This window comes from Manis pentadactyla, chromosome 3 (genome assembly GCF_030020395.1).
Source record: "Manis pentadactyla isolate mManPen7 chromosome 3, mManPen7.hap1, whole genome shotgun sequence".
Lineage (NCBI taxonomy): Eukaryota > Metazoa > Chordata > Mammalia > Pholidota > Manidae > Manis > Manis pentadactyla.
In genome coordinates this window covers 153,960,499-154,537,214 of record NC_080021.1, presented here as the reverse complement: position 1 = coordinate 154,537,214, position 576,716 = coordinate 153,960,499, and the positions used below count along the sequence as shown (strand labels likewise).

At 40.9% G+C, this 576,716-nt stretch overlaps 2 protein-coding genes and 1 long non-coding RNA gene across 7 annotated transcripts; 2 read left to right on the top strand and 1 right to left on the bottom strand.

Moving 5' to 3' along the window:
- The first annotated feature begins 148,140 nt into the window (after positions 1–148,140).
- PIP5K1B (phosphatidylinositol-4-phosphate 5-kinase type 1 beta) lies at positions 148,141–533,264 on the top strand. Of its 5 annotated transcripts, none has more exons than XM_057498596.1 (19): positions 148,141–148,607; positions 260,845–260,932; positions 271,584–271,652; positions 313,182–313,312; positions 339,381–339,498; positions 347,618–347,770; positions 351,752–352,051; positions 372,472–372,683; positions 373,981–374,064; positions 374,185–374,233; positions 377,474–377,558; positions 388,077–388,232; positions 394,967–395,111; positions 453,725–453,842; positions 504,610–504,891; positions 518,499–518,596; positions 522,538–522,661; positions 528,931–529,028; positions 529,455–529,698. In XM_057498596.1, the coding sequence occupies exons 3-19, from the start codon at positions 271,584–271,586 to the stop codon at positions 529,480–529,482; spliced, it is 2,250 nt and encodes a 749-aa protein (XP_057354579.1). In that variant the 5' UTR covers positions 148,141–148,607; positions 260,845–260,932; the 3' UTR covers positions 529,483–529,698. The 5 variants fall into 5 exon arrangements, with proteins under 5 accessions (XP_057354579.1, XP_057354580.1, XP_057354577.1 ...); XM_057498594.1 differs by lacking the exon at positions 529,455–529,698 and adding an exon at positions 533,059–533,264 and having other exon boundaries at positions 148,144–148,607; XM_057498595.1 differs by lacking the exons at positions 148,141–148,607; positions 529,455–529,698 and adding exons at positions 238,122–238,389; positions 533,059–533,264.
- On the bottom strand, positions 211,323–226,898 carry LOC130682983 (uncharacterized). Its single transcript, XR_008996509.1, has 3 exons — positions 226,717–226,898; positions 215,224–215,370; positions 211,323–213,984 (listed from the first exon to the last, which is right to left on the bottom strand). It is a non-coding gene; the product is annotated as an uncharacterized LOC130682983 (long non-coding RNA).
- Positions 227,026–230,659, top strand: PABIR1 (PP2A Aalpha (PPP2R1A) and B55A (PPP2R2A) interacting phosphatase regulator 1). The gene has a single exon (XM_036928412.2). The coding sequence runs from the start codon at positions 227,150–227,152 to the stop codon at positions 228,005–228,007; it is 858 nt and encodes a 285-aa protein (XP_036784307.1). The 5' UTR covers positions 227,026–227,149; the 3' UTR covers positions 228,008–230,659.
- Positions 533,265–576,716: the final 43,452 nt, after the last annotated feature.

Here is a 576,716-nt window from a genome sequence, read left to right as displayed (position 1 = left end):
TTATTCCCAGTCTTGCCCCTGGCACTATTTTCCATGTACATCAGGTTTCTGAGCAGTTTAATATTGTTCCTGGTCCAGTCTCCCCTGGGTCACCATCCTCCTGCTCCAGGCTGGCCAGTATAGCTCACTGGGCTCTGTGCAGACAACAAGCTAGGGATGCCCTTCACAGGAATTCCTTCTATCTTGCATTGGGATTCTTCTGCTTCCTAACCCCATGGATTCCTCTTGAATGACTCACTCATTCATTTTGGTGGAGTACTTCTTGGGAAAGGGTGCATAAGATGTGAAAATTTTAATGGAAATGGTTCTATTCTACCCTTGTACTTAGTTGATAGTTTGGCTGAGTACAGACTTTTCCTCCAGAATTTTGAAGGCATTGCTCCTTTCACATCTAGCTTCCAGTGTTAAATTTGGGAAGTCTTATGATACTCTGACTTCTAATTTTTTTATGTGATCTATTTTTAGGATGTTCTCTTTATCCCTTTGCAGGGGAAAAATATAGAGCATGTACTATATATTAGGCATTATGTTTGAAGCTTCATATGCTCTTATCTTGTTTAGCCCTTACCAAAAACAAACAAAACCTGAAGTAGAAATTACTTTTTCTCTTTTAAAATAAAGGAACTGAGACTCAGAGAGGGTAAATAAATTGTTCAAAACATGGGAGCCTGTCATTTTACATTCTATAGTGACAACCCTGAAATCTCACAAAAGTTTTTAATGTATATCACATTCCTACATGAGTTATCAGTCGGATCTGCTTTTCACAGTCACTCATGGACCCTGGTTCTGGAGGCTCTGACTCAACATGTGCTTCATGACTAATGCAGTGTGGGGGAAGGCAACATGACAGATCTCATAACGGTTCTCACAGCTTCTGCCTGGAAGTATCATGCTCCATTGGCCAAATCCTGTCATGGGCTACACTTCACTTTTAAAGGCAGTGGTAGTATTTCCATGAGGGAATTCCTTCCTGGCATTTTTCCAAAAATGTTCGGTTTTCCAAATCCCAAGCCCTAATAAAATTTAGTCAAGAAATAGGGGAAACAGAAGTTTGACTCTCCTGTAAGAAATGAAAGCATAAGAATCAATATACAAGTATCACTGGCTCTAAAGACTAATTCACATCAAGTGGAAAGCAACACCAAGAAACACAGATAAGTAGAATCAGAGGTTAAGGTTGATTTCTCTGGGAATGAGGATGGGAGCACCAAAGAAGCCAAAATCACCTAATCAGTCAGTCTTGCTAATAGCTGTTGCCATGTTATAAGTGTGTTGGCGGCCTTATCTGCTGGGTGAGTCACTTTTGCAAATAAAATAAATATCAATAAGTTTATATGCATAATATACATCATACCAGTCCTGTGAGTGATGTCCTAAGAAATAAGTTTTGGAAACAAGATAAATTCTTTAACTGGCAATTGCAACACATGCTTCTATTTAGTGCTGTTAACTTTGGTAGGAGATCTGAATGTTATTTTATTTGAACACAACCCAGTCACATTCACTGGTGTTTTCTAGTTTGAATATTCCCTCTAGGCTAGTTTTTTTTTGTAAATACTTTAAATGAAAAAATGCAAAGACAGATGACCTGGATATTGTTGTGGAATACTCTGATGGGAAATCAGAAACCAAACAAAAATCTGACATAGCAACAGCAAATCAGTTTCAACAGTGAAATCAAAACCAAGGAAAGCAGACAAAGATAATAAATAATTTTAATAATTAAAAAAGCAAATGAGCTTATATGAAGCAACATATTCTCTTAGCACTTGACTTGAGGGTGCTTTTTAATGTACTCCTAACAACTGAACAAATGTCGAAGCAAAAAAGGAAATTAGCCAGGCAAATAATGCTTTGTATGTTCTAAATTTTTGATTTAGTAACAATACCTACAGAAATTTTGTTGCATTATATTCCAATTTTATAGTCTTTATTTGGCATTTATCTTGTATTATTTCTCCCTTGTTTTAGTTTTCTATTACCAAACATCTATATAAGGAAGAGATTATTTTTTACATGTTATTAAAATGTATGATTCTGTCAAAGAAATCAATTCATAATAATAAACTATGGTGGTTCCCAGAGGGGAGGGAAGTGAGTGAAAGGCAATGTAGGTAAAGGGGATAAAGAGGTACAGCTTCCAGTTATAAGGTAAGTAAGTCACAGGGATGGAAAGTACGGCATAGGGAATATAGTCAATAATGTTGTAATAACTTTATATATTGAAAGATGGTAATTACACCTATCATGGTAAATATTTCATAACATATGTAATTGTCAAATCACTGTTTATACCTGAAACTAATGTCAACTTAAAAATGTTAAAAACAAGTATTTATTATATAATTTTTTACAAAAAGACCTCCAGCAGTTTGAGCCTATCACAGAAAAATTATTCAGTGCTCATTATTATGATCACCCATTATTATTACATGTATGTAAGTAAAGTTCATGAAAAATACAGAATAATTTATGACTTCAGAATTCCGGGGACTTCTGATTTCTTTTTTTTTTGAGAGGGCATCTCTCATATTGATTGATCATATGGTTGTTAACAACAATAAAATTCTGTACAGGGGACTCAATGCACAATCATCAATCAACCCCAAGCCTAATTCTCAACAGTCTCCAATCTTCTGAAGCATAACGAACAAGTTTTTTTACATGGTGAACAAGTTCTTACATGGTGAACAGTGCAAGGGCAGTCATCACAGGAACTTTCAGTTTTGATCACACATCATGAACTATAAACAATCAGGTCAAATATGATTATTCGTTTGATTTTTTTACTTGATTTATATGTGGATACCACATTTCTCCCTTATTATTATTATTATTATTATTTTTAAATAAAATGCTGAAGTGGTAGGTAGATGCAAGATAAAGGTAGAAAACATAGTTTAGTGCTGTAAGAGGGCAAATGTAGATGATCAGGTGTGTGCCTATAGACTAAGTATTAATCCAAGCTAGACAAGGGCAACAAAACATCCACGGATGCAGAAGATTTCTCTCAAAAAGGAGGGGTGAGGTTCTAAGCCTCAACTCTGTTGATACTCAATTTCTCACCTGATGGCCCCCCTGTGACTGTGCCTGTCTTAGGTTGTTCCTCCCTTGAGGAATCTTACCCGTCTCTGGCTAACCAGTCATCTTCCGGGGCCATACAGAGAAATGTAAAGTTGGTAAGTGAGAGAGAAGCCTTATTGTTTGAAAAGGTTAGCTTTCTACTTTTTTGCAGATTTATGTCCTGTGGCTTCTATGCCCAGCATTTGTCTTGAGGTATCTTTACCACTTGGAAAAATTATGATACTCGGTAATTTTGACATGAGGCACGAATTCTACTCAGGGGTTGTAATTATGAAGGAAGAAGAGAAGCTATAGAAGTAGCAGATGGAAGAAAACATGGAAAGACTGATTATTTCTTTGACATATCTTCTTGTAGTGTAACATAAGCGTGTATAGATTTTAAATTACTGATTAAATTGCATGCACACATAACATAATAGGAATACAGCTACATAACCAAAGTAGACCTACAATTACCAGCCATATCCAGTGAAACCAAGAAAACCAGTTAGGCACCCTAGGCATTTGTGAAAACTTATCAATGATATGATGGATATTGTCTAACTGAATTTGAATATTTTGAGAAAAATCAGACAAATTAAAAGCACATTCCTGGGAACTGTTCACATCCCATATGTTCTTTTAACAGTAGATAGTCTATAGTCGCAAGATCTTGGAGCGCTTCAACTTGCACTTCTCCTAATTCTTGGTTGAGTTCCGACAGTATAGATCCAGTCAAATTTGTTGTTTTACTGTATGCACAGGCCAGCTTAGATATCTCCTTCTTCATTCCAATGGCAAGTCCAGGAACCAGTGGGATGAATGTAGCTACAACTGCAACATCACCAGGATCTTTGTTGAAGCCTTTTGATGATCATCTTCTGGAATGACTCTTCCAGAGAATGTTGATGTTGGAAGTTCTTCTTCATATCGTAACCTTAATTCGTTTTCTGGGTAGCCAAATTAGGCTTTGATCCTCTGTATAAACACAAACAAACCCTTTGCCCACCCTTTGATATTCCCTTTACACCATTGTGAAGAACTTATTGGAGATCACCACACAGGAAGTGTTTTGTTTTTTTTTAGGAGAAAGGAATATTATCAGAAAAATGTACTTCCATAGCTGATCATCTGACACCCTTTAAATGACCAAAATTAAGGATATTTAAAGCATGCATTAATCGGTGATTTGCAGTTAGTTTTATCCTATCAGGGAGTAATCCCCCTTTTCTTTCTTTTTTTTTTGTTATCATTAATCTACAATTACATGAAGAACATTATTTTTAACAGGCTCTCCCCTATACCAGGTCCCCCACAAAAACCCCCTTACAGTCACTGTCCATCAGCATAGCAAAATGTTGTATAATCACTACTTGTCTTCTCTGTGTTGTACAGCCCTCCCCTTTCTCCCACCCCCCCATACATGCTGATCTTAATACCCCCCTTCTTCCTCCAACCCCCTTATCCCTCCCTACCCACCCATCCTCCCCAGTCCCTTTCCCTTTGGTACCTGTTAGTCCATTCTTGGGTTCTGTGATTCCACTGCTGTTTTGTTCCTTCAGTTTTTCCTTTGTTCTTATACAAATCGTTTGGTATTTTTCTTTCTCTGCTTGGCTTATTTCACTGAGCATAATACCCTCCAGCTCCATCCATGTTGTTGCAAATGGTAGGATTTGTTTTCTTCTTATGGTTGAATAATATTCCATTGTGTATATGTACCACATCTTCTTTATCCATTCATCTACTGATGGACAGTAGTTTGCCTCAAATTCTTGGCTATTGTAAATAGTGCTGCAATAAACATAGGGGTGCATCTGTCTTTTTCAAACTTGAGTGCTGCATTCTTAGGGTAAATTCCTAGGAGTGGAATTCCTGGGTCAAATGGTAAATCTATTTTGAGCGTTTTTAGGAACCTCCATACTGCTTTCCACAATGGTTGAACTAATTTGCATTCCCACCAGCAGTGTAGGAGGGTTCCCCTTTCTCCACAACCTCGCCAACATTTGTTGTTGTTTGTATTTTGGATGGTAGCCATCCTTACTGGCGTGAGGTGATACCTCATTGTGGTTTTAATTTGCATTTCTCTGATAATTAGTGATGTGGAGCATCTTTTCATATGTCTGTTGGCCATCTGTATTTCTTTTCTGGAGAACTGTCTGTTCAGCTCCTCTGCCCATTTTTTAATTGGGTTATTTGTTTTTTGTTTGTTGAGGTGGGTGAGCTCTTTATATATTTTGGATGTCAAGCCTTTAACGGATCTGTCATTTACAAATATATTCTCCCATACTGTATGGTATCTTTTTGTTCTATTGATGGTGTCTTTTGATGTACAGAAGCTTTTCAGCTTAATATAGTCCCACTTGTTCATTTATGCTGTTGTTTTCCTTGCCCGGGGAGATATGTTCAAGAAGAGGTCACTCATGTTTATGTCTAAGAGATTTTTGCCAATATTTTTTTCTAAGAGTTTTATGGTTTCATGACTTACATTCAGGTCTTTGATCCATTTTGAATTTACTTTTGTGTATGGGGTTAGACAATGGTCCAGTTTCATTCTCCTACATGTAGCTGTCCAGTTTTGCCAGCACCATCTGTTGAAGAGACTGTTGTTTCGCCATTGTATGTCCATGGCTCCTTTATCAAATATTAATTGACCATGTATGTTTGGGTTAATGTCTGGAGTCTATAATCTGTTCCACTGGTCTGTGGCTCTGTTCTTGTGCCAGTACCAAATTGTCTTGATTACTATGACTTTGTAATAGAGCTTGAAGTTGGGGAGTGAGATCCCCCATACTTTATTCTTCTTTGTCAGGATTGCTTTGGCTATTCAGGTCTTTGGTGTTTCCATATGAATTTTTGAACTATTTGTTCCAGTTCGTTGAAGAATGTTGCTGGTAATTTGATAGGGATTGCATCAAATCTGTATATTGCTTTGGGCAGGATGGCCATTTTGATGATATTAATTTTCCTAGCCACAAGCATGGGATGAGTTTCCATTTGTTAGTGTCCCCTTTAATGTCTCTTAAGAGTGACTTGTAGTTTTCAGGGTATAGGTCTTTCACTTCCTTGGTTAGGTTTATTCCTAGGTATTTTATTCTTTTTGATGCAATTGTGAATGGCATTGTTTTCCTGATTTCTCTTTCTATTGGTTCATAGTTAGTATATAGGAAAGCCACAGATTTCTGTGTGTTAATTTTGTATCCTGCAACTTTTCTGTATTCCGATATCAGTTCTAGTAGTTTTGGAGTGGAGTCTTTAGGGTTTTTTACATACAATATCGTGTCATCTGCAAATAGTGACAGTTTAACTTCTTCTTTTCCGATCTGGATTCCTTGTATTTCTTTGTTTTGTCTGATTGCCATGGCTAGGACCTCAAGTACTATGTTAAATAACATTGGGAAGAGTGGGCATCCCTGTCTTGTTCCCGATCTCAGAGGAAAAGCTTTCAGCTTCTCGCTGTTCAGTATAATGTTGGCTGTGGGTTTCTCATATATGGCCTTTATTATGTTGAGGTACTTGCCCTCTATACCCATTTTGCTGAGAGTTTTTATCATGAATGGGTGTTAAATTTTGTCAAATGCTTTTTCAGCATCTATGGAGATGATCATGTGGTTTTTGTCTTTCTTTTTGTTGATGTGGTGGATGATGTTGATGGATTTTCGAATGTTGTACCATCCTTGCATCCCTTGGATGAATCCCACTTGGTCATGGTGTATGATCCTTTTGATGTATTTTTGAATTCGGTTAGCTAATATTTTATTGAGTATTTTTGCATCTACATTCATCAGGGATATTGGCCTGTAATTTTCTTTTTTGGTGGGGTCTTTCCCTGGTTTTGGTATTAGGGTGATGTTGGCTCCATAGAATGAGTTTGGGAGTATTCCCTCCTCTTCTATTTTTTGGAAAACTTTAAGGAGAATGGGTATTATGTCTTCTCTGTATGCCTGATAAAATTCTGAGGTAAATCCGTCCCGCCCGGGGGTTTTGTTCTTGTGTAGTTTTTTGATTACCATTTCAATTTCTTTGCTCGTAATTGGTTTGTTTAACTTTTGTGTTTCTTCCTTGGTCAGTCTTGGAAGATTGTATTTTTCTAGGAAGTTGTCCATTTCTTCTAGGTTTTCCAGCTTGTTGGCAGATAGGTTTTCATAGTAGCCTTTAATAATTCTTTGTATTTCTGTGGAGTCTGTCGTGTTTTTCCCATTCTCATTTCTGATTCTGTTGATTTGTGTTGATTCTCTTTTTCTCTTAATAAGTTTGGCTAGAGACTTATCTATTTTGTTTGTTTTCTCAAAGAACCAGCTCTTTTTTTTCATTTATTTTTGCTATTGTTTTTTTCTTCTCAATTTTGTTTATTTCTTCTCTGATCTTTATCATGCCCTCCTTCTGCTGACTTTAGGTCTCATTTGTTCTTCTTTTTCCAGTTTCGATAATTGTGATGTTAGACTATTCATTTGGGATTGTTCTTTCTTCTTTAAGTGTGCCTGGATTGCTATATACTTTCCTCTTAAGACTGCTTTCGCTGCGTCCCACAGAAGTTGGGGCTTTTTGTTGTTGTTGTCATTTGTTTCCATATATTCCTTGATCTCTATTTTAATTTGTTTATTGATCAATTGATTATTTAGGAGCCTGTTGTTAAGCCTCCATGTGTTTGTGAGCCTTTTTGTTTTCTTTGTAGAATTTATTTCTAGTTTTATACCTTTGTGGTCTGAAAAGTTGGTTGGTAGAATTTCAATGTTTTGGAATTTTGTGAGGCTCTTTTTGTGGCCTAGTATGTGGTCTATTCTGGAGAATGTTCCATGTGCACTTGAGAAGAATGTATATCCTGTTGCTTTTGGATGTAGAGTTCTATAGATGTCTATTAGGTCCATCTGGTCTAGTGTGTTGTTCAGTGCCTCCGTGTCCTTACTTATTTTCTGCCCAGTGGATCTATCCTTTGGGGTGAGTGGCATGTTGAAGTCTCCTAAAATGAATGCATTGCAGTCTATTTCCTCCTTTAGTTATTTTAGTATTTGTTTCACATATGCTGGTGCTCCTGTGTTGGGTGCATATATATTTAGAATGGTTATATCCTCTCGTTGGACTGAGCCCTTTATCATTATGTAGTGTCCTTCTTTATCTCTTGTTACTTTCTTTGTTTTGCAGTCTATTTTGTCTGATGTTAGTACTGCAACCCCTGCTTTCTTCTCTCTGTTGTTTGCCTGAAATATGTTTTTCTATCCCTTGACTTTTAGTCTGTGCATGTCTTTGGGTTTGAGGTGAGTTTCTTGTAAGCAACATATAGATGGGTCTTGCTTTTTTATCCATTCTATTACTCTGTGTCTTTTGATTGGTGCATTCAGTCCATTTACATTTAGGGTGACTATTGAAAGATATGTACTTATTGCCATTGCAGGCTTTAGATTCGTGGTTACCAAAGGTTCAAAGTTAGCCTCTTTAGTATCTTACTGCCTAACTTAGCTCACTTATTGAGGTGTTATATACACTGTCTGGAGATTCTTTTCTTCTCTCCCTTCTTATTCCTCCTCCTCCATTCTTCATTTTTTGGGTGTTTTGTTCTGTGTTCTTTTTAGGAGTGCTCCCATCTAGAGCAGTCCCTGTAAGATGCCCTGTAGAGTTGGTTTGTGGGAGGCAAATTCCCTCAACTTTTGCTTGTCTGGGAATTGTTTAATCCCTCCATCATATTTAAATGATAATCGTGCTGGATACAGTATCCTTGGTTCAAGGCCCTTCTGTTTCATTGTATTAAATATATCATGCCATTCTCTTCTGGCCTGTAAGGTTTCTGTTGTGAAGTCTGATGTTAGCCTGATGGGTTTCCCTTTATAGGTGACCTTTTTCTCTCTAGCTGCCTTTAAAACTCTTTCCTTGTCCTTGATCTTTGCCGTTTTAATTATTATGTGTCTTGGTGTTGTCCTCCTTGGGTCCTTTCTGTTGGGAGTTCTGTGTATTTCCGTGGTCTGTTTGATTATTTCCTCCCCCAGTTTGGGGAAGTTTTCAGCAATTATTTCTTCAAAGACACTTTCTATCCCTTTTTCTCTCTCTTCTTCTTCTGGTACCCCTATAATATGGATATTGTTCCTTTTGGATTGGTCACACAGTTCTCTTAATATTGTTTCATTCCTGGAGATCCTTTTATCTCTCTCTATGTCAGCTTCTATGCGTTCCTGTTCTCTGATTTCTATTCCATCAATGGCCTCTTGAAGCTTATCCATTCTGCTCATAAATCCTTCCAGAATTTGTTTCACTTCTGTAATCTCTTTCTGGGCGTCTGTAATCTCCCTCTGGACTTCATCCCTTATCTCTTGTATATTTCTCTGCATCTCCGTCAGTATGTTTATGATTTTTATTTTGAATTCTTTTTCAGGAAGACTGGTTAGGTCTGTCTCCTTCTCTGGTGTTGACTCTGTGATCTTTGTCTGCCTGTAGCTTTGCCTTTTCATGGTGATAGAGATAGTTTGCAGAGCTGGGAGGAGTGACGGCTGGAAGAGCTTCCCTTCTTGTTGGTTTTTGGCCCTCCTCTCCTGGGAGAACAGCGACCTCTAGTGGCTTGTGCTGGGCAGCTGCGCGCAGACAGGGTTTCTGCTTCCTACCCGGCTGCTATGGAGTTTTTCTCCACTGTTGCTGTGGGCATGGCTTGCCTTGGGCTGCTACTCTAGATATGGTAGAGCCACGTTGGAGGGGGAGCGGCCAGGAGGCTATTTATCTCTGTGAGGGGCCTCTGTGCTCCCTGCTGCCCAGGGAGTTAAAGTGCCCAGAGATCCCCAGATTCCCTGCTGCCAGACTAAGTGTCCTGGGATGCTTCCATCTGGTTTTGGGGTCCCTGTCCCTTAAGACTTCCAAAAAGCACTCGCAAGAAAAAAATAATAAAAATAAACAAATAAATAGATAAATAAATAAATAAACAATTAATTAAAAGAAAACAAAAAATAAAAGCCGCTCTCTTTTCTTTGTCCCTGGGCGCTGGCCTCAGGGACCTGCTCTCAGGTCTTGCTGTCCTGTTTCCCTAGTATCCAGGACCCCACACATGTACTGTGTCTGCGCTCTCATCCGGATGGCTGGGGTTGGGTGTTTAGCAGTCCTGGGCTCCCTCTCCCTCCCCGCTCCGACTCCTCTCCTCCCACCGGGAGCTGGGGGGACGTGCGCTTGAGTTCTGCTGGGCTGTGGCTTGTATCTTACCCCCTTCATGAGGCACTGGGTTCTTGCAGGTGTGGATGTGGTCTGGATGCTGTACTGTGTCCTCTAGTCTCTATTTTAGGAAGAGTTGTCTTTGTTATATTTTCATAAATATATGTGGTTTTGGGAGGAGATTTCCGCTGCTCTACTCACGCCTCCATCTTGGCTCCACCTATCGACTTCTGATTTCTTATTCCCAAATCCCAAAGACGGATGACTCTTGGAAACTTAGAAACACTGAACAGTTGGAGATAGAACTACCAAGTGCCTGAAATGACCATATCCAGAAATATTTGGTGAATAATACTAAGTACCACCCAAGTGATAGAGCCAGAATCCAAATCTTTCTTATTCCAAAACTCATGTTCTGTCCTCTACCTGAAGCTTCCTCTATTTTCACTATCTGTGTACTAATATTTGTTCGTTCATTCATTTCCTTTCAAAAAGAATTTCCTGAGCTCCATGTGTACACGAACCATGCTGGTCTAGCACAAGGATGTTCAATAAGTATTTGTTGATGGCCAGGCACTAAAAGGGACTCTAGCAAGAAACAGTGGTCCTAAAGGAATGAGACACAGGGTGGTACACTTTTGATTGGGAATAGAAGGGGAATCCTAGAAAACAGGCAGTTTGAATCTAGAGTATGGTAGATGGCTACTGGAGTTATGCCCGCTGTGTTAAGTGTATTGATGGGAGGGAGGGAGGGAAAGGGAATGTCCTGAAATGGAGAAAGTGATCTTCTAAGAGAATGATGAGAGGTTGTGAAGACACATAAGCACATTGAGTAGGAACATGGACTTTGACAACTGATAGTCCTACATTCACAGCCTAGTTTGATGATCTTAGGTTGCTCAAGTGTTCTGGGCCTCAGATTTCTCATCTGCAAAATGGGAACAATATTTAACTTCAAAGTTTATTATGTGAGTTAAATATATTTACTTATAATATCAAACTCGTAGTATAGTATCTGGAGCACAGTAAATGTTCAGGAAGTGGTAACTGTTAATCACATTTTATTATCATTTTGCCTGATCTTTAATATCCTTAAGAATTTTCTAATATTTATGAGCAATGTGTCATACAGACTTTTAGGAGTTTATTCAATGAGTCAAGAGTCCTTGCCTAAGGAGAAACTATTTAAAATGTAATCTGACTCTTTGGAGAAAAAAATAGCCAAGCATTTATGTTTCCTTTTCCACTCAGCAATGAAAAAGGTTTTTCTTAGCATGTTTGTCCTGAAACCATGGATACAGCATAAAAATAAAAGAATGTGGCTGCCCTGGGATCTGGGATGCATGTGGTAGTCAGAAAGCTTAAATAAGTATATCTGATATGTTTCCAATATCTTTTCTTTAAAGATAAACATGGAACTCTTCCTTCCTCAAGCCTGTTGTGGGGTCGTGGTGCTCCCCCTGGTGGCTGGTCTTTTTCCATGCTTCACCCACCCGGACGAGCAACTTGAAGGAACTAGCCATCTCCTGGTGAATGTGTGCCTCTCTTTAAGAGGGAGGATCCATAGTTTGGGACAGCTTTCCACAGTCAGGGTCCTGGAAATTGGCAGGGCAAAGCTGCTTCCATGGTTACCTGAGGGAAGATTGTTGTGGTGTACACTGAGGAATTGCATATGTTTTTAAAGAACATATTCCACATACATGTCACCTTGTGCCTGTCTTGATCTGTCTGGCCAGAAGTGAGGCCAGTAAATGAGCGGTGGCACCATGAAGCCAAGTATCACTGTGAAATGCACCAACTTGAGGCTGTGGGGCCTTTTGGGAGTTGAGGCATCCCTTTAGCCAGATAGTCCTTACAACAATGGAGAGGTACCGAAGGGTTTAATCGAGGAAGGAGATGACACAGTCAGATTTATAGGGCAAAAAGATCACTCTGGCTGAAGTGAGCAGCACAGATTATAGTACACAAAATCATGGAGGTGGGAGGACCACCAGGATGCTATTGCATAACAGCAGGGGAGAGGCGATGGGAACCTGGACCCGGTGGTGCAGTAGGGGGCTGCATTGAAGAGGATGAATTCTCAGAGATGTGTGGAAGGCATAATCTCACAGGACTTTGTTGTTAATTGGATATGGAGAGAAGGGAAAGTCAGATGTAGAGAGTGCCAGCCGGGATTTCTGGCTTGGGACATTGGGTGGATGGCGGTGGCCTTCAGTGAATTTGGAGCTCTCGCGGGAAGCATGAGTTTGAGGGAGACACCACCTAAAGAGGGTGATCTCCTTAGTTTAGGGCATGTTCATTTACAGGAACCTGTGAAATCTCCACGTAGGGTGCCAGATCATCTCCTCTGACTCTTATTCCAAGGCTTTTTCTGCGGTACCATGATTGCCTCATCCTCCATGGTGCTCAGACTTTGGGACAGTAGGGAAAAGGTACTATGGGACACCTTTAGTCATATTGGCCCAAATGGTTTACCTGGGTATCATTATTGGTGTTAGGGAAGAAATAATAGAGAGGGAATGTGGGAAGGAAACCTCCAGATTATGATATTCCCTTTCCCCAAAGTATGTACCCACCGTAGTAGGGCTGTAATTGATTCAGGCAAGGGCTGTCAACGGTGCTAAAACTGGTTTGCTTATAAACAAACTATACACTGTAAAAGTATCTCTCCATAGGTTTTTTATTATAAAAAAGGGAAAAATTATTTTTAGAATGAAGAAATCTTGGTGCATCACCTATGTCTACTTATAGATTATCAATTCTAAAAAGGGAATCTTTCCATAAAGCAGAAAAATCCCCTGGATTACCACTTAAACAATTTGATCAAAGTTAACATCATCAATAATAGGGCTAACTGACAGCAGTTACCCCCCTAATGTGATATTCTGGGAAGGACATATTATGTGCATAATTTGATCTCATCCAAAGGAAACATCAGACAATCCCAAATCAAAAGATCTGCTTGAAAACTAGTGGCCTGTACTCTTCAAGAGGATCAATATCATAAATGAGAAGGTTGAAGAACTCTTCTGAAACAAAAGAGACCAAAGGAACATGACAACTAGGTGTAAATATGCAATTGGGAAAATGTTATAAAGGAGAATATTGGAAAGACTGGCAAAATTTGAATATGATTGTGTTTAGTAATAGTACTCTATAAATATTAAATATCCTAAATTTTATCATTATACCATGCCCTTGTTCTTAGGGGACCTTTGTCCATTTGTTTAGGTGGCAGGGGTCATGATGCTTACAACATACCTCAGATATTTCCTGTCTTAGTCTATGCTGGCTACAATAACAAAATACCACAGACTGGGTGACTTATAAGCAACAGAAATTTCTCACAGCTCTGGGGGCAGGAATTCCAAGATCATTGCACCAGCGCGGTTAGGTGAGGGCCCTCTTCCAGGTGGCAGACTTCTCCTTATACCATCACATGGGAGAAGGGTGGAGAGAGTTCTGTTAGGTCTGTTTTATAAGGACACCACTCCCAATTAGGAGGGCTGTGCCTTCATGACCTAATCAACTCCCAAGGGCCTCACCTAACACCGTCACATTGGAGTTAGAATTTCAACATATGAATTTGGGGGGTGGGGTAAACAGACAACCAGCCTATAGCCGTTCCTGAAAATACTGTTGACATGTGTATAGAGAGATAAAGCCAACATAGTAAAATGTTAATAATTGGTGAATGTAGGTAAGAGTATTTAAATGATGTGCTCTCTTTGCAATGTTTCTCACTTTTTTTTTCAAGATAAAAAGAAAAGAAATACATGTATCCAACCCATACACAAGTAGAGGGGATTCTGAACACTGAAAATCTAACCAGTGCCTTTCTTGTAAGGTCAAATAAAATAATATTATCTTTCATATCCATTGAATTCCATCTGGATGAGAAGTCAAAATAGGAAACAGGTGAACAGTAATTTCCTGCCCTGCCAGGCTCTTAGGAATGTACAGTATTTGCTGTCAATTTAGAATCTGCAGTGTTTAGAGAGGAATGTGTTTTCTTTTATATTGAGGGACCTAAGTTGAAAGCTTCCAAGATCCAAAGAGCAGCTGGAACAAGTATGCTGCCTGCAGGTGTGGCTGTCTGCCAGCCACATATCAGTGGGCAGCCTTCCGAACCAGCCAGCCTGCAGGTTTACCAGCTCTTCCTAGTTGGGGTGCAGCACCAGGGCCTGTTGGAAGGCTCCTGCTCACCAGATGACTCCTGGATCTTTCTTACTGCCAGGTGAGCATGTGCAGGAAGTCAGGGAATCAGAGCACTGAAAGGATCTTGGAAGGCACTGAGTTTGACTCTCCCTGCTTTCCCATCTGTGGCTTTAATCTCCTCTGTAATGTCCCATCCAAGTGGCCACCAACCTCTGCTTGAGCATAACCAGTGACTAAAACTCCTAGACAGCCTCCCATTTTTGGACAATTTAAATCATTTCTACATCCTTTCTCTTAAGAATAAGTATCAGAACAAAATGTCTACTTCCATTTTCCAAGGCACCTGGTAAAAATATTTTAATGAACTAAAGTCAAGAGAGCTTAGCTCAAATTGTGGAACACTTCAAATACTTATAATCAATCATTAAAGTCATATATGGCTGTCTGTTTTGGGTTCTTTGGCAAGACATCTCTGTGTAACACCATTCAAAAATAGTAACTTACATTTGAGGGTCTTCTTCTGAAACATGCCCATTTTATGGCTATATTTTTTAGAATAAAACAAAAATAGAGCAAAATATGTGTATAAGCATGTACAGATGGTGTGTTTGCATATGCTGAGATAGGGATGTGGCAGGATAAGTATCTAGGGTATTCCTGGGGAGTGGGCTTGGGTAGGGGGGTGGAGACAGGAGAGAAGAGGAAGGCTTTTATTGCCCACCTTACATGTTTTGTTATTAATATTTTTTTTTACAAAAAGCTTGTGGTATTTTTATCATTAAAACATTTCACAAATTTAGAAAAACAGCAAAAAGGAGAAATCACTGAAACTGAGTTGAAATCTGACTGCTTGGAGTTTCCATTTTGTACTGTACTCTGGACACCCCAAAATAAGCCTGTTCCTTCTTGCACATGGCACCAAGTCAGCCATCTGATGCCACCTGTTGGGGCCCCCATGTTCTCTTCTCCAAACTGTGTTCCCATTGCTTTCAGCCGTCCTTCAGTTGATGGGGTTTCAAGTCTCTCTAACCTCCTGTCACCCTCCACTGAGCTAGAGCCTATCAAGTGGCAGCTGGTCATTTGTTGAAAATCAGCCAGTCCATGGATCTCTGTGTTTATGCACCAACTTGGCCTGACTCTGTGGGTCTCAGATGCTCTATAAAGTGACTATCAGTGATGGACAAAAGCAGATCTGCAGGGCTCCGATACAGTTCCAGTTGGAACCCCACCATGAACTCTCACAGCATACAGAAATCCTGCTGGCTTCTCAGTGTCAGTCCAGGACAGCAGCCGCCAGGTGCCTGTGACCTCCTACTCCAGCTCCCGAGTAAAGCCCATGTCTCACACTGGAGACGCTAATTCTGTGTTCACTTATCCTTAGAGTGACCATAGCTTCTGACTGCCCAGGTAAATCTTGGTTTAATGCCCATTTTTCCTGGCATAATTCTTAAGAGAGCTCCCTTTTTTCTCAAAGTTCTTTCAGTTTGAATGATGAGTACATGGTCACCTCTCTAATATACGCTGTAATAGTATCTCTTTCACATAGAGAAATTTTCTTAACATTAGAAAAGGGATTTATGTGTGGCTTCAGCTAAGTCTGAAGCATTTCAGAACATTTCAGATCCATAGATTTTTTTCAGGGGGTGAGACAGTGGCTAACATGGTTTTCCCTCTCTGAAGTTATACAAGCATCTTTGAAATGGCAGCTTCACACTGGGGAGCCAAGAACTAGATTCCTTGAGACAGTTGATCTCACCTGTGTCCCGATGTTAATAGAGAAGCTGTAGTGCATTTATCCTTCCTTTTCCATTTCGTAAGATACATTCCAGTGACAATCCATCCCCACCTCTCCCACCTAGGAAAATGTACTCTCCAGTATCAGAGTTAACGGTGGTGTAGCCAAGAGGTTCATGTCATGCTACCACATCCCAAAGATAAGTGCACATAACAAAATGGTCAAGAGTATTAACTCTGTCACTTACTTGGGTGGGTTTCTTAACCACTCTGTTTCTCAGTTTCCCCATCTGTAAAATGAGGATGATGGTGGTCCTTACCTCATACAGCTAACAGGGGGTTAAATGAGATATTACTTTAAAACAGTGCTTTCGGGGCCCGGGGGTTGCCATTGAGATATTAGGGCAACGCAAAGAGCAAAGAAGGAGGCGGGAGTCATACGGAGGGTGCTCAAAAGAAGCCACTTTATCCACATAAAGCTGTATTTTTTATACTGCTATAGTTCTGATTCATGGTTACATACGTATTGAAGATGCGCATGCATGTGGCCTTCATGTCCAGGTGTCTGGCCTTCAAGGCCCTTATCTAGCTCCTTACTCATGGGTACAACACACTGTGTTTTCAAGATTTCTCAAGGCCATACATAGCCAGGGTGAAGCAGCAGGAGCTGTCCTTATAGAACTGTAGGGAAAGTGGGGTTGGGGGGCTTCCCTACAAGTACCTGGACATAATGTGTGCTGCATAAGTATTTGATAAGAAATAAATGAGGTAACTTGACCTTGATTCCATTGTTTCAGACTGGAATGGTTAGAGGAAAGAATATAAACAAGAGGACTGCTTGGCAAATCTGAGGATTAATCCAGGCTCTGTTTAGGAAACATAACCAAAGAATAGTTTTTATCAGCTGAAGCATCTTCTACTCATTGCACACATGGAGGAAATTGTTCTTGCACAGATTAGGGCTCTGGACACCTGCCTACCATTTCCCCCTTATCAATAAAGCCCAAAATAGACAGACCTCATTAGCACCAGGAAGACTTCAACAAATTAGATGGTTGCTACACCTAATCCTGTTCAAAGGCACAATGTATGAGGGAAAACATTCCTAGTTATTGCCACTCCTTCCTTAGGTGAGGCCCATGAGTTGATCGGCTCTCACGATGGGAGTACATTTCTCTGCCATTTCTCCTGTGATGTGCTCATTAATGTCAGTCTGCCCAGTGCATGGCACAGATTGGATATTTAAGGAGCCTGAGTTCTCACTTTGTTAAACTTACCAAAGAAATTACAAATTATCCCAGAAACAGGTCTTTTGTAATTGAGTCCTCCCCTGACTGTCTTACCTGGGATCTGCCCTCCAGCAGTGCATGACAGGTACTGCCAAACCTTCCTCTTCAGTCTGCCTCTCCCAGGCTTGGTACCACATGACTCCCCGTTCCTATCAAAGCTTCCTTTCATACAGTTGCTAATACCACATTCTCCTGCAGTCATCTGGCTGTTTTGGGAGGTTTCACAGCTATGATCAGTCAGTTTCATTATTTCAACTCTCAGAGTTGAAGAGTTGATCTTATTTCCCTTTCTTAGGCACTGAGGAGACATCTTGCTTGGTCTTCCCTCTCATGTACGGCCTATGGTTGATAAAATTTGGCTTGTTAAAAAATATGTATGTATATTATATAACACAAGTTAGATATACAATAATTATATACAATATACATATAAAACACACACATATGTGGTACTTTTGTGAAAGAAAAATATAAATAAGAAAACAGAACTGTTTTCCCTGAATTTAGAACCAGACTTTAATTCCTGTTCCAAACTGTCATGACCACAAGGAAATGAGGAATATACTCCCATAAAATATTTCCCCTCCTGATTGCTTTCAGATGCTTCAAACCAGCCAGAAGTTTTAGGCCTTTCTTTGGTCTGGTCCAGGTTGTATATTGTCTCTGTGCCTGAGGGTGGGGTGGTGTAGGGGGAATAAATAACATTAGAAATTCATTCTAACTAGGGTTTCCAGATTTATCAAATGATATTTTAATTTCAGATAAAAATGAACCCATTTTTACTATAAGTCTGTCCCATTCAAATTGGCACTATCTGCAATATATCAGACATACTTACACTAACCAGTTATTTCATGTTTATATGAAACTCAAATTTAATTGAATGTCTTGGGTTCTTTGTTTTTTTGTTTTTTGTTTTTGGCTACCCTGATTCCAACCCACAAGGTCAAAGCCATTTGTCAGTAGTCCCTATGTGGATAAAATGAGAGTTCCTGTGGCCAGGATTCTCACCTGGCCCTGGTTGACTGGCTCACCTGTAGGCAATACATGGCTGTTGACTCTATAGAGAGAGTTCTGCCCAGTGCTCTGGGCATGACACAGTGGCAGGGCTGCAAGGCTGCAGGAGAGCAGAGCAGAGGCTGGAGTGGTGGCAGCACCAAGGACAGAGGCCCAGAGGATGGTTGTGTGGACAGAGAGGCCCAGAGGATGGCTGTGCAGACAGAGGGGCCCAGAGGATGGCTGTGCAGACAGAGGCACCCGGAGGCAAGGGGAGAGGCCAGCTTGCTGCATGCAGACTTGCTCTGAATGAATGGGATTTTAGTGACTGGCCTGCCACCTGGAAATAGAGTTGGGTATAACCCTTTCACCCCAAGAGTGTTTTTTGTCAATTTCTTTGGTCACACTGAATCCATAGTGAACTTGCTCTGGGCTGAAACCCATTGACAAGACAATCAGTGAAAGTCAGCAGGGTTCACTGTTGACTAAGGAAAAAGACAGGCTGCCCTTATGGGAGGGGTGCTTCAGCGGGCTGCCCCTGTGAATGGGAAAACAATGGATCATCCCCCAATGGGTATGTGGTCTGAGGTGGCTTGCCTGGGCCCCACCTCAGGACTGGAGGCAAGTGGAGGTGACACCTGAGGCAGTAGGAGTGGCTCTTGATACAGTAAGCAGATCCTTTGAGAAGCAGAGTGCCCGTGAGGCAGCGGGGACTGTGGGTTGGCTGCTTCTCACAGTATTAAAAAAGTCTACAGAAGAGACCCAAGAAATGGCAGCACAAGGACGCGAGCTGCAAACTTCTGTGGATTCCCTGAGGAAGGAGATGGCATTGATGCAAGAGGAAGCAGCACGAGAGCGCCAGCAGCAAGGTGCCATTGGAGATGAGATGGCAGCGCTGCCAGGTGTTCAGAAGGAGGAAGAGGCCATCAAGGAAAAAGACGAACTCCTGAGGGAAGCACAGGCACAGGTGGCAAGAACGTCAGCTCGCCAGCTGTGAAGCACTGAGCTGAAAGTAAGAGACCTTCTGAAAACTGAGCTGGCATTGCTGCAAGGCACTGCAGCAGAGGAGGCACTTGGGGAAGGGGAGAGAAAGGCACCATCAGTCCCAGAAATGGAGGAGCTGGGGAAGGATGAAGGGGTGGTTTTGGAGGCACTGGCGCCTCCTGCATTGAAAGCACACCCAGTGGTTGTAAAGAAAATACAGACCCAGCAGCTGAAAGTTCCCCAAGGAGAGGAGCAGCCCCCTCCCCAGGTCATGGAGCACTCTATGGTCCACCCCTATACTCAGGCTGAACCTGTGGCTTTGGGACTTAGGGGTGGATGGAATTGTTCTGTCGGAATCAGAGATGGGAAAGCTGTCTTCCCTGACAGTGCAGCCCGCCTTGAGGCAGCAATTACAAAATGCGAGGTGACATGTACAGTAGCTGAACCAATGAGAACCCAGAAAGAAATAAGACCTGTTACTCACAGGAGGAATTTGAGGGGCCTCATGAGGGTTACAAGGACCCAAACGTTGGTTGATTTGATATGAGCAGGAGTAGATGGAAGGAAATTAGACAGGAAGCCAAATAGGATCTTACTGGAGCTATGGCAACAACTGAAACCAGAGCAGCAGTTCCAGCCATTAAGACCAAAGAGGCAGAGGTCAGAGACAGAGCCATGAGTCCGGCCTGTGTGTCTGTAAGACTTTTTGCTGGAGAAGCTGGAGAACAATGTTCGAGCTTCCTTGCACAGGGACCATTGCAGACGACTAAGGGCACATAGATTGAGAGAAGAGAATCCCGGAGGGGTGGAGTGTGGATAAAATGAGAGTTCCTGTGGCCAGGATTCTGGCCCTGGTTGAATGGCTCACCTGTAGGCAATACATGGCTGTTGACTCTATAGAAAGAGTTCTGCCCAGTGCTCTGGGCATGACATGGTGGCACGGCTGCAAGGCTGCAGGAGAGCAGAGCAGAGGCTGGAGTGGTGGCAGCACCAAGGACAGAGGCCCAGAGGATGGTTGTGTGGACAGAGAGGCCCAGAGGATGGTTGTGTGGAACGACTGTGTAGCCAGAGAGGCCCAGAGGATGGCTGTGCAGACAGAGGGGCCCAGAAGATGGCTGTGCAGACAGAGGCACCCGGAGGCAAGGGGAGAGACCAGCTTGCTGCATGCAGACTTGCTCTGAATGAATGGGATTTTAGTGACTGGCCTGCCACCTGGAAATAAAGTTGGGTATATCCCTTTCAGCCCAAGAGCATTTTTCTGTCAATTTCTTTGGTCACACTGAATCCATAGTGAACTTGCCCGGGGCTGAAGCCCATTGACAAGACACCCTACAAGCATGTGTGGTGAGAGAACTCTCTCTTCGTCTCATTAGTGTAGAGCGTAAGGAGGAATATTGTTCATGGGACTGATTTCTGATATGTGAGACCTGATTCTTGAGCTGTCCCCAGGGATGGAGTAGCATCTCTGAGATCTCTGGTCTTCCAGCTGACTGTCATAGCTGCATTTGGTGACTGGCAGGCCGAAGAGGGGGAAGCTGAAGAAAACCCTTCTCTCTTATGTGCTTTTAGAGCAGGTTTGAGGTTTTAGAGCTAAAATATAATATATTGGGACAAAAAGGAAGTGTCAAGATATAAAATAAAAAATGATCTGATAAATTAGAATTACATATGTATCAATTATACATAAATAGAAATTATTTTGGAGACAATCCCCTCTCCAATCTTTCTGCAGATGAGAAGACAGAGGCTCAAAGCAGTTTTCTTTTCAGAATGAAATGGAAAGGGGGTGGCGTCTGCGTGCATGTGTGCCTGTGTATAGTGGTAGTGGGACCAGGTGGGAGGGGACACTCAGCCAACTCGCTGATGCAGAGCCACCTAGTGGGCACACAACTAACTGTCAGTTACAGGGGGAAGACCAGCCTACATCAGTGAGCTAGATAAACTGATTTTTTTAAGCCACTTGGTTTGCAGTGGTTTGTTAAATAGCATTAGCTAATCGATACTTCTATGAACTTCCACATCTCTCCAATTTCTTTTTTTGTGAGCCAGAGTGAAGTTCTGTGGCTACAAAGAATTCTTGACACCTTCCATTCTTTACCAGAATATAATCTTACCACACATCTCCTTTTGTAACCTACTTTATTTGACTTAGCAACTGACTTGAGCATCTTTTCCTAACAATAAATTGGGCATAATAAAGAAATAAAACTCGCAAATGCCATTTCTGAGCCTCTGCCCAAATCAGTTTCCATCATGACATGGTGACCATTGGTCAAAACGCAGTCTTAGATAAGCCTAGCGTGATGAGTTCTGTTCAGCAGGAAGTGCCTGTAGCCTGTTTCTCAGTGAGATTGTTGGACAAAGCAATGATTTTTCATAGCATGATGATCAAGAGAGGGATGCAGTCATGCCTCAGAGTTGCTTGAGAACATTAACATTTCCAGTCACTGTTTACATCTTTGGAAAAAGAAGGCAGTAATTTCATTCAAAATGTTCTGTTCCTTTCAAATGTATAATACATGTGGATGGAGAAGACAGGAAAAGAGAGAAATAGTCCTTAGAATGACTTTGTTTCTGAACAAACATTGAGTGACGCCCTCCAGTCCTTCCCCTTCCCAGTCATCATCCTATTTCCATCATCTTTTTTTTCTTTTCACCAAATGGTAACATTAAGGAAGTGTGAAACAGGACATAGAATAATTTATCTAACAAATTAGAATTATGTATGTATCATTCATAGGAAATGATTTTGGAGACAATCTCCTCTCCTGTCACTTTGCAGATGAGATATTATTTGAGATATTATTTGTTGGGAAGAGTAACGAAAGGAGAAGGTGTAGTATTTGGCTAAAAATGCTAGTCTTTCTGCTAATAGAAGTACTCATTTCTCTCGGAAAATATTCATGTATTTGTGAAATGGATTCCCCGCAACTCTGCAACTGTGTCTGCTGGAGAGGGTTTTCTGATTGCATTATCTTCTTTGGTTCTTTCCAACAAGGAGTTCAGCTGGAATTCTAATCTTGCTTGATTTTCCTTGGAATTTAATTTTTTGCTGATAATAATAATAGCTAACATTCATAAAACCTCTACAGAATTTGTCTCATTTAATTATCTCCAAAACTCCATGAGGTAAGTATCATTATTCCCCTGGTGCTTAGGGAAGGCAAGGAGATAGCTCAAGGGCCCACAGATTGTAAGTAGCAGAGCTGAGATTTCAACCTCAGTTTGTCAGACTCTCAAGTCAGAGTGCTTTAACTTAATGTTATGCAGCTTCAATGACTATGGAGTGTTAAATAAATACATTAAACCATCAAAATATGGATTATATCCTTTGATGCCTTTTTTCTAAGTGGGAAGCAATAAGTGGTCTGAAGGAGTTTCTGTTCACTCCCAAGATGGTATGATATTGAAATCATCATACTTATCTTCCCCATCTCTTTCCACCCAGAGCAACTTCCCCAGGCTTCCACACAAGCCTGAGGGGCAGGAGAACACACAATACCTTCCTGAATGAGACCACAGGGGACCCTGGTACAGAACATATTTTGGGAAGTGGAGAAATATTCATAACATTACTGTAAGCAATTGCTCAACTACTTGATGGTGAGAAAGAATACATACTATGTAGAGTGAGCTCTCTCATTTTTAAAATGGATTTCACCTTCAAGGGAAAATACATATGGAAAATACAAGAAAAACTAAAACTAAGAATTAAAGCACAGTATATAGATCAGTACTAACCAAAAGAGCTTTCTGTAATTATGGAAATGTATTGTCTCTGTGCTATCCAGTATGATAGCCACTTACCTAATATGGCTATTGAGCATTTGAAATGTGACTAGTACCATGGGTGGACTGAATTTTTTATATTAATCTTAGTTAATTTTCATCAACTGAAACTTAAATATAGGAAGCTATATATGGCCAGTGGCTACCATATCAGAAGTATTGCTTTAGATTATCATAGAAGTGTGATGAATGAGATAGGGCGGTCAGGAAAGGATTCATCAAGATATATTTTGAGCTGTCTCTGAAGTAGGGTATAGAAGAAAGAGAATGCAATTTGATTGAAAAAGAAAGAAGGAAAGGGAGAAAATAAAAACTTTGTCTTAGCAGAATACTGGGGTTACACATTTAAATGCCTACCTCAAGGACCACGAAAATAATTTAAACAAAGCAAATAGGATGCGGGGAAGAGACACTACACTGTAGTGGGGACTATGGAGAATTAGAGATCATATTCCCACCTAAAGCATCAGTCACCAGTCACCTCCAACCAACCATTGCCATCCAGAAATGCAGACACAGTATTGACTTTGTTCTTATTTTTTTAGAGGAATCAAATTCAGATTGTTACATCATCTGCTTTTAAATGTTGGCACCTACATCAGGCAGTAGAGGCTAAATGGTTTGAGCAGACACTGCTGATGCCCCACTCATGTCCCCTTAGGGATGCTGGGGTTCTTGTTCACAAAGCCGAAGAATGAGCTCCACAAACACTCAAGGTAGGAGAGCAAGGTACAGGCTTTTATTTAGAGATAAAGTGAAAGGACAGAGCTCCCGGCTCACGCCAGGAGGGGACAAGAGAGTCCAGGGTGGTTTTATAGGCAGTTAAAGGTTTTTTGAGAACATGTGAAAAAGCTTAGGGGTGTGGACTTATTAAGTGATCCCAGAATATTTAGAATTAACTTAGCACAAGTAACTTTCTCCTCTGATGATTTCTCCCTGAGATACCAGCATGTTGGTCTGGGGGGCATATGGAACAAGGCCACCTGCTCAGCCCCTAAGGTGGGCTGAGGTATTGTTGGCTAAAGAGTAAGTTAAGAATTTCTAACGTGTTAACTTCTTGGGTATTAAAATGCAATCTTACCTTTAAGGTGGAATTCTTGCCTTTTACTGTGTAGTTTATGCCTGGGCTTACTTACTAAATTAGTTGCCCAGTTTGCAAAATCACCTCATCAGATCTGAAGGAAGAAAGACAGCACATAGGCCTGGGCCTTTTAGCATGCTAAGGTGAATCTTACACAGATTACAAATGATTAGCATAATAAAAACATGTGCTACTCTTCTTTATCTGGGGAATATTAACTGATCTCACTGAAGAATGACTCTAGAGCTGAATGTTTAACACAGAGTTTTGGCAGGGGGTTTCCTTGCATGTAGTTACATTGCTCTGACTGCAAATATCCTGTCTTGCTTTTTCCAGAGGCCCTCACCCTACTCTGATTACACCCACCGTCCCCGTCTCATTAGCACTCGTGTGCACACCAGGTTTCCTCCTATACATGCCTTTAGCTCTCCCCGAAGACATCGTGCACACACTCGGCCTTCGTGCAGGGTAAGCTGGGAAAGCAGAAGCAGCAGTGCTCTTGGAAGCAACTCTGTGCCAATGACAGGCATAGAGGGAGTGCATGTACACCCCAATCTCCTTGCCTCTCTGTTGGGATAGCTCTGTGGTGTTTTCTGTGAATAGCTCTGGGGTATCTTGTATGACTGAGCTCTAGGTGCCTGCAGCAGAAACTGGCAGAGAATGTACTCTTCACTGGTTTCCATCCTTTTCCCACTTGTTTCCACACCTGCCTACTGATCTTTCCAGGGAACACCTTCAGATAAACTACTTGTATGCCAATTCACATCTCAGAACCTGATTTTTGAAGGACTTAAACAAAGACACAGTTGTAACAAACAAACTCGAAATCTTAGTGGTGAACTCTTATTTTTCACTCCCATCACTGACAATGTGGGTCATTGTCGAGACTCTGATCATTCAGGGACCCAGGCTCCCCTCCTCATGTGGCTCTGCATCTTCTCCAATGTTTGCCTTCTCTGCGTTCAACCGCAGATGGAGAAAGAGAGCACTGGAGGATTTTCACTGGCAATTCCTAGAAGCAGTGACAGGCTCTTTTGCCCACATTCCATTGGCAGAATTGAGTCATGCAGTCCCTCCTACATGCAGAGGAGGTTGGGACATGTAGTGTAGCTGTGCACCCATTACAAAGGAAATAGCAGTTTCTTCCACTACAGCTTATTTAAACTTTGTATAGCACTGTCCAGCCCCAAAAATCCATATTGATGGACCAGAGTCAGCTTCCTGGCCACCAGCTTGAAATTTCTTGCCCACATATTATTCCTTAAAATTGAGAAAAATTTATAGTAAGTCACCCAACTTACACATTTTACTGGATTGTATATCTCTATGGAAATAAGTATTTGGAAATCAAATCAGTTCTTTGATGACTAATTTTATAATTTCAGGGAGAAAATTATAATTTCATTTCTGATAGTTCTCACATGAACAGAGGCTCCCCACATGCCATCTTTCTTTACTTACTGCATTCTTTGTGAAGTGACTATCAGCAAATAAAAGGTCATTTAAACATAGTGCCACTCCCACTTCATCTCTGATCATGCTTTCTACACTTTGGTCACGCTGCTTGTTTCTCAAGCTTGACAAACCTTTTCCCACTTTCAGGTCTTTGCAGATGCTGTTCCCTGTTTTAGGAATGTGTTCCATCTCAAACCTCTTCTCCATAACTCAATCTTTCCCTAGCTGTGCATCAATAAAGTCTCAGCTTTATTTTAATAAATAAAGTTTGTTTATTAAAATAAATTCTCTTTCCCTAGAGAAGCTTTTGCTGACACCCAAAATCAAGTAATTTTCCTCTGCCCACTGTTGTTCTTACCCATTCCATCTGTGACAAGGTGAAACCAAATTTATGTATTTCATAGAGGTCTCCCCCAGAGACTGTACACTTCACCATATGCACAGCACTTAGCACAGTGCTGGGCACATTGCTGGGACAGATGGAGTCATTTGTTGAATAAAGAAACGAACCCTGAGAGAAGCCCACTGCTTTAAAGAATTTTGTGAGGATACCTTTTATAATTAAAATAACATCCTGATCTGTTTTGAAAGTTTAAACTTTATTGGGATTTAAGAAAGAGGAATATTTGCAGAATGAATGCTCCCTCAAGCAAAAAAATAGAATAAAAATTATTTTCCTGTCCCAGAAATCCACAAAACTAGTCTTTTGTAAAACTAGCATAGATAAGATGCAGTGTCAACAGGAGTTGCCATCATTTATGGCAATAGAAATGGAGGGATGAAAGCTTAGAAAAAGTGAAAGAGGCTTTACACTGTAAAGAGTTATTTCCTTAGTGTATAACTGACTTCAGTAATCTATGGAAAAAAAAGGAGTTAACCTTGATTCTTCCTTTTTCTGTACCCTGCATGTTCTATCCATCCACAATCTTTTTTGAGCTCTGCTCTCAAATGCAGCCCCTTCACCACCCAGACATAGTGGCCTGTATGGAAAAAAAGTAAGGGTGTTACCTTAAAAGATTGTGGAGTTTCTCAGCAACAAATTCCTTCATGTTTGTGGTACATGTTGTCTTCAGTTGTTCCCAAATGGCTGCAGGGGTATAACACGGAGGTAAGGAGTGAGCTGCTCAGACCATCGGATTCCAGGTCCATCACTTGCCTGCTGTGATGTTGGCAAGGCGTGTAGTCGGGTCTCAGCCCTGATTCCTCATGTGTAAGGGGGGAATATTGGTACCTCCCCAATAAGGTGGTGATAGCCATGAATGAATATTGCAATATTATGTGGATACTTTTAAGAAAAGATGAAAAAAAGAAAGCCTTATCTTGAATCCACTATGAAAGGTTATGTATTTAGGTACCTTAAACTCTCTAGGACTTGCCTATTTTTTTCTAAAAACCTTTTTGATCAAAAGAGTGGTGGATTACAGGACTTCCATGTCGCTTTAGTATGGACGTTCTGTAGTTCATGGTAAATGATAAAAGGCCTTGGAGGTTCTGCTCTTACCCAAGATGGTGTCACTGTAAACTGCCAAATGCATTAAAAAGCTGTCTGAGAATCACAGATACTTGTTTAGGCAGAAATGTGACTTACGGTTTTGTTTGGGAAGGATTTGTTGCCTTCTGATGGGATTTAAAAGTGGTTTCCCTGTAGGAGGCAGATTCAGAAGACTCTTCAGGAAGCTGAAACTAATTAAAATATTTTTTTAGCCCCAATAGCTGAGACACAGCAGGGGAGAGAGGCCAGCATTCATTCTTATGAAGGTGTAATTATAATCACTAACCTCTTGTGAGCCCCATTCAGCATCTGCCCAGGGCCACCTCACCTGCTCAAACACCTGCCCAGTACGTGAGCGTGTGGTAGAACAGTACTTAATACCTGACCTAAGGGCATCCACCCAAGGACAAGAGAGCCTTGTTCCACTTTTCTTACCTATAGACTCACATTCCTAATTCCACCTTCAGTGAGATCTGTAAAGCTATGCAAAAGAGAAAGAAGGTAAAAGACAAAGTAATTGCCAGTTTTTGTGTACAGTATCACAGAGGTTGAGAAATATGCAAGAATATGTAAAAGTCAACTGTACTTTCGGAGCACTTAGAAAACCCTTGAAGTAGTTACATTACAAGACAGAACTAAGTACACACTCATTCGAATGGTGAAAACTAATAATGATGACACTTTAACTGACAACACGTATACCTGGGGGATGAGGCTGGTAGACCAGGAGCTATGCACACACACAGTGTCCTAGCGTAGGCCAGATGCTTCACGCACTCTACCAAGTTACTCCTCCCTACTCTCCACCAGATGAATATTTTTTATGCATATTTTACAAATGAGGAAACTGGAACTCCAAGAAGTTCGGTGACTTGGGAGGCAGTTTTTAGTGAGCCAAAAACATAGACTTGGAGGTCACATGGTCCCAGTTCCACTGATGACCAGCAGCATGACTTCAGACGGTGACTTAATCTCGCTGAACCTCCATTTTGTTATCTATAAAAGGGGGTGATAATAGTTAACGAACTGCCTTTCTTGTGAAGATGCAGTGAGTTAACATGCGTAGAATGCCTGACACCTCACCTATCGTGGGAGCATGCAGCATCAAGGTCTGCCATCATCCTCGAAGACTACACACAGCTGGGAATGCCAGAGCCAGGATACTCACTTGCATTGTTTTATTCCACTCATAAAGCTCTGTTCAGTTTTCAAAAACTAAGTTCAGAGAAATAATTGGAAGTAGAAGAGGATGGACAGGGAAGACATAAGAACTGGAAAGAAACAGACCAGTCTTCCTGCCTCCAGAACACACCGTATATGACTCCCATCCCAGGCTTTAGAGAAAAATCTGTCTGATGTGCTAAAAAGTATTTGTTTTTACCATGAGAAGAGACTCTGTAGGGCTTCTAGAATTCCCAGGCTTGATGGCGGAGAGAAATTAGAATGTACATATTTTATTGTTATAAGGCAACTCCCCATTTTCTTCCCTCCTGGATTTTCCTCGCTCTCTCTCCCCTCTCCCCCTCTCCACCTCTTGACATCAGCCTTACTTGTCAAGGGCAGTTCCAATTCCACAACCTCTCTATGATAATGGTCTCCCTTTCTCTTGATGCTGAAATATAGTTTAATGTTTGATTTCTCTGTTATATACAGAATAATCTCCCTCAAATAGATCATATACTTCCTCTGTCTACCCCACAGGGTTTGACACTAAACTGAAAACCTAAGAGGTTCTGAATAGAGATGTGCTTTGTACAAATCCCTGTTGAGAAATGCATGGATTGTGGCATTTGTGAAATGCCAACCTGGCAGTGGGGACCAAACTGTGAACCTGGCACAGCATTTTAAGACATGGTTCCCACCCTCAGGGGGCACTCACCCCGAACAAGAACACAGCCAGCAGCATCTTGCCACCCGGAGCCACTGTGGCAGAAGGTGGGTGGCGTGGGTCCACGGGGTCACTGCATTTCCTTTGCTTCTCTTACAGCAAGATGGACATACTAGTAGTGCCTACTTCATGGGTATTCTTGAATGCAGAGCCCGGCATGTATTTTTAGAGCTCAAGGTAAGTTATAGGCACATGCAGAAATGAGAAAAACAATCATTTTTGGATGCCAGGGCAGAACAACAAACACCTCATACTCCAGAGGCGCACACAGACAGATTCCAGGTACAGCCAAGGTGCTCGCAGATTATTTTTAAGGTATTTCACGCAAAGTATATAGCTCATAGTAGGAACAGACATGTCTGCCCATGTCAGTTTCTATGCAGTGTGGTGAGGAAGAGGGAAAAATAATTGAAGAATTGGAAGGCACCTCGCTTCTGGGCCTGGGAAGTCACAGGGGGGAAGTGACTCTGGAAGTCAAGGCCATGTATTGACCCCTCCTATTGGCATCTCAGGAACGGACAAGGTGGAGGCACATAAAGCAGTGACATTCCAGGCCATGAACCTAGAGGAGGCTGTCACTCCATGTTCCATCAGGAGGGGCGTGGAGGGCTAGGTCTGCTGAGTGGTGGTGGAACTGTGCTTTATCTTTTCCAGCAGAGGCCCCGTTTCAACATGGGCAATATTTTCTTTTTCTAAGACTGCTTTGAGGAAACCAAGAAGGAAGATTGATATTACTGAGCTAGAGTCATCTGGCCTCAGAGGCATCTTGTGAAACAATAGCCCGGCTCTGGGAGCAGTTGGGTCGACTCTTTGCACAGAGGAGGGAGGAAATCAGCTCGGGGGTGGGGAGACTTTGGTCCTCATTAATGTGCTCTACCCAGGGGTCTCCAGGTGTACTTTAATATTATTGACATGGTTTCTAGTGATTGCTGGTCTTACTGCTTATTTATAAGCAGCTACAACCCTAAGATGAAGTTCCTCCAGCAATTGAACTTAACATGAGGGTGCCACAACTAGCTAAAAGGAGGTTTTGGTTCCAGGATCATGTTCCAAATTTAACCTGTGTTTTTGGTGAACTTGATGTGGGGTGGGGTGGACACCTGCCAAGAGGGTCTCAGGTTGATTCTATTAATAGGCATCCCTGCAGCTGGGGCAGTTACAGTGCTAAGTTGCAGTTGGCTGAATTAAGGTTTTGAATGTGACCATCCTCCTTGCCTGAATGAAGATAAAAGAGAACCACCTGTGATTACAGATTCAACAGAAGCATGTGTTGAAATACATAGAGGAAGCTTTGCAGGCTCAACAGTGAAGAGCTGAAACTCTTTTAAGAAGGTGATACGATAGATGTCCTAATAACAATTACAACTATACAGAGAGCATTTCCTCTCTGCTTCCTCCATGCATTGTACTCAAGACCATATGTGCATTATCTCAGAGTTCTGCTATCACTCTGTGAGGTAGGTACTGTGATCTTCCTTTCAGTTTGAGTTGCCTGAGGCACTGAGAGGTCAGGCACCACCTAGCGTCCCATAACCAGAAAGTGCAGAGGCAGGACTTGAACGCAGATTGGCCTGATTCCAAAGTCTGCTCTTTCCACCATCTTTAATCAACTAATACAGGCTGCATTGACACCAAGCCATATGGAGTGCCTTCTGGGTACAGGGAAGCACACAAAATCCTCAGTGGGGACAGAAGTTTAAAACCAACTGTGCCTGCAAAAGACTTCTGAGAAAACAATGAACATACTTGTGGTTACTAATTGGATGAGAGTAAGGGCCATCTCCCAAATTAAACAGTAATCCTTCCTCTCGTGGAAACCACACCTGCTTCCTATACACAGTGCTTTGCTTAAAAGCCTGTACCTAAAAGGCATAGGCACACATCTCCTGCTGCGAAGGAAGGGCAGGGTGTCACGGAACAAATCAGATCTTGGGGCTGACAGTCCTGAGTTATGGTTTCAGCCCTGTCCCAAACAGATCAGTGCCTGGGCAAGTTACCTTACCTCTTTGGTACTCAATTTCCTAGTTTATGGAAAAGGAATAATACAAACAAAAATGTAACGTATGCCATGGCATACTTCAAAAGATTCAGCAGAGATCAAATGAAATTTGATAATTATATAAACATGCTATAAAACACAGTGAGAAGTTTCTTTATTTGGCTTCATTTCTTGGAAATGCTGCAGAAAATCAGAGAGGGGTGTGGATAAAATGAAAGTTCCCATGGCCAGGATTCTCACCTGGTCCTGGTTGGCTAGCTCACTACACATGTGTGGGCAATACGTTGCTATTTTCTTTTCTTGGTATAATTAACCTACAGTTACATGAGGAACATTATGTTTACTAGACTCCCCCCATCACCAAATCCCCCCCACAAACGCCATTACAGTCACTGTCCATCAGCATAGTAAGATGCTGTACAATCACTACTTGTCTTCTCTGTGTTGCACAGCCCTCCCCGTACCCTCACACCCCCACATTATACATGCTAATCGTAATGCCCTCTTTCATCTTTCCAGCCCCTTATCCCTCCTTCCCACCCATCCTCCCCAGTCCCTTTCCCTTTGGTAACTGTTAGTCCATTCTTGGGTTCTGTGTTTCTGCTGTTGTTTTGTTCCTTCAGTTTTTCCTTTGTTCTTATACTCCACAGATGAGTGAAATCATTCGGTACTTGTCTTTCTCCACCTGGCTTATTTCACTGAGCATAATACCCTCTAGCTCCATCCATGTTGTTGCAAATGGTAGGATTTATTTTCTTTTCATGGCTGAATAATACTCTATTGTGTATATGTACCACATCTTCTTTATCCATTCATCTACTGATGGACACTTAGGTTGCTTCCATTTCTTGGCTATTGTAAATAGTGTTGCGATAAACATAGGGGTGCATCTGACTTTTTCAAATTGGGCTCCTCCATTCTTAGGGTAAATTCCTAGAAGTGGAATTCCTGGGTCAAATGGTATGTCTATTTTGAGCATTTTGAGGAACCTCCATACTGCTTTCCACAATGGTTGAACTAATTTACATTCCCACCAGCAGTGTAGGAGGGTTCCCCTTTCTCCACAACCTTGCCAACATTTGTTGTTGTTTGTCTTTTGGATGGTGGTGATCTTTACTGGTGTGAGGTGATATCTCACTGTGGTTTTAATTTGCATTTATCTGATGATTAGTGATGTGGAGCATCTTTTCATGTGTCTGTTGGCCATCTGAATTTCTTCTTTGGAGAAGTGTCTGTTCAGCTCCTCTGCCCATTTCTTAATTGCATTTTTAAATTTTTGTTTGTTGAGGTGCATGAGCTCTTTATATGTTTTGGATGTCAACCCTTTACTGGATCTTTCACTTATGAATATATTCTCCCATACTGTAGGATGTCTTTTTGTTCTCTTGGTGGTGTCCTTTGCTGTACAGAAGCTTTTCAGCTTGATATAGTCTCACTTGTTCATTTTTGCTTTTGTTTCCCTTGCCCAGGGAGATATGTTCATGAAGAAGTCACTCATGTTTATGTCGAAGATATTTTTGCCTATGTTTTTTTCCAAGAGTTTTATGGTTTCGTGACTTACATTCAGGTCTTTGATCCATTTCAAATTTACTTTTGTGTATGGGGTTAGACAATCATCCAGTTTCATTCTCTTACATGTAGCTGTCCAGTTTTGCCAACACCAGCTGTTGAAGAGACTGTCATTTCTCCATTGTATGGCCATGGCTCCTTTATCGTATATTAATTGACCATATATGTATGGCTTAATGTCTGGACTCTCTCTTTTGTTCCACTGGTCTGTGGCTCTGTTGTTGTGCCAGTACCAAATTTTTTTGATTACTGTGGCTTTGTAGTAGAGCTTGAAGTTGGGAAGCGAGATGCCCCCTGCTTTATTCTTCTTTCTCAGGATTGCTTTGGCTATTCAGGGTCTTTTGTGGTTCCATATGAATTTTAAAACTGTTCCAGTTTGTTGAAGAAACTTGTTGGTATTTTGATGGGCATTGCATTGAATCTGTAGATTACTTTGGGCAGGATGGCCATTTTGACAATATTAATTCTTCCTTGCCAAGAGCATGGAATGAATTTCCATTTGTTAATGTCCTCTTTAATTTCTCTTAAGAGAGTCTTGTAGTTTCCAGGGTACAGGTCTTTCAGTTCCTTGGTTAGATTTATTCCTAGGTATTTTATTCTTTTTGATTCAATTGTGAATGGAATTGTTTTCCTGATTTCTCTTTCTGTTAATTCATCACTAGTGTATAGGAAAGCAACAGATTTCTGTGTATTAATTTTGTGTCCTGCAACTTTGTTGAATTCAGATATTAGTTCTAGTAGTTTTGGAATGGAGTCTTTAGGGTTTTTTATGTACAATATCATATCATCTGCAAATAGTGACAGTTTGACTTCCTCTTTACCAATCTGGATGCCTTGTATTTTTTTTTTGTCTGATTGCTATGGCTAGGACCTCCAGTACTATATTGAATAACAGTGGGGAGAGTGGGCATCCCTGTCTTGTTCCTGATCTTAGAGGAAAAGCTTTCAGCTTCTCGCTGTTAAGTATGATATTGGCTGTGGGTTTATCATATATGGCCTTTATTATGTTGAGGTATTTGCCCTGTATACACATTTTGTTGAGATTTTTTATCATGAATGGATGTTGAATTTTGTAGAATGCTTTTTCAGCATCTATGGAAATGATCATGTGGTTTCTGTCCTTTTTGTTTATGTAGTGGATGATGTTGTTGGATTTTCTAATGTTGTACCATCCTTGCATCCCTGAGATGAATCCCACTTGATCATGCTGTATGATCCTCTTGATGTATTTTTGAATTCAGTTTGCTAATATTTTGTTGAGTATTTTTGCATCTATGTTCATCAAGGATATTGGTCTGTAATTTTCTTTTTTGGTGGGGTCTTTGCCTGTTTTTGGTATTAGAGTGATGTTGGCTTCATAGAATGAGTGTGGAAGTATTCTCTCCTCTTCTATTTTTTGGAAAACTTTAAGGAGAATGGGTATCATGTCTTCTCTATATGTCTGATAAAATTCAGCAGTGAATCGATCAGGACCAGGGGTTTTGTTCTTGGGTAGTTTTTTGATTACCACTTCAATTTCTTTTCTGGTAATTGGTCTGTTTAGATTTTGTGTTTCTTCCTTGGTCAGTCTTGGAACATTGTATTTTTCTAGGAAGGTGTCCATTTCTTCTAAGTTTTGCAGCTTTTTAGCATATAGATTTTCATAGTATTCTCTAATAATTTTTTATATTTCTGTGGGTCCATCATGATTTTTCCTTTCTCATTTTGGATTCTGTAGATGTGTATAGATTCTCTTTTTCTCTTAACAAGTCTGGCTAGGGGCTTATCTATTTTGTTTATTTTTTCAAAGAACCAGCTCTTGGTTTCATTGATTTTTTTCTATTATTTTATTGTTCTCAATTTTATTTATTTCTTCTCTGATCTTTATTATGTCCCTCCTTCTGCTGAATTTGGGTTTCATCTGTTCTTCTTTTTCCAGTTTCAATAATTGTGACATTAAACTATTCATTTGGGAATGTTCCTCCTTCTTTAGATAGGCCTGGATTGCTATGTACTTTCCTCTTAGAACTGCCTTTGCTGTGTCCCACAGAAGATGGGGCTTTATGCTGTTAGTGTTATTTGTCTCCATATATTGCTTGATCTTTGTTTTAATTTGGTCATTGATCCATTGGTTATTTAGCAGCATGTTGTTAAGCCTCCATGTGTTTGTGAGCCTTTTTGTTTTCTTTGTACAATTAATTTCTAGTTTTATGCCTTTGTAGTCTGAGAAGTTTGTTGGTAGCATTTCAATCTTTTTGAATTTACTGAGGCTTTTTTTTGCAGTCTAGTATGTGATCTATTCTGGAGAATGTTCCATGTGCACTTGAGAAGAATGTGTATCCTGCTGCTTTTGGGTGTAGGGTTCTGTAGATGTCTGTTAAGTCCATCTGTTCTAGAGTGTTTTTCAGTGCCTCTGTGTCCTTACTTATTTTCTGTCTGGTGGATCTGTCCTTTGGAGTGAGTGGTGTGTTAAAGTCTCCCAGAACAAATGCATTGCATTCTATTTCCTCCTTTAATTCTTTTAGTATTTGTTTCACATGTGTTGGTGCTCCTGTATTGGTGCATATATATTTATAATGGTTATATCCTCTTGTTGGTTTGACCCCTTTATCATTATGTAATGTCCTTCTTTTTTTATTGTTACTTTCTTTGTTTTGAAGTCTATTTTGTCTGATACCAGTACTGCTACACCTGCTTTTTTCTCCCTATTGTTTCCATGAAATATCTTTTTCCATCCCTTGACTTTGAGTCTGTGCATGTCTTTGGGTTTGAGGTGACTCTCTTGTAAGCAGCATATAGATGGGTCTTGCTTTTTTATCCATTCTATTAGTCTGTGTCTTTTGATTGGTGCATTCAGTCCATTTACATTTAGGGTGATTATTGAGAGATATGTACTTATTGCCACTGCAGGCTTTAAGTTTGTGGTTACCAAAGGTTCAAGGTTAGATCCTTTACTATCTAATTGTCTAATTTAACTCACTTATTAAGCTGTTTTAAGCACAGTCTGATGATTCTTTCCTTCCCTTCTTATTTCTCCTCCTCCAGTCTTTATATGTTAGGTGTTTTATTCTGTGTTGTTTTGTGTTTCCTTTGACTCCTTTTGTGAATAGTTGATTTTATTTTTTGGCCTTTAGTTAGTATTTTGTTTGTCTGCTTTCTTTGCTGTGATTTTATTTTCTCTGATGACATCTATTTAGCCTTAGGAGTCCTTCCATCTAGAGCAGTCCCTCTAAAATACCCTGTAGAGGTGGTTTGTGGGAGGTAAATTCCCTCAACTTTTGCTTGTCTGGGAATTATTTAATCCCTCCCTCACATTTAAATGATAATTGTGCTGAATATGGTATTCTTGGTTCAAGGTCCTTTTGTTTCATTGCATTAAATATATCATGCCATTCTCTTTTGGCCTGTAAGGTTTCTGTTGAGAAGTCTGATGACAGCCTAGTGGGTTTTCCTTTGTAGGTGATCTTTTTTCTCTCTCTGGCTGCCTTTAATACTCTGTCCTTGTCTTTGATCTTTGCTATTTTAATTATTATGTGTCCTGGTGTTGTCCTCCTTGGGTCCCTTGTGCTGGGAGTTCTGTGGGCCTCCATTATCTGAGATACTATTTCCTACCCCAATTTGGGGAAGCTTTCAGCAATTATTTCTTCAAAGACACTTTCTATCCCTTTTTCTCTCTCTTCTTCTTCTGGTACCCCTATAATGAAAATATTGTTCCGTTTGGATTGGTCACGCAGTTCTCTTAATATTCTTTCATTCCTGGAGATTCTTTTATCTCCCTCTGTGTCAGCTTCCCTGTGTTCCTGTTCTCTGGTTTCTATTTCATTAACGGCCACTTGCACCTCATCCAGTCTGCTCTTAAGTCCTTCCAGAGATTGTTTTATTTCTGAATTCTCCCTCTGTACATGCTTCTTTAGCTCTTGCATATTTCTCTGAAGATCCATCAGCATGGTTATGACCTTTATTTTGAATTCTTTTTCTGGGAGGATGGTTACATCTCTCTCCCCAGGCCCTCTCTCAGGGGTTATCTGGGTAATTTTGGACTAGACCAAATTCTTCTGCCTTTTCATGATGATAGAGGTAGCTGTAGGCAGATAACATGTGTGTCAGCTGGGAGAACAAAGTCCTTTCCTGCTTGCTGGTCACCTTGCCCTTCTCCACTGCCTGTGTTGGTTACTTGCACTCCTGGAGCAGCCTCCGGGTTAATCCCCTAAGCTGGTGTGGGTGGGGCCTCCATCAGAGTAGTGCAGAACCCTGTACAGAGTGGCAAGCACACCGGTGTTCTCTCCTGTGAAAGTGGCGCTGCCACCAGGCATCTATGTGCTGGTGGTGGCCTTTGGGTCTGTCCTGGGTGGCTGTGCACCAGGCTGAGATTCTGGGCAGCTGCTGGGGGTGTGGCTGCTCCTGGGCTGCTCCTCCACTGCTGCCACCAGCTCCCATGGGCTGCTCCCAGGGCGCTGGGCCACGGCTGCAGCAGGCTGGCTCAGGCTGCTCCTGGGCCCCTCAGGTACCACTGCCACCAGCATGTGCAGGCCGCTTGTCTGCCACAGGCTCATGCAGGCCACTCTGCCACTGCTGCCGCTGGCTCATGCAGGCTGCTCCTGGGGCACTTGGCTGCCACTGCCACAGGCTTGTGCAGGATGCTCCTGGGCCCCTCTGGTGCCACTGCTGCTGCAGGCTTGCACAGGCCGCTCCCAGGCCACTCTGGCACCACTGCCACTGCTGGTTCACACAGGCTGCTCCCAGGCCCCTCTGGCACCACTGACATGCATGGCCACTCTCCTGCTACTGGGCCAGTGTGTTGGGGTCCATGCCAGTTGGAGGAATGACAGGTAGGCTGCTTATCACCGTGAGGCACTTCACCACTGCACTGCTGCCTAAGTGTTAGATCGCCTAGAGTTCCCTGGGATTCATAGGTGCTGGGCTGAGTGTGCCAGGATGACTTCGTCCAGCTGTGGGGTCCCTGTCCCTTTAAGACTTGCCAAAAGCATTCGCTTTTCTTTTGTCCCAGGAGTGCTGGTTGCAGGGACCTGCTCGCAGATTTTGTTTTTCTGTTTCTCTAATATCCAGCACACTGTGCACCATGTGTCTGTGCTCCTGGTGTGGATTACTAGAGCTGTTTGTTTAGCAGTCCTGGGCTTTCATTCCCTCCCTGCTCTGACTCCTTTCTTCCTGCTGGGGGGCTGGGGTTGGGGCAAGCTTGGGTCCCACCAGGCTGCAGCTTGTATCTTACCCCCTTCATGTGATGCTGAGTTCTCGCAGATGTAGATGTAGCCTGGATGTTGTACTGTATCCACTGGTGTCTCTTTTAGGAATGGTTGTATTTGTTGTATTTTCAAAAATATATATGTTTTTGGGAGGAGATTTCCACTGTACTACTCACACTGCCATCTTGGCTCCCTCAATACGTTGCTATTGACTCGATATAAAGAGCTCTGCCCAGTGCTCTGGGCAACATGGTGGCACAGCTGCAAGGCTACAGGAGAGCAGAGCAGAGAGTCCCAGAGGCAGAGACCAGCTTGCTGCATGCAGACTTGCTCTGAGTGGATGGGATTTTAGTGACTGACCTGCCACAGTGGAAATAAAGTTGGGCATAACTTTATTTCCGCACCCCCACCTTGGGGTATAATGTTCACCCCAAGAACGTTCTGTCATTTCTTTGGTCACGCTGAATCCATAGTGAACTTGCCTGGTGCTGAAACCCACTGGCAAGACAGAGGATATCCCCAATGTCTGAGTGCTTGGGGATAACTTCACAGATGAAGAGGGGAAAGGAAGCTGTAGAATCTTCTGGAATCTAAGTTCTCATTTTAAGGTGGGTCATAACATGTTCTAAAGCCAGTGGTTGAAGGATGGAATCCAAAATTCTATCCAGCTCTGGATTCAGAGAAGTAGCCTTGCCACCTTGCCTTCCTGTGAGCTTTGGGGCTACCTTCCCCACAGGGCTCTCCCACCTGAGGAGCAACATTTATTAAGGGTAAAATATAGTGGTCAAGACCCAGGGACTAGACTGGAGTTATTTCTACAACAAATATCTTCACCCCTCTCAATCTGTTTCCTTAGCAAGAAAAAAAGGGTGGGTTTGGGTGGGGCAGGGTGGGGGTTGATGCTAATACCAACCCTATAAGGTTACCATAAATATTTAAATATGTTAGTGCCTGTAAGGTGCTTTGCCTGGTGGCTGGGAAATAAATGTAGGCTATTCTTATTATTACATTAATAACCATAGCTGTTATGTAGTTCCTGGTCTTCTACCAGCTCATTCCCTGATACACTGGTTTTCAGTTAAAGTTCAATATCCTAGAAGGAGATTTTAAGGCCTTGAGAAATCAGTGAACCAAACATCACTAAAAAGTTTTAAGAAGGTGGAAGCATCACCTTCCTTGGATTCAGGTTTTTCCCCACTAATCTATACTGAAAAGCAAATTAAGGCAGAAATAATCTGCCTGACAAGATTATGAGTAAATGACATTGAAGTAGTTTTATATTCTATAGCCCCTCAGTTGAGAGTATTAGAGCAAATTTTTTTGTGAGGCAGTCAATATCATTTGCTACTAATCACCTTAAATTTCCAGGTTTATGAAATCCCAAATCAACCCTCTAGTACCCCCCAACAAAAGCACACTGAATAATTACAAATCTCTAAAGTTTCCTGATTCAACTCTGAAGGCCATGATTCCTTCCAACAAAGAAGCTGAGGTGAAACAGGAACTCCAACAAAAATACCTACTTGCGTTATGTCACTGTGGGGAAGTTGGGGTTCCAATGGCCAGGATCCTCACTGAACTTAAACCACTTGATGATGTACCTGGCCTGTTGCTAAGTTACCGCTTCCACATCTTTAAGCAATAAGCTATTATTGCAGTATATAGAGAGCTTGGCTCAGTGTTCAAGGTGGAGGCAGAGATGCTAGTGCTTGATCTACTGCCAGGAGAACAAGCCAGGTAATAAACCCTTTCACCCCAAAGAAACAAACATTCTACTGTCATTTCTTTGGTCACACTGAATCCATAGCAAACTTGCCCAGGGCTGAAACCCATTGGCAAGACAATTATTATCTTCAGGGTTTTCAGGTTTGGGGGAAGTTTTCCCCTTTGGGTGGAGTCCAAGGAAGTTATAAAGGAGGCTGTAAAGCATTTATTAGTTTTTTCAGAGGTAGTGATGGAGAATTCCCTCCCTAAAGGGTTCGTTTCTCTCTAGAAAAACAACGCTCCTGGTGTTTCTCAGGAGAAGTCAGTCTAATGCTAAGTAGACATGCCAAACATTCAATCCTCCATTTTGCTGGCTGAGTGACTGGCGCTTAAAGAAGAAGAAGTAAATTCATGCATATGTCCTGGTAACCTTGAGCCATGGGTCAAATTTCACCGAGTTCTATTAAAAGTGACCAAAGACCTGTCCTGTTGGGAAGTCGGAGTTCCTATGGCCAGGATCCTTCCTCAACTTAAACCACGTGATGATGTAACTGGCCTGTTTCTGGGATGCCGCTTCCACACCTGTAGGCAATAAGCTATTATTGTGCTATATTGAGAGCTCGGCCCAGTGCTCTGGGCAGAGGCAGAGACACTAGTGCTTGGCCTACCGCTGGAGAACAAGCCGGGTAATAAACCCTTTCACCCCAAGAACATTTTGCTGTCTATTTCTTTGGTCACACTGAATCCGTAGAGAACTTGCCTGGGGCTGAAACCCATTGGCAAGACAATTGGTGAAAGTCAGCAGGGTTCACTGTTTACCAAGGGAAAAGACAGGCTGCCCTTATGGGAGGGGTGCTTCAGCGAGCTGCCCCTGTGAATGGGGAGACAGTGGATCGTCCCCCAATGGGTATGTGGTCTGAGGTGGCTTGCCTCCTAGAGAACTGGGCTCCCCCACAGGACTGGAGGCAAGTGGAGGTGACACCTGAGGCAGTAGGAGTGGCTCTTGGTATAGGAAGCAGATCCTTTGAGAAGCAGAGTGCCCGTGTGGCAGCAGGGACTGTGGGTTGGCTGCTGCTCACAGTCTTAAAAAGGTCTACAGAGGAGACCCAAGAAATGGTGGCACGAGAATGTGAGCTTCAAACTTCAGTAGATTCCCTGAGGAAGGAAGTGGCATTATTGCAAGAGGCGGTGGCACGAGAACGCGAGCTGCAAACCTCTGTGGATTCCCTGAGGAAGGAGATGGCCTTGATGTGGGAGGAGGCAGCACGAGAGCGCTGGCAGCAAGGTGCCATTGGAGGCGAGATGGCAGCATTGCCAGGTGTTCTGAAGGAGGAAGAGGCCATCAAGGAAAAGGATGCACTCCTGAGGGAAGCACAGGTGGAGATGGCATGAGAACGTCAGCTGCAAAGCTTTGAGCTGAAGGTAAGAGACCTTCTGAAGACTGAGGTAGCATTGCTGCGAGGCACAGTAGAAAAGGTAAAGGTTGTAGCCGAGGAGGCACTTGGGGGAGTGGAGAGAAAGGTGCCATCAGCCCAAGAAACGGAGGAGCTGGGGAAGGATGAAGGGGTGGTGCCGGAGGCACTGGCACCTCCTGTATTGAAAGCACGCCCGGTGGTTGTAAAGAAAATAAAGACCCAGCAGCTGAAAGTTCCCCAAGGAGAGGAGCAGCCCCCTCCCCAGGTCGTTAAGCACTCTATGGTCCGCCCCGTACTCAGGCTGAGCCAGTGGATTTGGGCTCCTGGTTTAGGCAGAAGCCCTTGGAGTCAGTATCTGCTTGGCTTCTTCTGTGGGACTTAGGGGTGGATGGAATTGTTCTGTCGGGCTCAGAGATGGGAAAGCTGTCTTCCCTGACAGTGCACCCTGCTTTGAGGCAGCGATTGCAAAATGCACATCACACCCCAGGGAGTCACTCCCTCCTTGATTGGCTTACAGCTGCACTTCATGCTGTGTGGCCCAATTTGGGTGATCTGCCATCCTCTCCTGTTAGATGGCAGACATATGCTGAGCTCCAACAGGTGCTACAAGATCTAGGCATAAGAAATTCCATCTATAGTCCAGAGAATTATAACCCAGATGAAGAGATTTTTCACTACTGGGATGTGAAATACTGTACTTCGAATGGCTCTTACATCCCTCTTTGGGTCTCTAGTGGCCATTCTTTCCCCTCACTTAGAGCAGCCCATAAGAGAGGTGACACATACAGTAGCAGACTTAGGAGAGGCAGATGCAATGAGAATCCAGAAAGAAATAAGACCTATTACTCACAAGAAGAATTTACAGGGCCCTATGAAGGTTACAAGGACCCAGATGTGGGTTGATTTAATACGGGCAGGAGCAGATGGAAGGAAATTAGATAGGAAGTCAAATAGGATCTTACTAAAGCTATGGCAACAGCTGAAACCAGAGCAGTAGTTCCAGCCATTAAGACCAAAGAGGCAGAGGTCAGAGACAGAGCCACAAGTCTGGCCTGTATGTTTTCAAGACTTCCTGCTGGAGAATGAGCCAAACTCACTTGAGCCCACTCAGGAAGGTGATTTGGGGAACACGGTTTGACTGAGGGAAAGGTAAAGGTATATGCCCTGAGGGACCGGGGGGGTACTGGAGGCCACATGTTGGAGTAGCTATCCATTGGTCCCCAGTGAACATATAATGTGTCCTGGCTCTGGTGGACACAGGGGCTGAATGTTCACTGATTCATGGTAACCCTGAATGGTTCCCCGGGACACCCACTATCATAAATGGGTACAGGGGGAAGGCCATCAGGGTGAAAAAAGCCCAAATCCCTTTGGGAATAGGGCATCTACCCACCCAAAGAGTATACTGTGTATATATCTCCTATTCCTGAGTATATTTTGCGGATTGATATCCTGCAGGGTCTATGGTTGCAGACCACTGCAGGTGAGTTCAGACTGAGAGTACGTGTGGTGAAGGCAGTTCTGAGGGGACATGCTAGGCACCCGCCCATAGCTTTGCCTGTGCCTCGGCAGGTGACTAATACCAAACAATACAAACTGCCTGGAGGGCATAAAGAGATTGCAGAAACTCTCCAGGAGCTGGAAAAGGTGGGTATTATAAAGCCCACCCATAGTCCTTTCAGTTTCCCAGTGTGGCCTGTAAAAAAGCCAGATGGCTCCTGGCGTATGACTGTGGATTACAGAGAACTGAATAAAGTCATAACCCCTATGCATGCTGCTGTCCCCTCTATTGCAGGCCTGATGGATACCCTCAGCCATGAACTATGAACATACCATTATGTGGTAGATCTTGCTAATGCCTTCTTTTCCATTGACATTGATCAGAAAAGTCAGGAACAGTTTGTCTTCATGTGGGAAGAAGGGCAATGGACTTTCACCATCCTCCCACAGGGATACCTCCACAGCCCCACCATCTGTCATGAACTTGTAGACCAGGACTTGGCTACATGGGAGAAAACACCAATGGTGCGGCTGTACCATTATATTGATGATATCATGCTCACATCTGATTCTCTTTCAGATCTAGAAGGTGCAACACTTAGACTCCTGCAACATTTATAGGAGAAAGGATGGGTTGTGAACAGCACCAAGGTTCAGGGACCTGGTTTGTCTGTCAAATTCTTGGGGGTCGTCTGGTCGGGTAAGACCAAAGTTATACCAGAAACAGTTATAGACAAAGTCCAGGCCTTTCCTAGTCCCACAACTGTAACATTGATACAGGAATTTCTGGGTCTTCTAGGCTACTGGAGAGTGTTTATACCGCACTTGGCACAAATTCTGAAGCCCTTATACTGGTTGGTATGAAAGGGTGTCAGGTGGGACTGGGATGAGACATGTGCGTCTGTCTTTACTACAGCAAAATGGACAGTCAAGGCCATGCAGGTCTTGAGTGTGATAGACCCATCAAGGCCCTGTAAGCTGGATGTTCATGTCACTGAAGATGCTTATGGCTGGAGTCTCTGGCAGTGGCTTGAACAAACTCACCAGCCTATTGGATTCTGGTAACAACTCTGGAAGGGGGCAGAGGTACAATACACTTTGATAGAAAAACGACTGACTGCTGTGTATCACGCCTTGCTGGCTACAGAACCCATCACTGGAATGGCCCTGATAAAGGTAATAACCACCTATCCCATCTTGGGGTGGGTACGAGACTGCACCCAAAAGCCAAGGAGTGGTGTGGCACAAACGCCCACACTAGCCAAGTGGGGTGCTTACCTACAGCAGCGTAGTGCCCTCTCTAGTAGCCCCTTGAGCGAAGAACTCCAATGCTTGTTGGAGCTGGTGACATATACTAGTGAAAAGCAGGAAGAAATTGCTTTTGAACCATTAGTAGCAGAGAGTCACTATTGGCACGGAAGAGCCCCTATACCCAAAGATGCATGGTACACAGATGGCTCCAGCCGTGGACAGCCCCCAAAGTGGAGGGCCATAGCTTTCCATCCTAAGACTGAGACAATATGGATGGAAGATGGTGAGGGGAAGAGCAGCCAATGGGCAGAGCTGTGGGCTGTGTGGCTTGTGATCAGTCAGGAGCCTTCCCCTATAGTTGTCTGCACTGACAGCTGGGCTGTCTATCAGGGCTTGACCCTGTGGCTACCAACCTGGTACCATGCCAACTGGCTGGTTGGTCACCAACCTCTTTGGGGGCAAGAATTATGGCAAGACTTATGGGCCTGTGGTCAGACTAAAATAATTACAATATACCATGTGACAGGTCATTTGCCACTGGCATCCCCAGGAAATGATGAGGCAGATAAATTGGCTCTGATACGTTGGTTAGAAGGAAAGCCTGCTTCTGATGTAGCCCAATAGCTACATCAGCGTTTGTTGCATGCAGGGCAAAAGACAATGTGGGCTATAGCCCATCAGTGGGGCTTGCCTTTGACCTTCGAAGAAGTTAGTAGAGCCTGGGAGGAGTGTGTCATGTGCTCCAAAAGGGACTTACACCAAGTTCCACAGCAACATGGAACAATAGCTAAGGGACCTGTACCCCTCATCAGGTGGCAGATAGACTATATTGGGCCTCTACCTGTGTCAGAAGGATATCGGTATGCAATGACTTGTGTGGACACAGCTACTGGACTTCTGGTTGCTTTTCCTACCCATTGTGCAGATCAGCAGATGACCAAAAGGGGCCTGGAGCATCTCTTTGCTGCCTATGGCCAACTGCAGGTGATTGAGAATGATCAGGGCACCCATTTTAGTGGGCATACACTGCAAGAATGTGTACAACAGCTGGGAATCAAGTGGAAGTTTCATGTGCCATACAATCCTACCACAGCAGGCATGATAGAGAGGCACATGGCTTGTTAAAATCTGGACTAAAGTCACATACCAATAGTCTGCATGGATGGTCAGTCCGCTTATGGACCGTGCTACAGCATTTGAATGAGAGACCCCAAAAGGGAGCTTTGAGCCCCGTAGACATGTTAACACATATGGCTTCCTCCCCTATACAACTGCAAGTACAAACCAAGGAAGAATCACTGAAGTTGAGGTTTGGCCACCAGAATAACATCTTGCTGCCAGCAACAAGTGCACTGAACCCCGGAGACTCCATTGAGTGGACGTGGCCTTGGATCTTTCAACACATGGACCAATGATGGATGGCTCTCCTGGCACCTTGGGGACAAGGCCTGGAAGCTGTCCTCCTGTGTATTCCTGGAATAACAGCAGAGTGGCTGCCAAGGTCACAGTAATATATCCTGAATGGCCAGAAGGTAAGAGCATCTTACCAGAGAGTTTTGTTTTATTATTATGGCCAGTGCATGCACCTCCGGTAGCACTATATATAGACCCTTCAGTAACCCCCATGGGGAAAGGAGTAAAAACATGGTACACTAGACCTGGAAGGGACCCCCCTCCTGCTACAGTCCTATCACAGGGCTACTCTCTTGCATGCATCCTACCTGATGGACAAGATTTGCCTACATTGGTGGCATTAAAACATGTGTCTTCTCACCCCTAAAGTCTTTGTGGATTGGGAACTTCCTCTGGCTTGAGGATTATTATAATTTTTTGTATCAAAATCTTGCTGTACCTTAATTTTTATTATCTTTAAGTTGTTGTTATCCTCTGTTGGTATTGTGGAATCTGGGTACAGTGCTCCCGCTTTCTCACACAGGAGCCATTGAAGAAGATTGAAAGCATGTAGATTGTAAGGCGAGAATCCTGGAGGGGTGGAGTGTGGGGAAGTTGGGGTTCCTATGGCCAGGATCCTCACTGAACTTAAACCACCTGATGATGTAACTGGCCTGTTGCTGGGCTGCCGCTTCCACACCTGTGGGCAATAAGCTATTATTATGCTATATAGAGAGCTCAGCCCAGTGCTCTAGGCAGAGGCAGAGATGCTAGTGCTCTACCTACTGCAGGAGAACAAGCTGGGTAATAAACCCTTTCACCCCAAGAACATTTTGCTGTCGATTTCTTTGGTCACATTGAATCCATAGCAAACTTGCCCAGGGCTGAAACCCATTGGCAAGACATACCCCTTTGGAAAAAATTTGTGCAACCACTTAGGCTCAAGGTAGCCATCCAGATCTAATATAAAGTAGTTCCAGATATGTCTTGGTTGTGTATGGCATTTCCTTGAAATAAGCAAACCTCTCTGGAAAAGATCATAGAAGAAAGAGGAGGGCTCTGTAATGAGTAGAAACAGATACCACCTTTCAGTCCTGGCAGATATTTGCTGTCTGACTGTGTAGTAAAAGCCTGCAAATTTCAGAACAGCAACTTGGAAGTTCTACATGCTACATATTTGTCTGAACATTTTTATGGTCATATCAACACTCTTGGTGCTGTTTGTGTAGAATAACTTTAAATAAACTTGTTCCATTTTTGGGTGGTATTTCTTGTTTCATTTCTCTTGATTTTTCTCCCCTTCTACTTCATAATCGTTTCCATTCCATCTTCAATAGTTCTATACGATATTTAAACAGTGGCAAATCTTTTTCCAAACAAGGCTTTGAACATAAAGTCAGTCCTTACAAATCTGTTTATATGGTCACCTGAGTTTGTGACCTCATTCCGTCTTATTTAAATCTTGAGCTTCAGTAGTAAACTACAATGTTAAGAATTTTTCAACTGGTCTGTAGCCATCCAAAACATATGTGCAAACTAAAGAAAGATGAGCCAGGGAAGAAACTCTTACTACATGCCTCCACCCACCCAGATACTGCTTTCTGTGACCAGTTCTCCTGACCTAAGGTTCCAGGTGAGGCTGGCACTGCTGGCTCAGGCTTGCACTGGAAAGCCACTGTTCCAGTGTCTCCTCAAGTAAAGAGAATGTGCTCCTTGAAAGGAAAGCTAGCAGTAAACAAATTTGCTGCTCCACATTTTTAATAGCAGCCTGTACAGCATGTCAACTTGGGTATAATTTCTAGCTCATAAAGAACAAAACAGTAGAGTTGTGATGACTGTGACAACCATGTACCCCTTTGGGTGATGTGGAAGGAAACCCATCCAACCTCTGGGAAGCCCTGGGCTGCTGGTGGCTTGCCCAGACACCACAACCTACCCTTCTCCCAATACTGTGGGTCTCAGAAGACCACAGCAGTATCTCTGTGTGCTGATGGGTAGTCTGTACTCCAGTCTCCATCTCAACAGCTCTACTAATCCAGGCCAACAAGGACTGGTCCTTGAAATACAAGTAGCATGAAGAAGGCGGGACAGCAGCTCAGACTTCACTTTACCTGTACTGGTAGCTCATAAAGTGGAATTATTTCTTCTGTGATCCTAGCCATTCACCCAATCTCATAACCTTGGCAATCTTAATGCCTATGCATCTTACACTTTTCTCCCACACCATACTCACATTGTTTCACATTTTCATCCTCCACTTCCCTCCTAAAATGGTCTGGGGAAACTGGTTTGTTTCTAAAGTTTGACTGTGTCTACTTTCGGAATTGATTTTGAAAAATCTCTTTTGGGTGTAAGACCCAGGACAAGAATAAAGACTAATAAGGTTTACTTTCACTCATTCAACAGATCTTAAATTTCCAGGCAACAGGAGGCACCAGGATAGACAACAGACACAAGAAGAAAGAAAATGGCTTCTGTGCTTTTAAGGAACCTCTCTGAAGCCTCAGTTTCCTCACCTGAGAAATGAAGGTAATAGTAATGGAAACCCTTATCTTACATTACACCATTGTTACAGTAGTTAGATAATGCATATTGAGTTTTCAGTAGAGTACCTAGTGCCACATAAACACTCAATACAAGCTGGCTGTTATTAAATTAGGTACATAGATAACAATACCAATGTTTCAACTGATATGAAAAAGTGTATTGCACTTTATTCTGGTTTGAATTTAAATACTAAAGAGGAAAGTGTAAAATTTTATTACATCTCCCATTATCAACATTACCATTCTAATACTTACTTACCTTATTAAACCAGGCCTTCACATAAAGTAGTACTGCCTATAAACCAGTATAAGTTGTGGCTTTACAGCATCACTATCTACTACATGTATGGTTATTACTACTGCCAAGTAAAAATAACTACTAAAACATTTTGAGCACTTACCATGTGCCATGCATTATTCTTAATGCTTTGCAAGTATGATCTCATTTAAACCTCAAGACCATATTAAGAAAGCTCCTAGTTTTCATGACCCTTACATGGATGAGGAAACTGATATCCAGAGAGCTTAAGTAACACAGAAATCTTCATAAGGCTCTTTCTATAAATATGTATAATACTTTTCAGATATGTGCATGCACGTGTGTCAGGAGGGAAATTATCAAGTATGTATGTGTTCCAGGTCTTAGAAGGAAGAGGGTTCAGGTTTACCTACTCCAGGTCATCTCCTCCTTTACCCACTAAGGTAGGTCCCAGCTTGCCAGACGGAGCAGTATGTTGGACTTTTGTGCTGCAAAATGGGTAAGACAGATGGAGGGAGACACAAATAAGGAAACTCGAGTTAGGGCTGTGGGAGGGTTTGGGGAGCCTTGAGAAGTGTGGGCATTACAGCAGTGTATGTCAAAAGTGGTAAGAGACTAAAGAGGAATTTCAAGAGGTGTGTACTGAATAGGTTCTCAAAAGACAAGTAAATATCTTGGAATATTTTTAAATAATTGGTTTGGATGCTATCCTGAGTTTCTGTGATAGAGAGATTGCTTTGAAACTGGAAGTTGTGTATGGGCAACTTTTAAACATTATGGGTTTGTATTTATATTTAAAGCATTGCAAATATCAAAATTCTTCTAATTTTATGTGTTTCTTTGCAATATAATACTGTGGTGACAACAAATTTTGAAAAATCTTTGTTCCGGGATAGTATTTCTTACATTTATCATGAGTCAGGCCACCTAGAAATGACAGTGCCCTTTGCAGAATGCCATGAAATATTAATGTGTCTAATTCCCTCTTACAATAACTTTAACAAAGTTGTTGTTTGGGATAAAAATAGATGAGTGGAATTTGGGACTGAAAAGGACCTTAAAGAGATGGAAACACTCAGGTTTGTAGCAAAGTTTATGCCTGGAAATGAAGTCTTATATAAACTGTGCAGGTCTCTGCACCTTCACAGATTTAAGACTATTTAAGATATCCATAGAAAACTAAGAATATGAGATTTTTTGTTGCTATAAGTTTCCTAATTCACCAATTTTAAGTAGTAGGCAACAAATACTTGTGGGTACACAAATATTAGAAATATACTGTGGGGAAATTAAATTGAGAAAATTGACATTCATTAGCTAAGAGTTTACTGCAACTTGGGGATCCATTATTTTATATTGGTGGCAGAACACTTTGGTTCAGATCCCTGAAAACTAGTGTTCTGTGGAAAAGAAATACGAGAACTACAGTATGCAAAGGTAGTTACAAAGAGATCAATTTGGGAGTTCCACCTATGGAAGTAGGGTACTGATGGCCATTAATCATATAAATGTTTTGAGAGTGGACATCTGATTGTGAAATGTAGTTAAGAACCAACATTTCTACTTTCAAGAATGCTTTTAATTATTTTCCCCACAGATATCATGTCTAATGATGTTGTCAACCATTAATCAGAATACCTGATCCACATGATACACCCATATTTTTCCAGCAAAAAATCTGATGTTTGACTAGCTTGTAGATTTAGATAGTTAGACTAATAAGGATTTCTTTGAGGTTTTTGGCAAAAGCAGAATTAGGGTTTCTGTATCTGACATTATGCCAAACTACATAGCCAGAAAACCCTTTTAACATAGAACACAGAAATTTTGGGGAAACTACAAAAACATTCTCTTAAATGGATAGTGCTTGTATAAAATCATAAGTAAATAAAATAAACAAGGAAATTATCAGTGGCCAAAAAATGGAGAGACTTGACAAGTAGATTGATAAGCAAATAGACCAACACTATGAAAGCTTGGGAGAAAGGGGGCTCAGTTACATAGGGTCTTGTATTTTAATGTCTTTGGGCCCCTGCAAAGTGAGAAGTTGACAGTGAAAGTCCTGTACAAAGCAAAGACCTGTAAAGGGCTATAGCTTTGTCTGCTGGCACAGAGTAACAAACCAGGAAATTTCTTGGTTTCAATCCAGATATTAGTAGTGAAAATACATCTGTCTCCCTTAAGAATTTGTAATCACAGGAATGTCCTCACATGGGTCAGGCATGGACTAGGATTTCAAATTTACATGACTTGTGTGATTCAGGAAGCCTTAAGCTGAAAAGTAAAAATTGAGTGGTTTGTGTCAGGTTGCATCCCTGGAGTGACTGGCAAATTCACATGCACACCCTCCCTGGAGGAACACATAGCAGGATGAAATTCCTAGGGTTTCTGATATTGGAGTTACATATTACTGACAATAAAACAATTGTTAAAAATAATTAATATTTAACAGAAGGAAAAGTACATGAAAAGGACAACTATGAAAATGAACAAACTGAACCGAAAATTACCAGGACATTTTTCTAAAAATGTACATGTGGTCAATGAAATGAAAAACTTAAGGTAACAATCATGCAAGTAAAATGCAGATGAAAAGAACATGAATGAACAGGAATATAGATAAAAAGAAATTATTTAAGAGTGTAGCACAAAGAAAGAGATTCAAAGTATTAAAGTGAGGATAAGTAATAGTGTTTATAGGATGAGAAGGCTGAACTTACCATCTCACAGGTATTTCAGAATGACAGAACAGAAAGCAGGGAGAGGCAAAATTCAAAGCACATCACAATGTAACTATAGACTACCAAAAGGCAAAAATAAACCAGAGATACTCCCTCGACTGAAAATGCCAAGAAATGACAAAATCCCATCAAAATGAGCACTCCCAGCATCCATTTTTTTTAATGCAAAGATACTAGTTTGCACTAAAATAAACCAGGCTGACATTGGTAATGTCAGATGTATCCAGGAATTATCCAAAGTGAACCTGGAATATTTTTCCATACAGAACACAAGGAACTATCATGTTAAAATGATTTGAGGGCTAATCTGAATAAGCTCCCATTGGCCAAAATGGGACAGTTTGAGCAAGAATAAGGACGACTGATATTAAAATGAATGTGTTAAAATCCATTACTTCATACTAACACTGTATAAAACCTCAGGGATCACATTTGCAGGAGGCCAAGGTATAGTGATAGACATAGAGAACAACCACATTATTTTGAAATCTGTTAAACAAAGAGAAAGAACCCATCATTTTTCCTAAATTTTCTGTAGGAACTGAAATTCAGGGTAATCAAAAGTACTTACAAAAGAGTATAAAATAATCTGGAAAATAACTGAAAAAATAATGGTGAAATTAGGATGTCATCATTTTACACATCTTAAGGAAATAATGAATCTAAATAATGCCACCAAAAACTGTTAATATCACAAAAAGAGAGACAACCAGACATGATGAATCTCTGCATGTAAACATACAATACCAACTATGGGGGTATTTTACAAAACAAATACACAAATCTCAAGCCTCTAAACTATAGGAAATACAAGGACAAGGGAGAAATCTTAATGCCTTGGGGATGCAGTTGGCACAGCCCAGATTGCGGGCAGTTCTACAGAGCAAGAAAAACAGATTCTTCAGCAAAAATGTTTCAAGGAAAAAGAAAGAGAAGGAATATGTATAGATGAAGAGAAATTTGAGACTTCTAAATCAATCGCAATGAATGTGTCTTATCTGATCCCTGATTCCAAGTGTTAAGAACACATACAATACAGTAAGAAAAATGTGAATATAGACAGGCTTTTTGATAATATCCAATATTATTGACTTTAAGTGTGTTAATTTATTTTAGTTATGTTAGCATGTGCACACACACACACACACACACACACACACACCATCTACATGGAGTCCTTAAAGTATCCTGGCTGAGCATAATTTCTTGCCTTGTTAGTTAATAAATCAAAGATGCCTGGGAAATCCAGGCCAAGGCAGTGAGAACTGATGTGTGAGTATTAATTAGGTAGAACAACTTATGATGACCAGTGAAAGCAGTTTTTCTTACGTTAGGGAACAGCAATGAAGAGCTGGTTTCTAGGCTACTTAAGAACATGATTACTGGGAGAAAAAAATCTCTATTTAGAACTGATATCTTACATTTATCAAAATGCACTTTGAATGGGTTTTAATAAAATTACACTTTTAAAATGGTAATGCATGGTAAGGAAGTGAACAACTTGGCATTCATCTTTTTCTTTTGGTATCATTAATGTACAATTACACAAAGAACATTATGGTTACTAGACTCCCCCCATTATCAAATCCCCACCACATACCCTATTACAGTCACTGTTCATCAGCATAATAAGATGCTGTAGAATCACTACTTGTCTTCTCTGTGTTATACTGCCTTCCCTGTGTCCCCCCACCCTACATTATGTGTGCTAATCGTAATGCCCCTTTTTCCACCTTATCCCTCCCTTCTCACCCATCCTCCCAAGTCCCTTTCCCTTTAATAACTGTTAGTCCATTCTTGGGTTCTGTGAGTCTGTTGCTGTTTTGTTCTTCAGTTTTTTCTTTGTTCTTATACTCCACAGATGAGTGAAATCATTTGATACTTGTCTTTCTCTGCCTGGCTTATTTCACTGAGCATAATACCCTCTAGCTCCAACCATGTTGTTGCAAATGGTAGGATTTGTTTTCTTCTTATGGCTGAGTAATATTCCATTGTGTATATGTACTACATCTTCTTTATCCATTCATCTACTGATGGACACTTAGGTTGCTTCCATTTCTTGCATTTTGTAAATAGTGCTGTGATAAACATAGGGGTGCATCTGTCTTTTTCAAACTGGGCTACTGCATTCTTAGGGTAAATTCCTAGGAGTAGAATTCTTCAGTCAAATGGTATTTCTATTTTGAGTTTTTTTGAGGAACCTCCATACTGCTTTCCACAATGGTTGAACTAATTTACATTCCCACCAGCAGTGTATAAGGGTTCCCCTTTCTCCACATCCTCACCAACATTTGTTGTTTGTCATTTGGATGACGTCGATAATGACAGTTAGGGGTCAGGGCCAGGGGCCAGGGCTAGGGTTAGGGTAGGGTTCAGTGTTTGGTAAGGTGCACAAGGGGGATAGGGTTATGGTTAGAGATAGGGACCGACTCTGAAGAGAGGGTGGGGGTAAGATTGAGGTTCAGGGTTATGGTGAGGTTTGGGTGACATTGACGGTGATGGTGAGGAGTCAGGGTCAGGAGCCAGAGCTACGTTTAGGGTTAGGTATTCAGTAAGATATATGGGGAGGATAGGGTTATGGTTAGAGTTGAGGTCTGGCTCTCATGTCAGGGCAAGTTTGAGATTCAGGTTCAGGGTTATGGTGAGGTATGGGTGACGTCAATGGTTATGGTGGGGAGTCAGGTTCAGGGGCCAGGGCTACATTTAGGGTTAGGAGTTCAGTAAGGTATATAGGGAGGTAAGGGCTATGGTTAGAGTTAGGGTCTGTCTCTCATGTGAGGGCAAGGGCGAGATTGAGTTTCAGGGTTATGGTGAGGTGGGGGTGACATTGATGGTGACGGTGAGGGGTCACATTCCTTGGCCAGGGCTAGGGTTAGTGTTAGGTGTTCGGTAAGGGGTACTTGGAGGATAGGGTTATAGTTATAGTTAGGGTCTCGCTCTCAAGACAGGACAAGGGCAAGACTGAGGTTCAGGGTTGTGGTGAGGTGTGGGTGATATTGAAGCTGACAGTGAGGGGTCAGGTTCAGGGGCCTGTGCTAGGATTAGGGTTAGGTGTTCAGTAAGGTATATGGGGAGGATAGGGTTAGGGCTACAGTTAGGATCCAGCTCTGATGTGAGGGAGAGGGCGAGATAGAGTCTCACTATTATGGTGAGGTATGGGTGACATTGATGGTGACAGTGAGGTGTCACGCTTAGGGGCCACGGCTAAGATTAGACTTAGGTGTTTGGTAAGGTGTATGGGGAAGGTAGGGTTATAGTGAGACTTAGGGTCTGGCTCTCATATTATAACAAGGGCAAAATTGAAGTGCAGGGATACGGTGAGGTATGGGTGACATCAATGTTATGGTGAGGGATCAGGCTCAGAGGTCAGGGCTAGGGTTAGGATTAGGTGTTCAGTAAGGTGTATGGGAGGATAGAGTTATGGTTAGAGTTAGGGTCTGCCTCTGATGTGAGGGTGAGGGCAAGATTAAGCTTCAGGGATGTGGTGAGGCATGGGTAATTCAATGGTGATGGTGAGGGGTCAGGTTCAGGGGCCAGTTCTAGGTTTAGGGTTAGGTGTTCGGTATGATGTATGGGGAGAATAGGGTTATGGTTAGAGTTAGTGTCTGGCTCTGATGTGAGGGCAAGTGCGACATCGAGGTTCAGTGTCAGGTAAGGCATATAGGTAGGGTAGCATTAGGGTAGTGTTATGTTCTGGCTCTCATGTGAAGCCGACAGTGAGATAGAGCTTCAAGGTTAGGGTGAGGCATGGGTGACATCGAACATATTCAGGTCAATGGTGATGGAGAGGGGTCGGTTTGAAGGGCGGGGGTAGGGTTAGGGTTAGGTACCTGGTAAGGTGTACAGGGAGGATAGGTTTATGGTTAGAGATAGGGTCCAGCTATGATGTGAGTGGGAGCCCAAAATTGCACATCAGGTTAAATGTGATGTGTGAGTGACCTCGATGGTGACGGTGAGGTGTGAGGTCCGGAGGCCAGGCCTAGGGTTAGGGTTAGATGTTCAGTAAGGTGTACAGGTAGGATAGCGATATGGATAGTGTTAGGCTCTGGTTCTCATGTGAGGGTGATGGTGAGATAGAGGTTCAGGTGCAGGCAAGATGAGGCATGGGGGACATCAACAGTGATGATGAGGGCTGATGCCAGGGGCCGTAGCTAGGGTTAAGGTTGGGAATTCGGTAAGGCATATGGGGAAGATTGGGTTACGGTTGGAATTAAAGTCCCACTCTAATGTGAGGGTGAGCATGAGATTGCTCTTCAGGGTTGTTGTGATCCGTGGGTTACGTCCATGGTGATGGTGAGGTCTCAGGTCCAGAGGCCAACACTAGGATTAGGGTGAGGTGTTCGGTAAGGCGTATAGGTAGGGTAGCATTAGGGTAGTGTTATGTTCTGGCTCTCATGTGAAGCCGACGGTGAGATAGAGCTTCAAGGTTAGGGTGAGGCATGGGTGACATCGAACATATTGGTGAGGGTCAGGTCCAGGGTTCAGGGTTAGGGTGAAGGTTAGGTGTTAGGTAAGGTGTACTGGGAATATAGGGTTGTGGTTAGAGTTAGGGTCTGGGTCTGATGTAAGGGCAATGGTGAGATTGAGATTCAGGTATATGGTGATGCATGGGGGACATCAATGGTGACAGTGAGGGGTGATGCCAGGGGCCAGGGAAAGGGTTAGGTTTGGGTATTCATTAAGGAATATGAGGAAGATAGGTGTACGGTTGGAGCTATGGTCCAGCTCTGATGTGAGGGTGAAGGTGACATTGAGGTTCAGGGTTATGTTGATTCATGGGTGACATCAATGCTGACAGTGAAGTTTCAGGTCCAGGGGCCAGAGCTAGGGTTAGTTTTAGGTGTTCTGTAAGGAGTACAGGGAGGATAGGATTATGGTTACCATTAGGGTCCACTTCTGATGTGAGGGCGAGATTGAACTGCAGGCTTACAGTGAAGCATGGGTGACCTCGATAGTGATGGTGAGGTGTCAGGTCCAGGGGCCAGGGCTAGGGTTAGGGTTAGGTCTCTGGTAAGGTGTACAGGCATGGTAGCATTACGGTTATAGTTAGGGTCCAGCTCTGATGTGAGGGCGATGGTAAGATTGAGGGTCAGGGTTACAGGGAGGTGGGGGTGACTTCAATGCTGACAGTGAGGTGTCAGGTCCCGTGGCCAGAGCTACGGTTAGGGTTAGGTGTTTGGTAAGTAGTATGTGGAAGATAAGGTTAAGGTTAGAGTTAGGGTCCAATTCTGGAATGAGTGTGAGGGCGAAATAGAACTGCACATTTCCAGTGAAGTGTGGGTGAAATCGATGATGACAGTGAGGTGTCAGGGCCAGCGGTCAGGGCTAGGGTTAGAGTTAGGTCTTTGGTAGGGTATATGGGGAGGATAGGGTTACAAATAGTGTTAGGGTCCAGCTCTGATGTGAGGGTGAAGGCAAGATTGAGGTTCTGTTTTACAGTGAGCCAAGGCGGACGTTGATAGGGACAGTCAGGGGTGACGCCAGGCGTCAAGTCTATGGTTAGGGTTGGGGGTTCGGTAAGGTGTATGGGGAAGAGAGGGTTGCAGTTTGAGTTAGGGTCCGGCTCGGATGTGAGGGCAAGGGCAAGATTGCACTTCAGGGTTACGGTGATGCGTGAGTGATGTTTATTGTAACCGTGATGTGTCTGGTGCATGGACCAGTGCTAGGATTAGGGTTAGGTGTACTTTAAGGTGTACAGCGAGGATAGGGTTATGATTAGAATTATGATCTGGCTCTGATGTTGAGGCGAGAGTGAGGTTGAGCTTCAGAGTTACAGTGAGAAGTGGGTGATGTCGATGGTTATGGTGAGGTTTCATGTTCAAGGGCCATGGCTTGGGTTAGGGTTAAGGATTCGGTAAGATGTAGGGGGAGGATAGGGTTACGATTAGAGTTATGATCCAGCTCTGATGTGAGGGTGAGGCCGAGATTGTGCTTCCAGGTTGATGTGATGCATGGATGACGTTGATGTTAACAGTGAGGTGTGAGGTCCAGGGTCCAGGGCTAGGGATTGGGGTAGGTTTTGGCAATGTGTAAGGGCAGGATAGCATTATGGGTAGAGTTAGGGTTCGGCTCTCACGTTAGGGCAAGGGTGAGATTGAGCTTCAGGGTTACGTTGTGGCATTGGTGACATCGAAGGTATCTGTGAGTATCAGGTCCAGGGGACAGGACTAGGATTAGGGTTAGGTGTTCGGTAATAGTTATGGGGGGAATAGGGTTGCGGTTGGACTTAGCGTCCGGCTTTGATGTGATGGCGAGTGTGAGATTGTGCTTCAGGGTTGAGGTGAGGAGTGGGTAACATTGATGTTGGTACTGTGGGGTCACTTCCAGGGGTAGGACTAGGGTTAGGGTTAGGTTTTTGGTAAGGTGTTCTGATAGAATAACTTTACAGTTAGAATTAGGGTCCAGGTCTGATGTAAGGGTGATGGCAAGATTGAGGTTCAGGTTTACAGTGAGTTGTGGGGGATGTCGAATGTGATGGTGATGGGTGATGCCAGGGCCCAGGACTAGAGTTAGGGTTGTGAGTTCAGTAAGGTGTATGGGAGGGATAGGCTTACATTTGGAGTTAGGGTCCCACTCTGATGTGAGGGCATGTGTGAGATTGCGCTTCAGTGTTGATGTGATGTGTGGGTGACATCCATGGTGATGGTGAGGGCTCAGGTCAAGGAGCCAAGAGTAGGGTTAGGGTTAGGTGTTCGGTAAGGTGTGCAGTTAGGATATCCTTATGTTTAGAGTTATGTTCCAGCTCTGATGTGAGGGTGAGGATGAGGTTGAACTTCAGGGTTACGGTGAGGCCTGGGTGACATCGATGCTGGTGGTGGGTGTCAGGTAGAGCTGCCAGAGCTAGGGTTAGGTTTAGGTGTTCATTAAGGAGTATAGGGAGGATAGGTTTATGGTTAGAGTTAGGGTTTGGCTCTGATGTGAGGGCGAGGGTGACACTGAGTTTCAGGTTTATGGTGATATGGGTTGACATCAATGCTGATGTTGAGGGGACAGGTCCAGGGGCCAGGGCTTGGGCTATGGTTAGGTGTTCTGTAAATAGTACGAGGAAGATAGGTTTACTGTTAGAGTTAGGGTCTGGTTCTGATGTGAGGTTAAGTGTGAGAATGACCTTTGGGGTTCTGGTCAGGCACGGATGTCATTGATGGTGATGGTGAGGGGTCAGATCCAGGGGCCATAGTAAGTTAAGGGTTAGGTGTTCGTTTAGGTGTGCGATAAGTATAGTGTTACGGTTAGAGTTAGAGTCTGGCTCTGATGTTGCATCTAGGGCGATATTGAGGTTCAGGGCTATGGTGATGCGTGGGTGACTTTGATGGTGAATGTGAAGCATCAGGTGCATGGGCAAATGCTAGGGTTAGGGTTAGGTGTACTGTTAGATGTATGTGGAGGATAGGGTTATGGTTAAAGTTACAATCGGCTCTGATATTAGGGCAAGGGCGAGATTGAGCTTCAGGGTTACAGTGAGGCATGGGTGATGTCGATGGTGATGATTAGGTTTCATGTCCAGGAGCTATGGCTAGGATTAGGATAGGTGTTTGGTAAGGTGTACGGGGAGGATAGGGTTACCATTAGGGTTAGGATTCAGCTCTGATGTGAGGGCGAGGCCGTGTTTGCCAATCATGGTAAATGTGATGCATGAATGAAATCGATGATGATGGTGAGGGGTTAGGTCCAGGGGCCAGGGATATGGTTTAGGGTTAGATGTTCAGTAAAGTGAATGGATAAGATAGGGTTATGATTCAAGTTAGGGTCTGGCTTTCATGTGATGGCAAGGGTGAGATAGAGCTCCATGGTTATGGTGAGGTGTGGGTGACATCAAAGGTATCAGTGAGGGTTTAAGTTCAGAGAACCAGGCTAGGGTTAGCATTAGGTGTTCAGTTCAGGTTATGGGGACAATAGAGTTAAGGTTGGAGTTAGGGTCTGGCTCTGATGTGGGGGTGAGTGTGAGATTGTACTTCAAGGTTGATGTGATGCGTGGGTGACGTCGATGCTGACGGTGAATGCTCATGTCCAGCATCCACAGCTAGGGTGAGTGTTGGGAGTTCGGGAAAGTGTAAGGGGAAGATAGGGTTACAGTTGTAGTTAGGGTCTGGCTATGATGTGAGGGGAGGGCAAGATTGAGTTTCACTGTTATGGTGAATTGGGTTGACATTGATGCTGACGGTGAGGAATCAGGTCCGGGGGCAGAGCTAGGGTTAGGGTTAGGTTTTCTATAAGGAGTATGGGGATGGTAGGGTTACACTTACAGTTAAGGTCTGGTTCTTATGTGAGGGCTAAGGAGAGATTGAACTGCAGGCTTATGGTGATGCATGGGTGATATCAATGATGACAATGAGGTGTCAGGTCCAGCGGCCAGGGCGAGGCTTAGGTTTAGGTCTTGGTATGGTGTATGGGGTGGTTAGAGTTACAGTTAGATTTAGGTTCTGTCTCTGATGTGAGGGAAAGGGTGACATTGAATTTCAGATTTATGGTGAAGCCGGGGTGATGTTGATGCTGGCAATTAGTGGTCAGGTCCAGGGCCCAGGGCTAGGATTATGTCTTTCTGTTCTGTAACTTGTATGGAGAGGATAGGGTAACTGTTAGATTTAGGGTCCGGCTCTGATTTGAGGTTCAGTGCGAGATAGAGCTCCAGGCTTGAGATCAGGCATGGGTGACATCAGTGGGGATGGTGAGGGTTCATGTACAGGGGAGATGGCTAGGCTTTGGGTTAGGTGTTCAATAAGGAGGTGTACAGAGAGGATAGGGTTACCATTACAGTTAGGGTCCAGCTCTGATGTGAGGGTGAGGGTGAGAATGTGCTTCAGGGTTGAAGTGAGGAGTGAGTGACAATGAAAGTATTGGTGAGTTTCAGGTCCACAGGACAGGGCTAGGGTTAGGGTTAAGTGTTCTGTAAAGGGTACAGGAAGGATATCATTATGAGTAGATTTAGGATCCAGTTCTCATGTGAGGGTGAATGAGATATTGTACTTCAGGGTTCAGGTGAGGAGTGGGTGATGTTGATGGTGACAGTGGAGGGATCAGGTCCTGGGGCCAGGACTAGGGTTAGGATTTACTGTTTGGTAAGTTGTACGAGGAGGATAGGGTTATGCTTAGACTTAGGGTCTGGTTCTGATGTGAGGGTGAGGGTGAGATTAAGGTTCAGGATTACAGTTAGGTGGGGGTGACATCAATGTGGATGGTGAGGGGACAGATCCAGGGGCAAGGGCTAGGGCTGGGGTTAAGTGTTCTGTGAGGAGTACGGGAGAATAGGGTTATGGTTGGGTTAGGGTTATGGCCCTGATGTGAGAGGGTGTGCAAGATTGAGGTTCAGGGTTGATGTGGTGCATGGGTGACATACATGCTGACGGTGAGGGCTCATGTCTAGCGGCCAGGGAAGGGTTAGGTTTAGGTGTTTGGTAAGGTGTACTGTGAGGATTGAATTATGGTTAGATATAGGTTCCAGCTCTGATGTTAGGGCGAGGCTGAGACTGCGCATCAGGTTAAATGTGACACGTGGGTGATGTCAATGGTGACAGTGAGTTGTCAGGTCCAGGCGCAAGGGCTAGGGTTAGTGTTAGGTATTCAAAAAGGTATATAGGTAGGATAGCGTTATGGGTAGAGTTAGGGTCCAGCTCCTATGTGATGGTGAGGGTGAGATTGAGCTTCAGGATTACAGTGAGGCATGGGTGACACCGAATATATTGGTGAGTGTCAGATCAAGGGGACAGGGCTAGAGTTAGGGTTAGGTGTTTTGGAAGGAGTAAGGGGAGGATAGGGTTATGGTTGGAGATAGGGTCCGACTCTGTAGTGAGGGAGAATGCAAGATGTCGCTAAGGGTTGATGTGATGCATGGGTCACGTTGATGCTGACGATGAGAGCTCTTGTCCAGGGACCGTGGCAAGGGTTATGGTTAGATGTTATGTAAGGTTTATGGAAGATTTGGGTTACAGTTAGTGTTAGGATCCAGCTGTGATGTGAGGGCGAGGGTGAAATTGAGGTTCAGTTTTACAGAGATGCTGGGTGGACATCGATGGTGACTGTGAGAGTTCACATCAAGGGACCAAGTCTGGGGAGCAGGTTAGGTGTTAGATAAGGTGCAAGGGTAGGATATCATTATGGGAAGAGTGAGGGTTTGTCTATGATGTTAGGGAAAGTGTGAGATTGAGCTTCAGCATTATGGTGAGGCATGGGTGACATCAAAGGTACCTGTGATGGTCAGATCCAGGGGACTGTGTTAAGATTAGGTGTTTGGTAAGGTGCACGTGAAAAGTAGGTTTATGGTTAGAGTTAGGATCTGGCTCTGATGTGGAGGCAAGCCCAATATTGTGCATCAGGTTAAATATGATGTGTGGGTGTCAGTGATGCTGGCAGTGAGGTGTCAGTACCATCAGAGAGGCCTAGGGTTAGGTTTAGGTGTTCGGTAAGGTATAAGGGTCAGATAGCATTATGGGTAGAGTTAGGGTTTGGCTCTCATGTTAGGGAAAGGGTGAGATTGAGCTCCAGTGTTACTGTGAGTCATGGGTGACATCTAAGACATCTGTAAGTGTCAGGTCCAGGGAACAGGGTTAGGGTTGCTGTTAGGTATTCTTGAAGGGGTACTGGTATGATGGCATTATGGGTAGATTTAGAGTCCAGCTCTGATGAGAGGTGATGGCGAGATTATGATTCAGGGTTGAGGTCAAGAGTGGGTGCTGTTGATGGTTACACTGGGGAGTTATGTCCAGGGGCCAGGGCTAGGAATATGGTTGGGAGTTCGTTAAAGTGTATGGGGTGGACATGCTTACATTTGGATATATGGTCTGGCTCTGATGTGAATGCGAAGGCAAGATTGAGGTTCAGTTTTACAGTGAGGATGGGTGGACGTTGATGGTGACTGTAAGGGGGCAGGTCACAGGGCCAAGACTAGGATTAGGCTTAGGTGTTTGGTAAGGTGTAAGGGTAGGATAGCATTATGGGTAGAGTTAGGGTATGGTTCTGATGTTAGGGCATGTGAGAGATAGAGTTTCAGCATTACAGTGAGGCATGGGTAACATCAAAGATAACTGTGAGGGTCAGAACCAGGGGACAGTGCTAGGTTTAGGGTTAGCTGTTTGGTAAGGGGTATGGGGAGAGCAGGGTCATGGCTGGGGTTAGGGTCTGGCTCTGATACGAGTGTGAGATTGTGCTTCAGAGATGAGGTGAAGAGTGGGAGACATTGATGTATACAGTGAGGGACAGGGATAGGGTTAGGGTTAGGTGTTCAGTAAAGTATATGGGGAAGATTAGTGTATGGTTGGAGTTAGGGTCTGGCTCTTATGTGAGGGCAAAGGCGAGTTTGAGGTTCAGGTTTATGGTGATGCATGGGTAAAGTTGATGGTGCCTGTGATGCGTCAGGTGCATGGGCCAGTGCTAGGGTTAGGTTTAGGTGTTCGGTAAGGGTAACGGGGATAATAGGGCTATGGTTGGAGATAGGGTCCAACTCTGTTGTGAGGGTGAGTGCAAGATAGAGCTACAGGGTTGACGTGATGCATGGGTGACGTCGATGCTGATGGTGAGGGCTCTTCTCCAGGGACTGTGGAAAGGGTTATGGTTAGCTGATAGTAAGGTATATGGGGGTAATTTGAGTTATAGTTATTAGGATCTGGCTGTGATTAGAGGGCAAAGGGGAAATAGAGGTTCAGTTTTACAGTGAGGTCGGGTGGATGTTGATGTTGACTGTGAGGGCTTAGGTCAAGGGACCAAGACTAAGGTGCTGGTTAGGTGTTAGAGAAGGTGTAAGGTTAGGATAGCTTTATGGGTAGGATGAGAGTTTGTCTATGATGTTAGGGCAAGTGTGAGATTGAGATTCAGCATTGCGGTGAAGTGTGGGTGACATTGAAGGAATCCCTCATGGTCACCATCGACGTCTACCTGGCCTGATTGTAAAACTGAACCTCAGTCTTGCCCTCGTCCTCACATCAGAGCAGGACCCTAAACTCAAATGCAAGTCCATCCACCCCATACACCTTACTGAATTCCGAACCCAACCCTAGCCCTTGCCCCTGGACCTAATTCCCAAGCATCACCAATAGCATCACCCACACTTCACCTCAACACTGAATCATAATCTCTCCCTTGCCCACACATTAGAGCTGGACTCTAAACCTACCTGTAATGCCATCTTACCCATACCCCTTCAAGAACACCTAACAGTAACCTTAACCCTGCCCCTGGATGTGACACTCACAGACATCTTAGATGTCACCCATGACTCACAGTAACCCTGGAGCTCAATGTCACCCTTCCTTAACATGAGAACTGAACCCTGACTCTACCCATAATGCTATCCTATCCTTATACCTTACCGAACACCTAACCCTAACCCTAGACCTCTCTGCTGGACCTGCCACATCACTGTCAGCATCGATGTCACCCACATATCACATTTAACCTGACTCACAATATTGGACTCGTCCTCAAATCAGAGCTGGATCCTAACTTTAACTGTAACCCTTTCTTTCCCATACACCTTACCAAACACCTAACACTAACTAACCCTGTCCCCTGGATCTGACCCTCACAGATACCTTTGATGTCATCCACACCTCACCATAATGCTGAAGCTCAATCTCTCACTTGCACTAACATCAGAACCAAATCCTAACTCTACCTGTAATGCTATCCCTCCCTTAGACCTTACCGAACACCTAACCCTAACCCTAGTCTTGGCACCATGACCTGACCCCTCATGGTCACCATTGAAGTCCACCTGGCCTCATTGTTGAACTGAACCTAAATCTCACCCTCGTGCTCACATCAGACTGGGACACTAAATCCAAATGTAAGCTTTTCCACCCCATACACCTCACCAAAAAAGCAGCCCTAACCCAAGCCCAGTCCCCTGGGCCAAACTCCCCAGTGTCACCATCAGCATCACCCACTCTTCAGCTCAACCCTTAATCATAATCTCGACTTCACCCTCACATCAGAGCCAGACTCTAAATCTACCCATAATGCCATCATACATGTACACCTTCAAGAACACCTAATAGTAACCCTAACCTTGTCCCCTGGACCTGACACTCACAGATATCTTAGATGTCACCCATGACTCACAGTAAGCCTGGAGCTCAATTTCACTTACCCTAAAGTGAGAGCTGAACCCTAACTGTACTCATAATGCTGTCCTACCCTTATGCCTTAATGAACACCTAACCCTATCTCTAGGCCATGCTGTGAAACCTGCTACATCAGTGCCAGCATTCATGATATGCACACGTCACATTTAACCTGATACACAATATTGGGCTTGCCTTCACATCAGAGCCAGATCCTAACTCTAATCATAACCCTATCTTTCATGTACACCTGACCAAACACCAAACCCTAAACCTAACCCTGTCCCCTGGATCTGACCCTCACAGATACCTTTCATGGCAACCACACCTCACTGTAATGCTGAAGCTCTATCTCACACTTGTACAGGGGGGTTTGCTTTTTGGTTAGAGTTTGGGTCCAGGTGTGATGTGAGGGTGAGTATGAGATTGTGTTTCAGGTTTATATTTTGACTGGAGTGGGTCACATTGAAATGCATGATGCTCTGTCAGGTCAAGGGACCAGGGCTAGGTTTACTATTAGGAGTTTGGTAAGGTGTCCAGGCAGAATTGTGTACAGTTACAGTTAGGAACCAGCTCTGGTGGGATGTTGAGGGCAAGATTAAGGTTCAGGTTTATGGAGCAGCATGGTGGAAGGTCTAAGATAACCATGGAGGCTCAGGTGCCAAAGCTGTGCTATGTTTTGGGTTAGGTGTTCGGTAAGGCATACTGGGAGGTAAGGGTTTTGCTTACATTTAGAGTGAGGCTCTGAAGTGAGGACAAGGGACAGATTGAACTTCAGGCTTACAGTGAAGCATGGGTCTCATCAATGGTGATGGTAGGGTTCTGGACCACAAGCCAGGCCTAGGGTTAGGGTTAGCTGTTTGGTAAGATGTATGGGGAAGACAAGTGTACAGTATGAGTTAGGGTCCATCTCTGATGTGAGGGCAAATGCGAGATTGAGTTTCAGGTTTAAGGTGATGCATGGGTAATGTTGATGGTCCCCATGATGAGTCAGGTGCATGGGCCACTGCTAGGGTTAGGTTTAGGTGTTTGGTAAGAGTTATGGGGAGAATAGGGCTGTGGTTGGAGGTAGGGTCAAACTCTATTGTGAGAGTGAGTGCGGGATAGAGTTACAGGGTTGATGTGATTCATGGGTGAGGTTGATGCTGACGGTCAGGGCTCTTGTCTAGGGACTGTGGCAAGATACATGGTTAGTTGTTAGGTGAGGTATATGGTTATGCGTGTGTGACAGTTAGTTAGGATATAGCTGTGATGTGAAGGCAAGGGCAATATTGAGGTTCAGTTTTACAGTGAGGCTGGGTGGACATCGATAGTGACTGTTAGGGGTCAGGTGAAGGGGCCAAGACTAGTGTGTGGGTTTGGTGTTAGGTAAGCTTTAAAGGTAGGATAGCATTACAGGTTGAGTGAGGGTTTGTCTATGATGTTAGGGCAAATGTGAGATTGAGCTTCAACATTATGGTGAGGTGTGGGTGACTTCAAAAGTATCTATGAGGGTCAGATCCCGGGGACAGGGTTAGGGTTAGTGTTAGGTATATGGTAAGGTGTACCAGAAAGATGGGTTATGGTTAGAGTTAGGATCTGACTCTGATGTGGGGGTAAGCCCAAGATTGCATGTCAGGTAAATGTGATGTTTGGGTGACATCAATGCTAACAGTGAGGTCTCAGGTCCAGCAGAGAGGCATAGGTTAGGGTTAGTTGTTTGGCAAGGTATAAGAGTAAAATAGCATTACAAGTAGAATTAGGGTTTGGCTCTCCTGTTAGTGGAAGGGTGGGAATGAACTCCAGGGTTACTGTGAGTCATGGATGACATCTAAGATACATGTGTCAGGTACATGGGACAGGGTTAAGATTACTGTTAGGTGTTCTTGAAGGGGTACAGGTATGATGGCATTATGGGTAGATTTATAGTCTGTCTGTGAAGTGAAGGCGAGGGCGAGATTATGATTCAGCATTGTGGTGAAGTGTGGGTGATGCCGATGCTGATGATGGGGAGTTAGGTCCAGGGGCCAGGGATAGGGTTAGGGTTGGGATTTCGGTAAGGTGTATTTGGTGGATAGGCTTTTGTTTGGATTTAGTGTACCACTCTGATGTGAGGGTGAAGGCGAGATTGACGTTCAGTTTTACAATGAGGCCAGGTGGACATTGATGGTGACCGTGTGGGGACAGGTCATAGGGCCAAGACTAGGTTTAGGGTTAGGTGTTCTTTAAGGTGTCTTCATAGGATAACATTATGGGTAGAGTTTGGATTTGGTTCTGATGTTAAGACAATGGAGAGATTGAGCTTCAGCATTACAGTGAGGCGTGGGTAACATCAAAGGTATCTGTAAGGGTCAGATCCATGGGACAGGGCTAGGGTTATGGTTAGAAGCACAATAAGGGTTATGGGGAGCACAAAGTCACCGGCTGGGTTAGGGTCGAGCTCTGATGCGAGGGCGAGTGCAAGAATGCACTTCAGCAATGAGGTGAAGCATGGGTGACGTCAATGTTTACAGTGAGGCTTCAGTTCCAGGGGCAGGGCTTGTGTTATGGTTAGGGGTTTGGTAAGGTGTATGGGGAAGATAAGTACAGTTGGAGTTAGGGTCTGGCTCTGATGTGAGGGCAAAAGTGAAATTGAGCTTCAGGTTTACAGTGATGCATGGGTAACGTTCATGGTGCCCATGTTGCATCAGGTGCATTGGAACATGCTAGGTTTAGGTTTAGGTGTTCTTTAAGGGTTATGGGGAGAATAAGGCTATGGTTGGAGATAGGGTCCACCACTGTTGTGAGGGCAAGTGTGAGAGAGCTCCAGGGATGATGTAATGCATGGGTGATGTCGATGCTGATGGTGAGGACTCTTGTCCAGAGACTTGGCTAAGGTTCTGGTTAGGTGTAAGGTAAGGTTTATGCTGAGGTTTGGTTTATGGTTTGAGTTAGGATCCAGCTGTGATGTGAGGGTGAGGCCAAAATTGAGGTTCAGTTTTACAGTGAGGCCAGGTGGACTTCGATACTGACTGTGAGGGCTCAGATCAAGGGGCCAAGACTAGGGTGCAGGTGAGGTGTTAGGTAAGGTGTAAGGGTAGAATAGCATTACAGGAAGAGTGAGGATTTGTCTATGATATTAGGGCAAATGTGACATTGAACTTCAGCATTACGGTGAGGCATGGGTGACATTGAGGGTATCTGTGAGGGTCAGATCCAGGGGACAGGTTTAGGGTTAGGTTCATATTTTTGGCAAGGTGTATGGGAAAGATATGATTACAGTTAGAGTTAGGATCCGGCTCTGATGTGAGAGCGAGTCCAATATTGTGTGTCTGTTTAAATGTAATGTGTGGTTGATATTGATGCAGGCAGTGAGGTATCAGGTCCAGCAGAGAGGCCTATGGTAAGGTTAAGGCTTTCAGTAAGGTATAAGGGTAGGATAGCATTACGGGTAGTTAGGCTTCAGCTCTAATATTAAGAGAGGGTGAGATTGAGCTCCAGGGTTACTGTGAGTCACATCTAAGTTATCTCTGTGTGTCAGGTCCAGGGGACCGAGTTAGGGTTACTGTTAGGTGATCTTGAAGAATTATGGGTATGATGGCATTATGATTAGATTTAGAGTCTGGCTCTGATGTGAGGGCAAGAGCGAGATTATGATTCAGGGTTGAGCTGAAGAGTGGGTGATGCCAATGTTGATGCTGGGGAGTTAGGTCCAGGGACCAGGGCTAGGATTAGGGTTAGGAGTTTGTTAAGCTGAATGGGGTGGATAGGCTTATGTTTGGATTTATGGTCTGGCAATACTGAGGTTCAGGTTACTGGTGATGTAAGGGTAATGTTGATGGTGCCTGTGATGCATCAGGTGCATAGACCAGTGCTAGGGATAGGTTTTGATTGGTAAGGTTTACAGTGAGAATAGGGCTATGTTTGGAGATGGGGTCCAACTGTGTGGTGAGGGCACATGTGAGATAGAGGTACAGTGTTGATGTGATGCATGCATTACATTGATGCTGACTGTGAGGGCTTCTTTTCAGGGACTGTAGCAAGGTTTCTGGTTAGGTGTTAGGTAAGGTTTACGGAGAAGTTTGGGTTATGATTAGAGTCAGGATCCGGCCATGATGTGAGGGAGAGGGTGAAATTGAATTTCAGTGTTACAGTGAGGCCAGGTGAAAATTGATGGTGACTGTGAGGGTTCAGGTCATGGGGCCAAGACTGGGGTTGGGCATAGGTGTTCGGTAAGGTGTAAGGGTAGGATAGCATTATGGGTAGATTTAGGATTTGGTTCTGATGTTAAGGGAAGTGAGAGATTGAGCTTCAGCATTACGGTGAGGCATGGGGAAAATCGAGGGTGTCTGTGAGGGTCAGACCCAGGTGACAGGGCTAGGGCTAGGGTTAGGTGCATGGTAAGGATTGCAAGGAGAACAGGGTCATGGCTGGGGATAGGGTCTGGTGCTGATGCGAGGGCGAGTGCAAGATTGCACTACAGAGATGTGGTGAAGTGTGGGTGACATCAATGTTTCCAGTGAGGGATCTGTTCCAAGGGCAGAGCTAGGGTTAGGGTTAGGTGTTTGGTAAGGTTTATGGGGAAGATAAGTGTATGGCTGGAGTTAGGGTCTGGCTCTGATGTGAGGGCAAAGGCTAGATTGGGGTTCAGGTTTATGGTGATGCATGGGCAAATTTGATGGTGCCCGTGATGTGACAGGTGCATGGTCCATTGCTAGAATTAGGTTTAGGTGTTCAGTAAGGGTTAATGGGAGAATAGAGCTATGGTTGGAGATAGGGTCCAACTCTGTTGTGAGGGCAAGTGTGAGATAAAGTTACAGGGTTGATGTGATGCATAGGTGACATTGATTCTGATGGTGAGGGCTCTTGTCCAGGGTTAGGGTTAGTAACCCTGGATCTCATTTTCACCCTTCCCCTAACAGGAGAGCTGAACCCTAACTGTATTCATAATGCTATACTACCCTCATATAGTACTGAACACCTAACCCTAATGCTAGGCCTCTCTGCTGGTCCTGACATCCCACTGTCAGCATCGATGTCACCTATACATCACCTATAAGCTGACGTGAAACACTGGGCTTGAACTCACATCAGAGCAGGATCCTAACTCTAATCATAACCATATCATTCCAGTACAGCTTACCAAACACCTAACCCTAACCCTGTCCCCTGGATCTGACCATCACAGATACCTTCGATGTCACCCACATCTCATCATAATATGGAAGCTCAATCTCACACTTTCCCTAACATCATAGACAAACCCCCACTCTTCCCGCAATGCTATCCTACCCTTACACCTTACCTAACACCTAACCTGCACCCTAGTCTTGGTCCCTTCACCTGAGCTCTCACAGTCACCATCACCATGCTCCCGGCCTCACTGTAAAACTGAACCTCAATTTTGGCCTTGCCTCACATCACAGCCAGATCCTAACTCTAACCATAACCAAAACGTCCCCATAAACAATACCTAACACCTAAATAGCCCTTGCCACGTTCCCTGGACAAGATCCCTCACAGTCAGCATTGACAACATTCATGCATCACATCAACCCTGTAGCTCTATCTCGCACTCGTCCTCACAACAGAGTTGGATCCTATCTCCATCTGAAGCCCTATTCTCCCTGTAATCGTTAACAAACACCTAAACCTAACCCTAGCACTCACCCATGCACCTGATGCATCATGGGCACTGTCAACATTATGCATGTATCACTGTAAACCTGAATCCCAATCTCGCATTTGCCTTCACATCAGGGCTGGACCCTAACTCCAACCATGTACTTATCTTCCCCATACATCTTACCAAACACATAACCCTAACCCTAGCCCGGTTCCTGGAACTGACCACTCACTGAAAAACATCGACATCACCCGCTATTCACCTCATCTCTGAAGTGCAATCTCACACTCGCCCTCACATCTGAGCCACACCCTAACCTCAACCATGAGCCTGTGCTCCCTGTAACCCGTACCACACTCCTAACCCTAAGCTCTGTCCCCTGGATCTGACCCTCACAGATACCTTCAATGTTACCCATGCCACACCATAATGTGGAAGCTCAATCTCTCACTTGCACTAACATGAGAACCAAACCCTAACTCTACCCATAAAGCTATGCTACCCTTACATCTTACTGAGCACCTAACCTTTACCCTAGTCTTGGCACTGTGACCTGACACCTCACCATCACCATTGATGTCCATGCGGCCCTATTGTTAAACTGAACCTCAGTCTTGCACTCGCCCTCACATTATATCAGGACCTTAAATTCAAACACAAGCCTATCCAACCCCATACACCTTACCAATCTCCCAACCCTAACCCTAGCCCTGGATCCTTCACCTAACACCCCAGCATCACCATTGGCATCACCCACTGTTCATCTCAACCCTGAATCATAATCTCACCCTTGCCCAAACATCAGAGACAGACTCTAAATCTATATGTAATGCCATCATACCCATACCCCTTTAAGAACACCTAAAAGTAATCCTAACCTTGTCCCCTTGACCTGAAACCCACAGATATCTTCGATGTCCCCCATGACTCACAGTAACCCTGGAGCTCAATCTCACCCTTCCCCTAACATGAGAGCCAAAACCTAACTCAACCCATAATGCTATCCTACACTTATACCTCACTGAACACCTAACCTTAACCATAGGCCTCTCTGCTGGACCTGACACCTCACTCTCAGCATCGATGTCACCCACACATCAGATTTAACCTGATGTACAAAACTGGTCTAGCCCTCACATCAGAGCCAGATACTAACCCCAACCATGGTCCTGTTCTCCCTGTAAACCTTATCGTGCACCTAACCCTAACCCTAGCCCTGTCACCTGGATCTGACCCCCACATATACCTTCGATGTTACCCACCCCTGAGCATAATGCTGTAGCTCAATCTCTCACTTTCCCTAACATCAGCTCCAAATGCTAATTCTACTTGTAATGCTAACCTGCTGTTACACCTTACCGAACATGTAACCCTATCCGTAGACTTGGCCCTGTGTCCTGACACCTTACGGTAGCCATTGATGTACACCCAGTCTCATTGTTAACTGAACCTCAATCTCGACCTTGTCCTCATATCAGAGCAGGACCCTATATCCAAACATAAGCCTATTCACCCCACACACCTTACTGAATTCCCAACTCTAACCATAGCCCTGGCTGCTGATCGTAACTCCCCAGCATCACCATTGGTATCACCCATTATTCGCCTCAACCCTGAATCATAATCTCACCCTTGCCCTCACATCAGAAATGGACTCTAAATCTACCCGTAATGCCATCATGCACGTACCCCTTCAAGAACACCTAACAGTAACCCTAACCCTGACCCCTGGACCTGTCACTCACAGATATCTTAGATGTCACACATGACTCACAGGAAACCTGGAGCTCAATTTCACCCTTCCACTAACACGTGAGCCGAACGCTAACTCTACCCATAGTGCTATCCTAAACTTATACCTTACCAAACACTTAACCATAACCCTAGGCCTCTCTGCTGGTCATGACACCTTACTGTCAGCATCAATGTCACCCACACATCACATTTAATCTGACGTGCAATATGGGCTCCCCTTAACATCACAGCCGGATCCTAAATCTAACCATATGCCTATCATTCCTGTAGACCTTACTAAACACCTTACCCTAACCCTAACCCTGTCCCCTGGATCTGACCTTCACTGACACCTTCGATGTCACCCATGCCTCACCATCATGCTGAAGTTCAATCTCACACTTGCCCTAACATTTTAGACAAGCCCTCACTCTACCCATAATGCTATTCTACCCTTATACCTTAACTAACACCTTACCCGCACCCTAGTCTTGGCCCCTTGTATTGCACCCACACAGTCACCATCGAAGTCCACCTGGCCTCACTGTAAAACTGAACCTCAATTTTGCCCTTGCCCTGCATTACAGTTAGAGTTAGGGTCTGGCTCTGATATGAGGGTGAGTGCAGGTATGAACTTCAGGGTTACAGTGAAGCGTGGCTGTTGTCGATGGTGATGGTGAGGGGTCAGGTCGAGTTGCCTTGGCTAGGGTTAGGGTTAGGTGTTTGGCAAGGTGTACATGCATGATAGGGTTATGGTTACATTTAGGATCTGGCTCTGATCTGAGAGCGTCAGTGAGATTGAGTTACAGTGTTACAGTGACGCATAGGTGACGTCGATGTTGATGGTTGGGGTGTGGTCCAAGAGCCGGGGCTAGGGTTAAGGTTCAGTGTTTGGGAAGGTGTACAGGGGGTATAGGTTTTCGGTTAGCCTTATGGTCAGGCTGCAATGTGAGGGTACGAGAGTACGAGACTGTTTTTCAGTTTTACATTTTGACTGGGGTGACATTGAAACAGATGGTGAGGTGTCAAGTCAAGGTGTCAGGTCTAGGTTTATGGTTAGGAGTTTGTTAAAGTGTATGGGCAGGATTGTGTACAGTTACAATAAGGAAACCGACTCTGGTGTGGCACCGAGGGTGAGATTGAGGTTCAGTTTTATGGGGAGGCATGGTGGAAGGTCAAAAATAACCATGAGGTCTCAGGTGCCCAAGCTGTGCTACAGATAGGGTTAGATTTTCGGTAAGGTGTACTGGGAGGAAATGGTTTTCGTTACATTTTGGGTCAGGCTCTGAAGTAAGGGTGGGGGAGAAATTGAACTTATAGGGAAGTGTAGGCCATGTCGATAGTGATGGTAGCAGTCTGCAACACACGCCATGGCTAAGGTTAGGGATAGGTTTTTGGAAAGTTGTACAGGAGGATAGGTTTATGGCTACAGTTAGGATCCATCTCTGATGTGAAGGTAAGGGCAAGATAGAGGTTCAGTGTTACTGTGAGGCATTGGTGGTATCCATGATGACTGTGAGGGATGAGGTCCTAGGTCCAGAGCTAGGGTTATGGTTAGGAGTTTGATAAGGTGTACAGTCATGATAGTGCTATGGTTACAGTTAGGAACCAGCTCTAATGTGAGGGTGAGGGCAAGATTGAGGTTCAGGATTACAAGGTGTGGTGGACATTGATGTTGGCCATTAGGGATCAGGTGCAAGGGCAGGGCTAGGGTTAGGGTTAGGTTAGGGTTAGGTGTTCAGTAAGGTGTACAGGGTGGAATGTGTTGCAGTTAGAGTTAGGATCCGGCTCTGATGTGAGGACAAGGGAGAGCCTGAACTTCAGATTTATGGTGAGGCATTGGGGATGTCAATGATGTCAGTCAGGTGTCAGGTCCAGGGACTCTAGGCTACAGTTAGGTTTAGAGTTCGGTAATGTGTACATGCAGGATAGGGATATGGTTACACTGATGATCCGGCTCTGATATTAGGGCAACACCGTGATTGAGCTGCAGCTTTATGGTGAGGTGTGGGTGATGTTGATGTTGACAGGAAGGGGTTGGGTCCAAGGGCAGGGCTAGCGTTAGGGTTAGGTGTCCCGTAAGGTTTATGGTGCAGATAGCATTATGGTTAGAGTTAGGGTCCGGCTCTGATGTGAGGGTGAGTGCAGGTATGAACTTCAGGGTTACAGTGAATCATGGCTGTTGTCAATGGTGACGGTGAGCAGTCAGGTTGAGTGGCCTGGGCTAGGGTTAGGGATGGGTGTTTGGCAAGTTGTATGGGCAGTATAGAGTTATGATAACATTTAGGATCCAGCTCTGATGTGAGAGCGACAGTGAGATTGAGCTACATGTTACAGTGGGGCATAGGTGACGTCCATGTTGATGGTTGGGGTCTGGTCCAAGAGCCAGGGCTAGGTTTAGGGTTCAGAGTTGGGGAAGGTGTACAGGGGGGATAAGTTTTCAGTTAGAGTTCTGGTCAGTCTGTGATGTGAGGGTGAGTATGAGATTGTGTATCAGGTTTATGTTTTGACTGGGGTGACATTGAAACAGATGGTGAGATGTCAGGTCAAGAAGCCAGGGCTATGTTTATGGTTAGGAGTTTGGTAAGGTGTACGGGCAGGATTGTGTACAGTTACAATAAGGAAACTGGCTCTGGTGACACCGAGGGTGAGATTTAGGTGCAGGTTTATGGGGAGGCATGGTGGAAGGTCAAAAATAACCATGGGGGCTCAGGTGCCAAAGCTGTGCTACAGTTAGGGTTGGGTGTTTGTTAAGGTGTCCTGGGAGGAAAGGGTTTTGGTTACATTTAGGGTCAGGCTCTGAAGTGAGGGTGAGTGAGAGATTGAACTTCAGGCTTACAGAGAAGTGTAGGTCATGTCGATAGGGATGGTAGTGGTCTGCACCACAGGCCAGGGCTAGGGTTAGGGATAGGTTTTTAGAAAGTTTTATGGGGAGGATAGGTTTATGGTTACAGTTAGGATCCAGCTCTGATGGGAGGACGAGGGTGAGATAGAGGTTCAGTGTTACTGTGAGGCATTGGTGATGTCCATGGTGACTGAGGTCTGAGGTCCAAGGTCTAAGGCTAGTGTTAGGGTTAGGAATTTGATAAGGTCTCCAGTCATGATAGTGTTATGGTTACAGTTAGGAACCGGCTCTTGTGTTAGGGTGAGGGCAAGACTGAGGTTCAGGATTATGGGGAGATGTGGTGGACATTGATGTTGACTGTTAGGGATCAGGTGCAAGGGCAGAGCTAGGGTTAGGGTTAGGTGTTCAGTAAGGTGTACAGGGTGGAATGTGTTGCAGTTAGAGTTAGGAATGAGCTCTGATGTGAGGAAAAGGGAGAGACTGAACTTCAGATTTATGGCTAGGTGTTGGGGACATCGATGATGTCAGTCAGGTGTCAAGTACAGGTGCCCTAGGCTAAGGTTAGGTTTAGAGTTCGGTAATGTGTACTGGCAGCATATGGATACAGTTACACTGAGGATCCAGCTCTGATGTGAGGGCAATGCCATGATTGAGCTGCAGCTTTACGGTGAGGTGTGGGTGATGTTGATGTTGACCGTGAGGGCTCAGGTCCAAGGGCAGGGCTCGGGTTAGGTTTTATGTGTTCCATAAGGTGTAAGGGGTTATAGCATTATGGTTTGAGTTAGGTTCCAGCTCTGATGTGAGGGCGGGTGCAGATATGAACTTCAGGGCTACTGTGAAACATGGCTGCTGTTGATGGTGACAGTGAGGGGTCAGGTCGAGTGGTCCGGCCTAGGGTTATGGTTAGGTGTTTAGCAAGGTGTACAGGCAGGATAGGGTTATGGTTACATTTAGGATCTGGCTCTGATGTGAGGGCGACAGCGAGATTGAGCTACAGTGTTGCAGTGAGGCATAGGTGACTTCGAAGCTGATGGTAGGGGTCTGGTCCAAGATTCAGGGCTAAGGTAAGGGTTCAGTGTTTGAGAAGGTGTAAAGGGGGGATAGGTTTTCAGTTAGAGTTAGGGTCCAGCTGTGATGTGAGGGTGAGTATGACATTGTGTTTCAGGTTTATGTTTTGACTGGGGTGACATTGAAACACATGGTGAGATGTCAGGTCAAGGGGCCAGGGCTAGGTTTATGGTTAGGAATTTAGTAAGTTGTATGGGCAGGATTGTGTACAGTTTCAGTTAGGAAATGGTTCTGGTTTGACGTTGAGTGTGAGATTGAGTTTCAGGTTTATGGGGAGGCATGGTGGAAGGTCAAAGGTAACCATGAGGGCTCTGGTGCCAAAGCTGTGCTACAATTAGTGTTAAGTGTTTGGTAAGGTACACTGGGAGTAAAAGGCTTTGGTTACATTTAGGTTCATGCTCTGAATTGAGGGAAAGTGACAGATTGAACTTCAGGCTTACAGTGAAGCTTGGGTCACATCAATGGTGACGGTAGGGGTCTGGACCACAAGCCAGGGCTAGGGTTAGGGTGAGGTTTACTTAAAGTTGTATGGGGAGGATAGGTTTATGGTTACAGTTTGGGTCTGGACCTGATGTGAGGGTGAGGGCGAGATTGAGCTACAGGTTTATGGTGAGTTGTGGGTAATGTTGATGTTGGCTGTGAGGTGTCAGGTACATGGGCCATTGCAAGGGTTAGGGTTAGGTGTTCTGTGAGGTTTACGGGCACGATAGGGCTACAGTTACATTTAGGATCCAGCTGTGATGTGAGGGCGAGAGCGAGATTCAACTACAGTGTTATAGTGAGGCATGGTTGATGTTGTTGGTGATGGTAGGGGACTGGTCCAAGAGCCAGGTCTAGTGTTAGGGTTAGGTGTTGGGGAAGGTGTATAGCGTGCATAGGGTTTTGGTTAGAGTTATGGTCTGGCTGTGATTTGAGGGTGACTGCGAGATTGTGTTTCAGGTTTATGATTTGGCAGGGGTGACACAGAAACTGATGGTGAGGGGTCAGGTCCAGGGTCCAGGGCTAGGATTAGGGTTAAGAGTTCGGTAATGTGTACAGTTAGGATAGGGTTATATTTACATTGAGGATCTGGCTCTGATATGAGGGTGAGGGTGAGACTGAGCTGCAGGTTTACAGTGAGTTGTGGGTGATGTCGATGATGACCATGAGGTGTCAGGTCCAAGGGCCAGGACTACTGTTTGGGTTAGGTGTTTGGTGAGGTGTACAGGCAGGATAGCGTTATGGTTACATTCCATTATGATCCGGCTCTGATGTGAGGGCAACAGCAAGGTAGAACTGCAGAGTTACAGTGAGGCATGGTTGACATCAAAGTTGATGGTAAGATTCTGGTACAAGATACAGGGCTAGGGATAGGGTTAGGTGTTTGGTAAGGTGTACAACGGGGATAGGGTTTCAATTAGAGTTAGGGTCTGGCTGTGATGTGAGGGTGAGGGCGAGTTTGAGCTACAGCTTTACAGTGAGTTGTGGGTGATGTCGTTGTTTTCCATCAGGGGTCAGGTCCAAGGGCCATGGCTAGTGTTAGGGTTAGGTGTTTGGTGAGATGTACCAGCAGGGTCAGTTTATGGTGCCATTTAGCATCCAGCTGTGATGAGAGGGCAACAGAGAGAGTGAGCTACAGTGTTACAGTGAGGCATAGGTGACATTGATGGTGAAGTTAGGGGTCTGGTCCAAGAGCCAAATATAGGGTTAGGGTTAGGTGTTTGGGAAGGTATATAGTGGTATATGGTTTTGGTTACAGTTTGGGTCCTGCTGTGATGTGAGGATGAGTGCGAGATTGTGTTTCAGGTTTATGATTTTGTGGGGGTGACACAGAAACTGATGGTGAGAGGTCAGGTCCAGGGGCCAGGGCTAGGGTTAGGGTTAAGTGTTCAGTAATGGGTACAGTTAGGATAGCGCTATGGTTACAGCGATGATCTGGCTGTGATGTGTGGGTGAGGGCGAGATTGAGCTACAGGTTCATGGTGAGCTGTGGGTGATGTCGATGTTGACCGTGTGGGGTCACATCCAGGGGCCAGTGCTAGAGTTAGGATTAGGGTTTTGGTAAGGTGTACAGGCAGGATGGGGTTATGTTTACAGTTAGGATTCCACTGTGATGTGTGGGCGACAAGAGTTTGTGCTACAGTGTGACTGTGAGGCATGGGTGTCATCGGTCGTGACGGTAGTGGACTGGTCCAAGATCCAGGGCTGGGGTTAGTGTTAGGTGTTGAGGAAGGTCTATTGGGGGATAAGGTTTCAGTTAGAGTTATGTTCCGGCTGTGATGTGAGGGTGAGTGCGAGATTGTGTTTCAGGTTTACGATTTGGCGGGGGTGACACAGAAACTGATGGTGAGGCGTCAGGTCCAGGGTCCAGGGCTAGGGTTAGGGTTAAGTGTTCAGTAATGAAGTGTGGTTGGATAGGATAGGGTTATGCTTACCATGAGGATCTGGTAAGTGTGTGGTCCTCTGAGTGTGACCTCTGAGTGTGAGGTCGGGATTGAGCTACAGGTTTATGGTGATTGTGTGTGATGTCAATGTTGACCTTGAGGGGTAATATCCAAGGTCCAGGGCTAGGGTTAGGTTTAAGTGTTCATTAATGTGTACAGGCAGGATAGGATTATGGTTACATTTACGACCCAGCTCTGATGTGAGGGCGACTGGGAGATAGAGCTACAGTGTTGCAGTGAGGCATGGGTGACATCGATGGTGATAGTTGGGTTCTGATCCAAGAGCCAGGGCTAGGGTTAGGGTTAGGTGTTTGGGAAAGTATATGGGGGGGATTGGGTTTTGGTTAGAGTTAGGGTCTGGCTGTGATGTGAGGATGAGTGCAAGGTTGTGTCTCAGCTTTACAATTTGGCGGGGGTGACAGAAACAGATGGTGAGTGGTCAGGTCCAGGGGCTAAGGCTAGGGTAAGGTTTAAGTGTTTGGTAATGTGTCCAGGCAGGATAGGGTTATGGTTACATTTACGACCTGCCTCTGATGTGAGGCCAATGTCGAGATAGAGCTATAGTGTTACAGTGAGGCATGGGTGACGTTGAAGATGATGTTAAGATTCTGGTACAAGAGCCAGGGCTAGAGTTAGGGTTAGGTGTTCAGTAAGGTGTACAGGAGGATAGGGTTCGATTAGAGTTAGTGTCTGTCTGTGATGTGAGGGTGAGATTAAGCTACAGTGTTACAATGAGGCATGGGTGATGTTGATGATGATGGTTGGGGTCTCGGCCAAGAGCAAGGGCTAGGGTTAAGGTTAGGTGTTCCGTGAGATGAACAGGCAGGATACAGTTATGTTTACATTTAGGATCCAGCTGTGATATGAGGGCGATAGCGTGCTTGAGCTACAGTGTGACTGTGAGGCATGGGTGATGTCGGTGGTGATGTTAGGGGTCTGTTCCAAATTCCAGAGATAGTGTTAGGTTTAGGTGTTCGGGAAAGTGTACAGTGGGGATAGGGTTTTGGTTATGATTAGCGTCCGGCTGTGATGTGAGGGTGAGTGCAAGTCTGTGTTTCACTTTTACAAATTGGCAGGGATGACACAGAAACTGATGGTGAGGGCTCAGGTCCAGGGTCCAGGGATAAGGTTAGGTTTAAGTGTTCGGTGATGTGTATGGGCAGGATAGGGTTATGGTTACAGTGAGGATCTGGCTGTGATGTGAGTGTGAGGGCGAGTTTGAGCTACAGGTTTACAGTGAGTTGTGGTTGATGTTGGTGTTGACCAAGAGGTGTCAGGTCCAAAGACCATGGCTAGGTTTAGGGTTAGGTGTTTGGTAAGGTTTACTGACAGGATAGGTTTATGTTTGCATTTAGGATCAGGCTATGATATGAGTGCTACAGAGAGATTGAGCTACCGTGTAACAGTGAGGCATGGGTGACTTTGATGGTGATGGTAGAGTTCTGGTCCAAGAGCCTGGGCTAGAGTTAGGGTTAGGTGTTCTGTGGGGCTTATGGGCAGGATAGGGTTATGGTTCCAATTAAGATTTGACTGTGATGTGAGGGTGACAGCGAGATTCAGCTACAGTGTAACAGTGAGGCATGGGTGAAGTCAGTGGTGATGGTAAGGGACTGGTCTAAGAGCCAGGACTAGGGTTAATGTTAGGTGTTGGGGAATGTATATGGGGGGGGAATAGGGTTTAGGTTAGAGTTTGGATCCAGCTGTGATGTGTGGGTGACTGCAAGATTGTGTTTCAGGTTTATGATATGGTGGGGATGACACAGAAACTGATGGTGAGGTGTCAGGTCCAGGGGACACAGCTAGGGTTATGGTTAAGTGTTCAGTAATGTGTACAGGTAGGATAGGGTTATGGTTACAGTGAGGATCTGGCTCTGATGTGAGGATGAGGGTGAGATTGAGCTACAGGTTTACAGTGAGTTGTGTGTGATGTTGATGTTAACCATGAAAGGTCAGGTCCAAGGGCCAGGGCTAGGTTTAGGATTAGATATTTGGTGAGGTGTACGGGCAGGATATGATTATGGTTACATTTATGACCCGGCTCTGATGTGAGGGCGACATTGAGATTGAGCTACAGTGTTACAGTGAAGCATGGTTGATGTCGAAGTTGATGCTAAGATTCTGGTACAAGAGCCAGGGCTAGGGTTAGGGTTAGGTGATCGTTAAGGTGTATGGGGGATTAGGGTTCCTATTAGAATTAGGGTCCAGCTGTGATATGAGGTTGAGGGCGAGATTGAGCTACAGGTTTATGGTGAGTTCTGGTCATGTCGATGTTTTCTGTGAGGGGTCATGTCCAAAGGCCATGGCTAGGGTTAGGGTTAGGTGTTTGGTGAGGTGTACTGGCACGATAGGTTTAAGGTTACATTGAGGATCCAGCTGTGATTGAGGGTGACAGAGACAGTGAGCTACAGTGTTACAGTGAGGCATGGGTGACATTAATGGTGATGGTTGGGGTCTGGTCCAAGATCCAGGTCTAGGGTTAGGATTCGATGTTCAGGAAGGTATACCAAGGGGATTGGGTTTTGGTTAATTTTAGGATCTCGCTGTGATGTGAGGATGAGTGGGAGATTGTTTGCAGCTTTATGATTTGGTGGGGGTGACACAGAAACTGATGGTGAGGTGTCAGGTCCAGGGACCAGATCTAGGATTAGGTTTAAGTGTTCATTAATGTGTACAGGCAGCATAGGGTTATGGTTACATTGAAGATCTGACTCTGATATGAGGGTGAGGGCGAGATTGAGCTACAGGTTTATGGTGAGTTGTGGGTGATGTTGATGTTGACCATGAGGTGTCAGGTCCAAGAGCCATGGCTAGGGTTAGGGTCAGGTGTTTCGTGAGGTGTACTGGTAGGATAGGTTTATGTTTACATTTAGGATTCGGCTGTGATGTGAGCGTGACAGAGAGATTGAGCTACGATGTTACAGTGAGGCATGGGTGACCTTCATGTTTATGGTGGAGGTCTGGTCCTAGATCCACGGCTATGGTTAGGGTTAGGTGTTCTGTGAGGTGTATGGGCAGGATAAGGTTATTGTTACATTTAGCATCCAGCTGTGATGTGAGGGCTACAATGAGATTCAGCTACAGTATTACAGTGAGGCATGGCTGACATCGGTGGTGATGGCAGGGACTGTTCCAAGAACCATGGCTAGATTAGGGTTAGGTGTTGGGGAAGGTGTATGGGGGAGATAGGGTTTGATTAGAGTTAAGATCTGGCTGTGATGTGAGGGTGAGTGCGAGATTGTGTTGCAGGTTTACAATTTGGCAGGGGTGACAAAGAAACAGATGGTGAAGTGTCAGGTCCAGTGGCCAGGGCTAGGTTCAGGTTTAAGTGTTTGGTAATGTGTACATGCAGGATAGGGTTATGGTTACAGTGAGTATTTGGCTCTGATATCAGGGTGAGGGAGAGATTGAGCTACAGGTTTATGGTGAGTTGTGTGTGATAATGTTGACCATGAGTTGTCAGGTCCAAGGGCCATGGCTACATTTAGGTTTAGGTCTTCGTTCAAGTGTACCAGCAGCATAGGTTTATGGTTATTATTGTTACAGTTAGGATCCGACTCTGATTTGAGGGCGAGTGCAAGATGTAGGTTCAGTGTTACTGGAGGCGTTGGTGATATCCATGGTGACCGTGGGGGATGGGATACAAGGACCAGGGAGAGGGTTAAGGTTATGAGTTTGATAAGGTGACAGGTCACAATAGTGTTATGGTTACAGTCAGGAACTAGCACTAATGTGAGGGTGAGGGCAAGATTGAGGTTCAGGATTATGGGGAGGTGTGGAGGACATTGATGTTGACCATTAGGGATCCAGGGCAGGGCTAGGGTTAGAGTTAGGTGTTTGGAAAGGTGTACAGGGTGGAATGTGTTGCAGTTAGACTTAGGATCCAGCTATGATGTGAGGACAAGGGTGAGACTGAAGTTCAGATTTATGGTGAGGTGTGGGGGATGTTGATGATGTCGGTCAGGTGTCAGGTTCGGGGGCACTAGTTTAGGGTTAGGTTTAGTGTTCGGTAATGTGTGTGGGCTGGATAGGTTTATGGTTACATTGAGGATCCAGCTCTGATGTGAGGGTGATGTCATGATTGAGCTGCAGGTTTATGGTGAGGTGTGGGTGATGTTGACTTTGACCATAAGGGGTTATGTCCAAGGGCAGGGCTAGGGTTAGGGTTAGGTGTTCCATAAGGTGTACGAGGTGGATACCATTATGGTTTGAGTAAGGTTCCAGCACTGTTGTGAGGGCGAGTGCGGATATGAACTTCAGGGTTACCATGAAGCATGGCTGTTGTCCATGCTGACAGGGGTCTGGTCGAGTGGCCTGGGCTAGGGTTAGGGTTATGTGTTCAGCAAGGTGTACGGGCAGGATAGGGTTATGGTTACATTTAGGATCCGGCTCTGATGTGAGGGCGACAGCGATATTGAGCTACAGTGTTACAGTGAGGCATAGGTGACGTCGATGTTGATGGTAGGGGCCTGGTACAAGAGCCAGGGCTAGGGCTAGGGTTCAGTGTTCAGGAAGGTGTACAGGGTGGATAGGTTTTCGGTCAGAGTTAGGGTCCAGCTGTGATGTGACGGTGAGTGTGAGATCGTGTTTCAGATTTCCAGTTTGGTAGAAGTGACATTGAAACTGATGGTGAGGGGTTAGTTCCAGGTGTCCGGCTACGGTTAGGGTTAAGTATTCTGTAATGTATATGGGCAGGATAGGGTTACTGCTAAAGTGAGGATCTTGCTCTGATGTGCAGGTTAGGGCGAAATTGAACTGCAGGTTTACAGTGAGTTGTGGGTGATGTCAATGTTGACCAAGAGGGGTCAGTTCCAAGGGACAGGTCTAGGGTTAGGGATAAGTGTTACAGAAGGTGCACACAGAGGATAGAGTTACAGTTAGAGTAAGGGTCTGGCTCTGAGGGTGGGTTTGGGTGTGAAATTCAGGGTTACAGTGAAGAGTGGGTGTTGTTGATCGTGATGGTGATGGGTCAGGTCGAGTGGCTAGGGCTAGGGTTAGTATTAGGTGTTCGGCAAGGTGTATGGGCAGGATAGGGTTATGGTTACATTTAGGATCTGGCTCTGATGTGAGGGCGACAGCAAGATGGAGCTACAGTGTTACAGTGAGGCATGGGTGACGTCGATGGCAGTAGTAGGGGTCTGGTCCAAGAGCCAGAGCGAGGGTTAGGGTTAGGTGTTCAGGAAGGTGGACAGTGGGGATAGGTTTTTGCTTAGAGTTAGGGTCCAGCTGTGATGTGAGGGTGAGTGCAAGATTGTGTTGTACTTTTATGTTTTGACTGGGGTGACGTTGAAACAGATGGTCAGTGGTCAGGTCAAGGGGCCAGGGCTAGGTTTAGGGTTAGTGTTCTGGTAAGGAAAGATTGTGTACAGTTACAGTTAGGAAGTGGCTCTGTTGTGACGTCAAGGGTGAGATTGAGTTTCAGGTTTATGGGGAGGCATGGTAGAAAGTCAAAAGTGACCATGAGGGTTCAGGTGCAAAGGCTGGACTACAGATAGGGTTAGGTGTTCGGTAAGGTGTACTAGGAGGAAAGGGTTGTGGATACATTTAGGTTCAGGATCTGCTGTGAGGGCAAGGGAGACATTGAACTTCAGGATTACAGTGAAGCGTGGGTAATATCAATGCTGACAGTAGGGGTCTAGACCACAGCCAGGGCTAGGCTTATGGTTAGGTTTTCAGAATGGTGTACATGGAGGATAGGTATATGGTTACAGATAGGATGGGGTTCTGATGTGAGGGCGAGGGTGAGAAAGAGGTTCAGTGTTACTGTGAGGCATTGGTGATGTCCATGGTGACCATGAGGGATGAGGTCCAAGGTCCAGGGCTAGGGTTAGGATTAGGAGTTTGATAAGGTGTATCATCAGGATTATGTTATGGTTCTGGGTGGGAACTGGCTCTAAAGTGAGGGTGTGAGCAAGACTGAGGTTCAGGATTTTGGGGACACATGGTGGACATTGATGTTGACCATTAGGGATAAAGTGCAAGGGCAGGGCTAGTATTAGGGTTAGGTGTTCAGTAAGGTGTGCAGGGTGTATAGGGTTGCGGTTGGAGTTAGGATTAGGCTCTGATGTGAGGACAAGGGCGAGACTGAGGTTCAGGTTTATGGTGAGGCATGGGGTATGTCGATGGTGTCAGTCAGGTGTCAGGTCCATGGGTCCTTGACTAGGGTTAGGTTTGTGTTCGGTAATGTGTACAGTCTGGATAGGGTTATGGTTACACTGAGGGTCTGGCTATGATGTGAGAGCAACTGCGAAATTAAGCTGCAGGTTTATGGTGAGGTGTGGGTGGTATTGATGTTGACTGTGAGTGGTCAGGTCCAAGAACAGGGCTCAGGTTAGGGTTAGGTGTTCAGGAAGGTGTATGGGGAGGATAGCATTAGTATTAGGGTTAGGGTCTGGCTCTGATGTGAGGGTGAGTGCAGGTATGACTTTAGCATTGCAGTGGAGTGTGGGTGTTGTCGATGGTGATGGTGAGTCATCAGGCCCTGGGTCCAGGGATAGGGTTACAGTTAGGTGTTCAGAATGGTGTATGGGGAGGATATGGTTATGTTTGGATTTAGGGTCTGTGCCTGATGTGAGGGCGAGGGATGAATTAAATTTCAGGTTTACAGTGTGGCATGGGGGTTGTTGAAGGTGATGGTGAAGGGTCAGTCCTGGAGACATGGCTAGGGTTAGGGTTATGTTTTATGTAAGGTGTATAGGGAGGATCAGATTACAATTAGAGTTATAGTGAAGATCTGATGTGAGGGCAAGGGTGAGATTGCGCTTCAGGGTTAGGGTGTTATGTGGGTGATGTCCATGGTACAATGTGGGGTCAGGTACATGGGCCATCGCTAGGGTTAGGGTTTGATGTTCAGGAAGGTGGAGGGAGGCCAGGAGTAGTGCAGTGGAGGGTGCACAGGAGCAGTGACCTGGAGGGTGGAGTGGTGCAAAGCAGTGGAAGGAGCAGTGGAGTAGTGAAGTGGAGGCATGACTGGAGCAGTGCCACGGAGACAGGATTGGAGCAGGGAACTGTTTGGAAGACTGGAGCAGTGCAGTGGAGGGAGATCTGGAGCAGTGAACTGGGTGAAGCACTGGGGTAGTGCAGTAGAGGGAGCACAGGAGCAGTGACATGGAGAGAGACAAGGAGCAGTGCAGTTGAGGGAGCACTGGAGAAGTGCAGTGGAGGTTGGAATGGGCAGTGCAGTTGTGGGAGTACTGGAGAAGTGCACTGGAGAGAGCACTGGAGGAGTGCACTGAATGGATGTCTCAATAACTGTAGTGGAGGAGCACTGGAGCAATGCTGTGGTGGGTGTACTGGAGCAGTGCAGTGGAGAGAGCACTGGAGCAGTGCCATTGATGTAGGCCAGGAACAGTGCAGTGGAGTGTGCACAGGAGCAGTGAACTCCAGGGTGGGTTGGAGAAATACAGTGGAAGGACCACTGGAGCAGTGAAGTGGAGGCATGACTGGAGCAGTGTTGTGGAGGCAGGTTTGGAGCAAGGCACTGGTTGGAGGCCTGGAGCAGTGCAGTGGAGGGTGCACTGGAGCAGTGCCATGGTGGAAGCACTGGAGCAGTGTGGTAGGGGAGTACTAGGAAAGTGCCACAGAGAGAAGAATTAAGAGCCATGGAGGCAGGAATGGAGCAGTGCTGTGGAGGGAGCACTGGAGCAGTGCTTTGGAGTTACACCGGGAACAGTGCATTGGACTGTGCTCAGGAGAAGTGCCATGGAGGTTGCACTGGAGCAGTGGATTGGAAGGAGCACTTTAGCAGTGCAGTGGGGGCATGACTGGAGGAGTGAAGTGCAGGATGCCCTGGAGCACTGCTGTGGAGGGAGCACCGGAGGATTGCCATGGATGTAGACTAGAAGCAGTGCAGTGGAGGGAGCAATGCAGCAGTTCAGTGGGGGGAGCACTGGAGAAGTGCCTTGGAGTGAGGTCTGGAGCACTGCAGTGGAAGGAAACCTTGTGCAGTGCTATGAAGTGGGCACTGGAGCAGTGTACTGGATATATGACTGTGGAAGTGTAGTAGAGGTGCACTGGAACACTAATGGGCAGGGAAGACTGTAAAGAAATGGGGGCAGGAATGGAGCAATGCAGTGGAAGGAGGACTGGAGCAGTGCAGTGGAGGGAGGCTAGGGGCATTACGGTGGAGGGAGACTTGGAGAAGTGCAGTGGAGGCATCACTGGAGCAGTGCCATGGAGGCAGGTTTGGAGCAGGGCACTGGTTGGAGGACTGGAGCAGTGCCATGGAGGGAACACTGTAGCAGTGCAGTCATGGAACACTGGAATAGTGCCATGGGGGGAAGACTAAAGAACCTTGGAGGCAGGAATGGAGCACTGCTGTGGAGGGAGGACTGCAGCAGTGCCATGGAGGTAGGTCTGGATCAGTTCATTGGAGGGTGCATGGGAGCAGTGACTTGGAGGGTGGACTGGAGTAGTGCAGTGAAAGGAGCACTTGAGGAGTGAAGTGGAGGCATGAATGGAGCAGTGCCGTGGAGGCAGGATTGGAGCAGGGCACTGGTTGGAGGACTGGAGCAGTGCTGTGGAGGGTGCACTGGAGCAGTGCCATGGTCAGAGCACTGGATCAGTGCAGTAGGGGAACACTGGAACAGTGCCATGGAGGGAAGACTGAAGAGCTGTGGAGGCAGGAATGGAGCAGTGCTGTGGAGGGAGGACTGGAGCACTGCTGTGGAGGGAGCACTTGAGCTGTGCCAGGGAGGAAGGCAAAGATCAGTGCATTGGACTGTGCACAGGAGCAGTGACTTGGAGGGTGGACTGGAGCAGTGCAGTGGAAGGAGCACTTGCAGAGTGAAATAGAGGCATGAGTGGAGCAGTGCCATGGAGGGAGGCCTGGAGCAGTGACCTTGAGGGTGAACTGGTATAGTGCAGTAGAAGGAGCACTGGAACAGTGAAGTGGAGGCATGGCTGGAGCAGTGGAGGCAGGATTGGAACAGGGCTCTGGTTGGAGAAATGGAGCAGAGCCATTGAGGGTGTACTGGAGCAGTGCAGTGGAGGGAGCACTGGAGCAGTGCATTAGAGGTAGGCAAGGAGCAGTAGAGTGGAGGGATCACTAAAGCAGTGCAATGGAGGGGTTAATGGAGCAGTGCAGTGGAGAGTACCCTGGAGCAGTGCCAGAGGGAGCACTGAAGCAGTGCACTGGGAGATGTACTTGGGCAGTGCAGTGAAGGGAGCACTGGAGCAGTGCAGTGGAGTGAGGCAAGGGGTAATACAATGCAGGGAGTACTGGAGATGTGCAGTGCAGTGGGGAATGGAGCAGTACAGTTGCATGAGCACTGGAGCAGTGTAATGGAGGGAAGAATGAAGTGATGTGGAGGCCTTATGGGTAGAGTTAACAATTGATTCTGATGTTACGGCAAGTGAGAGATTGAGCTAGAGCATTACAGTGAGGTGTGGCTGATATCGAAGTTATCTGTGAGGGTCAGATCAGGGGGAGAAGGATAGGGTTAAGGTTAGGTGTTTGATAAGGTGCATGGGAAAGATAGGGTTATGGTTAGGGTTAGGATCTGGTGCTGATATCAGGGTGAGTCCAAGATTGTATGTCAGGTTAAATGTGATGTGTGGGTGACATTGATGCCGACAGTGAGGTGTCAGGTCCAGCAGAGAGGCCTAGTGTTAGGGTTTGGTATTCAGTAAGGTATAAGGGTAGGATAGCATTATGGGAGAGTTAGGGTTCAGCTCTCATGTTAGGGGAAGGGTGAGTTTGAGCTCCAGGGTTACTGTGAGTCATGGGTGACATATAAGATACCTGTGAGTGTCAGGTCCAGGGGAGAGGGTCAGGGTTACTGTTAGGTGCTCTTAAAGGGGTACAGGCATGATGGCATTGCCGGTAGATTTAGAGTACGGCTCTGATGTGAGGGCGAGGGCAAGATTATGATTCAGGGTTGAGGTAAAGTGTGGGTGATGCCAATGGTGAAGCTGGGGAGTTAGGTCTAGGCGCCAGAACTAGGGTTAGGGTTGGTAGTTTGGTAAGGTGTATGGGGTGGATAGGCTTATGTTTGGATTTAGTGTCCTGCTGTGATGTGAGGACAAGGGCAAGATTGAGGTCCAGTTTTACAGTGATGGATGGGTAACGTTGATGCTGCCCATGACGCTAGATTAGGTTTAGATGTTTGGTAAGGGTTACAGGGAGAATAGGGCTATGGTACGAGATAGGGTCCAACTCTGTTGTGAGGGAGACTGCGAGATACAGCTATAGGGTTGATGTGATGCATGGGTGACATTGATGCTGATGGTGAGGGCTTTTGTTCAGGACCATGGCAAGGGTTATGGATTGGTGTTAGGTAAGATTTATGGGGATGTTTGGATAATGGTTAGAGTTAGGATCCAGCTGTGATGTAAGGGCAAGGGCGAAATTAAGGTTCAGTTTTACAGTGAGGCCAGGTGGATGTCTATGGTGACTGTGAGGGGTCAGGTGAAGGGGCCAAGACTAGGGTGCTTGTTAGGTATTAGGTAACGTGTAAGGGTAGGATAGCATTATGGGTAGAGTGAGGGTTTGTCTATAATGTTAGGGCAAGTGTGAGATTGAGCTTCAGCATTACAGTGAAGCAGGGTGACATCAAAAGTATCTGTGAGGGTCAGATCCAGGGGGCAGGATTAGGGTTAGGGTTAGGGTTAGGTGTTTGGTAAGGTGTACAGGAAAGAAAGGGTTACAGTAAGAGTTAGGATTTGGCTCTGATGTGAGAGCAAGCCCAGTATTGTGTGTCAGGTTAAATGTGAAGTGTGGGTACAGTTAGGGATCATCTATCATGTTAGGGCAAGGCTGAGATTGACCTTCAGCATTATGGTGAGGCGTGGGTGATATTGAAGATGTCTGAAAGGGTCAGGTGCAGGGAAAGGGCTAGGGTTATGTTTAGGTCTTTGGGGAAGTGTACAAGTATAATGGCATTATGGGTAGAATTATTGTCTGCCTCTGATGTGAGGGTGAGTGCAAGATTGTGCTTCAGGGTTGTGATAAGGAGTGGATGACATTGATGATGATGGTGAGGAGTCAGTTCTGAAGGCCAGGGCTAGGGTTAGGGTTGGAGTTTGGTAAGTTGTATGGGGAGGATAGGCTTATGTATGGAGTTAGGGCCCCACTCTGATGTGAGGGTGGGGGTGAGGTTGCATTTCAGGGTTGCTGTGATGCATGGGTTACATCAATGGTGACAGTGTGGGGTCAGGTACAGAGGCCAGCACTAGGGTTAGGGTTAGGTGGTCGGTAAGGTGTACAGGCAGGATAGTATTATTGTTAGACTTAGGTTCTATCTCTTATGTGAGGCCAAGGGTGAGATTGAGTTTCAGGTTTATGGTGAGGTGGGGGTGACATCGATTGTGACAGATTTCATGTCCAGCAGCCAGAGCTAGTGCTAGGGTTAGGTCTTTGGTAAGGTGTATGGGGAAGATAGCATTACGGTTTGTGTTAGGGTGTGGCTCTGATGTGACATCGAAGGCAACGTTGAGTTTCAGGTTTATGCTAAGACAGGGTTTACGTCACTGCTGATGATCTGGGATCACATCCAGGGACGAGGGCTAGGGTTAGGGTTTGGTGTTCTGTAAGTAGTAAAGGGAGGATAGGTTTACTGTTAGAGTCAGGGTCTGGCTCTGATGTGAGGTCACGTGCATGACTGAGCTTCAGGGTTGAGGTCAGGCATGGGAGACAACTATGGTAATGGTGAGGTGTCAGGTCCAGGGTCCAGGGCTAGGTTTAGGGTTAGGTGTTCAGTAAGGTGTATGGGGAGAATAGGGTTAGAATATGGGTCTCGCTCTGATGTGAGGGCAATGGAGAGGTTTAGGTTCAGTTTTACAGTAAAGTGGGGTGGACATCAATGGTGATAGTGAGGGGTGATGCCAGGGGCCAGGGAAAGGGTTAGGGTTGGGTGTTCATTAAGGTATACAGGGAAGATAGGTGTATGGTTGGAGCTAGGGTCCAGCTCTGATGTGAGGGCAAATGTGACACTGAGGTTCAGGCTTATGTTGATTTGTGGTTGACATTGATAGTGTCGGTGATGAGTCAGGTGCATCAGCCAGTGCTACGGTTAGGTTTAGGTGTTCGATAAGCTTTACAGGGAGAATAGGGTTCGGTTGGAGTTAGGGCATTACTCTGTTGTGAGAGTGAGTGCGAGATGGCACTAACAAGTAGATGTGATACATGGGTGACATCAATGGTGACAGTGAGGTGTGAGTTCCAGGTGCCAGGCATAGAGTTATGGTTAGGTGTTCAGTCAGGTGTGTGGGTAGTATAATATTATGTGTGGTTTTAGGGTCCATCTCTCATGTGAGGGTGAGGGTGAGTTTGAGCTTCAGAATTAGGGTGAGGCGTGGGTGATATCAAAAGTATCAGTGAGGGTCAGGTCCAGGGGTCAGGGCTAGAGTTAGTGTTAGGTGTTCAGTAAGGTGTACTGGAAAAATAGGTGTACGGTTAGAGTTAGGATCCATCTCTGATGTGAGGGTGATGGGGATATTGAGGTTAAGATTTATAGTGAGGCCTGGGGGATGTCAATGTTTGTGGGGATGTGTGATGCCAGGAGCCAGGGATAAGATTAGGGTTTGGAGTATGGTACGGTGTAAGGGGAGGATAGTGTTACATTTGGAGTTTGGGTCTGGCTCTGATATGAGGGCAAGGGCAAGATTGAGGTTCAGGGTTACAGTGATTTGTGGGTGATGCCGATGCTGACAGTGTAGGTTCCGGTCCAGGTGCGAGAGCTAGGGTTAGGGTTAGGTGTTCTGCAAGGAGTACTGGGAGGATAGGGTTATGGTTGGAGTTAGTGTCTGCTGCTGATGTGAGGGGGAGGGTCAGATTGAACTGCATGTTTATGGTGAACCATGGGTGACATCGATGGTGATGGTGAGATGTCAAGTCCAGCTGCCATGCCTAGGGTTAGGGTTAGGTCTTTGGTAAGTTATATGGGCAGAATAGCATTATGGTTTGAGTTAGGCTATGGCTCTGAAGTGAGGGCAATGGCTAGATTGAGGGTCAGATATACAGTGAGGTGGGGGTGACTTCAATGCTGAATGTGAGGTGTTAGGTCCAGGGGATAGAACTATGGTTACGATTAGGAGTTCGATAAGGTGTACTGGGAGGAAAACGTTATGGTGGGAGTTAGGGTCTGGTTCAGATATGAGGGCAAAGGCAAGACTGAACTGCAGGCTTACGGTGAAGCACGGGTAACATCGATGGTGACAGTGAGGTGTCAGGTCAGCGGGCAGGCTAGGGTTACAGTTAGGTCTTTTGTAAGGTGTATGGGTAGGATAGGTTTATGATTAGAATTAGGGTCTGGCTATGATGTGAGGGTGATGGCGAGATTGAGATTCAGTTCTACAGTGAGGCAGGGGGCACGTTGATGGTGATGGTGAGTGGTGATGAGAGGGGCTAGGGCTAGGGTAAGCTTTGCGATTTTCTTAAGGTGTACGGGGAAGATAGGGATACAGTTTGAATTAGGGTCTGTCTCTGATGTGAGGGCATGGGCAATATTGCACTACAGGCTTATGGTGATGCATGGGTGATGTTGATCGTGACCGTGATGCGTCAGGTGCATGGGCCAGCGGTTGTGTTAGGGTTAGGTGTACTGTGAGGTGTACAGGGAGGAAAACATTATGATTAGTGTTAGGGTGTGGCTCTGATGTGAGGGCGAGGGCAACATTGCACTTCAGGGTTGATATGATGCGTGAGTTATGTCAAAGGTGATGGTGAGGGGTCAGATTCAGAGGCCAGCACTAGGATTAGGGTTAAGTGTTTATTATGGTGTACAGGCAGGATAGGGTTTCACTTAAGAGTTAGGGTCTGTCTCTCAGGTGAGGCTGAGGACAAGATTGAGTTTCAGGGTTACAGTGTGGTGGGGGTGACATCGGTTGTGACAGATTTCATGTCCAGAGGCCAGAGCTAGTGTTAGGGTTAGATCTTTGGTAAGGTATACGGGGAGGATAGTGTTACGGTTTGTGTTAGGGTGTGGCTCTGTTGTGGTGGCGAGGGCAACATTGTGATTCAGGTTTATGGTGCGACAGGGTTTATGTCGCTGCTGACAGTCCAGGGTCACGTCCGTGGACCAGGGCTAGGGTTATGGTTTGGTGTTCTGTAAGTAGTACAGGGAGGATAGGTTTACTGTTAGAGTTAGGGTCCAGCTTTTGATGGGAGGTTGAGTGTGTGATTGAGCTTCAGTATTGAGGTCAGACCTGGGTGACAACAATAGTGATGGTGAGGTGTCAGGTCCAGGGGCCAGAGCTACAGTTAGGGTTAGTTGTTCGGTAAAGTATACTGGGAAAATTAGGATATGGTTAGAGTTAGGGTCCTCCTCTGATGTGAGGTCGATGGTGAGATTGAGTTTCAGGTTTACGGAGAGGTGTGGGGGACATCAATGTTCATGGTGAGGGGTGATGCCAGGTGCCAGGGCTAGTGTTATCGTTGGGAGTTCGGTAAAGTGTAAGGGTAGGATAGTGCTAAGTTTGGAGTTTGGGTACAGTTCTGATATGAGGGCCAGGGCAAGATTGAGGTTCAGGTTTACAGTGATGCATGGGTGACACTGATGCTGACAGTGAAGGTTCAGGTCCAGGGGCCACAGCTAGGGTTAGGGTTACATGTTCTGTAAGGAGTATGGGGAGAATAGGTTTATGGTTAGAATTAGGGTCCACTTCTGATGTGAGGGTGAGGTCGATATTGAACTGCAGGCTTATGGTGAAGTGTGGGTGACATTGATGATGACAGTGAGGTGTCAAGTCCATCTGCCAGGCATAGGGTTACGGTTAGGTCTTTGGTAAGATGTATGGGCTGGAGAGCATTATGGTAAAAGTTAGGGTATGGCTCTGATGTGAGGCCAATGGTGAGATTTAGGGTCAGGGTTATGGTGAGGCATGGGTGACGTTGATGCTGACGATGAGGTGTCAGGTCCAGGGGCCAGAGCTATGGTTAGTATTACATGTTTGGTAAGGAGTATGGGGAGGATAGGGTTATGGTTAGAGAAAGCATCTGGCTCTGATGTGAGGGTGATGGCAAGATTGAGATTCAGTTTTATGGTGAGGCATGGGGGACGTCACTGGTGCCAGTGAGGTGTGATGCCAGGGGCCAGGGATAGGTTAGGGTTGGGAGTTCAGTAAGGTGTAATGGGAGGATAGTGTTACATTTGGAGTTTGGGTCTGGCTCTGATATGACGGCAAGGACAAGACTGAGGTTCAGCTTTATGGTGATGCGTGGGTGATGTCGATGTTTACGGTGAAGGTTCAGGTCCAAGGCCAGAGCTACGGTTAGGGTTAGGTTTTCTGTAAGGAGTATGGGGAGGATAGGGTTATGGTTACAGTTAAGGAATGCTTCTGACATGAGGTCGAGGGTGACATTGAGCTGCAGGCTTACAGTGAAGTGTGGGTGACATCGATAGTGAGTGTGAGGTGTCTGGCCCAACAGGCAGGCCTAGGGTTAGGGTCAGATCTTTGGTAAGGTGTATGGGGAGGATAGCTTTACAGTTAGTTTTAGGGTGTGGCTCTGATGTGAGGGTGAGGTCAACAATGAGTTTCAGTTTTATGATGAGGCAGTGTTGACGTCAATGATGACAGTCCAAGCTTACATTCAGGAGCCAGGACTAGGCTTATGATTTGGTGATCTGTAAGTAGTATGGAGAGGATAGGGTTATTGTGAGAGTTAGGGATTTCACTTACATATGGGATCTAAAAATGTCAGACTCATGGAATCAGGGAATGGTGTTTACTAGAGGCTGGAAGGAAGAGGTTATGGGGAGGTGTTGATTAAGTGGTACAAAGTTTTAGTTATGCAAGATAAATTAGTTTTAGAGATCTATACAACAATGTGACTATAATTAACATAGTTATTGTATAATATATATAATATAATTATTATAATTATAATTATATATAATATATAATATATATAATATAAATATTATAATATAATATACATAATATAATTATTGTATACTTGAAACTTCCTAAGAGGATAGATCTCAAGTATTCTCACAACACACTAAAAAATGTTAACTATGTAAGGTGATGGATACGTTAATTCACTTGATTGTCTTGAATATTTCATAATGTATACATATATCAAATCATCAAGTTGTACATCTTAAATATGTACAATTTTAAATTGTCAACTGCACCACAATCACATTAGAAAAAAAACATTCAGTTATCGTGTCACTTATGTGGCAATGCTTTTAAGGGCTACAGTAATATCCACCAGAATGAAATATATGGCCTAACTTATCTGTCAATATATGCAATGTTCCTCCCATAGCCAGGAAGCAATTGGGAGTGACTCCTTTCTTTTTTCCCCAGTGATCCATTAGTATAACGTTTCCTTTTTTTCTTTACAATTTTGGGCTCTGTTGGTTTAGAGATCTTAAATCCCAAGGGAGTAATGCTTCCACTGGGAGATATAACAGTGGTTTTTTTTTTAATTTTATTTTGGTATCATTAATCTATAATTACATGAAGGACATTATGTTTACTAGGCTCCACACTTCACCAAGTCCCCCCCACATCTCCGTTCACAGTCACTGTCCATCAACATAGTAAGATGCTGTGAAATCACTACTTGTCTTCTCTGTGTTGCACAGCCCTCCCCATGCCCCCCCAACTATACATGCTAATCGTAATGCCCCCATTCTTTTTTTCCCACCATTATCCCTCCCTTCCCACCCATCCTCCCCAGTCCCTTTCCCTTTCGTAACTATTAGTCCATTATTAGGTTCTGTGCTTCTGCTGCTGTTTTGTTCCTTCAGTTTTCTTTTGTTCTTATACTTCACATATGAGTGAAATCATTTGGTACTTGTCTTTCTCCACCTGGCTTATTTCACTGAGCATAATACCCTCTAGCTCCATCCATGTTGTTGCAAATGGTAGGATTTGTTTTCTTCTTATGGCTGAATAATATCCCATTGTGTATATGTACCACATCTTCTTTATCCATTCATCTACTGATGGACATTTAGGTTGCTTCCATATCTTGGCTATTGTAAATAGTGCAGCGATAAACATAGGGGTGCATCTGTCTTTTTCAAACTGGAGTGCTGCATTCTTAGGGTAAATTCCTAGAAGTGGAATTCCTGGGTCAAATGGTATTTCTATTTTGAGCATTTTGAGGAACCTCCATACTGCTTTCCACAATTGTTTAACTAATTTACATTCCCACCAGCAGTGTAGGAGGGTTCCCCTTTCTCCACAATCTCGCCAACATTTGTTGTTGTTTGTCTTTTGGATGGTAGCCATCCTTACTGGTGTGAGATGATATCTCATTGTGGTTTTAATTTGCATTTCTCTGATGACAAGCAATGTGGAGCATCTTTGCATGTGTCTGTTGCCCATCTGAATTTCTTCTTTAGAGAACTGTCTATTCAGCTCCTCTGCCCATTTTTTAATTGGGTTATTTGTTTTTTGTTTGTTGAGGTGTGTGAGCTCTTTATATATTTTGGATGTCAACCCTTTATCGGATCTGTCATTTATGAATATATTCTCCCATACTGTAGGATACCTTTTTTGTTCTATTGATGGTGTCCTTTGCTGTACAGAAGCTTTTCAGCTTGATATAGTCCCATTTGTTCATTTTTGCATTCGTTTCCCTTGCCCAGGGAGATATGTTCAAGAAAAGGTCACTTATGTTTATGTCTAAGAGATTTTTGCCTATGTTTTTTTCTAAGAGTTTTATGGTTTCATGACTTACATTCAAGTCTTTGATCCATTTCGAATTTACTTTTGTGTATGGGGTTAGACAGTGATCCAGTTTCATTCTCTTACATGTAGCTGTCCAGTTTTGCCAGCACCATCTGTTGAAGAGACTGTCATTTACCCATTGTATGTCTATGGCCTCTTTATCAAATATTAATTGACCATATATGTTTGGGTTAATGTTTGGAGTCTCTATTCTGTTCCACTGGTCTGTGGCTCTGTTCTTGTGCCAGTACCAAATTGTCTTGATTACTGTGGCTTTGTAGTAGAGCTTGAAGTTGGGGAGTGAGATCCCCCCCACTTTATTCTTCCTTCTCAGGATTGCTTTAGCTATTCAGGGTCTTTGGTGTTTCCATATGAATTTTTGAACTTTTGTTCAAAGTTCAGTTCCAGTTCATTTGAATTTGTTCCAGTTCATTGAAGAATGCTGTTGTGGTTTGATAGGGATTGCATCGAATCTGTATATTGCTTTGGGCAGGATGGCCATTTTGACGATATTAATTCTTCCTAGCCAGGAGCATGGGATGAGTTTCCAATTGTTAATGACCTCTTTAATTTCTCTTAAGAGTGTCTTATAGTTTTCAGGGTATAGGTCTTTCACTTCCTTGGTTAGGTTTATTCCTAGGCATTTTATTCTTTTGGATGCTATTGTGAATGGAATTGTCTTCCTGATTTCTCTTTCTATTAGTTTATTGTTAGTGTATAGGAAAGCCACAGATTTCTGTGTGTTAATTTTGTATCCTGCAACTTTGCTGAATTCCAATATTAGCTCTAGTAGTTTCGGAGTGGAGTCTTTAGGGTTTTTTATGTACAGTATCATATCATCTGCATATAGTGACAGTTTAACTTCTTCTTTACCAATCTGGATTCCTTGTATTTATTTGTTTTGTCTAATTGCCGTGGCTAGGACCTCCAGTACTATGTTAAATAACAGTGGAGATAGTGGGCATCCCTGTCTTGCTCCTGATCGCAGAGGAAAAGCTTTCAGCTTCTCGCTGTTAAGTATGATATTGGCTGTGGGTTTATCATATATGGCCTTTATTATGTTGAGGTACTTGCCCTCTATACCCATTTTGTTGAGAGTTTTTATCATGAATGGATGTTGAATTTTGTTCAATAATTTTTCAGCATCTATGGAGATGATCATGTGGTTTTTGTCTTTCTTTTTGTTGATGTGGTGGATGATGTTGATGGATTTTCGAATGTTGTATCATCCTTGCATCCCTGGGATGAATCCCACTTGGTCATGGTGTATGATTCTTTTGATGTATTTTTGAATTCGGTTTGCTAATATTTTGTTGAGTATTTTTGCATCTACGTTCATCAGGGATATTGGTCTGTAGTTTTCTTTTTTGGTGGGGTCTTTGCCTGGTTTTGGTATTAGGGTGATGTTGGCTTCATAGAATGAGTTTGGGAGTATCCCCTCCTCTTCTATTTTTTGGAAAAATTTAAGTAGAATGGGTATTATGTCTTCTCTGTGTGTCTGATAAAATTCTGAGGTAAATCCATCTGGCCCGGGGGTTGTGTTCTTTGGAATTTTTTTGATTACCGCTTCAATTTCGTTGCTGGTAATTGGTATGTTTAGATTTTCTGTTTCTTTCTAGGTCAGTCTTGGAAGGTTGTATTTTTCTAGGAAGTTGTCCATTTCCCCTAGGTTTCCCAGCTTGTTAGCATATAGGTTTTCATAGTACTCTCTAATAATTCTTTGTATTTCTGTGGGGTCCGTCGTGATTTTTCCATTCTCGTTTCTGATTCTGTTGATTTGTGTTGACTCTTTTCCTCTTAATAAGTCTGGCTAGAGGCTTATCTATTTTGTTAATTTTCTCGAAGAACCAGCTCTTGGTTTCATTGATCTTTGCTATTGTTTTATTCTTCTCAATTTTATTTATTTCTTCTCTGATCTTTATTATGTACCTCCTTCTGCTGACCTTAGGTCTCATTTGTTCTTCTTTTTCTAATTTTGATAATTGTGACATTAGACCATTCATTTGGGATTGTTCTTCCTTTTTTAAATATGCCTGGATTGCTATATACTTTTCCTCTTAAGACTGCTTTTGCTGTTTCCCACAGTAGTTGGGGCTTTGTGTTGTTGTCATTTGTTTCCATATATTGCTGGATCTCAATTTTGACTTGGTCATTGATCCATTGATTATTTAGGAGCATGTTGTTAAGCCTCCATGTGTTTGTGAGCCTTTTTGCTTTCTTTGTACAATTTAGTTCTAGTTTTATGCCTTTGTGGTCTGAAAAGTTAGTTGGTAGGATTTCAGTCTTTTTGAATTTACTGAGTCTCTTTTTGTGGCCTAGTATATGGTCTATTCTGGAGAATGTTCTGTGTGCACTTGAGAAGAATGTGTATCCTGTTGCTTTTGGATGTAGAGTTCTGTAGATGTCTATTAGGTCCATCTGTTCTAGTGTGTTGTTCAGTGCCTCTCTGTCCTTACTTATTTTCTGTCTGGTGGATCTGTCCTTTGGAGTGAGTGGTGTGTTGACGTCTCCCAGAATGAATGCATTGCATTCTTTTTCCTCCTTTAATTCTGTTAGTATTTGTTTCACATATATTGGTGCTCCTGTTTTGGGTGCATATATATTTATAATAGTTATATCCTCTTGTTGGACTGAGCCCTTTATCATTATGTAATGTCCTTCTTTATCTTTTGTTACCTTCTTTATTTTGAAGTCTATTTTGTCTGATACTAGTATTGCAACACCTGCTTTTTTCTCTCTGTTGTTTGCATGAAATATCTTTTTTCCATCGGGCTGTGGATTGTATCTTACCCCTTTCACCAGGCGCTGGGTTCTCTCAGGTGTGGATGTAGTCTGGCTGTTGTCCTGTGTCTTCTGGCCTCTCTTTTAGGATTAGTTGTATTTGTTGTATTTTCAAAAATATATATGTTTTTGGGAGGAGATTCCCACTGTCCTACTCATGCCGGCATCTTGGCTCTGCCTCAACAGTGGGTTTTTAACTAGAATCTGACATGGTCTTCTGATCACTTTAGGCAACTCTTGCCAAAGAACAAACTAACAACAGCAGCAGGAAAGATCTTAGTGGGTAAGGTGATTGGCCTTGACTGTCAAGGAGAATTGAGGTGAAGAAGAAGTGTGTCTGAACATAGGTGATCCTCCTGCATCCTGTGAATGAAAGTTCAACATCTGGTACAACCAGGATTGCTAGTAACCCAGACCCTCCTGGAATGAAGGTTTGGGGCACCCCATCACGCGAGATATAACCAACTGCACCGCTTGCTGTGTGGCCTCTTTTGGGGAAGGATTTTTACTTTGCTGCTGCATGAAGACTAGCTGCATCACATGTAAAAGCATTGCTTTACTATTCTCTTAATTTGAAAATAAAGTGCAGTTAAAAGAAAGAGATGTATAAGCACACCAGAGTGACAAAGAGTGGATTGTGGTGGTCTGTGTTATGCTGTCTTACTTAAACTTGGAGCTACATTTCCCACAGTGACACTGTGTGTATGGTTCCAAGTTACAGTTGGCCATAAATGGAATTTGTATGAAATTTAGGAGGCAGAAGTGAGGCAGCCACCATTATTTTCTAATGGTATTTTGTTGTCCAATAAGGTAACAGATAGATGCTGAGTTGTCCAATAGTTCGCAGCTGTTACTCTTCCATTGCATGCCCAGCTCTTCTTCCCAACTTCTTGTCCTGCTGACCAACAGCAGCCCCTGACCCACCTCCAGATGCTTGGCCGAGGGCTTCCACAGACCTTTCCACTGGCTCCTCCTTCTCAGCCCTCTCTAGCAACTCAATATGCTGATTTTCAAAATGACCAGTTGGTAATTTTCCTGAACCTCCAACTTACGACAGCTTTTCCATATTATGTAAAGTCTATTTTTCCATAATAAAACCTTTACCCCATAATATTCATAATGAGTCATCCCCTCACCTGAACTTTAACTGATACAGGTGAATCAGAAACATGTGCAACTTCTTGGAAATATCTGTAAAGGGAAGACACTTTCCCTTCTTTTTCCATTCCTTCTTCCTGTTGCCTGGAATGAAGAGGTAATGGCTGGGGCTTTAGTATCAGGTCTTAGACCATGAGGTAGCTGTCACATTCCAAGGATGTAGGAATAGCAAGAGATGGAGCCTAAGTTGATAAATATTGAGCCACATGATCAACCTGCTTGCCTCTGGCTTTTGTTTACATGAGAAGAAAAGCATTTCTGTTTAGGCTAATCTAATTTTAGGTTTTATATCAGTCACAGCCACTCTAATTCAAATGTTCTGTTACTCATATCCTAAAATAGTTTTAACTGAAATAGTCCCTGAAGATATTTTTTGTTCTTTTTTATTTGCTGCATGGTGTTTCATCAGATTAATATATCATATTATCTTTAACCATTTCTCCCTGTAGAGGGCACTAAGGTCTTCTCCAATTTTCTGATACTATAAATAATGATGCAACCAACATCTTTGGGAATATATCCTTTGTCCTTCCTTATGTAAATGTCTCTCCTTCCACCAATCTGTAAAACCCCTTAAAGAATTTTACTGTCCCCATCTTTGTATTCCTAGGTGCCTGGAACTCTATAGCCCTCCAAGTATGTCTAAGCACAAATGGATAAATGAAAGAATACTACACAGCTCCAGTCACAGTGTTGCAATGCTCAACCAGCCACAGCTTTTTCTAGCTGTAGGTCCTGTTGACCAGTGTCTCACTCAGGAAGTCATATCCTACAATCACCTCAAGTCCAGAAGACACCTAAACAACCCCATGATACAAGTTAATTTCTGTCTTAATATCAAGTTCATTCCTTTCATGCCTTCATCCACCCATCCATTCATCCACTCATTTCTTCAACAAATATTTATTGAGCCTCCCTACAATGCATCACACACAGTATCTGATGCTGGGGACACAATCATGGCAAAGGCCTGGTCCTCGCACTCAGTTCACAATCAAGTGTGGAGACCAACACAGAAGCAATTACAATGCAGGAAGACAAATATTCTGATAGGATAAGGGCCAGGTGTTATGGTACATAGGAGGCCCTTCAACATATTCAGGGCAAGGGGGAGAGAGGATGTAGAATTCTTAAAAGGGTGAGCTCCTCAAAGTGGGGGAGAAAGGTAGTGGATATTCCCAAGGAAAGAGAATAAGGCCCATTCATGGATAGTGTGTGCTGCCCCAATTGCCTGTACCTAGACTTAACTTTCTGAATCTTTTTCCCAGAGACTCAGAGACACATGGTGTGATGGTTCAGCCTCCCAACATCACTTTCTGCTGTGTTCTCAATGTATTGCACTCTCTGTCTTTATCCCCTCTTACTCTCCATACCTCTCCCAAGCTTGGACTTCAGTATGTTTCCTCAGAGCCTGCATTAGATTCCAGGGGCTACAATAATGATGTACCACAAATGGGTGGCTTAAACAACAGAAGTTTATTGTCTGCGTTCTGCAAGCTGGAAGTCTGAGATCAAGGTATCTGTAGGGCTGGTTCTTCCTGAGGGCTGAGGGGACAGTCTGTTCTCTAGCATTCTTTGGCTTGTAGATGGTAATTATTCCTTTGCTTTCACAATGTCTTCCTTCTATGTGTGTCTGTCTCTGTGTCTAATTTTCCCCTTTATAAGGGCACTGTCATATTGAATCAGGGCTCATCCTAATGATCTTATCTTGACTTGATCATCTGCAAAGACTCTGTTTCCAAATCGGGTCAAATTCAGAGGTACTCAGAGTAGGACTTGAGCATTTTTGGGGGAGACACAATTCAACCCTTAAAAGAACCCAAAATTTCAGCTCCTATCTAATTGTTCCAGCTCTGCACCTATCCAATGTGACAGTTAGGAAAGCTGTCACCAGAACGTCCTGATGCTCATTCTTGGGGTTTCCTAAAAGTTGCATTTCATCATTAAGTTCCCCTTGTTGAGCTGGTTTACTGCTTAATGAAACTGACCACCTTTTCTGTGAACTTTAATTATAAGCCAGAGGAAATGAACAATAGAGAACCCAATCAGAGATGGCAGTGAGGCCACTTCAATTTAACTTTTTGAAGAACCCCATAAACCATGGAATTAAGCATATGAGCCCACTGGGTCAGGGCTTGCCACTCACTGTTGTGAGAGTGAACGTCTAGAGTGAATAACGATAGCTGGATTACATGCACAGATGGGGCTCTATTAAGCTATGCAGGCTGGATGCAATCTCAGCATGGATGTCTACTGCAGGCTGCTTGGGAAAGCACTTATTTGAATATCTGATAAAAAAAATTAGGCCTGACAGTGAAGGCAAGCTGTCCACTGCTTAGACAGAGCAACAGGCCATTGCAGTGGGAAGGGATGTTAGTAAACCTGTTCCAGAGACTCATAACCAGTGTGCATGGTTGAGCTTCCCAGCATTTACAGCAGTGTTAGTGCCCCACCCCCATGCCTTTGGCCCACCCAAAGGTGACCTTCACCTTCAGTGAACAATTCCCATACACCCGGAAGCCTTCTCAAAACACTGACCTCTTCTGCTTTGGGGATCTCTGTGGCTTCAGGGACACGCTTGCCCAAGGCCATAGCAGGCTGAGATAGCTGGAGAGTTAACACCACAGTTCTAAGGTATGTTTTTACATTGTCTCAGAGAACCTCCAGCCAAAGCGAGCCTCTGTTATCCACAGTGGTACCCACTAAGTAACACATCCTTAATTGGGTTTCCTCCCTTCTCTGCTTTACTTGGTTATCATGTTCCCTGGGATTACCTCTCAAATAAGCTGCTTCTCCCCAAATCTTTATCTCAGGGTCTACTCTTGAGAGAACTCAAATTAAATGAGGGTTTATAAATAATGACACTGTAATATTATGTGTGCCTGTGTGTTTTTCTGGGAAAGGGTATGTATAGCTTTCACCAGATCCTGAAAAGTTCTTACCCAAAACTCAAAAAGGGGTTTTGCTCATCATTTAATGGATGAGAAGAGTTATTTCTTTCAGTTGTAATCTAATCACTTTCAGCCTGGGAAAACAAGAGGAACGGAGTCAGCATTTCAATTGGTGACAGATCACTGTGGTGGGAACCAGGGTGGCAGAGACCAGCACCTGTGATGGGGAGTTCAGAAGAGGAAAGGTTTTTAAATACAGTCCTCAAGGGCTGTTTCCAGGGCTGGTAATTGTCAAAGGGTAATGTATGTGTGTGATGTCCAAAGCAGAAGGGCCAACCACAAAAGGACAACAACTGTGTGATTCCACTTATTCGAAATACCTACAGCAGTCAGACTCATGGAGACCGAAGGTAGAATGGCAGTCGCCAAGGACTGGGAAGAGGAGGGAATGAGGGGAATTGTTTAATGGGTATAGTTTCAATTTTTCTAGGTGAAGAGAGTTCTGGAGATTAGTTGTATGAGATGAATGTACTGAATACTATTGAACTCTACACTTAAGATGGTTAAGATGGTAAATTTTTTTGTGTATTTTATCACAACTTTAAAAAAAAGATTTAAAAGCCACTGGTCTCAATAAACAACAACCTGAAAATGTAGAAGTGTGAATGCCACTTTGGCACCATCTCTTTACTGGGACTGGTGCTCAACCGTGGTGTGTAGCAAAGACTTCAGGGGCTTAGCAAAGTCTACAGGAGTGAATTCATAAAAGGAGGAGAGAGGGGTGGGCTTGGACCACAGCCTGAGGGGTGACTTCAAGCAAATCTCTTGATGTCTTTGGGTCTGCATTTCTCTTGGATTGGGAAAAAATGCCCCTGGTGAAACTTCTTGGCTAATTGCCAGGAATGTCCACTCAGAAGGAAGAGTGCAGGAGACGGTGAGAAAGCTGCACTAACAGAAACTGCAGGAAGTGGATGAGAGTGCAGAGAAAAGTCAGTGTGTTGTATGAAGAGTCAGCAGCACCAGGGAAGCAGAAAAGAAACAGAAGCTGGAGATTGGAAATATCCAGGAAGGGAATGAAGGTATGTTAAGACCAAACACTGAATATTAATGGAGAAAATGCTTTAAAACAATAGGTCTTTCAAACTGTGGTCCTTGAACCCCTACAGACCTGCAGACAGATTCATGGGGATCCTCAGTGCTCAATAACAATATTTAGATGTTATATTTTTCTCAGTTATGATAACCAAAAATTGATTTAAATATATTCTGCATAACATGGCATTTGTGTTATGTATGATTGCTAAGCAGTTTCCTCAAGTTAGAGAATTTAACATTTATTGAGTTTCTGTGTCTGGCCACTGTCAGATGAGTATGACCCAGGGTCAAATTATGACAAATAGCACTGTGTCTGCCACTGTTCTCATGTCAAAGTCCCATGTGGTGACAATTTGGAAAGCCTTTTTTTAGACTAAGATTTTAGCATCTCTGTTATTTAATAAATTGAGATTTAAATTTCCCATCATGAAAATGACAGGGATTTGCAGTAATGTACCATGGTGGTCACTGTCTGTGGATGTAAAATACAAGTGAGGTTTCTGGAGCCAAATAATCTCCAGAGGGCACATGACACCTCTACATGAGTGAAGGGTTCACAGGGATTTAAACATCCTAGGTTCAAATCAAAGAGACTGATATAAAAAAACTTGACTTATGATCACGTTATTTGAAAATATTCTAATGTTTATAGGATTCTGTTAACATTATGATAGTTAACTTTTATAAAACCAGAAATTTGTTCCTGATATGTGCTAGGGGGAAAAAAACTTTATTTAGATGTTATCTAACTGTGCTGATATCACCAATAACTAGAGAAACACATTTAGTCTAGGTTTTGGTGATTCAAAAGAGCTAACAAACTTAAAATGAATATGATAACTTTTCAGAGTTTATAAAGCAATGCAACATTAAAATTGCCTTTTAATTTTGGTTAAATGTAAAATATGATTACCCTGAATTAGCAAACAAAACCTTATTATTATTATTATTGCTATTATTTTGTCCAAAATACTTCGCAAATAGGCATTATTTACATTGGAGTTATTGAAATAAAACAAAAAACAAGAGCAGGATATAGGTCTGGACTGTTTTTCTTAATGTTTACCCACTTATTATAAAGGCCATTTTAGATTAGAGCATACAGAAGAACAGCCAGATAAAGATGTATATGTGGGGAGATCCACAAGGGTCCCAAACTTAGGAGCTTCTGTCCTCATAGAACTGGAATGTGTCCCCTGCTAGCATGTGGATGCATTTACAAACCTGGAAGCTCTCCAAACTCCATCCTTTGGGTTTTATGGGACCTTTATTACATAGGCACGAATGATTGGCTCATTGGCCATTAACAAATGATTCAACTCCTAGCCCTTCCCCCTCCTTGGAGGTTGAGGGCTGCAGCTGAAAGGTTTTGTTTGTCTTTTTACTCTTAAAGCCTAAACAATTCAGGTTAATCCAAACAGTAATTTCTGTATTGTTAATTTAATATCATAGATAGTAAATTAATTGTTTTTCTTGTTTTAGTTTATATGTTACATACTTTTTCTCCCTTTCTCTAGTGTGCAAGAGCCATGAGCACAATGCAAATATACTAGGTTTACTTGTACTTAAATAGTATTACAATGGAAGTGTTTAAGTGAACCCTTGGGAGTCTATGAGACTTTGTTTTTTTAGAAGGGCCTTGGACATTACTCAATCTAGAGAAATACTGACTTGGAGACTAAGAGGAAGGCCATGTGAATATAGCCTGGTTTCAGTGTTGGGAGACCATTCTTCAAGGGGCTCTCATGTTTCTACACATCTTGTGAACAGAGGCACTGACTGCCTTTATTCTGGACTATTGCTTCAGGGAGGTTTGTATAGTGAGCAACAATGGCAGATAGGGACAATCAATGAAGCAAAGTGCAGATTTGCTTACAGTGTTGGAAGATGAAGAGTAAAACAGTCTATTACTATCTGTTACTATCTATTATAGTAGATTCAGGTCCACTAAGCTCGTGTTCCTCTGCATATGCCAGTGTCACCTGGCCCTCTTCACATTATCCTGTGAGCATCAAGACTGGAGGAACTGGCACAAAAATACTCCAGCTCCTGATATTGCTGTGAGTAAAAAACTATACTTTGTCTCTTTCCCAGGAGTTTCATGTCTTCTGTCACATCTGTGAAACTAGCTGGCTGAATTGTTAGCTTGTCATTAGGGCAAGATCTCAGACCCTTTATAGTTCTAGACAATTAAGCTGGCCCCATGGAGAAAGTCGGGTATCAGATATGACCTGACAGGTGGATATGACTTGGCTAGATGAGTGTGAAGCTGGCCTTCCAACCGGGTGAATGTCACAAGGATTTGAAATGTGAATTGGCTGTATGTATGGTAGGTTGATGAGTAGATTAGCCTGACTCAAATGGAGGGTTGAGGCTACAAAGTACCAGATTCTTAGATTAGAAAATTAATTTGGGGCCTAATTGTCATATTTTTAAATGTTAGGTTAAAACAAAACATGTATGTAATAGAAAACCTTTGAAAGATTTCTAGCTCTCTTTCCCCTAAATCATTGACTGATAGATTTAAGTTACTAAGCAGAAAAATGACACATTGAATGTCAAACTATAATATCACAAAGGCAGGAAGTATGGTCTAATAAAAGAAGATACCACGTTTCTTATCCTAACTCCACTACTTAACCAGCTGTGTCACCTTAGGCAAGTTCCATCTGTAAAAGAAGAAATAACAGTCACCTTGGCTTAGGGAGGTATTGCAAGGTTAGAGATAATGTCTTTAAAATGCTTAATGCTTAATAGGGAGTCAATATATGGTTAAGTCTTCTCAGCTAGCTGTGTGCAGAATGTAGAAGAAAGTGAGGACATGGGTCTCCTTTGTATTGAAGCTATTAGAATTACATAAGAATAAAGTCATTAGGACCCAGGCTAAGAAAGTGATTCTGGTAACAGAAAAAACTCTGAAGAAATGGAAACCACTGCATTTGCAGATTAATTGCCCAAAATGAGAGCTAACATTTATTGAGTGCCTTTCAGGTGCCAAATGCTACTCTAAGCACGTCAATATAGAAACCAGAGTCCCCTAAAAACACTACAAGGAGCTACTATTATTGTTGCCATCTCACAAAGCTGTAGCTCACTGAGATCAAATAACTTGCCTGATATCAAATAACTAAGAAAAACCCGACAGACTCAGATCCATCAGCACAGCACCAAAGCCCGTGTGCTAAACTACCACGCTACACAGTCCACACCATCAGAAGAAGCAAGTGAACAGCCAGTGAGGACTCACCGGTCTGTATTCCCAACATCCCTAACATGTATGGTTTGCCGCTTACTCTGTCTCTTCATATGTGTTTTTTCCTTTTAGTATACCTTGTAATTTTCTTCTTGACAGCCAGACATGATGTACTGGGTAAAAGGAACTGCTGTCAACAAGCCTTTAGTAATGTAGTGGTAAGGTGTAGGGAAATGGGAGGCTTCTGTAGTCCTATGGTTAGGTTTCAGCATTTAGTGAGGCTGTGCCTCTGCACTGAGAACCCACAAGCTTTTCACAGTTTCTTTTCACCCTCAGGTGAGATGGGATGGCTCAAGTGGGGTGAAGTTGGATATTTCTCTTCTTCCAGAGTACATAGTTTAACGCTTCCCAGACAATTATGCAACCCTGCTGTTGAACCACAAAAGCAGCCATAGATGTAAACAAGCAGGCATGGCTTTATTCCAGTACAACTTCGCTTATAAAAATAGATGTCAGGAGATCTGGATTAAAGATGGCGGCGTGAGACGAGAGACAGAGGCTTCCTCCTAAAACTGGATACAATTAGAAAATATAGTTGGCACAACTAATCCTGACAGAGCAACAGGAAAGAGGACGGTGCCAGACTGCACACACCTGGAGTAAAGAGCAGACCTCAGGGAACGGGGTAACGTACCAGAGCTGTGGCCTGGCGGAACCCAAGCCCTTCCCCCACCCCAGCTCACCGGAGGGAGGAAGAGAAACGGAGCAGGGAGGGAGTGGAAGGCTTGGGACTGCGGAATACCTAGCTCCGGAGATCTGCGCTGGGAGCACAAACCTACATTTCATGGTGCTTTCATCATACTCTTCTGATTACAAGGTTGGAAAGCTGGGACAGGTGGAGTCCCTGGGGAGACTGGGATTCCAGCCACTTGTGGAAAGCAGGGATCCATATCCAGCTTCTCTGGGACAAAAGCTTATACCTGTGTGACCTGCCCACTGGCTCAGGCAGTGGAGACAGGCACAGGAGCCAGGAGGCGGGGAACAGATCTTTCCACCCACCAGGCACCAGTACCGCTCCCCTGTGACCCCCGACATTGCCTTCAGGGGCTGAGAAGCTCCAGAATAGAGCTTCTGGACACTAGAGGGCACCATATACAAATATGAAATGCCAAAGAAACCTGATCCAGAGTAAAATTGTTAATATAACTCCCGAGAAAGATTTAAATGATATGGACCTCATGACTCTTTCTGGAAGGGAGTTAAAAATAAAAATCATCAACATCCTAATGGAGGTACAGAAAGACATCCAAGAACTAAGGAATGAATTCAGGTCAGAGATCCAATCATTGAAGAGCACAATGGAGGGAATTAAAAGCCGGTTGGATACAGTGGAGGAGATGATAAATGAAATAGAAACTAGAGAAGAGGAATACAAAGAAGCTGAGGCACAGAGAGAAAAAAGGATCTCTAAGAATAAAAGAATATTGAGAGAACTGTGTGACCAATCCAAACAGAACAATATTTGTATTATAGGAATACAAGAAGAAGAAGAGCGAGAGAAAGGGATACAAAGTGTCTTTGAGGAGGTAGTTGCTGAAAACTTCTCCAGTCTGGGGAAGGTGACAGTCACTCAGGCTATGGAGATCCACAGATATCCCAACACAAGGGACGCAAGGAAGGCAACACCAAGACACATAGTAATTAAAATGGGAAAGATCAAGGATAAGGACAGACTGTTAAAAGCAGCCAGAGACAGAAATAAGATCACATACAAAGGAAAGCCCATCAGGCTAACATCAGACTCTCAGCAGAAACCTTACAGGCCAGAAGGGAGTGGCATGATGTATTTAAAGCCATGAAGCAGAAGGGCCTGGAAACAAGATTACTTTATCCGGCAAGATTATCATTTAAATTTGAAGGAGGGATTAAACAATTTCCAGATAAGCAAAAGCTGAGACAATTTACCTCCCACAAACCATCTCTACAGTCTATTTTGGAGGGACTACTATAGATGGAAGTGTTCCTAAGGTGGAATAGCTGTCACCAGAGTAATAAAACCACAGTAAAGAAAATAGAAAAGCTAATTGCTAAGCAAATGCAAAATTAAATTAACTATCCCGAAAGTCAATCAAGGGATAGATAAAAAGTACAGAATATGATACGTAGTATATAAAGAATGGAGGAGGAAGAAAAAGGAGGGGAAAAAGAAAAGAACCTTTAGATTGTGTTTGTAACAGCATATTAAGTGAGTTAAGTTAGACTCTTAGATAGTAAGGAAATTAACCTTGAACCTTTGGTAACCATGAATCTAAATCCTGCAATGGCAATAAGTACATACCTATCGATAATCACCCTAAATGTAAATGGACTGAATGCACCAATCAAAAGACATAGAGTCACTGAATGGATAAAAAAGCAAGACCCATTTATATGCTGCTTATAAGAAACTTACCTCAAACCCAAAGATATGCACAGACTAAAAGTCAAGGGATGGAAAAAGATATCTCATGCAAACAACAGGGAGAAAAAAGCAGGTGTTGCAGTACTAGTATCAGACAAAATAGACTTCAAAACAAAGAAAGTAACAAGAGATAAAGAAGGACATTACATAGTGATAAAGGGGTCAGTCAAACAAGAGGATATAACCATTATAAATATATATGTACCCAACACAGGAGCACCAGCATATGTGAAACAAATACTAACAGAACTAAAGGATGAAATAGAATGCAATGCATTCATTTTAGGAGACTTCAACACACCATTCACCCCAAAGGACTGATACACGAGACAGAAAATAAGAAGGACACAGAGGCACTGAACAACACACTAGAACAGATGGACCTAATAGACATTTATAGAACTCTACATCCAAAAGCAACAGGATACACATTCTTCTCAAGTCCACATGGAATATTTTCCAGAATAGACCACATACTAGGCCACAAAAAGAGCCTCAGTAAATTTAAAAAGATTGAAATTCTACCAACCAACTTTTCAGACCACAAAGGTATAAAACTAGAACTAAATTGTACAAAGAAAGCAAAAAGGCCCACAAACACATGAAGGCTTAACAACATGCTCCTAAATAATCAATGGATCAATGACCAAATTAAAATAGAAATCAAGCAATATATGGAAACAAATGACAACAACAACACAAAGTCCCAACTTCTGTGGAATGCAGTGAAAGCAGTCTTAAGAGGAAAGTATATAGCAGTCCAGGCACATATAAGAAGGAAGAACAAACCTAAATTAATAGTCTAACATCACAATTATCAAAACTGGAAAAAGAAGAACAAATGAGGCCTAAAGTCAGCAGAAGGGGGGACATAGTAAAGATCAGAGAAGAAATAAATAAAATTGAAAAGAATAAAACAATAGAAAAAAATCAGTGAAACCAAGAGCTGGTTCTTTGAGAAAATAAACAAAATAGATAAGCCTCTAGCCAGACTTATTAAGAGAAAAAGAGAATCAACACACATCAACAGAATCAGAAACAAGAAAGGAAACATCACGACAGACCCCACAGAAATACAAAGAATTATTAGAGACTACTATGAAAACCTATATGCTAACAAGCTGGAAAACCTAGAAGAAACGGACAACTTCCTAGAAAAATACAACCTTCCAAGACTGACCAAGGAATAAACACAAAATCTAAACAAACCAGTTACCAGCAAAGATATTGAAGCAGTAATCACAAAACTACCCAAAAATAAAACCCCCAGGCCAGATGGATTTACCTTGGAATTTTATTAGACATACAGAGAAGATATGATACCATTCTCCTTAAAGTTTTCCAAAAAATAGAAGAGGAGGGAATACTCCCAAACTCATTCTATGAAGCCAACATCACCGTAATACCAAAACCAGGCAAAGACCCCACCAAAAAAGAAAATTACAGACCAATATCCCTGATGAACATAGATGCAAAAGTATGCAAAAAAAATTAGCAAACCGAATTCAAGAATACATCAAAAGGATTATACACCATGACCAAGTGGGATTCATCCCAGGGATGCAAGGATGGTACAACATTCGAAAATCCATCAACATCATCCACCACATCAACAAAAAGAAAGACAAAACCACATGATCATCTCCATAGATGCTGAAAAAGCATTTGACAAAATTCAACACCCATTCATGATAAAAACTCTCAGCAAAATGGGTATAGAGGGCAAGTACCTCAACATAATAAAGGCCATATATGATAAACCCACAGCCAACATCATACTGAACAGTGAGAAGCTGAAAGCTTTTCCTCTGAGATCGGGAACAAGACAGGGATGCCCACTCTCCCCACTGTTATTTAACATAGTAGTGGAGGTCCTAGCCATGGCAATTAGACAAAACAAAGAAATACAAGGAATCCAGATTGGTAAAGAAGAAGTTAAACTGTCACTATTTGCAGATGACATGATATTGTACATAAAAAACCCTAAAGACTCCACTCCAAAACTACTAGAACTGATAACAGAATACAGAAAAGTTGCAGGATACAAAATTAAAACACAGAAATCTGTGGCTTTCCTATACACTAACAATGAACCAATAGAAAAAGAAATCAGGAAAACAACTCCATTCACAATTGCATCCAAAAGAATAAAATACCTAGGAATAAACCTAACCAAAGAAGTGAAAGACCTATACCCTGAAAACTACAAGTCACTCTTAAGAGAAATTAAAGGGAACACTAACAAATGGAAACTCATCCTATGCTCGTGGCTAGGAAGAATTAATATCGTCAAAATGGCCATCCTACCCAAAGCAATATACAGATTTGATGCAATCCCTATCAAATTACCAGCAACATTCTTCAACGAACTGGAACAAATAGTTCAAAAATTCATATGGAAGCACCAAAGACACCAAATAGCCAAAGCAATCCTGAGAAGGAAGAATAAAGTGGGGGGGATCTCACTTCCCAACTTCAAGCTCTACTACAAAGCCATAGTAATCAAGACAATTTGGTACTGGCAAAAGAACAGAGCCACAGACCAGTGGAACAGATTAGAGACTCCAGACATTAACCCAAACATATATGGTCAATTAATATTTGATAAAGGAGACATGGACATAAAATGAGTAAATGACAGTCTCTTCAACAGATGGTGCTGGCAAAACTGGATAGCTACATGTAAGAGAATTAAACTGGATCACTGTCTAACCCCATACACAAAAGTAAATTCAAAATGGATCAAGGACCTGAATGTAAGTCATGAAACCATAAAACTGTCACTATTTGCAGATGACATGATATTGTACATAAAAATCCCTAAAGACTCCACTCCAAAACTACTAGAACTGATATTGGAATACAGCAAAGTTGCAGGATACAAAATTAACACACAGAAATCTGTGGCTTTCCTATACACTAACAATGAACCAATAGAAAGAGAAATCAGGAAAACAATTCCATTCACAAGTGCATCAAAAAGAATAAAATACCTAGGAATAAACCTAACCAAGGAAGTGAAAGACCTATACCCTCAAACTATAAGGCACTCTTAAGAGAAATTAAAGAGGACACTAACAAATGGAAACTCATCCCATGCTCTTAGCTAGGGAGAATTAATATCATCAAAATGGCCATCCTGCCCAAAGCAATATACAGATTTGATGCAATCCCTATCAAATTACCAACAACATTCTTCAACGAACTGGAACAAATAGTTCAAAAATTCATATGGAAACACCAAAGACCCCAAATAGCCAAAGCAATCCTGAGAAGGAAGAATAAAGTGGGGGGGGGAATCACATTCCCCAACTTCAAGCTCTACTACAAAGCCACAGTAATCAAGACACTTTGGTACTGGCACAAGAACAGAGCCACAAACCTGTGGAATAGAATAGAGACTCCAGACATTAACCCAAACATATATGGTCAATTAATACATGATAAAGGAGACATGGACATAAAATGGGTAAATGACAGTCTCTTCAACAGACGGTGCTGGCAAAACTGGACAGCTACATGCAAGAGAATGAAACCGGATCACTGTCTAACCCCATACACAAAAGTAAATTCAACATGGATCAAAGATCTGAATGTAAGTCATGAAACCATAAAACTCTTAGTAAAAAACATAGGCAAAAATCTCTTGGACATAAACATGAGTGACTTCTTCATGAACATGTCTCCCCGGACAAGGGAAACAAAAGCAAAAATGAACAAGTGGGACTATATCAAGCTGAAAAGTTTCTGTACAGCAAAGGACACCATCAATAGAACAAAAAGGTACCCTACAGTATAGAAGAATATATTCATAAACGAAAGATCCGATAAAGGGTTGACATCCAAAATATATAAAGAGCTCACGCACCTCAACAAACAAAAAGCAAATAATCCAATTTAAAAATAGGCAGAGGAGCTGAACAGACACTTTTCCAAAGAAGAAATTCAGATGGCCAACAGACACATGAAAAGATGCTCCACATTGCTAGTCATCTGAGAAATACAAATCAAAACCACAATGAGATATCACCTCACACCAATAAGGATCACCACCATCCAAAAGACAAACAACAACAAATGTTGGCGAGGTTGTGGAGAAAGGGGAACCCTCCTATACTGCCGGTGGGAATGTAAATTAGTTCAACCATTGTGGAAAGCAGTATGGAGGTTCATCAAAAAGCTCAAAATAGACATATTTTGACCATTTGACCCAGGAATTCCACTTCTAGGAATTTACCCTAAGAATGCAGCAGCCCAGTTTGAAAAAGACAGATGCACCCCTATGTTTATTGCAGCACTATTTACAATAGTCAAAAAATGGTAGCAACCTAAGTGTCCATCAGTAGATAAATGGATAAAGAAGTGGTACATCTACACAATGGAATATTATTCAGCCAGAAGAAGAAAACAAATCCTACCATTTGCAACAACATGGATGGAGCTAGAGGGTATTATGCTCAGTGAAATAAGCTAGGCGGAGAAAGACAAGTACCAAATGATTTCACTCATCTGTGGAGTATAAGAACAAAGAAAAACTGAAGGAACAAAAGAGCAGCAGAATCACAGAACCCAAGAATGGACTAATAGTTACCAAAGGGAGAGGAACTGGGAAGGGTGGGTGGGAAGGGAGGGATAAGGGAGGGGGAAGAAAAAGGGGGGCCTTACGATTAGCATGTCTAATGTGGTGGGGAGTGTGTGGGGAGGGCTGTGCAACACAGAAAATGAGTAGTGATTCTATAGCATCTTATTATGCTGATGAACAGCGACTGTAATGGGTGGGGTTTGCGTGGGGGACTTGGTGAAGGGGGGAGTCTAGTAAAAATAATGTTCTTCATGTAACTGTAGATTAATGATAACAAAATGAATTTTTAAAATTATGAATTAAAAAAAAGCAATCTGTGTCAGTAAGAGAATGATTGAATATATTATTGTTAACCCATATTATGGAATTTTCTGCAGCTGTTAAAAAAGAATAAATTAGATTTATATCTGTGGATAAAAAATAGATGTCAGGTTCGATTTGGTCCACAAAGCCTTCGTTGCTGACCCCCGCTCTAGGTGCTTCACATGTGGCTGAGAACATGTTATCTCTGCGGGCAATGTGTGGTACATGCCAGCGGTGTCGAGTGGCTCTGCCGCCCCAATTCTCATAGGACCTGGATGTAAGGTAAGTCTTGGCTGACAGAAGGATGGATCTTCAGATGCTGAGATCGTGGTGCAAAATCATGTAGCCCAAAGTACAAAGATGTCTAAGAGGCTGATTGAGCTGGAGATGAGAAGTGAGAGATAAGGCAGGAATGCTTCAAGATCTTATTTTGTAAATTTGGCTCACTCATTTTCTCTCCAAGGGGTTCTGAGAACAAATCAGGTAAGGTAAAATGGCTGTGAGCTCCCTAGATGCCAGCCAGGTGTTCCTGAGGCTGTCATCTTTCCTTTTCAGGAAAATAGCTCCTTAAAGTGGATGACTTTGGAACGTGGTGTAGGACATCTTCTCTCCCTCTGACAGAGCTGGGATTCACGGGAAGGAACCAGAATAGCATGTGATGTTCCAACAGCTCTTCCAGCAGTAAGACTAAATAAACATAAACTATTACAAGTTTGTATCTGCTATGAACATTAACAATGACACAGTGTCGTTCTGCTATGAGGTTTGTCTGGACAAATTGGGATATGCACACCCCACAACTTTCTTGACTTTTCCAACTTTGATGCCACACCTTTGTGGCCAAAAACTAACTCTGGTTTCACTTATCAAAGTGTAATGTATTCTCCTTTATTTGGTAGCTCTGTCATAAAAATAGTGAATCCAGAGGGAGGTAAAAATAGAAATTTTAGAGGAGATAAGAAGCAGGGTTTTCTAGCTATTTCAGTATTATATCTTTAAATCCACTCAGTTTATCTCAGTTAAAGGAGTTTATTGGAAGGTTACATAGGAAAATAAAGAGGGCAAGACATCTCAGAGCTGCAAAGCTGAGTAATCTCATAAAGAACTAACAAAGTGTGAGGCATAGAAATAGCTCAAACCCACTCTCCAAAGTTCAGGGAACCTAAAAGCAAACAAGCTGTGCACCTGACACGGCTCCTCTATCCACATGCTGCCTATCCTGACTTCTCTCTGCTTCTTTTGCCTGGTGGTTTTATCTTACTGTTTTCTTATTGTCTTCTTCCTTCATGTCTTTTGGCTTCTCCCTCCACTGTTAGCTGCTGACTCTCTCTATATATATAGGTCTCATTCAAACTGCGTATGAGAAAGAGTGTGATTAGGATAATCAGCCCCATTAAGAGTGGAACACACCTATGGGAAGAATTATGCAAGACTATGAGACAGCCCATAAGAGATGGCTTAGAATCAGTTACTCATCTTTGGTTCCATCAGCTGAGGCTGGTCGATGAGGGTCAGATGGTACAAAGCCTGATGACTTGGCTTTACTCACAGACTCCTCTCCATGTCCCAGTTCCATACATCTAAGTGCCAGTTTCAAGCCGTGGTCACTGAGAGGCAATGCTCAGAAACCTCCCTATCTTGTTCCCACTTTTGTCCTGTGTGCACCAGTTTCCTGACTCTGGATCCTCTCTTAATCATGATTCCATACCTGGACACTCACGTTTGACTTGGCTTCTGACTCTTCAATACCTGTCAAAGGTTTTGGCTCAGCCTTACTCTGCCAACTCTCCATTTCACATTACCTTGAAAATAGATGCCCACCCAGTGGGCCCATTGGCAGTGAGGGTCCAGGCTGAGCTGTTGCAACAAAAAGATCCCAAAAGCACAGAGGATAAAATAAATATAAATGATCTCTTTCAAGTAACAGTCCAGAAGTAAATGGTCTATCATTACCTACTCTCATTAACACATAGCTTTCCTCTCAGGGAGGTGGCTGTTCCCACTAATGCCTTCTTCCAGCCAGCAGAAAAGGGGAAGGGAAAGGGGGGAATGTAGACCCTTAGAAAAGGGAAAACCCAGCAATGTCTCAACATTACTTCTACTCACATCCCACTGACAAAATCTTAGTCACACAGCCCTACTTAGTTTCTACCAATCTGAGAAATGGAGTCTCTAGATAGGCAGTCATGTCTGTGTAAAACTGGGAGGAGGGTGGTTGGTTGGATCATTGAAATGAGTGTGAATGGATTCTGTGGACTAGCTCGTGGCCTTGGCCATAGGGAACAACTTTGGGCCCAGGCCCAGGGGAAGATCCAGATTTTATGGGGCCTGAAGCTTATGCAACTATTGAATCCCTCTTTTAGATTAAGAATACAAACTGAGAAACACAAAATTCTGAATTCAGGACCTTGGAAGAGACCCATGTTAGCAATGGCAGAAAGCACAAGCTTCATCAGCTCTTTGAGAGACCTGCCTCTTCTCAGTTTCATTCATCAAGGTCCCAGCCAAGTTCTCCCACTCCTACAAAGTTTAGACCATTTCCATAGCATGGATTTTATAGACTTTCAATGCCAGTTCAAATGTGGTAGCAGCAGTTTGATAAATGATAAGAAAATAAAACAAAACATATCTTAAATTTTCTCTCTCTGTTGCTTTCACTATAGTTCCTAACTATGCAATGAGTTTTTCTGGCAGGCTATCCCGAGCAAGGGTTGAAAAATGCTCCGCCACTAATGGTATAACTGGGTTATGGTCATAAAATCTGCGGCTATGATTTCTCGTTGGGTGCAGTCTACTTCCCAACCCGATCGGTGGAGAGACCTCCTTATTTATGGGCAATTATTCTGTGTGGACAAGATACCATAAGAGGTCCGCTTGGCAGCTACTCATGGAAAAACTCTGTGTCTTCATTTTCGTATCAGTAAGCATGCTGTAGGAGATGAAGAACAGACTGAGGACTGTGGCATTATCCCGCATATAGTCAATCAAGACTGGGCTAATTAGATTTTCCAGGTGCTTGGATACAAGGGCTGCATATTACATAAATACATAGATAAGCATTCTCAGCCATGAAGACCATAGAATGAATGGCTGCAGAAGGCTGCAAAATAAGTCTTTGGAAAAGGCTTCAAATCTCTTGCTTACATGCTCTCTCTCTCTTTTAGGAAACATAATGCAACTTCAATACCTTGGAAGTGCTTGGACTTGTATATTATTAATGAATCTCACAGGGCACAGCAGTGCTCCCCCCACAAAAATGAAAATCTGAAAATACACATGCCAGAGGTTATATGAAGTCATAAATATAAATACCAGCACATTACAGAAAAATATTCAAGAACAGTTTGCTGCGAGGGGATAATGATTCCTATTCATATCTGCATTTGTACCATCCCTCAACTACATTTAGTCTCCCTGACTTTATAGCAGGCATTTAAAAAAAAATCTTTTGTAGTAAATTTTATTTTATTTATTTTTATTTTTTGAGAGGGCATCTCTCATATTTATTGATCAAATGGTTGTTAACAACAATAAAGTTCTGTATAGGGGAGTCAATGCACAATCAGTAATTAACCCCAAGCCTAATTCTCAACAGTCTCCAATCTTCTGAAGCATAATGAACAAGTTCTTACATGGTGAACAAGTTCTTACATGGTGAACAGTGCAAGGGCAGTCATCACAGAAACTTTCGGTTTTGATCACGCATCATGAACTATAAACAGTCAGGTCAAATATGATTATTCGTTTAATTTTTATACTTGATTTATATGTGAATCCCACATTTCTCCCTTATTATTATTATTATTATTTTTAATAAAATGCTGAAGTGGCAGGTAGATGCAAGATAAAGGTAGAAAACATAGTTTAGTGCTGTAAGAGGGCAAATGTAGATGATCAGGTGTGTGCCTATAGACTATGTGTTAATCCAAGCTAGACAAGGGCAATAAAACATCCATGGATGCAGAAGATTTCTCTCAAAATGGGGGGTGAGGTTCTAGGCCTCACCTCTGTTGATCCCCAATTTCTCACCTGATGGCCCCCCTGCGACTGTGCCTGTCTTAGGTTGTTCCTCCCTTGAGGAATCTTAGCCGTCTCTGGCTAACCAGTCATCTTCCGGGGCCATACAGGGAAATGTGAAGTTGGCAAGTGAGAGAGAAGCCATATTGTTCGAAAAGGTTAGCTTTTTACTTCTTTGCAGATTTATGCCCTGTGGCTTCTATGCCCAGCATTTGTCTTGAGGTATCTTTACCACTTGGAGGAATTATGATACTCGGTAATTTCGATATGAGGCAGGAATTCTACTTAAGGGTTGTAATTAGGAAGGAAGAAGAAAAGCTATAGAAGTAGCAGACGGAAGAAAACATGGGAAGATTGATTATTTCTTTGACATATCTTCCTGTAGTGTAACATAAGCATGTATAGGATTTAAACTACTAACTAAATTGCGTGCACACATTAACAATAGGAATACAGCTACATAACCAAAGCAGACCTACAATTACCAGCCATATCCAGTGAAACCAAGAAAAGCAGTTAGGCACTCTAGGCATTTGTGAAAACTTATCAATGATATGATGGATACTGTCCAACTGAATTTGAATAGTTTGAGAAAAATCAGACAAATTAAAACTACACATTCCTGGGAACTGTTCACATCCCGTATGTTCTTTTAACAGTAGTCTATAGTCGCAAGATTTTGGAGCGCTTCAACTTGTACTTCTCCTAATTCTTGGTTAAGTTCCAACAGTATAGATCCAGTCAAATTTGTTGTTTTACTGTATGCACAGGCCAGCTTAGATATCTCTTTCTTCATTCCAATGGCAAGTCCAGGAACCGGTGGGATGAATGCAGCTATATAGCAGGCATTTTTTAAAAATTCATATTTTCATTCACTTAAAGCTCTAGCCTGCTCTGGCTGTTGAGAAACCATGGGGCTAGTGGTGGGCTTATGGCTCACACACAGCAAAGCTGCCCTTCACTGGTCTTCGCATACCCCACCTCCTAAAAGTTAACACCAGTATCTGTGCATCTAAGACAATGTGACTGTGACTTCTTTTCAGTCAATGTGGACATAAAGGCATTTGGTTGCTTCACTAGCATTTTTTCCAGTGTCTTGCATGGATATTGCTAAGGGATCCATCCTAAGTCCTATCCCACCTTTTCTTTAATATTCATATGTTGATAATTTCTCATGTTTTATCTCCAACTTTTCTTCCCTGAACTTTGAATAGATTCTACCGATTATCTCCCCTTGGATGAAACCCTAGTGCCATCATCTCAAACATTTCCATGTATGATGAACTCCTTTTCCTTCAAACTGACCCAGCCCTCCGCTCATACTCTCTATCTCCATGACTATGAGCCCACCAGTCTGTGAGCCAGACTTGACTCCTGCCTCTCCAAGTGCAGACACCACGCTGTGTTTATTCTGCCATCTAATTTATCTCACATCTACCCACTACTCATTCTCTACTGTGGGACCTTCAGCCAGAACTTCATGACCTCTTCTAGATTACTGAACAACTTCCTGTCTCCCTGCTTCCCACTGCCAGGGTGTTTTTTTCTAAAGACACATGTCAATTACATCACTGCCCAGTCTAAAACCCTTCATAACTCTCCAGAGTTTTTAGGATGAAGCCAAAGGTCCTTAGCATGGCATACAAAGCCCTTCATCTTCTGTCTCTTGCTTAGCTATTTGGCAAAATCCATTGCATCAAGCTCAGAAAAGTCAGTGCCTTCTTTGTTCTCTGGAATTTAGGTGTCCTCCCCTTCTCCACCTGGAGAGCTCAGCACCTCCAAGAAACTTCCTGTCATCCCACCACACTGGGTTTGGTTCCTCTTCTCCATGCTTTCAAAATCCACGGTGTCTCCCTAGCCCAGGTTCCCGCCATACCACATGGGTATCACCTCTTCTTATTTGAGTCCCTCACACTTAACACCAAGCCCCTTAAAGGACTTGTTCTTGTCAGAAATAGATGCTGTGTCTTGTTCTTCTTTGTGCTGGCTGCATCTTAGCATGGTACAGACTCATAATAGGCACTCGAGAAATGTCTATTAAGGAGTGAATCTGATAAAAGAGTATAACATAGAAGGATAATTGGACTTGATGACTGGGAATTTCTAGAAGTCATGCATATACAATTCACTGGGAAAATTCTACTTTACTGTTTATGCTGTCACTTTCCATACTCTCAGGTCCAGGTCTGTTATCCCTTAAATCGTAACTGTGTTTGATGAGCACCTACTGTGTGTTCAGAAACCCCAAAGTGCACCAAGGATGTCCAGATTGTAAAGTTGTCTGTGGCATTCTCCCTCTCAAGAATCTCCCAGTCCAGCTTAGAGACATGGATAATAACAATAATTATATTAAAGTGAGACAATTGCTATTAATGGGATAAAGGTGATATGGCAAGTCAAAGAAGGAATACCTTATTTTTCAGAAAAAGAAATAAGAAAGAGGTAATATTTGAATCTTGAAGACTGGGTTGATGTTTACCAAGATAAGAAGGGACTGGGCATGGGCCTAGAAAAATGAGACCCTAGATTAGGTGTATGTGTGGTTGGAGTCCAGGAATAAGAGTTGGAGAGTCCCTCTGGACAAAATCCTGAAGGGCAATTCAAGTCATGCCAGGAGGTTTGGTCTTTACCTTAAGGAGATGAGTAACCCTTGGTTGGTTTAAACAAGTTTAATCCAGTTTGCATTATTGAAGCATCATTTGGATGACTATATGGAGAGTTTTAGAAGGAAGAGGAAGAGGCAGCATGAACAGCTAGGAGACTCTTGCGCATCCCAGGCTAGAGCCTGTAGAGGCAGCATATCCTAGTGATTACACATGTGGACTCCCACATTCACATCCCAGCTCTCCTGGCTACTAGCTTGGGCAAGTCACTTGACTTTTCTGTGCCTCAGTGTCCTCACCTGAAAATGGGTTTGTAATATTAACTGATGAGATAGCTGTTCAGGATTAAATGGATGTTTATACAAAGTGTTTAGAACAGTAGGCTCCCACCTCCCCAATTCTACAAGGGCGTGAACCAAATAGCACATAGAAGAGAGGAGACAAATCCAAGACATATTTAGCAAGTAAAATTGAAAACATTTGGTGATTTGGTGTATGATAATAAATGGAGGTAAATGGATATCTCAAAGGATGACCTCTAGGTTTCTGACTTGAGCAACTGCATGAGTGATGGTACCTTTCACAGGAGGAGGATCAGGAATATTTCTGAAGTCCAGGGGTTGTTAATGTGTTTGACTTTGTAAATATTGAATCTGAGTTTCTTGCAGCATATTCTGAAGGACTTATTCAATAGGCTGATAAGAAGGCCTTACTCAACAGACTTGGAGCTCTGGGGAGAGATCCCTAGACTGCAAATGGGGATTTGGGCTCCATCAGCATCCAGCTGAGAACTCCATTGACATCAAAGCTGGAGAAAAAGGTCCCAGAGAAGGAGGCTGAGCCATACAAAATAGAAGATCAGGAAGAGAATAATAGCAGAATAAAGTAAAGAATGGATGAGGCCACTGGTTGCTTAGCAATGGCATGAACAGTAAGTGCCTGACAATATGCTGTACGAGAGCAGTGGCTCCCAATTCTGAATTTTATGAAAATTCTCACTTGTCAGCAGCCTGTTTTGCTGAGTCCAGCCTCAAACCTTTGAAGCTGCAGATTGGTACTAATTTGCACAGATAGTCTGTATCCCAGAAGCAAAGCAAAACCATGATCTTGTAGCTGCAATACTTTAATTTTCCATTTCAGGAAGCAGGCTGTAGATAATTCAGTTTTCTAACAAACACTCATTGTTTGTTAAATCAAGAGCTAAGACACAAGGATTAAATCTTTGACAGGGCAATTATACAAGTGATGGGGAAAGAGCCACGTGATTCTTTGGTTTGCTTTTTTGGTAGTTCAGGAATTCGGAACACATTCCCCAATATGATTCATTTGAACCAACACTGTTATACATGAAAAAATGGTCAGTAGGAGATAATTGCTCACTAGGAAATCTCATAATTAGAAAGTATCCTCTTGAGGGTCTAATCCAAGGTAGAATCAAAAGTCCTCCACATAGAAATGCATCTATCTCGAATTTTAAGGTATTTAAGAAATCCTAATTCAGTGTTAGTGTGAGCCTGTGTGTGTGATTTTGACTTTCATTTACTTATCATTTATGTACTGAACTACTCCTTCTGCCAGGCGCTGTTCATAGTGCAGTGCACACAACAGCATTCAAAGACCCCCATGCCCTTATGAAGCTCACACTAATGCAAGGACATCAACTCAAAAAATGAACAGAAAAATAAACAAAAATTGTTTTAATTTGTAATAAACTGCTTGATGGAAAGAAGGACTAAGCAGGATCATTAAAGAGAGAACTTACTTTAGTTAGGATGGTTGAACCAAGGCTTCTCTTAGGTAACATTTAAACTCAGCATAAAGATAAGAAGGCACTAACCCTGGCAAGAATGGGAAAAACATTCCAGGAACTGCTAATAGCACATGGAAAAGCCTGCTTGGCAATTCAAGGACAAGACCAGTGTGGCTGGAGTTTAGCAAAAGGAATTGGTGGGTGAGAGCTTCAAGAAGGATCTGAATGTTTCCCTAAATGCACTGGGGAGAGTTTACATGGGAAGGGATGTGGCTTCATGTTTTAAGAAGTTTAACTTGTTGATGTTTAAGAAGTTTCTATTTAGGACCTGGGTGAAATGTCACAGCTGTCCATAGCATGCAGCACATCATGGGCTGTAACAGCTGCCATTATAAGGGGCAAGAATCTCTTTGGGCATTTCCCACATTGGTGACATGTGGTTATGAATCTAAATAGCAGCTAAGGGTACTAAGCTCCTTTGGAGCCCTGGAATACTTCACACCTTATGCTAGGGAGATGGTTGGCCCTGCTCTTGGCAGCTTTGGGTGGCAGACTGGATTGGTCTAAAGGAGAGCTTCCCTAACCTCACTTGTAAACTGATTGCTGGGTCAGGAAGACTGGGCCTTTCTCTACCTACATAAGAAAGGTTCCTATTCAAAAGTAGCATTGAAGAACTGGAGTGGTGCTATCAGTCCTATAAACAGGACTTAGAGAAAGTAAATGGGCTTTAAAAAAGGTAGGGTTCTCTGCCACTTAGTGACAAATATTTTTGTCGTCTTCAGCATATAGTTTAGCAGTTAGTTGGTACTAGCTGACTGGCTCACTCAGTGAGTGAATAAACTTGGCATGAATTAGGCAGCAGCCTGGTGTAATAGAAGGCAGCTTGACTCTACAGTCAGCCAGACCTTGCCATACTGGGTTTCTGGGACCCTCTGTTTTTGCATCTGTAGTGCAGGAACAATGATGCCTCTCTGGGAGGTTGGATGATTGGAGATCATATACTGAAGCATCTGGCCTACCAATTAGCATAATAATTTGGTTGCTATTTTTATTATTGTCTCAGGCTCCTTACTTGGTGCCTTTGGGCCTCATCTGTTGCCTAAATCACCTAACTGGGGTTTTGTCCTGCCCCCTCTTGTTGCCAGCTGGCCATCTCCTGGGCTGGGTTGTTTCACTCCTGTCTTACCAGTCCATGCTCACCCTCCCTGCAGCCCCCAGGTGCACACTTATCCTTGGGGCCCTAGCATTCCTCCAACTAAGCCAGATTACTTGATAGTTCCTTCCTTTCCAGAACCCTCTCTCCTTTTCTCTCCATCTTCTCATCTTAGAAGACCAGGTGACCCTGGTGAGGCAGTAAGTTGAAGCACAACACTTGAGTCTTAAATGAACACAAGAAACTGAATCTGCAGCTCATTCATTCCCTATCCTGTTTACCAAAGGCACTACTAGAGGCTTCTGGTTACTTATTTTCATGGTTAGTGTCACATTAGGCTTGGTTATTTTTCAGATCCTTCCTCATAATGCTATGTTTCAGAACCCAGAGTTATGGGTGGGGGAGCTGGGTGTGGAATATTGTTTCTGGGAATTAGGAGGTCTCCCTGGTTCATGTTGGGGAAATATGGTTCTGTGAGTCACACCCTTTGTTAATCTGAGACACATCAATAGTAAACTCATTTGGTGCCTGTCACCTGCTCACAATAAGCTAGTGTGTGTGAAGAGCTTAGTCAAATAAAAAGCTCTTATATTGGATTATTAAGTTTATGAGTGAAGCTAAAGAGAGATAGTCCAGGAAACAGGTCCACTAGACAGCCATGTAAGCAGGAAGCCCCCTTTCCTCTCTATCTTGGTATCCCTGGAGCTCTACAAGTGTGGTTCTGTATGTGTTATCTCTGTGGAAAAAGATTTATAACTCATCCAGTAAACAAAGTCCTTTTTTCTTTAAAATAGGAATGGGAACCATGCCAATAACAGGGAAATTAAGTGACAATAAATGTACTGAATACTTAACAGAGTCAAACCCTCATCTCCCATTGGTCTTCCAGAACGTTTCTGGCCATTTATGCTGCAGGCAGGAAATTTTAAGCCCCTACTTGAGGGGGAATCTGGCCAGCCCAAGAAGAATGACTCTAAGATACAAGCATCAAAGTCCCACCCAAAGTCTGCAGAGTTAACAAGTGCTCCCTATGCCCTCAGAGATTCCTATCAGCACCTTAGCTGCCCCTTCTTCACCATGAGCAATCAAGATCACCAGACTACTTAGAAAAGCCTCCAGTGATCAAAACAAACAAATGAACACCTAACTAGGAAGAAACAGACTATTCAGGGAGAAGAAAACTTCATCTCCACAAACTATATAAATATCCCCAGAGAGATACTATATCCATGAAATCAGAACAGGATGCTGTAATAAAGGAAAATCTTAAAAACAAAGAGCTTTTAATAGAAGAAATGAAAAAAATTCAAAAGAAGGATCAGAAGATAAAGCTGAGAAAATGTCCCAGACAAGTAGAGCAATATGACAGAGAAAGATACTGTAACAGAGGGGCAGTCCAGACAGCTGAACACTTAACTGATAGGACATTCTGAATGAGGGGATGGGAAAGTCAGGGAGTAAAATCACTGAGGAAATAATTCATTAAAAATTTCCAAAACTGATTGAGATGGGTTGCCACATTTAAGGGACTTGTAGCATTATGAACCAGAAGAGACCCACACTGGTGCACATCATTGTGCTCCCCCAAACACTGGACACAAATATGGTCGCCCATAGAGGAGCAACAGTCAGAACAGATTTAGACTTCTCAACAGCAACACTAGAATCAAGAAGGTATGGAGCCATACCTCCAAAATTCTGTAGCAAAATGACTTTGCCCTAGAATTTCAAACTCAGCCAAGCCATCTTTGTATCCAAGGGTAAAATAAAGATGTGTGCTGAAATGCATAATCTTAGGAAATTTTCCTCCCATGCACACTCCCCCAAAGGAGAGAGTACCCCAAGAAAAAAGAGAAAAGATGAGATACAGGAAACAGGAGGTCCAACCCAGCCACTAGATGAAATCACTCCCCAGAAGAGTGGCATAGGGAGAGCTCAGGGTGACACCTGTGTGCTAGGTGCAGAGGGCTGCCAACCCAGACAGCAAAGACACATGAACAGAACCATCCCTCTCGTGATGCTTGCTGCCACCTCTTCTCTTTGACTAAAGGCAATGTGTCTGGGTGAAATTGGCCTAGATCTTTATCTACATTTGACCTATTTCTCCTCCAAGGATTAGCAGGAACACCTATCACACCCCCACAGATGTGGTCTGTTTTGCTCTATTTTGTTATTTTTGTAGTGAAATATATATAACATAAAATTTACTATCTTAATAATTTCTAAATGTGCACTTCAGTAGTGTTACATCCATTCACATTGTTGTGTAACCCATCTCTAGAACTCTTTTTGTCCCTCAGAACTGAAATCCTGTACCCATTAACCAACTCCCCATACCCCCCTCCCTGAAGCCCAGGCAGGCTCCTCCTCTTTTCTATCTCTATGAATGTAACTGCCCTAAGTACCTCACATACGCAGAATTATTCAATGACTTTTTTACAACTGGCTTCATTTAGCACAATGTCCTTAGGGTTCAAACATGTTGTAGCAAGTGTCAGAATTTCCTTCCTTTTTAGGGCTGAATAATATTCCACTGTAGTACATAATACGTTTTGTTCCTTCAGTGACACTTGGGCTGCTTTCACCTTGGTTATTGTGAGCAATGCTGCTCTGAACATGGCAGTGGTATTGTGATTTATAACAAGAAATATGTATTTGCCATTTATCCTCTTCCTGGCATACAGCTCCTAAAACCCTTGGAATTTCCTAAGTGGTGGGAGCAATCCAGGCGTCTTTTGTTATGTTAATGAAGTGACTTTTGGATGGCACCCCAGGATAGGATCTGGTTGTCAGGAGACCCAACCATGTGGTTAGAGGGTAGGAACTTTCAGTCTCACCCCCAGGCTCCCAGGGAGGGCAGAGGCACTAGAAATTGAATTAATAGCCAAATGCTAGTGATTTAATCAAGCATGCCTATATAATGAAGCTTTCATAAAAGGACAGGGTTTAGACAAGGACAAGCTACTGGGTTGGTGATCCTGTAGAAATTTGGGAAGAATGGGAAAAAGTCTTGCAAAATATGGATAAAGGACCACCCTTGCTTCTCTCTTGCCTCCTACCTCCACTGCTCCTGCATACCCACCTCAGTTATAGTGCTTTTCCCATTGTAGTGCAGTTGTTCATTTATTTGTCTCTTCCATTCAGTCACAGCCCCCTTAGGGCAGGACTCTGCCTTCCTCATCTCTCTATCAGACATGCTTGGCATATGCACTGCTTTCTCCCAAGGACTGAGAATTAAGTCCTGCCCTTTCACCACGGCCTCTCCGGACACTGTCCACCTCTTCAGTCTCTTCTTGAGCCGTCTTCCCTCGCTCAGTATGCTCCAGACTGTCTGGCCCCCTTCCTCTTCCTCAGCCACGCCCAGTTCATTCTTAGGGCCTTTGTACTTGCTGGGCGACTCTTCACGGAGTGTCCTTGCCCCAGTTTCTTCTCATCACTCGGGTCTCAGATTTAAGGTTTCCTCTTAGGAGAGCACTTCCACACCACTGTACCTAATACTCTTTGTCCTATTACCTTGATTAATTTTCTCCACAGCATTTTCACTACCTGAAATTAGCTTATCTATTTACTTGTTTATTTGTTGTCTTCTCCCTTACAGTAGGGATCTTTTTTCTTCTGCTATATCTCCATTAGCAAAACCGTGACTTGGCAAATAGTAGATACTCAACGAATTTGTTGAATAAGTGAATTAAGGGAAAGGAACTTTATAAGTATTTCTATAATTGAGAGGAATAACTGCTTCCTAAAGAATTTTACAATGAACAAAATGGACTTGATTGTTATACTAACATAATGCCAGACACATAGCAGGCACTCAATAAATATTTGACCGATGAATGAACATAGGGAATATATAAAAACTCTTGCAAATCAATTAAAACCCCCCACAAACCAATATGTAAATTGACAAAGGAAAAACTTCTAGGACTAATGGGTTTACAAGGTTACATGTTTCAAGGTCAGTATACAAAAGCCAATGTCTTTCTATATATCAGCAAGTAACAATTGAGAAGCAATATTTTTAAAAGTATCACTTATAAACTGAATCCCCAAAATACTTAGGTATAAATCTAAATATGTGCAAAATCTATATGGTGAAAACTGGAAAACACTGATGAAAGAAACAACTAAATACAGTTGACCCTTGAACAACATAGGTTTGAACTGCCTGGATCCACTTATGTGCAGATTTTTTGCAACCAGTATGTTGGAAAAATATCTGGAGATTTGCAACAATTTGAAAAAACATTTTCTTTTCTCTAGCTTACTTTCTTGTAAGAATTTGGTAAATAATGCATATAACATACAAAATTTGTGTTAATTGACTTTTTATGTTATTTGTAAGACTTCTGGTCAATAATAGATTATTAGTACTTAAATTTATGATGAGCCAAAAGTTATATGCAATTTTCAGTTGTGCAATGTATCAGCACCCCAAACCCCTGTGTTGTTCAAGGGTCAATTATATACCAAAAGACACATACCATTTTTATTGTTAAAATCTTAGCTTTCCCCAAAATGATCTCATGATTCAACACAATCCTAATCACAGTCTTAGCAGGGTTTTTCTGTAGATATCAACAACCTGGTTCTAAACTGGTATGGGAAGGCAGAGGAATTAGAATAGTTAATACAATTTTGAAAAAGGAACAAATTTGAGGAGCCATGCTACCTGATTTCAAGAGTTACTCTAAAGCTAGACTAATCAAGACAATGGGGTATTGGCAAAAGAATAGACATAGAGATCAATGAAACAGGATAGAGAACCTAGAAATTGATCCATACATATGTGGTCAATTGATTTTTGACAAAGATGCAAAACAATAGAAGAAGACAGTCTTTTCAACCAATAGTGCTGAAATAACTGGACAGCCATATGCAAAAAAATGAACCTTAACTCATATTCTGTATTATATACAAAATTATATATAAAAATACATCACAGCCTGATGATAAAACCAGAAACATAAAATATCTAGAAGATAATGTAGGGGAAAAAATGCTTGTGACCTTGGATCAAGCAAAGATTGTTTAAATATGCCATGGAAAAATGATCCCTGAAAGAACAAGCTGATGAATTTGGCTTCAGCAAAATTCAAAACTTTTGCTCATCAACAGATACTTCAGAGAATTAAAAAACAAGCTACAGGAAGAAAATGATTGCAAATCATGTATCCAACAAAGGATTTATATCCATGATATATAAGGAGTTCACATAACTTAGTAACAAGGGAACAAAACCAAATTTTTTAATTGCCAAAAGATTTGAACAGATACTTTATCAAAGAAGATATATGGATGTAAAATAATCATAGGAAAAGATGCTTCTTATCATTATTCATTAAGGAAATGTAAGTACAATTTTACATTCACCAAATTGTATAAACATAAGTTTGACAACTCCAGGTGGTATGGAATATGCAAAGAAGTTGGAACTCTGGTGCCCTACTGGTGAAAATGTCAATTGGAACAATTTCTTTAGCATGCAGCTTGGCACTATCTAGCTAGGTAGACTATTCTCATACAACATGACCCAGCAATTTCACTCCTAGGCAGATTGGGAAAACTACTTGAATGTGTATAAGAATGTTAAGTACAAGGAAGAGTAAAGCTGAGGGGATTACGCTCCCTGACTTCAAACTCTACTACAAAGCCACAGTAATCAAGACAGTTTGGTACTGGCACAAGAACAGACCCATAGACCAATGGAACAGACTAGAGAGCCCAGATATAAACCCAACCATATATGGTCAATTAATATATGATAAAGGAGCCATGGATATGCAATGGGGAAATGACAGCCTCTTCAACAACTGGGGTTGGCAAAACTGGACAGCTACATGCACGAGAATGAAACTGGATTATTGTCTAACCCCATACACAAAAGTAAACTCAAAGTGGATCAAAGACCTGAATGTAAGTCATGAAACCATAAAACTTCTGAAAGAAAACATAGGCAAAAATCTCTTGAATATAAACATGAGCAACTTTTTCCTGAAAGCATCTCCTCAGGCAAGGGAAACAAAATAAAAAAATGAAAAAATTGGACTACATCATCCAAAAAGCTTCTGTACAGCAAAGGACACTATCAGCAGAACAAAAAGGCATCCTACCGTATGGGAGAATATGTTTGTAAATGACATATCCAACAAGGGGTTAACATCCAAAATATATAAAAAACTCACATGTCTCAACACCCAAAAAGCAAATAACCCTATTAAAAAATGGGCAGAGGATATGAACAGACACTTCTCCAAAGAAGAAATTCAGATGGCCAACAGGCACATGAAAAAATGCTCCACATCGCTAATTATCAGGGAAATGCAAATTAGACCACAATGAGATATCACTTCACACCAGTAAGGATGGCCAACATAGAAAAGACTAGGAACAACAAATGCTGGTGAGGATGCGGAGAAAGGGGAACCCTCCTACACTGCTGGTAGAAATGTAAACTAGTTCAACCATTGTGGAAAAGCAGTATGGAGGTTCCTCAAAAAATTCAAAATAGAAATACCATTTGACCCAGTAATTCCACTTCTAGGAATTTACCCTAAGAATGCAGGATCCCAGTTTCAAAAAGACATACGCACCCCTATGTTTACTGCAGCACTATTTACAATAGCCAAGAAATGGAAGCAACCTAAGTGTCCATCAGTAGATGAATGGATAAAGAAGAGGTGGTACATATACACAATGGAATATTACTCAACCTTAAGAAGAAAACAAATCCTACCATTTACAACATGGATGGAGCTAGAGGGGTATTATGCTCAGTGAAATAAGCCAGGTGGAGAAAGACAAGTACCAAATGATTTCACTTATCTGTGGAGCATCTTACTATGCTGATGGACAGTGATTATAATGGGGTATGTGGTGGGGATTTGATAATGGGGGGAATCTAGTAACCACAGTGTTGCTCATGTGATTGTATATTACTGATACAAAAAAAAAAGAATGTTAAGTACAGCATTGCACAGAAATGGGGGAAAGCGTATGTCCATCAATAGAGAACAAACAAGTGGTGTTTTTTTCATACAATGACATACTGTGTAGCAGGGGTTAGCAAACGATAGCCCATGAATAAAATTCAACCCAATGCTTGTTCATGTAATAACCCTTTATTGAAACCCAGCCACCCTCATTCCTTAATGTATTGTCTATGGCTGCTTTCATACTACAGTGGAATTGTTGAGTAGTTGCAGCAGAGACTGTATGGCCCACAAAACCTAAAATAATCTGTTTGGCTTTTACAAGAAAAGTTTGTTGACACCTTTTTTATAGCACTATAAAGAAATGAATCAGAGGTATGCATATAGTATCAGCGTTCAACCAAAGAAATAGAACCAGTGGGAGATACATAGTAAGAGGTTTACTGCAAGGAATTGGCTTTGTGATTGTGGTCCTGGCTAGGCAAGTCTGAAATTTAGTGCAGGCTATTAGGAAGAGCAAGCTGCAACTGTCAATAACAAGTTGAAGCTTCTGTCCACAGGCATAATTTCTTCCTTTTCAGAGAAACCCCAGCTCTGCTTTTAATGCCTTTCAACTGATTGAGTCCTGTCTGTCTAAATTATCTAGGATAATCTCTTTTACTTAGAGTTAACTGATTATGGACTTTAATCACCTCTACAAAACACCTTCAAAGCAACCTAGATGAGTATTTCATTGAATAATTAGGGACTATAGCCTAGCCAAGTTAACATATAAAATTGGCCATCACATGTATTAATGGGCAAATCTTGAAAATATGATGCTGAACAATTACAACACAGTTTGCAAATGACATGTGAGGAATGGATAACCTTTACATAAAGGCTTAAAACAAGCAAAACAATTTTAAAAATTTGGTGGATATTTGGATATAAAAAAACCATGTGGAGCAATGATAAACAGTTACTTTTTGATACTGATAGTCACTGGAGAGGAAGGAAAGGAATGGAATTGGGGGTGCGTATACTGTATCTGTCTTCTTTTTAAGGTAGGAGACTCCAAGTAAGGCCTATAAAATTTTTATTAAGCTTGACTCTGGTGTTGCAATTGTTTATTGTATTCTTACTAACATTTGTATGTATATTTACAATTTTTCACAATAATTTTTTTTTAATCAGAATGATTGCCCTACTTTGGACAAGCCTGCAAAGCATATTTGCACTGAGCAGTCAAGTTTGAATCAGAAACACATGGATAGGACCAGAGAGTAGAAGCTTCTTTTTTCTTAAATGCTAACCATCCCTTTGGTGGCTGCTTCAGGTTTTTTGTTTTTTCCTTTTTCTTTTTTCATGAATCAGTGTTTCAGGGAATGAGCCACTTCCTGGGAGCAGAGCCTGGAAAATCACAGTGTTCATCATACTCCAGCCTGTGCCCAGCAGAGAGCATGGAGCAGGGTATGAGTCATTCTTACTGGGGCCCTGACCTTGGCTAACCTCCACAGTGTCAAGCTCTGGAGCCAAACGGAACTCCTGACTTAAGGAGCTAGAGATAAAGAGGCGGGTGGCCAGTCACATGGCACATGGCTGCTGATGGAATGAGACTTGCCAGACCTCCTGGGGGCTTTCATCAGGGCCTGGCTATGTGTTCATGTGTTCACACACTAAGACACAGTGCTGAGAGTTCCTGCTGAAGAATGTCAGATGACTTCTGATATAAGTCATTTATGACCCAGAGATTGCAATGTGCCACATGCCTGCAGAAACTGATCAACTGGCATTTCATATGGCATGTCAACATAAGTCATTTTGCAAAAATTAGTTTTTGTTTTTTTACTATTAAAAAGAATACATGGTCCTTGTAAACATTTGGAATATCTGACATGCTAGAGAGAAGAAAACAAAAGTCATCCAAGAATCTCAGTACTCAGTTTACTGGTGGTTATCTTCTAGCCTTTTTTTCTTTGTTATATATATATATATATATATATATATACACATCTTTTTCCCCTTACACTTAAGTCATTCTTTCAGCAGTGATTTTTGAGCACCGCCATGTGTCAGGTTTTATTCTAGGTGCTAGAGAGATAATACATAAATGGAAAACCATCAAGGTGCCTGTCCTTATGGAGTTGACAAGGAGGAGGAGTAGACCAACCATAGCAAAGTAGATACATACATATACAAGAGAAATTTAGGGAGTATGTAGTATAATGGAAAAAATAATACCTAACAATTCTGAAGACTTACAATGTGCTATGCTAAGACCTTTGCCTTATGTATAAATACATTTAGTAAAACTGGTGTATTTGTGTTTCAGAAGGAAGGTGGTTGCCATAAATCTTTCAGTACAGTGATCAGGAAAGGTCTCTTGGAAGAAACAATGTAGGAGTCAAGTTTCACACAATGGAAGAAGACAACCTGGGGAAGATCCTGGTGAAAAGCCTTCCCAGCAGGTGGAACAAGTTCAAATTCCCTGAGCATAAAATAGTTGAGCATGTTCATGTAACAGAAAGAAAAAGACAAGCATGGCTGGGTCTTTGGGAAGCAGGGGCAGAGTGGTCTGCCCTGGCACCAAAAATGTATATTTTGTGATCAGGCTGTGTAGAGTTTAGCTTTTAGTCTAAGACATTGGAAAGCCTTTGGAATATTTTAAGAAGCAGAGTGACAAGATCTGATATTCTATTGTTGTAAAGATCCCACTGCATAGTGTTTGACAAATGAATTTTAGGGAGGCAAGAGGCAAAACAAAGGGACTAGTTGGGTGCTGGTGGTCATCCAAGTGAGAGACGATGGTCCCTGGGACCAGGGTAATGGCGGAATAGATGAACAGAAGGGCACAGAGTTAGGATTTTGTAGAACTGATACTGGTTTTGTAGTTACATGTATGCCCTGTTTATTTTACATAGTTCTATAAGATAGAAAGGATCTGAAAAGTCCTTCTAAAACAGAATTTAAAAATCTATCAGCCACAATGGAGGGTTGACAAATTGGAGAACAAACAAGTCTTAGAACCAAGTACGTCACGAGAAGACAAAAGGTTAACTCCAGTCCTCTCATCCTGGGGATTCCAAGGAGCTCTAGAGAGCAGCAGAACCAGGTAATATTTTTCCAGCTATTTCGTTCTCTTCTCGTCCCAACCCCTGTTTTCACAGTCTCATTTCTGCATGAGTAAAGAATGGAGTTTTTGTCACAGCTGCTATATGGAACATTTAAGACCATTAAGTGACACATCTCCTGTGCCTGACTTGCCAACATCCCATACACAGAATATGAAGACTGTGGGCTCTCTCGGCTAAAACCCTGTCCACCCTTAAATCCATGGAAGGTTGAAGGCAGCTGCACTTGGGGTTTTACCAAAGGCACCCACATTATTGGCTGCTGCATAGAAGCCACCCTCCAATACCTACTTCTTCTTCAGCTGAGCACCTGCCACTTGCTATAAAGAGTAATGATACCAGATATTTTTCTATCCTCCCTTGCAGCCAGATCACCTATCTTGGAGCACTATCTTGGTCCTTAGATTTGCCCACTAAGGACCACAGGATGGCTGCCTCATTTCCTACAGTCTGGATTTTGCTGATTAAATCCTGTGATGTGATTTAACATGGCTCTCTATTCTCTGTATTTCCTATAAAGCTGTAAACCTCAACACATATAATCCTTACAACAACTTGGTGAGTCAAGGCTATTAATGTCCCTACTTCACAGAGGAATAAACTGAGGCACAGAAAGCCTCCATACCAGAGGTCATGTAGCCAGGGTTTTATTTCAAGCAGATGCTTCTAACCTCTATGCTGTACACAAAAAAATATATCATAAAGACATGTACACAACTCTCTTAGGTTGAACATTCCCCAGGAGTGATGATTGGTTGGTTTGTAAGACTAGAAATCAATTAACTCAATTCACAACAGTTATTCAGCATCTATAGCATGTGCTGGGCTAAACTGGGGGATGCAAAGATGGACAAAATGATGTTAAAGATGGTAGATGAGAGCTTACTGTGTACCAAAACTTATGCTAGGTGCTGTGAATACAATAATGGGCATCACAGTCAAAGTGACTTTCATGATGGAACTCAGTCTTGTGAGAGAGAAACAGCGTGTTAAGGGCTATAACAGGGTTTGTTCAGAGCTGTGCTGTCCAATCCAGTAGTCACTAGCCACTTGTGCCTATTTTAATTTATCATTACAATTAAATATGATTTAAAAAATTCAGTCCCTTAGTAGCATTAGCTGCATTTCAAGTGCTCAATAACTGTGTGTGGCTTGTGGCTCACCTATTGGATAGCACAGGTTACAGAGTCGAATCATTGCACTGAGTTCTGTCAGACAGCTGGGTTTGGAGTGTCTGGAAAGCAGAGGAGAGACCCTGCCATGCCAGATAGACTTGAAGATGAGGAAGGGTGTCAGGAAAGGAATCCTGATCAAAATAATATTTAAGCTGAGACTTGAGGAATGAGTACTTTCCATCCTTACTATAATCTGTGAGATGTTTTATACCCCTATTTAATGAACAAGGAAATGGACTCAGACTAAGAGACTTGCCCAAAGTCTCAAGGAAAACGTGAGAGGGAACATTTGATCCCAGATCCATGTACTGAAAACACTAGTGCTTGAAACATTAACACTATAGCTGAAGGAAGCATTGGCAAAAGAGAGCTCTTTTGGAAGAAATGGGTGACACCTCCATAAACGCTGATTGAACACTCTGTGCTGTATTTCTAAGCACTTGGTTAAGCATGATGTAGTATGGGAAAGTCACAAAAACTGTGGCCTCTGTCCTCACACAGTTTACAGACTCACTGTGAAATGAGGGCAGAGAAGTGAACGCATTGTAAGTGCTGCGGGGATCCCAAGAGGTGGATGGCTCCCTGTGAAGATCCTCGGAAGAGAAGGAGTTAGAAGAGATCTGGAAGCCTGTGCAGGATGTGAATAGCAGCATTCCAGGCTGGAGGAAAGGCTTGTAGGGAGGATCAGCATGGCGGCATGCCTGGTGAATGCTGAGAAGTCAGTGATTACTGAAAGTCAGGCTGGGGCATTATTAAAATGAGATGACTCAGTCCCTTCTGCAGGCATGGACTTTCAATACAAATTTTTCTCAAACAATATTTACAGGTGTGTCGATAAACAGAACGATTCAGGGGCAGGGCAAAGGCATCACTGATATACCCCTGATCTCAGAGTGTATGACCACAGAGTTTGTCTCTTTCCAGCAGCGACATCTTCAGCAAAATGCAAGACAGATTTCTAGGGTCTTGCTTGTTAACTTTCAGATTGCATCCCAGTGCTTCCCCTTTCTCTTAGACGTCCCTTCAGACCCTCAAATGGATCCCAGCTCCAGAGAGTGAAGGACATTTAATTACAGAGTGGAGAACTAGTTTTTGGAATTTTAAATCAATATATTATTATGCATTTATGGGGAAAACAATCCAATTAACATAAACATTTGAATTGACTTGTGAGTAGTGTAAATATGACACAGCCCTGCAATATATACATTTTTATACAGTTGGGTTCCCTGTTCACATACTATTATGTTGCATTTTTTACTTGAATTATCTCAGGTACATTTTTTTTGCACATCAATATAGTCCAAATAAGACTCCTTTTTAGTGATAGTTTGTAACAGTCTTTGGTTGTTGACTATGGGGTTTATTTCCTGTCACTAGTAAAAATATCAATTCAATGAACAGTACCCTACAATTATATTTCTAAGTTATTATTTTTCTTTGTAGAATGTATTCCCCACATATATTCTATGGGACATAGGTAATGATAATTGCATGCTTCTTATTAGTTGCTCTCCAGAAAGACTGGGCCAGTATTCATTTGGTGTATTTGTACCCCCAAAACTCCATCAACAATTACTTTGCTTTTGGTAATTTAAGGCATCAGATGCCAGTGAGAATCTCAGCCCTATTAGCTTAGAGACTTTAGCCTTTCTGCTTCAACTGCTTTATCTGTGAATGCAGACAACAAAACTACTTTTTCAGGCTGGAGATTGAATGAGATGGTTCAGGCAAAGCACCTTGGCGCAGGGCCTGGTATGTAGTCCACAGACAGCCATGCCTACTCCCTCTCACTCAGCAGGTATGCAGAGCCACCTTACAGCTTTCATTTGCATTTTTTACTTCATTATTATTGAGGTTAAGCATTTGGTTCAGGTGAGTATTTATCATTGGAATTCCTGTAGAATATTTTAAAGCCCCTGTCCCTCCCATTCTTCTCCATCTCCTCTGTCCCACAGGATGCCCCAATCTTTTTGTGGGGTGTAAAGCATTAATGTACAGTTACATGAGCAACATTATGATTACTAAACTCCCATTATCAAGTCCCCACCACATACCCCATTATAGTCACTGTCCAGTGTAGTAAGATGCTATAGAATCACTACTTGTCTTCTCTGTATATACTGCCTTCCCAATATCCACCCCCCCACCGCTACATTATGTGTGCTAATCGTAATACTCCTTTTCCCCCTTCTCCCTCCCTTCCCAGCCACCCTCCCCAGTCCCTTTCCCTTTGGTAACTGTTAGTCCATTCTTGGGTTCTGTGAGTCTGCTGTTGTTTTGTTCCTTCAGTTTTTTCTTTGTTGTTATACTCCACAGATAAGTGAAATAATTTGATAATTGTTTCTCCACCTGGTTTATTTCACAGAGCATAATACCCTCTAGCTCCATCCATGTTGTTGCAAATGGTAGGATTTGTTTTCTTGTTTCTGAATAATATTCCATTGTGTATATGTACCACATCTTCTTTATCCATTCGGGATGCCCCAGTCTTGAAGTAGACTCTATATCCTCTTTTTGCCAGCTGGTCCAAGATCATCACCATGGCATCCAGACTTGAGGTATGGCAATGCAGCATCCTTACATGTTCAGAGTGCCAGAGTCACAGACTCTCCAATTGAAAAGAAGTCCCAGCAGTCATCTGCCCAACTTTCTATGATACTTGAAGTTTACTGTCAGCAGAAGTGGGCTCCTCTTGAAGTGTATTAAATAATGCCTATTGGGTAAATACTATGATGAATTTAGGGTGAAGCTAAAATTTGGCTTCCTTATTCTTGGCCTCTAGGTAACAGAGCACTCTTATTCATTACAGTCATTTTTAAAATAACTACATTATCCCTTAGACAAATTTTGAACCATCTTTCAAAAACATTTTAAGTTCTTACTGTAGAGAGTAGCAGCAGTAGTCTGGTGATGGGACCCAGTGTTTTATGTAATTGAACTTCTCCCATTTCATTCATAGTTCTGAACCTCTCAAATCTACCTTTTTCTAGTTAATAAATGGTTCTAAAATTGATAAATCAAGGAACAGAGGCTTGACTATGTTAATGAAAGTCATAAAAGTTGAAAACTATCACAAAAATTAGAAACACAAAAATTGGGAGACAGAAGAAAGAGGACATGGGAGATAGTAAAACGGTATTAGGTCTTCTTTTTTTCTTTGAGTAGGATGTCAAAAATACATTTTAAAATATGACAGCTCAATTGAGAAAAGTATGACTATATTATTTAATGTTCAAATGGGAGCCACCAGAAGAACAAAAAATCCCAAGTTTTAAAGGTGGTTTTCCCTGAAACTAGAACTACAGGTTGGAGGATGTATAGGGAAAAAAATCTTATTTTTAATTTTAGACTCTATGGCTTTAAAACGTTCAATATGTGCATATAATTTTTTTCTTTAAAAAAAAACTGCTTTGATATTTTTTTATATACCATTCAATTTACCCACTGAAAGTAAACAATTCAATGGTTTGCAATATATTCAGAGCTGTACAATGTATCATTGCTGTTAACTTGAACATTTTCATTATGCCCCCCAGAACTCCAATACTCATTAATCATTACCCCCCATTTCTCCATTGAGTCCCCCACTGCTCAGCCCTAGGCAACCACTAATCTATTTTCTGTCTCTGCTAATCTATTTTCTGCCTATTCTTAACATTTCATATAAATGGAATCAAACAAGATGTGGCATTTTGTGTCCAGCTCTTTTCAGTTAGCATGTCAAGACTCATCCATATAATAGCGTGTATCAGTAATTCATTCCTTTTTATTGCTGAGTAATACTCCATTGCATGGATATACTATATATTATTTATTTTTTATATACTATATTCATCAGTTGATGGAGATTTGGGCTATTTTTACTTTTTGGCCATTATGAGTAATGCTGTTATGAACATCTGTGTACAAGTTTTCATTTGGATATATATTTTCATTTCTCATGGGCATATATCTAGTAGTGGAATTACTGGGTCATATGGTAACTCTATGTTTAACCTTTTCAGGAACTGTCAGACTGTTTTCCAAAGCAATTGTACCTTTCTTTATCACCACCAGCAACATATAAAGGTTCCAGTTTCTCCCCGTTCTCACCAACACTTGTTACTGTTTTCCTGATTCTAGCCATCCTAGTGGGTATGAAGTAGTAAGTAACTCCTGTGGTTTTTATTTGCATTTCCCTAATGGCTAATAATGTTGAGTATCTTTCCTGTGCTTAATGGCCAATTGTGTATCTTCTTTGAAGAAACATCTATTGAGATCATTTGCTCTGTGCACATATTATTTTAACCAAAAAAACCCCAGTATAAAATGTTTTAAAGCATAGTAAGCAAATGCCAAATGTTGGAGATGGGAGTCTCTGGGTGAAGAAAATTGAGTTCTTCCTCTTTTTCTTTTCTAAATTTTTCTAAATTTTTAAACTATACATAACTTTTTATCATCATCAAACATTAACTTTTACCCTCAATTCTTTATCTTTTCCTGATTTTAAAAATCAAAAGGGGAAGGTGTGGAAATAAAGAAAAAGTGGCACAAGAAATTAAAAACAAACAAACAAACACAGTATTAACCTGGAAGCAACAATAGCTAACATTTTTAGCAGGTTGCCCTCCAGGACATTTTTTTAGACTTTCTGTACTTTTTGATTTTGTAGTATATGTGCAAGTTTAAATTACATCTTTTATTCATATCATGATATCATAAATAAGCCCCTGCATATAAAGTCAACCTCTTTAACCATTTCTTCTGAAAATCTTTAGAGGAAATGTCACTGTATCCCTTGGTGTGCAGGATTGTCACTAGAGAAGGCTTATTTCTTACATTTGTTACTTTAAACTCGAGGGGGAAAAAATAAGTTATGCACATATACACCTGTCCCCAACCCATGGAAAATGCAAACCCAGTAGAACTTGGAGATGCAGCCTGGTCTTTTGCTGCAGTGTGACTCTCTGCCTACTTCACAGGGGAAAGGACACAGAGGAGTCTTACGCATTGTGAGTAAGCTGGGCAACTCTCCAGCCTTTCCTAACTTACATCTTCATGGGGCAGCTTTGCTTTTTGGTTTAAAGCATTTGTAAATCCCACAGTATGGCCAACTCCCATATTTCTTAAAAGGTAGTTGTGCTAGAAGAAACGACATCCCATCCCCTTTCTCTTCCTGTCTTTAAGACCTTTCTTCCGGAAATCCCCCAGGCCGTCAGGACAGGCTGACTGCAGATGCTACAATGACTTATGTTTCTTTTCATCTTTTTGTTTCCTTTCCAAAGGCTCTAAAGTTTCCAGTTGCAGCAACTTCAAAAGCTGACTGCACAGATTCCATTTTCTCCCATGATAATGGAATCAATAGCACTCTCCTCATGGCAAGAGCTCCAAAAGACACTTTTTACACTGGCTTCAAGTGTTCAGTTTTCTGTAACAATATAGGCTGTTGACTCTTTGCACCCCTATATATCCACAAATACTTTCAAGACAGCAATGACATCCAAAAATACACATCTACAATAGGTTTCTTCCAATCTAGAAGTTGGGAGAAAACACAGGATACAAGCATAGTAGAATAAACTGATAACAGAAGACTCTCCCTCTTAAGCCTCTAATCATAGCTGTGTAAGAATAAACTTAAGATGAATGATTCATGTTTAATTTAGCACATGATGGAGAGAATATAGCACTCACCAATACCTATGCTCTCCTCTTCTTCTGGGACACAGAGCTTAGACATATTTTTCCAGGCTTCTTGATGGGAGGTGGGACCATGGACTGAATTCTTGCCAGTGGAATGTGAATGAATGTGATGTTCACCACTTCTGAAATCCTTTGCTCTCCCATTTCAGTAGGGATTTTGGGAACCACTTGTTGAAGATCATGGTGCCACAGATGGGAGCACCCAGGGTCTCTGAGCTACTGCAGGCAGCCTGTCCCACACCAAACCATGCCGAGCAGAGTCATGAACAAGAAATGAATCTCTTGTATTAATCTATGACTGTTGAAGATTGAGGGTTGAATCTTACAGTAGTTTGCATACCCTGATTAATACATTTTCTTTTTCTGTTTTCCTCTCCAACAAAATATTCGAGGTTACTGTGACAGCTTGTGGACAGTGTCTTTAAAGAGGTGTCAGAATGAGAGCTCAATTTTGCTAGCAAGGCATTCAAATTGAAATATCATCAAGAGGACAGGCTTGCTGGTAACATTCTGCCTAACGGTTCCAAGTCAGGAAAGTCCCTAAATTTTTTGAGAAATACAAGCAAAAATTAACATTGTCTTTCTGGTGCATTCACATGGTGAGGTGTCACAGAGAACTTGACAAATCTTAACTGAAGATTTGCTGGCTGGCTAAAGTTAATATTCTCTTCAACAAGTATTTATTGTGTCATTAGCATCATGCACCACCTGCCTTCAGAAAGCCATGCTGAGAAACTCCAAGTCCTGGCCCTGGAAGCTGCCCCTCCATATGGGGTGGGAATGAAGCTGGTTCATTGTCAGCAACCAAGCCCTTCCCAAAGGGGCTACAGAAAGGTGTCTGCCCTGCTCATGTCTTTGGGTGGCCAGCTATTGGCTCTGTTTAGGAAGCTCCAGGGTCTTTGTTGAGTTAATTACCTCTCCTTTTGTAGCCTTCCCCGGAGGCTCCATTACTTCTTGGTATTCTTTCTGGACCGGTCACCCTTTCATTGTGACCCATTTGATGTCGAATGTGTTCATTCTAGATGAGAAATTTTTTAAATGTTTCATAAAGGTAGAAAACAAATGGAGTATTTCACATGCAGGAGATTTTGGCATGAAAAACCTATTCTTCGTCACAAAGAATCCAGGGCCAATTCTGCCTGTCACCTCATGCTCAGGGGATAAGATGGCAGCCCTGTGTTTAATTCCAGGTTCCGCAGCCGGGTTTTGTGAGTTTAGATAAATCGTTTCAACACACTATTCCTCGGGGTGTAATAATTGCAGTAGTTTCTGTGAAGTTTTGAGGAACACTGCTGACTCATTTCAGCCTCCTTCCCCTACGTCAAGCTTTTAAGCCAGCCTCTCCAACCCAAAGTGGGTTTCTCTTTCCCCTATGAAGAATTGGCTTTTAAGTTCCATAAAAGCCAAACACAGGCTTGATCAACAAGTGCATGTATAAATTTATATGCCTTTAGGAACCTTTCTGAAATGCAGCTTAGTTCTCTGTGCTGCCTACTAACTCTCTAGTTTTTCTCTTCTTTCTCTTTTCCCCTTCATTCTGGTACTCACTTGCTTCTTGTCCACTCTTCAAATCAAACACAATTAAGTTTATGTTACTTTTGTAAAAAAAGTTTTGTAAGTGCTGGGCAAAGTGAAAATTCACCTAGGAAGGGATACATATAAGAGGAAAAAGATGTTGAAGAGTTGAGAAAAAACTCAACAGAAAGCAGATTGTATGGGAGTGGAAATAGCCTAGAGGTCTTAATGATGTATGCATTTTCAAAAATATGAAAACAACATATCAAAATTTTTTATGTATCTTAGAATTCCCCCACCCTAGTACAAAACTGCAACTGTTAACTATTCTCTTTCAGGAATTATTCGTGTGCATATTTTTTCACATAATTACAATCTCAATGCATACAATTTTATATTTTGATATGAATTTGTTAGGGAAACCTTTCTTAGCTCTTTTTCATATCCCTTTGATGAGTTAGCAGGTATTTTGGACAACCTTTTTGTAGTGAGACCTGTGTGCTTACTTTTCAGCAGGCTTCCAGTTTTCAGCTTGTTTCTGGCTAAAGAATGTAAACACCAGCTAGTCTTGAGGAGGATTAGGATGATACCAACCTCTGGGCAAAGAAATAATGAGTTAAATAGGGCTTTTAATTGATAGAGTTGCATGCTTTCTAATTAAAATAAAAACTAAGAAAAAAGTACCTAGGTGTTGGGAATTGCTTGAGAAGGGTTGAGATACACGAGTGCCTCTTTAAAGGGTTCTGAGACTTAATATTCAGCCCCCTCCAAGCCTTACACTGAATGTGTTGTAGAAAAGGTATGTGAGGATCATAGACTGTTAAACTTGTTAGTGACCTTTCAGAGCATCTTGTCTAACACTCTCATGATACAAACCAGGAATCTGAAGCCAGGAGAGAATGCTGACTTCACTTTTGCGGGGATGGAGCTGGAATGAGAAAACAGGCTTAGGACTCCTAGTTTCCTATTCTTTCCAATCCTGAGAGGAAGGAGGAACAAGGAGATGCATAGGATTAAGGAGTGAAAGATACAGTGGGAAAAGAAAGCAGAAACTAGAAGAAAGGGAAGGTGATACAACGAAGAATGAAGGTAGGGTATTGGAGACGAGTGTTCAAGCGTTTGCTAGCCTTACAAGCAAATGTGAAATTAGAGAACAGAGGGTCCCTGGGGCAACCTGGACCTCTGAAATGAGCATCTTAAAGTTGTATGGGGCAGTTAGCTAAGCATGTAGGGTACCATCTGCTTAGAAATGAAATTTCCAGAAAAGATGGCAATGTGATGAAAGATGATCCTTCAGGAGTTGTGAAGGATGCAGCCTCTACTTTCCTAGTGTTTGATGTCCATTGAGTTAAAGTATCCCTTTCATGTGGATTCTTAAAGGATTTTTCTAGTTGAAGAATCAATGGTAGAGGAACTGCTGAAGTACCCATAGCTGACCAGTGCTCCACAGCGTCCCTCTGGCAACTCCTTTCTGGATATTTACTGGGCTTCAGTTTGTCTTTGAGACATCACCAAAGAAAGAGTTAAATGTACACTATCAACCAAAATTCAACCTCATTTCATAGAAAGGCCCAGAAAATAATTGTAACTAGCCCAAAGAGCCACGGCTTAGAAAAATGGGTCTAATGTGGTATAACAACAATTCCAAAACTTAGCAGGTGACGTAGACTCTCCTGAATGGCTGCTATTGGGCCTTTTTATTCCTATATATACATGCTGCCTCTCAAATGAACATGTAGAGTCTACCTTCCTGCTTCCTGAAGATTCTGACTATTCTAGTGACTGCTTTAACCTATACAATGAAGCAGAAGTAACATTCCAGAACTTCCAAGCTCAGCCCTTAGGAAGACCAACAGTTTCCAGTTCCTCTTTCTTGGCAGCCAGCTGCCATGTGAGAAGTCTGACTACCCTGCTCCAAAGACCACATGCTGTGGAAGCCCAAGCCAGCCACAAGTAAATAGAGGGGCCAGGTGGAGGCAGACGGAGGTGCCTGATATGTGTTGAAGCCTACTCAGACCTTCCAGGCCAGCCCAGATGCCCACAGCCAGCTGACTGCAGCCAAGTGAGTGACCCTAGCCAATGTGCAGCTGGGCCCAGTGACTCAGAATCATGAACAATAGTGAATGGTTTTTGACTATTAGTTTTGGAGTGGTTTGTTGTACTACAATAGAAAACTGAATCAGTAACTCAAAATACAACCATGTATTATTATTTCTCATGAATTTGTAAGTCGGGTAGGTTGTTCTTCTGATCTGGACCAAGCCTGGCTGATCTCACATGGACTTGCTTGTACCCCTGCAGTTAACTGAGGGCTGGCTGGTCACGGATGGCCTCATCTGTGACCACTCAGCTCTCCACAGGGTCTTTCATACTCCAGTGAGCTTGTTCTCATGGCAGAATTCCAAGAACAGAAGCAGAAATGCACAAACTTAAAAAAAAAACCATTTTTTAAAAGCAGTATTAGGTTCACACACAAAAAAATTTGAGAGATACCTGCCCCCACACATGCATAGTCACCCCCATTGTCAGTATCCCCCACACCAGTGTGATACCTTTACTACAATTGATGAACTGACTCCATTATCCCCAAATGACCATAGTTTACAATAGAGATTAGTGTGTTATACATTTTATGGTTTTGGACTAATGTATCAATGACATGTATCCACCATTATAGAACCATACAGAGTAGTCTCACTGCCTTAGAAATCCTCTGTGCACTGCCTGTCCATCCCTCCTTTCCCCCTGTCTTGCCTGAGGGTTTTAGCCTTGGGCAAGTTCACTGTGGATTCAGTGAGACCAAGAAATGACAAGGGAACATTCTTGGGGTTAAAGGGTTTATACCTTTGTGGGGAAAGTGAAGGTTCCTATGGCCAGGGCAGGATTCTCACCTGGCCCTGGTTGGCTAGTTCACAACACATGTGTGGGCAATACATTGTTATTGACTATAAAGAGCTCTGTCCAGTGCTCTGCACAGCTACTGCATGGCTGCAGGAGAGCAGAGACCTGAGTGGTGGCAGCGCTGAGAACAGAGACTGAGACAGCTGAGGGGACAGGGAAGCCCAGAGGCAGAGACTGGCTTGCTGCATACAGACTCGCTGTGACTGGACGGGATTGTAGTGGTTGACCTGCCACCATGGGAATAAAGGTGGGTGTAAACCCTTTCACCCCAAGAACATTCCACTGTCATTTTTCGGTCTCACTGAATCCATAGTGAACTTGTCCAGAGTTGAAACCCATTGGCAAGACAACCCAGCTCTATTCTCCTGGTGGTAGTTGGAGCACTAGAATCATGTCTGCATCCAAGAGTCTGCAGGTCTGTCATCCTCCTCTGTCTCTGCCTTTGCCCAGCGTACTGTTCAGAGCTCTTTATAAAATGACTCAGTCAATAATAGCTTATTGCCTAGGGTGTGGAAGCAGTAGCCTAGCAGTAGGCCATTTACATTATCAAGTAGTTTAGGGTCAGGTGAGGATACTGGCCATAGAACTTCCAATTTCCCACACCCCCAACTCCTGGCAACTACTGATATTTTTATTGTCTCCATAGTTTTGCCCTCTCCAAAATGCCATATAAAGTTGGAATCATATAATATGTAGTCTTTTCAGGTTAGCTTCTTTCACTTAGCAATATTCATTTAAGTTTCCTTTCTGTCTCTTCATGGCCTAATAGCTCATTTCTTTTTAGCACTGAATAATATTCCACTGTTTGGATATACCATGGTATATTTATCCATTCACCTACTGAAAGACATCTTGATTGCTTCCAAGTTTCATACAAATTGTGAATAAAACTGCTATAAACACCCATGTGTAGGTTTTTATGTAGATCTAAGTTTTCAACTCCTTGGGTTTATCAAGAAGTAGGATTGCCAGATCAAATGGAAAGAGTGTGTTTCATTTTATAAGAAACTATCAGGCTGTCTTTCAAAGTGGCTGTACCATTTTACAACCCCAGTAGCAATGAATGAGAATTTCTATTGCTCCACATCCTCACCAGCTGTGGGGAAGTTGGGGTTCCTATGGCCAAGATCCTCACTGAACTTAAACCACCTGATGATGTAACTGGCCTGTTGCTAGGCTACCACTTCCACACTTTAGGCAATAAGCTATTATTGCACTATATAGAGAGCTCAGCCCACAGCTCTGGGTGGAGACAGACACTAGTGCTCAACCTACTACTAGGAGAACAAGCTGGGTAATAAACCCCTTCACCCCAAAGAAATGTTCTACTGTCATTTCTCTGGTCACACTGAATCTGTAGCGAACTTGCTGGGGGCTGAAACCCACTGGCAAGACACCAGCATTTGGTAGTGTCAGTGTTCTGGATTTTGGAAGTTCTAACAGGTATCATTGGTAATGGTAATGTTATAATTGTTACACATTTTTCAAGACTTCATTTACGTCATGTCTACTGTTGTCCCCTGGCCAAATAAATCATATGTGTGAGCTCAAAGCCCAACAAGGAGATAGGACCTGGATAAAGGGAGGTCATTAATTGAGGCCATTAATGCTATCAAATCTACCACAGGGAATATATACATGGTTCGAAGAGGGAGTACTAAATAACATTATTGAAATTTGAACAAAGATCTAGAATCAATTGGAGAAGTTACATTTGAAATTAAGTGAAACAATTAGATGAGCATTTTCTAATTTTTAAGTGGTTCCAGATTTTCTGGTCAAGTCACCATTGCTAGTGATACTGATGTTGTTTTGTTTTAGGGTGTCTCCCAAATTCCTGTTGATAGACTTAGAGGTAGAATTGGAAAGAAATAACAGGTCTCACACTAAGTGGTCCCTTGTTCCATTAATTACAGTAATGATGAATGATGATCTTAAGGCTCTTGGTAGAGTTCCTTAGAATCCTGTTTAATAGAGTTAGCTCTCTACATAGCCAGTGGGCAGTCTGCTTTGTGACTTTTCTCTGAAAACCTAAGGTTGTTGGCATCTGTGCTTTATAACAGGGAGTTGCTCAGTCTCTTAATGGGTAAGGAGGGCTGTGTGTACACATGTATGCATGCATTTGCAATTGTATGTAATGTGTGTGACCACTTTTGGTCCACTGTGATTTAAGTTTGGTTTTATCTGTTTTTACATCCACTGCATTGCCAGGATAATATTGAGAACTGACTTTGCATTTTCACTTACCCACTACCTCTCTGGGATGCAGATTTGTTTTCTATTCCTTGGATTGCAAAACAGATGTTTGAGTAGCAGAGACTGGGATTACCATTCCGGATCCCAGCCAGCCAGCTACTTACAATGGTGTGGTGCTGCCCCCTACACAGTGATTCATACCAGGCCCATCAAGGGTTCTTTAACCTGGTCTTCTTTCCTCCACAGCCCTCTCTGTTGACCCCACATTGAACTTTGTTAATCCAGTGTTTGTTATTTATTGTTCAGGAATTGGGAGTCAAGGAATGTGGGTTATTCTGGCTCTTGGGTCACTTAGTGCTTTAGGGTCTTAGTTTTCTTTTCTGTAACATGATCAAGCTGGACTAGTTATTATTGCTAGTGATATTGATGTTTTATTTCTGTCAGAGGCTTATTTCCTCTATTGTGTTCCTTCTCTGAAGATGCCCAGGCTCTCAGATGGCAGGACCTTAAGCAACTGGTGCCTGAAAACTCCCAGTAGTGGCCAGACACATCTGAGAAGCAGCAGGCTGGAAAACCAGTCTAAGAAAAATAGATATTTGTGTGACTAAGGAGTTACTGCACTCCATTCTGAGCTGATACCAAACCATTACAAACTTACCTAAGCTGGGGCTTGGGGAACACCAAAAGAAGAGGTGTTCACTTGTTGAGCACTTAGAGAGTACCCTTTCAAAAAGAACTTCCCCTTGGCTCACTAAGCCAGGGATATGAGGATAAGGACAATGAAACGGTCGGACAGAATATATCCCATGTTTTCCATCAGTGTGTTTTGTTTTTAAATATGGTTAAGGTGGAAATGATGGTGAGAAATACTACTTGCTTTGCTTCAGCTGGGAGCGATCCAGTACCTTTCCCGCTCCTATTAAGTAAATTTAGCTACAACTTCAGGACAGCACTTTTCCAAGAGTCCTTTATTGTCTGGCCCCTACCCTCTCTTCTCTCCACTGACATCAGGTAAGACTACTAGTGCCTCCACCCCCACTCATTGCTGTTAGTAGGATTTAGCCCCCACACTTATCACAGCCCTCCTTCCGGTTTTGTGTCTCCTACGACCCCCTCACCAATCTACCCTACTTGTTGGGTAGGTCTTACTCCCTGGGAACACTTGCCGTCATTAGAAGCAGAGACACACCGTCGCCTTGGAATCCTAGTCTGTCCTTTCTTGGTGGAGGGTGCACCTTGTCCTTCAGTGCGGGCTTCCCCCAAGTCGCGTCCAGCTTGCAGGCGAGTAGGAGTTGCAGAGTTCAGTGGCCTGAAAAGGGGGACAGCCCCATCCCAAACAGCTGTGAGTACCCGTGCCCGTGCTGCAAGACTGAGAACCGCCGACAAGCCTTTGGCTAGCCCTGGAGCCTTGGAGGAATCGGCAAAATCCAGGGGTCCGCCCCACCCCCGCTCTTCGTCCTAGGCACGCGACCGCGGGACAGAGCGCCGTGTCCCGAAGGAGCGACACGGGAGCCCAGTCCTACTGCGGCGGAGGCTCTCGCAGCCGCTGCGATCCGGTCTTGCTTCCCTGCAGGGCGTGCGGGGATGGAGCGAGGGGGTGGAGAGAAAAGGGGAAGAGCCTGGGCGGCCGGCGGGCGGGGCCTGCAGCCTCCCTGAGCCGCGGCAGCGGCCGCGCAGACCGCTCTCTCTGCACCTCGCTCCGACTCGGGCGCGCAGTGCGCCGGCACCGAGCCCGGGGTTGCCGCTGCTCACCGACCCCCGGCCCCCTAACGCGCCGCGCCCAGGCTGCGCCGGGCAGTGGAGCCTCCCGGAGCGGCTGGGGCTTTGGCGGCCGCTCGCTGTTCCGTCTGGCCGGACGACTGGCGGGGAAGGAAGGGGAGAGCGGGGACACACACTCGCCGCGGCGCGCACGCATTGCACACTCGCAGCCGCGCGCCCCCGCCGAGGTGCGTCCGGGCCACTTTGGCCCCGCGGCTCGGCCCCGACACCTGCCGGCTCCCCGCGCTGCTCTCGGGTGCCGACCCCGCCCCGCCGACCTTCCTGCCCTAGGTCTGAACAGCTCTCCCTTCGCTGGGGGTAAGCAACTACCTCCCGATAACTTGCAGACTGTGGCGCAACTGGTCTCGACAGCGGGGGCGCCCGAATGCTGCCCTGGTGAGGTAAGTTTTCTGCGCGTCCCCGGCCCTTCCTCCCTAGACCCCTCTTACGGGCTCGGGCTTGCGGGATCTGTGTCTCTGATGAATGCTGGAAGTCTCTAAGCGCCCACTTTGTCCGCGTTGTGGAGGGGGTGAGCGTGGCCACCGAAGCGGGACCTTCATTCCTTCGGGGCCACTGCTGCGCGCTCCCTGAGGGCACCCACCGGTTCACCAACCCGTTCCCCGGAGCCGCAGTGACACTCGCTGATCACTCTGGGTTCATTAAACAGGGGTCCCCTCACCTCTTCAAGGGAACCAGCTGAGTCTGGCAGAAGGAGAAATCCCACACCACCCTCCCTGGCATTAAACAACGGCGAACTTGTTAGGTGCCCCTGGGATCTCTAGAGGGGCTTGAGAGCCAGTGTTCTGGTCGTTTCTGGCGCCGGTGCTGGATTGAACAGGTGCAGTAAGGTTCCAGCTTAAATGTAGCCCTAGGCTTACACGCGTTTCCCCTGCTTCTCTCCCCTAGCTCGGTCAACGTGAAGCTAGGACGGCCGGGAGGGAGTGGGGGAAGTGAGGGGCCGGTGGAAAGCGAGAATGCCAGGGTTTGATTTGCCAGGCCAGTGCCAGCAGTCGCCAAAACAGAAGACAACAAATGTCTGCTTATCTCTTTTCTATGCAGATAAGCCGGTTGTCATTTCTTACTCCCCATCCCCCGCTTCCCTCCCGCCCCCACCCCCCCGCGCCTCCTCCTCCCAGCTCACTTGTCTCTGGTGCCCAGCGTGGTTGGGTAGAAACCTGCCCCACAGAAGTTGTTTGTATAGGCTGATGATTCTCTCACCTGATCTTCTGAAATCAGGGCTCTCAGCAGCGAATTGCTAGTTACTCTGATGCTTTTTAAAAACGATGTTTTAGACCAGCACTCCCCCGCCCACTATCTTTCTATAACATGATCTGCCTTGAATAACCCTGGAAGGCCAGTTGGGACTCAGAATTTGTCAGTCTACCGCGCAGGAGCGGCTTCCCCATCAGTACGCTGAGCACCAGCGTGTGGAACCCCTGTTGCCCCTCTGCTGAAGAGCCTCCATGCAGACTTCTCTCTGGTTCTGTTGAAAGGCTGAATGAAGTGTTCTGCAGTTGTTGGAGTGGAGGCAAGGCCAGGGGTTTCCTTACCCCTACACCATGAAGTAGAATAGTCGTCATGGAAGCTTTCGTTAGAGTCTTTGCAGCTGAAAGGAGGCCCTGGGAAAAAAAACCTTTCTCAGCCAACTGTGCCTGTGGGAAGTTGAGTAAGCATCAGGCACGATCTCTGAGTTAAGGGAAACGGTGGGTTCTGTGTACATTAATGTGAGTGGAGACTTAGGAGGACTGGTGAGGAAGCTGGCAAGTCTGAGACTGATGGATAATCACGTCTTAGGTGAGAAGGAAAAGTGTTAAGAATTGAATGATAAAAAACCACATTACATTTTTATCCAAATGAAGACTAGAGGGATTTAATAATACCTTGCATTTGAATCAATGCCTTGGCATTTGGAAATGCTTTTCAGTGTTCTCATTTAATTCTGACCATTTCACAGGGAGCCAGGGCAAAGGTTATTACCCACAAATTCATGGGAAGAATGTGAGGCTCACAGGTTCAGGGATGTATCAAGGTAACAGGTGACTGGAATTAGAGTCACAGTCATGTTTTCTTTAATCTCTGACCACCATTAACACCACACAGTGCTGTATAAGGTTTTAACAATGGCCAGACTGCTTCTGCATTTATTATGGTCTGTACTGTCTGAATTACAGTTTCCATTTCACAGGTGAGGAAACTGAAGTTTAGACAAATAATGGGAATTTTTGCATATCATGTCTAATCTAGTGGAGTTTATAAGGCTAGAACTCAGGGCTCCTGATGTCTAGTCAATTGCTTTATGGATTATGCCATTGTCCACTCCTGATAGCAATGAGGATATATCATGGATACTGCAGTATGCTAGGGGCAGTCAAGCATGCCTGCCAGTGAGCTGGATTCTAATTCTGGCACTATGGATTAATTCTGGCTGTATGACCTGGGCCAACTTATATCACCAGAGCCTCAAGTCTTCCACATATAAAACAAAAGGTTGTACTTAATTATCTTTCTAGTCTTAGTATTCTGTAATGCAATGTTAGTTTCTCTACGGAAAAAAAGCTTTTCACCCTATGTTAAGAAAGGGATTTTGCTAATTATTCCACCTGTAACTTTCTCTCTCCCTCACTCTCTTGATCACATACCACTTAACAAAGGGAAAGAAAAATTCAAAGGCACTTTAGCTTAGCATCTATGTTGTTTAGTATTACTATTCAAGTTAAAAATATTCTGAGTGGCTGAACTACCATAAATTACTCAAGATTCATTTGAAGATTCCAGATAGTCAACTCATAACTTTATTGTTTTTAGCTTTGGGGTTTACATATAGTAAGTACTCAATAAATAGCTGTTGAATGAAGGAGGTAAATGAAATCACTCATAAAAGTAAGACACATGCTGTAAGAAAGCATCTCATGCAAATTTCCAACATCTGACCCATAAGAAATTTTACCTGCGAGAGGTGTGTCGCCTGAAGCTATTAGGAACAGGTGCCCCTTGTTGCTCTCCTTCCTGAGTGCATCATATAGAGAAGAGTTTTCTCCATGTAGACTCACATCATCTATGTCATGTTCTTTTGCTTGCCTCCTGGCTCACTTAGCTGTTAGTGTGTAGCTGGCTGAAAGATGAATTACTAGAAATTGACTTCTGCCATGAAAGAGTAAGTCTTGAGTTGGAGAAACCAGCCACTCTTATATTTGAACAAATTTCAGCAGATGCTAATACTGGCTGGTGGTTTCAGAGGGGGAACCTAATTAACAAAACCAACCTGGTTTCTGTTCCCTTAAAGATTCCTCTTTCTACCCTTCCTTCCTATATACCGAAAGTAGTGTTGTGTTTATAATAATGAAGACAGAGTTAGAATGGATCTTAAATATTAACAAACTCAGTCATTGGGGAGTAAGGTATATTTCTGATAAAGAATTCAAGTATTAATTAGTTCAGAGACTTGCCCCTTTTATAGGTAAGACAGATGAGGCTTGGAGAGGTGAGCTGGTCATTGTCACACAGATGTTCTGCAGGAGGACCTGAGGTCCTGTGGTGAAGGGGCATTTTTGACTTTAGAAATCTTAGAGGTTAACAAAAAACTTCTGTTTACTAGTAATTATTAGTGAGGCATCCCACTTTTAAGTGGCTTAATATTTATATTTTTAAATTTCCTTGTGCAAGCAGATACCGTTAAGGAGGAAATGTTTTCATCTATTCACTATAATTCTCTTGGGTTATATATATCACAGCCTCAGACTTAGTACTTTGCTCCAAACAGTGCTTGGAGAAAGGGAACTATTTGAATAGAAATACAAATGTATGGTGGTTTTTCAAGCCTCTCTTCCTGGTAAATAAACCCAGGAGCCAAAGGTGGCTCTCTTATTCAGCTGGTAAAGTCATAAATATGTATACATTTAATTTGCATTTGCATTTTGCTTGTACTTCTGTTGAATGGTGAGTCAGAACATTAAAATCCTGGAAAAATAATTTTTTTCCCCCTATGGCTAGCGCTTGCATTAGTAACTCTGTAAAACACCAAGTTCTAAACATATTTGTTGCAGAAACATGTTCTCTTTGTATCAGGTACGTTAACTGGAGTTGGAAGGAGACCTTTTATTTTTTTAGAGGCTTCCCAGTAAGAACTGTACATTATGTAGCTCAGCTGTTCATTTGTGGACTTATGTATGGCAGTTCTTCTAAATGCCAGGGAAATAAGAGAGGGAGGAAATGTAGCCTTCTGCTTTATTTAGTATTTTTCTTTTCAGAAATTTTAAACTTAAGCTGCTGAAGTTCTGTGTAGTAAACAACTGGCTGCCATTGACAAAGTGTCTCCTTCAACTAGGTTCCCTTCAGTATAAAAGATTGAGCCAGGGATAACAGGCTGGGGTTTGCCTGTTCCATTCTTCTTCGGTCTTCGCCTGTAAAGTAGTTGATAGAGGACAACAAGAGGAATCCTACCCAAATTAGGTTACTCTTGGCAAGATTTGAAACATAGGTAGTAATTGGACATGGTTACATGTGTAGTCAGCTGGCAGTGCTGTGGTATTATAAGTTTAAGTTAAACTCTATTTGAACAGACAACTACATGAAGTATGTGTTCTTGTAGGAAGTGTTCTGTGTTGTTTATGGGACAAATAAACAACATGTGGGCAGTAGGTTTTGGGAGTTTATGGAAGGGGCAAGCAAGTTCTTGAGACTTGTTTTCTTGAAGAGTTTTTAGAAAGTTAGCTGTAAAATTGTAATGAACTATGAAGTACTGAGTGTACAGTATTGCTCCCACTAAAAAGTGAGCATGTGTATCTTTCAGTAGAAGTTCTTTGGGCAAGGGTGGGACTTGTAAGCACTGGGGGCCCAGAAAGTATAATTACTTTGAATTGGAACTGAAGTTCCGTAAATGCTAAGCAAGGGGTTTGGGAGGAAAATGAACTATATAGTAATAGCTAGCCATAAAAATGTGTTTCTTTGCTTTGTAGACTAGCACAAAAATACAGTAGATCCAACATAATAGCTAGTGAGTTTCAGGATTTCTTGCATTTTTTTTCTTTTTTAAGCCATGCCTACCATTGTGATCTCAGGATCATTTGGTCATCCCATTTGTTAATAAGTGAGGAAACAAAACAGCAACAGTAAAAAGATTCTATACTATGGCCTGCTTGAGGGAGTGATAACCATATCATAAGTATTTAGCTAATATTTGCCAATGGAAAAGTTCACCCATCATGTTTTATCTGTGTATTTTTGGAACTTAGTACTATGCCTGTCAAATGGAGGGTATTTGATGTGTATTGAACAATTTATATCCAAATGAATATCACTCTTCAAAACCTTGGGGCATTTCATAATTATTCTAATGATTTTATTTTTCCAGACTGTTTTGTAGAAACATCAGGCAGGCTGATAGGTACTAGTTTCAATAATATATAATGGTCTTGCATTTTCATTATAAATGGTGTTTATTCATGAAACCTCCAACCTTTTTTTAACCAACATGACTAGGTATGATTTTTTTTTTTCTCTTAGCAGAAATAGTAATCTAAATATGAAGGGTTATGTTTATCTGATACTTATAAATAATAAAAAGAATATTTTTAAAGCACACAGAATGGCTTAACAGTGAGTTGGGCTCAGGGTACAAGGACTAGAATGCACTTGAAGCTTCTCTAAGGTAGTCAGGTTAAATGTCACTCCTCTTGGGACCTCCTCTGATTATCTAACTCAGAGGGGACCTACTTCATATGTTTTCTTCACTTATCACAATGAATACTTATACATTTATGTATTTCACTTGTTTTTCCATCGCCTCTGCCCAGACTCATGCTCAACCTAAGATAATAAACTCCTTGGGAGTAGAAGTCATGGTTCTTTAGCACTCTTCTTCAAGTGCTTGGCACATAGTAGGTGCCCAGTAAATATTTAAGTGAATGAATGAATAATTCCCATCCATCCTGTTGAGATGAACCTGGCCACCATTGAGGTCACGGAAGCTGGACAGGTTCAGCTCTGAAGACAGCCTCACAGACTAGCCATGGCAGCCTCCTGAAAACAACAAGTGAGTCTGCCAGGAGGGGGAAACAGTTCTTGTTTAGGCAGAAAAATTCTGGCATGGATATGAAGCAGTATCTTTATTTAAAGAGTTACTCCTTTTCATTTATTCAGAAATGAATAGCAGAGAACAGATAGGTAGAAATTATCAAGTAGAAGACAAAACATTCCAGAACTGTTAAAATAGAGTCTAATAGTACCTTAATCATTCTTCAGACACCTTGGTGATAATATACCAAGGCAAATCCCATGACACTTCAGATAAAAACTTCCCAACCTTAGCTGGTTTTTCTTTAAACGTTAGATGTATCAATAGCCCCATACAAGGGAACATGCCAAGGTGGTGGTTCCCAGGTGTCAGCCTGGACCAGCGGCAGAATTAGCTGACAACTTGTTAGAAATGCAGATTCTCATAGGGTACCCCTGGCCAGCTGATTGAGAAACTCAGGGGATGGGGTTCAGCATCTGAGTGTCAACAGGCCTCCAAGTGATTCTGCTGTGTACCCAATATTGGCAGGAAATGTTAAATCTGTTGCTAAAAGCGTAAGCCTTCTGAAGTGCTCAGTATTCCCTGGGCGAATCCTGGGGTATGTGGAGAGGGTATCATCTGCCTGCTCTGCCACAAATACCTGGGGAGAAATAAATCCAGTCTTGGCTTTTCTCAGAGCTGTAGGGATACCGAAAGAACACATTCATATGACTGAGTTGGGATCTTGGACTTTAGATAGTACAACAGAGCTCTTGAGAGTCACTGACTCTGCCAAGTGATGGGTACTCCCAGGACTGGGAGATAGACCAGGGTATATGGGTGATGAGGGGGAAGACAGGCTTCATGCGTGACTTAGGGTTGTGTGTTGCTACAATAGAACAAGAGGTGGAGGTGATTTTGAGAGCTAGTGGTGGTCAAGGAAGAGGAAACAGTGGTTTTCTGACAATTCTCAGTATTTCAAGTCAGTCCAACATACTAGATATTGGTGGACCCCTTGGTAGTACCAAGTGCTGTGGGGTGCAAAAAAGTGTAAACATGGCCTGGCTCAACTTTGCTGAGAACTTACTCTATTCAGGCACTTCTAAAGTGGTGCTGCTCTTCCTTCTCACCATGCTTCCAATGGTGGACCACAGCATCCTTGCTGCTGGAGGAGGAAAGGAAGCCCAGGCACATTAGTACTGGGCTCAGGAGCTCAGAGCCAGTAAGGAATGGCACCAAGATTCCATCCCTGGCTTTTCAAGCCCGCATGCTTTTCTCTGCTTCATGCTGTTGTACCTTGGATTGTAGTTTTCAAAAAGATTAAAAAAGGAAAACATAAGGGAATCTAAAATTTGTATCTGCAACTTAGGCCTCTCTCTGAGCTCTAGATTACATAATTGACATTGCACTTGGGTATTTCAAAGGCACCTCAAATTTTACATGCCTGAGACCAGAACTGTGATCTTTTCTCTCCATACCTGGTCCTTTTGCATGGTTCTCTGGCTCAGCTAGGCGATGGACAGAGTTAGCCCCCAAGTCACGCAAGACAGAATTGGTAGCCATCCTTGACCCCATCCATCTCACTCATTGCATCTAGTCCATCATCCATTTCTGTTGATTTGACTTCCTGAATATCTCCCCTATCCATCAGCTTCTGACTGTCTCTGCCAGCTTTGTCCTAGTCCAGCTCCGCATCTCTCTGCTGGCTTCTGCCATAGCTTCCCTGGGCTCCTGAGTCACCTTGGCCCTCCTCTAACCCATTAGCCATACTGCAGTCAGAGCAATCAAGATGGCTGGAGAGCACTCTCAGCTCTGCTGGCTGGACCTTTGTCTCCCACATCCAGCCAAGCCCAGGGAAACAGACATATTTTGGCCATGGGGGCTCTCCAGCTCGGTGGCTTTTTGAACTCCTGCACAGCCTCTGAGGACTTGCTCTTGCAAACAACATCCTGTTCTAATGCATTTGCACCCCTGGATGTGGTCAGGCCCATGGTCCTAACTGCAGTCAGCTGCTTTTAGAGGTGCAAGATGAAGGCACAGTGTGGTGCTAGAAGCCTGCCCAACTGACCCCAAATACCAAGTTTTTAAAGTGCTCTGGGAATCTCCAAGGTGCGATCACTCATTCTAACAAGGAAACCAAAAATTGCTAATTAGTGAAAAGAAAAGCAAGTATTGAGGAAGGAATTAGTTGGAAGCTAAAGCATTAGATGTAGGTGTCGTCAGGTGGGCTAGGAGACAGGACTGTAGGAGCCTGCAGAAATGAGGTGACATAGTTGGCCTATACCAAGACTGCCTTTAATCTTTCCCATGGCTTTTTCAGTTACTCAGTCACACTGAACTCTGAATAAAAGAGAAGCACACCTGGCTTAGTTCAAGCTATTTCTCACAGTCGGAGGCTGCAGTCTGAGATCAGGGTACCAGCGAGGCCAGTTTCTGGTGAGAACATTCTTGTGGTTGCAGGCTGCCGACTTCTCATTGGGTCCTCACAGGAGGACAGAGCTCTTATAAGGCACCATTCAAAAAGGCCCCACCCTCATGTCCTAATTAACTCCTGAAACCCCCACTTCTTAATACTATCACATTGGCAGTTAGGATTTCAACATATGAATTTGGGGGAGACACAAACATTTAGTCCATTTTACAACCCTTTATAGGCAAGTCACTGTGCTTTAAGAAATGCATTATATATTGAAACCCAGTATACATAGTCCTACAAATAACAAATATATTCAAAATAAAAGTTTCATGAAACAATGCTTAACTATACTACATGAGGTGTGCTCTGGAATTTTCAGATGTGTTCCTTCCCACTTGCAACCTCTCTCAAACGTGGTCATGATCCACCAGATTGGTTCTCCTCACCATGGGTGGCTGAGACCTACTACTGAATCTGTCCCCCTCTCCAGTGCAGCCTGTGCAGAAGCTCAGACCCAAGGCCTGAATCTATGGAGGACCATGACTCCTCGGCCAGTGCCCTTTCCATGCATCTGTGTTCATGGAAGCTTGCGAATTAACAACTCTCTAGCCCCCCAACTCCACCTCATCCAAAGTTTTAATTTCTGTCAAGAAAGCATCATGAAACTTGGAGAGCAGGCATCTGATATAACTTGGTGTTGGGGAAAAGCAACTCCTAAGGCCACCTTGTCTGTTACATGGCATAAATCAGCTAGACTGATAAGATGTGGCCTTTAATGGGGCATGTCTATATTTTATCATTTAATGCTCACCCTTAAGTTCATATTATTTTATTTTAGCAAGAATCTAAATACTGTAAGGAAAAAATACCCTGCTTAAAAACGATGTCAGCAACAATTTGACAGTAGTTTTTTTTCTCCCTGAAGTCCATTGAGACATCAAGACTGCCCATTTTAATTGAGCACAAGACAAATGGAGCTTAAAACAGAACTCTTGGCTATGCAGAAATTATGGGCAGGCTGTTATACATTTCCTAATTTCTAAAGGTTTGTTACTGTTTTAAGTCTCAACATTCATGATAGCCAAATGTTGTATAGAAAATTTCCCACAAATTTTCATGACCTTCCCTGATTCTTTAAAAGATTATACAGAACAGAGTGTCTTTTATGCTATAATAAAGTAGTATCTTTCAGATGATTCAGAAATGTAAGACTCTGTCCTTGAACCAAAGGGCCCTACTTTACCATCTTTGAAAATCTCATCTGCCTTTTTTTTGGCCTTATTTCTGTGGCTTTCAGCTGTGACAGCCCCTCACTCATTGTTCATGAAACTCTCTTGTGATTTTAGGAACTAGGTGACACCTGTATTGTCTGAGCTGGTTTTCCCAAATAGATTCATATCATGCATTGAAATTGAAAATTAAAAAAAAAAAAGCAGTTTTTGAGAGAGGGCTTCAGCAGCTCTGTGTGTAAAGCAAGAAGGCCCTAGTTTTTTCTCATTCACTTCATTCATTGGCTGATAAAGAACATGTTTTCTTTTTGTCCTGTTTTTGGGCTCTTCAGATAAAGTACAACCTTTTCAGGCTGAGATAGTCATACTTTTTCTTTTTATAAAATATTTGTATGTTTACTACATTATGGTCTCAAGCCCACTTCCGTAGACTTTCCTTTAACTTAGAGTGGTAATTTATGGGTGTTTTGGTAACAATTTCATTTTTAATGTTTTATGTTTTTGGAGATTATAGATTACCAAAGGTATTTCCCTTTCTATTGGAGAAATTGCATAGAAAAAATCTCCAGGTTTCCTGGTGTCCATCTCCCAGCAGAAAACAAACTTTAATACCTGCAGTAAAGTAAAGTAAACATGAGAAATTTAACTTAAGGAGTGATGTGAAACCAGACTGTTCTTAGGCTTATGAATTCATTATACAGAAACTAAAAATCAACAATGTCACTGCTCTGGCAAGCTATATTCAAATTATGCCCTTTTATTGTTTTCTCCAAGATATGTAGTTTAGGCATTGTGATGAAGATTTATGGGAAATAAATGGGAAATCAGTCTCTTGTGATAAGGGTTAAGAGAGAAACATGACTTTTGTGTATGTTTGTTTATAGAAACCAAGGGAAATTCAGCTTTTAAGAGTTGTATATAGTTGGGCTTCATTATTTAGCTTTGCAGTTTTTCAGAGACTCCCTCTCCTATGTGGCAGTTTATAATATAAACATGATGCATCATTTCATTCTGTGCAAATGTTACATAAGGAATAGTTGCTTTCCACATGCATCAAAAGACTTGTGGACACTCTTAAGAGAAATTAAAGGGGACACTAACAAATGGAAACTCATCCCATGCTTGTGGCTAGGAAGAATTAATATCGTCAAAATGGCCATCCTGCCCAAAGCAATATACAGATTTGATGCAATCCCTATCAAATTACCAGAAACATTCTTCAATGAACTGGAACAAATAATTCAAAAATTCATATGGAAACACCAAAGACCCCGAATAGCCAAAGCAATCCTGAGAAAGAAGAATAAAGTAGGGGGGATCTCCCTCCCCAATTTCAAGCTCTACTATAAAGCCATAGTAATCAAGACAACTTGGTACTGGCACAAGAACAGAGCCACAGACCTGTGGAACAGACTAGAGACTCCAGAGATTAACCCAAACATATATGGTCAATTAATATTTGATAAAGGAGCCATGGACATACAATGGGGAAATGACAGTCTCTTCAACAGATGGTGCTGGCAAAACTGGAGAGCTACATGTAGGAGAATGAAACTGGACCATCGTCTAACCCCATACACAAAAGTAAATTCGAAATGGATCAAAGACCTGAATGTAAGCCATGAAACCATTGAACTCGTGGAAAAAAACATAGGCAAAGACCTCATAGACATAAACATGAGTGACCTCTTCTTGAACATATCTCCCCGGGCAGGGAAAACAACAGCAAAAATGAACAAGTGGGACTATATTAAGCTGAAAAGCTTCTGTACAGCAAAAGACACCATCAATAGAACAAAAAGGAGCCCTACAGTATGGGAGAATATATTTGAAAATGACAGATCCAATAAAGGCTTGATGTCCAAAATATATAAAGAGCTCACACGCCTCAACAAACAAAAATCAAATAATCCAATTAAAAAATGGGCAGAGGAACTGAACAGACAGTTCTCCAAAAAAGAAATACAGATGGCCAACAGACACATGAAAAGATGCTCCACATCACTAATTATCAGAGAAATGCAAATTAAAACTACAATGAGGTATCACCTCACACCAGTAGGGATGGCTACCATCCAAAAGACAAACAACAACAAATGTTGGCGAGGCTGTGGAGAAAGGGGAACCCTCCCACACTGCTGGTGGGAATGTAAGTTAGTTCAACCATTGTGGAAAGCAGTATGGAGGTTCATCAAAATGCTCAAAACAGACTTACCATTTGACCCAGGAATTCCACTCCTAGGAATTTACCCTAAGAACACAGCAATCAAGTTTGAGAAAGACCAATGCACCCTTATGTTTATCACAGCGCTATTTACAATAGCCAAAAATTGGAAACAACCTAAATGTCCATCAGCAGATGAATGGATAAAGAAGATGTGGTACATATACACAATGGAATACTACTCAGCCATAAGAAAAGGGCAAATCCTACCATTTGCAGCAACATGGATGGAGCTGGAGGGTATTAGGCTCAGTGAAATAAGCCAAGCGGAGAAAGAGAAATACCAAATGATTTCACTCATCTGTGGAGTATAAGAACAAAGGAAAAACTGAAGGAACAAAACAGCAGTGGAATCACAGAACCCAAGAATGGACTAACAGGTACCAAAGGGAAAGGGACTGGGGAGGATGGGTGGGTAGGGAGGGATAAGGGGGTTGGAGGAAGAAGGGGGGTATTAAGATCAGCATGCATGGGGGGGTGGGAGAAAGGGGAGGGCTGTATAACAGAGAAGACAAGTAGTGATTCTACAACATTTAGCTATGCTGATGGACAGTGACTGTAAAGGGGTTTATAGCGGGGACCTGGTATAGGGGAGAGCCTCATAAACATAATATTCTTCATGTAAGTGTAGATTAAAGATAACAAAAAAAAAAAGCAGTTCCTGTGTGGAGACCTCCAGCGAGTTCTACACAATGGTATAAAGGGCAGATCAAAGTGTGGGCAAAGGATCTGTTTGTATTTATACAGAGGATCAAAGCCTAATTTGGCTACCCAGAAAATGAACTAAGATACGATATGAAGAAGAACTTCCAACATCAGCACTCTCTGGAAGACTCATACCAGAAGATGATCATCAAAAAACCTCAACAAAGATCCAGGTGATGCTGCAGTTGTAGCTGCATTCATCCCACTGGTTCCTGGACTTGCCATGGGAATGAAGAAGGAGATATCTAAGCTGGCCTGTGCATACAGTAAAACAACAAATTTGACTGGATCTACACTGTTGGAACTCAACCAAGAATTAGGAGAAGTGCAAGTTGTAGCGCTCCAAAATCTTACAACTACAGACTATCTACTGTTAAAAGAACATATGGGATGTGAACAGTTCCCAGGAATGGGCTATCTTAATTTGTCTGATTTCTCTCAGACTGTTCAAGTACAGTTGGACAATATCCATCATATCATAGACAAATTTTCACAAATGCCTAGGGTGCCTAACTGGTTTTCTTGGCCTCACTGGAGATGGCTGGTAATTATAGATCTGCTTTGGTTATGTAACTGTATTCCTATTATGTTAATGTGTGTGTGCAATTTAATTAGTAGTTTAAAACCTATACATGCTTAAATTACTCTACAAGAAGATATGTCAAAGAAATAATCAATCTTCCCATGTTTTCTTCTGTCTGCTACCTCTATAGCTTTTCTTCTTCCTTCCTAATTACAACCCTTGAATAGAATTCATGCCTCATATCAAATTTACTGAGTATCAAAATTCCTCCAAGTGCTAAAGATACCTCAAGACAAATGCTGGGTATAGAAGCCACAGGGCATAAATCTGCAAAGAAGTAAAAAGCTAACCTTTTCAAACAATATGGCTTCTCTCTCACTTATCAACTTTACATTTCCCTGTATGGCCCCGGAAGATGACTGGTTAGCCAGAGACGGGTAAGATTCCTCAAGGGAGGAACAACCTAAGACAGGCACAGTCGCAGGAGGGCCATCAGGTGAGAAATTGGGGATCAACAGAGGTGAGGCTTAGAACCTCACCCCCGCTGTTTTGAGAGAAATCTTCTGCATCCGTGGATGTTTTATTGCCCTTGTCTAGCTTGGATTAACACATAGTCTACAGGCACACACCTGATCATCTACATTTGCTCTCTTACAACACTAAACTAAGTTTTCTACCTCTATCTTACATCTACCTACCACTTCATAATTTTATTAAAAATAAAAATAATAATAATATTAAAGGGAGAAATGTGGTTTCCACATATAAATCAAGTATAAAAATCAAACGAATATTCATATTTGACCTTATTGTTTATGGTTCATAATGCGTGATCAAAACCGAAAGTTTCTGTGATGACTGCCCTTGCACTGTTCACCATGTAATAACTTATTCACTATGTAAGAATTTGTTCACCATGTAAGAACTTGTTCATTATACTTTAGAAGATTGGAGACTGTTGAGAATTAGACTTGGGGTCGATTAATGATTGTGCATTGAGTCCCCTATACAGAATTTTATTGTTGTTAACAACCATTTGATCAATAAATATAAGATATGCCCTCTCAAAAAAAAAGTAAATAAAATAAACAATAGTGTTTAAAAAAAAAAAAGACTTGTGGAAACATTTTGGAACTGAGTGTTAAATATCCTGCACATGTGCCTAGCAGCCTTAGACATGATCATTAACAGTTCCTGATGTTAATGGTTTTATTGGTTTCTTCACTGTCTGCCTCCTTCACTGGAAAGCCAAGTTCCCCAAGAGGGAAGGACAGTGTTCTGTTTATTCCTGTATTCCAGCACCAAAACAGTGTCCAGAACAAAGATGGTTCTCCTCTTTTGTTGAATGAATGAATTCATGTCCTTCTTAAGCTACAACTGCCCATTCCTCAACTTCCTAGCTCCCCCTGCCTTTTTAAGATGTCAACAGTCTAGCTTCTAGCCTCACCACTGCTTGATATTCCTCTCCCAGGGTGCAGCCTTGGCCATGGCCACATTTTTTTCCATCTCTTGCCTTTTGGCCTGCAACATTTAGACTTTCTCTTAGCCACTCATCTGCTCCTGTGGTCCCAGATCTTACCTCTATAAAAGTCCCTTTATTATGAAATCTGTACTTGCACCTGACACCTTTTAGAAAACTTGAGTTTGTCTTCCCTCCCAAATTATAGATTTTCATCAAAGATAACCTCATTCTTTTTACTTCTGAAATTTTAACACTTATTTTGCTCATCCTCATTTCTGTGAAGCTTCTGAGTTAAAAAAAAGTTCTCTACTCCCTTATGTTCCTGTATGAACACCTTTTACCTGGGCTGTTGCAGCAGTTCTCAAATGGCTTCCATGCCTTCCCTCCTTCCCTCCCTGTAATCAGTTACAATATCTGCTGCCAGAAATCACGATTGCACCCCCACCATGCCCCCAAATCCTTACATGCTTTACTCTGCCTGACATGTAAATGTTCTGCTCTGGTCCTCGTGGGCCATTCATCGGCATCACCACTGCTGTCACTGTTGTCTCTGTACGGTAGTGACGGCAACTTCCATTTCTCTAACCCTCAGTCTGTACTGGCACGACACATAAGCAGCCATGAAGCCCTGAAGGTTCTAGTGGGGTTTGGAGCTGTCCAATCTGAGAGTGGGCAGGGTGTTGTGGGCAGGGGGAGATGGGTTGGTGGCTGTGCTGGGGCTGATCGCGGCACCTGGTCGGAGGAACGGAGCTTGAGCTTTCCTTCTATAGGCAACGAGGCGACAGCTAGGTTTTCATGGACAAGTGACGAACTTGTGTTTTATGTTAGATCAGCACCATGGGCTATAGTTTGGGAGACGAATGAGAAGGAAAGGGACTGGAGACTGGGAGACTAGTTATAAGAGAGGTAATGAGGATCTGAATTAAGGCAGTGGAAGATGAGAAGAGTGAGCAGATCAGAGATTTAGGAGGGAGAATTTATTGGTCTTGGTGACCACTGGCATGTGAATTTTGAGGGAACAGAAGAAGTCGAAGATGGTGGTTCTCTGGCTTTTGGCTTGATAGCTGCTGAGGCTGGGGAATGATGATCAACTAAGAGTGCTGAGAACAGGCAGCATATATGTTGTGGCAGAAGCAGGAGGGCTGTGATGAGTCCAGTTTTGAACATGCATTTGAGATACCTCAGAGGACTGTGGCTCTAAGGAGAGAGGCCTGTGACAGAGGCACTGGCTGCAGGATGGCCATTGGTCTCTGGACAGTGGGCCAGTTGAGAAACCTGCAGGACGTCCAGGTGGAGCGTCTGGACAGAAGCTATGTGAATGTGGCTGTGAGTGGAGAGGCCCATGATGGACTGTTACCATCTCTTGCCAGTGTCTAAAGCCATGGGATTAAATGTCTTCGCTGAAAGGATTTGTAGACTAAGATGAGAAAATGTCTGAGAACCAACATCATTCCCTGATCTTCATTTGCAATTTCATTTCTCCATCCCATGGCTTATTCCATTTTTTCTTACTGAAACGTCTTGCCTTTTCTTCTCCATTTAAGGACATGGCATCAGATTTTCCTGGCACAACATAATTCCTAGTGTTCTGGAAAGCTGCTCTGATCCCACTGATCCCCACACTTACTTCTCAAGAGTGATTTCTCAGGCACACATTCCCTTTGGCATTTTTGTTCTTCTGACTCCTCGGAAGCTTTCCCTCTAGACTGACTTTTCACGTGTCCTCAGCTTCTCTCTCCAAGCCGACTGGGAGGCCCCAAGAGCAGGGACCACATCTTTGTGCTTCATGTTTCCCACCCAGCCTCACAGTTCCAGTGTCTTCCACATACTAGGTGCTCCTACTCCTTTTTTTTGTTTTTTATTCTTTAGAAGAATGAAGCAATAAGGTGAACAACTCAAAGTTCTTAAACAAAATTGAAAGCACCTGCTTATGATGTATTTGAAGCTAGAATATTCTATTTCTCACCAAAAACAAAGAAATTTAATTAGCAAAAAGGGCCACAATACCAGTGCAGAATTCTTGTCATTTGTCATTCTCACTATTTGAAACTCTCAGAGGGAGAAAAGATATTTTGGCAGCTCCCCTACACCTGCTATTGCTTATTGTGTGCAGTTTATCTCTGGATTCATTGGGTCATACCTCTTGTTTTTGAATGACATTTTATATGTAATTACGTAAGCTGAATCTAGATGCAGCTAGATTCAGAGAAGTAGGGATTCTGGGATTCGGCTCATCCTGCCTCTCTCCTGACACTTAGGTGACTTCTGCTCAAGTGGCTTGACCTCTTTTGTGCCTTTCCCCCCCTCATCTGTGGAAAGAGAATCTATACACTGGCTCCTGGCTAGTTCAAAGGCACGTTTGTGAGGCCAAATGGAATGATGGCCTTTGAGGTCCTTAGAACAAAAGCATCATGCACATTAGGGAATTTGTTCATAGGAATTACAGAAGGAGGTCAAGCTCCGGACAGCTGCTTTTATAGCCCATGGGTAAGCAGATCTGAAGCAAAGGGAGTAGCATCTGCTGTGACAGGGTTCCCACAAAAGAATTCTCTTCCCCTTGCCCAGGGGTCAAGGATGAGAAGTGGGATGCTTTGTGGAAGTTCTGATCAGAGTTCCAGAATTTAAACACATTCTCAATGTGGATGAGGGGAGCAGCATACTTTTATTTTTAAAAAAGAGATGAATCTTGGATATGGAGGTTTGTTGAAGAAAGCAAAATTCATGTTTACTTGTTAAAAGGAATGCTGGTGGGCAGCAAATAATTCATACGATAGAGTCCAAGCTAGAACATGATGCTCAGTGTACTAAATAAATTCATTGCTTGTGTAGTTTAGATTGTATGTTATGTGTCTGTCTTTATCACACCTCACAGAGTGCCTGATGCTTCCTATGCCTCACATACAAAGATGGCTGGTGTGTCAATTAGTGCCTATTAGGTAAAGTAGGAGAAGATTCTAGAAGTCATCCAGAAAGCACTTTTACCATCTCTGGAATCATTAAGGTTGAGCATAACTAGACGTGACTCAGATGCTAATGAAAACTTCAGTTAATAATAAAAATATTTGTAGTCCAGTGACCTATGTCAAATGGCAAAGGGGTTTGACTAGAGTTACCAACAAGGTAATACCTGATCGAAAATGAAGAGAACACATCCATTTAACGTTGTTGAAATATGGGTTAATGAATCTATAGTCATGATACCATATCTATAATAAGAGACTAAAATCTTAACTTCTTGCTTAGCCTGGCAGTGAGCACAGTGGCAAATCATAACCACATATGTGCTCTTTTTCTGTTTTCTGCTCCTAGAGTCTAACTGTAGATTAGGTATGGTGGACTTGATAATGCTTGCAGGCTAGATTGTAAATGGTAACAACCTCAGCAGCGTAAAAGCTGACAGAAGATGGGACTTGGAAACAGAGGGGAAAGAACACAAATACTAATATGCTCATCTCCTAAAATGGGACAATAAGATAGAATCCTATAAGTTGGTGGGACTCTGGAGTTATGCCATCTTGCATTCCCACCAGTGGAAAATGAGAGTTCCAGTTGCTTCATACCTTCACCAACACTTGTTATGGTCAGTCTTTTTCATTTAAGATATTCTAATAGGTGTATAGTAGAGAGATAGGAAGCAAGCTTTCTTGTGTCTCTTCTTGTTAGGGCACTAATTCCATTCACAGGGTACCACCCTCATGAACAAATTCCTGGTAAATGCCTTACTTCCCAGCACTGGGGATTCGAATTTCAACATAGGAATTTGAGGGGGTGAGGCAACATGCAAGCATTCAGTCAGTAACAAACATCATTCTGAAGGATGCAGAAGTGCAGACAAGGGGGAAAGCCTTCCAGGCAGAAGGAACAGTAAGTCCGAGCTCCCTGAGGCAGAGCTCCTTTGGCCCGTTTGAAGTACTGGGTGGAAGCCAGGACAGCTGGAGCTAGGGGAATGGAGGGGAGAACTTGGGGCCAAGGCAAGAAGAGCCTCCTAAATGGAACAGTGAGTTTGGGTTGTACTTTTAATGTGATGAGGAGCCATTAGAGGGTTAAGAAGAGGGAAAGGACATCAATAAGAACTTCCTGTTGTATCTCCTGAAGGAGCAGTATTTCAAGAAGAGTTTTGAAGCTGAGGCATTTTGCTGGTCAGTGGTTTGAATGAGTGAACTGCTTGAGAAGTCAGGTCCTCCTGGAACAAGGGTAAGTGTGCATTCACCAGACTAACATGTGCCTTCCATAAAGGTGGTTTTTTAGCTGGGATGGTAGTTAAGTTGTAGCTACACAGAGATGCTGATTCACGATACCATAACTGATTGCTTCCTATGTTTATGAATTTAATGTGTTTAATCACCACTAAAAAGTTATCTTTCACAGTGACTGTAATGGGGTATGTAAGGGGGACTTGATAATAGGAGGAGTATAGTAACCATATGTTGTTCAAGTAATTGTACATTAATGATATCAAAAAAAAAGTTATCTTTCAAAGAAAAATTATCTTTTGTAGCAAAAAACTGTATTTGCAAAAAGATACTTTTCTGGACTCTCAATTCTGTTCCATTGATTTATATAACATACAACTGCAAGGATACATTAGGAGACTGGTGTGGGGGGTACAAAAAGAGGGGTAAGGAATTTAGAAGGAAAGGTTTAACTTGAACTTAAAATACTTAGATAAATGGAGATACTAAATATCCATACATTCATCTCTTTTTTTCCAATTAAACTGGAAAAAAATTTAACAACTGTTCTTTTTTTTTCTTCTGCATCCTCACCAATACTTATTATCTGTCTTATTATAGCTATCCTAGTGGATGTGTAGTGGCATCATTGATTTGCAGTTTTGATTTGCATTTCCTTAATTACTAGTGATGTTGAGCATCTTCTTGTGTGCTGATTGATTATTTCTATGTCTTCTTTGGAGAAATGTCTATTCAGATCCTTTGCCCATTTTAAATTGGATTGTCTTTTTATTGCAATACTTCTTCATATATTCTATATTCAAGTCCTTTATCAGATATATGATTTATAAAATATTCTCTTGTTCTGTGTGGTGTCTTTCTGCTTTTTTGATGATGTCCTTTGAGGCATAAGAGTTTGAAATTTCTATGAAGTCCAATTTATTTTTGCTTTGGTTGATTTTCCTTTGGTGTCATATCTAAGAAACCTTTGATATATATACAAATTTATATAAATACAACAATTTGTGCCTGTATTTTATGCTAGGTATTTTATAGTTTTAGCTCTTAATTTAGGTCTTTCATCCATTATGAATTGATTTTTGTATGGTATGAAATAGTCCAACTTCACTCTTTGGCATGTAGAGAATCCATTTTTCCCATTAATGTTTTTTGAAAAGACTGTTCTTTCCCTATTTAGTTGTCTCAGCATCCTTGTCAAAACATAATTTACTGTAAATAAAAGGTTTTTTCCCTGGATACTCAATTCTATTCCACTGATCTATATGTCTGTACTTATGGGCCAGCACCACACTGTATTGCTTACTGTTGCCTTGTCTTAAAATTTGAAATCAGAAAGTGTGACTCCTCCAACTTGGTTCTTCTTTTCCAAGATTGTTATGGTTCTTCTGAGTCCCTTGAATTTCCATATGAATGTTAGAAGCAAGTTGTCAATTTCTGTAAAGAACACACCTGGGATTTTGATAGGGATTGCATTGAATTTGCAGATTAGTTTGGGAAGTATTGCATATTAACAATATTAAGTCTTCCAACCCATGAATAGAGAATGTCTTTCCACTTATTTCATTCTTCTTTAATTCTGTTTTCTTTATTTCATGTTATCATTACAACACCTTACAGAAATTACAGATTTTATTTATTTATACTCATCTCATTTCAAAAAGAATTTCAGGTGGCTTACCAAATTACTTACAGATAGAACAGGGTAAAAACAATTGAGAAAATAAAAGTGAAGGGAAAATAATGATATGAAAATAAGACAGAAAGAGTAAGCAAATAAAACATATTGCCTCATGGTACTGCATATGTGCTAGTTGGGATGTCATTTTTGCCCTGATCTTTCCAGTGGCTTGTTCTGAGCATTTAATATGATGGAATATAGAGCAAAATGTAAAGAAGTATAAACCTTAGGCATAAACTCTCACCTGTCTTGTAAGCTCAACTGTTATAAATTTATGCAAATAAACCTTAGCTTTTCTTTTAAATCTCAGGAAAATAGTTCCTTTCTCTCACTTCCACTTTTTCCTCTGAAAAGTCGACAGCCTTCCCACTCACCACAGAGAGGTACTCCAGGTTTCTCTTCTGCATCTGTACAGCAAGATTCAAAGGAGAGAGAGGCTTCTGTCTTCAAGCTTAAGCATAAATATTTTCTTGATAGAAAGGAATTAGCTTCGGATAAGTGGAAGACTTTAAACTTCCCTTCTCCATTACTTTCCACTATTTTAATGTTTCATATTCTTGGTCCCAAAACAGAAAAGATTCTGCTGCACCTTTTGCACTCTCTTTGGTGATGATTTTATTGCAAGTGAGATGTTACCTTGGCAACCAATTTACCAACTCATTGAAAGAACCTGCTTCCTGTCTGTAATCAATACTCATTAGTGCTGAATCACTGCTTTGCCTTGAACTTTTTATTTTATGGTAGTTGACAAACAATATTATATTAGTTTCAGGTGTACAACATAGTGATTTGACATTTATATACATTACCAGATTATCACCATGGTAAATCTAGTTACCATCTGCCTCCATACAAAGTTATTACAATATTATTGGGTATATTCTCTAGGTTATATTTTACATCCCTTTGACTTACTTGTTTTATTACTAGAAGTTTGTACCACTTAATCTTGTTCACCATTTCACCCATTCCCCCCAACTTCCCCTCTGACAACCACCAGTTCTCTATAGTTATGAGTCTATTTTGTTTTTGTTTTTGTTTTAGGTTCCTCTTGTAAGTGAAATCATGCAGTATTTGTCTTTCTCTGACTTATTTCACATATCATAATGCCCTCAAGGTCATCTATGTTCTCACAAATGCCAGTATTTCATTCTTTTTAATGGATGAGTAAAATTCCATGTGTGTGTGTATGTATACACATGCATACCACATCTTCTTTATCCATTCATCCATAATTAGATACTTAGGTTGTTTTCATATCTTGGCTATTGTAAATAATGTTGGAGTGAACACAGGGATGCATGTATCTTTTTGCATTGGTGTTTCATTTTCTTTGGATAACTACCTGAAGTGGAATTACTGGACCTTATGATAGCTCTATCTTTAATTTTTATTTTCAATAGTATCTGCACCAATTTACATTCCACCCTCCAACAGTACAGAAGTGTTTCCTCTTATCCACATCCTTACCAACACTTATTTCTAAACTTTTTGAAATAGCCATTCTAGCATGTGTAAGGTGATCTCATTGTGATTTGGATTTGTTTCCCTGGTGATTAATGATATTAAACATCTTTCCATGTACATTTTGGCTATCTGTATGTTTTTGGAATAATGTCTACTCAGCTCTTCTACCCACTTTTTAATCAGATTGTTTTTTGCTATTGAGTTGCATGGTTCTTTATATAATGTTGGATTTAGCCTCATATCGGATATGTGACTGATTGCAGAAATGTTTTTGCCCATTCAATAGGCTACATTTTCATTTTGTTGATGGTTTCCTTTGCTGTGCAGAAGCTTGATGTAATTCCACTTTTTTTTTTGTTTCCTTTAAGGAGTTTCATGATTTCAGGCCTTACATTCAAGTTTTTAATCCATTTTGAGTGTGTGGTGTAAGACCTTGGTCCCGTTTCTTTCTTCTGCATGTCATTGTCCAATTTTCCTAGTACAATTTGTTGAAGAGACTATCCTTTCCCCATTGTGTGTTCTTGGCCCTTGGGTCATAAATTAATTGACTATATATGTGTAGGTTTATTTCTATGCTCTCTGTTCTGTTCCACTGATCTATGTGTCTGATTTTATGCCAATTATCATATGGTTTTAATTACTATAAAACTTTATAATGTAGTTTGAAATCAAGGAGTTTAATGTTTCTGGCTTTGTTCTTCTTTCTCAAGATAACTTTGACTATTTGGGTCTTCTATGGTTCCATACAAATTTTAGGACTTCTTGTTTTATTTCTGTGAAAAATACCATTGGGAATTGCATTGAATCTATGTATTGCTTTGGGAATTATGGGTATTTTAACAGTGTTAATTCTTTCAATCCATAAATATGGACTATCTTTCCATTTCCTTATATCTTCTTCATTAATGTTTCAGATAAGTTTCTTTCATTAATGTCTCACAGTTTTCAACATGCAGGTCTTTCAGTTCCTTGACTTAATTTATTCTTAGTTATTTTTTTTTGATACAGTTGTAAATGGTACCATTTCCTTAATTTCTCTTTCTAAAAGCTCATTATTAGTGTATAAAAATACAACTGATTTTTGCATATTGATTTTGTATCCTGGAACTTTACAGAATTCATTTATTCTGGCAGTTTTTGGATGGTGTCTTTGGGGTTTTCTATATTTAACAACATGTCATCTGGAAATAATGACAGTTTTACTTCTGCCTTTCCAATTTATATGCCTTTTGTTTCTTTTTCTTGCCTAATTGCTCTGGCTAGGATTTCCAATACTGCATTAAATACAAGTGGTGAAAGTCATATTCTTGTCTTGTTCCTAATTTAAGAGGAAAAACATTTCGCTTTTCAACATTGAGTATGATTTTAGCTGTGTGCTTGTCATACATGGCCTTTATTATGTTGAGTTATGTTCCCCCATACCCACTTTGTTGAGAATATTTAATCATAAATGATTGTTGAATTTTGTCACATGCTTTTTCTGCATGTATTGAGGTGATCATACAATTTTTATCCTTTATTTTGTTCATGTGATATATCATATTGACTGATTTTCACATGTTGAAGCATTCTTGCATCTCTGAAATAAATCCTGCTTGATCATGGTGTATTATTTTTTTTAATGTGTTGTTGAATTCAGTTTGCTATTATTTTGTTGAGAATTTTTGCATCTAAGTTCACTGGGGATGTTGGCCTGTAATTTTCTTTTCCTGTGGCATCCTTGTCTGGTTTTGATATCAGTATAATGCTGGCCTTATAAAATGAGTTTGGAAGAGTTCCCTCCTCTTTTAATTTTTGGAAGAGTTTGAACAATTGGTATTAATTCTTCTTTGAATGTTTGGTATAATTCACCAGTGAAGCTGTCTGATCCTATACCTCTTGTTTGTTTTTTGAGAGGCTCTTGATTACTGATTCAACTTCATTACTAGTAATTAGTCTATTCAGATTTTCTGTTTCATCATGATTCCGTCTAGGTACATTGTATGTTTCTAGAAGTTTATCCACTTCTTAGAGGTTGTCTAATTTTTAGTATATAATTGCTCCTAGTAGTCTCTTAAGATCCTTTGTGCTCTGCCAGTTGTAACATCTCTTTAATTTTGATTTTTAAAAAAACATTATTGAAGAGTGAGAGTAAATCCTTAATTTCTGTTATCTAAGGAAAAGTTTATCTTATCTTATTTCTAGGGGGGGGAAGCATTAAAACTCTCAGGCCTAATTTACTTTTCCAAAATATAAAAGAAACATAATGTATTAATAAATTGTCTTACGGAATTATTTTAGAACCAACAAAACTAAGACTTTTAAAACAGCAGTGAAGTAGGAAAATATCTGCATCTATAATCTGTACACACACACACACACACACACACACACACACGTTAGTATCCATAACATATAAGGCATGTATGTAATTACAGCTAGTCTTTATTTGGATAAATACCCAAGGGTTAATGTCATTTTCACAATGAGAAAGACCAATGTAATCACCTATACTAACAATGAAAGAAATGCAACCTCAGGTAAACTGAGATTTAAAACATTAATTAAAATAAGTTGTAATGTTGGTGTGGCTGAATAGAATTGGAAATATTTGTACATTATTGGTAGCATTCAAATTATTACATACTTCCTGAAGAGTCCCTACAACAATATTTAATAAAAGCCACTACACTAACATATTCTTTGATCCAATAATTTCTCTTTTCAGGGAACAAATTAAAAGGAGGAAAAAAACTTGTTAGAACAATGTTAATTTTAGTAAAAAGAGACTAAACATAAGTTCATTATGTAATATTTGGGGAAATGATTAAATAAACTTGTAGTTCATAACTATACTATTTGTAGATAAAATGCTATGTAAAGGTATTATGTATGTTAAAGTACTATGTAAATACTGTGTAAAAGCAGATAAAAGCCTATTTAAAGTAACTAAAAAAAGATACAGTATAATGAAAGAATATTTATAATCAAGTACACTGATAAGATGGAAAAGTACTTTTGTACAATTTCCATTGATGGGTTTCCTTTTTGATTGAATACTTGATTGTATATGAGTATATGAAGAATATGAGAATATAATTCCCATAAGGAAGGATGTCATAAAATGTAGGAAATAATATGCAGGGTCAGCAAGATTTAGAGTACCTGATGTCAACTGCCAAGAACTGCAACACCAGTGACAGTCCACTATGTGTTCCTCATAAAGGTGAGGAAGGGGCAGTTGAAGAAATATTCCCCAAGACTAATTGGAGCTACCATCTAAAAGTGAACTATAAAAATGGGTTTGTTTTTGGATTTAAAAAGTCACTTCAAAGAAGGTTTTAGATCTATTATCGTAGCCCATATCCAATTACAACATTTTTAGAATTCCATGAAAAAAAACCCCACAAATTTCCCATTCTTAGCCAATATCACACTTTAAGTATCATCAAGTGCAACTAAATTACAGAAAAGCAGAGAATTTCAGTAAGCCCACAGGAGTCATTGTAATGGAATTTGGCCTGGACTATGTTGAGAAATACTCTTGAGCTTGTCACATTAGGTTGTATTGAAACTGGTCAATAAATTCCAAGGATTTCAATGGGTTCCACCCATTTTATATATATGCTAAGTGCAAATATTCATCAACTAGAATGGAAGCAGGAAAGGAATAATGGATATCCTGATTGTTTTGAATTTAGGATATTGCTCCAATATATCTCCTCTTTTCATGAGAAAGGATCATCTCTGAGATGGGGCCAGACTGGTGTTTTCCCTGCAGTCTTAGAGGAAAGCTGCTCCTCCTTACTCATCCTTCAGTCATTAACAAATGAACAGATAGTACCTCCACAGTCATCACTGTTAAGGAAAGTAACTTTAGCACAAGTCTATGAATCCTTTTTGATAGGTGTGGTAATTTAGTTTCAAGAATTATGTGTCATGTTCAAGAGCTGCCTTAGAATCTCTGTTCTCAAACTCCTGATTTCTAAAAGTTAGAGCATTTGAATTTAACATCAGTTTATGAATATCTGTTCTAACAACATAACTTCTGGTACTCCTGATGTCTGGATAGGAGGTGTTTGTTTAGCAGGGGAAAGTGAGGACAGGTGAACTTGACATTACATTGTGTACAATGGACAGGACCCAAGACGATTCAGTTCCTTTGTCTTCCCAGCACAGACTCTAAAATGAGGCTAATGTTGCCAACTTGAATGGATTATTGAGGGAATTAACTGAGGTAAAGGAGTATGGTAGTAGGAACTAAGTAAATGCTACTTCCTTTCATTTCTATGTGCAAAGCTTTTTGTAAGGTGCTGAGGGTAAAAGGGATAACTTTCAGAATGAGGGGAGTGGGTTGGATAAGGAGGCCTTTGCAAAAGCAAACAAGTGCTCCTTGCCCTCAAAGAATTTACAGTAGACTAGGGAAGCCAGGCAAATGTACTTCATTAGGGGAAAATTATGCAATTTTAAAAGAGTGGGACAAGTGCTGAATGTGACTGGAGTTAGGGTAAAAGCCAGACTCAGGGTTCCAAAGAAGCCTCTGACATTGTAGGTGTGATGATTGCTTCTCCAAATTTGAAGACAGGCTGGTACACAAGGCTGCTGCATCTTAGGAAATTACTCTAGGAGAGTCACTTAAGAAGTGTTAAAATGTTAAAATTATGCTCTTTGCTGTTGAAAATTTCCTCCTTTTTCACTGTAAATTCAGGAAGTATTTCATAATCAAATGACCACCCTTTTTATAATGTGATTGGAAGGAGGGTAGGAAGCAAGGGAGATGACTTTCAGCCATTTCCAGCTCATCTGTTCCCAGGGACTCCAGTGCTTCCCCCACAGCACAGTTAGTGTCTCCTGTGAGCTAGTCCCAGGGTAGACTTGCTTCTGGAAGCTTTTGAAATATTTCCCATGCACTGGAGTAAATGGTGAGGTGGAGGAGAGAAGCATTTTATTTATACCTCTCTTCTGGGCTCATCACCTTCCATATTTATTTTCAGTTATTTGCATGTATGTCTTATCTTCCCTGCTAGATTGTATATTCCCTGAGGGAAAGAGGGTCTCTTGTTTATTTTTTAGTAACAAAACTGTCCAGTTCTCTTTACTTCAGGGTCTTTTAGGTGGGTTACATGTATCACTAGTTTAATTGTGCAGTCAGAGAGTATCTACTTATTCATTTGATTTTTGGCTTGAGATTCAAAGAAAATTCATTTCCTTACCATTTCTAACTTACACTCTGTTGGCGTTTTACCTTGAGTCCACCTAGGGATCAGCCACAGTATGTCCTGTTTAGTCTTCATTCATATTTCTTTAGAAACTCAGAACTATAGCCACCTACGGTTTATGAAAAGGACCTCAGAAGAGGAGGTGCTGGTCCCAACTCTAACAGCTCAACCAGACAATTGAGCCCAGTAAAGAAAAGATACTGGGGCCAAAAGAAAAGAATTAACACATCTAACAGATACAGGAAGACTGATGTTTTTCCTGGGCAAGGCTTCCTGGGAGAGCTCAGAGTTAAGTAAGAGCTGGCATGAGAGAAATGGCAAGAACACAGTGGAGTGGAGAGGTGTGCCTGTCCCTTAGGCAAAGCCTGGTGATTCTTGAGTGGGTGAAATGGGCATTATGATTGATTTCAAGCACCGGGTGTAGGTATTCTTTAAAAGCTACTGGTCATGATGATGAAATTGGAGGCTTGTACAAATTTTGATGCTTTGTACCTGCTGAGGAGGTCAGCACCTTCTTCCCTGTAATAGAAAGGAAAGTTGTTTATTTTAGGTATAGGCTGAAAGGTGACTGTCTTGTGTACTTGTGTAATTGAATTGGTGGTAACTTATTTTTTAAAATCTAAAAAACTGATTATCCAATCTCAGTGCTGCCAGAGCAAACTGAGAAGCAGATGGCTGAAGAGAATCTTGCATATGTTGTACGTGGTCACCAGTATGGTGACCAGCTAGCACCATGCCTTATCTCTGCCCAGTTTCCTGGAAGCATATGAGCCAGCCTGGCATCGTAGTCCAAACTACACAGACTTGCATATTTTGTTTTTCTCTATTTGTTCATACTGTGACCATTAGTTCTTCTGACTGGTCAATGAACGGAGAACGATGGCTATAGAAATTTTTAGTAAGTATTGTTTATCTTATTGTCTATGCTGTACAATTGAATAAAGCTTTCTCAGTGTGGGGCCCACAGACCAAGGGTTTTGAACTTTCCTTTTGAAATAACCACTTATTAAAATACATAGACTCTATAAGGGATTATTTAATTAGTAAATATTTGTTAGGAGGCAGTGGACTGTATTGTGATTAAGAGCTTGAATTTGGATTCATGTTCTGGCTTTGCAACTTTCACATGATCCTGGGAAAGTCATTCAACTTCGTTATCCCTCCGTGTTTTTAGCTATAAGATGTGGGTGTTTATGTTCCTACTTCACTGAGTTCCTATGAGATAAACATTCAATGGCAAACACTCAAATATTTGCTGATGTTTACTGGACAGTTTGATTAGTGCACAAAGAGTGTACAAAAAAGTAGATGAAGTTCACAGTGGGGAAAGCTCACTCCTGTGTGGGATGCACACAAGATCAATGAAGCTAGAAGAAACACGAGAATGGGGAAATGTCCTAGATGGGAGGGAAGGACAACAAGAACAGAGGCTTAAAGCTACGCCCAGCATATCTCTACTGCTTGGTTAAGAACTTGGCCAGAGAAGATGGGTGGTAGGAGGCAGTGAGTCCAGAATCTTTCACAAGGACTGAAAGGGGATGACCCTATTCTCTCTTCCCCTATACTGTCTTCCTTTAGTGTGGTGACTGGTATTGCTCCCATGGCTTCCTGCTCAAATGCCCTGGGACTCACAGGGTTAGGGATGTCTCTCCAGGCCCTGGAAGAGAAGTGGAGAAGCAGGATTGATACAGAAAGAAGAATATGCTTACCTGTAAGCAACAATCTGGTTGAGAAACCATTCCACGAGCATTTGATGAGGTTAAAAGAAAAAAAACAAGCCCATCAGTCTGACTGTTGTGAGAAACTTCTGCTAACCAGACAGATGGAGGCTGAGGCTGATGATACCTTGTTGACACAAACTACATTGTGGAAGAAGCGATAGGAGAGAACTATCTCAGCTTCTGCTGGCTGGGTAATTGGGATTTAAAAAAAGTCTAATGCCTTTTGGTTTTCTTTCTTTATTTTGATAATTTCATTGAATATATATATGTGTGTGTATATATATATATATATATATATATATAAAACAAAAGCTGTTGCTTCACTGACCACTAAAGAATCACTGCTGTATGGTGGTGTGGAAGATGAGGAGCCTTTGATCTCTTGGAATTATTACTAACAAACGTTTTATTTCTTGTATGTCAACTTCAATTAAAAAAAATATTTTTAAGGAACTGTTTATTTTAGAACATTTTTAGATTTAAAAAATTCTTGAGAATAAAGCACAGAGAATTCTTGTATACCTCATATCCAGTATGGTACCTTTGTCCCAACTTGTGAGCCACTACTGATACATTATTATTAACTGAAGTCCATGCTGTATTCAGATTTGCTGTTTTTCCCTGTTGTTGCCCATTTTTGTGCCAGGATGCTGTCTGACATGACACTTTGCATTTAGCTATCATATCTCCTTAGGCTCCTATGGATTGTGACTGTTGCTCAGATTTTCTTTGTTTTTGACGACCTTGACAATTTTGAAAATTATTGCCAGGCATTTTATAGAATGTTCCTCAACTTGGCTTTGTCTGATATTTTTCTCATGAATAGACTGGGGAAATGTGTTTTGGGAGACAAAGTGCCATTCTCAGCACATCGTATCAAGAGTATGTACTATTAATATGACATCACCATTGATGTTGATCTTGGCTGCCTCGCTGAAGTAATGGTTGTTAGATTTTTCCACTGTAAGTTACTCTTTCTACCCCCTCCCTTCCATACTGTACTCCCTGGACAGAAGTCACTGTGGGCAGGCCACACTTAAGGAGCAGGGAGTTATGTTCCTTTTGCTTTAAGGAAGAAGGTCCATAAAAATTATGCGCAATTCTCTGCATGGGAGATTTATCCATTCTCCCCTGTCTCTTCTATCACTTATTTATATCACTGTGGACTCATTTATGTTTGAATTATAATTCAACACTACTGTATTTTCTTGCTAAATCAGCCCCTTTTTTGGTTCCTCTCAGTTGGCTCCTGGACCCCTTGACATACCTCCATCATTGTGGAGTTTCATATGCTGGCTTTGGCACTCCTTACTTTTTGACACTGTAAGACGCTCCTGACTCTTTCAGTGTATTTTCTGTCTTAGATCCTCTTTGGATTTGTAACCATAGAGAAAAAACTCTAGTCACGAGACATGTGACTAGGGATTTAGAAGAGCAGATTTTAAAACATTCAATGGAAATACATTGACTCTCCTGCCTTTTAAGGGGTACGTGACCCAAAAGGGATGGGACTGTCTAGAAAATGAACTTCTGGTTATAGGTGAAACTTTGTAACAGATGGGGAGCCACATCTAAAGGAGCAGGTTTGACTTCAGAGGACACTTTAAGAAAAAGTATGGATTTTAAAAGGGCACAGAACACTTGTGATTAAATGGAGTTTCTAAAAATAGCATCATCAAAAGTTACAAGCTGCTGGATTGTTAAAACAATTTTGTGACTGTACTAAATGAAGTTACGTGGTTCACCTTTAAGCTAATTTAAAATAGAAACTCTTCTCATTTCTCTGAAGTCATCTCTAGTCTTAGTTTATTCATGGGACAAATATTTATTGAACACTCACTATGTGAACTCCCTTAGGCTGTGGGAATGCATCAGTGAGCACAGCTGCTGCAGTCTGTGCTGTAAAGAGGTCAACATTCTAATTCAGGGACACGGGTAGCAAACATGTACTTTTTAGTATGACAAGTGGTAATACATGCTATAGAGAAAATAAAGCAGGATAAGGGGGAAGGGGAATTTTGGAGTGGGGCTTTAGGATTGTTTTTTAATATAAGGTGGTCAAGGAGAGCCTGGTTCATAAGATGGTGACATTTAAGCAAGGACTGGAAGGAAGTAAGGTAATGAGGCATCAAAATACAAATGGCATACCATACACACTGCCGACAGAGACACACATACACCAAAAAGGGGCCTATGCGGGTGGTGTGTGTGGTACATCATTTGCAGTATTGCACACACAAAAGGTTTGACCTAAAAATTAACACAAAAATGTTGTTTTGTAACAGACCATGAAAACATACCTTTGATAAAGAGCCATGATGGTGAGGTTCCAGAAACAGACATACTCATGTATTTAGTGACAATGTAACCATATTTGGAGAGCAAACCTATAAGATGTTCATGCCCTTTGTTCTAGAAAACCCACACCTGGACATAGTACTTCAGGCAGAGGTAACAGGGTGAAGTTAGTTTTATAATTTTTATTGTTTCAAATTGTCATTTTATTTTTATGTTGCTTGGTGTGTTCCAGGAATAGCAAGTTGGCCTGGGGAGGCTAGAATGGAGTCAGTAAGACAGAGAGGGGCAGGCGGGAAGCCCAGGGAGAGAGGTGAGTGAGAACAAACATGTGCCTGGGCAGGGGATGTACTGCACACCTTCAAGGACCCCAGTCACATAAAGTCTTTGTGAGTGGCTGTCCCCCATGGTGTGCACTGCTGTGGAACTCAGCTTTGTAAGTCCTTCTCAGGACTTGTCCTTGTTCTTTGGATGACAGGAGCCAATGGAGGGTTTTGAGCAGAGGAGTAAGTTAATCTGATTTCATATTTGGAAAGGACCACTCTGGCTGCTAGAGACTCAAGGGCAGAAGCAGGGAGGCTAGTTAAGGGGTCTTTTAATCCATTAATATGTTTTCACCTTAACCTATTAATCTTGACCTATTTGTATGAATATGTTACATAGTAGTAATTGGGTATATCTGGTAGATGAGTAATTTTCCCATCTGAATATATTAGTGTTTCTTCTCTTGCTGTACAGTCCTCAGATTTATAACTTTTAGTGGCTGTATAACAGTTTGTGTGTTACTTCCTATTGCTGTTGTGAAACCTTGCTAGAAGTTTAAGGGTTAAAACCCAGACTCACTCCCTTACAGCTCTGGAGGTCAGAGTCCCTAAGATGGACTTGCGGGCAGGGCTGTGCTCCTTCTGGAGGCTCTGGGGGAGAATGTTTCCTTGCCTTTTCCAGTTTCCAGAGGCACCTGTATACTTAGGCTACAGCCCCTTCCTCTTTAAAGCCAGTAGTGTAGCAACTTCCAATCTCTCTCAGTCTCTTTGTCACCCGTGCTTCTGTCCTCACTCTGCCTCTGCCTGTGCCTGCCTCAGGGGCCTTTGTGATTACCCTGGGCCAGTCTGGGTAATCCAGCATAATCCCCCGATCTCAGGGTCCTTAATCACATATGCAAATTTCCTTTTACTGTAAAGTAGCTTATCCACAGGTTCTGGGGATTAGGACCTGGACAGCTTTGGGGGCCATTATTCAGCCTATCTCAGTTGGTGTTTGTAGTACCCATTGTTGGATACTTAGACTGTATCCAGTTTGGAGCCATGATGATATCCCTAAAGTACATGTTTGTATACTTGGACTTTCCTTTATTTCATAATATGACCCTTAAGATAAATGTTCAGGTATATGTTTCCTGGAACAAATGGTATGGACATCCTATGTATTTGCTTTCCAAATATGTATTATAGGTAAACATATGAGAATGTCCATTTCCCTGCAACCTCACCAGCATTGCTTTTTATCACTTAAAGGTATGTTACCATGATTTGCTACAAAATGACATTTCATTCTGTTAATTTCTTTACTGGCTAGGTTGAACCTTTGTGGGGTGTGTGTGTGTGTGTGTGTGTGTGTGTGTGTGTTGTGTACTTTATATTTCAAAAATAGTATTTAGTTTGTTTTGCTTTTTAGTTGTATCTGGAGCTAGAAGAATGGAGACAGAAGTAGATTATTGCTTATGTAGGAGGATAAGTCTGGCATTAATAGATAACATACATGGAACTGCTTTGTTTTCACTTCTGCAGCCAAGAGAATGATCTTCAGAATGAACAGAGATTCATTAAGAAAGATTTAGGAGACAATGAAAGAGCATCTAGGTAATTTGAATGAGTTACATCTCTAGGGCACACTAGATCATATCTGAAGTGTTGAAGGAATTAGCAGAATACCACCTTAGAACCACTCCCAGTGATCTTGAGTAAAGCCTGGAGAGATGCAGGGTTTTTAGAAGACCAGAAACAGGCACATGTTGTTCTGTTTAACTTTTGAAAGAGTTGAATTCTTAAAAGTCTCAGTGTATGAAATAGAAAAATTCTGAGTTAACATATAAATGATTATGAACCTATAGAAGGATTGCATTGATCCCTAGGAACCAGCATAAATTTAATATTGTGTAGAGACTAATTTATTACATTTCCTTTTTAGGTAAGTGATTGATAGAGGAAGAGAATGCTACAAGTGTTGGAGCATTTGATAAAAGTCTCTCATACTCCTCCATATCCACATAACAGAGAAAAGTTGAAGGATAATAGAATAATTAAGTTCAGAGCTGATTCTGTTTATATGCCAGGGCACAGTTCATGGCTGAGTGTCAGCCTGGAAAGAAGTTTCCAGTGACAGGCCTTAGGTTTTTTCCAGCCTCCAATGTAAGAAAGATTCTTAGGACTTGGATGGAAATCTAAAAAGTCACACAATTTAAGTGGCTGATGACGCAAAGTTCAATGGGTTAGCTAAACCTATAGAATAAATATTTACATTATGAAATGAATATCCACTGACTTTGAGAATAGGCCAAGACCAACTGGATATATTTAACAGAAATAAAGAGAATTTTTAAAAATTGAGGTTGTTTTTAGAATTAAAACTACAGTTGCTTTTTCTCCCCCTTTTTTTTTTCTTTTTGGCTTTCTTGAATTTCCTCTAATTAAAAATAAAAGCAATAGTACTTATACAGTGAAAATGATTAATTCAAAGTTTAATTCATGTATGGAAGGAGAATTCTATGGACGGTTGATAGGAGAGCATGGTATAATGTAAACATTGTTGAAATGAGAGAAAAAAATCTGGGTGGTGACCACAGCACTAGTTGGCATCCTGGGCAAGCAGCTGACAGTGCCATTCTGGGTCAGAGTTTTCTTATCTGCAAGTTGGGGATGGTAAGGGGTGGGGTGAAGTTAGTTACTTTGCTCCATTCCTGCCCTTGTGTTCTGTCAGGCAGTTACAAGTTCACCCTCATCTTCCTCAATGAGTTTGGACAAATTTCTAGACTAAATGGAACCTTCCAGATTTTTCTGGATTAAACAGATCCTTTCAAGCCCTCTCTGAAAAGAGATCCTTCAGATCTACCTCCTTTAGGGTCCTTAGACCACTTATTTTCAACCCCTTAGTCTAAGATTAATGAAGCACTGTGCTTGAGCCTCCTCGGATCTTAGGAAGACCAACATCTTTTCATGTTCAGGGATCAGGCCCACCCCTCGGGATTTCCATATGAGACAGGAACTTTACTCCTCCCCCAGCCCAAAAAGTTCTCCATACCTTTACCCAAGGGGGTTTGCCTTCAGCATCACTGATATCTATCCACCTACCCCAGACGATCCTGGAGATCATCAGCTCTGGATCACTGACCCCCACCACTATTTTGATATAGTTGAATCCATAGTGAACATTTGATTTTGAATGTTTAAGCTTCATATTTGTATGAATATGTATCTTCATGTTATCATTTCTAAAAGGGTTGAAAATATTTCATGGGCCTTAATTTACTCTCGCCTAGCCTAATTTTCCCTGCTTGTTAAGTCATCAAATATGAGCTGGGGTTTTAATTTTGTTCTTGTGGGACAATGTACTATACATCTTCATACAATACAGCCTTTTGCTTCTTTTATTTATTTAAATTCTGAGAGTTGAGAGTGTCTGATTGAGGTATACAGAGATATGGTTCTTGTTCCATTTTGGGTGACTTTATTTTGACTGAAAGAATAAAGAAGAGAGGCCACTTTAGCACCTTATATTCTTTCCTTAAAACTTTAAACTATTTGAGAATTCACACTTATGTTTTAAACATAAAGCTCAGTCTAAGGCTTGCTTCAATAGGGAAATAATTTTGGTGGGAGGAATGTTTAGCAACCTGGGACTTCTCAGGTTGTGGTACTTTCCAGCCTGCTCTTACCTAAATTCCTCCTTGGGCTGCTTCTGCCATGAATTCTTTCCAGCAGCAGCATTTTTGCATTTTCGCAGCTCTTTTCAGGCACTGCCTGCTGTTAAGCCTATGTGTGCTCTAGGCTGTGCCCTGAAGTCATGTGACCCATACAGCTAACTTCAGGTTCTAAGTTAACGACTGCTTAGCCCAGGCAACCGTGTTCTCCAGCCTCTGCATGCTCCCTGCCTGCGCTTGGTGTAGCTTGAGTTCAGGTATTGTGTTTCTGGTTAGCATATTGGGCAGGAAAGGAGGGATAGAGTCTCTTTGCTTATCAGAAAAACAGCTCTCTGACTTGCCACCTGTAGCCAGGCCTTCTCTGTCATTGTGTCCTTGGAGGCCACCTCCCCACCCCTTGCCTAGAAAGCTTCCCAGACCAACAAGCTAAAGATAAGCAGAGTGCAATAGGAAGCCACTTCTGTGTGGCCCAAGGCTGTTCTGTACACAGCTTGCATCAAGTGTCTGGGGTTTCTCCCTTAAGAAATAAAGATCTTAGATAATAAGGGAGAAATGTGGGATTCACATATAAATCAAGTATAAAAATCAAACGAATAATCATATTTGACCTGATTGTTTATAGTTCATGATGCGTGATCAAAACCGAAAGTTTCTGTGATATGACTGCCCTTGTACTGTTCACCATGTAAGAACTTGTTTGTTATGCTTTAGAAGATTGGAGACTGTTGAGAATTAGGCTTGGGGTTGATTAATGATTGTGCATTGAGTCCCCTATACAGAATTTTATTGTTGTTAACAACCATCTGATCAATAAATATGAGAGATGTCCTCCCAAAAAAAAAAAAAAAAGAAATAAAGATCTTAGAACTGATCTGTGTGTTAGATTTAGATGCAGCTTTGTTCCTAACAGGCTTCGTGTTTATAAATAGGAAGTCCTTACAGCCTTTAGGATATGGGTGCCTCTAAAGAATGTTTCAGTCTCTCTGCGTCCCATACTTGTTTTGGGCCCAGATAACTGTTAAATAGTTTTAATACAGCATGATACAAAGGAATAGAAGTTAAGTGGCTGTTTTATGTGTTGTCAGCAACAGGAGAAGACGGAAATAACCCCTTTATTCTCTATAGTCAGAGATGCCTAGCTTAAAGTCAGAGGTGCCTTCTGATATATTTTCATCTTGAAAGTTTCTGAAAGTGGGCAAGTGCGCAGTGCAGGAAGAAAAGCTTGGTAACCAGGACTCCAGTAGCTCTGATGAAGTCACCACAGCTCCTGTAGCAACCGAATTGTTTGCATGTTGTAAAACTATGATATAACTCTAGGCAAATATTTATTTACTGGGAAGTGTAGGTGTGCACAGTAAGACTTGCTCCTTCCTTATGGAGTATTTCCTTATGAAGTTCATTAGTCCCTGACTCCTAGGACACTGTGATATTTTGGGAGTGGCACAGACCATAAATGTCACAAGATCTGAGCTCAGGCCACAGGTTGGCTAGTTGTCTACTGGTTGTAAGACTTCAGGCTCATAAGTCACCTGAGGGGCCAGAGGTGTTTTACCTACAAAACTGAGAGAGATTGGGAGAAGTATTGAATTAGGTCCTTTCTTAGGATAGTTTAGCTTTAAAATACCTGATGAGTATTCCAGGTGCCATTTTACTCCTCTTTATATAATTACCCATTTAACCAAACTTGGAAAATACAGGAAACTATAAAGGTCAAAAATAAACCCTGTGTTTCCCTAACACAGATGAAATAATTGCTCATATTTTGGAGTATTTCCTCCCAGTCTTTTTTCTAAACAGATAGATGTAAGGATGCGAAAACACAGCATTTCAGGATTGGAATCATGCTGTGTATACATTTTTGTAAAATTATTTTTGTTTCCTTTAATATTGTATCATGAGTATTATCCCATGTCATCTGAGTCATGCTTAGAGCTTTCATGCAAAACCAGATTCCCTTGGCCATTTCTGCAGTTTCTTCAGAATTTCAAAGGGAAACATTACAGCAATCTCCAAGCTAAACACACTTGGCCTGTGAATACCCTGTAGGTGCGCACAGCCAGCCTGTACCATTCCAGAGAATAAGTGGTAAGAAATACTCCAGGGCACTTTGTGCCTTCTTCTGCCTGCATGGAGTCAGAGTGGGCACAGCCAGGGGTCAGAATGAGGGTGATATTGACCCCTAAAAAACTGCATGTGCACATGAGCCATCAGTGTCCTAAATGACCTCCACAAGTAGTTTTGTTGGCGCATATCCTGGTGAAGCAGGCCCGATGGTGGGCAAAGTGATAAAGGAGAGAAGGCTGGTGAGCGAGGCTGCCCTTGCTAGTCCACGCTCCACCTCACATCTACACCTTGGCACCCCTCCTCCACCCTCACTTATCTCTTTCCCTTTGTGGGCCTGTTGCATTCTGTTCATGCTGCAGATAAAGTTCTTATCACATATTAACTGGAAGTTCTTTATGGCTGTTGTTGGGTATGGAGAAGGATAGGGTAGGTAATAAGATATTTATGTCTCCCCACTTTTTCTATCAATATATTTCAGAGTTGGGAGATAATCTTAGCCATGGTGAGACAAACATGTGAAGATGAACTACAGCTAAACATTTAAAAATTATTTTCTATTTGTGTTTGGCTGTGTATAGTATTTCAGTTACTTTGTAGGTTATATTGATTTCGGTGGGCTGGCCTGCAGCTTAAACACTGGGGTGCCTATATGAGAAATCCTGCATTTAGTGGGAAGATGTCCTGCCTCACTGGATGCACCTTAAGGCCTTTCTAGTTCTAAAATTCTATGTAGCATTGTTTCTATGGGAAAATGCATTCCAAGTTCTGAGCAGCTGAGTTTTAGATCTCGACTTCGAGTTGTGAACCACCCATATATATAAAACTATCTTTAAAGATACAGGTAGGTGGATGTAATTCACTTTGTGTGTGGATGGTGGTAATAAACTACAGCTTGAACCTTTACTATGTGTCAGGTACAAGAGCCTCCCTACGTCCCCTGATTCTCCTCCCAGTGGTGCTTTGAGGTGGGCGTTGTTACCTCCATTTTACAGTGAAGAAGCGGAGGCCCAGAAGAGCTGAGAAGGGGCTGCAGACCTGTCCAGCTCTCAGTCTGTGACCCTGCTTTGGAGCCTGGTGCCTCCCAGTCATCGGCTCGTGAGCCTTTCCTCTTTCTGCTTCACCTCTAAAGGTCCTTCCACGAGAGAGGTGAAAGTTACTTCTCTTTGCTGTGCTCTTCTAAAGTAGTGTTATTCCCTCTGAGAGACCTGAAATACTGAACCCTGCCACCACGATGGGACCTTACCTTTTCTCAGGGGGAACAAATACGCAGTTGACATGGACTCAGAGCCCTCCACTGGCATTAGGAAAATCTTCTATATAAAATGACACTGAAGTATCCAGTTACAAGATTCAAATAAACATACTAAAAGTCGCCTGTAAAGAATAGAGTGGGGTAGTCAAACGTGATGGCTAGCAGGTCTCTCTCTCTCTCTCTCTCTCAAACATATTTAATAATGGTATAATGGTATTCACATAAACCTGGCTTAAAGTGTGAGCTGGGAGAGTCATTTGTTTGCTCATTCGCTATCAGCCATCAGACTTTGTTCGAACCTCCTTACCCGATTCCATGCCAGGCCCCCAGGGAACATGAAAGTAGGTGAGACACAGTCCCCACCTTCAAGGATTCAAAATGTAGTGGACAGCAGGCCCAGAAACATCTTTTTAAATTATTTCAATGTTAAGTGTGCACTCATAAGAGAAGGGCACATGTGTTAGGAGGAGTCTATTTTACATGGTATAGATGTGGTAGCATTCCCAGGAGCATAAAAGCATGGCTGTGATGTGTTGATTTGCTAAAATGTGATGATAGGTTCTTTGCACGTTTGCTTGACCAGAGGGCCTGTTTATTGAAGATGAGTTCTATTGCATGTTTCACTGCTTACCCCTAAGATGTGCCTTTCATTAAGTGTAAGGCAAATGGAGGATGAATGGAAGGAGTTAGAGGGGCCCCCACCCCGTGAGTAACATCTTTGGCTTTACTACTGGGTCTGAGTTGAGGCTCTGGGCTTCTCAGCTGCGTCCCAGTGGAAGGAATCCTGTTAGTGGGACAATGAAGGAGAAAAGTTTTGAGGCTGGAAGTTGGGAACTCTGTTGGGGCCTCTTTCATGAGGATCAGAGCTAGGTATGGTGGTGGACCCTGGCAATGGGGATCCCTTCCTGAACCATTTTTGTGTTCCTGGAAGAAGAGAAGGGTGTAGGGGCAAGAACCTCAGCTGTGCTCAGGAGGTCAGTAGGCCTAAGCTGCTATAGCTATTGACAGCTCTGCATGGCCCTCCAAAGGAGGGGGGCATTACAAGGTGAACCCAGAAACTACGTGGTCCTAATGTTCAAGTACAGCACAATGGATCTGGTTTTTGGAAAGTAAATTTTCCATGAGATATGCTGCCCCAAACAAATTCTATGTATAATCTGCTTCAAACAGATGGATTTCCTGGGATGCCATCAAAGATCAACTTTATCTAGTCTCCCACTTTCCCATAAAAATTGATACAGCAGAAAGCATTTCCCTCGTTTCTGGATGAAAACATGTCACATGACTATTCTGATTGCTCTTACATGAAACGAAGTCCCACTTTAATTTGCCCAATACTTAAAATGTCTAGTGTCATGTACTAGCCCAACTTCATTCAGGTTTACACCTGCTCCCCCTTCCTCCAGCTCTGGGCCCTGGAAGTAGAAGGTCTGTGGCTGCACACTTTCTCTCCTGCTCTTTTGGTAGGAGGACAGGATGGGGCACAGGAAAACTCTTACTGGCAGGCTCTGTTACAGAGCTGCCTTTGTGTTGTGGGTGTTTGAACTTGATTCTTTCTCTAGAGGGACCATTGGGTGGGTTCTTCAGAGGCACACTGTCACCCTGTAATTGGGGACCTCTACCTCCAGTTTCCTTGTTTAGATGCTTCACTCTGCCTGCTCTTGTTTCAGCTCCCTTCTCGGTGCCTGGGAAGCCCTTTGGTGTGCCTGCCTGCTGGGTTCCGTGGCTTTCCAAGGGCCTTTGTCGGGCAGAGCCTGATATAGCCCCGTATGTATGCTCACTACATGAGCCATGTCCAGTGCATGGGACACAGAGATCTTTTGGCCCCACAAACTCGCAGGGTGCAGTCTGAGCTCAGGCAGCTGTAATTTCTCTTGGCTTCCAGCAGCCTGCCTGCAGTGCTTTAGATTTCTTAGGCAGGAGTCACCAGCAAGGTCATGGGGCCTCGCATGTCACAGGAGTGTTGTACTCTCCAGCTAGTCCTGTTGGGCTCCTCACTCGGCTAGAAGAGGGGCGGCCAGTCTCCCACCTCTTACCTTGGTCCTGTAAGATAGGCCAGAACTACAGATGACTTGCTTCAATCATTCCCTCCTTTTCAGCCACCAACAGCCTGACTGATTTGTACCCTCACAAGCTCCCTGTGGGAGAGAAGTTCAAGATCAGTGAAAATGGTCTGGGGCCGTGTCCTTTGAAGAATTGCATGTAGGCCAGGAATTTTGCTCTGGAATCTGAATCTAAGACACTTGTCTTCCTTGGTGTCCATTTCAACATCCTGTAATCCTTATTTGGAAAGCAGTGCTTATCTCTCACCCTTGGAGATTCCCAGGATACGCTGCCTAGGAAAGGCTCCCCAGGCTTCCTGCCCACTTTGCTTGAGCCTCTTCCTCTCCTGACCTTCCTACTCCAGGGCCTGCACTCATGCTGTCTCCTCTACCTGGAAGCTATCCTGCCCCACACTCCCCATCCCTTTGCACCACTGGCTCCTTCTAAGCCTTCAGAATTCATAAATGTATCAGCCCCTGAGAAGACTTCCTTGTCTCCCCACCCACCTAAGTAGATCTCCCCTTAATTTTCTGCCACTGCATTCTATTTCCTTCACAGCACATATTACACATGATAATTTTTCCAAATAAATTATACAAATTACTTGGTGTCTTTCCTATCAGACTGTGAGCCCCATGAAGGAAAAGTTCATGTCTATTTTATTCAAGAATATAAACCTAATTGGTTCTCACTAAATAGTTGTTGAATAAATGAAGTCATGACTTAAAATGTCAACTTTAAGCCATCACATCCCAAATGTATCTCTTCTTTCTTACTAACTCTTTGATCTGGGGTCTTGATTATGTGGGGTGCTTGGGTCAAGTTTAAGAAGTGCTGATAGAAGGCTTAACCCATGGATACTTGTCTGTTCATTTTTGTTCTGCTCCCCACATGCCCTTCACTCTCACTTCTGGCAAGAACTTTGGTGAAAGCAGGCAGGGCAGGGGTCACCCCACTGTGCAGAAAACCACACCAAGGAGGAAAAGTGAGCTGTGAGATGCTTAGAGGGGCTGATGGCAAGCACGGCCTGGAGCTCAACACTCAACTCTCTTCTGGGCTTGTCCTCATCCATCTCCCCTGCTGTCCCTCTTGTCAAGCTGTCCTCTGGCCTTGCAGCAGGACTGGAGCCTGGCTCACCACTTTCAGTCAAGCAGAGGCGACAGCAGCCCAGCCTCGGTTTGGAATGGAAAGACTAGTTCCAGGTTCAGAATCATCTTACATGGTTGCAGAGCAAGATGCTTTCTCTTGCAGATTTAGCCCTATGACAGCAGTGCTTTTCTGGGTGGCAGATCCCCTCCCTGTCCTTGGCCCACACGGTTAGAGGGTCACGGGTCCTGGGAAGGTCTTCCTCCGCCAGGCGCGGTAGAAGGTAGATTCTGGAAGAAGGCGTTAGGTTTGAAACAGGCTTGGTGATTACCTTACCTTTCGTCCTTTCCCTGGCTGCTCAACAGACGGCCCCAAGCCTACCCCGCAGTATTCATCAGAAACCTGCACATTCTTTCTTTGATTAGTTTTACTCCTCGTGGAGCCCTTCAGACAGTTCAGGCTCCCTGGGGCAGCAACCTTTGTGTACTTGTGGGAGGAGGGCAGCCTATCTGATGTGTGCACATATTTCTGGTATGTCCTATCTGGTTACTATCAAATCGAAACTGCCTCTGTTGATGCTTGTTGCTTAATTACTGTCTGTTGGTTGTACAGTAAAAGGCCAACAGATTTGTCCCCTAGTTATTACTGCCATGTCGCTTTAAAGTGGGCACTGCAACATGGCCGCATTTTACTTTATGCTGTTCCTTTGATGATTATCATTACTTACATTAATAACAATGTCTTACATTTGAAATAACAGAGCACTTTTGTTTTACTGTCTCATCTGGCTTTTTTTATAGGAAAATCCAAGTAGGCAACTTATTTTAGGAGAGTGGGAGGTAAAGATTTTTATCCTAGGTATTACTTCACTATAAATGTTGGCATGATATAACTATTTCTTATGGCAAATATTTCTTTGTTAGCAAAAACTAAAAAGTGAATTTAAGATTTTTATGACTTCTACTATTTTAAGCCTGCTTATCAAAGTCCAAAAGTAGAGTAGTAGAATCCAATTAAAAATTGGGCAGAGGAGCTGAACAGACAGTTCTCCAAAGAAGAAATTTAGATGACCAACAGACCCATGAAAAGATGCTCCACATCACTAGTTATCAGAGAAATGCAAATTAAAACCACAATGAGATATCACCTCACATCAATAAGGATCACCACCATCCAAAAGACAAACAACAACAAATGTTGGCAAAGTTGTGGAGAAAGGGGAATCCTCCTACACTGCTGGTGGGAATGTAAACTAGTTCAACCATTGTGGAAAGCAGTATGGAGGTTCCTCAGAATGCTCAAAATAGAAATACCATTTGACCCAGGAATTCCACTTCTAGGAATTTACCCTAAGAGTGCAGCAGCCCAGTTTGAAAAGACAGATGCACCCTATGTTTATCTCAGCACTATTTACAATAGCCAAGAAATGGAAGCAACCTAAGTGTCCATCAGCAGATGAATGGATAAAGAAGATGTGGTACATATACACAATGGAACATTATTCAGCCATAAGAAGAAAACAAATCCTACCATTTGCAACAATATGGTTGGAGCTAGAGGGTATTATGCTCAGTGAAATAAGCCAGGTGGAGAAAGACAAGTATCAAATGATTTCACTCATCTGTGGAGTGTAACAACAAAGCAAAAACTGAAGGAACAAAACAGCAGCAGAATCACAGAACCCAAGAATGGACTAACAGTTACCAAAGGGAAAGGGACTGGGGAGGATGGGTGGGTAGGGAGGGATAAGGGGGGGGAAGAAAGGGGGCATTACAATTAGCATATATAATGTGGTGGGGGGGGCACGGGGAGAGCTGTGCAACACAGAGAAGACAAGCAGTGACTCTACAGCATCTTACTATGCTGATGGACAGTGACTGTAATGGGGTTTGTTGGGGGGACTTGATGATGGAGGGAGTCTAGTAAACATAATGTTCCTCATGTAATTGTAGATTAATGATACCAAAAAAAATATGTAGAGTATTAGGAAATGGATTCTGTCCAGGGTTATATAAAATAAATCATAGTTTCTTGGCTGGGTAGTTTCTAGGATTGGAACCGGAATATGATTTAACACTGTGTTGTAAAGAAATGGGTCATTTATCTCCAGAGTTTGCTTAACACAGAGGCCTCCTTTTATTTATTTTTATTTCTACTGAGGCGAAATTCACATGACATCAACTTAACTACTTCCAGGTGAAAAACAGAAGCAACCACCACATCTATCTAATTCTAAAACATTTCCATCCCTCCAAAATGAAGCCTCATACCACAGAGCAATCATTCCCCATTCCCTGTAGCCCACTGCTCAGCTGTTTTCTGTGTCTATGGACTTAACTATTCTGGACATTCCGTACAAATGGAATCAAACAATATGTGTCATTTTGTGTCTGGCTTCTTTCACTTAGCATAATGTTTCAAGATTTAGCCATGTTATAGCATGTAGCCGTACTTTATTCCTTTTTAGATTTTTTCATATCAGAAAATTTCTGGAGTTATGAAAACTCCAACATCCACACACAGGCCCACCATATCCTCCCCTCCACTGGAAATAACTTCCTCTCATAGTAAGCTTGGGCCTTTAGTGCATAATAATGTAGAAATTCAAAAGATGCATGTGCAGTTAAAGCTGTAATTTATTGCATATTACTTAACACTCAGGAAGAAGGCTGTCGGCTGTTCTGTGCAGGGATTTCAGGTAATTCTTTGTGTAATAAGGCACCTCCTAGGGGACAAGAAATGTTCTCTAAGTTATATAAGGAAAATAGTGAATTAATGCAAATAGACCTTTGCATCACAGAAGCTGTTCTTTGAGTTGTGCTGGGTGTACATGGAGCATGTGTGGATTTTTAGTCTGCTTGCCTTCATCCCCAGTAGGAGGTTGCGATCTGCTGGTTTGAGGTGTTTTCTTCAGCCTCTATAAGTGGCATGGTATAGAGAAAAGAGAATGAGCATCAGAGATGGACAGAGCTAATTTCAAATTCTGCCTCCACCACTTGCCATCCATTTGCCCTTGGGCACAGGATATAAGTTGTCTCATGGGTAAAATGGGAATGATGATAACTACATGTGGTGAGCTGAAGATGGCCCTCCCACAAAATCCTTATCCTAATCCTGGAACCTGTCTTAGTTTATTTGAAGAAAGCCTTTGCAGATACTGTTAGGTAAGAGCTTTAAGACCAGCAGGGTATCCTGGATTATCCAGGCAGACCGTAAATGCCATCACAGTGATCCTCTCCTGGACTTGGAGGTGGGGGGGTGCACAGAGACACAGAGAAGGTGACATGAAAATGGAGGCCGGGGCTCTAGCCATGGAGTGCCAAGGCTAGCAGCAGCCAGAGGCTGGGAGAGGCAAGGGGCAGAGGCTCCCCTGGAGGGTCCAGAGGGAGTGTAGACCTCCCAGCACCTCGATTTCAGCCCAGCAATACTGGTTTTGGACTTCTGGGCTCCAGAACCATGAAGGAATAAATTTCTGTAGTTTTAAGCCACCAAGTTTGTTCTGATTTGTTACAACATTCTCAGGAAACAAATATATGCCTTTTATTAGGTAACTTATAACTGCATATAACTGGCATGTTAGAGTTTTCCTCCCTTTGGTCCTTGTATCAAAGGTGGTGTTTCTCAAACTTCAGGAGCCAGAGCTCAGAGATTTAGCATGAGAACAAGGTTTCTCGGCTTCATCACTGTTGACTTCTTCGGCCAGATAATTCCTGTGATGGGGCTGTCCTCTCCACTGTAGGGCATTTTGCTGCATTCCTACCCACTAGATACTAGTGCCATTTTTCACCTAGGTGTAACAACAAAAAAATCTCCATACATTGCTAAATGTCACCTGGGGAACAAAATCACTCCCTGCTGAGACCTGCTAACCTAGAGTGTAACTCCTGGGTAAGGAGCTGTGTGAGATGGAGCAGCTTAGACAACCTCTCTGAGCCTAGTTGCCTTATTTATCCAACAGTAATGGTACCTACATCACAGGATGGTTGTGAGGACATTTAAATGATGTAATATATGTAAAGTGCCTGGTACCTAGCAAAGTGTTTAATAGATGAAAACTGTTATTAACCCATGCTCTGCCACACTCATTTATCACACTGTTTTCTGTAGTTTCCATTATAGAAATAATGGGCATGTGAAACCTTTTCCAGGTAGTAACTTCTCTTATAAAGATCAGTGTTCCAAATTAAACATCCTTCTTTCATTGCCTCCCCCTCCCATTCCCACCCCATCATGCCTTAGAACTGAGGAATCAGGGCTTGATTTATATGCTTGGATAGCCTGTCAGTTGTATTAAGTCACTGAACATTTTGTATAATTCCCTTGATGAGCTGTAACAATAAAACCCCTTTCCATCTGTCAGTGATATTTGTATTATTCCGTAATTATAGCTTTCTCTTTAGTGACATAGCTGTTGAATTCACTTATGGATGTGTCAGTGTCTCCATTCAAATGTGCGAAATATTTAACAGCATTTAGCGGTTTTTGGTTGAAATGTTAGAAAGTGTTTTGAATAGATACCATCACCCACTTTTGTAAGGAAGAGGAATGCGCTCCAGCTGTGGTTTATGCCATTGTGTCTGTTAGCACTGAGGACACAGCAGTGAAAAAAAACAGATTCCTTGTTGTCAACAAGCTTGCATTCAAGCCCAGAATAACAGTAGTATGCACAATGATTATGTAAATGGTATATTGTATTCAGTGATGATAAGAACGATGGGAAAACAAGTGGTCTAGGATAGGAAGGATTGGGAGTCCTAGAGATGGTACTGGAGATGAGTTGCAATATTGAATAGGGAACATTAAAATTAGATATTTCATAGGGACAAATGAAAATTTCTTTGTGGATTGAAACCAATGGTTGTTAATGCACTTCTGCTTATGATGAAGAGTTGGAATACTTGAGTCTTTCAAAGGTTCTAACCCTCTGTTCCTTGTCCACAGTACTGCCTGGGAGTGTCTTTCAGAGTTAAACCATGTGGCTACGTTTGGTTTACCCCAACTGCTATGGGAGTTCTTTATAGAAATGGCTCAGGGATAGTTATTGGTGATACAGTCTCAGGGAAAGAGTTTGCCTGGCAGGTCAGAGCACTGTTTTTATGTCAAGTAGATCATATTTTTAATTCTGGATCTCCATATATAAAGTGGATGAGTTTAGGCAAGTCACGCAACTTCTCCAAGCCCCAAGTCTCCTTATGACCTTCATGAGGATTAAATGAAATGACATATTGAAAGCACGTAGGCCTGTGTCAAGAGCATAGTAAACCCTCAGAAAACACTGTTAGTTGTAATTTTATGATTTGCACAATAGACTATTTCTCAAGTAAGTAAATACTCATCATAATTGTAAAGCACACATAACTGTCAGTTTCAAATATATGCAAACATTTCTCTAATAAACCCTGCCTGCAGAAAGAGGTTAGGTTACTCTTATAGTCACTCTAGATAGAGAGCCTGTGAGCTGGGGCCTGGACCCACTTTGAGCACGCTGTGCAAACGTTCACAAAAGGGGATTGAAATGGAACAGTGAATAATTCAGGTAATGAAACTACCGCTATTTAAAAATGTGATTCATTAGTTATCATGGGTGGTTCCATTGATTGACCTTTCTAGGAAGTTGTGTGGCTATTCATTCTGCTGATAGACACTTACCTAAACATTTGTTAAATGATTCTGGAATACTATGAGTTGCCTGTTTATGCTAAATGATTTCAGAAGTTCCTCAGAGAGGCAAAGGCTTTACTGGGAAATGGCCAGGGTCTGGAATGGAGTGGACCTGGAATGCATTGCCTCACTGCAGGAGGTTTTGGAACTAGAGGAGGTGGTGCTTACATGACACTGGGAATGTACTAAGTGCCACTGAATCATTTGCTGTAAAATGGTTAGTTTTATGTTATATGAATTTCACCTCAGTAAGTTCTTTAAAACATGAATTTCTGACAGGGCCAGGACTAAAGCCCACACTTACTGTCTCCTTGTCCACTCTTCAAAAGAGTTCTTAAGAAATTAGTCCTGTATTTTGTAATACATGGAATAACTTTTCTCTAACTTTATAGATGTACCCCAAGTTTAATATTTCAGGATATCTGTCACTTTGTGCCAGTTTGCTCATTTATAAAATTGAGTCTTTCCAGTGCTACAATTTTATGATGCTGTATTGCTTACATAGAGGCCAAAGCTATATCTGTACAGTATCTATCACAGTATCTTGTCCATAGAAGGTGCCCAGTAAATGTCCATTGAATTCAGTGTATGCTGTTTTCTGTATTGTCCGTCCATCACTTTAGGTCATATGTTAATGGCAGTAGAGTTGAACGGTACTCTGGAAGAGATCTTCAAGTTCAGCTTGCTCTGAAATGAGTAACCCAGGCCCGGAGAGATTCAGTCACTCAGATAGTTAGTGGCAAGGCCATGAGGATGTGGGGTTTTTCCCCCCAGTTTTATGAGAGGCAATTGACATACAGCAGTGTATAAGTTTAAAAAATCACTGATACATCGATATTGAAAACACTGTACTTTTTAATTTACATAAAATGTTTTAAAGATATATTTGAATATTTCTGGACACTTTATGATTTCTTTATAAATTGTCTTATGTCACTTGACTATTTTTCAAAGCAAAATTTTAAAGTACTTCACAAGAAGTCTTTATTGGTTAAGGTCATTAACTCCCTTTCTGCCATATGTTGCAAATACTTTTTTCAGTTTGCCTGCCTTTCAGTATTGTGTTTGATACTTTTATCATTCATAAGGAGTTACATTTTTATGCTGTCAAATCTAGTATTTTTCTCTGTGATTTTGGCCTTTGTCATGCTTACACAGGTCTCTTCCACTCCATCATTATATAAATATTACCTTAATTTTCTTCTAGTACTTTGGTAGTTTTGTTTTGCACATTTAAATTTTATTGCATCTGAAATTAATTTTTGTGTAAGATGAGAGATGGGGACAAACTATCATTTCCAAAATGAATGACCAGTTGACCAACCTGATTTAGTAATCCATACTTTTTGCATTAATTTGAAATGTCATATGCGTTGTATGCTGAATTCTAGATTATTCTCAAACACTCCTTTCTGGTAAGAAGAAAACAAGTTTCAATTACTTTATCTTTATAACACATTTTGATAATATAGTTTGATGTCTGGTAGTGCAATCTATCTTAATTATACCTCCCTTTCCTTCCAAATTTTTTCAGTCTTCTTAATGATTTGTTCTTCTAAAGGAACTTTAGAGTAATTTTGTCAAGTTCTAAAGAAAACCTCTGATGAGATATTAATTATAACTGCATTACATTTCTAAGTTTATTTGGGGGAAATTGTAATCTTAACAAGCTTTCACATTCAGAATGGTACATTGTTTCATTAATTCAGGTCTTCATAAAGTTAAATGGTTTTCTTTATGTTGGTTCTGTATGCCTTTCTTTAAATACATTCCTATTTTACTTAGTCCCTTCTTTTGTGAATGTGAGTTTACCCCCCTTGTATTTCTGGCTGGTTACTTGTAGAAATTAGGAAAATTGTTGATTTGTGTGTATTAGCTCCCCACCAACTTTTTTTTTCCAGGTGATTCTGCTAGGTTTGGTAAGTGGATTGTCATATCATTTCCAAATAATGCTCATTATATCTTCCAGTTCCCATTATTTGTAATTTTTTACAGCTTTGGCTCACACTTTTAGAAAAATATTGAAATAACAGAGGTGACAGGTATCCTGCCTAGTTTTGACTTTAGTGGGATTGTCACTCATGTTTTGCCACCATATATGATAATGTGGTTCTGTTCCTACCATACTTTGGCAATGGGAGTCTCTTTCTTCTCCAAATAAGATATATTTAATACTTATGTGTAGCCTTCTTGATACATAGCAGTTCAAATGTAACTACACTTGCCTGGAGCTCTGTGACTGAAAGGTGACATATCAGTATTACAAATACCTTTTATTTTAGATTCTAAGTGATTTGTACCTCTCTGTATGTCATCCTGAACTTTTAAAAATCCATAAGAAATAACTTGAAATATACTCAAGTTAGAAAAGTGAATCAAAAATTTACATAATGTAAAACCTTAATTTTTTGTGCATTATTATCAAGACCTTTAGAAGTGCAGTGTAATTGGTTAAGTTTACACTCATACTTCAGAGAAATAAATTGTAGTTTTATTGTGTCTTGCTTTGGAGACTACTTTCCTAAAGAATCCATTTTTGGTTTCAGTGGGGATCCTAGTTTTTTTTTTGGATTAGCAGTGTGGCACTTTTAAAAGCACATTTATGAGTATACCACTTTTTCCTGTCATAAGTATTTTACAAAATGTATTAGGTGTTCATGTCAAAGAAGCATTCTAATTCAAAATACATTCAAGAACCTAATAGGAACCCTTTTTTTTAACACTCTCCTCCATACCAAAAAAAAGAAAAGGAAAATCACCTGTATAAGTAGTACAAGTTTCTCCCCACCAAAATGTGGAAGATTTTAACATATATAAAGGAAATAATCCTATTAGTAGAAGTAACCACTGTTAGCATTTATTAAAATAGTTTTTCCTGTATCTATGTAATTGCTCTCATACTACATGCATAGTTTGTATATTATCCTTTTTTCTAAAAGGCATTATGTGTTTTTTGTCAATGTGGAGCATTTGAACAGGAAAATTGGACTGTTGGGCTGTGGCAATCTTGAGTGAGAAGTGATCCGTGAGGCTTACAGATGGCTAGAGGCCTGAGGATGAACCCTCAGCCCGGTCCTCAAACATTCACTGACTCAGGCAGCCTCAGAGAGCCTGGAAAGCAAAGCTGAGATTATCCTGTGTGACCTCTGGGAGGTTTAGGGTCACCTGAATAAAACACTCCTTTTCTCTGGGCAACTGAGTGGCCTCTGAAAACTAGTCTCGCACTCTGAGCTGCAGTGTACACTTTACTTTGACATTTTTGATCAGTCTTCTGACACATGGGCTGTTACTAGTGGAGACTCACTCCTGTTGTGCATAAACTATAGCATTGCAGGAGGAGGGTGGATGAATTGTCTTACTCCTAAGGCCAAATTCCAGGGATTTTTTAAGGGCCTTTGACCATGTGATATTTTACATAAACATTTTTTAAGACTCCTATTTGACAGATCAGCATGTCTCCCTTCATGGTGTAATATTAGTTTTAAAAACTTAGAGCCTGATCTATTACCAAAGCCAAAAAAGGGAGAGCTTGAATTAGAAATTTAATGCAAAGAATTTGTGAATTGCTTGTATTCTCATTTTGTCAGCTTGACACATTTGTGGAAAAAATAGATTTCTAAAAATGTGTTGTGGCTGCTTTGCAGTTTGTGTACTCATTCTTAGTTTACAGTTTTTGTTTTGCAAGGTCATCTATAAATTAAGAGCCAACCAACAAAGAAGAGAAGTTTTGAGATGAGTAATTTAGTATCTTCTTATCCTGTATTCTGCTTTTCTAACTGATTAAAGAGAAACAAAACTAGCAAGGAATTCTCTTTTATCTTTGACCTTTTATTACAAAGTTTGAGAACTCTGATCATGCGTACGTACATTCTTCTGTCCCCTGTGCCCTCTACAGTTTATTTGTATCAAACAAGTATCTTGTACTTTTGTCTCTTTTCCATTTTCTAGCATTTCAAGTTAAAATATATGAGTATTTCCATCTTCCCCTTTCACACAGCACTAATAGAAATATAATGAGAGCCACATACGTATTTTTAAATTTTATAGTAGCCATATTTAACCTAGTATATCATGATTTTCATTTCAAGATTTTAATCATATGAAAACTTAATGATACATTTAATATTTTTTCCAACTAAATCTTGTAAATCTAGTGTGTATTTTCACTAGAAATACTTGATCTGTATTTAGATTTCCTTAGCTTTACAGTTGAAAAAGTAGACTTACATTCCCAGGTTGTTCTAAACATACTTTAAAAGTTTCGCTGAAACAAGCAAGCCACAGGTTTAAAAATGTTTTAATTAAAATTAAAAACTAAACTCGGTTATATACATTTCAGGTGTCATTTTAGTTCTGTGCAGTTAATTCTAGTTACCAGTAGCATAGGGAATTGGCAAGAGAATTAGCAAGGAAGGGGGTAGGGGGAAGAGGAGAAATTAATTAAAGAGAGTGGACTAGATGTTCTTCTCTGTGGTCTCTTTGGTGCTCATAAATACTATGGGTCTTGTATGCACAAAGTCTCAAAGTGCCACACCAATCTGCATGTTTTTCAGACCATTTCTGTAAAACAGATAGCTATTTTATTATTAAATTCTCACTCCCTCTAGTGTGGTTATTATCCATGAACATAGAAGATGTTACAGAATCATTGACTATATTCTCCATGCTGTACTACCGTCCTGGTGACTAACTTGTACTGTGATTGTGAATTTTTGTGCCCCTTTATCCCCCTCACTCCCAATACCTGCTTCAACCCCTCCCTTTTGGTAACCACTGGTAACTTCTCCATGTCCATGAGTCTACTGCTGTTTTGTTCCTTCTGTTTTGCTTTGTTTTTATAGTCCACAAATAAGTGAAATCATACGGTATTTACCTGGCTCATTTTGCTGATATGCCTTCCTCTTCTGTTTAAAGGACCCTCACGATCACATTGGGCCCACAGATAATCCAGGATAATCTTACCTAAGGTCAGCTGATTAGCATCCTTAATTCCTCTTTGCCATAGTCACAACATCGTCAAGGTTCCAGGGATTAGGATCTGGACATCTTTGGGGGATCATTTTTCTGTCTACCACACTGCCATGTCTCTGAAGTTTCATAGTTTTTTGTGTTTTTTTTGAGAGGACATCTCTCATATTTATTGATCAGATGGTTGTTAACAACAATAAAATTCTGTATAGGGGACTCAATGCACAATCATTAATCAACCCCAAGCCTAATTCTCAACAGTCTCCAATCTTCTGAAACATAACGAACAAGTTCTTACATGGTGAACAAGTTCTTACATAGTGAATAAGTTCTTACATGGTGAACAGTGCAAGGGCAGTCATATCACAGAAACTTTTGGTTTTGATCATGCATCATGAACTATAAACAATCAGGTCAAATATGATTATTCGTTTGATTTTTATACTTGATTTATATGTGAATCCCACATTTCTCCCTTATTATTATTTTTTTTATTATTTTTTTTTAATAAAATGCTGAAGTGGTAGGTAGATGCAAGATAAAGGTAGAAAACATAGTTTAGTGCTGTAAGAGGGCAAATGTAGATGATCAGGTGTGTGCCTATAGACTAAGTATTAATCTGAGCTAGACAAGGGCAACAAAACATCCACGGATGCAGAAGATTTCTCTCAAAACAGTGGGGGGTGAGGTTCTAAGCCCTTTCTAAGCCTTCAGAATTCATAAATGTATCAGCCTCAATGAGTTTGGACAAATTGCCTTTTGGTTTTCTTTATTTTGATCATTTCATTGAATATATATATATATATAAAACAAAGGCTATTGCTTCACTGACCACTAAAGAATCACTGCTGTATGGTGTGGAAGATGAGGAGCCTTTGATCTCTTGGAATTATTCATAAATGTTACCTCTGTTGATCCCCAATTTCTCACCTGATGACCCCCCTGCAACTGTACCTGTCTTAGGTTGTTCCTCCCTTGAGGAATCTTATCCGTCTCTGGCTAACCAGTCATCTTCCGGGGCCATACAGGGAAATGTAAAGTTGGAAAGTGAGAGAGAAGCAATATTCTTTGAAAAGGTTAGCTTTTTACTTCTTTGCAGATTTATGCCCTGTGGCTTCTATGCCCAGCATTTGTCTTGAGGTACCTTTACCACTTGGAAGAATTATGATACTCGGTAATTTCGATATGAGGCACGAATTCTACTTAAGGGTTGTAATTAGGAAGGAAGAAGAAAAGCTATAGAAATAGCAGATGGAAGAAAACATGGGAAGATTGATTATTTCTTTGACATATCTTCTTGTAGTGTAACATAAGCATGTATAGGATTTAAACTACTAATTAAATTGCGTGCACACATTAACATAATAGGAATACAGCTACATAACCAAAGCAGACCTACAATTACCAGCCATATCCAGTGAAACCAAGAAAACCAGTTAGGCACCCTAGGCATTTGTGAAAACTTATCAATGATATGATGGATATTGTCTAACTGAATTTGAATAGTTTGAGAAAAATCAGACAAATTAAAACAACACATTCCTGGGAACTGTTCACATCCCATATGTTCTTTTAACAGTAGATAGTCTATAGTCACAAGATCTTGGAGCGCTTCAACTTGTACTTCTCCTAATTCTTGGTTGAGTTCTGACAGTATAGATCCAGTCAAATTTGTTGTTTTAATGTATGCACAGGCCAGCTTAGATATCTCCTTCTTCATTCCAATGGCAAGTCCAGGAACCGGTGGGATGAATGCAGCTACAACTGCAACAGCGCCAGGATCTTTGTTGAAGTTTTTTGATGATCATCTTCTGGAATGACTCTTACAGAGAATGTTGATGTTGGAAGTTCTTCTTCATATAGAATCTTAATTAGTTTTCTGGGTAGCCAAATTAGGCTTTCATCCTCTGTTTGTCCACTTTTGGGTTCTGTGATTCTGCTGCTGTTTTCTTCCTTCAGTTTTTGCTTTGTTCTTATACTCCACAGATGAGTGAAGTCATTTGGTATTTCTCTTTCTCTGCTTGGTTTATTTCACTGAGCATAATACCCTCTAGCTCCATCCATGTTGTTGCAAATGGTAGGATTTGTTTTCTTCTTATGGCTGAATAATATTCCATTGTGTATATGAACCACATCTTCTTTATCCATTCATCTACTGATGGATAATTAGGTTGCTTCCAATTCTTGGCTATTGTAAATAGTGCTGCAATAAACATAGGGGTGCATCTGTCTTTTTCAAACTTGAGTGCTGCATTCTTAGGGTAAATTCCTAGGAGTGGAATTCCTGGGTAAAATGGTAAGTCTATTTTGAGCATTTTGAGGAACCTCCATACTGCTTTCCACAATGGTTGAACTAATGTACATTCCCACCAGCAGTGTAGGAGGGTTCCCCTTTCTCTACAACCTCACCAACATTTGTTGTTGTTTGTCTTTTGGATGGTAGCCATCCATACTGGTGTGAGGTGATATCTCACTGTGGTTTTAATTTGCATTTCTCTGATAATTAGTGATGTGGAGCATCCTTTCATATGTCTGTTGGCCATCTGTATTTCTTTTTTTGGAGAATTGTCTGTTCAGTTCCTCTGCCCATTTTTTAATTGGATTATTTGTTTTTTGTTTGTTGAGGCGTATGAGCTCTTTATATATTTTGGACATCAAGCCTTTATTGGATCTGTCATTTAAAAATATATTCTCCCATACTGTAGGGTTCCTTTTTGTTCTATTGATGGTGTCTTTTGCTGTACAGAAACTTTTCAGCTTAATATAGTCCCACTTGTTCATTTTTGCTATTGTTTTCCTTGCCCGGGGAGATGTTTTCAAGAAGAGGTCACTCATGTTTATGTCTAAGAGATTTTTGCCTATGTTTTTTTCTGAGTTTTATGGTTTCATGACTTACATTCAGGTCTTTGATCCATTTTGAATTTACTTTTGTGTATGGGGTTAGACAATGGTCCAGTTTCATTCTCCTACATGTAGCTGTCCAGTTTTGCCAGCACCATCTGTTGAAGAGACTGTCATTTCCCCATTGTATGTCCATGGCTCCTTTATCAAATATTAATTGACCATGTATGTTTGGGTTAATGTCTGGAGTCTATAATCTGTTCCACTGGTCTGTGGCTCTGTTCTTGTGCCAGTACCAAATTGTCTTGATTACTATGGCTTTGTAGTAGAGCTTGAAGTTGGGGAGTGAGATCCCCCCCACTTTATTCTTCCTTCTCAGGATTGCTTTGGCTATTTGGTGTCTTTGGTGCTTCCATATGAATTTTTGAACTATTTGTTCCAGTTCGTTGAAGAATGTTGCTGGTAATTTGATAGGGATTGCATCAAATCTGTATATTGCTTTGGGCAGGATGGCCATTTTGACAATATTAATTCTTCCTAGCCACAAGCATGAGATGAGTTTCCATTTGTTAGTGTCCCCTTTAATGTCTCTTAAGAGTGACTTGTAGTTTTCAGGGTATAGGTCTTTCACTTCTTTGTTTAGGTTTATTGCTAGGTATTTTATTCTTTTTGATGCAATTGTGAATGGAGTTGTTTTCCTGATTTCTCTTTCTATTGGTTCATTGTTAGTGTATAGGAAAGCCGCAGATTTCAGTGTGTTAATTTTGTATCCTGCAACTTTGCAATATTCTGATATCAGTTCTAGTAGTTTTGGAGTGGAGTCTTTAGGGTTTTTTATGTACAATATCATGTCATCTGCAAATAGTGACAGTTCAACTTCTTCTTTACCAATCTGGATTCCTTGTATTTCTTTGTTTTGTCTAATTGCCGTGGCTAGGACCTCCAGTACTATGTTAAATAACAGTGGGGAGAGTGGGCATCCCTGTCTTGTTCCTGATCTCAGAGGAAAAGCTTTCAGCTTCTCGCTGTTAAGTATGATGTTGGCTGTGGGTTTATCATATATGGCCTTTATTATGTTGAGGTACTTGCCCTCTATACCCATTTTGCTGAGAGTTTTTATCATGAATGGGTGTTGAATTTTGTCAAATGCTTTTTCAGCATCTATGGAGATGATCATGTGGTTTTTGTCTTTCTTTTTGTTGATGTGGTGGATGATGTTGATGGATTTTCGAATGTTGTACCATCCTTGCATCCCTGGGATGAATCCCACTTGGTCATGGTGTATGAGTCTTTTGATATATTTTTGAATTCAGTTTGCTAATATTTTATTGAGTATTTTTGCATCTCCATTCATCAGGGATATTGGTCTGTAATTTTCTTTTTTGGTGGGGTCTTTGCCTCGTTTTGGTATTAGGGTGATGTTGGTTTCATAGAATGAGTTTGGGAGTATTCCCTCCTTTTCTATTTTTTGGAAAACTTTGAGGAGAATGGGTATTATGTCTTCTCTGTGTGTCTGATAAAATTCCGAGGTAAATCCGTCTGGCCCGGGAGTTTTGTTCTTGGGTAGTTTTTTGATTACCGTTTCAATTTCTTTGCTCGTAATTGGTTTGTTTAACTTCTGTGTTTCTTCCTTGGTCAGTCTTGGAAGGTTGTATTTTTCTAGGAAGTTGTCCATTTCTTCTAGGTTTTCCAGCTAGTTGGCATGTAGGTTTTCATAGTATTCTCTAATAATTCTTTGTATTTCTGTGGAGTCTGTCGTGATTTTTTCATTCTCATTTCTGATTCTGTTGATTTGTGTTGGTTCTGTCTTTCTCTTAATAAGTTTGGCTAGAGGCTTATTTATTTTCTCAAAGAACCAGCTTTTGGTTTCATTGATTTTTGCTATTGTTTTATTCTTCTCAATTTTGTTTATTTCTTCTCTGATCTTTATTATGTTCCTCCTTCTGCTGACTTTAGGCCTCATTTGTTCTTCCTTTTCCAGTTTCGATAATTATGATGTTAGACTATTCATTTGGGATTGTTCTTCTTCAAGTGTGCCTGGGTCGCTGTATACTTTCCTCTTAAGACTACTTTCACTGCGGCCCACAGAAGTTGGGGCTTTGTGTTGTTGTTGTCATTTGTTTCCATATATTCCTTGATATCTATTTTAATTTGTTCGTTGATCCATTGATTATTTAGAAACATGGTATTAAGTCTCCATGTGTTTGTGAGCCTTTTTGTTTTTCTCTGTAGAATTTATTTCTAGTTTTATACCTTTGTGGTCTGAAAAGTTGGTTTGTAGAATTTCAATATTTTGGAATTTACTGGGGCTTTTTTTGTGGCCTAGTATGTGGTCTATTCTGGAGACTGTTCCATGTGCACTTGAGAAGAAGGTGTATCCTGTTGCTTTTGAATGTAGAGTTCTATAGATGTCTATTAGGTCCATCTGTTGTAGTGTGTTGTTCAGTGCCTCCGTGTCCTTACTTATTTTCTGCCCAGTGGATCTATCCTTTGGGGTGAGTGGCGTGTTGAAGTCTCCTAAAATGAATGCATTACCTTCTATTTCCCCCGTTTAGTTCTGTTAGTATTTGTTTCATATATGCTGGTGCTCCTGTGTTGGGTGCATATATATTTAGAATGGTTATATCCTCTTGTTGGACTCAGCCCTTTATCATTATGTAATGTCCTTCTTTATCTCTTGTTATTTTCTTTGTTTTGAAGTCTATTTTTTCTGATATTAGTACTGAAACCCCTGCTTTCTTCTCTCTGTTGTTTGCCTGAAATATGTTTTTCCATCCCTTGACTTTTAGTCTGTGCATGTCTTTGGGTTTGAGGTGAGTTTCTTGTAAGCAGCATATAGATGGGTCTTGCTTTTTTATCCATTCTATTACTCTGTGTCTTTTGATTGGTGCATTCAGTCCATTTACATTTAGGGTGACTTTTGAAAGATATGTACTTATTGCCATTGCAGGCTTTAGATTCGTGGTTACCAAAGGTTCAAGGTTAGCCTCTTTAGTATCTTACTGCCTAACTTAGCTCGCTTATTGAGCTGTTATATACACTGTCTGGAGATTCTTTTCTTCTCTCCCTTCTTATTCCTCCTCCTCCGTTCTTTCTATGTTGGTTGTTTTATTCTGTGCTCTTTCGTGTTTCCTTTAACTGCTTTTAGTGGGTAGTTGATTTTATTTTATTTTTTGCCTTTAGTTAGTATTTGGTTGGTCTGCTTTCTTTGCTGTGATTTTATTTTCTCTGGTGACATCTGTTTAGTTTTAGGAGTGCTCCTGTCTAGAACAGTCCCTGTAAAATACCCTGTAGAGGTAATTTGTGGGAAGCAAATTCCCTCAACTTTTGCTTGTCTGGGAATTGTTTAATCCCTCCATCATATTTAAATGATAATCGTGCTGGGTACAGTATCCTTGGTTCAGGGCCCTTCTGTTTCATTGCATTAAATATATCATGCCATTCTCTTCTGGCCTGTAAGGTTTCTGTTGAGAAGTCTGATGATAGCCTGATGGGTTCTCCTTTATAGGTGACCTTTTTCTCTCTAGCTGCCTTTAAAACTCTTTCCTTGTCCTTGATCTTTGCCATTTTAATTATTATGTGTCTTGGTGTTGTCCTCCTTGGATCCTTTCTGTTGGGAGTTCTGTGTATTTCCGTGGTCTGTTTGATTATTTCCTCACCCAGTTTGGGGAAGTTTTCAGCAATTATTTCTTCAAAGACAGTTTCTATCCTTTTTTCTCTCTCTTCTTCTTCTGGTACCCCTATAATATGGATATTATTCCTTTTGGATTGGTCACACAGTTCTCTTAATATTGTTTCATTCCTGAGGGCTTTTTATCTCTCTCTATGTCAGCTTCTATGCGTTCCTGTTCTCTGGTTTCTATTCCATCAATGGCCTCTTGCATCTTATCCATTCTGCTCATAAATCCTTCCAGAGTTTGTTTCACTTCTGTAATCTCTTTCCGGGCGTCTGTAATCTCTCTCCAGACTTCATCTCTTAGCTCTTATATATTTCTCTGCATCTCCATCAGCATGTTTATGATTTTTATTTTGAATTCTTTTTCAGGAAGACTGGTTAGGTCTGTCTCCTTCTCAGGTGTGGATTTTGTGATCTTTGTCTGCCTGTAATTTTGCCTCTTCATGGTGATAGAGATAGTTTGCAGAGCTGGGACGAGTGATGTCTGGAAGAACTTCCCTTCTTGTTGGTTTGTGGCCTTCCTCTCCTGGGAGAACAGCGACTTCTAGTGGCTTGTGCTGGGCAGCTGGGTGCAGACAGGGCTTCTGATTCCTTCCCTGCTGCTATGGAGTTTATCTCCGCTGTTGCTGTGGGCATGGCCTGTCTTGGGCCTCTGCTCCAATATGATGGAGCCCCTTTGGAGGGGGAGTGGCTGGGAGGCTATTTATCTCTGTGAGGGGCCTCCGTGTTCCCTGCTGCCCAGGGGGTTAGAGTGCCCAGAGTGTCCCAGGACACTTCCATCTGGTTTTGGCTCCCTGTCCCTTTAAGACTTCCGAAAAGCACTCGCAAAAAAAAAAAAGAAAAGCCGCTCGCTTTTCTTTGTCCCCGGGCGCCAGCCTCAGGGACCCGCTCACAGGTCTTGCTGTCCTGTTTCCCTAGTATCCAGGACCCCACTCATGCACTGTGTCTGCGCTCAGGTCCGGGTGGCTGAGGCTTGGTGTTCAGCAGTCCTGGGCTCCCTCTCCCTCCCCGCTCCGACTCCTCTCCTCCTGCCCAGAGCTGGGGTGAGGGGCGCTTGGGTCCCGCCGGGCTGGGGCTTGTATCATACCCCCTTCGCGCGGCACTGTGTTCTCGCTGGTGTGGATGTGGTCTGGATGTTGTTCTGTGTCCTCTGGTCTTTATTCTAGGAAGAGTTGTCTTTGTTATATTTTCATAAACATATGTGGTTTTGGGAGGAGATTTCCGCTGCTCTGCTCATGCCACCATCTTGGCTCCACCCTCTGAGGTTTCATAGTTTTTACAAGTAATATCAGAGCTAGTCATTTTTGTGTCTGCTCCCAGGCAGCAGTCTACTGAATAGCAGGCAGGAGTGATCTGTAGGAATTAAGGCTAAGTAGTGACCTCGAATGACTAAAGAATTTCTCTTCTGGGAAGTCTGCCTCAGTCTCTAGTTGTTTCTTAAAACTAGCTGCGTCCAGAAGGTTCTTTTACCTAGAACCATGTTTCCATCCAAGGGAAGATAGATGCTGTGTCCTTCTAAACAAAATAGGAATGTATTGCCTAACTTTTTTTTTAAACCTTTAATCAAAGATAGCATGTTTGCCAAAGGTCAGAGTGCAGTTTTCTCTCTCTACTGAGCAGGTGGTTGAAAGTTGTGGAATGTTGTTTTTCTGAATATTGAATCATAATGTCCTTATGAACATGTTTACTAAAATAGAAAAATTGACCTGTATTAATTTGCATTTTAGTCCACTCTTTTCGGTAGATTTTTGTATCTACTTCTCACTATAACATTTGGCATCTCTGGTGAAAAAGTCACATCCACTTGTAGATTAATTATACCATTCTCAAAGCCTTAGTGGGAAATCTTCTAAATTTACCATTAACATTTGAGAAAATGCATAAGAAGCTGATGTACAGGAAATAAGGCAGAGATTTTCTGTGTATACTGAGTGGCAAAACTAGCATTTATCCTTACGTTTGATAGAGTTAGACTTTACTTTATGAAGTGTTGGTTGGAGGGTAATTAACTGGTTGGGAAGCTTCAATAGTTAAGCTCCATTTCACATTTATTGTGTGGGATCTATCTGGGCTATTTGGTCACTGAGAAACATTCATGCATACATTCTCTGTGCTGAATTCTGCGGAAGGCAATGAAGACACTGTCCTTAGACTACTATAGATACTGTATGACTGGAGGAGTCACCCGTTACATCACAATGTAGCCTGTATGAATGGCATGCCCTGGAGCTGTGCAGTGAGAGCCCATGAGGCCTTATGCGGTGATCCTGACATTGCCCAGTGGAGAACAGATTTACATACCAACTATTACAATTCTCATGTTACCTGTAAGCGGTGCATGTGATAATAGGATCATAGAAGAGGAAGCATCTAACTTTTCTTAGGAAAGCTTCCTGGGTAAAACCAGTAGTATACAAGAGTATACGGCATTTGCAAGACCTGCAAGTATTTCAGCATGACTGAAGTGTGAGATTTATGTGGGAATGTGATGCGAAGTTTTTAACCTTTCTGTGACTTTCTTCCCCACTTAGTAAAACAAACACCAGCTTCTTCATGTTTTCTTGTGATTTTTAACTGAGATACCATAAATAAAATGCTTAAGGGCTTTATATATAAAAAACAACACTTTACAAAAGTCAGCTGTTAATGATCATTACCTTTATTTCAGCATGCTTTCGGGAGGTGTCATGGTTTTCCAGTTTATCTTGATTCTCTTTAAGATCGGCTGCACTTGTATGGTATTTGGGGTTTACCTTAATCTCAGCAATAAGCAATCTCCATAGTGGTCATTCTTTTCATTGCATTCAGGAGCTAAATACGTAGTCACTTCTGGGAATATTTAGTCAGTTAAGTCCAACCATTGTGGGTGAATCCACATTACTATTAATTATGTAAAATGGCCTTTCCATTTTTTAATATCATCCTATTTTTCTAACCTGTTGTCTTAGTCATCCCTTACACTAGATTTTGAAATCCATTTGAGGTCTATAGTCAGTGAATGGGCTGGGAGCATAAGATTTGTTCCTTGAAGCTATGGTATATATATAGTAATAAACATCATTTTATTAAAGTACTGTTGTAAGACTTCAGAATTTTTGAGTCTTTCTATGTTTTAGGAATATAAACCTCTATTTTACTGAATTTTCATATGTCATTTAATGCTATAATGTTACTTTATACATTCTATCAAACATTGCAGGGTCAGGGCGATCAAACAATACTTTATCAAAACAAAGAAATAAGGCGAGAGATTCCTAATTGTAGTGATAAAGTAAATCTTATTTTGCCCTCACCTTTATTATGTAACCTCTTAATCATAAACATCAATGTATCCCCACAAAATTGATTTTGTGCTTCAAATTGTAATTGATTTCTTTACTGATACTTACAAGAATACTGAAGCATTTTTCACGTTTGACATATGCCTTTTAAAAATAAAATTAGTGTTCTTAGAAAAAGTGGGGAGACAAATGCAAGTTTGCTGCCTTTTGGAATATACTGAATACTGTTTTTAAGCATTTAAACAAAAATGTTTTGGAATGGTACAATCACTGCTCATTATCTTGAATTCACTTGCAAGTCATCTGTTCTTAACAGGTTTTTTTCTTTTTTTTTTAGAAAAAGTGAATTTTCGCCATATTTTTGCTCCAAAAGAAATCAGTCACAATTGTTCACAATGGGTGATTATTTAAAACTCAAAGCTCTGGGGGAAAAAAAAAAGAAAGCTCTAAGATTGCACTCCTAATTTTTAATGCTTCAAACATTACAGATGTTGGAATTGTGAAACAGTGCTTGCCTGTGGTATTATTTTAGCAATCTGTTCCCTGGAGCAACTAGAGATAAGGCTATATTATAATGAAATATTTATTACAATTCTTATACTGTACTGAAAATTTGGATATGTACCTGTGCTATACTGAATTCTGTGTAGCAAAACATCTTATAATGATATTTTGGTACATACTTATGTTAATGTACATGGGAAAATTGGTTGTTTTCCCTTATTTGGAACAAACTTAAAGCAAAATTCCAACAAGAGCACCCGAGCTATTTCTAAAATGCAAGGCATGTTTTTCTTCTCTCTTTTTTTTAATTCTCCAGCAAAATAGAACCTAAGATTTTAAGATATAAATATAATTTATTATGACTATTTTGTTTATAGATGGATAATAGATCATATAAAATGACTTGCTAACATTGTGAAGGGCCAAAAAGAACATGAAAAAGAAACGTCCAGTTAATAATTTTCAAAATGCAAAATTTTATTTTTTTTAAATAATAATTTTATTTAAAATTATTTAAGTCTAAGTGCCACATTTATTTAAGTCTAAGAAGATCAGTATTACTGCGGTTGAGGTGGGTGTGGAGAACAAGCACTCAAGAGTCTGTTGGGAATGTCAATTGATGTAGACTTTTCCAAGGGTGATGTGTTCATCAGAAGCCTTGAAGTACATATCCTCTGATCTAGTGGTTCCACCTCTGGGAATATAGCCTAAGGAAACGAGTGAACAGTGGGGCAAAAAAATAAAGACAACAGTGTTCATTGTAGCATTGCTTATAATAGCAAAAATGGGAAACTTCAAATTTCCACCAGTCAGTAATCAAACTGGTTCTCTTATCCATGACTACCTTACAACTATATGGAATGATGCTGTGAAGGAAATAGATGGTGTAATACGGTGAGTTATAAGCTAGTATGTATAATATGGTCTCATTTATGGTGAAAAATAAAAAATGTACACTAGAACTTGGTGGATAATGGATTACAGGAAATCTTTTGTTCTTTGCTGATTTCCTTTGCTGATTTTTTAAAAGAAATAAAAAAAATTTTTAAGCAAAGAATCATTTTTAAATATATCTACCTTTGACTAGTACTTTTTTTAACGATCTGTCCTACAAATATAAATGAATGAACATGCAAAGATGTTAAATGGTGTAATGCAGCATTGTTAAAAATAGTTTACAAAAGTTATCTTATCTCCCTATCCCCTATAGGAATTTAAGAAAGTCATGCTATAATGATGAAATTTCACAGCCATTGCAATTGAAGATGTAAATCTGTACTTATTAATAGAGGGAAAGACATTCATATTATCTAACATGGAAAAGGCAGGTTAATAAACATTGTGTGTGTGTAGGTAAGAAGGTACGTAGCTAAAAGTCTGAAATGTTTACATAACAATGTCAATATAACTATATCTGGGTAATGAGATTATGGGTAATTTTCAACCTTTTCTTTCTATGTATCTTTATTTTTTTAATTTTGTGCAATTAACACTATTTTATTACCTGGAAAGTCAAAATCAACGAAGTTAGAGACAAAGAAGGAGAAATAACCGAAAAATACTGTGAGGCAGTGCTATGTGAAATTCTGTGGAGCTAGATGAAGTGGGTGGTATTTCTGGGAGATTTTACTTTATCAAAATGGCTCCCAGGAGAGAGAGCCTAAGTCAGTAACCATGGAAGAAATTAAAGTTACTAAAAGGTGCTCTCTAAACTCTAAGTGCATGCCCCAGATGGCTTTAGTAAATTTCTCCAACATTCAAAGACATTGATATTATTAAGGAGGGTGACCATATAATTTATTGGAAGGGGCTTTAATTGGGACAGTGTAAACTAGAACTGTCCATGTAAACCTGGATGAATGGTCACAATACTATTTCGACTGTCTCTAAGCATAGAGTGAAAGGCAAACTTTCAAGTTTATTTAAGATGCCAAAATGATATTCATCCTGGAACTTTATGAAGATAGCATATGTGCACGTGTAAGCTCGCGCATGCGCTGCAGATCAGTCTTGCTTATGAATATTGATGCAAAACCTTTCAATAAAATACCATCAAATAGACTCTAGCAGTACATTAAATACATGCCATGATCAAGTGGGATACATCACAGGAATATGAGCTTGGTTCAGTATTGGAGAAGCTAGTCTCCATATCAGAGCAAAAAAGAAAAATCTGTATGGTCATCTTAATAGGTGCAAAAGCGCTTTGCTAAAATTCAAAATTCAATAATATATTGGTTACATCGGAGATTAAATGACTTACACATTTGTCAAAACTCATTGAACTATATCCTTTATATGGGTGTATTTTATCTCAAAATTATGTCTGTAAACAACTTTTAAAAGACTATATAAAAGCAGTCTGTGGTAACAAAATGTATGACACACATTCCTGATGAAAAAGAAAAAAGTTAAAACAGTACAATTCAAATAAGTAGAATTAGTTACTTTTGTTCTTCTATTTTAAATATGTAGCCTCATGCCTGCATATTTTGTGAAACATAAGAAGAATCCTCATTTAAATCAAATGTGGGATAAGAATGTTCACTTCCACTGAAATTATAAACCTGACTCAGAAATATCAGCGGGGAGATAAGAGAAGTAATAGATATAAACATCAGAGTGCAAGCTGTAAACTTATTGTAGATACTTGAAGTGCATACCTAGAAAGTAGAGAAGCAACTGAAAAATTATTAGAAACAACAAGAGAAGAAAGATGTGGCTATTATAACAGGGCTGGTGGGGATAGAGGTGGGAAGAAAGGGGAAAACTGGCTGTGTACGTCATCCTCAACCACGAGGAGAGGTTTCAAAGCCATCCCCATCATCCATATGCACGAGACCTACTCCAGGCCCAAGACACGGGTGGAGTATAAATAAAAATGACCAAAGACTCTACAGAAGGAGAAGAGGAATGACAGTGCTAGGCAAGGAGGGCCCAGGGTGTAAAGGAAAGAAATAAAAGAATGGGGTTTCAGAGATCATGAGCTTATGCCTCAGAGCCTAAGCTGGCTGTTTATAACCTTTTGACCAAGACCCACTCACTGTTAGCTTTTTATTTTATTTTTTGACAACACCTTTAAGTTGCAAGAGTCGACAATTAAAAAATCTGGATTTTCAACCTCTCTTGAAAAATTAGAAGCTCCAACAAAGAATGACACCCTTTTTTGCAGGGCAGTAGTCTGCTGGAACTGAGCAGGGGCTGCGGGCTCTCCAGTCTGCTGGGGCAGTGCTCTTTCTCTCAGTGCTGTCACTCCATCTGTCCGTCTGCCCTTGGAAGCAGTGTACTTGGGATCCCTGGTGTTGATAATAACTGAAGAGATACTGGGCACACTTTCTAGGCTTTAATTGTAAGGTAGCTTCTATAGGAGCTGACTGGTCACCCTGTGGGAAAAGTGATAGAAGAAGCATTTGAACAAATCATAAAATATTTTCTTCTTATTAAATATACTCCTAATCCCCCCATCTCATTTTTAAAGTTGAAAAGTTATTTTTTTAAATTAAAAAATGGAGGGCCCATCTTTGTGGGGACCTGCCCATTGTCCATACCTTCCTCAGTACATTCTGAACTCTGCATCCTGCACAGATTTCATTTTAGCTCAGGGTAATCTTTGTGTTCTTGGACACATCATTAAGATTAATCAAGCCTTTAGATTGTACATATTCCATAAACAAAAACAAGTAAGAAAAATGGGTCAGGCTGTCTTTACCACTTATGCTGTGGGTCTTATTTCCCTGGATTATATTGTGTCTGGCTGCCGGCTCAGGTTGGTATTTGAGAAGCAGTGGTAGTAATTGCATTTTCCCTTCATTTTTGCTGAAAAAAGGTAGAAGTTTTTGTTGTCATTGATGGAGCAGATTAAATATAAGCAGCACCCTGACACTGTAACTGGCTATTATTTATGAAGAAAAGAACAAGGTAATTTACCCAGATTTGACTAATGTAAAGCTAAAGGTTATTTTATAGACTCTAAATATTTACAACCCATTACAGTTGCCAGCATCTCCTCAATCCACTGCACGGCTTTTTGTCTCAGTTATCTTTTCTTTTGTATCATCAGTATTTATCTTACCATTAGACACTTCACAAGAAAAAGACAAGTTTAAGAAAATCCTGTCTTTTAGAAGCTTCTCATGACCCTCTGTGGATGACATTTCATTGCTTGCCTTCCTCTCAGTCTATGTGAAAGTACCCAGCACCCAGTCAGTACTTGAAAAATGTTTTCTCAATTTGAATCATCATAATTTTTCCAAGCCCAAACTCTCTCTGGCTTCCTCCAGTTTCTTACCATCTACTTCTGGGGCGGCTCCTTCCACCTGATGGTTTTCTTCTCTCTCTATGCCTCTGCTGGAGTCCTCCCTCCAAGATCACCAGGTATCTCCCAGAAACTAAAAAATCCCCACAGTCCTTCTATTCTTCAGTATTTCTACCCCATTTGACCTGTGTGTAACAAGCAGCACTTGGGGGTGTAATTGGAACTCCTCTTTATTTTCCCCTAAGTTTATTTAAAGGGGAAAGATCTACTCTTGCTTGAGTGTGAAACTTAGGAAGTTTTCTGCTCACTCTTAGGCAATGAAATGTGCTACTGTCACTTTAAATCACTGCTTCTTGCAGTACCTCACCTGTCCACGTGCCAGCCTTTGGCAAATCTTCCAACTTCATTTCAGCTACTGCCCTCCCTGGGGAAGGGCCGGCTGCTGGGCTCCTCAGGAAGGGTGCTCTTCTCCCCCTTTCCCGGCCTTTGGCCATGTTGCTGAGGTTCTGACCTCCTTGGATCAAAACAGGAATAATGGAAAATATTAATTGACATTAATATATATTATAATTGAAAATATTAATAGATATTTATTAATATCTATTAATAGAGAATAAGAAATACCTATGCCTACAGATAACAGAAAAACAAACTCTCAGGCAGGTTAAAATGAAAGCTCTTGGGGAGCTTTTATCAAGGATTCTTCAGTGACCTTGCTCTTCCCTCAGCTGGAGGCAGCCTCCCCACCTTTAATCTCTTAGTACTTGAATGTACATATGAATAGTGGAATGCTTTTTACCCCAGTGATTTCCAACTTTTGAAGTACTTAGATTTACTTGGAGAATTTTTTTTTTTTTAATAAAAATGCCAATACCCTGCCCCAGGCCTATTGAGTGGGAATCTCTATATTGGAGCTCTGTTGCATTTGGTTTTAAAAATTCCACAGATGATCCTGATGCTCACTAAAGGCTGAGGACACAAGATATAGCCTGTATTATAGTTAATAATGTGCAGCTTACCTCCTTCCTGGACTCTCAACTTCCCTGGCGTCTGTTTCATCTTTATAATACCCTCTACAAAGCCTTACTCATAAAAGATTTTGAGTATGTGTTTTGCGGCATGAAGGAATTTGAAATCTCAGGGTTCTAGCAGAGAAGCTTTGTTACCAGTATTTGTTCAATCTTCAAATTGAACTGCTTATAGTTCTGGCACTCGATAAAAATTGGATGACTCTCTGGTTGGGTGATTGGTGCCCAGGAAAGAGAAGTGAGACACAGTCTAGTTCAGTAAGATGTACTAGTTTTGGTTCCAGGGTCTGTTTTAGGAAATCTCACGTCTGGCTGTGTTCTAAGAGCTTCATGCATATTGCCTCAGTTAATGTCTACAGAGATCGTTTGATAGAGGGACTAATAATCCTCATTTCTCAGATGAGAAAACTGAGTCTCTTTGAGGCTAAGTGACTTGAACCCCAGGGTCATACATGCATTAGTTCCAGGCAAGATTTAAACCCAGGTTCTCTGACTTCAGAGCCAGAGTTCTAAAATACTGTATTGTAACACTTCTCACATAAAAGGAATAAAGCTCTAGGGAAATCTGGGGAGATACTAGGGTTAGCCCTTCCTCTCTCCCTCCTTCCTGCCTGCTGCTTTTCAGTCGGCTTTCCTCTGTATCCTGCCTGCCTGCCTGCTTTCATGCCATACAGTAAGCATCAACGAAAGAATTTTAGCAAGAGGAAGGTGGTATATCTTGATGAGATCATTTCAGAAAACTCACTCTGGCAGCATTTATGCACACTGTGTGGGTTTGGAGCCATCCTAACATGTGCAAGACTTGATTGAAGTTACTGCAGTAATTGGGGTGGGGAAGGGACGTGGAGACAGAGACAGAACACTAAAGAAATAGAGGTGGAAAGGAAGAGAAGAATGTCCTATGCTGAGCAGGTAAAACTAGAGATTTAGCGATGACAGACATGAAGAAGAGGAGTGATCTAGAGTACATTGAGTTTTGTCTTAGTTATCTGGAGCGATCCTTGTGTTAATTCATTCTCAAGAGTAGAAGGTTTGGGGCAGTGAGAAGTTAGTTTGGCCATGGCAAGTTTGAAGGACTGTGGAACATACTGTGGAAATGTCTAGTAGGTAATTCTATATTACAGTCTAGAGATAGGTCAGGCCTGTCTAGGGATATATACTTGGGAAGCATCAGCATATTAGTCATAGTTAAAACCTTGGAAGTGGATACAGTTTTTCAGAGAAAGAGTTTAAAGTGAAAGGAGAAACCAGCAAACAAATAGAACAATGCAGTCCCCCCAAATTCAATAAAGCATCCTGACTGTCACTGATGCTATTTTGACCTTGAAGAAATCATCGGCTTTATCTGAACCTCAGTTTCCTTGTTGATAAAAGTTAGTGTGGGTGAATTCTAAAGCCCCTTTCAGATCTGACATTCTGTGATTCTAATCCTTTGCATTAGTTTTTATGACTGCTTTGGGACAAATAGGGCATTTACTCATTGCTTAATTTTGTAACCTTGCTGGTATCTTAAGCCCATGCAGTGACATGGACCCCTCATCTGTCTTTCTGCTAAGCAGAATGGTTATCCTGTACATGTGAAATCCACCAACATTCTTCAGAGATAACCAGGAGCACCAGGAACATGGCCACTGAGGAATCCAAGTGTAGTTCTTGAGAGGCAGTAGGGCTGCTGATTAAGAGCCTGCCCCCGAGCTGCAATTCCTCTGCTCCTTAACTGGCATATCACCTTGTAGGGAAGGCACCCCCCACCAACTTTCCCTACTGTTCTATAAGGACAGCTGTCCACTGCTCCACCCCAGATATGTCTGGCCTTGAAAAGCCTTGAAAACACAGCATGTTGTACCCATAAGTAAGGAGCTAGATAAGGGCCTTAAAGGCCAGACACCTGGCCATGAAGGCCACATGCATGCATGTCTTCAATATTTATGTAACCATGAATTAGCACTGTAGCAGTATAAAAAGTACAGCTTTATGTAAAATAAAGTGGCTTCTTTTAAGCACCCTCCATGACAACTCCTGCCTCCTCCTTTGCTCTTCATGTTGCCCCAAGACCTCAACAGCAACCCCCAGACCCCGACACACCTCCAGCAACTTAGCTAACATCTCTGTTGCTCCTTTCCCTCATCTATAAAGTGATGATAATGATGTTAGAGGTGGTGTAGGGATTAGAAAGTTAAAATTCTTTTTATTAGAAAGTTAATATGTAGAACTTAGAAGGGTACCTGGCACACGTGTCCTCAGTGAATGGAGATTACTCTCGTGTGATGATGATAATGATGAAAACATTGGTGAAAAATGCCTTAGTTATAAGGGCTGAAGAAGTCCACTATCTTAGACTTTCAGTTTTCAAAAGGAGAGCAAAGAGAAAAGATCTGTACCACTTCCTAAGTGGAAACTTTAAGATGGCTAAACTCCAGGGGTGGTAAAACTTTATTTCCTACCAACAGATTGAGCTGCAGGTGAAAAAGGTATATGGATACTAAACCACAGTTGTGTTCAGTTTACAAATTAGCTCTTGTAAGATAGCAGGAATTCGATTTCTCCTGCACTTAATACTCTCATTGTGTACACTTGTCATAGTTCACTTCAAGTAGATGGAAAGAGAAGAACAAGTCTGCAACTGCCCTCTTTCTCAGTGATAAACCTTGCTATCTTCAAGTACCTTAGAGGTTAGCTGACCCTTGGCCATGCAGCAGTCACTTTCTAAAGCCAAAAAAGTTCTCTAAAGCATGTAGTTTATAAATCTTTAGGTCTGGGATGGCAGCTTCAAACCTTTTTGGCACATTGGACCTACTCCCCAAAACATCCCACAGATGTCACCTACATGGAGAGGGAGACCATTCTTGAGGAATGGTAACTATTGCAATTCCTTAAATCTTTTTCCAGTTTCTTTGCCTTTACTCTTCTTATTTTCTCTGAAAGAGGCTGGTTCATTTGTTTGTCAGGCAGAGCCAAATGCGTGTCCCTGTGTGGTTTAGTATATGCCAGGATGGACTGTAGCATGACAGCAGTAAGTCAAAACAGGGTTTAAAATGAATAAATAAGAATAAGCCTCTGAGATTAGTCCTAATTGAAAAGTTCAGCACAACCAGAAGGGTATCTGCTGCTGTCGGGGATTAACAAATGGCTGGCTGCAGGGAATGGTATTCACTGATCCAGTCACGTTTTTAGTTACTGATGGCCTCTTACCCCCATGGGGGCCATCTCTTCTCAGACTCAGAGTATAAAGCTCTTAGAAATGTTGTCTTTTTTCTCCTTAGAAACTACCTCACTGCATATGAACCTTTCAATATGTACTTTTTAGACTACAGGAAATACATGTCTCTAAAAATTACTATGGTCTCAGGGAAAAGATGAAGAGATTCTTCCATAGTATCAAACTGAAAGTGAGAAAACAAAGTGAGACCGTTGAGGAGAGTAGAGAGAAAGTGGGAAAGATCATTTTGTGATCATGGCACTGAGTGTTTTAATAGAGAGAAACCTGTTCTTATGGGGCCTTTAATATTTGTAAGGCCTATTAAGGACATCATATCATTTGATCTTTGTAGAGGTGTGTCCCCACTTCATAAATGAGAAAAGTGAAGCCCAGACAGGTTGAGAAACTTGTCCAAGGTCACAGTGCTGGAACTATGATACTCTGACTCTTGGTTTGGTACATTTTTGTTATAGTCCTGCTGTATACTGATAAATTAATCCTTATAGATGTCTCCCAAACACCCAACTAGAAGGCCCAAGTATATAATTCCAACTAGATTTGCAGCTTTGCAGTGTGTTAAAGTTAACTTTATACATTATCCATAAAGCCATCAGATTTGTTTTCTTTCTTGCCAGGTGGATTAATCCTTCAAGGGAAACAGCAGATAGGCAGGGAGAAGGATAGAGCCAGAGAAGGGGATATCAATCATAACTTTGGTTTATGGCCTAGAAGTTTGATGCCAAAGAGAAGGCACCAAAAAATGCACACTGCCTAAAATGTATAAAATCAGTGAGAAATAAATGATGCCGGCTCATTTTTCTACTCTATTTGAGTGACTTAAGGCAGTAGAGTGGGGACTAGATGACTATTTTTAATGTCTTCCCTGATACCCTCCCTTGAAAAAATTGAACAAAGTAACTGCAGTTCACATAATTTGTGACTTGAACTTTGCTGAGGGCCTAGGCTGTGAGCTGCTTCTGTCAGTGCCTTTGAGGCCTCTTTCTACCTTTTCACTTCCTCGAAATGATGTGTGTGGCTCCCTGTAAGTGGTGTGATGGCTTTTAACTGTTATCAAAAATGAAAAGTGAGAGGGGTCATGAGCCTGTTAGTAAACTTCTGCTTTGGTTTTCTAATCCTTGCTGGGTTTCAGGATTAGATTAACCTTAAATATCATGGGTATTTACTATGGTAAATACTACAGACAGCGTCTGCATTTAGTGGGCTCACAGTAATTGTACAGTGACTGGCCTTGTGGCCAAAATAGTGTCCTTAAACAAAATGCTCATTCTTCCCATGTGTAATAATAGCCCCTGCTGAGTTCCTTTAATGTTGTTTTAACTCTCTTCCCTTTCATGAGTTATGCTAGGAGGACAGAGCTGACTTTGAACAGAATACACAATGAATGCAGTTGAGAAAGTGAAAGGCTATAAAATGCGCTTCATTTCCTCTTTCATGTAATCTTAGAGGTAACTAACTTTGAGGGCACTGTGGGAACAGGACCAAGGAGATCCTGGTCGTTGGTGATCCACAGCTGGCTTTAGGCAAGTATCCAGTGTTGATATGAGGCTGGTGGAGTCTATTGATGTTTAAAGCCCCATTGAAAGGTCCCTTAGGGGTGTGTGTGTGTGCACGTTTCTTTCTCTATTCTTTATTCTGTTAAGGCCAGCTAGCTCTTCTTCCACTGCTAACTATTGTGTGTCAGAGAGATTTGGAAGCTTAGCATTCCAGTTTAGAGTTAGACTAATGGTTAGTATTTGAACAAAATTATCTTCCTTCCAATTGAGGTACATTCTTCTATTCTGTCCTCCATTTACATTCCAAGTTCCCATTCTTCTCTGTATCAGTAATATTTTGAGGTCTAACTTCATATACAGCGAAGTGTATAAGTTTCAAGCATTTACTTTAATAAATTTTTACATGTGTTTACAGCTGCATCCAGATCAGGATTTGGAACATTTCCTTGTGCCCAACCAGTCAGTAGATCCAAGGGTAACCAATATTTTGATTTCTACTATCATCAGTTGATTTTTGGCTATTCTTGAACATCATGAAAATGGAATCATAGAGTATGTTCTCTTTTGTGTTTGATTTATTCATTTTTATACTGTAACTCATACATGTTGTTGAGTAAAGAATTCATTCCATTGTATACTTCATTTACCCATTCAACTGTTTATGGATATTTGGGTTGTTTCCATTTTGGAGGTATTACAAATAATAATGCAAGAAACATTCATGCACATGCCTTTTAACAAACAATAGCATACTTTTCTCTTGTGTATTCTATAGGCTTGCTGGCCCCTGTTTCCAACATGGGGGTTGAACCCCCCCACAATGCCAAGCAATTCTGACATGACCCAAGATAGCATCAGATTATACAGGTTAGGGTTTTGTCCTACAAGACTTCCCCCACCTCCCAATTCAAATACCAATTGCAAGCCCTGGCTGTTGCCTGTGCTTCTGACCAACTGGCTACAGATTGGACATCCCAACAATTCCCTAGGTACGATTAATTTGCTAGAGCAGCTCACAGAATTCAGGGGAAGATGTGTTTATCAGTGTATTAAAGTTTATCTTTTATCTGTTTATGGACATTTAGGATATGAATAAAGGATATGAAGCAATAGCCAGAGGAAGAGATAAATAGGGTGAGGTCCCAAACAAAGGAGTTTCTGTCCTTATGGTGCCTGACGCCTGGGGCCTGGCTCGGTGGCATGTGAAAGCATTCTGATTACCCAAGACTGGGAGCTCTCAGAAAAAAGAGGAAAAAGGGGCCCAAAATCTTTCTTTTGGGTTTTTATAGAGGCTTCATTACAAAGTCATGACTGACTAAGTCACTGACCATTGGCTGAGCCAACCATCAGCCCTCCTTGGAGGTTGTGGCGGGGAGGGAGTGGGGGTGGGGGAAATGAATGTTCTAAACCACTATTCATATAGTTGGTCTTCTTGGCAACCAGCCCCCAGGCCGCCATGCTGGGGGAGATCCAAAAGTCACCTTCATTAATAACAAGATATCCATTTAACCTTTATGGCTCTGAAGTGTTTTCAGGAACTCTGGGTGAAGACCAAATATATCTCAGAAATATATTTTGGTTATCAGAATGACCAACTATATATTATATATATATTATTATTATTATATTGAAGATACATACCCAGTGGAGTTGCTCAGTCACAGAGCATACATATATTTCGTTTTGGTAGATAATGCCAAATGTTTTTCCTAAGTGTTTGTACCAATTAACACGCCAGTTTCTAGACTTTGAAAGTAGTTTTCCTCTGCAGTCTTTTTTCTGAGTTGGTGATGCTCATTAATGTGGGATGTGGAGATGTTTGCTTGTCACTCTCAAATTATGTGTGTACATATTCATTCAGTATGGAGTCAGAGGTGGATATTTGCCTTGCCATATGTTTTGGGGGCTTAACAGTGAAAAACTGTCCCCAGGAATTAAAAGGAAGCTATTAGATTAAAAAGTATACTATCACAGTAAAGTTCATCTATTGATGTCTGATTTTATAATTTAGGAGGGGACAAGAATATCACCTGTCTCAGAGTGGTATTTAATTCATACCCACAGTGAAACCAGAAGGATTAATTGACTCAGGGACAATCTCCTGAAATTCTGCCTCTGGCATTATTCATTTGCAAGAGGCTGAATTGCATTTTATGGCTGCTGTTTGCTTTCATTTATCCTTTATTCCTTTGAGAGGAAACAGTAACTAACTGTATTAAAGACTGCTTAGAATATTCAGCACTGAGCATTTAAATTCTATCACGTGCCAGCATATGATTGGAAAGGAATGGAAACTTGGAGCTTCAGTTTTTTGTTCTCATAATGGTTAATTCAAGTATTCTATCTGTGTGGGCTGGAGGGCACTATAACTAATAATAATGTTCTCAATATTTCAAAAAAATATGGTCACAATATGGAATACTCAAAATCAGTCTAGAAAAGCCTGTTAGGCTCAATTTTCAAATAGAGTTTTTTAACTTTTGGACAAAGCTACACTAGTCTTCTTATTCATTCACCCAGATATTCAACAACTACTTACTGGTGCTATGTACTTGGCCCTGTTGTAGATACTAGGCATACAGCAAGGAACAAAGCAAAAGCCTTGCTCTGTTGGAACTGACCTTCTCAAGCATAAGAGGTAAGAACACTACACATACATCTATGGTATTTGGTGCTCTAGAGAACAATAAAAAAAAGGGTAAGATGTATGGGAGTGAGCGTAGGCTTGGTGTTGCTGTTTCTTTTTATAAGGGAAGAGCAGGGAAAGTCTCTTAGTCAATGACATCTGTGCAGAGACCTGAAGGGCTAGGTCAGTGTAGACATCCAGTGGAAGAAGAGTAAGCTAACTGAGGGGGGAGTATGCTGATGGGTTGCAGGACAGTAAGAAGACCTCTAAATTAACTTTATAATATCCATAACATATTGGAGGGCAGGCAGTGAGCGTGAGAATAGTTGGAGGTGGGGTCAGAGGGACAGCAAGCACCCAGATCAGATAGGGCACTATAGAACATTATAATGACCTCAGTTTTTTCTCTACTGGGAATCTACTGGAGGGTTTTAAACAGAGAAGTGACTACTAAATCTTTTTTTAAGGACTGCATTGAACATTGGGTGAAAAATTAACTGTTGAGACAAAGAAACTAGTGAAGATCTCTAATAGGTGTGCTCAGGCAAGAACCAAATGACATAGGTGTTTGATTTTGTAGACCTATCACTATCTCTGTGTTTTGTTAGTAAAGATAATAATTGTGTTTATCCAGACACAGATGAACAATTCTGGCAAGGTAGGCACATTTGAGCCACCTCAAATATACTTTATTATGAGTAGTAATAAAGTAGTAGTAATTTATGTATGTCAGCAATGTGCTATGGATATTATAAACTTAATTCTGTAGTTAACACTTTTTCTGTTTAATACTAATTTTCTTCTGGAAGCTCTTCCTCCTCTCTTCCCTGTTTTTATTTGATAATCTGGTACCATTTTTTCAGCTGCTCATGTTAAACTTCAGTCATCTGTGACTCTTCTCTCTTCATCCTCTGTACATCTGCCAGTCAGGTTCTGTTGTTACTTTGCTATCTCTCAAATCCATGTCTTTTTCCTTCCTGTCATTCCCAAGTTTAGTTTAGATTTCCCTTTCAGAGTTAACCATCAGATTCTCCTTCTCTAATGCATGGGAAATGCAGCATAAAGAATATAGGTTTTGAGAAACCTTGATTCAGATTGGTTGAGGTCTTTGTTCTTCCACATAGCTATAGGGCCCTTTGAATCTCAATTGTCACTGTGTAAAATGAGCCTAACAGTATTTATTTATAGTATTGCAGTGACAATTAAGTGGGACAATGGAGTTTTTAAAGTGCCTGGCAGGTAGTAACAATTCAGAAAATGTTGGTTTTTTCCCACTTTCTATTTTTCTACTTCACTCCATCCCTGATCTGCCTGGCTGGTCCTAAAGTACAGATGTTATTTTGTCATTCCTCTTGTCAAAAACCTTTAATGGATCCCTGGTGCCTCATATGTTAAATACAAGTACTTCTGCCTAGCATTTACAGCTCCAATTCTCTCACTCCAACTTCCATGTCCAACTTTTTCCCCATTACTATTCTTCTCCATATACTTCATGTGTTAGCCAATTCACTATTATCATGCTGCCACTTCTATGTAAAATGCCATCTCTCTATTAAAATCATGCCTGTTTTCAAATCCTGTCACAAACACTGTGGCCTTCACAAAGCTGCTGGCAATCCGTAAGTGGTTTCTCCCACAAAATGTCATCATTGCACTTGCAGGAGGCAACATTTGTGCCCAGGCTCTGCAGTCAGAAAGCCCAGGTCCTGTGACTTCCTGTCATCCTGGGGATATTCCTTAATCTCACATCTCAGTTTCTCCTGCAAGGTGAAGACAGTAATGCCTACCTCACAGGCTTGGTGTGAGGAGTAAATGAGGTTCTATATGTGAAGCACTTTGAATAGTGCCTAGCACTTGGAAAGCTTAAATCAGTTTCTATATATAGGCATGAATAATCAACATTATTTTATCATAAGGACCTATATTTTACAAGGATTTCAAATTAAAAGCAGTCTGAGTTGAGATACAGTAGAAAGAGACATGGGGTAGGAACCTAGATACCTGAATTCTAGTACTGGTTCCCACAACCAAACAAGCTGTGTGATGCTGAATTATGTCACTCAGCTTCTCTGAATCTTACGTTCTTCAACTGCAAAAAAGAGGGGGATGAACAAAAATCACAGTTTTCTTTCATTTTAAATAGCCACATGGACTCTAATAGCCACCTCCAACTCAAATAAACCACAATAGAACTGCTCATTTCTTCTAAATGTACTTCTTCCTTATCTAAGTAAATGATACTACCATCTACCCAGTTTATGTAAAAAGCCCATGAGTTGCCTTTCAGTGATCTATTTCTGTCACCACCTAAATCTAACCTTCTGTAAATCCTACTGACTCTACTTCCAAAACAGATCCTGATCCCCTACTTCCCACTGTTACAACCTTAGCCAATAGTCTTGTCTGTACTGTTGCCAGGGGTTCCTAATCTGTCTTTATGCCTCCACTCTTGCACTCTTTCAGCCTGCTTTCCACGGAGCCAAAGTGATATGTAAAACCTAAACTAAATAGTATCTGTTTCCTGCTTAGAACTTCCCAGTGGCTTTTCATTATACCTAGAATGAGATCCAGACCCCTTTCCCTCCCTCTACCCCCCCATACCACTCTCCTTATGCTTCAGCCTCTTCTTTTCCTGCTATCTCACTAAACTCACGTCTGCCTTGGGCCTTAACACTTACTATTATTTGTGCTTGGAATATTCATCCCCAGATATCAACATGACTTGCTGTTGCTTGTCATTTAGATCTCAGCGCTAATTGTCCCTCCCTTCTGTTGACAGTGCTCTTTCACACCACCCATTTTATTTTTTCCTAAGGCTTCAGCTCTCTGAAAATAGCTTGCTTATTTATTTCATTTCCCCCCAGTAGAAATTAAATGTCCTCATATTAAGTATCATTTCCTAGCACAATGCCTGGCACATAGTAGGTATGCAGAAGAAACTTGACTACATGAATTAATACAAACCTGTTTTTTGAGATATCAAAGATTGTATTACCTGAGCCAAGTATTGTGGTTTTATTTTGGAAGTGTGAGCACCTTCATTTAATCCGTCATACTGAATGAACATTATTGAACATACATGCTTGAGCTGGAAGTACGACTGTAAATAATGATAACAATTTCAGGTTGGTATTTTCCCTCAACTAGTTCTCAAACTTACCATTTTTCCACCTCCTCTCATAGCACCAATTCAGTGCAAATTACTACTCTCTGTGGTTTAGAGGATTGCCTCCTCTGTTCTTTTACTTGTAGGTTCTTATCTCCCAATAATCTATTCTCCAGACTGCAGCCGACATGTTTTTCAGTCGCTTGTAAACCCAAGCTTGAAAACCTTCAGTTTTCAATGTTCTCAGGATAAAGACCAGACACTGCCCTTGTCCATCACCTCACATCTCGCCAGCCCTCACTCTGCACCCCAGACCACACACTGCACCCCGCCTGCTACCTGGCTGGTAGCCCTAGATTCCCGCCTTCTGGACAGTTCTACACGTACCCACTTTGCCGCTTTGCATTTTAGTTGATTGTCTCCTCCTCGGGGAAGCCCTCCCTGGTTAGGCCAAGCCTCACTCTCCATCATACGGCCCCATTTCACCGTGGGCCTCTCTTCCAGAACTCTTACACATATACATTCCTGAATATGGCAACCTCATTAACGTGAGCTTGTGCTCAATAGCTATTTGCGGAAGGAACCTACAGACCAGCCACCCAACCACTCCTCGCCCCTCCCTCTAGCGGTGCGGCGCAGCTATTATGCGTTAGGCAGGCGCCGCGAAGAGAGAGATCTCAGGGCGCCTGCGCGAAGGGGTACGCATGCGCAAAGAGACGAGTCCGCTGACAGATTGGCGGCGGCGGCGACCCTGGCCCTGGGCTGCAGGGAATGGGAGTCCTCGGTCTCTGAGCACCGCCCCCGCCTCCCTGCCCCCGACATGGCCCAGGAGAAGATGGAGCTAGACTTGGAGCTGCCACCGGGTACGGGTGGGAGCCCGGCGGAGGGCGGCGGCGGCGGCGGGGGCCTCAGGAGGTCTAACAGCGCCCCCCTGATCCACGGCCTCAGTGACACTTCGCCGGTGTTCCAGGCCGAGGCGCCGAGCGCCAGGCGGAACAGCACAACGTTCCCGAACCGCCACGGCCTGCTGCTACCGGCCTCCCCCGTCCGCATGCACAGCAGCCGATTGCACCAGATCAAACAGGAGGAGGGCATGGACTTGATCAACAGAGAGACGGTCCACGAACGCGAGGTGCAGAACGCAATGCAGATAAGCCACTCCTGGGAGGAAAGTTTCAGCTTGAGTGACAACGATGTGGAGAAATCCGCCTCCCCGAAGCGCATCGATTTCATTCCGGTGTCACCAGCACCATCACCCACCCGGGGAATTGGGAAGCAGTGTTTTTCGCCATCCTTACAAAGTTTTGTGAGTAGCAATGGATTGCCTCCAAGCCCTATTCCAAGCCCAACGACCCGATTTACTACCCGGAGAAGCCAGAGTCCCATCAATTGCATTAGACCAAGTGTTCTCGGACCACTGAAAAGAAAATGTGAAATGGAAACTGAGTATCAGCCAAAGAGATTTTTCCAGGGCATCACCAACATGCTTTCTTCTGATGTTGCACAGCTGTCAGATCCTGGTGTGTGTGTATCTTCTGATACCCTTGATGGAAACAGCAGCAGTGCCGGATCTTCCTGTAACTCACCAGCGAAAGTCAGCACTACCACCGACTCTCCTGTGTCGCCTGCCCAAGTGGCCTCTCCGTTTATTCCAGTAGATGAACTTTCATCTAAGTGATTTCACCCACCCATCCTGAGACTCGGTATTTTTTTTTTTTTTTGCAATGGAGAGAAATCAGTTGGAACAGGCACTGAACTTTGTCGATTAATTTGAGGCTATTTCCTATATGACCCTTTTCCTTTTTTGGAATTTCCTGAAATGTTTTGTTTTAGAGAACTTTTATGTCAGGTTTGTGCGGATGTCCTTGAATTCAGTGTAGTAATATTTTCAGACGTTTTTCCAATAAGTGTGTTGAAGCATACATCTTTATGCTGCTAATATGTCTAAATACATATGTTAACCCTTGATTTTTTTTAAATAATTGAGAGCTCTATTTATTTATGGGATTATTAAGTTCTGATGCAGATACAAATGTTGAATTAATCAACATAGTAAACTGATGTTTTAAAATTCCATACTTCATACCCACACTAATTTTTAGTTATTTTCAGTGATTCCTAATTTTATTTGATAAAGAACAATGACTTGCCTATTTACAGCTATTTTTTAAAATGTTAGTTATATCAATCCAGTGGTTGTCTGTTTTACCCAGGAATCCTTGGATATTTAAATTTCTGGGTACAGAAGTGGATGGGAGGGGGAATGACAAAAGAACAAAATATAAACATTTGCAACAAATCTTTTAAAATTAAATATATAGAAGTAAACATTTAAGAAAAACATTTTTAATGAAATTGTAATAGTTCTAATAGTTGTACTTACACTCTAATAAGTATATAGCTACTATATAGAAAATTTAAAAAAGAAAAAATTTTTTAACCAGAAAGTGCATTCTCTTGGGTCAATCCTAAAGTGAAATGGGACAGTGCCTTGCAGTCTTAGCCCACTATACATAGGCTGAGGCCAGGTTCTTTGTACCAATGCAAACTTAAAAGTTTTTCAAATGTAGAAAATGTGTGGGAAGCCTTGTTGAACTTTGGCAGAACACCAGGCAGATAAAACTCTCTCAGTCATTGATATGCTTTAAAATCCATTCGTGCCTCAGTGAGAATCCTTGCCAGTGAGGAGCCAGAGCAGCTTTTGGCTGCTTTTCTGCTGTGCTCATCTGTCACCTTCCTGGTTTTCCCTGGCTCAGGAAGGAAGTAACTGTTTCCTTGCCAACAGGTCCTTCCTCTCTGCCTCCCACCAAACTAGGGCATCATCAGTTAGACAAAGGTACAGTGTGACTTGGATTTCTGACAGCAAGCAGCAACAGGGCTGTGTGTAATTATTTCAGGAACCTCTGTGGTTAAAGCTATAGCTGGAGTTGACTGCCTTGGGGATGTCAGCTAATTAAGGGTCAGTGGCTTGCAAGAGAAAATCAGTGGAGAGTCACATAGGTAAATCATTATTTAACTTAGAATTTGTTAAAGGTAGAATTGTAAAATGTTCTTTGCCTTTTACAACTAAGACAAAATATGAAAATATTTAATAATTGTTTTTTTATGTTATGCTTCCTTATTATGCCTCTTACATCTTCCTTTACTAAGTAGATTGATAGCTATGGATAGATAGAAGAATGGCAGACAAAAGGGGAAGGGGAAAAATATAAAAGACTGAAATCAAGACCAAGACAAAAGCTCCGGCCTACTTTTTTAAGTTTTTGCCTACAGAGACTTTAATCTTATGTGGAATTTTTATAACTATGAGAATAAATGGAACTGGTCAACTTTAACAGTTGCCTCAAGAATTCAGTGAAATTCTATCAAGGGTAAAATTGTGTCGTCCATAGGCTTAAAATTCTCTATTCTGAACAATAGTGTTCATGTACTCCAGTTCTTTCCTTATTCCTCAAATTCAAACCTGTATATACAACTTACTGCTTCCAGAGGTACTTCACCTCAGTATCTCCAAAACATAATTAATTATCTTCTCATCGAACCTGTTCTTGAATTACCTAAATTGATGTCATCACTATCTAATTTTCTCAACCAGAAACCAGGGGAAGCATCTTTGATTTTCCCCTTTCCCTATCTGTCACATCCAACTTAATCACTAAGTCCTGTCTACTTCTGAAAAGAATCTCAAATCTGTATCTCTGTTGACCCTGAGTTATCCAGCCTAAGTGATCTCCCAGTCTATTTTCTTCCCCTCCTTTTGGCCCAGTCTTCATATTGCCTTTAATGTGATCTTTCTAAAATGTAAACTTCATTGTTTTCACCCTTCTGCTTAAGAACTTTATGTGCTTTCCCCATTTTTTTACAATACAGGGAATGCTTTCTTTAGCTTAATGTATAATAAAGTCCTTCATGAACTGGCCATACTCTAAAACTGTGTTAATCCTCTGCTCATTCTATCTTAATACACATTCTTCCTCCTCCTCTGCAAACGCTAGGCTGCTTGATATTCTTTAAATATGCCATGTACTGTCTTGTGTTTGTATGTTTGAGTAGATTGTTCCTTCTTCCTAAAATGCCATTCCTATCCTTTTCATCCAAGCAAATGCTTTTTTTTATTGCATGTAAATTTAGCTATGAAATAATGTATACGTGCTGGTTATAAAAATATTCAAATAATGCAGATATCTATACAGTGAAAAGTGAAAGTCTGCCTTTTACTATGTAAAATTCATTCCCATGGGTAATATCTGTTACTAATTTGGTATATATTGTAACAAGATGTTTTACTTTGCATTCCCATGTATATATGTATATAAATTCAGGAAACCAATGTGTCATTGACATCTCTCTTCCTTTCTTTCCCCTGTAGCTAATCATTCACCCAGTCTTACTGATTTTATCGTCCAGAATCTATCTACTCATTTTCATCTCTACTGCCACCCTGATCCAGCTGCCATCATTTCCCTCTTAGGCTTCTGAAGTAGCCTCCTAATTCCCAGTTGTCCCCATCACACTGTGGGCGGCTACCCATTTATTCTCCATACAACAAATAGAGTAATCCTTTTAAAATTGAAAATTTGATCCTTCCCTCTCCCAGCTTATAGCTTTTCATTTGCTTCTGTTCTTATGGTATGCCAAAATGTATTATTCCTGTCCTAGGAAGCCCTGTGGGATCTGGCCCTTGTCTCTCCCTCCCCCACTCCCTTGTTTTCTGTGCCTCACCCTCACTGGCTTGCTTGCTTCTTGTTAAATACAGCACAGTCTCTCCTATTTTAGGTTCTTTTGCCAAATCCTTTTCCATGAAGACTAGTGAAATCTTTGCTTCTGTGAGCTTATTTTTCTATATGGGTGGTAACTTTTAAATCCTGTGAGGCTCCAAGAGGTTTTATAGACAATTTACATTATCATATTGTTTATAAGTCGATCATACAGTAGAATGTAAGGACTAAGCTCATGTAAGAATTATCTTTCAAAAGACAAAATTTAAAGATATTAGTGTTACTAATACTATATTACTAGTCTATAAAGTTTGTGCTGGAAGTCCCAAAGCACATACCAGCATTTAAAGTACCATTTGTCATATATGACAAACCTCTGCAGTATATTTTCCTTTTAATGTTTGTTAAAAACACAGTGTAAGTTGAAAAACAATGATCGCAAAACCTGTGGCTGCTGGATGTCAGAACTTGTAAGCATACTTTAAAAAGTGATTATAATCAAGAGTAACCTGTATCAAGTTACCTTCTAGTGGTTCACATTAATTAGCTCAGGCCAGTTACATACCCATCAAAGTAGGACTCAGAGGAAAATAGGATTGAGAATATTTTATCCCATGGACATGTTTATGGTTAAGTAGGAAAAGTCTGAAGATCCAAGAGAGGTGGGAGATAAGAACAGTTGCAAGAACAAACCAAAGAAGATGCTGTAACCTACATTTCCTGGGTGGCATCCGAGAATAGAAGGAGTCGGCCGTGGGGAGAGGAGGTCAGGAAGCTTTTCTTTTTTTCCCTTTGAAACAGGAAGGACAGTGAAAAGGCTAAGAAAATGTTGAATTGGTTTCCTATATCAGGAGTTTAGGGGTGTGGAGGAAGGAATATGAAAAGTAGAAAGATCTGTACCTGATTGCTTCTATTCTCCAATTATTGAGAAGGCTAGGAAAATTGAAGGCAGGGCAGAAGTCAGTTTGGAGGCTTGAGTGAAATAAAGATTTAACATTGCCTCAATGGAAATCTGTAAAGGCGTGATTTTGAGAGTGAGTGAGGTTTATTAGGCCACACTGGATGCCAGGTTTCAGTAGGATGGCAGGTGCAAAAGAACTGGATTGGATTGACCTAGGTTTAGGAATTGGTTACGTTGATAGTAGGTAAAGTCCAGTGTGCGAAGTAATTAAGGACTGTGCAGAAAATGTAGTTGAATGATTGGCCAAGGCCTTGAGGCTGGTAAGAGAAGTCAGCAGTGGGTGATGGGCCAGGCCACATTTTTCAAGGTCTTCCAGTCAGCCATGACAAAGTATACAGAGAATGTGATTTCGCTGGAACTCTCACTTTAGCAGTTTTGCCCATATTTTTCATGGCTAATTTTGTTAAATCGGCACTCTACTTACTTGATTAAAAAAATTTTTTGAGTCAGTGAACAGCTGTAGCCAAAACAGTTCTTTATGGCTTCCCTAACTTGTCATCCAAGCAAAACATTTTCTTAAGAGATGAAATGACCCTTATATTAAAACTTATGTATATAAAGTACTTGCTATGTATCTGGCATTGTTCTAGGTACTAAATAAATGTGTCATTTCATTTCATCTTTATCACTACCATCTGAGATAAGTGCTATTATTATCCCCATTTTATAAATGAATAAATGGAGGCACAGAGAGGTTAAATAACTTGCTCAGGATTCTAAAACTGGGACATAGCATTATTGTAGTGGTTAAGAACTCAGACTGTGGAACCAGGTGGCTGTGGCAGGGATTAAGCAGGTCAGTATATATGAAGTCCTTACAGCAACACTGGACAGTTTCATTAGAGGTGTCGGCTGTCATTATCATTGGACTGCGAGTGGTGGTTGTCATTGTTGATCACCATGGAATTGCTAAGGCATCTCATCCTTGACTGATGAAACCCTTACTTTCACACTCAGTATACTCTACCCTTCAAGGCAGCCTGTCCTTTTGGTTGAGTGCTCAGGTGAGCTCGATTGTTTTCCATGTTGGAGAGTCTTACACTGAGCAGACATTTCCCTCTATAGCTTCCACCATTGAATTCAAGTGCAGCTCTGAAAATGCAGAACAAGCCTTATCTTTCTGTTTTAGGTGATTGCCCTAATAAGTTTCTCATCATTTTACAGGTCAGAAACTGATCACTCTGTAATTACCACTCTCTGGTTCTGGATCTGAGAAATCTTGAGCAGTCTTTTCAGTGATCTCTCTCCGTGAAATAGGCTGTCATTGATTGGCAGCCAAGATTTTCACAGGATTTTGATGCCTTCAAGACCGTTTGCCTTCCCCAGCGGGAAAACAAGAGATGGCCTAATAACACAAGCCATTGCCAATGCTAATAATAATTAGCACTAATATTTATTGAGCACTCAATATGGGCCTAGATACAATTGTCAGTGCTTTGTGTGTATGAGTTTATTTAATCCTCATACCAGCCTGCAGAGGTAGGTGCTATCATTATTCCCATTTACGAGGTAAGAAAACCAATTGCATTTTCTCAAATCTCTATTGCTTTCTAGTTCTTTTCCCTTTTAAATTTAGGGCCTTTAAGTTTTTCCTTTATGAACAACAGACTTTTTTCCTTATTTGAGAAAAAGCCTATTTTTAGCTAGTGCTGCCACTTATATTTTGAATCAATATACTTATTAAAAATGATGGCTTTAGGCATTATGTTAGAGGAAGCTGCCAGGAGGATTGTTTCCTTTAGTAATAGGTTAAAAAAATTAAATTGGTATAGAAGGAAATTATGGTGTACATATCTCTTAACTGATTTGCTGTTTTAAATAAGAAATCCCCAAACCACACATTTTAGATTATTTATTGTTTTCTCTTTTAAAAAGATATATGCTTTGTTATATTTGAATTATACAGTATTCTTGGTTGTCCTTAGATTATCTTTCCTAGGGAAACAAAACCAAGATTGTTTTGACCCTGCCCATCCCACAAAAGAAAAAAACAATGAAGTTAAAAATGTATCAAAAAGAAATGTCTTGGAAAAAAAGAAAAGATCCAAAACCTTTTATTACTTAAATAACAACAAGCCTTCCTTCTTTCTCTGTAAGAAACTCCCCAGGGAGTAGAGATTTAAATTCAGAACAATTGAGCAATTCCTGAGATACTTCATTATATATAATTTTTTTAACTTGATAGAAAAATCACTTCACTGTTGAGTGAAGGTGTCCAGAAAGGAAAACTTCCTTTTGAAGACATTTTTAAATTGGTGCTTAGCCTCCAAGTTTCACAGTGTCATGTCCGTATGTTAGACATTTTGAAACAAACTATTGAAAACCACAATTTGTTCCAACTGGTCGACACCATTCTTAGAAATTCAATAAATATTTAAAAATCACAAGTGACCTTTAATTTCTGTATGTGGCTTGTTTGTGAAAGTAATTTTATAATAGTGTTTGGCCAGATAATATCAATTATTTGAGTCCTGTGTGTGTAGAACCAAATGTATGTATACATTCCATGCACACACACACATACCTGACCTTTATAAGCCTTGCTCTGTGTGCTTGGAAACATATTTAGCTTTCTTCCCAGGGTAGATTTCCTCTCATTTTCACCACCTTGATTTTCTTAGGTAGGTTGGACTTTGTAAATCGCAGCTTCCCCCACCCCTGCCATATATAGATTCCATTGGTGCAAATGTTTTATGCTTTGATTTTTCATCCCCTTTCCAAATTCCAAGTTCTGTCCTAAAAGAGAAATAGGTATTGTTCTCATACCTAAGCTCTCTTTGTGCCTGATACCTATTTCTCCTTTTTGAACTTCTGGAATAAATGCTTTGGGAGATGTGAAAATCACTCATTAAATTCTAAGGCAGTGTGACTGAAACTAGGAAACAAAGAACCTATTGCTTTTATTTACCCACGAAAGTTCAGTTTTGTATCAATGCCAAGGATAGTTCTGGTTCTTTTCCAACTGCCTACAGTGATCTTCCAAACCAAACTCACATCTAGTGCTTGTTTACCAAGTCGTGTTGTGAAAGAAGACAATTGAGAAAGATTTTCTGTGTCCTCAAAAAGTAAAATGCTTGGTTGAGGTAACCATTCCTGTGATTCAGGCAATCCCTCCCCGTTGCTTTAACGACAAAGAACTGTTCTACTGTTGCACTGCCAGGAGGATCACCAGAACTCCAGAGTGACAAGTAGCTATTGAGTGTTGGTATCTTTTGGAAAGAAAAACTATGAGCTATTCAGGAGGGAATGGGAGTGGGGAGGCCATGGTTGATGGATCAGGTATTTTTCTGGAGGTGAGCCCTTTCTTGAACTATCAGTGTGAACTCCCTGTTGAGTAAAGAGTGACATTGATGGTTTTCTTTGTGAACATTTGTTTACTCTTTATTGCACTTCATTTGGGATTTGGAGTTTAATCAGGATGTATAAGAATTTCTTTGAGAAGCTTTCCTTTTCTCTTTGAATCTTATGAAAATATAGCAAATAATAATAATGATGATAATCGTCAGATTGCTTTGAGTCAAGTGTTAACAATTCTTGGAGCTCTTTATCTTACCAATTTATCCTAGGTTTCTAACTCTGAATTAACATTCCATACTTATTTAGTCTTTCTCAAGACCCCTTTTTACCACTCTACATGCTACCGGATATTTCTAAAATGCAAACCTGAAAGGCAACTTTAATGGCTACCCCTTAAGTTCAGGATTAAATCAAATCATACAGTATGAGTGAAAGAAGACCTTGCTACCTCCACATACTCCTGAATCCAAGGACTGTAGTTGCACTGAACTGCCCAAGGTTCCCCATGGCTTCTTGCTTCTGTATACTGGCTGTGCCCTGACAAGCTGTGTCCTCTGCTTAGAATGGCTCTTCCTCCCTTCTTCCTCTACCAACCTTCTTTCCTTAACTATTTAAAAACTTAGCCTAAGGGGTACATCTTCTGGAAAGCCCCTCCTGCTGGCCCCTGCCTCTCCAGTCCTGGCCAGTTACATGCCTTTCTTCAGTGATCCTGTTAGGCCCAGAGCTTCCCTCTATAAAGGCAGTTAACATACTGAATTGGTTTCATACGGTTTCTTGTCTCTTTGTCCCCATCTGAAAACAAAGCCTCAGCCTTATACTTCTGTCCCTAATGCTCTTGCAAAGCACATTATAGTTGCTCCAATTTACAATGAGTGGATGATTAATGGATGAACAAATGGCCCAGACTATTTATTAAGAGAAAAAAATATAGTATGATTTTTAGCAAAACAAGTCCAGTCATATGGCTGGGCTCTTCATAGTTTGCTAAGAGACTCAAAATTCATTTATTAAGCAATTTTTATTTGAGCAACTATTTTTGTGCCTCACACTGGCTAGTCTCTTAAAAGACATCTTAGGTAGAAGAAAGACTCCTGCCCTTGTAAAGCACATATTCTACTTACATGCTAACAGGCTAGAGGGAGGTAGATCAATAAACATAATATATAAGTAAATTACATAGTATATACAGTGAGGAGAAGTAAGAAGGTCAGGGTAACTGGGGCAGAGTTTCTAAAGGGACAAATAGTTGGAGGGGTCTTAGATGACCAGGAACAGGGATGGTAGTAAACACAGATGATGTAGGGTTTTGTGTGCCATTGAAGGACGCTGACTTTGATTATGAGAGGTGGAGAGCCATTGCAGGGATTTGAGCATAGAAGAGGTATGATCTGTTTAGGTCTTCAAAGGGACACTCTTGCTATGCTGACAGTAGACTATGAGGGGCAGAGTGGAAGTAGGGGGACCAATTAGGAGGCTTTCCAGCCATCCAAGTAAGAGAAGATGGCTTTAATGAGTGTGGTAGCAGTGGAGGTGTGGAGAAGTGGTTAAATTCTAGATATATTTTGGACGTACAGCCAACAGGCTTTGCCAACAGATTTAAGGTGGGCATGAGAGGGAAAAGTTAAAGGTGATTCTGAGGTTTGAGGCCTGAGCAACTGGAGGGTTGGAGTCACCATCAACTGAGATGTGGAAATCTGTAAGTGAAACAGATTTTTGGGGAGTGGAAATGGAGAGCATTAGTTCAGTTTTGGATATGAAGTAAATGATCCTTACTAGACATTCAAATGGAGATGTCAGATAAGCAGTTAGGTATCTGGAGTTCAAGGAAGAGGGCTGGGCTGGAAATATATAATTGGGAGTCATCTGCCTGTGGATGGTATTTAAAGTCAAGAGAATACATGAGATCACAAAGGGTCACATCAATGTGTGTCAAGAATAGAAGAATAAGAACTAACTGAACCTAAGAGGTCAGGAAAAGGACACTTGAGAAGGAGCAACTAGGGAAGTAGGAAATCCAAGAGAGTGGTGAGTGGTGTCTAGAAACTAGGTTAAGAAAATGTGTGAAAGAGGGTGGAGATCAAGTGTGTCAATGCCAGCTGACCTGCAATAGAATGACTGATATCTTTGAGAGCTAGGTTTAGTAGTGGGTAAGTTATGGGTCACCCTGGTGAGAGTCATTTCATTGGAGCAGTCAGGTAGCAGCACATTAGGTTTAAGACAGACTAGGATGATCAGAATTGGAGAGAGCCAGATGGTTGAAGAAAGAGATTGGGTTCTTTTAGATCCCCAAGGATAAAGAGGAGCTTAAGTTAAAAATCATCCACCTTCTCTTTTTACTGGTGCATTATTATTAAGCATTTCACAAGAAATATCCCTTTGCATATATATGATTATAGTTTGGGTGAAAAAAACAAAGCTAAATGAAACTGTTTTCTTTCATTTTTTGGCATTATTGCAAGGGGAGGAATCTATAAGTAAATGTTTTTACTCTAAACATGATAAACCATTAAAGCTAAAGGCTTGCCAATGCACTTCCTTCATGAATTTGTCTGATTCATTTTATTCCCTTGTCACCTATTTTCTTGATGGCTTTTTTCCACTTATAAATTGAAATTTAGTTCCACACCCATGACACAATTATTTCCGCAAGTTTGACCCAGTTTCTTAACCCAGAGACATTTTCCTCCTTAATGAGTGCTGTGATTTTGTTTTAAGTAGTTCACTGTCCTCTTAGGTTTTATTTGGGGACTTTTTTTTTTCTCATTCCTTTTCAAAATTCTTGCTGAATAGTGGGAGAGGAGAGCACCAGTAATGATAAGAAAGAAAGAATGTTTTTCTCACTCTGAATTGCTCAGATTTCATTTTAATCAGAAAATATTATTAAGTTCACTCTTATGGATTGGGCAGTCTGTCCCACTCCTTCATAGAAGAGAATTCAGGGACATCCAGTCCATATTTGTAACCAAGTGGGAAGATTGCCTTCTCTTGGAACAACTTCTCTGCCCTGATACTGCATTTCTCTTTCAAGACTCCAATCAAGTACTGTTCACTTCATGGTACTTCCTCGGCTTCTCCTGGCTCTAGGTAGTCTTGGTTTCCTCTGAATCACTGTGCTACCTACTTTGGTGTGTGTGTGTGTGTGTGTGTGTGTGAAGTGTGTGGGAAATGGAGGGGTAATGTAATGTGTGTGTGTGTGTGTGTGTGAAGTGTGTGGGAAATGGAGGGGTAATGTAATGGTTAAATGTGAAGACTCTGCAGATGGGTAGAACTGCATTCCAGACCTAGCCTCCCCACTTCCCAGCTTTATGATTTTAGGCAAATCATCTCATCTTTGGTGTGCCTTGGTCTTTTCACCTATTAAATGGGAGTAACTCCTACCTCAAAAGTAGTAGAAATTAGGATAAAGCATATGAAATTATCAGAAAACTGCTAACTTGAATAAGTGGAAACCTGAAGAATACACATAATATATGGAATGATCCTCAGTCTTCATGGGAGATTTCCTGAAAGAAAAGGGTAGTGGCTTATGTATTTTTCCTAATACCAATTCTTATCTATAGAAAGAACTCAGTAAGTATTTGTTAATGATGATAGATGGTGCTGGGAAACATGGAAAGTTTGCTCATGGAAAACTGTGATATGCATGTTATTCTGTATTTATTATTGCACATTAATGAGTGTTTTAAGCTTTAGGAAATCTTTCAGATGAAAAACTCTTATGCAAGGCAAAGCCTAGGGAAGTAATGTTGCAAAATTGATAGTATGTAAAGTCAAGAAATTTCCCTTTCAGTTTTCCTAATACTCAGGAAAATTGCTGGGGTTTCCCCCCCTCATTCACATATCACAGCCAAGAGTACAGAAATCTATTTAATTTTAACACAATATATCAAATTTGGTATAATTAGGAGCCAAGACAACGTTTATTCTTAAGGAAGCTTTTGTTAAGCCATGTATTTAACAAAGTGAAAAAACATTATAAAACATAAGCTAAAAAAATGCACACACACACACAGACACAAACACACTTTCTAATGATAAAAGCAACACAGGTTCATTTTAGAAACTTTAGAAAATTCCAATAATCAAAAAGTAGTATGCTTCACTGAATGCACTATTAACACTCCCACGTATATTGTTCCATAGTTTTTCTTTATTAAATATGCATGTGTAATTTTCACACAAATATGCATCATACTGTATAGTCAGCTCCATGAGCTGCTTTTTTCCATGTAACATACAGTGAATATTTAAATATACTTCTGCATTACTTACCCTCTATGACTGTACCATATTATAGTTAGCCAACTGTTTTTACCTTTTTAGGGTATTTCCAATTTTTTTCTCAGTTACAAACAATGTTTTGATGTACATTTGCATAATTTTTAAAATGTAAAGACCACAAAGTCTTCTTGGACTTGCCAATGGCATATTAATTTCAGTTCAATTTTAAACATTTTAAAACATTTTTTTCCAAGTCAATTTTGAGTGATTTATTTCATGGTCACATTTGGAGCTCCTGTGTGTGAATGGGGGAAAAAATATGTAGTTCTCTGAAAGTAATGTGTATTTCAGATTTTTTTAAATGAATCTAAGATAGGTTTTTCCTCATTTGTACCAAACTCAGAGCATTCTGATGATGTCATCAGAAAATGTGACTCTGAAGTCTTTATCTCCTATGCTAGAGTGATCAGCAATTCAGGATTAGTGAGATCACCAGTAGGTCGGTTATTATTGTTCTGTCATTTCCATAGAAGAAAGCCTTAAGCATGTGGGTGGGTGAGCAGCAAGTGATGGAGAGGCCAGACTTAGATATTTGCCCCACAGACTTTAGGTCATCACTCTTTCCATCTTTCATAGCTATGGAAACTTGAGATCCCACATTTTCTAAGTTAGTCGAGATATCTATGCCTTCAGCTGCCCACTGGAACATCTCAGAAATCACATCATTAAAACTAGCATATTTCTGTTTCATGCACCTAGAAATGACACAAATCTTTGCGACATCATGTTTGTCAGTGTTAAGGTCATGAAAGATGGTCAACAAACACATAGGTCTTAGGAGAAGGCATAATAGAGATGACTTAATCATTCACTTTTGCAATAATGTCTGGCAAATGCCTAGTGTGTATGTACCAGGCACTATGCTACAAGCTGGTGTTACAAAGAGGTGTGAACAAGCCCTTAAGCTGCTCGTGGTGGGGTGCGCACATAGACAAATTGAAAAAGCCAGTAGTGCTTTGTAGTACTTTGCTGGAATATGTAATAGACTATTTCCAAGTTGCTCCAGGAACCCACAGGAAAGAAAGAACAAAGGTGTTTACAAGGGAAGTAACTCTAGCAGGTGGATAAGTGAACAGGCGTTCTCCAGGAAGACAAGAGGAATGTGAAAGTGTCGTGAAATGTGCAAAAGACAGTATATCCTCAGAATTTCCAGCAAACAAGAATTGCAGTGTTCATTTAAAACAAATAATTCTTGACTTCAGAACAAAATTTTTACTGATTTAATGTTTTCTTATTTCTCTATATTTCTAGCTTTTAAAAAACCTGTATATTCCTTTTTAAGAAATTATTAAATCAGTAGACTCCCAAAAGAATAAATGAAATAATAAGGTGTTCTTGCAACTACTTCTTACCTCAATGGCATAGTTTTTATTCTGCTTTGGATTTAATATCTTAGAAATTGTGGCTGCAGATTCATGAAAAGGTAGAATAGACAAAGATATGTAGTTCAAATTATCTGCTAATTTTTTTGTGGTCTTAGATACACTCCAAAATGTAATCAAGATCACTGTGCACATCTGTTGGTCTTAGCATTGGGAAAGCCTTGGGCTGTGCATTCTGAGATTTCAAGCAAAGTAGACTTATAGTGAAAAGGAACCAGAGGTTTAAACTAAATAGATATGTTATAAGAGAGCCATAATAATCTTATTTAAATATTTTCTACATTAAATAGGCATGTAGTACTGTTATGTTACTGTTATGATTTTTTAAGTGAATGAATTTACATCCATGATAACTGTTTAAAATTTCTCCATGGGTTACACACCTCTGGAGCATGCCTGCACCTCTTCCATGAATGTGTACTTTTTCTTATTAAACTACTCTTTTCTTGTAAAAAAAAAAAAAATCTCCATAGAGTTCTACATAATAGCCAATGTGAATACTTGAAGAATAATCTTTTGGAGCCCAGATGTGAATGAAACTTCCTCAAAGTATAATGATTCCTCTATTAAATTTGAGCTTTTTTATAAGCAAGGACTTTTTGTGAGTTTAGGAAGTCCAATTAAAAACTGGAGAGTGATAAGTGGGTAAGTAATAAGAGTAAATTTCTAGTATGGTTGTAACAATATTCACTTGGCACCTACTGTGGGCCAGACCCTGAGCTGTCATTAATAATTTTATCTCTATTTTCTCATAGAGATAAAACATTAATCCGTGCTTCATGGAATTTATGTTATAGCCAGGGGAAATAAGCCCCCCCCCAAAAAAAATCATTGCCAATTACATAAAGGTCAGGAAAGAAATACGCAAGGGGCTGAGAGCTTAAATGGTAAGAAGCACTTGCTTTGTTGACAGGATGGTCAGGGAGAAGCATCATAGCCTGTGAGTAGCCCGGGCAGAGTCCTTGGGCAAGAAAGCTTGGTGTTTTTGAGAAATTGAAATCAGACTAGTGGGGCCGAAGGCTAGAGAGTAAGGGGAAGAATAGCATGAGACGAGGTTGAAGAGCAAGGTAGGCAGTTGATCATACAAGGCGTTACAGACCGATGTGAGGAGTTTGGATTTAATGCTAAATGCAATCAGAGGGCACTAAAGGGCTTTACACAGGGACTAACCTGAACACATTTCCTTTTCATGATTGTTCTTGCCTTGTGGAGGATGGAAGGGAGACCAGTTAGGAGGCTGTTGTATTAGTCTAGGCAAAAGATGCTGGGGACAGAGCTGAGGGACAGGCATAAGGATGGAGAGGAGAGAGAGTGGCTGGAGAAATCAGCAGGACTCACGGAGGACCGGTGAGTGGGGAGAGGAAGAAATAAAGGATGACTCCTAGTTTACTGATTTGAGTAAAAGGAGGAAATAAGTGCCATGGAATGAGATGGGGAGTTAAGGGGCAGGAGTACAGGTGTCTGAGTTCTGTTTAGGAACGTATTATGTCTAATACACTTGTGAGAAACCCAAAGGGAAGTGTCAGTAGGACAGGTGAGTCCCAAGCTAAGGAAAGGCCTGGGCTCTAGCTAGAATTCTATTTGAGAAAACCACACAACCCATCAGTTTATTGGCTTGAATAGATTTTTTAAAAAGCATTTGGAGTATAATTGATAATAGTGAAACTCTTTATCTGTAGCACATATCTTCTGTTAAACAGTGACTCAACAACTTTAGGGCATGTGCCAGTTGTGAAAATGAATGAAGTTCCTCTTGGTGACTTCTATTTTCTTCTAAATGCCTTAGCATGGTACACAAGACCTTCCCTGCAGAACTTACCAGATTCATGCCAGTACCCCTGTATATCTACCCTGATAACCGGTAACTTCCAGAAGGCGTCATGTTGCACCACCTCCATGCCTTTGCAAATGCAGTTTCTGTGCCCTGGAAGCACTCATTTCAGCTTTTTTCTACCTTTCTCTCTGTGACCCATCATTGATAATACAAGTTGGATAGAGATCCTTCCTCAAGGGGAGCCTTCCCAGAGTGCAGGCTACATGCCCTTCCATGACCACCCCATATTCACCCTCTCGGAGTGCACATTACACTGTTTTGTGACTGCCAGTTGTACCTTCTGTGTCTTAGGCCATACTGCTCTTAAACCCAGGCAGGAGGATTTTCGAGGGTCTTGCCCTTGAAAGGGTCCCCCTCCAGCCAACATCTGGCTGTGCCTCTTCTCCATGGGGCAGCGAGTCTGAGAAGCCAAGGAGATGTGCCCCACTGGAGCCCATGGTCTCCTTTCTGTGCCACACTCCATGGAACCAGAACCCCAAATTCCACAGTTCCCTGCCTGGGGCTGGGGCCTTTCCTGAGTTCCTCCTCCTAAGGCAGAGCCATGACCCGGTGACTATCTTGAGCCTGAAGGATGGCGAGCGTCTTCAGGGCTGTCCGCACATGTGCACACAGGCCCTTTGAGATGTGGGGTAGGACTGCGGGTCAGGGGCTCAAGGCTGGGCTCAGGGGCTACCCCATCCTGGCTCTGAATGCTGAGGACTCTGAGAATTCTGACAGCGAAGCCCAGCCTTCTCCCGGGAAGTTCCTCCGAGGAGCTGGAAGCAGTGAGGCTGCTGAGGGGGTAGGCACACGTGGGCAGCAGTGCCCAGTTTAGGCTGGTGGGTGAGGAGGTGCCTAGCAGCATACGTTATGTGGGCCTCATTTGTTCCCTTGCCCGGCCCCTGCAAATGCTGGGGGCGGCCCTTTCCTCAGACTCCCAGAGCTTGAGGTTTGGGCCATGCCATAGCCGCAGTGAAGGAGCCCCCGGTTCTCCAGGGATCCTCAGGTTGAATACAGCCGGAACCTCCTTCAGCTTTGCAGACCCACCCCTGCGCTTGCTGACAGCCCTGGCCCATCCCACTCGGTCCAAGGGCGGAGCCCCTATCAACAGGGTGCAGGACTGCTCTGCCCACTTCTACAAAGCTGTCCCGCCAAAGGGCAAACGACGCTGCTTCCCGCCCACCAGGCCCTGAACCTGCTGATGAAAAACGGCCTTTTTTTGGCAGGGCGGCATCTGCCCAGAGGAAGTATCTTTTTCTCATCTTCTCCAGAGAGGTAGGCTTTACTAAGTTGGAGGGGTGCGTTCCTGTTCAAACACAGGTGTCCTAAGTGTCCCAAGGTGGTGGGGGAGGGGAGGAAATTTGGGTACCACGGGTCTAAATTCTCTATTACCGTTAAATTCTTGAGAAGCTTAAGCTGTAGGCGTTGCAAGTGTTAGAATATTTTGAGTATCTCTGTACCTTCATCTCCTTTTCCCCTTTTCCCACAAATCCCAGATAGGAAGCTGGGATAAGCCACGTGGGTCCTCACGCATTCCTCACTGGCTTCTCTCAACTCACGCCTGCTGTTGTCACACAGGTAGATTGATCCAGAGGTATTTAAAGCCGTCACTGGTCCCAGACTTCTCTGCCTGCCTTCTGGTAAGGTGAATTGAGACTGGGAGGTGGAGGGAGTAGGGGGCGACTGGGAGCTTTCCTTGAGCCAAGACAGTCCTGTATATTCTGATGAAAACTCCCTGAGTGGAGGGTCTCCACGGGCGACAACCAGCCTGGGCAGGAAAGAACATGGAATTCCAGGGAGATTTAGCAGATTAACTCTACGGAAAGGGCACATATTTTTCCTGATGGATTGCTAATAATCACAGCAATGCTCAATCCTTCCTGGACTTCTTTCCCTTGGGCTGAATTTAAGAATCACAGGTCTATCCTGTTCGTTGATGCTGAGAAAAGAGGGTATAGTACTGAGATACCAGAACAGGGGTGAGTGTTGAGGCAGCCTGCCAGGTGTGTGAGATTTGAAATACATCCTAAAGCTAAAGCTTTGGGATGCCTTTCTCCCTACCCTCAAAACCATTGGAATTTAGTAGTTTGATAATAAGATTAAGAGTTACTGCTGTGAACTTAATAGACCACTTGACAAGAAGTCTTTGCCGGAATACACTGAGTCTCCTCTAACAGATAAAAGAAAATCCAGAATTATGTTTTTTGCTTAAAGGTAAGGTTACTTTATAGACTGAAGTGCTGTAGTCACACCCAGCAGGGTCTGAAGATGCAGAACAGCTGTCTCCAGGCAAGCCGGCTCTCAGGCTGAAGTCTTCACTGTTTGGAGCAGCTGCTACACAGGAGCTGCTTATTTTGTTTTGTGACTAATGCCGTGTTGAATTCTGATGGAATGAAAGAACTAGGTTTGACCTAGGATGTTATAGCCTGTCGCAGGCCCTTGTGCCATTCTAGAAGCAGTGAGAAGATGGAGAGCCAAATCAGTGTGTGAGCATCCCAGACAACAGATTGGCAAATGAAGTGGCCCAAATGCTCACGCCAACTGAGTTTGCCTCCCTGGACATAAACGTCTCTCTGGGCACAAACCGTTCACCCATGTATCATTTCCAGAACATTTGGGAATACTGGTTTCTTTTTGTTTAACTGGGCACATTGCCTCCCCAAACAAAATCAGGGTTCTGGTGGGAAAGAACATGAGGAAAGGGATTTGGGGTAGGCAAATGACAGTGTTGACTATGCCAGGTAGCCACAGGAAGAGGGGCCTCAAATACAGAGGTCTTTTATCAGCTCAACAAAGATTTCAGAGCCTACTGTGTGCAGTAGGTCAACACTTTGGAGAAGTCCAGGAAAATAGCGGATGAAAGTGCATGGCTGGAGCAACAAGGATCCCTCTTGTGAACATGAGGGGGTTGTGGGAGTGAGGGCAGATGGCGTGCGTCCAGAAGTGAATGGGGAGGACGAAGTGAAGGCAGGGAGTGTGCAGTAGTTTTTGGAGCATATGGCCATTAGTGTGAGGGGAGTGAGGCTAGGCTACAGCCAGAGGCAGCGTTAGGGTGAAAGAAAGGTCAGGAGGAAGGGTCCCAGGAAGGAAAGAACATGCTCATATTCTCTAGGTAAAAAGCCAGACGTGAGAAAGAGTGGAGAAATCCAGGTAAAAGGACAACTGGAGACGACGGACAGAGGGCTCCAGACAGGTGTGTGCTGGAGGCAACACAGAACACAGCTAAGCTGTGTGTTGGAGAGGAGAGAACACCAGGCCATGAGGGGAGAGTGGGAAACAGTGCTCCTGAGTTCCCAGGTGGTAAAAGCAGCAAATGAAGGGACCTTTCATCCCCCTGTGAAGCAGAAGACAAGAGGCAGAGATTGTCAGGTAGCGGAGCTAAGGAAATAAGCAGTCTTAAAACAAGCAGCACCCACAGAGTGGCTGAGAACCCCACTCTGGAACCAAACGGCCTACCTACATGCTCATTTCTGGTCCTGCCACTTACTGTGTGGATGTCGGCAAGCTCCTTGACCTCTCTGTGCCTTCGCGTTCTCATATGTAAAATGAGGATACTGACAGAAGCCTGTTACTTGGAATTATTAGGAGAGTTCAACGAGCTAATTCATGTAGTACTTCTAAGTGCGCCCGGCACGAAGACGTGCTCCCATAACTATTAGCTACAATAATTATTAATAGGACTGAGGGCAGATGCAGTCCGGGGACAAGTAAACGCCAACGTGTAAGTGGTTGACAGAAGGTTATGAGAATATAGCCAAGGAAGCACTGTGGTCTAGGATGGAAGGAATCAAGGAAGTCCTCCAACGAGAGAGGCACTTGACTGATACACAGGGTCACAGAGAGGCAATTGCAAGTAGAACGCACACCGTGGGCATAGGCAGGAGTGTGCTTTCTTGAGGCTGGAGTAGGGCATGCGAGGTGCAGGGAGCAGCGTGCTTAAGGGCTCCTTCCCCCTGTGGTGAGGGAGAAACGCCAGAGCAGAGCCATGAGCCTGGCTTTGCAGGGCCTTGAATGCCTGGGGTGTCCTCTGTGGCCACAGGAAGTTTGGAGGCATAGCAGGGACAGGATCCGCTCTGTCCCACAGTGCTCCTTCACGGCGACGATGATGACAACAGCCAGCAACAGTGGGTTATGGAGTGTGTACTAGGCGCCAAGAAGGCTGTGACTGCTGTAGGCACTGGTCACTCCTCACAACTGCCCTCCCAGGGAGGTGCTGTTATTTTCCCCACTTCTTAGAAGAGGAAGCTGAGGCACACAGATTAAGCGATCTGAGGAGGTCATACAGCTGGTGAAGCTGGACAGTGCGGCTCCAGAGCTTATTCCTGTGACCACCACATTGTCCCCACCTGTCCCACAAGGGCATGACTCAGAGGAGAGGGGGACAGGTGGAAGATGGGGTGATGACCTCCACTAGCCTATGGAGTTTTATTGACAGTCTGTTTTTGTCTTAGTCAAGGAGAACGTGGCTGTGAGGATTAGAACCCCAGCAAAAGGCTCAAGTGAATGGCAGGCATGTGGAGACACAGGGGCCCTCCCAGCCCCCAGCTGCTAGCTTGGGATATGGCTAGATAGCATAGGGCTGGAAGGTTGTCAGGCTCTCTGTCTGGGAACACAGGGCCTTTCCTGTGTGTGTGCCTACCACATGAGTAAAATGCAGAGTTCTCAGCTGCATTCTCCTGGGACTTTGGCTGGCCTTGGCTTGACATGGCAAGCTTGTGACAGCACTGCTTGACCCACTCAGTCCCTGTATTGCAGGAAAGCTCTCGAAGTGGGTAATCTGGTGGTTCAGCCTGAATCAGGTGTTGCTCTTGGTTCATCCTGTGGCTGGGACAGAGGTGGTGAAGGTACCACTAGGGCAGGGGGCGTGATGCTGTTCTTAGAACCACTATGCTCTTCTGTAGTTAGTGAAGTTCCAAACTTTGCCATCCTTGACTTAATCCTGGTACTTCCCCAGGCCCAGTCAGCACCCAGGCTCTGATGCTATTTCCATTGTCACCACCACAGGGCACCAGCTCGACCCTGATTTTCCATATTTCTCACCACCAGGACCACTGCAGCGGCTGCCAGTCCCACTCTTTAAATCTGGCCTTCTCTTCCCATTTCATCTCATATCCTCTTAAACAATATTATTTCTAAAAATCTTTTTGGCCTTCCTCTCAGAAGCCTTCACAGATGTTCCCTAACTTGTCATATCCGAGGTTGGCTCCCAAGGCCATCTAGCCTGGGACTAACCTGTCTCCTATTCAGTTCCCCACTCTGAGGTCAGGCCTATCTTCCTCCTCACCAGGCATGTCTTTCCCGGACACACCACCATCTTTTCCTTCTGCCTGCCTGCTCCTGCCCTCATGCCCTGATGTCTCACCCATCCAGTAAACCGCTAACTCTCCTGGAACAACTCCTTTTAATCTTGCTTCTCCAGTTAAATTATTGGTTCATTGATAGTAGCTCTCTGCCCAGTATGTCTTAAACCCAGCCAAGCACATAGCAAACACTTGAGAAATTTAATATTCAACTACTGATACCTGATTTATGACCTCTTGGCCTGAGCTGCTGTTGTTATTTTGTTTGTTGGTTTGCTCTTTAGTTTTCTTTGCATTTTTAAAGAACATTGCAGATAAGCCTGCCGACTGTGAAAACTGAATACTTGTTAGAGGCAAAGCCAAGTAACAGGATATTAACTCCTAATCCTGTTAAAGACTTGCCCGTTATTCCATGTGCTTGTGTTTTGGCTTCTCTTTTAAGCGCCCTGACAAGGGACTGTCTTATTCATTGCTGTGTCCCGGGAGGTACCTGACATGGAGGAGTGCCAAAATACATGTTTGAGTAAATGAACATCTTTTTGGGCGAGCAGTATGTCATAGTGGTCATCTCATTACTGTTTCCCTCTCTCCAGAGACTTCTTTTTCTGCCTAGTTGAAAACCACTTTTATTAGTGTTGACAATTAAGGTTATTAGCCCAGAACTTCAGAGGATTTTTGGTTGGACAGAATTTTCCTCCTTCTCAGCCTCTCTCTGTCTTTACCAACATCCCCCAGTCCTCCGGCCACTGCGTTTCCTGTGTGGTCCTAGTTACCCCGCTGTATTTCCTTTTAGACTTCCCCACAGAAACTCAGCCACGCTGAACATCTGGTTCAGAGGAAGTTCTTTGGGGGAAACTACCAACTCTCCTGTGTATTTGGAGCAACTAGGAGATCTGTATTACCTTGGCTTTCTCGGTAGAAAATGAAATAGGCCCAGAAATGCTTTGCAAACTGCTGCAGGAGCAAAACCAAGTCGATTTTGGTTATTTACTTCTGATTCCAAATATTTTTCTACCAGTCAGAACTGACTTTCATTTACCATCGGTTTACACAATGTTATTATTATAGTAATTGAATAATTCCTGAAGCATGTATCCTTTGAAAAAGAATGGAAATACTTTAGAAATAAAATGTGGGCAGAAAACATAATGTGATAAACTTAAAAATGACAAATTTTACAATGTAGTAAAAAATAGGTATCGTGAAGTCTATCCCATATCAAAAGCCTAGCAAAAACTGAGGAAGAAAAACAATTTAAGCACTATCTAGAGGCAAAAAGTCCAACTATGTGAGGTGTTAATGATTATCTCAGATGTCTCTGGGAGGAGATAAAAAGTCACAATATTAATTAAATCTTCATGGATTTTTTTACCTCCACATGCCAAAGGGAGGCCCAGGTGTATTATGAACTACATAAATATTTATTCTCAGCTTTTCCCCCTACCCTTCAACACTGCCACCCAGCCAACACAGACATATGCTATGTCTTTGTGTATTTCAAATGTAAATCAGGGCAGGAGAAGACTGTGCAATAATGGTGTTTTCATGGTGTGTTTCAATGGTATTTTCAGGCTGTGGGTTACGCTGGTCTGAAAGCAACACATCCCTCAGGGTGGTTTCATGGGCTACTCTCTTCTGTCTGATGCTTGCAGAGAAGACTTGGTTTGAAAAGGCTTATGAATTGTTTTAGCACAACCTTTGTTGAGAAAATGAATTATGAGTGCTTCATTTTATGCTGAGCCTTTTGTCATCACCATTTATAGTGACTGTTTATTCATTCTGTGAGAGCTGCTCTGATGTAGATGAATGCATTTTATGAAAGAATAGAAGAGTCCTGCGATTTGTTTTGATTGGTCTCCATTTGGATTCCTAGCAAGCAGGTGCATCATTTGGAATTGGTTTTGACAGTGTCTTGGTTATATAAATATTAGATACATGATGAAACCTTATTTAAACTATTTTCAACAGTAAGAATAGGGGAGCTTTACATTGAATATAAGAGCACCATGGTTCTATTTGTATAGCTTCTGAGCCTGCAGATACATAACATGCCATGTGTCTGGACATATAGGTGGTCCCTATTGTGCAAATATTTAACATGCACATTTTCTGCATTTCTTTAAGTGTTTATGCAGGTATTCTAAAGAAATAAATCCGAATCTATGATTTCTTAACATTTTTTTTTCTGGTCTGAAAAATACAGGCATTTCTACTTTGGAAACGATGTCAAGGATTGTTTCCAGTTTGGCTTCTTTTTGTTGCTTATATTTAAGCCTTGGAAAATAAACCATCGCATTTTTTAAGCCTTTGATTTTTCCTGCCTGTTTTGTTGTTTTTGTTGTTGTTTGTTGCCAAAAACACATTGCGTATCAAACTTCCTCTTAAGCACACCCAAAGAAAGACTGCAATGCTTTTTACCTTCCTGGCAAAATAATTTACAAGGCTGACATTTTCCAAAGAGTGGCTTTCTTGGTTTTCATAAACCCACATAAATTTTCACATATATGTTGCTATGCAGGCAAATGATTGAAGAGGGAACTATGGTCATAGGTGGAATTAACCATCCAGAAGTCTGTTTATGTCCTTTGAATAATATCCTAAACCTTGGGTTGCCTCTGGATACATTCTTAAAATGCAAGATTCAAGACTTCAAAGTATACCCATAAAGTATGTTAAATATGCTATTTCATGCTGCTGGGTCGTTTTTTAAGTCACCATGGTGCCTAGCATCGTCCTCACCCTCTACCTCTCAACCTTGTGTCCCTGGAAAACCGCTATATGTCGATTTCATTGAAAATGAAGTTTTCAATGGTCACTGCAAGCTGACTTGGGCAGTTCCTCCTCTAAGACCCCAGCATAAAGCACATGTCACTTTGGACTGTAGCTGTCCCCATATCTGTCTCTTCTGGTGATGTGATTTCCTTAAAGACTAGGATCTATCTTTGTCTTTGTGGCTGCCTGGACATACAATGCCCAACCAATGTTAGTTGAATGAATGAGTGATATTTTAACAGAAGATGGTGAAAATGAACTCAGAAGAGCATAATTTAAACTATAATGATGAATATTAACATGCAGGCATGACCAAGGTCCAAAATATTTTTTAATTGTTTTCCCTATTGGGAAATGTTCCAAGAAATATTGCCATATATAACCTGAATGGCACGAAAACATTTGGGTATGGTTATCTCATGGAAGATCAATCCCAAAGGACAAGTTGTTCTCATAATGATCTATAATTAGTGCATGTTATGTGGGAGGGGGCTTTCAGCCTCCAGCAAGTTTGCTCTGAATTGGGTGGACTGAATAATGACAACAGAACGTGATGGGTAAAAGGGCTTATACCAAGCTGTGCTCTCCTGGTGGCAGGTCTGGCACTAGAATCTGTATCTGGTGAGTCTGCAATCCTTCTCCATCTCTGCCTCTGCTCCAACCTCTTCCCTGAGTACTGGGTGGAGCACTTTATATAGCAGCACAGGCAATAATGGTATATTGCCAACACATGTGCAAGCATATGCCTGCTCAGTAGACTAAGTATTACATCATTGCACATGAACAGTGGGTGAATAGATTAGGATCAAGTGAGGATCCTGGCCATTGAAACTTCCATTTTCCCTACAGTGCATCTCCTCCTTGTTCCAAGGAGGATCTGAAGTGATCTGAAGTGTCAGCAAGCCAGAAGCACTATTTAATGGAATCAACAAAACTCATGGTAGAAGAGAAGTGGATGGGAGCTCAAGGCCATAGAGAGTTAGTAGCAGAAATGGGCATAAAACCCAAACCTTCAGAGGCTTTTTCCAGTGTTCTTCCCATTAATCCTCCTTGCTTTGCTTAATCAGTGTTTAATGGAGTGTTTGTTTTTATGGGAGACCATAAGGACTTGTGGTTGGTGTCCCTCACCTCTTGAATTTATAGGTCAGCCTACTTAGTTGGGTGATTAGGTAATTAGCCATTTTTCCCCTCATCTGGCCTTGCATAAGGAGCAAAGTCAACTGTGCAAATTAAAAGTAGTGACTTCTGTGGCCCTAGTGGGGAAATTAGAGGTTGGGAGGGTTGCTGCTGAGTAACTTGAATATGGCTCCCCAGTATCATCTATCTAAAACTTTTGGTAGCAATAGAGTTTTCAAAAACTCCCCTATCACCTTATAAATTCAGAAATGCCCTCTAAGTTGAGACTTACTGATGTAGAACAAGTTTTACAGGAAATAATTATGTAAATTCATATTGTTGGCTAATCTTCAATTGCACTTAGAAATTTAAAAGTACATTGCAATATTTATTAGACAATCTTCTAATGTTTTATCAAATAACTAGGAGAGAGAGTTGTGGCATGGTGGAGAGAACAGTAGATTTGAAGTCAGTTAACTGTGGGTCAAATCTCAGCCCTACCACCTCTTGACCCTAGGCAAATTGCCCGACGTCACAACCTCACTCCTACACTTAATGAAGAGGCTACAGCAGACCCTGGCTACTTTGTGGTGATCTATTTAAGCACTTTGCAAATCCCTAGAGACATGAAAAATAGAAATGTTTGTACCAGCTCCTAGCCTACCTCCCAATCCACATTTCCTTTGAAAATCCTTTTGTGCATATCATTAGTTCATATCTGCTTTCCCACTTTCACTTAGTTTCATATCTCATTCTGTGGCCCATCATTGGTCTGTTTGTCCTCTCTTCACTCTCCTGTTCTGTGTCACAGAACAGTCATCCCATATTGCATGCATTTCTTAGGCTCCCCATGTCAGATGGTTTTCAGTGGGCTGGTCCCTGGAAGCTATAGGCAGGAATTGGCAGGTGGAATGGGTGAGGGAGAATCCAGAGTGTTTCTCCCCACACCCCCATCCTGTCTTGGGTGGTGTCTCCAATAGTGACTTTTCTTCTCTCTATGCCTCCAAACATCTCTCTGTCCTTCTGTAGTTCCCACTTCTGCCAGTTAACCCTTACTGTGATACTGTGGCCCTATCAGATAACCTCTGGCTTTTGAGGTCTGCTAACACCTCTTCTTCCTGATGTGCCTCTAGTCCTAAAAGTAAGAGTGGCTTCATGCTGATGTCAATCTCTGTGATTCCTCACCATCTTTTGCTTAGCTTTTCAAGTCGGCATCACTTTTACAACTAATTCCATGTATGAAATTCCCTCTCTCTAACATACCTAGAATGGGTTCTGTTTCCCCTGCTGGACCCTGACAGCTCTCTTGCAGTGATAAAACATCTTTATTGCCTTTACTTAGTAAAGGTCAGAATAACTCAGATGATCCCAAGCCTGTGAAGCCTGCTGAAATACTGATTTCCTAAGCCCACCGTGCACAGGTAGTGATTTAGTCATTCCAGTGCATGTTCCAAGAATCTGAATTTTGAAAGATCTCCCATGCTGGTTTTGATGCCCAGTACTGGTATAGGAAATAAAATGCCAGGCTGAGATGGAGGTGCTTGGCAGGGGACTAGGGGTCATGTGTTCATGCATCCACTAAGGACTTCACTTCTACAAATAAGCTCCACAGCAACAGAGCTTGCCTTGGCAAAATTAAAAATGACTACCTCCCATGGATGTTGTAGGACAGTCAATTCTAAGTGTCCAAAGAGCACAAGCTAAAGTGCTGAATGCCAAGGGATGATTTGCAAGATTAAATGAGATCATGTATGTGACAGCATCTCCCATATAGTTGCTGCTCAATAAATGATAGTGTCTTGTCATCCCTCAAATTAAGTGAAAGCACTGAAATGTAGAAAGAGATGATAAAGGGTAAATTACTTATTCTTTAAGCTAATAGAATCGAGACACTAAATACCGGAAAGGATAGAGAAGCAATCAAATAATCAAAATTTTATTGCTTGGCATTTATTATTGTTAGCTGAGCTGGCATCTCGATAATCTAATTATATGACACCATAAATTGGCTTTGCTTAATGTCAGAAATAATTTTTAAAAATAAGTCCTAACTTGGAGTCTTGTGTTAGATTACGTATTAACACATTTCTTACCTAAGGAGACCTGAGTCTTATGATTATGTCCTTACTTGAACACTAGAATTTCTGCATTCCAGGCTCTTGCCAGAGACTATAACCTTGACTGTTTCACCATCCAATTCTTATCAAAAGATTGATTATGAGAAATTTATTATGGAGGACTGCCTGAAGGATATGCAATCCATTCATTCCTCATCTAAAGAGACTAAATATTCATGGTTTAAGTCATCATGTCTCCATGTAATAGCTTCTTGTCAGTTTCCTTTACTGGGCAGGATTAATGAAAAAAGACATATTTAACCTTATTGAATTTTTGAACTATGTGTTAAAAAAACTTTCATAGGTTTCTAGACAGAGGAAACCAGTAAGTTGCTAAGACAGGCACATCAGACTAGCATGAAACTACTCCTCTGTAAGCCGGGAAGCAAGAAGACAGAAAGATGAAAGAAAAGGACTGTGAGCCAAGAGTCCTGTACTGGCCAAGGCATCCAGTCATATATGAGACCAAAGGAAGGACATTTCTGGACATGGAGTACCTCAGAGAATAATTCTTTTTATTACTAGGAGGAAAAAAATGAAATTATAAACATGATTAATCCAGCAAAGACAAAACAAGTAATAGAACAATTTATAGTTCATACACATATTGTCATTATTTATTTAGACTTGACCATAAATTTTATGGGGTTCATTGCTCATTACTGTTTCTTTGATTCTTTATCTTCCCCTATCCTGACACATTTGTTCTGATTCAGTTCATTTGGTTAGATCACTTCTCAAGCTGGTTCCTCAGAAATAGTACATGGATGGTGCTAAGATTGTATCTGGTTTCTTCCATCATATTTGTTCAAGTAGTATGGAGCAGAGCAGTCAGAAAGTAATAATGTTCCGAATATCTCCTCCTGTGAACAAGGAAGAGATAGGGGATGTCATGGGTCAGACTGGCTGGAAGGCACTGGAACAATTTTGGGTGCAAGATGTTTTTTTAGGGTGTGGTGAGTTGAATTATATCCTGACAAAAGATTTGTTGAAGTCCAATCCCCAGTACCTGTGAATGTGACCTTATTTGGAACTAGAGCCTTTGCAGAAGTGATCAAATTAATATGAGGTCATTACAGTGGGCCCTAACGCAATACGAGTGGTATCCTTATAAGAAGAAAATGCCGGGTCAAGACAACACACGGGGAGAACACTGTATGACAACTGAGGCAGAGGCCCGAGTGATGGAGCTGCAAGCCAGGGCATGCCAAGGAGCAACAGCCACCACCAGAAGCTAGAAAGAGGCAAGGAAGGATTCCATCCAGAACCTAAGGGGGAGCATGGCCTTAGGGCCAACTGAGTGAGGAACTGCTGGTCATTCAGTCATGGGGTGTGAGCAGCCCCTGGGAGGCCATCCCCTGGGTTTAGATGGCTCTCTGCAGAGGCAGACCCCCAAAGCTGCTGACAGTCAGAGATTCTGCTGACCACTATCTCAATGGTGAGCAGCCTTCCCTCCTTGAAGGGAAATCTGGCTGCTGCATTCTGTGTCTAGCACAACAGGCCAAAGGAAAAGCATCTGGGTGGTGTGGATGGCATAAAGTCATCTTATTTAAATGAAAAATATAGATATTCTTAGTGATTTAAAAAACAGATAACTGAGCAAATATATGTGCAATAAACATTTTTAATTATGAGGAGGAAGAAAATAGAATTATTAACCTGATCATTCCAGCAAAGATGAAACATGTAAAAATAAATGTGTTAACAACAACCATAATCGATAGTGAGCAAATATGATGGGAGTAACACAAATAGAGTCTTAACACACGACGTGAATTTGTTGACGTTCCTTTTCAAATGACACAGACCCTTAGGTTGGCAAACACAAAAATCCAATTTGCAGCTATTTGTAAGGAACATAGCCAAAAAAAATAAGGACAACTAACAAAGCTGAAAGTGAAGAAGTGGGCAAGGATGCTGCAAGCACATGTGAATAACAGGAAAGCAGAAGTGGTGGTAGTGTATCAACTAAGAGGGGACCCAAGACCAAAATGATTAAGTTAGAAAAGATACTTTTAAGAACAAAGAATACATTCCACAAGGACACTACTATGCACATATCATACACGGGCCAGCTTAGATACAGAAATTTAAGGCAAAAAACAAAAAGCAGAAAGGAGAATGATAAAAATGTAGACATAGTAGGGAATTTTAATGTATTTCTTTCATAATTTGACAAAGTAGACAATGATATAGGATTGCAATAATGTAATGTTTTATTCCATGGGCATTTTTTTCTCTTGTGTCTATGGAAGATTTACAAAAAATCCATTTCTATGGCCCTAGGAATAAACTTAATTTGGGGAGAAAAAAAGATATGTTACTTGTCCCATTTTACCCCAGTGTGACAAAACAAGAAATTGGAAATGAAAGAATATTAGTTAAAATGTAAATACTTGAAATTAAGAAACCCTCCTATAGATGATTCCTGGATCAAATTGAAAATCACATCCAAATGACAGATGATCTGGAAATTAAACAAAACACTTCACATCAAAACCTGAGGGGAAATCATTAATCTATTAGGAATACTTTATAGCCTAAGTGACTTTGGTAGAAGGATGAAAACAAACTATTGCATCTAGGAGATTTTTTAAAAGTCAAAAGAAAAGATATTATTAACACTAAAAGCTAAAATTAATGGAAATGACCACAAACAATAGGGGAAATCTGACCAATGAAAAAATATACATAACATTAAGAATATTTGGATATACAATATATATAATACATATATACACAATATATATGTATATAGATAATATATACAAATGCGCACATACACAACACATCAGGAATAAGGGAAAAACATTACCTGAATCCCAGAAAGGTTAAAGAAATTTGGTAAGAGAATATTATGTACAACTTTATGGCAACAAATTAAAAAATATAAAGGAAATTGATGGTTTTCTAAAAAATAATAATTATAACTACTAAAATTTCACCCAAAGAGAGGTTATAAATTCCAAGAAATGAATAATCACAGAAAAAATCTGAGTGCACATAGAGAATGCCTTCCAATTTTATGAAAAGTATCAATTCCTTAATACCAAAACCTGATAAAGATGGGACAATTGTCCAGTTTCACTCATGAAAATATCCTTAGAAGACTAGTAGAAAATCAAATCCAAGTTAGAGTTTATTCTAGAAATCTAAGAATGATTTTGCATTATGAAACCTCTCCATTTTATATATTGACATAGCACAATAGAGAAGAACAGTTTGTGATTATACCAACTGTTTTTGAGAAGCATTTCATATAATTAATAGACATTCCTAATAAAAAATTAAATTAGGGTATAGTAGAAAGAACCTCCTATGGTACCAAACAGAAGCGTTATATTGGATGGCAACTACCAAAGGATTATGTTATGAATGCCTGGCACTCCCTCTACTACTCAATTGCTATTACTCAACATTGTTTTAGAAGTTCAGTGAGTGCAATGAGAAAAGAAATAGAGATAAGCTGTATAAATATTGCAGTTGCTATGATCAAGCCTCTACCTAAAATCTCTTAAAATCCTACGAGAGAATGTGGTAAAATAACTAGATGAAAGATATTAGATAATACCCAGTCATTTTTCTTTATATGAATTAATAACTGGTTAGAAATGCAAGTAGAAAAATCCCTGTGGGAAAGAGTGGCAAAGTAAAATATCTAGGAATGAATTTAGTAACACATAACACAAATACAGAAGGTATAACATTGTAATGAAAGACAAAATAACATTTGAAGAAATACAGCACTATGTCTGTTTTTGAGTGGGAAAATTTTAAATTCCAAATATATCAATCCTTCCCAAATTAATACATCAATTTAATATAATTCCAGTCAGGACCCCAACTTGGTGGGGGTATGTAATCAGATCAATCAATAAGATTTTATAAAAACATAAATGCAAGAAAATTGCTAAACTTGGAAGAAAAATAGTCTGTATGGACAATTTGCACCAGTAGATATCAAAACTTACTATCATATTAAGACAGTATGACATTAGCTCAAGAATCAACAAGTGCTTGGGATATAATAGTCCAGAAATAGATTGAAGTACATAGGAAAAATTAATATATGCCCAAGGTGGCATAGCTTTCCAGTAAGGAAAAAATAGGTTATTAAAGTAAATGATGCTGAGGCAATTTGAGCTGTCCGTCTAGGGGAAGATGAGGTTAGATTCCATTTGGAGTAAAGATCAAATGTTAAAAATAGAACTGTAAAGGTATAAGAAGGAATATAGGAAAATAAATGTCTAACATCAGGTTGGTTTCTTACCAAGTAGGACAGTAAAGCCATAATCCATAAAGGAAAAATTAACAGATTTTACTATGTAAAAGTTAAAATGTCGACATGATAAGATACCATAAACAAAGTCAAAGATGAATAATACCTTGCAACTCATATGACAGAGTTAATATTTAATATGCTAGGAGATGTTATAAATTGATTATAAAATAAATTAATTTTTTACAGCACAGTATATAAATAAGCAAAGCACACCAACTGGAAACATAAGTCACCAATAACTTGTGGAAAGGATAAGCCCCATTAGTGGAAAGGGACCCTAAATTACAAACTGAAATGCCATTATCTGCTCATCAGATTGGCAAACACTTTAAAGATGGCAAACATCCAGTGCTGATAAGTGTGTCAGTAAGCAAGTATTCTTCATGCACTGTTGGACTGATTGCTTCAACCTTTCACAGAGAGAAATGTAGCAATGGTCCTTCAACTAGTTAATGTGCTTATCAAGTTTGGCCCAACTTCTAGGATTCTTTCCCACAGAAGTAGAAGTACTAGAACTTTAAAGATGTTTGCATAAGGCTGTTAATTCCTGCTCTGGTTATAGAAGCCAAACCTGGAGACACTCTGAATGTTCATCCACAAGGAGTGGGTGATTAAATGATGGTGTATACATTTGTGCAAAGTGATAGTTACTTTAAAATGAGATAGATACATAGATTTGAAAAAAATTTCTAAAATATACTAGTAAGTGGCAGAGTGTGTGTACCTGGGTGTGTTTGTGTAAACTAGCACAAGGAAGATTTTGGAAATATATTCAACAACCTATTAACATTGGTTATCTCAGGGGGAAGATTCAAGTGGAAACTTACTTATTTTTAATTTATACCTCTCCATATTATTTTACTAAAGTATCATTGATATACAATCTTATGAAGGTTTCACATGAACAACAAACACTGTGGTTTCAGCATTCACCCATATTATCAAGTCCTCACCTCACCCCCATTGCAGTCATTGTCTTTCAGTGTACTAAGATGCTATAGAGTCATTACTTGTCTTATCCCTGCCTTACTGCCTACCTCATGACCTACCTATATTGTGATTGTGAATTTTAGTACCTCTTAATCCCCTCTCCCTCCCTCCCCCTCTCCCTTCCCCAACCCCTTCCCTTTGGTAACCATTAGTCCCTTCTTGGAGTCTGTGAGTCTGCTGCTGTTTTGTTCCTTTAGTTTTGCTTTGTTGTTATACTCCACAAATGAGTATTTGGTACTTGTCTTTCTCTGCCTGGCTTATTTCACTGAGCATAATATCCTCTAGCTCCATCCGTGTTGTTGCAAATGGTAGGATCTGTTTTCTTTTCATGGCTGAATAATATTCCATTGTGTATATGTACCACATCCTCTTTATCCATTCATCTACTGATGGACACTTAGGTTGCTTCCGTATCTTTCCTATTGTAAATAGTGCTGCAATAAACATAGGGATGCATATGTCTTTTTTTGTGTCTAGGATCTTGTTTTCTTTGGGTAAATTCCTAGGAGTGGAATTCCTGGGTCAAATGGTATTTCTATTTTTAGTTTTTTGAGGAACCTCCATAGTGCTTTCTGCAGAGTTGAACTAATTTACATTCCAGCAACTGTCTAGTAGGGTTCCCCTTTCTCTGCTTCTTCACCAGCATTTGCTGTTTCTTGTCTTTTGGATGTTGGCCATCCTAACTGGTGTGAGGTGATATCTCATCATGGTTTTAATTTGCATTTCCCTGATAATTAGTGATGTGGAGCATCTTTTCATGTGCCTGTTGGTTAACCGAATTTCTTCTTTGGAGAAGGGTCTGTTCAGATCCTCTGCCCATTTTTTAATCGAGTTATTTGTTTCTTAGGTGTTAAGACATGTGAGCTCTTTAAATATTTTGGATATTAACCCCTTGTCGGATAATGTGTTTACCTCTGTATTTTTAAAACTGGTTATCATGAGCCAAGAGTCTGTGCTATATAAAAACATTAAAAAAATACAGCAAAAGTTCTTTGAACTTGTGTCATCTGAAAAATCCTCATGAATCACAGTTGATTTATCACAGGGATAATATTGAAAAATTGTCCACACATCACATGGGGTCTCTTTTCTGAAGACCAACAGGAGAAATTTCCACTCCAGCCTCAACCCCCTGACATCTGTGGTGTGTTTGAACAACTGGTCTCTTTTATCTTATGGACATTGGGCATTTAGGTAACTGATCATTACTTCCTTTGCTGTGGCCACTAGGAATCTCAGAGTCAAACTGGAGACCGTACAGGGTGTTCAATGACTATACTGGGTCACATGGCTTAACATTCTATGCACAGCGCATAGTGCTGGTGTCATCTTGTTCCCTGTCTTTATTTTTTGTCACACACTTTGCTTCCTGTATCTTAGTTTTAATTGATTGCTTTGTATGTATCTCTATAGCCACCTCTGATCCTTTTTGGGAGATGAGGTGAAGATATGAATAAATAATAACCAGTGATATCTATTTTAACAGGGACCTGGGAAGGAAAACAGTTTCAACAATGAGTAATAGGCCACCCATCATGACCAACTACAGATGACTTGCCATTTCATTTACAAAGGTAAGGAAATATAGGCTTTATCTTTGATTAATTCCAAGTAACTCATTACAGAGCCCTTATCTCTTTTATATTTATTTAAAAATATTCTAAATTAAGAGTCTAGTTCATGACTTTTAACTGACAAATTTTAACTCTAACAAATTATTGGATTTAAAACAACAAGCAAATAGAAGCATAAGAAACGTTGTGAATGTCAGGTTGCCTAAAGAGGCAGAACCCAAGAGATGTGATCTCTGCTATTAATTAATTTTTGTGTGGTTAAATTTTTGAATAGCATTATTAGTACTTTCCTTATTTTTAAATGTAGCAGTGCTCACTGCAGAATACTTAGAGAATATAGCCAAATATAAAAATGAAAACCCAAAGCATTCATAATCCCATCATTCATAATCACCAGTACTTTTGTGAGTTTCTTTCATCCTTCCTTTTATGCGCACGTAGAAATATATGTGATTATAATGTCTTTATAAACAATGTTTTTAACTTACCTTGGTATCTATAGTTACAAATGATGCACCTTAACTGGTGCAGGAACATAGCACATCTAGGAACAAATAGTAATTACCGCTGTGACCATTTTAATAGCCATTGCTGTTTACCAGAACACCCCAGGCATTTCATTTGCCTCTCCTACATAGATGCCTTGGTTAATAGGTCCATGTGACCTTTGTCAAACATTGCCCTATAGAGAAAACCTTTGAATCCAGTGATATTTCATGGCCTCCCTTTATCAATATTACTTCCTTAACACTGCTTAAAGGGAATTGTTTTTTAAAAAAAATGGTCTACCTACTTCTCTCCTCCTCTTCCCTACTGTCCAGTCAGGGGGGCTTTATGAAGAAATAAAAAAAGACCATCCATTGTCAGCTGTCCTTCACTCATGCCAATTAGCTAACCCCTCATAAAGGTGGTTTTTTCAAACATTCTTGAGAATGGCTCCTGAAGTTTTCTGGTCTGAGAAGTGAAATTATGGACATGGCATTCTTTAAGGAGGTCTTCATTCTGCTTGTTCTATGAAACAGTTGAAGGTTAAAGAAAATCCAACTCTTACTTTTTGTCATTAGTACATTTCTAAATTGGAGATGCAAGCACACCTTAATATAGAAATGGGCTAAAGCTTTGTACAATTTACTTTGTACAAAGAAATACAAAGGACCAAATTAACGTGACAAAAATATTCGTCTTTACTATTAATCATATAAATGCAAAATGAAATGATGTTTTTGCCCAAAGTTAAATTTGCATGTTTAATTTGTTTGATTTTATCTATTTTATTTATTTTCTCAAAGACCCAGCTCTTACTTTCATTGATTTTTTTCTACTGTCTTATTCTGTTATATTTTATTTATTTCTGCTCTGATCCTTGTTATGTCCCTGCTACTAATTTTGGGTGTCATTTATTCTTTTTCTAGTTTCTTTAATTGGGCTTAGACTGTTTATTTGGGATTGTTCTTGTTTCTTGAGGCACGCCTGTATTGTTATGTACTTCCCTTAAATTTTTAAATGATTGGAAATTATGAATAATTTGATTAAAATAATCAAGGAGACTTTCTCATATTTTTTGAAACTTAATTTAACTCCAAAGTAGTTTGCAGATAGTTTTGAGATCTGGTTATGTCAGAAAAATGAAAATGTGGCATATTCAGTAGCATTTTATATTTTAAAAAATGGGATAAATCTTACATAGAGATTATTTCTACTGAAGCATCTATAGCCTAAAAGTTTTTTTCACTGATGGAGGAAGTTATAAGAAGTTGATGATACTGCCATTTATTTTCTGTCAACTCTCTAAAGTGGCACCTTCCAAGGAATCCTGTATACATTGTGACTGATGGTGTCAGACCTCTAAATTATATCCTTACCACCTTCCTTCAGGGGCTCAGCTCACTTCCCAAGAACAACACACCCAGGCAGATGGAATCAGATGCTGCCAACATTGATCTAATGGCTGTTACTATTTTTCTTATCAATTCATTCATTCGTTCTACAAATACTTATTAAGCATCTATTAAGTGTAGTTAAATGTTTGAGGTACATCAGCAAACAAAACAGACTAAAATTCTAGGCTCTGTGAGTTTTAAATTCTTCAGGAGTAGACAGACCAAAACAAACACAACCCATTATAGTAAGTAAGTGAACTCTAGTATGTTAGACACTAATGAGTGCTACAGGGAAAACAAGAAAGACTAAGGCAAGTTAAGGTGAAGCAGGACAGGCAGGAGCTAAACAGGATGCCATTTAAAATGGACAGTCAAGCTAAGCAGTGAAGAGAAATCAACATTTGAGCAAAGACCTCAAGGAGACAAGCAGGTGTCTGGGGAAGATTGCTCAGGCAGGGGAATGGCAAAGGCAAAAGCCCTAATGCAGCAGCATTCTGGCATGTTTGGGGTCCAGGAAATGATGTCTGAGGCAGTGTGAGTGAGGAGGAGTGAAGGGGGTAATTCAGAGGAGCTGAGGTCAGAGAAGGAGTGGAAAAGAGAATGGGTAAATAGTATAGAGCCTCATGGGCCATTGTAAGGATTTTGGCTTTTACTCTGGGTGAAATGGGAGACCATTTCCGGGTCTTAAGGGAAGAGTGACCCGATTCGACTAGATTTAAAGATGGTATATTCTGGCTACTATGGTGACAGTAGACTGTGGGAAAGCCCTCTTGAGAGGTGATGAAAATAATCCATGCATGAGAGTATAATGTCTCTCCCCAGGGATATGCAGCAGGAGTGGCGATGGACTTCCAGATGTCTTTCAATTGCTGACACACTGGCTGTGGTGTAAGGGAAGAAGGACTCCAAGATTTGGGGCCTGAGCAGCAAGATGTTGGAAATGCCCTTAACTGAGGTGCAGAAGGTGCAAATGAAAGGCCATTTTGGAGGGAGTATCAGGAATGGGATTTAAGATTGGCTAAATTTGAGCTCTTAGATATCCAAGTGGACATATCAAGAAGACAATTGAATATGCAAGCCTAGAGTTCAGAAGAGAGACCTGGATGGTATTTAGGGATCCCCAAGAGAGGGAGTATGGATAGAGAAGAGAGCCAAGGACTCAGTCTGGGACACTCCAACACTAAAAGGTTAATGAGAGAGAGGAAAGAGGAACCATCTAAGGAGACTGAGACGTGACTTAAGGAGGTGGAGAGAAGTTAGGACCAAAAGAGTATGGTTCCCTAGAAGCCAAGTAAAGAAAATTAATCAGGGAAGAAGGATGGATCATCTATGTTGATAATCTGGAAGGTCAGGCAAAATGGGGGCCTAGAATTATCCAATGAATTTGACAACGTGGAAGTCATTTGTGACCTTGATGAGGACGTTCTCAGGACAGTGGTAGGAGGAAAACCCTGACTAGAGTGCATTACAGAAAGAATATGAGAAAAGGAATCAAGAATTGAGAGTAGAGAAGCCTTTTTCAAGGATTTTTGCTACAAGAATGAATAAGGAAGTAGAGGGAAGTGGAATCAAAAGAAGACTGTTTTTTAAGATGGAAGAAATAGGAGAATGCTGATGGGAATGACATAGAGCAAGAAAATTGATGAAGAGAGAATGGGGAGAGCTGCAGGAGTGATTTCCTTGAGTAGATGAAAGTAGACAGAATTGCATTATTTAAATAAACTTTTATATTTGGAAATGATTAACTTTTGCCACATACATTACTGTTATTTCCCAGCTTGTTGGTTGACTTTTATTCAGAATCTACTTTGACATTAAGAAGTTGATAATTTTGAATAGTCAAAGCAATTATTTTCATTTGTAATTCTGTAACTTTTTAGCTTATAAAAATCTTTACCTATTCAGGGATCAAATATCAAATAAATACTTATATATTCTTAAAGTGATTGTATAATTTGGGATTTAGTGGAGGTCTACAAGGTTTGAATTGGTTTGAACACTAAACCTAATTTAATAAAACCTTTCAGATGTTCTAGCTCCACTATTACTCAGAGCTCACCAAAATATTGTAAAGAGATTAGAAAATCAATTATTCTTTACATGAATTAAGCAGATATATTGTGGGAAGCAGTAGTGTGTAAAATACCTGTCCCTGAAAACTCCACAATCTGATATGGACAGAGTGAATGGACACCAGTGGAACTGGAAATTTATCTAAGAGAATATTTTGATTGGTGGGTAGCAATAGAGCTGGTGAGGTCAGCTTGCCATTCTCTCACTTTCTTGGGTGATTTTTCAGTCACATCATGTTCATGGGAGTCATTTATTTCCAGTGCAGAGAAACGGCTAGCAAATTCTGACGTTTACCACACTCTGTTTATGAGAAGCCCAAGATTTAAAATATGCTTTAGAGGCTTAAGAAAATGTCAGAAGTTTTACCTCTCCGTGGTGCATAGAATAGCCTTCATACAATTTAATACCTTTAAATATCATGGTTCCCTGGTTATGTAGTTATCCTTGTTTACCATTAGGTAACTGGCTTTAAAAATTGAGATGAATTGAAAGTTAAACGCAAAAATCTTATCATGAAAAAGTGATAGGAACACATACTTAAACATCTGATTTCTCACGATGAAAAAAGTATTTATTTAAAGGCGTTGGAAGAAGTCACAAAGGTAATCAATAGTTTTAAGTATGAAAAAATGTAGAACTTCTTTGAAACCCATGGCTTCAGCATTTAGTTGAGTTCTTCCAATAAAAAAATTCAGCACAGACAGTATGTACTTAAAATTTTATAAAATTATGTATTTTGATGGAAAAAATAACTTCTCTATGTCACAATTATAAAACAATTACAACACAACAGCATGGAAAATAATAATAATGTGCTTAGAAACAGATTAGTAACGTTTATCCATAAAATCAATAAAGAAACCACTAATATTAACAATAATAATAGGTATCAGTAACTATGTAACACTAAGACTCCAATAAGTAAATGGACAAAATAGTAGAAAATTCAAAAGAAATACAAATTTCTAAAAAAAAAAAGATACATAAACAATGTTAACCTTCACTAATAGTTTTCAGAGATGCAGTTGGAAGTCAGGATATGTTTTCTTTCACCAGTCAAATTAGCAGATCTGATTAAGATGATAGTAGTCACTGCTGTGTGTATGATGAAACCTACTGCCACTCACTGCTGACAGTATGAATGGGTATATATTCTTCTTGGAAAGAAATTTAGCAATATTTAGTAAGAGATTTCAGTTTTTTAAAAGCCTAGTAATTATAGGAATCTAGTCCAAGAGAACATTGCAGTTGGACAGAAACAAGTACAAAATAATTAGTGTATTATTTGCAGAAGCAAAACCCTCAGACCACTTAAACTATCCTTCAGTATTAGCATTATTAACTAAAGTATTAACACACAATTGTGTTCACACAGTGGTATTCCTTGCAAGTAGAAAAAATATTCTTTTTTTTAATTGAATTATCATTGATATACAATCTCATATTGGTTTCAAGTATACAGCACAGTAGTTCACCAGTTACCCATATTATTAAATCCTCATCCCCACTAGTGCAGTTACTATCTATCAACATAGGAAGATGTTACAGGAATATTGGCTATGTTCTCCATGCCATTACTACTAGCCTCATGACCAGCTTATATTATGATTGAGAATTTTTGTGCCCTTTTATCCACCTTACCACTGATCCCAATCCCTCCCCCATAGTAAACACCAGTCACTTCTCAGTGTCTGCATATCTACTGCTATTGTGTTCATTTTGTTTTATTTTTAGATTCCACAAATAAGTGAAATCATATGGTATTTGTCTTTCTCAGACTGGCTTATTTCACTTAGCCTATACCCTCTAGGTCCATCCATGTTGTGACAAATGGCAGGATTTCTTTTCTTTTTATGGCTGAATAATATTCCAATGTGTATAAGTACCACATCTTCTTTATCCATTCATCTATTGATGGGCATTTAGGTTACTTCTGTAACTTGGCTTTTGTAAATAATGCAGCAGTAAACATAGAGGTGCATATATATATTTTTTAATCAGAGATTTTGTTTTCTTTGGGTAAATTCTGAAAAGTGGAATTACTGGTTATTATGATTTTTCTATTTTTAGTGTATTAAGAAACCTCCATACTACCTTCCATAGTGGCTGTACCAATTTACATTCCTACCAACTGTGGTTCCCTTTTGTCCACAACCCTACCAACACTTGTTATTTCTTGTCTTTTGCATAATGGCCATTCTAACTTGTGTGAGGTGATAACTCACTGTGGTTTTGATTTGCTTTTCCTTTTGATTAGTAATGTGGAGTGTCTTTTCATGTACCTGTTGGCTATCTGTATTTCTTCTTTGAAGAAATACCTGTTAAGTCCTCCACCCATTTTTTTTAACTGGGTTATTTGTTTTTGGGGGTTTTGAGGCATATGAGTTCTTTATATATTTTGGGTGTTAACCCCTTATTGGATAAATCATTTGTGAATATATTCTCCCATACTGTAGGTTGCCTTTTGTTCTGCTGATGGTGTCCTTTGCCGTACAGGAGCTTTTTAGTTTGGTGTAGTCCCACTTGTTTATTTTTTATTTTGTTTCCCTTGCCTGAAGAGATGTGTCCAGGAAAAAATTGCTCATGCTTATGTTCAAGAGATTTTTGCCTTTGTTTCTTCTAAGAGTTTTATGGTTTTACATCTTACATTCAGGTCTTTGACCATTTCAAGTTCACTTTTGTATATGCAGTTAGACAGTAATACAGTTTCATTCTCTTGCATGTAGCTGTCTAGTTTTCCCAGCACTATTTGTTGAAGAGGATGTCTTTTCCCCATTGTATATCTCCTTTATCACATATTCATTGACCATATATGCATGGGTTTCTCTCAGGACTCCCTATTCTATTCCATTAATCTATGGGTCTGTTCTTGTGCCAGTACTGTACTGTTTTGATTACTATAGCTTTGTAGTATAGCTTGAATTCTGGGGGTGTAATACCCCTAGCTTTTTTCTTTCTGGATTGCTTTGTTTGTTTGGGGTCTTTTGTGTTTGCATATGAATTTTACAATTATTTGCTTTAGTTCATTGAAAATGCCTTTGATATTTTGATAGACATTGCACTGAATCTGTAAATTGCTTTGGGCAAGATGGCCGTTTTGACAATATTAATCTTCCTATCCATGAGCACAGGATAGATTTTCATTTATTGGTGTCTTCTTTAATTTCTCTCATGAGTGTCTTATAGCTTTAAGAGTACGCATTCTTTCATCTCTTTGGTTAGATTTATCCCTAGGTATTTTATTCTTTTTGATGCAATTTTAAATCGAATTGTTTTCCTGATTTTATACTAGTTCACTCTTGGAACATAATAGGTTTCTGTGTATTAATTTTGTATCCTGCAACTTCGCTGAACTACTACTCTAATAGTTTTTTGGTAGAGTCTTTAGGGTTTTCTATGTATAATGCAATGTCATGTCATCTGCAAATAGTGGCAGTTTAATTTCTTCCTTAACAATTTGGATGCCTTTTGTCTCTTTATCTTGTCTGATTGTTGTGGCTAGGATCTGCAGTATTATGTTGAATCAAAGTGGGGAGAGTGAGCATCCTTGTCTTGTTCTTGATCTTAGAGGAAAAGCTTTAAGCTTTTTGCCATTAAGTATGATGTTGGCTGTAGGTTTATCATATATTGCCTTTATTATGTTGAGGTATGCACCCTCTATACCGATTTTATTAAGACTTTTTTATCATGAATGGATGTTGAATTTTGTCAAATGCTTTTAAAGCATCTGTTGAGATCATCATGTGGTTATTATTCTTTTTGTTAATGTGGTATATCACAATGATTGATTTACAAATATTATACTATCCTAGCCTCCCTGGAATAAATCCCACTTGGTCATGATGGATGATCCTTTCGATGTATTTTTGAACTGGGTTTGCTAATATTTTGTTGAGGATTTTTGCATCTATGTTTATCTGAGATATTGGTCTGGAATTTTCTTTTCTTTTGTGGTGTCTTTGGTTTTGGTATTAGCATGATGCTGGCCTCACAGAATGAGTTTGAAAGTATTCCCTCCTCTTCTACTTTTTCAAATACTTTTAAAAAGATGTGTATTAGCTCTTCTTTAAGTGTTTGGTAGAATTCAGCTGTGAAGCTATCTGGTCTGGTATTTTGTTTCTTGGGAGTTTTTTGATTACCAGTTCAATTTCATTGCTGGTAATTGGTCTGTTCAGATTTTCTGTTTCTTCCTTGGTCAGTCTTGGAAGGTTGTATTTTCCTAGGAATTTGTCCATTTCTTCCAGGTTGTCCAGTTTATTGGCATATAATTTTTCATAGTATTCTCTAATAATTCTTTGTAGTTCTGTGGTTTCTGCTGTGACTATTCCTTTTTCATTTCTGATTTTGTTTATTTGTGCAGTCTTTCTCTTTTTCTTGATATGTCTGGCTTGGAGTTCATCTGTTTTGTTTATTTTCTCAAATAACCAGCTTTTGGTTTCATTGATTTTTTTTTTCTGTTGTTTTATTCTTCTCTATTTTATTTCTGCTCTGATCATTATTATATCCCTTCTTACAAACTGAGTTTCATTTGTTCTTTTCTAGTTTCTTTAATTGGGAGCTTGAACTGTTTATTTGGGATTGTTCTTGTTTCTTGAGGTAGGCCTGTATTACTATGTGCTTCCCTCTTAGACCCGCTTTTGCAGCATCCTACAAATTTTGGACTTTGAATTTATGTTTTCATTTGTCTCCATGTATTGCTTTATTTCTGTTTCAATTTGTTCATTGATCCATTGATTATTTAGAAGCATGTTGTTTATCATCTATGTGTTTGTAGGCTTTTTTGTTTAATTTATTTCTAGTTTAATACCACTATGGTCTGAGAGTTGCTTGATAAAGTTTCAATCTTTTAAAATTTATTGAGGCTCTTTTTGTGGCCTAGTATATAATTGATTTTGGAGAACATTCCATGTATACTTGAAAAAAATGTGTATCCTACTACTTTTGCTTGGAATGTACTTTAGATATCTGTTAAGCCCATCTGATGTAATGTGTTGTTCAATGCCTCTCTTTCCTTATTTATTTTCTGTCTGGTTGATTTATTGATGTGAGTGGTGTGTTAAAGTTGCCTAAAATGAATGAGTTGCAGTTTATTTCCCCCTTTAATTCTTTTAGTATTTGTTTTACACATTTAGGTTCTCCTATGTTGAGTGCATATATATTTATAATGGTTATATCCTCTTGTTGGATTGATCCCTTTATTATTATATAATGTCTTTCTTTGTCTCTTGTTACTTTCTTTGTTTTTAAGTCTATTTTGTCTGATATAAGTACTGCTACTCCTGCCTTTTCTCCCTATTATTTGCATGAATTATCTTTATCCACCCCTTCTCTTTCAGTCTGTGTATATCATTTGGTCTAGAATGAGTCTTGTACATGGCAACAGATGGGCCTTGTTTTTTTATCCATTCTGCCACTCTGTGTCTTTTAATTGGTATATTCAATCCATTTATATTTAAGGTAATTATTGATAGGTATGTACTTATTGTGATTTTGGTTTCCAGTTGTTTTTATAGTTCATCTCTGTTCCTTTCTTCCTCTCTTACTATTTTCTTGTTATTTAATGGTTTTCTTTAATGCTGTGATTGGATTTCTCTTTTTTACCTATTATAGGCTTTAGGTTTGTGGTTACTGTAGGTTCAAGGATAATTTTCTAACTATATAACAGTCTGTATTAAGTTGATTGGTCTATTTCAATCAAGCACACTCTAAAAATACTTTTTTCTTATTCCTTCTCCACAGTTTATGTATTAGATGTCATAATCTGCATTTTTGTGTGTGTGTTTGTAGCCCTTGACTGATTTTGTTCATAGTTGGTTTTACTACTTTTGTTTTATTTTAATTTCATACTTGCCTGGTAAGTAGTCTACTGTCTCTACTGTGGGCTTATTTGCACTGGTGAAAACTATTTAGGCTGAGGAACTTTTCCATCTACAGAAGTCCCTTTAACATATCCTGTTATGATTGTTTAGTAGTTATAAATTCCTCAGCCTTCATTTATCTGGGAAATATTTAATCTCTCCTTCAAATTTAAATGATAATCTTGCTGTGTGGAGGATTCTTGGTTGCAGGTCCTTCTGTTTCAATACATTAAATAAGAAAAAATTCTTACAATGAGATTTTTATAATCAAATGAGAAAATCAGTATTAGATAATTGCTAAGTGAAAAATGCTGGGTAAAATGATATCATAATATTTTTAGTATGAAAGTGCATGGAACAAAAGGTGGAAACAAATATGCCAAATGTGAATAGTAAAGTTGCCCAAGGGCAGTAGACTGAGTAATTTTTTGTTCTGATTCGTAGTTTTGTACTTTCCATATATTTTTATAGGAAGCATCTAGAACCAGAAGAAAGTGTGTTTTGGCTTTTTTTTTTTTAAGAGACTCTGTAGAAAGAAACTTACACACATGCTAGGGGCTTGGACTTCCATAGTATCTTTCTTAGAGCATGTGAGGTATGATTCTATTCTACCAAAATGATTTAGAAATAAAGATTTAAAGATTTCTTTTGGGAATATTGGGGAACTCAGGGTTTTCTTTTTAGTATTCTGAGAAATCTCTTCCTATCTTGCAGACAATAGCGATAACAACAAAAATACAACAAAACTGATCCTCTACTTAACAATATTATTAGCATATTTGTTTTACATATTTAGGTGCTTAGAACTGTCAATTCAAATAGGTACTTTTTCTCTTGTAGATGTCGTCTGCTGCTGAAAATGGAGATGCAGCACCTGGAAAACAAAATGAAGAAAAAACCTATAAAAAAGTGAGTATTTTATTTTTCTTTCTTCAACTCAGAAAGGGAGCAATTCTAATGCTTGGAAGGTTAATATTGGCATTGGCCTTTTATTCTTCCAAAGCAATTATCTGTAAATTGTTGCTTTAGTTTTCTAATGCAGAAATAAATTACCACAAGTGTAGTGACTTTTACTCTTTCAAGGATAGCCAGCAAAAAGTTTTGTTATAAAGTACATGAGCCATGTGATCTGACCACATATTTAGGTCATGTAACTAACATGATACATATTTCTTGGTCCATTTTCATGTGGGAGAATGTCCCCTTTTCCCTTGAATATCTTTTCTTCTGACTTTTCTACTCAGCCAGACGTAGAAATATAAACAGGGAAGTTGCAATTCCAGAGTGATAATGTGGTTGGGGAAGAGTTGGGTTAGATTCAAGAGCTCACAAATGTCACGTTATACCTTAGAAAATTTGTAAATTTGGCCAAGGCAACAATACACTCTTATTTATGGTTAGACATAGGTGGAAACCAAATCCTGTCTTATTTACCCAAGACTCCTTGTGAATATAGCTGAGCAAGAGACCAACACAGAGATGGTCAAAGTGTAACCAGTTACTACTTCAGATCAGTTGGAGGCAGTTTTCTCATTCATCATTAAGATGCACTGTAATTCTTGACTGAATTCTGATCTACGGGAATTTCTTAGTGGTGCAAAAGTAATAGAATGTGACCATGAGATCTTGGAGCTTGCTAAGTGTCTTGCTCAAGAATTAGAAAAGTAGGTTTTCTATTATTAGAGGTATGATTCTATGATTAATGTTACTAATAGATATTTGACTCAGCAATGTTGGGAAGGTTAGTAAAAACTGAAAATCAAATTCTAAGATAGCAAATAATTCTAATAAATAAGAGATGCAGGAAACTTTAGAGGAAAAAAAAAGCACCAAGGGTTTTTTTTTTTTTAATGTGTGATGACATAGGGACTTTTTGATGATCTCTGATTTTAAAAGAAAGATAAACAGTAAACAGTGCAGGGAGATGTATACAACTTCTGTAGAAGAAAAGCACCAAAAAGGTAGAGCATGCCTGGGACTTTAGCCCTTAGTAATTGTGATGTCAATAAGCAAAGCAGGAAGAAGGGATCACTTACAGAAATTGTTGCTTTACTAATGGATAGCCGTTCTGCTCAACTATTGGATTTAATTTTTCCCCTTAAGCAAAAAGGTCTTCAAAGTGGAGGCGTTATTGGCAGGTAGGAGAAGTGATGAGAGTTTTGTTAGCTATTGCAAATGTGTTGGTCTCTAGGCCTAGATGAACCATTCCCCAGATGAAAGAACTTGCAACAAGAGCAGGGGAACCACTCACTAAGTGTGAGCATTGAAAAATTGGGAGAATGGAAAAGTTATCAAAAGGCAGGAAATAAACAAATACCATCCCTAATTTCAAAAATGAGGAAGAGGTACATTCTGGAAACCAGATGTAAGTGAGACTGTGCCTTGGCATAATTTGAGCATGGGTTAGTGACATACAGTTTAGGTACATTCAGAGAAGAAGCATGTCTTACACACCTGCAGTGGTTTATAAAGATATAGTTTATGTCATAGTAACTACATTTCCTATTATGAAAGAGTCATTAAATTCATTGCAGATAAGAAGACTTCTCAAGTTTAATGAGTCTTGACTTAAAGGCACCTGGAACATTCTTGTGGCATCCTTCCAGACGAGGTGAAAAAATACGGATTAAATATTATGAGTAGTGTGTTTGTATGGCTGGACTCATGGTCCCAAAGAATGGCAGTTTACCTCCTATTCACTTAGTCTCTATCAGCATGATGACACTTTGTAGCTTAATACTTTTTACCTACAACCTTAATGAAGACATAAAAGTTGTGCTTTGCTAATGTGCAAATAACAAAAAGTGGGAATGATAACAGACTAGATGAGGGTCATCAAAGCTCGTATGCATTTCATGAGCTATTCTCTTTTATGAATATCTTAAATATCTTTCCCAGTCCTAAAGCCCTGACCGTGGAGCTTTTTAATAAGTAGCTGTGATGACCCATTGAGTTTTTGCCTGTGACTGAAGCCAATCTGGGTTAAGAACCCCCAATCTACTACACTAGGCATAAGAAAGATATCAAAGGACTTTATAAAGAATTTATGGTTGAGTAGGAGAGGAAAGACATGAAAACAGTTTTAGAACACAGTTGCCTATAATAAAGTGTTCAAAAGAGGAGAATCAATACAGGTTCGAGTTAAGAAGCAGGCTTAGGCTTTATCAAGCCCCAGATTTATTGGGCAGCTGCCAGCAAGACTCAGCGTCTTGAGTACTATATTTCCATGTGTTTTTAGGAAACACTCAGTGTTCAGGGAACAATGTTATACTCTGAGAGTCTTGATTATTTGCACGTGATTACTTGGGTTAGCTGCTTTTTGTTCTCCCACTTAACTATTTCCCTAATCTGTTATCAGTTCTTGACAAGCCCAGGAAGAATGGCTAAAATCAATTGGTGAGGTAAATGTCTTCAGCTAATGGCTACAATAAGAATTTTTAATTTAGCTGCTTAAAAGCAAACACATTGCCCATTAAGGCCTGCCTAGCTGTGTTTACAGAGGGTAGTATTTCCATTCTCAGTTCATTTATTGAGTGTCTTCAGCAAGATTTATAAGCTCAAAAGCTCCCAGGGCCCAGGCTGGTAACAAGGGAGTGAACTAACCAGGGGGAAAGTGGTAAACAGGAGCATGCATGCCTTCTTTAAAGGGGCAGGTGGCACTCAGCTCTAGCTGCTAGAGCTATGCAGGGGTCCTCACCCAGGGGTGCCACATATACTGATGCTTCAAAAAACCAAAAATGTGGATTCTGATATGAAACCTCCCAATTTGTAAAGTTTGGCAACTGATTCAAAATTTTGCAAAAGCATACTCTGGACAGAACAACACATTTTCAATCATCTCTGGCCCTCACACAGTGGCCAGTTTGTAACCTCAGTACTATTTGGGTAGAAATCTGAGATAGGAGATGAAGATGCAGAAGAAATGCACATAAGACCTGGTGCCTGCTTCCTATGACCATACAATTTATTAAGAGAAAAAAATAGAGACCCATGTGAAAAAATTAAATAATGACTCAAATTGATATTAAGTGCCAAGACAAGTGGCATTTCACTTAATCCTCTGGCAAGTCCTGATGAGCCCAAAGCACATCCCAAGCTTCTAGGGGAAATGTCCTTTCCTTGGACTTGTTCATCAGCAGAGCATTTTGTTGGGATAAAATTTTTCTAGTTGCCTCATTGCTTTTTGTCATGACAGAAAATTCCACTCATTAATTGATGGGGAATTCTTTTACTTACCCATTTGTCTCAATGGGGAATCTCACAGGCACAGGCACAATCAGGATGACAGTGATTTTGTCTGGGGGACAAGAAAGCCAGTGTCAGTGGTAAAATAGCAAGGAATTTTGGAGGTGTGGACTGGCTCTGAAGGACAGCTAGCCTCAAGTGCTGGTTGAAAAGTCTGCCCATTAGGACTTTCTGCAGTGATGGTAATGATGTATAATCTGCACTATCATAGTAGCTACATGCTGTGTGTAGCTATTGAGCATCAAAATGTGTCCAGTTTGTTTGAGGAATGAGTCTTTATTTTAATTGTAGTTAAATTTAAATAAGCACATGTGGCTGATGGTTACTGTGTTGGACAGCACGATTCTAGCCGTGAGATACCGTAACATTGGTTCAGAGATGAGTGACATGATGACATGACAGTAATAATCGCAAGAAAGGTTGACTGAAAGTTTCTAATCAGAATAACTACTAGAAATTTCCTACCACTGATGGAACTAGAGAAGTTTGAGGAAGAGACTTTTTTTTTAATAAGGTGAGAGACTTAGAAGGAAGGCAGAAGGCAGATGTCAGTTCACTTCAAGAGTGATTGAACTTCAGGTATACTGATACCAAGATCTGAGTTTTCTCTCTTTTATATGTGAAGATATTGCCTACCCCACCCACCCTTCAGAATGAACAGATGTCAGCATGGTTCGGTGACCTGTCCAAGGTCACATAGCAGCTCTTTGCCAGGGGGATTTTTAAATCTCTGGCCATATGAGGCATTAATTTTGTGACTTGTCTATTGTAAATGATTGGTGTTTCCCAACCACCTGGACTGACATGGGAGATTGTTGCCACCGTTTGCATTTCTTCCTCTCATCTCTCCACCCAAAGGTTGTCTTTCCAGGCCTCTCACCCATCCCTCTTCAATGTCTCCCTCCACGCTGGGCCAGCCCGCAGTAGGGCCCCCTGAAGAGTCTGTTGTTGGTGACTCTGCAGGCTGCTGTGGGGCGGGTGGAGGGGGCCTGCCTTCAATACCCACACACCGGCTGCTGCTGTGCTGTGCATCTCTCTAACCGGTCTCCACCATGAAGAGTGCCCCTTGACAGCACTCAGAATGCTCCAGGGGGTAACTGGCCAGACTAGGACTTGACCCAAGTTCCCGTTTTTTCCATTCTGTTTGCTTTTGGTTTTTAAGACCTTGGTTGTCATTTAATTCCAGGGTCTTGGCCAGTTGCCCTATCAGTGGAGGCAGACACTGATGAGGTAGGAGGGATTCATGCCTGCCCCTTACTACATTACAAGGAAAGATGTCTTTTTATGACTTCTTAAACATAAGTGAAGTAGGTAATAACTCAGAGATACTTTGATCTAGGAAGAAGCATTTGTTTAAATACAAGTTCTTGTATAAAATCTCTGGGAAGATATCCAGACACTGGTCACACCGGCTGCCTCTGGGGAGAATGGGCTGGTGGGAATCAAATTCGAAGAAACTTTTCTGTACTTGCCTTGATACGTATATTTCAAACCATGTGAATGTTTTACCTATTCAAAAGTTAAATAAATAACACTTTAACAGGGAGCTTAGGGAGACTGGCATGTGTCCTGTGTCCTGACGGCTATTCCTTTCCTTCAGACACTAGAAAGCCAGTACTTCAGTAAAGCAAGACACATGCTTTCTGCTTGTGTGGCACTAAATTCTAGCTTAACAGACACATCTTTGTCTTTGCATCAACCAGCAATTGTCACAAATAGCAACCACATTGGTCTCTAGGCAAGAGTGATCCTTTGGTATTCCAAGAGTTATTCCTAATTCACCTTAATTCCAAACACCCTAATTTAGTCATTCTCAACTAGCACATCTTTTGTCTCCCAGGGGACATTTGGCAATGCCTGGAGACATTTTTTTTTGTTACAATCAGAGGGTTAGTGCTAATGGCTTCTAGGAGGTAGAGGCCAGGGGTGCTGTGCCCTGTGATGTGTAGGACAGAGCCCATAACAAGGAATTATTGATATGTCAGCAACAGTGAGGCTGGAAAACCTTGTCCAAACCAAGCTACCTTTTTAAGTGGAGGATGGATGTGAGTTCAGCTCTTCTAGATATTAGTTGTTTAACCTTAAACATTTTCCCTAATTGTTCTGAATCTTAATCTTTCTCACTGATGAAATGTAATTAATACCTACCCCGATGGGCTCATAAGGATCAAACACATCCTGGGAAAAGTAGACACCAGTGAGTGAAGTCATTGTTCTTACTAGCGAAAGCAAGATTCTCCCAGCCTCTGACTTCCATTTGGATCAGTGCTGTTAGCAGAGCAAGGCAACTAGTATGACTGCCTCCCCCGGGGCTGGGCTCATGGGAGAGTGGTCACTTCGCTCCCCAGGGCTGGCTCCAGACTGGCCTGGGCAGTAGACCATGCGTGCTGAACAGGACAATGTGTTTTTCCATACAGCAGTGCCTTCCACAATAAGAGAGAAAGATGTGCTCCTCATGGTCTACTGCCACTGTGTTTTAAAAGTTAAGCAGCAAGGAGATGAGCTGGATTTTTCAGAGAAGGGAAGTTTCTAACTAATCCCATTAGATTTAGAAGCATGATAATCCTAGACCATTACCATCCACCCCACTGTGTAAATTTTACCTCCAAATCCCTTAGCTTCCATATAGTATCACCTCTGCTTCTATGTTCTTCTTTACCAAATCCTGAAACACATGATTTCAAATCTGCCTTAATGACTTTTAAGCAAGACATTGCAGGTAAGCAAAAACAATGGGCAACTTCAAATAGGAGGAGAAACCAACCCTTCTATCAAGGGTGTTCCCCTGAATTGTTAATTTCTAAGTGACCTAATCTTTACTCTGGAGGGAGCGTCTGTGTGTTATGCCACTCAGCTTCTGCATTTGGATGCACTATGGGCTCTCCATCTTTTGGTGTCTCCAAAACACTGACTCCAGAAGATAATATTCTATACCCTAGACCTGTGCACAGATTTCTTCAGGGGCAGCCGCCACTGCATTGTTGAGATGGTGTTAATGAGAGGCTGGGGTTTTCAGTATTTATGCAGCCAGTTGGGCCATCTTGGAGTACAGCATTGGTTTTGTTTCAAAATTGAAAGGCTTAATATATACAGGTGATCTGCACACCTCCCTGCACAGCTTGGCCACTAGGGTTCTGATCTGGCCAGCAGCCTCCTTGTCCCAAGGCCTCTGGCTTGTCCAGTTTTATCACTACCACCCCACTATCCTTGCCTGGATGCAAGGGTGGCTCTTAAGAAGTTGCTTAAGTGCATAGAAATTTAAAACTCTGCAATTCTTTATTTTGGATTTTAAAAGAGACGACCAGCAATATGTTAGGTTCTAGTCTTACATCTATCTGATAAACATGAGTAGGGTGTATGCCATGTGCTTATTCGAGAACTGATTTGTGGAGTTAGAATCATTAGTTGCTGGAAAAATATTACTTCTCAAATTTCATTGAGTTTATTCTAGTCAGAAATTTATTAATTCAGCAGATTAAAGTAGAATTGTTACCCCTCGGAAGTGATTTAAAAACTGTGTTAATAATAAGAGCTAACACTTATTAGGTGCTTAGCATATGTCATCCACTATTCTAAGCACTTTAGAATTCATTTAATCCCATAACAACCCTATGAGGTAGTACTATTATTCCCATTTTACAATTGAGAAAACCGAGGTACAAAGAGGTTAAGTCACATGCTCCAGGGCACACAAGTAAGTGGCAGAATAAGGCTGGGATTTTAATCCTGTCATGCTCTGGGGTCTGTTAGACCCTAACCAGTGCAGTATTGTCTGAACACTGTGGTGCCTATGACAGCAAAAGGGAAGCTTCTCAACTACCTGCTAGAATAGTAGGGGCCAGTGGCACAGATTAAACCCAGCCATTTTTGAATGGGAATGGGGAAAAAAATGAATAGACTTGAACAAATTTAAAATATGTTTTCCCTGATTCAGTGGCTCAGAAGCCACCTTTCCTTGTCTAAAGTGTGTCCGTCTCTGAACAGTAGCCTCAAGAATACCTTTTTCCAGAAAGTGTACATAGTAGTCTCAAAATGAGAAACCACCGGATCCTTGGGTACTGTGTGAAACTCTGGAAATAAAATGACAAATAAGGTAATAATTTCAAAAATTATTGTTCAGCACAGAACTCAAAAATTGACAGTAAAGGTTGAGATCCACTTGGAGGGGGTCAACATATTTTGAAGTGTTAAGTGAGAAGAACATGGTTCAAACCTAACTGTTCTGCAGACAGGAGTAATAGCTCACTATAATCTGCTTAAGAGCAAAAAGACTTGATTGAGAAAGTGCTGGGGAGGAGGGTGGATATTATTATAATTTTTTTTTTCCATTTGGTAATTGAGTTCCCCCAGATGGTGCACCTGTACATTCTGGTGAGTTCAGTTTGCTATCTGTGGATCCTGTGTCTGCAACTTTAGGAATACCATGAGAGGGAGCTTAGGCAGCTCGGCCCTCTTCATGCAAGCCATCACCCCTGAGAGTCAGTGCATCATTTAGGAGAGAAGAAAAAGAGCGTGGTTGTGGTCCCTGGGAAACATAAAATTATGATTCTCAGGCCTCCTTTATCTATTTTCCCAGCTCCCCATCCACCTGTCCACCCAGACACCCAGAGACAAAGTGGGTTCAATTATAAGGGAATTTTTTAACTGTTCATAGGCTCTAACTACTTACTTCTAAGAGGAGGAAAGATGATCTCCGACTTTATGTCAGTGTTTTCTACTCATCCAAGGTGCGCTGCTGTTTACTGTGCATTACAGATCAGGGAGCTTTTCATTATTAAGCATAGAGAAGAAATACAGGTTGTCTAGAGACATTCTCCTCAGGTAATTTTTCATATTGTGGCTTTGTTACTTTTTAAGGGTATGGTGTGGACATATACATTTGATTGTGTGTCCATGCATTCACTTACTTATAAAGTTGACAAATATTTATTTAGTTTCGCACTGTGCTAGGCCCTGGGGGTAGGCCAGAGGCCAAGGCAGATAATCCTCTCCTAATAATGCTTTCATTGCTGTAATAGAGATGAAGCAGAAAAAGTAAACATGGTAAAATAATTACTAGCTTTCAAAGTGCAATGAAGTAAAACCCATGCATATATGGCAAGTTAATTTACAACAAAGGAGCCATGAATATACAATAGGGAAAACACAGTCTCTTCACTGAATGATGTTGGGAAAACTGGACAGCCACATGCACCGGAATGAAACTGGATAACTGCTTTAAACCACACACCAAAAATCAACTCCAAATAGATTAAAGACTTGATGGTAAGATATGATATTCTATCCTAGAAGGAAAGAAGGAAGAGAAGATCCTTGACATGACTATGGGAATGAGATTTTGGACCTGACTCCAAAAGCAAGGGCAACAAAAGCAAAATAAACAAGTGGGGTGACATCAAACTCAAAAGCTTCTGTACAGCAAGGGACACAATCAACAAAATGAAAAGGTTACCTACTAAATAGAAGGTGTTTGCAAATCATGTATCCGATATGAAGTTAATCAAAATATATAAATAACTCATGATTCATAACAACAAAATCTAGTTTAAAAATGGGCAGAGTATCTGAATAGACGTTTTTCCCAAAGGAGACATACAGATGGCCAACAGGCACATGAGAAGATGCTCCACATCACTAATCATGAAGGAAATGCAAATCAAAACCACACTAAGATATCACCTCACACCTGTCAGAATGCTATTAGCAAAAATAAAAGAAGTAACAAGTATTGGCAGGAGGTTCATCAAAAAGTTAAACATAGAACTACCACATGATCCAGTAATTCCATTTCTGGGTATTTACCTAAAGAAAATGAAAAGACTAATTCAAAAAGATGTGCACCCCTATGTTTATTGCAAATTATTTATAATAGCCAAAATAGAAGCAACTTAAGTGTCCATTGATAGAAGAGTAGATAAAAAAGACGATACATGTCTACAATGGAATATTACTTAGCCATAGAAGAGAATTCCATCTTGCCATTTGCATCAACAAGGATGGTATTATGGTAAATGGAGTCAGAGAAAGAAAGATAAATATTATTTCACTTATACATGGAATCTAAAAAACAAAACAAATGAACAACAAAAATCCCTCAGATATAGAGAACAGATTGGTGATTGCCAGAGGGGAATTGGCAGGGAAGTGGGCAAAGTGGGTGAAGGGGATTAAGAGATAAAAACTTCCAGTTACAAAATAAATAAGTCATGGGGATGTAATGTACATCATAGTAAATATAGTCAATAATATTGTATTGTACACTTCAAGTTGCCAAAAAAGTAGATCTTGAAAGTTATCATAAGAAAAATCTTTATAACTATGATGATGGATGTTAACTAGACTTATTGCGATCATTTCATTATATATACAAATACCAAATCACACGTACCTCAAACTAATATAATGTTCTATGTCCATTATTAAAATTGACGTTAAAATTAGAAGAGACATTCTCAGTTAATTTTTTTAAAGTGCTATGAAGAAAATAAGGGAAGGGGTGCCTCCTTTTTTCTGAGTATTCAGGTAAGCCTCTTTACGGAGGTGACATAGGGGCTGGGATCACAAGTATGAGAAGGAGCCAGCTGACAGAAGAGTAGACGCAAGAGCGTTCTTGGCAGAGATAAGAGCATTTGACAAGTCCTGGAGGCAGGAAGGAGCAGCTTGGTGGATTCAAGGCCTAAGGAGAGGCCAGTGTATTGGATGGTTGTGGGGGCAGGCGGCGTGAGAGCAGTGGCTCTCAACTGGGGCCCATCTTATCTCCCAGGGACATTCAACGTTAAACAGTGCTGTCACAACTGGGGGGAGGAGGGTGCTTCTGGCATCTAGTGTCTAGAGCACAAGAAGGCTGCTACATATCTTACAGTACACCAGACAGTCCCCCACAACAAACTATCTGGCCCTAAACATCAGTGGTCTTAAGTTGAGAAACTCTGAGTTAAATAGGTCGTGTCCTAAGTTATGATAGACTAAGAAGAAGTTTGAGATGCATTTCAGAATTAATATGTGACTGGACTGACTCTGGCTGCACATGGAGTTGAAGGCATGATAGGAATGATTGATGACCCCAGGATTCTAATTTGAGCACCTGGGTGGATTATTGTGGCTGTTTATTGAGGTGGCAAGGAACAGTGTGGGGAAAGGTTTGTGAGGGAAAATGAAGTCCTCCAATTTGGACATGTCAGTTTGGACATGTCAGTGAGCCATTGAAGGGGTGCGTCAAGTAGGTGGTTGGGAATGTGGATCTGGAACTCAGGACAGAGGTCTAGGGTACAGCTTCAGTTTGTTGAGACTCAGATCCACAGGAATTGGTGAGACTGAGGAGAGGGCCCAGGACTGGGGAACACTCACATTTTGAAATTACCTCCCAAGACCTTCCTTCATGGAGTTACTTCCCAGAGATAAAGCCAGCCGACGTATTCCCACATAATCTCCCATTGGCCTTCTGGTACCTACAGAGGAAATCCACACTCCACAGCTGCATCTGAGCCCTTTACAGTCCACCCCATTGGGCATGTCTTGACCTATCTCCTGCCATTATCTTCAGCACACACCAAACTCCAGCCACACTGACAGCATGTCCATCCCTGTTCCTTTCTGCCCATGCTGATCACTCTAAAACGTCTCCATTCCAGACACAGCTCTTTCATTGCCCTTCCCTGTGGTTCCAGTCAGTGACTACTAGACACTGCTGCCCAGGCCCCCCTCAGTGCCCTGCACTTACCTCTGTTATTATCATGATGATTTCTTTTGTAATAATTGTTTGCAGTTATGTCCTGCCAACTGTACCTTGAGCAGGAAGGGGACTTGCCCAGTCATCTTGACATCCATAGGGTCCCATGTAGTGCCTGGCACTTGGGGTCAAGAGATGTTATCACTTTTTTTCTTCTGAATTCTAAAATTGTTATAGACTTCCCAGAGAGAGATGTTCTTAAGCCTGCAGTTCCAGATCTGCAATTAGAGGTGAGATGTGTTGGGGCAGGATGGGGGGAAGGGGACAAGAAGGGGTGGAATTTGTACTTTGGATGTTCGACTTGCAGGAAGAGCACTCTGAAAGAGCTCAGTTAAGTTCTCTTGGCTTTTTCTGTTTCAAAGATGATAGTGATTATTTGTGTCTTCAGTCACTGTTTGACTCTTTGAAAGTTGGCTGTTAATGATTTGGCATCCTTAAGTCTCCATGTCTACTCATGGAAGAGCCTTAGCAATGAATTGAAAGAAGAGTCTTTTCCCAACTCTGTCACTTACAGGCTCTATGCTTTCCAGATATTGATCCAATGAAAAGCTGCCCCTAGATGGATACTAGTAATTGCCAGGAGAAGCAGGATTTGGGATTGATTGACAGTCCATTTCTCTTGCTTAGCACAGAGTAAGCACCCTTGTCTTTGTAACATGAACAAAAAAGGATCAATGATTTTTCAGGTTTCCTATTTCAAAGCAAGTGAGAGGGAATAATAACCTAGCAGTTTTATTTTTTTTACTACGGTATCATGAATATACAATCACATGAGCAACATTGTGGTTACTAGATTCCCCCCTTATCATGTCCCCACCACATACCCCATTACAGTCACTGTCCATCAGCATAGTAAAATGCTATAGAGTCACTACTTGTCTTCTCTGTGCTATATATACTGCCTTCCCCATGCCCCTCCTATGTTATGTGTGCTAATCGCAATGCCTCTTAATTCCCCTCAACCCTCCCTCCCCCAACCCCACCCTCCCCAGTCCCTTTCCCTTTGGTAACTGTTAGTCCATTCTTGGGTTCTGTGTTTTGTTCTTTCAGTTTTTGCTTTGTTGTTAAACTCCACAGATGAGTGAAGTCATTTGGTACTTGTTTTTCTCTGCCTGGCTTATTTCACAGAGTATAATACCCTCTAGCTACATCATGTTGTTGCAAATGGTATGGTTTGTTTTCTTCTTATGGCTGAATAATATTCCATTGTGTATGTGTACCACCTCTTCTTTATCTATTCATCTACTGATGGAAACTTAGGTTGCTTACATTTCTTGGCTATTGTAAATAGTGCTGCAATAAACATAGAGGTACATATGTCTTTTTGAATCTGGGATCCTGCAGTATTAGGGTAAATTCCTAGGAGTGGAATCCTGGGTCAAATGGTATTTCTATTTTTAGTTTTTTGAGGAACCTCCATGCTGCTTTCCATAATGGTTGAACTAGTTTACATTACCACCAGCAGTGTAGGAGGGTTCCCCTTTCTCCACAACCTCACCAGCATTTGTTGTTGTTTGTCTTTTGGATGGTGGCCATCCTTACTGGTGTGAGGTGATATCTCATTATGGTTTTAATTTGCATTTCCCTGATAATTAACAATGTGGAGCATCTTTTCATGTGCCTGTTGGCCATCTGAATTTCTTCTTTGGAGAAGTGTCTGTTCATATCCTCTGCCCATTTTTTAATAGGATTATTTGCTTTTTGGGTGTTGAGGCATGTGAGTTCTTTATATATTTTGGTATGGTAACCCCTTGTTTGATATGTCATTTGCAAATATATTCTCCCATATGGGAGGATGCCTTTTTGTTCTGCTGATGGTATCCTTTGCTGTACAGAAACTTTTTAGCATGACGTAGCTCCATTTGTTCAATTTTTATTTTGCTTCCCTTGCCCAAGGAGATGCATTCAGGAAAAAGTTGCTCATGTTTATATTCAAGAGATTTCTGCCTATATTTTCTTCTAAGAGTTTTATGGTTCCATGACTTACTTTCAGGTCTTTGATCCATTTTGAGTTTACTTTTGTGTATGGAGTTAGACAGTAATCCAGTTTCATTCTCTTGCATGCAGGTGTCCAGTTTTGCCAACACCAGTTGTTGAAGAGGCTGTCATTTCCCCATTGTATATCCATGGCTCCTTTATCATATACTAATTGACCATATATGCTTGGGTTTATATCTGGGCTCTCTAGTCTGTTCCATTGGTCTATGGATCTGTTCTTGTGCCAGTACCAAATTGTCTTGATTACTGTGGCTTTGTAGTAGAGCTTTAAGTTGGGGAGGGTTATCCCCCCCTGCTTTATTCTTCCTTCTCAGGATTGCTTTGGCTATTTGGAGTCTTTTGTGGTTCCATATGAATTTTAGAACTATTTGTTCCAGTTTGTTGAAGAATGCTGTTGGTATTTTGATAGGGATTGCATTGAATCTGTAGATTGCTTTAGGCAGGATGACCATTTTTACAATATTAATTCTTTCTACCCAAGAGCATGGGATGAATTTCCATTTATTAGTGTCCTCTTTAATTTCTCTCAAGAGTGTCTTGTAGTTTTCAAAGTATAGGTCTTTCACTTCCTTGGTTAGATTTATTCCAAGATGTTTTATTCTTTTTGATGCAGTTGTGGATGGAATTGTTTTCCTGAGTTCTCTTTCTGCTAGTTCATTGTTAGTGTATAGGAAAGCCACAGATTTCTGTGTATTAATTTTATATCCCACAACTTTGTTGAATTCAGATATTCTTATAATTTTGGAATGGTTTCTTTATGTTTTTTTTTATGTACAGTATTATGTCATCTACAAACCAGTGACAGTGGACTTCTTCCTTACCAGTCTGGATGCCTTTTATTTCTTTGTGTGGTCTGATTGCCGTGGCTAGGACTACCAGTACTATGTTGAATAAAAATGAGGAGAGTGGGCATTCTTGTCTTGTTCCCAGTCTTAGAGGAAAAGCTTTCAGCTTTTTACTGTTAAGTATGATGTTGGCTGTGGGTTTGTCATATATGGCCTTTATTATGTTGAGGTACCTCCATACCCATTTTGTTGAGAGTTTTTATTGTGAGTGGGTCTTGAATTTTGTCAAATGCTTTTTCAGCATCTATGAAGATGATCATGTGACTTTTGTCCTTTTTATTGATATAGTTCAAGACGTTGATGGATTTTCAAATGTTGTACCATCCTTGCATCCCTGCAATGAATCCCACTTGATCATGATATATGATCCTCTTTATGTATTTTTGAATTTGGTTTGCTAATATTTTGTTGAATATTTTTGCATCTATGTTCATCAGGGGTATTGTTTTGTAATTTTCTTTTTTTGTGGTATCTTTGCTTAGTTTTGGTATTAGAGTGATGCTGGCCTCATAGAAGGAGTTTGGAAATATTCCCTCCTCTTCTATTTTTTGGAAAACTTTAAGGAGAATGGGTATTATGTCTTCTCTAAATGTCTGATAATGTTCAGTGGTGAAGCCATCTAGTCCAGGGGTTTTGTTCTTGGTTAGTTTTTTGATTACTGATTCAATTTCATTGATGGTAATCGGTCTATTCAGATTTTCAGTTTCTTTCTGGGTCAGTCTTAGAAGGTTGTATTTTTCTATAAAGTTGTCCATTTCTTCTAGGTTATCCAGTTTGTTTGCATATAATTTTTTATAGTATTCTCTCATAATTCTTTGTATTTCTGTGGTGTCCATAGTGATTTTTCCTTTCTCATTTCTGATTGTTTGTGTGTATAGACTCTCTTTTTTTCTGGTAAGTCTGGCTAGGGGTTTATCTATTTTGTGTATTTTCTCAAAGAACCAGATCTTGGTTTCATTAATTTTTTTCTACTGTTTTATTCTTCACAATTTTATTTCTTCTCTGACTTTTATTATGTCCCTCCTTCTACTGACTTTGGGCCTCATTTGTTCTTCAACCTAGCAATTTTGAAAGCAGCTCCATCCCTCACAGCATCATGGAGGAGTGTAGACTTTAAAGCTGCTCTTAGGACCCAAAGCAGGCAATGGTGAAAGTACTGGCCCATACCCTCTTCTTCCTCCCTCCCTTCCTCAGCAGCAGTGGGCTGAGAAGGGAGTCTGGCCAGGATGGTCAGGCTGGCTCTACCTCTTATGAGCTCAGCCTCATACAAGGCACTTAATGCCTGAGCCCAGCAATACCACAGTGTGGTCTGAGTATACATCTGCCGATGTATGAGAAGGCACTTGGAAGATGGTAGTTGGCTGTGCAACTATTGAATTGCTACTTCGGTTGCTGGATCCCAGCTCACCTGCAGTGGAACTTAACCCCCGTGACAGCAAGGACTTGGCAGAAGTCAGAACTTAGTGAAGGAACAGATAGTGTTTCTACCTTCTCCATCTGGGATGTTGCTCAAGTTTGGAATTCCAAATGGCTTAGGGATTTATTCTGTCTTGACAGTAGTCCCTACTATTGAGTATTGAGGTGACAGATTGTTTTAAGCAGTGAAATTCTAACTTTTGTCCATTAAGGACATTTAAAAATAAACCCTATATCTAGAAAGAAAAAAACATTTTCTTTGCTTTCTATTATATTCAATAAAAATTAAAAGTTTTCTTGTAGCTGCTGTCTCTCAGTGTCTGATGGAATTTGAGGAAACTGTATTGGGCTTCGGAGCCCTTTCTCCCTGTCTCTCTCTGCCATTACACATTCTTGATTCTCTTCCCAGGCCAGTAGAATTCTCCTGGGGAAAGTGAGAGGTTATTCTCTCCAAGGGCACAGCATGCCACAGAATGGAGTGAGAGTGTGTCATGAAAGACAGCAGGATGAGGAAGGTGGAGTGGGCAAAGAATGTCCAGCTTTGTGTTATATGTGTTTGCAAGAAAATCATGGAAAAAGCTAAGCACAATCACCACAGTCCTCCTGCAAGATTATTTCCTTATTTTTAATATAATTATTATAAACTTGGAGACAAATCTATTCCACCATTCCATCCCCTCCTATGTGGATCACTTAATTTGGATCGTAACTGTAATATTATAAGTTAGGAGTGTCTTAAGGTTGTAAATATGAGAGAGATTTTGGAGCAGTGAAATTTAATTTGTGAAAAAAAGGATGGAGTCTTCTGAGATCCTGTTTGGTAAATGAAATATTTTTCAAGGAAGTATTCAATGTAATAAAAATGTTAAGTTTCTATTTCCTTATGGAATTTGGGGAATGCCAACTTAACATGCTTCGATGTTCCTCTCCATACTTTTTATTCATGCATTTATTTTTAAACAAGTTTTTTGTTTTGGGGTTTTGTTTTTTAGTATATTGGATGCTTCCATTGACATGTATATTGCTAAATTTGTATTTCTTTGGAATATGGAGGTCCTTAATTGTTTCAGGTCAGTTTATAGATGGGTGGGAAGAAACTGCCTAGTAAGATAAAGCTCTTGATTGATCTAACCAAGAAAATGGTGTCTTGCCCAAGCCTGATAGCCACTTAGAACAAAAGCAGATGTGACATATCTCAATGGGGCAGCTGTTGGCCCTCAGAATCCCTAATGGGGATATGTATATGGGATACATATATGGGCTGGTGCACAAGGCAGAGTCTGGACAGAGTGGGGGTACCAGAACACAGCTCTTTACCCTTAGGCTTTCATCCTCATGAAGGAAGAATTTAAAGTAACAATCTGCTTATAAATGGGAAATGTTACAATGCCCTTCCTGCTTATTGACCCAAACTTACCCTCACTAAGCTCACCCGGACCAGAGAGCCCTGGGCACCCAGTGGCTCAGGACTGTGTCTTTGGTCTCAACTTTCCAAGGCCCGAGAATGCATTTCGCCACATGTTCTCACTCAGTGAATAAACCTGGGCACCTATAGGTGTTAGACACCACAGATATAACAGTGAATACATGGCCTTGGCCTGTGGTCTCATGGAACCAAGCTGAAGGTCTGGACATTTTAGCACTGTTACTAATTACCTTTCAAAAGGACTACCCTAATTTTAGTCTTCCTCCAGCTGATTTAGGAGAGTACCAGTTCTCCCAGGTCCTCATTACAGTGAACACTGTTGTTTTTTTAAAAATCGTCACCAGCTGAAAGACATATGCACCCCTATGTTTATCGCAGCACTATTTACAATAGCCAAGAATTGGAAGCAACCTAAGTGTCCATCAGTAGATGAATGGATAAAGAAGATATGGTACATATACACAATGGAATATTATTCAGCCACAAGAAGAAAACAAATCCTACCATTTGCAACAACATGGATGGAGCTAGAGGGTATTATGCTCAGTGAAATAAGCCAGGCAGAGAAAAACAAGTACCAAATGATCTCACTTATCTGTGGAGTATAAGAACAAAGAAAACACTGAAGGAACAAAACAGCAGCAGAATCACAGAACCCAAGAATGGACTAACAGTTACCAAAGGGAAAGGGACTGGGGAAGATGGATGGGAAGGGAGGGATAAGGGAGAAAACGGGGCATTACCATTAGCACACATAATGTAGTGGGAGGAGGGGGGCTGGAGTGCTACAGAAAAGGCAGTATATACAGAGAAGACAAGTAATGATTCTGTAGCATCTTACTACGCTGATAGACAGTGACTGTAATGGGGTATGTGGTGGGAACTTGATAATAGGGGGAGTCTAGTAACCATAGTGTTCAAGTAATTGTACATTAATGACATAAAGAAACGTCTTCACCAGCTGAATACATGAAAAGGTTTTAATTTTCATTTTAATTTGCATTCACTTTTATCACTAGTAAGTTAGACCTTCTTTTTAATGATTTTTATTCATGTATATGTCATCTTTTGAAAATTACCTGTTTTTTTGTAAGAGCTGCTTATATTTTAAGGGCTTGCATTTTTGTTGCAAATGTTTTTCTGGTTTAAAATTTTGCCTGCTCTTTTTTTCGACTCAAGCTTTTATAAAGTCAAATTTGTCAATATTTCCTTTCAGGTTTTTGTATTTGCTCTCATTTTTAAATTTTGTGCTAGTAGGGCCTTGTTTTAATTATACTTATAATACAAGACTTCCCACTCATATTCTTAATTTTCAAAAATTTCCTGATGATATTTTTATATTTATTGCTCTAACTGAACTTTGGAATTTTAAGGTCATTGTCCCCAAAAAGATTTCTATTGTGATTTTTGTTGAAATTGTTTTAAATTTATTAATGAATTTAAAGAGAAGTAACATCTTTATTGAGTATTCTTTTTTAAGAATGAAATGTCTATACATTTATTGTCTTTTGTGCTCCTCAGTAAATTTTCATTTCCTTTGGAAATTTTGTATATATTGTTTTTTTGGTTGTTGTTGTTAAATATATTCCTGACTAACTTATTACTGGTATTTTTTTGTTGTGATTTTTTTTTCCTATTGTGAATAGGATTCTTTTTTTTCTCATTACATTTTCTAACTGAGAATGTGTAAGACCTTCATTTGTGTGAGTTTATTTTGTAACCTGCCAACTTGATTTCTAAAAACTTCTACTGGCCCGTGATTGATTCTTAAGTATTATAGGTAGCAGTCATATCATCTTTACATTTCTTCTTCTAAGCTGTATTTTGTATTTGGTTTTCTTGTTACCTTGAGCTTCCAAAACAGTATCAAAGAATCTTTGTGATAAAAGGACAGTCTTGTCTTATTCATGAATTTGAAGGACAAATGGCTTTTGTACTATTATCCAGAGTGTGTTCTTGGCACATTCAAGTTGTTAATAGGTATAGAAATAAAAACCCCTTGGTCAAATACATTTGAGAAGTTTCATTCTAGTACTTCTAATAATGTTGTCACTTAGCTCAAGAATTGTTTTCCATATTAAGAAAGTTTCTTTCTGATCCTACTTTTACTAAAAGTTTTTCAAGATCTAAATTGGATATTGACTTTTTATATAACTGAGTTAAGCACACCATAGAGAGGCAGCCATTTGAAACACAGCTTTTTGAGATACTCCCAAGCACTTGAAAATGATAAAACACTGTTTCTCTTAAAATATTAGTTAATTTAGATTTGGTATCAGTCCAGATGAATGGAGTTAATGGCAGTATTTGCTTATAGTTTGGGGCAATTTGTAGAATTTCTTATGATAGGCCTGCTGATTTTTCCCTATACCAGAGTAATCTGTGTGGAAATTATCCTGCGATTTAATGCAGTCCACAGACTGTTCTGAAATAGGCCAGTCGTTGAAGTCATTATCTTGAGAAAATTTGTTTTGAGCAAGAAAAAAAAAGGCTATAATTTCATACTACATTTGAGCTTCTGTTTCTTCATTTGTAAAATTTGTGTTTGGGGGTTGATGACAGCTAAGTGCCCTTTAAGTTTCTTGGGTTTCTTATGTTTGTTTTGTTTTTTGTTTGTTATTTGATTCTGTGATCATCCCCTGCAGCAACTGCTTTATTAAGGGCTAGAAAAAAGTAAAAGAGGAGGAAGTGAAGAGTGGGGAAGAGGTTACATTTTATTTCTCATCTTCTTTAAGAGAGTCTGAGCTGGTTTTCCACTGGTGCAAAGGCAATAATATCTTGCATATTTTCCCACCCTTCTTTAAACACCCTGTGGATTAGAAACTCAAATGACTCTATGGGTTTAAAAAGATTAATACTCTATGGGGAAAAGTGGATATTTTCCCTTTTTTCTGTGGCCCAGGGAAAATGAACACACCAGAAGATTTTATCAAAATTTAGTCATATGATGTAGTAAAATACATATAAGTTGTAGTGAAATAAACTTGTGTGCATAAAACATGACATATACCCCCACCCAACTTCAGTCCTGACATAACCAGTCTAAGGTGTAGAAGTGGTCATGTGAGAAGAAAATAAAGCTGAGTGCTGTGTGCCTGTTGGATTCAACTTTGGTTGTCCATAATCCAGAAAGGTCCTATAGAGACCATCTCCCATCCAGAGCGCCACACGAGCCCTCTTCAGTGTCAAACCCTTCACCTGTCCATCCACTCATTCATTCAACAAATGGTACACTGGGGCACATGCTGTGCCATCCATTGGGACCACAGAAAGGCAAACCAATCTCTTTAAGTATAGCTCAGTGCAAATTAGCAATGAAGAGTATCTTGGAAAATTATTTGTAAGCATTCAGTTTAAAGAGAGAGATATGCATCCGATAGTCATTTCCTTTGGTCTGACTTCAGTGTGTTTAAACTCACTGTGTACTAATGGGTAAGTGTGCCTTTTGCCTTAAAAACAAATAATGATATATCTCAAACCATGCCAGACAGGTCCCAGTAGAACACCCTGTTTATAAATAGACCCATCCTTTTGGAGCTAGTGGGGCAAAGAGTGGAAAGGTTGGAATGCTTGTGTAGACAGGATCTAAAAGTATCGAGAGTCTTTTTAAATGGATTTGTATTTTAGTTTCCTGTTGCTGCTGTAACAAATAACTGCAACCATAGTGCTTTAAGCAACACAAATTTATTATCTTGCAGTTCTGTGAGGTAGATATCCAACACACATCTCACCAAGCTAAAAATCAAGATGTCAACAAGGCTGTGTTCCTTTCTGGAATCTCTAGAGAAGAATCCATTTCCTTGACTTTTTCTACTTCTAGGGACCATTCCTTTACTCATGGCCCTTTTCTCCATCTTCGAAGCCAGCAATAGCCAGCTGAGGCCTTCGTTTTGAATCTCACCCTCTCTTTTGCCACTCTTAAGCACCCGTGTCCTTACATTGGGCCCTTCTGGATAATCCATGACAGTCTTCCCAGCTGAAGTTGAACTGATCAACAAACTTAATTACAACTGCAACCTTGTAAGGTAGCATTTTGCCTTCAAAGGTAACATACTCTGGTTTCGCAGGTTCTAGGATGATGCAAGGACATATTTGGGAGCCATTGTTCTGTAAAACAATAGAATTTATGAGTTCTCAGCACACCTAGAGTGCTTTTTTCTCAGAAGACATTGACTGTGGTCCTAAGGCACGGAGACTGTCTCATGTCTGTATTTTCTTCTCCTCCTCCCTCCACACCCCTTCTACCCAGTCCCCTATCTCAAACCAATGAGCATAATCAACATACCTCTGGGACCTAAATCTCCCTGTAATAAATTTACATAAATAAAATAATATTTTGCAAAGTGTTTAAGTATGAGACTGGGCTTCCAATGCGACTCAGAATGATTGGAAAGCAACTATGGCTCATGGTACTGCTGTAACATGAAGCAGTCAGTCTTTGAACACAGTTTTGAAAATCAAATTTTGAGCTCCCTGCTGGAAATAGTGTGGACAGTCTCCTTCATTTCCTGTATTATTATGCATCTCCCACTGTACCATTGGCCATGTTATTTCTTTGGTGTTTACAGAAGCAGGTCATGTTTATGTAGTATGTCCGGAAGGAGGAAATGATATATGGAAAATCTCTTTATATGTACCATGGCTCTGGTATTTTCCATCTTCAGCACACAGTTTAGGTAAACTTGAATGGATCTTTTTAATAGTTCTTTGAAAATAGAACATTAGCCATCCACAGCGCTTTACCCTTGGACAAAAAATAATAAGGGCATCGCCTCTGATGATAGGATTAGTTCTTTTTCTTGAAAGTAACTGCACGTCCTATGCATTTTTGCAGTTAACTGTTCAATTGAGAATAGTCACCATCACTCGAGGTGGAAATAGCAGAAATGATTCATCTAGAAAGGAGAAGGATTGTGGAGTGGGTGGAAGTGACATTTGTCTGCATTATATTCTTAGAAACTTAGACTCTTAGAGTTGGAAATACCTCTGATAAAACTTCATTAACATAGGAGGAAATAGAAGCCCAGATACTTACTTCAGCTGCAGCCAGCCACGAGTGTGCTGAGTGCGGCGGCAGATCTCGAGCTCCAGCTGCAGGTCTCTGGACCCTTAGCCTTTTCAGCACCCTGCACTCACCACCAGCACCTTTGACACCTGCACTGGGCTATTCACACACCATATGCCCCAGAGATGCCCTCCATGTTGATTTCCACTTTGGCTAACTCATGTACAGATGGTGAAATACTCCCTGTGTCATGTGCCCTTGAGAACTAGAGTGACATCTGCCGTGGAACACTGTCTCTCCTGTGTTTGAGTGGGCATGCACATGCACACGTGGAGGGCAGAGAGGGTGGGCAGGCTCCTTTACACACCACAGGATCAGGGCAAAGGTGGACAGAGTGCACATCTCTCATCTCTATCACTGGTTTTGGTTTTTCTTTGTTTTTAAATCACTTCCATACTTGCATTTTACATTGGCTTGATGAAACAAAATGTCAGTTTCACAACTGTGAGATTTAAAAATTGTTCTTGAGAAATCTAAAATACAAGGCATTGCATTGACATGGACAGCATATATGCAAACAACAAAAGAAGCATCGATGTGGTACACTGTCCTGCGGATAGAAGGGTAATTTATTGTGGACTATGTAGAGAGTTTTGCCCTCCAATGAAGTTGTGGTTTTCAACAAGAACTAATTTTGCCCATAGTTTGGCTTGTGAAATGAACCTCCCAGTACAGTATATGGCTTGGGAAAGTTCTATTGGCCAGTTGGGTGAGGGAATGCTTTTGCCCAACAGTCACAGAACTGCCACTGTGCACTCTCTCTCAGGTCACTGTTCTCAGTGACCAGAACTGAAAATCAGCTTCCCCCTGTTCTTCACACCTGTGGATTCTGTGGCTGAGGATTTAGGTATATTGTTTTTGTTTGGGGTCATGATACAGTTTGGATAACCAAACAGAATTAAGGAGGATGGTTAAGAATATAACGAATAAGGAATGCCTTATCTATTCCTTACAAAACAGCCCAATCTGGGAGCCCTGTAGCAGGGATCAGGCCTCAGCAAGGTCAAGTCTTGGAAAGGCCCCTATGGCAGCAGTGGTTGAAAAAGGAGTGGTGTCTGGGGAAGGAAGAAGTGGTTAGGAGGCTGCTGGCACCCTGCCTGTGTGCTCTGTTCTGCTCAGGGACTGAGTACAATAAAAATAATTTATATTTCCTGGTTCCTTTTTGATTTGAGAAAAAATTTCCATATTGTTTGGGTTTTTTCCCCATGGCCAGGTGGCTAAATTCCAAACAAACTAAATCATGAGAGAGAGATGCAGGTATTTCCGATCATGCTCATTCTGTAGGGCTGATGGCAGGTGGGTCCCACCCATGAAAACAACACTCCTCGAGCCTGCCGGGCCATCAGTGTGAGCAGCTAGGCTGCTCTGCATCAGGACCACCTGTGCTTTTGTCTCACAGCCTTGGTTGGTGGTGACTGATTAAAGAGACTGGGACCTCTGTCACTCACTGCAGTTCACAGTGAGACATTCTCCTCCTGGGAAAAGCTATTCTCTTACTGGACTGTAGAAATTTCCCCCAAGCCATATAATACCAGGTAGGTCTGTTTCACAAGGCAAACTATTTCTGATCAATCTCCTGTATAGCTTTCTAAAGCCAAGTATCAAATACTGGTGCTGGGAGAAGGTTGAAAGGATGCCCTATCAAAGTGGGTCTGAAGAGCAGAAGGGAGGTCTGGGTCAGAAGACAGAGGTCAGGAAAAGCTCAGGAATCAGCCAGGCCTTTTTTACAGCAGATTCGTGGAACATTTAAGGCAATGTAACACAGAAATTTCAAGACAGAGAATTGCTTGCTTATGTGCAACCTGAAAGTTGGCTGCTGCAGGGCCTAAAGAGGGAGAATCCCCACCTTAGGGGTGACGTATCCACAGCCTCATAGAATCTTAGTGTTAAGATGGTCTTTATCCATCCAGTACCTCCTCAGTCATTCAGCCAACACCAAGCCGAGCACCAAGCAAGGCACATGGTTATATGGCAGACAGGTTCGCGTTGTTGGAGAGGGTGTGGGGTCAGAGGTCTGAGCTGCAGAAACCCACCACAGTTTTTCTGTTCCCAGGAAGAGGAAGGGAGGCACCCCTCTACTGAGCAATGGACTATGGGTCAGGCACTTCCACTTGTGCTGTAACAGCAGGCCATCCAGCAACTGGGGCCAACACTGACCCATTTGGGGCTGGGCCACTGGAAGACTTGTTTACTGGGGTCAAGTCAAGAGGTTTTATAAACCTGCTGAGAATGGTCATGTGTCCTGGCAGTCCAGAAAGGTGTCACAGTCACTGAGCTCTGGTGGGAAAAGTCCTAAACTAGGTGTTCGTCACTCGGTAGCTCTGACACCAACTTTTATGACCGTAGGCAACATCAAAATCCATTAATAATGCTCTGAGTTCAGGAGAAAAGGGCTTAAGCAGAAATAAGCAGCTGGCATGTCTGGCAATTGTACATGGATGAAGCAAGTTGTTTCCTCTTGTTTCTCTTGTGAGAAATGACTACCCTGTTCTCCTTTCTCAATATCGGTCTTACTACTTTAACAGTTTCAACCCAAAGTAGACAAAATGCACTTTCTTTCTGTTGTATTTTTTAATGAAAGGACTGTAATGAAAAAAAAACTAAGAGAATGTTGGAATAAAATATGTCAAACTTTACAAAACAAGTGCATTCTGGTTGGTGACCACATGCACTGAAATTAGAAAGCAGACTTACACAATTTTAGATGTTAAAGAAATTTTGGCAATCATCTAGTCAAATGTATTATAAATGTCTTATAATAGAGGAGGTAAGAGAGACCCAGAGGTGTCATGTAGCTTTCTCAGAGTCTCATAGTCCCCTGATAGGGGCCCAAAGCTGAGAAATCTCTGCCTATTGCTGGTCCCAAATAGCTGTGCATGGTTGCAAAATGATAATGATGGGCCTTATGAAATGAGGGCAAGAGTCCTTGTCTGTAAATGCTTTTCTTCTGTTTTTCTGTCTTTGATCAAAACGCTGTTTGGTAGCAGAGCTAGGAGCCTCAATCAAGTGTCTTTGCACTTGTATTTGGGCCTATCCTGTACCCCCAGAATGCAGCTCTAGTTTCAAGAGGAGGGAAAGGATGTGGTACAGTAAGGTGGTGGTGTGGTGCCATGGAAAGAATCTGGGAGAAACTTCTTTGGTGAGACAGAGCTGCAGCAAATGCAGAAGCATCTTAGGTAGACAGGGCCCCACAGAGAGGTTCTCAGGGATGCAGGGGGAGGTACTGGTCCTGTCCAGTCCATCACATTAGCCTTGGTGACCAGCAACCTCAGCCAGGAACTCTTCTCTTCCACTCCTCTTTGCAGCCCTGGGGTCCATCTGGGTTTTGATAGTGCTTCTATTCCAAAGAAGCGTCCCTGGCAGAAGGGCTGATCCTGGCCTCTGGGTCCAGGAAAGCCACAGTGATTTGAAAGACCATGTGGAGGGATAGAGGGCAAGGGAGAAAAAGCCGTGAGATGTGGATGAGGGAACTGCAGGCAAATGAAAGAGTCCTGAGCATCTAAAATTGGTTTTTTGTTCTGTTTTTGTTTTTGGATTGAATGTGCAGGGTTCTAAGATAGAGGATTTTAGAAACCACATTCCATGTTTCTAAAAAAACAAGTGTGAGGGAGGTTGCATGGGCAAAGAGTGCTTAGTCCAGACTTTAAAGTGTGCATAGTATTTAAAATTATTCCCTATCTTGAATGCTTTTGCCTGATTATAGAAATTTCATGAAAAGTATTTATATAGCCTCCAGTATATCAGTCTGTATACTTTTAGTGTATAGTCTTCTTGTGAAAAGTGGCCTAGGATTTGTCTTTCAATGTGCAGTCTTTCTGAACTTCATTTTATTCATCTGTAGAATGTAGGTATTAATAGGGTTATGGTGAGAAATCAGTCATCCGAATAACTTGACCTGGCATGTAACAGGCACTTAATTATAGCATTTAAGGCAATATTATATAAATGTAAAAGTGTACAGCTATATTTCACAAGAGAAATTATTACATGAAAGCCTTTTAAATACTTAAAAATAATACTTAAGGAAATACCTAAATTTCAAATTTTAAAGCCCCTTTAGATAAATACTGGCATTAACATTTCATATCTTGTTTAAACTCTCTTGGCATTGTTTTTCTGTGGCTTTCCAGAACTTCGGGCAGAACTACCAAGCAGGTAGTAATAGACATTAACAATTCCTATTATGATCATTTAAAATTTTCTACAAACATTATTTATTCCTATAACAAATGCAGGGTATATTTGATATATATATCTTATGATATATGTCATGATAACACATAGATATTTATATTTATAAAATTCCTTCTGACTCACTTAGAGAATTTATCATGAAAATTAAACTGAAAACAAAAAAAAACTGGGAGAGAATTGAAAGGAGAAGCAAAGCTATTTTTATTTCTTCTAGGCCTGCTTTTATACCATTTATTATTTTCCTCATTTTATCTATTTTTTTACACATCAAGTTATTACAAAAGTTAAGTGACTCATACAATTGAGGCACAGATGGAAAAAAAATCCAGTGATCCCTGCCCCCCTGAGAAGTTTCTTTTCTGCTGCTATTCTCTTTACTTGGATGAATGAATAGTAATGAAGCCCTCCTGTTTATGAAGTCAGAGAATTTACTTCCTCAATTAACTGCAGAAGACTGACAAGCAGCGATGCTAATACTGTCAGAGCACTGAGCACCTGGTTATATCCCCTCCTTAGCTAAATTACATTTTTCTTTTTAAAACTCAAGTGATCAGTTGGTGCAATGAAAAGGAAGCGTTGGGGGTGTCTTGGGATAGGTGATAAAAAAGTATACAAGGGCTTGTATGCTGATGGTATCTCCAGATGTATATTAAATTTCCCTGTAGGTCTTAGCCTTTCTGAAGGAGTAGTAATTATCTCTTCCTCCTTCCTAAAACCAAGAGTTATGTGTGTGTGTCTGTCTTCATACGCAGCAGGAACTTGGGGGCACAGGGCTTGCAGGGCATGGCTAGGGGTTAGTGTCCTCCCAGGGTAGGTGGGGATGCTAGAAGGCCAGAAGGATGGATAAGAGAGCAGAAGTCACTGAAGGGTTTCTTCTGGGGAGGAGAGGTTGGTTGTTATCTGTACCTATCAGATGCAAAGCCTGTAGACAAGCCTGGATTCTAACTCCTTTTCTAAGGATTCCAAAATGCCAACATTGCGGTGAAACATTTCCACTGGCTTCATTTAGGATGCCTTTCAAACTAAGGCACATGTTTCTGTGTACCTGACCTGGCAGAGTTCTGTGAAAATGTCTCTGGGAACTCTGTAGGGGTGAGGCTTAGCTCTGACCCAGCTCCACACTTCTGGGCAAAGAGTTAACCTTGAACTTGCTGGTCAATGGACAATACAAATAAAAACACTAGAGGCTGGCTTGGACATTGCCTGGAAATGGGCCCTCACAGCTAAGAAACAGGTAGACTAGCCGTAGAGCTTAGCTGGGCCTGTCCTAAACTGAAGAGCCCAATTGGCAGAGCTGATCTCTCAGTATCTCTGTGCCCAGTTATGATGTCAAATGTGATGATTGTGAGCATGGACTTGCTGTTAAAAGATGTGGATTTAAGGGCCACCGTTGTCACTTCCTCACTGTGTGGCCTTGAATAAGTTTCTTTGTCTTTCTGAACTGGTTTCATCTTAGGTAAATCAAGAGTACTAGTTTTACCTTCCCTGTATAGTTGTTGTGAAGATAAATGCACACAAAGGAGATTGTCCCATGCACTTGCCCCTCTTCCATCTGGCTGTACCTGTAATGCACTTAGTACAATGCCCAGATCACAATAAGCACCAGAAAATGCCAGCCAGCTGGGAGAATGGTGACATGGCCTCAGTGTGTTCCATTCATCCCCCGGAAAAGGCATGAAGCAGAGGTAAGCTAAGAAAGGTGTCATGTGGAACAATTCCTGCTAAAGATGCCTGCTTTCTTCTCAACCTCAGGGAGGCCATCCTAAAGGAGCCTTCTAACACTACACTGAAGACTCTAAAGTGACAGGTGGACAAGCACTTTTACAATTTCTTTCTATCTCTGCCCAGGTGTGTTTCTCAAACCCTCACTCACCCCCAGGCTGCTGTTAGGTGTTCCTCCAGAGCACCCTGTCCCACTGAGTCAATGATGGAGTACATTTCTTATCTGTTAATACAAAAAAAAATTTAGTTGTCAATATGGGTATAAATTTTTCTAAAGTACTATTTCAAATTTTAAGAACCATATAGAGAAGTGCAAAATTTTATTGTCAAAAGGAATCAACAACTTTGGGGACCTCCAGGTTGGTGAACATGTGGAGGTGCTGGTGCTCAGAGTGGTGTTCAGAGAGGGCGTGGAAGCTCCGTCCCCTCTCCTGTGCCCCCGCCCCGTGCAAGCTCTTCCATCTGGCTGTTCCTGACTTACAGCCTTTTAGAATAAACCAGTTACCTGATGGTTTCAAGTGGCTTGTAGGGTAAATAGGATTAACCACAAACCAAAAAAAAAGGTGATTTCTTCATGGTGAAGAAAGCCTGGTGTAGGAAGAAGGATGGTTGCAGGGATGACTTGGGTTTATACAGTTCATTCCATGGGGTCCCACGCTTTTCGCTGGTGTTCGATACACTGAACTACTCGGCAGCTGAAACAAAGTGGGCAGTGCCATCAGTAACCAGAATCACACAATCGTTAAAAATAAACCAGCTATTCAAGAGAAGCAAAACAAATTTTATTTCGTAGATGATAAAGAGTAACCCCAGTTTCAGCCCTGTTAGTGCTTACAATTTCAATAATAAAAACTTCTAAGAACAGACATAGAACCTAATTTTTTTTAAGTTTCCATGGGGATTATTTGGTAAATGCAGTTTAATCTTAATTGGTATAAAATAATTGAGCATGGTTATTAGTGTGTAACCATAAGAAAATGAAAATTATGATGTTAAAGGCAAATAATAGAATGAATGCAAAGAGGGTCTCCTTTGCTAGTGATCAGGAAAATGGGGATTAAACATCAACATGGGGAAAAATTAACAGTTTTTTAAAATGATACTGGTGTCATTGAGGGTTTGATGACAAGCACATTCTTCCACTTTACTGGTGAGTATATAAATTGGTAACATCTTTTAAAAGGCATTTTGGCAGTATCTACCAAAAGTATAAAGGTGTGCATATCCTTCAACTCAGCAATTCTTCTAGGACTGTATGCTGCAGAAATACACAAAGAAGTGTGCAAGGATATATGAGCAAGGACAATCATTAAAGCATTCATTTAATATTTGCTGTTAAAATAAGAGAACAGGAATCCTAATGTCTATCATAGGAGAGAAATCGAAACACTTGTGTTATCTGCAAACTATGAAAATCTATATAACCATTAAAAATAATGAGAATCTATGTAGATGAACATGGAAGAATATTGTGTGAAAAACACAAACTGCAAGTGAGTATGAATTGTAGGATCCCGTTTTTATTTTTTAATGTATATACATACATATGCATATATTTTCAGTGTGTAGAGAAAGAAGTCCAGAGGGCCACACACCAAACAAGTGGCCATAGTTAACCGTGAAGGGCCAGGTTGAGAAGGGCACATTCATGTTTAACTTTATATAGTTAAGAGTTGTCTGATTTTTCTCAGTGAGCTTGGGCTACAATTTAATTTTTTTAATTAAGCAATGTTCTCTGTGTAGACAATCCTCTTTAATTTGAGATATTTTTGAATCCTCATCACTTTTTAAGTAAGGAGCTTCCGGTTTTAAGTTCATGAGCTATAAACACTTGAAATATGGGTTCAGTTATGTGTAAAAGCAAGAACCAGAATGTGGCTTAAGCAACGTTAATGTTTCTCCCTCATGTAACAGTGCAGAGGTAATTTACTTCCTCTGCAGAGTTGCCAGGGGCCCAGGCTTCTGTCTTCCTCTGTCGTCTTCAACGACCAGCTGCCAAACATGATAAGGAGGCGCTTCATCTCCAGCCAGCACTGCTGCCAAGGCCACGCCCCCTCCTGTTAAGGGTGTCACCTGGGACTTGGACACGTCATTTCTTCTCACAGCTCAATGGTCAAAAATTAGTGATGTGACTGCACATAGCTGCAAGAAAGCCAGGCAAAATACACATTTAAAATTTCTATTACTGTGTAAGCAGTCTCTCAAACTTAGACATTTGGAGCTGGGCGGTTCTCGGTGGGGGGCTGCCCTGTGCCTCGCAGGGTATTGAACAGCAGCCCTGGTCTCTACCCACTAGAGGTCGGCAGCACTTCCCAGTTATGACCAAAATTATCTCCAGGCATTGCCAACTGTGCCCTCGGGGGACAGAATCAATCCCCTTTGAGAACAACTGCTAAATAAGAAGGGCAAAGACTTGCTGAGGACAGCTACCAGCATCTGCCAGAAGCATTGTGTTATTCCCCCAAAGCAGTGCTTAGCACCAATGTAATATTTTACCTTTAACATTGACAGTTCCCTTAGCAGGAAGTATACTGCTCTAGGAGTCTGTAAAATTTGAGTTTGGTCGATTCTAGAAGAATGAAAAATTAATCCTTCCTTATTTTTATCTATTGAATCTAAATTTTTATTTGTATCAAATAAATACTATCTTCATTTGAATATGCAAACAAATGAAACTTTCTTCGCTAGTGTGTAGGAATAGTACTAAGGATACTATATTGTGCCACATTTTTGATAAATGTCTTTCATCTGCTCTGTAACATTTCTAAAGCATGAATATAGCAGCACTCATAATGCTGTTCTGTCCTAAATCAAAAATTTCATTTTCAGTTGATGGCATACCTCTTTTAAGGGCAATTAAGTGCGCATAATCTACCACTGCTGAATATCTTAAGAGGACAGTATTTTTCTGTTAATGAGAAGTGTTTGTTATTAATATGCTTTTCCATTCCAATGAGAAAAGGTGCTTTACTACCAATCATATAAATAAGGTGGAGATAATTCGAAAGAAACCATGAAGCACCTTTTCTTTGTTCTGTCTTTTCTATCACATTTAGAGAACCAAGTCTCCCTTCAAACAAGTGGATACACCGGGATCGTGTTAAAAGGCTGCTCAGTAATAATGGAAAATTAATTATAAAGTGAATCTGTCTGGGCTTCTGACAAGGTTTTTCTGTGCCTAGTGTGTCAGCATGACCTTGGTATGAAGCAGTTTCACCACACAGAAGGTTTTTGCAGGCATGGGTAGGAGATCATTATTATGGACTCCAGTATTCTTTTTTGGAGGGGGTTCTTTTTTTTTTCTATTATTAATGTACAATTACATGAGCAATATTATGATTACTAGACTCCCCCTATTACCCAGTCCTCACCATATACCCCATTACAGTCACTGTCCATCAGTGTAGTAAGATGCTATAGAATCACTACTTGTCTTCCCTATATCCCGCACCCCCCGCTGCTACATTATGTATGCTAATTGTAATACCCCTTTTCTCCCCTTATCCCTCCCTTCCCACCCAACTTCCCCAGTTCCTTTCCCTTTGGTAACTGTTAGTGGGACTCCAATATTTTTATTCTTGCAAATGTAGATAGCTGCAGAAATTGAGTCAGAAAAATAGTTGCCAACCATGAAAGTAACAGAATACCCCCAAAAGTAACTGATGAAACTACTTGTGCTGGGGAAAGGGAGTATTCACACCTAGCTGCTGTCTGAGCAAAGACTGTATGGAGAAGCTTAGAGGTAGGACAGGACCTAGGAGAGTAGGTGGGAGACAAAAGGAGAACAGAAAAGGACAACATTGAAGGCGTGGAGATCAGCATGTGCAGGGACCAAGAATTACAAGGCAACTTTAAGCAGGATAGTTTGGCCCAAGCTGTGGATCTGGGTGGAGGTAGTAGGATCTGTGTGTGGTGTGGCCAAGCCAGCAACTGTCCACCAGAATCTGTGGTCCCTCCTTCATAGCAAAGCTGGAGCTGGAAAGCGGCTGCAAAGCTACCCCTCCCTGTGTCTTGGCAAGATTGTGTGTCCTTGCTAGTGGGTCTTTATCTGGAGGGTCTGGGCAGTAAAGGATGACATGCTCAAAGTGGATAACTGAAGAGAGTTTAAGAAAGGCACTGTTTGCAAAGATGTGGGAGGGATAGTACGGTGTCTGTACAAGGCCAGAATGGGCTTGTTACCTCCCTTAGGCCTGAGAGCTAAGAGAGTGGTATGGTTTATCAAGAGTTATCTGGAGATGCTCAAGAAAGGAGCTGTATCTTCAGTAGGACACACCAGTCTGAGTCAAACAAGCAGGAAGGGAAGGGGAGGGGTAAACACCCGTATGTGACTCTCAAACCTCCCTTCAGTCTTCTGTCAGGGGGTCCCATTGCCCAAACCCAGCTGGAAGCCAGAAGATAGGAAGCTCTTTAATGTAGTTGCACAGCGTCCAGGACACAGAGCAGGAGGAGAAGGGTTGAGGAGCAGACCTGGAGCATCCTGCACTGTGGCTTCTGGCAAAGGTGGTCAGAAGTGGGAAGTGAGGGTTCCTTTCCTTCACCAATTCTGCTGCTCCTCTCAGCAAGTTGGAGAACTGTGAGACCCCAGTGGATGTCTGAGCCACAAGGACATGGGATACCACCCAGCAGAGGAAAGCAGAACACCAAGCTGGGGTTCCCACAGTGGACTATTCCTGATTCAGAAGTAAACTTGTCTGAATCAATATACCAAATTTCAGGGGTGTGTTTTCTACAGAGGTTAGTAGTTGGAGATTTATTATTGCAATTTGCATTAACAGGAATTAGATTGTAGGAAGTCTCGAAAGCCAAGCAAGGAATTTTCTACAGATAGTCAAAAAAAGCAATGAAGTTTTTTAATGCTGGGATGTGGTTTTTTCCTCTTTACAGCCTTAGCATGATGAGTCTGGCAGTAATATGGCAGGTGGTATGGAACATTGAGCAACCAGTTGATGCAGATGACCCAAGCCCCGTGTTATCCCCAGGACCCATCAGTCATGTAGGACGGCAGTACTAGCTGAAAGTATGGAAGCATTTTAATCACATTTGAAGGTCAGATGCCAGCCTACCATGCAGAACTTGGAGAATGAGGCCTATTAAAGAGCTTGACTCGTGCACTGTGTGACATGGAGGTCAGGAAAGGAATGAATTTTGGACAGAGTCTTTGATATAAGTATCCCTCTCAAGGGAGAGTGTTAGGAGGTCTGCCCATTATCTCAAGCCTAGGGAAGGGGGCTTTGGTGAAACCACTAAAAATGTGACATGGTGTTTCTTGGAATCTGGGAGATGAAATAGACTGTAGCATTTCCTGGGAAACTGGAATAACAAGAGAGATGTCAGTGAGCTGCTCTGCTGCTGGCAAAGCTAAGAGAAAGTTCTTAGGTTGGGTTGGGGAACTGCTTGTCATCTCCCAGAGTTTCAGGACAAATGCTATATGACCAGTTCAGAACACTGAGCTGGTGATAAAGCTGGTGCATGATCATCTCTGAGCCTGTCCAAATGAGGGCCTAGAGGAACTACCAGCCAGAGGGAGTGTGTTCTCCCCCTGAAGGTGAGAACTTAACCACCATTTGGAGGACTCCTATGACAGCATCCTGCAAAACAAAGACATGCCCATAGCTGGCAGGCCTGTTGAGTGCCTGGGACATCTTTACAACTGTACTCTTCAAAGGAGGCCTTCCTATTCCCTCCAGCAACCAGTCAGAAAAGAGAAAAGAAGTCCCCCTAACCCTCCCACTGCTGGTGGCCAGCTTGTGCCAGGCCAGCTGGGGGAAGAGAGATGACTCCTGAAAGTATATTTCAGGTTTTTGTTAAATGGACTAGACATACTGAATACTGAGGTGAGACCATTTTTAATTATCTGCGACTAGAAATGAGCTAAGGACCTTTTATTTTGAGAGTCATCAGAAGAGTCATAAATTTTATCCTAGGGTAGGAGAAGATCCAACCCCAGAATAAACTTAGAGGGACAGTGGGAGACCAAAATGAGGTTGATGATGATTACACTTCATAGGAGTGTTGGATGAGTTTCTAGCTTTGGGGCCCTGATCTAAAAGAAAGATTAAAAAAAAAATAGCCAAATCCCAAACATGCCTCTGTCATCCCTCAAAATGTATTTACAAACATAGTAACAATACCTTTATTAGAGGGCATTTCCTTTCCTATCTATAACAGAAAATTTGAAAAACTGAGATGCATAAGTCTTGAAAGTAAAATCACCCACTACCCCATCACCCAGAGATAATCGTAATGGTTTGATATATTTCCTTCCTGTCTTGTTTTCTTCTGCGGATGTGTACAAAGACATTTGTGAGGTTTTCTTTTCCAAATTGTATTATATGTATTTTGCATCCTTCTTTCAGTTAATATTTTAGTTTTCTAAGTTACAGAATATTTTTAAAATAGGGTCTAAAGGATGGCAAAATTTAACTGGATTCTATCAGATCTTTTGTCAAATATTCTAGAACCAGACTTGGACTTACATATAGATCAATGATATGAAAGAGAAAAGAGTAGAAAACTTAGCCTATGGCTTTTAATATTCTACCAGGTTGTAACCTTCATCCTTGTTGCGATGGTTGTCACTCCTTTCTTCAAATTCTCTTTTCTTGGTTTCTCTGAAGCTGTGTTTTCCTAATTTTTTTCCCACTCCTGCAGCCGCTCCTAAATCACCTCCAAAGGTTGTTCTTCCTCGTGCAATCCTGGATGTGACCAACTCCGGGCTCTTCTAGAACACCCTCCCCTTTCCCTAGGTTACTCATCCAGCTCCTTGGTTTTTGATACTATTTATATGCTGAAAACACTCAAATTCAAGTTTTCAGCCCAAACCTCTATTCTGAGCTCCAGACTTGTATCTTAAGAGCCCATTTGGATGGCTCAAATGGTACCCTTGGTCTTACCCCCAAAATGTGTTCTCCTTCTGTCTCCCCAAGTCAGTAAAGCAACTTTAGTCCCCTCGATTGCTCAAGGAAAATGCCAGGACCTTTCAGTACTCTTCTGTCCTTCATTTCTAGCTCATAGCAAGTCCTGTCTTCCTCCAAAGTCTCTCTCACATTCAGCTCTTCTGTCCATCTTCTCATCATCCTACTCTAAGCCATCCACCTCTCTATATACACTCCTACAAATGCCTCCTAGCCACTTTCCCTCATAGAGTCCCTCCAGTCTGTTCTCCACACAGCAGCCAATTTCAAATTCGAGTGCTATTCCTTTATTGAGACACAGCAAGCCCTTAACATGGCCTCTAAGGCCCAGACCTAAATGATCCATCTGCTCTTTACACCTCTAATCCTGGTGCACTCCATGTTGCCCACCATAATTCATCCATAGTGGTTTGCTTCCGGGTCCCTGAAATGCTGTTTTTCTATGCCTGGAAAACAATTCCCCTACCCTCCTGATGGGACTCTCAATTCTGTGAAGGCAAGGATTCTGGCCAGGTCACTCCTGTATCCCCAAATTGTAGAAAAGTGCCTGGCACATGGTGGGCAGGTAGCCAACCCTTGCCCTGCTGACTTGCCCATTCTCCCCTTTCAAGGCTCAGCCTCATTCCTCCGGTACCCCTCTCCTAACCCCACCATTCTAAAGTGGGTCTTCACCCTTTTGCCCTCAGTCACATCACCCTGTTGTTTGTGTCATTGACTGCAGTTGTCATTATGTATGTGTATCTTTGTGTTAGTCTCTTTCCCACACTGGACTAGAAACTCCCATGAGAGCAAGAATCATGTCCTTTTTATAGTTCATGCTTTCCCCAACACCTGACACAATGCCCCCTACCTGGCTCTCAGAAAATTCTCAGGTCTTTGTTAAATGAATAAGCACCGTCCATCAGAATGTCTCTTCACTTTGCCTGGGACAACTCTTAAAAATATGCTGGAGTCAATCCTACAATAGAGGAGTGTGATTCTCAGAATAATGATGCCCCTAAAGATGTCCATGTCCTGATCCCTAGAATTGTGTACATGTTATCTTACATGGCAAAAGGGGCTTTATAGATGTGGTTAAGTTGAAGATCTTGAGATGGGGAGATGATCACGGATTATCCAGGTATAAAAGGGAGGCAGGAGGTTCAGTGTCAGAGAAGATGACAAAAGCAGAGGCCAGAGAGAGAGATTTGAAGATGGAAAGAGGGGCCACAAGTCAAGGAATGTGGTTGGCCTCTGGAAGCTTGGAAAGGCAAGGAAGCAGATTCTCTCCTGAGCTTCCAGAAGGAATTCAGCCTTACCAACACCTTGATATTAGCACTTCTGACCTCCAGAACTTTAAGATACTAAGTTTGTGTTGTTTAGAGATACTAACTTTGTGGTAATTCATTTCAGCAGCAAAAGAAAATTAATACAAGGAGGGAATGGAGAAATGATTTAAAGAAGCTGAAGGTGAGAGGTGGTCCTGATTTCCTCCCAGAAGGCTTTAGGCATTGCCTACCCACAAGCTCTTGCTGTTCCCTAGTGCTACAACCAGTTTCATGCAATCTATCCCTCTTGCTTTTTTCTTAAGTCTATTAGGACTGATGGGAAGTCTACACCTTCTTTCCTGAGCACAGGTTCAGAGAAGGAAGGGAGAGCCTGGAGGGATGTGTGTTGTGGAAATAAGGAAGAGGGGCAGTGGTCTCCATGGCCAGACAAGGATTGCCTCCTCCGCCATCAAGAGGTGCTACTGAACTGTTTTTTAATGGCCTAGTCTACCGTGCCTTGTCAGTGAACAGCTCTAATTTAGAATTGGACTCTCTAGATCTGTGTTTTTGGGAAAACAGACCATCTGAGAAAAAGAGAATGCATTCAATGCCCTCCTTGCACATGAGCAGGAAGTTTCATGTACGGTGTTAGGGGTTCATGGACCTGTGAGGTCAGCTTGCTCAAAGGATAGAGTGTGTGTGTGTGTGTGTGTGTGTGTGTGTTTGGGGTCTTTTTTTTAAATTGGGATAGAGAAGTCAGTGAGACGTAGGAGGGAGTAATATTGTAAGATAGGTTTCCACTGTCAGGATTTGGACTTAATCCTTCCTTCAAGGAGGGTGTGAGGGCCCATTAGATGGTTTCAGATAGTGTGGTGACATGATTAAGGTCTATGCTTCTGAAAAAAAATCCCTCTGGCAACCTATATATTGGCTATAATCCCATAATTAGTTCATCGGAACACCTCAGAGAGAACATGCTGGTGATGGGAAATGTTTTAATAGTTCCTCTTAAAGCCAGTGATATCAAATGGCATATTAAGTGACCTAATTTCATAGGCAGTGTGCTGTAGAAAGCAGTTTCCTGTACCCAGTGTAAGATCATTAAAATCTGTTCGTTGTCAGGATCATTGCTCCCCTAATAGCAGGTTTACAGAGACATTTAGTCTTACTGTTACTATCACTATTAGCTCATTGTTCGAGTACTTCTCAGTTTCAATCAGATCTCTCCCCAGCAGAGAAAATTCAGGCAAGTAAAGCAGTGTGCAGAGGTAGAGCCCTGAACTGGGGACCTTCTTGACCAGGGTCTCCTTCCTGCTCTACCACACACTAGCCAAGGGAGTTAAATCAAGTTAATTTCCCCCAAGCCAGTTTCTTCACTTATAAAATGGGCATTAAAAACCCTACCTACTTCTGGAGCAATTGTGGTCAAATGCAATCATTAAAAGATAGTGCTTTGAAAAATATAGCATATTACACAAATGCAAGCTGACATTAATTTTCCTCTTCACATTACCATCATCCCTGTACAAGTTTGGGTTAGTAAAGAGGGCCTATGAAAGTAAATGTCTATAATTTGCCTTGGTGGTATTTCATGGTTCCTTCTCCAAGTATCAAATGTGCTAGAGGTTTTCCTAGTATCCAAGCAACATGTTGCCTCCACTTAGCCCTTGAAAAGTCCTGAATTAAAAATAGACTTTGTTTTGCTGTGTTCTGAAATCTAGAGCTGTATGTTTTAAAGGAGTCAAAGGTCCCCCTTGAAATTGGAAGGGGAACCAGTCATGTCCCAGAGCGTTAAGGGCATGAGCAAAGTCCTGCAGAGCAACTTAGAGGGGCTGAGTGTGTGTGCAAAGCCATGACTCACTCTAGACTCTCTGCTCTGTGGGTGGGTATCCCCAAGGAAGGAGGAGAGGGCTGGTGGTTCTGAGTTTGCAGGGAAGAACTGCTGGTTCTAGAAGAGTAACCACCAGTACTACACACAGAAAGCTTTTTATCATCATCATGATATTCTGTGTGCTAATCAAAGACCCTCCAGGTAGTGTTTCAGTTTTACGGTTTTAAAGCACATCTTGCTCGAGTGGTTGTGTTAGAAAGCCATCCACTTGCCATGCCTAATGTCTAATGGGAAAACATCAGGTGATGGGGCCTTCCCTGCTGGTGACAAGAGAAACCACACACATGCCACTGTGAATGCAATGAGTTGTTTCCATGAAGAAGGCAAGATGCTCTTCAGTCAGACTCAGACGTGTCGGCACTGAAGCAGTGAATTTTACATGGAGATGGGGAGGATGCCCTACTATGGCAGCAAAAAGATCTCCTTTTGTTTATCCCTCCCCTGTAACTGGCTGTGGCACTAACCACCGTGCTTATACTGGCTTACCAAGTGGTTTGCAAGTTTTTCTTAGACTTAACTGTCGCTGGGTATGATCAAAAGCAAATAAAATATTTTATCCCTATTTTATCAAAAGGAATGGCTCCCAGACAGCTGTTTCCTTTGCTGAGGCCAAACAGCCAGACTTAAAAGAGAACTTCCCGCTTTGATTCTAGGCTCATTTTGGGGAAAAAAAAAAAAAAAAGACATGGAAGCAGTGTGGGTTCTGGCCTGAGACTCTACCCCAGACTAGCAGTGTGGCTGGGGCAAGTCACTTAACCTTACTGAGTCTTAAATCCTCACCTACAAAATGGACTTGGTTATTGCTGCTCTTTGAAAGGCTTAACTTAATTCAGAGATTTTAATGCTAGAGGCAGCAGTGTAGTTGTTTATAATTTGGACTCTGGAGCCAGACTCCCCAGACATGAGTCCCAGCTCCACCTCTTCACTAGCTGTGTGACCTAGTGTAAGTAACTAAACCCTCCTGGGTCAGTCAAATGGAGATAATAACAGGACCTACCTCATAGGGGTGGTGTGGGGATGAAAGAGTTAATATAACCAAAAACACTTAGCACAGTGCCTGCCATTTAGTAAGTACTCTATGAGGATGTGTTATGATTGTGATAGATCATGATTATGATTGTTATTATCCATACATCAAGTGCCTGGCATGAATTGTTGACTAAAAAAGGTGAACTCATATTACAATTTCCATTATTTCTTCCATCAAAACATTTGAATTTTCAGGAGCCTGAAAGGGAAGTAATAGCATTAGAAGTCGGTTTTTTGATTTAACTAAACAGATGTCGATGGAGTCCTTTCCAAAATCTTATTCCTTCAGGGACTTAAGATTTAATCTTAAGGGGATTGATGAAATAGGTGAAGGAGGAAAAAATCTTATACCTAAGAGAAAGATCTTTGTCTGCCCTGCTTAGAGCAAGAGCAAATTCATAAATACCAGTCCAGACCTTCTGAATCAGAAATTCTGGGATGCAGCCCATCAGTCTATTTTTGTTTTTCAGTGCACACTTAATTTTTTTTTTAGACTGTTTGTTTGTAGCTAGTTGTAGGTTAACAGGAAAATTAAGCAGAAGGTACAGAGATTTCCTATATACCTGCCGCCCCCATTATCAACATCCCCCACCAGAGTGGTGCTTTGGTTATAACTGATTAACCTGCACTGACAGGTTATCAGCCCTCCAGTCTGTAGTTTGCATCAGGGTTCACTCTTGGTGGTGTACATTCTGTGGGTGTGGACAAATGTATGATGATATGTATCTGTCATTACAGTATCGTACAGACTATTTTCCCTGCCCTGAAAATCTTCTGTGCTCTATTTGTCCCTCCCCTCCCCCACCCCCTGGCAGCCACTGCTCTTTTCACTGTGTCCACAGCTCTGCCTTCAGTCTGTTTTCACAAGTGTCCCAGTGATTCCCACGCTTTCTAAAGTTTGAAAACACCAGAGCTAGACTGTAACTTTGACCACCTTCTATCCCAGGGTGGGTGAGGCGGGTGTCAACAAAGACTTGGGTACTCCATCTGTTTGAGGTGTTCCAGCCCAGGAAGTGCTAGGTGACTAAATTAAGCAAAAATATAGGTAGTTCTGGGAAGCAGAGGCACAGGTGGGGAGCAGGGAAGGGAGAGCCCTTTGAGAGTATGGGAATCTGTTGATTGGGAACAGAACATCTTGAGATCTTGGGGTGCTGAGTCGTCTGTGGCCACATCTTGTGCCATGCTGCTCTGAGTGATGGATAGGAGAAGAGATGCCTTTTGAATTTTATGTAAGATTAAAATAAGAAAATCCATTTCAGCCTTCAGAAGTCAGAACTTCTGGTACGAAAGGTCATGGTGCCAATTGGTGCCATTGTAGAGCTCAGAGGGGGAGTATGAAAATGGCAAACTTTTTGTTTTTGAAGCACTAGTTGTACTGTGGGCTTGAGTCTCAGTCTCTTGCCATCTTGCTGCCCTGGGATCTTATGTAAAAAGGCGTGTAAAAAAAGAAAAATACTAAGATATTTTTCCACCTTTGGCAGGGAGGAGGGTACGTAGTTGTCCTCAGACTAAGGGTGATATAATATTTGCAGTGGAGTAAGCAAAGCGATTAGATGGTGACTCCATGGGAAGGTGACTGTTAACTAGTTGCAGAGTGTACTTCACTGAGCAGTACTGACTGATCATGGCCTACAAGTCTGAGCCGACACTTTTGGATTTCCTTAGTTAAACAGATAGTCCATTCTTAATGGTTTCAAATTCTGTCTCTCTGCTTATGACTCTCAGATCTTTTAAACCTGTGTGGATGCTGTTCTGTCCTCACAAACACAGTATAGAAAGAATCAAACTGATAGGTCACAACCTTCCCACCCCAACCCCTAGCCTGGTTTCCTCTCTCTAGGTACTGCGATCCTTAGTCACCCACAGTTGGACCCCAAACAAACCCCATCTCACACAGGACTGGTCCCCAGTAAACACTTGTTGATTTCATCTGAAATAGCCACACTTTCACCATTGAGAAGAATGTATTCTCATTTTCCTTAATTGAGTTATTCTGCTATTTCTCCTATTACGTTGTTTAAAACTATACATATGCATGCTCATACACATATATACACACATGTACATATATGTAGATGTATGTGTATATATGTAGCAATTATCCTCCACTTTAACAGTATGTCAACTTAATTATGGAATGATATTAGGAAAATAATCAATTGGAAATGCTGGTATTCCAGTGCTATGTGTTTTATTCAGTGTAGGAAATTTCGATTGTGGGTCCGTGGCAAGATTAGTAAGCAATTTCCAAATTAAATTTTATGTATTTCAAAGACTCAAATTATTTTTGCTCTCTTGTTTCTTAATAAGTTGAAAGACTGTTTCTGATTCATGTGTGTGTTATAGAATTTTCAATTTTTAAAAAAATGTGTCTGTACTATTTCTCTTTTGGCAGAAATCATAATGCTATAGATTGGAAGTGGTCTTCCAAATTTTTAAGTTCTTCATAAAAGACAGAGATGTGGGACTGAAATTTGACCTTAGAAACATTTATAGGAAAGATTACCACAAAAATAACTTCATAACAAGATGGGTCCTGACTGTTGGAGTAGACTTTCCATCAAAAGAAGCAGCCTGTCCTCTTTCCAAACCTGGCTTCCTTGTTGCTTAGGAACAAGAAAGAAAATCTAACCTCACTCCTGTTCTTGGTGCTGGTGACACTGAACATGGCCCTGACTATAGAGGCTGACGCTGAGCCCCCCTTGTCTTCTTTGCAGACTGCATCCTCTGCTATCAAAGGTGCTATTCAGCTGGGAATAGGATACACAGTGGGTAATCTCACTTCCAAGCCAGATCGGGATGTTCTCATGCAAGACTTTTATGTGGTGGAAAGTGTGTTCCTACCCAGGTAAGAACATTTCTGTTTGTGATGATTTCCATGCCAAGGAGCCTTCCTTGGGACTTGTCCACATGGAAGACTTTTCAGCCAGTGTGAATGTACATGTCCTGATGTATGCATGGGACCTTTGGCAGGCCCCAAAGCAGTCCACACAATTACTTTCTGTTGCCCCAGGTGGCTTGCATACTTTATATGGTGGTGGTAAATAGGGGTTGTCCTGTGGGTCAGCTGTAACTAGTTATGATAATGCCTGGAAGACCGCATGGAAAGTGACTTTGAGAGTCAGTGTGGAAGAGTGCAGTAACCGCAGAGTAGTGTCTGCGGTTCGTATCAGATTTTTGTTACTCCTAATTTAAAAGATGGGCCAGTGGGGCAGCCCACAAGTGGGCCTTGCATCTGAGTTCAGTCATATAGGTCCCCCTTTTTTTTTTTTTTGAGAGGGCATCTCTCATATTTATTGATCAAATGGTTGTTAACAACAATAAAATTCTGTATAGGGGAGTCAATGCTCAATGCACAATCATTAATCCACCCCAAGCCTAATTTTCGTCAGTCTCCAATCTTCTGAAGCATAACAAACAAGTTCTTACATGAAGAACAAATTCTTACATAGTGAATAAGTTCTTACATGGTGAACAGTACAAGGGCAGTCATCACAGAAACTTTCGGTTTTGATCACACGTTATGAACTATAAACAATCAGGTCAAATATGAATATTCATTTGATTTTTATACTTGATTTATATGTGAATCCCACATTTCTCCCTTATTATTATTATTTTTATTTTTTTTATTTTTAATAAAATGCTGAAGTGGTAGGTAGATGCAAGATAAAGGTAGAAAACATAGTTTAGTGTTGTAAGAGAGCAAATGTAGATGATCAGGTGTGTGCCTGTAGACTAAGTGTTAATCCAAGCTACACAAGGGCAATAAAACATCCACGGATGCAGAAGATTTCTCTCAAAACAGGGGAGGTGGGGTTCTAAGCCTCACCTCTGTTGATCCCCAATAGGTCCCCTTTTAAGATGACTTTAACTTAACTTTTCCCCAGAAAACTTGGGAGAATCCCCCTGTTTTGACATTATATTTGCAAAAACACCCACGTGTCCCATACATGTCACCTGTAACTTTATCATATTTTGCGGGGAGAAATCAATTCAAGAAATAAATCTAAGATGGCTGATAGTAACAGTTGCACAACAATGTGAATGTTCTTCTTGCCACAGAACTGTCCACTTAAAAATGGTTAAAATGGTAAACTTTATATTAGTATACTTCACCAAAATAAATAAATAGAAAATTTTAAAGTCTAGGAAAGGAAGAGAAGTAATCATTATTAGATTAGAAATGTCACCACTACAGATAGGATTTTTCAAAAAAATAGCCTAGCAAATAAAAATAAAGTTATGTGAGCTGGGGATTTGGGGTAATTATTTTTGTCTTTGGGGCTATGAGGACTGACTTGTCAAATATGTTTATATTTTAAAATAAATATCTCCTACACAAGCCACTCTTGCTATCAGTTGTCACCAAGTTCAGTGAGAATGGCGGAAGTGATACATTTACCCTTGGCATCCTCAATGCCTTATTAAAATTTAAAAAAAAGAAAGAAACGGTACTTACATTTGTCTCTGTGTCCAGGTGTCAAGTGCCTAGAAATAAAACCTTCAGTTGAGTGTGCCCACTTAGTCATAAAGGAGCCTGTAAGAACTAAGGAAAGTCAGCTATGGACCCAGACAGCCTAGTTATGCTTCAAATACTCCCTGGCTGAAGAAGAAAGTTGATCTATTGGAAGTTTTGAAGTTTCCTTCTCCTGGGTCCTCTAGCAGCCACCAGAACAAGTTTGGAGACAGAAAATGCACAACTCCAAGGCCTAAGACAATCCTGTTTGCTCATGGCACTATTCTTCTTTCTGTAATTGGAAATTATCCTGTGTGTTTGTCTTAATAGTCTATTTACCATGCCAAAAAAGTGTGTATTAACTATGTTTTTTATCTTTAAAGTCAGGAGGTCATGAGTGTATCTGAATCTTTGGGTATGATCTGTTAGGATCATAAATCCTATAAATGTACCTGCAGGATATTCTAGCTGGCATGGCCTTCTAGGGCCTCTAGCCAGACATTTCAACCTTGTTTTTATTTTGGCTACAAAGAACAAGAGGAATGGAAGTCCTCGTGGAGGAGTGGCTGTCAGTGTGTTCAGGGCACTGGGACCAGTCACAGCTGGAGATGGGTATAGAGAAGGGCAGTGTGCTCCCTCCGTGCCGATCTCTTCCACTCACAGAGTCCAGTCAACAGAGCCAGCCACTTTTGGGCACTGGGGGAAAACATGGTCCGAGCATGTGGTCCCCAGACCCGGCAGCAGCTTCACCGGGAACCCATTAGAAATGCAGATTCTTTGGCTCCACCCCAGACAGGCTGAAGCAGAAACTCCAGGGAGTAGAACCCAGGAATTTGCTTTAACAATCCCTCGGGTGATTCTAAGTACGGAAAAGTTTGAGAACCTCCAGCCTAGCACATTACATCCCATGTTAGATGGTAATCTTTCTAGTAGATACTAAATTTTATTCTTGGAGTTGCTACATGATTCTTGCAAATAATAAAACTCCAAATGATTTTAAATTAATATCTTAAATACCAAAGTTACATCTATTTTTAGCAACTAAACTATACATGACACTGTATGAGATATTTTACAAGGAGCTCATAAATAAGATCTTTATAGGTACTTTCTCAGTGCCATGACTTGTTTTGTTCATGGACAATTTATTACAAGCATCCTGCATCTTTATGATTAAGACCAAATGAGGTCCTGTTTCCACCTTTTTCTTCATGAGTAGGAAGCCAAAGTTGTACCTACTTGGAATTTGTGTTTGACCTTCCCTCTGTGTTCCGAAGTAGCAGTAGTGGCTGCTGAGTGACAGGCATGTCACTGGGGGAAGGAGTGCCTAGCAGACTTACCCCAGTTAGAGGAATCCACTTCACATCTAAGCTATATCAATTTCAAGCATGTATAGCTTTTAAATGTCAATATGATGTGAAACATTGGATTCAGTCAAGAATTTATTTCAGCGAATACCACATTATTTAAGTAACATACATGCTCCAGATATATTGAACGGAATGAAAACTGAAGATACTTACATGGGTCTTGCCTCAGTTTCCTCATCTGGGCCCAGTTTCTACATTGGTTTGGTGAAAGGGTCGGGCCCAGTGTTTCTCAGTGGAGGTGCTGTTGGTTTTTTGGGTGAGACAACTCTCTGCAAGACTGCACGTGTCAGGGTATTTGGCATCCCCAGGCCAAGTCAGTAACATCTCCTTGTTACTGTGGCAATCAAAATACCCCCCGGAAAGTGGTGGTCAAATTCAATATCTGCATTGTGGTGATGTTTTCATGGGTATATAAACTAACAAACTGTCCACTTTATAGGATGTCAGATGCACCCCTCTAGAGCTGCCAGATAAGGCTCCTTCCCTGCAGGCCCATACTTCTACATCTGCCTGGGGTTGAGAGCCAGGGGCGCTGGGCAGGACTGGCCCTGCGGGTGAGAGACTGAAATATTCTGAAGTCTCTAATGACTCTAAAATTCAGTGAGTCCATCTAGGTCACAGAAGTAGTTGCTTAGGGTGCCGTGAGATGTTTTCACTCACTACAGTTGTGAAACTGCAGACTCTGTTCCCTCAGCAACACAGTGCACTGTGTTTATTTATTTTAAAGTGGCTCAAAGGTGTTTTTTTGAGATATGTATTTGTTCTACAGGTTATTTCATTTTGTAGATGAAATACTGTCTGGACCTGTATAAAATACAAAGGGTGATATAAAATCCCTTTCAATGATCTGGTTTCATAATCTTCCAAAATCACAAAATAAGTGAATATGAGAACCATGACCATATCTTAATCTTTTGAGCCCTAATTCTGTGCTGCAACCAGAAACTCAAGATTGCAGGTAAATTTTGATGTGTAGTAGGGATTAGGAAGAAAGAAAATGTTTTATGTTCATACCATGTAAACATGAAGCTGAGGTGAAGAGAGATGAAGTTTATAAGTACCACCTATGAGCCAAGAAGAGTTCTATTGATATAATATTTATGTGATGTAATATATAATATTGTTATTATCTTTCATCCTTACCAAAAAAAAAAATTTTACATATGAAGTAACTAAGGCCCTGAGACATGAAGTGGCTTTACCTAAGGCTATCCAGCCAATATACAGTTAAGCCAGTATCTGAACTCAGAGATGGATGCTCCAAAGGTTTGTTTTTCCCTACAGTGTGCCAGCAAAGTACAGGAACAGTATTTCTGCTTTTTTGAATCAGAAAGTATTCAGCCTTTACCTTAGAATTATGAACCTCTCTGCATGATAGCCAGCTCTAATCCTTTCCTCTGCACCCCTCAGGAGACCCCCTCTCTGCCCTCTCTGGCATGGAAAATATAGTTTGAAATCTGGCAGTGGAAGTTTTATCTCTTTCCATATTCACGAATAATCTAACTGAAGCATTTAACCTCCTCTCTTACAAATGGAGTTTAGCTTGATGTGAGGAACATTGCCAAGAACAGACTGCCCTTCCGTTGGGTGGGTGTGCTCTTTGGGATTTATCTGAACAGCCAGGGAATGCCCTCACTGGGGGAGAGAATTCCACAGAACTCTCTAAAGTTGTTAAAGAGTTAAACATTCTAAATGACAGGCAGACACACAAGTCAGAGATTCACCTAAGCATCGCCAGACGTCAGTACTAGATCCTGTGGCTTTGACAGACTAGTCAGTTCCCTGCATTTCAAGTGATACTGACATAGATTCGTCGAATAATCCATCTATCTCATGGGTCAGAACATTACAGCCCATGGGACAAATCCAACTCCTTGCTTCTTTTTGTAAATAAAGTTTAATTGGAACAAGTATTGTCTGTGGCTGCTTTTCCACTATGACAACAGAACTGAGTAGTTACAACAGGAACTGTAAAAAGATTGCCAGCCCCTGATCTGTACATTCTGTACCAGGTTTTGTGTTTATGTGGATAGAAAACAAAGCTGCCAGAATATTCTCCTCAAGATTAAATAGGACATGTGACTGTCACTGGGTTAGCCAATAACAGGTTGTCTCTTTAAATATTTGTTCAACATGTATGTAGTGGGCATGGGGAAAAGCTGATTTCCTATTAATAAGTTATATAACTCTTACTTTAGTTCAAAATAAAAGAGTATTGCGTGCACTGAGTATTATGTAACATTTTAATTTACTTGAAATTACCTTCAAAATACAATTTCCCAGTATGATACTACTTGGCAAGTGTAACATTTAGGTAATCAGTGATGTTGCATGTTCCCAGTAAATGACACCACAGAAAGCATTATTTGGTTTTGGAATTTAAGCTCTCTTCAGCTGCTGACGTTTAAAGACTGGCTGTCAGCTGGTTGGCCTCAAAAGATGGTACAGCTTCTGGTTACATGAGGCAGCCCACGTGCACCCATCCCAGAAGTGATCAGCAGAGGGAGGTTGGCACCAGCAAAGACTGTCTTTTATTTGATTGTGTTTTTATTTGTTTCTCCATTCAAGAGGACTATCTAACTTGGCAAAAGAGAGGACCAATTTATATTCACTGGTTAAATGAAGACTCCTAGGTGGAAACTAAGGGTTCTCCACTTTCCTGAATTGGCAGAAGCAATCAGTAATGCCTAAGGCTGTGGCTACAGACCCTGACTTACAAAGATCCAGTTTGAAGACTGGGCGCCACCACCAGTTTGTTACTGGATTCTAGTGTGCCACCCACTTAAATCATCTTTGTCTCTGTACCATTGTCTGTTCATTAGGACAAAGCACCTTTCACTTACGCTGTCCCATGTGAGGTTGGGGGTCCTTGCCAGGATGGTTAGATTGATGTGTCCACTTGACCAGGCTAAGGGACACCGAATGGCTGCTAAAACATTCTTTCGGGGTGTGTCTATGAGGGTTTTCCCAAGGAAATTAGTATTTGAGTCCGTAGACTGACTTAAGAAGATCACCTCAGCAATTCAGATGGGCATCATCCAATCTGTTGAGGGCCTGACTAGCCAAAAGGCAGAGAAATGGTGACTTTGCTCTCTGCTTGAGCTGGACGTCCAGCTTCTTCTGCCTTCAGACATCAACTCTCCTGGTTCTTGGGCCTTCAGACTTAGACAGCGACTTTGCACCATTGGCTCCCCTGGTTCTCAGGCCTTCCCGTCCTCAGAACTACACTTTCCTGGGCCTCCACCTTGGAAAGAACAGATTGTGGAACTTCTCAGCCTCCGTATTCACATGAGTCAATCCCCCATGATAAACCCATCACCCTGGAGTTGCTCACCCACTTGTTTTGTCAAGAGACCCCACCCCACTACTGCCATTTACAATTTGAAATCAAGGAGACTCATGAAATATAAAATGCTTCCTCTAAAACATCAAAGCTCTGGCTCTCAACTCTAAAACTGGACCCCTGTAGTGTTCTGGAGATGCTAAATTAGTTTTGCCCCATTGCTTAGTGCCAAATCTGTTCACCCAGTGCCACCAGAAATAGCACTTGGTTATCAGGTTCTGAAACCACATACACAAAGCTGAGGTATTCACAGTACCTAGAGATGAGTATGCCTATGTGGCTAATCCAGCTTCTGTAAGTAGAATTCTGCCCCCTTCCCCTGCAGTGTGAGGCCCTCATGGAGAAGGAACTGGAGTATTTGGGGAGGGAGTACCCTGGAGCCTGTAACTGAATCCTGAAAAGGAAGGCCAACCTAGGAACGTCAAGTTTAAGTTGAGGCACACCTGTCTGCCTCTGACCTTTCTACTGCTCTGCTGTGGATCTGCTCTCCCACTGTTGTTTGTTTCCTGGCTGGCTTAGGCCATTACTTTCCCTCCCTAGACTTTGATTCCTTATCTGCTGAATGGGAAGTTCCAGATGGTGGCTAACACTTCCTCAAGCTTCAACACTGGATAATTCTAAATGTGCATTGCCATTAAGAAATAGGTCTTTTCGCATTTAAGACAAGCAGGGGCTTTGGCCTTAGAAATCGAACTCTACTCAGAAGGTAAATATCAAAATGCCAGAGGCTGGTCCATAATCAAACTTAAACTGCTCCTTGGTGAAATAGGGAGAAAAGAACAAGATAGAGAAAGTACTGTTCTTCATTCAAAGTTTCTTCCTCCTTTCATGGTATTAACATATCCTTTATTTTATAACTTAAGGATTGGACTGTGCATTTGCTTGTTAGGTTCTTACTGGATAAAATGCAATTGGAAATCCCATTTTTACTGTTGAAATTTTACCATCCTCTGGGATCCATACATCTAAAATCTCACAACCTCACAGCGGAAATGTCCAAAGCCTTAGTTTTATGCCAAGGTGAGAAAGTGGGGCTTTTCTTTCCCTGAACACTGCATTAATGCATTGAAGGAACCTATATAGATCTTAAATAATAAGGAAGTGAGTCACTTTTGCTGAGTAAAGTCTAGATGCTAGACAGAGTGCCCTGCTGGATACCAAAGCCTGCAGGAGACATCGGTGGGACTCTGCCGCCAGCCTGTGGACCAGTGTTAATCATATTTGGCTTTAACTGCCTTAGCTAAGCATTTCATTCCTGTGCTGACAAGCCTCCCTTCTGAATGTCTGGGGCCAGTGCCCCCCACACCGCCACACTCAGTAGGTTTGCCAGTGTGCAATCCCATAAAAGATTTGGATTTTTTGTCAATTGCATAGGTAAGTCAAATAGTCTCTTGGGGACATTTAATTTGCATTTATTTTATTAGAATGAGGTTGAATATCTTATATATGTAAGTCATTTATACTTTCATTTCTGTGAAGTGCCTCATCCTATCTTTGGCTTTTTTTTTTTTAATGAACTTCTTGGTCTTTCACTTCACTGTTTATAACAGCTCTTTATATTGGGAAGTTAGCCCTTTATGTATGGTATGAGCTGGAAATATTTTCCCATTTTGTCATTTTCCTTTATCCCCCCCCCCCTTTTTTTTTAACTACATGGTCCACTCATTCCTCATGTGAAGTGCTCATGTCCGGGCTGTTTCTCAACATTATACTGCCTCCATCATCCAAACATACTGAGGGCTCTCCACCTGCCAAGCAGGCTATCATTCACTTTGACATTGCATTTCTATGGGCTGGTGAATGGCAGTAATTGGATAGGAACCCAGGTCCCCTTGGACTGCAAGGAGTCAAGAGCATCTTAACCTTAACACGGGGTATCCAGTGTGACTTAGGAGAATGCAAACTAGTCTTCATATTCATCAAAGGAAAGCAAAATTATTAAGATACAATCTATTAGGAGAGAACCGAACAAACAAAAGTCACTGATGTATTATGACCCACCATTTGGGGATGTTCCTGTATGTTCATGCAAACAAAGAGGTTCAAGATAGTGCCAAATATCAGCAAATAACCATTAATATATGTTAATTATGCTGAGAAGAAATTACTACTCTGTATAAAGCCTGGGTTGAATATTCTGCCCACCCACCTTTCATCATCTCCATTTATACAAATATAAATTATTGATTGTCCCTACAGGCATGCCTGCCCCATAGTTGACCCATACCATTCTCTGTACCTTAATGTGACCCAAAGCTAGCTAGATTGAAATTACTTTTTCATTTTTAGCAATTCAGTGACTTTTTTTATGCTAGCTGTCAGAGTGGATTCCTGAAGAAAAATTGTTCCCTTTCACTACCCAGAGATGTTCTCCTATGTCTATATGCATATGTGCATATATGTGACTGTCTCACTTCCAGGAAAACCTAACACTGACCTTTTATTTTTTTTACACCGTGACTAAATGAACCACAGAAGTTAGGGAGATGTGAATCCAAGGAAAACTTGTAATTAATGGAGGCTTCAGAGAAAGGTGAAAAACTCAAGAAGCTCAGAGTAGCCAGAGTGAAAATAATGATAATAAATACTGTATCTTCTCTGATAGAATCTTGGGCCCCCAACTGCATAAGAATAAACCATCTAGAAAGGCCACTACCTGGACTCCATCTAATCCCCATGCTCTTAGACTAGCAAGTAAAAAGGAAGGAAGAGGATCCCAGATGGTTGCATGAGAGTTAAGACAGAGAACTCCTCCCAAAATCATATATAATACAAAAATATAGTTAATACAACCAATCCTACAAAGAGCAACAGGAAAGAAGGCTGCACCAGACTGCATACACCTGGAGAACAGAGGAGACCTCACAAAACAGAGTAACGTACCAAAGCCTTGATTTGGCAGGACCCAAGCCCTTCCCCAACATCAGCTCACTAATAGGAGGAAGACAAACTGAGCAGAGAGGGAGTGGAAGCCTAGGACTGCTGAACACCAAGCCCTGGAGATCTGCTTTGGAGCACAAACCTACATTGCATGGTGCTCTGGAGATTAGTGGGGTTGGAAAGCTAAGACAGGGAGAATACTTGGAGAGACTGAGATTCCAGCCATTTGTGGAGGACAGGGATCCACATTTGGCTGCTTTGGGACAAAGGAAAGGCAGGTGATCTGAGAGACTTCCTAGCAGTGAGAGGGCTGCTGAAGGGGGGTGGTTGCATGGAGCTTACAGTGCAGGAGAAGGGATAAGTGGACAAGGTTGTCTGGGAAAGTTCTGTCCAGCAGGTTGGGAACTTTCAGGAGCTTCAGGCGCTCGACCTCCCTGGCTGGCTGCTCAGCTCTGAGGACCCCCACTGTGATATGCAGCCTGATGCACCTTCCTCCTAGACTGCCGTCACCACTTCGCAAAATGCCCTGGCATCAGGCCAGCCAGAAGGAGGCCCTGCGTATGGCAGCAACAGACACAAAGCACAGGGGCTTACACCTGTATGCTCGGCCCACTATCTCTGACAGTGTAGACAGGCACTGCAGCCAGGAAGCAGGAAACAGTTCTTTCCTCACCCCAGGTACCAGCACTGCTCCCCTGTAGTCCCAGACATCACTCCAGGGGCTGAGCAGCTCCAGAGAATAGAGCTTCTGGGCACAAGAGGGCGCCACATACAAATATGAACTCTCAAAGGAACCTGGTTCAAACCAAAATCTCACAAACACCAGAAAATGGGAAAAATGAAATTGAACTCACCGATCTTCCTGAAAGAGAGTTCAAAATAAAAATCATAAACATGCTCATGGAGTTACAGAAAAATACTCAAGAACTCAGGGATGAATTTAGGACAGAGATTCAATCATTAAGAAATTTCATATCTGAAATTCAACATACAATGGAGGGATTGAAAAGCAGATTACATGTAGTAGAAGAGACAGTACATGGAATAGAAATTAGAGAAGAGGAATACAAAGAAGCTGAGACACAGACATAGAAAAGGATCTCTAAGAATGAAAGAATATTGAGAGAACTGTGTGACCAATCCAAATGGAGCAATATTAACATTATAGGGGTACGAGCAGAAGAAGAGACAGAAAAAGGGATAGAAAGTGTCATTAAGGATGTAATTGCTGAAAAATTCCCCAATCTGGGGAAGGAGATAGTCTCTCAGGCCATGGAGGTGCACAGATCTCCCAACACAAGGGACCCAAGGAAGACAACAACTAGACATATAATTAAAATGGCAAAGATCAAGGATAAGGACAGACTTTTAAAAGCAGCTAGAGAGAGAAATAAGATCACATACAAAGGAAAACCCATCAGACTGTCATCAGACTTCTCAACAGAAACCTTAGAGGTCAGAAGGGAGTGGCATGATATACTTAATGCAATGAAACAGAAGGCCTTCAAACCGAGAATACTTTATCTGGAAAGATTATCATTTAAATTTGAAAGAGGGGTTAAACAATTTCCAGATAAGCAAAAGCTGAGAGAATTTACTCCCAGAAACCACCTCTAAAGTGCATTTTGGAGGGACTGTTATAGATGGAAGTGTTCCTAAGGTTTAATAGCTGTCATCTGGGGAAATAAAACCACAGCAAAGAAAGTAGAACAATTATCAACTAAGCATATGCAAAATCAAATCAACTGAGGGAGGGGCAGAAGATGGCGGTGTGAGTAGAGCAGCGGAAATCTCCTCCCAAAACAACATATATCTATGAAAATATAACAAAGACAACCCTTCCTAGAATAAAGACCAGAGGACACAGGACAATATCCAGACCACATCCGCACCTGAGAGAACCCAGCGCCTCGCGAAGGGGGTAAGATACAAGCCCCGGCACCGCGGGAGCCGAGCGCCCCTCCCCCACAGCTCCCGGCGGGAGAAGAGCAGGCAGAGCGGGAGGGAGACAGAGCCCAGGACTGCCAAACACCCAGCCCCAGCCATCCGGACCAGAGTGCAGGGTGCTCGATACTAGGAAAACAGGGCAGCAAGAACAGTGAGCAGGCACTGGAGGCTGGGCGACAGAGGGCATAAGAAAAGCGCGCGACCATTTTTTTTTTGCTTTTTTGCTGTTTTGTTTTGGCGAGCGCTTTTTGGAAGTCTTAAAGGGATAGGGACCCCAATACTAGGAAAACAGGACAGAAAGACCGGTGAGCAGAGGCCTGAGGCTGGCACTGCAGAATAAAGAAAAACGAACGACCACCTTTTTTTTTTTTTTTTTTTAATTAAAAACTTTTTTTTTTTTTTAATTAAAAAAAATTTTTTTCTTTTTTTTTTGGTGGGCGTTGTTTTGTTTTGGCGGGTGCTTTTTGGAAGTCTTAAAGGGGCAGGGCGGGTCACTTAATCCAGAGGTAGGGAATCCGGGATCTCTGGGCACCCTAACCCCTGGGCTGCAGGGAGCAGGGAGGCCCCTTACGGAGATAAATAGCCTCCCAGCCGCTCCTGCTCCAACGCGACTCCACCATTTTGGAGTAGCTGCCCGAGCCAGGCCACGCCCACAGCAACAGCGGAGATTAACTCCATAGCAGCCGGGCAGGAAGCAGAAACCCTGTCTGCGCGCAGCTGCGCAGCACAAGCCACTAGAGGCCGCTGTTCTCCCAGGAGAGGAGGGCCACAAACCAACAAGAAAGGAAGTCCTTCCAGCCATCACTCGTCCCAGTTCTGCAGACTATTCCTATCACCATGAAAAGGCAAAGCTACAGGCAGACAAAGATCACAGAGACAACACCAGAGAAGGAGACAGACCTAACCAGTCTCCCTGAAAAAGAATTCAAAATAAGAATCATAAATATGCTGACAGAGATGCAGATAAATACGCAAGAGAAATGGGATGAAGTCCGGAAGGAGATCACAGATGCCAGAAAGGAGATCGCAGAAATGAAACAAACTCTGGAAGGGTTTATAAGCAGAATGGATAGAATGCAAGAGGCCATTGATGGAATTGAAATCAGAGAACAGGAACGCATAGAAGCTGACATAGAGAGAGACAAAAGGATCTCCAGGAATGAAACAATATTAAGAGAACTGTGTGACCAATCCAAAAGGAACAATATCCGTATTATAGGGGTCCCAGAAGAAGAAGAGAGAGGAAAAGAGATGGAAAGTATCTTAGAAGAAATAATTGCTGAAAACTTCCCCACACTGGGGGAGGAAGTAATCAAACAGACCACGGAAATACACAGAACCCCCAACAGAAAGGATCCAAGAAGGGCAACACCAAGACACATAATAATTAAAATGGCAAAGATCAAGGACAAGGAAAGAGTGTTAAAGGCAGCTAGAGAGAAAAAGGTCACCTATAAAGGGAAACCCATCAGGCTAACGTCAGATTTCTCAACAGAAACCCTACAGGCCAGAAGAGAATGGCATGATATATTTAATACAATGAAACAGAAGGGCCTTGAACCAAGGATACTGTATCCAGCACGACTATCATTCAAATATGATGGTGGGATTAAACAATTCCCAGACAAACAAAAGCTGAGGGAATTTGCTTTCCACAAACCACCTCTACAGAACGTCTTACAGGGACTGCTCTAGATGGGAGCACTCCTAGAAAGAGCACAGCACAAAACACCCAACATATGAAGAATCGAGGAGGAGGAACAAGAAGGGAGAGAAGAAAAGAATCTCCAGACAGTGTATATAACAGCTCAATAAGCGAGCTAAGTTAGGCAGTAAGATACTAAAGAGGCTAACCTTGAACCTTTGGTAACCACGAATTTAAAGTCTGCAATGGCAATAAGTACATATCTTTCAATAGTCACCCTAAATGTTAATGGGTTGAATGCACCAATCAAAAGACACAGAGTAACAGAATGGATAAAAAAGCAAGACCCATCTATATGCTGCTTACAAGAAACTCACCTCAAACCCAAAGACATGTACAGACTAAAAGTCAAGGGATGGAAAAACATATTTCAAGCAAACAACAGTGAGAAGAAAGCAGGGGTTGCAGTACTAATATCAGACAAAATAGACTTCAAAACAAAGAAAGTAACAAGAGATAAAGAAGGACACTACATAATGATAAAGGGCTCAGTCCAACAAGAGGATATAACCATTATAAATATATATGCACCCAACACAGGAGCACCAGCATATGTGAAACAAATACTAACAGAACTAAAGGGGGATATAGACTGCAATGCATTCATTCTAGGAGACTTCAACACACCACTCACCCCAAAGGATAGATCCACTGGGCAGAAAATAAGTAAGGACACGGAAGCACTGAACAACACAGTAGAGCAGATGGACCTAATAGACATCTATAGAACTCTACATCCAAAAGCAGCGGGATATACATTCTTCTCAAGTGCACATGGAACATTCTCCAGAATAGACCACATACTAGGCCACAAAAAGAGCCTCAGAAAATTCCAAAAGATTGAAATCCTACCAACCAACTTTTCAGACCACAAAGGCATAAAACTAGAAATAAACTGTACAAAGAAAGCAAAGAGGCTCACAAACACATGGAGGCTTAACAACACGCTCCTAAATAATCAATGGATCAATGACCAAATCAAAATGGAGATCCAGCAATATATGGAAACAAATGACAACAACAACACTAAGCCCCAACTTCTGTGGGACACAGCAAAAGCAGTCTTAAGAGGAAAGTATATAGCAATCCAAGCATATTTAAAAAAGGAAGAGCAATCCCAAATGAATGGTCTAATGTCACAATTATCGAAATTGGAAAAAGAAGAACAGATGAGGCCTAAGGTCAGCAGAAGGAGGGACATAATAAAGATCAGAGAAGAAATAAATAAAATTGAGAAGAATAAAACAATAGCAAAAATCAATGAAACCAAGAGCTGGTTCTTCGAGAAAATAAACAAAATAGATAAGCCTCTAGCCAGACTTATTAAGAAGAAAAGAGAGTCAACACAAATCAACAGTATCAGAAACGAGAAAGGAAAAATCACGACGGACCCCACGGAAATGCAAAGAATTATTGGAGAATACTATGAAAACCTATATGCTAACAAGCTGGGAAACCTAGGAGAAATGGACAACTTCCTAGAAAAATACAACCTTCCAAGATTGACCCAGGAAGAAACAGAAAATCTAAACAGACCAATTACCAGCAACGGAATTGAAGCGGTAATCAAAAAACTACCAAAGAACAAAACCCCCGGGCCAGATGGATTTACCTTGGAATTTTATCAGACATACAGGGAAGACATAATACCCATTCTCCTTAAAGTTTTCCAAAAAATAGAGGAGGAGGGGATACTCCCAAACTCATTCTATGAAGCTAAAATCACCCTAATACCAAAACCAGGCAAAGACCCCACCAAAAAAGAAAACTACAGACCAATATCCCTGATGAACGTAGATGCAAAAATACTCAACAAAATATTAGCAAACCGAATTCAAAAATACATCAAAATGATCATACACCATGACCAAGTGGGATTCATCCCAGGGATGCAAGGATGGTACAACATTCGAAAGTCCATCAACATCATCCACCACATGAACAAAAAGAAAGACAAAAACCACATGATCATCTCCATAGATGCTGAAAAAGCATTTGACAAAGTTCAACATCCATTCATGTTAAAAACTCTCAGCAAAATGGGAATAGAGGGCAAGTACCTCAACATAATAAAGGCCATCTATCATAAACCCACAGCCAACATTATATTGAACAGCGAGAAGCTGAAAGCATTTCCTCTGAGATCGGGAACTAGACAGGGATGCCCACTCTCTCCACTGTTATTTAACATAGTACTGGAGGTCCTAGCCACGGCAATCAGACAAAATAAAGGAATACAAGGAATCCAGATTGGTAAAGAAGAAGTTAAACTGTCACTATTTGCAGATGACATGATACTGTACATAAAAAACCCTAAAGACTCCACTCCGAAACTACTAGAACTGATATCGGAATACAGCAAAGTTGCAGGATACAAAATCAACACACAGAAATCTGTGGCTTTCCTATATACTAACAATGAACCAACAGAAAGAGAAATCAGGAAAACAACTCCATTCACAATTGCATCAAAGAAAATAAAATACCTAGGAATAAACCTAACCAAAGAAGTGAAAGACTTATACTCTGAAAACTACAAGTCACTCTTAAGAGAAATTAAAGGGGACACTAACAGATGGAAACTCATCCCATGCTCGTGGCTAGGAAGAATTAATATCATTAAAATGGCCATCCTGCCCAAAGCAATATACAGATTTGATGCAATCCCTATGAAACTACCAGCAACATTCTTCAATGAACTGGAACAAATAATTCAAAAATTCATATGGAAACACCAAAGACCCCGAATAGCCAAAGCAATCCTGAGAAAGAAGAATAAAGTAGGGGGGATCTCACTCCCCAACTTCAAGCTCTACTATAAAGCCATAGTAATCAAGACAATTTCGTACTGGCACAAGAGCAGAGCCACAGACCAATGGAACAGACTAGAGAATCCAGACATTAACCCAGACATATATGGTCAATTAATATTTGATAAAGGAGCCATGGACATACAATGGCGAAATGACAGTCTCTTCAACAGGTGGTGCTGGCAAAACTGGACAGCTACATGTAGGAGAATGAAACTGGACCATTGTCTAACCCCATATACAAAAGTAAACTCAAAATGGATCAAAGACCTGAATGTAAGCCATGAAACCATTAAACTCTTGGAAGAAAACATAGGCAAAAACCTCTTAGACATAAACATGAGTGACCTCTTCTTGAACATATCTCCCCGGGCAAGGAAAACAACAGCAAAAATGAGTAAGTGGGACTATATTAAGGTGAAAAGCTTCTGTACAGCAAAAGACACCATCAATAGAACAAGAAGGATCCCTACAGTATGGGAGAATATATTTGAAAATGACACATCCGATAAAGGCTTGACGTCCAGAATATATAAGGAGCTCACACGCCTCAACAAACAAAAAACAAATAACCCAATTAAAAAATGGGCAGAGGAACTGAACAGACAGTTCTCCAAAAAAGAAATACAGATGGCCAACAGACACATGAAAAGATGCTCCACATCACTAATTATCAGAGAAATGCAAATTAAAACTACAATGAGGTATCACCTCACACCAGTAAGGATGGCTGCCATCCAAAAGACAAACAACAACAAAAGTTGGCGAGGCTGTGGAGAAAGGGGAACCCTCCTACACTGCTGGTGGGAATGTAAACTAGTTCAACCATTGTGGAAAGCAGTATGGAGATATATCAAAATGCTCAAAACAGACTTACCATTTGACCCAGGAATTGCACTCCTAGGAATTTACCCTAAGAACGCAGCAATCAAGTTTGAGAAAGACAGATGCACCCCTATGTTTATTGCAGCACTATTTACAATAGCCAAGAATTGGAAGCAACCTAAATGTCCATCAATAGATGAATGGATAAAGAAGATGTGGTACATATACACAATGGAATACTACTCAGCCATAAGAAAAGGGCAAATCCAATCATTTGCAGCAACATGGATGGAGCTGGAGGGTATTATGCTCAGTGAAACAAGCCAAGCGGAGAAAGAGAAATACCAAATGATTTCACTTATCTGTGGAATATAAGAACAAAGGAAAAACTGAAGGAACAAAACAGCAGCAGAATCACAGAACTCAAGAATGGACTAACAGGTACCAAAGGGAAAGGGACTGGGGAGGATGGGTGGGTAGGGAGGGATAAGGGGGGGAGAAGTAGGGGGGTATTAAGATTAACATGCATGGGGGGGGTAGGAGAAAAGGGAGGGCTGTACAACACAGAGAAGGCAAGTAGTGATTCTACAACATTTTGCTATGCTGATGGACAGTGACTGTAAAGGGGTTTATAGGGGAGACCTGGTATAGGGGAGAGCCTAGTAAACATAATATTCGTCATGTAAGTGTAGATTAGTGATACCAAAAACAAAGCAAAAAAAAAAAAAAAAAAAGGGCAGTTCCTGTGTGGTAACCTCCAACGAGTTCTACACAAGGGTATAAAGGGCATATAAAAGTGTAGGCAAAGGGTCTGTTTGTGTTTATACAGAGGATCAAAGCCTAATTGGGCTACCCCGAAAATGAACTAAGATACGATATGAAAAAGAACTTCCAACATCTGCACTCTCTGGAAGACTCATGCCAGAAGATGATCATCAAAAAACCCCAACAAAGATCCACGCACTGCTACAGCTGTAGATGCACTCATCCCACCAGTTCCTGGACTTGCCATGGGAATGAGGAAGGAGATATCTAAGCTGGCCTGTGCATACAGTAAAACAACAAATTTGACTGGATCTATACTGTTGGAACTCAACCAAGAATTTGGAGAAGTGCAAATTGTAGCGCTCCAAACTCTTACAACTACAGACTATTTACTGTTAAAAGAACATATGGCATGTGAACAGTCCCCAGGAATGGGTTGTTTTAATTTGTCTGATTTCTCTCAGACTGTTCAAGTTCAGTTGGACAATATCCACCATATCATAGATAAGTTTTCACAAATGCCTAAGGTGCCTTAATGGTTTTCTTGGTTTCACTGGAGATGGCTGGTAATTACAGATATGCTTTGGTTATGTAACTATACTCCTATTATGTTAATGTGTGTGTGCAATTTAAGTAGTAGCTTAAAACCTATATATGCTGAAGTTACTCTACAAGAAGATATGTCAAAGAAATAATCAATCTTCCCATGTTTTCTTCCGTCTGCTACTTCTATAGCTTTTCTTCTTCCTTCCTAATTACAACCCTTAAATAGAATTCGTGCCTCATATCAAATTTACCGAGTATCATAACTCCTCCAAGTGGTAAAGATACCTCAAGACAAATGCTGGGCATAGAAGCCACAGGGCATAAATAGGCAAAGAAATAAAAAGCTAACCTTTTCAAACAATAAGGCTTCCCTCTCACTTACCAACTTCACATTTCCCTGTATGGCCCCGGAAGATGACTGGTTAGCCAGAGACGGGTAAGATTCCTCAAGGGAGGAACAACCTAAGACAGGCACAGTCGCAGGGGGGCCATCAGGTGAGAAATTGGGGATCAACAGAGGTGAGGCTTAGAACCTCACCCCCCCTGTTCTGAGAGAAATCTTCTGCATACGTGGATGTTTTGTTGCCCTGGTCTGGCTTGGATTAACACATAGTCTACGGGCACACACCTGATCATCTACATTTTCTCTCTTACAACACTAAACTATGTTTTCTACCTTTATCTTGTATCTGCCTACCACTTCAGCATTTTATTAAAAATAATAATAATATAGAGAGAAATGTGGTATCCACATATAAATCAAGTATAAAAACCAAATGAGTATTCATATTTGAACTGACTGTTTAGAGTTCATAATGCATGAGCAAAACCGAAAGTTTCTGTGATGACTGCCCTTGTACTGTTCACTATGTAACTTATTCTTTATGTAAGAATTTGTTCTACATGTAAGAACTTGTTTGTTATGCCTCAGAAGATTGGAGACTGACGAAAATTGGGCTTGGGGTGGATTAATGATTGTGCATTGAGCATTGACTCCCCTATACAGAATTTTGTTGTCGTTAGCAACCATTTGATCAATAAATATGAGAGATGCCCTCACAAAAAAAAAAAAAAAAAAAAAAAAAAGAAAGGACAGACTTCCAATGGTAAAATAAATAAGTAACCGGGATGTAATGTATAGCATAAGGAATATAGTCAAGATATTGTAACAGCTTGGTAGGGTGACAGCTGGAACCTAGAATTATGTATATAAATGTTCTACCACTGTGTTGTACACTTGAAACTAATGTAATGTAATACTGTGCGTCAACTACCCTTCAATAAAAAATAATTACTTAAAAAAAAAAAAAAATCAAATCAACTACCCCCAATGCCAACCAAGGGATAGAGAAAGAGTACAGAATATGATACCTAATATATAAAGAATGGAGGAGGAAGAAAAAGGAGGGAAAAAAAAGAACCTTTAGGATGTGTTTGTAATAACATATTAAGTGAGATAAATTAGACTGTTAGATAGTAAGGGAATTACCCTTGAACATTTGGTAACCACGAATCTAAAGCCTACAGTGGTAATAAGTACATATCTTTCAATAATCACCCTAAATGTAAAAGGTATGAATGTACCAATCAAAAGACGTAGAGTGACTGAGTGGATTAAAAAAACAAGACCTGTCTATATGCTACCTACAAGAGACTCACTTCAAACCCAAAGACATACACAAACTGAAAGTAAAGGGATGGAAAAAGATATTTCATGCAACTAATAGGGAGAAAAAAGCAGGAGTTGCAGTACTTGTATCAGACAAGACAGACTTCAAAACAAAGAAAGTAACAAGACAAAGAAGGACATTACATAATGATAAAGGGATCAGTCTAACAAGAGTTTTAACTATTGTAAATAACTATACACATGACGCAGGATCACCTACATATGTGAAACAAATAGTAACAGAAATAAAGGAGGAAATGCAATGCAATGCATTCATTTTAGGAGACTTCAACACACCACTCACTCCAAAGGAAAGAGCAACCAGCCAGAAAATATGTAAGGAGACAGAGGCACTGAACAACATATTAGAACAGATGAACCTAATGGACATCGACAGAACACTCCATCCAAAAGCAACAGGATGCACATTCTTCTCAAGTGCACATGGAACATTTTCAAGAATAGATCATTTACTAGGCCACAAAAAGAACCTCAGTAAATTAAAAAATATTGAAATTGTACCAACCAGCTTCTCAGATCACAAAGGTATGAAACTAGAAATAAATTACACCAAGAAAATGAAAAATCCCACAAACACATGGAGGCTTCACAACATGCTCCTAAATAACCAATGGATCAGTGACCAAATAAAAACAGAGATCAAGCAATATATGGAGACAAATGACAACAATAATTCAACTCTGCAAAATCTGTGGGATGCAGTGAAGGCTATCCTAAGAGGGAAATATATTGCAAAACAGGCCTACCTCAGGAAAGAAGAACAATCTCATATGAACAGTCTAAACTCACAATTCACAAAACTAGTAAAAGAAGAACAAATGAGGCCCAAAGTCAGTAGAGGGAGGGACATAATAAAGATTAGAGCAGAAATAGATAAAATCGAGTAGAATAAAACAATAGAATCAATGAAAGCAATAGCTGGTTCTTCAAGAAAATAAACAAAATAGGTATAACCCTAGCCAGACTTATCAAGAAAAAAAGGGAGTCTACACACATAAACAGAATCAGAAATGAGAAAAGAAAAAATCACTATGGACACCACAGAAATACAAAGAATTATTAGAGAATACAATGAAAAATTATATGCTAACAAACTGGATAACCAAGAAGAAATGGACAACTTTCTAGAAAAATACAACCTTCCAAGATGGACCCAGAAAGAAACAGAAAATCTGAACTGACCAATTACCAGCAACAAAATTGAATGGGTAATCAAAAACCTACCTAAGAACAAAACACCTGGACCAGATGGCTTCACCGCTGAATTTTATCAAACATTTAGTGAAGACCTAATACCCATCCTCATTAAAGTTTTCCAAAAGTAGAAGAGGAGGGAATACTCCCAAACTCATTCTATGAGGCCAGCATCACTCTAATACCAAAACTAGGCAAAGACACCACAAAAAAAGAAAACTACATACCAATATCCCTGATGAACATAAATGCAAAAATACTCAACAAAAAATTAGCAAACTGAATTCAAAAATATATCAAAAAGATCATCCACCATGATCAAATAGGATTTATTTCAGGGATGCAAGGATGGTACAATATTAGAAAATCCATCAACATCATCCACCACATCAACAAAAAGGATAAAAAATGCATGATCATCTCCATAGATACTGAAAAAGCTTTTGACAAAATTCAACATCCATTCATGATAAATACTCTCAACAAAATGGATATAGAGGGAAAGTACCTCAACATAATAAAGACCGTATATGAGAAACTCACAGCAGACATCATACTTAACAGCGAGAAGCTGAAAGCCTTTCCTTTAAGATCGGAAACAAGACAAGGATGCCCACTCTCTCCACTTTTATTCAACATAGTTCAGAAGGTCCTCACCACAGCAATTAAACAACACAAATAAATAAAGAGCATCCAGATTGGTAAGGAAGAAGTTAAACTGTCGCTGTTTGAAGATGGCATGATATTGTACTTTAAAAACCCTAAAGAATCCACTCCAAAACTACTAGATCTAATATCTGAATTCAGCAAAGTTGCAGGATACAAAATTAATACACAGAAATCTGCTGCATTCCTATACACTAACAAAGGACTAGCAAAAAGAGAAATCAGGAAAACAATTCCATCCACAATTGCATCAAAAAGAATAAAATATCTAGGAATAAACCTAATCAAGGAAGTGAAAGACCTATACTTTGAAAACTACAAGACACTCATGTGAGAAATTAAAGAAGATACCAATAAATGGAAACACATCCTGTGCTCATAAATAGGAAGGATTAATATTGTTAAAATGTCCATCTGCCTAAATCAATCTACAGATTTAATGCAATTCCTATCAAAATACCAACAGCATTCTTCAATGAACTAGAGCAAAACATTCTAAAATTCATATGGAACCAAAAAAGACCCCGAATAGCCAAAGCAATCCTGAGAAGGAAGAATAAAGCTGGGGGGATTACGCTCCCCAACTTCAAGCTTTACAGCAAAGCCACAGTAATCAAGACAATTTGGTACTGGCACAAAAACAGACCCATTGACCAATGGAACAGACTAGGGAGCCCAGATATAAACTCAAGCATATATGATCAATTAATATTTGATAAAGGAGCTATACACATACAATGGGAAAATGACAGCCTCTTCAACAACTGGTGTTGGCCTAACAGGACACCCACATGCAAGAGAATGAAACTGGATTATTGTTTAACCCCAATACAAAAGTAAACTCGAAATGGATCAAAGACCTGAATGTAAGTCATGAAACCAGAAAACTCTTAGAAGACAACATAGGTAAAAATCTCTTGAATATAAACATGAGCAACTTTTTCCTGAGTGCATCTCCTTGAGCAAAGGAAACAAAAGCAAAAATGAACACATGGGAGTACATCAAACTAAAAAGCTTCTGTATGGCAAAGGACACCATCAACAGAACAATAAGACATCCTACAGTATGGGAGAATATATTTGTAAATGATGTATCTGACAAGGGGTTGACAGCCAAAATATATAAAGAACTCTCACACCTCAACACCCAAAAATCAAATAACCCAATTAAAAAATGGGTGGAGAATATGAAGAGACAATTCTCCAAAGAAGAAATTCAGATGGCCAACAGACACATGAAAAGATGCTCCACATCACTAATCATCAGGAAAATGCAAATTAAAACCACAATGAGCTAAAACCTCACACAAGTTAGGACAGCCAGCATTAAAAAGACTAAGAACAACAGATGCTGGCGAGGATGTGGAGAAAGGGGAACCCTCCTACACTGCTGATGGGAATGTAAGCTAGTTCAACCATTGTGGAAAGCAATACGGAGGTTCCTCAAAAAACTAAAAATAGAAATACCATTTGACCAAGGAATTGCAATCCTAGGAATTTACCCTAAGAATGCAGCAGCCCAGATTCAAAAAGACATATGCACCCCTATGTTTATCGCAGCACTATTTACAGTAGCCAAAAAGTGTAAACAACCTAAGTGTCCATTAGTAGATTAATGGATAAAGATGTGGCACATATACAAAATGAAATAATATTCAGCCATAAGAAGAAAACAAATCCTACCATTTGCAACAACATGGATGGAGCTAGAGGGTATTATGCTCAGTAAAATAAGCCAGGCAGTGAAAGACAAGTATCTAATGATTTCACTCATCTGTGGAGTATAAGAACAAAGCAAAAACTGAAGGAACAAAACAGCCGCAGACTCACAGAACCCAAGAATGGACTAACAGTTACCAAAGGGAAAGGGACTGGGGAGGGTGGGTAGGAAAGGAGGGAGAAGGGGAATAAGGGGCATTGGGATTAGTACATATAACATAAGGGGGCGAATGGGGAAGGCAGTATAGCACAGAGAAGACATGTAGTTACTCTATAGCATCTTACTATGCTGCTGGACAGTGACTGTAATGGAGTATGTGGGGGGGCTTGATAATGAGGGGAGTCTAGTAACCATAATGTTGCTCTCATGTGATTGTATATGAGTGATACCAAAATATTTTTTTAAATGAAGGAAGAACACATTTCAGTTAAAAATATAGGAAAAATGATTTGGGTAACATGAAAGAATGAGCTTCTATTTATTGTTAACGACTGGAACCCCACCTAATCCAGCAAAAAGAATTTGTATGTGTCATTCTGTTTTGGAAAGGGGACAAATATATGTGTTATAACCTAGAGGGACAAGGCTATGTACTCTTTTAGTTGGACAGTTATTCTCTGGAGAGTATCTAATGCTCTTACAAACTCTACTCTTCAGCTTTAGACATTATATAAATTTAGACAAGCAGTGATTTCCACTTTCTCTCCTGTCTTCTTAATATATAGCATCATTTTTGGTTAAACAGGCATTCAGTGTTTATACTATTAAATATTATGAAACAGCTGGAAAAAAAACATCTAAAGAAAAACTCCATGTAAGTGGAGCATGGATGTTTTATCTGACTGAATGTTGAAGGTAATCTGCCCTAATGGAATGAATTAGTTTGATTGCATGGGATAGGAAGGAGAAAAGAGAGAGGGAGAAATATGAAATTGGCACCACTCTTAGCCACTGAAAGCAGCCAGCCTCAGAACTCAAGGCCTTGTGAGTACTTTTAATTGCTTGGGAAAGTGAGGAAAGATGTCAGAGATCACTTTGAGCCTCTTTAATTTTACCCCTTATTTCTACATAGCCCACATTTTCAAAAACTGCATGTCATATTAAGTTCCAGAATTGTTCCTTTTGACAACCCCATAGGACCTATAACTGAATGCATGTCCCTTTGTAAGTCCCGAAGTATGCAATGAGGAAATGTTTGGATGCAGTAGCTGGACATCATTCATGCATTATGAATAATAATCTATACTTGCTTAGGAAAACAATAATCATTGAAATGAGCAGGTGATTTGTGGGCCATTCCATACAACAAGGCTGAGATGGAAATAGCTGCTCATGTCCCAGGCTGTCTCATTTCTTATGTCACTCTGCTGAAGTGCATGTCTTGCTGCTGCCTCGTAATCCTAGCCTTTAATGATAAGATTTATTACATCATGTTGGCCCCTAAGAACACACGATAACTGCTTCCTCTGAAACTTACCAAAAGAAATGGTTGCTTGTGACCATGCAGGAGGCAAAACTGGCTGTACTGGGTCTAGAGAATTTCCTAAAGAGTTCTCAAGAATGATTTTTGACTATGGTGATTTGACCTTACATGTTGACTTGTGAACCTAAGCTTCATGTAAGAATCAACTTTACTGTATTAGCAATATCTTGAATATTCATTCTTTTTAATTTTTTTTTATTTAAGTATCATTGATATACAATCTTATGTTGGTTTCAAATACACAACACGGTGGTTCAACAGTTACCCATATTATTAAATCCTCACCCCTCTAATGTGGCTACTATCTATCAATGTAGTAAGATGTTACAGAATCATTGACTATATTCTTCATGCTGTGCTACTGTCCCCATAAAATTCATTCTTTCACCCAGAAAATACTTAGCGAGTTTCTACTGTGTGCCAGGTACTAATACAAAAATCTGAATGACCTCAACAAACTTAAATGGTACTAGATCCCAGATGTTTGTTGCATGCTGAAAGCATTTTTGTTGGCATAGTCTTATTTGTGCAGTGTCAATGAAAAGCAGACTAAGATAAATTTGCACCAAGTCTCAGTGTCTCACCTAGAATATAGTACAAGATCTTGAATGTCCATATAAAATCATTCTGATTTTTTCACAGTGGAAATTTAAGTAGGTCTACATTAGATGACTCACCTGTTATCATGTGAACTATATTATTAATATGTAGTCAAAGAGTAAAATGAGTGATAAAAATAAAAATTCAGGCTAGTGGATACTTTAAGGAGTAGGAGGGGGTATGATCAGTAAGAAGCACAGGTGAGTCAACTATATGGATAATATTTTCTTTCTTAAGCAACATTTTGAATTCATGAGTATTCACTGGTTTATTTCTTTATACATCATAAATATTGCACAAAAATTTTCAAAGATGAACCCAGAAGAGGAAAAAATTAATGATATGCTTGGGAATGGAAATCAGGTTGTAAAATCCCTAAAATATTTAATGTATCTTTTCTTGTAAATATGGATGTAAGAAAGAGTTCAGATTCAGGCTCATCTATTTCCAGCATGGTGTTTCTCTCTACTGGTGAGACATTTTAAAAATTATTTGACTTGTTCCTAGTTTAAACCATTTGTCCAGTATTCAAAATTCATGGCCAAAAACATGCATTTTTGAAATTGCTCCATGCACTCAGCCCTGGCTCCTAAAGCATTTTAACTGTGGTTTCACTGGGGAAGATGGAGTGATTTTCCCAGGAAGGAGGAGGCACAGGGGGAGGCTAAAGAATTCTCAGGCTGAAGACACGCTGCGATTGGCAGGAAAGGCCTGCTAACTCTTGCTGAGTGAGCATCTGTTTTTACCTGATGGCCATTGGCCTTTGTCACATGAGCTTAGAAAGACCCACTACCAGGGTATATTTTGTAAAGGGGAAATTGACTCAGGATCAAGAGAGCTAGAATTTGAAGTCAAAATTGTCTTTGCTAATGCTTTCTCTTTCCCTCTTTTTTAAAAAATACTTTAACTGCAGCGAAGGGAGCAATCTGACCCCAGCACATCACTACCCAGACTTCAGATTTAAGACATATGCTCCACTAGCATTCCGGTACTTCAGAGAACTCTTTGGTATCAAGCCTGATGATTACTTGGTAAGAACCTGTCATTTTCCTCCCTTCTTCAGAAATGTGTGATATAAACATTTGTCTCATAGCAACAGTGACAAGTGGGTTGTTTCTCTTACTTTATAAGACTCTGTAGCATAGTAAAAGTTCCAGATTTTATAATGATTATAAATTTAGCTTCAGGAAATGCGACTTGATGCTGCAGCATTTAACTAGTAGCTACAAAATCTGCTAAGGCAATTGATATTTAAATAGCCGTGGTATTGGTTGCTATTTTAGATAATTATTCTAACAGATATATTATAATTAGTTCTAAATACTCCTGTGAATTTTACTGATTGGATTCCATTTGGAAGCCTTTCTGTTTTAATTATTTATACCATTCATCTCAAACCTGCCTTGGTCCACAACCGTTTTCACCTTGACCTACAATTTGAAGACCATTTTAAAGAAGCTGGGTAGTTTTGTTCTCTGCATCTCTTCATACAGGTTCTCTTAAAATGTATTTTTATTAGGTACAAAGGCATATTTTATCCTTAGACCTGTCTTCTCTGTCCATTTGCCTTCTGGCATGCAGCAAGTACAAACACAACAGGCTTTTTGTGAGGTAGACTGATGTGATCTCAGATTTTTACCTTTTTCCTGTTCAAGGAGCCAGCAACTTCCTGTCTTCTTTAAAAGGAAAATGGTTTATTTCATAATCTGATCACTCTTCACACCCTGGGGCTCTTTAGAATTGGTTTTCGAGAAGATGTAGGAAGGATGCCATCAAATATTTATTGTCTACCCCATTCCACATAATAAGAATAAGAATATTTTAATAAGACTTGAGCCAGATCTTGGAATAATGCATTGCAGAGAAAATATAGCAATATTTGGTACTTACAGCAGACTATTTAAACTGTGTCTTATAATTTGGGAAAGATATAAATAAGTAAATTCAAAGCTGATTCTGTTCTGTGCTGATGAAAACCCATGAATGACCCTCTTCTTTAGTTGGCCCTAAGAAAATCATGTGACTTTGGCCTGGTTACATGGTAAATCCTGACTCCTCGAGGTGCATTAATATGTCTTTGTAGAGCAGTGAGAACCGAGTACAAAGTCCCTGCACATCTTGCGGCTCTCAAATGTAGCTTTCTGCCTCACGTGTCGGTTTTATTGGGATATCAGATGCCTCTACCCGGACTACCAACCCTGCCTTCCCAACCACTCCAGTACACACACACACACAGCTGGGGTATGTATGGGTGGGTGTGTATCAAAGACGATTCTCTGGATTCTGGTCATTCTATAATCACTGTCATTCAGGTAACATGTCTGGGGAACCCAACGGGGTCCTAATACTGTATTATTGAAAGGAGATAATTCTCTCATCTTCTGCCACACACTAGAAATTAATGGATTCCCCCTCTGAGTATTTTCCTTTAGCTTCTGCCAGCCAAGGAGGTGCTATAGACTCATTTCCAAACACAGATCCAGTCTGTACTGGGAGGTTCTGCCTGGCTGCCCTTCCCCGCAAGTAGTCTCTCTTTAGCCCTCTGGTGGCCATTGACCTGCAGTCTGGGAAACCTGTACTTTCACCATATTTTCCTCAAAAAATCGCTTTCTTTGTGGAAGGCCTTTTTTTCTGAGAAACAACTCACATGGTTTACACAGTTTCCTAATAAGCCTTTAAGCTAGAAGAGTTACTTTCACAATTGTTAGAATATTTACAAAAGAACACAGGAGACTAAGCCAATGGCTTCTCAGAGCACAAGTCCTCCTTTGAGTACCTGGCAAAAAGTAAATTGATTGATCATCGGGTACTATGAACACCTATTGTAACTAAAATACTGTGCTAATAATCACAGAGATATGCAGAAAATTATAAATAAGCCCAAGACAGAGAACTCAGATACAGTTGGAAGAATTATTGATTTTACTGATTTACATGGGCAGACAACCTACTCTATTTACTTAAGTGGTACATAAAATGAAGCAAAACAATAAATGCTTGAGGTTTTCTCTCTATTGGATTGATTAGGAGGGCTTCTTACTGGTCATGGTATGGTTAATTAAAAACTACAAGGGATTTGAGTAGGTAGAAAAGAAGGGAAAGATGTTCGGGGAGCGGAGGGCAGTGTTAGGATTCTGTTAGCCCAAAGGTGCAAATGCATTAAAAATGCAATTAATGCAAAAGCTCTAAATGTTTAGAAGGACTTTGGATGGACGAGATGACAAGAGGGCAAGGTTTTGATCAGGCATAATAGAAGGACAAGGCTAGATAATTCAAATAAACAGGTCTTTCTTTTTTCAAATTATAGGCAATTGGTGAAATGCAGAGATTGACTAGATAGTTGACAACATTGAGGAATTCTTTTATTTTTTTAGTGGAATAATGATATTGTGGTTCTGTTTTAAAAAAAGGGTCCTTGTCTTTTAGAAACATATACTAAAGTATCTACAGATGAGATGATTGGATGCCTGGGATTTGCTTCAAAAGAGTCTGAGGGAAGTGGGGAGGGGAGTGATTGGGGGTGCGAAGGAAACAAGATTGGCATGAGTTGATCATAGTTGAGCTGAAAGATAGACACATGATGTTCATTACACAATTCTCTTTATTTATATGTATGCTTGAAATTTGCCCTGATAAAATGGGTGGGTGGAGATAGAACCAGTCAGGTGACTGTACTTTGTTTGATTCCATTTTTCCACCTCCCTTATCAAGCATACACACAGTTGAGTAACTGGACCCAACTCTAGGATCTGCAGGAAATAGAAAAAGGCCCAATGGTCCTCTAGCTAAACACGGCTGTCAGATCTCCAGCAGCCCGGCCACCTGCCTGCCCTGCATTGGGACACTCACTGGGAACAGCCCAGGACTGAAAGAGCTCCCCAGTAAGTCTTGGAATTTCTAGAAGCTCACCTCCAAACCACAGTGATCTGGAGGGTAATAGATGAGGAAAGGGTTTTTAGCAATATGCATTTTGCTTCAGAGTCAGGTTTAACCCACAGAGGCTTTTTTAGCCCAACAGCTCATTGTAGATGAGAAACCTGAAGCTGGGGTCAGGGAGGACGGTGCCCAAGGTTACCCACATTCGTTGGGACAAGCTCAAACCAGACAGTGGTCTCCAGTCCTTCCCCCTGCTCTTTTCCCTTCACCAGCTGGCCTCATGCTTCCAAACCCACTGAGTCTCAGACCTCTCATTAAATGTGGTCCCAAGTTATCCAATTCCTAGCCCATCAGACTGTGAACTGTAACTATCCATTCTGAAGAATGCAGCCACAGAGGTCCAACACCCCTTACAAAGCACATTCTGGAAGAGGTAAGCCCAAGTAAAGCACAGAGAAATGAAATAAGACATCCCTTCAACAGCTGTGTGAAGAAAAAAAAGATACAGTGCAAATCACAAAGTACCTCCTAGCATCTATCAAAATGGGGCTCTTTAAACCTGTATTTGTGAAATATACTGATCTAAGTAGGGGAGGGAGTAACGTTAGACAGCAATCAGTACAGTACCTCTATAGACAGGTTTAATAGTAGATTCCTGTGATATACACATATTTCTACTTAGGTTTGTGCTTTTGCATCTGGATTTCAGCCTGAATTATTCTGTTTACATTCTCAGTACCATTAAAATTCACCATGTGCATGCTGATTACAAGTTACATGTTGAAACACGCATAATTTGTATTGTGAGGCAGCTCAGTGAAGGTGCTTCTCCAAGCATGCACAGCGGTGCAGACATGCCTGCTTCCTTATTTGTTCCCAAATAAATGACTCCCAAGGGAAGGCCAAGGGGCCCAGAGCATTTTTTCCCATTTCTGCTTGGGCAGCGAGCCCGTGGTTCATTTCCTTTTCCACCAGGTGCCCAATTATTCCAAAATCCAGGGTGATTTATATGTCTTTTCAGGTTCACCAGCACCAATAAGAAAGAGCAGGGTGTATATTTATTATCAAGGGGAAGAAACTGCAGCAAAAATTGTCTCCATCACACCACACAGGCTTACATTGTTCATGTGCCTTGGCAGGGCCCAACTGGGTTGTACTTTGCATTCTTTCCAATGGGCATAGCAGGGGGGCCCTGCAGGAGAGGGAAAGAAAGAATGCGCACACTGAAGCAACTGCACGGACGGCAGTGCCTGGAAGGTGCATACAACCCAGGCAAGCATGGGGAAGCTTGTTGATTGTGGCTAATTAAAATGTTCCCATCTCTCCTCTTTATTTGCTCTTTAAAGGCAATATTGCAGAGAAGGTTGCTTAGAAGAGAAAGTGGTAACAAGGAGTTGTAGGGTAAGAAACCACAGAACTATAGAGGATCATGATATAGAGGATACTGTTCAGTATCATGATGCCAGATTACCGCTATGCTAGCAGTGACCCGCAAACGCTTACTAAAATACATCAGGATAGTTTATTTTTCCATTCATATTAATTTATAAATTACTTAATAAAGGAGTATTTGCAATGAAGTAACCAATGAAATGCTCTCCATATTATGTCACTGCTTAGAGAATTTGAGGCTTTAACTGGGAGCAGATGTTCAGGTCTGAATCCCATTTTCTCTTGACAGTTCTTCCTGAATCACCCCCTAATTTCTCCATTTGCAGCCTGTAATTTCTGCATTTGTTGTTGGTTTTGTACTTTCACAACATTTCCTCCTATCCATGAGACAGTTCTGTGCTAGGAATTCAAGCCCCTGGAACAAAGAATCAGATTTCCTGGAGTCTGGGGTCTGCCTTCATTCTTTATGAGAGCTTGGGGTCACCTTTATTTTCCAGAGCCTCAAATCCATAATCGTACAAAAGACCTGCCTTTTTTCTTGCTTCACTAAGCATGTCTCCATGTATCTCTGGGAGTCCTCTGGTCGCTGGAGTTGGGCTGAATCCCTCAGCACATCCCCAGGCACGCTGGCCTCCTCCACTGCCTGGAGAGTGTGCGTTTGCAGTTTGTGTGCCTCACTCCCCTGCATGTGCTCTCATAATGGAAAAGAGTAGTGGCAGCAACTGAGTCGTCACTTTTTGCCCAGGGTTTCCAATGCATCTGCTGTAAAGCCTTAAGGCCATTTTCATGTGCATATTATTATCGTTATTTTAGAAATGAGGTGCCATAGACTCCAAGATGCTGTTACTTCTCAAAGGCACATAAGTAGCCAGTGGCAGAGCCACAGTTTTAGAAATGTCAGTTGACTCCAGGCCCCAGGCCCTTCCCACTCATCACCCTTCCGCGTGGACACTGCACACACGGCAGGGAAAGCACCCTCTGCTTTCTCTGGGCTTTTTTTGCATCCTGTGTGTGCAGCCTCATGGCTTTTTTTGTTTCCCTGAACTCATCCATAAGGGCTGAGGTTCTGTGCTGCTTAGCAAGAGCATCAAGAAGTGAGGCTAGAGGAAAGAGGAGGAGGTAGATGTAATTTTGCCAGTGACTTTTAGGAAAGATGCAAACACTTGCTTTTTCTTTCCTTGGAGAACTTTGCTTCCTTTATCCATGGTGCTGCCAAAGCAAGATAATGTAAAAGGTCACCTAAAAGCTGCCTTTTGATCATTTTTCCCCCAGTTTCTCTCCCTTCTCCCTCCCTCCTTCCTTGCCTCCTCCTCTTTCTCCACTCCTCCCAAATTTTTCTATGAAGAGGATTTAAATGTTCACAAGCCCAGATGAAAAGCTTTGGGGAATGTTCAGCCCAGGTGTTTTCAGATGCCTCCATCCTCAGGGTTCAGTTCTTTAAATCCCTTTTTTTTCCCCCTCACGAGGGCTGGTCTGATCTCACACATTGGCTTCCTTACCTTTTTCTCTGCCACCAGCATTTCTCTAGTCAATAATGAGGATGATTAGTTAACATTGAGCTAAATAACCAAAAATTGACTTCTCTGCTGTTTTTTTGGCATTTTTGGTGAGATTTATAGCCCTTCAGTTGTTGGTAGAGTTCAGTTATTTCTTTGACAAAAATTTATTGAGTGCCTACTGTGTGCAGGGCACAGGTCCTAAGCTGTATCACAGCATAAGATACTTATAATGTTGCCCTCATAGAGCTCTACAGTCTAATGGGAACTTGGAATAATAAATAGGCAACTAAGGTATTGTGCAGTAACTTCTGTGATGAGAACATACAGTGCCAGGAAGCAGTGATCTAGACTCCCAGGGTCAGCAAGAGTTTTCCGGGACAAAGCAATGTCCAGCTGATGCCAAAGTCACTGTAAGATCCTCCTCACTGTGCTGCCTGCAGCTTCCCCATGGAGAACCTACAGTGAGCTCTCAACATAGCAGACAAGTGGTCCTCTGCCCCAGACCCTCCAGGAGCTTCCAGCTCCCTTAAAGAAAAGTCCCTCGTCCTGACATGCCCTGGTCAGGCCCACCTGCCCCTTCTGACTTATCCCTTTCTGTTCTCCTCCTTGCTCACTCTACTCTGGCCTCTGGCCTCCTTGCTGTGCCTTGAACTTTCTAGGTGTCTCAGGACCTTTGCACTTCCCTCTGCCTGAAATGCCCTTCCCTAGATATCCACAGCCCTCTGCTCCTATGCCACTTTCCCATTGAGGTTTCCAGTGATCACCCTGCATAAAATTTATTTCGACCAAGTCCTCACTCATGGCTGGTTCTCTGCCCCTCTTTCCATTCTTCATTTTTCTGGCTAGCACTTACCACATTCTGATGGAGAATTTATTTACCTGCTTGTTCACTGTTTCTCCTACTAGGGCATAAGCTCGCGAGAGACATTACAGATGCTCAATAGATATTTTTTAAATGTTGAATAAACACATAAAGGAGTGGTAATCCACTAGGTAAAGGTAGAAGGGAGGTTGTTTCCACTAGAGGAAAGTGCAAAAGCCCAGTAGTCAGGAGTGTGTGGTGCATTTGGGAAAATGGGAGGTGGCTTTCTATTGCTGGGGCTGGAGTTTAAGGAAAGAGGTGATGAGAGAAGGCTGAAGGACAGGGCTGGGCCATTTATGGCCTTGAAAGCTGTGTTAGGAAACTGGGTGCATATTATCTTCCATCTAGACAGTGGAAACTATTAAAAGATGTAAAGGCTTGGAAGGACATGATCAGATTTGCGTTTTAGAGAGATCCCTGGTTTCCTAGTGCAGAATGCGCTGGAGGGGTTATGAGTGGATAGTTGAGACCAGGTGGAGTTTACCATAGTAATCAAGGCATGAAATTATGGAACCACTGAACTTGAGGTACTGACAAAAGAGATGGCATGATGGGGGCAGGTACAATCACTAGTCTGGGTATGGAAGGTGAAGAAATGCAAGACATCAAAGATGATGCCCAAGGTTCTGGTTTGGGGAACAAAGGGAACAAAGTTTCCATTGTCTGAGCTAGGGAAAAGAGAGAAGATGAGAGGATAGATGGGAGGGTGGGAGGGGCGCAGTGGGAAGAAAATGATCTAGAGTCGCCCTGTAAGGTTGTGTAGAAAGTGCACTGTCCAAGAATATGTGGATACGGTGAAGAAGTGTAGACTGGAATCCAGCCCTTCTTCCATTCATCAAACTTGTGTCTGTCTCAGAGCTACATCTGCCAGGAAAGGGAGGCACCTCTTTCTAGTTACTACCAAGGCATCATACAGGCTAACCATAGCCCTGCGATGAATTTCATTTTGAACTTGTTACAGGTGAATTGCTTGTGGGATAACAAACAGAAATAATTATTAAAAATTTAGGCATACAGATCTGGAGCCTTAAAAATGGATCTGGGCTGGAGATTCAGGTGTTAAAGTTATGTCCTTGTTGAAACCAAGAGTGAATGATATCCATCAGGGGAATAAATAGTGAGAAGAGGGTAAGTGTTGGTGTTCAAGGGCCAAAAACACAGTGTAAATCAAACCTTCGGTTCTTATTTTATGGGCACTTGGAGGAACAAAAGTACCTCAGTCACCAGTACTGAGTTCTTTCGTTGGACAGATATGGTGATTCTTGATTCTATCATATGGCACTAGGGGGTGGAAGAGTATGTCTGTTTCCCATCATAGAATTATTAAGATATATGGATCAATGACATTTTTAGAAATATCATAAAGAGCCTTCTCAATATTACCTGGAGCCTCCTTTTGAAGCTCATGGAGAGATCTTCCTATTTCAAAATGGTCAGGTTACATAATACTGTGATTTTCCTCCTTGGAAGCCTCATGTACATTAAATGTATTTTTAAATGTTTGTTTATTTACCCTTGTAGTATTCCATCTGCAGTGAACCTCTAATAGAGCTGTCCAATCCCGGAGCCAGTGGATCCTTGTTTTTTGTGACCAGTGATGATGAATTTATCATCAAAACAGTTCAGCACAAAGAAGCTGAGTTCCTTCAGAAGCTACTGCCAGGCTATTATATGGTAAGTAACTGCACGTAACAAAAGCTCCTACTCAAGGGTTGATTACTTTCTTCAACAGTTTTTTTTTTCCTGTTTGTTTGTTTCAGTGATTCTTAGGCATGTTTCTTTCTCTTCGTTGAGTTTCGTTTTGCATTTAGGTCATCCTACAACATTCATTGAATAGATTTTAAGAAGTAAAGTAGAAGTGAGTGGCAGAGCATGGTTTTTCACTGACACGGTCTAGGTTCAAATCCCAACTCAGCCATCAACTAACTGACCATGTAAGCAATGTCACAGTTGGCATTGGTCTTTAAAAGCTGAGAAATACCTGTCTTACCTGATGATTGTGATAAAGAAGGGATACAGGATGTAGGATAAAGGAAGAAATGCATTCTAAGACTCTTTGCAACCAGAGCATAGTAGTGATATGAATGGTTAGGATTCATTGAGTGCTAAGCTTGTGTTAAACACAGCTGTAAGTCTTTTGCACACATTAACTCATTTATTCCTCACAGCAACCTTGCATGCCGTAATCATTGCCATGTTGCCATTTAATAGATATGGTAATTGAGACAAAGATAAATGGAGTGACTTGCCAGGGGCTATTCAGCTCCTGAGCTGCAGAGCTGGGACTCAACACAAGCAGTAGGGCTCCAGGGACCACATTTTAACCCCTGCACTCTATACCAGCTTGTATTCAATGTTAGCCATTCTCAGCCACTATGCTTCAGAATTTAGGACTTCATAGGTTAAATATTGTAATGTGAAAGTCACCTTTCATGTAATATTTTATAGACAAACAGTAATTGAGCCAGGTGGACTTACCAGATATTTAGTCCAATTTTTTAAAAAATAAAACTTCTCCTAAGGGCAATGTCATTTTCATACCTCTGGTTTCTTTGGACTTTCATAGCAGTTATTAATTTTCTGTGATTGGAATGCTGTTGGAAAAAGTTTGGATCTCAGAAGCCTCAGTTCTGCCATTCAGTTGCTGAAAGAGATGATAACCATCATCTTTGTTTCAAAACAAAATTGATTGGATGACACACAGCTCATTTGTATGTAAAAAATATTATTCAAAAATCTGCTAGAGAGACAACATTAAATGCTGTAAATTAATCCCATGTATAAATAGAGGAGTCACAAATGAAAATAAAAATATTAGTGGATGGCAGCCACAGATTTTAAAAGGTTTTCATCCTTTTATGAAGCTGGAAGGTATTTTTTTTAGAGCAAATTGTCTACTTTACATTAGAGAAAATAGAAAATACAAAAAAGAAAAAATGCAGCCAACTAATTCTTTTCTCAGAGATACATATTTGGTGAATTTACTTTCAGAAGTATTCTGTTCAAACACACATTTTTAATAATGTAGAATTGGGATAAAGCTGACATTGCACTCTTTGCTAACCTGCTAAGTGAATAAATCTTGAACTTCTACAGTTCTGACCTTAGACTTCTCTTTTGTTCTAGAACCACATTGTCCAACATATGTCCATTTAGCCATATGTTGCTATTAAATTTAAATTAATTAAAATTAAATAAAAATTTTAAATTTAGCTGAATAAGCAGTTTTATCCCAATCACATAAGCTAGTATAACAACATAGTTCATGCCATTCACAAAAAAAATGTGAACATCATGTGGTATCCACAAAGACATTGAGAATAAACTAAGGCACTCAAAATTCAACATCTTCTTGTAACTAAAATTCTTTAAATGCGCAGGGACGTTTTTAACCTAACAACTAAGTAAGTGAACACACATATTATACATTTATTTGTCCCCAAGAGTTCACATAATATCTTGTGGAGAAGAGCAAGGGCCCTTTCACAGAAAATAATAGAAAAAATTAGGATGTACTCCATAAATTGTCCTTTCTGATATATTTGCTAGAATTTCTAGCAGTGGCTCTTTGAATACAAGAAGAAAAGCAACCTACGTGTCCACCAGGAGATGAATGGATAAAGAGGTGGTACATACACACTATGGAATATCATTCAGCCTTAAGAAGAAAACAAATCCTACCACCATTTGCAACAACACAGATGGAGCTAGAGGGTTTTATGCTCAGTGAAATAAGCCAGGTGGAGAAAGACAAGTATCGAAGGATTTCACTCCTCTGTGGGTGCAAATGATACAATTGGAAATGAGCAAAACTTCAAGAAAATAACTCAGTAGTTTCTAAAAATAATGAGAGTCCATCAGATTTACAAGCTATGATAAATGTACAAACCCACTGTATTCCATTATGTAGATCATATAGAGGAGGACAATATCAGGGGAAAAAGAGACCCCATTCATGACAACAATGATTTATAGTGGACATTATTAGAAAACTAAAGATATAAATAAATGAAGATATAATTCTGATTGGGAAAGCAGGTTCTAATAATATAACATTTGAACAAATAATCCAGAAAGAATTTTTGTAATAAGAACTCTAAAATACTTGTCTATAAAAACAGATGTACAAGAATATTATGAAGGAAACCATAAAATGTATTGAAGGACATAAAATGTTCTGACATAGTGAAGAGCTCTGCATCATTCATGAACTCAGCATCACAAAGATTTCAATTCCCCCAGTCAACTTATAAATCTAGTATAACTCCAATCAAATTTCCAAATTTGATGAAAAAATTAAACAGTGGAAGGGAAAGATTGTAAGAATGGAAAAAATATTTTTTGATAAATCAGTGCAGTTCTAAACAAACAGATCAGTGGATTCAAATTAAGTGTCCAGAAATAGACCCCTGTGTATTTTACAACCTCTTGTATGAAACAGGAGGGACTCAAACTCAATTAGGAAAGGACAGTCTATTCAGTGAATGACTCCATTTAGGGAAAAAAAATTAAATTCCCTATTTTGCACAGAAAAATAATTTCATATAGAGTAAAAACCTAATGTAATGACCAAAACTTCAAATTTGGAAGAAAATAGACAAAATTTACAACCTTTCAGTATAAAGAGCTTTGCTAAACAAGAAACAAAAAAAAGCACAAGAAAGAAGTACAAAAAGGTGACCACATCAAAAGGCAAAACATATGTGTGGCAAAACATCTGTGTTACAAAACAGCAGACACAGAATGAACACAAGACAGAATATTTCTGGAATGATAGATACAAAGAAAATGGGAACAATGGTTTCCTCAAAAGTTGGGAGTTGGGAGGAGGATCACGGGTAGTAGAGAGACTTTTCATTGTATAAATGCCCTGTAGTAAACTTTTTAATTTCGCGCCCACTTTTAACGTGGAACAAAAATAAGCATACGTTATTTTTATAATAAGAAAGACAACATCCTGGAAGAAAATATTTACCTCATACAGGTTAGAAAAATGATAAATATCCAGAATACATAGCTCTGATAATGACAAAAACCTATGGAAAAATTAGCAAAGGATATTAACACAAAATTCTCTTCAAGGTGCTAAAAGTACATCAGAAATATTAAATTTAATAATCAGTGGTGTTCAATTTTTTTAAAACAAAATTCCATTTTTCACCCAGTCATGGTACACAGGCTTTAAAAATCTGGTTACATTCAGCATTGGCGAAGAGTGACGAGAAACATGTCATATTATGAAGTGTGATTGTAAATTGGTCTAACCCTTTTGGAAGACAGTTTTTTAGAAGCTATTAAAATTTAAAGTGTTCCTCCTTTATACACAAGCAGTTAATTTTCTTTCTAGCTGCCTTAGAGAATAGTCACACATGGCACTAATCAATTCTTTGCCTGATTTTAGTTGGAGCTAATTTGGGACATTCTGTCCATTTTCAACTCAGCTGCTTTTAATGCTGTGAGTTTAGAATGATGAAGCTGCTGTTCCAAGAAGCTGACCTACGAACTAGATTAGAAACAGCAAAATTTTAGCAATGGCTATTAATAAAGATAATCACATTCCATTTTGAATTATCATATTAGGTGACAGCACATCTTTCATGGAGCATTATTTTGTGAAAACAGATTTTAAACATGGTTTCCTTTTTCTCCTTTTAGAATTTAAACCAGAATCCAAGGACTCTCTTGCCAAAATTTTACGGACTGTATTGCATGCAGTCAGGGGGCATTAACATCAGGATCGTGGTGATGAACAACGTCTTACCACGCTCCATGAGGATGCACCTTACTTATGACTTGAAAGGCTCTACATACAAGCGGAGAGCATCTCGAAAAGAGAGAGAGAAGTCCAACCCCACATTTAAGGACTTAGATTTCCTGCAGGACATGCACGAAGGGTTGTATTTTGACACCGAAACGTACAATGCGCTCATGAAAACGCTTCAGAGAGACTGCCGGGTAAGGAAATGTTGCTGTGACTTCCTTTGAAAGGTCATCTGTGATAATGTAACCTTTGTCAGGAAGGCCCAAAACAGACTGCTTCCTGAACCTGGTGGTGGCCCACTCCTCCTTGTTGATGAGATTAGTGAATGAGAAGGGAATTGTCTGGAGTGGTTGTTGGTTTTATGAATAAGCTAGGTCAGTTAAGCCTTTGAGAAGATGAAACAAGAATTTTTTTTTGTTTCTTTTCATCCTCCCCTGTGGGGAAGGTGGTTAAACTGGAGGGAAAAGAAGTTTAGGTTTAATGTAGTGATTCACAAGAAAAGCCATATACAAATCTGGGAAGAGATAAGGTTCCAACCTAGGAGAGAAGTTTAGAGAACATGCACTTGGTGGGACTGATAAGCAGATCCCTGGATATCCAATGTGAATGCAGAACCATGAGGTGAGTCATACATTTGCCAAAATTGTTTTAGGTGAACTGAGTAAGAGGCAATCAGGAATGAGTCTCGGCAGTTAGAGCAAAGACCATCACACGCAAACTTAGCCAGTGATTGTCAAAAGAAAGGAGGAATTCACAGTCCCAAATCCCTCAGTCTGCAATACTTAGAAAAATTAATAAAGCCAAGACCCAGAAAAGACTTTTCTGATGTGGTGAATTTACCAAAAATAGGTAAAAGTTTTTTTGGAGAAAAAGATGGCACTGCAACTATGATGGCTTCTGAAGGGTGATGATCATTTGCTTAACATGTTCTCAGAAATATCAACTCCTGGCCCAGATGAACTGGTAGATGCAGCTGGGTTCTCAGCTAAGTTGGGCGTAGTGGAGATGGGCAGAAGGCATGCTGGCCAGCAAGTACTCACGGGGCCTGGGCCTGGGAAATGTGGGGTGTGCCTTCCAGGCTGTGGCTTTCTGGGCCTTCTGTGGGCCTGGACAGATGACCCACATTGTTTCAGGGGAGGGGGACCTTTCTCTGCTAGACTCAAGCTCACCTGTAGGGGAGGAAGGCATTGTAACCATTCCATGTAATGTACAAAATGGGGGATTGTCACTGAGAAGCAGTCCTACTATTTTATAGGTCTTTTCTTTCTACATGTTATATCATGTATGATGATGCACAAAGATGTGTCCTTGCAATAGTTTATCTCATTGATAGAGATGTTACTCCACAGCTCCTATTCTTTAGCCACCATTTATTGAACGCTTAGAGTGTGCCATGCTAGGCTGAGATTATTTTGATGCATCATTTCATTTAATTCTCTCAGCGCCCGTTTGAAGTCAGTACCACTCATACTCCCATTTTAATTGGTGACCAATTAGGTTCTTTAAGAGGCAAAGAAACCTGTCCAGGGTGACTTAGCAAGTCAATGACAGAGCCTGCACCTGTTTGGGTACAAAGTGTGTGTTCTGAACAGTTGATATGTAAAGATTTCCTTTAAGGACTTTTTAAAAATTATTTTTTCAGAAGCCAGGAGAATAACAGTGGGAATCAAGCAAACAAAAATATGTCCAGCTGAGCTATTCAGATATCTGGGTGGACATGAGTGATTCATGTTTTTCTTTTAAAAAGAAAAAACAAAGCACACATATTTTAGTAGAAACCTTTTCCTGTGCTTTTTCTGCCCTTACAGGATGTGGGTGAAAAGTGACTGAATTCCCCAGAGTTGAGTACAAGCCTCTCCAGTTTTAGATTTGCTTTCTCTTTGTATGTGTGCTCCTCCTGCCTCTTTTAATGGAAAGCCTTTTTTCTAAGACTGTCTTCTAAGACTATAGGCTCCTATGCCAGGAAAAAAAAAAAAAAGGGAAAAGGAAAAGTCAAATGTAAAAGAACCATTGTCTGTTTATTAGTGTTTCCTGAGCCCGGTACTGACAGAACAAGGTCAAACATGACTCTTCATCAGGAAGGAGACCCTGGGGACTTGCCTTTTTATTTTTTGCTTTTGGGAAGATTTGTTATTCTAAGGAAGATCAATGTGGAGGTCCTCAGGCTAACTCCCTCTCACGGGTTGCATGTGATCTTGTACGAGACACAGCTCATGGAACTTCCTTAAACTGCACACGTTTGTCTTCGGAAAGGCTTTCTCAGGGTTGTATGAGAGCATGTAATTGCCTAAGCTGTGGGGGAACCTGAGTCCCTTCTGTGATCTGCCTTGATGATGACCAAGGCCTCTGTGATCTGCAGCCAGCAGCTGGTTCTCTGAGCAGAGCTGCCTTGAGGAAGACATGTTTCTGGAATTGTAGGTCTTAATATTTAATAGTCACGGACCTCTTTTCAAAACTGATATAAGCTGTGTGTTGTCTCCCCAGAGGAGTGCTCATCCACACAGCAGTTCCTGAGTCCCTGGGAGCCCTTCGTACCCCCACCCCCAGGCTGAGACTCCACCTTGCAGCCATGCAACAGCCGTCTCTCTCTCTTCAGATCATCTTCTGAAGGGCAGCGCCCGGGTGGCTGGGACAGAGTGTGTGGCTGGCATTCCTGCGAGAGTCTCTTGCCTTAACATCCCCCTCACTTTGCAGAGCTGAGGTGCTATGGAGATCCAGGGAGATGTGAGGTCACTCCAGGGCTGGTCCCAGCGCCCCACAATCAGAGATCTCTGCTGTTAACGTCTAAGTGAGGCAGTGCTGCTAAGGCTCTACAAAGACGTCCAGGACTGCATGAGTGGGTCAGCAGCCCAGCCAGAGGAAGGTGAACAAGACTGTATTAGAGTATATCCTTTCTCTCACTTATCAGTCATGTATTACAGGCTGACTGTGTGCCAATGTGAGGTGAACACCCCCGACTTTATCAGTTGCCATACAGTGTATTCAGTGCAATGATATGTTCAAAGCATTGTGAGGTTCAGAGTACGTGACATCATAGCTAGATCTGAAAGAAGGAGAAGAGTTCTCCAGGCAGGCTAATCAGTGGAAGCGCATTCCTAGAAGAGGAAGCAATGTAAGCCAGCATGAGGTAGCCTGACATGTACCAAGAACAAGATTTGCCTGGTGTTGGTGGCGGTTAATAGTAAGGGAGAGCATGAGAGGTAGGAGGGGAAAACAGTCTGGAACCAAATAATGTCGAAAGGCCCTTTCTGGTGGTGCCAAGGTCCCCTTGAGGGCTTTGAAGTGGCAAATCCAAGATTCCAGACCTTTGGACCCCAGCTTTTCTATTGTTCCCAGATAGAATAAATCTCCTAACCTCTTGCTGATCTCCTCTTCTTCCTGCCCACCCCTCTTCTTTCATATTTGAGACCCCAGGAGTCCATTTCCCTAGCATGACTGCTGGCCAGAAAACACCTGCCTGGCTCATTGCCACCTTGGCCTGCTCCCTGTGGTCTGCTTCCCTGGTTCCTGATCAGAGCCGCTTGCTTCTGGGTTCTGCATCTGCAATGGCCTGAACTACCTCACCCCACAGTGAGCCCTCTTGACAAATACCATCTTCCCTGGCATCCCAGAAGGAAGCCCCACTTCCCTTTCCCCGGCTCCCCCAGCCCTGCCCTGGGGCCATGTCTTTAAGCCTCTGGGATGGTCCATGCTTCACGACCTCCTCCACACAGCACAGCACACTGGCCACTCGGAACTCTTGTAGAAAACTGAATGTGCTTTATCCTTCAACCTGGAAGAGCTAGCTTCCCCACAGGATTCAAAAATAGGGCTCTTTCCAAAAACAGAAATCCAGATCTCAGGATTCTCCCTGGCCCTCACATTGCTGTTCCCTATTGGCTGTGTCTGGCAAAAATAAACATTTAAATAATTGTGTTCTCTTTCTGGAAGTATTTCCTTTCCCTTGGCCTCACCCTCTGCCCCTGGTGACGGCCATCTACATTCTTAAGTGAACTTGGCCCTGGGTAAGAGTTGTGACAGCAGAGCACTGCCAGGACATCATAGGCCACCTGCTGTCAGAAACAGGAAGTGGGGTTTATTCAGACCATCCCGCACAGTCCCCATGTGACAGACAAGGTAAGAGGCATGTCCTAGTTGAAAACTGCTCTTCTCAGGTAGTCCGTCATCTTCCCCCAAGCCTGCTTCTCTTCCTGTCTTCCCTGGCCCAGGGGACATGATCATGCAGCCAGTTGCCCAGATCAGTGTCCTGAAGCTATCCTTTCCCCCTCTTCTTCTTCTCTTTGTTCTTTCTCCACACTCAGTAAATCAGTGTCACATCCATTCTGCCTCCTAAATAACTCTTGGATCGGCCCCCTCCTCTCCATACGCACAGCCACTGCCTTTACTTAGACCCTGAAAATCCTTCCCCTAGAGTTTTGCAGCAGTCTCTTTACTGGCTTTCAGTATCATTGCCTTCCCACACATCCCAGTGCTGTTATCAATGCAATCCACCGATCGGACCACCAGCTCCTTCAGTTCCCCTCACTGAAGGATCTCCAACTGAAGCTCACAGCCTTTGGCCCAAAACCCATTCTTCCCAGTTGGAATGTCAAATCCTTTCTAATCTGCTTCCTGCCACTCTCTCCAGGTGCTGCTCCTGCTTCCTTTACAGCCTTCTCTCTCCCCTCTCCCCGGAGCCTCCCCCACTCCTACCCCTCACCCACCCAGGCACTCTGACCTCCTGGAGGCACTCTGGAAGAGTTTTGGTCTTTTATGAATGCCTTGCTCTGCTGGACTACCCACCTGGCCCCTCTCTTCTTCACCTGGCACTTGACTGCTCATCCCAGGCACCACCTCCTCCAAGACCATCATGCGTTGTGCTCCCAGCAATCTGGGTTTACCTCTTTTGTGGGATTTAACACTCTGTTTTCTTTATTCACATGTGGATCCTTGAACCTGAGATCAAACCTTAATCTGTCCTTGTATCTACATTGCCTGGTGCTTAGAAAATGTTTATTGAAATATGCATGTGAACAAAAGAATAAACACAGTAACTATCTGATGATAAAGACAAGTTTAGCTACACCTCCAAGAAAATCTGTCCTTGGTGACTTTTGTGTATTTAGCTGTTTTTTTAAGTTCTGCCTCTTTGGGGGGAAGTATCCAGTTTCCCTGCAGTGCCTGCCAATATGGCATTAAGAATTTAATGAAGCAGGTGACCTCCATTTTGAATCACTTGGGATTATTTGAAAAGCTGTACTGATTGTCTGCATGTTAAAAGTCATCTGTGTAACAGAAGTATATTAATCTTCCAGTTATTTCCATATAGAAGCAATATTGTAAATAGTTGAGACTTTATCTTGTTTAATATTGACCCCAATCTCATTTAGGTGTATGTTCTGTCTATTCCACTAAACTATAAATGCCTTAAAGGCCAGAGCTCATTCTTTTTGCCTCTCTACACTTATTATATACACTCAACACAAAATTATAAGATTTTGATTAAAACCTTTTTGAATTGAAATTTATGTATTCATTTTGGAAGTACAAGGAGGAACTATTTTTATTGATTTTTAATTTACTGTAATTATTTTTTCTCTGACATAACTTACCTATGAAGAATATAGAGTCCCCTCTCATTTAATTAACTTGATAAATTATTACATCCTACACTATTTATTGATAACTCTAGTGAAGTAAGCCTGGCATAAAGTATATTAGTAAGAGCTTATATTCATGATCCAAATATTTCTTATTCCTTCAAGTGGAAGTCATATCAGACAGTCTTGATAATTAATGACCTAAGTGATTTATTTTACATTTATTATCATTTTTGTTGAGCAGCAAAATTACTAATTTTTAAATAGTGTGGAACCAATTTTCTTTTTTCACACAAATGTCTGTCAATATAAATATTAATAAGTTCTCAGAATTTAATGAAACCAGTCTGAAGAATACTGAGACTTTTTGATGTGAGAACTGGGATCTATCTTTCAAAGTATGTATGACAAGCTCTAAATTTGTAGATCAGATTCTTCTCAGCTATGGTCATACCTGTATAGGGTACAGGGTGGGTTATTTTCCATAATTTTTTATTTAGCATTATGGCTGGGGCTTACCCCTCAGTTACAATTTTGTTTAGCATTAATTTTTTTCATCTAGTTTAGACAGTTTCTTTGCTTTTTGATGTATTGGTTGCCCTACCCATTACCGTTAAAGAGGAAAAAGTGCTTCAGACCTAACAGAAAAGAGGTGTGCATCTCTTACTGATGGTTGTTTACATTTAAGCTATGTCCTTTATCAGAAAGGAATTAGATTTTTGCTTTTGGACCTCAGCTAGAACATGAGAAAGGGACAGAGATATTAGCGACTCCACATCCCTGTACCATACCTTGAGAGATTACTCAAAAAAAAAGGTATAGATAAATTCACTCTCTTTCAAATTATGTTTACAAAAATGATAATATATACCCATGTTACCTTTGATTTGTTCCATTTAAAATTTTGAGTTTTGCTATCTATAATACTAGTTATCTTGATACCATTGCAATATAAACATAAAGCAAAATTAAAGCTAGGAATGAATAGGTAAATAAAGCCATATTATAGAATCAAAGATTGAGCTAGAAAGAATCATGAATTTCCCAGGAAAGAGTGAAACAATGCCTTCCCTGCTCCAGTCTGAAAGAAAATTATTTTGGATAAAGATGCCTATGCCTCGCCAAGCCAGATTTCCTTGTGAGAATAGAATTAAAGATAGCATGCATGCAGGGACTTAAAAAGTTTTCTACCTCTTTTAAATCATCTTTTATAAAATTTTTTCTTTTGAGGTAGTTGTTGATGCACATGCAGTGAAAAAAAATAATACAGAGAGATCTCATGTACTCTTCACCTAGTTTCCCCAGAGATCATCTTGTATGACCTTAGTACAATAACGCCACCAGGAAATTGATGCTGGTACAACCCACTGACATTTTTCAGATTTACCAGTTTTACATGCATTCATCTGTATATTTGCATGGGTATGTGTGTATATAGCTTTTTGCAAGTTCATGCATATACAGATTTATGTAACCATCACAGTCAAGTTTAGAACAGCTCCTTCACAAAGATCCCTTATGCTGTCCTTTTATATATAGCCACAGCCCCCTCCCTCCCTCACCACTCCTCCCCAGTCCCTTGGAACCACCAATCTGTTTTGTCTTTATAATCTTGTCATTTCAAGAACACCATCTAAATGAAATCATGCAGTGTGTAACCTCCGATATTGGCTTTCTTCACTCAGTATAATATCCTTGCAATCCATTCAAGTTACTGTGTCAATAGGTTGCCTGTTTTATTGCTGAGTGGTATTTCATGGTATGGATATACCACAGTTTAACCTTTCACCTGCTGAAGAACATGTGGACTTTCTCTCATTTTTGACTGTTAAAAAAGCAGCTATGAACATTTGCATCCAGGTTTTTACATATGCATAAGTTTTCATTTCTCTGGTATAAATGCTGAGTGCACTTCCTGGGTCATATTGTATGTTCCCACCAGCAACATATGAGTGATCTACTTTCTTTTCGCCCTTACTGGGGTCTGCTGTTGTCACAATTTTTAATTTTAGCCAGTCTGATAAGTCTTTATTTAAGTTTCTTGTTAAAAAGTTACTTGAGTATATACCCTAGCAAAGCAAAAGATAAATCCAGTACAGAAGTGGTCTGGGGATATAGGAAAGAGTGGTGAAAAATGAAACAGGAAAACTTGGCTGGTTATATGTCTGTCAGGCTTAATGCAGTTGAGAGTAAGAAGGAGAGGCCCAAGGTACAGGACTTTACCATGGACATTTCTAATATTAAGTATTTTGAGACTTTAAATGCTCATAGCACTTCATCTAAATCTTCTACAGCTATAAGTATTCCTACATTATATTGTAAGTACTTGGGTACATGTTTAATGTTTGCCTATAGGAACTGTGTGACTTCATTTTCCTACCCTTCAAATCATGTAACAGAATAGCAGTTGCATCAGTGTTAGTCTTTTGATGAAGCCTAAGAGATAATAGTAACAAACACTTTGGGAATGATGAATCTTATCTAATCAATCAACCTAATAAGAGCAGGGTTTGGTGGTAGCCTACCCAAGGTTTCTGATATGAAATAGACCAAAGAAAATCAACTTTTCCAGTGTAAATTTGTGGATAACTGAAGCTAATTTGTATTGCTTAGTTGGCCATGTCTGTTAATGACCATTAAATTAGTAAATTGCAACTGTGTTGACCTCTCAACCTACTCAATTATTTAGGTGAGCCTGGTGTCCTCATTTAAGACTGTACAACACACAGTTCCTCAGCCCTGGAAGGGGCTGATGATTGTCCAGGCTTTGTATTTGCTGCAGCTCAGCTTTAACATAGGTGGGTGACCAAAAGGAGAACTTCCGCTGACAGTAACAACTGATGAGATGGTCAGCAGGGGAGTTTCAGGGAGGCTACAGAAATCAAAATACTCTTGTATATTGTTGCTTATGACTTTGTACTAAGAAATACCTCAATTTGAGTCAGACAAGTTAATTCTCAATGTTTGCAAAACTAGCTCTTCCAGTTTCAGGTGGAGAGAGGGTTCCATCTCAGATATAACCTACAGATACTAAAGTAGCTCAACATTTCAAACACATCATACATTATCTATAAACACAAAATAAATATACACAATACAATAAATACATGATTCTGTGGGCAGTAAGGCTATATTTCCAAGGCTCAGTGTATCCCTAGGCTGGGTCAGGTAACATTTACTGTCCTGCTCTGAGCCAGGCCATGCTTGGCATTATACATAGATTCTCTCAATCCTCACAACAGCCCTGCGACGGCATGATTCCCTTCCGACAGAGAAGTGGAGACTCAGGGGAGGTTAAACTTCTCCAGATCTCTTGATCCAGGATTTCTACCCAGGTCTCCCTGACTCCAAAATGCAGGCTCTTTCCTCAGTACTCTGTCTGTCCTTAAGGAGCTGATAGGTATAATGGGGGAAAGTCTGCTGAAATGAAAAACATTAAGTAATAACATAGCCAGATACAGACAAGATGGGCTGGATGTGCCCAGGGACTGGTTTTCTAGCTCCAACAAGTTGTTGATGGAGAAGGTGGTAGGGAGTTAAGAAAATGGAGAACTTTTTGTCCGGACAGGGCAATGAGTTAATGGAAATGGAATCTTGCAACCTACTTTAAGAAAGGAGGGGGAGAGGAAAACAGTATCAAGGGGCTGCAGAACACAAAGTAAAGTTAGTAATCCAAACATTTAGTTCTAAGAGTTTGATGAAAAGCCTAATCAGGCCCACTGACACTTGCCAACTGTTACCAACACGTGTGGGCAGGAAATCCTATTTACCCAGAAGCAAAACTTCTTCCTGAGAAACGTGATGGTTACAGTGGACTGATTATGTTTCAGATCTTGTGGAGAGGGAGATCAGGGAGTGTGTGTGCTCTGTGTTGCATCCTGTGTAAGCAGCATTTGAGAATTCTCATTCACTGCAGAAATTGAAGAATTATCAAGCCAGTAGTCATTTTTTTAACCCTCCCCTCAAGCCAATTAGCATATTGTGAAAATTTCTACAGAAAGAATGGAAATGGGCAACTGAAAATATCCTCCTCAGCCCTAAGAAGTAAACTTTGTCTTTTCTTCCAAAAAGAAATATTACCTGAAGTTCAGAGAATTCAATTATTTCCCGAGATGGTGGCTATGTGTCTAGCTAGCTTTCATTCTAAGTAATTTGTCACACAGAAATACAAATAATACAACAGTTCAACTCAGTGGAAACTGAAGTCCTTGGGCTTATTAAATAGAATGCTGATCCATTTAGTATTTTAGGCTTTTCTGTTTTTGTGTGAAGAGAGCCTGGCCTGTCTGTCTAGAGGTAAGGTCAATATAGGTCCCAAATGGAAGGACTCATAAAGTGTCTGAGGGGAGGGAGCAAAGGGAAGGAAATGTCTGTGGGCCAAAGCCTCCTCCTGCCGGGAGTCCTGGGAAGCAGAGAGCAGAGCATTAGCAGGGACGGTAAGTGGCTGCAGCCGGGCATGACAGTAGCAGCTCTGGCTTTGAAGATGTGTCTGTCTTGAAAGGCTTTGCGGTCGGCCAGTGTGGATCCGGTTGTGGATGCCAGTGCCTGTCAGTCACACAATGTTCATGTGAAATAACAGCAGGTTGCAAACAGCCAAACCAAAGGAGACAGAGGGGGAAAAGCCCTAGCAACTTATTAAATGGAAGTGAGGCTCCCTAACTTAGGAGAAGCTTCTGGAATCTAGTGAGGAACTGAGTTACAGAGACTTAAGGAGTATTGGAGAGTTGCCAGGGCCTGGAAAAATGTGACACAGTTTAGAAAATGGTTCAGAAATAGGTCCTGTGGTATGTTACCCAGCTTGCTGTGCACCTGTCAAACATGATCTTCCTCCTAGAAGCTTTCAACGTAGGCAACTGGGAACACTTTAAAGGGGAAAATCGGTTTGATTTTAACAGGGCTTTATTGTATTCATTCTACACTCAGAGCACATGTACAGAGTACCCACAGTGCTATTGGAACAGGGCCCACATGCCTGCCTTGTGAAAGGCAAGGTACTTCTTTGGCTATGTATGGGTTCTAGTTCTTTCCAAACAAATTAGCACATACTGGCTTATGAGAGTCTTCATCCAGTTGTCAGTCAACACTTTTTACCTGGTCCCCTTCCCCTCGAAGTGAATGTCCCTTTGTTATCACCAATGTTCTTCCTTCAAAGATGTTTTTAAATTTACTGTTTGATCAAGCAAATATAACGCTTCTCTCCTCACTTTTGTCCCTTGAAATTCTCCATTTCTGTATGGTGAGGTGGAAAATCTCCATGGGGAATTTCTCTGTCCCCATGAAAGGGAAAGGATAAGCTCAATCTGTTATTAATAAGCTTATATGTCAACTTTTTGTAAAACATGATACATCTGTGCACTTTCTACATATTGACTTCAAAAAAGTATTTTAAAAGAGCTAAGTAGTCTGCTAAACATATCAGCTGCTCAACGCTATTAGGGAAGCAGATAAGTTAAAGCCTAATATTATTTAAAATATCCTTGTCCAGACTGAAAGTGAGCCTGGCTGTGCTCCACATCTTATTAGCTTCCATCGTTTCTCCACACAAAGACCTCATTTGTAAACCTGGCCTGTGTTTGTAAACTGCCAGCTCCAACTGTTGCAGAATCAGCCATTCTAGATGCCAGCACTCGTGATTTTCACAAGTACCTGGTAACCCAGCTGTGGGTGGTGATGGGTGTGTTCAGCAGGTGGAGGGTTGCCATCCTCTGATGTTCCTTTTCCTGAAAGAGCTTTCCAACTCTTATCTAGATTATTAGCAATTTCAGAAAAAAAAATGCCAACCACCTAATTGTCAAGGAACAGAGAAAGCCTTGACACCAGGTTGCAAATTTACTTTTCTATATTCACCTGTACAAGGAAAATTGTGTTTCTTAATTTTCTACTACTCTTGCTCACTAGAATCCACCTCCCAAAACTTTAATTTATCAGTTAGTAATATTTCATTCTCTTCTAGTTTAGTGACTTCTCAATTCAGATATTCTGCTTATTCATAGCTGAACTCTCTCAGGGCTGGTGTAAATCATCTCTCTTGTAGTATTCCATCTTTTTAGGTAAACACCATGGGAAATGTAGGGTCTCAGTCACATGTGACATGCAGAGACAAGAGCATTACCACAGGGTTTCCACTTACTGAATTCTATTTTCACCTCAAACTATCGGCTCATGCCGTGGGGGATATGACACTGAGTTATGTGGCATTAAGCCACCCTCTTCTACTTGCTTTAATTTTTACTATGTACATATATTATTATTTTAAAAATAAATTACAATACCTCAAGATTCCAAGCAACTCATTCCAGGGATACCTTCCACAAGCCAGTTTTCTATCACTTCTTAAAACTCACCCTATAGGTAGGTAGTTGCTACTGGTCTTAAATTGTAAGTTTCTCAGTATCAATGATGACTTTCCCAGACCTAAGATTCTTTCTGCCCTGTGGAACCTTTTGTGATCTTGAAACATAAATTGGCTTGATTTCTCTGGCTTCAAACCACCATAGGAATGTTGTTTGAAAAATCTTGCCTTACCTTCTTACCAAATTAATTACATGTCCTTCAGAAAATAGTTTGAATTCTTGCTGTACATAAGGCTCTGGGCTAAGTCCATAGGAGGTACAAAAACTTAATAGGATATGGTCCTTGCCTCTAAGAAGCTTAAAAGTTTAAGCCCAAACCAACAAGGTTTTACTGTGGACAGATTCTCCCATACTTCGTCCCTCTCATGGTCCGTTAGAGTAAAGCAGAGAGGCAGCTCACCAGAGAGGGTAGACTGTAGTAGACAGTGATGAGGACTCAGGAATTTCACCTCATACATTGAATTGGATGTGTGAACTCGGGCCAAGCATGACTTCTGAGTCTCACTGGGCAACCAGCCAGCCCCCAGGGCTCTCAGCCATCCTACCTAACAAGCAAATTATTCATGGTAAAGCCAACTAGAAGATAGATAATCAGAAGGATTTGGCAATTTTAATATATTACTCTTAAATGTGTTTATAAAATAATTTATTAAGAAATCTCTATTTGTAGAAATGAAGTGTGTATAAAGAAAATAAATCCAAAACACCCAATACAGAAGCTAATAAATACACACATATACATATATATATATATATACACAGACATACACATATATACATGCATATATACTCTTTTAAAATGATAGAATGTTATTTCTAATACCTAGAAGGTACACTTGTATTGCTTCAACCTTTTTAAGTGAGAAAAAAAAAAGTGTTGGTACAGATTAATCCAGCACACCCCAGAATTCTAAATCACTGCATTAGACACAGTGAAAAACACATTATTGCCATAACTAGGCTAAGAATTGAATATTTATTTCAGTCTGCTTTACCAGCCAAAATTGTGTGGCTTGTCACAGCCTGTTTTTTCTCTTTATTCTATTAGCAAAGAGCACTCTGAGCTTTAGTGTGGAAATTCAACTAAATGTAAAAGGCAGCCATCAGCTTTAACTAGACATGCACCTGCAAGTCTTTCTGGAGCTATACTCTGAGGGGCCAGCTTTGGGAGGAATGACAGGCCTCCTTGGATTCATTTTACCCTAAACCACTGTGTCCAGGGATGTCATAAAACTTCAGGATAGTTCTTTTAATTGTCTTATATTATTGAATTAACACAAATGTTTTTGCCAATCAATTGCTCTTTATTCAGGGACTAGACTATGGGACAGTTGGAAAAATTAGTCATAGCCCTTGATACATATTCCTGTCAGCTCTGCATTTTTTAATTTTGATTATTCCTTAGCTCTTCCACCAAAGAATAATCAGGTGAGGTGAGTACAGCGCATAGCAAGTTGTCTGCTTTAACTGTAGTTAGGGTCACAAATAATTTTCATTTTTATCTGTGTCCTCTCTAGTCTGTCATCAGAGATAATGGTAAGTTGAAACAGGTATATAAATGTCTTTCATCTGCACACTTCAAAGCTGTATGTTAAACTTCATTTTTGAAAAGTTCAAACATATACAAAAGTGGACAGAAGAGCATAATGAACCCCATGCACTCTGTACCTGACTTCAGCAATTTTTAGCTCAGAGCCAATCTTATTTCATCCCACTGCTCCAGAATTTGAGACAAATTTTTACCCAAACATATTTTAGTAAGAATCCCTAAAAATTAGGGCCCCCTTTTAAAAAAAGTGACTCTAGTCCCATGATCATACCTTTACAAAATTAATAGTTCTTATGAGTTAGTGTTCAAATTTCTAATTGTTTCAGAAAAAACATTTTTGATAGTTTAGATCAGGATTTAAGTAGGGTCTGCTTGTCAAAGCTTCCTGGTCATTTATTTTTTCATTGTGAGGATACTGAGGAAATTGGTTTGCATATTACGTAGTCCAGATTTTGCTGTTTATGTCTCCTATAATTTCTGTTAGCATGCTCCCCTCTCCCCCATTTTTCCTATAGATTGGTTGTTGAATTGAAAGTTTGGGCCCAATTGAAGTTTGACTTTATTTTGGGTGTTTTCTCCTTCCATCAGGAGGCACATGATGTTAGAATGCCTTTCTTTCTGTGATGTGAGCAGCTGTTGATGACCACTAACTAAATCCATTCATTCATTAGGGGTTGGGAAATAGTGATGTTCTTGTGTTATCATACATGAGCTAGAATGCTCAAAGGATTTTTAAACAAGAGAGTGCCTAGCACATAGTAGTTGCTCAATAGAATATAGAACAGATTAAATTCCATAGGAACCCCTGTGACATGGGACGTTGCTAGAAAGGTTGCTTGCCCAGGATCTGGTTAATAAAGCATCTCTTCTTCTGGAATCCCCATCCTTCTTCATTCTGCATATGCCAGCACAGATTACTTGAGCTGCTTTGTCTTTGCCATTCTTAGTATTATCTGGTGCTGGGTGCCAGTAGGTACTGGTTTTCAAGGTCCTCTGGACTCATCTGGTGACTGACTGTCCCTTTATAATCTCATGCCAGCTGAACATTGAACCCCTTTCAGATTCAAAAAGCAGAGAGGACAAGAACTCTCAGGGGGTCCTGAGATGTTTCAGAATGGAGTTTCCATCTTATGACAGAACAAAAGCACTCGTGGATGGCTAAAGGATCTTTGAAGTTGACCCAGCCTGTGACATGCTCTCCCGACAAAGCTTCCTAAAAAGAAATGTGATAGTCCTACCAGACTCCAAGCTCAGCCTAGCACATAGCGAAACAAACTTGCCTTTTACCTGCCATTTAGTTGTATGCCTACTAAACAGTAAATTAAGAGTCTCTGTAATAACAGCTTGATATTTGCCCTTAACACCATATATATAAACACCTCTGCTGTGGGTAGGTTTGCAAACACTGTAGACTGTATTTTTCTGACAACATAGAGCACATAATCACTGTAAATGCTTTCAATACTAAAGATTTGTCATAAGCTGTATAATCAGGAAGTGCAATAACAAATTCTTACATTTGGGGTATAAGATGTAGTGCTTATATATTCTTTGGTGCTAAATATTTGGTTTTCACTTGCTTATGAAAACAATATGACAAATACATGTTTCTGCTCTGATCAGATTGCACAGCAGGGAACACAAAGTAAAACAAGCCTTTGGTGAGCAGAGCAGTCTTATGTTTGTGATAGGCAAATACAGATACAACCTAAGGCCAAATTTTATTCCACAGAGCTGATAATATACTTAGGTTTTCAGAGGGGAGGCATATCCCCAGCATTCTGTGGCAATCATGAGCATAATTCTCATGAAGGTAAGACTAGAGATAGGCTTTGAAAAACCATTAAGATTTGAAAAGATGGTTGGGACCTTCCAGAATAAATAGCATGAGCTTACATCTTCAGGGCACCTGTGGGGAAAATTAAGGGGTTCCAGTTTGACTGGCCTAGTGGGTGTCTCTGGAGGTGTTAAACCACAGCGCTTGGCTGGGGTCATGTAGCAAGGACCTTCAGTGTCACCTGAACAATGGTGAGAGAGACAAGGCTTTGAGTTAGGGGAGTGATGTGACCCGGTTAAGCGAGCATGTCAAGAATGGATCAGAATGGGAAAAAAAGGAAGTTGAAATCATTAGCAAGGAAGAAATTTTTGATTATAGAAGCTGCAGGACTGAGCAACTTAATGAAATGAAAAAGAACCATGGTGTCTGAAATACACATTAGAATCATTTCAAGTAAAAGAGGGAAGTGAGGAGCGAGAACTGCTCTGGGGGAAATAAGAGGTTAGGGTTGCAGCAAGACGGTGTACAGAAGTTTTGAAATTTCCAAAAGGTTATTGGAAAGACATAAAGCCAGGGGCTGGTTTGGAATAAAGATAATGTTTTAGAAATTTTTTGTGGAGAGATGATAGTTGGAATTTACCCTTAAAAGATTCTCAAATCTTTTTGAGATCCACTTCTCCCTCATAGTCCCCTGCTGACCCCCCCCCCACCTGCGGTATATCTCTGAACTATTGAAATACTTCCCAGTCAAACCTACATACCCCTTATATGGATTATCTCCACAGCACCCTGATTTTTCTTTCCAAACCTTATTCCAGTTACTCCCAATCTGCAAGTCAGGCTCGTGTGATTTTTGAGGACATTATAGTTGTCTGTTTTACTTACCCCTGAAGATCCAGCAATTTCCATGGTGCCTGGGGCAGAGTAGGCACTCAGTTGTTTCCCAACAAAAAAGAGTAAATGAATGTCACTACTGAGAAGTAGAGAAAGAACAAAATTGAAGAGAGAACTCTGGTGAACGTCGTTAGGGCACAGAAGGAAAGACTAAGAAAGGCAAATAGGAAGGCAAAGAATGGAGAGAAGACAGGACAAGGTGGCCAAGAGCAAATGGAGATTATGGGGTAAGGTGTGGTCAACAGTGATTGTTTCTATGGTGCAGGAGTAAGTAACCAGGACAGTAAGGGCGGCTCAACTTTATTGGGTGCTCTCTGTATGCCAGTCATTGTTCTATGGCTTGGCATGGATTAACTGTCTTCGCAGTAACTCTGTGAGGTAGGGGTGCCTATTATCTCATTTTACAGATGAGGACACAGAAAGGTAATACTTTGCCCAAGGACAAACAATGGAGGAACCATGAGACAAAGCAGGCTGCCTGGCCCCAGAGCATGGAGCCTTAACTACCATGGAGCCACTTTGGCTCCTCTGGCAATGGGACAAACACAGTGAGCAGTGGGTTAAGGAGTCTGGTCTCAAAGATGGAGAAGGAAAGGAGGACCAGCCCCTCTGTATGACCTTTGGCCATAGAGAGGACAGCCATGCCTATCATCCTGAGTTAGGGCGTCTCCCACATATTGTCACCAGATCTACAGAAACCATATGTGAATAAGATCATTCAATGCATCATCAGCTGTAAGAACCTGGAGACATGCTTTCATTTCAGGAACAGATAGTAGTTCTGATCATGTCTTCAGGATATTGTACCAGCTGCTTTGACACTGACTCTTTTATTACATCCAATATTATTGACTAAAAACAGTCCTTGAGAGAGCAGGAAGAAAAAAACTGGCTCTGACAATAAAAAGTATTGTGGTATTCCAACTTGCTTTCAGTTTTGCATATGCCTGTGAATCATTCCTGCTTTCTTTTTTTACAAATGGGAGAGTAACATCTCACCCAAGCCAGATGGAAATCTACCTGTATTTGCCCTGCAGCTTGTGTTTTCCCCAATTGCACAGAATCCACCAGTGATAGCCAGGTCAGGCAGACTTGCAGGAAAAGAGAGTGTCTGAATGACAGACCAGACTGATTGGTGCCGATCATGTTGCAGAACGTTACACACTCTCAAAGCTCACATGTGAAGATTTTGGCAGATTTATCGATTCCTTTAATTAAGGAACAGGGAAGATATGAATAACAACTGTTTTGTTTCTGATTGATGCAAATCTGCAATACATGTGACTAAAATCTGTTCTCAGAATTTTTCATTACAGAAGTTTTGTAATTTGATTTAAAATATATACCTGTATGTTTATCGTTTTCTTCCTTGCCATTTTTTCATAGATGGTTAACTTTGCCTAACCCAAAATCTAACTATTGTGTTCAGCTTGCCACAAAATGGGAATGGAATTTATCTTTTTTAAGCCTTTCACTCTGAAATTAGGTACCTGGCCTCCTAAGGACAATTCCACATTGTTTAGGGTTGCTGATGATCCAGTTTAAGAATACAGAGAAAATGAATCCCTTTAAAAGGTGCAGCTTTTTCTTAGTTAATTCTTTCTTGAATTTTTTTTTTTTTTTTAATAAACCAGGACTAGTATTTGACCACTTAATGCATCGGGCTAGCCTCAGTACTTAGCACTGGACCACAGCCTGACTTTGTATGACTTACAAACTGCACATGTTCTCTTTGGCCTGCCTTTGGGCAGGAGAAGAGATGCAAGTACAAATCAACAGCTCAAGCTGAATATTGTGTTAAAAATGTAAGAAAAATTATTGTATAATGAAAGCTTTCTGACAACAGAATTAATTTACTCATCAGACTCCTTGCAGAGGAAATGAAGTAAACACGACGGTGTTAGGGGTGCCTCTCAATCTTTACCACTTCCCCCTTTCACCCTCCGGATGTCTGTTAGGAACAGGCTCAACACTGTCCCATGGTTGATGTGACTTTGCTTATGAAGCCAGCTCACTGCTCTGTGGAAACATTTGCCAATGGGTAATCTGGGCACAAGCCTGTGATTTTTGCCTGTTGAAAACAGGGCTGTCCCCTCAGGTAGATTGTGAGACTGTCATTGTATAGCCCATTGACCAGAATTGCTGTGTTGTCACCTGACCTTTTCCTGTTGAACATCCATGCAATAATGCTGGGTACCCATGAACCCAGACCTTTTAAAGGAATCAGGACTCCGCAGAAGGGCACTGGTAAACAGACTAGAAATACAGTCATATTTTTCTTGGCTTTTATGGCTTTTTGTTTTCAAAAGTATTTCAAGCTGACATCTGTAGTTTCTCACACTAGTGTGAACTATGAGTTACCATGACTTAAAATTATGATTAACATATTTAATTTGCATGAACAGTCTGTGCAGTAGGTAATAACCTTCTCACCATTTACGGAGGAGGAGAGCAGGCACAGGCAGGCGATGTAACCTGCCTAAGGTCACAGAGCCATGGTCATTACCCTGCATGTCCTGATGAATCAGTCCCTCTAAGAAAGGACACATGACCACTGGTAAATGGAGTAGGAGAATCAGCGTCTGCAGGTGGTGATCATTATGGAAGGTTTATGAAGCTCCCTGAGTGGGTGAGAGGCACAAAGGCTAAGGTCTTTCTACCCTTGCTTCTGCCTAAAGAAAGCAACCAATATCTGTTAGTGTTTTCTTTTAAGAGGCTGGGTCCTTGGCAACCCTGATGCCAGCTCTTGTTTTCCACGGCTCTGTGCTACTTTATGGAGGGCTGAGGTACTGATAAGCCTCCATGGAGAAGCACTGTTGGGTCTGAGGCCAAAGCCTTGGTCAATGGTGAGGAGCTGTTCCTATCACCCTTCCTTCCCCCTCCCATCTTGGCATCACTCCCCTTTAGTTTAGGGAAGCTGGTTCCCCAGTGCTGTTGAGCCACTCTGTGGTCTGCTGGGTTACAAGTTCTGTGGCCTAAATCTCTTAAGTAATAAGATTCTACTCTCAGCTCTTGCCGGCCTCCTTTCTGTAACCACTCAGCTTAGTAACTGAGAGATGATGGGGGAGCACTCTAGAATAATCGATGCTCTTCAGCCCAGTTTTTCCTTTCCTCAAAGACCCAGGGTTGCCCATAGTTTTTGAAGGCACATATGCTGCAGTTCACAAGACCTGCTGTCAGATGACATCCATGAAGTGGCAGCCACAGATACTTGAATCCTCAGGCCTGATCCCTCTCCAGTATGTCATTAGTGTCTGATCAAAAAGCAGCCGGGCTGGGGGAGAATGAGAAGCACAAGAAATCCTGGGTATTTGATCCCTGGTTAAGCTGTTACCTATAGACTGTGATCCTCAAAGGCATTTCCTAAGGAGGGTACAGGGAGAGAGCATTTTGGCTCAGAGGTACCCATTCTGCCACACAGGAGTGTCTTATTTTCTGGGCTGTTTTGACTTTCTGAGAAGCTTTGAGTGAGAAATGCCAGGCAGTAAAACATCTGTTGTAGAGGAGAATCATGTACAAACTACTAGGAACTTTGTCATAGAGGAAAATTTTCAGGTACTCCTCCTGAGCACCTTCTCCACTGAAGAAGGGTCCTGAGTGTCAAAGCCCCACCTACATGCAGAAGCCATGTTGACTGCCTCTTACCTTGCCCTAGTCTCCCATCATTTTCCTGTCAGAGCATCACTATATCCTTTGTCTGGCTGCATGCAGCTCCTTTTAATTCCTTCTCTTCCCCACTGTTGGCTGAATGAACAATCAAGCATTAAGTCCTGTTTTCTGTTGAGAACATAGTTTTTTAAAAAAACTTGCTACAGGGAACCAAATGGCAATTATGAAAAACAAGCTTTAGTGTAAAGGAGACCACGACACTTCAAGATAAGATTTTGAGACAAGTGTCCAGATCAGAACATATTCTAGCTGAGGAGGGTATGAGCCTGCAATGACCATTAGTTGTTGGTTTCTCTGCTCCAGTGCTTAAACTTGTGGGGGCTGGAGTTGACTGCCTGGGGTCAAATCCCGGCACTGACACTTAGGAGCTGTATGATATTGAGCAAATTATCTCTCTGTATCTCAATTTTTTCATCTGTAAAATAGAGAAAATAGTGCCTAGCTCAGAGGGTTGTGAGAACTGAATCTAAGTGAACCACGCAGCCCATGGCACATGGAAAGTGCACAGTAAATGGTATTAATAAAACATCTCATGGAGGGTTGAGAAAAGATATGCTTACTTTAGACTTCATAAAAATGAATCATCTTGGAGCCATTGTAATAAAACTCTTGCTGCACATGACCTAGTAAAAACCTCAAATGTTTTTATTTTTATTTTTCCTGTATCAGCTGCCCTCTGGGAGGGATGCAGAAGCAGTGTGTCTGCAGGTCTAAGAGCTCTCTGATTTCTGTGCAGATGAGACTTAATGAGCCATTTGAGTTGACTGGCCTCCTGATTCGTTTTCTTCCTCAGGTGCTGGAAAGCTTCAAGATCATGGACTATAGCCTTTTGCTGGGAATCCACATCTTGGACCATTCCCTCAAAGACAAAGAAGAGGAGACTGCACAGAATGTGCCTGATGCTAAGCGGCCTGGGATGCAGAAGGTCCTCTACTCAACAGCGATGGAATCCATCCAGGGTCCAGGGAAATCTGGGGATGGGATCATCACAGAGAACCCAGACACGTAAGTGCAGCCACCCACCCACCCATACTCTTGGTTGTGGCAGCTCACATGGTTGGGTAATTAAGTGCCCCCTTCCTGGTGGCTATTTGGGAGCAGATCCTGCCTAGCACTAATATGGACTAAGCCATCTTCATTTCTGCTCACCTGTGGGTAGCTAGATGCAATGCAGTTCTCTGCCTTATTATCACTCTTTCACCCACGTAGTTCCTTTTTTCAAATGGCTCCATTTTTTAACAATGGCTAAAATTGTTTTCACCCCCATCTTGTACTTATTCAAAACGTCCACTGCAACAGGGGAATATAATTTGAATTTGAATAAATGCGTATTTAAGCAAATTCATGATTGGAATTATGTTTGAAGTACAGAGCTTCTCATGTGCCGAAGAGGGTTCTGGCAGATGTGATTCCTTGCCTCAGCCAGATGTGATAACTGCAGGGTTAGTTTGCATACATAAAATGCATAGTGACAACAGAAGCAATTACAACTAAAGAAAACTCCTGAAGTGTTTTACTGTATCACATGTGTGTACCAGCTGAGCAAGGAGACTGAAAGAGAGAAATCGTTTTCCTTGGCAGTAACTGCCTTTTAGGATGCTCCAGCCAGGAGCAAATCATAGGCATATTCATTTACATACAGGAGATTCGTATGTATTAAGCTTGATTAGAAATCCATCTAAATGTCCAATAATCAATTGAATTGTATTGGTATAGTGAAATACTACACAACCATTATAAAAAAAACATTAAATTGCATATAAGGAAATGTTCATCATTCAGCAAATGAAAAATTCACATAATAAAATATGATAAATAATGACTTGTGGAATAATGAATACACACACAAACAAACACAGAGATATACTGCAAAGGTGTACCAAATCTAAATGGTGGTTATCTTTGCATACTAGGAAAGGATTCTTTATATACTTTTTTTTGTGATTTTATATATTTTATTTTAGAATCTCACAGTGAATATATAAAAGTGTTGCATTTTTAAAAAGCAGCATTTCAAAATACTTTTAAAATTCTTGCTCATGTTTTTAAAATAGGAATAATTTTTTAATTGGATTCTTCCCATCCACCTCTTCAGAGCTGACAGCTATGATATTATTCTCCTTTGCGAGAACATCACTCTGGATTCCCAGGTAGATTTTAACTGAGGCCAGAAGAAAATGATGAAGGGGGAGATAATCCAGAATTTTTAAAGACTTTCCATTTTTATTTACAGCCTATTTACTAGAAATGACTTCTAACTTCCTACCTTTATAAAATATTTTCTCTTTTGCTCTGTCAACAGAATGGGAGGCATTCCAGCTAAAAGCCATAAGGGAGAAAAGCTACTTTTATTTATGGGCATTATTGACATTTTGCAGTCATATAGGTAAGAAATTTGGGGAAGTAGTCTTTTATTATTTCAAAATAAATCAACAAAAGTTTCAGAAAATGCAAGTGGGAGTGATTATACTGTCTCATTTTTATTTTTCTGACTGTTTATGTTTAGATTAATGAAGAAATTAGAACATTCTTGGAAAGCTCTTGTTTATGATGGGGTAAGTGAAGTATCATGTTCCTTACTAACTATATAGTTTTCTGATTTCTGAGAGACTTGAGTATGTCTAGGAAGCCATGTCACTAGACTTGAAGAGGAGAGGAAGCAAAGATCATTATAAGCTCAGAATCTTAGGCTAGCAGATTGGTTCAAATTGAAGAAGAAAGACAACGTAAATTTGAAGAGTTATTGAAAGAGAGGGTTCTGGCAGATGTGATTCCTTGCCTCAGCCAAATGTGATAACTGCAGGGTTAGTTTGCATACATAAAATGCATAGTGACAACAGAAGCAATTACAACTAAAGAAAACTCCTGAAGTGTTTTACTGTATCACATGTGTGTACCAGCTGAGCAAGGAGACTGAAAGAGAGAAATCATTTTCCTTGGCAGTAACTGCCTTTTAGGATGCTCCAGCCAGGAGCAAATCATAGGCATATTCATTTACATACAGGAGATTCATATGTATTAAGCTTGATTAGAAATCCATCTAAATGTCCAATAATCAATCGAATTGTATTGGTATAGTGAAATACTACACAACCATTATAAAAAAAACATTAACATTGCATATGAGGAAATGTTCGTCATTCAGCAAATGAAAAATTCACATAATAAAATATGTGATTTTATTCACATATTATTTGATTCACATAATAAAACATAATGTCCTTTCAAAGAGGACATTCAGCCTGGTGGCTAGACAGAGGCCAGGAAAACAAAACAATGTCACATTTCTGTGTGTAATCTGAAGGCTTTCAGATTATGAGATGAGGAGGAGGAAGAGGATGAGGCTTTTCATAGGCACTAGGAAGATCAGTAAGACCGTTGAAATGGAGTTCTCACAAAACCAAGCTCCAGAGGGCTTTGAACCTGACTTTAATCGTAGACAGCCCTGGATCTGAACCCTGAGTTCATCACTTTACTAACCACATGACCCAGACCCATTGCTTGTTACTTGGCCTCCCTCAGCCTGGTTTCCCATCTGTATCAGTGGTATAGTAAGAGTACCCAGTACCTGCCTGACAGGCTGATGTAAGAATTAAATAAAAGAATGCACTTCATTGTTCAACACAGTGCCTACCACATAATAAGGACACCGAAAATGAAAACTTTAAAGTTGTTATGGGTTTATACATGACTCAGACTGGCTGATATGAGGATGTCTTTTGGACCCAGAACTGGCTCAACAGAAGAAAACATTTATCAAAAAGCAGCCTCTCTCTTTCCCTTTCTACATACACACACACACACACACACACACACACACACATGCATTCCTATCTAGATGTTAGATTTGAACTTCTTGCTACTGCAGAACATTTACTGGCCTCAGCCTCCCTCAGTTAATAACTTAAAGTGGCACTTACAAAGAATACACTGGTCAAAGATATGCTCACATATTTTTTTTAAGATGTTAGCAGATGCTCTCCTTTTAAAGAGGATAAATTATAGATGCTCTTCTCCTTTCCTGGGAAAGAGCTCCCACTTTCTCAGTTCTGTGGAAGACTGGTAATAACCTTTCAGCATGAAAGATCTGCCTTTTGTCCACAGGCTGAGGAATGACCTCCATCAGAACACACTTTTAAGCAACAGGTTCACAAGTTTGTTTCTAAGAATTAAACTTAGGCTTATTATTCAGATCAAAGATTCTTTCTATTAAAAGGTGAATATGGTAGGCTGATTTTTTTCCCTTCCAACTGATAAAAATAAAGATTACATAATGCCTTGAACATGGAAGAGACAGAAACAGCCCAGGTACATTCTCCAGTTTTTCCAAGACGATGTTAACTCCATTATCAGATGAGATTTTTTTATGTGAATAGCCTAGTTCTCTATTGCTCAGATGCTTCTAAAAGGCCTCTACCTTTGTCTAGTTAAAACCCATCTTTTCTTTTTGATAATGTTTTTTAAGAGGCTCTCTGTGCTGATTATGTATTTGTGAAATTGTAAGCAAAAATTAAGATTTAGTGTTACCTGTTTACAAATGTGCCTCTTATTTCAACAGTGTTTCTTCACACCAAAGAGAAGCTCAGTCTAGCTTCTTTTGGAAGGCCTGGGCTGAGTCTCATCCTGAGATATTTCTAAATTACTGTACTTGTGAATATGTGTCCATTTCAGACAGGAGTTGCCAGAATACTGGGGAGAGTGTGTGTCAAACAGTGGGAAATTTCCCAGCACACCCAGAGCATCGCTGATACTCGAGAGGACCATTAGAACTTGGCCAAAGAGATTCCTCCATACTGTGTCCTTCCAACAAGCAGATGACCGAATTCCCTTATGCTTTATGTAACACCCCATTTCTCAGATTTAAAAGATGGAAGCACACAACATTTTCAAGTCTGTTCAGAACCCAGTCTCTAGACCTCTGGTCCAGTGGGGTTTTTTTTCTTCCAAACCCACTGCAGACATTTGATAATATCTAAACTTAAAATTTTAGAACTTTCCTTATTGGAATCCACAAACCTGGAATCAAAATGGAGTATTAGATGAGCAAATGTACTATTTCTAGAAATGTATATATTGGACAGTAAATAAATAGTTACTGAATAAACTTATAGTATTAGCTCTTTCATTTATCTCCTTTCCTGGATTTGCAATAAAATGTCCCTTCCATCCTAAAGACTCCTGCCAGGCAAGAGAGAATCGAATTGACAATTTATTTCAACTCAATTCCGAGTGGTAGATAATTCAGCATCTCAGAGGTCCAGTCAGCCTTGTCTTCTAGCAGTCTCCCCAGTATCTACATACCTTATTACTGGAAGGTGATATCAGCATACTGTTTTTTTAACCTAGATGTCACTCTTACATTAGGGTTGTTTTGCTTGTTTATGTCCCCAATTTTTGTCCCCGGCTGAAAGTGTTCTCCTTCATGCCAGGTGACACTTGACACATTGATTGCCTGAGTGTAATGTAAAAAAAGAATGTAAAAGCCCCTCTTCACACACAGTGGAATAGGATCAGTTGTGCTGGTTCATAAAGCAGAGTCTCCTTCCTGTGTCCGCCCTGCCCCTTGTAATGTGCTGTCTTCATGAGTGTCTTTGCTCAGACTGACTTGTGCCTTCTCCCCACGCCCAACTCCTGGTCACCACAGGACACGGGGCATTGATCCTTTCTGGTTTGTGACATCCACACCTTCTGGTTAAGGACACTGGCTAACAGAAAACCAATCGCATAGATCTTTCTTCTAGCTTGAAAGGAGCTGTCTGAGAGGTAATCCTCTGATACCTGATTTGCCTTTTCAGGACACCGTTTCAGTTCATAGACCAAGCTTTTATGCAGACAGATTTCTGAAATTTATGAACTCCAGGGTTTTCAAGAAAGTTCAAGGTAAGGTTCTTATGAAATTTTTTACTTTTAGCCCTTAACTTGCTGACTCAATCATGGGTATCTTTGCAAGATTTTTATTGGAAGAGTTTGGACTATTTATCTTCCAAAAGCAGTCATCACTTAGTAATTATGGTTAAGTATCCCAATTGGGTATTTATTGATTCCATAATCATTCGAATCCTGTATTGTGGTGGAAATTAGAAACTGCCTAAATATTCAACCCTATAGTATAATGGTTAAATATATTACAATACAATCAAACAATAGAATAATATGCAACAAATACAAATGATGAATTAAAGGAGCACTTCATCCTTGTAGATTTATTCACATATATATTGTTATGATCTGCATGCATACCTAAATGTACAATAAAATTCTAATGGGATATATAAAAATGTTAACAGTGATTATTTTCATAAAATATTCTCTAGGATAGAGTATATGTTAGGCAATAAAACCAGTCTCAATTAATTTTAAAATGCTGAAATCATATGAAGTATCTTTTCCAATCATAATGGAGTGAGTCAATAAAGAGCAAAAAATGGAAAATTGATCAATATGTGAAAATTTGATGACAGCACATCCTTAAACTACCAGTAGGTTAAAAAGAAAACACAGGGAAATTATAAAAAATGTAAAGATGAGTGTAAACAAAAACACACATACCAAAAACTTATGGGATGCTGTGAAGGCAGTGCTCACAGGGAAATTTATAGCTGTAAATGCCAACATTTAAAAAGAAGAAAGGTCTCAAATCAATATCCTAACTTCAAACCATGAGGACCTAGAAAAAGAAGAGCAAACTAAACCCAAAGCTAACAAAGTTGTTCTGAATCATGGAATATGTGGTATTTTCTTTTCCTTTCCATCAATATTTATTAAATTTTCTATAATGGATATGTATTATTTATGTAGTAAGTTTTTAAATTATATGAAAAGGAAAAAATAAACCTATTATTACATTTTTTAAAATCATTTAGGCATTCTGTGGTCCAATTCATAATCCAAAACATGACAATTTAGCCTCACCAAAAAAGCCTGAAAAAGTAGAGTGTTCATGTTTTATATTTATATGACAGATTTTTCTTATAATATTTGTTGGTGTTTTCTGTTAAAGTAAAACACTTTCTTTTTTTAAGGTTTTTCATTTTATTTTTCCAGCTTTATTGAGACACAATTGACATATAACACTGCATGTTTGAGGTGATGATTTGATGCACACATATATTACAAAATGATTACCATAATTAGGTTAACATAGTCATTACTTTACATAGTTATAAATTTTGTGTGCATAAGTTTACCTCCCCATTTTACTCACCTCCAACCCCCAGTAACCACTCTTCTGTTTCTGTGAGTTCAGCTATTTTAGACTCCACACAGTATTTGTCTTTCTCTGATTTGTTTCAATTAGCATAATATCCTTAAGGTCAATCCATGTTATATGTGTATATATATACACCCACCAAAAGTGCACAAGGGTTCCCCTTTCCTCACATCCTTCCCAACCCTGCTGTCTGTTATCTTTTTGGTAATAACCATTCTCACAGGCAGATTGAGATATCTCATTGTGGTTTGGATTTGCATTTCCCTGATTGGTGATGTTTAGCATCTTTTCATGTGCCAGTTGGCATGTGTATGTCTTTGGAAAAATGTCCAAGTCCTTTGCCCATTTTTTAATCTGATTGATTTTTTGCTCTTGGGTTATATGAGTTCTTCATATATTTTGAATATTAATCCCTTATCTGATATATGGTTTGCAAGTATTTTCTCCCATAACATAGGTTCCCTTTTCCTGTTGTTGATTGTTTCTTTTGTTGTACAGAAACTTTTTAGTTTGATGTGGTCCCACTCATTTATTTTTGCTTTCGTTGTTTGTGCTCTTGGTGTCATATCCAAAAAATCATTGCCCAGACCAAGGTCAAGGAGCTTTTTCCCTGTTTTTGTTTTAGGACTTTTATAGCTTCAGGTCTTATATGTAAGTCTTTAATCAATTTTGAGTTAATATTTTGAAAGTAAAACCCTTTCAATGTCAGAATATTGGAAAATACAACAAAAATGCAAAGAAAATAATGAAAATTGCTTGATGTCCCACAATCCAGAGATACCCACTACTAATATTTTAATATACTTCCTACCAATCTTTATTGTCTGTGCTTTGTGTATTTATATAAACATGGTAGCATAATGGTGTACAATTTTATGTACATCTCTATTTTTCACATAATATTGTAACATTGAATCATGCCCCATATCATTGTGTGTTTTACAAAGACATTATTTAAAATTGTGATACCTTATTGAAATTACATGGGTGTGCCATAATCCATTTAACCATTTGTTTATTACTGGGCATTTACATATCCCTTTTTTCTATTTCTAGCTAATATTTTTGTGATACTGTATTATGACAATGTTATATGGCATTATGTTATATATACATATGACAAATGTTATAATCAAGTTTATGATTATTTCTTTAGGATAGATTCCAAGGAGTACTAGGGGGTTAAAATGAACATAACTGCACAGAAAGATTATGCCACTTTAGACTTCCACAAGAGTCCTTATAATTGTAGCCCTTAGCCAGAATTGTTTTAAATTATACTACTCCAATAAGTAAAAATTATTATCTGATTGTTTTATTTTGCATTTTTTTAAGTACTGGTAAAGTGCAACCATTATTCATGTTTATTTATTAGCCATATGTAATCCCTTTGAGAATTGAGCTTTGTAATAATTGCCCATTTATATTAAGTGCTTATTTTTCCAAACAATTTATACAAACTCCATATGGTAGAGATATCCCTTTTTAACCTTAATTTAGTCTAAGAAAAGTGTTTATTTCACATTCAGCAATTTCAGTGATATCTTAAAATTCGTCTCAAATTGAGACCACAATAAATTAAATTCTCTAAGGTTTTTTTTTTTTTTATCTAAGATGGAGCATTTGATAGTATTTATTCAGACTGTAGGCCTGTGTGAATACCAGCTTGTGGTTCCAGTTTTCAAGGATTTTCTGCCTCCTTTAACCCTTTGCCAAGGTTGAAAAACATGAGTTTCCTTGTGACCTCTGGTAGGTTTATGAAGGAGGTGGTTCTCGGTGCCCCTGGCTTACGTTCCCCATCTTGGGAATTTTTGCTTTCTAGTAGTTTATAAATTAATGGTACAATCAGTGGCATCTTCAATTCCATGAAATTTGGTGTGTGTTGCAAGGGTTCTAAGTTTGTATAGTTTATCATGTTTTTAATGTAACAAGTCTTTCACTTCTCAAGTAGTCAAATCTATCAGTGTTTTCCCATTGTGATTTCTTAGTCTATTTTTATAACATCTTTATTGAGATTTAATTCACTCATCATGTAATTCAGCCTTTTAAAGTGTAAAGTGTATAATTATGTGATTCTTAGTATATTGACAAAGATTCACAACCATCACCACTATCTAATTGGAGAACATTTCATCACTCCAAAAAGAAACACCATACCCATTAGCAGTCACTTTCTATTCCCTCCTCTTCCCAGCCCCTGGAAGCTACTCATTTATTTTCTGTCTGTATGAATTTGCCTATTCTAGAAATTTTATATAATGGAATCATACAGTATGTGGTCTTTTGTGTTTGACTTTTTCCACTTAGCATAATGTTTTAAAGGTTTAGCCTTCTTGTAGTACTGCATTATTTTTTATTTCTAAATAATATTCCATTGGATGGGTATACCACATTTTGTTCATCGATTCCTTAGTTCGTGGGTATTTCTGTTGTTTCTAACTTTTGGCTATTAGGAATAATGCAGCTATGAACATTCATGTATAAGGTTTTGTGTGGGCATATGTTTTCATTTCTCTTGAGAACATACCTAGGAGTGAAACTGCTAGGTCAGATGGTAACTGTTTAACATTTTGAGGAACTGCCAAACTCATTCTAAAGCAGCTATACCATTTTGCAGTCCCACCAGCAACTTATAAAGGATCCAATTCATCCACATCCTCACCAACATATGTCATAATCTATTTTAGATATGCTAGTGGGTACAAAGTGGTATCTCAATATGGTTTTGATTTGCATTTCTCGAATGACCGATCATGTTGAAAATCTTGTTGTGCTTAGTGACCATTTATATCTTCCTTAGGGAAATGTCTGTATAAATCCTTTTGTTTACTTTAGTTGAATTACTTGTCTTTTTATGGATGAGTTGAAGAATTCTTTATACATTCTGGACACAAGTTTGTTATCAGATATATGATTTACAAATATTAGTTTAATTTTTACTGTGGTGTGAGGTAGGGTTCAACTTCATTCTTGCGCATGTGGATATCCAAGTGTCCCAGAATCATTTGTAGAAGAGGCTATTCTTTCCCCCACTGGTTCCTTTGTTTTCCCCCCACAGTTTCCTTATTGAAAATCAATTGTCCATGAATATCAGGATTTATTTCTGGACTCTCAATTCTATTCCATTGATCTATATGTCTGTTCTAATACTAGTACCATACTGTTTTGATTACTTCAATGTTATATGATAAGTTTTGAAGTCAGGGAGTGTGAGTCCTTTAAAAGTGTGAGTTCTTTTTTAAAATCATTTTGGCTATTCTGGGTCCCTTGTATTTCTCTATGAATTTTAGAATCAGCTTGTCAATTCTTGCAAAAAAAAAAAGGGCAGCTTGTCTTTTGATAAGGATTGTGTTGAATCTGTAGATCAATTGAAATACATTGCCATCTCGACAATATGAAGCCTTCCATTATGTGAACATGGGATGTGTCTTTATGTCTCCCAACAATGTTGTATAGTTTTCAGTGTATAAGTCTTGCATTTTTGTTAAATTTGCTCTCAAGTATTTTTCAAATGTTACAAATGGAATTGTTTTCTTAACCATTCTTATGTATACAAAGGACTCACCACTGAGGAATCAAATCAGTGTTCATTAATATTTTTCTTTTTCTCTTTATAGGTTGGTTTTTGTTAATTTCTAAAATTTATGTGGTATTATTTTGATGTAGGAAGAGAGGTGGATCTAACTGTGTTTTTTCCCAAGTATTAACCATTGACTCAGTACAATTTATTAAAGTCTTTCCACTTCTAAGCACACTCAAATACATTATCACTATTTTTTAATGCATAGATAATAATGATAATGCTTGTAGTCAGGCCACATTTGAAAGGGTGATTCCCATCCACTTTCACAGCTTTATTTTTTACTTTAACACTTATTTCTATCTAATATACTAGAGATTTTACTAATTTAGCTGGCTCATTACCTGTCTCCTTCATTTGAATGTAAGCTCACTGCTGTATCACCAGCACCTAGTCAAGGGGAGTGGAGCTTGGGGGTGCACACAGTGCATGTATTTGTTGAATGAATGAATAATCCATGAGGTGTGCTGAGTCCTTTCTTTTCCTTACTGTCCAGATCTCTCTAGAGATTACCTCTACTTCAGGGTAGTTTTAACCATTCATTCTCTGTTTTTGTTTCATGCCTCATCTTTTAAACTATTCATTCTCTTATGTCTTAAAAGACTAACCTCAACTCTACATCTCTCTTCAACTCCAGGTGTCTCTTTCTCCTCTTTGTAGTCACACTGTTTGTGAGTTGGACCCACTTGCTGTCTCACTTCCGTATTTCTTGTTACTCTTCAGTGCACTCTAGTTGGCTTTTGACTCATCACTCCACTGAAATTGCTCAAGCCATTGAACAGCTTTCAGTCTTTTCTTAAAACTGCAGTATTTGAGAGCCGACATTAATTCTCTGTGCAGTATTCTCTTCACTTGTCTTTCATTAGTCAGTACTCTACTGGTTCCCTTCAGCCTCTCATGTTCCTCCTTGATGTCCTTTGGCAGCTCCTCGCCTCTTCTCTCATATCTAAGTGCTCCCTGGGGTCCAGTCTCCAACTTTTAGACAGCTCTCTCTGGGTGATTTCCCTACCTCCCAAGACTCCAGTTACCTCCTATGTACTTAAAACTCACTCCCCACCCCTCCAGCAACCCCCCTTGCCTATCCAACCTCTCAAATTACATATCCACCAAATCCACAAGCTTGGTGTGCTCAGAACTGAACCTGGCTGCTCTGCCATTCCAGAACTACCTTGCGTCCTGAGTCCACACCTCTTGAAGGCCTCCACGACCTGCTCAGTTACCCAGACCACAAATACTGGCCTCACACTCTGACTCCTCCTTTTGCTTGCCACCCACGTGCAGTTACCTGCCAACATCTGTTCTCACTCTGAGATATTGAGAGTCCACCCCTTCTTTCACAGTGCCTGTGCTAATTCAGCCACTGTGTTTTCTGTCATTTTGGTTTTGGAGGGGTTTTGCATAAAGCTGTGGCTCTCACATTAGTCTCATACCTTCAGTCTTGTCCCCAGCCAGTCCAATCTCCCAACACTGAAACCAAAGAGATCAGTTTAAAATATAAATCGCCTCCTGTTAATTTCCTATCAGCTGCCTGCACATCTATCCGCATGCTTGCCCTTTGGCCTGCAACACTCTTACCATCCTTCCCTGGTCTTCCTTCAGGTGTCAGCTCAGTCCTCCATGGTACTTACTGTATCAGCTATACTTCTTCTCCTCCACTACACTTTGAGTTCCTTAGAAATAGAGCCTGTGTTTGGTTCTCTCATTTTTATTCCCAGCGCTTGGCACATCACCTGGCACATTGTAGGCCCTCAGTCATTATTTGATGAATAACTGAATGAATGAATGGACTTTTCATGTACTACCAGCAATTCAAAGGGTAGAATTTTTTTTTAATTGAAGTATCATTGATATACAATCTTACATTGATTTCAAACACACAACACAGTGGCTCAGCAGTTACCCATATTATTAAGTCCTCACCCTCTCCAGTCAGTAATCTATCAACATAGATGTTACAGAATCATTGACTGTATTCCCCGTGCTGTCCTACCATCCCTGTGACCAACCTATATTGTGATTGCGAATTATTGTGCCCCTTAATCCCCTTCCCCCTTCATCCTCCCCCCGCCCCGACCTCTCCCCCTTGGTAACCACTAATCCAAAGGGTAGAAATTTAATTAGTAAAGTTGACACTTTAAAATACAACTTCAGGGTGCTTTATCAACTACAATTAATTTAAAGCCCTTAATGCCTGAAGGCATACTTTCTTTGTAAGTGAAAACTCTCCCTCCCTACTCCTGCCCTCAAGCAAACAGAACCTGCTCTTCAAGTTTCTTTTCTCAAATCAGTTTCCTTAAACTTCTTCAGTGCACTTTTCCCACCCCAGAGCTGAGTCTTGTTGCCAATGTAATAATATCTGCAAAATCCTTACCTTTTTCTGGAAATATTAGTCATTGTAATATTGAAACCTCACTGAAATTTTCTATCCAGATAATGTGTCTAAAGTATGAAAATTTAGTTTCCTGAAAGGAATATAATAGTACATTAATTTGTTAAAAATCAACTATCCTAAGATTTCAGAACAATAATGCATTCATTCAAGCAACATTTGAGCACAGATTATATACCTAGCACTATACTAAGCATTAATAATAGCAAGCTTTTTAAAAAAAATTTAATTAGTTTCTCCCTCAGTAATTTCATAGTCTGTTTCAGGTCAGGAATTGGAACATGTTAACAGATTTATAATGTAATAAAGCAACTGTTACTGGAGCTTGTACTTATGCTTCTGGAAGTACACAGTGAGAAATAATAGAGTTTGTGTATACACTATTGGAGATACATAATGAGAAATAAGACCAATTCTTCCAAAAGAGAGCTTCACAGAAAGAAGAATATTTAAACTACATCCTGAAAATATAAGCCAGCATTCACTAGGAAGAGAGGCAAGAAAGGCATCTCAAGTAGAAGGAAGAGCATGTACAAAGGCCTGGGGGTTAGAAGTGAACATGGTAGATTCAGGGCATGGCAGATGGGTGAGCTGAAAAGCAGTTAGGTGTAGAAATGGTTGAGTGGCAGGATGTAGGGCTAGAAATGGACACAGGACACCTATTGCCAGACATGGTGTAGTCAAAGACAAATCCAGGAGTTTATGTAGCACAAAAGATAGAAGGCAGCAAATGAAAGTCTTCTGAGATTATCCAATAAAATAAGTCCCTAAGGTATTCCATTTTTTGCAAGATTCAAGTGCTTTATCTGCTGAGTGAGGCTCAGATCAGTCCTTTAGGGAAAATTCACTATTGAAAACAAAAGTGACTGCTTCCTTTAGGTGCTGTGTGGCCCTGGCAGGGGTGTGTGTTTGAGTTCTCTCTGCTCCTCATTGTATGTGATATTGATAATAAACTAAGAGCTGTTTCCTTTTCCAGGCTCCTGGCCTTTGCTCCATTATAAGCCACAAGTACAGGCAGTTCTGAGTGTCTTCTCATACCTGTTTCTTGGTGCTGTCAACAGTCTTGGATCTGAGCTGTCCCTCAGTTTTGAGAATTAGCACTGACCTAAGAAATATGCAATTCTTGGGAGGGCTCAGGGCCACTTTACACCCTTAAAAATAATTGAGAATTTAAAGAGCTTTTATTTATGTGGGTTATATCTGTCTATAGTTAACATTTAGAATTTAAATTGAAGAACATTTAAATATTCTTACAGGTGACAATAAACACTGTATGTTAACATACATCATCTTTTATTTATTTTAAAAATTAAAAAAAATTTTGACATCAAAAGTAATTAGGGAACTGTTTCCAAAGCAAACAGTTTTGTGAGAAAAGTGGCATGATTTTATATTTTTTTAAATCCCTAATTCTGGCTTATAGAAGACATCTCAGTTCTCACATCCACTCCTGAATTCAGTCTGTGGTGATATCACAGGTCATGTAGGATTCCAGAAAGCTCGCCAAGAGAAAGGGAGTGAGAAAGGCAAATAATGTCTTATTATTATGAAAATTGGTTAAACATTGCAGACTTTCTAAGAGGGCATCAGGGACCCCTAGTGGTCCCCCATTCACATTTGAGATTCTCTGATTTAGGAGTTTTAAAATCTTTCACTGAAAGTTGAGAGTTGAGGATGTATAAAAGTGAGCAGATAGAATGTTGAGGCAAAATCAGTGTGTGGGTAATTACTTCACCCCGGTAAAGCAGGGGCCACCACTGCTTTCAGAGGATGAGGAGTTTTGGCAGATGTGACTTATTTGGTCGACTTACTTAGCATTAACATCATTTTGTTCAGTTTGCAAACATTCAAAATCTCCTCCCCTCAAAGAAAAACAGAGTCTCGTTTTATCTTTGTTTCCCCTCACTTAGTCAGGAAATATGCTAAAGGGCTAGGCAACAAGCCACCAGTTCGACAACTTCAGAAAAAAGGAAAGATACCTGGGGTTTGTGCTTTCTAGCTCTCTGACCTGGAGCAAGTCACAGCTTTTCTACTCTCAGTTTCTGGACCTAGAAAAGGGCCTTATCATGTGGCTAATCTGAGATGTGGAATGTGAATGTTTTTCTAAAGCCCTCTCTACAAAGTTATTTTTTATGATGATTGTATTATTGTGATTATAAGACTGCTTCCGAATTCATAAACCTTCCCTTCTCTTTAAGTGAAGAGATTGCCCTCTATTCTTCCCTTGTTTGTGTGTCCCAAAGTCCTTCTCCAATTAAGTTCTTGCAAGCTGCCTATGGGAAGGCCCCAGATGAGCAAGTAGTGTTATCTAAGCTCTGAGACTCCCAAGGCCAAACGCAATTACTTTAACATATCTGCTGTCAGGTCACCCCTATATGCAAACCTCCAAAGGAGGAGAGATGCTGCCAAAAACAAGTTCAGGGGAAAGCATAAACAAGCCTCAACTTCCCTCTCCTCCCACCCTCCAAGGAAATTCTCCAACAGTGTTAAGCCAACAAGAATTACTGCAGTGAAGAGTTGCTATAAGTGCTGAAGGTCCAGCTGCAGCTGAAGCAGCTCCCACTGATGTAGCAGACGTCAAGTTACAGCCTTCAGTGAGCATGATTGATGGTGAAGTACGTTTGCATTGGTTCAGGTTCCCAACATACATCTGAAGGTGTAGAAGGCTGTTTGGACAAAGAATTGCGAGTGAATTATGCATCTGACGTAACTATGACTTAGAAAAGACCCAAAGAGCAGGACATTTCACTGGAAAGTCACTGAAAGAAAAAAGCAACCAGAAGTAACTTGGCTAAATTAGGCAACATGAGTATAAGATTAAACATTGGCATGTTTAGGAATTCCCAGTCCCAAGTTAATAAAACCAGGGTCATGAGAATTCTCCTTACTTTACCATCTGCGTTTACCAACCCACCCAGTCTCCTCCCAGCACTAGAAAAACATTACTTGGAGGAGGAAAAAATAATTCTTTAGCAACAGAACATTTGAATTTCATCTCAAATGAGACTTTATTTCAAAATTATTCTATTCTATTCTAAGTCAAGTCCTTTTGGACAAGTAACATTGCCAGAACACAACAATTTCATCTCCCTTTCCTCATGTGTATAAAAGCAGAGCTGCATGCCTTCTACTCAACAAGTGACTGAAATGTTAATAAATAAAATGCTACTGTAGCTTTATAATAATTATCTTTGTCTCTCCCTTTTCCTTCCTGTCTAGCTTTGAAGGCCTCACCGTCTAAGAAACGTTGCAATTCCATCGCTGCCCTGAAGGCCACCTCCCAGGAGATCGTGTCCACCATTAGCCAGGAATGGAAGGGTGAGAAGCGCGATTTGCTGACTGAAGGGCAAAGTTTTAGCAGCCTTGATGAAGAAGGTAAAGATATGTAATTTTAAAAAAGAAAGAAAGAAAAAGCTCTTGTGTTTTTATTTACACAAGTAATGAAACTCACAGCAGAAAAATTAGAAAATACCTACTCTAAGAAAAAAGTTGTTAATTTTTAAAAGGCTATTTACAGTATGATACTGTTAACATAAAAATTTTAAAACACGATATAGTCTATGGAAAAAAATGAGAAGTTACTAAAATATTAAAGAGCAAAGCTCTATAACCCCACTACCTGAAAGTAACAAATATAAACATTTTACTGTTAGACCTTGTTCTGTGTGTGTGTACAGGCACACCTCAGAGAGAGTGTGGTTTCATTCCCAGACCACTGCGGTGAGGTGAATGTTGCAACAAAGCAAGTAAACGGTAGCTTTCCCAGTGCATATAAAAGTTATGTTTACACTATACTATGTTTTCAGTGTGCAATAGCATTATGCCTAAGAAACAATGTACATACCTTAATTAGAAAACAATTTATTGCGAAGAAAAATGCTAACCAACATCTGAGCTTTCAGTGAATTGTAATCTTTTTGCTGGTGGAGGGTCTTGCCTCCATGTCGATGGCTGCTGATGAATCAGGGTGGTGGCTGGTGAAGGCTGGGGTGGCTGGGACAGTTTCTCAGAGTGAGACAGTGATGGAGTTTGCCACCTCTATTGACTCTTCCTTTCACAAATGACTTCTCTGTAGCATGCAGCGCTATTTGACAGTATTTCACCTGGAGTAGAACTTCGAAAGTTGGAGTCAGTCCTCTCAAACCCTCCCAGTGCTTTATCAATTAAGTTTATGTGGCATTCTAAATCCTTCATTGTCATTTCAGCATTCTTCACAGCATCTTCACCAGTAGGTTCCATCTCAAGCAATCACTTTCTTTGCTCATCCAAAGAAGCAACTCCTCATCCCTCAAAGTTTGATCCTGAGATGGCAGCAGTTCAGTCACATCTTCGGGCTCCACTTCTAATTCTAATTCTCTTGCTGTTTCCACCCCATCTGCAGATACTTCCTGCAGTGAAGTCTTGAACCCCTCAAAGTCATCCATTAGGGAACAGAATCAACTTCTTCCAAACTCCTGTTCATGTTGACATTTTGACCTCTTCCCATGAATCATGAATGTTCTTAATGGCACCTAGAATGGTGAATATTTTACAGAAGGTTTTCAATGGACTTTGCTCAGATCCTTAAGAGGAATCACTCTCTATAGCAGCTATAGTCTTACAAAATGTATTTCTTAAATACTAAAACTTCAAAGCCGAAATGACTCTTTGATCCCAGAGGCTGCAGAATGAGCATTGTGTTAGCAGGCATGAAAACCTAACCTGGTTGTTCATCCTCAGTGATCAGGTACATTATTAATGAGCAGGAATATTTCAAAAGGAATCTTTTTTTCTGAGCAAGAGGTCTCAACAGTGGGCTTAAAATATTCAAGTAAACCATGTTGTAAACAGATGTGCTGTCATCCAGGCTTTGATGTTCCATTTGTAGAGCACAGACGGGTGGACTTAACATAATTCTTAAGGGCCCTAGGAATTTTGGTCACCGAGCACTGGCTTCAACTAAAGTCACCAGTTGCATTAGCCCTTAACAAGAGAGGCAGCCTGTTCTTTAAAGCTTTGAAGCCAGACATTGACTTTTCCCCTCTAGCTATGAAAGTCCTCGATGGCATCTTCTTCCAATATAAGGTTATTTCATCTGCATTGAAAATCTATTATTTAGGGTAGCCATCTCTATGAATAATCTCAGTTCAGTCTTTTGGATAACTCTCTGCAGCTTATACACCAATATTTGCTGCTTCACCCTTACTTTTATGTTCTGGGGATGGCTCTTCACCTTAACCCTCATGAGCCAACCTCTGCTACCTTCAAACTTCTTCTGCAGCTCCCTCACCTCTCACAGCCTTCACAGAATTGAGGAGAGTTAGGGCCTTGCTCTGGATTAGGCTTTGGCTTAAGGGAATGCTGTGGCTGGTTTGATCTTCTATCCAGAACGCTAACATGTTCTCCATCTCAGCAATAAGGATGCTTCTCCCTCTTACCATTCATGTGTTTATTGGAGGAGCACTTTTCTTTCAAGAACTTTTCCTCAGCATTCACAGCTTGGCTAACTGTTTGGTGCAAGAGGCCTAGCTCAGCTTTCAACATACCTTCCTCACTAAGCTTAACCATTTCTAGCTTTTGATTTAATGAGAGATGTGCAATCCTTCCTTTCCTTTGAACACTTAGAGGCCATTGTAGGAATATTAATTGACCTAATTTCGGTAATTTGTGTCTCAGGGCATAGGAAGACCTGAGGAGAAGGGACAGAGATGGGGGAATGGCTGGTGGGTAGAGTAGTCAGAATACACACATTTATTGATTCAATTTAATATAGGGGCACAGTTTATGGTGCCCGAAAACAATTGCAATAATAACATCAAAGATCAATGATTACAGCTCACCAAAACAAATATAATAACTAAAAAGTTTGAAATATTTCAAGAATTACCAAAATGTGACACAGAGACATAAAGTGAGCAAATGCTGTTGGGAGAAGCACCAATAGACTTGATCAACATAGGGCTGCCACAAACCTTCCACTGGCAAAAAAAAGTATTCTCTGTGAAGTGCATTGAAATGAGATATGCCTGTATTTATATATTTTCAAATGCACATATACATTATATACATATATACACACATACATATGTGTACCTATACCATATAACAATGATCTATTTAGGTCCTTTTTAGTAAATTTAATGTTTTATGATTATCTCCATACATGTATATATACCTACCTTTTGTTAGATTTATTCCCAGATGGATATAGAGAGACAAACACAGATATACATTTCCTGGCTTTTCAAATAATGTCTTTCTTAAATCTGGGTTTTCTGGCGGTCGCTGCTGCATCTTTTGCCCACATCTTCTTTTCTTTCTTGTTTGCTTACTGGTTAGGTCTGCTGGTACAATGATGAATACAACTGGTGACTATGGGCAGCTTTGCCTTGGCCTGATTGTAAGGGAATGCTTCTGTTTCACTGTTCAGGGAGAAGGTTTCTGCATTCGATACCCATAATCAGGTCAAGGAAGTTCCTTTTTATTCCTGCTTTGCTTTGTCAGGAATGACTGTTGCATTTTATTGGATGCTTTCCTCTGTCTTTTGAGTTGATCATTTGGTTTTTATCTTCCAGTCCTCTAAGAGGAAGTGACATTTTATTTTTTTTTATTTTTGTATTTGACTTCTTTTATTATTATTATTATTATTATTATTATTATTACTATTATATGTGCATCACAGTGGTTCAACAGCCCCCTCCTGCTCTCCCTCACTCCAACCCCTCCCCTTTCCCCTGGTAACCACTAGTCATGAAGTGACATTTTGATATTTTAGATTTTTTAGCAGTATATTCTTTTGGGAATCCCAACATTTCCTGAAAATTCCTCATACTGAGATTAGAAGTTCAGACCTCTTTTGGGTGTTTTCTCTTCCTCAGTCTTTAGAATAGGGTGGTATTATTCCTACTCTGGTAAACCGCCTCTTACCCAGATTTAATGATTCCAACACGAGAGTCAAGGAATTGCCCTCACTCCTCCCGCTGAGGTGATGGCTCAGATTTCCAGCACACAACCTTTTTTCCCTCAACGTGTCTGCATTGGCATCTTCCCTGCCATGCTGCCTGGTTTCCTACAACACACATAAAACGGCAAGGTGTCTGCTGTCTGGGAAATGGGGGAACTTATTTTTAAACTGTTATTTAAATTTTCAGATAGTATGACTTCTGAAGTTAAAGCAGTGAGTCTCATTGTTAGTCTCAGGGGAAAACAATAACTACACTACTCAGCACCCAGCAAGTCTGGAAACATGGAAAGTAGCGCACATGTTGTGTTCATTTTCAGATGAACTCTTGGACCCATTGCTTCAGATTTAAAGGTGCTTCATCTAAAAAGGGCTCTCGGGGTCAAAGAAAAACCTATTGAGCATGTTCTTTGAAAATGTTAACATACTATTTTTCAATGAGTTTATCTGGACAATTCTCTGCATCTACGAAGTTCGCTACGAGGTTTAGCATTTTTATAATGCTCTGTACTGGGGGGCTTCCCCTTTCATAATACACCAGGTCATCACCAAATTTCCCTCTAGTTTTTAATCATTTGTTTTCTGTCATTCTCAGTTGTCTGGGTTATATTCATTTTCTATTGCTGTATAACAAATTACCAGAAAGCTAGCAGCGTAATATAACGTCCATTTATTAACTCACAGTTCTGTAAGTCAGAAGACTGGCAAGGCCTAGCTTGGTCCTCTGGGCACAATTTAGCAGCATCTTAAAAACTGGAATCACTGGAAGTGGGCTGACTTCTCATCTGGAGGCGCCAGAGAAGAGTCCTCCACTAAGCAATTGGCAGAATTCACTCCCTTGCAGTTGTAGCGCTCAGGTCCCCACGTCGGAGCTTTGCTGTCTGTTAGCTGGGGGCCATGCTCAGCCCCTAGAGACTATCCATATTCCTTGCCATGCAGCCCCTCCCTCTCAAATGCAGAATTTTTTGCACTTTGAACCTGTGACATCACCATCTCTGACCCCTCTGACAAACTCAAAGTTAACTGATCGGTAATCTTAATTACATCTGCAGATTCCTTTTGCCATGTAAGGTAAAATAACCACAGAAGTAACATCTCATCATTTTCACCCACACTCAGAGGGAGATTATACAGGAGTAAGATCACTGGGGATCATCGTAGGATTCTGGTGACATTAGTTGTTTTAAAAAATAACTGAGAGTATACAAGCATAAGGAAACAGTTCTCTGCTTCCACAAGTTGCTCCAAAGGGGCCGAGGGGCGCAGCTACCCAGTGTTTGGGTGACGTATGACCTGGGCGCCAGTCGCTGGACAGATCGTGCTTTTCTGTTACGTCACTCAGGTAGCCTCTGGTTTATAAAGTCCAGCTGGGTGTTCCCAAGACCTGAGTCTGCATTAGTTGTTCCCAGTCTAGATCTGTCTGCCTTACATTTACTGGCACTATATATTCATTGAAATCTGATGTGAAGTTATTTTCCAGACACAGTTTTCAATGTTATTGAGAGTTTACCTTTTCTTCTCTGTATTTAATGAAAAGGTGGGATCGAGTATACTGAAGATTGCTAGCCAGCTGTTTGTATTCAGTTGAAGGCTTTCTAATTTTTGCATACACTTTGGTCACTTGTGCTTTTACATGATCATCATGTTATTCATCACGGCAGTTCTTTTTTCTGACCTGGATCAGAGGCAGAGCTGCACCATCTCACACATGTGCATGTGGTTCAGGTCTCCTAGTCCAGAGTCCAGCCCTTCTGGACTTGCCTCCTTTCCCTCCACCTCTCCATCTACACCCCTTCAAATCCAAAATTCAAAACCTCACAGTCACGTGATGGTGCCTGTAGGATAATTTTCCACCCACACATGATCTGAAAATGCATAATTTTGAGCCTGTTGTGCTCAAAGGAAAAGAAATACCAGAAACACCTTAAGGTTATATTGTATTTATTATCTTGTTTTAGTTTAGTTTAAGGGGATGTTTTAAAAATATCCACAGTATAGCATGGGGACTATAGTTCATACTGTACTGTATATTTAAAAGTTGCTAAGAGTCAGTCTTCAAAGTTCTTACCACAAAAATAAGTTGTAACTGTGTGTACTGATGGATAGTAACTTACCGTGGTGATCATTTTGCAATATAGGCATATATCAAATAATTGTATTGCACACCTAAAACTAATGCAATGTTATATGTCAATTATATCTCATAAAAATTTAAAAATAAAACATCTACCTAAGTTAAAAAAAATCAGCATGAGCCCAGTGCAAAACTTTGAGAACAGGATTCATCCACGCCTATTAGGTCCACAGTGTTCTATTTTCAGAGAATTGCATGTCTCCTTTTAAAGAAGCTCTGTTCTTTGTGACTGGACCTTTAATTAAAAAACTGTCTCTCTGACAGTTGGTTGATAATATATGTAACTTTATTCAAAGTTTAGGATAGGATGATTTTAAATGTTCCAGATTTTTTTAAATGACTCAGATTCAACTCTCAAAAAAACCAATGCAAAACAGAATTCACATAGACTCACTGAGAGTGGGCGTAGGTCAGCTTTGATACTCAGCCTTTAATATTCCTCTTTACTGTTGAGGGAGGACTCCTGCATAAGTATTTTCATAGACACCTGCATTTTAAAGAAGACATAAGCGTTTTCTCATTTTTAAGAAAATAGCCTTGCTGTTAAAATAAGAGGTCCAGAAAAGCCATGGCCAATATTCACAGATATGTGTGGCCTCATGTTTCCTAGCTCTTAAAATGTCTGAGCTCTCAGACACTGAGAATCCTTGATCTGTGCATATCCTAGGGAGGGGGAAAGCAGGTTCACTGTCCATTTATACATTTGTCAATCATCCTTTTAATCTCTGTTGAATTATCTCCTTAAACTCCTAGGAACTTTTTATGTCATCTTTTGAAACAGTAAGTTTAAATTAGGTTTTTAAAAGACCATTTTTAATGTTATTTCCATAAGCCACTTTGTAAATTAATGCAATTTCCTTTCTGTTTAACCTGTTTGCAAGAAGCTGTTTCACATTTCTGCTGAAGCTCAGGAGAGTGCAGTTAATTTTTAATTTAATTTGCAGCCCAATATATAAAACGAAGGCTTTTGATTATAGACTAAAGCAGCCTTTATTACTGAGATTCACGACGGTGTGTTTTGCTTTTGTTACCCAGCACTGGGATCCCGACACAGACCAGACCTGGTGCCTAGCACTCCGTCCCTGTTTGAAGCTGCTTCCTTGGCAACCACAATTTCATCTTCTTCCTTATATGTCAATGAACATTATCCACACGACCGAACTACGCTTTATTCAAACAGGTAATACTTTGCGCACTCAAATTGTCCATGCATCTATTACCATGTCAACGTCACAGCTAAACCAGTATTTCTGAATGAGAACGTGCTGTCCCTCACAACCAGGATGTGACCATCACCTGCCTGGTAAGTAAGTAAGGTGAAGAGAGCATATGCTTGATTTTTGCTGTGCAAGAAGGACACCTGAGGGAAACTCCTGGTTTTTCTTTACAGTTAACCATTATGTGCTGTAGGAATTATATACTTGGTACCAGGGAAGAATACAAAGGTTTCATCATTTTTATTTCAATAAAATCTCTTACAAATGGATTTTTCCAAGTAAGCACTCCTTGTTAATATTGCACTGATATATGCAAAGATATCTGAATATTCTTTTTTCACTGGAGTTACCTTAGTGACTATGGTAGATGGAATAACAGTCCCCCAAAGTCATCCATGTTCTAATCCTCAGAATCTGTGAATATCTTACCTTATTTTGAGAAAGGGACTTTGCCAGTGTGATTAAGTTAAAGATCCTGAGATGGGAAGAGTTCCTGAATTATCCAGATAGGCCCAAAGGAATCAGAGGGTCCTTATAAGAGGAAGACAGGAGGGTTAGAATCAGAGGGGATTCCAGAAGCAGAGATAAGAGACAGAGAAAAATTTAGGTGGCCACACTGCTGGCTTTGAAGGTGGAGGAAAGGGCTGTGAGCCAGGAATGCACGCAGACCCTAGAAGCCAAAAAAAACAAGGAAGCAGAGCCTTACAAAGAAACAGAGCCCTTCCGGCACCTACGATTTTTAGGACTCTGACCACCAGAGCTAGAAAGTTATAATCTGTGTTGGTTTAAGATGCTAAATTTATGATAATTTCTTAACAGCAACAATAGGAAACTAATATAGTGACTCTCAAACATTTGATGTGAACTAGAGCATGGTGCAGATTACTGAAATTTCTCAGCAAGCTACTTTATTAGGTATTTTTCCTTTTTAAACAAAATGTTCTCAAACGTTCCTTGAAGTAGACAATGGTTATCTTTACAAAGTGATCCCAGCATTGTGGGATTAGCTGTTTTCCTTTTTCTATTTCTGCACATGCAATTCTATAACTGTAACTTTGGTTCCAGGACAGAGAGTACCATGGATATGTGCTCAGTCATTACCTGTTAAACGTTGAACGAATTCTTATTGAACTCTAGCTCTCAAGAATCAAGATAAAATTTGTGCAGGCAAAGTGCTTCATATGCCATTAAGTCTTTTCCACCTCCAAGCGAGCAGCTTGGTTCACCTCCGGAGTGAGGACTCAGTATGGTAGATTCATTTTTTAACATGCATATTTATAGATATTAGTTTGGTCTTTTGGCAAGTTAGGGTTTGGTAGTTGGAGCTTCTGTAGAAATTCTTTTTTGTTTGCTGTTGCCTTGTCCTTCAGCTAGATGCAGGTGAGGTGGTAGCAGGTGAGGCAGCCAGACCAGGTCTAGAAAAGTGGGACAGATGGAAGGTGAGCCACGAATCATAGCTGGGCTTTAGTTTGGATAGCTTTGCTCCAGGGGCCAACAAAAGGCTCCATAATAAATTATTCAACTCACCTGAAGAGGAAAAGTAATTTGGTTAGATTCCTTGGATCAGAGAAATTTTAAGTGACACATACCTGACATTAATGTACACCTTGAATGTTCAAATTTGTTGTGTAAACTAGCCAAAGTTTTTCCTATCTGGACCATACAGCTGAGCACTCTTCTTTTGCTCTCAGATATAAATAGCCACGCAAAAGATGGCTGGCAAGTCACAGGAAGTTCTTTGCAAGGTTAGAAGCAATTCTCCTGTGAAGCCCAGATACTTTCTTACCATTTGGTACTGTTCTCATAATCAGAGGCAGACAAATGGATATGCCACTAAGTTGTTTTAGGAGAATTTTCAGCACACAAGGAAAGGTGTTTGTTGGTTTGGTGGCAGTGGTTGTAGTAAGCATCCAGGCTCTTGGCCAGGGCCATTTGGCTCTTAGGTATTCATAAGTTTCTCCCACAGTCTGGCACTGCCTTCTGCCAGCTCCCAGTTCTTCCTGGCTTGCCTGGGAGCTCCTCTGCATGCTCCAGAGCTGTGGTATATAATACTGGTTATTATATATATATATATATATTTGGGTGGAAAGAACTTCAGTGTTATCTGTGATATGTTTCATTTTCTTTTTTTGAAGTGAATTGTTTGAAGCAAATCTTTGGCATTGTATCTCAAAGTTGCAATTTGAAATCTTATATTTAGCTACCAGTCCAGGATCAGTTGCAGAAACAGGGAAACTATCTTAAGCAGAAAGGGATTTGGAACGGGGAGTTGGGTGCTCACAAAGTCTGTGGAAAGCTTGGTGAGTGGACTCTGGGCTGGACATTCGGGAAACACTCCAGGGAAACCCACCACTGAATTGGCCCACCAGTAGCCCTGCAGCCTTCACCACAATCAAGCCAGTGTCCTACCAATGGAATGCAAGCCAGAGAAAAGCCTTTTGGTGATCTCAGAATGATTTTAAAATAAGCTAACATTTAAAAACCAAGCAGCTCCACTAAAATACCGAAATGCTTTGGAAAAACCACTTGCTTTGGCAGCCTTGGCTCTATTGCCTGCTGGCGTTTGCCAGCTGGAGGGGAGAAGCATGGGTCCTGGGTCCAGGTCACCACCCTCTCTCATTCATCTCTGCTGTTACCTGCCTGCTTCAATGGGCATTTTGCTTTTAGCCTTGACGTGTAAGAGAAACCAAAGACGTGCCTCAGATCTTCACCACTGCCTTAAGGAAATCATAAGGAAAGGCGCAAAAAAGGCCCAAAGGGGCTAAAGAACGCTGGGAATCAGCAGTCCTCTTGCCCCACCCAAAACATTTCAGCAGGGAAACCTTACCAGCAAACTGAAAGGAAACTGTCACCTTGTTTCTATCGTTTTTCCTTTGAGCCCCCCAGTCCTACGTGGTGTCTATTGAGGCAGTGAACAGTGTTCTAAGTCTCATCTGGCCAGCAAGTTCTAAAACCTAATCCAGATAATCCAAAAAGAAAATGAGTTGAATATTGATGTTATTTATACTTCACATGTTATCTTTCCTCTTTACCTGTGGATCATTTTTCTCCTAAGGGAAAGCAGTCTGCTTTCCCATTTCACCATTATGCCATACACAGCTGTCCTGAAATGAGCTGTAAATACTTCAACTAGTCGTTGGCATTCTGTCAGTCTTTATAGAATCCTTAACTTTGAAAGGTGTCCATTAGCATCTGGATGTCTCCACAGCTAAATTAAATACTGTAGTGGGAAACGGCATCTTTCAGGTTTACTTCTTTTTTAAAGGTTTGTTCTCTGTTACTTCAAAACTCCAACAGCAATCTTTTCTTTTTGTTTGTTTGTTTTTTAAATGTACTCCAAAAATTGACTAGGAAGCAAAGAACAAATGGTATCATTAAAGTATATATTTCAACTAATGACTGAGACTGCATATTTTCAAGTTCTACCATACAGCCCTGTGTTAGAACAGGTAACTTATAGGAATAAAGACAAACTGTTGTGGGTACAAACACTGGGATTTAAATTCTGAATTTTTGATCCTTAAATTTTCTTTCCTAGTAAAAACCCTTCTTTTTAAAGGAGGTGTACAATGAACAGTAAGAAATGCAGAGGCAAATGTGTTGTATCTCCAAGTTCAGAACAGTTTAATTTAATGTTGTGGAAATTGGTCACGTGCATGCATATTAACTCTATTCATGGTTTTCTGTGCAGTTGGTAGCAAAGCTAAAGCTCGGATTACACACAAGGGTCGAAAGCCTTAATGCATTCCAACACTTTTGTATTTTCCTCTCAAAGATGCCTTTACCAGTATCTCCACTCTGCCTAGTCTCATAGTTTGCTAGTGGCTGTTTCTAAGAGTTGGCTCACCCTGGAGGCATCTGGAGTATTATGAGAAGGGCACATATGTCAGAGGAAAAGCCATCTGGTCATTTATACATGGAGGGACAGCTGGCAAAGGCTTCCTAAATGGTAAGGCCAACATTACAAATTTCTGACGCTGATGCAATGGATCTGACCACAGTTCTGTGCCCCTTACTTCCTGCCATTAGAATATCATAAGCCTAGGAGAGGTGTGGAGCAGTTGCCTGTAGCCACAAAGCCCTTGGCAGCACAGAGTGGTGGTATTGAAAAATATTTTAGAGATTTGCAAGAGTCTGAAAAATCATTTACTTTTCTTTAGCATACTTTATTGTAAGAACACAGTATATAATACAGAGAACATACAAAATACGTGTTTATCGACTGCTTCTGTTATCAGTAAGGCTTCTGGTACTATCAGTAGGCTATTAGTAGCTAGGTTTTTGGTTCATTTGTTTTTTTATATTCCACAACTTATTTCACTTAGTGTAATACCCTCAAGATTCATCTGTGTTGTTGCAAAAGGCAAGATTTCATTTTTTATGGCTGACTCCCTCTCACTTTCATGATGAATTGGTGCATGGTACTATTTCTAGATGCCTTTCGTACATTATTTAAAAAATTTAATGGATCCAATTTATGGGTAAATCATACTGCCAATGAGACAATGTGGCAAAATATTGGCCAGCCTTTGGGAATCCTAACTTTTCAAAGTTAACCTATTTTGTCCATTTTCTGCCTTTTAGTTCTGAGACCAAAATACTACATCTCTAATTTCCCTTGACTTCAGCCACCAGAGCTCTCTCTCCGGAAGAATGGTATGCTGGTGGAGACGTATCTCTGTAGCTCCTCCTAGTCCTCTGCCCTCCTTCACTGAACCTCCAGAGAAATGCTTCTCAAAGCATGACTGGTTCCTACATCTAGGTTTTAGCAGATCCTCAAGGAATTCTTATGCACTCTAGAGTTTAAGAAAAAAGTTGTTTGGAGGTTATTTGGAGATACTTCTCTCCTTCTCTGTCCTTACTGGGGAGTGAAACAATTTCTTTCCCTTGTAGCCCAGCTGAAATATGGATGGGTATGTTCAGTGAATTAAGAAAACATAACATAATTCCTGAACGTAATTCCTGAACTACAAAACCAAAGCATAGTGGATGGGTTTTCAGGTTATAGTGAGGAGACAGGCCCCCAGTTCATTTCTCATACCTCAAACCTCCCTGGACATATACCAAGCAAAGGTTCCCCAGCTGTAAAGATATTTTGGATCGGCGATACCTCTGGGGAATACTCCATCCTGCCCCAAACCTGCTTTCTGGCTCAGCCCCCTGAACTTAGTCCAAACCAAGTTTCTGCTCAGCGGCTGTTTGTGACCTCTCTGAGTCTACAGAGATCCGTGGCTCAGTGGCCAAGCAAAGTCATTCCCTTTAAGATCCCATGGCTTTCGTTACTCCTTGCTCTGCTTAGAAGTCAGCTTGGTCCTTCTGGGCCCCTAAAAGTCACCCTCAATCCTGACCATTTCCCTCTGCCCATTCGATGTGCCCACATCACACTCCAGTTCTCCCCTTTGGTAAAGCTGGCCTTGCACAGGCGGGTGCATCACCCTAGAAACTCAGCTCCTGCCCAAGTTGCCCCACACAGGGCAGCACCACAGGCTTGTCCACGTCACCTCAGCTGCCATGGCTAAAATGAAAATGTCATCTGATGGCTTCTTGGAGAAAATGTGTGTCAGAGTTTCTGTCTTTCTTTCATTGCTTCTCATTACGCTGGAAGACTGCTTCTGAGTACTTAATTAAGCATTTCATCTGGGAAGAAGAGTCTTATCTTGTATTTATACGTTAGTGTATCTGGGTTAGTGCCTAATAATTGTGCCTGCCATCACTGCCATTTTCTTTGTCATCACTGAGTTGTGACAGGAAAAAAGGCAGGTGTTCCAAGGCAAGGCCAGTGCATGGAATGGGTTGAGTTTTTACTCCTTTGCCTTTTCTCCACCCACCCATCTGATGCTTCTCTAATCCCAGTAGCAAACTCACCCTGAGAGAATCACAGAGCTTTGGAAATGTAAGGATCCTTTTGACATCATGTCATCCAGCACTTTTATTTACTTATTTATTTTGTATGAGAAATATATACACCAAGTTTAACAAATAGTTGTATAAAATTTGTTAGGAAAAAGAGCAGGCTCTTGTTTATCTCCTCCTACACTTAATGTCCCCACATGTATCCACCTTCAGTTTGTATAGCTGATTCCTTTGGCATTTAATTCCATATCTTTAAATATCATGCTTTTATTGCTGTTTCTTGATCTTTAGGCTTCGGCATTAGCTGATAACTTCTCACTATAAAAGATGGAGGTTTAACTGTCTTTTCCCCACCCTGCACTGACCATATACACACATATCCTTCCAGCCCATCCTTACCCTTCCTGTCTCCCTCTATAGTTACATCATGATTGTGCCTATATCTATATTGAGTATTTTATTATGATTGGGTGAATACTATGCTTGCTTTTCCTTTTGTGAATGAATTTTTCCCTGTAATGAATAATCATCTCATTCTTTTGTTTGCTTAGCTTTCCACGTATTGTCCTTAATGGAAGTCCAAACTCTCCAGTATCTTAATTGCTCCTCATACTGTTTAGCTGCATCAGGTTCTGTTAATTCCATTGTCTTGCAGAGGTGTCCTCCAAAGCCTGCTGGCCTGCTCCAGTCTGGATTGATTACCCTTTGGGCCAGGTACATGTATGTTATTTTGGGGTCTCCCTTCTCCTCCATTCTGGAGTCCTAATTACCACTTGTCTCTGTCGGCTCCTGTTTCTCATATCCTGTATCTTCCTCTTTTTTGGTTTATTCCCTCATTTTGGTAGGGCACATCCTCCAGTATCTTCCTAAGAAATGGATTCATGGGAGGCAAAATATTCAAGTCCCTGCATGTCTAAGCAAATTTCTATTCTAACCCTAAAACTTGATTGATAGGTTAGCTGATATAGAGCTCTAAATTGTAGATCTTTTTTGATTTTTCAAAATTTCAAAATTTGCTCTATTATCTTCTAGTTTCCAGTTCCCATTGAGAAATCCAGTGCTGTTCCGATCTTCTGATCCTCTTTGCATGGATTTTGCTCCAGAAGCTTTTATCTCTTTAGCTCCCCCCGTGTCTCAGTATTCCACACGGATATGCCTTAGGACAGGTCTGTTTTCAGTCACCGTGTTGACTGCTCAGCAGACCATCTCAGTCTGCAAATTCAGGCTTTTGCGTTCAAGGACATTTTCTTAACTTTTCAAATTTCCTCCCCTCTGCTTTTTTCTTCTTTCTGCAACTCCTTTATTCATATAGGAGCTCCTGGATTTGTCCTCCAGTTTTCCTTACATTTCTTCATTCATTTCCATCTATTTGTCTTTCTGTCCTACTTTCTGAGACAGCTTCTCCACTTTATCTCCTAGTCCTTCCACTGAATTTTTCATTTCTGTGCTGTATTTTCTAAGAATTTTTTTTTGTTCACTGAGGTTTCCTTTGTTAGCAGTAGTTCCTTATTTCACAGTTGTAATTTCTTCTCTTTTCCCTCTGAGAATATCAGGATTATTCTTTTTTGTTTTCATCTGATTTTTGTCCTTTCTCCCTTTTTTGTCCCAATTGTCATCAGATTGCCTTTTTCTGTCTGTTTTGGTCTGCATCTTTCAGGTTGGAGGTTTTCTTCAGACTTCTGGAAATGCTTGTTTCTTGCTCAACAGGGAGTTTGAGTGAGAGACTAAACAGTCAGCTGAAAGCTTAAACACCTGAGCAGGGCTTGTGGCTCAACCGGCACTAAAATGTGTCTGTCTGGACTCTTTGATGGTGAACTGATGTTAGTATCTGCATCTTTGCTGTCAAGATGGTCAGGTTGCCTGGAGAAGATGCTTATAGGTCCTTGGATGGGGGGGAAGGTGTGGCTGTCAGCCTGTGCGGACCCAGGGCAGGAAAGAGGGCTGCGTGCCTCAGCATCTGTGCCCATGTTCACCTCATTGCCCTCTTTTGTCGTAACTACCTCTGGCATCCCTGGGTCCAGATATCTTCTGTTCTGTATCCTCATCAGAGAAAAATAGAAAAGAAAAACCTTCTAGTCTTCTGCTGGAACAGGGCAGGGTACTTGCCTGGCTACGTGTCCCCTTGCCTTCTCCACTGGTGGCTTAGAAGTCAGCCCTCGGTTTCTACACATCTGCATGCCTGTAAGCTCCAAAATGTTGCATATGTTAGCCTCTCCCCATCTTCTACTCTTTTTATAGGTTTATGTCTTTTTTTAAGCCCATTGTAGCTTTGGAGGGGTTGAAGGTCACTGTACAATTAGATGTGTTCTGTCTGCCTCTGCTTCTTTGTCTATAAATTGAGAGAGGTCCAGAGAGTTGCTGAATGAGGATGGTGAGGTTGCAACATGATCAAAAAGCAGAACCAGGACCTCGTTCAGGGCAAACTTGTTCAGGGCAGCCTCTTTCAAAATAGACAAAATTACCAATAATCGATTCATCTGTAATGCATATGTTCCTAGTTGGCTGTGAATGAGTTGGGGTTTTTTTTTTTAAGGCTATTTGCAAAGAGTTCTTCGTATTTTTGCTTTGATTAATATCTTATCACAAGACAGTGAATTGGGAGGCATGTAAGGTCATTCCAGCAACCCTCCTGCTCCACCCACGTGAAGGAAGGGCTAGTGGAGAATGTCAGTAAGACAGTAGTGGCTATACTAAGTTATGCTGCATTTCAACTTTGTGCCTCTTTAACTTTCCATGTAACTGGATTTGCACAGCATCTCACCTACATGTTGGAACAGATAGGGCTACAGTCAGATACCCAAATTTCACTGATGTGTGCCCCCTCTGCTGTGACAGATGCAAGTTCCCCTTCAAGTAGCCTCCAAGTATACCTGTAAGTTTCCAGAGTCTCCTGGGTGCTCACCTTCAAGTCCAAGTCCAATCCCAATGGCAGTCATCACTGCTCCATCATCCTTCTGCAGGTACCACAGGCTCCCGCCAGGCACCTCCCACCCATCTGCCTCCTGCTGGGCATCTCACCCTCCGCACTGGAGGTTCCAGGCCACGAGCTCTGCAGCACATTTAGGGAGAGCAGCCTTACCTGTTAGACGGTCCCCAAAGCAATACTGCTTGGGCTTGATGTTTGGTGACTTAGTAAAACAGCTCTTCCCAGTTTTTACTTAAACCTTTCTTACCTGCTTGCCTTCTCTCCCTCCCTCCCCTTCCTTTGCCTCTCTCTCTGTATGTCTCATGCCCTAGGAATCAAACTTGAGTCCTTGGGATTAGCCTACTGTGCAGAGCTAGCTGTACCCTCTGATCAGTTATGTCTGAGATCATTTGCTTTTGTAAACCGTCCTCAACCTTCAGCACATAAACTTGCACTGGGCCTGCCCCCCAGCCCCTTAGGCAGATCTAAATCCTTCAGGTGGACATGGCTTTGCCTCAGGCTGGGATCCTTACCACATCTATTCATAGTTTCTCACATTCTTTAATTCATTATTCCCAAACACTTGGAGAGGGCCTTCTACTCACAAGACATTATACAAGATGCTAGAGAAGATGAAAAAGATGGAAACTCTTTGCTCTTGAGAAAGTGTAATATGTGTATAAATAGATACAATAGAAAGCAAGTGGTATTCAGTTCAATGAAAGATCCTTACAGAGGGAGTTAGGGGAACAGAGCTGGGGGGAGATGACTTGCCCAGGGCTGTCTGTGATGCCTGCAACAAAGGAAGAGCACGAAAGGACAAAGGCTACATATTCCTAATCATACTGTCCATTTCTATGGTAGAATAAGTGCTCAAAAAATGATCCTTCACTGTCCAAATGCAACATGTGAGATACTTATGCTTGGTTAAACTAAGAAAAGAATCCCCCCGAAAAAGGAGATGCTATTTTATTAAAAAGTTTAATTCCAGGAAGAAGTATATTGACCACTTGCTCCAGCCATGTTTGTAAGAATACTTAAATATCTAACAGGTCAAGTGCAGTCAGATACCTTGAGCCCATCACCCAAGGCAGTGGGAGAAAGCGGAGTCCCCCAGTTGCTCTCAATCACCATTCGATCCCATGTGTTATTCTGTGGTTGAAACAGATTTAAAATCCATTTTCCTTCCTCAGTGACTTAGAAACACTTCTTAATAAACAAGGGCTCCCACATCAGACTGCTCAGTGTGAGTTCTGAAGAACTAGGGAACTGGCTGTTTTTGTTGAAGAACACACAGCTCTCAGATGTAACTGGAGCATGGCACCTCTTTGCCAAGGCAGGAAGGCAGGTCACCTGAAAGCTGGCGTCAGGTTGAAATTATACATGAATTCTGGGGAATGGTGGGAGCCTCATATTTTTATGACACTTCCCTAATAATGTTTATAAAGGCTAAAAGAATTCCATATGTCAATATGGAAGATTGTCTTTTGGAAACTGATGAGTTATGGCCACCATTAATTAATGCACAATTTTTACACTTTTTGTTTATGATAATTCAAAAAACATGTATTGGATGCCCACTTTATACCATGTAGTCTGCCCAGCACTTTATAGATATTATTGAATTTAATGTACCTATCAAACATATAAAGCAGGTATAGGTAGAGTTGGTAAAGGGACTTACTTATAAACATACATCACAGGAACATTGAAAAGTCAATTTTATCAAGGCCATTGTATACCAAACTTAAAACAAAATAACTTGATCCATAAAATGAAGTTTTAGATACTAATGAAATTTTTTTCCTCTAAAATCTGTAATTCTTTAACCAGTATGAATATATTCTCAAATGCATCATTTGAAAGCACTTTTGGATCTCCTGAAATGTGACCTTAGTCATTTAGCAAGTAGCCCCACAACTGACAAAGAATACAAATTAAGTAGAAAATAGTCTAGGCAGTGGAATTACATGGTGTGATTTAGGCTTAAATCAGTGTTTCTTCACATATTTATATGTTGCTAGAGAATGCATAGGAAATCTTTTTAAATCTCATCCCTTTGCACTGAGAAGTAGAAGTGAGCCTGATATTAGTTAGAATGTTCAAGTAACAGAAAACCCACTGGTAAACCCAGCTTAAACTAGAACTTTCCAACCTGTGTGGGGAGGCCCACTGGTAAGTCACAAAAAAATGTGCAGAAATATTTATTCCTTCAGTCTCCAGGGTAGTGAGGGGGGTGTAGGATAGCTGAAGCCACCAGGGTTAGTCACCTCAGGTGCCAGATGTCTCCTACCTATTCCCAGAGGGCACTACAAATCTACAAATATTATCATGTCCTATGAATGTTGTAACACTAAAAAAGGTTGGGCAGTACTGGCTTAAAATATAATGAAGATATATGTCATGTTTCTGCTCTGCCAACCTCTACCTTTTTTTTTTTTGCTTCTCCTATTTGTTGCTGCATGGTCACAAAGTAGCTGCCACAACCTCAGACAGTATGTCTTCATTCCAAGGATTCATGCAGGAAGGAAATTAGAGGGAACAGAATGTTTCTCATTAAACATTTTATCTGTTGGGAAGGAAGTCTGAGCAGCAGCTCTCTCAGAGCATCCTCTAAAGAGCTCATGACCGGAGGTGGACCACATGACCACCTCTAGCTGAAAAGGATCCTACCTGCACTGAGACTGCTGATCTAAACTCAAAATTCTGTTAGCAAAGACGAAAAGCAATAGCAATTGTGTAGGCACCAAGCACAGCCAGTAAGAAAAAGGCCAGGATTTTTTTTTTAGACAGATTTTCTGCTTCTTAAATAATTGTTTAGTCTGTTTCAGGTAAAACACCACCCATAGGATCATTTACCACTAAAATTAAAGGCCTTCTCTATGGAAATGGGTTTGAAACGGGGCACCCTACAGACAAGAGAAAGGACTGTGCAAATCTTAGTCAAAGAAATTTGAGTCTTCTAGGTATTCATTGTCATTCAGAGACAGCCAAGCATCATTCATAATTTTGTAGCTTTGAGTTGTAGAACTAGGTATGGGTTTTCTTTGCCTTTTTTCTCCTGTTCTCTAGTTTACTAATTTTTTCATTTTATGTTACATTTGTAATGAAAAGGCATTGATATTTTTTGTTTTTGAAATCTGATGGACTCTTTGGAATGTTGTGTAAGATGTTTCAAGAAATGACCACAGAGCTCATTGTGTTCCACTTCTTAAACATTAAAATGAAAGTTATTATAATACAAATGCCTCACACCATAAAATTTAAAGAGTAAACTTTTCTTTGTTCTAACAGTGTTAACTTTGGAAAATTGGCGATATTTTTTCACATTTCCTCAAAATTGACAGACCAAAGTATTACTTTAATTTTCTTGCAAAGACTGTATCAGAGATTCATGTCACTGAGTGGAGAAACCAAACATAAACATTACCTCTTATTAATGGGTAGTATTTAGAAAGTTGGTTCAAAATACTTTCAATATTGACTTGAAAGAATAAAATAACACCAGCCACCAGGATCCTTTCTTGATAACTTGAAAAATTTTGGATTAGGAAAATAGAAATAATTCTGAACCAATTTTCAGTCTATAATAAGGAATAAACTCTCTCTTTGTGAATTCATTTTCTGATTATGGAAATTATATAAGAACTTTATACTACAGGGAATTTGGAGAAGAGTGCAGTTTTTCTTAATCATACCACCTTGATAAAATTATTAATGCCTTTGTAAACTCCCCTCAAGCTCTCTTCAAATATGTATGGTTCATCATATGATTGTAATCATAGTGTAAATATCACTTTATATGATATCATATGTATTTCTATGGCACTACATATTTGCTTCATACTTCTCATGTTTTTCTAAGTTTTATTTTGATCAAAGACACACTTTAGAGTCAAAATAGTTCTTCCAGGACTATTATGAATACCTCTTAATCATTCCCCACCCACATCTCCTCCTCACCAAAGGCAATCACTTTAACCTTTTTTATTTGACTTTTTGGCTATTTCTCTTGGGTTCTCTAAACAAAATGCTTATGCTGCTACATCATGGATTTTTTTGTTCTGACTTTGGATCGAATAATACAGTTTCTTTTATCACTCCTCCATCCAAATTAACCCTTCTCCTCCCCTCTATCCTCCCACTAGAGTGGTGTCATAATTTTGGTTATGTCAGAATTTACCTATATATTATTTCATACACCTTATGCACATCTATGCTCTTATGTAAACTTTCATTACTTGTATTTTTCCCCAGAATGAACGATGCTCTGTTGTTTTGTTTGCTTAGTTGTCTGCATACTTTTTCTTAATTCTTCAGTTCTTCCAGTTTTCTAATTCCACTTTCCTAATTCTTCCAGTTCTTCACCATGTCTGACTGGCTCAGATGCATCAGACACCGCGTCAGTGTCACCCACTTGAAGGCTCCCAGAGCGGTCTGATCTGAACCAGTCTGCGCGCTGCACCTGGTGCACGGCTGTCATCCCGACAACTCCTCCATCTTTGCTCTGGGGATTCCCTTTGCCTCTGACGCTGGCTCCCCTGCTTCATCGTTCTCATATCTCCCTCTTCTTGGATTGTTCCCTTGTTCTTATGCAGTACACCCTCTAGTATCTTTTTGAGAGAAGGACTCATGAGAAGTAAATTTTTTGAGATCTTACATGTATGATCATGTCTTTATGCTACATTCACTCATAAGTAATAGTTTGACAGGGTATACAATTTTATTTTGGAAATAGTTTTCCTGTAGGTTTTTAAAGGCATTATGCCATTGTCTTCAGGTTCCTCAGACTGCTGTTGAGAAGTCCAAAGTTATTCTGTTTACCAATCCTTTTGTCTCCCCTCTCTGAAAGTTTAAAGATCTTGTTGTCCGGATAAAGTGCACTGGAGGAGGTCTTATTTTCATCCATTGTAAAATGTACTCAATGGATCTTTTCAGTCTGCACCCTCATGTCCTTCAGGTCTAAGAAATGTTCTTTCTTTTTTCTTCCTGTTTGTTTTTTGTTTTTAGATCTAGGGCATTTTCTTGATGATTTCCTACCTCCATTTTCTCTCTTCTCTCTTTCTGTTTCTCCTCCCTCCAAATTAACCCTTAAAAATTGGAACTGCTGGGCTGGCCTTCCATGTTTCTCTTCTTTTTTCTGTCTCCCATCTCTTTGTCTTTTTACCCTATTTTTGTGTGTATGTGAGATTTCCTCAGATTTTCATATGACCCTGTTATTAAATCATTTCTATTTTTCTCAAGACCCCTTATCTTTTATTTCTTTATTAGGATAATATTCTTTTATTTCATTGTTACATTATTTTATCTGAGAACATAAATGGTAGTTGGGATGTGGGAACCTTGGCATTTTCTTCTGCCTGCATAATCTCAATTTCCCCCCAATTAGTTTTATTTTTCTATATTTTCTATCTCTTTCTTTTATAATAGTGACATTTCTCAGATTTCTGGTAATCCTTGGCTGTTCATACTTAAAATTGAGCCATTATAAACCTACAGAGACAGAAAGTGGACTAGTAGTTACATGGATAAAGGGAGGTGGGGGAAATTGAGAGTGACTGCTATACTTTTCTTTGTGGGGCAACAAAAATGTTCTAAAATCAGTTATGGTGAAAGTTGTACAATTCTAAGTAAAGTAAAAAACCATTGGGTTGTACACTTTAAATGTTTGATGTGTATGCTTAATATCAATAAAACCATTTCAGACAAAAAATGGGACCCAAACAAGATGAATAAGAAAGTGCACAGTGAGTGGCTGAGGCTTGGTGTCTGTGAGTTTCACTGATCTGGCTGAGGCTTAGTTTGGGAAGCCTCTGTATTAGCATCTTTATCTTTCTTCTTGGGTTGATTAGATTCCCTAGGCAGGACTCCACCAATCTTCCCAGCCTAGAGGATAAAGGTTGGCCGCTAGCATTCTGGGAGCTGCCTGAGGGAAGGAGGCTGTCTCTGAATCCAGTAGGCTGGCACCACCTAACCTCCTTTTCAGCATAGTCCCCAAGCCCTCCACTGTGCCTGGTGGTGCCCAATCCAGATAACCTCTGCTCTACCCACCGAAGAGAATAAATCTCTCTTTTTTTTTCTTTTAGCCAGGATTTAAAAAGGGCAGTTGCCCCATGGTAGGGGGTGAGGAGATGATTTGCCAGCTTCTTAATGAGAGTTGCAAGCAAATATAGTTAACTTAGCTCTTCCACCCTCACATACATACTTCTAATTGGAGGGAAATTGATTGTCTGATTCTTGAGCGTTTTCTTCTGATTCTTGAGCTTTTTGAGGATTCTATTCAAAGATACCTGATTATCGATTTTTGAGCTTTTTCCTCTGATTCTTGAACTTTTTGAGGGTTCTATGAATCAGATTTGGTTCTCGGCTCTTAGTTTAATGAGTTTTGGGGTAGGAAGGATGTTTTCACACCATCTTAACCTGAACACAAACACACGTTTTGGTTTCTCTGTTATTCAGAACCATAGTAGTATATATTACTGAGATTACTTTTCATTTACAATTCAGATTTGGCAAAATAATAAAACAGAGAATAAACCTCGCTTCTGGACAAAAATACTCTTCTTTTATGTGGAATCCGTAAATTTGAGACTATTTCTCAGCCACCAAAGGAGAATGTATTATTGTTCATATGCATATAGAAAAATCAATCCTCTCTGAATCCAGGGAACCTGTTAAGTGCTTTCAAGATCATAAGGCTTATGATAAACTGATTTCAGAGAAGTACATGAAGTAAGCTTCTGCTCAAGTCATGAAGCATTCCTTTACCTTAGCAAGTGATTCAAGTTCCCAAATTCTGACTGCCTCATAAAGAATGGACAGACTTTATTGTTAATTGTCCGTAGATAAAATTAGATCTTTGAAAGATGGTGGCGTGAGAGGAGAGACAGAGGCTTCCTCCTAAAACTGGATACAATTAAAAAATTTAACTGGCGCAACTAATCCTGAGAGAGCAAAAGGAAAGAGGACGCGTCAGACTGCACACACCTGGAGAAAAGAGCAGACCTCAGCAAACGGGGTAACATACCAGAGCTGTGGCTCCGTGGGACCCAAGCCCCTCCCCCACCCCAGCTCACCTGCGGGAGGAAGAGAAATGGAGCAGGGAGGGAGTGGAAGGCTTGGGACTGCTGAATACCTAGCTCCAGAGATCTGCGCTGGGAGCACAAACCTACATTTCATGATGCTTTCATGAGACTCGCATGACTACCGGGTTGGAAAGTTAATACAGGCAGAGTTCCTGGGGAGACTGGGATTCTGGCTGCTTGTGGAAAGCAGGGATCCATATCTGGCTGCTCTGGGACAAAAGCTTATACCTGTGTGCTTGGCTCACTGGCTCAGGCAGTGGAGACAGGCACAGGAGCCAGGAGGCGGGGAACAGCTCTTTCCTACCCCCAGTACCGCTCCCCTGCGACCCTCGACATTGCTTCAGGGGATCAGCAGCTCCAGAATAGAGCTTCTGGACACTAGAGGGCGCCATATACAAACATGAAACGCCAAAGGAACCTTGTCCAGAGTAAAATTGTTAATACAACTCCCGAGAAAGATTTAAATGATATGAACTGAGTGACTCTTCCTGAAAGGGAGTTCAAAATAAAAATAATCAACATCCTAATGGAGGTACAGAAAGACATCCAAGAACTCAGGAATGAATTCAGGTCAGAGATCCAATCGTTAAAGAACATGATGGAGGGTATTAAAAGCAGGATGGATACGGTGGAGGAGACAATAAATGAAATAGAAACTAGAGAACAGGAATACAAAGAAGCTGAGGCACAGAGAGAAAAAAGGATCTCTAAAAATGAAAGTATATTGAGAGAACTGTGTGATAATCCAAACAGAACAATATTCACATTATAGGGATACCAGAAGAAGAGAGAGAAAAAGGGATAAAAAGTGACTTTGAGGAGGTAGTTGCTGAAAATTTCCCCAGTTTAGGGAAGGAGATAGTCTCTCAGGCCATGGAGATCCACAGATCTCCCAACACAAGGGACCCAAGAAAGACAACACCAAGACACACAGTAATTAAAATGGGAAAGATCAAGGATAAGGAGAGACTGTTAAAAGCAGCCAGAGGCAGAAATAAGATCACATACAAAGGAAAGCCCATCAGGCTAACAACAGACTTCTCAGCAGAAAACTTACAGGCCAGAAGGGAGTGGCGTGATGTATTTAATGCCATGAAGCAGAAGGGCCTGGAACCAAGATTACTTTATCCGGCGAGATTATCATTTAAATTTGAAGGAGGGTTTAAACAATTTCCAGATAAGCAAAAGCTGAGAGAGTTCTCCTCCCACAAACCATCTCTGCAGTCTGTTTTGGAGGGACTGCTATAGATGGAAGTGTTCCTAGGGTTGGATAGCTGTCACTGGAGGTAGTAAAATTATGATAGGGAGGGTGGAGCAGCTGATTGTGAGGCAAATGCAAAATTAAATTGACTATCCCCAAAGCCAATCAAGGGATAGAGAAAAAGTATAGAATCTGATAACTAATATATAAAGAATGAAGGAGGAAGAAAAAGGAGGAGAAATAGAAAAGAACCTTTAGATTGTGTTTGTAACAGCATACTAAGTGAGTTAAGTTAGACCCTTAGATAATAAGGAAAGTAACCTGGAACCTTTGGTAACCACAAATCTAAAGCCTGAAATAGCAATAAGTACATACCTATCGATAATCACCCTAAATGTAAATGGACTGAATGCACCAATCAAAAGACACAGAGTCACTGAATGGATAAAAAAACAAGACCCATCTATATGGTGCTTACAAGAGACTCACCTCAAACCCAAAGACATGCACAGACTAAAAGTCAAGGGATGGAAAAAGATATTTCATGCAAACAATAGGGAGAAAAAAGCAGGTGTTGCAGTACTAGTATCAGACAAAATAGACTTCAAAACAAAGAAAGTAACAAGAGAAAAGAAGGACATTACATAATCATAAAGGGCTCAGTCCAACAAGAGGATATAACCATTATAAATATATATTCACCCAACACAGGAGCACCAGCATATGTGAAACAAATACTAACAGAACTAAAGGAGGAAATAGACAGCAATGCATTCATTCTAGGAGACTTCAACACACCATTCACTCCAAAGGACAGATCCACCAGACAGAAAATAAGTAAGGACACAGAGGCACTGAACAACACACTAGAACAGATGGACCTAATAGACATCTATAGAACTCTACACCCAAAAGCAACAGGATACACATTCTTCTCAAGCGCACATGGAACATTCTCCAGAATAGACCACATACTAGGCCACAAAAATAGCCTCAGTAAATTCAAGAAAATTGAAATCCTACCAACTAACTTTTCAGACCACAAAGGTATAAAACTAGAAATAAATTGTACCAGAAAGCAAAAAGGCTCACAAACACATAGAGGCTTAACAACATGCTTCTAAATAGTCAACGGATCAATGACCAAATTAAAATGGAGATCCAGCAATATATGGAAATAAATGACAACAACAACACAAAGCCCCAACTTCTGTGGGACACAGCAAAAGCAGTCTTAAGAGGAAAGTATACAGCAATCCAGGCATATTTAAAGAAGGAAGAACAAACCCAAATGAATAGTCTAACATCACATTTATCAAAATTGGAAAAAAGAAGAACAAATGAGGCCTAAGGTCAGCAGAAGGAGGGACATAATAAAGATCAGAGAAGAAATAAAAAAATTGAGAAAAATAAAACAATAGCAAAAATCAATGAAACCAAGAGCTGGTTCTTTGAGAAAATAAACAAAGTAGATAAGCCTCTAGCCAGACTTATTAAGAGAAAAAAAGAATCAACACACATCAGCAGAATCGGAAATGAGAAAGGAAAAATCACGACGGACCCAACAGAAATACAAAGAATTATTAGAGACTACTATGAAAACGTATATGCTAAGAAGCTGGAAAACCTAGAAGAAATGGACAACTTCCTAGAAAAATACAACCTTCCAAGACTGACCAAGGAAGAAACACAAAACCTAAACAAACCAATGACGAGCAAAGAAATTGAAGCGATAATCAAAAAACTACTAAAGAACAAAACCCCCGGGCCAGATGGATTTACCTCAGAATTTTATCAGACATACAGGGAAGACATAATACCCATTATCCTTAAAGTTTTCCAAAAAATAGAAGAGGAGGGAATACTCCCAAACTCTTTCTGTGAAGCCAACATCACCCTAATACCAAAACCAGGCAGACCCCACCAAAAAAGAAAATTACAGACCAATATCCCTGATGAACGTAGATGCAAAAATACTCAATAAAATATTAGCAAACTGAATTCAAAAATATATCAAAAGGATCATACACCACGACCAAGTGGGATTCATCCCAGGGATGCAAGAATGGTACAACATTCGAAAATCCATCAACATCATCCACCACACAACAAAAAGAAAGACAAAAACCACATGATCATCTCCATAGATGCTGAAAAAGCATTTCACAAAATTCAACATTCATTCATGATAAAAACTCTCAGCAAAATGGGTATAGAGGGCAAGTACCTCAACATAATAAAGGCCATATACAATAAACCCACAGCCAACATCATACTTAACAGCAAGAAGCTGAAAGCTTTTCCTCTGAGATCAGGAACAAGACAGGGATGCCCACTCTCCCCACTAGTACTGGAGGTCCTAGCCACAGCAATTAGACAAAACAAAGAAATACAAGGAATCCAGATTGGTAAAGAAGAAGTTAAACTGTCACTATTCACAGATGACATGATATTGTACATAAAAAACCCTAAAGACTCAACTCCAAAACTACTAGAACTAATATCGGAATACAGCAAAGTTGCAGGATACAGAATTAACACACAGAAATCCATGACTTTCCTATACACTAACAATGAACCAATAGAAAGAGAAATCAGGAAAACAATTCCATTCACAATAGCATCAAAAAGAATAAAATACCTAGGAATAAACCTAACCAAAGAAGTGAAAGACCTGTACCCTGAAAACTATAAGACACTCTTAAGAGAAGTTAAAGAGGACACTAACAAATGGAAACTCATCCCATGCTCATGGCTAGGAAGAATTAATATCGTCAAAATGGCCATCCTGCCTAAAGTAATATACAAATTTGATGCAATCCCTATCAAATTACCAACAACATTCTTCAACGAACTGGAACAAATAGTTCAAAAATTCATATGGAAACACCAAAGACCCCAAATAGCCAAAGCAATCCTGAGAAAGAAGAATAAAGTGCGGGGATCTCACTCCCCAACTTCAAGCTCTACTACAAAGCCACAGTAATCAAGACAATTTGGTACTGGCACAAGAACAGAGCCACAGACCAGTGGAACAGATTAGAGACTCCACACATTAACCCAAACATATACGATCAATTAACATTCAATAAAGGAGCCATGGACATACAATGGGGAAATGACAGTCGCTTCAACAGATGGTGCTGGCAGAACTGCACAGCTACATGTAAGAGAATGAAACTGGATCACTGTCTAACCCCATACACAAAAGTAAATTCAAAATGGATCAAAGACCTGAATGTAAGTCATGAAACCATAAAACTCTTAGAAAAAAACATAGGCAAAAATCTCTTGGATGTGAATGTTAGTGACTTCTTCATGAATATATCTCCCCGGGCAAGGAAAACAAAAGCAAAAATGAACAAGTGGGACTATATCAAGCTGAAAAGCTTCTGTACAGCAAAGGACACCATCAATAGAACAAAAAGGTACCCTACGGTATGGGAGAGTATTTTCATAAATGACAGATCCGATAAAGGCTTGACATCCAAAATATATAAAGAGCTCATGCTCCTCAACAAACAAAAAGCAAATAATCCAATTAAAAAATGGGCAGAGGAGCTGAACAGACAGTTCTCCAAAGAAGAAATTCAGATGGCCAACAGACACATGAAAAGATGCTCCACATAGCTAGTTATCAGAGAAATGCAAATTAAAACCACAATGAGATATCACCTCACACCAGTAAGGATGGCCACCATCCAAAAGACAAACAACAACAAATGTTGGTGAGGTTGTGGAGAAAGGGGAACCCTCCTACACTGCTGGTGGGAATGTAAATTAGTTCAACCATTGTGGAAAGCAATATGGAGGTTCCTCAAAATGCTCAAAATAGACTTACCATTTGACCCAGGAATTCCACTTCTAGGAATTTACCCTAAGGATGCAGCATTCTAGTTTGAAAGAGACAGATGCACCCCTATGTTTATCGCAGCACTATTTACAATAGCCAAGAAATGGAAGCAACCTAAGTGTCCATCAGTAGATGAATGGATAAAGAAGATGTGGTACATTTACACAATGGAATATTATTCAGTCATAAGAAGAAAACAAATCCTACCATTTGCAACAACATGGATGGAGCTAGAGGGTATTATCCTCAGTGAAATAAGCCAAGCAGAGAAAAACAAATACCAAATGATTTCACTCATCTGTGGAGTATAAGAACAAAAGAAAACCTGAAGGAACAAAACAGCAGCAGAATCACAGAACCCAAGAATGAACTAACAGTTACCAAAGGGAAAGAGACTGGGGAGAATGGGAGGGTAGGGAGGGATAAGGGTGGGGAAGAAGAAAGGGGGTATTATGATTAGCATGTATAATGTTGGGGATGGGGGAAAGGGGAGGGCTGTGCAACACAGAGAAGACAAGTAGTGATTCTACAACATCTTACTATGCTGATGGACAGTGACTGTAATGGGGTTTGTGGGGGGTACTTAGGGTAGGGGAGAGCCTAGTAAACATAATGTTCTTCAAAAAAAGGAAGAAAGAAAAAAGAAAAAAGAAAAAAAAATTAGAACTTTAATACTAGCCTCCAGTACTGTCCTCATGTGGTTCTTTGATTTGAAGGAACTCATTCAACCCATCCAAACTGAATCTGGAGCTCAGGGTATTAAAATGAAGGAAAGGACAGTGGCCAAGTTTACTATCCTCTGTAATACTTGATCTTGAGGCCAGGGAATGACTTTATTCCTCTTTGCATTTCTGGTGCCTAGAATTGCACCTACTATCCAGTCAGCATTTCTTAAATGCTTATTGTGTGACTAACTAAGGAGAGAAACATTCATAGTCAATAAAATAGTACAATTGTGTCATATATGTTGACAACTTCAAGAAAATTCTAGCTTCTGTCTACGTACAGCTAAACACTTCAATATGATACACTCTTGGGCCAAATTCTGCTTGTTAATAACCATGACCTCTAACATTACCACACTCTCTAAAACTTACATGATTCTGTTTCTCAACCTAACGTGCCACCCATCTTTTACTTTTAAAAGAACTTTTATCTCACTGCATTGACAAAAAAAAAAACTTATATTTGATTTAGATCATTACGCATAATCACTTTACCTTTCCAAAGCATCATAGCCATTCAGGGCTGGTAACATAGTTTGCGGGACCCTCTACAAAATAAAAATGAGGGTCCCTTTGTTTAAAAATTATTAATGATTCCAAGATAGCAACAGAAGAGCATTAAACCAGGCAAGGGGCCCTTCTAAGGGTCACAGGCCCATGAAGCCAGCTGTGCAACCATCTCTGGAAGGGAGACACTTTTGAAGTTTCTTCCAGTACTGTACTTTGGTTCAGCTCTTACAGGACCTGACAGTTCCCCTGCTCAGTAACCGCTACTGAGAGCAGTTGGGGACATGCATTATTACAGTCCTCACCTAACACTCCGCATTTCAGGTCCATCCTGGAGTTAAATCACACAGCTCTTCACTTCAGACAATGGTTCCTTAGACTGCAGGCTTACCCCGGGGGACATTCGGTATTTGGTGGTGATCATTTTCAGCTGCTTTCTTCCTGCTGTGACAGTAGCTTTCAATGGGACAAATTCTTCAAGCCAAATTAAATTAAAACTCGAGATCTGATCCCCAAGGGAAAAAGAACTTGAGTCAAAATATGTCTCCTATTTCTCAGCTCCTGGCAGTTGGTAGAGCTACTCTTTTGCCCCGTTTCACTTGTTTTTCAGCTCAGGGTGTCTGCACACCTGCTTTTCTTATCAGAAGGAAATGAAATCAATAGCATTTTTCTGCCCCAGTGGCAGTCTTTAAACTTCCTTCTCTTTTGCCACTAAGTCATCATTCTTCTTGGAGACTGCTTTCATATTCAGGCATGTCCAAGATTTCCTTGACTTATTTGTTTTGAACTGTAAATCTGATAGACACTTAGAAACGTAGGTGGTTCCACCTTCTCACATACAGGCACTTCAAAACACAGGGGACTGAAATGTCTCTAAGGGTTTGCAAAAGGATAATTATGATGCCATTAAGAGAAGGAAAGACCCCAAGGGAAGGAAAGAACTGTGTATTAATGCATTGAACTTTGCATAAATCAGCATCCAACTCTGGGGTGCCTTGCTGTGAAGGGTGCTCCCCTGGATCTCCCACCCAAAATAAGCAATTGCTGATCCACGGCTAGCCTGACTCCCCGTGCAATCCAGGAAGCGCAAGGGGCTGGCCCAAGGAAGCAGGCTGGGAGCTCTCCTTCCCAAGGGGGAGAGTCACCACCCAAGCCTGGAAGTCACAAAGAGGTGATTGTGTTACAGAAGGAAGAGTTTAATAGTGTGGTTAAAGAAGAAATCGGCCACCTCTGAAAATGCTAAGCCTCTCACTGGAGCTGAACCACTGTCTGGGAGAAATTCTGTAAAAGGAAGACAAACGTCCCATGGCCTTTTTAGCTAGAATGCCTTCCAGTTTCCTTGTAACCCTACAGTTCTGGGTTTCTCTAAGGTGACTCCCAAGGGCAGAGTGCTCGGTCACAGCAAATGCAGAGCCTCATGGGAGGAGAAAGAAGCTGTTGCACATATATAACCCCTCTTCCCTTCCTTAACAACAGAGCAAAACCAAACCAGCAAGTGGGTGGCCTTAAATAGAACCTGAGGCTTACACTGCCCACACTGGGCACAGCAGCCTCCCCCTGGGAAACTGTACTATTATGTAGCCATAATTTGCAGCCTGGATGGGTAAGCCAGCATAAAGGCTTCTGATTTAGAATGCCACTGTGCCACTCACCAGCTATATGACTTCACCTCCCGGGCCTCAGTCTCCACCTGTTACTATGACAGCTGCCTCACTAGATCATTGTGAAGGAAAGATGGGAAAATGTGTATGACTATCCAGTACAGTGCCTAGAAGGTAATATATACACAAATACCCATTTTTTAGTAAGTGAGCCCTTCAAACATTATTGTAGACATACTATGTGCTGGGCACTGTGCCCAACTAATGGCATCAGAGGACACCTAGAACTCTCCTGGGTCCCCAAGGACGAATAATTCCATATTCTATGTGCATTACCCTTGGATCTGCAACCTGGAAGTTGATTCCAACCAGTAGACTGGTTCCAACCACTGCCTGTGAAGCTGAGATTTAACTTGAAAGTAGAAGGTGAAGCCCATGGGGGAGAGGGTATCCCTGCAAAGGCTCATGCTCTAGCAGAGTTTACTTTACCAGTGCCACCTCTGATGAACAGCCTAGTTCTGAAGACCTAGCCTTTCAGCCTGGACTATTCTATTCACAGGCTAGGAATGGCTTAAGGAAACTAACCCAGTTCCAAACCCCTGGCACATAGGAAGCATACAAAGTCTGTCCAGTAAATGAATGACAAAGTAAATGAGGTCAGTCTTAAGCCTTTGAATTAACTGTAAAATGACACCAGAGCTCTGTATTTACTAAGGATTAGAAGATTAAACTTAGTTCCTCAGTGGTTCCATACTTCAGCCATCCAAAAATGTGGATATCTCTCCTCTGTTAAAAAGAAAAGGTGATTGGTGTTCAAAAGCAAAACAGTGGGGACATGTTAGAGGGCACAGGAGCCAACAGGAAGAGCTCTCAGTGGTTGAAAGTAGGACAATTTGAGCAAAAAAATAGCATAGTATTTAATTATAACCCAAAGAATAAATATATGCATCTATACTGACATTAATGTATGATTGCATAAATAAATAAATGGGAAAGAGGGGACAAATTGCCCATTCAGAAGTTTCCCAAATAAATTTATGTCTCTTCTCTGCTCTCAAAGAGGTAGAGTGTAGTTCCCTATCCCCTCAGTCTGGGCTACTCTTAGTGGCTTGCTTTCAAAGAACGCAGTAAGGAAAGGGAGGCAGGGGTGACTTCACAGTTAGCTGACAAACACTACCTTGGCCAGGTAATCATCACTGAAGAGTCCTATTAACAGTACATGCCCTTGATATTATGTAATAAGAATGGTGCCTTACCTCGGTGATCTTCCTTCCAAAAAACCTATGAATACTGTCTAACCATGAGAAAAACATCAGCCAAATCCGATAATGAGCCACACTCTGCAAACTACCTAAGAAGTACTCCTCAAAACTGTCAGTCTTCAAAAACAAGGGAAGTCTCAGAAACTGTTGCAGGCTGTAGAAGGCCAAGGAGATATGGTGATGAAAAGTAACAGGATATTCTGATGGGACTCCAGAACAGAAGAAGAACATTAGGGAAAACTCACAAAATCCAAATGTAGGATAGAGTTTAGTTTAAAAGAACGGTAGTTGGTTATTCTCTCCTCAGAATGACGTCATTGAAACCTACACTGCCATCATGTGTCACCATAGCATTTCACTATAATGTTGGGGATCCTGTTTTAAAACTACCTTACTTGAACTCAGTATGCTGGTTGTACACAGGAGGACAACTCTTTATTCTGTCGAGTGGTATGGGTCTTTTTGCAACTAGGCTTAACTGTGATTAATGCATTATACAGATTATATTTTAACCTGCCATGGAATCTCCATCCATATAAGGTTGGATATAGATAATTTATGGCTTTATGGCTCAAATTTCTCAGTTTCCAGAATTTGGCGTTGGATCAAAGAACTTTTTCATGCATATGCACCAAGGGTAAAGAAAAGTTTTTTGCTCATATTTAGCTGTCCATACTGGACATACAGACAACTATAATTTCTTCATGTCTCAAATATAGAAAGCTAGGCTGTGTATCTCCTGAGGGAAAGGTACACGTTGTCAGACGATGTCCCAGACACTGCAGGCTTATGAAATTTACTCCTAAAATGGTCTTGGCAACACTTACCATCAGTGCTCTAATGTGCTCGTTGTACTTCAGCTCCAGCTTTTCCACCCTCAAGGAGATGCAAGTCAAAGCAAGAACGCATATGATTTCTCTGAAATTGGTTCTGGGCACACTGTTGATTTTTATATCTTAATAGCTTTCCTCAGAAATAGTCAGCCTTCTCTTCCTGAGAAAATGTTAACATTTCCTAGGAACTCTTAACGCTTTTTGCATTGGTTTTGCATTTGTGCAATTGTCCCTAAATAAACATGAAAGTTGGTCTGAATTCGGGATGAATCAGGTGTAGTGTAGAAACAACCTACTTTCTGACATATTGTAGGTGACCTTTTTCACGGGGGCCTGTAGCCCACTTCATAAATTATGTCTTTGATAATTGAGATTATACAGTTCTTTGATGCTCCCATTAAGTTTTCCATCCGCATCCTTCTTTTGGATGAGAGTAGTGGATGAAATGTATTGCTATAAAATGGAGCTGTAACTCTATAAGGCTGTGTCCTCAAATATTATGACACATTAACAATTCTGTGGAAATAATAGGTGTCAGGGTTCTTTGCTTGTAAGCAAGAGAAACTGGCAGTGCAAAGGAAACCACTGGGAAAATAGCAACTAGTTCACATACTCTAAAGAAAAGCCTAAACTACCAAGCTAAGGGAGGAACATGGAACACAGCAGCTCAGAGGATTCATTCTTCCATCAGGCAGTGTTTACTGAGCCTCTACCATGTCCCAGGTACTGTGTCACAGGGTGAGACATGGCAGCATGCCCTTGCTTTCATTGAGCTCACTTCCTGAGGATCTCAGACTCAAGGACAGCTTCCCTCAGCTGTCGCTGATGTTATTACTGAGCTCCTGCGCTTTTCACCCATCATTCATCATCGACTCAGTATTCATAGCCCTCAGAGTCTGATGAGGCTAGGTTGGGTCAAAGGCTCGCCCTCATGGGGTGAGGGGCTGTGCGCAACAGGACCATGGAATGAGGGACCGTGGAATGAGGGAAGCCTATCTCCCCAAAGACTGAGTGGGCTGCTCTTATCAACAGAGGGAAGGAGAGTGGGGTGGTAGAAAAAAGAGAAGTCTTCTGAATTTAATATTAATAGTATGAAGAAAGAAATGAAAAGACTCAGAGCTGACTTAGCATTCTGGCTAAAGCCACTTTAATATAAATAAATGTAACCTTAGATGTATTCCCATAACCTCTCAAAAAGTCCCTTTCCTCATGTACGTGAAGTGGGAATAATCCTATCTCACTGAATTTTTCTCATTTTCCTCAGAAGCCCTCTCAATGACTTTTGCAATCACTACTCCCTTCCTCCTTCCCCAGTGTCACTACCATCCTGACTTCTAACACTGTTTATTGGTTTTGCCTGGTTTTGAACATTTTGTAAATTAGAATCATGTGGGGTGTATTCTTTTGTGTCTAACTTCTTTGCTCAATATTACGTCTGTACATTTCATCCATGCTGTTTGTTGTGGCTTTGTTTATTCTCATTGTTGAATAGTAACCATTGTATGAGTACACCAATTATTTGCTCATCGATTCTATTGATGACAGACATTTGGGTTGTTTTGAGTTTAGGGCTACTACATAATGATCCTAAGTACATTCTCATACATGACTTTGGGTGTCATATGACTGATTTCTGTGGGGTATGTACCTCGGAGTTGACTTGCTAGGTCAGAAGGTACCATGAGCTCATACAGTTTCCCACTTAACACTGCCCCCAGCACTGAATGAGTTCTGGTTACATCATATCCTTGCCAATGCTTGGCACCATCATAGTTTTTTTGATGCTGACATCTGGATCACCTTGAGTAAACTAGTTAAGCACTTGTTCTGATAATGCTTAATAAAAGTTAGTTGTGGGTTTTGTTTGTTTGTTTACTTATTATCCATTTATTATAAAGAATACAATTCAGAAAAAGCCAGATGGAGGATCTGCAAAGGACCTGGTGTGAACAGGTGTGAAGGCTCCATACCCTCCTCCAGGTACCTCACCCTCACAGACCCAAACCTCTACAAACCCCTTCAGTTAGGGTTTTTTTTTTCTTTTGGTATCATTACTATATAATTACATGAGCAACATAGTGGTTACTAGATTCCACCATTATCAAGTCCCCACCACATACCCCATTAGAGTCACTGTCCATCAGCATTGTAAGATGCTATAGAGTAACTACTTGTCTTCTCTGTGCTATACTGCCTTCCCCGTGCCCCCCCCACATTATGTGTGCTAATTATAATGCCCCTATTCCCTTCTCCCTCCCTTCACACCCACCCTCCCCAGTCCCTTTCCCTTTGGTAACTGTTAGTTCATTCTTGGGTTCTGTGAGTCTGCTGCTGTTTTGTTCCTTCAGTTTTTGCTTTGTTCTTATGCTCCACAGATGAGTAAAATCATTTGGTATTTCTCTTTCTCCATCTGGCTTATTTCACTGAGCATAATACACTCTAGCTCCATCCATGTCATTGCAAATGGTAGGATTTGTTTTCTTCTTATGGCTGAATAATATTCCATTGTGTATATGTACCACCTCTTCTTTATCCATTCATCTACTGATGGACACTTAGATTGCTTCCATTTCTTGGCTATTATAAATAGTGCTGCAATAAACATAGGGGTGCATATGTCTTTTTCAAACTGGGCTGCTGCATTCTTAAGGTAAATTCCTAGGACTGGAATTCCTGGGTCAAATGATATTTGTATTTTTAGTGTTTTGAGGAACCTCCATACTGCTTTCCACAATGGTTGAACTAGTTTACATTCCCACCAGCAATGTAGGAGGGTTCCCCTGTCTGCACATCCCCAACAGCATTTGTTGTTCCCATTCTTTTCTATGTTGGCCATCCTAACTGGTGTGAGGTGATGTCTCGTTGTTTTAATTTGCATTTCCCTGATTATTAGTGATGTGGAGCATCTTTTCGTGTGCCTGTTGGTCATTCAAATTTCTTCTTTGGAGAAGTGTCTGTTCGTATCCTCTGCCCATTTTTTAATAGAGTTATTTGCTTTTTGGGTTTTGAGGCATGTGAGTTCTTTATATATTTTGGTATGGTAACCCCTTGTTGGATATGTCATTTGCAGATATATTCTCCCATACGGGAGGATGCATTTTTGTTCTGCTGATGATGTCCTTTGCTGTACAGAAGCTTTTTAGCATGATGTAGTCCCATTTGTTCATTTTTTATTTTGTTTCCCTTGCCCGAGGAGATGTGTTCAGGAAAAAGTTGCTCATGTTTATATTCAAGAGATTTTTGCCTATGTTTTCTTCTAAGAGAATTTTATGGTTTCATGACTTACATTCAGGTCTTTGATCCATTTTGAGTTTACTTTTGTGTATGGGGTTAGACAATAATCCAGTTTCATTCTCTTGCATGTAGCTGTCCAGTTTTGCCAACACCAGCTGTTGAAGAGGCTCTCATTTCCCCATTGTATATCCATGGCTCCTTTATCATATATTAATTGACCATATGTGCTTGGGTTTATATCTGGGCTCTCTAGTCTGTTCCATTGGTCTATGGTTCTGTTCTTGTGCCAGTACCAAATTGTCTTGATTACTATGGCTTTGTAGTAGAGCTTGAAGTTGGGGAGCGTAATACCCCCTGCTTTATTCTTCCTTCTCAGGATTGCTTTGGCTATTCAGAGTCTTTTGTGGTTCCATATGAATTTTAGAATGATTTGCTCTAGTTCATTGAAGAATGCTGTTGGTATTTTGATAGGGATTGCATTGAATCTGTAGATTGCTTTAGGCAGGATGGCCATTTTGACAATATTAATTCTTCCTATTCATGAGTACAGGATGTTTCCATTTATTGGTATCTTCTTTAATTTATCTCATGAGTTTCTTGTAGTTTTCAGAGTATAGGTCTTTCACTTCCTTGGTTAGGTTTATTCCTAGGTATTTTATTCTTTTAGATGCAATTGTGAATGGAATTGTTTTCCTGATTTCTCTTTCTGCTAGTTCATCATTAGTGTATAGGAATGCAACAGATTTCTGTGTATTGATTTTGTATCCTGCAACTTTGCTGAATTCAGATATTAGATCTAGTAGTTTTGGAGTAGATTTTTTAGGTTTTTCTATGTACAATATCACATCATCTGCAAACAGGGACAGTTTTACTTCTTCCTTGCCAGTCTGGATGCCTTTTATTTCTTTGTGTTGTCTGTTTGACATGGCTAGGATCTTCAGAATTTTGTTGAATAAAAGTGGGGAGAGTGGGCTTCCTTGTCTTGTTCCCAATATTAAAAGAAAAGCTTTCAGCTTCTTGCTATTAAGTATAATGTTATGTGGGTTTGTCGTGTATGGCCTTTATTATCTTGAGGTACTTGCTCTCTCTACCCATTTTGTTGAGAGTTTTTATCATGAATGGAGGTTGAATTTTGTCAAATTCCATTTCAGCGTCTGTGGAGATGATCATGTTGTTTTTGTCCTTCTTTTGTTAATGTGGTGGATGGTGTTGATGGATTTTTTAGTGTTGTACCATCCTTGCATCCCTGGAATGAATCACACTTGATCATGATGGATGATCTTTTTGATTTATTTTTGAATTCGGTTTGTTAATATTTTGTTGAGTATTTTTGCACCCATGTTCATCAGGAACATTGGTATGTAATTTTCTTTTTTGTGGTGTCTTTGCCTAGTTTTGATATTAGAGTGATGCTGGCCTCATAGAATGAGTTTGGGAGTATTCCCTCCTCTTGTACTTTTTAGAAAACTTTAAGGACGATGGGTATTAAGTCTTCACTGAATGTTTGATAAAATTCAGCAGTGAAACCACCTGGAACAGGTTTTGTTCATAGGTAATTTTTTGATTACCAGTTCAATTTCCTTGCTGGTAATTGGTCTATTCAGATTATCTGTTTATTCCTGGGTCATCCTTGGAAGGTTGTGTTTTTCTAGAAAGTTGTCCATTTCTTCTAGGTTATCCAGTTTATTGGCATATAATTTTTCATAGTATTCTCTAATAATTCTTTTATTTCTGTGGTGTCCATAGTAATTTTTCCTTTCTCATTTCTGATTCTGTTTATGTGTGCAGACTCTCCTTTATTCTTGATGAGTCTGGCTAGGGGTTTATATATTTTGTTTATTTTCTCAAAGAACCAGCTCTTGCTTTCATTGATTCTTTCTATTGTTTTATTCTTCTCAATTTTATTTATTTATGCTCTAATCTTTATTATGTCTCTCCTTCTACTGACTTTTGGCCTCATTTGTTCTTCTTTTACTAGTTTTGTTAATTGTGAGTTTAGACTGTTCATTTGGGATTGTTCTTCTTTCCTGATGTAGGCCCATATCGCAATATACTTCCCTCTTAGCATCGCCTTCGCTGCATCCCACAGATTTTGTGGTATTGAATTATTGTTGTCATTTGCCTCCATATATTGCTTGATGTCTGTTTTTATTTGGTCATTGATGCATTGATTATTTAGGAGCATGTTGTTAAGCCTCCATGCGTTTGTCAGGTTTTTCATTTTCTTTGTGTAATTTATTCTTAGTTTCATACCTTGTGATCTGAGAAGCTGGTTGGTACAATTTCAATCTTTTTGAATTTACTGAGGCTCTTTTTGTGGCCTAGTATATGATCTATTCTTGAAAATGTCCCATGTGCACTTGAGAAGAATGTGTATCCTGCTGCTTTTGGGTGGAGTGTTCTGTAGATGTCTATTAAGTCCATCTGTTCTAATATGTTGTTCAGTGCCTCTGTCTCCTTACTTATTTTCTGTCTAGTTGATCCGTCCTTTGGAGTGAGTGGTGTGTTGAAGTCTCCTAAAATGAATGCATTGCATTGTATTTCCCCCTTTATTTCTGTTATTATTTGTTTTACATATGTAGGTGATCCTGTGTCAGGTGCATAGATATTTATAATGGTTATATACTCGTTAGACTGACCCCTTTCATTATGTAATGTCCTTCTTTGTCTCATTACTTTCTTTGTTTTGAAGTCTATTTTGTCTGATACAAGTACTGCAACTCCTGCTTTTCTCTCCCTATTATTTGCATGAAACATCTTTTCCATCCCTTCACTTTTAGTCTGTGTATGTCTTCAGGTTTGAAGTGAGTCTCTTGTAGGCAGCATATAGACAGGTCTTGTTTTTTTAATCCATTTAGTAACTCCATGTCTTTTGATTAGTGCATTCAGACTGTTTACATTTAGGGTTATTATCAATAGGTATGTAGTTATTGCCATTGCAGGCTTTAGATTCATGGTTACCAAAGGTTCAAGGGTAATTCCCTTACTATCTAACAGTCTAATTCAACTCACTTTATATACTATTACAAACACAAACTGAAGATTCTTTTTTTTTATCCTCCTTTTTCTTCCTCCTCCATTCTTTATATATTAGGTATCATATTCTGTACTCTTTGTCTATCCCTTGATTGACTTTGGGGGTTGTTGATTTGATTTTGCATCTGCTTAGTAATTAATTGTTCTACTTTCTTTGCTGTGGTTTTATTTCCCCTGGTGACCAGCATTAAACCTTAAGAGCACTTCCATGTATAGCAGTCACTTCAAAATGCACTGTAGAGGTAGTTTGTGGCTGGTAAATTCTCTTAGCTTTTGCTTGTCTGAACATTGTTTAATCCCTCATTCAACTTCAAATGATAGTCTTGCCAGGTAGAGTATTCTTGGTTTGAGGGCCTTCTGTTTCATTGCATTAAATATATCATACCACTCCCTTCTGGCCTCTAGGGTTTCTGTTGAGAAATCTGATTATAGCCTGATGGGTTTTCCTTTGTATGTGTTCTTTATTCTCTCTCTAGTTGTTTTTAAAAGACTGTCCTTTTTTGATCTTTGCATTTTAATTATTATATGTCTTGGTGTTGTCTTCCCTGGGTCCCTTGTGTTGGGAGATCTGCTACACTATGGCTTGAGAGACTATCTCCTTCCCCATATTGGAGAAGTTTTCAGCAATTACCTCCTTAATGACACTTTTCGTCCCTTTTTCTATCTGTTCTTCTCTACCCCTATAATGTGAATATTGTTCTTTTTGGATTGGTCACACAGTTCTCTCAGTATTCTTTCATTCCTAGAGATCCTTCTTTCTCTCTGTGCCTCAGCTTCTTTGTATTCCTCTTCTCTAATTTCTATTCCATTTACTGTCTCTTCTACTACATATAATCTGCTTTCCAATCCCTCCATTGTATGTTGCATTTCAGATATGGAATTTCTTAATGATTGAATCTCCATCCTAAATTCATCCCTGAGTTCTTGAGTATTTTTCTGTACCTCCATGAGCATGTTTATGACTTTTATTTTGAACTCTCTTTCAGGAAGATTGGTGAGTTCAGGTTCACTTGGTCCTTTTTCTGGGGTTTGTGAGATATTGGGTTGATGCAGATTCCTTTGATGTTTCATATTTCTATGTGGCACCCTGTAGTGCCTAGAAGCTCTAGTCTCTGGTGGTCAGGGGCACTGGTGCCTTGGGGGAGGAAAGATCTGTTTCCTGATTCCCGGCTGCAGCGCCTTTCTCCAGTGTCAGAGCCAGTGGGCCCAGCACACAGGTGTAAGCCTCTGTGCTTTGCATCTGTAGCTGTCATAGATGTGGCCTCCCTCTGGCTGGCCTGATGCCAGTGCAGTGACTGCCGGTTTGCAAGCCAGTGCCAGCAGGCCAGAAGGAAGGTGCAGCAGGCTGCATATCATAGTGTGGGATCTCAGAGCTGTGTAGCCAGTCAGGAGGATTGAGCGCCTGAAGCTCCTGAACATTCGCAACCTGCTGGGCAGAACACGCCCAGACAACTTGACCTCCTATCCCTTCTCCCATGCAGCAAGCTCTCTGCAAACCTTGCCCCTTCAGCAGCCCTCTCACTGCTAGAAAGCCTCTCAGACCACCCACCTTTCCTTTGTCCCAGAGCAGCCAGATGTGGATCCCTGTCCTCCACAAACAGCTGGAATCTCAGTTTCTCAAATATTCCACCTGTCTTAGCTTTCCAACCCCACTAATCTCCAGAGCACCATGCAGTGTAGGTTTGTGCTCCAAAGCAGATCTCCAGGGCTGGCTGTTCAGCAGTCCTAGGCTTCTGCCCCCTCCCTGCTCCGTTTCCTTCCACCGGTGAGCTTGGGTGGGGGAAGGGCTTGGGTTCTGCCAGATCAAGGCTTTGGTACATCACCTGTTTTGTGAGTTCTGCTCTGTTCTCCAGGTGTATGCAGTCTCGTGCAGCCTTCTTTCCTCTTGCTCTTTTAGGATTAGTTGTATTAACTGTATTTTCATATTGTAAGTGGTTTGGGGAGGAGTTCTCTGTCTCACCTCTCATGCCGCCATCTTAAATCTCCTGAATCAAGTTAGTTGTGTTTCATACAGTTGTGAAATATACAGAGCATTAACAGGTATTTTCCATGCTTTTCTAACAAATGATATTTCAGTGTATTTTCTGGTAGAGTTTTTAATCATAACATGGAAGTCATTACTGGGTTGGACCATTTGTTGGGCAATCCATACTGGGATGGATCCTTTTTCATACATGTTGACAGTAAAGCTTCACACAGCAAGGTGTTAACATCAGCCACTTCAAAATGTGCATCCCATACCAGCTCCTATCTATGTCTGAGAGATGGTAGTGCTGAAATCCCCAGGCACTGAATCTCTCCAAGCTCTTCCCTGCTCTCTTCCCCATTCAAAATTAAGACAGGCATCAGTCTTACCTAGGTCATGCTGGGGGTTTTATTTGTAGGGGCAGGTGGTACTTACTATCTGCCTTATTATGCACTTACTATCCTGCCAAACCCAGCTCTTTGGGCACAGTATTTAGCTTCTCAAGACCTCATCTGCTTCCTGTGTGAAACTGTATTGATGTTATCTACCTTAGTGAATTGCTGAAATTGTAAATGAGAATATATATGAAGTACCAGGCTCAGTGCTTCAGTGAGGGGCCACTGTTACTATTATTAGGAGTGGTGATCATTGTTGTTTGATCTTAGGCACAGTATGCTTAAAACTACAAAGTTTCTTGACTGAACAGTGTTTTTTAAGAAACCAGGACTCAGCAGTGGTTCTGTAACATCTTTCAACATTAATAGATAGTAACCGCACTAGAGGGGGTGCGGATTTAATAATATGGGTAACTGTTGAACCACTGTGTTGTACATTTGAAACTAACATAAGATTATATATCAATGATACTTCAGTTAAAAGAAAAAGACCATGGACTCAGAAGTTTTAAACAGGACTCTGCTATTTATAAGAACTATCACCAGGTGGATAGCAGTTCTCCCCAGCCCAGGCACTGGGACCACCACACCCATTTTTCCTGACACATCCACATTACCAGATGTCTTTTGCACCTGATCATATCCTACACTTCCCATTCCAGCCCCTTCTGGGAATTGCTTTATGATCTGCCAGAAAAGAGAGCCTTGTTCTCCCCAGTAAACAAACTTCAGTACGGAAGACTGATAATACACTTTTGAAAGAAGGTCAAATATACATTCGGTAACCAGAGGAATTACAGTGTTTGTTCAGAAAAACAAAGGGAAGTGTGATATTGAAAATCTGTAAGAGGGTCTTAATGGTTGTTCAAGGGAGTAACACTGATATATTTGTTGAGTTTTTAATGCATTATGGGACACAAAATTCTTTTGATTATAAAGATTAATGTATTTCCTTATTTTTAAAAAGCTGGCCATTATTTGGCCAACACCTCTATTTTAAAAATTAGGACGCTAAGATGCATAGAGGTGACATTACTTTCTCAACATCACTCAGATAGGTTGTAGCAGAATCTGGGTCCTTCAATTCTGAATCCAGTGACTTTTCCAGTGGTCTTTTCTTAAATATTATAAGGCATGATGATATCTTTCTAAAATCATTGAATGGTGAAGTCTAAGATTATTTACAGAAGCATTTGTTTTCCCTTAAGTTGTTTTTCACTGAAACTCTGTGCCATCCAGAATTATAGCTAGGGTTAATTATGGGTTGTCAAGACCTGGCACTGTTCCAAGTCTTTTTGTTAGTTATTCATTATGTACTTGTAACAGAACTGGCCTCAGCTTTGATGTTTACAGTGGCTATTTGGTTGTTCCTGGCAATTAGTAGGAAATTGTCCTACACAAGCAATATTGCATAGAGTGGATTGGGTGACATAATCTCTCCTGCAGTGTGAGGATAAGTGTTGATAAGAGAAAGCAGGTCATTCTTACCAAGACAGATGAACTTTTGTTCATCCAAACGTTGTATATTTTATTCCCTTAGTTTATATTATCTTCCATACATGAAGATATAAACTCTTTCTTAGTTTTCACTTCTTAAACCTGAAAAAAAGTGGACTCCAACACTTTAAAGACAAAATGTTCTTCTATTTTTATTTTTAGTGTCTGTCAATTAAGAAAACACATATGGACATATGAATTTGAGTGCCTCCTGCAATTATTCTGGAGTCCCACCAGGCTCTGTCATTCACTGACTAGTAATGGCTTGCCAGAAGCCATAGCAAGTCCAGGGTGTGCAAAAAATGGTTTCTAATGTTTTCCTTCCAGCTTTGCGAAGTAGTATGCTGGAGCCTGCTCCTTCTGACTCATGAAAGTCAGCTGTCAAATTTTGTGAGTAGTTGTTAAGTATAGCCATGATTATAAATTAAATTACATAAACTTACAGTAAAATGGATTACATTTGTTAAAGTAATGCTTAAAAGCCATCCCTTCCCAATCATTTTACTACTATTATTTGCTCTTGAGGTTATTTATATATGATAGCTGTATAGTGGAAATACTGTATAGTGGTATGTCCTATGCATTTCTTTCCAACTCCTCACTCAGTGACACCATATGGGCAGATGGAAGCATAGGTATTCATTTCACAAGCAATTGTCAGGTACTATAAGTCAGGGCTCGATTGACTGTTTCATTAATTGCCCATTTCTTTAAACTTTAAAGTGTGCTGTATCTATAGCCATTGCATTGTCAGTAGTGCAAAAAATTGAGGAACTATTCTTCCAGTATTTGAAAACTATTTTCTTATTCCACAGAGGAGTCTCATTTCATTGACAAATGAGTTAAGTTCTGACAGAGGGCTTTATTTCACATTTGTCCTATTATGTAAAGGAAAATATCAGCCATCATCAGATCGGAACTACGCATACAGGGCAATCAGAGGTTGGCTCTGGATGCAAAAGTTCTACAAAACTCAGCAGAAGTATTCTGTGGCAATGAGCTATATGGATGTTACAGTAAATACTAGTGCATATCTTTTGTAAATTGTGTACCACACATTCTTTGTCAGTAAAATTTATAATTAACTGATATGCATGTAGTTTTTCCTCAAGAATGCTGGTTTGCCACTGCTTTTTTGTGCCACCGAAGTCCATACAATGTCTGTTTTCTTTATTATAATCCTCAGTAATACTACTACTAACAGCTCAAATGTATTAAACACAGTGACAGACTTTATGAGGGACCTTACTGAATCCTCACAAATGCTCTTATATTGCCAGAGACAAGAAAACAGTGAGGAAGGTAAATGCAGGCACCTTCAGCTTCCATGGAAAACAGGACTTTTAACAGGTCCCTTTCCAGGGGCAAGGAGCATGGTAGACACTTGCATATAAGTTATTATAGCAGCCTTGTGGTAAATAAGCAAAGAGATTTTTGTCACTATTATATGGATAAAGAACAATCTCAGAGAGATGGAGTCACTGCCCAAGTCCCAGCTAAGTAACACTGGTTAGAAGGGGAAGCTGTGGGAGTGAAGTAAAGCTTTCAAGTGCCTGCTCCTAAATCACCTCAGATTCAATACCACAACTTCATCTGGGGAAATGTGGAGAACTCTACATGGCAACTACTTGGAGAGCTTTTTTATTAATAGCCAATGAGAAGTTTCACGTAAATGGGATTTAGACACACATATGAAAGATAGGCATTATCCAAAATGACTAGAGTTTGAATCAGACTCCAAAAATGCATGATTTAGACTTCTCAGGAGTAGGTCGACTAGATGGAAAAGGTTATAATTTCAGTGACAGGTTTTAAGCATTAATATTTGTATTTACAGATTGCTACCCACATTAACACCTAACAAAAAGTCAGGTATATACGAGCAGTGTAAAATAATAGGTAGTGTGTTTTGTAGTGTTTTACAATGGGCCTAATCATTTATCAGTTGACTTCTGTGTGCTTTCTGGAAGGTAGAATTGATTGAGTGTGACTTGTAGTAAATAGCTACATATCTGATCCAAGCAAAGCCAATGGTATTCAGAGCTCCTAAATTCCAGACAGGTCCAGCCTGTCTGGCATTCTCAACACCAGAGCGGAGCCAGCACTGAACCTCAAGGCACAGGCAGGACCTTCAGCAGTGACCAACACCCTCCTCATTTTTTGTAGGACTCCCAGGATGGGTCATTCTGGTCCTTGGTCATTCACAGAAGCATACCACACCGTTTCTGGGCTGCATATCACTTTTTTTCTTTTTGGTTTCTGATGTACAACACAGTAATTGAACAATTACATACATTACAAAATGCTCACCACGGTGCATATTTACCATCTGACACCATAAGAAGTTATTACAGTATTATTGACTCTTTCCTATGCTGTATTCATCCCCTTGACTTGATTATTTTATAATTAGAAGTTTGTACCTCTTTATCCCAATTAGCATAATACCTTCCAGGTACACGCATGTTGTCCCAAATGGCAAAATTTTATTCTTTTTATGGTTCGATAATTTTCCATTGTTTAAGTACCACATCTTTACCTGCCCATCAGTGAACACTTAGGTTCTTCCATACCTTCATTATTCTAAATAATAATATTGTAAAAATAAGGGTGCATATATTTTTTTAAATCAGTGCTTTTGTTTTCTTCAGGTAAGTACCCAGAAGTGGAATACTGGGTTGAGTAGTATTTCAAGTCTTAATTTTTTTAGGAAACTCCATACTATTCCCCATACTGGTTGCACTAATTTACCTTGCTAACAATTATTTCTTGTCTTTTTCATATTAGCCATTCTGACTGTTGCGAGGTGTTACCTCACTGTGGTTTTGACTTGCATTTCCGTGATGATTAGTGATGTTGAGTGTCTGTTGGCCATCTGTATGTTGTCTTTGGAAAAATGTCTTTTCACATCTTCTGCCTATTTTTAAATTGGATATTTCTTGATTTGAGTTGTATGAGTTATTTACTTAATCCCTTACTACTTGGTATATCATTTGCAAATATATTTCTCCCATTCAGTAAGTTGCCTTCTCATTTTTTTTGTTGTTTTGTTTTGTTTTCTTTTTTTTTTTTTTCTTTATTGAAGGGTAGTTGACACACAGTATTACATTAGTTTCAGGTGTACAACACAGTGATTCAACATTTATATACATGATAATTCTAGGTACCAGCTATCACCATACCAAGTTGTTACCATATTTTGACTATATTCCTTATGCTATACATTACATCCCATTTACTTATTTATTTTACAATTGGAAGTGTGTTTATATATATATATATATATATATATATATATTTTGTGAGGGCATCTCTCATATTTATTGATCAAATAGTTGTTAACAACAATAAAATTCTGTATAGGGGGGTCAATACTCAATGCACAATCATTAATCCACCCCAAGCCTAATTTTCATCAGTCTCCAATCTTCTGATACATAATGAACAAGTTCTTACATGGAGTACAAATTCTTACCTAGTGAATAAGTTACATGGTGAACATTACAAGGGCAGTCATCACAGAAGCTTTCGGTTTTGTTCATGCATTATGAACTATAAACAGTCAGTTCAAATATGAATATTCATTTGATTTTTAAACTTGATTTATATGTGGATACCACATTTCTCTCTTTATTATTATTATTTTTAATAAAATGCTGAAGTGGTAGGTAGATACGAGATAAAGGTAGAAAACAGAGTTTAGTGTTGTAAGAGAGCAAATGTAGATGATCAGGTGTGTGCCGGTAGACTATGTGTTAATCCGAGCTAGACAAGGGCAATAAACATCCATGTATGCAGAAGATTTCTCTCAGAACATGAGGGGGGAGGTTCTAAGCCTCACCTCTGCTGATCCCCATTTTCTCACCTGATGGCCCCCTGCAACTGTGCCTGTCTTAGGTTGTTCCTCCCTTGAGGAATCTTACCCGTCTCTGGCTAACCAGTCATCTTCCGGGGCCATACAGGGAAATGTGAAGTTGGTAAGTGAGAGGGAAGCCTTATTGTTTGAAAAGGTTAGCTTTTTACATCTTTGCATATTTATGCCCTGTGGCTTCTATGCCCAGCATTTGTCTTGAGGTGTCTTTACCACTTGGAAGAATTATGATACTCGGTAAATTCGACATGTGGCACGAGTTCTATTTAAAGGTTGTAATTAGGTAGGAAGAAGAAAAGCTATAGAAGTAGCAGGCAGAAGAAAACCTGGGAAGATTGATTATTTCTTTGACATATCTTCTTGTAGAGTAACTTCAGCATGGATAGGTTTTAAACTACTAATTAAATTGCGCACACACATTAACATAATAGGAGTATAGTTACATAACCAAAGCATACCTTTAATTACCAGCCATCTCCAGTGAAACCAAGAAAACCAGTTAGGCACCTTAAGTTGCCTTCTCATTTTGTTGGTGATTTCTTTCACTATGCAGAAGCTTTTTACTTTGATGAATGTTTATTCTTTATGAGTTTTATAGTTTCAGGTCTTATATTTAGGTCTTTGATCCATTTTGAGTTTATTTTTATAGACAATATAAGACAGTGGTCCAGTTTCATTCTTTTGCATGTAGCTGTCCAGTTTTCCTAGCACTATTTATTGAAGAGACTTTTTCTCCAGTATATATTCTTGCCTACAATGTCATATATTAACTTACCATATAAACATGGATTTATTTCTGCACTCTCAATTCTGGTCCATTAATCTATGTGTCTGTTTTGGTGCTAGTACCATACTGTTTTGATTACTATAACTTTGTGGTACAGTTCGAAACCAGGGACATGATAACTCTACTATTATTCTTTCTCAAGATTGCTTTGGCTATTCAGGATCTTTTGTGGTTACATGCAAATTTTAGAATCATCTACTCTAGTTCTATGAAAAATACTACTGCTGTTTTGATACAGATTGCATTGAATCTGTATGTTACTTTGGGTACAATGTACATTTTAACATTTTATTAATTCTTCTACTCTATGAACATGGGATATCTTTCCACTGAAGACAACTGAAGTTGTCTTCAATTTCTTTCATCAATGTCTGAAAGTTTTCAGAGAACCTGTCTTTTACCTCCTTGGTTACATTTATTTCTAGGTATTTTATTGTTGTTGATGCAATTGTAAGTGGAATTTTCATTTCTTTTTGTGCTAGTTATTACAGATTTCTGTATGTTGATTTCTGTGTATTAATTTTGTATCCTGAAACCTTACTCAATTTGTGTATTCTAATAGTCTTTTGATTAGAGTTTTGTATATATATATAGTGTCATTTTCTCCACAAATATTAACAATTTTACTTCTTCCTTACCAACTTGGATGCCTTTTCTTTCTTTTTTCTGTCTGATGGCTGTGGTTAGGACTTCTGGTACTATGCTGTGTGAGAGTGGTGAGAGTGAGCATCCTTGTCTTGTTCTTGATCTTAGAGGAAAAACTTTTAGCTCTTAACCATAAAATATGACAGTTGTGAGTTTGTCATATATGGCCTTTATTATGTTGAGGTATGTTCACTCTATACCCACTTTGTTGAGTTTTTATCATGAATGTATGTTGAGGTTTGTCATGTGCTTTTTCTGCATCTATTGAGATGACCATAAGGTTTTTCTCCTTCCTTTTCTTAATGTGCTGTGTCACATTAATTTGTGGATATTGAACCATCCTTGCATCCCTGGAATAAATCTCACTTGGTAGTGGTGAATGATCCTTTTAATGTATTTTTTAATTCAGTTTACTAATATTTTATTGAGGATTTTTGCATCTGTGTTCATCAGGGATATTGTTCTGTACTTTTCTTTTTTTGCAGGAGTTTTGGTATCAGGGTGATGCTGACCTCATAGACCTTAGAAGCATTCCTTCCTCTTCAATTTTTGAAATACTTTGAGAGGATAGGTTTTAACTCTTCTTTAAATGTTTGATAGAATTCCTTATTCATTCATAGATCCATACCACACAGTTTCTGGGCTGCACATCATTCTTACCACTTTTCTAAGCTCATATTTCTTTTTTGTTTTGTTTTGGTTTTAGATTTTAACATTTACTTATGACAATATAATACATTAATTTTGAATGCCTATGGAAAATTTCTGCCAAGTATTATTTTCAAAAAAGTTACATGGGAAATAGTACATATGCAACTCATCAAAGTTTTATCATGCTAAATATAAATAATGCATGATAAACATACTTCCTGTTCTTATTTTACATGGGTAATTATAAACTTTTCCAACAGAACTTATTTTTTACAACACGCATTTTAAATAAATATTGTATATTTATTAATGTATACAACATGATGATTCAATATCCATACATAGTGACATGTTTACTACAGTTCAAGATCTACTTTCTGCCACTTTCAGATATATACAATACAATATTGTTAACTAAAGTTACCATGCTGTATATTCATTCTCAGGAATTATTTATATTTGGAAACTTTAGCACCAGCGTTTGCTTATGTAATGAGAGCACCTGAAATCTACTTTCAGCAAATGTCCAGTATACAATATAGTAATGTCAACCATGGTTGCCATGCTGTATATTAGATCCTCAGAATTTAGTCATCTTATAACTGGAAATGTGTACCCTTTGACAAACATCTCCTATTTCCTCCATCTCCCTACCCCTAGTTAACTATCATTCTACTCTGTGCTTTTATGTATTTGACTTTTTGAGATGCCACATACAAATGAGATCAAGAAGTATGTTTCTTTGTCTATAAGCCAGTATTTCTTAAAAGTATAGGTTCTAGAATCACCTGCTTCAGAAACAAATTATTTAAAATGTCATTTCCTGAATCTTTTGATAATTCCCATGCACATTAAAGTTTGAGAACCACAATTTAAGCAAGTGGATGCTAACCTTTGATTCTAAAGTACCTGGTTTTGTTGCTTATAAGATGGGTTTTGCTGTGTAAATGGACCACTATGAGAGATTATTAAAGCTGAGCCATGATTTGAAACCAGGATAAGTCCCAGTTCTTCTCAGAAACACTGATACTATATACTTCCCAAATCATGTCAGCCAGGCATCTCCCATCATTTGTCCCCCTGGGACTCTGATTACTGTCTCCCTAAACTGCTTATTTCTGATGATACAGGACAGGGTGTTGACCTGTCCAACAGAAGCTGATAGTTTCTGTGACATTTTCCAATTATTCAAGTCAAAGCTTATAATTAGTTTGGCAATGGGTTAGCCATGTATAAGAGAACTTCCTGCACCTCTTTAAAGCCAGCAGGCACACCGAAAATCAATTCTGCTTATGGTTTTCTGATAGCCCTGAAGAGTTATAATTATAATATACATCTGTAATAGCAAAGCTGCCTTATAATCTCCTCTTGTAGCCTATAATCTCCCAGCAGCTTCTGCAGACTTGATAGCAATTTGGATACTGTTGCAATTATGCCACTTATATGCTGAGGGTGTTGTTTTCAACCCTGTGCGTTTTTTAGTGCACTGATAGGAGGGCCTGAGTAAAGCCCAAAAGCAAAGACACAAACATTATCAAAAGATACCTGGTAAATAATAAAGGCTCAACAAAAGTTTGGTGGATTCTATTGAAAGAAGGGCCTACTTTTTAACAACAGACAATGTGGTAATGTTTAGAAAAGAATAGGAGTGGTACTTTTCTGAGGTATCCAAAATACAAGTTTCCTGATGGTTAAGGTTGTTGGTGGCATGGGCTGAGAAAAGAGGGAAAGTTAGTGAGCCAGCCTACTTCTCAAGGCCAGGGTTTCCTTTCAGCCCTGGTTCCACCTGATTGGTTTGCTAGGGCTGCCATAGCAAAGCACCACACACTGGGCAGCATAAACTACAGAAATGTGTTGCCTCACAGTTCTAGAGACTAGAAGCTGAGATGCTTCCTTCTGAGAGCTGCAATGGGGGGAGGGGGATCCTCAGTCACATTCTGAGGAACTGGGGGCCAGGATTTCGTCATATGAATATTAGAGGGACACAGTTGAACCTATAATACCATCCCTCTGAACAAAGCTTTGATTTTCTGGATTGTGTTTCAGTCCTGACAGGACGCGAGTGTAAAGAGATCACAGAGTATCTGCCTGCAAATAACCCTCCTGGGAGCTGTGTCATTGAGATTAAGCACAGAGGGATAACGGAGCTGATGTTGGGAATCATTTCCTGTTTACTTTCTCTTAAACCCTTATTAGTTCCATTAGCTTACATAGCAAAAAGCACTTGCATTTCTGCAGACTATACTTCTGGTATTTTACTCTGGTCTCAAACTTCAATTTTCTGGGGAAATTGAGAGAGGGTCAACTAGGTTAAGCTAAAAGGACCTGGTCAAATTCAAAATATTCTGATTTTTACAGAGTAGGAAAATGGGTCCCGGGGAAGTTAAATGGCTCACCCAAACACAGCGTGCACAGCGTACACAGCTACTTAGTGCTAGGTTATTACCAGAACTCAATTTCCCCTACTCTTGTCCTAGTTCATTCTTCCACATACCATGCTGCTCCTCCCAGCAGTGGAGGACAGAGGTTCCCTGATTTAAAAGTTTCCCAATTCCTGTTGCTTTTGGGGTGCCTTTCTCTTGCCAGAGAATACAACTCTTTTCAGTGCATGCCACTTCTCTTGGGATGTTTGGTGGACTGGTCCTATTACAATTTTTTTATTCCCCTAAGCCTTACTTCTGGGAGCTACTTAAATATATTCTCTCCCATCTCCATGCGTAAATGCTCTGGGAAGAGAACTAATTCTGACATTAGGCACTGCCAACACTGAACAGGAAAACATGTTTTCCAAGAGAGCAGAAGCCATTTGGTATTATAAAGTACAATAGAAATTCCTTTGATTGTCAAGGTTTTTACTTTTTTTTCTTGTTTGGGGTGGGTTTTTTTATTCTTTGCCTTATTGTATTTTACAATGATGATGATACATAGTTTTTTATTCTTTTTAGCATTTATCATATTTAACTTTTATTGAAGATTTTTTTAAGTCAGTGACCCAGCCATGTCTTACTATTTACCAACTTACTTTTTGCTTTTCACAGTACCTGGAACAAAGTATGCACTTGAATGGATGATTTATAGTTTTGTAGTAGAAAAGCAGATACTGTTTTTGACACTGACAGTTCATTACCAAAATAGAATTTATATATAGTAAAGTGCACGAATCTTAAGTGTATAGTTCCATAAACTTTGGCAAATACGTACATTCAAGTAACCATCACCCTAATCAAGAAAAAGGACATTTCCATTATACCAGAAAGTCCCTTTCTGCCTCTTCATAATGACCTTCCAGGTCATTCTCCCTTGTTTTCTTCTGGAAATTCATCATTTTAGCTTTCACATTTTGCCTGTGATCCATCTTGAATTCCTGTGCATAGGGTATCAGAGTTTATTCCTCCTACTCTTAAGTTAGATGATCAAGACTTGTTTATAGTTATAGATAGTGATTCAGAAACAGATCTGTCTGTCTTATAATTAAGCTATTGTTGCTGGGGGTATCTTAAAAACACAGCAAAGGGCTAATTCCCTGCAATGATTGGATAGTTTGAGGCTATAAGGTAAGATGTAGCTCCAGAGGCAGAGCTGGGTTCAAATCCAGGAGCCACCATTTATTAACTGTGGTGAGGCAGGTTAGCCTTAATATTCACATGTACAGAATAAATAGGAAGAGACCCAACGTAACAGGGTTATCTTTAATGATTAAATGAAGTAATGTGTGTGAAACAGTCATCATAGTACGAACATCACCATCAATGATGACTGCTAGTTTCAAATGTGTGTGAGAGGATGTTGAAAAGAAAAATAATCTCTGGGAGATATGTAGTGGGAAAGGCTCCTCCTGTTTGAAAAGGTTTCTCTCTACAGCCGCCACACACACGTGTTCTGCTTGCTTCTGAGGCTGCTGGGGGCAGGAGCTCAGCTACTGCCAGCTCTTTGAGCAACCGTGGCATCCTGTCCCCAGACTGAACAGACCTCAGAGTGGTGTTTGTTTCTCTCATTACAGTTCCTGCAGCTGGTATGGGCCTCCAGCCTTCACACACACAGGGAGAGAGGAAAGTTAAGTCCCAGCACTAGACCCACATGGCAGCCACGGTCAATTCCAAAGACAGAGACTGCCTCCCTGCTTGCCTCTTTATCTAAAAATAGCTTAAGTGAGGGAACAGCAGCTCCTTCAGAGAGCCCCTGGTTGGCCAGATAGGTCAGAAGGGTAGGTGATGAAGCAGTCTGGATGCAGTGACCATGACCAGGGGCTTCCCACTTCTGTGGATTCACACCGGGGAGTCTTGCAAACTTGCCTGTCCGTCCTGCCAACGAGCTCAGCCTGATAGAGATTCTCTGCCCTTGCAAGGGCATGCGATTTGCTGCATGCAGACACTATCCAGGCTGCAGACAAGAACCCCAGTGGTTCAGAATTCCACACACATAGCAGCCTCCACTTCCCCACCCACCCCAGCCAGAGGTGGGTTTTTCAGAGAAGGGCACTTGGTGGTGGTGGCTTGACTGTCACATCAGAACTGCCTGTGTCCTGCTGGCAGGCGCCTGCCATGTGCAGTGTCCCTCTAAGACTCAACAAATAGTTGCAGCCTTTCAGTGAAACTAGGCTGTACTTGTGGGTTTTCATTGCCAAGTAGAGTTTTCCTGCCCACATTTCTTATCAGTTAATGTTCCGGTCGCTAAACTTAGAACAGCAGGAAGGGAATTCTTTCCAAAGTTAATGATAAATCTGCCTGTGCAAGCAGACCTCATCAAAGCCCCACTACACTCCCCTGCCCCCAGGAAACAGGCGGGGGTCTCAGAGTGAGGAGCACAACCCTCTGCTGGCCTTAGGCTCCCTTGCCTTATCTGACCTGGTCTTTCGGGAGGCCCTGTGAGGCAGGCTGGGCAGGGACTGTCTTTCCCATTAACAGGTGAGAACCCAAAGCTCAGTGTTGGGACCTGCCCAGCATTACAACGGGTAATCTGTCAAGAAGCAGGGCTTGTAGCTGGGCCTCTACCTCTAGTCCAGATGCTCCCTGGGTTTTATCCCCATGGTGATCAGCCCGTTTCTAAAGGGCAAAACCTCCTAATGAGAAGCAGCCCAAATATGGCATCAATTTAAGCAAAAGTTAAAAAAAAAGACTCCACTTAACCTTGTTATTGGGAACATTGTTCTTTGCACAGCCCAGAAATCATGCCTTTGAATCCAGAGAGGGAAATGTAACCCTAATTTACTGTTAGCCAGGCATTAACAGGATTTACAGAGTCATAAACTCCATCAATTATTTTCTAAATGTAGAATCAATCCATGGATAAAGTAGGAAAAATTTGGCTGTAGGTGTAAGATAAAAATAAGTATTAATAGCTATGACAAAGTAGAGATTTAAAAAATTTTTTATGTGGATCTGATACAAACGATAGCAGGGACAAAAGTAAAATAATACGGGAAATTAAAGATATGTTGTGTATGGTTGATGGAGTAAAAAAGGTTAAGTATATTAATCACAGTTATAAAATAAAATATAAATAGCAAATATTGGGAGGAAAAGCAGAGGGAGACAGGTAAATGTCCTTCCTATTCAATCAATAGATGCTGCCTTAGGTTGAGAAAACCTTTTATTCCCTGATTCATCAAAAGATAAGAAGGAAACCACCAGAAGAGCTGAGAAGAGAAAGCTTTAAAGGGCCTGTCCTTAGGGGGATGACAGAGGTGGGGCCAGGAACCTGTTCTTTTCATCAAAAGTCATCTATATCCTCTGATAGATTATGAGGATATTACTTGGATAAAAAATTAAGGCAGTGAGAGGATAACTTTTAAAAGACAAAAACTGTGGATCATACCATATGTTCCCTGAGCAAATATCCCCATGATAATTAGCTATAAAATACTCATTAGGTCTTCAAACAGAAATCAGTGTGTTCCAGGCTATCAAACTATTGATGGCTGTTTTCAGAAGTCCAGCCAGGGTGATGCTCTCCAATGAAGTCAAATTAATGGCTGCTGGTAACAGAAAGGAACATTTTCATAAATGACAGAGGGGCCTGCATGGCATTAGAGAACCGTTAATGTTGCTCCCAGAGCATGTGAAACCCATACTCCCTCCCCTTAGCTACGACACATGCAGAGAGCAGAGCAGCTGAAGAGTATTGGCAGCTCTTTACTTTTATAAGGGAAGATCAGAAGGGGTAGATTCAGTTTCCTGAGTGCTTTGTTGCAAGTTAGGCACAATTAGCCCTCAGATAGTCTGAGTGAGAGAATCGTGGCAAAATTTGATGCAGAACCCAGGCAGCCAGCCAGACTCTTAAACCCAGTCACATACATTGCTTCTCGAAATGGATCTTCCCAAGCTTTGAGGTAAGGAATGGCAGGCCCTCCAACTCGACCTCTGGGTTTTGAGGGCATTCCTCCCAAGAGGCATGACCCCTCAAATGGAATCTGGAAAACACTCTTTGAAATTAGAAATTGATCCCAAATAGGCTTGTGTCCAGAAAATCAACAGTACAAGACAGAGATGGCAAGAACATTCTCAAATGTCAGAATGGAAGAGAAATGCAAAATTGATCAGTGACACAGACACTTGAGTGAAAAATCCTTCTTAGAATAAATCTTAACTTTGCAACTTGGGGTATCTATGAGGAAGGAGGAATTTGCTGTAGGCTAAGGAAGCATTTTTTAGGTTGAGTGGCTTATTCTTGCATTATCTCCCTACTCTTTTAATAACTACATTTCATTACTTTTTTAAGTAGTGATGGCCATACATGTACACATTCTAGTATATAGTATAAAGGTTTTTAAGCCTAGATAATACTTTATGTATTATCTTCTTGTGTGAAGCATTTCTTGATTAGGAAAGATATACCTTTATCTTCAATGTGTATAACCCTAACTGATTTTGGGAAAAATAACAACAGAAAGTTAAAAATAAAATATTTTGCTTCCAATTTCAGCTGAAGCACAAGATAAAAGCATGGTGGGAGCCTACAGGGCTGACGAGGGTGGTCATCAGGAACCAGTTTTGCAGGTATTAGCTGACCACCCACCTCCAGCCTTTAAAAGGGTTAAAGAAGCCAAGAAAAGGGTTGGCAGATGGAATGTGATCTTTGGAAACAGCTGTCAGGGAGTGGGGCTGCCTGTCCCAGCCCGGAGAGAGGGGCTTCCTAAGCTTCAAAGGCCCCTTAGAGTACAGGGGACATGATATGTGTCCCCTAGTGTCTGACTGATGCCTGAGATCCTTGAAACTAGCAATGGCTGAGCAAGGAGACTTTGCTGGTTGGCAGTGGTCTATGCCACTCACTCATTTCTGTCTCTTCCATGCTTTGTTTTTCTCAGTGCTTTTGACCAGCATAACATATAAGTATTTTTCTTATTGTCTGTCTTCCTCAATGCTATGGAAATTCCATGAAGCCGAAAATCTTATTTTAAACTCTGCTACGTTCTCATACTTAGAACATGATGTGCATGAATATGTGTTGTACATTATCACGAATCGCTCCAACAGCCCTGCATGTTCAGTATTATTCTCATTTTACATGGTGGGGGGGGACACTGGAGCTCAGAGGGGTTAAGAAACTCATCTAATATCATAGCTAAGAGGGGAGCCAAAATTCAAAGCCAAATGATCTAATTCCAAAGTTCATGCTCTGCCTATAATGGTTTATCAGCTCTAGTATTTGTTTCTCTAAAACGTAGTCTCATCCTTTCTTGGACAATAGACAGTACCTAATCTAAGATTTTTAAGGAAGTAACATGCCAGTTCTTTACTCACTCAGTTTATACTGGACAATGAGGACAGCAAATGTAAAGAAAGATGAATGAATTGGTTATACAGCTCTTACTCAATGCCAAGATGTAGTAATGTCGGATGATTCCAAGTACATTTCATGGCTGATTATTTATATAGGCTTATATATTTTAGAGTTCTTTCTTATCATTTTGCTTAATCATTAAAATGTTTAGAAGTTTAAGTAGCTTTATTCTTGTTAAATATTAGTCATTCTTAAAAATGTTTTCTTAAATTGTGGCAAAGTACACATGAAGTCAACAGAATTTACCATCTTAACCATTTTTAAGTATACAGTTCAATGATAAGTACATGCACCTTGTTGTGCAACCACTCTCCAGAATTCTTTTCATCTTGTAAAACTGAAATTCTCTACTCATGAACCAGCTTCCAGCAACCACCCTCTACTGTCTATCTCTTTGAATTTGGCTATTCCAGGTACCCCATGTAAGTGGAATTACAACAATATACGTTGTTTTATGACTGGCTGATTTCACTTAGCATAATGCCCTGCAAGGTTCTTCCATGCTGTAGCATGTATCAGATGCTGCTTCCTCTTTAAGCTGAATAATAGTGCATTTTATATATATATATATATGTATATATATCACATTTTGTTTATCCATTCACCCGTTGATGGACATTTGAGTTGCTTCCACCTATTGGCCACTGGGTATAATGCTGCTATGGACATTGGTGTATTAGTTTGCTAGGGCTACCCTAACAACTGCCCATAGACTAAAAGACTTAAGCAATAGAAATATGTCTTCTCATAATTCTGGAGGGTAGAAGTCTTGACATCAAGGTGTCAGCAAGGTTGACTCCTTCTGAGGCCTCTCTCCTTGGCCTGTAGATGGCCATCTTCTCCTCTCTTTACAGGGTCTATTCTCTGTATGTGTCTGGGTTCTATTCTCCTCTTCTTGTAAGGACGCAGGGCACATTGGATTAGAGCCCACCTGCAATGATCTCCTTTAACCTTAATTCTCTCTTTCCAGACCCTATCTCCAACTGCAGACACATTACAACTTTAAGGTATGAATGGGAGACAGGGAGGCACATTTCAGCCCATAACACTGGGTGAACAAATATCTGAAACACTGTTGTCAGTTTTTTGGGGTATATACCCAGAAATGGGATTGCTGATTCAGATGGCAATTCTATTTTCAACTTTCTGAGGGACAAAATATGTTGCTTAGTAAAGCATACTTTGCCTATGTACTTTTCCTCAAGCCTTTCTAGGCATCATTACTTTTCTCAAGCAAACCTCTCCACAGCTCACATCAAGCCCCATGTACTGCATTTGCTTTTGCTGGTGTGTATGATTCTCCTCAAGCTCCTAGGCACATTTGCCTTGGCTATGTTGGTTTCTGCCATGGCAGTTTTCTAAAATTTCAGCAGAGATGACTGTAGAAAAGGTGTTTAATTGGAAAACAAAGTTCAGATCCTAACTGTTCAACTTCCCTATGACCTTGAGCAAGTGAATACTCCTCCCTGACTCTCAGTTTCCCTGTCTGCACAGTAGAGGTATTGGGCTGGCAGATATGCCAAGGGGCTGGGCAGGCTGAAGCAAATGGGTATGAAACAGGGCAAGTATGAGGCAGAAGAAGGTGGTAGGGATCCTGCAGGAGTGGAGAGGACATGCCCGGTTGGAAGGCAGCAACTGGAACCTCATTGCTACTCAGAAATGTGGGCTGAGTGGCCAGCTCTTCTGGTTTCTCCTAAATGGCAATGGGAAACCGGGTGTTTATGGAAATTTTGGGTTTCTTAATTTAGCAGTAATTCAAGCTAAGAAATCTCCTTGGGCCTAAAACAAAATCTTCTTTAGTCTATGGGATTTTGTTAGGGTAGCCCTAGCAAACTAATACACCCATGTCCACTATTTCTTTGAGCCAGATTAGGCCTTCCTGCTAGCAGTTTGCAACCTCTATGCTAGACATCCTCCACGGTGAGGGTCCCCTGACCTGTGTTCCATCAGTACTGGCCCTGCGACATCATACTTGCTTCCTGAAGTCTCTACTTATGGTCTCTTCACCTCAGAGCAAGTGGAATTTTTTTATGTTAGGAAAAAGAAAATGTTTTTTGAATGATTGGCAAATAAACCAGGGATTTATTCCAAACAGATAGTTCTAAAATGTATGTGACTTAAACTTGTCTGTCAAATTTATGATATTTCCAGATCAATATAGCAGGATAAAGAGCCCAGATATAAATCCACACATATCTGGTCAATTAATATTCAATAAAGGAGCCATGAATATACAGTGGGAAGCCTTTTCAACAACTGGTGCTGAGAAAACTAATTCCAAACACAAAAGTAAACTCAAAATAAATCAAAGACTTGAATGTAAGTCACGAAACCATAAAACTCTTAGAAGAAAACATAGACAAAAATTTCTTGAATATAAGCATGAGCAATTTTTCCCTGGACACATTTCCTTCAGGCAAGGGAAATGAAATAAAAAATGAACAAGTGGGACTATCAAACTAAACAGCTTCTGTACAGCAAAGGACACCATCAGTAGAACAAAAAGGTATCCTACAGTATGGGAGAATATATTTGTAAACAACTTATCTGATAAGGAGTTAAAACCCAAAATATATAAAGAACTCACATGCTTCAACACCCAGGAAACAAATAACCCTATTAAAAAATGGGTAGAGGACCTGAACAGACATTTCTCCAAAGAAGAAGTACAAATGGCCAACAGGCACATGAAAAGGTGCTCCACATCACTAATCATCAGGGAAATGCAAATTAAAACCACAATGAGATATCACCTCACACCAGTCAGGATGGCCAACATCCAAAAAACAAGAAACAAGAAATGCTGGCAAGGATGTAGAGAAAGGGGAACCCTCGTACACTGTTGGTGGGAATGTAAAGTAGTTCAACTGTTATGAAATGCTATATGGAGGAACCTAAAAAAAACAAAAATAGAAATACCATTTGACCCAGGAATTCCACTCCTAGGGATTTACCCAAGGAAAACAAGATCCCTGATTCAAAAGACATATGCACCCCTATGTTTATGGCTGTACTGTTTACAATAGCCAAGATATGGAAGCAACCTAAGTGTCCATCCATCAGTAGATGAGTGGATGAAGAAGATGTGGTACATATACACAATGTGATATTATTAAGCCATAAAAAGAAAAGAAAAATCCTCTCATTTGCAACAACATGGATGGATCTAGAGGGTATTATGCTCAGTGAAATAAGCCAGGTGGAGAAAGACAAACACCTTATGATTTCACTTATTTGTGGAGTATAAAAGCAAAGTAAAACAGAAGAAACAAAATAGCAGTAGACTCATAGCCACCAAGAAGGGACTAGTGGTTACCAAGGGGGAGGGTTTGGGGCAGATGGTGAAAGGGTTAAAGGGGCACAAAAATTTTCAATCATAATATAAGCTGGTCATGGGGATGGAAGTAGAGAATGGAGAATATAGTCAATGATTCTGTAACATCTTTCTGTGATGACAGATGGTAACCACACTAGAGGGGGTGAAGATTTAATAATATAGGTAACTGTTGAACCACTGTGCTGTATTTGAAACCAATGTAAGATTGTATAACAATGATACTAAAATAAAAAACAGATAGACTGAGGTACTGCAGTTGTGGAAGTAGAGGTGATGGGCTACATGGTGGCAGTGGAGATAGTAAGAGATGGTCAGATTATGGATATATTATAAGTGGAGCCAATAAGATGTTCTGATGGACAAGATGTGAAATATGCGAGGAAAAAGAAAGAGGTCTTAAGGATAAAGCTGTGTATATTAGTTCCCTATTGCTCTGTAACAAATTATGCCCAAAACTTACAGAACTATGAAGTAATGAATGGGTATTGTTTTAAACTGCTAAAAAAAGAGTATAGTCAGTATTGCCACATTACTAATGATTCATTCATTCCCATTGCTATATATATATATATATATCATTGTATAAATATGCCAAAATATTTTCTGCTTATGGGCACTTAGGCTGTTGCCAGTTTGGCACTATTACAGATAATGTGGCCACGAATGTTCTTGAATGCTTCCAGATCCATTTGATGTTGGATTTTTGTCAAATGCATTTTCTGCACCTACTGAGATGTTAATAAAGTTTTTTTTTATTTCAGGCTGTTAATATGGTAAATTACACTGATTAATTTTTGAATGTTAAATGAACTTTGAAATCCTGGGAGAAACCCCAACACTTCATGTATTATTCTTTTTATATATTGTTTGACTCAACTTGCTATAATTTTGAAGAATTTTTACATCTATTTATGTCTTGCATCATAAAAAAATATATCTTTCTAATACTATGTACTGAGAGATCAAGTTCAGATCATGGCCCTTAGATGCCTCATGAAATGCTTTCTTTTTTTAAATAACTTTACTAGGATATATTTCACATACTTATAAATCCACCCATTTAAAGTACAGTTTTGTGGTTTTAGTATAGTCACAAAGTTGTATGGCTATTGCCAGAATCTAGAGTTAGAACATTTTCAAAACCCCCAAAAGGAAATCCATACCCCTGACCCTGGCAACTACTAATCTTTCTGTCCCTATCGATTAGCCTATTCTGTACATTTCACCTAAATGCAGTCATACAGTATGTGGTCCTTTATGGTAAATGGAAGAAGGCAGTCATGTTTTCAAGATTCACCACATTGTTGCATATATCAGTTCATTATTTTTTACTGTTGAATAATAATCTGCTATATGAATTACTTACCCATTCATTGACTGGGGGACATTTGGGTTATTTCCACTTTTTGCTATTCTGCATAAATGCTACTGTGAACACTTACACACAAGTTTTTGTGTGGGCATGTTTTCATTTGGATCTGTACCTCGGAGTGGAAATGCTGGTTCATATTGCTTTGAGGACATACCAAACTGTTCTCCAAAGCAGCCACCATGCTACATTCCCATCCACAGGCAGGAGGGCTTCAGTTTCTTCCCATCCTCTCCAGCACTTGCTATTGACTGTCTTTTTTATTCAAACCATCCTAGTGGATGTGAAGTGGTATCTTTGTAATCCTGATTTGCATTTCCCTAAAGGCTAATGATGTTGCGCATCATTTCATATTCTTATTTCCCATTTGTATACCTCCTTTGGAGAAATATCTGCCCAGATCCTTTGCCTATTTTTGTATTTGGTTATTTGCCTTTTTATTGTGTTAATAGTTCTTTATATAATCCGGATACAGGACACAGTGAGCCTCATTTTTGTCCCCCATGTATAATGAGGCTCAGAATGTTCTAAGGAAACTATTCTTATACATATGAAAAACAGTGTACATAACAAATATTTATTTTTTCAAGATGCCTGTTTGATTTTATCAAATTTGACCATGTGATACTGAGGAAATGTGGCATATCTTTTTACTGAGATCATGTTGTATTTTACCTAAAACAATTGATAAATGTATCTATTAAATCCTAAAGAATTTTTTTTCTGTTTTGTCTTTTCTATTTTAATTTGTCTTAACTAAACTAGTGGCTTACTCATAGTTTCCAAAAACAAAAGATAAATATTAGATTGGAAAAGACTTGCAAAATGAGTTTATGTCTAGGGAAATGAACTCTGGACCTCAGGAGAGCAGGAGAAAGAAGGGGATTCCTTTTTGCTGTATTTTGTACCACATGTAGTACCATTAACAAAAGAGAATATTCTGGAAGTGCTCTTCTTTTTAAAATTTTGTTATGCCCTTAATCTTATTAAGGGAAATAAATAAATATTACTACTTAAAGCTCAGACAAGAAGGGGGAAACTTAGTTTTGGACCTCATCAAGTAAGTTATAAACATTGACAAAATAACCCAGAAGCTGTGAGAGATTTTAATTATATAAAATGTGAACTAAAAGAAATATATATATATAGGAAGAAAAATCATGCCACATACAGATATTTTCTGACAACCTGTTTCTTGCTTTGATGTTTAATAAATTCCTGTTTCTATTAGGCTTACCCAGCCACAATTGTTTTATGCCCACACGAGGATTAAGTTATATCTTAGCAGTTAAAAGGCAAAAGTCAATTAAAGCCCATCACTGCATCCTTGCTTTTGATCCCAAAACTAATCTGAATAATGTTCATGGCCACACAGTTCCTCTCAAAGCAGCATCCCTTGAAAGCTGGTGGTTTACTAAACCCAAGAAATCTGTGAAGGTTTACAAAATTAACTCAACAGTTCAATGGAAAAAGGCCACATTCACCCTGCCCTTTAAAATCAATCACAACAGACTGTTTCCCAAATTGTATAATCCATCTTAAGTTTTTGAGAAGCAAGAGGGTCTTTTTTTTTTTTTACTCTGTCCAGAATTGAAGAAAGAGAAAAATCTAGCAAGCCAAAGTGAAGTGATTTTGGTCCCTTATTTCCACATTCTCAAATATCACTAAGTGGAAAACCTGTAGTAGATTCTAACCTCCCCACCCCTTCCTCTTACTAGTACTCTGTATTTTTAGTTTTTCATTGTATCTTTTATGATCAGGAAAAACACAAATGAACCTGATTTATTAAGATCCTTATAATTCTTTTGACAAGTTTTTTTAATATTGAAAAGGTCAGGATTCCTAACTATGTTCACCTATCTTAGTTAGTAGGTAAGTATGTACAGAAATAGAATTATGTGTAGTCCCCAGACTAGGGAAGCACAAAGGGCTCTATGTTCCATCCAGCTGGGAGGATCAAACAAGAAGCTCAGAGGTTGACTTTAGACTAGAGTTTCCAGAAGCAGAAAGCTCTAAGCTAAACCTTGAAGGGGCAGCAGGCCCTGGTAATGAGGAAGGTGAGAGAAGAAGCCAGTCTTCTGCACTCCTGCTCCCAGGCCTGCTGCCCAGGGAGTGCCACAGCCTGCTGCCAGCTTTGTTCCACATGGCTGATGGCCAGCCCTTCTAACACCAACATCACTCTGCCACCATTGTTTGCAGATTTTGTGTTCCTGCAAAACCATCACATGGAAAATTTCCACAGGTTTAAAACATATATTTCAGTACAGGAAAAAATTGTGTACTCCTGAGCCCCTAAATTAATTCCCAATGGAAATGCTATCAAAATGTACCAGTCAGGACATTGGCCTTAGCAGTGTTTTTCTGGATAGGTATCACCAGGCAAAGAAAACAAAAGCAATAACATACAGTGGGTGCTACATGAAACTAAAACACACATTTTTCCAAAGATGGCCAACAGACACATGAAAAGATACTCAACATTACAAATCATCAGAGATATGTGATCCAAAACCACACTGAGATCTCACCGCACACCAGTCAGAATGGCTAGTATCAAGACAAGATATGACAAGCATTGGTGAGAATGCAGAGAAAAGAGAATGCAGAGAAAACTCATACATTACTGGTAAGAATGTAAAATGGTGCAGCCACTGTGGACAGCAGTATGGAAGTTTCTCAAAAACTAAAACTAGAAATCCCATATAATCCAGCAATTCCACTTCTGGATATTTACCCAAAGAAAACAAAAGCACTGATTTGAAAATTAGTGCAGTGCTCTATATATACACCCCTGTGTCTATTGTGACAATATTTACAATAGCCAAGACATGGAAGCAACTAAGTGTCCATTGATAGATGAATGGATAAAGAAGATGTGCATATGCATATGTGTGTACACACACGCACACACACAGAATATTACACAGCCATAAAAAATGAAATCTTGTCATTTGGGACAACATGCATGGACCTAGAGGGTATTATGCTAAGTGAAGTAAGTCAGAGAACAATACCCTATGGTTTCACTTACATGTATAATCTAAAAAACTAAACAAAAAAACCCCAGAAACTGACTTGTAAATACAGAGCACAAACTGGTGGTTGACAGAGGGGAGGGGAGCAAGGAGATGGGTAGAAATAGGTGAAGGGGATCAAAAGGTACAAACTTCTAGGCATAAAATAAGTTGCAGGGATGGAAAGTACAGCGTAGGGAATATAGTCAATAATATAACAACTTTGTATGGTGACAGATGGTAACTACACTTACAGTGGTGAGTATTTCATAATGTATATAATTGCCAAATCACTATGTTGTGCACCTGAGGCTAACACAGTATTATATGTCAGCCATAGTTCAATTCTTGAAAATGTTTTAAAATGGACCAATTACTGCAGCAGTTAACACTGATTATATATCATGACAAAACAAGGTTCTTTCCCGTCATAAAGGTTCTCCAGTATCCCTGTGGCTCCTGTCCTTGTTCTGCTCTAAGGACACCCCCAGGCTGTCCTCACAGCACACAGGATTCAGTACTCTGTATTTATGTGATTTGTTGGTACTCAACAGGGGAGGCCTTGGACTAGCAGCCTGAGCATCACCTGGGAGCTTGTTGGAGACACAGACTCACAGACTCCAGGTCAGAGGAACTGAATGAGAAACTTGGGGTGTGGGGCCCAGGAAACTGGGTTTTCACCAGCCCTCCAGGAGATTCGACTTTACATTTGAGAAGCATGGTTGGAATTGAACTCCAAAAAGAAAAACAAAGTTAGAAAAGTTCATCAGTGCTAATGCTGCACAGGTTTTACAGATCAGCAGTGCCTGAGTACAGTAAGAGGAGAACTTAAGCAGTGGAAACGGACTATTCAGTGGCAAAGCTGACCAGTGGTGTCTAGCTCCACAGATGTCCACCCTCACAAGGCCTGGGCCCCACAAGTCACCTCTCAGAAATGTGTGAAGGAGTGTCTCGTGCACTGGAGTACACAGAAAATCCCCCTACTAGTAACACCAAATTATTTCAAGTCAAGTGAGCACATCTCCAGGTGTGACCTCAGTTCCTTCAACCTCTTAACTGTTTTCATCCCGAAAAGCTTTCCCAGCTCAGCCTCTTCAGCTGCAACATTGGACATATCCTTGGATTTTCCTCTAGAGGCCACATGTTCATTATTATTCTTTATTTCTCCAGTAAAGGGTTACCTTCCAGTTCAACATTTACCTTGGAAGAGGGGACCGTCCACCTGACTTCTGAGCCAAATGCTCTGGAAATGCAGGACGATAATGCCTCTGTGCTTGACGTCTATTTAGTAAGTAACGTTCAGTTTCTTCTTCTTCCTGTTTATGAATGGACCCACACCATGGCTTACAGGAGAACAAGTTCTGTAAGACTAGGCATGCTTAGGTTTTAAAGAAACAATAGTATTCTGTCACTTCTGCAAATGGTGTGTCTTTTCACAAGCTGTTAGTCCACAGGTAATATAGAGAATTGCACGGAAGAATATCTAGGCTGAGATACTAAATCACCACACATAGTAAGAGAACAAATCACCTAATGAAGAGGCAAAGTGGGGCTCCTGGGTTATTCTCAACAAAGTAATAATTTCTTTGACTCAACTGTACCCCCTGTGTATGAGTCTTCTTCATTTAGGGAATACTGCCCTCATCAATTCGTAGCTTAGGCACAGAACCGGGTTGTGGGAAGAATCCAAATTCAGCACCAAAGAATTTTGGCTCACTTCCTCCCTCGGGGAGTCACCAACCAGCTGTGTGATCTGGGCAGGAACCTCTCTGCCTATGTGTCCTTATTTTCCAAAGGAGAGAAATAATGCCTACCTCAAAAGCGGCTTGGTGGATCATGAGTGATTAGGTATGTGAACACCCTACAGTGCCTGTCAAGTTGTCTACAGCATTAAGTTGGCTTCACTGATTAGATGAGGTCTAGAACAATACCCTGATGGGCTAAACTGTAATAGGGGAGCCTGAGTATTTTCCCTGCAAAGTACATCTCACACACATTCTCCACATCCTTGTACACCTGCCCAAAATCATATGAAATGGGGATTTTCTACTCTCTTAGGTTTTTCCCAGCCTGAGCTCTTGGTATGCAAGCTTGACATTAGGAATCAACTCCACTGGGTGTGTGTCTCATAGCAGCACATCCCCACACCCCCACTTTACGCTTCTCCATGTCCCCCAGCCTAGAGCTATATTCTCTCATGTTACTTTGCAGACATCAGTCACCCTAAATGCTGTTCTTCACCCCAAAGTCCTCTAGTGTCTTCCCCACCTCTGCCTGCGTCCTCCTTGTCAATGCCATTCCAGCCACACTGACCTCTTCAGTATTCCTTCCGCAGACTAATCACATTCCTGCCTCAGGACCTTTGCATTTGCTGTTACTTCAAGACACTCTTCCTCGGCTGTCCCATGCTTGCTCCTCACTTCTTTCAGGTCTCAGTCCAAACACCTCCTTCTCAGATAGGCTTCCCTTGATACCTCTGGCACCAGTATATAAATAGCAACACGCGTGCACACACGCGTGCACACACACACACACACACACCAACCATTGTGAAGGGCTTAACCACCCCTGAATATCCTGGTGGTAGCCCACACAGACTTTTTTTCCACTGAGAAATGCCCCTCCCCACAGAGCCCCCACTTTTAAAAAGACAAGTTATAGTATATTGTAAAATCCTTACAGAAGAGACGGTTCCTCTTCACAACCCAAGGGAGAGGAAATTAAATAGAAAGAAACATTAGAGTGGGGTTTTGGGGGGTTTTTTTGGTGCCATGGTAAGTTTGAAAGAGATAGAAATCAGAAAATCTCAAAAGACAGTGAAATCTATTCTTCATGAGCTAAGAATTTATGCCACTTGTGTGTATCTTTACAAAATCAAGGTTTGCGCCACCTGGGGGCATTTGGTAATGGCAGAATGTAAAATCACAAGGTGGTTAAATAGCCATCCTGGTGCCAATTCCTTATCTGTTTATTCCTTTGGTAGAAAGGTTGTCTTATTAGTGATTTTGATTGTTATCAGTATTGGTGTTAGGAGTATTCTTATAAATATTTATTTGGGTTTTATTTGGTTTTATTAGTACCTAACTGTATTGCTTATTTATGCCTTTGTTTGACACTGAGAAGCAAAGCATTTCAGAAAAGGATAATGCTTACCTCCAAGGCTACAGGGGAAAGCCACAGTGTTAATTGTTGGCTGTTTTGAGAACACTTGAGGGCCCATTAGAAGTAAAGGAATCATGGCAGTTTAGAACTAAAGAGAGAGTGCGGACGGTTAGCTGGCTGCTGCATGGTCTGATTAGCTTTCCCAGCCCGGCATTTGTTGTGGGTCACAAGCACAAGAGAGGAAAAGGAGCGGAGAGTCAAGCTGTGGGAATGGTAACAAGACAAGGAGCGGAGAGTCAAGCTGTGGGAATGGTAACAAGACAGTGGAAGTGTTTCTCACCAAGCTTAGAGAAAAGCTGATCTAGCCTAATCTTATTTTGTAGCTAATAACAGTAAGCTATTAAACATTTCAGGGTTTCCTCCATTGGCGACACCGTCCTAAGTACTTTGTATGTATTAATTCATTAATCCCCTCAACAAGGCCAGGGTAGTAGCTCCATTTTACAGTCAAGAAAATTGAGGCATGTGGAGATGAAGCAGTTGTTTCTCCAAATTTTGCCACTTCACACATCCTCTATCATAAACCTTCATAGTATTTAAACTTAAGTTTCATGGCAATACATCTGGAAAGTTCTGCACCACTAACTTGCAATTCCAGGGTGTGCTTTCAGGCTGAAACTTTTTTTGTTTTGCATGCTCTTCCAGGACTGAAAGGATACAGCTCATTGCCCTCCCTTCAATATTATCATTTACCTCTACACTATGAAAAAGTGAAGGGAAAACCAGTCTTACCTTACAACTTTGTCTCTCCTTCCTCTTTATCTAACTGGCATCCTTTTAATGACAGCCGTCCTCACTTGAAGGGCAGTTTGAAACTTCTGTGATGACATTGTGTTCAGTGTTAACAGCCACACAAATTTCTCTCCTAATGTTTCTCCTCAAAATTCAGCATTTCTCTGTTGATAGGAACCTAATCCCCTGGTGCTATTGTGTATATACTAATGTATAATGTTGTTTATATGCCTTAAGAAATATATAGGATTTAAACCCAAATGATTTGTGCACACCAGATAGCATACGAAATTTCCTTTTAAGGATCCATCCATATTATGTGCATGCAAATCAGGCCAACTGTCCTTTTTCCTGTGATTTGACATGAAATTAAAAGGATAGGTTGACCTTAAAAGGCAGCTAATCATTCCATCATCCTTATTACAGCATTTGATTCAGGCTCCATGTCCCTAGCTATCCTGCACTGCTTTGAAAAGGCCATTCACCTTTATGCTGTAGAGTTCCAGCCTCTCTGATTCCTTTGCAAATATTGAATCAAGGGGGGTGTTTTGGAAGATGTTTTACCTAGTGACCAAAGATGTGTTTTCCATTGAATTTTTAGTTGATGACACAGATTATGTATTTGAAAAAATACAACAGAGATGAGCAGGCTCTACCAACTTCAAATGGGCAACCATTCAGTCTTCATAATAGAGCTGTAGTCCACATTTCGGATAGTCCCAGATATTCTAAGGCATTTACATGGGCCCGGCAACTGCTATTTCAGTTCCAAAGGCAGATTCTTTGCCTGATATAGAATGCAGTTTGGTATTAATGAGAAAAGGAAGAACCAAGAAATCCATGGCAGCTGAAAAATGCCGCGTGTGCCCTTTTATGACTGGTTGGGAGTGGATAGGTAAGTGGGAGATAATGGGATCGGTTTTTTAATAATGAAGTTTGTAACATGGCTGCCACAACTCTGGGACTTTTCTTGCTTCTATGGTTTAGTCCTGAGGTTATGCCCCTTCTTTTTACACTTTCTGTCTTAACATCCTCCCAATAATATGTACTTTCATCCTGATGGGTCTCTAAAAAAATAGTTGCGGGCCCAGGCAAAATTTTTCAGCCATGCTGGTATTGGGAATTTGTGCTCTAGCGTGCAGCTGCTGGGAGCTTGATTATTTAATGTGTCTTTAGGGTGGTTAATAACACTCTTTGATCACGGGCCCAAGAGTGGCAGAGAAGGGAAAATGGCTGAATTAACAGCTTATCATACTATCATGTATGAGAAAAGAAAACGTCTTATATTAGGTCACGAGGGTCTTAAAAAATTCAGTATAACTTCTTGGCAAGGAGGGAGGCTGCGTTTCTGGATTTGACTCCATCGGCATTGCAAGTAATGACTTACTCCTTACTTGAGCTGGGATTGGCTGCTGTGAGATGTTGATTTGAAACAGAGGCAATTCTACGGCTTCTCAGCAGAGATATAGAATCCCCACCAATCAAAGATGTTGCTTGGGCTTTTCGTAGATTTTAGTGAGAGCAAAGGAGGAGAAGAGGCAAACCCTGCGTTTGGCTTAGAAGGCATTTAACCAGAATGCGGTTTCCTTCTGCCATATTGATGAGAAATGAAGAGATTTCAGAAAGAGTAAAGTAGGACCCTCTGTTCATCCCCAGAAACACTTGGCCCCCTTCAGTCACTGACCAGATAATATTTCTAAGATGTGGGAGAGCTGAAAACATGGATGCCACTTCCTGAGCCGCACGGCTTCTACCAGTGATTCCAGTGCTGAACAAGCAGATTTCAGATCATGAGGCAATTATCAGCCTGGATTAGGAGGTCACCCATAGGTTTTTGTTTTTTTTTAAACAAACAGTATTGAATTACTGTTTGAGGATTAGCTTAGGGAACTGGGGTTATAAAGGCATACTGGCTTTTCAGTTAGCAGTTGAATAACAGTCTTCAGGGCTGGTAGATTTTTTTTCTATTAGGGCCTAGCTTTACAGTGAATCGAGGCCTCACAGGCCCGCTTGGATTCTGCTCTTGAGCTTAAGTCTCCTGTTACATGCAGGCCCTTCATGAGTAGTCCCATTATTTTTTGTTCTTCACCTCCTAACACTGGCTTCTCCCTTTCCTTCCCTACAATCTCATCTTGCTTCTCTGATATCTATTTCTGGCTTCCCCCTTATCACAGGAAGCCAGTGTTTGCTAGTCTCCTGAGCCTTTCTAGCTCTTGAGAAGAGTGTTTGAGGAAGAGCGGTCTCTAATGGTGGGAACTTGGGGTCTACCTTGCCCTCAGCCTGCAGGGAACAAGTAGCAAATTCAAAAGGAACTAGGTTAGAAACAAATGAGAACTTCAGGGAAAGCAAGTTTAAATTCTAACTGTGGGCCTAGGGAAGAGGGCTGTCCTCATGTATACCTCTCTCTCTATCCTGGGGTCAGAGGAGAAATTGGAAATTTTGGTAGAAGGGAGGATGCATAAGTACTGTACAGTGAATAAAAATATAAGGCCTCCCTGAGTGTGATGAATGGTGTGAGGGGCACTCAGGCGCACAGACCTGAAGACTCTCGCCTTCCCTTGGGTTTGTCTCCACCTGTGTTAGTTTTCTAGTGCTGCCTTAAAACAAAGTACTCACACCAGGTGGCTTTAAACAACAGAAATTTACTGTCTCACAGTTATGGAGGCAGGAAGATGAACAGTCACCTGCTGGGGACATTGTGTGTTAGAAATAAAATTTCTGAGGGTGGCCCAGGGTATTGGTGCTTTTTAAAGCTCCCCAAACCTCCAGGGCTGAAATCCACCAAACTTGTTGACAAGGTACTTCAACTCTAAGTGTCTTATAAATTCTTCTGTATTAGACATAAACAAGAATTTTGATATTCTTGCAGGATCCCCTCCTGAGCTAGTTGCCCAGTTAGAATCAAGTGCTTTTTTCTTCAAATGTAAAGCAAAGCTGAGCTGAACCCCAGGAGGCTCCTCCCGCACTCGTTTATGAATTGGGTTTCTGGCTATGTTCCTGCTGTCAGCAAACACTATTGCCACCTGCTGGTAAAAAAACATTTCTGACCAAGGAGGATAAGGCGTGATAGAAGTCCCTGCATTAAAACCTAGTAAGGGCGATTGTACCCCACAATTGGCTGTTCCCTCCTCGTACTTTATCATATCCTCCTTTAAACATCAGAGCAGCTCCTCTGACAGGCCCAGCATCTACCACCTTTCAAGTTGGCCCAGTCAGGTGTGCAAGTGCCGGTGCTAACCTTTCCAAGGATGCCCACGTGCCCCTCTCGTCCATCAAGGCCAGCCTGCTGAGCCTCTTTGGCAGTGCTCCATGCTGCAAAATTCCTAATGGTTATTGTGTGCTTTTTAAATAAAAATGGTACCAATAAAAATGCTAAGAGGAGGAAGGCTAGCTGAGGGTGCAGCCTCTAGTTCCTACGCTAGACTATGGCTGGGGCCTCTGGCATCTTATGCTTTCCTTCTGCGGAGGTGAAAGAGAAGCCAGTGGCCTCCCAGAAGGCAGTGCTTCTCTTCCAATGACACCGGGACCTCAACATTTTCCAAATGTGGCAGAAGCAGGGGTCAGCGTGAATTCACCTGCAGCCCAAAGGCTATATGATCTATTAGATAAGGTAACCATTTGGATTTACAATTAGCAGAAGTCACTGGAGTGCTGGAAAGGTCACTATACAATTGTCAGCCTGTGTAAATCATTGATGTCCACAGGCATCCTGCGGGTCTTTGGAAAACACATTAATCAGGCAGGGAACTGTGTTAAAACATTGCTGCTGCACTAACAGTTCTGAAACGAGAGGCCATAATCCTAAATCCCTCCTGTGAGACTTCCGCAACAAGTGCCAGCTTTTTCCTCAGGTCTTTTCTCCTCTTATCAGTAAGCGATCTGCCAGGTATAGGCATGGAATGCTTTGATAGAGTGTTTGCAGGTTGGCAGGAGACCTGGCACTCCATGTGCTGCCAGCACCCCAGACTTTAACAAACATTCTACCAGATTGGGCACAGCATGGCAGTTTTCATCCAAACTGTGCATACCTCTCAAGGACGTTCCATGTCCCACCTTCTGCCTCAAGGCTTCTTGGTTAAAGACCTACAGTCCCTGCTTCTTGGGAAAGACTAACTTCAGTTCTGATCTGAGTTGAAATATTTTTGAAGTGTGAAGGTAGGAAATTTGGACCCAACCTTCTCTAAAATCCCTTTCATCTATGAAATCCCTTAGCAGTGATTTGACCCCATTCATAACACTGTGTCCGGCTCGCTGTAGCACTAGCATAGCCAGTCATTTCACCTCCTAAGAAAATGGTGAGCTTTTGGATTCCTGCTGCTATTAGACAGAGAGAAGTACCCCCCACATCTGTCCCCAAGTTGTGAAGCAACTCCCAAGGTGACATGGAAATGAATATAATATAACTATAGAGACTTAGGTTTAAAATAGAAAAGCAGAAGACTCCATTTCCCAGAGCCCAATGGTAGCTGCTTTGTGTTTGAAATTCATAGATTTCTGAGAAAGCAAACTAGGTGAACCTAGAGATGGAGGGGACTTGAGAGCCAAAGGAATGATGTTAGGCTGGAGCATGTGCAGCCTTTATGTGCATGTGTGGTGATGCTGGGTACACTGAAAGAAGTGGAGTGAGGCAGGAGGAGTTGATGTGCCATTAGGGCAAGAGAAGGAACATCAGCCAAAAGAATAAGAATAGAAAATCAAAAGGAAGCAGAGCGGGGCTAGGGAAAACAAGTCAGGAATTGTGGGCAGAATCAGTGGCTTAGTGTAGGAAAAGGAAATAAGGGACTTTCTGTAGAAAAACCAATGCTTTCCTCAGAAGCATGTTAGCAAAAAATTCAAAATGAAACTAAAATGAGGGTGTGCTTGGACACCAGACAGAGAAGATCCTGCTTGTGTGGGACCCTGGGACTGAACCCTGAGGTAGTTGTAGTTAAAAAAGAACATCACCCCAGAGGGCTAAGGACTCACAGAATGTACAGACTCCATGACTACCCAGTGCTGTTCTTCTTGGCCAGTTTGCCACAACACCCTGCCTTTTGTTTCAACTATACCCTGAAATCCCCTCACGCTACATTCTAGATCTTATGAAATGATTGACTAAATATGCTTTTTAAGCAATAGATTGAGTGGGTATGTGTTTCAGGGAAAAGGTTGGAAAAAAGGGAGGGTTGGAAATGAGCCAGGAAGAAACCCTGGCATCTTTGCAGGGAAGTGATGGTGTGGACGCACATGCATAGCAGTTCAGTTGGTGACAAAGCTGAAATGTTCCCTCATCCCAGCTCCGAGATCTGGCTGGGTTCTCTTATGAAAGCACCAGTTCCCATTTCTGTTTCTGAAGCTATCTGGTCAGGAGAGGGTTAAATCTCAGTACACCTCAAAAGAAGTTGCTAGTCTTTCAGGCAATAATACCCTGAAGCCTTACACCACCTTCGGTATTGGAGAACTGGAGGGGCTTGTATATGTATCACATTTCAAAGCTAGCAGTGTCTTTCTAGGGTTCACAGCTGGTGCTCATATCTCTTCAGTGATGCGTAATATAGGACTAGTATGTTACAATTTGAAAAGAGGAAAATTACAGCACATTTCATATAAATAATGGATAGTAAAATTGCTTTCTGTAGGTGTCTCACTGAGGCCACGCAAGGAGACCCTGTGCCTTCAGAATCTGCAGAAAACTTAAAAGACTTATCAGCCTACCTTGTTTTACTGGGATTTTAAATTGGTGCAAAATGGGTACTTTCACACAACCCATTGTATCATCTCAGGATTACATGACAACATGGATAGAGTTAACGGTTCTCACTCAACTTTGAAATTCTTGTATATTGGGGGGTTAGAGTGGAGGTTTATTGGAACTTGTGCAACATTCTCAGTTTTAAAAAATGCTTACTAAGTGAATATGAAGGATTTTTTTTATGATCAGAGCTGGAAACAACTAGTTAACTAGTTTTTAATACTAAGGAGAGCATTTTTGTAAGGTCCTGTTTGGTTTTTCTCTGAATTATAAATTTAACTGATTTTATAAGAAACACCAAAATACCCAAACCACTATCTGAAAGCAGTTTAGTAACAGGAACGATTTACCACACTCTGTGTCACTTGGTGATATCAACAGTATTTTAAATAGCAACTTGTGGTTGAAGAGGAACTTTGCGATCACCTGACAGCCCACCCACAACTGCCTGAGTCCTCTGGCCTGGCCATCACATACCAAGAGCCCCTGGGTTCCGGGTCGGCTGCCTCAGCCTCCTCCCTCGGTGACAGCGACCACCCTCCTCCAGGGCCAACTCATTTCTTTGCTCTGGTTAGGAAGCACTTCCAGACTGAAGGAAACTGGCCTCTGCAAATTTGAGTGACCTGCCTCTGACCTTAAATGGCTACCATTTTCCTTTAAATATTTTCTGAACATATTCTTCTCCCTGGCCATAGGGATGGTGCTTGAAAGTGAACACAGCATTCATGAGTTCAGGACCACGTTCAAGTTGTTTTGATTGGCTTCAGGCCTGATGCACCACAGCACGTCCCCAAAAGCCCTGTGCCTTTGGAGGGCAGGATTGCATCCTAGCCAGCATTGTTTCCCTCTGATCCCCTAGCTCAGTGCCGTGATGTGGGAGGAACCTGGTAAACCTTGGTGTGACTAATGTGTGCATCCAGCAGAGAAGCATGTGCTATGCTAATCATTGCAGAAGAATCCCAAGCCTAGTGCACCCCACTTCTACCTCAGGCACCAGTCATTGGGAGAAGTAATGAACTTGTGTTCCCACACATGAGGAGCAGTTTATAAGTTGATGCCAAAACATAGTCTTACAGCTGCTTTCTTTTCCCCCACCCAGTAAGGGAAAATGGTGACCACCTAAGCAGATGGATGAGACAGGAACACATTTGTGGGAGAGAAGTTTCTCCACTCCAGAATTACCCAGAGGAACTCAGCTGAACCCTGCTACACACAGACGAATAATCAACTGGACTTAGGAGTTTGCAAGATGTCAGCTAAGCTGACCAGCAAATGTGATGTGAAAAATACCACACTATTTATCTCTTGCTGTTGCTTGCTGAACTGTGAAGAACTGCATGAACTATATTTAAGCTGTTTTCTATACAATTGCCAATCACCTCTTTGGACTTGGAAGTGCTATTTTCCAATTGACACTTACGTTAAGTCCTTTTGCATGCATCCAGTGATTATACACAAACAACATATTTAATCTTATATTTTTAAAAAAATTTCATCCATGCAAAATGGTAAAGTATAAATTCTGCTTTTTGCAAAACTACAATCATAGCCCATGTCATTAACAGTTTCAGTTGGTTTCATATAAAGATCCGTGTAATAGGTCTGCATATTCTTTATAGAAAACTAACTTCTATAAAGACTTTTTCACTGTTTACTAGTGAAATGAGAAAAGCAAAGCTATTTATAAAAGGCCTTATGTTGTGTACATACACTGTCTTTGAAATATTTGTGATTTAGTTTATTGCTTGTAAAAGAGAAATTATATAATTTATTTAGTAAATACTATTGTAAACTATAGTTTTATTGAGAAATAAAATATTTTGTTCTCAGTTGTGGTAGTATATTAATTCTAATAGTTTATGGTCTTTACATTTTTATTAATCAAAAAGAAATTTTAGACATTCTGCATTTTTGGATATTCAGGAATCCTAAATAAACTGACTCTCATGACAGATGAAAAGTCTTTGGTCCCTGAGAAAAGACTCTATTAGATTCTGCACAACTTGTTCAAGAGACTTTCCCACATATCTTGGTGTATTAGCTTCCACCATGTTATGCTGTGGTAACAAAAATCGCAAAATCTCCGGATGGGAGATCCAGAGCAGCTCCTATCAAGGACATCCCACTTGTATGGCAGAAGAAAAAAAGTAATAGTGGAACCAAGTGATAGGAGCTTATAAAGCTTTTGCTTAGATGTGGCTTACAGAAATTCTGCTCACATTCCACTGGCCAGAGCAAATGACATGAAAAACACTGAGGTCAGAGGACTGTGAAGTATATACATAGGAATTGACTCAACAGAAAGGGGCAGCAAATATTTTCAGCAGTTAGCTCATCTCTACAGTCTCATGAATGTCCCAAGCAGCAGAGGCTGAAGGGGCTGCATAATCATATACTGCAGGGGAAAATATCTTTAGAAAGCAAAATGATCAAGGCTGCAGAAGGACAATCCTGATGAGCAAAATGCTCAGTATAAAATACTTTCAATTAAAGCAAGCTGATTCTTATAAGCAAATATTGTATGAACTTTTGTAAATGCATCCTAGAGCTGTGGTTACTCAGAGTAGGCAGTAATTTCACCTGCAGAGTTGTGCTGGAAGTTTATCCTGGGTTGGGATGTCAACAGGGTACTCTGCTAAAGTGGTTTACTGAGGATTCTCTACTTCTCTATCCCTATTACCCATATGTGTTGGCAAAACCTATACTCATTACAAGGGTTTACCTAGCTGGAATCCACTCTTCTCCCTCCCATTTGTAAACCTACCCATTATCTAACCTATAGGCTTTTCCATGCCCCCTCCCCCTCAGTGCCATTAGTGGAATTGATGCCTCCCCATAGGTCCCAAAGGTAACTATTATTGTGACTTCTTTCATCATGGATTACTTTACCCTTTCTTGAACTACATATAAGTGGACTCATACAGTATATAGGCTTTATCTGACTTTTTGTTGGTATTGTCATTGAACACCATGTGAGATTAATTCATTTTGTAGTGTATAGTGCAGGCTCATTTCTTTTTCATTGATGCATAGTATTTAATTGTATTATATGCTTAATAGAATGTAATTTCTGTTCTATTGCTCACTGGCATTTGGGTTGCTCCCAATTTGGAGCTATAAACATGCCCAAATGATGAGACCCCAAGACCTCTTCCTCCAAACAGCTCCTAGATGCAGACAACTTAACTTCTAGCACTGATACTTGACATGGAAGAATTTTCTCTGAGAAATATATTTCACTATGAGGAAGTAGGTAACCATCCTCCAATTACTTGGAATAGTCTTGAGTTTATACCTGATACTCAGGCATAACAACAGTACATACTTTCACTATCAAAAATGTTCCATTTTGGACCACAAATTACGTAGTTATTTTACCAAGAGGGAACAGTCAAAGATAATAACATTAGAGATTCCCTTACAGTTGACTCACCCAGGGCACCCTCCAAAAAGTTCAGCTCAACACCGCCACCTTACCAGTGTTCACAGCATTTAGTCCCCTCTCTTAATGAGCACTCAACCAAGGATTACAAAACATCTAAGCAAATCCTCTTAAAATGAGACTGAAACCTAAATACAGACAAACAGAAAATCACTGCTGGGAATTGAGGGGCTGTAAGAAGTAAACTTCAAAAAAATTACCATTATATCTTCAGATATAATAAGTTATATGGAATTCATGATCAGGATGCTGCTACAAAAATGCACTTTCAGACACATAGATCAATGCAACAGAATAGGGAGCCCAGAAATAAACCCACCCATATATGGTCAATTAATCTATGACAAACGAGACAGGATATACCATGGAGAAAAGACAGCCTCTTCAAAGCAAGTGATATTGGGAAAACTGGACAGCTACATGCAAGGTAATGATTTGGATAACTGTTTAACACATACACCAAAATAAACTCAAAATGGATTAAAGACCTAAGTAAAACTCTTAGAAGAAAACATAGGCAAAAATTTCTTAAACATAAGCATGAGGAATTTTTTTCTGGATATGTCTCTCTGGGCAAGGGAAATAAAAACAAGCAAGACTATATCAAACTAAGAAGCTTCTGTACAGCAAAGGAAACCGTGAAAAAAACAAAAAGGAAACCTACAGTATGGGAGAATATATTCACAAATGATATATCTGATAAGGGGCAAATACCCAAAATATATAAAGAACTCATACAATTCAAAACCAAACAAACAACTGAAAAATGGGCAAAGAACTTGAACAGACATCTTACCAAAAACATACAGATGGCCAACAGGCACATGAAAAGATGCTCCATTTCACTAATCATCAGGGAAATACAAATCAAAACCAAAATGAAATATCACCTCACACCAATCAGAATGGCCACTATCCAAAGTCAAGAAGTATCAAGGGTTAGCGAGGATGTAGAGAAAAAGGAACTCTCCTACACTGTTAGTGGGAATGTAAGGTGTAGCCACTGTGGAAAGCAGTATGGAGGCTCTGCAAAAACACTTAAAATAGAAATACCATACAACCCAGTAATACCACTTCCAGAAATTTACCTGAAGAAAACAATTTCTGATTCAAAAAGATAAATGCACCTCTATGTTTATTGCCTAATTATTTACAGTACCCAAATTATGAAGGCAACCAAAGTGTGCATCAGTAGACAAACAGATAAAGAAGATGTGGTATCTAAGCAGATGCAAAGAAAGCTTGAAAACTTTTTTTTGCAAGAGGTAAGTTACTGGAAGGATGTGCTACACAGGCAGTCTTACTAAGCTGTTTTGGTTGTACTTGACACTTTGCAAAACACATTTCTGAATTCTGGCCTAAAATATAAAGACAGAATGTAAAAAAAGAAAAAGGAAGATGTGGTACACATAAATGGAATATTATTCAGCCACAAAAAAGAAAGAAATCCTGCCATTTTCAACAACATGGATGTATCTAGAGGGTTAGTATGCTAACTGAAATAAGCCAGGTAGAGAAAGACAAATATCATATGATTTCACTGATATGTGGAATCTAAAAACAAAACAAAATGAACAAAAGAGCAACAGAGTCATAGACACTAAGAAGTGACTGGGTGGTTACCATGGGGAGGGGCTGGTGGATGGGTAAAATAGATCAAAGGGATAAAGAGGCACAAAATCTCAATCATAATATAAATTAGTCATAGGGATGAAAGTACAGCATAGAGAATATAGTCAATAGTTCTTAATATCTTTCTATGTTGACAGTAACTACACTAGCTACTATTAAAAAATATAAAAATGTTAAAAATATTTTTAGGAAAAGCACATCATAAAAAGTTCTAAAGTGATGCTGGCTCAGTGCTGATTCTACTGATTGATAGTGATAGTTTATTTGCTAGTGTAAAAGGATATTAGTTGGCACTTTCATAAATAGCACTACTTCAATCAAAAATGGACTTTTACTTTGGGCAAATAAAGCCTGATGATGGTTGTGTGTTTGCAGCACAGGAAGTAGGTAGAAGGTTACATAAAAGGGTAAATTAAAAAGTCTATATAGAATCTCAGAAGTTTGTTTTCTTAAGACTGCATTATGATATTTTATTTTTACAGTGTGTAAAATTATGTAGTAATATGTAAACTTAAAAGAAGTTATAAATTTATAAATGATAATTTAAAATATTGACCTATGTAGCAGTATACACATAAAATAATTTGTAGAATGAACAGTAATTTCCTACAAAAAATGTGGCTCAGAGTTTTATTACTGAGTCCTAACAAATTTTGAAATATTGTTTCAAAAACAATGACAACTTTAACAAAATGTATTGGAAATTATCGTATTTTAAAAAATGAACATTCAGAAGACAACTCTTCAAAATTAAAAGCATGATGGTAGAAATTATAAACTAAGAGAGTAATTGGAACATAAGTGGAAGAAATATCCAAAAGAAATTAAAAATAGGAGAAAAGGAGTAAGAAAATTAGAAAACTGTTCCACTAGATCCAATTGTCCAATAATAGGGCTGCTGAAAAGAGAAAACAGAGACAATGGAGGAAAGGAAACTTTCAAAGAAAGAATTCAAGAAACTCTCCCAGAACTAGGACCTGAGTTTCCAGACTGAAAGGTATTCTGAGTGCCCAGCAAAATGGATGAAAACAAATGTGATCATGCAATCTGAGACACCAAGGATGCTGACAAGATTCTATAAGCTTTCAGAGAGTAAAAAATAATTTTATGTAAAGGTTCAAGGGCCAGAATTTTATCAGATTTCTCAACAGCATCACTGAAAGCTAAAAAACAAATGCAGCCATGCCTTCCAAATCCTGAGAGAAATTTATTTCTAACTTATAATTCTATACTCTATATATTAGAGTTCTCCAGAGAAATAGGAGAGCCATAGATCTAGATAAGAGATTTAAAGATACTGGCTCACATGATTATAGGGAAAGGCAAGTCTGAAATTCATAGGGCAGGTTGACCGACTGGAAACTCAGGCATGAGTTGGTGGGCAGTTCTGAAGCAGAATTTCTTCCTTTCCAGGAAACCAGTTTTTGCCTTAAGGTCTTCACTTGATTATATGAGGCCCACCCATATTATCAAAGGTAATCTCCTTTACTTAAAGTCAGCTGATTATGGACCTTAACTCCATCTACAAAATATTTTCACAGCAATACCTATGTTAGTGTTTGATTAAGTAACTGTCTACTATGCCGTAGCCAAGTAAATATTTAAAATTAACCTGAAAAACTAATTAAATGTGAAGGTAGAATAAAATTATCTATGTCAGAATTATTTTCCATCTTTCCTTTACTGAATGGATTTTATGTATTATGGAACTGTTCTGCATGCTGATTGTGTTGGTAGTTAGACTAAACTACATATGTGTTAAAACTCATAGGACTGTTCACCCACAGAAAAAAATTCAATTTTACTGTTAAATTTTCAAAAAATTTTAGCTAGTTGATTTTAAAATATTCATCTTAAAAAGGACTATTACAGCTCTAAGATGCTTTATGTGAGCCACATGATAACCATGAAGCAAAAATCTATAGTAGATACATAAAAGATAAAGAGAAAGGAATCTAAGCATAGTACTACAGAAAATCATCAAATCACAAAGGCAGAGAGCAAGAAAAAAGGAACAAATGAAAAGCAGCCAGAAAACAAAGTAGTAATAAGTCCTTACCTGTCAATAATTACTTTAAATACAAATGGCCTAATTTCTCCAATCAAAAGACATAAAATGGCTGAATGGAAAAAATAAAAAAATAAGACCCTAATCTGTGTTTCATATGAGAGACATTTCAGTTTTAAGGACACACAGACTGAAAGTGAAGGGATGGAAAAAAGTTATTACATGCAAATAGAAACTGAAGGAAAGCTGGGGTAGCTATACTTATAATAGAAAAAATTTTAAAGACTTTAAGACAAAGACTGTAAGAAGACACAAAAAATATCATTATATAATTAAGAGGGCAATCCAACAAGAGGATATAATATTGGTAAATATTTATGCACCCACCCAACATAGAGCACTAAATATATAAAGCAAATATTAACAGACCTAAAGGGAAAAAGAGAAATGCAGGAATGTTAGGGGATTTTGAAACCTTTCTGTCATCAGTGGATAGATCATCCAGAAAAAAATCAGGAAACAGTGGACTTAAGCTATAAGTTAGACCAGTGGACATAACAATTGTAGAACATTTCATCTAAAAGAATATACATTTTTTTCAAGTGTACATGGAACATTCTCTGGGATAGATCATATGTTAGGCCACAAAGTGAGTCAATCATTTTAAGAAAGTTGAAATTATACTGAGCATCATTTCTGAACCTAATGGTCTAAAAATGTCAAAAAGATTAAGTCAAAGGCCAAAATAATAAAAATAAAATTTTAAATAAAAAAGAAGTCCATTATAAAAGAAAACTGGAAAATTCATAAATACATGGAGATTAAACAACATACTCCTGAACAAACAGTGAGTCAAACAGAAAATCAAAAAGGATCTTGATATAACTGAAGATGGACAAAAAGCCTACCAAATCTTATGAGCTCTAGCAAAGGCAGTTCTAAGAGTGAAATTTATAGCAATCAATGCCTACATTAAGAAATAAGAAAAACCTCAAATAAACATCCTAACTTTACACCTAAGCAACTAGAGAATTTTAAACTAAACCCAAGCTACATAGAAGGAAGTAACAAAAATAAGAGTGAAATAAATAAAATAGAAACTGAAAAGAAAATAGAAAATATCAATGAAACCAAAAGCTGGCTTTTCAAAATGATAAGCAAAATTGACAAACATCTAGCTCAACTCACCAAGAAAAAAGGAGCTAGGAGCCCAATAAAATAAGAAACAAAAGAGATGTTACAGCTCACACCACAGAAATACAAATAATCATAGAGACTACTATGAACAGGTGCACAACAACGAATTGAACAACTTAGAAGAAATGGCTTAATCCCTAGAAACATATATTCTTCTAAGACTATATCAGGAAGAAAAAGAAAATCTGAATAGGTCAATTACTAGTAAAGATAATGAATCAATAATCAAAAACTGCCCAACAAACAAAAAATTCCAGACCAGATATCTTCACTGGTGAATTCTAACAAACTCTTAACTAACTGATACCAATCCTTCTCAAACTCTTCTAAAATTTAGAAGAGGAGGGAACACTTTCAAATTTAGTTGACAGTGCCAGATTTAATCTCATACCAAAACCAGGCAAGAACTCTACAAGAAAAGAAAATTGCAGGCCAGTACCCCTGATGAATATGGATTCAAAATTCCTCAACAAAACATTAGCAAACCAGATTCAACAACACATTAAAAGGATCATATATGATAATCAAGTGGAATTTATTCCAGTAATGCAAGGATTGTTCGACATATGCAAAATCAAAGTGATACACCATGTTAACAAAATAAAGGATGACTATCATATGATCATGACAATGGAGGCCAAAAAGGAATTTGACAGAATTCAACACCCATTTGTGATAACAGCTCTCAACAGAGTATGAAGGGAAGGTACCATTAGTTCATAACCTTGGGAGTTCCCTTAGCAAAATTCAAAAGTGGCTCCATATACAGAGGGCAATGAGAGTCTGAAGGTGTTAGGTGACAGTTTCAATAAGCAAGAGAACTTACCTATGAATCTTGTCATAGGCAACCTAAAGATAAATAGATCTCTTCAGCAGTCCAACAGAAACTTAAAAGTTTGTATACAGGCCTTAACAGTGTTAGCCATGTATACAGTCCAGATAGTCTCAAGAACAAATTACTCTCTCAAGACTACATCCTTGGAACAGCTCCTAGAATGGGAATGGTGGTCAGAACATACATCTTAAAATAGGGGAGGTGATAAGGAGCCTGGGATTGCCTGGATCAGCTCATGGGTCAAATGGAGATCAGGTCTGTCCTCTTGATGACCTCGTCTAACAAGTACCTCAATGTAATAAATGCCATATATGAAAAGCCTGTCATATTAAATGGTGAAAAGCTGAAAGCTTTCCCTCTTAGATCAGGAAAAATACAAGAATGCTCACCCTCACCACTTTTATTCCACCTGGTATAGAAAGTCCTAGCAAGAGCAATGAGGCAAGAAAATAAATGAGCATTATACAAGCAGATGAAAATTAAGAAGCAAGACACACTATTTGCAGATGACATTATACATAGAAAACCCTAAAGACTGCACTGAACTGTTAAAACTAATAAATGAATTCTGTAAAGTGTGCACAGAACCTTCTGCCATTTTGCCAGTGGGACCCCAGACTCTGATGAATCCACAGTTCTACCGAGATCCCCACAGATCACAAGGGGCCACTGGGGATGGTGCACAGGTCCTATTGCCACTCTGCCAGTGGGACCCTGCTGACAACAACCCCAAAATTCCCCAAAGTAGTCCAGAGTATGCAATGGCCCACAGGTGAGTGTGCACAGGGCCTGCTGCAACTGCACAAGTGGGACCTGGCTGATAACAACTCTGGAATTTCCCAGAGAAGTCCAGAATATGCACCAGTCTGCAAGTGAGGGGACACAAGGGACTCAGCTGGCACCAATCCGGGAGTTACTGGGAGTGTTCCCTGACCTGCAGCTGGCCCACCATCCTCCACTAGTGCAGACGCCACCAGTGTGGACCCAGGTGCTCCAGTTGACCCTGCAGACCACACCCCCAGGACCATGCTCACTCATCCTCCAGTGAGCCAAAGCCACTGGGCACACGTAGCACCCAGAGGATCTCCCAATACAAGGCCAATCCTTAAAAACTGGGGTGAGACTTTCAACTAATTCATAGAATAAAACAAAATTAGACAGAGCAATATGCTCCAAAGGATAGAACAAGAAAAAAACCAAGGGGAAAAAGAAACTAAATGAAATAGAGTTAACCAATCTACCTTTTAAAACAATGGTTACAGAGAGGCGGAGCCAAGGTGGTGGCATGAGTAGAAGAGCGGAAATCTCCTCCCAAAACCACATATATCTATGAAAATATAACAAAGACAACTCTTCCTAGAATAGAGACCAGAGGACACAGGACAACATCCAGACCACATCCACACCTGCAAGAACCCAGTGCCTCGCGAAGGGGGAATTTACCCCAAGAACACAGCACTCAAGTTTGAAAAAGACAGATGCACCCCTATGTTTATCGCAGCACTATTTACAATAGCCAAGAATTGGAAGCAACCTAAGTGTCCATCAGTAGATGAATGGATAAAGAAGATGTGCTACATATACACAATGGAATATTATTCAGCCATAAGAAGAAAACAAATCCTACCATTTGCAACAACATGGATGGAACTAGAGGGTATCATGCTCAGTGAAATAAACCAAGCGGAGAAAGAGAAATACCAAATGATTTCACTCATCTGTGGAGTATAAGAACAAAGGAAAAACTGAAGGAACAAAACAGCAGCAGAATCACAGAACCCAAAAATGGACTAACAGTTACCAAAGGGAAAGGGACTGGGGAGGATGGGTGGGTAGGAAGGTATGAGGGGGGGAAGACGAAGGAGGGTATTAAGATTAGCATGCATAAAGGGGGAGAGAAAGGGGAGGGCTGTATAACACAGAGAAGACAAGTAGTGATTCTATAGCATTTTGCTATGCTGATGGACAGTGACTGTAAAGGGATTTATAGGGGGGACCTGGTATAGGGGAGAGCCTAGTAAACATAATATTCTTCATGTAATTGTAGATTAATGATAACAGAAAAAAAAAAAGAAAGGGCGATTACTCCCTGATAGGATAAAACTAACTGTAAATCAACAATTAATGCATGCTTTAAATATCCTTAATTTTGATCATTTAAAGGGTGTCAGATGATCAGCTATGGAAGTACATTTTTCTGATAATATTCCTTTCTCTTAAAAAAAAAAAAGCAGTTCCTGTGTGGTGACCTCCAATAAGTTCTTCACAGTGGTATAAAGGGCATATCAAAGTGTGGGCAAAGGGTCTGTTTGTGTTTATACAGAGGATCAAAGCCTAATTTGGCTACCCAGAAAACGAACTAAGATATGATATGAAGAAGAAGTTCCAACATCAACATACTCTGGAAGAGTCATTCCAGAAGATGATCATCAAAAAACGTCAACAAAGATCCTGGCGCTGGTGCAGTTGTAGCTGCATTCATCCCACTGGTTCCTGGAATTGCCATTGGAATGAAGGGGGAGATATCTAAGCTGGCCTGTGCATACAGTAAAATAACAAATTTGACTGGATCTATACTGTTGGAACTCAACCAAGAATTAGGAGAAGTGCAAGTTGCAGCGCTCCAAAATCGTGAGACTACAGACTATCTACTGTTAAAAGAACATATGGGATGTGAACAGTTCCCAGGAATGTGTTGTTTTAAATTGTCTGATTTTTCTCAAACTATTCAAATTCAGTTAGACAATATCCATCATATCATTGATAAGTTTTCACAAATGCTTAGGGTGCCTAACTGGTTTTCTTAGTTTCACTGGAGATGGCTGGCAATTGTAGGTCTGCTTTGGTTATGTAACTGTATTCCTATTATGTTAATGTGTGTGCGCAATTTAATTAGTAGTTTAAAACCTATACATGCTGAAGTTACTCTACAAGAAGATATGTCAAAGGAATAACCAATCTTCCCATGTTTTCTTCCATCTGCTACTTCTATAGCTTTTCTTCTTCCTTCCTAATTACAACCCTTCAGTAGAATTCATGCCTCATATCGAATTTACCGAGTATCATAATTCTTCCAAGTGGTAAAGATACCTCAAGACAAATGCTGGGCATAAAACCCACAGGGCATAAATCTGAAAAGAAGTAAAAAGCTAACCTTTTCAAACAATATGGCTTCTCTCTCACTTACCAACTTTACATTTCCCTGTATGGCCCCAGAAGATGACTGGTTAGCCAGAGACAGGTAAGATTCATCAAGGGAGGAACAACCTAAGATAGGCACAGTCGCAGGGGGGCCATCAGGTGAGAAATTGGGGATCAACAGAGGTGAGGCTTAGAACCTCACCCCCCCCCCCCGTTTTGAGAGAAATCTTCTGCATCTGTGGATGTTTTGTTGCCCTTGTCTAGCTTGGATTAATACTTAGCCTATAGGCACACACCTGATCATCTACATTTGCTTTCTTACAGCACTAAACTATGTTTTCTACCTTTATCTTGTATCTACCTACCACTTCAGCATTTTATTAAAAATAATAATAATAATAATAATGGAGAAATGTGGGATTCACATATAAATCAAGTATAAAAATCAAACGAATATTCGTATCTGACCTGATGTTTATAGTTCATAATGTGTGATCAAAACCGAAAGTTTCTGTGATGACTGCCCTTGCACTGTTCACCATGTAAGAACTTACTCACTGTGTAAGAATTTGTTCACCATGTAAGAACTTGTTCGTTGTGCTTCAGAAGATCGGAGACTGATGAAAATTAGGCTTGGGGTGGATTAATGATTGTGCATTGAGTCCCCTGTACAGAATTTTATTGTTGTTAATGGTTAACAACCATTTGATCAAGAAATATGAGAGATGCCCTCTCAAAAATAAATAAATAAATAAATAAAAATGGAAAAAAAATAAAACAATGGTTACAGAGATGCTGACCAGACTTGAGAGAAGAATGGTGGAGCTCAAGGATGACAACAAAGAGGGAAACTAAAAAAGAACCAGTGGGAAATGAAGAATTCAATAAATGAAATAAAGAATACATTAGAGGTGGAGGATTAAAGATGGCAGCATGAGAGGTGAGACAGAGGCATCCTCCCAAAACCACATATAATATGAAAATACAGTTAATACTGAAAGAGCAACAGGAAAGAAGGTTGCACCAGACTGCATACACCTGGAGAAAAGAACACACCTCACAGAACAGAGTAACATACCAAAGTCATGATCTGGCGGGACCCAATCCCTTCCCCCACCCCAGCTCACCAGCAGGAGGAAGAGACACAGAGCAGGGAGGAGATGGAGGCCTAGGACTGCTGAACACCCAGCCCTGGAGATCTGCTTTGGGAGCACGAACCTACGTTGCATGGTGCTCTGGAGATTACTGGGGTTGGAAAGCTCAAACAGGTAAAATACTTAGACCAATATTCCACCTGCTTGTGGAGAACAGGTATTCACAAACAGCAACTCCAGGAGAAAAGAAAGGCAGGCACTCTGAGAGACTTCCCAATAGCAAGAGGACTGCTAAAGGGACAAAGGATTTCACAGAGCTTACTGCTCAGGAGAAAGCACAGGTGGACAAAATTGTCCAGGCAATTAGTGGGGTTGGAAAGCTAAGACAGGCAGCATACAAGGAGAGATTGAGATTCCAGCTGCTTGTGGAAAAAAGGGATCCACATCAGGCTGCTCTGGGACAAAAGAAAGGAGGGAACTTTGAAAAACTTCCTAACAACTGGAGGGCTGCTAAAGGGGCAAGGATTCCACAGACCTTGCTGCTCAGGAAAAAGGACAGGTTGACAAAATTATCCGAGCGCACTCTACCCAGAAGTTTGGGAACTTTCAGGAGCTTCAGGGGCTCCATCCTCCTAGCTGGCTACTCAGCTCTGAGACCCCACACTGTGACATGCAGCCTGCTGAGCCTTCCTCCTAGCCAGCTGGCACTACCTTGCAAACCAGCAGCCCCTGCCCTGCCATCAGGCCAGCCAGAGGGAGGCCCTGCTTATGGCAGCTACAAACGCAAAGCATAGAAACTTACACCTGTGCACTTGGCCCACTGGTTCTGGAAATGGAGACAGGAACAGCACCCGGGAAGTAAGAAGTAGCTCTTCCCTCCCCTCAGGAACCAGTGCTGCTCCTCTGATATCCCCAACATCACTCCAGGGCCTGAGCAGCTCCAGAGAGTAGAGCATCTGGACACTAGAGGGCACCACCTATAAATACAAAACGTCAAAGGAACCTGGTTGAAACCAAAATCCCGCAAACACCAGAAAGAGGGCCAAGTGAAACTAAATTCATCAATATTCCTGAAGAAGATTTCAAAATAAAAATCATAAACATGCTCACACAGCTTCAGAAAAATATTCAGTAACTCAGGGAGAAATTCAGGTATGAGACACAAATGTTGAACAATTCAGTATCTGAAATGAAACATACAATAGAAGGATTTAGAATCATACTAGATGAAGTAGAGGAGATGATAAATGGAATAGAAATTAGACAACAGGAATACAATGAAGCTGAGGCACAGAGAAAAGAAAGGATCTCTGGGAATGAAAGAATATTGAGAAAACTGTGTGACCAATCCAAACAGAACAATATTCACATTATAGGGGTACCAGAAGAAGAAGAATATAGAAAAGGGAATACATAGTGTCTTTGATGATATAATTGCTGAAAACTTCCCCAATCTGGGGAAGGAGATAGTCTCAGACCATGGAGGAGCACAGATCTCCCAACCCAAGAGACCCAAGGAAGACAACACCAAGACATATAATAATTAAAATGGCAAAGATCAAAGATAAGGACAGACTTTCTAAAGCAGAGAGAGAGAGGAAAAAGACAACATACAAAGGAAAACCCATCAGGCTTTCAGCAGACAGAAACCTTACAGGCCAGAAGGGAGTGGCATGATATATTTAATGCAATGAAACAGAACGGCCTCGAACCAAGAATACTCTACCTGGCAAGATTATCATGTAAATCTGAAGAAGGGATTAAACAATTTCAAGATAAGCAAAAGCTGAGAGAATAGACCTCCCACAAACCATCTCTTCAGTGTATTTTGGAGGGGCAGCACTAGATGGAAGTCTTCCTAAGGCTAACTACCTGTCAGCAGAGGAAATAAAACCACAGCAAAGGAGAATGATTAATTACTAAGCGGAGGCAAAATCAAATCAACTACCACCAAAGTCAGTCAAGGGATAGACAAAAAGTACAGAATATGATACCTAATATATAAAGAATGGAGGAGGAAGAAAAAGGAGGAAAAAAAGAAACTTTAGATTGTGTTTCTAATAGCATCCTAAGGGAGTTAGACTGTTAGATAGTAAGGGAATTACCCTCAACCTTTGGTAACCATGAATCTAAAGCCTGCAGTGGCAATAAGTACATACCTGTCGATAATCACCCTAAATGTAAATGGTCTGAATGCACCAATCAAAAGACATAGAGTCACTGAATGGATAAAAAAAAAAGACCCATCCATATGCTGCTTACAAGAGACTCACCTCAAACCCAAAGACATCCACAGACTTAAAGTCAAGGGATGGAAAAAGATATTTCATGTGAACAACAGAGAGAAAAAAGCAGGTGTTGCAATACTAGTATCAGACAAAATAGACTTCAAAATAAAGAAAGTAACAAAAGAGAAAGAAGGACATTACATAACGATAAAGGGCTCAGTCCAACCAGAGGATATGACCATTATAAATATATATGCACCCAATACAGGAGTACCAACATATGTGAAACAAATACTAACAGAATTAAAGGAGGAAATAAAATGCAGTGCATTCGTTCTAGGAGACTTCAACACACCACTCACTCCAAAGGACAGATCCACCAGACAGAAAATAAGTAAGGACACAGAGGCACTGAACAACACACTAGAACAGATGGACCTAATAGACATCTATAGAACTCTACATCCAGAAGCAACAGGATACACATTCTTCTCAAGTGCACATGGAACATTCTCTAGAATAGACCACATACTAGGCCACAAAAATAGCCTCAGTAAATTCCAAAAGATTGAAATCCTACCAACCAACTTTTCAGACCACAAAGGCATAAAACTAGAAATAAATGGTACAAAGAAAGCAAAAAGGCTCACAAACACATGGAGGCTTAACAACATGCTCCTAAATAATCAATGGATCAATGACCAAATTAAAATGGAGATCCAGCGATATATGGAAACAAACGACAACAACAACACAAAGCCCCAACTACTGTGGGATACAACAAAAGCAATACAGGCATATTTAAAGAAGGAAGAACGATCCCAAATGAATGGTCTAATGTCACAATTATCGAAATTGGAAAAAGAAGAACAAATGGGGCCTAAGGTCAACAGAAGGAGGGACATAATAAAGATCAGAGAAGAAATAAATAAAATTGAGAAGAATAAAACCATAGCAAAAATCAATGAAACCAAGAGCTGGTTCTTAGAGAAAATAAACAAAATAGATAAGCCTCTAGCCAGACTTATTAAGAGAAAAAGAGAGTCTGCACACATCAACAGAATCAGAAACGAGAAAAGAAAAATCACGAAGGACCACACAGAAATACAAAGAATTATTAGAGAGTACTATGAAAATCTATATGCTAAAAGCTGGGAAACCTGGGAGAAATGGACAACTTCCTAGAAAAATACAACCTTCCAAGACTGACCCAGAAAGAAACAGAAAATCTAAACAGACCAATTACCAGCAACGAAATTGAAGCGGTAATCAAAAAACTACCAAAGAACAAAACCCCCGGGCCAGATGGATTTACCTCGGAATTTTATCAGACATACAGAGAAGACATAATACCCGTTCTCCTTAAAGTTTTCCAAAAAATAGAAGAGGAGGGAATACTCCCAAACTCATTCTATGAAGCCAACATCACCCTAATACCAAAACCAGGCAAAGACACCACCAAAAAAAGAACTACAGACCAATATCCCTGATGAATGTAGATGCAAAAATACTCAACAAAATATTAGCAAACGAAATTCAAAAATACATGAAAAGGATCATACACCATGACCAAGTGGGATTCATCCAGGGATGCAAGGATGGTACAACATTCGAAAATCCATCAACATCATCCACCACATCAACAAAAAGAAAGACAAAAACCACATGATCATCTCCATAGATGCTGAAAAAGCATTTGACAAAATTCAACATCCATTCATGATAAACACTCTCAACAAAATTGGTATAGAGGGCAAGTACCTCAACATAATAAAGGCCATATACGATAAACCCACAGCCAACATCATACTGAACAGTGAGAAGCTGAAAGCTTTTCCTCTGTGATCAGGAACAAGACAGGGATGCCCACTCTACCCACTGTTATTCAACATGGTACTGGAGGTCCTAGCCACAGCAATTAGACAAAACAAAGAAATACAAGGAATCCAGATTGGTAAAGAAGAAGTTAAACTGTCACTATTTGCAGATGACATGATTTTGTACATAAAAAACCCTAAAGACTCCATTCCAAAACTACTAGAGCTAATATCAGAATTCAGCAAAGTTGCAGGATACAAAATTAACACACAGAAATCTGTGGCTTTCCTATACACTAACAATAAACAACAGAAAGAGAAATCAGGAAGACAATTTCATTCACAATAGCATCAAAAAGAATAAAATACCTAGGAATAAACCTAACCAAGGAAGTGAAAGACCTATACTCTGAAAACCACAAGACACTCTTAAGAGAAATTAAAGAGGTCACTAACAAATGGAAACTCATCCCATGCTCCTGGCTAGGAAGAATTAATATCGTCAAAATGGCCATCCTGCCCAAAGCAATATACAGATTCGATGCAATCCCTATCAAACTACCAACAGCATTCTTCAATGAACTGGAACAAACAGTTCAAAAATTCATATGGAAACACCAAAGACCCTGAATAGCTAAATAGCAATCCTGAGAAGGAAGAATAAAGTTGGAGGGATCTCACTCCCCAACTTCAAGCTCTACTACAAAGCCATAGTAATCAAGACAATTTGGTACTGGCACAAGAACAGAGCCACAGACCAATGGAACAGAATAGAGACTCCAAACATTAACCCAAACATATATGGTCAACTAATATTCGATAAAGGGGCCGTGGACATACAATGGGGAAATGACAGACTCTTCAACAGATGGTGCTGGCAAAACTGGACAGCTACATGTAAGAGAATGAAACTGGATCACTGTCTAACCCCATACACAAAAGTAAATTCGAAATGGATCAAAGACTTGAATGTAAGTCATGAAACCATAAAACTCTTAGAAAAAAACATAGGCAAAAATCTCTTAGACATAAACATGAGTGACCTCTTCTTGAACATATCTCCCTGGGCAAGGGAAACAAAAGCAAAAATGAACAAATGGGACTATATCAAGCTGAAAAGCTTCTGTACAGCAAAGGACACCATCAATAGAACAGAAAGGTATCCTACAGTATGGGAGAATATGTTCATAAATGACATAAAAGATCCAATAAAGGGTTGACATCCAAAATATATAAAGAGCTCACACACTTCAATAAACAAAAAGCAAATAATCCAATTAAAAAATGGGGAGAGGAGCTGAATAGACAGTTCTCCAAAGAAGAAATTCAGATGGCCAACAAACACATGAAAAGATGCTCCACATCGCTCATTATCAGAGAAATGCAAATTAAAACCACAATGAGATATCATCACACACCAGTAAGGATGGCTACCATCCAAAAGACAAACAACAACAAATGTTGGCGAGGCTGTGGAGAAAGGGGAACCCTCCTACACTGCTGGTGGGAATGTAAATTAGTTCAACCATTGTGGAAAGCAGTATGGAGGTTCCTCAAAATGCTCAAAATAGAAATACCACTTGACTCAGGAATTCCACTTCTAGGAATTTACCCCAAGAACGCAGCACTCCAGTTTGAAAAAGACAGATGCACCCCTATGTTTATCACAGCACTATTTACAATAGCCAAGATATGGAAGCAACTTAAGTGTCCATCAGTAGATGAATGGATAAAGAATATGTGGTACATATACACAATGGAATATTACTCAGCCATAAGAAAAAAACAAATCCTACCATTCACAACAACATGGATGGAGCTAGACGGTATTATGCTCAGTGAAATAAGCCAGGCAGAGAAAGACAAGTACCAAATGATTTCACTCATATGTGGAGTATAAGAACAAAAGAAAACTGAAGGAACAAAACAGCAGCAGAAGCACAGAACCCAATAATGGACTAATAGTTACCAAAGGGAAAGGGACTGGGGAGAACAGGTGGGAAGGGAGGGATAAGAGTGGGAAAAAAGAAAGGGGGCATTATGATTAACATGTATAGTGTGGGGGGGCACAGGGAGGGCTGTGCAACACAGAGAAGACAAGTAGTGATTTTACAGCATCATACTATGTTGATTGACAGTGACTGTGAATGGGTATGTGGGGGGGACTTGGTGAAGGGGGGAGCCTAGTAAACATAATGTCCTTCATGTAATTGTAGATTAATGATATCAAAATAAAACTAATAAAAAAAAACAAGACCCATCGATATGCTGCCTACAAGAGACTCACTTCAAACCTAAAGTCATACACAGACTAAAAGTGAAGGAATGGGAAAAGATATTTCATGCAACTAATAGGGAGAAAAAAGTAGGAGTTGCAGTTCTTGTATAAGACAAAATAGACTTCAAGACAAAGAAGGACATTACATAATGATAAAGGAGTCAGTCCAACAAGAGAATATAACCATTATAAATATCTATGCACCCAACAAAGGAGCACCTACTTATGTGAAACAAATACTAACAGAATTAAAGGGGAAATTAGAATGCAATGCATTCATTTTAGGAGACTTCAACACAGCACTTACTCCAAAGGACAGAGCAACCAGACAGAAAATAAGGAGACAGAGGCACTGAACAACACACTAGAACAGATGGACCTAACAGACATCTACAGAACACTCCACTCAAAAGCAGCAAGTACACATTCTTCTCAAGTGCACATGGTACATTTTCAAAAATAGATCATTTACTAGGCCACAAAAAGAGCCTCCGTAAATTCAAAAAGATTGAAATTGTACCAATGAGCTTCTAACACCAAAAAGGTATGAAACTAAAAATAAACGATGCAAAGAAAATGAAAAAGCTCACAAACACATAGAGGGTTAACAACATGCTCCTACATAATCAATGGTTCAGTGACCAAATAAAAACAGAGATCAAGCAATATATGGAGACAAATGACAAAAATAATTCACACCACAAAATCTGTGGGACACAGCTAAAGCTGTGCTGAGAAAAATATATTGCAATACAGGCCTATCTCAGGAAATAAGAACAATCCCATATGAACAGTCTAAATTCACAATTAATGAAACTAGAAAAAGAATAACCAATGAGGCCCCAATTCAGTAGAAGGAGGGACATAATAAAGATTAGAGCAGAAATAAATAAAATTGAGAAGAATAAAACAATAGAAAGAATCAATGGAGGCAGGAGCTGGTTCTTCAAGAAAATAAACAAAATAGATAAACCCCTGGACAGATTTATCAAGAAAAAAAGAGCATCTACACACATAAACAGAATCAGAAATGAGAAAGGAAAAATCACTATGGACACCACAGAAATATAAACAATTATTAGAGAATACTATGAAAAATTATATGCTAATACAAGAAATAGACCGCATTGTAGAAAAATACAACTTTCCAAGGCTGAACCAGGAAAAAAAACAGAAAATCTGAACAGACCAATTACCAGCAATGAAATTGAAATGGTAATCAAAAAACTACCCAAGAACAAAACTCCTGGACCAGAGATGGCTTCACTGCTGAATTTTATCAAACATTTAGTGAAGACCTAATACACATCCTCCTTAAAGTTTTCCAAAAAATAGAAGAGAGAATATTTCCAAACTCATTCTATGAAGCCAGAATCACTCTAATACCAAAACCAGCAAAGACACCACAAAAAAGGAAAATTACAGACCAATATCCCTGGTGAATATAGATGCAAAAATACTCAACAAAATATTAGCAAACCAAATTCAAAAATACATCAAAATGATCACCGATCATGATCAACTAGGATTTATTCCAGGGATGCAAGGATGGTACAATATTTGAAAATCTATCAACATCATTCACCACATCAACAAAAAGGAAAAAAACCACATGATCATCTCCATAGATGCTCAAAAATCATTTGACAAAATTCAACATACATTCATGATAAAAATGCAACAAAATGGGTATAGAGCACAAGTACCTCAACATAATAAAGGCCATATATGACAAACCCACAGCCAACATCATACTTAATAGTGAGAAGCTGAGAGCTTTTCCTTTCAGATCAGGAAAAGGACAAGGATGCTCACTCTCCCCACTTTTTTTCAACATAGTACTGGAAGTCCTTGCCATGGTAATCAGACAACACAAAGAAATAAAAGGCATCGAGATTGGTAAGGAAGAGGTCAAACTGTTGCGGTTTGCAGATGACATGATATTTTACATTAAAAACACTAATGAATCCACTCCAAAACTACTATATCTAATATCTGAATTCAGCAAAGTTCAGAATACATAATTAATACACAGAAATCTGTTGCATTCCTATACACTAACAATGAACTAGCAGAAAGAGAAATCAGGAAAACAATTCCACTCACAATTGCATCGAAAAGAATAAAATACCTAGGAATAAACCTAACCAAGGAAGTGAAAGACCTATACACTGAAAACTACAAGACCCTCTTGAGAGAAATTAAAGAGGACACTAATAAATGGAAAATCATCTCATGCTCTTGGCTAGTAAGAATTAATATTGTCAAAATGGCCATCCTACCTAAAGCAATCTACAGATTCAATGCAATCCCTATCAAAATACCAACAGCATTCTTCAACCAACTGGAACAAATAATTCTAAAATTCATATGGAACCACAAAAGACCCCTAATAGCCAAAACAATCCTGAGAAGGAAGAATAAAGCTAGGGGATCTCACATCCCAACTTCAAGCTCTACTACAATGCCACAGTAATCAAGATGATTTGGTACTGGCACAAGAACAGACCCATAGACCAGTGGAACAGAAGAGAGACTCCAGATATTAACCAAACCATATATGGTCAATTAATATACGATAAAGGAGCCATGGATATACAATGGGGAAATGACAGCCTCTTCAACAGCTGGTGTTGGCAAAACTGGACAGCTACATGTAAGAGAATGAAACTGGATTACTGTCTAACTCCATACACAAAAGTAAACTCGAAATGGATCAAAGACCTGAATGTAACTCATAAAACCATTAAACTCTTAGAAGAAAACATAGGCAAAACTCTCTTGAATATAAACATGAGCAATTTTTTCATGAGCATATCTCCCTGGGCAAGGGAAACAAAAGCAAAAATGAACAAGTGGGACTATATCAAACTAAAAAGCTTCTTTACAGCAAAGGACACCATTAGTGGAACAAAAAAGCATCCTACAATATGAGAGAATATGTTCATAAATGACATATCCGATAAGGGGGTGACATCCAAATTATATAAAGAGCTCACGCACCTCAACAAACAAAAAGAAAATAATCTGATTAAAAAATGGGCAGAGGATCTGAACAGACTCTTCTCCAAAGAAGAAATTTGAATGGCCAAAAGGCACATGTAAAGATGCTCCACATCGCTAATCATCAGAGAAATGCAAATTAAAACCACAATGGGATATCACCTCACAGCAGTTAGGATAGCCAACATTGAAAAGACTAGGAAAAACAAATGTTGGCAAGGATGTGGAGAAAGAGGAACCCTCCTACACTGCTGGTAGGAATGTAAACTAGTTCAACCATTGTGGAAAGCAATATGGAGGTTCCTCAAAAAGCTAAAAATAGAAATACCATTTGACCCAGGAATTCCACTTCTAGGAATTTACCCTAAGAATGCAGGAGCCCAGTTTGAAAAAGACATATGCACCCCTATGTTTATCACAGCACTATTTTACAATAGCCAAGATATGGAAGCAACCTAAGAGTCCATCAGTAGATGAATGGATAGAGAAGATGTGGTACATATATACAATGGAATACTATTTAACCACAAGAAAAAAACAAACCCTACCTTTTGCAACAACATGAATGGAACTAGAGGGTATTACACTCAGTGAAATAAGTCAAGCAGAGAAAGACAAATACGAAATGATTTCCCTCATATGTAGTATATAAAAACGAACCAAAACTGAAGGAACAAAACAACAGCAGACTCACAAAATCCAAGAAGGGACTAGTGGTTATCAAAGGGGATGGATGGGGAAGGGCAGATTGGAAGGCAGGGAGAAGGGGATTGAGTTGTATTATGACTAGTACACATATACTAGTATAAACATGGTGGGAGGGGAGCGTTCATGGGGAAAACAGTGTAGCACAGAGAAGACAAGTAGTGACTCTGTGGCATCTTACTACACTGATGGACAGTGACTTCAATGGGGTATGGGAGGGGATTCCATAATATGGGTGAATGTAGTAACCAAATTGTTTTTCATGTGAAACCTTCATAAGAGTGTATATCAATGAAACATTAATAAAACAAAGAATACATTAGAATGAAAAACAAAGTAGAGGATGCAGAAGAACAGATCAGTTACTTGGAAGATAGGTTAATTGGAAAGTACTTAAGATGAACAGAAGAAAGAAAAAAGAATTAAAAGAAATTAAGATAGGCTAAATGAGCCCTGGAGCAACATAAAATATTCTAACATCACATTATAGGATTCCCAGAGAACCAAGAAAGTCAAAAACTTGTTTGAAAATATAAAAGCTGACAGACACATGAAAAGATGCTCCACATCGTTAATCATCAGGGAAATGCAAATTAAAACCACAATGACGTATCACCTCACACCAGTTAGGATGGCCAGCATTGAAAAAACTAAGAACAACAAATGCTGGCGAGGATGCGGAGAAATGGGAACCCTTCTACACTGCTGGTGGGAATGTAAACTAGTTCAACCATTGTGGAAAGCAATATGGAGGTTCCTCAAAAAACTCAAAATAAAAATACCACTTGACCTGGAAATTCCACTCCTAGGAATTTACCCAAAGAAAGCAAGATCTCAAATTCAAAAAGACCCCTATGTTTATCACAGCACTTTTTACAATAGGCAAAATATGGAAACAACCTAAGTGTTCATCAGTAGATGAATGGGTAAAGAAGAGGTGGTACATATACACAATGGAATACTATTCAGCCATAAGAAAGAAACAAATTCTACCATTTGCAACAACATGGATGGAGCTGGAGGACATTATGCTTAATTAAATAAGCCAGGTGGAGAAAGACAAATGCCAAATGTTTTCCCTCATTTGAAGCAAAACTGAAGGAACAAAATGGCAGAAGACCCAGAGACTCCAAGAATGAACTACTGGTTACCAAACAGGAGGGGTGTGGGAGAGTGGGTGGGGAAGGAGGGAGAATGGTATTGAGGGGTATTATATTTAGTACGTATGGTGTGGGGGATCACGGGCAGAACAGTGTACCACAGAGAAGGCACATAATGGATCTGTGGCATCTTGCTGTACTGATGGACAGTGACTGCATTGGGGTATGGGTGGGGACTTGATAATATGGGTATATGTAGTAACCACATTGTTTTTTCATGTGAAACCTTCATACGAGTGTGTATCAATAATACCTTAATAAAAAATTTCTGAAAAAAATGCTGATGATTCAACCCACATCCCAAGATTCTGACTTAATTGCCTAGGGGTATCACTTAGGAATGAAGACTTTTAAAAGACTTAAAAGCAAGGAGCTTTTAAACATGATTCTAATGTGCAGCGAAGGCACAGAACCACTGAATGTGAGTGTAAGTGTGTTTTGTTTTACCTACATTACAGTGGTCCATACAGTACATTTAAATGTTAAAATTATTTTCCAATAAATAAAAATTAATTTCATATACCCGAATGATCCAGATTTTAGTCTTCTGTTGGAATATCTGTACATACTAAGCCTGCATTTCCGCAGAACATGATTCAAGTGTGCTGAGTTGCCGCCGTACCTTCTGTAGGCATTTTCTCTGCCCTCCATAATCCTCTCAGCCCACCCCACTATCGCCACAGCGCAGGGCCAGGGACAGTTGCTGCTTATCATCACGCCTGCACTGTGGGTTTTCTTACATCAGTGTTAGTAGAAGTGAAATAGTGCTTATCCCTTAGTCTCCAGCAGAAGCAGAAAAGCAAAAGGCAATCCAAGAGGGCCCTGTGTTCGCTTGGACCTGCCGCTCATTCCCAGTACCTGCCTGGCCCCCTGCAGTATTTGGGTGTGTGCCCTTGAATTTAAATCTGTTTACACAGCAGTAGCTCCACAATGCCTCATAACCTATGGAGCAAAGAGCTGAGAAGGGAGAGATCCCAACCCCAATTATCTTAATAAATAGCTCTCTAGTACAAAAGGAAGCTACATAAAAACAGTAAGATAAAAGGGCACACAGTGGCACGAGACAGTGTGTTTCAGAATTAAAGAAATGCAAGAGGCTTGTGAAGTTTGTATCCATTCAGGGACAAAGGGAGCTAGAGCCAAACCTGACCTGTGAAGTGTAGAAATACCTAATCTAGAGAGGCGATAAAAGGAAGATTGCAACGTCAGGGGTGGGATGCAGCCTTGCTTCCCAGGGAGTTGGGGCCCAGTACAGCCAAGCGTGGTTCTGTTTGAGAACCCCCCTTTTTAAGCTTACCCAGTATTAGTCCTTCCTAATCCAGCCTCTGGTCTGTGCATAGTGTCCCCTCTGCCTGCTGTGCTCTGCCCTCCCTACCCTTCTTCGGGTGGCCACTTCATGTCTCAGGTCCCCAGGATTAGACCTGAAGCAGAGATCGAACCACTCCAGTGTGCACCTGCATTTACCCGTCAGAACACTGATGCGGCTTTTGTAAAATGCTTTTGCATGATCTTTCTCCTCACAAAAATCAACCAAAAATGGTTAAAGACTTAAATGTAAAACCTGAAACTAAAACTCCTAGGAGAAAACATAGGGAAAAAGTCTCATGAGACTGGTCTTGGTAGTGATTTCTTGAATGTGACACAAAATTAGTAGCTTAACAAAAAATGAAACCCCAATGCAACCGCTTCCCAAGACTCAGAACCCCAGACACAGGCGCCCCCTGCTGGACAGTGAAGTCCTGTGGCGGGATCTGGGTAAGTGGTTTCCTGTGTCTCCTTCAGGAAGGGACCTGTTGGATTCTTCCAGAGGAGGACGCCGCCCCAAATCACTCACGGAAGGCGTCTCTTGATGCAACAAGCAAGAGGAATTTATTCAGAGGCCAGCTAGCTGGGGTCCATGCGTTAGCCCAACGCAGCAGGTCTCAACGAGGACCCTGAACTCACAAAGCCAGAAGTTTTTATAGCATTTTCAAAGGGGCAGTATTTTCTACAGTCACAATACAGTGTTTTTTTTTTCATAGACACATAAATTTTCGGCTGACGCCTCATCCTGGGGGTCTGGTTAGATAAAATCACTTTCGGAATGTTTAGCGTGGTTCTAGCAAGATAAGCTTAACTGATTGAGGTTGGCTAACTAAAGGTCACTACAATTAACACTGGCTGACTAACTTGTTTTTCAAAGTTCTAGTAATTTTTCTCCTTCTAGGTTAGAAAATGGTCTTTGAGCCTTTAAGATGGCTGTGCTTATGCTAACTTTTGATTCTTCAGGTTCTACATTTCCCCACTTCTCTTTAAGGGCATTCCAATCATGGAATGTTTGTATCTTCTTGTTGGGTGAGTGAATAATATTGTTGCTGCAACATTAGTACATGAACGGCACTCACTCTTTCTCTAACAAAAGTTATCAGCCGATTCAATATGCAGGGTCCTAAAGTGAGGAGCAACACAAGGATGAGTAAGGGCCCAGCCAGAGTGGATATCAAGGTCGTAAACCACGGAGACCTAGTGAACCAAGATTCAAATAGCCCTTGGCCGGCTTCTCGTTCTCTCTTTCTCTGGTCTAGCCTCTCCCTAAGCTCTGACATTGAATCTCTTACTATTCCGGAATGGTCTGCATAAAAGCAGCATTCTTCCTTTAAAGCTGCACACAATCCTCCTTCTTTTAGAAACAGCAGTTCCAGCCCTCGTCTGTTCTGCAAGACTACTTCAGAGAGGGAAGTCAGAGATTCTTCAAGTTTAGTAATGGATTGCTCTATGGTTTTTAGGTCTTCATCAATAGCTGTCCTTAGTCCCTCATAATGTTGGTTCCCTTGGATAATAGCAGCTGTCCCTGTTCCTACTCCGGCTGCGACTCCTATCCCTAACAACACAGCTAAGGTCAGCGAGACCGGCTCCCTCCTATATCTATGCCTAGGTTCAAATTCAGCTACGAATGAAAGGTCATCATGATACATCAACCTGGACACCAGCTGAACCATGATACAGAAATCGCGGGAGGAGTTGAAGGCAGAAGTAGAGACACATGGGGTCACTCCAGTGTTACAAGCCCACCACCCTTCAGGAGGAGGGACTAGATACTCATTTTCACCTGAGGAGGTCACAGCTATGGTTTCATTACACAAAGCTTTATGGGTGGGGGGGACTGAACCTAAACATTTTCCTCTTCCAGTTACGTCAGTCAGAGTTAGCTTCCCCAGCTACAGATCTCGTGACGGGTTGTCCTGTTAAAACTGCCTAACAATCCCAATCCTTCATAATAAGGCGGCCCAGAAGAGAAACACAACTAACAGGATTCAGTAGTGTTAGGGTTGGTGGTATTTAAGACCTGAAAAGCCCCTTCAAGGAGGTTGAGAAGGCGTTGTCCGGTGCCAGGAAAGGAGGTGACTCGGCCAAGAGTGGAGACGGAGGGAGTGGTGGCAGAGTCCATAGGTGGGGCTAGGGCCTGTTTTGGGGCTGGGGCTGGGGGACGCGGTTGATCCCGCAAGACAGCGTTGGGTCCTACTGGGACAGCCAGAAGAGTCTCTACCTTAAGCCTGAGCATAAACAAGACTCCATTATCATAGCCACTCTGGTAGAGTCTTAGTCCCCACATAAGCCCTTTTTCCCAATTTGTCGCCCTTTTTCCTGCATCTGTGAAAGAGATGTCAATAGGGTTGCAGGTGGGATTAGTCGTGCATTGGGCACGAGCGGTATTCTACTGGATTTTTATGAGGCCTAGAGGAGATCTCCCTGCGCTTCCTGTCAGCCAATGGCATGTCCCTGTTTGTTCACAACCCCAATTTTTGCAGAAAAAATCTGTCTTCCCACCACACTGTGAGGCTTTGGCACTATCGGCTGAGGGGGCTGGGCATACATAGAAGCAGGTATTCTGGAGCTCTTTCATGGTCCCAGAGCCCCAATGCACTGTATAATCTCGAGTACCACATCCGGGTACCCCAACTTTATCTTCATACCATGGGTCTTGTTTGAAGAGAGTGCACAAATCTACAGTGAGGGTAGGCCACCAAGTTCCCCTTGGGGTGTTGTCCTGTTAACTGGACTACTACTTGTTGGGAAGCCGGGGTAATGATTTGCCATGTGAGTAACCTGGGTTCATGGGGGTTAGGGTTCTGGAAGGTGGGAAGTAACTGGGTCATTAGAATTAGAATTGTTAGTGACACAATCATTTTTACACAAGCGAAATTTAAGAGGGTTATCAGTTCGAATTACTCGCCAGTCCAGGTCTGGTTGAGGCGCTTTCTTCAGATGTGAAGCATGTATCCAGGAAGAGATGCCATCTACTTTCACAGCTGTAGGTGTGGTCAAAAGGACGATGAAGGGTCCTTTCCACCGAGGCTCAAGATTGTCCGTTCGATGTCGCCTTACGTAGACAGAGTCTCCCACTTGGAACGGGTGAGGTACTGAAATGTCCTCTGGCCGATAGGCTTCTCGGATAGAGGCCCACACTTCTTTCTGCACAACTTCCAGAGCCCGTAACCTTTCAAGCAGAAACTTATTAGTCACAGATTCAGGGGATACGTGGAGGTGAGCTGCATTTAGTGGAGCCGGGGCTCCAAACATTATTTCAAAGGGTGTTAGTCTAAAACGGCTGGGGGTGTTTCTAACTCGGAATAAGGCGAAGGGAAGGAGGACCAACCAATCATATAAACCAGTCTCTATGGATAATTTAGTCAGGGTCTCTTTTAGAGTTCTATTCATCCTTTCTACCTGTCCTGAGCTCTGGGGCCTGTATGCACAATGCAATTTCCAATCCGTCCCCAAAGTCTTGGACAATCCCTGACTTACCTGGGCAACAAAGGCAGAGCCGTTGTCGGAGCCTATTACCTTTGGGATTCCAAACCTGGGAAATATTTCTTCAAGGATCTTTTTAGACACCGTCTGAGCTGTCTCAGTTTTGGTGGGGAACACCTCTGTCCATCCTGAAAATGTGTCTAGGAAAACTAGAAGGTACTTATATCCATACTTAACAGGCTTGATCTCAGTGAAGTCAACTTCCCAGTTAGCTCCTGGGCGATCCCCTCGAAGCCTTTTCCCGGATGTTACTGGATTTTTACTCACATTTACTAATTGGCAGGGAACACAATTTCTTACAACCTCGTCAGCCAGTTTTCCTAATCCAATAACATGATAAGGGGAGTCTTGAACCAAGGTCTTTAGGTTTTTTGCTCCCAAATGTGTCAATTGATGCAATTGCCTTAAGTATTCTTCTGCCTCTCTCTTAGGCAGGACAACTCTCCCTCTTTCAGACTTGTATATCTTGTGGGGTGAGGAATTTTTAAACCCTAATTTGTTTATACAAGCGAAGTCTTCGGGTGTATACTGGAAGCTCTTCATACAAGTGGCCTCCGGGTACACTTGGAGAGGTAAGATATTCATTCCCTGGGCTGCTTGTTTTGCAGCTTGGTCCGCCCTTCTGTTTCCTTGAGCTATTAGAGAGTCACTTTTTTGATGCCCAGGGCAATGTATTATTGCCACTTCTCTAGGTCTATGGATGGCTTCTAACAAATTTAAAATTTCTTGTTTGTTTTTAACATCTCTCCCGGCAGAAGTCAATAACCCTCTCTGTCTATAAATAGCCCCGTGTATGTGAGCGGTGGCAAAAGCGTATCGGCTGTCGGTATAGATGTTAAGTCTCTTACCTTCTGCCATCTTTAGAGCCTGAGTCAGAGCGACGAGCTCTGCTCGCTGTGCAGAAGTGCCCGTTGGAAGTCCACTGGCCCACACGATTCGGTTATCATCCACTACTGCAGCTCCCGCCATTCTCTTACCATCCATAATGTAACTGCTCCCGTCTGTATACCAAGTCAGGAGTCCTGGCCCTTCTAAAGGCTGATCTTGTAAGTCCTGGCGGGTCCCCACCTCCTCAGCCAGGATTTCCTGGCAGGTATGAAGTACTTCTTTTTCCAAATCTGGGAGCAGAGTAGCTGGGTTTAGGATGGCGGGTGGGGCAAATTCCACACGATCACGATTCAGGAGTAAGGTCTGGTAGTGAGTCATTCTGGCATTTGACATCCATCTTTTGGGTGGTTGCCGGATTATGCTCTCCAACGCATGTGAAGCAACCACAGTGAGTTTTTGTCCCAATGTTAGTTTGTCAGAATCTTTAACTAGGAGGGCCACAGCTGCTACTACTCCCAGGCAGGCAGGCCACCCACTACTCACGGGGTCTAATATTTTTTTGACAGATAGGCGACAGGTCTCTTCCAAGGTCCCCATTGTTGGGTCAACACTCCTCGAGCTACTCCGCTCCGTTCGTCCACGAAAAGGACAAATGGCTTAGTTACGTCTGGCAATGCTAGAGCGGGTGCTGAGAGGACGGCTTTCTTGATATCATCAAAGGCCTATTGTTGCTCAGATCCCCAAACAAACGGGGCTGTCCCCTTGGTAAGGGGGTACAGAGGGGCGGCCAAGGAAGCATATCCGGGTATCCACAATCTACAAAACCCCGCTGTCCCCAGAAACTCGCGATCCTGGCGTGCTGTAGTGGGGACCGGAATCTGCGTCACAGTCTGCTTCCGGGCTTCAGTAAGCCACCTTTTCCCTTTTCTCAGGGAATATCCCAAATAAATCACTTGTTGTTGGCAGATCTGTGCCTTCTTAGCAGATGCTCTATACTCTAATTTGGCAAGTTCAGTCAAAAGGGCTTCAGTGGCCTCTTGGCAGGTCTCCCGGGTGGGAGCAGCTATCAATAAGTCATCAACATATTGCAGCAAAGTTACCTGTGGGTTTGAAGCTCGGTAGAAAGCCAAGTCCTGATGTAAAGCCTCATCGAAGAGGGTGGGCGAGTTCTTGAATCCTTGTGGCAAAGGAGTCCAGGTCAATTGCCCAGTAGTTCCTGTGGTGGGATCTTTCCACTCAAAGGCAAACAGCGGTTGGCTGTTCTGGTGCAAGCACAGACAAAAGAAAGCATCCTTTAGATCTAAAACTGAATACCAGATGTTTTTTTGGGGCCAGGGAGCTTAGTGCCATAGGGATTTGGCACGGTGGGGTGAATGTCCTGTGTCCTTTTGTTAACTTCTCTTAAATCTTGTACTGGTCGGTAATTTCTCGTTCCTGCCTTTTTTACAGGCAGCAAGGGGGTGTTCCATGGGGATTGACATTTTACTAATATTCCCTGTTCCATAAGCTTCTGGATATGTGGCCTAATTCCATCCCTGGCTTCTTTACTTATTGGATATTGCCTCACAGTCACTGGCAAGGCTGAAGCTTTTAGTTCTATGATTACAGGGGGCTGGTTCTTGGCGAGCCCCATGCCCACCATCTCCGCCCAGGCTCCTGGGAATTGGTCGAGCCACTCCTGACTAATTCGGGAGGGCTCTGGTTCCATAAAAAGACAGTATTCGTCTTCCAATCTTATGGTCAGAATACTCAAGTTCAAAGGCTTATTTTCCTGATTAGTCACCAAAGGTTTCTCAGCTTGAAAAGATATTTGGGCTCCTACTTTGGTCAAGATGTCCCTTCCTAACAGGGGCGTAGGGCATTCCGGTATAATGAGGAACGAGTGACTTACTCGTCCTACTCCTAAGTCTACTGCTCTTCGGGTGGTCCATGCATATTGTTTCTGGCCTGTAGCTCCAATCACCCAAGACTTTTTGCCAGAGAGAGGGCCCTTGTCTTTAGTTAATACAGAATGTTGAGCACCGGTGTCTACTAGGAACTCAACGGGTTGCCCCTCCACTTTCAGAGTTACCCTGGGCTCGGGGAGGGGTTCCAAGCCCCGTCCTCCCTAATCTTCGTCTTCCAGCAGAGACAACACCTTTTTTGGAGGCTTCTGCAGTGGCTTTTTAGGGCATTCTTTCACCCAATGTCCTTTCTCTTTGCAGTATGCACATTGATCTTTATCCAAAGGAGGCCGGTTGCCCAGGTGCCCTGCCTTACTAGTTCTACCACTAGAGGGTGGGCGTCCCTTACCTTCTACTACTGCAGCCAAGATTTTTGTTAAATTTCTCTCATGCTTCCTATCCCTCTTTTCCTCTTTACTTTCTTTTTCCTTTTCCTTCCTTAATTCCTTCTCTTCCTCAGTCTCTCTCTTATGATAAACTTTCTCAGCTTCTTTCACCAAATCTCTCAACGACAAATCCTGTAAGCCTTCTAGTCTCTGAAGCTTCTTTCTAATATCAGGCGCTGATTGCCCAATAAAGGCAAGAGCCACTGAAGCACTGTGTTCCTCAGAAGTGGGGTCAAAAGGAGTATACCGCCTGAAGGCTTCCATCAGGCGTTCTAAGAACACTGCGGGTGCCTCAGCGGCTCCCTGACTAACCTCTCTTACCTTGGCCAAATTGGTGGGGCGCCTTGCAGCCCCGCGAAGACCTGCCACCAGAGCCTGGCAATAGATGGTTAGTCGCTCCCTACCTTCTGGAGAATTAAAGTCCCAGTTGGGTCTGGTCAGTGGGAACCCCCTTTCTATATCATGAGGGAGTTGCGACGGTCGTCCGTCAGCTCCAGGCACATTCTTTCACGCTTCCAGGAGGATCCTTTCTCTTTCTTCCGTGGTGAAGAGTACCTGTAAGAGCTGCTGACAATCATCCCAAGTGGGCTGGAGAGAGAACATCAGGGACTCTATCAGTCCCATTAGTCTCTGCGGTTCCTCTGAAAAAGGAGGGTGGTTAGCTTTCCAATTATATAAATCGGCAGAGGAGAATGGCCAGTATTGCAGAGGTTGGAAAGGCGGGTCTCCTTCCTCCCCGAGAATGGGGGCCCCATAAGACCTGAGGGGAAAAATACCTGATGGGTCCAATGCGGCCCCTCGGCGCCGCCGAGTTCCCTGGGCCGGTCCCGGAGCTGGCCCCGATGCCTCGGTACCAGAGGCTAGAGGCATCGGAGGTGCCGGGGCCGGAGGCACTGGGGCCTCGGGCGCCGGGGCCTCAGGCGCCAGGGCAGAGGCAGGAGGGTAAGGAGGGGGATCATCAACCATGAGCAAGTCTTGAGTGTCAGGGTGTATTTTGGTGGTCTCTTTCCCTTTTCCCCGAGGTTGAGCCTGAGCTAATAAGACTCGAGAGTTCGCTTTCTTTCGCACCCAGGGCTTTACCTGGGGCGGTGGATTTTCCACCAATTCTTGCCAGACCACAATGTAGGGCTGCTGATCCGGATGTCCCCGAGTTGAATTCTGGAAAACAACAGCTTTTACTGCAAGCAGAGTGGAGAGGTAAAAAATCCCCTCCGGGGGCCATCCAACGTTAAAAGTGGGCCACTCGGAGGTACAGAAAGTCTGCCACAGCCCTTTTTTAACTTCTACCGACAAGTCATGCGCCCTTGCTCTCACTTCTGTCCAATGACCTAACGTCAGGCTAAGGGGGGTCGTCACGGTCTGTCCCATTGCCAGTATAACAATTATTAGACATGTAAAGGACACATAAAACAGAGACACACAGAGATTAAACACACAGCGGCCGCTTTTTGTCTTCCTCAGATTTCTGACCAAGAACCGGAAGGAATCAGTGGGCTGATATTCTCGGCGCCCAAAAACCAACCCTATCTCATCCGGTTCACTTTTGCGGAAAAACAGGTGGGAGGCCACCAGGCGTCCCTGGCCCTCCAAACTCCCCGGGGCGTCCCCCAGGGTTGCAGCCTGCGGTGCTCCAAGTACGTCTACCGACCGCAGTCGCAACCCCTTACGGGACCGGAACGGCTGCCAGACAGAGGGTACCCTTTTCAGAACTCCGACCGGTCTCACTGAAAAGCAGAACACAGAACACAGACAACTCAAGGCGCCACTAATCTTACCTCTTCTTCCAAGAACGGCTTCGGGAGTGAAGCGGGGTGAGCGCACGATCCCGGACGAGCCCCCAAATGTTGGATTCTTCCAGAGGAGGACGCCGCCCCAAATCACTCACGGAAGGCGTCTCTTGATGCAACAAGCAAGAGGAATTTATTCAGAGGCCAGCTAGCTGGGGTCCATGCGTTAGCCCGACGCAGCGGGTCTCAACAAGGACCCCGAACTCACAAAGCCAGAAGTTTTTATAGCATTTTCAAAGGGGCAGTATTTTCTACAGTCACAATACAGTGTTTTTTTTTCATAGACACATAAATTTTCGGCTGACGCCTCATCCTGGGGGTCTGGTTAGATAAAATCACTTTCGGAATGTTTAGGGTGGTTCTAGCAAGATAAGCTTAACTGATTGAGGTTGGCTAACTAAAGGTCACTACAATTAACACTGGCTGACTAACTTGTTTTTCAAAGTTCTAGTAATTTTTCTCCTTCTAGGTTAGAAAATGGTCTTTGAGCCTTTAAGATGGCTGTGCTTATGCTAACTTTTGATTCTTCAGGTTCTACAGACCCAGGAATCACAACAGCTCCTTTCCCCTCTACTCCTACCAAGTCATAAGATATTTTAACAATGTGTATATAAATTCAATTAAGTTGATCAACAAGCTCACCTCTGAAAACCAGAAATGGAAGGATAGTAACAAAGATACCAGTTACACTTTGGTATGGAAATCCCGGCCTATACTCTGGCCGCTGGATTGCCTAAGGCAGAGGAGAGAGGGCAGGGAGAGCCCTGAGTCGTGGTGGATGGGCTGACAACTGCATCAGATTCGGGACAGTCGGGTATGAGCAGGGTGGGCTCCCTCCTCAGCCTGCAGATGGCCTGCTGCTCTTCACATGGGTATGTGCCACTCATGCCCCTTTCTCTTCTCATAAAGACACAAGGTATATTCGATGGGGGCCCCATGTTTATGACCTCATTTAACTTAAATTATCTTTTTAAAAGCTCTGTCTGCAAATACAGTCACATTCTGAAGTATTAGAAGTTAGGATTTCATCACAGGAACTTTGGGGAAGCATAATTCAGTCCATAACTCTTGCCTAATTAATCTTTGACACACAATCTCAGTATATATTTATATGAGAATTATGTTGTTTTTTTTTAAGGCAATTCATTTTTATTATAATTATTATAATTTTGACAGAAATTCAGTCCCTCTTGGGATAGCAAGGGAACATACCATTGTATACTTTCTATTGTCATTTTTCTTTTTTTTTTAACTACTGTTAATTCAAAGAAAATGGTTACATAAAATCCAGTCTGTTCTAGAAATACAAGTGGCCTTTCCAATACATAACATTTCAAATATCAAATTATATGGTAAACATACAATAAGGAGAAAGTAACATATCCCCTATGTACAGTACTACCGTTGACTAGGGGGCTTATAACAACAGAGGTTTATTTCTCACTGTTATGGAAGCTGTGAAGTCTGAGATCAAGTCCCCAGGAGATTCTGGTGGTCTTCCTGTGTTCTCACATGATGGCAGGAACAAGGGAGCTCTCTGAGACTCCTCCTTTTTTTTTGATATCGTTAATATACAATTACTTGAACAACATTATGATTACTGGACTCCCCCTATTATCAAGTCCCCCCCCCACATACCCCATTACAGTCACTGTCCATCAGCGTAGTAAGATGCTATAGAATCATTCATTACTTGTCTTCTCTGTGCTATACTGCCTTCCCCATGTCCCCCATACATTATGTGTGCTAATCATAATGCCCTGTTTTCCCCCTTATCCCTCCCTTCCCACCAATCCTCCCCACTCCCTTTCCCTTTGGTAACTGTTAGTCCATTCTTGGGTTCTGTGAGTCTGCTGCTGTTTTGTTCCTTCAGTTTTTCCTTTGTTGTTACACTCCACAGATGAGTGAAATCATCTGATACTTGTCTTTCTCCACCTGGCTTATTTCACTGAGCATAATACCCTCTAGCTTCATCCATGTTGTTGCAAATGGTAGGATTTGTTTTCTACTTATGGCTGAATAATATTCCATTGTGTATATGTACCACATCTTCTTTATCCATTCATCTACTGATGGACACTTAGGTTGGCTTCCATTTCTTGGCTATTGTAAATAGTGCTGCGATAAACATAGGGGTACATATGTCTTTTTCAAACTGGGCTGCTGCATTTTTAGGGTAAATTCCTAAGAGTGGAATTACTGGGTCAAATGGTATTTCTATTTTGAGTTTTTTGAGGAACCTCCATACTGCTTTCCACAATGGTTGAACTATTTTACATTCCCACCAGCAGTGTAGGAGGGTTCCCCTTTCTCCACATCCTCACCAACATTTGTTGTTGTTTGTCTTTTGGATGTTGGCCATCCTAACTGGTGTGAGGTGATATCTCATTGTGGTTTTAATCAGATTATTTTCTTTTTGTTTGTTGAGGTGCGTGAGCTCTTTATATAATTTGGATTCCTCTTTCTCCACATCCTCGCCAACATTTGTTTTTCCTAGTCTTTTGGATGTTGGCCATCCTAACTGGTGTGAGGTGATATCTCATTGTGGTTTTAATTTGCATTTCCCTGATGATTAGCAATGTGGAGCATCTTTTCATGTGCCTGTTGGCCAGCTGAATTTCTTCTTTGGAGAAGTGTCTGTTCAGATCCTGTGCCCATTTTTTTATTGGATTATTTGCTTTTTGTTTGTTGAGGTGTGTGAGCTCTTTATATATTTTGGAGAGAATTACATTTTTAACTGCTTGAAAATTCTGCTTTGCAAATACATCTGTTTGAGTCCATAAAGTCTACATGTTTCTCCTACCCCCAGCTGCTTCCTTGAGGGCTGTTGATATATTAACACAAATTCAGCAAGAAGAATGCCATGGTATTTCAGGTATATTCCTCTAGTCCTCTCAATGGTCAACATAAAGAGTTTTTTGTATAGTGAGAAGTCTCTGCCTGAAGCTTTCTTACTTTGTCAGATCAAGGATCAAACACAATCAAACATGGCCCCAGGGGACCCTGAAAGGAACCTTTCTCAGAAAAAAAAAATCCAAACCTTTTTTCTGGCCAGTGAAAGTTTCAATAATTAGTATATTATTTAAATAATTCACATATTTCATATTTACTGTCAAAAAATTTTGGAATAATTAGTTGATTAATTTGCTGAATTATCTGGTGAACTTAATCTACATTAAGCTCAAGGCCATGTAACAAATTGCACTCTAGAACTGAGATTCAGATTCTGGTCCTGTCATCAGTCTCCTGGGATGCACTACTATTTATCATCTTTTGTTATAGAACAATTGCCTAGGCACTCTTGGGTCCTGGGACTTGGAGAGGGTTGTGTTGGGGTTTCATTTTTTCAAAATTATGATAATAAAAATAAAAAGGGATTTTCCAGAGCCAATGAGCATACATCTTTAGATTGAAAGGATTTACTTTGTGTTCAGCTCACTTAACTATCCATGAAAGGAAATGTATCCAACATAAAAATTGGTTTTGTGGTAGATATTATTTGCATAGTAATTATTTATTCAACAAAAGTTTATTGGGGACCTTCTATATGACAGTCACTTATCTGGCTCTGGGGACATATCAGGGAACAGACAGGGACAGACAGGTTCCTTTCGCTCAGGTAATGTGTATTCTAATGGGTTAGAGTCACACATTTAGAAAAGAGTAAGTTTGGTTTTGCCTTGCATCCTTCTGAGACCAGCTTGTTCAACAGACCAAATAAAGACACCTACTGAATTGTCTCAAAGGATGTTCCTCCCATGTTTAATGTTCAAGTAACTATGGTTGTTTCTGAGGGGTGATCACTTGCTTTCTTTTGAGTACTTTTTAAAATTTCCTGAATCTTTATAGTAAACATAAATCTTTTGTGCAAAACCTAAATTATTGCTTTAGAAAAAGAAATCACTACCTTCCATGTCAAAAAAGGACTGGATGGGGTCAGGGGTGGCAATGATCAGAAAGACCAGTTACAGGCTATTGCAGTTACTCAGTGAGAGGCAATGGCCTTGGACTAGGACAAAGAAACTTCACAGAGCTCTTTATAGATTTGGGAGGTAGAAGTGACAGAACTTATTGGTGGGTTGGATGTGGGAGTGGGCAGAGGGGGTTACTGGCAAGAAGCATTTGGTATCTGAAGATATTTACTGAGGTGGCATAAATGACAACTTTCAGATTCAGGGGTGAGATTTTAAAAATCCATTCATTGGTTCTCAAAAGTTTTGAGCCTTCAAGTAAAATGCAAATAAGTATCTCAAGGAGGACATTACTCTGTAAGCCTTTATTGGCCAGTGTCCATCAATTCCACACTATTCCTTGGCAGTTGAGCCACAGACAAGAAAGGCTCTACTGAAGAAGTAAAAGACTAACAAAGAACATAATCCATTTTTTTCTTTCATTCAATATTCATTCATCAATAGGCTGTCTGTTATGTATCAGAAATAGTAGCTAAAGAAGAAAACACACAATTACCTTTCTGACTGTGGAAACACAGAGGGGGTGACTAGCACACACTTGGGGGGAGAGGTTGGCTTCAGGAAAGACTCAGGAGGAGATCACATCTGGCATCTGAATTGAGTTTTAGAGGAGGAGGAGGTAGCCACATTTTGGGTAAGCATGGCTATGTCACAAACTACCCCTGAACTGGCTTAAACCTCTGTCAAAATTGTTAATGCTCATAGATTTTGTGGGTCTGGAATTCAGACAGGGCACAACAGGGAACATTCATCTCTGTTTCATGGTGTCTCAGGCCTCAGTTGGGAGACTCTCAGGATGGAGCTAGAATCATCTGAAGACAGTGCACTCACATGTCTTATGTCTGATGCTCGCTGTTGCTGGGAGCCTCAGTCCCTCTCTCTGCTTGGACTACTTTGGATTTCTTCAAAATATGATGACTGGTTCCCCAAGTGAGAATCCCAAAAAGAGGAACTTAGGAAAAAGCTGTATCCTTTTTATGACCTAGGTTTGGGAGTCATGCAACATCACTTCTGAGGAGTGTCAAAGTGCCAGGAGCATGTGGGATGGGATAAATATTGGTGTGGCTCTCTTTGGAAAACCCAGTCTTCCACACCAGGCAAAGATAGAATTAGGGAACAACATGAGGTTACCTAGCAGGGAAAGAAAGCATTTCTGGCTCTGGAAATTACATGTAGTTTGTAGAGACAAATATGTCTAGGTGTCTCCTGATAGCCATTCTTCCCTTCATTTCACAACAGGACTTCCAAATTTTAGTTGGACACATTGACTGCTCAGCTAAATGACTCTATTTCCCAGCCTCCCTTGCAGCTAAGTAAGGTGACATGACTAAGTTCTGGCCTAGGAGATGCAAGTGAAAGTATTAGGTGGAAATTCCAGAATATGTCTCTTAAAGGGAGAGGATGCACATCTCTCCACCCTGCTGCCTGGAATACACCTGTGATGGCTAAAGTACTAGCAACTACTTTGGACCATGAAGACCAGGCAGTTAGTAAATCAGTGAACTGGGAGGAGCCTGGATCTCATATAACTTTGTTGCACTACCCAAGAACCCTAGGCTGCCAATTTCCTGACATCTTTGGATGTGAAAGAGAAATAAACTTCTAACTGTTTAAAACATTATTTTCTTGTTCACTGTTATGTTCAGCAAAATCTTATCTTAATCAGAATGCTTGGATTAGCTGCAGAGCAGGGTACACAGAAGTGGAAAGAACCCTTATCTTGATGGTGGTGAAAGGGAACTAACAGGTGTGCTACAGTTTTCAGATTGTTTTATTTAGAAACATCACCCTGGTGACACTGACTTAATTTACAATTTTGTCCCAGATATACTCTACTGCAGTGGTTCTCAATTTAGGATACATCAGATTTCCCTGAAGGTATGTTAAAACACAGACTGCTGGGCCCACCTTAAGAGTTTCTGATTCAGTAGGTCTGGATGGGGCCTGAGAATTTGCATTTCTAACAAGTCCCCAGACGATGCTAAAGCTGCTGGTCCACACATTTCGAGAGTCACTGCCCTAGAATAAGTCCTATCAAAGTACCCTAAGGGCAGACAATGGTTTCTGGGAAAGTCCGTCCCCTCATCCCCCACCCCCAGTCCCCCTAACCAGACAGGCATTGGTATTGCTTTCACACCACTGCCTAGTACCTGCCCTGGGAAGGAGGAATCTAAAGAAGGGGAAGGGGCACTGGGTCCTACAGGATCCCTCAACATCTTTCTCTGCACAAGCCAAGTGCCCCAGCTTTGTACACCAGGTGTGCCTGATTCCTTTGGCTACCTCCAAGGATCTGGAGAAGGACAGACTCTTGTGAGGCCTTAATATTCTCTGCTCTGCTACTCCGAGCTTATTTCCTTGGGTGAAAAGATAGGGCAGCGACATCAACTTTGCAGGGAATTGGAGCATGTGCCATGGCCCTTTCTATGCCAGAATGTGCTAAGCATGCTGGTTAATAATAGTGCAACTCTCCAAGTGCATAATGAAGTTCTAAGGATGTGCTCGTCTGGCAGGGTCTGGAGCCATGGCTCACAATCAAAACACATCCCTTTGCCTCCAGTGGAATCATCCAGTGTGGTTTCAGTGAGGGCTTCTCAGCTTTGGCATCACTGACATTTTGATCTGGATAATTGTGTCATGGGGGCCATTCTGTGCATAGCAGGACGTCTAACAGCATCCCTGGGCTTAACCCGCTAGACATAAGCAGCACACACACCCCTACCCCTGCCTAATTGTGACAATCAAAATCATCTACAGACATTATACGATGGAAAATGGTTTCTTTGTGCCTGGCCTATATATTATAAGTGCTTAATAAATGGCTGCTTAGAATTAATTGAATGAGGAGAGTATCTCTCATCCAAAAGAATGCCCTGGACTACCTCTCTGATAGCTAGTCAGAGCGCACCTCCTCTACCCTATTTTTTTTCTACAAATAATTCACTGAACACATTTTTATTGAGCACCCACTATGTACACAGACACTGACATAGGCGCTGGCCACACAACAGAAGACCTGCCCCCTTAATGGTAGTACAACACGGAGAATAGTTGATGATCCTGTAACATTTTACTATGTTGATAAATAGTGACCACACTAGAAGGGTGAGGATTTAATAATATGGGTAAATGGTCAACCACTGTGTGTATAATTGAAACCAACTTTAATTAAAAAAAGAAAATCTCTGCCCCTTTGCAGAGTTCCTGGAGCTTATGATCTAGTAACATCAGACAGGAAACTAATCCATGGAGAAAACAACCAAGTTATGAGCCAAAGAACAAGTCCTCTGAGGAGAAACCATGTCCTCTACCCTAATTTTTCAAAGCCTTGTGCAAATGCCACTTCTTCCATGAAGACTTCCTCGAATGCTCCCACCCCTAGATGTATATAGTCTCCCACTGAACGCTGACACCGATTGGTTTGTGTTCTAACACCTGTCATTTAGTCTCCTAAGTATTGATACATGTGTCTCATCTCCACTATTCACAAAGTTCCAAAGGGGCTTTGTTAGACCTTGAGCACCTTCTATCTCCTCTGCCCAATATCTTCCCTATAAAAATGATATTCTCTGGTATGCACATTTCACATTTTCTAAAGCATATAAACAACATGAAAGAAACTTACACAATTTCTATTTTTTGCAATATACAACCTAAGTAAATATTAAAGACGGTTTAACAACTTATTATTTATTGTGCATTTAACAGGGTCCAGGGCCTTTCCAAAGAAAAGCTTTACATAGATTAACTCATTTTATCCTTACAACAACCCTACGAAGCAGAAACTTATAAACCTCACTTTACATATGAGGCACAGACAGGTTAATTAATATGCCCACTGGTCACACAGCTAGAATGTGGGCAGAGTTTGGATTTAGACAAGGCAGTCCGTCTCAGGTCTGCAGGCTCCTAACTACTCTCAGCTAGACTGGAAGCTAAACAACTTCAGGACCTGCACCCATCCAGTTCACAGCAAAACCGCAGCTCCTGAAGCCTTTCTGTACAGATTCTGCACTAGGCTGAAGTCTCCGAGGTCAGCGACTTTGGTTACCAATTCACTGTTGCCCAAGCGGTTAGCCCCGTGCTTTGCACGATGCAGGCTCTCCACTTTTGTTAAAGAGAGAGTGCAGTGCTGGGTGGGAAGTTCTTCCCGAGGTCTAACCGCTGGCTATTTCCATTTCCCACAGCCTACAGAAGACCTCAGCGAGAAGCCAAGCACAGGCGCCTGCGACCCTTGGCCACCAGGTGTCGCTGCCGCATCCCCGAGTCGGAGGGAGGAACGGCCGCAGATCGCGAGCAGCATGTGGACGCTTGGGCGCCGCGCGGCTGCCAGCCTTCTGCCCGGCTCGGCGCCCTCGGGCTCGTCCCAGGCCCGCGCCGGGAACCTGCGGCAGACGAAGGCCTCCCCGCTCCACTGCCCGCCGGGCCTGCGCCCCGGGACCAGCGCATCCGGCGGGCCGGGCGACTCGGTAAGTACCAGCTCACAAAAGTCGCGGGGGCCGCGCGCCGGCGGAGGGAGGCCGCGCACGCCGGGACGTACGGGCACGCACGCCGGGCACGCGCGCCGCTGCCGCTCCGCGGGGCTGAGCTGCTGTGGGGCGCGCTGCCCCCTGCCGGGCTCGGGCTCCAGGCCTGGGCCCGCGGCCGGGCAGTCCGCCTCCGTGCTTCCTGGGTGCCTTGGCTTTGGCTTCTGCTCTCTGGTGAACAGAGAGAGACCTCTTCCCGTAATGCAACGCAGGAGAACGGTACCGGCAAAGGCAGGGCAGGTGGACGGGCATGGCTCTAGGGAATCAGTGGTTGTCTCTAAGCTCGTCACTTTGCCAGAACTTACTTCTGGATACTGTAATATATACTAGGTACTATAATATACACCTATGTTGTATGATAGAATGGTATAGACCTAAACAGACAGTTCTTCAAAGAAAAACAAATGGCCAACAGGCACAGGAAAAGATGCTCCACATCACCAATCAGGGAAATTGCAAATTAAAACCACAATGAGATATCACCGGTTAGTATGGCCACTACCCAAAAGACAAGAAACAACAAATGCTGGCAAGGATGCAGAAAAATAGGAACCCTCCTACACTGTTGGTGAGAATGCAGATTGGTGCTGTGGAAAGCAGTATGGAGGTTCCTCAAGAAACTAAAAATAGAAATACCATTTGACCCAGGAATTCCACTCCTAGGAATTTACCCGAAGAAAACACAATCCCTCACTTGAAAAGATACATACACCCCTATGTTTATTGCCACACTATTTGCAATAGCCAAGATATGGAAGCTACCTAAGTGTCCATATCAATAGATGATGGATAAAGAAGATGTGGTACATATATACAATGGAATATTATTCAGCCATAAAAAGGAAAGAAATCCTGCCATTTGCAACAACATGGATGGATCTAGAGTGTATTATTCTTAGTAAATAAGCTAGGTGGAGAAAGACAAATACCATATTTCACTTATATGTGAAATATAAAACAGCAGTAGACTCATAGATACTGAGAAATGACTAGTGGTACCAAGGGGGAGGGATTGGGGTGGGTGCAGGGCAGGAGTTGGGGGGAATAAGAGAGTACAATAATTAACAATCACAATATAAATTGATCAGGGGACTATTGAACCATGGTGATGTACATTTGAAACCAACATAGATTGTATATGGATGATGCTTTTAAAAAAGTGAAAAAAATAGTATGGTATAATAAAATAGTGTATATATCAATATAACAGTACATTATGCAAAATATATAATACTGTATTATATAAGTAGGAATAATATTTGAGCCATTCAAGGATGGGCCTTTATGAATGAAATGCTTCCTTCCATCGATATGACAATGTGAAGGCTACAGAGTACAGCAGCTAGAGCGGCCAGGGCTTTTGGAAGTGACTGGGCCTAGGTTCTAAATTCTGGCTCCTTGGAGCCGTGTGACCTGTGGGATCCCTGGAAGAGGCATGGCTTCCCTTTTCTGTGAAGTGGAGATAAAAGGTAACACTCATTTTGCGGAGCTGGTGTGAGAATTAAATTGAACATACATAATGTCTTAAAGTTAATTCCACTTTCTTTCCTTGGTGGTGCAAAAAATATCTGACTCCACAACTTGAAAGGAGAAAACCCAAAGAATGGCTGTGGGGTTGAAGAAGACTTCACAGGAGGGTGGAGGTGAAGTTTAATCAGAGTGTCAAAGATGGCAAGGGAGTGTTGAGGGGCATTCCAGAAGGAGAGAATGGCTTGGGCAAAGGCCCAGAAGGCAGACGGAGATCAGTTCTGAGTGGCTGGTTTTCAGGTTGTACTGTGGTGATGAAAGAGGCAGGTGAAGTCCAACCCAAATTGTGTGTGGAGCTCTGGAATTTGGATATTAGGCTTGAACTACCCACTGACGTGTTATTTGCCCATGTTTGAAGAAATGTAGGGACTGGTTGCCAACACTCAAAGTGTTGACAAGGGATTTCCTGGCTTCTCAGGCAAAACTGGCAGCTGTGGCCATGCTGGTCCCACAGTCCCCCAACTCAGAATGCAGACATTTATTAGTCTGCTCCTCCAGTGCTGCTTCCACCTGGAGTTGCCCTGGCTTGCACTTTAACCCCTGCCTGTCTGAGCACCATGGATTGTCACCCATCAGGAGGGTGACAAGACATGGCATGGTCTTTTGGGTGTATCTAGTGGCTGTGAAGGGCTGTTAACCCAGAAGTATGGCCAGTTGGCGCCCAGGAGGTACGTGCTGGACACACACTGGGATTAGGGGTCTCTGGGAGGTTGCTAAGTGTTTAACAACATAGGTCACCTGTTGGGCCACTTTTTTCATGGTAAATTAATCAGATTCCTTTAACCTGTCTACTCCTTGCACATCTCCAGTACTTGTGGAGTTGAGTAGATGATGATGGCAACTGGGACCACCATCCTGTTTAACTTTTTTTTTTTCAATGAGTTTTTTAAATTAATTTTATTTTGGTATCATTAATCTACAATTATAATTACATGAAGAACATTATGTTTACTAGGTTCCTCCCTTCACCAAGTCCCCCCCCACATACCCGTTCACAGTCACTGTCCATCAACATAGTAAGATGCTGTAAAATCACTACTTGTCTTCTCTGTGTTGCACAGCCCTCCCCGTGCCCCCCCACACTATACATGTTAATCGTAATGCCCCCTTTCTTTTTTCCCGCCCTTATCCCTCCCTTCCCACCCGTCCTCCACAGTCCCTTTCCCTTTGGTAACTGTTAGTCCATTCTTGGGTTCTGTGCTTCTGCTGCTGTTTTGTTCCTTCAGTTTTCTTTTGTTCTTATAATCCACATATGAGTGAAATCATTTGGTACTTGTCTTTCTCTGCCTGTCTTATTTCACTGAGCATAATACTCTCTAGCTCCATCCATGTTGTTGCAAATGGTAGGATCTGTTTTTTTCTTATAGCTGAGTAATATTCCACTGTGTATATGTACCACATCTTTATCCATTCATCTACTGATGGACATTTAGGTTGCTTCCATTTCTTGGCTATTGTAAATAGTGCAGCGATAAACATAGGGGTGCATCTGTCTTTTTCAAACTGGAGTGCTGCATTCTTGGGGTAAATTCCTAGAAGTGGAATTCCTGGGTCAAATGGTATTTCTATTTTGAGCATTTTGAGGAACCTCCATACTGCTTTCCACAATGGTTGAACTAATTTACATTCCCACCAGCAGTGTAGGAGGGTTCCCCTTTCTCCACAGCCTCACCAACATTTGTTGTTTGTCTTTTGGATGGTAGCCATCCTTACTGGTGTGAGATGATATCTCATTGTGGTTTTAATGTGCATTTCTCTGATAACAAGCGATGTGGAGCATCTTTTCATGTGTCTGTTGGCCATCTGAATTTCTTCTTTAGAGAACTGTCTATTCAGCTCCTCTGCCCATTTTTTAATTGGATTATTTGCTTTTTGTTTGTTGAGGTGTGTGAGCTCTTTATATATTTTGGATGTCAACCCTTTATCAGATCTGTCATTTATGAATATATTCTCCCATACTGTAGGATGCCTTTTAGTTCTGTTGATGGTGTCCTTTGCTGTACAGAAGCTTTTCAGCTTGATATAGTCCTATTTGTTCATTTTTGCTTTTTTTTTCCTTGCCCAGGGAGATATGTTCAAGAAGAGGTCACTCATGTTTATGTCTAAGAGATTTTTGCCTATGTTTTTTTCTAAGAGTTTTATGGTTTCATGACTTACATTCAAGTCTTTGATCCATTTCGAATTTACTTTTGTGTATGGGGTTAGACAGTGATACAGTTTCATTCTCTTACATGTAGCTGTCCAGTTTTGCCAGCACCATCTGTTGAAGAGTCTGTCATTTCCCCATTGTATGTCCATGGCCCCTTTATCGAATATTAGTTGACCATATATGTTTGGGTTAATGTTTGGAGTCTCTATTCTGTTCCATTGGTCTGTGGCTCTGTTCTTGTGCCAGTACCAAATTGTCTTGATTACTGTGGCTTTGTAGTAGAGCTTGAAGTTGGGGAGTGAGATCCCCCCAACTTTATTCCTCCTTCTCAGGATTGCTTTAGCTATTCAGGGTCTTTGGTGTTTCCATATGAATTTTTGAACTATTTGTTCCAGTTCATTGAAGAATGCTGTTGGTAGTTTGATAGGGATTGCATCGAATCTGTATATTGCTTTGGGCAGGATGGCCATTTTGACGATATTAATTCTTCCTAGCCAGGAGCATGGGATGAGTTTCCATTTGTTAGTGACCTCTTTAATTTCTCTTAAGAGTGTCTTATAGTTTTCAGGGTATAGGTCTTTCACTTCTTTGGTTAGGTTTATTCCTAGGTATTTTATTCTTTTTGATGCTATTGTGAATGGATCTGTCTTCCTGATTTCTCTTTCTATTAGTTTATTGTTAGTGTATAGGAAAGCCACAGATTTCTGTGTGTTAATTTTGTATCCTGCAACTTTGCTGAATTCCGATATTAGCTCTAGTAGTTTCGGAGTGGAGTCTTTAGAGTTTTTTATGTACAATATCATGTCATCTGCAAATAGTGACAGTTTGACTTCTTCTTTACCAATCTGGATTCCTTGTATTTCTTTGTTTTGTCTAATCGCTGTGGCTAGGACCTTCAGTACTATGTTGAATAACAGTGGGGACAGTGGGCATCCCTGTCTTGTTCCCAGTCACAGAGGAAAAGCTTTCAGCTTCTTGCTGTTCAGTATGATGTTGGCTGTGGGTTTATCGTATATGGCCTTATGTTGAGGTACTTGCCCTCTATACCCATTTGTTGAGAGTTTTGATCATGAATGGATGTTGAATTTTGTCGAATGCTTTTTCAGCATCTATGGAGATGATCATGTGGTTTTTATCTTTCTTTTTGTTGATGTGGTGGATGATGTTGATGGATTTTCGAATGTTGTACCATCCTTGCATCCCTGGGATGAATCCCACTTGGTCATGGTGTATGATCCTTTTGATGTATTTTTGAATTCAGTTTGCTAATATTTTGTTGAGTATTTTTGCATCTACATTCATCAGGGATATTGGTCTGTACTTTTTTTGGTGGGGTCTTTGCCTGGTTTTGGTATTAGGGTGATGTTGGCTTCATAGAATGAGTTTGGGAGTATTCCCTCCTCTTCTATTTTTTGGAAAACTTTAAGGAGAATGGGTATTATGTCTTCTCTGTATGTCTGATAAAATTCCGACGTAAATCCATCTGGCCCCGGGGTTTTGTTCTTTGGTAGTTTTTTGATTACCACTTCAATTTCGTTGCTGATAATTGGTCTGTTTACATTTTCTGTTTCTTTCTGGGTCAGTCTTGGAAGGTTGTATTTTTCTAGGAAGTTGTCCATTTCTCCTAGATTTCCCAGCTTGTTAGCATATAGGTCTTCATAGTACTCTCTAATAATTCTTTGTATTTCTGTGTGGTCCTTCGTGATTTTTCCTTTCTCGTTTCTGATTCTGTTGATGTGTGTTGACTCTCTTTTCCTCTTAATAAGTCTGGCTAGAGGCTTATCTATTTTGTTTATTTTCTCGAAGAACCAGCTCTTGGTTTCATTGATTTTTGCTATTGTTTTATTCTTCTCAATTTTATTTATTTCTTCTCTGATCTTTATTATGTCCCTCCTTCTGCTGACCTTAGGCCTCATTTGTTCTTCTTTTTCCGATTTCGATAATTGTGACATTAGACCATTCATTTGGGATTGTTCTTCCTTCTGTAAATATGCCTGGATTGCTATATACTTTCCTCTTAAGACTGCTTTTGCTGTATCCCACAGTAGTTGGGGCTTTGTGTTGTTGTTGGCGTTTGTTTCCATATATTGCTGGATCTCCATTTTAATTTGGTCATTGATCCATTGATTATTTAGGAGCATGTTGTTAAGCCTCCATGTGTTTGTGAGCCTTTTTGCTTTCTTTGTACAGTTTATTTCTAGTTTTATGCCTTTGTGGTCTGAAAAGTTGGTTGGTAGGATTTCAGTCTTTTGGAATTTACTGAGGCTCTTTTTGTGGCCTAGTATGTGGTCTATTCTAGAGAATGTTCCATGTGCACTTGAGAAGAATGTGTATCCTGTTGCTTTTGGATGTAGAGTTCTGTAGATGTCTATTAGGTCCATCTGTTCTAGTGTGTTGTTCAGTGCCTCTGTGTCCTTACTTATTTTCTGTCTGGTAGATCTGTCCTTTGGAGTGAGTGGTGTGTTGAAGTCTCCCAAAATGAATGCATTGCATTCTATTTCTTCCTTTAATTCTGTTAGTATTTGTTTCACATATGTTGGTGCTTCTGTATTGGGTGCATATATATTTATAATGGTTATATCCTCTTGTTGGACTGAGCCCTTTATCATTATGTAATGTCCTTCTTTATCTTTTGTTACCTTCTTTATTTTGAAGTCTATTTTGTCTGATACTAGTATTGCAACACCTGCTTTTTTCTCTCTGTTGTTTGCATGAAATATCTTTTTCCATCCCTTGACTTTAAGTCTGTGCTTGTCTTTGGGTTTGAGGTGAGTCTCTTGTAAGCAGCATATGAATGGATCTTGCTTTTTTATCCATTCTGTTACTCTGTTTCTTTTGATTGGTGCATTCAGTCCATTTACATTTAGGGTGATTATTGAAAGGTATGTACTTATTGCCATTGCAGGCTTTAAGTTTGTGGTTACCAAAGGTTCAAGGTTAGCTTCTTTCCTATCTTACTGTCTAACTTAACTCACTTATTGAGCTTTTGTAAACACGGTCTGATGATTCTTTATTTCTCTCCCTTCTTATTCCTCCTCCTCCCTTCTTCATATGTTGGGTGTTTTGTTCTGTGCTCTTTTTAGGAGTGCTCCCATCTAGAGCAGTCCCTTTAAGATGCCCTGTAGAGGTGGTTTGTGGGAGGCAAATTCCCTCAACTTTTGCATGTCTGGGAATTGCTTAATCCCTCCTTCATATTTAAATGATAATCGTGCTGGATATAGTATTCTTGGTTCAAGGCCCTTCTGTTTCATTGCATTAAGTATATCATGCCATTCTCTTCTGGCCTGTAAGGTTTCTTTTGAGAAGTCTGATGATAACCTGATGGGTTTTCCTTTGTAGGTGACCTTTTTTTTCTCTCTGGCTGCTTTTAATACTTTGTCCTTGTCTTTTATCTTTGCCATTTTAATAATTATGTGTCTTGGTGTTGCCCTCCTTGGATCCCTTGTCATGGGAGTTCTGTGTACCTCTGTGGTCTGAGAGGCCATTTCCTCCCCTAGTTTGGGGAAGTTGTCAGCAATTATTTCTTCAAAGACACTTTCTATCCCTTTTTCTCTCTCTTCTTCTTCTGGTGTCCCTATAATGTGTATATTGTTCCGTTTCTATTGGTCACACAGTTCTCTTAAAATTCTTTCATTCCTGGAGATCCTTTTATCTCTCTCTGCATCAGCTTCTCTGCGTTCCTGTTTTCTGTTTTCTAGTCTATTAATGGTCTCTTGCATCTCGTCCATTCTGCTTTAAAGTCCTTCCGGAGACTGTTTTATTTCTGTATTCTCCCTCCTTATTTCTTGCATATTTCTCTGCAAGTCCATCAGCATGGTTATGACTTTTGTTTTGAATTCTTTTTCAGGAAGACTGGTTAAATCTATCTCCCCAGGTTCCTTCTCAGAGGAAGAGGTAGCAGATGTCGAAGATGTCTGGTTTAGTCTTGTCTGGATCAAATTTTTTTGCCTTATCATGTTGATAGGTGCAGTGGTTTGCTTTTGACTAGTCTGTCAGCTGGGAGAGCCAAGACTTTCCACTTGCTCCTGGCCTTTCTTTACTGGGACAACTGCGACCTCTAGTGGCTTGTGTTGGGCAATTGTGTGTAGATTGGGTCTCTGTATCTTGCCTGGCCGGTATGGAGGAAGCTCCCTTGCTTTGGGCGTGGCCAGCCTCAGGCTGCTGTTCTGCTATGGCGGGGCCCCAGAGGGATAATGGACGGGGGAGTTGTTTGGCTGTTTACCTCCGTGAGGGGTCTCAGAGCTATTGCCCAGGGGGTTAGTGCTCCCGGAGTTCCCTGGAATTTCCAGCTGCTGGACTGTGACCCTGGATGCTTCCGTCCAGCTGTGGGGTCCCTGTCCCTTTAAGACTTTCAAAAAGCACTCACTTTTCTTTGTCCCAGGAGCACCGGCTGCAGGATCCGCTCACAGGTCTTACTGTCCTGTTTCCCTAGTATCCAGGACCCCACGCATGCACTGTGTCTGCGCTCTGGTGCGGATGGCTGGGGCTGGGTGTTCAGCAGTCCTGGGATCCCTCTCCCTCCCTGCTCCGACTCCTCTCCTCCCGCCGGGAGCTGGGGTGAGGGGCCTCGGGTCCCGCCGGGCTGCAGCTTGTATCTTACCCCTTTCACCAGGCACTGGGTTCTCACAGGTGTGGATGTAGTCTGGCTGTTGTCCTGTGTCTTCTGGTCTCTCTTTTAGGGATAGTTGTATTTGTTGTATTTTCAAAAATATATGTTTTTGGAAGGAGATTCCCACTGTCCTACTCATGCCACCATCTTGGCTCCACCCCCTGTTTAACTTTTTTAAGGCCTTAACTGTCCTTAAGTTGATGCTTAAAGTCTCTTGTACTCCAAAATTCATTAGGACCTGAGTTCATTTGGGGGGATCTTCCCCATCCTTATTTTTTCAACCCCCTAGTTCTACGTCAACAGCAGCTTTCCAACAGAAACAGAATGGCAGCCACATGTGTAATTCTAAATTTTCTAGTAGGTATGCTGAAAAAGTTAAAAGAAACAGGTGAAATTAGTTTCAACAATACATTTATGTAACTTAGTTTTTCCAAAATATTATCATTTCGACATGTAATCAATACCAAAAAATCATGAACGTGATATTTACATTTTTTCGTTCTTCCAAATCCAGTATGCATTACACATTTCTAGCACATGTCCATTCAGATGTCAAACTGAATTTATCATGGAAATACTTGATCTATAGATTTTATAAATTCACAACTGAAAAAGTAAATTCACACTCTCAAGTTGTTCCAAACATATTAAAAATTTCCAGTAACTTTATTGAGTATCATTTTAAAATTAAATAAAGCTTAAAAGCCAGTTCCTCAGATATACTTGCCACATTTTAAGTGCTCAGTGACCATGTATGGCTGGTGGCTACCATACATACAGCTCTGGAGTAGAGCATATTTAGCTTCTGACTGTTGGATTTCAGTTGTAGTTGCTCACCAGAACCCAGAATCCATAGAAATGCCTCCTAAGCATGTAGTTTAGAGGCATGGGGAGGGCTCTGGTTCCATCAGGCGGCCCCTGGCCCTACTGAGAGTGTGACAGTGCTGGGCCTATAAACATTCCCCTTCAATGCAAGAAGTAGCCCCAAGGAGGAGATAACTAGATGTGACCACCTCTTAGATAATTTCATAAACTCCTACTGCAGACACTTTGCATACCTTGGAAGGTTCTTAGACATCCATTAATTTTCCTAGAGGGACAAGACTTTCACCTATGACCCATGAGCTTTTGGCCTTCGACAAACCTGTTATGCCCTATTTCACTTTCATTTTTTGTCTTTCATAGACAGTATATATGAGTTCACACAATAGTGTATATAAAAAATATGTATTGTTTAAAGATTAATAATGAACTCCCATGTCCCCACCACCAGGTTAAGAAATAGAATTTTGCTTGTTCCTTGGAAGGCCTTCATGCTGTCCCCATTATAGCCCTGCTGTCCTGAATTCTGTCAGTCAAACCTCCTTTTCTGAGAGTTTCACCTTCTCTGTATGTCTCCCAAACCAGGTACTGCTAATATAAAAAACATTTTTCTATATTTACTCTGCTGTGACTTGCTCCTTGTGCTCCATGTTGTCTTTGAGACTTGCAGACAGGGATGCACACAGTTATCATTTGTGTTTTCTCTGCTCGGTTGTTTCCTATTGGGTGAGTCTATCACACTTTATCCAGTCTCCTCCTGGTGACTTCTGGTTGATTCCATTGGGCTGCTGTGACGATGGGGCTGCTGTGGGTGTTTCTGTGTGTAGACAGAAGCTCCTTGTGGGTGAATTCTTCAGACTGGCATTGCTGGGTGAGGGGCCAGCAAATATTCAACTAATATGATGCCAGGAGAGGTTGTATTAGTTCAGCCTTCCAGCAGCGGGTGAGGACTGATTCAGTCTTCAGATGTTGTTTTGACAGGGCCCAGGGTGAGGAGGGGACCCCAGGAGTGGATGCTGGCATCCCTGCTAGCCACCAGAGGCCAGGCCTCACCAGGGTGGACTTTAGTTGGGCATATAGGCCTGAGACTCTAGGCCTAGGAACTAGCTAGTGTTTCCTCAAATGCCTCCCATGAGTAGCACAGCACTGAGGACACAGATTGGCCCCTGGAGGCTCAAGCTAGGCAAACCTACCCCAGAAGGTTAGCCCAAGGGCTCCAGGTGGCCTGGAAGCAAGAGGGGTGGCCACTGGGTGGTTTCAGGTGGGACACACATAAAACAACCCTCACCACCATGAATTCCACCTGCCTCCCTCAAGCAAAGAGAGGCAGCCTCTCCCTTGGGCAAGGGTTGAATTTTGTCTCCAGCCTCCTGCCTCTCCACACTTTTGTTGACATGCTTCCAAACAGAAATTTACTGAAGACCCTCAGGCTCTGTGTTTGGAATATTCACATCCTGTTGTTTAAGCCCCTTAACCAGTCTGCGAGGCAGGTACCATGATCCCTGACTTCAAAGGAAGAGACAGAGGTTCCAAAAGGTTAAGCAGTTACCCAGGGAATGTTAGATCAGGGAGACCAAGTGAGAGACAAGGCGAGGAGTCTTTGGCAACAGTTCCTTTTGTGGTTAAAAACAGCTGAATAGAGACATCTAGCTGTGAATGAGTAACTTGCCTTAGACCAAACCTCCCACCCAGAACAACCATCAAAGATAGAAAAATTAAAAAACAAAGCAGACACATGAGGATTGAGCTTATAGAGTTACTCTGCATGTAGAGAAGCATTATTTTGTTCTGGGCCTATCTACCCCAGCCACGGCATGGTGTTTGTCCACAACAACTGCAAGGTGTTCAGATTCTGTAAATCTGAATGTCATAAAAACTTTATAAAGAAGCGCAATCCTCACAAGGTCAGGTGGACTAAAGCCTTCCATAAGGCAGCTGGTAAAAAGCTTAGGGTAGGTAATTCATTTGAATTTGAAAAACATAGAAATGGAGCAGTCAAATACCAGCAAGAGCTGTGGAATAAAACTATTGATGCAGTGAAGAGAGTTGAAGAGATCAAACAGAAACACCAAGCTAAATTTATAATGAACAGATTTGAAAAAAAAAAGAACCACCAAAAGTTCAGGACATCAGGGAAATCAAACAAAACATCTGTCTCATCTGGGCTCCTCTTGCAGGCAAAGGAAGGCAGCTGGAATTAAAAGGATGTGGACATGGAAGATAGTTCTTAAAAGTCTCACTCCCTGTAACCATTTCTACAAGTGCATTTGAAAATCTCCTTTGGAGACTTAGGACTTCTAAATTATCAACTTATATTTTACATCAGGTCATTCAAATGAAAGGTAATTAAAAGTATGTCTCTCCTACCTTGCCATTTGGAAAATGTTAGATATTTTGGATGTTAGATTGTATCTCAAACCTTCACTGATCAGTTGAGATGAAAATTATGAAAATTCCTATTATCAATACAGAAGCAAGTTGTGGACATAAAATGATCATGCCATTTAGATAATGGCAGTAGGCAACATTTATGTAATAACTAATGACAAAAATTCATGGCTAGTGATAATATAAATAAAAAGTCTCCTTTGCAGTAAAAAAAAAAAAGAAAAAGAAAAATAGGTGTGTATAGGTATCAGAGAGACTAAGACAGCTAGGACTTGAGGGGCCAGGGTCCTGGCAAGAAGGACCCCACATTTCAAACATGTCCCCACCATGTCTGGAACCTATATGGTTCCCAGGTATGTGATTCTTTCCTTTGTGGCCTGGACCCTGGAGCCAGACAGCTTGGGTTCAAATCCCTGCTTTTCCACTTTGTATCTGTGTCACTTGGGCCAGTTACCCTTCCATGCCTCAGTATCTTCCTCCATACAATTTTTACCACCTATTTAATGGCATGTTTTTTGCATTTTTGTCTTTTCCACTGTTTTAAATAGCCCCCAAGAATTGCACCACACTGCTAGTGTCTAGTGTTCCTAAGCATGGGAAGGCTGTGACATACCTTACTAAAGAAACACGTGTGTTAGATAAGCTTCATTCAGGCTTGAGCTACAGTGCTGTTGGCCCTTAACTCAATATTAATGAATCAGCGATATATATTAAACAAGGTGTCTTAAAACAGAAACACACGTAAAACAAGGTATTGATTAATTGGTGAAAATGTGACCGAAGGCTTACAGACACCTAACCTCAAATTTCCCTTAGGAGAAATCCACTAATCTAGTGTTTGTGGCAACTTCATAGACCGTCACTGCTGTAATGACCATTATAACCCTACCTCCCTCACAGGGTCATAATGGGGGTGAATGGTGTCCACATCTGTAAAGACTGAGAACAGTACTGGAATTGTGAGCTCCCTAGATGTGCAGTGGCCATAACTATATATCATCATGGCGGCTCGCTCTCATCTCCTCCACAGCCACCCTCCTCTATCCTGCCGCTGTGCCCTGCACCCCCATAGCTCCTTGTCTGCTCACTTCTCAGCTGCATGCCCTCTGTCTCCCCCTTTCTGAGCTTGCCAATGCCTCTGATGGCTCAAGAGAATAACTGACAGCCTTTGACTCCGTCTCTTAGTGGCGACCAGAGTGACCTTTGGAGAATGTCACTACCAGCCTCTTCCAGCCCTCTGGTGCCTTCCCAGGCAGCTGAGCACCCTCAGTAGGCCTGTGGCCCCCCACCTGCCTCCATCCCTCCCTGCCACCTCCACTCCAGCTGTACCACTTTTCTCTCCTTTAAGGGCTCCATCCCCTCCCACCAGCAGGACCCCTTCACCCCTTACTTGCCCTCCTCTAGCTGTTAACCTGTCTCTCCAGCTGGTCAGTAAGGCTGGCGGTAATCAACTCATCTCCTCAGAGCCTGGACACTCAGCAATTATGTGTTAAAGGACATCAGCAGGTCACATTGTCTCCTGCAGATCATGTTAATAAGATCTGTCAGACAGCAGCCTGCAGTGAGAACCTCTCTTCTAGACACCAGCAGACTTCTGTCTCTTACTATTTGGTGTTGCCTGTTTCAATCAGATTCCAGGAGCTTGGCTGATGCTTCCCCGCCTTGCCGGTGCAAACCACATCTCCGACTAGCCCAGAGCATTGCTGCCCAGGGCCCTCCTCCAGTGGTGGATATGTTCTATGTCTGTGCCCCTAGCCACGTGAGGCCACAGGACCAGAAATGTGGCCAGTGCCACTGAGGAAGTGACTTTGTACATTTTATTTTATTTCAGTAAATGTAAATTTAAATAGCTTCATGTGGCTGCTCTAAGAACAGCACAGGCTTAGAGAGTGACCAGGAGAACACAGTATAATTCATTAAAAGAAGCTGAAAAGACTCCCTGAAAAACATTAACACAATCCCTCTGGGATGTAGAAGTGGCAATAGTTAAACCATTCAATAGTGGACTGGAATATACTAAAAAATGGTAATGCTATTTTTAACTTTGACTTTCAGAGTTCAAACCACCACTGCCTCCACCAGATTCTGAATGTCAAAAAGCAGAGTATCTGTTTGATGAATTTGAGGACAGCAGGAACTTTGGGCAACCCTGGGTAAGAAAAAGCACCTTCCATATTGGAGACCTCTTCCTCCTTCCTCTCCTCCCTCCCTCTCTTAACATATAACATATGCACACAAACATGCTTCCATTAGCTTTTATTTCTCGTACTTCTCTTTCCTTTCTCTTTATCAAAAAAAAACACCCATCCCATATAAAACCTGTTTTCACCCTGAGCACCAGCATTGAAGCATCTTTCCACATCACTAACTATCCACCATATTACTTTTAATGAAATAGTGTTAAATTTTATGGTTGTACTATAATTCATTTAACCCATCCCCTACTGTTGGACATTTAGGTTGTTTCCAGTTTTGTACTTACTCTCTTTGATATCTTAGTAGTTTGGGTAGGCCTAGCTTTTTTAACAAATAGACCCAAAACCTGTGATGGCTCAAGCCAGGCGTAGTTTGTGTCCCCCTCTCAGGCCAGGTGGCCATGCCTCTGTGAAAAATGATTCAGGGAACTGGGCTCCTCCTACCTTCCTGTCACCTGTCAATACCTTACTGCCATCTGCATGGTTGAGCTGGATCACCCTATCCAGGTTCAACTGTAAAAAGAGACAAGAGCACAGAAGGCCTGGAAGTGGCATTTGTCCCTCCCTCACATTTCAGTGGGAAGGACTTGGTCACACAGCCCCAGCTAACTGCAGGGAGGTTGGGTGATACAGCCTAGTGGGTGTCCTAGGAGAAAAATGGGCTCTGGTGGAAAACTGCCAGGCACTGCTCCAGTCTCCACCCTGCCACTGCTGGCTCATGGACCCACCTTCCTCGCACACACACGCTGACCCCCAGGCCCAAGGCTGCAGCCACAGCCCCATGTGGTCACTCATCTACCTCAAAGGCCAAGATCTCCAGGTGACAAGCAGTGTCTCTCTCAGGTATAGGAATGGCTTCTCTGACACACACAGAAATACATACACGGTAGCTGCTACAACATACAACAGCTGCCATTCAGAAAAGAGATGCCTCCCTGGCCCACAGCAGCAATGGAGCCCCCACCGAGCAGCACTGTTACTGCCTCTGCCCTGGCAGAGGGGGCGGTCCTCCATGAAACCCTGGTTCCACCCCCGGGAGGTTCCAAAGGCTGTCTTTAGGCTCTGGTAGACACTGGTAGGCCAGACCCATTTTTCTTTGGTAACAGGAGGCTTCTGACCTCTTTACTCCCAGACAGTCCCATTGCCAGGAACCCCATCCAAAGTTCTTCTCTGGACAGGAGCCTCAGCCTGCCTTACTTTTTACATCCTGGCCCCACTGCCCAGCTCTCTCAACCTAACAGCAGGTTGCCTGAAGTCATGTGGAACAGTAAGATCGGAGACCAGCCACACCCTCACCCTGGTTTCTGCAACAGGATAAGGTCCTCTTTTTTGGCTTCATGAGAGGCCTTGGTTGAACAAAGCCTTAGAGCCTCCCTTTGGCTTTTCTCCAATGTTCTGTCTGACCACTGTTCACATGCCAGCAGCAGCAAGGAGCCACCCACAGGCAGGAACAGTGTAAGTGTCCCCAGAACTGCAGGCTCAGTGAGCACGCTGTTGGCATTCCACACTACCATAGGGAGCAGGATGGCAGAGGGCCTTGCAAGCTCCCGGTCTGTGGTGTCTGTTCGCTGGCCCTTCCACAGTCTCTGGGCTCATACCATGTCTGCACACTTGAGGGCTTTGTTTTGGTGGCACCATTTCCAGCTCCTCCCCACCCAGATTCTCTGCTACTGTCCCCTCGCCCCTGCAGGCAGTCTGAGGTTGGGTTAGCCTTGCAGGAGGCACCAAGTCCAACTCCCTTCTTCACGGTCTAGTTCCAGCCCCTGGGAAGCCCACCTTTGTCCTGCCATGTGTAGGAGGAAAGCCCACATCTGCTGTGGCCCAACTGGTTCCTTTCAGGAAGCACCTGCCAAGCTCTTGATTTTGGACTTTATACCCAAGTCAGGTGTGTCTTTATGTTTCCCACACTCCTCAAGACACATGTCAACTCCTTGTCCGGTTGTCTCCAGCTCCCTCTCCATTGGCTGTAACTGAAAGGAGGGAGAGGGAAATGTCCAACACCCCTACCAGGCCCAGCATTCTCTTAAAAGACCAGCCCCTCACCATTTCCTGATCAGTCTGTAACCTTCCCTAGTGGTACACTTGAGGCGTGGCAGTCATATGGCAGATCTTTATGTCTTGCATTCTTTGTCTAGCAGCCATTGGTGTCTCACTTTAGGCCTCTTAGAAACTGTCAGCTGATGACGTCTGGTATACATCTTGTAACCTAAAGATATACCCTTATAGGGGCACAAAAGCTTGTACTAGGGTGTTTATTATAGCAATACTTTGTTATAATTCTCATACCATAATGTTCAACATTTTTAAATGTACCAAAAAATTCAACATGTAAAAATGTTCCAGTCAGTGAATTTTCATATATTCACAAAGTTGTACAACTTTTACTTCTAATTCCAGAACATTTTTATTGCTCCACCAAGAAACCCCCTGCCCATTAGCAATCATTCCCCATTCCTCCCTAACCTAATCTACCAATTAGCAACCACTAATCTACTTCCTGTCTCATTGAATTTATAGTGATGTTTTAAAATTGAAAAATAATATGACATAAAAACTGTGTATTTTTCAATAAAATTGGGAAAATATGAACTATGTATACAAGAATGTCTCCAAGTCCTAAATATACAGCTTGATAAATTTTCAAAAGCTAAATATCTCATCAAGAAATAGCTCAAGAAACAGAATGTTACACCAGCTCCCAAAGCAAGCCTCCTGCTTGCCCCTAGTTATCAACCCCTCCCTGCCCCAGAGTAACTACCATTCTGATTTCCAATCATTATGGCTTAGTTTTGGCTGGTTTTTTTACTTTATATAAGCTGTGACATTGAATATATTTCTGCGTGGCTTCTTTCAGTCACCATTGTGTTTATGAAATTCATCCATCATTACATAACATATGTTATATTTATAAGCAGTTCTATTTTGCTCTATGGTATTCCACTGTATGAATATACCACAACTTAACTATTGTATTACTTATGCGTGCTTGGGCAGTTTATAGTTTGGGGCTTTAAGGTACTTTTGCTGTGAACATTCTAGTATAGTGCGTGTCTTTTGATGAACCTAGGTATGCATTTCTGTTGCGTATATACCCAAGAGTGGATTTGATGGCATATGACTATTCAACTTCAGCAGATATGTCCCAACAAACTTGCCCAGTGTCCCATTTACTTGCCCATCAGCAGTATCTGAAAGTTCTGGATGCTTCACTTGCTAGTAAACTCTTGATATTATCTGTTTCTTTCATTTTAACCATTCTGGTGGTTTCTCATTATGATTTTTTTCATTTGTCTTTTACTGGATATTAACAAAGTTGTGCACCTTTTCATATTTTCATATGTTCATTGGCCATCTCTTTGCTAATGAAATCTGTTCAAATATTTTATCCATTTTTCCATTGGGTTTTCTTTTTCTTACTGATTGGTAGGAGTTCTTCATATATTCGAGAAATAAGTCCTTTTTCAGATAAATATAATGCAAATATTTTCTCCCACTTTGTAATTTGCCCAACAAAAATTTTAATAACAAAAGCAATGAAAACAACTTCAAGGTCAGCTAAAGGAAACATGTTGAATAAATAACATAAAACACTACTATGAAAATGTGCTAATACATAATTTCCAAGACATGTTAAATGAAAGCTGTAAGGTGCTTCATTCGTATATTAAAAAGACTGTAAAACAGAGGAGACTGTTATCACAGTTGACTCGGGGATGGGTATGGCCTCTTTGAGAAGGAAGGCTTACTTCTCTGTAAGCCCCGTTATGCCATTTAAATTTTTACTCAATACATGTTAGCTATTTTCCATATTTTTAAAGTTTAAATAAAAACTAATTGATGTTAATAACATGGAGCAGTGTGGTAATCATATATTTTTGGTTATTTCTGTGTCTCCTCAGCAACTCTCTGGATGAGACCACCTATGAAAGGCTGGCAGAAAAGACACTGGACTCCTTAGCAGAGTTTTTTGAAGACCTTGCAGACAAACCTTACACATTTGAAGACTATGATGTCTCCTTCGGGGTACCTCTTTGCTTATTTTCATTTTTCTGTTTTTCCCTAAGAATTTTATTTTCACTAAATTTATATTTCACTAAAATAAAGAATTCCCCTCTAGTACAGTGACAGCATCCAGCAGCTTGTGGTTATTGGTGGAACCAAAAGACTAGCGTTCATGTGCCAGCCTTGCTCTGCCAGGCTTGTGACCCTGTGACCTTGGGCAAGTCACTCAGCCTCTTTGAGCCTCATGTCTGCTCAGGTTCTCATGCTTCACTTGATATCCTTGAAGGTAAATCAGGGAGGGACTTGGGCATAGGTTTGTCTAGCAAGATGCCTCTCATCCTGCAGGCTTGGAGACCACAGGACTAGATTGCTAGACCTTACTCAGGGTAAGGTACTGCCAGGAGGTGTTCAGACCACACAGACCTGGGCCCTGCTTCTGGAGATTCTAGTGCCCTAGGTTAGAGTGCATTCCCAGGAAGCCAATTTTTTTTTTATAATCTTAAAAGGTTTATATATAAAGGATATATAATCTTACAAAGGTTTCACATGAGCAACATGGTTACTGCATTCACCCATATTATCAAGTCCCCACACACACCCCATTGCAGTCGCTGTCCATTAGCATAGTAAGATATTATACAGTCACTACTTGTCTTCTCTGTGCTACACTGCCCAGGAAGCCTATTTTTAAAAGCTCACCCAGGGTGCCCAAGATTCTATTGGGTTCCTTGGGTCCCTCCTAGAGATTTTCATGTAATCGGTCTGGGCTGTGGGGTCTGGGGTTTTTTAAGTTTTTAAAATCACTCTCAGGTGATCCTAACATACAGTTGGGGTGAGAACCAGGCCTGGGTGAAATTTGGGCCCCAGATCCTGCCAAGGGAGTGCTGTTGTGTATCAACTGGTCACCAGGTGGCAGACTTGAGCAAGGGTCAACCTTTCGCTTTAGAATTTTGCTTAGGTCTTACTCAAGGGAGAGTTGTTTTTTTTTTGCCAGTAGGAGAAAATCCCCCACAGAGGTTAATAATCTTGACAATTAATTAATACCAGGAAATGTCATGAAGTGTGCATTTTTAATTAAACCGTGGAATTATTTAGCACAACCAGCTGTCAGGCTAACATAATAGAAATAATGTTGGATAATGCTGTAGGAGCCCTGGATAGAAAAGGGACTCCACCACGTGGAGCAGGCAGCAGAACCTAAAAGAAAGTGCCTGCCTGGTTGTAAGGACAGTGAGGGACTTGGCAGTAAAACCAGGGGCACCAAGGCAGGAAAGGGTCGAATGCCTTCCAGGTGGTTTCAGTGGTTGCTGCCAGCCCCAGAAAAAGCAGCCGTGTGGGGCAGGGCTTCAGAAGTGCTTACAGCCGACCTCAGAAAGCAGAGCTGCCTGGAGCCACTGCAGATGGGCCTCCCCAGCTTGGCCATCTGTGGTGGTGAGAGCCGGAGCAGTTACAGGTCTCCTCAACCCCAGCCTCCCTACTGGGAGCTGCACTAGAGGGAAACCACATCTCAGGCTGAACTCTGCCGAACATGCCCACATTTATTACCTTGCCACAGAAACAGTTACACACCCCCGTCCTTACAGGCTTAGTGAAGCCCCAGCCTGACTAAAGCACTTTGTGTGAATGTTTCATTGGAGGCAAAGGTACCAGTATTCTAGCAGCTAGATGCAGTCACTGAGTCAGGCTACCAAAGCTCCTGGGCAGTGGTAGATCACAGGACCTTAGCTGGATCCTACCCCGAGTGTCTCTCTGAAGAGTCAGCCGGCCGCTGGGCCTTCCAGATTCTGTGCTTACTCCTGCTCGGGAAGAGGCTGCTGTGTTTGTCTAGCCGATCCATAGACCTTGAGTGTCATTCTACTCATGAGGGAAAAACTGTTTCTAACAACTCATTTGCCAATTAGGAAATTCTCTGGTGTGGATGTGGAAACCAAAGCCAGCAGTAGCTCCTCTGTAGTTTGGACTTCTGATTAACTATTTTGCAATGCTGCCCACCCCAAGGTGTGAATTCCTGCTGAGAGTCCTGTAGGAGCTAACGTGTGTGTTCCATATAGAAATCAGCTGAAAGTACATTATCGGCAACAGAACACCTGGAACACTATTATCTGTGCTTCGTAGGAGCGCAGTCTTGCCCTGCCTTGGATGTTTCCTCCCCTGTGAAGCCCTCCTTCATACTCCAGGCAGATATCACCCTTCCTTCCCTGCCCAGCACTCTGAGGATCATTCTGGGGAGTACTGATCACCCTGTGTTATCACTATTGACACATCAGCTCCCAGGGCTAGACTGAGCTCCTTGGCCTCCAGGACGCTGTCCATCCTTGGTGTCGCAAGGCCTGGAACATTGCTAAATATACAGTAGGGGCTTAATAGATGTTGACTCACTACATCAATGCAATGGAGTTCACGTACTTTTCCAAAACACACCTTAATTGATGCCACTCGGCATCACAGATGTTTATCAACTTGCTCCTGGCCAGATAGATATATGAAAGCTGCTGGTGTCCAGATACACCCAAGACCACATTTGTTCTGCTTTGTCCCTGTGGAGTGGGAGGTGGAAGAGGCTTCTTGGCTGTGTGTGCTTATCCCATCAGATATGTAGCGAATGTTGGAAGTCAGTGTCTGGGTCAGGCCTCATCCCTTACAGGCACTACCGTCAGAGGGGACTGCCTGCCAGAGCAGAAAGCAGCTCCCGTCGCTAGGCAACTGCAGAGTCTGCACTGGAACCAGAAAAATCCAGATGCTGAGAAGCATCTCACTAGCTGAAGAGTTACCTCCAAGCCACCTTCCTTTTTTACCCCAGGTAGAGCCCTGCCCTCTTGGATATTTTATTTAGAATCTGCTTGCTGCCATGCTCTTCATTCACTAAGTTGTCAGCATTTTACTTCCACAAAGCAAGGTTTCTTAACCTTCTCTGGGTTGGCACCCCTCTAAGAATCTGGCTGCTATAGACCCTCTTGAGAAAAACTTCACCACATACCTATGAATACAACTTCAGCTTCAAGGGGGCTGTTTGCAGACCCCTGAGGACCACCTCTGGCCCCAGATTACAGATATTTGCACAGAGGCGGCATTTTATTGGATATGGAGGCAAAGGTTCTGGCTCCACATCCAGGATTTGTTTTTTTTTTTTTCTAAGGGTCCTTAATTATCTAACTTCTGTGAGTGGCAGGTTCTTCAGCTGTGAAGGTGACATTCCATTATTTCTCCAGGTTTACATGAGGATTAAATATTTTTAAGGGTTTCACATTCATTAGTCTGATTTTCTTAAGGGGAAGTCAGTGTCTATTTTTGGAGTGTGGGAAGCCACACATACATGACATCCTCTGACTCAACAGGCTATCCCATGTATGTTTCTGCAAATGAGGTGGTGACAACAGAGATTGCTCTTTTTGCTCCCACATTGTGAAGGGTTGATATAGACTGGTGGCAATGACTTCACCAGCTGTGGCCAGGATCTGTTCCGACTGGTTAGCGCTGTGTCTCAGCAGCTACTAAATATTTTGCTATCTCTCAACTTTCCTCCCGTCCCCTGCATTTAAGTCTGCCCACACTCCCAAAACAGTCTCAGATTGCTCATTAATACTAGTAACCAAAACGCCCTCTTCATCTGGTCTCCTTACAGACAGCTCCCAAAGCAAGAACTCCTGGTGATCCAGTAAAGCAGTCAGTTTCCCTCCTCCACTTGCCACCTCCCTTTGGAAACCGCTTCAGGCTCCAGGGGAACTAATTATGTCCAATGCACTGGAAGTGGGGGTGGCTGAGTGTGGAGACTTTCTGCCTTGCATCACTTGCCCTTAACTTTGGTTCATGTTATTACAGCGCCTGGTCATCATTGGCCTGTTCATGCACCCATTAAGTGTATTTTTGCATCAACCAGTATTTTTCACAAAGAATGGATGTGTTAAGACACTGAAGATGCTAGGATCTGCTCTCAAGGTGCTTAAAGTAGTGGAGGGATGGGGGCAGGTGACCAGCAAATAAGCCAGCAGCTTGGATGCAGTGAGGAAAGTGCAGAGAGGCTGTGGGGACCCTGGTCCCTGCTGAGGGGTGTCAGGGTAATCTTCCCAGAGGTGCCTCAGCTGGGACCTGGAGTGGAATGAGTTGCTGGTCTTGTTTGGGGAGGGGATTCTGCAGAGAAGGTACCAGACAGAGGAACCACTTGGGGCCTGGGCATCTAGAAGGGCACTCGTGGTTGTTTTATTAATATGCTCTCTGTGAATGAGTGGTCTGTGCTCTGGGGTCAGTCAAGACCTGGGGTTACTCAAGACCTGGGGTTGGGAAGTGTTGATGTTGCCCTTCAGCGATTGTATCCACCATCCCGATGGGGTCCCCTGTTCTAAGGCTGTGATGAGGAGCTGGTGCCGAAACTCTGCGCACCCATTCTGGCACTGTCTCTGAAGGAGGTGGCACAGATGTCCTGAGGAAACAGACATCCTTGATGAGACGCAGACCTCATATCTCTGCCCCATCCCCCGCCCTTGCCACTGCAACTGCACCAGAGTGTAGGGTACAGTACACAGGGCTGCAAATAGGTCAAATTAGAAACAATCACATCTTGATTCCCTGTGCCTGATTTCTCATGGGAAAATAAGCCATGAAAGTATGTCGGAGAGGAGGAAGGAATTGGGAGTGGCTGCTAATGGGCATGGGGTTTATTTCAGAGGTGATGGAAATAATCCAGAATCAGACAGAACGATGTTTGTATGCTTGATGAAAACACTTTGTGAAATGCTAAAAACTACTGAACTGTGCAGTTTTAAGACACTTTTAAGTAAATGAAAGGCAGTCCTACCAAAACAGTGGGTTTCAGGAAAATAATTTTTGAAAAAACAAACTTACATACACTGTGATTCTAGCCCTTTTAAGAAATGCATTTGAAAACTGGCAGCTGATACCTCAGAATGAGCAGCTCCTATCACTGGTTAATGGAACTGAGAGTGGGAAGAGCTGCCTCTTGGGGATGCAGACAGACCTGGATTGAAGATCAGCTGTGCCAATGGCAATGTATTCTTTATTACTCTGTCCCTGTTTTCCTCATCTGTAAAATTGGGATAATGGTTCCCACCTCTGATGGTTATAGTCATGGTGGAAACAGTTTTACACAAGATGTCCAACACAGGTACTGAATTATAGTAGTTAATATTTTTATTGATGTTTCATTTTATTTATACTATCTGTATTCCCGGTATCCATAATTTTTCATTTCTTTTTTAATCAGGAAAAAAAGTGCTGTTAAAAATATAACGCCATGGAGTTCCCATCCCATGCATTTCAGTTATGTTATTATTGGTACTTCCTTCTGCCTTTTCTATAGCTCTTTGTTTTTACCAATCAAGCACAAAGCTATTCGGGGCCCCTTGGTTGGCCAGGGGCTCTAGGAGGCGCAGAGAAGGGCCACAGTGTATCTCTGTGGGTCATGCATGGGATGGGGGACAGCAGAGCCTCCCTCTTGCTCACCAGCTCCAATAAAGGGTGCTTGGCTATATAGCTGTTTCTTTAATATCCTGTGCATGCTAAAGAGACCTCTGACCTTGGGAGTAAAGGGCTCCTTGTTAAAGCAGTGTTTTCAAATTTAAATGACCATTTATTGAGCTAAGATGGACCAACCCCTCTTGAAGAATTCAAGGCTCTTGTAAAGTCTGAGGAGTGTCTGAAAAGCTTATGAGTGCTTGGGAAGTGTCTGAAAATAAAGACCCTAGTCTAGAATGTCTGCCTTCTACCAGCAGAGCTGAAGCTATTGCTCTTTTAAGACAAGCAAAGCAGGTGATTTGATTACTTCCTTCGTCCTTGCCTTTCTCTGTTTTTCTCATTTTGGACTTGTCCTGTCCAGTGTTTGTGCGGACGTGGTACTCGGGTAAACTGCACTTTTTAACGACCTCTGGTGTGTTCTGGCTGGTAAACGAGGGAACCAGGGCAGCAGCCGGGATCCTCCCGTTTGCCAGCTGTATACCTCAGATAAGTCACTTAACACATGGAGCTTCTGTTTGCTCACCTCAGAGAGTGGAATTACGGTAATTCTCATCTTGCCAGCATCACTGAGAAGGAGCAGAAGGACTGTGAGATACAAGTATTACTGTGATTAGTCAGAGGCTGATTCTGAGAGTGATGTTCTTTCTGCATGATCTCATATTTCTAAATACTAAATTAAATTAAAGACATCTCTTTATGGTGTATTTGCTCTACTTCTAGAAATGGAGAGTGTTGACATGCAACAAAATATGAAGCAATTATTACAAAGTGATAACATTGTCTTGTTTTATTTTCCTCATGTTTTCCACCTGATCCACCAGAGTGGTGTTTTAACAATTAAACTAGGTGGGGATCTAGGAACCTACGTGATCAACAAGCAGACTCCAAACAAGCAAATCTGGCTATCTTCGCCATCCAGGTATGTTTTGAGGTCAGAATATGTCGTTCTTAAGCTTGTTTAAAATGTGACATTTGTTTGAAATGGACTGTTTAACAGGTTTTGCCCTGGGGTGTCAGTATCTCTTATATTAAACCTTTTCTGACACTTCACAGCATGTCTCCTTCTCACTAGGAGAGTTTACTCTGGTGATATAACTTCTATCTGGTGATAATTTGGCTGCTGTATGCAGATATTGGGGTGTTAAGATCAGAAGCAAAAAGTGTAACTTTTCAGCACCTAGCCTAGACAGTTTTTCTCTATTAAGTCATTGCCAACTGTTTAAAAAGCCACTTACTTTTGATATTGAAGCATCTGAACAATTTGCACTTTGTCTTGCAAGCAAGTTAACATTTCACCTCTAGTGTGTTTTGAGCGTATCAGCTAAAAGTTTAATTCTATTTGCAGAACTGGGCTGTGTGCTCTGTGGAGGTGAGAGAGCATTTTAAGCTGCTACTTCCGAGCATGTAATCCCCCTGCCTTTTCCATTGATGTGCTTTCAAACTAGCAGAATAAAAGATTGTGTTGGAGACCGCCTGCACTGTGTCTCAAGGCCTGAGAAACATGCAGGAGGAGAGGTTCCCTCATCCATCCAGCTGCTGCTGAAGTATTTGTAAGAAAGTGAAAGAGACACTCACAAAAAGCTCTCAGACTGACCTTCCTGGGCCATCCATTAGCCCAGGCCATCCATTCCAGAGAGAATATATTGGCTGTGAACTTGGAAGGGCCCAAATATAACCAGACCCAGCCTGAAATTCTTTGAAAGCCCAATGGTATTTGCATTTTTAAAAAAAATCACAACTCTTCCCCTTCCCCCATGTTGACATCACTTTTAGGCAGTTAAAATTACACTGCTTACTGTGCTGTGATGTGTAATTAGTTGTTCAAAAGAAGCATATGCCTCCTTCATCCCAGCCTCATCTAGAAAGTATATTATGATTCAACAAAAACAACTCCAGAAATCACTATCATTTCTAGCAAGGCCCTATTCACATATCATATTACTTTTTAGACCCAGTTAGCTTACTTGAAGTTAGTGGTTTGCCCTGCCTGGGCCAAATAGCCTATTCTCTCAGGCCTCAAACAGCTGTCCTGACCTAACCATGGCCATGCATGAGGACTGCAGATTTTTATCCTTCATCTCCAGAGGAACCTGTCCAAGAAGCTGGGTGGATCAGCTCAGATCCAGCCATCACCTTGGGAGACTGGTGGATTTGTAAATACCAGGCAGGGCACCAGAACCAGCTGTGGTGGCTCCACTAACAGAATTCCCTCTGCATTGCACCTGGAGACTGAAAAGTCCATATTGTATTTGGACACACCTACCAGCAATAAGATCGTACCTCAGGCATGTTTAATCTGTAATGCATGATGGGAATGTGGAAGTAAAATCTGCCAAGCAAGGAGATAAAAGACCTGTACTCTGAAAACTTAAGACATTGATGAAAGAAACTGAAGATGACACAAATAAATGGAAAGATATTCCATGATCATAGATAGGAAGAATTAATATTGTCGAAATGGCCATGCTACCCAAAGCACTTTACAGATTCAGTGCAATCAATCCCTATCAAAATAGAAGTGGCATTTTTCACTAAACTAAAACAAATAATCCCAGCATTTGTATGGAACCACAAAATACTCCAAATAGCCAAAGAAATCTTGAGAAAGAAGAACAAAGTTGGGGGTCTTACACTCCCTGATATCAAGTTATACTACCTACAAGCAAAACTTCTGAAGTGTCCTAAATTAAGTGACACAAGAGCCAAAGAATAAGGGAGAGAGACAAGACAAATTCATCAGTCAATAGCTGTGGAACAGAGCTAACCAGAAACTCCACGTTCCTGGATGAAGTCATTTCAACAATCATCTAGAGTGTTCTCTGGACCACCACATCCCCCTTGGCATGACCATGTCTGACCATCATCAGCAACCAATCCATGAGCCTTCTCTCTGGACTAACTAGCTATCCCAGGACTTTCCTTATTTCACGTTAATTTGCCTTCCTTATCTGTAGCCCATGTGAACTTGAAGAACTTTCTTTCCTTAAACCCTCATAAATGTGCCCTGTTTCTTGAGTTGAGCAGGCAATTTGTTCCTGTTAACTGGCTGCGAAGCAGTAATTTCCTGTCACAGGACTTAGTCCTTCTAGTTGCATCTGTAATGGCTCAATAAATTATTTTATTTCAGAGATCTCTTGGTCTCTAGAGTTTTTGATTTGTCATTACAAAGCTATAGTGATTAAAACACTATGGCACTGGCACAAAAATAGATACATGGATCAGTGGAACAGTGGAAATAAAACCCTGCATATATGATCAGTTAATATATGACAGAGGAGACAAGGATATACAGTGGGGAAAAGACAGCCTCTTCAATAAATGGTGCTGGGAAAACTGGACAGCTACATGCAAGGTAATGAAACTGGATTACTGTCTAACACATACACAAACTCAAAATAGATCAAAGACCTAAATGTAAGACATGAAACTATAAAACTCTTAGAAGAAAACATAGGCAAAAATCTCTTGAACATAAACATGAGCAATTTTTTACTGGACACATCTCCTCTGGCAAGGGAAACAAAATGCATAATGAACAAGTGAGACTACATCAATCTAAAAAGCTTCTGTACAGCAAAGGACACCATCAGAACAAAAAGGCAGCCTATAGTATGGGAGAATATATTTATAAATGATTTATCTGGTAAGGGGTTAACATCCAAAATACATAAAGAACTCATATGCCTCAACACCAAAAAAACAACCCAATTTAAAAAATGGGTGGAGGACCTGAACATTTTCCAAAAAAAATACAGATCACCAAAAGGCACATGAAAAGATGCTCCACATTGCTAATTATTAGGGAAATGCAAATCAAAACCACAATGAGATAACTCCTCACACTAGACAGAGTGGTCACTACACAAAAGAAGAAATAACAAGGGTTGTTTAGGACATGGAGAAAAGGGAACCCTCCTGCACTGTTGGTGGCAGTGTCAGTCAGTGCAGCCACTGTGGAAAGCAGTATGGAGGGTCTTCAATAAACTAAAAATAGAAATATCATACAACCCAGTAATTCCACTTACAGGAATTTACTCAAAGAAAACAAAATCGCTGATTCGAAAAGATATATGTACCCCTATGTTTATCTCCTCATTATAGCCAAGATATGGAAGCAACTTAAATATCCATCAATAGATGAGTGGATGAAGAAGATGTAGTACATATACACAATGGAATATTATTCAGCCATTAAAAAAAGGAAATCCTGCCATTTGCAACAACATGGATGGATCCAAAGGGTACTAAGTAAAGTAAGCCAGGTGGAGAAAGACAAATGCTATATTATATCACTTATTTGTGGAATATAAAAGCAAAACAAAATGATCAAAATAGCTGTAGATTCATAGACACTAAGAATGGACTGGTGGTTACCATGGGGGAGAGGATGAGATGGGTGGGTAGGAAGTATAAGGGGGATAAAGTGATGCAAAAATTCTCAATCATAATATAAGTTGGTCACGGGGATGGAAGTACAGCATGGAGAATATAGTCAATGATTCTGTAACATCTTCCTATGTTGACATAGTAACTGCACTAGTGGTGGTGAGGATTTATTAATTTGGGTAATTGTTGAACCACTGTGTGTATACTTAAAACCAATATAAGATTGCTTATCAATGATACTTCAATAAAAAAATAAAATAGCCAATGAGAACCACAACAAAATAAAACGGAAAAAAAAAAAAAAAAAAGATCAGAATGTGATACATGGAGACTCATCAATAGGGTCAAGGTGTTTTCAGGTCTTGAGAATTGTTATGATTTGTGCCAGAGGATAAGTTATGTAATTATTCCTAAATAAACTCTAAGACAAGAAGCCAAATATATGCCTCAGTAAGAATTACTTTCTAGAGCTTCACTCCAGTCAATTTCTTGGTGCAACATCTGTGGAATCAGTTTCTTATAAAGGCTGTCCTCACGGACTGTGTGTTTACTCTGTCTTGCAGTGGACCCAAGCGTTATGACTGGACAGGGAAAAACTGGGTGTACTCCCACGACGGTGTATCCCTCCACGAGCTGCTGGCTACAGAGCTGACTGAAGCCCTGAAAACCAAATTGGACTTATCCTCTCTGGCCTATTCTGGAAAAGGCACTTGATGACCAGCCCAATTCTGAAGACATTAAAAGCTGTAAAGCTAAGACCCAAGCTTCATTCTGCAGCTGAGTGTCTAGTTTTTTCTGTTCCTCCTGTTGAGGACAGTTGCATTGTATGTAACAGCTCTGTGAAAGGAATACATTGCCTCCTCCAACCCCCAAGTTCAGATTTTTAATTTCCAGAGTTTTTTGGATTGTCCCGTTTTCTTCCTCACATTGATATCCCTTATCTTAAATGATGTCCACATATTATACCTTTTTATATATCATTACAACACAAAAATAATACAAAGGAAAAATTGCAGGAAGAGAAATGAATTGATTTCCCTGTTCATTCTTTGAAGGACTTACTGCAAAAACTACATGAAGAGCAGCTTGCTGACCTCCCCATTCTCTCTCAAAATGAGACTCACTGAAGAGTAGCCTGTGAATGTTCCCACACCTCTTGAAAATGTAAACATTTCTAAGCCCTTTATATTGAAGTGTCAATGACAATTCGGAAATCCCCAACCCGAATCCCCAGTCTCCGTGCTTTCTGTCTGCTGGAGAGTGGCCTGCATGGAGTAACTCAGGGAGATGTGATGTCCATTCTAACATATATACAGATATATGTATAAAACACATTTAAGTATATGTGTGTGTAGTATTTGGAGGATTTAAGTAATTTAAGCATCAGTATAGAATTAGCTGCTGCAACACAGGCCTGAGAAATGCAAAAACTCTCCGAAAGACAAGAGGGACCAAAAAACACCTGTGTAAGTTCAATGAATATGTTAGGGGAGGCGTTGTGTATTTTCCTAAGTTCTTGTTCCCACCGCAACAAAGAATTGAAGGGCAGAGACACAGTAATGAAGCAGAGTAAAAGTTTTATTTAAAGTTACTTAAAGAGAGAATAAGTGCAGACGACCTCAGGGAGGAAATGCGCCCTGAGAGGTTTAAGCTTTATTTAAAGAGAGCAAGTGCACACTTGGAGAAAGGGGAGTGTGAGCCACCTCACACAAGAGGCGCGCTGAAAGGCTGAGATAAAGTTTTAAGGCTGCATGCACTTAGAAAGTGCTGGCGACCTCAGAGAGAGGAGCACACTGAAAGGCTGGGAAAGAGTTTTATTAAAGTTACACACTTAGAAAGTGCAGGTGACCTTAGAGAGAGGAGTACACTGAAAGGTTTAGGGTCTGGGGTTTTATAGGCAGTTGAAGATTTTCAGGAATGCAACACAGGGCCAGGTGTGGACCAGCCAAATTGTCCCAGAATGTTCATCTTTGTTAAGACATAAAGTTTCTTCTTTTTTTAACTTAACACAAGAAATATATACTGCTTTGATTCCTTTCCAGGATATCAGCTTCTGTCTGGAAGCATATCAATCAAGACTGTTGGCCTTGCCTCCAAGGTGGGCTGAGCCACTATCCATTTGATTAAAATTCAATCTTAGCTTTAAGATAGAATTCTCCCTAAATAAGCTGGGCCTTTTAGCAGATGCTAAAGTAAATCTTACAATGGTATGTACTAATTGATGCAGTGAAAACATAGGCTATGCTAAGATACTTTTCTTTATCCGGGAGTATTCAAACTTCTAGGCCAAGTTGCTCCTGGCCTTCTGAGCTTTCTATTTTTAACTGGTTAACTCTTTGAGTCCCTTTACTGGCCTTATTCTCTTTCCACCCCGCTGATGTCTGTTTTCCTGCCTAACAAATGTAGTATAATAAGCTAGGTAATGGAGCTGAGGAGGTGCTTCGTAAATTGTGAAGGGCCACATAAATCAAAAGGTATTCGTGTTAATGAAAAAGAACACTGTTACTACATACACATGGCTCAGTTCAACCTTGTCTTATTAAAGACTTATTACTGACAAGCCTATGCAAATATGTACCAAAGGTTTTTGCAGTGACCAAAACCACATTCCATTATGGGAAGTCTCTTTAACAATAGAACAATATAAACAAATGCTTAAATGAACATTTAAAATACTTCCTTTCTTCAAAATAAAATTATTTTTTGGTCCAGTGATCATTTTTAAGTGTGGTTAGTACCAGTGAGAAAATAAGTAAAAGTGTGTGTGTGTGTGTGTGTCTATATGTCTATCTCTTGCTTCTAATGAAGTTTCACTGTACCTCACTTCCTTAGAACTTGGATAAGTGGTGAATTCACTTGGGACACACAAAAAACGTCAGAGGTATGTAATTGGGCTGCCATAACAGGAAAATGGAAGTTAGGGAATCTGCTCTTAGTACTTTCCCTGTAAGGCTGGCCCTTTATATACAAAATTCTAACTGATTTAATTATTTGGTTTCTGAGGCCCTGAGACATTCCATTCAAGACAGAAAAATGCCTGCAAGCACAAAAACAAGAACCAGGGGGAGGAATAAAAATCTTGCCCTGGCAAGCAAACTGGAAAAGCCCCACAGTGTGGGGCCAGGAGCCCCCACACCTTGGACCCTGAGAGCATCAACACATTCATGCTATCATCCATGTTAAGGGTGACTTTCAGGAAAATATTGTAAATATTCACTGTAATATGTTAAAGGAGGCAAGAAAATGTGTAATAAAATTTCAGAAAACTTTCTGTTCAGCTTCCTTGGGGTATAGGCCATCAGCCACTAGAAAATAAAAGCTATCCACAATGATTTATTTATCTCCTTCTGAAGATAGAAAGCAACAGGGTATAGAAAAGAGAACCTGCAGTTTTTTAATCAAACCTCTAATGATTTAATCCAACTTGGTCACTGACTTGTGACACTAGCCTCAATTTTCTTGTCTGTGAAGTGAAGCTAGCTAACCTGTGGCATGTGGGCCCACATGCAGAGCACTCAGAACATGACAGATATTGTTACCCTATGTCCAGCATGATTTGATAATCAAACCCCCCCACTATTATTTATGACATCCTGTACTCAACCTTGAACTTAATCAAAATGGTCATTTTTGTTACAAGAGTTGTGGGTTCTGACTCCCTGGAACAATTTTTTTTTTTGGCCCCTACAATGCTTATATTTTACCTATTGCATAGCTTCTAAAAATAATTTGGCCAACTTTCAATTTTAAAGTTTGTATTAAATAATATGTTTACAATGTTTCTTAAGCTATACCTGCCCCCATATACTAATAAACCCCATTTCTACCTCTAAAGGAAGACCCATGTTCATCAAGTGTGAAGTTTGGTGCAGCCACAATGGAAAGCAGTATGAAGGTTCCTCAAAAAACTGAAACTAGAAATACCATAGGATGCAGTAATTCCTCTTTTAGGAATTTGCCCAAAGAAAACAAAATCCCTGATTCAAAAAGATAAATGCACCCCTGTGTTTATCACTGCACTGTTTGCAATAGCCAGGATATGGAAGCAACGTAAGTGTCCATCAATAGATGAATGGATAAAGATGTGCATATACACAATGGAATACTATTCAGCCATAAAAAGAAAAGAAATCCTGCCGTTTGCAACAACATGGATGGACCCAGGGAGTATTATGCTAAGTGAAATAAGCTAGGCAGAGAAGGAAAAAGACCATATGATTTCATTTATTTGTAGACTATAGAACAAAACAAAAGAAAATGAAAAAAGAGTAAGAAATCGACACTAAGAAGCTACTGGTGGTTACTATGGGAGATGGGTTGGGGTAGGTGGGTGAAATAGGTGAAGGGGATAGAGGGGCACAAAATCTCAATCATAATATAAATTAGTCACAGGCCCTGAAAGTACAACATAGGGAATATAGTCATTAGTTCTATAACATCTATGTTGACAGTACCTACAATAGTTGGTGTGAGCACTTAATAATGTGGATAACTGTGGAATCACTATGTTATATACTTGAAACCAATAGTGTATAAACTATACCTCAAAAAAAGATAAATAAATTTCAATTAAAAAATAAAAATAAAGTGTGAAGTTTGTGTGGATTGGCTATGCAAGGTTGCCAAGGAAAGCTGGCACCACACCTCCAAGGTACACAGTAAAAGCAGAGTAATTTTAGGTCCTGTCCAATTGAATTCTTGGCAAAAATTTGTCTTTTGCAAATGAAAACAGCTACATACTAGAAGGGGAAGGAGAGGCACAGGTATGAAATTTCATGTAAATTTACACTTCTATTCAAAACTATGACATCCTAAAGATCCCAATTACTAGCTCCTTTGAAATATACAAAACCTGTATCCTGATGTCTGCTACAGGAACAGAATCTTGAGCTTACACAATCCATTTTCTCTGCATATGTTATTTAAGATATAGAATGTTTCAATTCTCAAGAAACTGGGTATTGAGGGAACACACCCTAACATAATGAAGGCTCTAAATGGCAAGCCACAGCTAAAATCGTGTGGTCAATAGTGACACACAGAGCTTTCCCTTTAAAATCAGGAAAAAGACAAGGATGCCAAGTCCTGCCACTTTTATTCAATGTAGTATTAATCCTAGCCAGAGCAATTAGGTGGAGGGAAAGGAGGGAGAGGGGGAGGAAGGAAGAAGAAGGAAGCAGAGAAGAAATGCATCAAAATTGGAAAGGCAGAAGTAAAATTGTCCCTATCTGCAGATGACATGATATCATACATAGAAAACAGTGAAGACTACCAAAAAACATGTTAGAATAAATGATTTCAGGAAAGCTGCAGGATACAAAATCAGTATACAAAAATCAGTTGCATTTCTATATGCCAACAAAAACCTATCAGAAAAACAAATCAAGAAAACAATCCCATTTACAACAGTCTCAGAAAACCTAAATACTTAGACATAAATTTGACCAAGGAGGTGAAAAATCTGTACACTGAAAACTGTTAAGACATTGAGGAAAGAAACTGAAGAAGACATAAATAAATGGAAAGTTATTCTGGACTTAATTAATAATAAAATACCCATGCTACCCAAAGTGATCTACAGATACAATGCAGTCGCTATCAAAATTCCAGTGGCATGTTTTGCAGAAATAAAACAATGTTAAAAGTTGTATGGCACTGTGGAAAGCAGTATGGAGTTTCCTCAAAAAACTAAAAATAAAAACACCATTTGACCCAGTATTTCCACTCCTAAGATTTTATCTGCAGGAACAGAATCCATGATTCAAACAGATATATGCACCCTGTATTTATTGCCGCACTGTTTGCAAAAGCCAATATATGGAAGCAACATAAGTGTGCATCAATAGATGAATGGATAAAGAAGATGTGGTACATATACACAATGGATATTAGTTAGCCATAAAAAGAAAAGAAATCTTGCCATTTGCAACAACATGGATAGACCTAGAGGATATTATGTTCAATGAAATAAGCCACACGGAGAAGGACAAAGACCATATGATTTCACTTATTTGTGAAGTATAAAAACAAAGCAAAACAAGAAACAAAACAGTGTTAGATTCATAGACACTGAGAAGTGACTAGTGGTTACCAAGCTGGGAGGAGGAGAGGGACTGTTGAACCACTGTGATGTACATTTGATAATAAAAAAAAATAGAAAAATAAATCCATGCCCCCCAAAAAATTATATGGAAGAATAAAAGAACCTGAATAGCCCAAGCAATCTTGAGAAAGAACAAAGCAGGAGACATTATATTTTCCTATTTCAAATTATACTATAAAGCTTCAGTAATCAGATACTATGTACAAAACAGACACATAGATGAATTGGAACAGAATCAAGAACCCAGAAATGAACCCGCACATCATGGTCAATTAATTTGCAACACAGGAGCCAAAAATACACAATAGGAAAAGACAGTCGTATTTTCAACAAAAGGTGTTGGGAAAACTGGACAGCCACATGCAAATGAATGAAACTGGATTCGTATCTTACACCATACACAAAAATCAACTCAAAATGGACTGAAGACTTGAACTTAAGACCTGAAACCGTAATATTCCTAGAAGAAAACACAGGGGGTAAGCTACTTGACATTGGTCTTGGTAATGTTATTTTGGATTTGACACCAAAAGAGAAAGCAACAAAAGCCAAAACAGACACCTCATCCAACTAAAAAGTGTCTGCACAGCATGGGAAGCCATCAACAAAATGAAAAAGCAATATACAGAATAGAAGAAAATATCTGCAAAGCACACCAACAAGGAACTAATATCCAAAGTATATGAGGAACTCCTACAACTTAATAACAAAAAAATTAACAGCCCAATTTAAAAGTAGCAAATAACCTAACTGGACATTTTTCCAAAGGACATACAAGTAACCAACAGGTACATGAAAAGGTGCTCAACATCACTATTCATCAGGAAAATGCCACAATGAGATTATCACTTCACACCTGTTAGAATGGCTGTCATCAAAAAGATAAGAGATAAGAAGCTTTAGTAATGATGTGGAGGAAAGGGAACCCTTGTGCACTATTGATGGGAATGTAAACTGGTACAGCTACTATGGAAGACAGTATGGAGGTTGCTCAAAATTTTTAAATAAAATTACCATATCCAACAATCCACTTCTGGGTATATACAGATTCAAAGGAAATTAAACTATTATCTCAAAGAGATGTGCACTCTGTTCATTGCAGAATTATTCACAATAGCTAAGGTATGGAAACAACCTAAGCAGCTGTTGATGGATGAATGGATAAACAAACAAACAAATACACACACACACACACACATACACACACACACACGAATATTATTCAGCCTTTAAAAGAAGAAAATCCTGTCATTTGCAACAAACATGGATAAATCTGAAGGGCATTATGCAAGTGAAATAAACCAAAGACAAACACTGCATTGTAATGCTTTCATGTGAAATCTATAAATAAATGAATGCATTAATGAATTAAGTGGTTTTAAAGAAGAACTCAGAAACAGTAGAAAAGTGGTTGCCAGGGGAAATAGGGAAAGGTTGGTAAAAAAATACAAACTTTCAGTGATTAACAAAAAATGTTCCTATTCTTATAAAATAGAGACAATAAACCAGAACCGGAGAGTGTAAGCCAATAAACCAGAACAGATTAACTGAGCTGTTTACTGAAGTTTTGTTTAAACTGTTGAGGAAGACACCTGTATCCAGCAGAAAAATTGGCTCCCAAAGACTTTCTTCTACTCTGAAATGTCAGGCCCCTAGAAACTCCATCCAGGTATAAATACTAGTGCGAGATGGGCCTCTTACGTTTCTGTGATCTGTGGGAGCACTGGTAATGCTACATCTTGACATCAAAGTTTTTCACTCCCATTTCTGCCATGTTAAGTGGAAAAGGTGACTAAATTAAGTAGAAAAATAAGACAACATCATTTCCCAATTTTATATATTTCCTGTCCCTCTCTTCAGTGCTGAGATTTTTCCAAAAGAAAATGGCTTAAATAAAACTATAAGAGAAAGAAAACTTTAAAATCTCTAAGGTTCAAAAGTAATACAAACAGATGAATTTAGAGTCAGGGTGTAAGGCTGCCCAGTCTATGCACTGCACAACTCTAGGCATCAGTATTCACAGAAATTATAATAACCACAAGGTGTGGGAGCTGTGCAAACTGTTCAGAGCATATCCAACTGATCCTGCTGGAAATCCTCTAGCCAGGCCATCAGCAAGTCTCCTCACATGTTTCTCCAAACGTTGCTTGAATCTGCCCCCTCCTGTCCACTGCCAATTCAGATCTTCATCATTTCTCAGCTATGTTATTACAGAAGCTTTCTTGTTTCCACCTCCCTCCTTTTCTCTCAGCCCATCATCCACACTGCCTCCAGAGTGAACTTTCAAAAGTGCAAATATGATCACTGACCTTTGTAAAACCTTGGCAGGATCCAGTCAGAAAGGACCAAGTCCAAGTATCATAGCATGAAAAGTGAGCTTACCTACCCCGGCACTGACACTGCTTTCTCCCACCTCACTCACAGAACTTCAGCTACAATTCCAAATCCCCAGCTCCTAAAGGTGCTATGTGGTTTCATGTGGTTCTGAGACTTGGCCAGCAGTGAATCCATTTTTGTTCTTATTCTCCACTTTTCTGCCTGGGGTGTTCATTTTACCTGAAAAATGTTCTTGCCACCACCATGCTGCCCCTCTGCCACTTGGCCTCCACCTGGCCCCCTGGATTGTGCCATGACCTCACAGTGCCCTAGGTTTCTCCTTCCCAGCTTTGATGGCAGTGGGACTTAACTGGTCTAGAATGTGTTACCTCTGGTGGACTATACACACCAGGAAGATAGAACTGTGTCTCCAGCATCTGGCCCCGCTCCTTGCATACAGTAAGAGCCTTGTAAATGTCAGCTAAATGTGTTGCAATTATGAGTTAATAACAAAAAATTCTGAGATATCCTAAGATTAAGTGACATAAGGGCCAGAGAATTGGGGAGAGAGACAAGAGAAGGTTACTCAGTTAATAGCCGTGGGATAGAGCTAACCAGAAACTCCGCATTCCTAGGTGAAGTCACTTCAACAATTATCTAGAAGGTTCCCAGAACCACTACATCCCTCTTGGGCTTGAATAGTGCCTGACCATCATCAAGAACCAAGCCACAAGCCTTCTCTGTAGGCTAACCCCCTATCCCCAGACCTTCCCCACTTCACACTGGCCAACCTTTATCTGTAACCAGTGTGAATCCAAAGCATTTTCCTTCCTTGAGACCCTTAGACAAGTCTTTGTTTCTTGAGGCTGGTGGATAAGTTGTTTCTATGAACTGGCCTTGCTGCCAGTGAAGAAGCAACTTCCTGTCCCAGGACCTGGTCCTTCTTCTGGTTGTATCTGCAATGGCTCAAACCCTTTTATCTCCGAGAGCTCTGGGTCTCTAGACTAGTTTTTCATTTGTCAGAGTTGACCAGCAGCCCAAATAAATCCAAAATTATCCCAGCTCTGGAAGTGTTAAGAAATATAAATTTTGTAGAAAAATGGTTGGGGTTGGAAGGGTAGGTGTCAACGGAGTCTGTAGGGGAGGAAAAAAATATTTTCCCTATATTCAGATTGGCTGGCTGGAGCCCTGTAAATTGGGCAAGCAAAAGATGATCAAGAAGAGAAAAACAGAAGTTTATTAATGTGTGCATCATGAGTGGACACATGGAAGTACCCAGTGGTAAGTAACCCAGAGGAGTGATGGGAATTTGATCTTCTATCCATTTTAGGTTAAACAAAGGTAAAAAGGGTTGGGGTATCTGGACCAAGTGGCAGATTATGGGGAGGTGACCAGAAGTGTGGTAAACAAGGGCTGTTTAGTAAAATTTGTTATGCAAATTGAAGTGGCCCCCTCCACTGACAAGAGCTCTTTTTCTTGGTAATGGGGAGAGAGATACCACAATGGGAAATTTCCTTTATAAATGTAAATTTCCTTTATAGAAGGAAAATGTGTGTCCTGTTCTTAGTTTTTCCTGAGTCTGCTGATTTTCAAATAACCTTCAGAAATATATATGTATATTTTTTATGGAAGTATAGCTGATATGCAATATTGTATTGGTTTCAAGTAACAACACAACAGTTACGTGTATTATTGAATCCTCACCCCAACTAGTGTAGTTACTATCTGTCAACATAGAAGGTGTTACAGAACCATCGGCTATATTCTCTATGCTGCACTGCCAACCCTGTGATAAATTTATATTATGATAGAGATTTTTGTGCCCCTTTACCCCCCTCCCACTCCCTGCCCACCCACCCCAATCCCTCCCCCATGGTAACCACCCATCACTTCTCAGTGTCTGTGAGTCTACTGCTACTTTGTTCATTATGTTTTGTTTTGTTTTTATATTCCACAAATAAGTGTAATCATATGGTATTTGTCTTTCTCCACCTGGCTTATTTCACCAAGCATAATACCCTCTAGGTCCATTCATGTTGTTGCAAATGCAGGATTTCTCTTTTTTAATGGATGAATAATATCCCATTGTGTTTATATACCACTTCTTTATCCATTCATCTATTGATGGAACCTTAGGTTGCTTCCATAACTTGGCTATTGTAAATAATGGGATGATAAGCATAGGGGTGTATATATCTTTTCAAATCAAGCATTTTGTTTTCTCTGGGCAAATTCCTAGAAGTGAAATTACTGGGTTATATAGTATTCTATTTTTAGTTTTTTGAGGAACCTCCATACTGCCGCAGTGGCTGCACCAATTTATATTCCCACCAACAGTGTAGAAGGGTTCCCTTTTCTCCACATCCTCGCCAACACTTGTTATTTTTTGTCTTCTGTATAGTGGCCATTCTGACTAGTATGAGATGACATCTTATTGTCATTTTAATTTGCATTTCCCTGAGGATTAGTGATGTGGAATATCTTTTCATTTGCCTGTTGGCCGTCTGTATGTCTTCTTTGGAAAAATGTCTGTTCAAGTCCTCTGCCCATTTTTTTTATCAGGTTATTTGCTTTTTTGGTGTTGAGGCATGTGAGTTCTTTCTATATTTTGGATGTTAACCCCTTATCTGATGATAAGTAATTTCCAAATATATTCCCCCATACTGTAGGTTGCCTTTTTGTTCTGTTGATGATGCCTTTGCTGTGCGGAAAGTTTGATGTAGTCCCAAGAGGCATATTTGGGATGGCATATTCTGGTACCTTTCACTAGTAAGCCAAACATTAGAGATTTATAAAACTATAAAATTATGCCATTCTTCTCAGTAAATGTATTTTGTTTTGAAAATACAGTTGTTTATCATAAAATGTCATTAATAGTAACAGGTATTATTATTATTTCTAAATGAACTAGTAAATATTTTTTAATATTTCACAATTTTAATTTAAATATGGTTAAAAGGGATAGATGTAGTACACACCAAAAGCTCTTTGGAGTCCTCTAGAAATTTTTTTAATAGACTACTCTTAGAGAAGTTTTAAGATCACAGTTAAATTAAGCAGAAGTACATGATTTCCCATATGCCTCCTGCCTGAACATACACACAGCCTCCCCCATTATCAGTGTTTGTTACAACTGATGACTCTACACTGACATACCAAAATCACCTGACGTCCATAGTTTACACTGGGGCTCACTCTTGGTGATGTGCATTCTATGGTTTGGGAAAAATGTGTAATGACATGTACCCAATACTATAGTGAAGGAATTAGGACATGACAACTCAGAATATGCCCCTTTGTCACACTGATTATTTTGAATTGAAGTTGCTTGAAAAACAACAAGGGCAGGGAGAGGCTCTCTCTGAACTCCCCTTATCTGCAAAGAAGGCAAAAGAAACTCAGTTGTCATTAATCCCCTCCCTGGGAGTTTCATTTGCCAGGCAGGGTTGAGTCTTATCACAGCAGAGGACCAGGAGTCCACACCAAAGCCAGACAAACTTTGTCACAAAGTACAGTTGACCCCTGAACAACTAGGGGTTAGGTGTGCCACCCACCCCAACTTCCAGCACACGACCAAAAACCTGCATATAACTCTTGGCTCCCCAAAAACTTAACTACAAACAGCCTACTCTTGACCAGAAATCTTTATTGATGGAAGAAAAAGGCAGGCCATCACCAAATGTGCCACTTGGGCAGGCAGGTTGTGGCAGAGCTGAAAGCAATCATGTCCCCAAGACTCAGAAAGAAACTTGACCCCCTGCCACAACTACATAGAAAGAATTTAGATGGAGGACGTGCTCGAGGAGGAGAGCCATCACCTCAGCAGCTACATTATAGTGTAAACAGGGGTGGTAGACAGGGAGGGATGTGGCAAAATCTTAAAATTCCTCCCTATGTCCCCGTGTTTCTGTGTGGCCCAGCAAGCACTGGTTACCAAATACTTATTCTTCTATTTTCTGTGAATTGCTTCCCTTTCCCTTTGAAGCCTCAGACCCCCACCCCTTTCTTCTTAGTTCAGGGTGATACATATACTTCATTGTCCCCCAGTGTCTTTAGACTCTATGTCTATAGATTTCCCATAGGTCCCTAATTAAACTGCTTTTTTTCCTCAGGTTGGTCTCTCTCATGTCAGTTTCATTCCTAGACCAGCTAGAGCAACCTCGAGGGCTAGAGGAAAATTCTTCCTCCCCAACACTGATAATCTGCACAGTTGATTAGCACATATTTTGTATGATATATGTATTACATACTATATCCTTACAATAAAGTAAGCTAAAGAAAAGAAACGTTTTTTTCAAATTGTCCCAAATCTCCAAAAGATTTTTCAATATATTTATTGAAAAAAAATGTTCCTGTAAGTGGACCCACGCGGTTCAGCCTGTGTCGTTCAAGGGCCAGCCGTACAGTGTTTACCATCTATTCTCCTTCAGGGCCCATTCATCCTTTCTAAAAATTATTTGCCGTTCCTTCAGTGGCATACATGCCTGCCTCTTCCTCTCCGATGAAGATGTTACATACATTCTCAAATCACACTACTTCTCTGGGTATTCACTTTTTTCCTGTGATGCCCCCTTGCACATATTAAACATTTATAACATGTGTATACCCTTTCTCCCATTAATCTGCCTGTTGTCAGTTTGATACCTGCAGCTATCAGACCTCGAAGGGAGAGGGAAAGTCTTCCCTCCCCTAAAGCAGCATCATGCAGAGCAGTTCCACTGCCCTCAAAGCCTCTGTGCTCTGTGCCTATAGCTTTTAAGAGTGTAAGGGGTTCTGAGATATTTTTTTTTCCTTAAGTGTGGGAACACTGTGCTAGTCTATCCTACTAAGCATCCTGCAATCCAATCCCAGTTTTCCAATTTCTAGAACGGGCATGAGGCTTCAATTCTAGCCCCTCCAGGGCCCTCAGAGCATCGTCTGCTGTCTTCTCCCTACTTGGGCTTCCTGTCTTTTCTTCCCCTTGTAAGAGAACTTTGGTCCTTTCATTCAAATTTGTCCATCACCTGCAGGGTCCTGCTTCTTCCCGATCTGGTCGCCAGCCTTTGAAACCCAAAGGGACCTATCAGTGTGGCACTGGGGATGGAGCAGGAAAGAGAGAAGAGCCTCGTTACTGGTACACCCTTATCGCGAGCAATCCACAAGGTAAAGGGACCTTTCCAACGACAAGACTCCTTCCTACTAACCAGGCGTGGTTAGCACAACCACACCTCCAACCCTGGGAGGAAGGAGGGAGCAGGAAAATGAACCGTGCTTTCTGCTGCGGGTTGGAGCATCTGCATGGGTAGAAGGCTCTGCCCTGCTCTCTGCCTTGGCACCGCTTCCAGTGAGGACTTCCTGCCTCGGCAAGCCCGTGGTCCTAAAAGCAGGAGCAGCCCTAGTGGGTGGGGTCTTTGGGGGTTTTAGAAAAAACTAACCAGGGGAAAGTTAAGACTGCAAGACGCCTTCAAACATCACAGTAAACACCTTTCCAGACACTCACTGGAATGTAAGTGGGACTCGGCTCCCACCCTTCACAACACCCATCATCCTTATGGTTCGTGACCACTGGGTGACTCAGGAGACAAACTCTATCTTCTGGTCCAGCTGCTTTTCCCTCCCTCAGGGGTTTTCACCAATGGTTAAGAAAGTTTTGGCCAGACTACCCTATGCCCAAAGGTGAAACGAGCAAGCCATACGAAAGGTTAGTGCACAAGACTCTTATGGAAAATGAGTTTACCAGGGCAACCCCTGGACATATGCTAGGGCACAGCAGATATCTGCATCTCTGACCAATTCCCCAGGAGAACTCGTATGGGTACTAGATTCTGAGCCTTCAGCTGGAGGGAAGTCAGGGGCCTTGGAGAGGCTAAAAGGGCTTATTTGGAAAACCAGAGAATAGAGAAGATTCCAAAAAGGAGGAGAATCCACACCTTTTCTTTCTTCCTGCTAGGAGAGGAGCATAGACAGGGCAAATATTTCCTGGAGCCAGTAGCCACCTCTGGTGGAAGGAGGTGGTCAGGGCAGGGACCGGAGCAGGAAGTTGGAATAGATGTTACCAGTATCTCCTGTTTCTCCTGTCATCCCCTCATCGCTTCTCCCAGACTGGCACTGGGAACCAAGACAAACAGGAGAGGGTGGCAGCCTGGGCAGGTGTACATTTCCGTTGCCCAGCTCTAGGGGTGGTATGTCAATGACAAGGAGGCTAAAAGAAAAGGAATCCCCAGGGAAGCCTGAAAAGGAGGGGAGATGCCCAGGGACTCCGGGAAGCAAGGTCAGTACTGGAAAGGTGGGAGACTCCCCATACGAAGCATTCATGACTGCATCTGGCTGCAGTCCGATAAATACATTCTTTTCTAAGACTGGATACATGTGTTTAGAAGACAGGCCAATAATGTCAAATAAAACTAATAATCATGAGTGTCAGTAGTGTTGAAATATTTCTGGCACCCTGACCTGAGTTGCCTAATGCCCAGAGAAGGAAAATAACAGTGTTTAGTGGCCATAAATTATAGGATCTGTGCATGTAGCTATCGAGATGATGAACTAGGGCCTGTGAATTGGTTTTGTTTTGGTCTTTCTAATTAGAGGTTTGTTTTGTTGTGTGTGTGTGTTTATTTCAGACCTTTTTTTCTTTTTGCCTCTAGCTCCTCCTGATTAAAAAAAAAAGTACAAGGTAGAAAGTGACAGACACCCTGAATTTGTGTTTGTGTTTTTAAAAAATGGGCTTAGTAATTTTTATGAAACAAGGAAACTGTTAAGGACAGTGTTTAGCCTTTATTTAATTATTCATTTATTCACCTGCCTTGTTGATTGCCTATTTGACAAGCCACCTGCTAGGATAGAAGGTAAACAAATGCATTCCCTCCCTGCAAGGAAGTCATGGTCTTATGGAAGACACAGAAAAATAAACAGATAAAATGCATTGTGAAGAATTATGATCATTGTGAAAAGTGTGTGTACTGAAGGCATAGAAGACCGCCTTGTATGTATAGAGCATGTATAAAACCACTTTTTAACTTATAAAAGGTAATAAGCTGTACAGTGTTTCACATCTTGAGTTTGGCTGTTTTCTTTTTTTACTGTCCAATATACCCTGGAGACCATTCTACCTATACTGTTGTGCATTTTAAATAGATCCTCTGGCCATAAGCAAGCAGTAGATAGGAAGGACTGGGACAGAGGTGATGGAACCAAGGAGCAGAGTTAGAAGGCAGGGGCTGCTGCAGCATTTTCATGGGTTGGTGCCTGGATGGGAATGGGAGGCATCTGGGCTAGTGCTCAGTATACTGGAAATTTCACTCACCCTCTTGCATTTCTCTAGTTTCTCTAGTGGAACAGAAAAGTGGTGTTAGACTAGGGCAAAACCCAGAAGCTCTTTCATTTGTGCCACAGATATGATGGGCTAAATGCTGTGCTAGGGTTCAGCAAATCACTGCTGATTTTCCACTAATTATTGTGACAAATGCAATTTATTGTAAGTCTTAAAAACTAGGTGTGCCAGTCCACAGGAGGATGTTAGTTATCTCTACTTGTGTTATGTAATTCTTAGGAAAGAATTTTTAGGACCTTAAGCATTGTCATGTCCTGTATTTCCCACCTTGTGTTCCTTTCCACTCTAAGATTCTATAATTCTATGAATCCATTTGGGAACAATTTTGATGTGAACAAACAAAACCATTGACTTGGAAGAGTATAAAATTTTGGATAAGGACAGCCTTTTCTCTGAAAAGGATAACTTTCTAGATCCTTACCTCTGCCAGTATCTGCTATGCAATCTCATCAGTTTGATGAAGAGCTGTAAGAGTGGCTTTAGGTAACCTAAGCTGGGTTCACATGCAGATAAAACATAGCGGGGCTGGGGGAGACCTGGGCAGAGTGGCATGCTGGTAAATAATGAGCAGGTAGTTCTCCAAGAGGCCAATGCCCTGATTTATAGCATTTGCCAGTTTCTGTGATATAGGTACTCTGCCCATGGCTGATTGGGTAATCACTTTGTTCCAATTTGTCTAAAATTTTCCCAGTTTTACCACTGAAAGTCCTGAGTCCCAGGAAACCCTTCATTTCCCAGGAAACAGGATGGTTGATCTCCTGCATGGCTGATTTCAAGCTCCCAACATGACAACCCTTGTGAGGAACCACCTTCTGCACAGCTGGGGAGTTCTTGGCCCATTGGAGCGATGCTGGTGTGACCGCATTGTTGTTCATACCATCTCTCAGTTTACCACCAACCCCAACCCTGTGTTGGTTTCCTGGAGCTACCTTAACAAATTTCCACAAACTGGGTGACTTTAAACACAGAAATGTATTGTGTCATGGTTCTGGAGGCCAGAAGTCCAAAACCAAGATGTGGGCAAGACTGTGGCCTTTGAGGGCTCTAGGGGGAGAATCTATTCCATGCCTTTCTCTTAGCTTCTGGCATCAGTCCTTGGCTTGCAGCTGCATAACTCAGTCTTCCCCTCCATGGCCACATGGCATTCTCCCTTTAGGTCTCTTCATCTTTGTATAGCATCTTCTTCTAAAGGCACTAGTCATAGTGAATTAGGTGCCTACCCTGCTATTCCAAGATGATCTCATCTTAGTGTAGCTAATTACCCCTGCAACAACCCATTCCCCAAATAAGCACAAATTTTGAAGTACTAAGGGTTAGGACTCCAACATTATTTGGGGTGGGGCAGGGGAGGGCACAAGTAAAATCCACCAATATCTGATAACCCTAATTACTAATTACAGAGTCTTAAGTCAATGTTTTAGAAATACAGATGGTGTAAAACTTCAATCTGTTTAAAGCATTTTGCCAGATATATGTATAATTGAAGCAATAAATAAGTAGATAAATAAAAATTTTGCCAATTGCAGAATCCTAATTCAATGTAAAAAATGTTTTATTAGATTTATTTCTGAGTGGTGAGAATTGGGATGCATTTTCACTTTCTTGTACTTTGCTGTATTGCTTGGTTTTCTCAAATAGTCATATCATTTTTACATGTTGACAACTAATAATGGATCTAGATTATCAAAGAAATGAAGAGAAGCAGGTTATTCCATTTGCACTGAGAAGATGGTCCCTGGGGGCCGAGCTGATGGGACACAATGGGACATGTGTGAAACGAGGTGCAACACAACCAGAGAAATCATGGTGGGGCCAGGCACAGGAAGGGAGAGCAAGCTCTGAAGGGGAATTTAAAGATTCTCCCCACCATCATCTTCCCAAGTGAAATCCACATGTTCTGCGGGAGTGAAATAATTCTGTGGCCAAGGAAATCGTGGATGTACATACAGCACTTATTTCCTCTTGAAAGCTTACATGTGAAAAGTCCTGTGTACAGAATGTCCCAGACATCTGAGTGTAGAGTCCTTTTGGGGAGCACCTATTGCATCTACCAGGAACGATGGTTTACTCTGCTCTGGTCACCTCACCCATTTTATAGACAAGAAAATTGAGGCCCAGATAAGTAAACTGAGGTCACACACTAGTCAGAAGCAAAGCTGGGATTAAAAACCCAGGCCTCCTGCTCTCCTGTCATTGATTTGTCTCCATACCTGCTGTTGCCTGCATTTCTTCCTGCTCACAGTTGATGAAGCTCTGTTGCGTTTGCTGGGGAAGAGAAAGACTAGCAGGAGATCATAGGATTTAGGAAAGACAGAGTTAAGCTATCATTAGAGCAACACAAGTATATTTGTTTGGGACAGTTATTGGGTTTGGGGTTTGCTTTGTTTGCTATGATAATTCCCAAGTAACTTAGATTTTTGAAAAAAAGTTGCTCTCTTAGTTGCTCCTTCATAGTCCAGAAATCAGCCAAGTTTTGTGAATGAGAAACTGCAGCCTGTACTTTATCAGCATCTAATCTTCCAGGGGCCCCTGCAGGACTCTCCCAGGAGACAAATGTCCATAGCAACATGGCCCAGACAGTGGGTCAACACTGATTCCACCCTCTGCACTGACTCAAAGCCAGATGGACAAAGCTCTGCCTTCTCAGTTAGGGTTAGGGCTCAGTGTAGGGGAAGGATAGGGTTACACTCACAGTAAGAGTTTGGAGTTAATATTAGGGTTAGCATTAGTTTTAGGTTTAGGCATATAGTTAGGTGTTGGTGAAGGTGAGGGTGAGGGCGAGAGGTTTGGTAAGTGGCCAGGGTTAGGATTAGGTTTAGGGTTCAGTGCAGGGTGAGGATAGGGTTACAGTCACAGATAGGGATCAGGGTTAATATTATAATTACCGTTAGGTTTAGCTTTAGGCTTGTGGTTAGGTGTGGGTGAAGGGGAGGGGGAGGGGTAGTGTTCATGGTAAGGTTAGGGTAAGGGGTAGGTTTAATGTTCATTGCAGGGTGAGTTTAGGATTATGGAAGAAGTTAGGGTTTGGATTTAATGTTAGGGTATTAGCTTCAGCTTTTGGCTTATGGTTAGGTGTGGGTGATGGTGAGGGGTTAGAGTAAGTGGCCAGGGTTAGGGTTAGGGTTAAGTTTAGGGTCCAGTGTAGAGTTAGGATAAGGTTACAGTCAAAGTTAGAGTTTGGAGTTAAAGGTAGGTTTAGTGATAGGCTGAGGCTTAGGCTTATGGTTAGGTGTGGGTGAAGGTGAGGTTGAGGGTAAGGGGGTAGAGCAAGTGGCCAGGGTTGGGGTTGGGTTTAGGGTTCAGTGTAAGGTTATGATAGAGTTATAGTCAGAGTCAGTGTTCAAAAATTATCTTAGCATTAGCACATTATGTTTAGGTTTAGACTTGCAGTTAGGTGTGGGTGAAGGAGATGGTGAGGATGAGGCATTAGGGTGGGTGGCCATGTTTATGGTTAGGTTTCAGAATAGGGTTCAGTGTAGAGTACTATTGGGGTTACAATTACAGTTAGGGTTTGTTTTAATGTTAAGATTAGGGCGAGATTTAGGTTGAGAGAGTGAGGTCTGGGTGAAGATAAGGGTGAGGTTGAGGAAGTGGGTTGTGGGTCATGTTAGGGTTAGTATTAGGTGTCTTGCTAGGTTTAGAATAAAGTTATGGTGTTGGTTAGAGTTAGAACTTGTGTTTAGGCTGAAGGTTAGTGTCACAGATTCTGGGTTACAGTTTCGTGTGAGTGAGGGTAAGGGTGAGGGTTAGCTGTTCGTCTCAGGTTAGGGTTGTGGGTTAGGTTTAGTGTTTGGTATAGGTTGAGTGTATAGTTATGGTTAGAGTTAGGTTAGGGTTCAGTATTAGGATTGGGGTTAGGTTTAGGTTTAGTATTACAGATAGGTGTGGGTAAAAGTGAGGGTGACACTGAAGGGTTACAGTAAGTGGCCAGGGTTAGGTTTAGGTTTAAGGTTCAGCATAGATTGAGGTTAGGGTTGCAGTTCAAGTTTGGGATCGGGATGAATGTTTGGGTTAGCATTAGACTTGGGTTTATGCATATGGTTAGATGTGGGTAAAGGTGAGTGTGAGCGGTTTTGTTGAGGTGCATGGGAGAACGTTAGCTGTAGGATTAGGGTACTTTGTATCGCATTCGCTCCTTGTGGCGGTGACGACAGCGATACGCACACAGACCTGGTTCACTTCAGTTCTTTATTGTTGCTCGGAAGGTCGGGAGAAGGTGAGTGACAAGAAGCAACAGCCGGAGAGAGCGAGTGAGAGGAAGAATGAGAGGAGAGAGACTCTCTTTCTCTTTCCTGCTTATGCCTTATATAAAGGAAGCTGGCCTATGGTGATCAAGATCATGCGTGACCTTTAAGCTGATTGGTAGCATGCCTTCTGCATGAGTTGAGCACGAGCGCGGAAGCATGGGGCAAGCCTATAGGAGCAACTTCCTTATGCTAATGCCACCAAACCAGGAAGGGTGGCGCCCAGGAAGCTGGCGCCATCTTAGGGCGTTGGTCAGCTACAGTGGAAGGGCGGTGTTCAGCCATAGTGGGACTCAGCCTCGGCCGTAGGCCGGCCCCTACATCTCCCCCTTTTTTGTTTTTTAACACAATGAGGCTCAGGGACCATGCCTGTCTTAGGTTGTCAGGGAGGCGCAGCATCCTTACCCGTCATAGGGCAACAGACAGCTAAGGTCTGCGCCCTGTCTTAGGTTGGTATGCGTACCTCCTGATCTTACCCGTCTTTGACTACTGGTCCAACATATTGAGCCACACCCTAGAGGAGATGCCTTCCTCTACAGCTGCCATGGCCTGCACCAGAGCCTTCCGCACTTCCCGATGTTGCCGTTGCATGGAACAGACTTTTCTCCCAAGTAGGAGAAGACCTACAAGGAGTAATATACCCATAACACCCATGCCTGACCAGGCTTTGGTGGCATTTAGCACGGCTTCAGCAAACTGAGCTACAGACAGCACCTCTACCTTTTGGGAACTAACATTCAATATTTCTAGCCATAGCTGAGTGGTGAGCACGTCAAACTCACTGGACCAATTGGTGGATAACATCTTGCCTAATTTCCTGGACAGATTGGCAGCTTTAGAGAGGTTATGAAAAGGAATGCCAGTAACACATAGAGCTGTCAAAGGGCAGATATGGGAGATTAAGTGTACTATTGGTAGAGAAAAAGGCGGGAAAGGTATGTGCAGTTTCAGTCACCAGGAGTGGTAGAGGCCAAGCCTTCACCAGACCCCATAGTTCTCTGGGTTCTGCTATCGCCTGCTCAAGGATCAGTAGCAGGATCAGCATCAGTGGGGTCGGCATCTCGCACTTCCGGTTCTGGTCTTGCCACTCTCCGTGTCAGGCGTTCAGGCACCCAGATGGGATTGTTTCGGTCCTGTGGGAAAACACAAACAGAGCCTCGGTTCCAGATTAACACTGGATCCGGGCCTTTCCATGATCCTTCCAATACATCTTTCCACATAACTGCGGGCATGTCTTTAGGCCTGGAACGGCGATTATGCCGCTCTGCTGCACTGTGGCCATCTTTGTCCAATGTCAAAAAATTTAAAATGAATAATATGATATTAAGTTTGTCTCTGGGGGATCTGAAGTCTGCCCCTATTCCCCCTTTTTGTTTATAGAGAGCATTTTTAAGGGTCAGGTTGGTGCGCTCTACCACGCCTTGCCCTTGAGGGTTGTAGGGAATACCTGTGGTATAGGTGATATCTATTACTCTTAAAAATATAAGAAAGGATTGGGATGTATATGCTGGTCTATTATCAGTTTTTACATGCTTGGGCTTTCCCCAGGCCAAAAACACCTGAAGGCAGTGAGTTATGACATCTCTAGTTTTTTCCCCTGTATGGCAAGAGGCAAAAATGATGCCTTAGCAGGTGTCAACAGACACATGAATATATTTCATCTTGCCAAACTCTGGAATATGAGTGACATCTATTTGCCAAATGTGATTGGGTAGTAGTCCCTTTGGATTGACTCCCTCTGAAACGGTGGGTAAGAGTGTAACACACTATTTACAACTTACTACTATGGCTCTAGCTTGGTCTCTAGTAATATTATATTTTAAGCGAAGGGTGTTTGAATTCACATGAAATTGTGTGGCTTGTTCTACATGGTCAAATATCACTGAGATGTTAGACTCACGGGTCAGGGCATCGGCACGTCTGTTTCCCTCAGCAATGGGTCCTGGGAGGGAAGTGTGGGCTCTTACATGTCCAATAAAGAAAGGTGTTGATCGATCCCAGATCAGTTGTTGTAGCTTTCTAAAAATACTGGCAACAGGGGAAGACTGGCTAATATAACTTACATTCTCTAAGATGGACACAGCATTCACTACATACTGACTATCTGCTAAAAGGTTAAAAGGTTCCTGTGAGAAAAGTGTAAAGGCTTGTGCTACAGCCAACAGCTCTGGTTGTTGGGCTGAAGTGGTTGGAAAACTGAATGTCCAAGATTGGTCACCAGTGACCACAGTCCCAATGCCATTCTTTGACCTATCAGTGAACACCACCTTAGCCTTGGGTATGGGATTACATCTTGTGTTTTTAGGAAAGATGACGGGATTAGAGAGGCAGAACTGTAGCTAAGGATGTTTTGGGTAGTGGTTGTCAAAGGAAGCATTGGTGATGGTGTAAGCAACAGCCCATGCATCACAGCATGCAGTAAGACATTCAATCTGCTCAGCAGTATAAGGTGTTATTATTATGTTTGGGGGAATCTCAAATGTTTTTATAGCTGTCTTGATTCTCTTGATGATCAAATCAGCTATACTCTGAGGATACCAACTTAATGTTTTTCTTGGAGAGTGGGCCAGATATACTCAGAGAATTGGCCCTTCCTGCCAAAGTACCTCTGTTGGGCTATTATTACTGGGTATCACTATAAGGAATAGCAATTTGCCATAGTCTATTCTATCTACCTGGGAAAGCTGCAAGCAGGATTGGACTAGGCTCGAGGCTTCTTTGGCTTGCTTACTGAGAGAGCGCGGAGATGATAAATCAGAATCGCCCTGATTTAATGGACTGAGCTCTTCATCTGTAAGCTTTAGGAATGGCCTTACCCAATTTATATCTCCAAGGAGTTTTTGAAAATCATTGAGGGTGCTTAGATGATCTGTTCTTATGATCACTTTTAATGGTCTAACAATAGTATCTTCCAATTTTATTCCTAAATACTGTTTGGTACAAGTTACCTGTACCTTTTCTGGTGCTAGTTCTAAGCCCCATTGTTTAAAATGTTCTTGCAAGAAGCAGAGGCCTTCTTCTACTACACTGTTCCTTTCATGACATAAGAGAATATCATCCATATAATGATAGATAATCACTTCAGGGAACCTTTTTCTAACTTCTGCCAGGGCCTTATGTACAAACAATTGGCACATAGTAGGGCTATTCGCCATGCCTTGTGGCAACACTTTCCATTCATACCGCTCATCTGGGTGACCACGATTGACGGCTGGTACCGTGAAGGTGAAACTTTTACAATCCTCAGGATGAAGAGGGATGGAAAAGAAACAATCTTTGATATCTATTACAATGGTCTTCCAATCTTTTGGCAGGGCCATAGGCAATGGTAAACTTAATTGTACTGATCTCATGAGAATCATCTGTTTATTTACAGCTCTTAGATCATGCAGCAATCTCCATTTTCTTGATTTCTTTCTTATGACAAATATGGGTGTATTCCATGGGGAAGTAGAACTTTGAAGATGCCCTGCGGCAATTTGCTCTTGCACTAATGTGTGGGCTGCTTCCCTTTTCTCTTTAGTAAGGGGCCACTGAGGAACCCACACGGGCTCCTCTGATTGACATTGTATTTTTAGTTCTTGTCTGTCCTCAATGGCCCCGAGGAAAAACTCAGTCCTGGGCCTCCAATCCTACTGGGTACCACTCCTGAGAGCGGGATGGGTGTCTCTCTGCCAGTCAAGTTTTTTCTTATGCCTCCGGTCTCTGTATGGCCCTGCTTCCTCATAATGGACTTTGCCTGATTACTATAGAAGGTTTCTGTTGTTAGTTTAAGATTCATCTGGGTCAGTATGTCTCTTCCCCAGAGAGACACCGGTATGCTCAGCACATAAGGTTGAACTACTCCCTCATGCCCTTCCGGATCTTTCTAGGGGAGTGTGGCAGCACTACATAATGGGGCTTGAGCTATGCCCAGCCCTCTTAGAGTCTGAGCAGCTCGGTTTAGAGGCCAATCTTTAGGCCACTCAGCTTCCCTTATAATGCTGTGATCTGCCCCTGTGTCTAATAGTCCTAAGAAGTTCCTATCTCTAATCTTCAGGACAAGCATAGGCCTGTCTCCCAGCTCCATTGTGAAACAGGTCAGAGGGGCCCCAGATGATCCAAATCCTGATTGACCTCTTTTCATGTTTTTATATCCATATTGTCTATGCTTACTAGGAAGCATAAGAATTTGAGCAATGCGGTCTCCAGAATTGATGGCTGTAACGCCTCTTGGGGAGGAGACCATAATCTTTACTACTCCCTCATAATATGGGTCAATAACTCCTGGGTGTACTATCAATCCTGCTTTGGTTGTGGAACTCCGGCCCAATAGGAGTCCCACTGTATCCTTAGGTAATGGACCTTTAAAATCTGACTCTACTAACTGGACCCCCATCTCGGGTGTCAATACGAGTCTGGTGGTGGCACGGATGTCCACTCGTGCGCTCCCTGCGGTGGCTCTCCTTGGTTCTTCAACTCTAAGCTGGATCCTTGATCTGTCAGATGAAAATGTGTCCTGGGAATTTGTTGGATCACCCCATACATTTGAGGGCCCTGAGGTGGGGGGCCCGGCCTCCCGTTTTTTGCCTGCTGCGGGGGTAGTGGGCGTCCCTCCACATCTACTACTGATCTGCACTCTCTTGCCCAATGGTTTCCTTTTCTACATCTGGGACATAATCTCGGTTGTGGTTTGATGTTGGTCACACTGGCTCTTCCTCTGCCTAATTTTGGGCAATCTCGCTTTAAATGACCCATCTGCTTGCAATGGAAGCATGCCCTGGGAGGGGTACTCCTGCTACGCGCCTGTTGCAGTCCCTGAGTTATGGCTGTGGCTATCACTTGTCCTTGCACTACACTATCATTGATGTCTCGGCAAACTTTGAGGTACACATTTAAATCTTTATTTTTCCAAGGCCTGATAGCTTCTTTACACCATTTATTTGCTTGCTCATAGGCCAACTGTTTTACTAGGGGCATGGCTGTGTCAGCATCTCCAAATATACGGCCTGCGGTTTGGATCAGTCTCGCCAAGAAATCTGCGTAAGGCTCATTTGATCCTTGGAGTACTCTGGATAGTTGACCCTGTAAATCACCAGAGCCCTGGAGTGTTTTACAGGCCTTGACAGCTGCTGTAGCTATTTGCATATACACTGCAGGCGGGTAATTTATCTGATTATGCTGTCCTAAGTAAGGTCTTGTGCCCATCAGCATCTCTAGGTTCCACTGATTGTTCCCTGCGGCAGCGTTGCGCCGGGCAGTGTCTTGTGAAAGCTCTGCCCACGCAGTTTTGAATATCAGGTACTGACCTCCAGTAAGGCATGCTCTGGCTACATTAGCCCAATCATCTGGTGTTAGATTCTGAGTGGCTAATGACTCCACTATGGCCACAGTGAACGCTGCTTGCACTCCATAGGTGGTGGCAGCTTCCTTTAGGCTTTTTACAAGCTTAAAATCTAGGGCTTGATGGTATCTTTGCTGGGTGTTTGGATCTTCTATTACTGGGAAGGCTGCATTCCCCTCCATGGTTAGCCATTCCCTCCATCTATTCTTGCCCAATTGTTCTTGGCACCCCTGGCCACCACAACATGAGTAACTCTGGTAAGGGGGTGGCTCTGCTCTATAGGTTGGAGAGCAAAATGGATGATTTGGGGCAGGTGGCACAATCTCTTCTACCTTACTGCTCTTATTGGGGAGAGGGGCCAAACTAGTCTCTCCTTCCTCTCTGCTTATTCTCAGTTGGCTCAGTGAGGGGTACAATGTGGGCCGATGTCCTCTCTGAGCAGCCCTAGCCTCTAACTCTTCTCCTGATAATTCTTGGTCCTCTTCCTCATCAGAGGACCCCCCCTGTGTAGATCCTCTTTCAGATGCTCTCGCAGAGGCTCTTTCTTCTTTCACTTCTTCAAGAACCTCCTCTCCTTCCCTTATGGCCTCTCTACAACTAGGTTTATTCTCCTTTAGGCAGCTCCTAACCAGCCCCCATATGGGGAGCGTCCCAGCCGGGAGCGGCTCCCTGCGATCTGCGTTGCGCAGATCCTTGCCTAACTTTTCCCACACGGGGGTAGTGATTCTTCCTTCATCTAGGAACCACGGAGCATGCTTCTCCACCGTGTGGAGGAAAGCCCTTGCGGTTTTTGTTTTTAATGGTGTTCCATTGGCCCTCAGGAGTGCTCTCAAAGGCTCTTCTGCTCTCAGTCTAGACCCTTCAGACCCCATGTTAATAGTGAAGAGATTAAGATATACTCCTGATGTCAATAGGTAGGGGGTACTCTTATCACTAATTTACATTAGTCGCTATACCGCGAACTTTCCTTGCTTCGTCGCTATCCCGCGAACTTTCACTGGCGCCCTTACTTCATCTAACATACTTAGCAACAACAAACACAATAATAAGCACAAGGATGAACAAGACGAACAGACAGAATAGAAATCCCCACCTCGGCTGCTTACTTTTGTTTTGCTTGTTGATCCACTCACCCTCCTCTTTCGAGGTGCCCTCCCAAACGATCCTTCCGAATGGAGTCCACTGGTACTGCTTCAGGGTAAGAAGCTCTATGGCGTCCGTGTCCACCAGTTTCTCCTCTGGGTGGTTGGAGAAAAACTCCCGGGTTTCGTTACCAGATATTGCGTTCACTCCTTGTGGCGGTGACGACAGCGATACGCACACAGACCTGGTTCACTTCAGTTCTTTATTGTTGCTCGGAAGGTCGGGAGAAGGTGAGTGACAAGAAGCAACAGCCAGAGAGAGCGAGTGAGAGGAAGAATGAGAGGAGAGAGACTCTCTTTCTCTTTCCTGCTTATGCCTTATATAAAGGAAGCTGGCCTATGGTGATCAAGATCATGCGTGACCTTTAAGCTGATTGGTAGCATGCCTTCTGCATGAGTTGAGCACGAGCGCGGAAGCATGGGGCAAGCCTATAGGAGCAACTTCCTTATGCTAATGCCACCAAACCAGGAAGGGTGGCGCCCAGGAAGCTGGCGCCATCTTAGGGCATTGGTCAGCTACAGTGGAAGGGCGGTGTTCAGCCATAGTGGGACTCAGCCTTGGCCGTAGGCCGGCCCCTACACTTTGTAGGGTGAGGATAAGGTTAAGTCAGACTTAGGTTTTGTAGTTACTGTTTTGGTTACCCTGGGGTTTAGGTTTAGGCTTATGGTGAGGTGTTGGTGAAGGTGAGGTAGAGGGTGCAGATTGATAGCACGTGTGCACCATTAGGGTGAGAGGTAGGTTTAGGTTTCAATTGAGGGTGAGTTTAGTGTTATGGCAGAAGTTGTGGTTTAGATTTAATGTTAGAGTTACTGTTGGGTTCAGCTTTAAGGGTATGTATAGTTGTGGGTGATGATGAGTGTGTGAGTTTGAGATTATTTTGAAATGCAAGGGTTAGGGGTTAGGGATAGGTTTAGGTTTCAATGCCAGGCAAGGGTAAGGTTATGGTTAGGGTTAGTGTTGGGAGTTACAGTCAGTATTAGCAAAGATTTAGGATTCGGCTTATGTTTAGGTTGGGTGAAGGTGTGGGTGACAGTGAGGGGTTAGGACTAGTGACCAGGATTAGGATGAGGGCTAGGTTTGAGATTCAGTGTAGGTTGAGGATAGGGTTATGGTCCCAGTTAGGCTTCAGACTTAATTTTTGGGTTACATTACATTTATGTTTAGGTTTGCGGTTAGGTGTGGGAGAAGGTGAGTGTGAGGGGATAGGGTGTGTGGCCATGGTTATGGTTAGGGTTAGGTTTGGGTTTCAGTGTAGAGTGAGGATAGGATTTCGGTTCAAGTTAGTGATTGGGATTAATGTTAGGGTTACCATTAGACAGGCGTAGGCATGTGTTTAGGTTTGGGTCAAGGTGAAGGTGAGTGGTTAGGATGTGTTGCAAGGGTGAAGTTAGCTGTAGGTTTAGGATGCTTTATAGGGCAAGGATAGAGTTATACTCAGAGTTAGGATTCAGAGTTAATGTTTTTGTTAGCCTTAGGTTTAGGTTTATGATTATGGTTAGTAGTAGGTAGGTGAGGGTGAGGCCTTATGGCACATGGGCAGGGTTAGGCTAAGTGGTGGTTTTAGGGTTCAGTGCAGGGTGGGTTTATGGTAACAGAAGAAGTTAGGGTTGATTTGATGTTAGGGTTAGCATTAGGTTCAGCTTAGGCTTCTGGTTGGTGTGGGTGAAGGTGAGGCTGAAGGCAAGGGGTTAAGGTGAGTAGCCATCATTATGGTTAGGTTTAAGTTTAGGGTTCATTGTAGGGTAATGTTAGTATTATGGTTAAAGTTTGGGTTTAGTGTTAGATTTAGGGCAATATTTGGTTTAGGGTTACAGTGAGGTCTGGGTGAAGATCAGGGTGATGGTGCAGATGTGTAGTATGGGTCAGGTTAGGGTTTGAGTTAGGTGTCCTGTTAGGTTTAGGATGAAGGTATCGTGTGGGTTAGAATTAGTATTTGTATTTAGGCTGAGCTTCAGCATCAGAATTAGTTTAGGGGTTATTGTTCATGTGAGTGAGGGTGAGGATGAGGGTTCATTGTTAGTCTTTGGTTTGGGTTAGGATTAGCATTAGGTGTAGGGTGAGGAGATGGTTCCAATGAGAGTTAGGTTTATGGTCCAGTGATATCGTTGGTGTTAGGTTTAGGTTAGGTATGGGTAAAAGTGAGGTGACGTTGAGGGGTTAGTGTGAGTGGCGAGGGTTAGGCTTATGGTTAGGTTTAGGATTCAGTTTACGGTGAGGATATGGTTATGGTTCAAGTAAGGGATTGGGATTAATGTTAGGATTAGCGTTAGAGTTACATTTATGCATATGATTAGGTGTGGGTGAAAGTGAAGGTAAATGTTAGGTGTTAGGGTGATTGGAGAGGGTTTGGGTTTGTTTTAAGTTTAGGGTTCAGTGTAGGGTGATGATTTTATGGTTGAAGTTAGGGTTGGGTTCAATGTTAGATTTAGAACATGATCTAGATTTAGTTCTGGATGAAGATCAGGGTGAGGGTGAAGAAGTGGGGTAAATGTCAGTTTAGGGTTAGTGTTGGTGTCGCATTAGGTTTAGGATGAAATTATGGTGTGGGTTATAGTTAGGATTTGTGTTTTGGCTGAGCGTTAGCATCAGAGTTATGTTAGGGGTTACAGTTCCGTATGAATGAGGGTGAGAGGGAGGGTCCGTTGTTAGTCTTCATGTTAGGGTTATGGTTAGGTTTAGCGTTATGTGCAGGGTAAGGATACATTTATGGTGAGTGTTAGGTTTACAGTTCAGTGTTAGGTTTGGGATTAGGTTGAGGTTTACGGTTATGCTTAGGTGTGGGTGAAATTGAGGGTGACAGTGAGGGGTTAGGGACAGTGGCTGGGGTTAGGTTTAGGGTTCAGTGTAGGGTGATAATTGGTTAGAGTTCCAGTTAGGATTCAGAATTTATGTCAGGTTTAGCATTAGACAGGTTTGGGCATGTGGTTATGTATGGATGAAGGTGAGGGTGAGCATTTAGGATGAGGTGCAAGGGTGAAGATTAGCTGTAGGTTTAGGATTCTTTGTAGGGTGAGGATAGGGTTACAGGTCAGAGTTAGGGTTCAGAGTTATTGTTTTGGTTAGCATTGGGTTTAGGTTTAGGGTAATGGTTAGGTTAGGTGAAGGTGAGGGTGAGGGATTTGGGCATGTGGCAGGGTTAGGGTAAATTGTGAGTTTAGGGTTCAATGTCGGGTGAGTTTAGAGTTATGAAAGTAGTTATTATTTGGACTTAATGTTAGGATTAGCATTAGGTTCAGCTTGGCTTATGATTAGGTATGGGTGAAGATGAGGGTGAGTATGAGGTGTTAGAGTGAGTGGCTCAGGTTAGGGGGGTAGGATTAGTTTTAGGATTCAGTATAGGGTGAGCATAAGGTTACAATTGTAGTTAGGATTTGGAGTTAAAGTTAGGTTTAGCGATATGTTTAGGGTTAGGCTTATCTTTAGCTGTGGGTGAAGGTGGAGGTTAGTGTGAGGGTGAAGGGTTAGGGTGGTAGACCTGGTTAGGGTTAGGGTTAGGTTTGTCATTCAGTGTTGGCTGAGGATAGGGTTTCAGTCAGAGTTAGGGTTTAGAGTTAATCTTAGGGGTAGCCTTTTGTTTCAGTTTAGGCCTGTGGTTAGGTATGGGTGAAGGTCAGGGTGAGGGTGAGGGATTAGAGTAAGTGGCCAGGCCAGGGTTAGGTTTAAGGTTCAGTGTAGGGTGAGGACAGGGTTACGGTTGAATTTAGGGATCGGGATTTATGTTAGGTTTAGTATTAGGTTTAAGTTTAGGCTTATGGGTGAAGGTGAGGGTTAGGGTGAGTGGCTAGCCATAGGGTTAGGGTTCAGTGTAAGGTGAGGATAGGATTACAATTAGAGTTAGGGTCCAGAGTTAATATTATGGTTAGCCTTAGGTTTAGGTTTGGGCTTATGATTAGGTATGGGTGAAGGTGAGGGTCAGGGTGAAGGGTTTGGTTGAGTGGGTAGGTTTATGGTTAGGGCTAGGTTTAGAGTTCAGTGTAGGGTGAGTTTAGGGTTACAGAGGAAGTTAGCGTTCTGGTTTAATGTTAGGGTTAGTTGTAGGTTTTGATTTCGGCTTATGATTTGGTGTGGGTGCAGGTGAGGTTGGGGTTACAGGTTAGTCTTCAGGTTAGGATTAGGGTTAGCAGTAAGTGTAGCGTGTGGATATGGTTACCTTGAGTGTTAGGTTTAGAGTTCAGTTTTAGGATTGGGTTAGGTTTAGGTTTAGGATTATGGTTAGGTGTGGGTCAAGGTGAGGGTGTCGGTCAGCTGCCCTGCCCATGCCCTCAGAGATTCCACAGGCCTATGGGCTGAATCAGGTGAACACAGGCAGGGCCCTCTCTTCTCTCTGCCAACAGGCAGCTGCAGTGAAGTCACTTTGGGCACTGTGTTCTTTCACGGCATATCCACCAGCACTCACACCTGAGACTGGAAACAACAGCCTCACTAGAGCATCTCCATGCAGAGACTGTAATGTTCTGGAGGCACATGTGACAACGTCAGTTCAACAGACTCCCTCTGATCACCTGTGGTGGACACTGCCACATTCCCCTCCATGTTAACAGTCCTTATGGGAAGAGGGTCAGAGGTATATATGACCTTGATCCAAAACCCAAAATAGTGCTTGAAAAGAGGCTTAAAATAAAGTACCATTTGAGCTCAAGGAAACTGGAAAGTTTTGATTTAGGAGATTGGAGAAAACTTTGAAGGCTAAGCACAATTATGGAAGATGTTGAGGATACAGATACTCCATGCAAAGGGGAGAGAGAAGTGGGGGCATTCTGGATAAGGATAATTTTGAGTAGAAGTGAGCAGGGAAGAACAGGGACCCACACAAAGTGAGTAAAAAAGTCAACGGTTCAGTGTGGGGAGCATTGTGTGGAGAGGGGATGAGAAAGAGAGTTAAAGGCTAGACTGTAGAGGCCATGAATCTGTAGATAAGGGCTTGGATTATGCTCCTGTATCCCTGCTCCATGCAGTCATTTGCGGGAAAGAGGAGAAATGCTTATAAATTGCAGGGCTCTATTAACTATAGTATTGGAACTATAACATTCAAAGAAAGTAAGATGTCATGCCGTCTATAAAATATGGACCTTCTTCCACAGTTAGTAAAAAGAGATGGCTAGTTTGGGGAATTTTTTGTTGTTATTCATCATCTTGGTTTGCTTTTGACCTAATGTTTTTATTGAGACTTTGGCATGCAGATAAATTAGGATGTTATTTCTCAGAGTTGATCTATTTAGCATTTTCTATTGGCACATATTATTTCTTCTTGTCTTCTTAAAAATAGTATTTGCCTTGCTTTTAAACTTAGAGAATTTGGGGGTATAGGACTAATAAAATTAGGTCTATGTTTTAAAAAGATATGTCAGATAACTCTAGGATCAGTGTGTTTAGGATGGACTGGATTAGAATGAGAGAAACTAGAGGTGGAAATACTAGTTTCAGACCTAGCTTGCTTGCTTTCATTCATTCACTCAAAAAGTCTTTAGTAGGAGTATCAATAATATGTCAGGCACTGTTCTGGGCACTGCAAATATAAGACTTAAGAAAACAAATGAAACATCTGCTGTCCAGAATCATCCTTTTGAATGGGGGAATATAAGCTACAGATACATGAGTCTACAGCGTTGGGTATTGATAAGTGCTAAGAAGGAATATGAAGCAGATGAGAACGATGGAGCATGCTGGGTGGAGCTCTTTTCTTTCTTTTTTTATCTTGGTGAAATGTACATAACATAAAATTTACCACGTTAACCATTTTTAACTGTACAGTTCAATTTCATTAAGTACATTCACTCTGTTGTACACCTATCACCACCATCCATCTCCATAACTTTTCTGGATGGAGCTCTTTTCGATAGAGTAATTGAAAGCTTCTCTAGCACAGCAGCATCTGAGTAGAAGACAGAATGAAGAGTGAAAGCAGACTTTGAGCTCAGGGAAGCATGTTCCAGGCCCTGGAAACAGTTCAGACTATAGCAATAGCCCAGATGAGAGTGGATACAATATGGTTTGGTGTAGCTGAAACTCCATCTTCAGACCACAAGAGAGAACCAGACTTGGGAGTCACTTTCCTTCTGGAAGCAATTCAGATAGCAGGAAGGCAGACAGCCATGCAGTGCTAAGCACAAGATCTTTAATCATAGAGAGGATTTTCACGTCTGTCCTGGGATCCTATGTCAAAGAGCATGTGGTGGTTGTGAACACAAAATTATGAGGCTGTGAAGCCTCCTGAGTTTCCTTTTTGAGTTGCAGGACTTTCTTCCTTCAAATATGAGGGAGGAGTCATGCGTTTCTTTGGATTGTCCTCTAGCTTGTTGGTACTTGTTTCACCAGTGACAGGAGTAATTTGTCATATGTTATTGGATACATTCCATTTTGCTGGGCACAGAAGACAACTGGAAAATGCCTACATCTCCTCTACTTGGTCAACAGGTCTACCTTTGTAGTTAATCCTTTCATCCAATCTAATAATTTTGTCATTCATGACACCTTGTGTTCTGCATTCTGTACATGATTCCTGTTCAGTGGAGGGTCTAAATCATGACTTCTGACCTATCTGGATATTTGAGATTCACTTACTGTGATAATACCATACAGAAGTCACAAACCAAACCCTACCCCCAAAGCCACATAAAGGATATAGGGGATTCACAAAATAAATTGAACATGTTCTCCTCCTTTGAGTTGCTCTTCTAATTTGCTTCCCCTAGAGCTTTGCAGAGAAACCTAATATGTTTGCCCCAGGTGGATGCTTGTTTTCACAATGATATGAAAAGCAGTAAGAGGAAATGAAGTTTTGCCTGTAAGGAGGGGCAGTCCTTGTAAATACAGGCAGACCCAGAGCAATGTGTAGAGTAAGAATCTTGAGGTGTCTATAATGAATTGCAATATTTTCTGCAAGACTGATACAGCATGCAGTAGTTACAATTAGATATATTGAATTTTTGGGCAGGCCAAGTGGACTCTACATTTTATAAAGGTGCTACAAGTGCAATCTGACATACTGAATAACTCACCAATAACCACTCATCACCCTGAGGTTTCCTTTTATGAGTCCACAATCCTTTATCTGAAACCCTAAGGCCATGTGTTTGGTTTTCAGAGTTCTTCAGAAATATGGTATACATACTGTATGGTATACATACTGTATACCATATTTACATATTACATAATACTTCCAGTAGAATCTGGGGTGGTACCCTACAATTAAACCTATGGATATATCCCCGGGGAGATGTATGATTACTTGTTCCAAGTAGAATAAATAAGGATTATAAGTAGATTTATATCATCAACTCTGGTCAGATTTTGTTACCAAATTAGTTTAAGCACCAAACTTTTGGTTTCAGAGACAAACCTCTGAAACTTCAGAATTGTGGCTAATGGATTGTGGACCTATATGAACTTCTGTGTAATTCCAAAAAGCAAGCAATTGCTTGAACTAATCTCATGAGTAGCTGCAGTGCTATGAATCAAGAATCTGGATCTGGGCAGGAACGAATTGCTCAGCATCACGTACTTTCTCACACAGTGGGTGCATCTGCAACAGGAGGTCCTCTGTTGGGGGTATGTAGGGTGTATCAGTGAGACACGAAAACACAGGTAAAAGCTAATATGCATTTACTGGGTGCTTTTATCTGACTCACCAGAAGGCAGAATCATGTATGAGTTTTGAATCATATCCAGCTAGGCAGATGCAGGCAACAGACAACCGATATCTCCCAGGTGAGTTTGAAAGGATCTTATTACCCAGGATCCTAAGAGCGTTGTTGCCTTGGGAACCATAGGTAAGGATAATTAACTCAGCTTCTCATTCTAGTGACTCTTCAGTTCTCAGTACAATTTCACACAGGCATGGCTACCTAATAGCTGCTAGACCCACAACCAGGACCCATTTCTCCAGGAAAGTTAATGTGGCACCTGTGGCTGCTCCATTCCTGATGGATAGCATGGACCATGCTCTCCAAAAAGGCCACACACTGGACTACCTCTGGTCTCTGTCTCCTGGGTTTCAAATTGGCAAGTGAGAAGCAAAGCAACCTGGACAACGTTCGTAGGATGGCTTGGAAGCCAGGTAAGAGCTTTTATTTTTTTCCTCCTTTTGGGTATTTACTAGTGAAGGAACATATACAACTTCCTTAACAGGAGCATTTAGTCATATCAAGTCAAGAAATTAATATTTTACTTTTGACTTATTATTCATATAGGAAATCGTACTTTGATGAGACAGTTTAATTTTTTCAACTCAATACCTATTATTTATTGAGCACATATTAAGTGTCACCGTGCCAGATGTAAGCTCTATCTGCAAAGAGTTTAGAGGCTAGAGGATGTGTGTGTGGGTATATGAGAGTGTGTAATGAGGACTAGCCTTAGGACCCAACATTGTCTAATTAATATACGCAGAAAAACTTACAGGGAAGTTAATAGGCAGTCTCAGCAAGTGTGAGCTTTTGTCTCTGCTATGCACTAGATGCCTGAAAGTGAACCCATCTCAAACCTACGGGTCAAAACCACAGGCAAAGATGGCAAAAGACTGGAAAAGGCATGTCCCCTGTTTTAATCTTAGAACAAAACTGGACTATCTGCCTCCAGCTATTTGGTGATGTGAAAAAAACTGTCTTGTTTGGCCACTATGGTTGAGATTCTGTAGCTGTAGCTGATCACAGTCCTGATACAATAACCCTTCTAGAGTTTTTTCTCTGTGTATACAGATACATAATTTCTAACACTAACAACACTCTATGAAGGCAGGTAATATTATCATTTTAAAAGGGAAAATAGGTTCAAGTAGGTCCCATGATCTTGCCTCAGTCACACAATTAGAGAGAGAGCACACCAGGATGGGTGCCCACGTCTGTGGGTGTCCAACGCCCATCCTCTTTCTCCTATACCAAGCGCCCCTCTCTGGAGTTCTTGGGCTGGCAGAGAAAGAAACTCCTCCAAGCCTCTTTTTAAAGTACACGTTGTTACAAGATCTTGAACCAATAGCATTAGCATGTGTTTGTTAAAAAATTAATGAGTTTGCTCATATCTTTCTGTTTTTCTGATATTTTCCTTTTTGCACACTTGTTTTCAATCCGTGTTCATGTATAGGCAGAGCTGTAGCTGTTCTATACATAATGACTTTATTATTGTTTTTTCAGCTAATAGTTTTTCTTGATGTTTCTATACATCTCACAATTCATTAAATTAAAACAAATATGGAATGCAATCTGTAAAATGATGAAGGGGAACCATCTCTGCTATTAGTACTCTCAATAAAACAAAAGCACTGTTTGCATTTTTGCTTATTTTGCTCCTGTCCTTTTGCCTGTGCATTTCATTTTTGCAGAGTGGGAATCATAGTATGTGAATTTTTTTTTAATTGAAGTATATAGTTGATATACAATCTTATATTAGGTTTCAAGTGTACAACACAGTGGTTCAACAGTTACCCACATTATTAAATCCTCACCTCCCCAGTACAGCTACTATCTGTCAACATAGGAAGGTGTGACAGAATCACTGACTGTATTCTCCATGCTGTACCACTACCCCCATACCATCACCTACATTATGATTGAGAATTTTTGTGCCCCTTTACAGAACTTTTGTATTCTGTCATTTACACCAAATATTATATTTTAAGTATCATCCACAAGTTCCATGTTGGCAAACCATCCATTTTTTGTTCATCATTGTATCACCTGTACTTAGCAAGATAATAGAAAGCTGGCCCCCAAAATATTTGTTACCTGAATAAATATTGCTATATAACTAACTGACATATGCCTACATAATGTGCCTTTAATGGATATGCCTTAATTTACTTCTCTCCCGTAATTATTGGATATTTCCATTATTTAATTTTTTGCTCTTATGAATAATATGTTGATGAAAAGTTTTATGCATATGGTTTCCTCTGCATTTGTATTATTGTCTTAAGGTAGGGGCTCCAGAGCAAAATTACAAGATCAAACAATTTGGTCATTTTTTAAGCCTTGATGCATTTTATAAAATGCTTTTTGAAAAAGTGAGAGTAGTTTACAATGGCAATAGCGAGGGAACGGTTTCACCACAACCTTGCCTGCTCTGGTTTTTGTTGTGTTTTAAATTGTTACTATTAATTTAAGAGGAAGACTCCCTTAATCAGTCAGCGTGCTTATATAACCTCAGTTCAGTGTCACAGGCATACTATGCCAAATAAGTACTCATTAAAACACAAATCTGTTATTTCGGTCATGTCCCTAACATCCCCACTATTACCCAATGTATAATAAGGACAGGTGCAATTCACTTGTATCTCAGCCTCTAATTTCTATGGTGGACCTATACAGGTAAATTCCAGTTGTAATTTTTACAGGACTATTGTTTTATTGCTTAGAGCTTTTTGAGCATGATAATGAAATGAATTTTACATTAGGCACTGTAAGTAACCATATCCTTGTTTTCTACAAAGTTGTCTGATCTCTCTATCTGTATATCTATCTCCACTTTTCTCCCTGGAAATTCACAGGCAATCCAGCTTCAGAGAAACTAGGATTATCATGTGTGTTTAAAACTAATATTCCAGATGCTTAACTAAAACTACAGTGACTTTCAGGCTGTTAATAAGTGATCAAATAAACCATTATTTCTTTATGAGCTGCTTGTCAAAGTCCAAATAACCAACATTATGGTAAAGCAGGCAATGTGCCACTTAACTGAACTGATAGTTTCTTGGAAAAATATTCCCAACTTTGGCCATAGGAACAATGAATCCAGAAGTAACTCTTGGATCTAACAAAGAGTTAGGAATTGAACAACTTCAGGTATCACCAGAGTAAAGTAGACTATATAGCGTATTGAAGGGACTCAAGGTAATGACAGCAGCAATGGCTGAGCCTAGGGAAGGAATCATCTTTGGCTCCTCCTCCTCTTGCCTTTTTTCTCAACACCCTGACTGACGTAAGGTGTTTACCTGTCCCACTTCCGCCCCCTGCTTGGGGAGAAGGTGGGGCTGCTGCCCGCCCTGACCCTAAGGAGGAAGGACTTGGGATTTCTCCAGGCCCAGGGTGTGCCTGGAGATAAAGCGGTGTAGAACAAGCACTCAGCAGTCCCGTCACCTGCACAAACTGTGGCCAGCCTGTCTCTGAGAGCGGCAGCTGGCCCCATTCAATCTGCAGGACCCACCAGTGCCCCACGACACAGCCTCTCGCCAAGACCTCATCAAGACAGATATCCTGAATCCCATTAGGATCACTCCAAGTGTCAGCTGGAAGATACCTGGCAGGTCTAGTTGTCCACCCCATGCATTTATTTTACTTTTGCTTTTAATTAAATTCAAAACAGTACCCACAGAAGTGCAGGTCTGTCTCCTCTGCCATTCCCCCATCCCTTTAAGTCACGACCTTTCCCACTCACCTTTCCTATTAACTACTGTCGTCAAGATGCTGAACATCCTTCCAGCCCTTTTTCTAATCATTTGCATATAAATGTGTACTGCATAAATAGGTTCATAACATTTTTCCTTAGCAACACGTCTTGGAGGACTTTGTGTATTGGTTCATATAGACTAGCTTACTGTTTTTAACTGAGAGAGAGCATTGCTCAGTCAGGAGTTAAACCTTAAAAAATGGTGATCCCCAAATCAGACTAAGCCAAGAAAGACCCCAGAATTCCATTCCATTCCATTCCACCTGAATTTTTATACAGGAAAATTTTCAAACATACAAAATAGTGGAAAGACTAGTACAGTGAACCCCTATATATATTCTAGATTCATCAGTTCTTATCACTTTTATTGGCTGTCATTTTAATATCCAACAAACTTGTGTGGTTTTAAATGGGAAACATGAAAAGAAATAGGATTCATCACATCCTAAGGTATTAAGAATTAGGAAGAGAAGATATTTACAAATTTTAAGAGTCAAAGAAATATAAAATCTACTGGATTGACATGGAAGGAAGGTTCAGATTTCTATGAATAGAAGGAAGAATTAGTAATCTAGATGTGGGCTAAAAGGCTATCCTTTTTTAAAATGATGAAGTGATTGGTTTAAGTATAAAGGAGTTTCGTGAGTTCCATAGATGCATTTCAACTTCAAACATAGTTAAGAGGCAAAACCCCTGAATTACATGGGATGATATATGTATTTCCTTGGTGAGTGAAAAGAAACACCCTTTTTGTCTAAAAATTCTTGCAATGATCTAACATCTTTTTCTCCAGTTCACCAAAAATGTAACCGTTTGCCTAGAGGGTGGATATCTTTTTATCCAAAGAAAAATTTAGAATCAAATATGGAAATGGAATATTACACAATAGTAAAATTGGATGAAATACAGCTCTATTCAACAACCTGAATAAATCTTAGGAATACTATTTGCAGTGAAGAGAGCTGGTTGCAGATTGGTTATGTACAGTGTCATTCTATTTTTATAAAACAAATACAAGCAAATCCAAACAATATATTGTTTAGGAAGATGTACGTGTTTTGGTAAAAAAAAAAAAAATTCAATGAATGTATAACAGGATAGAGATTACCTTGAAATCTATGGAAGAGGGGGAGATTAGGATTTGGAAGTACATGACATTGTCAAAAGCGTTGGTAAAGAAAGATCAATCGTGTGGCGGGTTCATGTATTCATTTTATTATGTGCTCCCAAGCTTATACAGATGTTACTTACATTATTTTGTATCTAAGATGTTACTTATATTATTTTGTTTCTATGAAATATTATATAATAAAATTTTAGTGGAAATAAAAGCTAGACTTACAAAACAGAATAATAAAACATGTAAAGTTAAAGCCTGAAGAAATAGGGTTTTATAACTTTAATTAATTGAATACTCATTTTGGAACCAGAGCAAACCTTTAATAGTCTGTACAGAAACCCCCCAGAAAGGCACCAAAATACATGTAGCACATTATGTGGAGGTACCATTGTTTATTCAGCCATTCTTGTGATAGCCTTTAATTTTAATCTTCTGCTATTCCAACACATAAGACTAAGCATTCTTGAATGTATTTCTTTCAATACTTTTGTGAGTATTTGGGGGACATGGGGAGTAGATATCTAGAAATGGAGTTTCCTGGGTTAGAGTGGGGATACTAAAGTTGAGACTGGGGAAAGTTAGATACAAAACTCAGGAGAGGACAGGGAATTGCAGGAAGGTGGTCAAAGGTACACACTTCCAGTTATAAGATACATAAGTACTAGGGATGTGCTGTGCCACATGATGACTAGAGCTGACACTGCTCTATGACATATAGGAAAGTTGTTAAGAGAGTAACTTCTACGAGTTCTCACAAAGAGAAAAAAAGTTTTTTCTTCCCTTTTCTTTTTATTGTATCGCTATATGAGATGATGGATGTTAGCTCAACTGATTGTAGTCATTTCACAATATATGTAAATCAAACCATCATGCTACATGCTTTAAACTTAAAAAGTGATGTAGGTCAATTATTTCTTAATAAAACTGGGAAAAATGCAAAACTCAGGATCACAGAGACAGCAGGGAGCAAAGTCAAGACTAGAAGCAAGGCTCTTTCTGGGGCTCCATGATGAACCTATTGCCAGTGAAGAAAACACCTGTCTTACCAAGATAAGTGCCCCACACTAGATTGTGATTTGACCTTTTCCCTGTCCCGTCTGCCCAATATTCAGGTAAAGCACAGTATCAATTTCAGAACCTCAGAACACAGAACACAAGCACTCCCTGTCACAGAGAGGCAGCAGAATAGGGCTTTGTCTCCAGAAAAAGCAAGATAGTTTCTATGGGACTGCCTTGGTACCAGTGGCAGGGAAGGGACCTCTGCTGAGCTCCAAGTCACAACCCAGAGTTCTTGCCACATCTTTCAAAGTACTGCCCCTGTGGCCCATGGAGGCATCTCTTTTTATTTCTCTGAACAGTGTTTGAAATGTTTAATCTTCAGAGTGGAAATGTTTATTAGTTACCGAAAATGCTGTTTGCTGATCACAAGAAAGCACAAAGGAATACATACAGCATGCACCCAGAAAGAAGAGTGGGTGGGAAAAACAAAGATTATGTCAGATACCAGCTATGCTAGTCAGAGTCCCTTTCTTCTTACCTAAATGCATTTGAAGAAAATCCAAAATCCAAATCCTTGAAATGCTCAGTTCATTTCAGATACAGAAAGAAATTAAACAGGTGTTTTGTTTGTGCACGTATGTGTACATATAAAAAATAAATATGCCACCTAAACACATGTAATAGCAACATCAGCTCCATACACTAGATTATGTCAGTGGCACATGAGTTAAAACACTTTTTAAATTGTTACTAACTTAGGGAATATCAAGTTTCCCCCAAATACCTTATGGTATTTTTTTTAGTGGTTGGTTGGCTTCAATCAGGACCCACACAGGAAATACACATTGTGTTTCACTGGTATTGGGTAAGTCTTGTAATCTATGGATTTCTCCCCTGATCATTTTTAATGCCTTGCTGCTTGCTGAGGAACTTGGGTCATTTGTCTTTTCCAGTTTCTCAACACTCTGGATTTTGTTGATTGTGCCCTGTAATAGTGTTGTTTAACACATTCGTCTATCCCAGTAATTATACTGGTAGTTTAATCTAGAAGCTTGATCAGATTCAAGTTTGTCCTTCTTGGCAAAAATGTGTCATTTGTGGTGGTGTATGCTTCCATCAGGTGGCACATGTCTGGTGATCTTTTCTGTGATGTTAGTAGCCAGAGATGACTACTGACTTGATCCATTATTTTATTATGGTTTTGCAAAATGCTGATATTAAAATTGTCTCATTCCTCAAGTAATGACTCTACACCATCTTGCTATGTGGATGGACAGTGATTGCAATGGGGGGGGAGGGTACTTGATAATATGGGTGAATGTTGAAACCACAATGTTCCTCATGTGAAACCTTCATAAGACTGTATATCAATGATAACTTAATTTTAAAAAATTTTTTGTCATTACTTATTTATTGGCTAATTTCCTCATTGTAGGCAAAATTGAAGTTCCTATGGCCAGGATCCTCACCTGAACCTAAGCTACTTGATGATATAATTGGCCTACTGCTAGGCTACTGCTTTCACACCCATAGGCAATGAGCTGTTATTAACTTAGTCACTATATAAAGAGCTCTTCCCAGTGCTCTAGGCAGAGGCAGAGAGGGACAATTGCAGACCTGCAGACTGTTGGATGCAGATGTAATTCTAGTGCTTCACCTATCTCCAGGAGAACAAGCAGGGTAATAAACCCCTTTACCCCAAGAACAATCCATTGTCATTCCTGGTCTCAATGAATCCATAGTGAACTTGCCTGGGGCTGAAACCCATTGGCAAGACCCTCATCAACTATTTAGTTATCCTGAGATACAATTTGTACATATCTTAGCTTTAGTTTCCTAGGAAGCAGAATGTTGAGACATGAGCTTTATTGGGGTCCTAGGGAAAGAAGTGAGGGACAGGGAAGGCAGAGAGTCAATTCAAAAGAGCCTCACCCAGTAAGCTACTGCTTCAGCACCTGATTAGTTGATTCTGTGTGACTTGATTGCTGAGAAGTGATACAGACTGAGTCTCAGGATAGTTCATCATCAGGGAGAAGGGAGGAATATTAATTTACTTACTTCTAGTCCCCCACTGGTGTTTTGTTAGACCATGAAGCATTAAGTCGCCCACTTTCAGAATACTGTATACATAGGTACCTAGATAGTTTCCATGGATTCCCACACTGGCTTTAACAGAAAAGCACTGAGGTGGGAGATAGGAGATGGTTATTTCAGGTTGTTCCTGCATGAAGTTGGATAGAGCCAACCTAGAACTTGTTGCAGCAGAAGTGGCTGGAATAATGGACAGGTGAGACAAGAGAGAATCTGAAGGGGTATCTAAAAAGTGTTAGATACAGTCCAAAAAAGGCAGTAAAATGTGTAATTCTTTCCTCTTAAAAATAACCAGTTCTGCTGCATCTGCAAAGGTAACCAATGTTTTCTTAAGTATTATTATAACTCTTAGAGTTATAATACATACATATTTGGTATGTTTCAATTAATTGCAGTTATTTTTCTCACTGTTGTTCAGTTTATCCCACTCTGGTTAGTGGGTGCTTCTGCAAGTTGGTTCCAGATTCCATTTGATGTAAATTGTTCACTTTTGATAGCTTCCTTGCTTTCTGAATTGACAAGATATTCCAGGCTTATTGTGGATACTTCTTGCCTCTGACCTAAAATCATCCACTCCTACAAGTAGATCTAGTTCCTTTTAGGGAAAAATGATATTCAGAGATCATAATCTGGGATCTAGGAGTGTTTATTTCTACCAGGTTGGTCACTGTTTGGTGGGCATTTTGAGTAACTAGACCTTCGAAAAAGATTTCTTTTAAGAGAATTATATCACAAGTTCTAAAATGTAATTCCAATTCAAATTTAACTTTGCCTAACTTCTTTGACTTTATCTCTTTTATACTGAAAAATCTTGATTCTTAAGGACATTAACATAATTACTACTAACATTATGATTACTGAAAAGTAGTTTATTATTATTTTTTAACATTCTCTTCATCCCTTAGGGTATATACCTAAGGGATGAAGAGTCAAATAATACTGTTTTGAAGTCACCTGACATAATTTCCCTTTATATGGTTAAGTTACTAACTTAATACCTACATTCATTTGTTGCCTTTTGTTTTTTAAATTTTTGACTTAAATTTTTGTAATTTATATTCCAAAATCAAATATATAAAAAAGCTACAGAGAAGTCTAGCTTCTATCATTGTATTTTCCATCTTCTTACTTCTCTCCCAAATACATAACTATTTCAATAATTTATCTTTACACTTAAAGAAAAAATAAACAAATGCATTATGTTTGCATCCCTGCTATCTTAAACAATAGCATACCAATACACCTTTATTCATCTTGCTAACATATTGTTTCTGATAAACTACTGTTCATCTTCTTAAAAACTGCACTGTCCTCCAGGCTCAGTCTACCCACTTCTTAGAATAACTTGTTGATGTTGATAGGAGCCCCAGACGTCTAAAGTAAATGAACTTGAGTTTTTTAAGAAACACTGTTATTCACTCCATTACTTCTGGCAAAGGTTTGTGTAGGGAGGAGAGAAGGAGGGCTTGGCAGTCATAAGCAGAGCTGTCTTGGAAGGAAGGCATGACCTCCCCAGTAGTGAGTGAGTGAGTGAGTGAGTGAGTGTGTGTGTGTGTACTAAAATACACATAACATAAAACTGACCATTTAAACCATTTTTAGACATAAATTCACTGGCATCAAGTGCATTCACATTGTTGTACAACTAACACCACCACCCTTCTCCAGAACTTTTTCATCATCCCAAGTGAACTCTGCACCCATTAAACACTAACTCCCCGTTGTCTTGCCAGGATTTTTAACAAGACTAAATGGAAGGAGCACCTGCTTTCCCAGTTGCAGGCTTGGGCACTAGGAACATTCTGCCTTCCCAGCCAGGGATTCCGCTGTGACTAAGCAGGCTCCGGGGTTAACGCTCCCTACCGCACCTATTGTCCCAGCGGGAGGAACCGGTATTTCCGGACTGGGGCCTCAGACCCTGTGATGCCGGCTAAGGGAGAGGTTGGTGGAGGAGGGGAACGGAAGCTGACCATAAAAGTTAACTTTCCACCAAAATTCTTAACCTGCCTCCCTTCCCCCCCACCAAACAAAAAACACGACCAACACCATCAAACACCCACAATGGCCCACAGCATCCCTATCTGTGGCCTATCTGTGGTCTTTGGAAAGGTAGCGGAGCTACCTCCTTCCTTGCCCACAGCGCTGGAGAGGACCAGAAAGCCAACCTACGCAGAACAAAGAAGGCAGCACAGCG

Excerpts from the sequence above, each read along its gene's own strand:
- PABIR1 (XM_036928412.2), top strand. The coding sequence starts at position 227,150 with ATGGCCCAGGAGAAGATGGAGCTAGACTTGGAGCTGCCACCGGGTACG.
- PIP5K1B (XM_057498594.1), top strand. The coding sequence starts at position 271,584 with ATGTCGTCTGCTGCTGAAAATGGAGATGCAGCACCTGGAAAACAAAAT. Across the intron at positions 339,499-347,617 it reads TCAAGCCTGATGATTACTTG|TATTCCATCTGCAGTGAACC; the intron begins GTAAGAACCTGT and ends TTACCCTTGTAG. Across the intron at positions 352,052-372,471 it reads CGCTTCAGAGAGACTGCCGG|GTGCTGGAAAGCTTCAAGAT; the intron begins GTAAGGAAATGT and ends TTTCTTCCTCAG.